Here is a 544,987-nt window from a genome sequence, read left to right as displayed (position 1 = left end):
AGGTGCCCAACACGGATAACAAAATAGTAGATCTCTTCCCAAAGAGCATTGCTCCTAACTTCCTTTTTCAACTTATTCCCTTATTCACAGATGAGTGTATCAGTTCTGATGCTTAAAGTTTTCCGGCCTTCTGACAATTGCACTTGAGTGCATTTTTTAATGCTACAGGGAGAAAGGGGTGCAAGCCCAAGCAAAGAACTGCCCTCATTCCTGGGTACTGAGCCAGCCCTGAACTCATGCTCAGCGTGTCTCAATTAGACCCACTTAATTATACCAGTAAGAAAATTCCGTTACACACAGGCTACAAGCGAGCGGGAACACGCCGTCTTGCATCTCAGCTATTTGTATCTTCCTCCCGTTTGGAAATGCATTGGGCTACCGTGGCTCCTGGCCAGAAGCGTCCCTCAAGCCGCTCTTCTTTTTGGCTGGATGGCAACAATAGGGAGGTGGCCGGAGTCCAGCATTTCCTAAGTAGCCTGCTTATCTCGCAGTAAACGAGGGGCAGGTCGCTGACCAGAATTCTTCAGTAGTTTCTGTCTGCCGCTGAAAATGAGTATCAACGTGGATCGAGATCTCCCAGATGCTTCTGGCTGTATCCTATAGCTAGAGGCTCCGCTTTCAGAATTACTTGGGGAACTGTGTGACAGAAAGTAAAAAAGCAGTGCTACTTTTAATCAATTGCTTATTAATTATTTGTTAGTGTTATTGTGACAAGACTTATACTACGAATCAGATAGACTTTAAAAAAAATAAACATTCTAAAATAACAATCCTGTCTGAATTTCAGCAAAGCATTATATTTTACTTTAAAAAAAGCTATTTCAAGTTTGCACGGAAAACGTCATAGACAACTGACCTGAAATCTAAATGAAGCACTGGAAACAAAAAGAAAAATGATAAAAAGTAAAATAATAAGCTGTGAGGATGCACGGAACTGAGTGGAACAGGATTTTGTATTGAATTTACTTTTCAGTAGCGACCTGAATGATGCAGACAGACAACATGATATATAAACGTATAGATAATTATAAACTGAGAGGAATTCTAAATGCTAACAGACCGAAAGAACACCAAGATACTGGGTTTAGTATAAAATTGCCTGAATACATAAAATGCATTTGAATGTTTGAGAAGCTAATTCAGTGATTCTGGGCGAGAAGATCCATCTAGAGCAGTCAATGTCAAAATAAGACATTAAAGCAGTCAAACGGACTGGCTAGCGCTGACAGCTGCCTATCAAATGATCATCGTAAGAGTTGTAGGCATTGCCTTACCTTCCCTGCCAGAAATTGCCTTTTCATTGAAGTCAACAGAAAATTGACCCATTTTACTGGTCCAGAATCCTATGCTGAATTCCTAAAGTGCTTTACAGAAACCCAAGTTTCAGCTTTCTAAACACCATTCATACAAAAAGAGCAAGTTGATGATGGGCCACCTGTTTGCACTGAAGAAAAAGTGAAGCGAGACTCTGCCAGCCAGCCTCTCGCCTCCTGCTAGCGGGCAGCCATGGCGTTTACAATACGGAAAACATTTAAGGTCAGAAAAAAAGACAGGCAATTGTCATGTACTACTACACATATTTTAACCAAAATATTAAAAAGGCTGGTTTCCTAAGAATCCAAGCAACTTGAAACAGTAAATAAAATCATAACCTTCCTTGTGACTTAGTATGTCCTGTTCAAATTTCTTTGAATTTTTTTGACACCTCTAAGCAATATACCTGTTTGTTATCCCCTTCCCCCAGTTCGTCTCCGTTTCTTATCTTCCATAGGTTGTTCTCAAGTCAGATGATCATTTTTAATGCAAAACCAGATCAGATGACAGAGTGACAGGATAGCAAAAACTCCCCTCTTGACTCAAGACAGACGGAAAGGAGACGCTGACAAAAATAATTTCTGTGGTCCCAGCTGACAAGAAAGTGATATTTTTATGAAAAGTCAAGGCATTCAGGCGCATATAGGTGAGATATGAACGGGAAAAGCTAGAAATTGGCACAAGTGAGCCCTAGAGCAAGGAAAAGCTGGTTTTGTGTTTCCATAGTCTATTTGGGACCCAGAGAATCCAAGAAGATTTTTCCTTCATTGTTGGACGAAGGGATCAATCGCTGAAAGCGTGACATTTGCAGGAAACACTGTGCTGGATGAGGTCTGAATATACGGAAATCCAATAAAAAAACATTCACATTAAAATAAAAAATCTCCACTCTACCTGAAGTTTGGAAAAACTGAAAAGCACCATGCATGAAATATCTACTCAAACAGTGAAAGAATATCTGGAGTAATATTTATAACTCTATTACTAATAGAATATTTATTTCAAAATTAATAGTATTAGGCAATTGAATTTTTCATATCCTAAAGGCAAAATTTACTCTCAGTCTCTAGTCTCATGCTGTGTTAACTTTTATAAGAAATAAGGCAGTCGCATGTAAGCCCTGAGACACTGTTCCAGTTTCCCACTTACAATGTTAAATCTGTATTTACATACTAATCTAAGTCTGGTAAATAAAAGTTTCCTTTTATGCTTACAAGTCAAAAATATTAATGATTTTTAAGAACAAAACATTCAAATTTATTTTCAGAGAGCTCAGGGGGAAAAATATTTCTAAACACTTCATCAGGCAGTGCAGCTTCATCTCCAATGTTTCCCATACTTGTCTCTCCTCAAGAATAAAGAATATAAATATTTCAGAACATTCTGCTACCTACCTTTTTTTTTTTTAACCTTTCGTAAGTGAGTGTACTTGGGGATTGCTTGTCTAACGAGGCTGGGCCAAGGCTAGGCTGTGGCTCAGCAGGGGCTGGGGAGTCAGGTGGCTCTTTATTCATATTTCCATAGTCTGTTGGAACTGAAACACCTGTGTGCCAGACTACAGACCTTCCCTCAGCCCATGTAGAAGATCAGGCTACGAAACAGCCTGAAAATGCAAGTAACCTAGGCACTATTTTAATAGCAATAAATGCTTACACGATATCAAAAGCTTTCATATCCAAATTAGACAAACTGATGCAATGTATTGTTTTTAAAGGAGTGAAAACATGCCAGTAAGTAACATGAAGACACAAGTATGACCAGCACAAATTGGTCCCCAGCAAAGCCAGTCTGTCAGCATGAACTGCAGCAGAACCCGACACTGTAATCTCAAACAAGGTATTTTCCCTCGCTCCAACAGAGAGTTGTTCCTACTAATTCCTTTGTCAAATAGCTGCAGTTACATTGCCTCCTCCGTTGGATTTACAGGCAGGACATACAAATGAACACAGGCTGGATTACAGAGTTTGATTTCTTGGCTTTTAATTCCCTTTTCCCGTGGAGGTACCGAAGGGCAGCCGAAGCGTGGGCAGGGGCCAGGCAAAGGTCGGGCGCAGAGAAGCTGCGCTGGGATGCAGGACCTGGAGCAGGAGCCAAGTCTGAACAGGCAGGAGTACCGAGCACCAGGATGACCACCAAGAACCCCCCCCGGGGCATGCAGCACAGCTCCCGAGGTGATGCAAAGCAAGCCATCAGCCATAAGCAGAAGCCGGTCTTTAGTCTCCTGGGAGACTAATGGTGGCCAGGTGACCCAGCCAGAGCTTAACTGCCCAGGAAGCCCTAACAGCCAGTTATACTAAACCAAACCTTCTCAAGCAGGATTCGTGTGGGCTTGCAGAAGTCCCTGTTGAGAGTCTGAGTGAATACAGATTAGATTATTCTTGTCTGGAGGCTCTTCTTGGAGTGTTTTGGTCCGCATAAGATGTTAGTATACTGTAAGGCGTATACATATATGTAGGGAGACTTCACTGATCTCACACAAAGTTATTAGTTGCATTAATCAAAGTGATTGGCAAGTATTCTACAAATTTTTCTGCCCTCCTACTTTGCCAACATCCTCTTCATATGGAAATAAGGGGGTATGGGGTTTTTCTTCAAATAATTTTTGTGTTATAAATGCAATTATACGAGGCTTTGTACTGATCCAGTACTATTCAGATTGGTGGGTGCTACACTGATAATTGGTGCCTTTAACTTTACCAGCTGTGACATTCCCTGCAGCAGGAGACAAGGAGGGGTATCACTGAGGAGCTGCAGGTGCTGCATATGCAAAGAGTCTGCCATGAATCTGAAAAGACAGAAGCCCATCTCAGCCACCTGGGTGGTGAAATGTGCTGGGTTTTAGCACAGCTGATAAGGTGCCATTCAACTGCTGCTAAGCTGGCTAAACACTGTCTTGGTGACGATTTCTGATTGAGATCTCCTCCCGTAGCTCAGAAACAGAGATGGGTGTGCAAGGGTGAGAGAGAGACCATACAAATTCATTAATCTGAGAGGAAAGGATACAAAATAAATGGACATGTACAATGATATGCTTATAGTGTCATATTCCTCTGCAATTAAAAATTAAATAAATATTTTCGATGGTATGACCAGTCTACCACTCTTTTCTCCAAAATCAGTGTGGAAAACATTGAGCTCTATAGCTCTAAGTGAACAATCTCCCTTTCTGGATAGGAACAGCATTGGAAATGTTTGGCGTGGCCCTTCACCCCTTTAAAACATCTCCTTTGCCACTCCCGGGTGGAAGCTCTGTGGCATGGCCCGCAGCCGCCTGCCCGTAGCCACACAGGGCCATGGCTCCTGGCCGCCCACTCTCTGCCAGCTCCGGGTCCCCAGCCAGCCACCACAAGTCTTTAGGGAGAGAGTTTAGCAGACGTCAGCCTCCAGTTGTGCAGGATTATATGCTGAAGACGGTCTCGTCCTTGTCTTGGCTGCACCCTGCGGGATGGCATTCGGAGGGATGAAGGATTAGCCAACTGCGGAGCCACGCTGACCTTTTGGATGTCACATTTTCAACAGCAAACACTCAAAAAATGCAGGACTGGAGAGGCTGGCAGTCCTCTCCTGCAACAGCGACCACACAAGAGTCCCAAATTTCTGTTTAATTTGCAATTAACTAGACTTTTAAAATATTTCTTGGGTGCCCTGGCTTCAGCTGGGATAGAGTTAATTTTCTCTGTAGTAGCTGTTGCGTTTTGGGTTTGGCACAAGAATGATGCTGATAATGCATTTTGTTGTAGTTGTTGCCAGGTGATGTTTTACATTGGTCAAGGACTTTTTCAGCTTCCCATAGAAGCTGAGAGGGAGCACAGACAGAACAAGCTGGCCAAGAGAATATTCCATACCATAGACATCATGCTCAGTATATAGATGGGGGTTGGCCGGGGGGGCAGGAATCCACAATCACTGCTCAGGACAGGCTGGGCTGATCAGCGGGTGATGAGAGCAACTCATGTTGTATTACTTTATTTTGTATAGTCTTCTTATTACTATTAATTGCTGTTGTTGTTATTGTTATTTTCCTTTTCCGTTATTGTTCTATTAAACTGTCTTTATCTCAGCCCACGAGGGTTGGTTTTTTTCCCTTTCCCTCCTTTTCTCCCTCTTCTCCCTACCCTACTGGGAAAGGGTGTGGTGGTGATGAGCAAGAGGCTGTGTGGTCCTAGTTGACGTCTGGGTTTAAACCACGACATTGACATATAAGAGGTGTCTGTTTAAATTTCTGTTGGAATTTCAGTGCCCATGAAAGCAAGTGTCTGAATTTTCTTCCCATCTTCAGGACAAGCTGCTCATGGAGTCTAGCCTAGATCTCAGTTCCCTCTCAGCAACCTCACCCAGCACATGTGCTTTTTGTAGCGGTTTGGTTGGGGCTTTTTTTTCCTAGGTGGGGGGTGGGAAGCCTTGGGGGGGAACAGTCAGAAAAACTCATTTAAGTGACACCTTCAAAGGCAGGCAGTCAGGTGGCTGGCTGCTCAGCCACGTAATTGCATTATGTTCAGGGCCCACTGCTAACGAGCCCTCTGTGTGCGTTAAGGGCATTTCTAGATACTGAGATAAATTCATCCCTGGTGAAAAGTGCTAATTTCAATAGAGTTATACCAGGCATGAATTTGAGTCACTATGTCCTTTTAAAATGAGCCTATTGGGATTAATAAGAGGAATGCAGTTAAGCTCAGATATAACAGTTAGCGAGATCAAGGCCACTGCTGGATCACAATTACAACTGAGAAAAACCAATGTACTAACCGGCTGCCAATCAAACATATGAAAATGACTAGCAATTATAAGTATTAGCGATTTGTAACAGCATGCTCATACTTTCACCTCAGATACTTTAAACAGTCTGGAAGCTCAGTATAATGATTACTCTGAAAGGGGAAAAAAAACCATGTTGATAATAGCTGTTATGAGACAGTAAGGTTTTAAGCAGATGGTAAAAAGTGTCAGTCTGAGGCAAATTATAGATCTCCCTACTGTTGAATAATTAATGAAAGACTCCTCCCCCATTATAGCCGGTGTAACTCTTTGAATAGTCTCCGTTTAATAAGGCCTCCGTCACCTCTTACAATCAGATTTTTTTTTCCAGGGCTGATTTCTGTTGTGCTCTCTCCCTCTCCTGATCCCTTTCCACAGGACAAATTCTGTTGTGCCTAATCAAGCAGAGCTTCCAGTGAAAGCAATCAAGGCAGTTTGATTTAGCCGCGCAGCCTTTATTAGAGAAATCCTGACCCCACTGAAGTCAGTTGGAGCCTCGACGTTGACTTCAGCCATGCAGACTTGCCACATCCCGAGTTCTCCCTTTTAATTGCATCGTATCCTTCTGTTGGTTTACACCAAGACAAATGGGACTTTTCTCAGAAAGAATTTTATTCTTAGGTATTGGAATACATTAATTGGAAATGTTCAAATACACCTGAACTAAGAAAATAAATCATGTAACCAACTCTAATTTCAGGGATATTATTCTAACATTTAGATTTTCTTATCATACCAACTGCCATGAACTACTGCCATTATGTTCTTGCATACATTTCATAACAGAAGGAGGATCTGGGAGCCTAAAAAGCCAGAAAAAAAGAAGAAAGTGAGATAAAAAGGGCCTTTCCAAAAAATGAGAAGGAAAAGGAGGTGGTCAGAGATAGGCACAAGAGATTACACCCTAATTTACTGCAAGCTGAAAGACATTGATGTGGACAAAGTGATGGGGCAGGTCATGAAAGGACGTTTGAAAGCAGCGGGTCAATGCCTGGCCGCAGGCGGCGAGCAGAGGACCAGAGGGCAATCGGAAAGGATCTCTGCATCTCCTCTGAGGGCATAATCTACTGCTACTTCACACTTTCTCTTAACGAATGCACTTAGCTATGGTATTTGTCACAAAGTATTGAGTTTTGTCCAACCCCAGTGCTAATCAAAACTCAGAGCAGTTGTCAAATTCTCCACTACTCAGACATTTAAGACCAAAAGTCACCTCTGTCTCCACAGGCAGGGAAGGCAGAGCCAGAGCTGCACTCTGCAGGCAGAGCTGGGAGCTGCCAACTCGGCACAGCCTCTCTGGTACCTTAAGCCTGCACCTCTCCATCTCCATTGCTGCCACGCCTACAGCCCTCAGCATCTCCGGGAATCTAGCTGTTATCGGGGAAAAGATAATATTGACGATGGGTGAGGACGGAGTGGTGAGGACTCCTCGCATTTCTTTACCAGAGCGGAGGTCACAACCAAGGAATTTTTAATGCAAAGTTATTGTTTTCTTTAAAACTGGCTACTATTGCTTTTCACTACCAGTGTGGGATGGCTGTGGTAGCCGGAGGGAATGCATCATTTACAGCATCAGATCAGTGCGAAAACAGAAAAGAAGGCAACAGCCATTATCGTTCATTTCTTGTGACTTTGCCGGACTATGAGAATTTAGCAGTGTAGCCCAGGATAATACATTAAGCTCATGCTCTTGCTACGTTAAAGCCTTGTAACCAGAGAAATAGAAGTTAAATTCACTCGTGTTCATGCAGGGCAGCCAAATGGAAACCAGACCTCTCCTCTGCTGCCTCTCAGCTCCGGGGCAAGACCCCAAAGTCCCGGCGCAGCCCAGCCACGGGAGAGCAGGCACCTCGCTGGGGCTCGCCAGCAGAACCGCACGCAGCACCGCTTTACGGCAATGAACGCTGGTGGATGAGAGGAAGCTCCCACATTCCCTCTTACATCCACCTTAGCTTCTGCGACTACTGACAAAAGATGATTTCACATCAGTGGGCATTTTGTCCAGCCCATGCATGCAAATGCCTTTCACCACGCCAGAAATGTAACATGGAAATATAAGCATTAAACACACTAAATTTTCGGTATGGCTGTCAGAGTAGTGTAACAGCTCTTCCTATTAGCAGCTGCGAGCCAGATCCTGCCTGAAATTAAGTCTTAAATCTTCTCTTGGAGATTGCATGCTAGCAGATTTCTTTGCATAATACTCACAGCTTGCCTTCAAACGTGTGCTGCATAAATAGCTCAGGGAAAGGAAACAAACTCAAAGTCACGCTTCTAAATGATATGATATTTCTATTCAGTCTTTGCCAAATTCCATCATCTTTCTACAGCAAAAAAGAGGTTTCCTGATGCCCTACTATCATGGTGAATCTTTTGCAGAGAAATCCTGAAGCTGACAATCTGCATTCCCTTGCAACACACAGCCAGGTGAACAAAGGACATCTGATACAGGTGACTGAACAATGCCGGCACAAAACACGGAGCTGTATCAGTCTCAGGGAAATACCGGGGTATTTCTTATAGGTCGGCTGCTTTCAACTTTCCAAGAAGGAAAAGCATCTGATGTAATGATGCCACAAGTTTACAGAAGTAAGACACGTTATTTAAAGACTGTTTCTAAGTGTAAGGTTTTCCTTGGCAGGATCTGCTGTACCTCACCTGGAGGCTCCTGCACTATCCCAGGGATAACCTGGGCAACGTCCCAGGGATAAACAGACTTGCAGGATACGACATCAAGATGAGTGTTGCTCCAGACCATGCTGCAGAGGCAGAAATTACAGCAGGAACTAACCCAGTCCCTGCGTACAGCACTTCGGGTGTGAGTCTCCAGTAATCCCGGCTTCCATCACGTGAGATCGCAGCAAGGCTTCTTCAGCTTTACAGGATTGTCAGAGGAAAAAGTTTCACTTAGGAAACAAAGTTCATGTTGAAAATAAAGAAAAGGTTATTTGAATCCTTGCAGCGATCACATTTTATGTCTAAGAACATGAAGTGCTACCTCATTCACACTAGGGAAGTGTGTACTGTCTTGAAGTCAATGTTCAATGATCCATGATCTCACTTCGGCAGTATTGACCTTGAGTCCTAAACACAATGGATGACAAACACCAGGTACTTATTTAAAAATGAAAGAGCAAAGACCAACCCAGGACTTCTCAAAAAGCAGAAGACACAGAAACCTCTGGAAATGGCTGTGGAGGAGGGAGACTTTGAAGTGCCACGCAAGTATACTCCATTCATGTAAAATGCCATTTGGATGGTCAAAAACTAAAGTAATTATTCTAATAAAAAGTAAATAAATGAAAATTGAAAATATTTAAATGCAAGGCCAGGCAATGAGCTCAGAGATAAGGGTTTGTCTGTTATCTGTTGGAGCACAGGCAGTTTTTACTGGTGCGTGACAGCATCCTTCCTCAGCTGAATTTGCAGGGGAGCCAGGGATGCTTTTGTCCTTTTGCACTTGAGCTGACTCCATCTTTAACAGATATCTGCCCGAAGCATTAATGACAACCTGTTTCCATCCCTTGCTCGCTGTGTGTATGCGGTACGTTCCTTGCATTGTTCAGGACTGCTAAGAATAACATTGGGTATAAAACAGGGATCACTTTCCCTTTTCTTGGTGCTATCTTCAGCTCTGAAAGTCCATTGATTCAGTAGGAACAACAATAGAAAACTCAGGTAATAACCTGCAACCAAATGTTGCGGACAACAACAACAACAAACCTCTCATGAACTTTTCAGCTGCAGTGCTAGGGATTGCTCAGGGAGACTACAGCTAAAAGCTGCCTTTCTCCATGTTGACCACGCGTAGTTTTAAAGTGCTGTTCAAAAGGCCAATTGGATTTCGGGGGGTTTTTTGTCCACTCTTCTTTGCCAAAGTCAGTTAATGTTTCAAAGGAAAAGCTACAAATTCTCAAGATAATTTAACTCCTGCCCCTCCTGACCCTAAAAGTTCACCCCTCTGGGTACCACTGGACACCTCTCAGGCTGCTGGAGCAGAGCAGGTCTGCGCAGCCTCCGCGCCAGCACGGGCAGATACACGAAACGCACATCAGCAGAGGGTCATCTGTTTTGGGAAAGGAGTCCTCGAAACATCAGGAATAAAAGGTTCTTGTTTTGAATTTAGGGAGAAAATTATTTTTACTGTCATTGAGAGCATTTTTGGGTATTTAAATGAATCTGTTGATGAAGACAAAGGAAGTGCTTCCTGGGGGATACCAGCTCTTACTTTATGTTAGTTATCATCAGAAACTGTAAGAATAAGGGGTGGAAGGTATGACTACAAAGGAAATGAGTGTTACATTTGTATATTTTCCACAGCGAAATAACCTAGGAGCCTGCAGCGAACAGAGGAGAGAGGCATGATGCTCCTGCGTAAGACATTGTGATGATTTTTCTAGTTAAACTCCTCCCAGACCCATTATATTATGGTAGATGAGCATATAAATGTGTCCCTTAGCACTTCATACTGCACTGTTTTCCTTCTACTGCCTCACACCCGAACGCGTTTACAAACATCTCTTGGGATGGATGTAGAGGAAGAAGAAGTGACAACTTGGGAAGGTGTCTATTAAGCAATGTGAAACATCTGCTTCTGTCTTTCAACACACGCTTTACCTACTCAGAGGAGACACAAATTTATATTTACTTCACAGTTATACCCACCAAGCTATTACAACTGTTAATGCAATTATTATATAAACTGTAGTGCAAGGATGAAACGTTCCCTTAACCACCAAGGTATCTGGTGTCTGTGAAACCCCGTATGCCTGTCTCCAGAACATGTTTGCACTCCTCGCTGCCTCAGCCAGCAGATCCTTGGATAGCGATTTTCTTTCTATCTCAAAGAAATTCTACTGTTACCAAAAAATTGTTAGTCTTTCTGTGTCTGGAAATTCTGATTATTCATAGTGTGCTATAAGGGATGTGGTGCTTCTCACAAGTTGGTGCCGTCCCTGTACTAATGTGCTGGCAAACACAAAGAGCGTATGTAGGTGCTTAACTCAAGGGCAGCAGCAACCCTGCTCTGTACAGTGACTTCAGCAAAACTCTCTTAAACATTACTATTAGACTTTGAGCTCTGAAGGCTCCTTTTACTCATCTGCTCAGTCGGCGCACATAGATGTTTACCCTTTTTATGGCTGAACCGGCTTACAGAGACCTGCTTTTATTCACTGACAAGAATGGAAGCTTAATATTATTAGTATCAGTTCAATACAAGACAGTGCATGGAAGGAAGGAGAATTAGTTGCCTGAATTATTTTCATTGATCATCACATTGCTTTCCACAGCAATGACATAATGTCATGACGCTATAACATAGCAACAATTCTGCTTTCAATACCTTCTTTGATCCCCGAGGCTCAGCTCCATGATGGGTGCCAGTACAGAAATTCCTTCACTCCTGGTATGAGATATTATAGAAATGTCCACCGTAGAAATGCTACTCACGCATCTTTCACACGCGGAACAACAGGGTTTGACGTGGCTGTGCCAGTTCTCGTGCCCACAGCACAGGGTTAACAGCAGGCGAGGGCAGCCCTGCACCTCGGCATCAGCTCCTTACCTTGCAGGCCTGGGAATTGCCGTCCTGCTCCCGCTGCGATTCTAACGAGCCGTTAGACAGCGATACCTGCCTGTGGTCTAGCTGTACAAAACCAAACACAAACCCCCCACCTTTCTTCATACATGAACTCTGACAGAGAGCTAGGGTTAAAGGGTGTCTGGAGTTTGACAGTAGGCAAAGAAAAGCAACCAAACAAAAGGTAGCGTGTGTGAAGCTAATAAAAAAGACAAGCTAAAAGCACATACACTAATGATTTCTTACAGTAAAGAAACCTTTTCTTTTCATTCATGAAATAACATGAATTTAAATTATTTGGGGAAGCGACCATCTTCTAATAGACAGATCGCATATTTAGGACTTAAAATAGATTGCAAGTGAAAATTATGCTAAAATCGTTGGGGAATGTAAATCCTTGTTTAATTGACACTGCGTGAGCTGCCAGGAATAATTAATAAGGCTAAATTTAACTGCTCTGGCAGTATTTGCCTTTCAGATGCAGATCGTTTTGGCCAAAGCCCAGGCAATCTAAGGCAGGTCCGTCTTTCCAGCGCTGCCGGTGGGGACCAGAGCCGGGGGAGAGGTGAGCTGGGTTTCTTTCTTCGGAAGAGCTGCAACCATTTTGCGTACAAGGGCACTGAAAAGCAGCTCCTCTGCTGTAAGGTGCTGTTTCAGGCTGAAAACTCTTTTCAGACCGTCTGCAAACCGGTGAAACCAGCTGAAACCAAACAGGCAGGTTTACCAATCTCTGTTGCGCTTTGGCGTGTGAGCCCTCGCTGAACTCACGCGTTCAGGAAGGAAAGCAAACCCAGATGCCGGGGAGGCGAGCGATGGAGGGTATGCGGTGTTACCCTGCTTTGGGTGCGAGGGAACCTGGTTTTGTGAGGTGCAGAGAGGCGAATGACCTTTTTAGCCCAGCCCAGAGGTCTGTCTCGCTCAATTTCCTGTCTCTCACAGCCGCGCAGGAGAAAGGGCAGAAGAAACAAGTATGAACTTGTTATCCCCTAATTTCATTTTAACACCCTCCTCCCAGTGCTTTTCCAGTGAGAAGTTCAGGTATCCAGAAAAATACTGTTGTATTAAGAAATGAGAAACAAATTACTGAAAAGGCAATGGGATCCAGAGAATCTAACCCAATGCCTTCTGCTGTAATAGCTGGTAAAAATAGCTGCCCCCACCAAAATCTGCCCGAGATGCAGCCTTCGGCTCTTGAGGTGTGATTAGTGCATTCCTAAATGTGAAGGCAAATTAGGCTTCCAGCGGGACACGATTGTGGCAATCTACATGTCTCCACAGCAGCGTCAGCGTGGCAGCATCTCAGATGAATCTCAGCTCCAGCAGCAGCTCAGCAGAGAAAACCAAGCTGCCAGTCATGGCAGCAGGACCTAACCTGGCTGTTAGATCATCGACTCGTTTTGTTTTCCACAACAGGAAAGGATGAATCCAAAGCTCATCCCTGTTAGCTGGCAACCGCCAGCCTGTCCTGTACACAACCTCAGCTTCTTCCTTCCCTAGCGTGTAGTTAAAGAGAAATAAAAAGAGCACAAGAATGACCCATAAAAGCCAATGGAGTGGCAGTTGACAAATAATTGCATTCACGTTAATTACCACAGTGTTTGTCTACAGGAGAATGAGCCGGATGGTTTTATTATTGTTGTTTTACCACCAGAAACAGTGCAAAGCTCATATTTGGATGATGCATGCAACTGTTCTTCAAGGTACAATGAAGAAAAGAAGTACTCCTAGCAAAAACTATCTTGCACAAGGCAAGAAAATTTATATTGTGATCCACAGCGGGAGAAGAAAGCAGCCATAAATCTTGTTGTCCAAGCACCTAGGGAGCAACCATAACACAGCAAGAGTTTTAAATTATTTTAGCACTCCATTTAAGAAATCTTTTAAAATCCAGAACAAGCCATCCCTACTCAGAGAGAAAATTTGTTTTTGTGGTTAAGACAAAACTGGAAATTCAAGACACATGTTAATTCCTAGTCTGCATGACATGGGAGTAATTTGATTCTCTGTGTCCCAGTTCCTCACCTATAAAATAAAGCTGAGAATATCACCCTTTTTTTTTAAAGGCACTGTCTTCTAGATTATCAGCTCACAGAGCAGGTATTACATCTTACTTTGTATTAGGTACAGCATTCAGAATAAAGATGCTATGATCTCAGATGGCCAAGCCTATAATGAAAACTTGTACATGGTAAGATTTTAATTTAACCTAATTCCATGTCTTGTCATGTCTTACTTAGAATGTACTGACTTATTATTATTATTAAGGAAAGACAATAATAGCATCACACCTGTGTTTCATGCACTGTAATAACCCTTGAAAGAAAAACTTACCAAAATAGTAGCTGTGAAAGTGAAAGAGAGCAAGAGCTGAAATGCGACTGTAAACCTTGCACTGACAGCAGCAACAGCTTCAGCTCACCCGCACAAGCTGTAATTTGCGGAGCTGAGCCTTTTACTTTAAGCTGCTCCATCAGTGACTGCCACGGCCATGGTATCTCCTTTCTCAGCATCCTGCTGTCGTGTCCTCTCCCGCTTCTCACCCCTCACATCCCCACCAACTTTTGTACCCAATGCCTCTCATGGGAGCTTACTCTGCTCCATTCCACACTGTCCTTCCAGTGTGGACATACCTCCCGAGAGGAGGATGTCTGACCCCTTTGAGCTGCTGTGCTAAACCCTATAGCCTACAAAACCTCAGTCCTCCATGCCTGGGAACTCAGCTGTCAGGCTGAACACGTGTTACTTTGCATGTTTCAAGCCAAGGTCCCTCCAAACCAGCACTCTCTACCTGCAGCAACCACCCTCCACTCCACGGGCAGCTCCATACGCCCTCCCGGGGATGGTTCCCTCCCGGGACACGCTCTGCTGCACCCCAACTCTCTTCAGGAGCACTTCTATTCTACAGGCAGATGTAGGCAAAACCTCTGCCCACCAGAGCCCATCACCTCTCCCCATCACTCCAGGCTGGCTTTTGGTTGCTCTCTCCTCAGAGGGAACGCCTGGCTCCTCTCCAGTGGCTTTTGCTGGCTAACCTGGGCTTTAATGGGGTCACCTGTGGCATCCCACGCCATATAATGGCCAGGGTCTTTGTGTCCCTCCAAGAGAGTCACTCCTTGTGGGCTGAGTCTGAGTCGGCTCCTTGAAGCACAGGTTCTTGTTCCCACACAGATTAATAGAAAGACTGCAAGTGTTTCCACACTGACTGCAATAGCTGACTACCGAACTAGCTGGCATCTCGAGCTGTTAAATTCCCCACCAGCAACTTCTAGGGACAGTCCTGCTTCTGCCTTCAAATTAATCTGTCCGTTCAGAGCCCCAAACTGGATCTCAAACCCAGATTTCATATGTATGCAAAACAGGCTAATCAGTTAATTTATAAGAGGAACCGTAGAAGCCTGGATGGCTGGCAGTCCACGCTAAATAATAATTCAGACAAACACTGCCTGCCTATGATGATAAAGGACAACTGCACGGCACGGGCAAACACATCCCAAATAGACTGCAGTGCAATCTGTCTCCATACAGCCCCATGAGTCACGCTGAGTTGGAAAACACTTTATAAATGCTAGTAATGGCAGGCAATCATTTTAATTAGATATGGCCTAATTAAAAAAGAATAGAGGCTTTTATAATTCATGCCTCCCCAGTGTGCACTAGGGATCCCCACTGTTTGGCAAACAGGAAAAATGTTTGTATTATTTAATAAGCATAATGTTATCAGCAGAGCTTTAATGCAGGATTTAATGCATACGATTTGGCTCACCAAACACTGGTCAGTGTGCAGGCTACATGGAGGAAGGTTGCAGGCACTTTCACATCTCTACATGGGGTCTCAAAATGGCTTGAAACACTAAAGTACGCATGAGGAATTGGCTAAATCTCCTGGGTGTTTATTAAGCTGTATGTGGGTGTTGGCCAGATTCATTCAGATACAGCAAAAATTGGCCTAAATCTGCAAAGCGACTCCTCAGCTCAAGCAGCATCTCTGCCGGCGTCGAGCAACGAGGAGAGAGGGGCAGTGATGCCAGTGCCCTCCTGCCAGCCCCATGCCCGCCTGTGGCCCACCCTCCCCAAGGGGGACCCGGCGTTCCCAGCTGCTGGGAACAGAACCTCTTCTCTGCCGCCATACCGGCCCTCGACCTTCTGCTGCCGAGCCGGGAACGTCCGCAGAAAGCAGAAATCCAGCATTCCCATGACCCGGCCCACCGGCAGTGCGGGTCCCTCTCTCATTTTCACATGCCGTTGTGTAATGCTTCCACTCTGCTGGGGGAGGAAGCAAAAATACCACTAGAAAAAGCACTTCCTGCAGTATTTCTGAGCTAGTCAAACCCAGGAAATAATGGAAATTACAGTGATGCACAGGCTAACAAGTTCCTTGAGCTTATTTTGTATTTCTGTTGTTTCTGTGCTTTTCACATAAGTCATAAAGAAGTTAAGCCTGCACATATGATCACGACAGCATTAAAGTAGTAAAAGCTTCGCTTCTCCCTGCACGTATTTAAAATAACAGAGAGCAATAACCTTTAGTGAGCGATGGCCGTGCATCATGCTCAACGCACCGCCCGAGCCAGCCTGCTCAGCCCACAATCCCCAGATCCTGGCGATGCTACAGACTAATCGAAGACCATTATTCCTGCTCAGGGGGTTCCAGCGAGCCTGTCTCACAAAACAGCCCGGGGAGCTGAAGATCTGCAGCGTCTGCCTGAGAGCCTGCTGCTTTGCTACAACCAAAGGACCTCCATGGGTTGAAATCACCCCCCAGGTCACCCGCTTGCATGGGAGGGTGCCGGTGGCCCCCCCGGGGCCAGGATGAGTGTCCGGGGTTGGGTGCGGGCAGGGCTGTTGCGGGGCTGGAGCTGCCAGACTCCAGCGTCGGTATTTCTGCTGAGAGCGAGTGCTTTCAGCAGTCCTGTATTGATTTGCCTCACCCGAGGTCACCTTAGAAGATGATTTACATTAAGAAAATCAATTTTTTAAAAAGTCATTGCTGGGAGCAATGCTTGATTTCTAAATTCAAAGCACAACCGGGCAAGTGTCTGAGTTCAAAGAGTTGCCCGATTCTCATTAAAGGCAGCAGGAAGCCTGCCTGTTCCATAGCTTTGCATTGGAAACATGAACAATAAAATTTCTATCACTATCTCACTATCATAACTCCAGAAGACTCCAAAAGCAAAAGACTGCTTTCTTATCATTTTGGCTTTTTCCAACCCCATCTGAAGCTGTTAGCAGCAATCCCTTTGCCTTGAAAAGGAAAAAGGAGTTTTGAAATGGAGATCTTTCCAAGTATGTCGCCCCAATTTCATCATTTCCTTCCTTAGTGAAACATGCACATTCACCTACTTTTTATTAACAGAGAATCAGATGATACTTAGTCATCCATTGCTCAAGGCTCTGCGCGGATGTCATGCAATGTGCACGGTAACTCATCACTGTAATGTCGGGAATATTGCCCTGCCACCAAATTTCATTCATGGTTTTTTCCTAATGGATAGCTAGATGCTGTACACACGCAATTGTTCCGCATCACTCCCTAGGGAGGTCCCAAAACCTTTTTACCATGCCCTCTACAGCTCTGAGGGTCACGCTTTGCGATCTCTGTGAGGACCCCCACGAGTGCCAGAGTTCTGGAGGAGAATCCTCGTGCCACCCATGACGGCGACATGGCTGCTGCCCCGGCTCACTCCTACCTGCAGGCAGGGGGAAAACACCGACCAAAACACAAATGTCGCAGGAAGAGGCAAAACTGGAAGAGAGCTCAGTGGGGCAGAGGCCTCGGCTCGCTCCGGCCTGCCTGTGGCTGTGTTAGACAACCAGGGCAAGTCTCCAAGGAGGGTGTAGATGGTGGGATGATGGTTAAGGCATCTTGATGTGTGATTTTCTTCTCCTCGTATTGTGGAGCGACACGGAGAATGGCTGAAGGATCTGGGAAGAAGAGTGAGAGCTGGGCCGTGAGCAGAAGAGCAGAGTCAGGAGCTGATGTCTCTGTAAACCCAATGTTCAGCATTCTCCTAAAGTTTCTGAAGGGCTCAATTTACACACAGAGATTTTTCTCAAACTCTTTCGGAAATCTGCCCTCTCAACCAGAGCCATATTCATACCGGCTTTCTGCTTGCCTGCCTCCCCTCGGAACCAGACCGGGCACTTTGCCACCACCTGGGTCACCAGCTGGCCCAGCTGCTTTGCCTCACGGGTGGCTGCAGGACACGCCGTGCTGGGGACCTACAGCCTCCACCAGCATTTTCAGTACAGGAATATCCGAGCAGCTCGTCATTTGTGCAAACGCAGCCTGGTTCTGACAGCAAAGGGTCTGCACATCCTGTCCATGCATCCACACTTGAGCTGGATAAGGCTAAGCTTGCCATGTTCCGTGACTATTCCTGGTACCTCCGCTGCAAGACTTCATCTGCCATCAGATGGCCTTAGACTCCTTAGACGGTCGTGAATCACCAGCCCCTTCCCTCCTTTACTCTCTCACTTCACCCCACCTCTCCTGGGAGTCACGTAACTCCTGGCCATGTCCAGGCATTTCCCTCTGCTCCAGCTTGCCAAACTGCCCCTCCGTTTGTGGGCAGAGGACACCACGCCAGTCTCCTGTTACAAAGGGAATAGCACTCTCAAGAGCAATAACTTGCCAGTCAGCCTGCACAGCTCCTCTGCCCCACCACAGGTACCTTCAAAGCCTGAACTATCATCCTAAAAGATACTATATTCTTAAAATAGTTTAAAATTTATTTACACCTCAAAAAGTTGCTTAAATAATGCATTAGTCTGTGATAGATGGTAATTTTTTGAAGTCTTCACTAACTTGCGTATTTATGCACATGAAAATGTAATTATGTGCTTTTTATAGTCATTTATCCTCTTTTCAGTCCACTACAACTATCTGTCGGGATGCTGTCAGCACTGCGAAGTGCTGACTGCTGGCGATGCCTGCTCGCTGCAGCCACGCACTTGCAGAACGCACGCATCAAGTGCTGCACATTTCCTGGTGTCGGCACCATTTGCTCAACACATGACAGACAAACGGATGGATTTGGGCTTTCCTGCTGATTGTTTTTTTCCAGAGAATGGAGGCCTCTGCTCCTGAATCTATTAAGTGAAAGACAGATAAAGTGTTAAGATTACAGATAAAAACAAAAGGTGATGTGGCAAACCTACAGCGCATTACCTTTGGAATTACACAAGGATAATAAACAGTTCTCCAAGTCTACAGTAATTGAGAAGCATCACTGAGGTGCTACTACCAACACAGCTGGGCCTGGAGCAAACATTTATTAAAGGTCCTTAATCTGGGCTACTTAGCCATCCTTAACTAGGCTGAGTATTACTGTACTTTGCATTAAAACCAGTGAGATGAGCTATGTACACACCAGCTGAAGGAAAGATGGCAGATTATGAATCCCACCACTTGTGAGAATAATCAGACAAATTTATCCCCACTCATTTGGTGTCACAGTAAGTTTGGCAACCACTTGCCAGGGTTATTCAGTGTATTAGGAGCTTCCACATCACAGAAGTCTCCTTTGGCTCAGAAGGACCTTCAGCTTTGAATTTTGTATTAAACTGTCCTGACTGGCCAAAGATGTGTTATAGGAGTTTTCTGGAGCTATTAGTGTCCAGGTATTTTCATCTTATATTTTCGGGCATCTCTGAGCAGACTAATACAGCAGTACCGTCAGGCTCTCCTGCCTCCATGACTGGATTACATTAATTCAATTACACGCTCCAGACAATTTTTTCTTAAGCGTTTGCTTTACATCCCCATCCTGTGCATTTTCTGTCCTTATCTGTAAGACAATGCTCTGTACTAACTTCATGTTTTGCTTTTTCCTTCACACATGTAATTGCTTCATTTTAAAAATGTATGCAGACATCAGGCCCGATTTGCCTCTAATTGAAAATGGGAATGTTGAAGCTTATGAATTATCCCATTTTAAAATGGGTAAAATGAGAGGAGAATTAGGTAATTACATGGGGGGACAGTGGGAGGAGTGAGATACATCCATGTATTAAAATAGAAATGCAGGATAATGTTTCCTACCCTGGTTTAAGTTTGATGAAGTTAACCTTTCTTTTCTTGTAATTCATTAATATACTACAGAAGTCAGTTGTATTTTGTGTTTGTATGGATGTTTTTGTTCACCCTGGTGCTAAGAGAAGAGAATTGGATCCTGATACCAAATTCAAAACTGAATTTATGAGTGCTGCCATTCAAAAGCAAGGACCAAGCATGGGTGAAAAGATATAATGTTATGGGACCATCACACCAACTTAGATAAAACTGTATGAAACTCTAGGAAAGGAAAACAGCACCTCTTTACAAACACCAAAAGAAGGTCTTCAGCCCCTTCTGCCTCTTGTAATGGTGTTTCAGGCTTTTCTGCCTCCTTTAATGGATTTACAACAGTAAATCCTTTCCATCAAAAGGATTTTTTCCTTCCATGATTTGAAATGCTGGAGATGTCTGAACACAACAGAACAGGAGGAATTTAACTGATGTTTAGCAGAACGACAAAGAATGAGTTTTCCCAGTCCTGTAGGTTTCACAGGGATATTAACGTTGCTAAGACTTTTGCTTTGTAAATCATCCAAAACCAAAATTCTGCCAGAAGTGCCCTGCTATCGCTGGGAAAACAGATCCCTGTAGGGCAGGGTACAGACTGGCCAAATCCTCCTTGGAAGGCCAGCTCCAGCTCCTGGATGCTCAACCACCTGCGCGTTGGGGCTGCCCAACATGGCCCAATAACCCAGCAGGTACAGTTATGTCAAAACTATCACAATTCTCCTAAAAATTAAGGAAAGCAATTGAGTTAATACATGTTTAAGGCCCCCAGAAGGCAGGCTACTGAAAGAGGTCTGTGGCTTTCATAGCGGGGCCTGAGATTACCTCCAGAAAAGAAATCAGCCAGTCCTTCCATGATAAAAATCTGCTTGCCTGAAGTAAACAGACAAGGAATCATACCGATATAAAGGGAAAATAGCATGATAAATAAAGATTTTTGGTGAGGCAATCTCAATTCCTGTATGCTACATTATATATTCCTACTCGTTCATTTACTAAGATGAAAGACCTGAGTGACTACAGTGGATTTGATATAATATTAATTAATGAGTAACACTCCAATGTCAAATTTAGCAATGGTCTAACCACATGATATTCATAAGTACTAAATGATTATGCCTAAGCATGCAAGTAATAACGTTCTTCCTAGGGAAGCCCAAGAAAGCACGGCATCAAAGTTTCAAATGTATGAACCCACAGGACGAATGAAGAGCAAGAGGGAAAAGAATTCAAAATATATACTTCTTTTAAAAAAAACTGAGAAACCTCAAAACTGTGTTGCTGTCTACCGCTTAGTGGGTAAAGGCTGGGAGAGCTGCGGACAGCCAGTGCTTTATCCACAGTGAACAAGGTTTCCCTTCCTTCTTAGCAGCTGGCTGGGAGGAACTAAACTTAGCAGGCCTGAGGTGTAGGAAACCAGATAGCACGGTGTAGGGCTGGATAGGAAATACAGGGCTCAATGTGTTTGAGGTTAAGATTAAGCCCCGACTTCCTTTGGGTCTATTTTAAACGGTGGCAAATGATGGCGTGCTTTCTTACAACAAAATGACAGATGATCAAAGGTCGAATATGATCTGTATGTCAGGCATTTGTACAAGGACCTTTCTTTGAGGGACTGGGCAGGAAGCGTTTTAACATGGTGTCTCATACTTCCCCTCATCTGTGTTTGTCCAAAACATACCAGTAACCGGGGAAAGCTGGATGACTGGCTGCGGATCACCGGCCAAACAGCGCTTGCCTGCGAAAGGAGAGCAGTTGGTTTTGGACAGAGTAGAAGAAAGATTACCACGGCCCCAACCACTGCTCCTGTGAGGAAAACAATAAGGCAGCACTCGCCACGCTCACACTTCCAGGTGCTACAGCTGGGAAACAAAGACAAAACATGCCGAGGGCATCTTGACGCATTCCCCTTTTCCGGAGGTAGTCAAGGATCAAAGCAGAAAAAGTTAAAAACATTTCAGAAACTCTGCACTTTCCAATTGCCATTTTAAATACAGTTTTGCAACACCTGTGGCAAATAGGATGCAAGACTCGCTGTGTCATGCCGTCTACAGATCGCACACTTGCTAAATTTGCTGGTATTACGTATTACTCATGGCTGGTGCTAAGGCAGCCAAAGGAGGACATTACCTTCATTGATTGAAAAACACACTAGAAAACGACCACCACGGCCATGCCATCTATCATAAGGCTCAGTTCTCTCCCACCCTCCTTCTCATACCTAGAAATCTGCAGGACAAAAGCCTCTGTTTGAACATACCTTTTAATCAAATTTTTAGTCTCGCCTCAGGGACTGCTGCAATAGCCCACAGCTCTGACCTGCAGCCGCCCGGCAGCTCCGTGGCTGCCCCTGCCAAATACTCGTCCTACTTCGCCAAGGCAAAGGAAGAGCTTGCTGAGAAAGACAACTGGCATCACTTTGCTCCTCTGAAAATCCACAAAAAAACAATTTATTAGCTATAGCAAGAGTTTTATTAAGCTGAAAATAAAACGATCTGTTCAGCCCACAATTTCTGAGGATCCTGCCGACAGCACCTACTCTCATGAAAAATGATGTCATTTATAAGCGCAGCTGTGCGGCATAAAGCCTGCTTCCGTTGAGATGTGACACAGGCTTAACAGAGCAGGGAGAATTTTTAAGTATAGAATATTAAATATGTATTTGAATCAGAAAAGCATTTTCTGATGTTAGCTGTGTGGGAAATCAGGAGAGCGTTTTGTAAAAAGCGGTTGTGTTTTCTCTATACCCTGTCCTTCTGCCTCTGGCAGCACAGACCATTGCACTTGCTACCAGGATGCCAGCAGGAGCCGAGGGAATGCTGATCTGAAGCCCAATTTTAAAATGCACACTATGATCTAAACAGCGAGAGGTGAATATCCTCTTAAACCCCTCTGGGTTGTACGGAGGAACACAGGTACCACTTCGACGTGACCTTTCTAGGCTTTGTTGTTAGCTTTCCGAGTTTTTCTGTGAGCAATATCGGACTATACCCAGCTCTGTGTGTGTGTGAATCCCCATGGAGAACATGGTGGGTACATCATGCTACAGATATGCTGTATGTCCCAGTCCTCCTGTGGACAGCAGGAGGGAACCTTCTCCTGCTCACCCAGCTCTTGGCAGGTATCTCCAAGCTCCTACAAGAGAAGCAAGGGAAGGAGCCTTGGCACAAGCAATGTGTGGGTATTGTACTGCTCTGAGCAAAAAAGCTCATCAGCAAGGCCACCATGAGGGGAAAAAGATGGGAATAATCCCACCGAGATGCATACGGTAAATGAACTTAGAAGTGGACCAAGAGCCAAGATGTACAAACCATAGTTTTTGGACTAGTGGCTGAACTACCAAAAAGCAAGGATCAATGCAAAGATCCAAAGCATTTTCATTCGGTTCAAAGTATTCTTACTATCAGAAAAAAAACAGAAAAAATACCCAAAATGCCATTTTGAGTTAAAGCGAATATGTTGTTCAACAAGTTTTAAGTTTTAGATTTCATAAAAAACACTTTATATGTTGTTTTTCACAACAAAGTAGTCACTTTCAAAACAAAAACATTACTTGGGGTATTACATTTTTGGTGTTTTTGAAACCCAATGTTCTGTTTAGAATCATAGAATCATTTAAGTCCAAAAAGACCTTTAGGATCATCGAGTCCAACCGCTAACCTAGCACTGCCAAGTCCATCACTAAAACATGTCCCTAAGCACTATGTCTACACGTCTTTTAAACACCTCCTGGGTTGGTGACTCAACCACTTCCCTGGGCAGCCTCTTCCAATGCTTGATGACCCTTTCAGTGAAGAAATTTTTCCTAATATCCAATCTAAACCTCCCCTGGTGCAACTTGAGGCTGTTTCCTCTCATCCTGTCACTTGTTACTTGGGAGAAGAGACCAACCCCACCTGGCTGCACCCTCCTTTCAGGCAGTTGTAGAGCGATAAGGACTCCTTCTCAGCCTCCTTTTCTCCAGACTAAACAACCCCAGCTCCCTCAGCTGCTCCTTGTAAGACTTGTTCTCCAGACCCCTCACCAGCTTCGTTGCCCTTCTCTGAACACACTCCAGCACCTCAATGTCTTTTTTGTACCGAGAGGCCCAAAACTGAACACAGTACTTGAGGTGCAGCCTCACCAAGCCAAGTAGAGGGGGGGAAGTGCTTAGAAAACACTAAAACATTTTCCAAGAGCCCTGACTCTGCCTTGTGTCTCTGGCTGAAAGGTTTTGCTAAATTCAAGATAAAATCATTCATGCTTCCAGTCTCTGTAACCTATTTTCTGGCAGATCACCCAGCTCTAATGGGCGATTAACAAATGCAAAATAGGGATAATATCGCAACAAAATGTTGAGCTCAGTTCTGTCCCATTCCTCTCACAGATGTCAAAACGACAAGCAGGAGCAGTTTGGATAAAGGCAGACTGTGGTGACCAGGACAAGCTGGCACCTGGCACCTCCTCGTCCCACAGCTTGGGGTCTTCCTACATCATGGCAGCTATTAACATTTCAGCACGTACACTACAGACCAGTAAAAACAGCAAGGCCACAGGGAACAAAAGACACAAAAGCTCATTGGAATTAAGATACTAATTCTCTCAGCTGTGAAAGAGCCCCCAAGATGTGTCTCAGAGTGGACAGAAAGAAGAGATCAAATGGCGTCACAGTGAAAGGTGTGAAGGTCTCCAGGGTTACATTTTCTCATTAGCTGTACCCATGTTAGACCCACTGCCAGCAAAGGGAATCACACTCCAGCTTTACCCCTGGCAGGGTGTCCCTGGTGGCAGAGAGCTGCCATCACCAAGCCTTCACCACCTCCACAGTATAGGGAACACAGAGAAGGACGTCTCAGGGTAGGAAGGGCTACGACAGCCATGCGAGCTCTTTGCAGCTGGACCACGTCCTGATCCTCCACCTGACACTGTGTGGCCAAAGCTACTGCCAAGACATTTCATCCTTACTGTGTCCCCCCTTCTGGTAAAAGGATGGAAATGGTTCTTCCAAGCAGATGAGGCTGACAAGGCGGAAGCTGAGCTTTGAACTACATATCCATTAAAAATGGCATTCTTTATGTTCACTAACATAAACATTTTTTAGTATTTAGACCACATTTTTGTTTGTAGGCTTTGTCAGTGTAAAAACTTACCCAGAGCCTTCTGGAGTCATCTCCAGATCGCCTTGCGGAACGCAGAGGCGATCTCCTCGCAGAACACAAAAGCTTCAAGGAAAGTATAGGGCCTTGGTTAAAGGAAAAATAAATTGTGCAGCTTAAAATAATTTACAACATTTTAAAATATTCACTATTTTTAAGCAAATGAGACAGAATTCCCATAGTTTCACAAATGTTCCTTGAAGACTGTGAGTGTGTGTGACAGAATTGCCTCCACAGCACGACTTACCATTATCAGGTGCTCCAGCCTTGAGTGAAACAGCAGTATAAATAATTAATACTGTTCTGTAAAAGCAACGGCCAGGTATTACATATATTTTAATCAGGCCTGGTGAGCAGGCTCAGGATTTTTCTTCCAAACAGTCCCATCCTAAATATAGGCCTGTCATGGATTTATTGGGGGAAGTACAAGGGAGTTGTAGCCTCCCTGCTGGTATTGCCCACGTTTTGTGCGATGGGACACAGGAAGGTGTGCACCACCGGGCAGCAGCCACCCTTCAGTGTGATAGTTACAGCCACAGATGCGACATCAACTTTATACCTGAAAAGGTACTAAAGTGATTGAAAGGGTTACACAGGATAATTGTGAAGGCTTTAATTCACACTGAGCCAGTGTGGCTGGGAGGATAAGCACAAGCACTAAAGCACAGGAGTTCCCTTGCCAGCTCTGCCACTAAGTCCATGCAAATCACTTAATCTTCCTATTTGGTTCCCCCTTTGCTAAAAGGGGAATGTTAATATTTATTTACCTTCCAACTCACAGGCATGTTGTGAGGATTAATTAGTTAATAACTGTTAAGTGCTTTGAAGATACAAGTGACTGTGCAAAAGACTAAGTATTATTAACTCACATTAGGCTAATGATGCAGATAGGAGTGGCAATTTTCATTAGCTGTATCAAAGCAGAGCCCAGGATTCAGCCCTGAAATGCATGCTAGCTAGTGAAAAATTAACAAGGTTATGAGAAAGATTAAAATAATAAAGTAAACTTATTTCCACTGGTCCACTGGAGCGCAAGGAAACGTACACAGCTGTGCCGTTCCTGACCTAGCAAAACCACAGCTCTGTTAGTAACTCAAGACCACATTCTGAAAGCTGCTGCTTTGCACCTTGATTAGTCATTTCCACCAATGTGCAAAGTGTTACAGGTTTGAGTTGGTGGCAATTTCCACTCCTACGTCTTGCTCTGCACCTGTGAGCATGACGGCACGCAGTTTAAGGCAAGCAAGAATCAAGCACAGCATGCTCGTGTTACGTACTACAATTTTGCAAGGCACTTGCTTGGTGTTAATTTCTATGAAACTGTTGTGAGGAATGCGGACAGTTACGGCACATCTTTCTGAGAAGGCTGGTTTTGCATTCAGGTAGCTCTCCTGATACAAAGGCAGGTAGGATACAGGTGGCCGGAGGTTTGTGAGGGCCAGCTGCACGGGAACAGCACGCAGCTCTGCCTTACGCTACTATTATAATTCTAGCAAAGATAGATGGTAAAGACACAGCCTGGAAAGTTGAGACAGCAACTAAAATAACCTCGGAAGATGCTTCCTTGGAGCAGCTGTCCACATAGCTCTGCTGAGGAAGCCAGGTGCAGCCCCTAAGAGCCATCAGCAACTTACACATGTGGACCTAAATCACTTGTTGCTTATGTGAAAAGACCAGGAATTCCCCAATTTCAATTGCAATCAAGTCTTTTGTGGATGCTTGCAAATAATTTGCCATTCCTGTATATAACAATATGTATTTGTATCTTAGTATCTGTACCTCCAGGTGCATAAGGCAACATTTGATCAACTCTCTTTTACCCCTTCTCTGCCTGAGCTGGCAAACTTAGTTTTGGTTCTTTCTTTTTTTAATTACTTTAGTGGTGGCAGAGGTGGGTAAACACACTATGGAGGGAAAGAAGATTACAATCTACAGGCCTCTATTTCAGTAACTCTTCATATAACTGTTCTGGTCCTGGCCAAAAGTTTTAACTTCTATCATCTCACAACATCGTTGGGAAAAATAAAGATTAAAATAAGCCTTACAGGAGAGAAAAACGCAGAGGTGGAAACACACAGCTGAGGAGAGAGAAGGATTCCAGTTACCTCCAAAAATTTGCAAAACTCTTTTCTTTTAGCGATATATAAATACCTTAAGCTCTGACGCTGTGAATGCCTGTTGGCAGACACAGGACTTACTGTGAGGCAAAGATGACCTAAGACACCCCACAGACTCCTTTCGACTGAAGATGCAGGCTCTCGGGCAGATGGATGATTAAGGGAGGGACACAGCCAGCCTCTGCTGCACTCCCCTGACCCAGTTGCGAGGAAGGAGGCAAATCCTCTACTCTCACTTCCAGATTACAAAGCTCAGAGGCACAGCGTGATTCTCAGAGGTATAGGTTTGTCACCAGCACAAGAACTCTCATTTTCCTCTGCGTTACAATGTGCTGAGCACTTTGTGGATCCCTACCCTGTGCTTGGAGTCTCCCAGGTACTCTCCTCCTGCGGAGGGTGGGAGAAGCTCCTTTGTGAAGCCATCTATCTCCTCAAAAACACTTTTGTTAGAAGAGAGCCAGCTGCTGCAATTAAAATAGGTTGAAAGACGAGTTCCTGCTGAGCCCAGTGAAATCTCTTTAAGCCTGACGTTCATTTACAAGGCCTTGTACACTGTTACAGCAGGGTGGCAAAATGTAATGAACAATCAGGTACATGAAGTTAGTGTTGTAAAATTTAAATACGGTAAATAACTTCAACAACTGCATCTCAACAAAGGAAACACAAGAGGTTGAAATTCACACTTCAGCATTAGGCTCAGAGTAGTGGCTACTGCTAAGGATGCTTGATATTTCAACAGTCTTCTGATTTTCAGATACTTAGAAATTCACTAAACAGTAATGATTTGAAGTTAAGTTTTCTGTAAATCAACACTGACTTTATACTGACCTATTTATCTCAAGAACACATGGGGTTTTTTCCTTTTAAAGTACAATGAACAAAATCTATTTTTCATATTAAAAATATATCCATTCTGATACATCTCTTCCTACATCTTATTTAACAAGCTCTAACATTAGCTCAAGATTTCTGCTCAACTGCAAATACCAATGCACATTTTAAATATATCTACAATCCTCTTATAACACTGGAAAGGTTAAAAACGTTTAACCAAGGACAAAGGCCAACTACTTACTCAAAATATCTTGCCCCCTGGACATACTGTTGCTTAATCATTTTTTACATGGGTTTCACTTGTGCTGCTCAAATTACTGGCTATCGTTTGACACATAGTGTTGAACTAGAAATACTATAAATCTGAAATGCTAATGTGCTTTCCACTGCGTGCGATTCCTACCAATTGAATACATCATCCACAGTTACTTTTATCTCAAGCCAAGACTAGCAAGAGCAAAACACAGTCTTTTATTGACTTTAGAGCTTAGTCCATTAAATTTCGTGCTTTTTTCAACCTCCAAAGCCAATCACAAGCTGATGGCACCATCCTGGATTTTATTTTGCGATATTATGAGCCCAGCTGCCATAAACAAGGAGCATCGTGGGGGCTGGGAACCTTCTCCGAGGCAAGGATGCGCATTACTTGCCAGCTGCCTGACAACAGGGGTAATTGCTTTTTATTTTTTAAACATATGGTGAAGGGCAGGCTTAGCCACTGCAGAAGTTTCCGCAGAGCCTCCGGGGAAGAAGAGGAAAAACACTTTGCGCTCTTTGCCAAGGTGTTTTAGATGCAAAGTGGGGCATCAGCAAACCTGAACCAGGCGAGGAAAGCCCTTGTTGAGCCAGCCCTGCAAACAAGGAAAACAACCCTTCCGTAACAGATTTTTTTTAAACAACCCATAGAAAAGCAAGCAAATGCACGTGGTTACAAATAGTATTGCTTCTTATCATACGTGAACCAGAGATGCTGCTGTTTAAAGGATGAAAAAAACCCACAGGCTCTGATGAGCACAATATCCAGTGCTTCAAAACCTGCTAAATTAGCAAGGCGTCTTCCAGATTTTGCGGGAAAAGCACACGCTCAGCTGCATCTGTTGCTCACACACAGCGCAAGTGAGCAAATCCAGCACACTTTAAATTATTTTGAGCAGATCTGGCACAACTTCTTGCAGTTCAAAAAGAAGCTGCCGCAGCACCCATAGAAGGTCTGTAACCATTCACTCCACAGCGTCCTGGGCACAGAGGGGCCGTGGACACAGTACAAAGTCAACGCAAGCATCTCATAACTCTTGCTGACATTATAACAGCTCCCAAGGCCAAGAGACAAACACCACGATTCCTATTCGTGTTGCTCATAGTCTAAAGAAAGATAGTCTCACTCTGAGGACAAAGGCATTTTTCAATTTTCTTGCATAATTGATCTTACATATAAAAGTTAACATTAAACAACTGACTAGGACTGATCAGAAAACACTGTCTTTTCTCAGGAGAAAAACACAGTTATAGCATCCAGCATGGCTACAATCCAAAGTAACGTCAAAGCACTGTTGTATCCAGGGCAGCGGAAAAAGATCCGGCAGGATTTAAGACACCACACAAAGAACCGCAGACTGACGGATCTCCTGCCTACCAAATCCTGCACAGAAAGTTTCTTGTCTGGTGCGTAAGCCCCACGCAAGCCCTCGTCTCCGTCACTCTGAAGAATGGAGAGGGCAGCGAGGAATGAGGGTGCTGATACACCAAATGAATTAATGGCTAAGAACTGTAGTGCCACTGTTGTTGTCCCATAAACAGTGGCCTACCTTGAACAACCTAATTACTGCGCTGCATTACGTATACGTGATATTGTGAAGAATGCAGGATTAAAAACTGCTAGAAAGACAGCACTGAAAGTTTAGTCAGGAAATCCTCACCCAAGTTCATTTTCTCCCAGATTCCTTGAGAAATTGTGCTTAGACTACACACAGCTTTCTTAACATTTGCTGAGTTTTGCTAACTCTCTGCTGGCACAGAATACAGTCTTGGGTTCGTCAGAAATGAGTTTAATCATGTAGCAGCTAAGCACGTGGCAGATGAGAGAGAAGTGGATCTGCAATGCTACAGCGATAGCTGTTTACAGCAGGGTCGCTAGGTAAATACAAACATGGTTATAACAGCTGTATTCAATTTTGCAGGTACAGAGCTCATTAATAAGGAAGATCGAATCATGTTAATAATCCTTGAAAACAAATTAACTGGATTTTTGTTATTACTGAGTCCGCATATTTCTCATTTGTTCTGGCTGGCAGCACTGCAACCTATTAGTTAAGAGCGTCTTCTCTGCTTTGTCAGAGCTATTGTCCAGATGTCCAAATATATACATCACTATATAAATTGTTAGTTTAAAAGCGAAGTGTTTCTTAATGGCATAGCATAAATTCTATAGAATATAATGATTTCTTTTAAGCTAGACTTCAAATAAAACATTATGTAAATGAGAAAGACATTCAAACGTTGAAAATCCACATCACCATGCTGAGTTTATTACAGAACAGCTCACTGGAAATTAACCTGGTACTAATCTTTTAATACTGCAGCTGATCCTTGGTCAACCTGTTACAAGAGTAAATTGCCATTCCCAGCTGTGCCATACTATAAGAGGATAAACATCAGAGTGGCCCTTAGGAACAACCTATTTCAAGAATATCTGCTCAATCTTTTACAGCTAATCAGAGCAACGTTACCAGAAGGAAAGCTGCCAGAAGGGAATGTATGTGAAGATTAATCCAATTTGATGCTGCAGTAAGGCACAGGTTTTTGGGTTTTTTTTAATGTAGTAAGACACTGAAAACTCACTATTAAAAGGCTGAAGAATTCAGAAATTAATTCAGCCCAAGAATTAATTTTGATAAGACTCAGGCATATAACACTGAAAAAAACCTGGGCCTAAGTATGCAGGAGAGTCTCTTTTCTGTCATTGCAATAAAGCCACAGCAGAGCTCCGGGGCAGTGATGTGCAAGTGCTCGCATTGTTTGGGAGAAGACTTCTTGGACTCCCCCACCAGAAGCCACAGTGCCAACCAGAGCATGACGTACATTTGGGAACCCAAATGTCTCTGGATCTCGCCGGCAGCTACATAAGCTAAATTTCCACTGAAACAGGTTGTGCTCAGCACTTTTTCATACTCATCAGCTTTTTATTCCACAAATGCATTTTCTCTTTCAGTTTCTCCAACTCTCATTTTCATTTGCACTTACTGTACCTTTTGCTTCCTTCAGGATTTCAAGATGACTGCTCCCAAGTCCCACCTGAGCAAGAACCCTCTCTGCACTTACGGAAAGTCGTGTCTAGACTGTCAGCACTTGTACGCTTTTTCTGGCAGAAATAGTCATTTACTGTTTGCACAACACCTAAAGCTATGGGACCTCCAACCTAGCTAAGGCCTTTGGTCAATACTGCAATATTAATGTTACACAATTATTTTAATTTTTTTTTTTTTTTACTTCTGTTGCACGTGCAAGAAAAGTGTGTTCATGATAATTGACAGATGACTAAACGGCACTTTTTATCATTTCCGTCTTATTTCAAGATGACAATACACACTGTTTATTTCATACACTATAAAATGGCCAATAACCTCCTTCGCCTCACAAAAGATTTCTGTGGATAAACAATGACTTCTAGAGAAAGGTATTTTATTATTGTCTTTCCATTACTTACAGAAATGTGGACGGGGCAATTTTTAATATTGATAAAACCTAGCATATGGTTGTGACCTGGCTCTGTGGAAGTCACACTGATGCTTCTACAATCTAGCCCCCAGTGCTGGAGAAATTATCAGAGGAAGGAAAAGCTGTTCCTCCACAACCGCCGCCATCCAAGGCAGCACCCATTCCGTGCTGTGGGGCAGGAGGGGCTGCATTCCCGGCCTTTCCCTCCCCATCCCAAATAGTTCAGCTGCATCCACCCAGCATTACTCAGGCTGGTGGCCACAGGACTCTCTAGAAGTGTTAATCGCTCTTTCTCCAGTCTTGCTTACGTGGTGTTTGTACTTACGCTGCCGGTCGCTGTTGGAATTACCATCATTGCAGACTGAGGGGAGAGTGAGGGGAGACAAGACAGCTTGACAGATGACTACCAAGAATTGGGAAGGGGTGTTAACCATGGAAAAAACTAGTGTATTTGAGAATTGCTAATAAAGCAGAAAGCTGAACATAGTGATTCTTTCCATGACTTATGCCAGAGCTGGATTTGAAAGCTGGCACTAAAGAATATTTCTTCTTACCAGTTTTATAAGCTCTTTCTTCGCCCATGTACTCTGCTCAAAAGTATGTGGTACGATGCAGAATTTTTAATTTTTTTTCTTACTAGCCCCTTCAATAATTACTCTCTCTCAAAAAATGGTAGATTCATCTTTGGCCTTATTCCTTCCTACTGCATGGGGCATATTCGGCCAATCCTCAGTCCTTGGAAAATGAGTCCAGTTTGAGAGCAGCTGAAAATACAAAATAATTACAGCAAGAGCCTTGCAGCCAGCTCTCCATGTAAAAGTAGAGTATCTTGTGTCCTTCTGCTGATAATGTCAGAATCACCGGAACAGCCTCTCTAAAACCACAGAAAGTACTTCCCTTTCGTGCCAATGCTTCTCTGTGTGCAGGAGGAAGGATGGTCTTGTGGCTCACGCAGACTTGGCTGTCAGCATGTGTGGCTTCTATTCCTGGTGGTCACCGACTTCTCTTGTGACTTTGGGAGAGTTACCTAACTTCATCCACCAAAATGCCCGTCTCCTCTACAACATAACAACATAATTCAATTTTGCCCTTTAATGTAAATACTGTTGGAAAACTTAATGGCTCAGGATAGATGGGAAGCTGTGTAAGAGTTCAAAACATTATTATTTTTATAGCATTACTATTTAGTGGCATTTTAGTTCTCCTCACCACGCAAAATTTTCATTAGATGTGTAATGCCTTTATTTCTGAATATCACCTACAGTGTCAAGACACAGAGAGATAACTATTTAAATATACCCATTTTACATCACCTGAGGGAGGGATGTGGCAAATACAGCCAAAGGAAACACATCTCGAACTCACTCCTGCTTCACCTTCATAGTTAAGGTAATCTTCAAGAAGAAAGACAGCAACGTAATTCATACGTATTTCTTGTAAATCCCTCTCCAGGCAACTGCTATCAGAGAAACAGTCCACATCTAACAATCACTGAAAGTTTTCAATGTCTAGATCATGTAGTTCTAACTTCTAGCATTCTAATCTCAAGATACCACCAGCACTGTGCAGTGTAATAAGTGTCTGGCTAAGTGACATGAGTTATGTGGCCCAAATGAAGCAGCAAGGATGTTGGTACACATACCTTTACTTCTAATTGCCAATGATAACATCAACTTCAACAGAAAGCCAACCGATGTGCAGGACCTTTGTGATGGTGCTCACCTAGAAAGCTGGCTGGAAAGATGACGCACAAAAAGGTGGCATGCCAGCCATATTTTAAAATATTTTCTGCAGGCTAGAAACCACTCTTTTGAGGAAAGTTTAAATTCCACAGATTGACAGAGGCATCAGGGAGGCTTCCACTGATAGTCTTCAAACCCCATGCATTTCATGGTGTGGTGTCCTTGGCCATGGCAGGGGGGTTGGAACAAGATGATCTTTAAGGTCCCTTCCAACCCAAACCATTCTATGATTCTATGATATAAAGCTAAAGGCAAATGCTATGTGAACCAGGAGTAAATATATTTCTTCAATCTTGACTCTTGGCATTAAAGAAAAAGTTACTACTTTAAGTAAATAACCAGGCAACCTTGAATTGTAACTTGCAATTAAATTAAGAGCTCCTGTTCACATCCTAACTCAGCAGAACAAACTTTGGGTGGCTCACTTGAACCTAGAGAGAGAAACAAACTCAGTCTGAAACACAGAAGTTTAAAAAAAAAAAATGTCAGAGAGATGATTCCTTTTCCTTACATCATGCCTTTTCCTCTTCAACTCCGGTGCTGCCGAGCTTAAGGGCTGCTATAACAGCGCAAGAAGTGATGTCATCTCAGTGAACTGCAGAGATATTTTTTTCCCCATCAAAAGTACTCTATTGATCACCATTATCTATGACTTGCCATCCAGTTTCGAAAATAGTTCATATTAAATTAAGCTATTGAGCACTAGATTACAGGTTTCTTCTCACATTTTAATTTCTCAGACAGAAGCAAGGTGGAATTGCCACCTAAAACATTCTGCTGCCTTGCATTATTCAGAACTTTCTACCAAAATGATTCCAGATCTGCTGCAGAAATACTAATCCTGACTTTGTTCATGGAGCTGCCGTGCAAAGCTTTTGCTCCTGCAAGCCCACTCTGCACGGAATTATCTGGAAGTCCTGTGTGCGCTGCTCGCATGAGCATGCTGCGCGTGCAGAAGGTTAACAGGTTTTGTGATCCGTACCACCGCCACTAAATATTGATGCAATTAGGATAAATCTCCCAATATGAACAAGCTACTCGGGTCTGCTTCTCTGAAATTGTAAGACACTTACAATATTATTTTGTTATTTAGTATTTCCTAAGTAATAGCAGGCGTGCACACAGCTTTGTATTTTCCTTTCATACTAAGATAGGAAAGGCGAGCCGAACTGTCATGTTGTCTGACTGAAAATACGGACTACGTAAAAATTAAGTTCTTTCTCACCCAAACTGGTACTAACAGCATTGTGCTTTCAAGCTAGTCACTCCCTCCAGTGAAAACTCGTTTGTTCAACATCTGACCATGTTCCTGTAGCATCTATGTCAAACGAGTCAGCTCTGTGCAGAAAAATTGTGGGAGTTGTTAATGAGATCAGCCTTTCTACTGTCTGAGCTCCCAGAAGCTCCAAAAGCAAGCATGGAGACTAGAAGAGAAAATTAGCTTTCAGAAATTATTTCAATGCAATAATATGAGCGGCTGTTACTAATGAAGGAGAAGAGTTGTTTTCATGACACGGCTCGAGATGTTAGGGTGTCCTTCCTTTTGTGGAGGTCAACCTGAAAATCAGAACCAGAAGTAATTAATCTATTTTTTCCCCCACATGCATGAAATTCCTATTCATTGATGCTTGTTTTTCTCAGATCCTCCTTCCAGAACATCACATATTTGATGTAGAGCACGAACACACAAAGCTGCTGTGTGTATCTTTATCCCACCCAATCTGTAGGCTCGTTAGTACTGTCCTGAGGGAAACACTTTGTTCTAACTCTTCATTCTCCTTTTTATCATCAGAGAAACTTCCCAGTAAAAGTCATAGACTCCTGCTGTTTACTGATGAAATGAATTATCAAAGAAAGTATTTAAAGTGGGATCGAATGGGGGTTGTTCAAGCTCTTCTTTACCTCACCACTACAGCATGTAAAACCCTACAAATCAGAAATGAGAAACTTAATTATTGTGAACAGAAATTAACAAAAAATTTCCCCTAGTTTACATCCAGCTAAGCAAAACTGAAAGCAAAAAGTTCTTCGTATTACGAAGGCACAGGACAGTCATGGGCATGTAGCAAGGAAGGAGAAGGGGGGTTTGGCCAGACACATATAAGGAGCATGACTGAATAATTAGATGTAAGGAGTACATTTGAATACTGTCTGAGAACCTTCTGATTTTTTGCTTTAAGTTCTCAATAACTAAGAATTGCATTAATTAACACCTGAGGGAATATTCATGCATTTTTCATACACAAAACCAATCTGTAGGCAGAAGCCATCCAGACTCTCCCAAAGCAACTCAATCTGAGTAGCTCTAGTCTGTGAAGAAAGGACTTCTCAACCCATGGACTTGCCCCCAGACAGAGCACGCCGTAGGCACTGGAGAAAAGGAGTTTTAGTTGGCTTGGCTTAAGTTGCTTCATCAGGCCAGTGCCTACTGCAGGACAAATACGGTGCTTAACATGTTCCACTTTAGTGCTTGAAATCTTTTCCAAACGTCCTCAGTAAGTCTTAAAACACAGTAAATGAAAATTGCCTTTTTCACCAGAAAGGGAAAGCACCTAACATGTTCTTAGAAAGTAGGCAATTAGAAATAAACAGGAGATAAGCAGTCCAAAGACACGTATTGAAAAGTTTGTATGTACACAGATAAAAGAGAAAGGCTGCTTCTGTCTCTCAGCTTTGGCATCTGCTGGCAGATGTCCGTTTTATATCTCTTAAAATGAGCACTTTTTAAATGAGATTGCCTATAGAACCATGTAGAAAAGAAGCATAAGATCTAATTCAAAATGCCCCAAATTTTTACATCTTCTCTTTATGTCTCCATTGCAGGATTTAAGTTTTTCCACTAGGAGGTTAACACCTTAAACTTGCTTATTTATATTTAGGTACGGATACATAACTGCACACTGAGGTTCAACAACATGAGCTATGAGTTTGGTCTTGAACACTGTAAATTTCCTCGCTTTGTCGTTTTAAGACAATTTAATGAAATATTTATTACTGATTTAAACTCTTGAAACCTCTCTGAAGCTGAACTAACGGTTATGTCTTAATTCTATAATCAGATGGTGATGCATCAAAAAGTGCAAACCCTAAAAATGGAAAAAAAATACTGTCTGGCAGATCAATAGCTTTAAAAGTATAACTGACAAAAAGCAAAATCCCCTTACAAACTGTTTATCTTATTTTGTACTGTATTGATCACTGTATATGTACAATATGCACCGACCCCTGCTGATAAGTACCAAATACAAGCAGAATATTTCAATCCGGTATAAGAAACTTCACATATGGCTCAAGAAACTGGGAGAGCGGGCAGCTGCCTAACGTAGCAGTCTGCAATGGGGGATAAATTGCTTCATGAATACAGATTAATAACCCTTATTCCCACGCTCCTTATATGCTCCTCGTGCTCTAAGTCTTCCTGGCCCCTCTAAGCAGGTTCTTGAACTTCAGCCCAGAGAAAACAGTAATACCTGTGAAGAAGTGGCTCATGCTCTAGCCCTGGTCCCACCCTTACTTAGGGAAGACAGGAGAGGTAATTTTCTCCCTTCTGGAAAGCAACTTCCAGAGAGAACCACTGGGGTAAAGCCCTCACCTGCGTGAGTCCATGAGCACCACTGAAAAGCTTTTGTTGAGTTTTGGTCATTTTTTTAAGTAAGGGCCATACTCAACGGTCGCATTATAAATCTCTTCAGTGTTTATATTTCAAGTATTAATAAGATATACTTGAAAGTTAAACAAAAAGCCTGTAATTACAAGTCTCAAATAGTTCCACGAAGCAACAGCTTCTGGGACTAGAGATGCCTAGAGCATTGGCTGCTCACCACGCAGCTTTCATGGCAAACGCCAGCCCTTGTATCTTTACACAGAGCAAACCACATGAAAGTCAAGTTCTAGCATCTGGGAAACTTCCAGAACTTTTGGGATCTTAGATGATATTTGACTTATTTCTAATAGCGCAAGTGGGAAATTAAAGGGGATGAATGTACAGAATTACTAAAAAATAATTTACATAGTTTGGGGCTTTTTTAAATATTAACACTTAACTAACAAGAATGAAATATCAAATTGTTCACTGAAACTTTCTCATGAGAAGTTACTGTGGTCGGCCACGAACATCAGATTTCAGCCTGGAATGCTTATGTGAGCTTTACATTTGCCTATATACTTCATTTAGATGGTCTGTAGCCTGCGTAGCTCTGGCAGCCCAGGCTGTCAAACTCCAGCAGAAAATTTAAATAGAATCAAGATTCTGGTGGGGAAATATGCTGTCCTGCCTGACTGCTAAAAGACAAAAATCTTTTCTCTTCGCTTATTTCAGTCCGAGGTGACCTACAACAGTAAAGGACTGTCTGTGATACATGTTGCAATAGATTTGATTTATTCTATTTTTAAATAGTGTCTCAAGCAAGAGGAATCCCTTGGGGAGATTTCTGCACCGTCAGGAAAAAATTTCTGACCTTCAGCCTCAGATTTCATTTGCTCGCTTCGACCCCGTCTTCCCCCCGCTCACCTCCCCACCTCCACCTCTCATCCGCTTCCCATCTTGGCAGGACGACCCTTTGCAGGCGCAGAGTTCAATGACTCCGGACAGCCGCATCGGCTGGTGCAAAGCCACACATTTTGCCACTCAGAGCTTTTCTCCAAATCATTTACAATTAGCATCCTCCTGAAATATTTTTTTTTAATCCTTCCCGTGAGGTCCTTTCGATTTCCTCGATTCCGTCAGTGGGAATCTGGTTCTGACCGCAGGCCCGGGGGCCCAGGCCCCCCAGAGCAGCAGAGCTCGGGCAGCGCATCCCGCATGACGCAGGCGCTGCCTGTATGACGTAGGAGGTCCCTGCGTGACGCAGGAGCCCCTCCACAAGAAGAGCGCCGTCCATTGGCGCCCGCGCGTCCCACGGAGGCAGGGCACGACGGGGGCGCCCTCTGCTGGGGAGAACGAAAAAACAAGTTAAAATCCCCCCAAAACCAAGGAAAAACAAGCCGAGGAGCGGCTGGTGAGGCCTCAGCACCGGGAAGCTCCTGCATGGAAAGCCCTGTGTAACAAACCCCAATATTATTGTTTGTAATTCACAGAGCGCAACCGGGCCTCTCGCTCCACCCGTGTTTTCCGAGGGCGGAGGGCACACGTAGTGAGAGAAGACAGAAGTTCCAGTAACCACAGTGTTTTAAATAATTAGGCACTGTAGCTTTGTGCATCTCTTTTCCTTTAAAAGCAAAATGTAGTGCTGCAGCTCAGGGGGTTCGCAGAGCGCTCGTGCGAGAGAGAGCACGTTCTCCTAACTTGCGCTGTTAGGGGTCGCTAGGGCGGGGGGAGAAACACTACTGACAATTGAAAATAGACTAGGAGAAATGGCTAAAAACAGTAGTCAACCGGGAAGCCAAATTTCTTTTCAGAGGAGATGAAAGACTGTCTTTAAGATTAATATGAATTTATCCCAGCAGGCAACTTTGTCAATCAGCTTTTTTTAGAGTATAATTGCTTTCCTGCTTCCCTCAGGTTTCTTTTCACATTGTTGCATTACCTTAAGCACGGAACTAACAGAAAATCTATGCAGATAAAGTTTGTGTTACTTAAACAAGTGCTGTTGTAGGCTGAGGTCTTAATTTTTATTCAGAATATTATTTGTATCACAGCACAACCCCAGGGTAGACACCAAACGATCACAGCATGGTGCAGTCCCAGAAAGCTTAACACCTACCAGACAAGAAAGTCCAAGGACCAGAGATGCTGAGAAATGACACACGTGAGATCAGTTGCAGAACTGAGAAGAAAATCCCTACCTGCCAGACTCTCCCATCTACAGGATCACACCGACTCCTATTAAAATGTCACACTGTGGACGCGATGAGTGCCATCAGATTACAGCACAGCAAATGCCTCACAGCAAGGTATGGACATTAAGTACGAGCCCGCAGGAACAAGTGAGAATACTGAATACATCTTCTCCTTCATCCCTTTTTTTCCCTAGGACAGAGAATGCACAGAAGACCAGAGAAGCAAACTAAAACCAGATACTCCTTAAGGGACTAGTGAGCAATATTTGATGTCTAAGCCAAAATAACTTGAAGGCGATGGCAGGGTCGTGACTGATTCAGAAGCGCTCCTACTCCAGCTCCAATTCCCTGCAGAGAAATGCAACACCGCACTTGCATCTTTTTCTCTGCTGCACAGAAACCAATACTCTGCCAAACTCTGGCTGACTGGTAAAAGCAAAATTAAACATTTATGCATCAGATGTGTGCACTGCCACTCATTCATTAGCGCAGACACTTTAATGAGGATGGGTTACAATCAGAGGGCCTGTTATCGCTGCTATCCCAGAGGCAGAAGGCTTTGTGTGAGCAAGTCACGAAGTTTCGGGGAGCTCAGGAGTTTTCCACCCACATAGCACAACCTCTTCCTAACCCATAAAGAGTAATTTCATCTTGTTCATAACAGAAGTAGCTAATTGCGGCAATGGATGAGTCAGAATTTTATATCCTTCCTCGTCACCATCAAAATTTGCAATTACATCTCATTCTTTCTTCCCTACTGAAACCTTTGTAAAATCTGTCCCGCTAGGGAGAAATAACAAGCTGCAAACATGGGAAAGCAATTCTAACATGCAGCTCTTCCCTATATACTGCAAGCAACCTTTGAGCTTTACATCTGAGATCCATCCAAAATGCTAATTGCCAGCTTTACTATCTGTGGGACAAAGGTGACACTTTTTATATGCATCTCTTTTCAGAAGGATGGCTTCAGAGGTACTGCCAAGATTGAGACTGTAATATGTACCCCCAAGATTACTAAGAAATCCTGTTTGCACATCAAGTCCTATTAAACCACCCCTGCAGTAACCCAGCCTCTGAACTTATAGAATCATATCATGGAATCACAGAATGGTTCGGGTTGGAAGGGACCTTAAAGATCATCTAGTTCCAACCCCCTGCCCTGGGCAGGGACACCTCCCACTAGACCAGGCTGCTCAAAACCTCATCCAGCCTGGCCTTGAACACTTCCAGGGATGGGGCATCCACAACTTCTCTGGGCAACTTCTCCTTTAGTCAATTATTCCCAGGCCCAAACTATTGGAAAAGCTTGCTTAGCATTTTTACACTGGAAGAAGGGTGACAGAGGCAGACACACACCGCGGTAACCTGATGAAGCTATTTGGCCCGCAATTATCAGAGGAGGTCATAAAAGATGAGCTAAGAATGCTGACTTCAAAATCCATGAAGCTAAATGCTATGTTAACCTAGCAGGCGCCCAGCCAGAGCCGCACAAACGTACGCAAATCTGCAGTAAAAGAAGTATCAATGCAATGAACGGAACAGCTGGAAGAGGCAGAGGCTGTTGTATCTACATGGCAAGCCAGCAAAAGTTAAGGAATTTGTTTAAGTAGGGAACAAAATGGCCCTATTACCAGCCTGCATCACACATGGTATTGAAGCACGGGGAAGGCTGCAGGAGCATGTCACCACAGAGACCCTTTGCTAGTGGTAACAGCAATTCAGTAGTTCCCATAGCAAAGCGTTATTTAAACCCTGCTCGAGCCTATCTCTACTTTCCCCAAATAACTGAAGTAAGATACTGAAAAGAACAAAGAAATAATCCAAAGATTGAACATGGAAGTCAAGGTGCTAAGCACAAACGTGGACAAAATTTGAGGTGTTCGGAGAAAGCTGGGCCTGTGCAAACTGGCCAGCTGCCATCGACGGTGCATGCAAAACACCTCTTCCATGGGGTACTGTGAACATACTTGAACAACCTACTGAGCTTCCACCTCTCCCAAGGGATCTGACAAGGCTCACTCTGATCTGGAATTTGACCTCCAGGACACAGCCTGTTCCAGGGGGAGGTGAAACTCATGACAATCACTAACTTGTCCAGTGTCCTCCAATATATTGATGAAGGTGTATTTCGTTCCACAGCAGGAAAGGCACAAATCTAATTCCTACAACAAAATAGATTTAGAATATTGGATTGGGTCCGGAGTGGAGGGTAAGGAGCCTGGAGGTGTGTCAAACACACAGTTAGGCTGTAGGGCAAACACCAGGGCATTTGTTAAGGAGTCCAAAGGTAGAAAAGCATGGGGCAGTGCTGGAGCTTAGCTGTACTATGTCCAGACTGGCTTAGCTTGGAAGAACTGTGTCCACAAAACAAATCAGAGGCTGCATCATAAAGTAGTGGGAAAAGCTGTGACATTTAGCAAGCAACCATGAGAAACGTTCTACCAGTGCTCAGTTAGATGGTGTTTTAACATTGTGAAAAGCAAACATGGCACTCTCGGTGCAGACTTTGATACCAGCATAATTAGGAAATACTGAAAAACAGAATAGCATTTTTACTCCTCAAAAAGAATCAGGTAAGTTTCATACTAACCATTTTTTAGTAATATGCTGGTAAGAATGGTTAAAGAAGCTTTATCCGCCGTGCTAGCATATCTGACTGAGAAACTAAAGGATGTTGACACTCAAAAATCATTTTATGAAAGCAAAAAGAAAATAAGATTATAGAGACTCTATCTTCTATTTCAAAAGGTTTTCATTGAAAGTAAAAATAGCCATGTCAATTGATATGCGGTGTAGACTCTTTCGATACCTGACCCAAAGCAGAGGTGACGATTCTTGCTGTTTGTAATTCACACCTGAGTGTCTTGCTCCCACACAGTGCGTTAGGTCACACTGCCACAATCACCACTAAAAATGTGGCTCAGATGGGTTTATCCTGCACTCTTATAAACGGTTTTTCCTTCGCTGTAAAGATAACTTCAAGGAACGAACTCCAATGCTCAGTCTAGAAAAGCCGTTCCCCCTCACAAATCAGTATTACGGCATGTCAGCAGGTGGCACTGCTCGAATTCAATCTCAATCTGCACGTCTTCTCCCAACGCAGCCGGGACAGCCGGGCTGTTGAGGCTCCAGGGAGAGACTGGTTCATGCATGGCACAAGCTAATTTAAAAAACATGTGGCATTTGCTTTACAGAGAGAGAGCGAGCGCTTCCACATCGGTGCTTTAGCAAGAGCTGAACTACAGGTCAAATATGTTAGCAAAAGGCTTCTTTTAAGATGGCAGGAGTACCCGTTCAAAAGTTCATCTACCATACTCCCACCTTTCAACTTAATGTTTTTTACCTACATCTACTTCATTGGGATGGATACTAGATATTCTGCTTTACATGGGCCTGGAGGGGACAAAAACATGCTGGATTTTAGTTGGGGTGCTACTGACATGTTATTTAAGAGACCCTCTAGGCTACTTCTCCTCCATCCTTGCAGAGGAAAGGTCTGCAGGGACAGCAGCTCCACTGCTTCAACAGTGTTCAGTTAAAGAGCCGTTCTGGAAGACGCTCCATCCGCTGCACAAAGGAGATGCACAAACTTGGTGCAGAGAATAAAAGGTTTTATACACATATAGCTATATCTATGTGAATATGTATGTATGTGTATACACACTAACTGTTTTTTCATACTCCTATGTGGTACATACCAAACTCCTTTGTTAGCCCTTTAGCAAAACAGACTCAAAGTCTAAGAGGTTAGGTGCACAACACTCACACATTTAGTTAGTTGCCAAAACACAAATGATTTTTGCCCTGAATTACACAAATATTGACAAAAAACATAGTAATTTTTCTACAAATTTTCAGACACCAGGAGGTGGCATAATTCACACAGCAAGACTGCCAATATTCCAAAATCACCCTTTGTGTTGAATATCCAGTTCTCACCAATTACATTCTCCACAATATACAGTTTAGATCGGTATCTTGTTTTAATGTAAGCCTTAAAAGCCATCCCCAAGACCACTCAGACATCAGAAGAGGAAGCATTTAAAACCCACACTTCCTTACATGGCAGACAGCCTGCAGGTTAAGACATCCTTGATGTTTTAGTAGTTAACACGTAGCAACATCACGTACTGCAACACACTTCTTGCCCTGCCTTATCTAACCTCCAAATATTGGAAGGGAATGAAAAGATGCCAATATGTTCTGCCGCACACCAACAAGCTCAGCTAGCTCAGAGGTTTGAAATGAAACAGTAAAGAACAGGAGTCATCTCAACCGGGGCCTCAGAAGGCTAATGTGGGCCTCAGGTAGGTCCACACCCAGCTTCACCTGCAGCAGCACCCGCTGCTCTTTTGCAGAAAGGAAAGGTGCCAAGTGGGTTTCAGGACACGGCATTCTCCATGGCATTTCCAGTAGCAGATGTGCAGGACAACTTGGTGCCATTGTGGGGAACACCACCGCTGCAGCAGGTGTAGCCTTCCAGGAAGCCTACCACAGTCAAGTGGGGAAGACACACATTGGCAGCGCTATTTTAAATTCCAAGCCATTTCTGCAGTGTTTTTCTAGCATTTAATGCTACTGAATAGCAGCCACGCCCCACACATACCTGGAAGGGAAAAGAAATAAAGCTTTTCCTTTCCCTTCTTATGTAGGGTCCTGCGCCAAGGAATAACCCCATGCACCAGTACAGGTTGGGGGCTGACCTGCTGGAAAGCAGCTCTGCATAGAGGGACCTGGCAGTCCCAGTGGACAAGCTGACCATGAGCCAGCAATGTGCCCTTGTGGCCAAGAAGGCCAATGGTCTCCTGGGGTGCATTAAAAAAGGTGTGGCCAGCAGGTCGAGAGAGGTCATCCTCCCCCTCTGCTCTGCCCTGGTGAGACCACATCTGGAGTACTGTGTCCAGTTCTGGGTGCCCCAGTTCAAGAAAGACAAGGAACTACTGGAGAGAGTTCAGCAAAGGGCTACAAAGGTGATCAGGGGACTGGAGCACCTCTCTTAGGAGGAAAGGCTGAGACTTGGGTCTGTTTAGCCTGGAGAAGAGAAGACTGAGGGGGGATCTCATCAATGCTTATATCTAAAGGGTGTGTGTCAGGAGGATGGGACCAGACTCTTTTTGGTGGTGCCCAGTGACAGGACAAGGGCCAACGGGCACAAACTTGAACACAGGAAGTTCCATCTCAACGTGAGGAGGAACTTTTTTACTTTGAGGGTGGCAGAACGCTGGCACAGGCTGCCCAGAGAGGTGGTGGAGTCTCCATCTCTGGAGACATTCAAAACCCGCCTGGACGCATTCCTGTGCAAGCTGCTCTGGGTGACCCTGCTCTGGCAGGGGGGTTGGACTAGATGATCTCCAGAGGTCCCCTCCAACCCAAACCATTCTGTGATTCTGTATGTGTGATCTACAATGACCATCTAGTCCAACTGCCTGACCACTTCAGGGCTGAGCAAAAGTTAAAGCATGGTATTAAGGGCATTGCCCAAATGCCTCTTAAACACTGGGGCACCGACCACCTCTCCAGGAAGCATGTTCTAGGGTTTGACCACCCTCTCACTAAAGAAATATTTCCTCATCCGAACCTCCCCTGACGGATGCAGCTGTGAGCCATTCCCACGCGTCCCAGTACTGGGTACCAGGGAAAAGAGACCAGCAATTAGTACAGCTATAACTAATTATTTCAGGAGGTGCTACTTCAGCATTCATTTGCCTTGCGTGGCCCTTTGTGAAGAGGAAAGCATAGTCTTGAAATGTACTGGCTGCCAGTTCATACTCAAGCATCACTCGAAGCACAGGTTTTAGCTCATAAATCCCTTGTCATTTGACATCCTTGCTACTTCAAGAGTATCTTTTTCCTCAAAGCCCTCTGGGCAGGGGATGCTCCTGGCGAGGGACATGGCAAGCCTCTCTCTGCCTGCTGAGCCATCGGATCCACGTTTGGACACACGCAAGGGCCTGTCTCATCACACTGAGCTTGCTTCCAAATTTTGAGATTCTTTAACTGGGCGGACATAGTCTGGCAGCTTTCTGCATTCCTTCCACCAGTTTTGCAAACTAATTCCCACATGTGTTAGAAGACTGGTTTTCATAATTTCTTTTATTAATTAAAAAACAAAAAGGTCCTTTGTATCTGAATGACATCATCAGCAATTTCAGCACACCAACATTCTCAGATGGTTTCAGGTGGGCATCTAACAAGCAAGATCTTCCGTCCTTTTTTGCAACTATCTTACAGTAGGCACATAAGGCCGCCTACGGAGAGGCACTTGCCTCTCAGTGTTGGGTGGCCACATGGCCAGCCACCTCCTTAGCCATAGCAGCAGTACTAGCCACAACCTTCCTCTTCACTAAATGCCTGCAGAAGTCAGTTAAAAAACCATCAGCAACCTTTAGTCCCACTCCGGGAGAGTAAAGCATATCCCCACTGACTGCAGTGCCACAAACTGCATCGCACTGACCCACCAGTGTTTCCTCTCTTGTAGCTTTTTCAGCGCCTGGGCTCATTTGGCACTTTCTCCAACAAAACTTCCAACATAGAAGTTCAGTTAGTGCCAGGTGTGAATATGTTCTTCCCTAGGAGACAGATATTTCTTTTGAAAGTGGCTGGACTGACGCCACCAGCTTCATGTTCGGAGCCTTCCACCAGCCTGTCCATTGCTCAGCTAGCAGGTGGAGGGCTGGATCTGCTGGCCATGACTGCGTGGAGCTGGACGCCAGCAGGCTGCTGATGGGTGAAAGCCCCCTTAGCACATCTCTCAGGCCCCACCCCTCATGCTTTGCTGCCATCAAATGGATGAAAGAGCAAAGTTCATGGTCGGGTCTTTTGAATTTAGATTGCAGAAAAGCATCCTTCAAGACATCTAGGTTTCCCTGTCCACATCATGTTCTGGCTTTCGTGGCATCCATGAGCCAGAAAAAAAGCTGTATTTCATGGTATAGTTTACGGCCCCCATAATCCCTGCCAGCTGAAGCTCTGACCAAAGAGATGACCCCTCCATCAATAAATAATATATGAAGAATTGCAGGGTAAAACTAGGTAACACAACGCCAGGTGGAGTGTCATGAGTTTCTGCTCCAGTTTGGAAACACTGGGCTAGACAAATGTTCCTGGAGACATGAGGAGATCCCAGGGTGACTATGAGCCACCAATGTAAGGGGCAGAATAACATGAACTCAGTCTCCTCAAAGTCCTGTAAAAGTGCTTTAGAGTCCTCTAGTCTTCCCAACAGGAGACAAATTTTACCATCTCCTCCTTTTTGACAGTCCGTGTTTCCTAAGACGTGCTGGAGCTCAAAGGGAAAGTCGGGATGTGACAGGTTACAATCCTATCCCTCAAGAGCCTCATTTGAACAGATGTAACTACAGTAGTTCATCAAACACCAAAGTCCTTCCTCTGAAGGATGCTTGGCAGAGGGGTGGAGCCCCATGACCCCCACCCCCACATCACAGTGCCACCACCCAGCAACGCAGTTGTCACAATGCCCCCAGCAGCGCAGCAGTCCCAAGGCCCCGGGGCAGGATAAAAGGGAGCATCCTCCGTGTCCTGCTGCCAGCTGCCATAGCTGGCTTCGGGGCAGCCTGAAGACATCCGAGAGGAAGTCCTTGAGAAGCTGGCAGAATTACTTGGAGGGGGCTGAGGGAAGAAGACCAGAGGCTGGGCTGCAAGGCGAGCTCCCGGAAGAGTCACCTTCAAAGCTCATCTGAGGGAGAGAAATCCTTTTCAGCTGGAGAGCAGTGGCAAGTACGAGGGAACGCCTCCTTAAGGAGCACTGCAGAGCTCACTGTCCTCATGCCCCATGGAGCCACGGGCAGTAGTCATAAGAAATGGGATGCAGAGATGTTGCTAGGGGTGCCAGTGCTCTGGAGCACCCATTGGTGTCCTGCCCGGCACAGGAAGCATTCTTGCCCCCAAGGTTAATCAGGCCAGGGGAATATGGCCACTCTTGGAAGCCCCTGAGATGGCTCCAGGTTGGGGAGACTAGGGCTTAGGCATCTCTTGGGAGGCATGACCAGCCTGCAGGACGAGGAGGCAGGTCTTGCTCACGTGCTCAGGGAATAGCCGATTGCCAGCGCTGGGGTCAGGAAGGAATTTTGGCCCGGGGCAGATTGGCACTGCTCCCCGGGGTTTTTTTTGCCTTCCTCTGCAGCACTGAGCATGACCACTTGTCAGACCTCCTCTGCTTCATATTGCCTAGGTTACTGCCTGCTGCTCAGGCACCACGAAGATGGCCTCTCATGCCCTGCAGCTGCGGGGAGGAAGGCTTTTTTTTCCCCCCACACTGAGCTAGCAAATGGCCCTGGGGTTTTTTTTGCCTTCCTCTGCAGCATTGAGCAGCGCCCCTTGCCAGGGCTCCTTTGGGCCCTTTAGGACAGGAGCCTGCTGCTCCTGCTCCACAAAGGTGGCCCTGGTGTCCCGCATCTTGCAAGCTGCTTCTTGTCCTCTGTAGCATTGAGCACAGCCCCTTGTCAGGGCTCCTCGGGGCGCTTTTGGCTCGGTTCTTGCCGCCTGCTCTTGCGCCTCCAAGGCACCACTCGTGCCCTGGCTCTCTCGGGCTCTCTTGCCCACTGCAAGCGTGGAGCGGGAGCCAGCTCTGCTCTTCCTTTGGCTCCGTGGGCTTCTTGCTTGGGCAAAACAGCCTCTGCTTGGAAGGGCCCCAGGCTTGATGCACCAGCCACAGCTGCCACTTCTCAGCTCTCCCCGTGGGCAATACAAGCGCAGGGCAGGCACAGGAGAGCTTTTCAGGCATCGCTGGCCAAGAAGCACAGCGGCGGAGCAAGTTTGGGAAGACAAAATTATTCTTCTAATTGATAGAGTCTTACTTTGGAAAATATTCCACGGTACCACACACCTCCTCTTCTTCTTCTTTTTTTCGTGTGTGGTCCGTACCAATGCTCATTCTTCCAAGTTCTCACTCTTTGGGAAACAGAAAGTGCTTGGCCTGTATTCCTGCTGCTTCTTTCCGTGCCTCTGGCTTCCCTTTGCCAGGCTGCAAGGGATGCTTTTTCCAGCCAAACTCAAGAGTACATCAGCCTGCTCCTGGCTACACGTGTGCAGTGTCTTAATGCTTGAAAGCATGGGCTCTGAAATGGAGTCAGAAAAAAGAAAAACTAAAACAAAACCAAAAAAATACTCACAAAACCCCCCAAAAATGAAACAAAAAACTAAAGAAAGAACTAAACCCAAAGCAAACCAAAAAATGCTAAAATTAAGACAAAAAATAAAACAAAAAACAGAAAACCCCCCAAACCAAAAATACCTCCAGAAATAAAACAAAAAAAAAACCCCAAACCAAACAAATAATGCTCCCCAAAAAACCCAAGAACATAAACAAAAAGTAAAACAGAAAATAAAAGAAAAAGTAAAACGAAGTGAGAGTACAAGAAGTAAAATAAAACAAAGTAAAACAAAACAAAACAAAATCCTTTTTCCACTTGTAACCTTTGTGTTGTGTGTCCTTGAAAGTGGTTTTGGAGCTGAAAATCCCCTGGTGTTTCAGGCAAAGAACAGGCTCATTGTTATTCAACTCCTGGGGAGGGGAAGGGGAAAGGGAAGGGGAAGGGATTGTGCTGTGTTATGCCTAGAGTTCTGCCTGACAAGTCCTGACCTAGGCCTGAGGGCTCCATCCAGGAGAGCAGCTCGCTGCAGTGCAGGTCCCAGGCCCAGCCAGGGGACAGGGGCAGAGCCGGGCACACCTACAGCATCCCCCCGGCAGGGACTGACGGCCCCAGGCTGAGCTGAGACACGGCGCCTGGGCCCTTGGCAGCAGACGCTGGGGGTGGGGGTCCCAGGGGAGGCCAGTCCCAGCCACTGAGGCTGGGCAGAAGGAGGCTTGTGCTGCTCATACGGTCTCCTGGGGACATTGATGGCTGGCCACTTTGGGGACAGGAGTATTGGGCCAGATGGACCTTCGTTCTGAGGGAGTACTGGTGGTCTCAGGCTCTTGTGTTTCAGTATCTTTTTCCAAAGGAAACACCACAGGCATTTCTAAAAATGAGTACAAGGAGAAAAAAAAAAAATAAATCCACGGGGAGATGAACAGGTATTGCTCACCTCAAAAAGATTTGCCAACCATTCAGTTGAGGAACACGTCCTGCTTCAGACTGAGGGCTTGATCTTTGAGCCTCGCTAAGGTCAGAGGTGTGGGGTTTTGCCATCCTGTGGAAACCCAACTAAACTGGAGAAACACAGAAGGCTTGAAAACCACACTTCACACATGCTTTTTTCAAATTTGTTCACGTGATCCGATTATCCCAAGATGAGGCACAGCTCTCACCCGCATCAGAAGGTACGTGCCTCCATCCCACAAGGTGAGAGTGCCAATGCCTAGCATGGGACATGGCTGGCCATTCAATCCCTTCTGCCAGGGCAGGACTGGGAAGAAATGTCACCAGAGATTGTCTCAGCAGGTATTGGTAGGGAAAGGAGGAGGCTGCCCAGAGACGTGGTGGAACACCTGGACGCGTTCCTGTGCAACCTGCTCTGTGTAACCCTGTTCTGGCCAGGAGGGTTGGACTAGATGATCTCCAGAGGTCCCTTCCAACCTCTACCATTCTGTGGTTCTGTAAATACACTAAAAATAAAGAAAGAGGCTTGAAGAAATGGTTGAGATACTCAGTATTCTATTGCCCTTGGCCAACACACAAAAAACTTGAAAATGATAGGAAAAATATTTTTATAAGGGAGTCCTAAACAGGGTGCCTGCCTACGTGTTCTTGCTACCTCAATGTTATTTAAACTTAAGCCACATGCGGTTACAAGCACTCTAGAAACAAAGGTACTACATGCATTGCATATCTAAGCTGTTTTAAAAGCCAAATATCATACATGCTGCCTGTGTAATATCTCCTATACATCAAAAAAACATCTTATCAGAACCAGTCTTTGATAAAAAGACTGCAGAATTCAGTTGCTCAACAGGCTAACTTGAAAGCAATATTTTAAATGCCTGTGCTACATTTTGTAACAGTTTAGTTTTTCTTTTTGGAGGGCATGGGGGGACATTTAACTGTCATCTTCGAGAGCACACCTTACCGCTTGATCACCATGAGAAAGATCATTCACTGCCCAGCCTTTCCAAGTGCAGAGAATTTCCAGTTAAAAGCGTCCTTGCTTCAGCTAGAATTGAATGTCAGATTGTTCATTTAGACAGGAATCACACACTGAGCATCTACCTCATCCGTTATTTAAAAGGAAGCTTCTCAATCTTACATTACAAGAACTGTATTTGCAGGAAATCAGAGACAAGAAAAGCCACTTTAATTTGTTTACAGTTCTGTTCAACATTTGAAGGATTGATGTGGAAAACTCACGAGGAGTTGTCAAAGCTGGCTACCGAGTATGCTTTTAGTGGGATAGCCATGCTACACATGCAGAGTAAATTAAGTCGATTACCTTGAAAAGATTTTATATTGATCCTTTGACTAGCAGTTAAGATTAACATCAAAGCAAGATAAATATTAAGAATACAAGCAAATATGTTTGTCATTATTAAGAGTTGTGTCATGCAGCATACACAGAAGCAAATTATGGTGTAATGCTCCACAATGAACAAGCAAAAATATTAAATATTATGTGATCTTCCATTAAGCGATGAGACAGCTAGAGTTTTAAACAGGATGACAATTGACTGATGTCAAACCAGGTTTTCAAATATTGATGTAACAGCAGATCATAGGATAGTCTCAAGGTTATTTTTAGATAAATTACCTTCATTTTTTACTTTGAGTATTACACATATAGTGCAATGAAGAGCGTCATCTGTCTATCAGGCCACGAAAAAAAAACATCAGCACACTCCAGCCAGATAAGGAAACAAACATTTATTAGAAAACGGTAGTTTTATAGAGTTAAAAAGGTAAACATATGTTTAAGAGACAAAGAATACACAATTGAACACAGTCATCATAAAGGCACATAATGAAAAATTAAATTTGAAAGACCCCATCTTTTCAACATTTGAAAACATCACCGTAATTTTCAGTACTCATAATGGCACTTGCACACTATAAACAAAATGGAGCAAGTCTAGAAGATAGACACTGCTGAACTCATCTCTGCATCACACACACACACAATACGTTTGCTCATTGGTCACAGCCAAACAAAATGATTAGGAACTGATCTCACACATCCCACAAAGGTAAAAGAATGTTGGCAAAACCAGGGAACATTCATATCAGAAAGGCATTATACATAGGGATGATTTGGATAGAATGACTTTTTGTTTTTTAAAAAAAGTGCAAAGTCCAAGGTTTCCCTAAAGGGAATGCCAAAAGACACAGCTAAAGCTGCCGTTTTCTGAAGTCTGATAGAACAACATTTTACAATACAAATTTTACAGAGTTGTTATATATCAGTTTATGGAGAATAAATACCAGCCATGGAAGCACTTAACACAGATTTGCATCTGATTGCTGTTTGAAAAATATAGCCCAAACAGTCTTCTCTATGCAGAACAAGGGAGGTTCATGTCTGCTTGCTTATTTTTTTGTTAAAAAAAATAAAATAAAGAGAATTAAAAGAGAGACCCTTAATGACCTTACAGGAACAAAGTTCTTCCTTCAGTAACGCAATTGCAGGAAGTGGCCTAGAAGCAGTTGCTTTTAGAAGGTCAAGATAAGTACAAAGATCATCCCGAATTTACGAAGATTAAGACACCACACATTGCAGAAAGCAGAGAAAGAGTAACAAATGAGTTCGGCAGGAATTGTTACTCTATTTCAGTGTTCAGGCCTGAAGGTAACTGAAATGCAACACCACCACCCCCACACACACCACACAAAAAAGGAAGTCACTTTGGAAGTACTTGTTCATGGGAATACCTACTTTCTACATTGAGGAAGTGCTGCTTTGGTTTTTTTTTGAGGAGGAGCTGTTTCTCAAGCACTAACAAGTTCTCTGTGTGTGCTTTGCTCACTTCATTAACAGGAATCTGATGGGCACCTGAGATCAGCAGTCCTATTTGGTCACTTGGACAAAATACTTCTGTATGTTACTCTCTGAATTTCACACACACAGCCAGCGTGGACAGAAGACTGTGAGGGAAAGAGGATTTATCTTGCAGGACAAACCCATAAAACCTTTACATAATAATGCAATCCTCTATTAGCTAAAAGCACATAATGGACTGTAGCCCTCTGAGTAAGGGAAAGAACATGGAGTCTAAAATGAGAAGCATTTCTCTCCCCAAGGCAGCTATGATGAGCTCCACTACTGGCTGTATTACAATCACTATCAGCTTAGTATTGGATCCACCACCCCATTTTTAAACAGTAACTTGCACTTGTATGGAACGGATCTAAATAACCAAGCTTTTTCTCTTCCTGTATATTATGATCCTACAAAACATGCAGCTGTAGCCCAAAGCTTGTCCCGGTGATGGTGCTAACAGTTACAAGCGCAATGAAAAGCAGGTCCAGTGAAGCAAGTTATGAAAATCACTGATTGCATTACAAAAATACCGTGTAAATCCTTTTGAGGTATTCTGATACCATGGAACAGCAGTTTCTCAGGCTCCTACTCTTTACAATAAAAAAAAAAAAGTTTAGCCTGAAGATAAAGGTGATGGGCTACATTTTAATGTGTTACTCCATCCTTGTCTGCATCTATGATCCTATTTTTTACAAACTTAACATTAAGTGTTCAAAAATAACAATAGTAAGTGCTTACTTCTAAGCATGCAAAATGTTGCCTGTGAATTGCTTGAGTATAGGCAGCATGACAAAACAAAAAGTCACTTTCATGTATTCAGTATCAAGGCAGTATAAGTTTCTCCTACCTTTGGTTTGATCCAAGCCAAACACACATTTAGAAAAGACAAATACAAAAAAAAAGCCAATGAGTAAAATACACATGATTTCCTGAAAATAGAATTATATCGTTGATTTAAAGATAGTTTCTTGATTTTTTTTTTAACTCAGTGACATTTTAAAGTGCAACATAGGTATCTGTTCAGAAATGGTGAATTAGAATTCAAGAAAGTTTCTTCCCACTTCAGAAGTTGCAGCATCTCTCCACAAAGATCTGTCCCTAATTTTGAGAGCAGATTACTTGAGAAATCATTTTTGTTCTGGTGTTTCCAACATTAGAAGCATCTCACCTTTTTTCCTTCATTTCATGCTATTCCCAAATTCTGCTTCATTTTTTCATATACAACATAGCTGATGCTGACAGCTGGAAGCACTTTCATAAAATTAGGGGCTATGCCCCTATAAAGTCCTCGGATTCCCTCTGTAGCAATAATTCTTTGAAAAAGACCGACCATATTTAGCTGTGGAGCTCCTTCCACTGAGGCTAGAACAAAAAGATAATGTGTTATACAACAGGTCTAACAACATTAAAATGCTTAAGCAAGTATTAAACACCTGGGTGGTGAGCCTACCAGCACCTTTACGGCATTTGATTAAAACTGAGTCCTCAGAGAGGGGAGATCTCTTTAATACCAGACATTTCAGAGAGATCCATGTGTCTAAATCCCACCAAAAAGCATTATCCACCTACATTCCTTTGTAAATCTAGACTCCTATCTTTTGCGTCTGTGCACTAACCTATCAAGCAAAAATCTCAGCTATGAAACCGTCTTTATGAAACATCCTCCAGAGTAAACATTGCTCTCTACTTTTGCAGGATTATGCAAGTCCCTTTCATTTTACCTCTAAAATTTAGGAAACAATCTAACTTTTGCAAAAGTGCTCCCAGACTATGACAGGAGCTCTATGTCTAGTAGTCTTGTATGGAACGTGGCTCTCAGAGCACACAGAGCACTAGTGTCTGAAATGTTACATCTGAATTAGGTATGAAGAACAATGTTGGGCGCAATAAGAAGGGAATAATGTTAAGAAGAATTTTCTGGGTAAGTGCTTAGTTTTCCAAATTGTTTTTTTTTATTCCCATGTCCTTGCTACAGCTATCCCACATGATACAATTTCGATGTGACCACACAGAAACATTCTCAGTACAACAGGACTCACCTTGAGCCTGCATGCGCGTTCTGATAAGAGCAAGAGGGTAACTGGCTAACTGCCCACACGTGCTGGAAACAGTACCGCATCCCAACAATACAAAAACACCTGGGTTAGCGGAGCTTGATGCATAGTGTTCTAGCCATGTACTCTTTAAGAGCTGCCAAGATATAAAAATAAATAATAAGACAAGAGATCTGCATTCAAGAAAGTAAACAAATACATCTTTATTCATAAGAAATCTTATAGGCTCAGTCCTGAAAAGCACCAATCTCACTATGCCAGTCCTATGTGCTTACTTCTCAAGTGCACAGGTCGTCTTAGCACATGGGTAAGGACTTTAACCAGACTATAGTAGTTAGTGCCTAGAAGAGAAATCTTTAAGAGATCCAGCAGCAGGAACAGTGCCCATGCTCTAAACCTGTTAATACTTTGCGGGGGAGGAGGAGGGGAACACAACTCAGCATGCTGGTTCAACAAAAGCTCTCACAGCTGCGCACCTCACCGCATGCAGAAACCCTAGAAAAGAACTTCCATAGTGCTTCAAAAACATTTGCTCAAGGAATTCTGCTGATTACTACTGTGCTGTCACAAAAAGATTTGTCTAGACTAGAAAAAATTTAGTCTCTGCATCTGGGTTACTTAACACACTTTGAAGCAACACCTAGCATTTAAGCTAAATAAAACATTTTAATTGTTGCTGATGGGTGTAAGAGGTACCAGCTCCTCTTGAAAGGAAAGGGAGCAGTGTTTCAAGCTCCTCACAACAACTGTATGTCAGCCACAAAGAATTCTGGTGACATGCTCAGACACACAAGGAATTCAGGTTACTATAATCCAGTTATAAATTGGAGTAAACAGCAAAAAAATGTATTAAGTATCACAAATGCAGGATATGTAACATAATATGAATATCCTATCACGTTTTTTTAGCATATAATATTTGCTATAGAATGGGTATGTTCCAGTCCAACAGAATTATTTAACTATGCAAATATGTTGTACTGCCAAGGTCTATATAACTCTGCCTTATGAACAGATTTCTTGTTTGGTACTGCTGCATGTATGGGCCCGCTGGCACAGGCACTCCTCCAGGAGGGGCAAACAAAGAGAAACACTGAAGTCTAGTAAAATTAGTGGAAATTCTCATTTATCTCTTTTACTGTAATACTACAAGCATATTACAAATCTAACTAATGATACAGATAGTCTAAAAAATATTTATCCTTTTTGTAAATTAACTAATGAAAGCTACATGGGTTCAGTGATCTAAACTCACCTCATAAACAGCAAGGTCAATGCCAGCATAAGGAATTATACCCAGAATATTTGGAACATAGCCTTTGTAGAAGGCCTTTACACCTTCTCTTTTTAAGATCTTCTTAGCACAGTCAAACATCCCAGAATATTGCCCTGTTTTACCCACAGCCAATCTGGTCTTTAAAACCTAAAGGGGAAAAAATAGTAGCCTTAATTACATACCTATATTAACGTATTTTATAAACACAGGAAAACACAGTATCTCTCTGTTTATTCAGTTGTCTGGAACTGCTTTGACTTTTGGTACTTCAAATCTCCTTTGTGATGACTACTATTAAGCCTTTGTTAGCAGTAGGCTTCTTCAGGCTTTATCATTAGTGCAGAGTAGCATACATACTACTTATACACTAGCTTACAAATTATTAGCCTTTTTAAATTGCATTTTACCTTTCTTTTCTTGATTAAAACAGGCAGATTTTTTGATCAACTTGAAAGCAACAGAGCAGGCAATATTTAATTGAAGCATTAGCTAAAGAACAAGTGAAAGTATTAACACACTAGCAGATCACACTTCTGATCTGGGAACAGCAAAGCATATTAAGAAAATAATCTTTCAAAAAGCACAACCCTTTGAGAGGTAGTTAAGGGATACAAAGATTGTGGCTCACTATTGAAACCCAGCATCTGATTACTAATGCAAATAGGTCCATACAGCACCTTAGGACAAAGAAATTAATAACAGTATCCAAATGAAACCACAGAGGGAATTTCCTGAGCAAGAATTCGGCCTAATTTAAAGACTCAGTAGACTGCAGCTTCCTCAGGAGTTTCCTGGCACTTTGCTTTTCTCTTTTATTTAGAAACACCCTAAAAAAACCACTTCTAGGGCAGTATTATATCTTTGTTAGGAAGATCAGAGCATCTTATTGTAGAATAGTTCACCTGTCTCCATTGATCAGTGTAATCCAGACAATCTACATAACATTTCAGTTACTTTATAACTTAACCCATCTCTGTACTCAGGCTAGCTGGGATTCAGGGGCTCTAGCAGCAAGGATGCTATTTAAAGAGAGATCATTATCACTGTCAGCAATGAAACCAGCAAAGTTCTATTCCTACTGACACTCCTCTCTATGGAAAAGGTATTTAGGTTACATTTTCCACTACTTCCAAATCTTGATGTTGTCATTGGTTTAATCCCAGACACAACACATATTCCAGTTATTTGCACAACAAGATAAACTTTCTGGGGAACCAGCAGTAAAGGAAGTACATCCTACTTCTATTTAAAAAAAAGCAGAATGTGCAATAGCTACCCTAGAGCAGTTAATATATTAATGCTAGTTAAATTGCAACATATGTAGAACAACATACAAATACGTCCTACAGAGGAAAGAGCAGCGAACCCACCCAGCCTCAACTGTAGCTGTTTTATTCTCCCTCCACACTGATCTCCTAATCAGACCCAGCTCCCAATCACAGTGCAACAGAACTTCATCGGTTCTGCTAGACAAGAACATTCCTTGCTAACGTACACAGTGGGGGAAAAGACTTATGCCCAGTTTAGGAAGTAGCTTGAATGTGTACTTAATTTTAAATGTGTTCTTGGATTATTTTTCCCTGAACTAGGTTTTATTTAAACTTTGCTTTAGACAATACTATGCAGCCAAATATATAGAAAAATGAAAAGTATCAATTAGAACACAATATATTCTAAAATGACTAGTACTGAAGTTCTGAAAGGCAGTACAAAGTAAAAATAATTTAGGATACAGGAATATAGAGGAATTCCTATAATACTTTCAAGAGTAAAATGGGTTTTACTTTGGAAATGAACCAGACATTTGGCAGAGTCTCCAATGGAAGCAGATTCTCTGTTACTTACCTCCATGGGATAAATGGAAGTTTGTGCTGTTGCTCCAGCCAAAGAACCAGACACAAATCTTTCAATGGTGCCTAACTTTCCATCATCCTTAGTGAGTATCTTCTTATACTGTGTAGTTATAACACATAAAATAAACATAACACGCTTTTTAGGAGAGGCAAGAGTTACTACAAGGCAGGAGCACAGTACAAAATGTCTTTTCAAGCTGTACTTACTTTTTCATGTATTTACACTTACATTTACCAACCTAACAAATTTAGCACTACACTCACTGCAACTCTGTGGACAAAGATTCTCAAGAATACAATAAATACTCCAGCCCGCAAGAATCCTTTACATTAAACACCTCAGCCACCACAACACTGTCAGGTATTCTACAAACAGCCAACACAAGGGTACCCCCACTATGGTCCCCAGATCAGAAAGAAGAACCCGAATCCCTTGCAGATCCAGTTCTCCAATCAAAGAATGAAAGATCAACTAGCACCACCGTTCATAGAGGCACTCAGAGAGCTGTACATACTGTGTCACTCAAGACGGAGACATCATGACGCAAGAATGTGCCATCAGCTCCCAAAAGGCAGAGCAAGAGTAAGGAATAATATGCTCAAAAGTTACTCTATCGCATCAAAATCTGCTGTTCAGTCTTAAAATATACCAAAGTTTACTTGCCTTTTTGTTGCTTTTATTTCACAGTTGTAAAGAGATGTGCAGTATGTTCATTTAGTCTTACCTGAGGCACTAGCAAGCCCCACAGAAGAAAAATAAAGATCATTTAACTACACCAGAACTGGAGTTCATTTTCCAAAGGAGGATTAGGCCTTAACATGGTGCTTAAAGCTGATTCAGAGGTAAATATAACTCTGAAATCCAGGATGAGGGCATCTTATATAGCACCATATTTGACTTTAAAAGAATCCTGTATAAGTTCAGCTAGCATAACGTCCTAAGTTTTTGGTTGTTGTCACTTTGAAGCAACAAACTAGATATTAAGGCAGTCCTCCATATACAGCTATGCAGACTGAAAGACAGTTTAAAATCTATGACAGATTTAGTTTATTTACACTGCTTATAATACAATAGCAAAATCTGCCTAATACCAAGTATTCTATTAACAGAATAAATAGACTATTTTAAATCTGAAAGTCGCTCTAAATTACTGTGACAAAATCTCCAACCGTGATAAGAACTCCTACATAATACAACAGTGCAAATAATGAACAGTGAGAGTGATACAGTATTTTATTCACCATTATTGTCATTCCTGATTTATCATCCTACCTGTTCATAAGCCCAGAACTTAATAGCTGTTTCAGGAGCTATTTTCACAACATTGACACCATTTCCTCTCCAAAGGGATCGGATGCCACCTTCTTTCAACATTTGCTTAAAACCACTGGCTATATTCATTTTGTTTGATTTTGAACCATGAACCTAAAATAAACCAAAGTCACAGTAAAGAACACTGCTCTGATTAGATTGTAAAACTCATCACCCAAGTGTTAAATTGCTTAAATATATCAACTAGCAAAAACACATCCACTATTGAAAAAATCTTATTTTAGTAGCACAAGTACTATAATATCTTGTTTACATTTTTGCCAATGTGACTATGGAAAAGACAACTTTTATGAACACAAAATATGGAAATTGTCAAAACATAACTATACCTCCTGAATTTAGATACGGTATTTGGCCGCAAATACAGCTGTTTTCCGTAACAGCTCTCTAAAAACTGAAGTGATACACCAGAAACCACAAAGTTCTTGAACATTGCACCTACCTGCATCATCACTTTAAGGCGATCTAACGGTGCTGTACCTGTTCGAGAGACAGCACCAGCCACTCCTCCTGCCAACAGCTGTTTCCACCACTGTCCAGTCTTTTTCTCTTCCTCCGTGAACTCATCTGGAACAGTCAAACTATCTCCTATATCCAACACCTATTAGAATCCAAAGCAAAGATGTGCAAATAACTATCTCATTCCATAATCTCAATTTTATCAACTGTTCTAGTTCCAAATTAACCTACCATCAGAATATGTAAATAAAACGCTAGTTAAAAATAAAAAATATCACTAATTTCCATTCTATAATTAATTTGTTATGGATTGCTACTGCTATTCAACAAACAGCAACTTTTAATGACTTCTACATAGAGATTGAGTAATAACACCACAGACCCACCATTTCAAAGACTGCACCATCATCATTAAAAATTATGATAAATTTCTGCCTTGAGTACGGCCCAAACAAAGACATTCTGTCATGATCAGTAGACCTTTACAGTCGGCACTAAAGCTCAAATGCTTATATGTTGCAGCTAACCTTTTACCAGACAGCCTTCTGGGATTAGTTTGGTAATCTCCTAAGGATGCTAACAAGAGATTTCTCTCTCACTCACACATATATGGGATTTCCCATTTCCTCCCACCTGCCCTAACACTTTAAAGTAGCATTTTTATAGCTGATATATTGGAGTAGTCTATTTCCAGTAACTGCTGTGTATTATTTTACAAAATAACAAGTTTGACTAATACTTTACAATTTTTTTTATCATCAGTTACACTGAAAGACACATTAATGACTTTTTTCAGCTATAAAAGTTTGAAATTTCACTAAGAGGTGCATGTTTGTAACACCATTCAATTCAATCAATGAAGAACATTACTATAGGCTGTAGCAATAAAGCTGTCCAAGACATGAGACTGTGGAATCTCGCACATCACTTAAACTAGTCTCTGCTCTACATGTAATTTATAACCATGATATATGAGGAAAAAATACACTGTAGACAATGCAAAGCCAATATTATGCATAAATTACACCTATAAAGAAGCAAGAATGTTTTAATAACTGACAAGTACTGACCAGAAAGTGGGTTAATTGATAAACGTTTTTTTAACTACTGTTGATTTTAATTGTAGACACTACATCCCTAATTTATGCTGTGTTCTCTATCTGCTAAGTAGACTGAATACTCTCTTGGTCATCTGGAACACAAGAATTGCAGGATGCAGATTATAGGTGTTGCCACTGGACAAACAGGATAAGCACCAACTACTCTGGATACTGAACATTGAACAGATTAATTGAAAAATCCTTTCATCTTTCTGACGTTTGTGGTTTCCAAGTCAGGTGTCATCAGTTGCTCAACTACATGGAATCATCAAAAGATCAATCAGAACTCTCAAAATATAAATTCAGTGTTCTTAGAGCTATTATGCGTATCTACCACAGTTTAAACCTTGTGTCTAAAAAAGATAAATTTAAGGGTGTTTATAACAGAAAGGCCACAGCTACCAGCTCATAATAGTTCTATGCTAATGCAGCTATCTGCTTGGAAGAGTCTGACAGCAATTAATATTTTACAATAAAAACAGAAGTGGAAGCACTGTCAACACCAGCCAGGCATGTGAGGTCTCACATCTGCTCTTATCTGAAACACCAGCTGTGTTGCTGTATAGCTGGATTCTGCTTGCTGTGATAACTGGGTCATCAGCTGACTGCTACACTGGAAGATCACAAGAGACTTTTAAAATTGTTTCTTGGTGCTAACTAATGACATTCCATAATAAAAAAAAAATATAGAAGTTATGTTTAATAATAGTAATACAAAGGATTTTATTAAAGCAAAGGGGATTTTTCCACTAAGTAAGCTGGGACCAGTACTATCTGATCTCATAGCAGTGCTTCAAGTGCTTTCTTCAGCAAACAGGGATCTAACTCCCTTTTCGCAAGCATTTATGAATTGAGGTTGTACAGTGTGAAACACTCAAAGCTTTCGGATCTCATAAACTGTTTTTTTATTATGGAAATGGTAACTAGTCCCTGAAGATACGAATGGTCTCACTATATTCAAATAAATCTGTCTTTACCTAACTTTATGGATCACTCCAATAATCTACAGGAAGGATATTTAGCAAACAGGATTACTATTGGTTTACTTACCTTATTATTTGTTCTTAAAAGTTAGTCACTGAGGTGGCAAGAGCTCCATTCCATAGTAACTTAAAAAATTTATCTGCACAGTGGATAGCCTATTGCTGTATATTCTGTCGTTCTCAAATGAAATTCTATAGCCCAAGAGAATGTAAGGACATGCGCACAGAAAATCATCACTAATGACACTGATGATTTTATGATAATGATAATATTACTATATAAATGCAAACACTGAACTAATTTCAACATAAGAAATAGTTAAAACGTTTCTATAATTCGTTTCCACACATCAAAAGCACTGAACATAAGAATGTACTGTAATGTGAAAGGAAGATTTAATATTGTGGTTGTTATCTGTCTGTGGAATATCTCCAAAGGAAGAAAAGGTTTCCTTCCTAAGAATTACTGATAATTATTGGCAAAGTTTAGATGAAGCTCTTTGTTCAGAACAACTATCCTGCTTGTAAATGGGAGAGCACAAAGTGAAAAGGAAAATCAAACAATCATAAATACACGTATGCTTGAAATATAACAACTGTGAAGCTGTTATACTCTATATTGCCAATTAACCCAGCAGAGATGAACTTAAGAGCTGCACTGAGACAAAAGAAAGGTTGAATTTACCGTAGAATGTTTCCAATATCGAATTATTTCCTCAATGTCTGTAGCTGGGTTGAACATAAAATGATCTCTCCATTCATTCCAGTCTACTGTCATTGTCCCATCAGCATCAATACTGAAAAGGAATTGAACTATATAAGGAAATAGTAATTGGGGTGGGGTTTCATTGCATTTTATTATTATTATTATTATTGGCCATCACATCAGCGACAACTGACTGTAAATTCCATACGATGACTTCAAGGATGATTCTGCCATGGCTTTTCAAGTGCATCTGACATATTCCATTTAAAAACATAACATAAAAGTTCATTCTATCAACAACACTTACAGGGAAATAAGATAACATTCTCCTCCCCGAGCCAGATGCTCAAAGACTGACTAGATTTACTATCACCCAGGAACAGATGGAATATGTGAGAATTACTACAAAGGCGCCACTGAAGGTACCAACACCTTTCAAAGTCATAATCCCATTTATCTTGTTCTCTGGATTATAAAAAAATAATAATTAACAATACAAAGAAGCTTAAAATACTTTAAGAAATAGTAATTCCTGACCTTTGCAGGATCTTTTCTGCCTGTTTTTCTGAAATGCTTATACCCAATATCTGGAGGGACTGGACAACTTCTGATGCTTCAATTTTTCCTTCAAACATTAAAAGAAAGATGACACATAGTTAAAACGTGGATCTTAATACACTTAGCACCTTGGAACTCACTACATTCCATTGTAACACCAATTTAAACACAGATGGTGTATTTTGATTGTCTACTACAAGGACTGAGTGAAGATGAGTACATTAAAATCATGCAACCAAATGAGATGCAAATATTCAGTGAGTTAAAAACTATTTTATCTTAAAAGATAACTTTGAAACTTCCTTATAGTTTCTCCATCTGGGGAACAAAGGGCCCCATATCAATGGATCTGGAAGATGGTAAAAAGAAAAAAGACTATAATAATTTATTATTTCAATCTATAGTAAACTATAATTACGATCCTATAAGGAAAAAAGTAGGATTTCCATATTCACAACTTTTTGTCTCCAGTTTCAACAAAGAATATAAAGGAAGATAACTTTTAATGCACAGTTTCTTCAAACAACATTTAAGCAAATAAAATAAATCAAGGCATACCATCATTGTTTTTGTCCAAGCTCTTAAATGCCAGTTTCATCTTTTTCTCATGATCTTTAAGATACTGCATAAATTCTTCAAAATCTAGCTGTCCATCCTGGTTAGTATCTCCAGCTTTAAAAATTTTCTGTTGAGAGAAAATTCAGCATTTGACTTCTCCAATTACAGCAGGTCACAAAGCAACAGCAGCATAGCACAGCCCTGGCTTTAAAAAAAAAAAAAAAAAAAAAAAGAGAGAAAAGAAAGCATCATATCGGTCACTTCGGGAGTCAAATCAGGAAAACACCTAAGCATACGCTTCAGAGCTGTATTTTCTTTTCAGAATTTAACACACTCTCAGTATTTTCATAAAGAGACAAAACATTCAGCAGCAAAGAGAGATATAAGAAAGCATTATTTATTATTTACATAGCTTTCCTTTTCAAAGATTTTAAGGTTTCTTACCAGCACTGGCAATTTACACCTACAGATATCAAATAATTTGTGGAGGAGGAGGTGGGGGGACAGGACAAAATCATGAAAGAGAACAACTTTAAGCCTGTGACTTTCCTGGTTATACATGAAATTTGTCAATATGTCAGTAAAATTAAGCAAAATACAGTCTTAACTATCCTCTTTAATCTAGTGGTCTATTAATTATGAATTATAAAGGTAAAAATACAAACATCAATTAAGTATTTAACTGCTGACCAAAAAAAATACAAAGGCACTTCCATCCCTGAGGGTTTGTGAAGGCAGGGGTTTCTGCTTCAAACTGAAGCCCTGACAAAAATTCAAAACAGACTTGTAACAAACAGAAGCACAGTTGTCTTCCATTTTTGCATGTGTTTCCTAGTAACTGTCCTGCAGATAAGAAGCATCTACATGTAAAATTAACTACAAGTTGAATGCATGGTATACAATTCCAGCACTGGAGGAAACAAGTCTGAAATACAGCCTAGGCATACACTTCTCCATCTACAAAGGGTCAGAACACTTTACCGTCTTTGTGTGTGAAAACATACTTTTTAAAAAAGGGAAATTACAGCAGCCCCTGTCAAGCATCAGCTGAGGCTTGTCTTCAAAGGCAAAGCCCTGAAAAGAGCAAAGCCCAGGTTAACAAGCGCTGCAGGATTTATTATCCTGGGCTTTACACCACAGCAAGGGCTGCTCCACACAGGGACGGCAGCAGAGAGAGAGCAGAGGGGCTGAGGAGAGACAAGGTCCACAGGACACCAGCATCACCTCTTTCCATCCACTCTCGCACTTCCACAGCGCTGCCGTCTCCTCCAGCAGGACATGCAGGGAAGTCCACCCAAAACCCTCCTCTAGAACACAAGATTTAAGGGGAAAGTTTGGGCATCAGTCCCTGTGGTTTCCCTCAATGTGTGAAATCCTGCTGGGGCAGCACTCTACACAAGATGGACAGGAGACCAACCTGACAGCAGTCTCTTCATCGATTTGCAGTAAGTTTCCAAGCACTTGAGGGTACACATAAAGCACATGCCAAAAATTCTTCCAAATATCTTCTGTTTTGCAAACTGCCTTGCACAACCATAGTTTCTGAATAAAGTAACTCTCAACAAGATTTGCATGGCTGTTCTAATCTGCAAAAATCTGTTTTTAATCATTTTATTTACTCCACTATAATTAGCATAAGTCCTCAAAAGACCAAAGTCCAATAAATTCTAGCCTACATAAACTAAACATAAAGGAAGTTGAAAACTCTGGTGTATTTGTTGCAGGTGTCTGAAAAAAAATTTGAAGACCTCTGAATACATTTATGTTGCCTCCTTTATCTTTCCTGTCTCTCTACTAAAAGAAACGTACTTTAATGTTTAATCTCAAAAAAACCCAAATTGGTAAGATTATCATATATTTCTCAATGGAAGGGAGGAAGATGTGGTACTCCACAGTGAAACAAGAAGCAAATTATTTACCTCCCATAGTACAGCAAGTTATGCACAATAAAATCAACTCGATTTACTGCATAGTCAGATAAAGGTCTTTGGTATCAGCTTAGAAAAATAGTGTTCTTAGTACACTTAGTACACTCGTAAATCCAGATTGATTCCAATTTCTATTAATAACCTGTCAACAAAAATATGCTTATCAATTCAGTTTCATGACCTTGCCAACATGGTTAAGGCTGTTCAGAATTTCCCATTACGAAAAAAATAGTTTACATTTACTTAAGTTTATGGATGCAGTCCTGACTATGACCTTCTAACAGGAAATTGAGAAAGGCTAATAGATTAACCATTCAAAAAAAAAAACCTTCAAACAAAGATATTTAAAAAAAAAACAAAAAAAAAAAACACAAAAAACACCCACTATTAAAAATTACTCTAGCCAGAAAAGACACCCCCCCCCAAGACACTTCAATCTCAACTCCACATATGGCACTTCATACCACAGGATCCGAGTGTCCTGCAAGACTCCCACAAGGTACTGAGAAGAGATAATTTATGTGGCAGTCACACACACATTTTGAGTGAATTCTAATCAACGCAAATTGTTACTATTCCCTACTGCTACTCGGAATGACACAAACAAAAATGTAGAACAAGGGAAGTGTTGTTTTGTCTCACAGATATGACAAAACTTTAACTAAATTCCAATTACAAAACCTCCACTGCTGAGGATGACGTGAGCCAAAGAAAACGGAAATTCCTAGGAGGTTTAGAGAGCTGGCAATTAGCAAGTGTGAAGGGGGCACCTTTCATTTCATCTGCCAAATAAGCGGATTTTATATTGCAACAACTAGAAAAGGATAAGCACATACTCTCCATTCCCCACTTTTTTTTACAGTTATTTTCCAGACTTCAAGATGGTCTCAGCCGCTCTCAGCGCAGCAGAACAGAAGCAACAGGGAACAAAAATGTATGCTTTTTGTCAGCACGCACACACATTTTTCTCACATTACAAATCTAAAAGTTCATGCAAACAAACAAAAGCCTCTTGCTGTCTATAAAATGTACTAATTATGTGGCTGTTAAAGTTTCAGATTAAAACCAGTAATTTGCAAGTTTGTGGAACAAACAGGAGCACTGAAAGGAGCTTGCCTTCCACTTGGAGGGCAGAAACTCCCTCGTGGGGGATTATATTCTCCATGGGCACAGCCAGCAGGAAAACACTGGATTCTGCGGCAGACTAACTCTCAGGTACAAACTGCCCATTCACAGCATCAAATAATAGTTCAGGTTGGAAGGAATTTCTGGAGGCCATCCAGCACAACACCAGCTCAAAGCATGTCTAATTAGATCCAATTAGATCAGGTTGCGCAGGACCACATCCTATTGAGTGTTGGACATCTCCGAGGATGGACATTTCACAGCCTCCTCAGGCAACCTGTTCCAACATTTTGTCACCCTTGCTTCAGTTCAACAAGGAGCCCAACTCTACTGTTCTGCATTTAATATACTACCAGATTTTGCCGTTACAACCACCTGTCACTGTGACACTTCCTGGTTCACCAACTTCTCTGATGGAGGAGAACTGGATGCATTTTAAAATAGGCATGCTTACAACAATAGAGCAGGAACCAAACTAGATGCCAGTTCTTGCTTGGAAGTCCTGGGAAACAATGGTCAGTGTGCCTGCCACGTAAAACCTGCCATTCCTTGTTACAGACTGACTGTGGGATCACCTCACCTTTATGTAGGCCCAGCCCCAAGAAGAAAATGTTTATTTTTCAAGGTGTGCCATTTATTTTCTCATTGTCTAAAAACTTTAACCCCAAGCAATGAAGATAATTCACTAGATAAAATGAAATGGTGACCACGTAAAGAATTGTTAATTACAGATAGATATTAGGAAGACTCTTTAGATGATCTTTCCTTTCAATGTTACAGGCCTTCACACATACTGACTACAATGCTCCTGTGCTGACCTTTTTGGTCATAACACTGCTGCCTTTTTCTTTTCTCCTTTTTTATTTTTTAATTCTGCTACTTTTGTTCTTTTTCTGCAGTATATTTTGTTAATACAGCTGCTTTCAGAGTCCTGCACAGCAAGGCAACACCAATGTGAAAGGCCACAAGTAGACTAAAACACTGAAGAATTTTATTTTTAAATTTCTAGATTATATAAAGCACGTTACAGTGTTGAATTCCTACTCCTCCAGGAGTAGGAAGACCTCTGTATTTGGTGTGGAAACATAAGCCACCAGGTCTGTTGAAAAAAAATCAGAAGAATTACAGACAGGCTTTATATACACCTAAAAATCCTGACACTCCATAAGTGGCCTGATGAATTATTAGGTTACTCTGTGCCAAAGCTATGAACTTTAACACATTCATAGCTACAAGGTAAAGATAGAGAAAGCAAGCTGCTAGAAATCTTAATGCTTTTATGTAGATTTTTCTTTTAAATTCACAGTTTATTTTTTATGTTACTCTAGTATCATTATTTGTGTATTGTGCATAAGCCTTCACATTCTGGTTACAAAACTGAATTGTGCATGAAATGTGAGGCTGCTCCGTACAAATGGTTACCAATCATCTATGGTTGTTATTACCAATCATCAGGTTGTTATTCCAGCTAATTAATATAATGTAAAGAATATTTAAAAGGAAGTGATCCATCAAGAAGTTACTGGGTGTTTCTGGCTTCCTATCATGTTATCTACAAGACACAAGTAAAAAACCAACACTTAAAGATACATAATTGGTGCAATTAGCAATTCATTGTTCTGCAATCTATGACTAGAGGTCCAAAGGGCACAATTACAAATACTGCATAGAAAAAGCACGAGCACCACAGTAAGAATAGCATCTTTGGACATTCACAAGTTTCACATTTTCTTTTAAAACCAGAGGTACCATAGACAAAACCAATCACAATATTCCCTTCTCCTCTTCTCCCCTTTTTCTATTCTTTCTCCCTTTGCCTCCAAAATAATTAGCTCCATTCCATAGCTCTGCATTCTACAATTTTAAGTTATTAGACTGTAATCTTATTGGAAGCCAAATTCAGTCACAGGTCAAGCATATGCAACTCTTCCCTCTTTATTGGATACGTACCCTGCAATACTCAAAACTACTGCTGTCCTTTTCCTGTCTATATCTGCCAAGACTACACAACTTTATGACACATGATGATAACCCGAAAATCAGTAGTAAATATTATTAAAGTCAGTCTTGTCAAACTGCATCAGTTGGGAGATAAATCCAGCATAAAGGGAAAGGGCCTGAGGATGTGTCCGCACAGCATTATACCCCAACCACCGAATCCACATAATACAGTAACAAACTGGACTGACACTCAGCCTCCAGAAATCCTACAGAACATTGCAAAACAGTCATTTGCACCGCCTGAGCACCACTCTTCCCTGCAACAGGAAAGCACTAGCAGCGGTCTTCTCACTGCTCCATTTCAGGTAACAGAATCTCTACAAAACGAGCCTAAAAAGGAAGAAATGCAAGTCATGAATACACTCTCCAATATGCCTTGCAAGAGCTGCTCCCTCAGGACCTGGATAAACTCTCTCAACTCATAGCTATGAATTAGATTCCAAGAATCTGAAACAGCATAAATGGGAGATGCAAACTATCCCTTGTACCTTCATTCATCATTCCTTGCAATTTACACTGGTATTTTTTGCTTTGAACATACTTGGTAGACTGACTTTTTCCATTAAATAAGACTCTGCTACAAAGGCATCCCCACCTTACAGTCATCTTAAAAGATTTACCAGTTTACTTTGTTTCTTTACCTGGGATACACTGCTGTCCCAAGACGAGGATTTAGCAAAGCATTTCAACATGTGGTTAAGAGATCTTCCAGGGCTGGGGGTTCCCATATTTGGTGCCTGGCATTCTTGCACTTTACAGCAACAAGAGAAAGAATTAATCACTCACTGTACCCTGTCATTGTTCAGGAAAAAACCTATCAAGTTAGTATTTTAAAAGAATAATCCTTTTATCTCCTTGGATGTTTAAGGTGTTATGGAAAAAAAACAATTTATATTCACCTTGCTCTTTTATATGGAGACTTGGAGACTACAGTGGTTAAAAGCTTCTGAAGTTGTACACTTCAAAATTAAATTATGACTTACATGTTTGCTTACAACTGAAGTCAGATATATTGCTGAAGATGTTTGTGGTATCTCACAATTAAGTCCCCATAATCAGACATAATTGTAACACCTATTATGACCTGAAAAGCAAAGTTTAAAGGAACTAAGCAGCTCCAGTTTTCTACAATCACATGATATAACATCTGTTTTGGTAAAAAGTTGGAGATGCTTTTCTACTCTACATCTATAGTACCTGTTTTTGGCACACTATTAAGGTGAGAGAAAGCTTCATTTCACATAAAGAATGGTACACAGATATGAAAGAGATTAAGCTTATAAAATTGTGAATCTGCATATCACATATGATAATAATTTATAAGAGCAGATATCATTGCAGAGCAGATTGAAAATGCCCATGTTTCTTCTAGGAAGTTGTTTCCAAAGTAACTAGTGCTTTTTGTATGCTTCCAGACAAGCTACAACACAATGAAGAGGCTTCAGTTAACTTGGTCCACTAGCCTTCTAAATTTTGTCATGTAAGAGAAGTTATCAAAACTAAGAAAAGTGCAAAAATCTTAATAAAACAGTGAAGAAATATTCCAGGACGCTTTTAGCTCAGTCACTAAACAAGTATGTGCTTTCTGGGCTAAGAATGGGTACGATAAGTTCAAGCTCTGAAGCACTATCTAGCTGTAGTTTTCAGAGGCCAGCGAAAAGCACAGAAGGAAACAATACACACCTGGCCCCATTCTCACCCATTCTCGCATTGAGAGGCAGCGCTCTAACCCAGCACAGAGGCCTGCCTTGCTTGATGGAATTCTGAATTTTCTTTGGTTTAAATGCAGCAACACACTTCAAGTGTTCTGAGTATTTTTAGACTTTGTTGGACTAAAATTTTCATAAACAGAGTCCATTATTCTAAACAGACCATATTCCAGTTGCTAAGAATTTAGTCTCGTCGGGCCCCATTTCCACCGCACAGGAGTCTCATCTCACTGTTTCTTCATCTAAAGGATCCTTAACATAGCCAAAGACTTACGCCAAAACCTGACAGAGAGTCAGTCCAAATAAGATCATTATACTGTTTCCAGAATGTAATTAATCATTTCAATAACATCTTTCTACTGCTAGCTCCAGGATTCCACGTACAAATAGTACCTGAATTTGAATGCTTGGCTGTTGCTACTCCAAAGTGAAGCTTGAAATATGGTGTTCACCTCCTACAGGTTTACTGTAAGGATTGATTGCAACAGAAGGAAAGGGGGAACAAAAATAGTACTTCATATAACTCACACCATTTATGGTACTCCCGCCTAAGAGACTCAGCATTCTGAAGACACAGGATGAGATCATTGGAGATCTGATCCCAGCATCTATTTTGTGTCTCTACTGGACAACTCCGCTAACCAAAGTGACTGTACAATAGCTGTTAATGTGGCTTGTAGAGCACCATTTGATACTGTCACCACACTGAATTCCTTCTTCATAGGTGTTGACACATTACATCAGGAAACTTTTGTAAAGCTTTGCAAAGTTACCCATTCCTGGCGGATAATATACTACACTATAAATAAGGAGTCGTCCTGGCAGCCTCTAAGCAGCACACATTTCGGATTTTCCAGTGGTTTACTTTCGTCTGTCAGATACTGACAGGAGGCAGGTCAAGTAGAACACAAAGTCAGGAGCTTCTGTCACATTGTGCTATGATGTCCTGCTATGCAGAAAAAATTATTCTTCCTTAGAGGGACATGCAACGTACCTCCAAAGCTTGCCACGTGGTTTCACATCAGCTCTCCTATCTACAATGCTACTTTGCCTACGAGAGTCTTATCGTACATTAAACATTAATAAAACTGCCAAGACAACTGATGAAAGGTGAAATAAAAAGAGCATACCAGTAGTCTGTTACTCAAATGGACAGCAGCTTTCTATCTTTTAAAAACATACGTAGTCCTTCTAGTGAGGAATTACATTTGAAGAGAAAAGAGGAAAGTGCAAACACTTATTTATACCGTGAAAGTGACAACGTACAATGAAACATCTGACTTCACAGTGAAACACAGTAACACTCACATGGTCCCTGACCAGTAGTTAACCAGGAAGCAGCTGTGCCTGCCCCCCTACCCTCCCTGAAGTACAGTGACCAACACTCCCATGTACGTGGATTTCATTCCATGCAATGGAAGCCTGCCTTCCATGAGTATTTTTGGAAACCAAACCCAGACCTGCAGCTAGAATATAACAATAGTGCCAGGCCTGAGACCCCGACCCAGCCATAAGGCACCAAAGCCCACTCTGCTTTCAAATACCCCAAGGTCTGCCCACCCCATAGTGCCATCATGTCGGCAGGGCTGAGCAGTTCAGCGGCTAATACTTTGTGTAATATTTCCACATCTCATTTCCTTACTCATTAGTTATTAGCAATTACAAGACTAACTCTGCCTCTCCAAACATCAATAGATGATTCAATATCTGACTTAATTAATAAAATACCTTTTTGCCAGGTAGTAAAAAGACATCTTACTGAATTCAACATCACTTTAGAGCTTGAAGTGAAGTAAGCGGGAGAAGGCAGCTTTGAGCTGCAAGAAAGTACAGGAAGCAGATTAGCTACGTAAAGACAGGAAAGAAGCCAGAGGCAAGTCTTACTGAGGCACCCTTATTAAAACAAGTCTAGTTATTAACAGTTATGTATAATCAGGCTAGTTTCTAGTTCAAACCATGCCCACCATTAAGTTTAAAATAGTGAGCATATAGAAGTTTCAGTGCACTCCAACAATTCTTCCACCCCTCTCAAACGTGCAACATGACTCATGGCTCATTTTATTTACTCTGTGTTTCTTAAGCAACTGAGGCAGCCAGTTCCTGTTCTCCACTACATCCAGGTAAGTCTAGCTTATCTCTGTTGACTTCATGGGTTTCACTGCTAGTTTACCCTGTTACAACTGAGAATAATTTGACAGATACCCAGATGTGCACTGTTAATGAAAGGCATCACACCGATCATAGAAAGAACTTGGAACTTGAGTTCTAAGTTGCTCAAATCTTAAGAGACACACCACTTGTGTCAGACTTTCCATGAATTATGTGGGAAGACCACCCCTGTTAAATGTCAGAAAATCAACTGGTCACCTGTTCCCCTGTTGTGCACTGTAAGTAAAAACACCAAATTGTTACAGTCAAACTGGTACAACAGGTTTTCAACAATGTGTATATAATGCGTGAGTGAAGTTCACAGCTAGAATGCTCCAATACTGACAACTCTCATGGATAAGCAAATGGGCCAAACTATCCCTCCTTTATATACCAAAAACCGAGATCAGAAAATATTGTAAAGATGATTTTGACCAGAAGTAATATCGAAGTGAAAGCATGCTTTCATTTATGCTCTCATATAAGCATTGTTCAATTCAAGAGGTCTGCTGTATACTTTTCCCTTAAGTATAGGAGATGAGAGTTAAATATACCAAAAAGAGGTAAAATAGAGACAGAATAACGAGACCATGGGAAAAAATTGGCAGTGTCCCACAATTAGTATGAGGTCAGTGAAACTGAATTATTGACCCAACATTATCTCTTAACACTGCAGTCAAAATTTAAGTTCACTTTCCTGAAGCTTTTTCAGAAATTATGCAACAGCTAATACAGGTGTGGCAGTGGAATGCCATCTAACCCTTCTTTATCCTGAAATAAAGAACAGGACTGTTACGGTAATAGCTCCAGCACAGAACTCACCTGTACCTGTTCAGCCTAACTGAACCTATGCGTGTCATTTCAGTGCAGACTTGCCTTACCACAGAAATACTTAAGCCTACAGAATTGTGCATGAATGATTTTGTGCATAGAAACACACAGAAGCCTACAGAAATTGTGCCTAGTCTGATCCCTGGGGATTACTGAAAACAACTAGAAAAGAGAAGTTTCTCGTCCAGGTACGGGTCAGATTTGCTAGTGTAACTCAGCATCACTCTGGAACACTTGATGACTCAAGTTTTACTGACTTGTGAAGTCATAACATTGATAACAGGGCACAAAGGAATGTAATAGTCCAACCAATGAGTCCAAACAGAGTGCTGTCTGTTTCATGGTTTGATGGCTGCTGTTACAAGTGTGGATTTTTAAATAGAAGGGCGCTGGTATCAGGCACAGCCCATGCCAAGGATAATCACTTCCATGTCCGTGTGTTCACGAAGACCTAGATGTAATAACTAGTTCTTATATTGCAACCTACTGTTATACAGATTTACTTATCTACTGCCCAAAGCAAACAATTTATCTGACCAAGATTAGGCATAGGTGGAGTGACAGACAAAAACTGTAAATGACCATCCTTTTTATCATGCTGGAGGAGGAACACGCTATAAAACATCACGCAACAGAGAATTAAAGGAAGTCAAAAGTCGACGCACGATGAATAAGCCCGGCCGTGCCCACCTGGCAACAGAGCCGTACTGCCCATAGCGTTTGCCCTGGGGATCCTTCAGCTACAGTCCCGCGGCCTGTCTGTGCAACAGACAGTTATACAGACGCGGGCACGGCGTACCCGGGAACGAAGAAGGCAAGGCCCGAGGCCGACTTAAATCCAGGAGCGGCCGAAACCCTGGAATGCAGCTCCCGGGTCCGGCGCAGCCCCCGAAGCGCCGCCTGGGCTCCGGGGCCCCAACGGCAAGCCCCCGCCAGGCAGCGCCCCGTCCCTCCCGGGGCTGGGCGGCGGGGATGAGGTGGCCAGGCCGCGCCTCGCCCCCACCACGGCCGCGGGGGGCCGGAGAGAGACCGCTCGGCAGTGGCTGCCCCACCGGGAGGCAGCGCCGGGGCGAAGCGGCTGAAGACAGAGGAAGGGCCGCCGCTTCTCCCGTCCCGCTCTTACCTCCTCCGCCTCTTTTCCCAGGGGGATGCCCATGGCCCGGAGGCCCGTCTGGAGCTCGGCGATATCCACCCTGCCATCTTCGTTGAGGTCCAGCTTCCTGAAGAGATTAGCGTACCGGGAGTCGCCATCCCTGTTGCCGTCGCAGGCGGCCGCCGGCAAGACGAGGCCTCGCAGCAGCTGGAACATGGTGGGGGGTGGAGAGGCCGTGCGGTAGCAGGCAGCGGGACGGTCGCCCCTCAGGCTTCCGCGGGCTTGGGCGCGGACGGGAGGCACCGCCAACGCCCGCAGCTGCCAGAGGAGGAGCCGGCCCAGACCCGCCTCAGCGGCGAAGGGGAGGAGCGCCCTCAGGGCGCTCCCCGCCCTCCCTCCTCCCCCTCGCCGCTGAGGCGGGAAAGGAGGCGCTGAGGGGAAGAGGGCAGGCGGCGGCCGCCGCCCCTTCAAACTTGCCTCAGCTCTCCCTCTCCGCACTTCCACCGCCGTTCCCGGCTAAACGTTTCCAGCACAAGTAGAGAAGCACCAACGATGCTGCTCAATAGCCGGATTTGGACACTTCGGCTCATTCCAGGCGCCAGCCGGCTGAGATCGGGACTGAAGCCGCGTGATGAGCCCCCTTGTGTGGGGAGCAGAAGGGCAGACTTCGAAAGAGCTCGGCTGGTTTGGCCTACCAGAACAAAGACTAGAAGAGGAAACTTCTCAGGGGTTTTGGTTTGTTTGTTTGGGTTTTTTTCCTTTTTTTGCTTCATAAATAAATCAGTGGAGTAAATGCAAAAGGACACAGCTGGTAAGAGGACAAAAGGATAGAAAACACCCGCAAAGTAGGCTCTCTGTGAGAGAGCTGCAGTGGAAATGAGACACTGAATTGAGTCTTGCTCTCCTGGTGCACGTTCAGTCCATACACAACAACAGAAAATGCATTTCAGCCTTATAGCAGAGGCTTAGTAGCTTTGTTCAAGCATAATTAATAAAGCTAATGTGCTACGTCGTCTGACCATAGACTAATTGGTGTTTGAAAAAGGGCTAGATGCTGCTATGGCCTGTGTATGCAAAGACTACCTGATAGCATTATAGGTTCATTGGAACACAGAACAAGCCGTGTGGGAAGGGACCTCAGGGAGTCTGCAGTCCAACCTCCTGCTCAAAGCAAGCTCAGCCATGAACTCAGACCTCCAAGGATGGAGCACCTCCATGAACCCCACAACCTCCCCAGACAGCCTGCTCTGCCGCCTGACTCTCCTCAGGGGGGAAGCTTCTCCCCTGCAGCCCAGTCCAAGCCTTTCTCATTCCATTTTGTGCCTGGCGTCTGTTATCCCTCCCACCATGAAGGCCCCAGCCCCATTTTCTTTATAAAATCTCTGTAGGTACCAGGAAGGTAGAGACCTCCTTTTAGGTCCCCACAAAACCAGTTCTCCCAGTTGAGCATGTCTTTCATATATTGGGGAGGCCAGAACTGGGCTGCAGCATCTCAATACAGCCTAGCTTGTGCAGAGTAGAAGGGGATAATAACTTCTTCTCTCCATCTGCTGGCCATGCTCCTGTTAGTACAGCTCAGGATGTTGCTGGCCCATGCTCAGCTTGATCTCTGCCAAGACCCCCAGGTCCTTCTCAGCAGAGCTACTCCCTGTATTGTTGCAAGGGACTGTTGCTTCCTACATGCAGTACTTCACTTTTGTCCTTGTTGAATTTCATAAGGTCCCCATCACCCCATTCCTCCAGCCTTACTCCAGCACACCAGGTGGTCCCACACAGTTTGGGGTCATCTGGAACCTTGATGAGAGTGTGCTTTGCTGCCTGTCCAAATATAAACATGTTACTTTGTTAGTACTAACACTGTGTATTGGCATAGGCTGAGTCTGAACACACATTACTCCTTTCTGGAATAAGGAAAGTGAATGTTGCTGAGGTCATTGCATCCCAGCAATGTAATACTGCTAAGTACTATGGCCTTTGTTTCTGTTTTTCTACTCATACCATCATCCTTACATCTTTGTCTAACAAAGTACAGTGAGTGCAACATTCTCTCATCACTAATTAGAACATGCAAGTAATAACTATCTGTACTAGTTATTGAATAAAACAGAGAAATACAACATGAGTGGGCATGAAACAGTGCTACCTTAAGCTCCCATTGCATATCACTAGGTTTCAATATCCAGCATTGTCATTGTCCGAGGTCTTGATGAAGTACAGTTATTTTCTTATGTGATGAATATCATACTAAATACTGTACTTATTCTCATTCATACATAGTGTTAATACACAACTCAGAAATTAACACCAAACACTTGAAGCATACACTTAAATTGACCTCAGGCAGTTTTACCCTGTATTATGTGCTAATGTCATTTAGATGTTCAACATCAGCTAATGATTTCCACGTGATCAATAAAGCTATATGTAAGCACTCACAGGAACCTGCAGGCATTGAGTATTAACTTTTTTCCTAGCAGCATAATGACAGACACCGCATTTTGATCACCACTTCAGAGTGAGTATGTACATATTATATACACACACTTTATTTTTTATGAATTAAATATATCTATTGCTTCAGTGGCAATACATACAGGTTTGTGGACTGATTGAGTGTCTGCTATGATTTACCACAGTGTGGGTCAAAAGCAGTGTCTGACGGTGGATGACTGACTACAGTAAGAATTGGCATAAATGAACGATCAAGACAAAAGGAGAACCTGAATGGAATACTGTTATTTTTTCTAAAATCTTTGTAGCTGTCATTAACAACTGTGAAGACTTAGTAGTCCAAAATTCAAGGTAAAAGAGGAAGAGATGCACTCATTCTTCCTGAAGCAAGAAGGAAGAAAAGCTAGTTTTGGCAGGTTTGGCTTTCGTAAGTGCATCCCACATAGTTATCATTTATATAGTGTGTACCATACTAGTAGGAGTTGTGTAGGAAAAGCAGGCCACAGAAAACAGACAGATAATAGAACTTGATAGTTAGACAATTCATATTTGCAAATAGATTCTGCTTTGATTTGTGTGCATGGCAGAAGGTTGGAAGAATGGTTTGTATTTCATTGCTCCAACTTTTTATCTACAATGCAACGGTGAAACTCATTTTTCATTGGGCGGTTCCAGATTTGCAGCGGTCTCCCTGAAAATGGAGTATGGAGCCATACAGAAGGTTTAAATGCTTTGACTTTAGTAAGACTGGCTGATACCAATAAGAAAAGTAGGTAAGAGTCTCATATTTTGCGTACATTGATAGATGAACTATTAGATACACATCTGAGGAAACTATTCCCCTTGAAAGATACAGACACTAGTTAGGCCTAATTAACCTACTGCAGTGAAACTTGAGGCAGTGACCACAAATGCAATTCCAGAACTCTGCCTCATTTACATCTCTAACAAGAAACTCTTTCCTATTATTTGGAAGCTAGCACTACCAAAACTATCATTTATGCTAGAAATGGTCCTATATGACAGGTTTTGGGGCTGTATCATTTATACAGTCCTTTGTTAAAAAGGAGTTTTGAATAGTCCATCATCTTGCACTCCAATTTTTACCTTACTCGAAGGAACTGCATAGCCACAAAGGACATCAAAGTCAAGAAATTACTTTAGATGCATATCTTGGGCAAAGGTATATTTTTTTAATTCTGTAACATATAATTTGTATTGAGTATTATTAAGGCTTTCCGATATCAACACTGATTAGTAGCAGAACATAAAAAACATCAGAAAAATATATGCATTTAACTTACTAAAAGAAGAGCTTTTCATTAGTATATATATCAATACATGTACATTAAATGTTTAAATCACATCAATACTATCCACTTGGAGAAAGTACTATAAATATCACAAAACCTCAGAGGCTAGAAGCAGACTTGATATATTTTATTATTAGACTAAAAGATAACTCAGCTGAATTGCATGATTCAGTGTCTGCTCTAGATACTATAGCTCTTTTTCTGTGAGCAAGGAAACGCTTCATAATAATCTTAAAATTATTAAAATAGTCTACTGCATGAGCCAAAAGTCACTTCTGGCTTAACTCCAGGGACTGCAGTGAAATTGAGTAATTTTTAAATTATGAGATCAAATCCATTTCTGCTACACAGTTAAAAAAATGTCTGCTAAGTACATCCAGAAATTTTATGTCACCTGAAAGAGCAATCTTCACACACAGGAGGATATAATTAAGCAACACAAGCAATAAATACTTAAAAGGCAACAGACAAATTTCAGTGTTTTCTCTTGTTTTAGGGTGAAATGAATGCTTGTGCCATTATAGAGATGTCATTAACTCCATTTTAAACTATCAGTATAAAATAATTATTCAAAACAAACATACTTTGAAATCTCACTATCATATAATAACAAGCTATGGTAAATTCAGATTTTTTTATTATTTTTCACAGATTTCTCTTTACTTGTCTTTTCTAGCACATGGCATTGGACTGGTTTAGCATGAAAAAGGTATTCTGTCTTAATTCAGAAAGACTGATATTGTTTACCAACTAAGAAATGGTGATTTAACGTTGTCAATGGAGGTTAAGCAGGGGTATGCCTCAGCTATGTTCTGACTTTCCCTGTGCCACATCACCATTTCAGAGGGCACAGAACACCTTGGAGGATTGGGGCTGTCACCTGAACTTTATTTGCAGCACAGCTTTAAATAGCCACACCACACAAAGGCAGTGACCATTGAGAGGGTAATCAGAGAGACTGCCCTTGTAGGTTTGTGCTAGACATGTACAAACATATTTGGAGGACTGAGACTTCACCACATATTTCGTAAAGCAGCATAAAAAGTGTCCTGATTATAGCATTTACTTACCCACCCTGCATTTATCTCCCACTGAGCTCACTTTTTAGTTTAGTTTCAGACATCCAAATCAATCTCTTTTGTGACCAAGATAGAGTACTTACTTACAATTGATTGCTGCTAGAAGGACTGATCTGGGTACAGGTTGTAGCCCAGACCTTATGTCAGATCAAGTACGGTGACATCTAAAGCCAAAGCCATGGAATGTTTCAAAGTCTTTCTGATGCCACTACTCCCTGGAAAAACTAGCTACAGGTCAGAAATAGACATGCCCAGGAGGGAAGTGGTGCTGCAGAAAACAAACAGTCTGCATGGATGAACACAGGTCACATCAGTTCCATCTCCAGCAATGATATACACACTGGTGCTCTGGAGAATTTAAAAATACCAGAGACATGGGCTTCACCTGTCCATAAAGGAATTTCCCTTTTAACTCCTGCAACTTTAACTGAAATCTTACCTTCTTCAGGAGACCAAGCAGCTTTTGAATTATTTGATTCATACTGGTGTAACTGTGGTATTTTGAAAAACACTGGCTTTTCTTGAATTTTTGAGGCTTTGTACCTGAGTGACATCCAACTTCTTTAAAGATTTATGAATTGCTCCTAAAATAAAACTCCAGTGCTTTAAACTTGCAGAAGTTTCACATCAATGACAACACAGGATTGTTATATTACCCGCAGTGTTTATCCTTGTTTAAAGGCTCCTCTGCTATTTTGAGTCTTTTGATTAAAGATTCCAAATGTATCTAGAAATCTATACTTCTGACATATTTGACTTTGACTCTTTCTGATCAAGAAGGTTATACTGAATATAGAAGATATTTTCAAGTCACCAGTTTCAGGATGTAAATATAGCCCCTAGATAGCATTAGTTTTTTTTCAGATGAGAATAGCATTTTAATCAAGTCTCCTGAAGCCATGAGCAACCACCCCTTTCTTTGTTTTAGCAGTTTTCAGGACAGAAGGACAGAGGAAGGGCCAGCTCTTTCCCCAAGAGCAGGAAGCTGAGAGCAAGAATACAGGCAGCAGAGCAGAGGACTCACCAGCCAGGGTGTCTCCCATCCTGCAGCACCTAAGCAAGCAGAGCAGGTAACTACAGCAGCCGTACTGAGAACACAACGCAGGGTCCTGTCCAGCAACAGCAGTCAGACACATCTACAACAAAAAGACAGGCCTGAAATCAAGCTGGGAAGTCAACCTGCAGGTTAGTAGCCACAACAAGGTGCAGGCAGGACTACAATACAACAACCACCCCACAAACATGCACAGTTACAGCAGAGCTCTAACAGGGACTGCTAGCTCAGAGCTGAGCTTAAATGGGTGCCCTGGGCAGGGTGTGGGTGAGGACCCAGGTGTAGCTGATCAGGGCTGTAACAGCCTGTTGGTGCACTCAGTATACAAACTCCTACAACTGCCTAAGAAGTTCAGTTATGCAGAGGACCTGCTTATGCTAAAGGCTACACAAGGGGTATATACTAACCTATGGACTTTAATAATTTGTGAAGGTTGCTGACATACTTTTCCAACCAAGAATAAGTTAGCTTAGATTTTCTTTAAGGCATTGTATAATAGTTAGGCTAATTGTATTTATTGCACTTCTAACAGATAATTCACCTGGTATACAGCTCTGGTTCTTCACCCTTACTTTTCTGCCTAGATACGTAGGATCTTCCAGCTAAATACAGTAATCTATTTTATCAATCTGAAATATCTATTTTAAAAAAATCTCTGGAATTTGTTCTTTATCCTTGAAAGAAAGGAGTATGTTCATGTAACTTGATACCAACTAAATACTGACTTGTAGTCTTTAGGTGCTGAAAATCTTTCACTCTCCACTTCTTTTAACAGGGAGATGATGAATATAGTACCCAAGGAGTTGCCTCCTAGGATATGTTATAGGCTGCTGTAGTCTAGTAAAGAGAGGAGAGTTTCAGAATTATTTTAGAGCAGACTGAAGAAGTGTTCTCAATGGGGTAATTTCCAGGTCAAGGCCAGGTGCCTAGACCTCCTCCCAAAGATGTTATCATATTAATTTTACTCTAGTTAAACAGTTTCTTTCAGAGCCAGTCACTACTTGATATTTGGGAATTTTGGAGGGAAGATTTTGTTAGCAATGTGAAACTGATAATGGAGTCAGGACTACCCTTGTAGTTCTTTTTACTGGAAAACTCTGTATATAAATACTTTCTATGACCTGGATGTTGTAGGACAGAAAAAAAACCAAACCAACAACACAAGAGCGTTTCTCTTGCTGACACCCCATTTTTATGCTTTTTACTCTTTACTATTTTTTTTTTCCCCTAGGATCATGATGCAGGATAGTGGGTGACATTTGGGTATACTTAGCCATGCACGTCAGTTGTGATGTCTGTATTCACCAGGTATGTATTCCACGAAAAATATGTTTTTATGTATTTGTCCTGAATGAATGAGGGGCAGCTGTTACTTTCACAAGCTGCAACAGGATTTCAGGGGCTCAGCACCACACTGCATGCATAATCTTACAAATTCTTTTTCTTACCATGTGAATAAATGCTCAGTTGTGGGAAAACATGCTGTGTGTCGGGGCTTTCTTACGCAACATTGTGAAGAGGAAACTGATCTGCTGATGGAGGCTGCTCGGAACTTGTTTTATGTTTTAGTCTCCTGGAATGGGTTTTTGAGAGAAAGCTGTTCCCTGCAGAGCACGTGCTGGTGTTCAACTGTACGTTATACCAAACGGTGTTGGATGTGTGCTGCTGTGATCATCTGTGCCACAGGACTGGGTTTTTTTAATGTAAATACAGATGTGTACATTCCTCCTTCCCTGCACGATTGTGAACATCTGTTGCTCCTATCAGAAGTGGTGCTAGTTGTAAATTACAGGCTGCACTGCTGCAAAAGACCCTGATAAGGGTCGAGTTACAGTAGAAGGAAGCTAAACTCGGTTGAAATTACGACGTCTAAACAATGTTTGGTTTTGTTAATGCTCTTTAAAATAATAACGTTTAGCAGATGTAACGTTAGCCAAACGGTACGTTTCGGCTGGGCGGGCGCCCCGCGCCGCCCCGGCAGGGTCCCTGGGAGGGGGAGAGCTGCCGGGGGTGGATCCACCAGCTCCGCTCTGCCGGGGCGGCGGCCACCTCCATGCTCCGGACCCCCACGGCCGCTCGGGACGACGCTACGTCGAGTCCCGTTATTAGACCACTTTGCAAACTGCACCGGCCGTTTCTTCGCTCCTTCGCGAAACGACGCGCCGCCGTTCGAGCCTTTTGCCACGGCAGCGGCCGGGGCCCGGCGGTGCCGGCGAACGGCCCCCCCCGCGGCCGCGCCCCGCCGCCAGCCGTTGCCGGCAGCGGGCGGAGCGGAGGCGGGCGGGTTTGAAAGGGAGGCGCCGGCTGCCATGTAAGCGCTGCCCGGGCGGCGCCGCGGCCGCCGGCGGCTGAGCTGGGAGCGGCCCCGGCGCTCCGTCCCGTCCTGACCCGGCATGGGAGCGGAGCGGGGCGGTGGGCGCGGAGGGGAGCTGCCGCGCGGCGCTGAGCGGGCGTGGGGGCGGCCCCCGGGGAGCCCCCGGCCCATGGCCTTCATCATGATGAAGAAGAAGAAGTTCAAGTTCCGCGTGGAGCTGGAGCTGGACGAGCTCTCCTCCGTGCCTTTCGTCAACGGCATCCTCTTCTGCAAGGTGCGGCTGCTGGACGGGGGCAGCTTCAGCGGGGAATCCTCCCGGTAGGTGCCTCCGGGGCTCGCCGGCCAAGCGGCTGCCGGGGATCCCTCTCCCCAGCAAGCAGCCCCGGCCGCGCTGTCGCCGCCGCCCCTTTCCCAAGGGCTCCTCCGCAGAGCCGCGTCCCCCCGCCTCTGCAGCCCCCTCCGTCCGCTCCTCAGCTCCCCTCGGCGGCCGGGGCTGGGGGCTGAGGCTCGGCCGGCTCCCGCCATGCGGGGATCGGGGGCCCGGGGGAGGGAGCGGCTGCCCCGGGGCTTCTGGCGGCTCCCGTCGGCAGCCGGGGCCAGGGCCGGCGGCTGCGGGCGCGCTGCTCGTCTTTCCCCTCTGGAAGGGAGGCGGGCAGGGAGGTTCAAAGCTGTTGTGGCACGGCTTGCCGCCGGGCGGGCTGGATGTCTTCTCGTCCCGCCCGCGTTACCAGCATTAGCGGCCACAGGGTAGATGTGCGAGCACTTGTAGACTCCTCGTCTGCGTGGCTGCTCGGAGTCGTAACGCTTTGAAATAAATATTGAGGCTCTTAAACACCGAATAACAGGGTAAATGAATCCCTGAGTGGATGAGGGTTGTCCTAGAGAAACTGGTCACTTGTGCCATAACGCCTGGAGCTGTAAAGCCTGATGACTCTGTGGGTAACGGGAGGGGACGACACGTCTTGCCACCAAGAGTGAAGTCACAGCAGTCCCATGTGAGTGTTGCGACCTTAACGTTTTATTCTGTTGGACACTGGCTCACTGTGTTTCGTTCTGTGGATATTTACATGGAGAGTTAACAAACAGTTTTGTGGAAAAGTGCTCTCTTATTTCCTGAACATATTCAGGTCATACGCGTTACTGACCATTCATGCTTAATTCTGCAGTGCAAGTGCACCAGTAGACAGGTGTCTCTTTTCTTTCTTCTTTTTTCTTTTTTGTTTGTTCTTTTGTGCCTCAGCAATAGAGCTATCATCTGCAGTGACGGTGGCTTCTTGATCCGCTGGTAGCGATGGGCAAACAGAGTGCAAGTGGGTCAATTTCTAGCAGGTGCCAGGCAAAGGCAGAACCTTGTGAATAAGAAGGGTGTGCTGTGGCTTCAGGTCTGGGCAGGAGGACACTACCCTTCCATTACACCGGTTCATGGTGTATGGGTTATTATATTACTTTAATGTTATTATGAAAAGGATTTACTGAAAAATATCTCATAGAATTCTGGGAGCAGACAAATCAGTAACAAATCTATGAATATTCAGTTATTTTCTTATTAAAACACTGCTGTTACAGAGCCTGCTAAATCATGTGCTTTTGATTCTGTAAATAGAATTAATCAATGAGAATAAAAAGTATAAACATGGAACTTTTGGCCTAAAACCTCCTTATTTAACCATTCCGTTATACTAGCTTGTATAATTAAAGATTAATTTTTCTTCTGTATGGTTGGAGGGTCTTCAACTCATCAGTGTTCTGCTCGCATTTCATGTCTCTTTTTCTTCAATGTTTTGCTTGTGAGCGACTTCTTCATAAGTAATAGATGATGACGCTGATCATGATTTTAGGCAGTAATGTGCCATTACTGTCCTAATGTAGCCCTTACTGCCTTGAAGTCATTTTCACAGGCTGACACATATCTTCTGGACAGTATCTCTATTCTAAAGGAGTTCATTTCAGCTGAGCTGATGTTTTTGATACATTATTGTGACCTTAGCCTTTTTTGCCTTGCCTGTTTAAAAGCTTGAAAGCAAACATGCATGTCTTTATGAATGTGAACAGTGTATTAGAGTAAAATATGCGTGATAGGAGGTGTATATAGGAAGTGTCAGTGGAAGTGTGACAATGTAAAAAAAATGCTGTTGAAGTATTGTGTTGGAGTCAAAGAAGCTTTGAAATTTTTCCATTTTCTTTTTCTGGGGGTATGGCTTAAAAATAAGAACAGCAGTGAAATATATGCTGGTCTACCAAAGTCCCTGTGAGCGGAACTGGTCCCTTCCTGCTGGACTGAGAAGTGTTGAGGTACGCTGGTAAGAAGGTAAAGAATTCCTCTGCAGTGATCCTTCAATGCTAATTTAGGGAGTGCCTTTGCTCTTGGCTTAAGAATTAACAGATGGATTTTCACAGTGGTGATTCAGCAAAGGTCTGAATAACTAAGGAAGAAATTAAGTTAACATCAGAGTGGCAGCATTTCAAAACTTGCTGTGAACTTTTTTTTAATGGCTATCATCTTCTAGTTGCACACATTTATGAGTTTCAGTGTGAGGTGGCAGTTGTATCCTTAAAGTAGCGATCTTTATAGTGTTACAAAAGAAGTTTGAAGAACTCCATTGTATTTCAGAAAGTAATATACAAACTCATTTCAAATATTGCATAATACATCGAAAAACTGACCATGTCTTCTTAATAGCTTTTATTTTTGTTACTGACTGAGGTCTAGTAAACTATAATTTTTTGGGGAGAAGTTATTGAGAATTGAGGTCTCAAGTTGGTACTGATACAAACCAACTGCTGCCTCTTGCCTTAAAAAAATAATTAAAAAATAAAATAAAAACCGGCAGTCATATCAACAGGCTATAAACACAGCCTAACATTATTAGCATTTTCTTTCCGAAGTTTACTCATTGAGAAAGAAATGTCATAAAAACACAGCACTGATTAAAGCCCTGTTCGTGCAAGCAATTGATACCTACATCATCCCTCTGAACATTGAAGTGGGACGAAAAGCAGACAGATAAAAGTTCAAGCTACTGAAAAATATTCTTTTCACTTCTCAGATCTTTACTGAGAAAGAGATATGCAAGAAATATGTTATGAAGACATGGTCCATGTTATTGGAGACTTGTCAGAGTCCAACCACTTTTCCAGCTGACACAGATATGTGCCTGAAGTGTATAGAAATTCTGTGACCAGATAAAACCAGCTTGTATAGTGCAGTACACAGTGATCTGGTTTGTGTATAAATGGCAGCTATATTCATTGTTTACACATAACTGTGGTTTTTTGTGTTTTTATGTAGTTGTTTAGAACTCCAATTTGAAAACTTCTATTTGAAACTTTCCTATTTGTGAATTTTCTATTTGCGTATTTATGAATATTTACTGTAGGAAAAGAAAATTCTGTATTATAATGCTAAATGCTTAATTACCTGACAAAATATTAAACTTTTTAATGTAATCTGGTACTGTCAAATAGTATTTTGACCAAAGGACATTGAACAGCCAAGTAGTAGCAGTGTTTAAACCTAGGGAGGAATGTTTGGGTGTGTGTGCAAGAACAGGACCCTGGAATTCTAGGGAGAATTCTAGGGGTAATAAGCTTTGGCTCTGTAACATGGAAAACCTTGAAAGAAGTTGCAGGAGGGGGAGGTTGTGTTTGGTTGTTTCAGCAAACTGCCAATCATCCACAGACTGTAATTCCAGCGCCCCCCCCCCCCCCCCCCCCCCCCCGAAATTGCTTTCTAATATGATTTCTGGATCTTTACAATAGTATTTTTAGATTTTATAACAAAGGGTGGATTTTCAGCAAACAGACTGTGGATGTATGCAAAGTTATGCTAACAAACCTCATTTTCATTTAGAAAACTTTCTAGTTTAAGCCTGGCTTCCTATGTGGAAAGGTGTCTTTCTACATTTCCGTTTTTTCCCTGGGCCAATGATAATAGGTGTCTCCCCGAAATTGGATACGTTAATACAGGATGCTTGTGCAGACTCCAGGATACTATGTACCTGTACACTGCCTGGTCATAACATACTGTGCACATAATGTCTATGGCACCATGAAAGGACAGAAGATTATTACAGGGCAGAAATTACACCTATGAATATTGTGAAGAGAAAAATACTATCTTAAGGTATAGACTTGACTAAATAGTAAGCATATTTATTCAAGGTTAGTGTAATGCAGACATAAATATATTGAAAGTATACGCTGTCTGCAACTGCCCTCATTTTAACAGCCTGAAGAAATAATTGATGGGCCCCTAGAGTAGACAACTGCTTATAGTCTGAGCTGTTTCTCCACCAGCAGCAAAAGAACAGATGGGATAAGAGGAAATCAAAGAAGTGTTGGAAAGTAAAGGTGTGCTTCCAACACTGTACTGTATAGATTTAGGCTACTGTATCTGTAAGCCTGGTAGTTACATTTTTAGCTTGATTTCCACCTGCACCCCACTCAAGCTTCTTGGCTGGGGTTTTCTTATGACTGTAGCCTTCAGTTTGGTCATATTCCCCTGCCTTTGAGATCTGATTTCTGACACTTTAGGTTGCTGATGTTTCTCTTTCCCTTCTTTTACAAACAACATTGAAAACTACAAAGCTGATTATGATCAGTACATGTGTGACAGATAGAGATTAGGGGCTGTTGACAACTATAACTTTTTCATCAAAATATTTTTTTTTCCCCAGTGGATTCCAGGGAAATTTTTTTTCTTTTAATGTACAGCATGCCCTTGAGTCCTGAGTGGCAATCTCAGAGATCTTGCATTACTTGCACAAATACATTCTCATTCCTGATAGGTACGGGCTAGAGTAAGTAATTGTCTTCTGTAGAAATTGATATCTTATCTTCCAGATAATAAGTACTACTTACTTCTAGTGACGCTTGGCTACCTCCTTCTCGACTGCCTAAAACTACATTTGGTTTTTGTGACTCCAGCGAGTACATTTTCTGCCTCACTGGACTCTTCAAATTGCTTTTTACCCATTGTTTTCCCTGTTGCTGCTATTGCATTTGAAAGGCAAAATTTCTCCTGATAGTAACACAGCTTAACCAGCTTCCTGTTTTTAAGCAGAAGTACTTGTTAGAGAAACATACCTGTCAGGCGGAATTACTGTCCCTATCGCTCTCATCTTCCTGCATGACGTATGAATCCTGTTGACAGCCTTCAGAATTGGTAAAGGACAATATGACTTCTAGTAGTTTTTCATCTGTAACTGGATTTGCAGTTGGATAAACTGAAACAAAGTAATCTTCAAGCGCTGTTAGGCAAATTGGTGGTAGGATAAAAAACCTGGTTTGCAATTTTGTAGCTGCTCTTTTCAGATTACCTAAGATCCGCTTAGTGTTTTTTTCAGTTGTGAGACTGTTGGTTGAGCAGCTTCCAGGCCCTGTCCCTCTCTGTAGAGTGGAAGAGGTAAGAAGGGGAAGTTCTGTATGCAAATTATAACTTTTTTTTTTTTAATGTAGTGCCTTTGTACTTCTTCAGCCTTTCATTAATAGTTACAATAAAATCAGTTTAGTCAACAGATTTAGAGAATATGCTTGACGAAGGTAATGTAATGTACAAGGATTGGTGTGGATATTCTGGACAGGGCTGAAGGGTAAGAAAAAGCTTAAAATATTAATGGGAGAGTTAATGTACAAAGGTGGAAGAGCAATGGTGTGGAAATAAGAGGGATGAAGAAATCAAATATCTGAAATAGATTGGAGGAAAATCAAAGAATTAATTAAGGGAGTAAGGAAAATAAAATTATATCTGAAGAGGGTCATCTTTGGGCTACGGTAGGAGATAAAATGTTTGTACAGACTGCATTTTGCATGGGAGGTAACTTGTTATTGCAGATATGAAAAGCGCTTATTCTTTTGAGACATTTGTTACTGTAAGTACCGGTAGGAGATACAGCAGCAGCTAGCTTTTCAGGAAAAAGTTCCTGAAAAAAGATGCATGACAGGCACCTGTTAAAGAGGAAGGGGTGAGGGGGAAAAGCTTTTATGCTTAATGTGTCTGGCTTGTGCAGGAGAACTGGCACTTCCGTTCAAAAGGGCTGTTGATGTTATCAGTTTGGGGTTTTTTCTGCCCTTGACCCCAGCACAGTATTTTACTGTCATAAACTTGCCATTTGCAAGCAGCATAGCACCTGATTGCCTTCATATTTTAAGGGCTATTTCTGTTCAGGGAATAGTTGGTGGAAGGGAGTGCTGCAGATCATATAGTGCAACTTCCTGCTCAAAGCAAGACTAACTTCAGTTAGATCAGGAAGCTCAGAGCTTTTCCTATCAACTTTGAAAATCTGAAAGAATGGTTTCCAGTCTTTGTAGACACCTATGCCTCTGCTTTACCACTTTTATTTTGAACATTTTTTCCCCTTATTTTATCTTGTTATTGCCTCTCTTTCTTTCTCCGCTCCCCACTAAGAAACATCTGGCTCCATCTTCTCTCTAACTCAGTAGAGATGGCTGAAGATAGTAGTTAGATCTTCCTTCACCTCTTCTTCAGATTTTAAAAATCCCATGTTCCCAACTTCTCCTGCATGAGGTGCTTCCTCCCCCTCATCCCTGACTCCGGACCCTCATCTCACACCCCCTAGGCTTGCTTTAGTTTACCAGTGTCTTACCTCTACTGAGAGGGCCACAAAAACAGGCACAGTGCTGCAGATACAGCCTCACAGATGCTCAACAGAGGGGAACAATGTCTTCCTTTGAACTGCTGGCTACAGTCTTGCTAATGCAGCTTGCCCTTCACAGTGCTAATTCTCTTTCAGGTCTCTATTTGCCTGTAACCATCAGTTTTTCATAAGTAGAAGTATTCCAAAGGAGCTCTATTTCCAAGTGATGATCAGTTTACACATATTTATAAGAAATACTTGATGTGAAATGTTGCTAGTTAAATCTTTAACCTGTTTATTATGAGTAAAAACATGTGGAATAGCAAACGATTGCTCTGTTAAAGTTTTGCATGTACTAACAGCAAATTAACTGGGGAGTTGTGCACTGTAAACAAGTGGAGCTCTTCCTGCAGAGCCAGCTGTTTGCTGTTTGCTTAGTGCTGAAATTTGTGAAACATTGAAGCTGTGTTTGTAAATGACTGGTTTTGTTCAGGTTTTTTGCAATGCTTAGGAAAAAATGTTTTTGTTGGAGAGAATGTATCTTCTTCTATGCCTTAGGCATGGACGAAACACAGAATGTTAAAGAAAAAGTAAACTGTGTTTCTTCCTGAATACAAGAAATAAACTGAAGCTTTGCATAAGTTTATTACTACTTTGGAGATCATGCTCTGAACTCTAACTTCAAGAGATGCATCTTTCTATATGAAGACTAAATTTAGCCATTCTGTTTATCAATAACAATTTAAAGTATAGCTTGGTATTTGAAAAGTTATGTTGAATATTTTTTGCTCCTTTGTAGCTCAATGTTCTTCAAAGATGATGAGGTTGGAATTGGTACATGCGTGGGCAGCATGTATGTTACGTGTATTAAGTTATGTGTATTAGATGCACAGAACATATTTGAATAAAATTGGTACTGGTGTTGGTGCTAGACGTCTTTTTATTTCCTTTAAAATACCTGTGTTAATTTCATATTTATGTTTTATCAACTTAGCAGTAAGGATTTTAGTTTAATTTGAAAGTGAAGGATCTCTTTGTTGGGTGATCTTGTTTATATTTTGCTTTGTGTGTACAGTAGAGATATTAAAAGAAGATACATGAGTAAACCATACTGTTTGATGCTTCAGCTGCACGGCTCTAAACCAAACAAGAAGAGTACATTTCTGTGTAGTAAGAGTGATTTTCTTCTGAGGTTCTTAACACTTCACAAATACCAAGCTACTTGGCATATCCTGGGGGACTGAATAGTAGTGCTCAGTGTTTTCCTTGAAACTGGATGGATAAGAGAGCAACTCAATTGCTCTGGGAGCCTGTTGCACAGGTATCTGTATCTTTCCCTCAACTGTGAGACTGCACAAATTTTAAAAGGAAGTAGATTTTGGTTAAGAGGGATGCAAGAGGGTATTCTTCTCTTGCACGCCAAACCATTATGTGTTTCCTAGTATAAATGAGAACTCTACCCAACAATGCCTTCCTAATGCTAAAGATAGCCTAGGAAAGGTCAAATCTTACTGCAAAGTACCTGAACCACTGAGGGCACTGCAAATGTGGCTGATAAACTGTTAGATTGTAGGCTAATGCCTTAATTCCTGTCTCTGTAAGGTGGGATCATGATATTGGCATTCTTTGTTAGGTGCTCTGGAAAAGCTTAGGTTGCTTAGGTTCTCTGCAGAAGAAAGATGTTTGCATTTATATGTGGTTTTTTTATATATATATATATAAAATACATATATGAATGGGATATTGTTCCCATTTAAGAAGATCATTTCCTACACTAAAATAACTTTGTGTTACTCCAATCTACTAAACACTGTATTTGTGTCAGAAGGACAGAGCTAACAGTATGAAGTTTATTCAGCCAAGGGTTGATCAAAGGAAGATGTTACGTTAGGCGGTAAAAGTTCATATGCACACCCACAAATGAGTGCAGGAAACAAAGGCAGGGGATGGCGAAGGAGCTAAAATAACACCCTGCCCCAGCTACTCCCGGGCCTGTCACAGGAGCTATCAGCCCATCAAAGGTCCATCTACGCAAGCCCAGGGACACAGAGGCAGGTGGGGAACTGAAATTATGGACTTGGACAAGGGGACACCCTGTCCGGGCCCCTCCCAGGGCTGTCCCAGGAGAGCCTCAGCCCCATTGTCCAGGCAGGAAACCCATCATGTTGAGCTAACACTCAAACCAAAGCACCTTTTGGACTGAGGGGAGTTGTTGCATAGTGCTATGAGACACATTATGGGATGCAGGGGAAGAGGCTTATGGGATGTTCAGGGGAGGAACTAAAGGTGAAAGAAGGGATGAATTTCGGTGATTTGGGGAGGAACAAGTATGGGGAAAACAGAGAGGTAAAGGGATAAAAGGGCTGGTTATGTATTAATAGTTTGCTGGTTGGTACATTTGTCTGGCCATGCCCTGTTTCTAATCAGTGCAGTCTATTATATCTTCTTATTAAACTGCATGCTAACTCTTTCCTGGGTGAAGGGCCCTCTGTTCAGTGTGTGTGTGGAGGGTGGCGGGGTCTGAGTGCCAGCAACTGCAGTCCAGACTGTGCATCAGACAGCCCAGGTGTTTGTGCTGTCAGCAACAGGAGAAACCTGAGTGACTGGACTTAAGTGCCAGACACAGGAATGGGATGGCAGGTCACAGGGGCTTGTGTGTCCGTTGTGTCAGCAAATGTCTCGGTGCCAGCAACGGGCCTGGGATTGTGGGCCAGAGCACCCGTGTGCCTGGGTGCCAGCAACTGCAGAGACCAGATGAGCGATACCAAGTGCCAGCCACTGGGGTGGAACAGAGTCAGAGACCTGTGTGCCTGTGGTGCCAGCACTTAGTGTGCAGGTGTGTGTAAATGCTATCAGGGATCAAGACTGACTAGGTGTAGAGTAGGTGGTGTAGTCTGGGAGCCATACATATATAAATACATACATATATATATATATATACACACACACAGATAAGTCTTGCTAGCAGACCTCTGTCCTGTTCATCCAGAGGGGAGTGGGATGCGGCTGTTGGTGCTGGCTGTCTCTGCGCGTGCTCTGTGTATTTGTCATTGGTGTGGCTGGCTGTGTATTTGTGGCGCTGGTGGGTGCTTACCAGGAATACATCTTCAGCCTTGCTACTGGTTGGATCTGGGGAGTAGAGCTGCAGCAGCCTCAATTCTCTCGGTCTCTCTGATCAACATGATATATTTTCCCCTAAAAGAAGCAAGCAAAACTTAGGCAATATTGGAGAAGTTGCACTCACTCAGAGAACTTCTCTAAAGACATATTATTCACTGTACTTTGGACTCTAAGAACCCAGCCTCAACAATTCTTAGAAGTCCAAAGCAACCCTCCCAACAAACTACCAGCTTTAAAAAATAACAATAATATTCCTATTAACCTTATGGAGTGAAAAAGCTATTTTTTTCAAGGTATTTATAGTGAGTAGGTAACTCACCTTCTGTCCAAAAGCTGTAAGATGTCTAAGCAAACACTCCTTTCCTTAACATAAAGAAGTGTACTGACCCAATTGATTCCAAAAATATTTCTAGAAGTAGTTTCATATGAAAGTAGTCTAATATAAAGATTGAATGGCATCTTAAAACTGAAAAAAATTGCTTCCATTTTTGTTGTTTCTTTGGTGACCAATGATTCTAAAATCACTAAAAAACCAATTTGTTTAACATAATCATCCACATATGGATAAATGTTATAATTGGCTATCTAGAATTGAGATAAAAACTTGAATAAACAATTTGCTAATTAGTGGAACACAGTATTTTGGTAAATGTCCACAAGGAGTTTTGGCTTCTTTGTTTCTAAGCCTCTCCTCCTAAAGCTTTTCCATTTGGCAAGAAGGGATTTTTCCCATGACACTTAAGGTCCTTAAAAGTGATTTATTTTTGCATTTGTAGCTATTTGTTGAAACAAGCCATTATTCATATCCTTTATCCATGTGGAAATGAACAAACAATCTGCTGGTCAGCCCATCACTTGTTAACAAATTAGGATGAGAGTTGGCTGGAGTAGGATTTGTTGTTTCTTTAGTGTTGATTTTCTTGTTGATTTTTCTCTTTTGTGGATCAGAAGAGAAAAAATAAGTCTTTTATCCATCGTTCTAAACTGCAATTTTGTACAGTACATAAAATGGATACAGAAAAAGACTTGTCTACAACTGAAATCTTGCATTTGAAATTTAGTCAATGTGAAATTGTCCCTGTAAAGAAAACACACTTAATTTGTTAAACTAATGGTAACTTAAACTATACTTTGGAATCAATGTATTTTAAAATATTTGTCTATTCAATTTATTCTCGGCTAGGTCTTACTGACAGCATTTGTTAAGTCACACTGAAGCCGTAGAACCCAGTACAAATTTGAATGCATCTTAGTAACTAAGATATATTTTGATTCATAAAACAACTGGTTTTGCTTTGCATGTGGTAAAGCGACTGTGAGGCTCATAGGAAACTGACTCATAACGGAAAGCTTTCTCCAGCGTGGCCTGTAGCATAGGCACACTTGCCAAGAAGTTATCTGGGTTCGTTTCCATAGTAACCAATCAATATAACTGTTTATTTACTAAAGGCCTTGCACTTGAACTACGAATCTCAGAAACTTAGACATTACTCTTTATAGTTAAATGTTCTGATTATTTGACTTGGTTTTTTTCAGCCTGAGGGGAATAACTTGCTTTTCTTTGCACAAAAATTGCCTTAATTAAAATACGACAATTTTTTCTCTATATAATGTTCATCAGGGGTGGCAGTTGGTTTGGTTTTTTTGTTGGTTTTTTTTGTGGTTTTTTTTGTTTGTTTTTTCAGATTGTGTACTAATGTTTAAATATCTTGGGATTTTTAAAAAACATTGTGCTAGTAAAAGAAACTAATGGTACTTTTTTGATGTCCTTATGAGGAGGAAAGGGGTATTCCTGGTCTTACTTGATTTTATTTTTACAAGAGTAGTGCATTAGTATCTGAGCAATTATATCAGTGGACAAGGAAAGAGCTACAGATGTCATCTATCTGGACTTCTGTAAGGCCTTTGACATGGTCCTCCACAACATCTTTGTCTCTAAACTGGAGAAATAGGGATTTGATGGGTGGACTGTTCAGTGCATGAGGAATTGGTTGGATGGTCACATCCAGAGGGTAGTGGCCAACAGCTCCATGTCCAGATGGAGATCGGTGACAAGTGGTGACCCTCAGGGGTCCGTACTGGGACCAGTACTGCTCAATGTCTTCATCAATGACATAGACAGTTGGATTGAGTGCAACCTCAGCAAGTCTGTGGACAACATCGAGTGGCACAGTGGACACGCCTGAGGGACAGGATGCTGTCCAGAGGGACCTGGACAAGCTCAAGAAGTAGGCTCATGTGAACCTCATGTGGTTCAACAAGGCCAAGTGCAGGGTCCTGCACCTGGGTTGGGTAACCCCCACTATCAATACAGGCTGGGGGATAAAGGGATTGAGAGCAACCCTGCCGAGAAGGACTTGGGAGTTCTGGTAGATGAAAAGCTGGACGTGAGCCAGCAATGTGTGCTCACAACCCAGAAGGCCAACTGTAGAAAGTGGATGTTGGAGAAGAGAAGGTTCCGGGGAGACCTTATTGCAGCTTTTCAGTACTTAAAGGGGGCTTGTAAGAAAGATGGGGACAAACATTTTAGCAGGGCCTGTTACAACAGGACAAGGGGTAATGGTTTTAAACTAAAAGAGGGTAGATTAAGATCAGATATAAGGAAGAAATTTTTTACAATGAGGGTGGTGAAACACGGGCACAGGTTGCTCAGAGAGCTGGTATATGCCCCATCCCTGGAAACATTCAAGGTCAAGTTGGATGGGGCTCTGAGCAACCTGATCTGGTTAAAGATGTCCCCGTTTATTGCAGCGGAGATTGGACTAGATGACCTTTAAAGGTCCCTTCCAACCCAAACTATTCTATGATTCTACAGTGAATTTAATGACTTAAGATAGTGACATAAATATCCCTTCTCTATTTGAAGCAAAAAATTGTAGCTAGACAGCTCACGATAAAGGTAAAACTGATTTTGATGTGGTGGTGTTTTTAAGAGAGAGAGGGTGTTTTATTTTTTAGTTTTTAGGATAATCTCAAAATGTTACTTGGAAAAAAAAGAATTTAAAAAAGAATACGGTGATTTCATTTCTAAGTTACTGGACCACTGTGGTCTGCAGAAAAAGAGCGTTCTCAGAAGTTGTTATTTTTAAGCACAGTATATGAAACCTGCAAATATGCAGACCCCAGTTACCCATGCATCTGGGTAGCTCTGTTCTGCTTGACAGAGGACATCTAATTGACTATTTTCTTTACCTGAGACTTGAGCACCTATCACAGAAGTGTTATAAGTTATTCTTAGGCCTTCTAAGTGTAGCATATGTTAGCAGTTATCAAATAAGGTTGTAGTTTACTTAATGACTTCTTGCTTAAGCCTGTTTGCAGTAGGGGATGAAACTATTAGTATTTGTCTTTTTTGAATTTGGGTTCTATTTTGGATTTAAATAACTCATATACTAGCAGTTTGGGATTTATTTTTTTTCCAAAGCACAGGAAAGTTTACAATATAAAACATAACGGATAAAAGGTAGCTCAGCGTGTACAGAGCCTGTTCCTTTTTGGTCACACGCTTGAATATGACTCAGTGTTGTATCATCAGAATCCGTTAGTCTGTGTGGTGATTAAACTGACTCATTTTAGGCAGGCTAGTTTATTCCTACCTTAGGAAGTCATGGTGCCAGTGAGCACTGTAGCTGGCAATCTCACCAGCACAGCAAATCGGAGCTTTTGTGTGAGCCTTGCAATTCATCATTTCTCCACAGGTGATAAACTCTGACTCCAGCTTACGTGGAATTCTACTTCTGATAAAGATTCAGACTGGTTCTTCAATAATAAGCTGCTGGAAGAAGTTAATATATAAACATAGGAATGTACGTATTAGAAAAATGTAAGAGAAAGAAAAGGACAAATACTGCTTTAATATGCGAAGACTGTACTTGAACGATTAGGACAGTGTTTAGCACAGTTTCTCCACAGTTCCAAGTTCTGAGTTTAGAAACATGGGACTAGAAAAGAGCTTTTGATCATTGAGGCAGGTCCCTCAGAATCACACTCCTTATGTCCCCTGTTACTGACAAACCGGCCAACCTTGTATTTAAATACAGAAAGATTTTTTTTGCTCCTACTTTTCTTATTTGAAGGCCATTCTAGAAACTTCCTCTGTGGTTTGAGACCTTATAATTTTCAGTTTTAAATGGGTGTTTGATTATGCCTTATTTTGGTCCTAACCACTTTTCATTTGACTTAGTTATTTAGTCTCTGGAGTGTTTGAATTACTTAGTGTATTTTTATTATATGTTATTTTTTCTTATAAGATACGGGAGTTTCTAGTACCTGTTCATTTTGGAGTCTGTTCTTGTTCAACCACTTACCCAAACAGAATGATGTGTTCCATTTGAGCCTTATATAATGACATTAATATAGCTGAAAGCATCCCACGTTTTGCCTTTTTTTTGAGCCGCATCATATATGAACAAATCTGTTCAGATATTAGTCACAGAATCACACACAGAATGGTTCATGTTGGAAGGGACCTTAAAGGTCATCTAGTTCCAACCCCCCTGCCCTGGGCAGGGACACTTCATTGCTCTCAAATGGCAAGCTCCCAGTATGTAGCTGAAATTCTTGTTTGCCCCAAGTATATTACTTTGCATCTGGTTATTGTACATCATCTCCTTTGTACTTTTTCAGGACTCAAATTTATCTAGTTCTACTTGTATGATGCTCCCTTTTTCTGTATTGAAAAACTACTTGTCAAAGACAGTATCTTGAGCACATTCCAAAGCTCAGCAGCTTGGAAGACAGTGCCTGGGAGCTGATTTTCAGAAGACTTCACCCTCCTGAGGCAAACTGGAGAAATCAGGGTCTCGTTCATTTGCAAAAATACATGGCTGTTGAATTTTTCTGTAGATCTAATAGTGTGTTCAAGCTTTGAAACAAGTTATTAGTCTTGCTACACAAAGAGAAGAATGAAGGATGATTATTCAGGCCTTGGAAGAGATTTTGCATGAAGTGACCACTCTACAAACAGTGGAACCAGTGTTTGTTCTTGAGCTGTCCTATTGCATTTTATGGTCCTGAACGTATATGCAACTGATACTAAGCTTATGTTCTCTCTTTGCAGGGAGGTAGTACAGGCAAACTGTGTCCGCTGGAAGAAAAAGTTCTTATTTATGTGTAAAATCAGTGCCAGCGCCACAACAGGGATTCTGGACACTTGCACTTGCAGGGTGTCTGTACGGAAGGTAAGTAGTTCTTTTTCCCCTCCTCTCTTTCCCTGCTCTTTCTTCACTTGTTTTGGTTTAATTTTTAAATGTATGATAAGCTTCATAAAGCATATTCTAGCTGAAAGCATGCCAGGTCAAAAATCTGTAGTAATCCTATTAATCACCTTAGTTTGACTAATACATGGGGTTTTTTTTACATTCTTATTGAAAAGAACACTTATTCCAGCAAGACGACAAAGGAATCACTCATCAGTCCTTATAAAGTTAGCCCTTAATAGATACTTCTGGCAAGCAGCAGTAAACTTAGAAGCCTTGACCTGTGCTAAGTACCAGAATTTTGTATGCAGCACTTCCTACTGTTGAAGCTAGACTTTGCAAGAGCCAAATGCTGGTTGGCATCAGGCACTCGCCCTTTCCCCGCCTCTGCAAGATGACAGTCTCCTGCTGGCCTGCACTGAGGACATTATTAATACCAATTTCTAAATGACAACAGTACAGCCCAGCAAATGTGCTTTCTAAAAACACAAAACAAACAAAGCAACCCAGTCAGTATCTTTAACATCGTCTTTTCTTTTTTACTAGGAGTTAAAAGGAGGAAAGGCATATGCAAAGGTAAATTGAGACGTATCTAATTTTGCCTATGAATTAGCTTTTATTTCTTGTCCTTTTATGCCGTTTTAAAGTAATTCCAGAACAGTACTCTAATACCCTTGATTTCATTATGTGCTTTATAGTTGATACAGTGGTGTTGGAACTCTCGATCAGTGTGTTTACTAGGTATATAGTAGTATTATACCACCAGAATGTTTTTTTTCTTTCCATTTAGTATGTTGAAAGTGTTGATAAAGGTAAACCCTTCTGCATGTGTTTACTTTTAAAATAAAAGAAAACTCTCCCTGTTCACTTTCTCTCCTGAGACTTTAATTTTTAACTGAAAATAGAACTATGCAGAATTTGACACTCGACATTTGCTTTCTGCTTTTTGCCTTGGGCTGCTCCCTTTAATGGGCATCCTCTTATTCATATTTGAGAGAAACTGCTGTTGAGTGGCCCTCAATACTGTGCATGTAGCAAGTACTTTCATTTAGTAATATGCTGGCTACTAACTTTGTTATTTTCTCTTAACAGCTGGGATTTGCAGATCTAAATCTAGCAGAATTTGCTGGATCGGGAAATACCACTCGTCGCTGTTTACTGGAAGGTTATGATACCAAAAATACAAGACAGGACAACTCCATTCTCAAAGTAATTTTTTTCCTTTATCGTACTTAAACTAATAAAGCAGAGAACAAGGGGTATTATTAAGCACTTAATGACATTTTAAACATATTTGCTGAACCCTTTCTAGAATGAAAACTATTTGAAGTAAGAGTAAAAACATCAGCATTGTTTAGAGAGAATCATTAAAATCCATGCAGTCAAAAATATTTCTCCTACTCTTTGAAATGCAGCTGGATAGCTGTAAAAGAAAAGCTTGCAAAAGGTATTCATATTCTAATAGGAATTGAAAAATGGAATAGTGAAGCATGATGAAAAAGTTAATACATTCACGTAAATGTAGCGATTATATCTTTAAGAATGGGCAACTCCCTGTGCAGCTTTTCTAAGACTGAATCTCTTAATTGGTTTACATATGTATAAGCCAGCTTCAACACCTTCATGACTCCTGCAACTTTCCCTCTTCTATTTGGTAGCAATGGATGTAACAATTGGTGAGTGCTCTTGCAAGAAACTCACCCTGCCATTCTCTCCAGTCCAGGGAGTTTAAAAAAATGAATAAGCTGCATAAACCTGAAAATAATTACGTACAGAATGTTACAAGTAAATTTTTTTAAGATTTCTTTTCCTACCAAGACACTAAGATTCATTTCTCACGCTATTAAGTATACTGTTTAAGCATGCACTTTCTCATTTCTTTACAATGGTCATAGACTTTGTCCAGAAAACTTTTAATTGATGGCTTTGACCCAGCTAACAACCTTTCTCAATGCATTGTTGTCCTATAGCATTTTTTACATTTTGTGGTTTTACTTTATCTCTGATGTTAGCACAATCAGTTCTTTGCACTTTGCTAAACAGTCTCAGCAAAGAACATATTTCAGCACTCACTGTTTTAAACAATATTGTTTGCTCATTAAGATTTCCTGTCTCTCTATTTTTTCCCTTGAAGCCATCTTAACTATTAACGATTCTAAGATTCTTCTTGATCTATGTATCTTTTGCAAAATCTTGTATGTGCAACTATGTTACTTGAAATGCTATTTTGTTGTTTGCATGTGTACTAAGAAAAAAGATGTAGTTTTTTGCATAAGTGGGTTTATTTGCGTATGTGTTGATGCCATTTTATTTTACTTAAATGTAAGATTTTTAGTAAGTATAACAGTGACATGACCATATATCACAGACCAATTCAATTTTTTTTTCTTACAGTGGGTTTTGTTTTCTTCATGTGTAGGTTTTGATCAACATGCAGCTAATGTCTGGAGACCCATGCTTTAAAACGTAAGTTTATAAAAAAACCTGTGTGGGACAGTTTTGATTCTGCATTCCATGCTCAGAATTACACTTCTAATTTGCATTTCTAAATCTTTCCTATCTGGGAACAATATTAAAAAAAAAAAAAGGGGCACAAACAAATGGGATGGTTGCTGAATAATGGCTCACATGGTAAAAATATCATTAGAAGTATCATAGTTGTCCTTGCTATTAAATACTTAGTATATTTTCAAGCCACTAGCCTGCACGTCTGTAATTAAAAGAAAAAATTAAGTGGGGAAACTGTTCCTGCAGCAAGTTTATATAAATATACTTGGTATGGGGTGATCTGACTAATGCTTGTGTTTGGAATATGTACTGCTACACCTTTTATTCACAAGTCTCAGATGATTTTAAAAATTTATTTTTTTAAAAAACAGAAGTGTGATATGACTTAGTACAAGAGAAAGCACTTACAGATATTTAGTTAGCAAAGACATTATGCAACTTAGTAAAAGATGCAAGAGGTAACATCTGAGAGGGGAAGCAGCTTACGAAAATACACTGCTATATATTCAGGATCCTTTGGCCTCATTGTCCTTAATCTGTAGTTAAGGAAATGTTTTGCTAGAGCACATTAACCTCCATAACTAAGCAGAGAACAGAAAAATGACGCATGCTAGGGAAAAACCTAGTCACGAGTAAGATGAAATTGTTGCCTTCTTTCTAGACTAATAAGCCATTTTGTTATGAGGCACCCAAGCTTAGTGGATAACTAACGTGAAACAGTGCGATTGGCAAGCTTCCTATTTCCAGAGAACACCACTATCTTGCTAACCATAACTTAATTATCCTGATCAGTGGGAAGTGAAGAACTCTCACATGTCATTTATATTATAAGAGAGATTTTACAACAACCTGAAAGCCATTCATTTTAAGGATAGGCTGAGAGACACATATAGAATCTGCTTCCATGAATGCAGTGGGGAAAATTCCTCAATACTTGCCAAGGTTCTTAATGCTGCTGCTTTTCTGTAATTTAGAATGTTGGTAGAGTGGGTTGGTCAAAGTATATATGCTTTTCAGTTTAATGTCAATCTTTTCTAATTCTACCTGACAGCAGATGGCAATTTTGTCTAGATCAGGTTTAAACCAACTTAGTTGTATTTTACTTCTCACAAGATATATGGGGGAGGGAGGGCTTAATGAAATAATTCCTTCAAAATGAATTTCATCCCTTAAATTCTAGTTTAACTCAAATTTTTCTTCAGTTCACTTTATTGACCACGTTGTTATACTGAAACTAGTAGGAGATGGAAACAAAATGAGAGGATGTATTTTCTTCCCACAACATGTGATTAAATTATGGAACTCCTTGTTCCATTCTTGTTCACAGCTACACGTTGCGAATGCTAAAAGCTCAAGAAAGAATTAAGACAAATTCCTGAATAAAAAAATTATTGAGGGCTATTAAGTATAAAATTTCATATAGAAATAACTATATATTAAGTATAAAACCGAACTTACAGATGAGGTGGTACTGGAAGAATATTCAGGAGATACATCAGGAGATGTGTGCCATATTCTCTCAGCATCTGTTGTTTACTGCTGACAGAAACAGGATGCAAGGCTACACAGACCTTTGGTCTGAGACAACATGCTTGTTCTTACGTTAGCCCTTTCAAACACAATCTAAGGCAGAGTTCCAAGTATTACAAATAACTTGAAAACAAAAATTGATCTTAAGGAAAACAATCTGGGAAAAATCGCTAGCTTCACCCTTGTTATGTCAATCTCAACTTTTTGTGTAGGTTCTCGACTTTCTTTTATACTTTCGGACCTTATGTTGGATCAAAGGTATCTTCCATTGTAAAGACATAGTGCTTACTTACTAACTGCTACACTGAAACACTTTGACTTCAAGCATGGAGTAGGTTTTTTATTCAAAATAATTTCACAAACTGAATTTAACCTCATCTTTTATCAGATTAACATAGGCAATCGATGTACCTCTGAATAATCCACTGAAGAAAGATAATAATCTCGTACAGGCTTAATCTGTAGCAGTAAACATATACTGAATCTTCCTTAAGTAAAAAAGATTGTGTTCAAAGTGAAATGAGGCTGCAGCTCCAAGAAAAGCAGCACTGATCTCCTAACTCAGTCTGAGGTACAAGTATGAAGTAACCCATGATTTGGAGGTTTTAGCTGTTTTGAGATAGGTTCTGGTGTAATTAGGATAATTGAGAACTGTTTTCTGTAGCAGCTAGAGACTTTGTGCATTACTGTTGTGGCTGTATCCTTACCGTTGTTTCTGAAGAATGTTGCCTGCACAAGTCTAGCTCAGATGATCCACCACATTCTTCAGTGTCCCCTCAAACCACTAAAGGCCCTTTCTCCTCTCTTCTTCTAACCTTCAATAAGAACAACACAAGATGAGATTTTACAGTGTTCTTACTGAACAAATAGTAAGAGGGTACTGTCTGAATTTGTTTGATTAGGCAAAGCTTTTCTATGTCTCTAGTTATTTAGCACCTCTTGATTTACTTTTGAGTCAGAACTCTTAGCAAATACATCAATGCTATTGATAAACAATTTCTCAAAGGCAATTAACTAATCATTAGTCTTGTATACTAATAAAACAATGTGTTTCTGCTCTTTGCTGGGTGGTAGTTGAAATTAGTACCTAAATTGTTTTCTGGCTCCCTCGGAAAAAATCTGTAACTGAAATTATTCAGACTTGGCATTTTCTTCCAAACTGATGATATAATCATTTCCTGGAACGTAAACTTTCAACACAAACAGAACAAAAAATTTATCTAATCCAGATGTCCTTGGTAGAAGGAAAAATAAACCCTAAAACAATTTCACAATCTGGAATCAGCTACATATTTTATGAAGAAGCTTAGAAGGCTTGATGTTTGATCTGGGGTGACATGCCTGAAAGCATTCAGTTCTTGCTTTCAAAAGTATGTTAGGCAGTTAAGTCCCACAAGTATTGTATTTCTAGAAGTGCTTTTTCTCTTTCTCTTTCCTTCTTTACTTTCAAACGTAAGAGGGGAAATGTTGGTATGCATAAGGACAGTGACTATTGAATATATCAAATCTAAAAATGTCAACAAATATCCATTCATATGCAGACCAACAGTCTGTTCCCAAAGTCAAAAATTAGAAAGCATTAAAAAACCTGTACATAATATCTAGTTGTATTTGCTTGCAAGAGAAGATTACTTTCGTGTTGTCACTTTCTAATTAGTTCCCTTTGCACTAGCGAAACACAAATTTAGAGGTTTATTCATTTTAATAAAATATCCCTTTGGGTCTTGGTATAATCTCAAATAAGCATTTAAACTTTATTAAAAGCTTTTTTAAATTTGAACCAAATTTAAGTTATGTCATACATGATGCTTTTTTTTATCTTACGGAAGGTAGAATTTAGAGGGGAATACATGGAGATGGTAACATAGACCCCTTTGTTAGGAGTGGGAGGGTTATCAGCCCAGAATCTCCTCATGTACTGTAACAGAGATGAAACAAAGCCAGGAACACATCACAGTGCACAAGTTGAGTTGGCCGACTGTCGTTGTATGGGTTGTTTTGTTTTTTTTTTAATTTACCATCTTGTCATGTATTCCATGAAGTACAGAATTATATAGAGTCTTAGCATGTAAATTATCCTGTGATTAATACACTTAAAAAAATAATAATTAAGAACTTCAAAATAAGCACGTATCACTCTATCAGTGATTAAAAAAGGAAAAGCCTTTCCAAGGATCTCCAGAAGCCTGGAGGACTCTAAGGGCTGAGCAGACGGATTCTGTAAAATGTCCTTAAATTCAATAGCAAAAGCTTTTGGGTTTTATTTTGGTTCCCCCCTTTTAACAGGCGGCATGTTTTCAGAAAAAAAGTTAGAAGCTTATTGACTTGAAGCACAGTATGAATTATGCCAATTTACTTAAAAAGAAAAATCTGTGCTGATCAATTTGGAGGGATTACAGCAAAAGTTCAGCAAATCTTAACCACCTTTTTCTTACAGGCCTCCTTCCACAGCGATGTCTATAGCAATTGCTGGAGAATCAGAATCTTTGCATGAAGACAGGAAAGGTGGAGAAAACTTAAAAGTTGTGCATCTGGGCATAGCAGGTATAAAATAATGCTCTTAATTTCTCAATTCTTTTATAACTGGCTTCATAGCTTCAAGGAGATGTATGAAATACTTCAAATCTTAAAGGGATGCTGACAGTTGGCCCACAAAGGGACCTTCTTTGGTTATTAGTTGAGACAAACTCTTCTAGATAGCATCAGTGGGATCTCTCTTTTTTACTTTTGTAACAGTTTATTTAATTGCAAGAAAGAACAGAAATCGGATTGATAGCCTGCTTTAACATTTTAAACCTTTTATTTTCTGTGTGGCACATTTCTTGATTTACTTTGGTTTGTACTTTGACTGAGCATTTAATTTGTCCCTTGATTTTCAATTTAAGAATCACGGGGATATGCATAACTCTAAGTACATTTTGACTGATAAAAGTTCTAAGTATTGTTTAAAATTAAAATACTTACTCTGAAATATAGACTATTAGAAAAAAATACTATTAAAGTACTTTATTACAGGATGAAATTTGGCCGTTTGGGGTTTTTTGTGTGTGTGTGTGGTGTGTTGGTTTTTGGGTTTTTTTAACAAGCTTCAGGTTCTTACACAGTTTATTAGTTTCCACCCTAAACACAGCTTAAGTTGTCTTAACCACAGTTACTTTTTCATCCAGAAAACATCTAGCGCACTATTCCACTATGGTATTCTGGAAAGCATGGCGATGTCTTTGATGTCTACACTGTAGACAAATATAAAACTACATTTCGTACAAATCTTTCTAACCCAGTGGTATTCTCTGATTTTCTGTTTTACTCAGACAGAAACGGATTATGTTTTGGGTTTTTTTTGGGGAGGGGGAGGGTTGGTTTTTTGTGGTGTTTTTTTTTATTGTTTTGGTTTTTTTTGTTTTTTTTGGCTTTTTTTTGTCAGGAATGCATATTTGTTAACATACATGGTATTTTTGCAGCACTTGAATCTTCAAAAGGTTTGTAGAAAGCCAGTGTCAAGCCCCTAATCCCTCTGGGAAATCTGACACTTGAGTCTAATCAAGATTACAGGCAAAGTAATAACAAAGCTGGCTTTAGCAACAGTATCTGACTTGCACATGTTGCAGATGTCTCATCAAAGAGTGCCTCAGTCCCAGATGAACTTGGTGCATGTGGACATTCCAGAACATCAAGCTATGCAAGTCAGCAGTCAAAACTGTCAGGTACCTGTTAACAATTTTGTTATGAATTGTTGGGGTTTATTTACTTTCACAGTTTTAGACTATAGAGAACAAGTGTATTTTATATGTTTAAAAAAACCCCCAAACAACACAATGGTCTGAAGTTGAAAGCTTTTTCCTAGGAGTTTCAGGTGTGGGGAGGGAAACATTTTTTCCATCTTAAAAGCACAATGAATTATCTGTTCCTTAGCTCCCTCCAATTAACATATCTGAATGAGATTTTTACCTCTTCCATGTGTAAAAACAAATAACTTACAGATGGAGTCTTAGTTCTAAAAAGCTTAAAAGTAATGACACCAAGTCATTATATGTGCTAGGAAGCAAGAGTTATTTAGAACAAAAAGATGTGGTACAATACAAAACCCGAAATAAATTGCCTAGTTGGTGTATGGACATATATTCATAAGGCTTTTGAAGTCTCTTTGTAAGAAGACAAAACACAAATTCTGCTTTCAGGATGGTAAAAATACAAGTAACCTTGGCTGTCAACAACATACCTAACCTAGCTCTCCTGCACTTTCCCAATAGGATATAGCACATGTCACTCTAGATCATCCAGTCTGTCTGAACTCTGCCACAGGAGAAACACCTCAGTGGGTAGCACCTCCACAGGAATTGGAAGTATTCTAGAGCCATGTGAAGAGACTGAGCCAAAAGTAACTGAAGCTAATATTGATGCATCTCTTAAAGACGCATCATCAGAAAAACTCTGCAGGTACGCTTAACTTTGAAAGACTTATCTAGCAGAAGTAAAACCTAATTTACTCCATCACTTCTAAGAGCTCTAAATACACTTATTTTTGCAGACATCCTGTAAAGCAAGACTCTGTGGAGTCACAGCTGAAGAGGGTTGATGCTACCAGAGTTGATGCTGATGATATAGTTGAAAAAATACTCCAGAGTCAAGACTTCAGTTTAGACTCAAGTGCAGAAGGTATGGAGATAAATAAGGGAGCTTAGGGAAAATTGATGTACGTGACGGGCCTTAGGAAAATCCACTCTCTTCACAGTCCCCGTTGCTTGTAATTGTAAGGACTGTGCATATGTATCGCTATGTTTTCTGCTTCATCCTGTCTCCCAGAAGTTGAAAAGACCTTTGCAAGACTTGGTAACTTTCCCCGAGAATTACTTTAAGCCTGAAAAGAAAAGAGCAGGGGCAAATCTATGAGGAAGGTAGTTTTTCCAACCTATACCATGTGAAGTTTGGTTCTTCATTACTTAAAACATTTGCATCTGAAAGTATCAGTTACAAAACTGGTAGATTTAAAATGTCTTCATTTTAGATAGGGCAACATTAAAGGAAGCTAACATGTGTTATTTCCCTTGCTTTTTAGAAGAAGGTTTAAGATTATTTGTGGGCCCTGGTGGAAGCACTTCTTTTGGAAGCCATCATTTACCTAACAGGTATGTAGCCTAAACAACTAATCCATAGGCAATACTAAATTGCATCTTATACAGCAGTTATTCTGTATGAACATTCTTGATCTTTGCATCTTTCTATTCTGTATCATTTAAAGGCAACAAAAGAACTCGATTGTCAGGTTTTAAAACAAAGCACACAGGTTAGTTCCAAAATAAAACTGATGTGTCAGCCATAAGAATGATAACTTTCAGAGCTCCTGAAGAGTCTTAGTTACAAAGTTTTCAGATGTGAGCAATGTTTCAGTATGGACACAGGAAACAGGCACCAGTTTGAAATTTTAGCTCTACAGACTTACTATATTATTCCCTGGAGCTGGAAGAAAGTCTTGTTTTACACATCCACCTGATAACACGCCTAATTTTCTCCACATCAGTTTTGCTCACAACTCCTTCTGTTTCCACACGCTACACTATTCACACTATTCCTGTTTCAATGGCTTTTAATCTTTCAACTATTTGTAGCCCTAAACTCTCTACTTTGATAATCTGTTTCAGATTATCTTCTTGTAGTTGTTTTAGAATCAGGAAGATATTTTCTTCTCTAAACCCTCTTCAAATACTCTGATATATGACTTGACCTGAATGTATTACAGTAAATAAAATCAAAACCAAGTAAGAACATGCTCTAATACCATGGTTCTGCAATCCAGGGTAACTCTTAAGATTTTTCTTTATCTCAAAAAATTAGCGTTAGTATTAGTATTTCAGCAAGTACTTCTGGAATTAGGTATAAAGGCAGCTGATAATGTGCTGAAAGTTATAAAACAAATAGATTTTACACAAGCAAGCAATACTGATGGTTAAAAAATAATTAATTGTCTTATTTGCAAATTTGGCACACTAATTTCTATCTAGAATAATGTGTATGGTTACAGAGTACACTACAGTAGTATATAGAGATCTGTCCTAATTCAGTTGCCAGAAGAGTCCAGGCAGAATATTATATTAAGGCAGAGCTTTGCCCTATTAATTTTTGACACAGTACTGCAATTTCACATGTAAAACAACCCACTGTGCTCTGTCATGGGGGGGTGAGACAGTTTTGTAACTGCATTTGCAATTCATCGTGAACAAAAGACTGGAAGACGTTTTTCTTGTATCTTAACATAAGACAACTGTCATTACTGTTTTTTCAGAGACGTTTATCTAGTTATGTACAAATGTACATAAAAACTATTAGCTGCATATGATAAAGCTGGGGTGGGAGGGGTACCCAAAAGATAATGTTTAAGGAACTATAGAGAAGTCCAACAGTAACTTCTTTTTCAGTAACATTATTTATCATTCTTCATTTTGACTGTAGTATAACAGAAAACGCTTCAATGCATTAAACTGTAGGTTACTCGGTGGTATGGTAATTACGCATGTTTTCTACATTTCACATTTAGCTGTTCTGGTGTTAGCTGTTTGGTTGGGGCTTTTTTGTTGGTTTTTTTTGCGGGGGGGGGGGAGGTTGGTTGGTTGGGTTTCTTTAAAACAGTAAACTTGCTGATCTGTGATACTTGCTGTTTAGCTTCCTTTTAAATTGGAATTGAACTGACTTCTTTCAAACATTCTTTCAGAGCGGGATCTGGAGCATATGAGCAGGTGGTGATAAAACGCTAGACTAGAACGACAAACAAGAGGAAAACTTGGAGCTCTGGCATTGATACTTCTGGTTTTGTTTGCTCTGTTGCAAGAGTTGTGAAAGCCAAAATGAACTCAATGTGATCTTTGTTTTGAAAAGTAATGGAATGCCTCTTGCTCATAGAGCTTCATCTTCTGTGGTATGAAGGCAATGTTTAGCTATGTATACCTTTCGTGAGCTCTACCTGATGTTAGTGGAACTACTTGCTATTTAAGTTGTGTGAAACATTTTTGGAAGGGTGATGAAATGAGTCTCATTTCAGTACTGTATATAGGACATTACTTGTGGTGATGTACTTTGTAACTTCTTTTCTAAAGAAGCTTCTGAAAGTCAGCCTTAAATGAACCTGAAGAAATTAATTACTCAGTTTGATCCTGTCTGCCATTTTAGTCTTACAGAAGCTAATTACTTTTATCAAGTCAAAATTATTAGCAACCTAAAATTAAGGCCTCCACAAAACAACCCAACTATGTTTTAACATAACTAAAACCTTTTCTTAAGAGTACTGAGCATAACATCATTGTAAGGGTGAACAGGAGAGGTGAACTTCACATCCATTTGAAAAAAAACCCAACTAAATAGATCTAAACCAGCCACTGATCGGTTGGATTAACTGTAAATGAAATCTAGAGGCTTAAATGCATCAAATGTGACATCTGTTTCCATGCAAGTGACAAAAGAAGTGTGATTCCACATCAAAATACTAAGGCATGGTAGTGTATTATCAAGAAAGCTGGTTCGATTGTTAAATCTGAAGTTCAAAAGCTGTTTCCATAGAAACTCACTTCAGTAATGCATGAACCTTGAGATTCAATGGGATGGTATTGTTTACAAACCTAGTCAGTATTTTACTACCACTTAGAATTTTTTATTGTAGGTTAGTCCTTCACAGTAGTCAGTGCTTTGCTTGTGTTCTGAATGTGCCTTGCGGGATTGGGGAGGTAAAGGGAGATAAAGGGAGATTAAACTATTTACTAAGCAATTTAAGCTTTAAAACTAGGTAAACATCTATACTATTATCAATATAACTTATTAAAAGAAGCACTTTATTGTAGATGTACTCTGCACCCTGAAAACATCTTACTGTGCAACAGATTTGTTGAACACTTCTTCCTTCACTATCTGTCCACTGTTACATTAAGGTCAATGTACTGTATTTAAATTTGCACAAATAGTGCTTTGCCTGACAGGCAAGAAAGATGAAAGGTCTCTTAAAATTTTCATTGAGAATTATGAAAGAATCAATTTTTAAAGGGATCTGTTAGGTGACACAGTTCTAATTCAGGCTTGGCTCTGCTGTATTTAATTGTAAACTGCAAATTACCTTAATTTTGTTATGATTAGTTGTATTGTTTATCAGTAAGGCTTGGACTGAATAAAAATACCAATAGTGTGGCCATTTTTGAAAGCTCCGAATGCTTCAAATTCTACTTTAAGTGATGTTTGACACCCTTTTATTGATGTATAGGTAGGCTATATTTAATAGGTTAAATTAGGAAAAGCAGGCTTTGTTTTCCATAAATCCATAGTAGAATTATTAAACTCATTTTTATGTGTTTAAGCAAGTTTCAGATTTTAAAGCTTAAGTACTGTTATTGAATATGATTAATATGAGCTATTTCTCAGTTATGGTACCTAAATACTTTTATTTTCTACTGTTAATTGTAATCTCTTTAAAGTTTTAATGGATAAAATAATTAATACAAAGATTATATTTTAGCTGCTGTTAATAGAAGTGTGGTATTATCCATTTTAAACAGAAACTACATAACTGCTAGTATAAAACTCACTCTTAGAACATTATAGTTTCCTTTCCTGTTATATAATTAATTTGTACCAAAAAATCCTACCGCAAGCCAAAAGATGCATGAAATTTGTATAATTTAGTTGCTTTCAGTACTCTTTAGCACTGCTACACTTGCTGACAAATCTATTAAAACCAGTAGTAGTTAGATGGTATCTTACTTAAGTTTGCTAGGAAAAACAGGCATAGCTTAAGGAAAACAGACTTCTAAAAAACATTGTACAGCTACTTATGTAATTCTTAAGGGAATTTCCATATCCCAGATTTGTGTTCTACGTTAAAAGGCACAGCTAACTGATGTAGATTAGATATTTTGTTTACTAGATAGAAACCAATTATTTTCTTGCTTGAGCAGATCTTTTAAATAGGAGGGAAGTTTACAGGGAAATCAAGCTTTTAATAAAAGTGTATCCTAGTAATTATTGTTCTGACTTTGAGTTACAACTCTTTATGAGGTGATTCTCCAATTGTGCATATTTTTTAAGTGGAACATAACCTTCATATTTAGAGGTAGTATTTTCTTTTTTGTAAACTGTGTTGTAAGAATACTGGAGACTCCTACAGTAAAAACTATTCAGGATGTGTTAGTGGTTTTTGGTTTTTTTACTATATTTGCAGTAAAGCAAATCTCTCAGCCACTCAAAATAAACTCTTGTCTTCAGCTTGGAATCTGTTTCTAAACAATTGCAACTTTTTTTTTTGCAAAAATGACAAAATTAACTGTAAGTTTGTGTCCATTTCAGTTTCTCTACTGCTTTTCAAACTTCACCTCTACAGCTTATTAAACTTCATCTCCAGTCCACAAAGTTATTAGTACATAGTTATTTATCTGTCTCCTGGAGAGGTAAAATATGTCAGTCTTACACAAATGAAGAATCAATTTTAAAGTGTGAGGCATATTGGTAGGTTAATTATCAGCAGACTCCACAATTTAGCAGTACTTGGGGAAAGTGAGGGTACTGTGTATATTCCCTCCTCACCTTGCAAATGACAATTAATCCTCCTCAGTTGAGTGTAAAGACTTACTACTACTACTAAAACTTTTCATACAATTTATATAACTTTGTGAATTACCTTCTTATTTTTCTAACAAACTACTTGTGGTATGTATTTCTATTCTCATCAATGCACTCAAAATAACCAAGCTTTTTGGTACTGCAGTAAGCGTCTGTACTTACATTATTAAAAAAAAACCACCACAAAAAGATTGGTGAAAATTGCAGCTAATTATAGTACAAGCTATTTGGCACTCAGATCAGTTCAGTAATCAATTAGTTGTATAGTAAGGATTAAGAGAAGTAACTACCGTGTATAACCAATGGCAGTCTCAGCTGTCTTTCCATTCAAAAAGGAAGACATTTTTTCCAAAAATTCAGCAGAATACCCTGGAATTCCTTTTGTGGGTTGTTGTCTCTCTTCCAGTTTTATGAATCAACAGTTTCCTTATAAAATAAGTCAAATCTCATCAGCAAACACATCCTCCAGTTAAGGACCTCACGGAGCTCTCTCAGAAGTATGAAGTATACATGTATATACATAAAAACAGTCATAGATGGTAGTCACCTCACTGAATACCAGCAACTGCAAGTATATATAAATAGGGGATGTTTTTTAAATGCTTTGTTTTTTCTAATTCTGTGTTTTCACACTGTTTTAGTGACATATGTGCTGTAAGCAAAACATACAATTCAGACATAGTTCTTTTTTAATCTGGAAGCAAAACATGTCATGAATGACAATAAGGTATGCACCACTGTTGCACATACATATGTAATACACCAAGGCAAAACCATTATTGTGGTATGGGAAAAGATTTTTCCTTTACTACTACAGAAAAAAAGAAGAAAAAAAAAAAAAGCAGAAATATGAAGTACCAGAACTTTAAGTGCTGTCATTGAACACTTAAGTGGATTTTGTGGACCTTCTGACATGGGAAGACAACACAATAGAGACAAAGATTAGAATGGTAAAAAATGACTTTCTATAATTCTTGAGGCAAAACAAGTAGTTCTGCCTTCTGCCTGTTCTTGCCTGCTCTCCTCTTCCCACCTGTGGCACCACTACAAGTTTCTGTGACAGGTAAGTTGATTGAATTCCCTGTATGGACTCTCAGCAGGATCTACCAATAAGAAGGGGAAAGGCAAAAAAATTTGTTAACATTTCTGTGGGACAGGTTATTTTCATTTTGTTTCTTCCTTGTTAAAAACTAGAAAAACTAAAAACTAGTAACATTTTTTTATTTATGTGAAGGAAAATCTCTAAGCACATGCTAGCAAAGCTTTGCCTAGGTTCAGAGCTGGATGCACTACCTTTCCAATCACAAAACTGATTTTAAGAGTACAAGTACTCTTGTACAGATTGTACAAGTGCCTTGTAAAGAAGGCACTAGCTGTGGGGTATTTTTTTTTTTAATTGTCTTCTATCTACTGATGTTTCCCCAGTATCCTCATTTGAGTATATGCTAGTGTCAGTGCATTTTATTTTGGGGATGGTCCCAGTGAACTGCTTGCATACAAGCCTGCATTAAAACGTGTTTTGTTTTGTGAATGAGGAAGAAAGTGCAAAGAACTTTTGTATAACAATTTTTCTGTCATTTCAGAAGCCCCTTCCTATGTTTCTTCTACTCCATTTAAATAGAAAAACAAAAAAGTCCCACCAACTAACCATTACAAGTTACACATAACCCAGCTGTAACTGAATGGTCTAAATATCATTTATCAATGTAATGATAACAAGTATGGAATAAAGCCTAATACCATGGAAACCCATGTTAAGACAGGACTGAAACACATCAGAAGTTTATTAGCTGAGAGATCTATTTGTTTGAGAAATCTCTGTGGAGACAGACAATTAACTCCTATGGCTCTCACAATTAGGCAATTGTTTTTTATTTATTTTAATAAGTGAGGGGATAGTTTTAGAATTTATTTATACCACTTCCTCACTTTATTATTCATTTAAAACATGGATCAGAAAACATTCTGTTCAGCTATTCTGACCATAATCAATCCCTACTAACTTGCTCAATAGCTATCAAATTATTTCTCTTTTATTCAGGATACTGCACTGTTGGTTTTTTTTTTGTTGTTTTGTGGTGGGGTTTTTTTAATCTACTTTATTTGGATTTTACAGTTTTGAACAACCTAAGGTTGATCTGTTTTGAGATGTGTGCCATCTCCTGGTCAGTGATATTACCACAAGTCTAAAACATTTCATCATCATAAACTTCCTTTCAGCATCCTGATTTGAGACATTGGAATTGACCTTTGCCAAACTGCAAGTTTAAATGGGACACAATAAATACTCTGTTTATTCACTAATACTCATGACAGTTTACTCAAGAGACCAACCTGATAATGAAGAGCTGTGCACGGTGAATCCTGTGAGACGGTTTAACTGCTCCTGAAAAGACAGTTCATTCAGTAATTTAAAGAAAACCTTGATTAAAATTTATTTAAGCCAGTGGAAACCTGGACAGCTGGCACACAAAATAGTGTATCTTGTTCTAGTAAAAGCTAGCAGTCTCAATTAAAATGTATATATTTCAAATAGCACTTCAGTATATGATATATAATAGCATCTTCAGTTTCAGTGCACATATACTAAGGAACACTGTGAACAGACAGGGCCAAACATCTGTAGTTTGACTTCAGATTTTCCCCAAGAAAGGCAAGAGCAAGTACGTAAGAATTAATATTTGCCCTAGCTATCATTAAAAACTAAACCCCATTACGAAGAAGAGGGAGAGGATCCATGAACCCCTTAAAAGCTGGATGACAGTTTAGACCCCTTCACATCAGTCCACCAAGTATTTACGTTAACCATTTTCCAAATATAACTCCAAAGCCTTAAGGGTATAATATTTTGAGGAGTATTCATATACAGTCTTGTCTATTCACAAGACAGTCCCATACATAGGTGTCACCCAATACAAAATTCAAGGCAAATATTCCAGATCTGACAGGTCCTCCTTCTCTTCACTCTTCCTGATTTTAAAGTGATCATGCTATAAAGTACATTAATGATATAATGTTTCAAAAAGAAATGATACAGAAAGAAGTTCTGTGGTCCAAAAATCTTATAACTATAGCAAACAATATAGTGAACTGCAGAGATATTTTCTAATAACAAAACAACGTTATTCTCAAACAGCTATGCTTATTAGTGTCCAAAGAAAATCCACGAATTTTGAATTTTACATTAATTTTTACATACCAACTATGGCAAGTTCATATCACAATGTCAAAAAAAGTAAAAGCATTTAAATATAATATTAAGATGAATTTTAATTCTTAAATTATAAATATTGTGATAAATTATTAATAATCCATGTCTATTTGTTGTAGGAGAAAAAAAATCTCCCACAAAAGACAAAGCTTATCACAGAAGCATTTTTTAATCATTCAGTGTGACAGAGCAATGCAGATCATTCTTTTTTTCCTGAAACTCAACCTGTTATAGATTCTGTACCATTTCTGAATTCAGAGAATTACAGCTGCCTTTTCTCTTTATGTCTGATCTTTTACCTTAGTAATTTCAAGTGAATTACAAAAATTTAGACAGTAAAATGCAGTAATGACAGTAAAACCTTTTTAAGAAAGTCAGCCCTTACACAGAATTTTTGGTTTTCAGAAAGTTGTGAAACTTGCACATTTCACAAACATGAAGTCAGTTCTGATAATACAAGCTCATTTAAAGCTGCCAACAACATTGTGAAATGCACACACAATGACACTTTTTAACCATCTCTTTACTTAGAAGAAATACTCAAAAAAAATTTGTGTACACAAAGAAACTTGAAGAGAACTGCAGTGTTGCTTCAATAATCCTGTAAGAACAAGCCAATACTGTACGTCCTTCAAAATTCCTGTCTTCATAAGTCCATCATCTAATATTTGCTTACTGTGCGTTTATACATACAATTCATCTCTACTTCAGAAAAAGTCATCCTGCCCAAGCCAATAAGCTCTATTGTCTATAACACCTCTGCTTTTCATTTTTGCTGAATGTGTCATGAAGACTTTTTGGACAACAGCTGCATGTGAAAAAAAAACAAAGATTTTTTGCGGATATACGAGACCAGTTTAACATTCACAATGACAAATTTTTTAATTATTTTTTTCAAAAACAGAATAGTCAAAGATACCAGTTTCAAATTAATTAAATTCAGCTTCTGGAAAGTTACAGTATGCAAGTTGTTTCCCAAGTAGCAGTCATCAAGAAACCAGATAAAACAATAGGGCTAGATCTCCCCCACCGCCGCCCCCTGACCTTTACACTCAACATCATAGCATTCTTCCCCAGCGTTGAATTTACTGACCCATAAGTGTCTGTGGCATATTTCAATTTATCTGGAACAGTATTTAGTTTTCACAAAAGCTGAGTTTGTGCTCATCTTGAAAAAGGCATCATAAATTTTATTCCCTTAAGAAAAAACTTGCCCTAAACCTACATCTGCCTCATATTACTCAGCACAACGCCATAGTTCTGTGTTACCGTCTACTATCCTTAGAGCTAACAAAAGATTACCAAAAAGAATCTAGTCATGATAGCTACAATATGGTAATAGAAAACAAACAGAAATACTTAAATTTTTTCTTCACAGGAATTAATTCTTTCCTTTTAGCCCCTGATACTCTACGAGTTACTGCGACCTTTGTCAGAAGCATTCATCTCCACTAAACGAGAGAGGTGCTGATGGACAAATGCTGGAAGGTTTAGAAAAGATTTTGTGGTTCTAGCTAACATACAGAATACTCCATTTGACAGCCTCTAAAAAATACCTCAATTACTTTAACTGAACTTTGTATGAGGAATCTGTGATCTAATTCTCTTCATTTTCATGTTCAGTGTTGAACATCACAGCAGAACCATCACTGCTCAGTGTGACCTTGCCAGCAATAAGCTCGCTTAACTTCTCAAAGGTACCACAAAGTCGATTCACTTTGGGAAAAGAAAAGATTGTTTTAAGAGGTATATAAATCACATTTCCATTGACAAATGGTTCCATGTTTTTTACAACGACCAGTTTTCCAAGATCTTCTGAAAAACAGTTCATCAAAGGTTGGAATTTGGATTTCCTCTCAGTAGGATCATCATTATACTCTTCATGTTCTGACATTAAACGGTCCATCAGACTTTGCTTAATGATTTGTGCTGTGAAAATAACTTCACTGACTACTGCATTCCGCAAGTACTTCTTGTCTTTAAGACTTGGATACACCGCTTTGAAGACCTTTAGAACATACAAGAACACACAAAATGTTTATCATTAACATAGGCTCAGATTTTAACGTTTGCTTGTTAGAAAGAGCTTCTAAAATGTGAACATAATTGATTCAATCCTGTTTTGCTTATTACTTTAACTGTTTTCAAATAACAGAAAAACTAGACAATATGACTTGATTTTATGTACTACAGCCACAATGGCAAACAGATAAGTTAACAGAACTTAAAAAAAAAAAAATAATCAGGCTTTTATCCGCAAGCTATACTTGTAGATCAGGCAAGGAGAAGCCCCGCAATTCTTGAATACTTTTTAATCATTCTCTCACTTTCCACATTACTCATCATGAGGCTCTGGGGACTGTTCCAATGCTGCATAGATTCTAAACTACTTCTGAACTCTCGTCTGTAAACCAGGACTGCAGCTATGTCTTTTATACTGTTTCCAGAGTAAAACATTAACTATACTCTCACAGATGCACAGAACAGTAAAAAATAAATAGTGACATGAAAATCTGTGAACTTGTAGTGTGTTCTACACTGAGCTATATGCCAGGGCAATTAATGCAACTAGGCAGGCAATCTCGTTCCCACTAGTTTACTAGGGAGGGCTTTATACCAACATACTACCAATGAAGTTCCACTGTCTATAACTATTTCTTCTTACTTTCTGGTTACATCTTGAAATGTTGATTTATTCCTGTAAATTAGTTACATAATAAAATAAAAATTAATTTGATAGTCCAGGTTTGATAAGAAACACAAGATATAACACTCTTGTTTAAACTTGAAAGATACTGATGTCAAAACTCCCTCCATAATGACCTTGTAACAGAAGATAACAAAAGCAATATCTAGTACCTGTCAGTCACCGAGACATATTTCTAAGTTTGTTGAACATAAAAGAGAACTTCATGATTCTATTAAGGGCGGTAGACGGCAGGTGAAATTTCAAACGTATAGGATATCCTTATAGCTTGGAAACTACAAAGGACACTGCCATAACATCACTTTACATTTCACTTCAGGTCAAAAGTCAATTGAAGATACATACATATCTTTAAACAAAGTGATATATTAGAATATGTTCACTGAAACAAATAATTTAAGGCCTCATAAGATTGAAAAAACCCAAAAAACAATATATTTCTCTTTTTGCATTATTACTTTATGTTATCTCTGAAAAAAGCATCCTTTGATTTATACCATATGGCATGTTTAGATGCATTTAGGCTTTGTCAGTGTGACACACTGCAACACACAGCAGAGTACTTTCCAAAAATATTTTCTGATGTTATCTAAAGTGAAAGCTATTTAGTGATAAAAACCAAAAATGTTTGATGTGCACCACCGGAGAACAGGGTACTTGGCAAGGTCCCATGTCGCAGCAAAAACCGGAACTGGCTACCTGAAAACACCAAGATTAGGCTGTAACATCAAATGCTACTGAGTAAGGCAAACCACACAGAACAGGTCCTGTCAATCCAGTTTCTGGGAAATGCCTTCCTTCTGATAATATATTTGACAAGACTATGCAGTTCTTCAAAACATACACTGTTATAAATGCTTTTTTATGCATCTGAAGAATCTGTGTCTGTGCCAAAAACCACATGATGAAAAAATGAATGATTAGAAGAACAATTATAAAAATAATGTCACAGTATACCTGGCAGAAAGGAGAATCTTCATTCCGAGGGTAACAATATGTTAAAATAAGAATGACTGCTATTTAGCAAATAACCTGAAAGTTAAAGGCCTTTATACAATTAGAAACGCAAATCACTGACTTAAGACTCTTTTGACCTAATAATGTGTGTTAATTGGAGCTAAGACTGGATAGCAATAGTAGACCCACAGTAAGAACACCTTCATAGGCAGGTCATCAAAAATGTTACTCTTTTTTCATTCTCCTAAAGGAAGAAAATAATACTTACTGTTTTGTAAGCTGCTTTAGTGGGTTTCTCAGACTGAGCAGATTCACTGGCTTGAGGATATTTTCTAACAAACACGCCTATTTGGGTACAAAACCCAACATTCTCCATTCCTGTTGGTGGGTGTCCTACACCAGTAAATTCCACTGAATAATCATAGTGTCTAGCAGCCTCTAGAGCCCTAAGAAAGACAAATTATTCCAAATCATACTAAATAGTCATCTTTTAATGTGATAAAGATACATTCTCTAACAGAAGCAAGACCCTAAGCCTGTGAATGCTTGAGAATAATTTCTCTAATACTCACATGCCTGAAGATAAGCACCGTCAAAACTTGCTGAATCAGAGCTGTAACCATATGCGTACCATAGTCTAAATCATGTAGTATCACTAATTTAGGCAACCAAACATTACTGTTAATTCTAAAATATCTGCATAGAATATGCATGTCCACAGTTGCTTACTCACTGCCTTAAACACATTGAAAGTGAGACAAAAACTACCAATTTTAGAGAACAAAATTATTTGAAAACCCATAAAAAAAACCAAAAACGTACACACCCCAAAAGCAAGAGACCAGTTAAAAGAAAAAAAAAGTGAGATTCGTTGTAAATTTAGGAAGAGTAGAGTCTGCCTAATCAAGGTTACAACAATGTACATGACATCTAAATGAAAACCAGTCTTGTAGTACTGTACATCAGCCATTGTAAAAAAAGTGATGGGGCAGGGAACTAAAATGGTACTACCTACCTGCATCATTCTCCATGAAAAAGTAGTAAATTAATATCTCATGTATTTTAGAGAATATTGCAATACTTACACTTCACAACAGAAACGTAAAGACTTTCTCATGTTTGCAGCTGAAAAAATACCACTCCTTCACCGATATCACTATTTTTAATCCACATATATCCAAAAGTAGAATCCACATTTACTTTAAGGCATATAAATGGTCTCTAAGGTATTCATCCTTTAGCTAATAATGCAGACAGGTTTTAGTATCATTATTTAGGGAAAAATATACGCTTCAAGTTTTGCAAAACTGTATACTGCATACTTTTAAAGTCTATGGCAAAAACAACCTAATTTAAGGCGCAAATTTTCCACAATACAATTTCTGACCAAGAGCTGGCTATTGAGGTATGGCATCCTTTACTGTACCATGTATTTTCTTCCACAACTGACCAACCGTTGAATGTTACCACAGGATATAAACCCCACTCACTCTTTATTTTGTTTTTATTATATCTACTGATATTAGAGTAAGATACATCACATGCAACCCTCTTGTGTACATACGTTTTGCATGAAATCTTTCATTGTGCCACGATTCACTAAACTATCCTTAACTTTATTCAACGTGCTCTGCTGCTGTGATTATTTGATAAGTCTGCTTGCATACTCTTACAGAAAGGTCTGGACTAATTGAGTGCTTTGATTACACACCATATATAGTGAGCACATTTCTTAGGTTCTTATGTAGCATTTCTACAGCAGGATATTATTATGTTAAAAGGTTAATTAATTAATATTACACTTCAAAGGCATTAATTGTAATAAAGATATATAAAAAGGAAAGTAAAAGTTTTAAATATTTTTTGCAGAGCAGTTACAGTAAAACCAAGCCAACTTAACCACCATCATAAAATGCAAAACCCACAGAGCACGCTTAACTATTTATAACAGCAAAGAAATGTTTTAGCAAATCAGTAGGTGCGAAACTCCACTGACACCAAACCACATACACAAACCATTCTGAAAATGTACAGCTATTCCTTTTTCACATTACTGAACACTCAAAGCTGTTTGCATACGATGTTCAATAAACTTACCAGCTTTGAAATTGCGCTCTATTCCATTCAAATTTGTGGTCTGGATGCCTGAATAACATCACTCCTGGAAGCAAAGGGTTAAATTCAGAATTTGGAGTACTGATCACAACTATACTTGGAGACATGAAACCAAACACCACTTCGGGAAACTTCTTTAGTTCTGATTGTTCCAGATGCTCTATTCTGTAAAGGATAAATTTTTGTTATGTCTTTGAAATGTAGTAAGGTGTTTTTAATCTTCTTAACAAGTGAAAAAAAAAACCCCCCAAACTCGTATCTATACCTTGTAATTTTAAGCCTAGCTCTGCAATATTAGCACTGGCACTGTGGCTGAGTGGCAGCTTAGAGGTTTTTGTCTGAGAACATTTCCTCTTGCATTTTGTACTTTTTCATCAATATCCTTTTTCCACCATAAGTTAGCACCACTTGAATTTCTTAGTATGGTTAATTTAAGCACAAGTTAGAAGATGTCACATTCTGCTACTCTTCCACTTGAAAGGTTTGCTTGAGTCTGTTTAGAGTACGGACAAGATTCCAAACTGAACCCTAATGAACTTGTAAAAATGTAGTATGTTGGCCTAATACTCACAGTTCAATACATGTTACCAAGTCAAAACCAAGCATGCAAGGATCTTTATGGGCAACTGAACCATGATGCAAGGTAACAGTTAGGGACCTTTCAGCCGGTTGCAAATAATCACTAGGAAGAGGAGACAACCTATGCCTACAAAAGCATTAAAAACATGATGTCAGAGAAAGGAACTTAGGACGAGACAAATTGTGCATGTAACTAAACTAGCTAACACCCTAAACAGATATCTTGTAAATCTCAAAAAGGTTAACTATTTTACAGGGATTTTAAAAAAATTTAAAGAATTCTAATACAAACACTTTTTATGACTATCAACAATAGGACAGGAAGAGCAGAGGAGCTAATCCAGCAGTTGTTCTTCATGTTTACAAAAATTTCCACTATACTCTCAAGCCACTTGCAAAGCCACTTGTAAATTCTAATAGTAGCTCAACTCTAGAAATGCAGTAAGTCTGGCTTAGGCACGCTTTACAGAGTTTTGGGGGAAGTTATTTGGCAAGCATATTAACCTTTTTTTTCAAATAAAATAGACTGAGAACTAAAATATATGTGCAAATTTCATTCTGAAATACTGCATCAGACAAAACACACAATAAACGTTAAATATAATAACAGGCTACTTCTTGAGAAAGAAGAAGTGATAATGTCAGCATCTAAATCCTACATATTCATTGAAACCATATTAATCAGCTTCTGAGAGAGAAACTTTGGTGTTCCTCAGCAGACTGACCCACGCTTCAAAGATCATATAAACTTCACATTTTAGAGCCTTCTAAGCCAGATACAAAACATTCCCATTTCAAAAAGATTAACAAGAAAAAGTCCCCACCGCGGTGATAAAAAGGGAGTTACATGCACATTTCAAAAAGATCAGATTTGCATACAACAGTAATGTCATGTATGGCATAAACAGATACTACTAATACAATGTGTTAATACCTTTACAAACAGCATATTTCTCAGATGTACACACCTTCAGGGCCATTCCATGACTTGGACCTTTGCTACATTAGCTGATGTTAAGGGCATGTGCAGTGCAGTAATGCCCAGACACAGGTGCAGCGTAACTAAATAACGACAATGGATAGCTCTTCATTTGCCTAGCTGGTATTTCTGCATTTACCTTCATTTTGAAATTCTTGACAAGAAATGACGTAACATGCCATTAGGTCAAGCCAAATACAAACCTTAAATTAACACAACGCAAGAGCTTACATTTTCTCTTTCATTACACTTGCACAGATATCTAGCCCAGCTAACACTTCAACGCAACTGCAGAATTTCAGCATCCAGAGAAGAGTACAGTCAGCACAACCTAAATCTGCCACCTGTAAATTAGATATTAACTATGTGTAAATGTTGCATATTTCCAAGTAATTTCAGAGACTTTCATAAAATAAAAATTCCATGTTTATGTCAAAATAACATTTTAATGATAAAATAAAGCATTTCACAATCATAACTAAAATTTACAGTTGCAAGCAAGGTAGACACGGATTTGAAAATTCTTTTAAAAAATAAATACCAAGACCCTACAAGATGTTTTAAATGGATTAACCTGTAAGGTATGATTTTTAAGTATTAAAGCTGCAGCAATTTTCACATTCACCACTGCTTTTCACTGGCCTACTCTCCATCCAAAACACCGATAATAGGCTCACCAGCAGCGAGGTTGGCAGGAAAGGATCTGCATAAAACAAATTCCAGGCTCAGTCTAACGTTTACATGGGGAAGGCTGGGGATATTCAGACCACAAAGTCAAATGTATAATAGATATTCTTTCCTGTAAGCTTGAAAGGTAGTTGAGTACACAACTGGTGTTCTTTCTCAGGCTAAGCCAAGGCTGAAGCATGCTGCTCAGTACTCAGTGTGAAAATCCTGAATTGCTTCTCTTCAGCTTACCTACACCCTGTGAGTAAACAGAAAGTTTACACCCACCCACTCCCATTTCACATCCTAAATCAGAAAATTCAAACCTTTAAATACAGATGCCAATACTCCCGAATATATTCTATTTAAAAGCAGATTATAGTGCCATAACCTCGTAGATGGATTAGATTTTTATTAGCTACCAGAAGTATGATTATATGAGTGCACTGCAGGTGCATTTCTCATTGATTTCTTGCATGGTCCCTAAAACATTAACATCAGAGTTAAACACTGAAGACAGACGTACTTCTCAACTTTTTACATTGTGGAAGGAGGTGCTGGGAGGGAGGACATATCAGAAGAGAGCAAACACCATAAAACATTACTTAAATTATTTAACTTTTCGAGATGAGTACCAAAACAAGAGCCCTGGTATATTGGGGGAGTCAAGGGGGAGGAGGAAACAGGAGGGGGTGAAGACCTTGGGAAAGAAGAGGGGAGTTAGCTGCGCATACTCCCACACTCTTAATGTCACTTCTCATCTGAGAACATCCATATGAATGATGAGGTAAACCTGATGCCATACACGGAACTAACAGTTCTAGAAAGCAAAACCAAACTATGATGAAAGCAGCTTGAACCAAAATTCCTCAGCATTAAATTAAAACCAGAATGCCACCTACTCTCTAAAACAGGCTAAGGCATTTTTCTCGTTTAGATTTTCCCCTCTTCACATCAATTAATTACATGCACCCCGGAAAAACACAACATGATCATCAACTGTCTGCTAAGGCAATTCAGTTTTAACAATAGCTCGTCCACTACTGGTGTTTGGTAATTAGGTCAGCAGGTTATCTAGGCATTTCCTGTCTTCCTGAGATTCCTAATGTTAATTTTTTTTAAATTTATAATGTAAAAAGACAAAACATACCAACCTTCTTAGGTTTGTATTTCCCCACTAAATCTTTAATGAACTGGTAGCGTTGTTTGTATAAAGGAGGTGTAAATTTAATAATTCCTGTAAACCGTTCTTCTTGAAAGTTCTCATCCATAATATTTTGCTAATGCTAAAGTAAAAAAGTTAACTGTTATTTTCTGAAGTACTTTGTAATACATCCAATTACACAGTTTGCTGTTTTCAGTGGCGTTCAATTCACGATTAAGCAGGGGTAGACTTGATCCCAGTTCTATTCAGAGAATGATAAAAAAACAGGAATTAGGAAAATTAGACACTAGCTGCTCCCTCCACACATACTGATGTAAATAGCCTTTTTATAAACAATTATAAATCATACACAAATATAAAAGAGCAAGTTTCATAATTTGTCACTCTCCATCCAGCATACCTACACAGTGTTCACACAAATACAACATATTTAGTGTTCCTTAGCTTCTCTACAGGTGCGGAAAAATAAATAACTTCTCACTCAGGTGCCTGCTTTCTTGTCTTTCATCTATCATTTGTTTTATCTTACAGTTCTGATTCGTATTTGCATATGCATGGCTCAATACAATGTAACAACTAGCAGGAAATATCTTAATAATTACTCTGTTGTGCAAGAGTGGTTCTGCTAGGCCTTAACTTTAGATTTACTATGAGCTAAACCTTGTTATTAGCGCCTGCATTTTATAAGCAATCCAACATAATTCAACATGGCATAAGAATCATGACCATTACTGCGTTCCCAACTCTCCCACCTTTTATTAAAAGCTACGTTTTAGCACACATACATATTTAACAAGAAATATCCTCAGTAAACCTAAAAATATGCCCCTAATGAATTATGGATGAACTCCATGGGAGCCATGTAAGTGAAGGGAGGTTTTCTGGAGCCATCCTCGCAGGCCGCAGCCACAGCCCAGGGCTCACGAGCAGGTCTAACGGGCACCAGGTGTGGGCTGAGCTGCTGGCAACTTCACCGCCCACATAAAGTCTTTTATACATAAGTATAAACACGTGTTTTTAAACATATATAATGTACAAAACCAGTAAATGGGCTCGGCGTTCAGGCTAGTTATTTGCCTCCTCAGGAGCAAAGGCAACCTGCTAGAATCCCCTCACCAGGAACCGGCAGAGAAGCCAGCCCCCAGGCACCCACCTTCACCTCCCCACACACTCCCGGCCCTCCCCAGGCTCCGCACCAGCCAGCCCGCGGCCGCCTCAGCCCTCGCCTCCCCGGCCGGGGCCGCCTCAGCCCCGCAGCGCCATCCCGGCCCCGGCCCACTCCCAGGGGCTGCTCCTCCCTCTCCGCGGGCCCGCGAGGGGCATGACGGAGCGACGGCATATTTCGACAGCCATCTCGCTGGTCTCCTGCCCCAGCCATCTCCCTGCCCTTTCCCCCGGGCTCCCCTCTCCATCTTCTCTGCCTCACGCCGACCGACCGCCTCCCTTGGCCCCGCAGCGCCGCTGCTGGAGGCTGGAAGGGCGCGCGGCGCCGCCGGAGGCGGGAACTCGAGCGGGCGGCCCCGCCTGGCCCGGAATGCCCCGTCCTCTGCCAGTGGCAGCCTCCCTCTGGGTAATTAAAAGGTGATTGGGGGGTGTCCCTAATTTTTACACTAAACCCGCAAAATGCTGTTACTCCGCGTGCTACTTCTTTTAGGTCCTGCGTGACTCGGTGCAGCTCCTGGTGCTACTGCGTGGTGACGTGCAGTGCAAGAGCTCTGCCAGGGGGAGTGAGGTGGAGACTACAAAAAATAAAATCAATATCTTTTGCAGGATTTCATGAAGTATTTTCCACATTGGGGCAAGGTTTGTCTCTCAAAGAGCAGGCAGCTGTGTGGATGCACTGTGAAAGTAAAAAAGAAAACATGGCTCCAAATTTCTTGTTACTTTTTCGGTTCAGGAGTATGTAAAGCATTTTGCTAATCACAGGGTGGGGCTGTAGGGTGGCTTGTATGTCCGGGACCTAAAAAAAGGAAGGATGATTGCGGTGGCAGTGTGAGTAAAGAAGATTTGTTAACTAAATTAGACTACAGTGCAATGCTTTTTGTTTTCAGAAAATACTAGACATTTATATGCTGATATTTGCCTGTGATGGCTTAAACTTGTGTCTTGGTGTGGTGGGTTGACCCTGGCTGGATGCCAGGTGCCCACTAAAGCCGCTCTATCACTCCTCTCCTCAGCTAGGCAGGGGAGAGAAAATATAACGAAAGGCTCGTGAGTCGAGATAAGGACAGGGAGATGCCTCAGCAGTTACCATCACTGGCAAAACAGACTCAACTTGGGGAAAACTAATTACACATTCAGAGTAGGGTAATGAGAATTAAAACCCAAATCTTAAAACACCTTCCCACACTCCTCCCTTCTTTCTGGGTTTAACTTCACTCCCGGTTTCTCTACCTTCTCCCTCTGAATGGCACACACACACAGGGGAACGGGAACAGGGGTTGTTGTCAGTTCATCACATGTTGTTTCTGCAGCTCCTTCCTCCTCAGGGGGAGGACTCCTCACATGCTCCAGTGTAGGGTCCCTCCCACAGGAGACAGTCGTCCATGAACTTCTCCAACATGAGTCCTTCCCATGGGGTGCAGTCCTTCAGGAACAGACTGCTCCAGCAGGGGTCCCCCACAGGGTTGCAAGTCCTGCCAGCAAACCTGCTCCAGCATGGGCTCCTCTCTCCACAGGTCCTGCCAAAGAACCTGCTCCAGCACAGGCTTCCCACGGGTCACAGCCTCCTTCAGGCATCTGCCTGCTCTAGTGTAGGGTCCTCCGTGGGTTGCAGGTGGATATCTGCTCTTCTGTTAATCTCCATGGGCTGCAGGGGACAGCCTGCCTCGCCATGGTATCTCTGCTCGGGGGCCTGGAACACATCCTCCCCCTCCTTCTTCACTGACCTTGGTGTCTACAGAGTTGTTTCTCTCACATATTCTCACTCCTCTCTTCAGATGCAGTTCTGCAGGGTTTCCCCCCCCCACTATCTTCTTAAATATGTTATCCCAGAGGTGCTACCACTGTTGCTGATGGTCTCGGCCTTGGCCTGCAGTAGGTCCATCTTGGAGCCGGATGGCATTGGCTCTATCAGACATGGGGGAAGCTTCTAGCAGCTTCTCACAGAAGCCATCCCTGTAGTCCCCCCTGCTACCAAAATGTTGCCATACAAACACAATACACTTGGATAACATTTTAAGTTTTGCAGGATGTGGCCTAGACAGAGCATATGTAGTTAGCAGCAGATTAGCTCTGTTGTTTACTCAGTAGCTAGGAAATGTGTGTAAGCTGCTTGCAAACTGGCAATCCAGGCATTTTTTCAGATATTTCAAGTTACTGGAATGGTTCCATTCTGTTCTGTTGGAGCTTCTTTGTTTTTCAGATTTTGCAATACGATAGTAATTAGCTTTTCTTTATATTCAATTTGGTTTATGAGTAGTAGAAATAGGGAGCTGTCTGTACAATTTTACAAATATTTTTCTTCCATTATAACAGCTGAAGTGCTGACAACCGTGTATGCTAGGAAGGCAGCCTGAGAGTTTGGATTGCAAACAGGTTTTAAATAAGTGTTGTATTATTATCAATCTTGATTTATATAGGAAATTTATTTTAAAGTATATATAAAACCTGATCAATTATTTTTGTAGGATATTTTCCCCAATGAGATTTAAAGACCTGTATAATCCAATTTGGCCATGCATAGAAACTATACTTGTATAGGGAATAATTCCCACTAAATCCCTATGACTAGTCTAGTAAATTGATTTTTACTTTTTAATTAGGCTTTTTAGAAAAGAAAATACACTGTAATTGAAATAAGGGTATGAATACCTTGTGCAAGAAAAAAAAGATAGGTTGGAGGCTCTTTGTTTTATGACTCAATTGCAGGTTTTGGCTGTTGAGTCATTATTTAACCTTGAACTATCATTTACTACCTATGTCTCAATTAGACAATCTATAAATTGTGCATAATTTTTTTTTTTTTTACCTCAGAGAGATATTGTAAAGTTTATAAATAGAAGTCTTTCACATCCACATCCTGGCTTAAAATGATATAGATTCTGTTATCCTGTAAAATTCTACTCATAATTCAGTATGACATTCTTAGGAATAAAAAAACATATAGGTAAGAACAGTAATAAAGTTATAGTATACAGTAAAAGTAAATTCACATCACACGTGAAATCACACAATTTCCTTATATTTTGTGAGACTTCACCCCAAAATGTACCACTGCAAGTGAAACTTTCAGAATTATCAGATGTTTACTTCTCCATTATCAAACAATATAACAGAAGTATCTTTTTGGATTGTTCCACGTTAGGTGGTGAAATTGGATTGGAGATCCAATCTTTTGAAGACTGGCAGCATGAAAGAGATGGAGAGCGCAGTTTTAAGATGGATGATCTGCTTTGACTCCAGGGTGTCTGATCTTTTTCTTGCTAGAAAAAAGTTTTGAAAAACTCTTCTGATTATTCCTCATTACATCAAATAATTTTTTTACAGTATTCTCTTACTAACTAACTAAATAAAAAATCCATTTATTTAGTCTGTCTGAAGTGTTGGGTTGTTTTTTTTTTCCTTATGCAGTGGTAGATCTACTTAACATTCTCAAGGACTCATAGAATAATTTATGTTGGAAGGGATGAGAAAAAAAACCGTATGCAGTTCCTGTACTTTCCCTCTAAAGTTGCATATAATTAAACGTGATAGCAAAAGAAATCTAACGCAGCACTGCTGCCATAAGACACTAGTCCACACTGATATTTGACAGGAAAATACGTGCAGCAATACTGCTTGATCTATAATTCAAGAGCTAACAACCATTCCTCTCAAACCAGATTCGGAGGGTGTTTGGTGACTAAGTACCAGTATCTTTCTCCTCAGCTTCAAGTAACAGATTAAGGCCTGTTTGAGGAAAGTAAGAGTTAATCTGTGTGAATGAGAAGTGAGGCTAGGCTCTTACATACAGATCACCATACATTTTTATAATTATATATCGTTCCTTGAAGTTTGCAAGTGAAAATCACCTCCTGGGGTTTTTTTTGGTGGGTTTGCTGGTTTTGGTTTGGGGTTTTTTTTTGCCTTGGCTCTATTCTGTATAAAGACCAGCTGGGATGCCTGAGGGAAGAAAATCTAATTTGGAGCAGAAGGATTTACAGGTTGCAGCTATATCAAAGGTTTCAGCATCACCACCAAAGAGGGACTGCGTAAGTACAAAAATGCTATCTTATACAGAGGAAAAATACTCAGGTTTGGAACATATTGACTAAATAGTTCAAGAGGAAAAGATAAACGCATGAAAATAAAACTTGGTTAACATAAATAGTAACAGAAATATAGGCTATTTTGATTATACAAGAAAAATTAAGGAAGTGCTGAAAGAGTCAAGGGTACCCTAAACAACAACAAAACACCCTATTAAGCTTCAAAATAAGTTACCACTCTAGCTAACTGTCTCCAGAAGAAGTTTACTCCACTGCTGTAAGGACACTTTCTTAGAATTAATTTTGTGGTTAGTTAATTTCGTATGAGATTGTTACATGGATAATTACTGCATCAAGACAGTAGAGTCCCGTGAAAAGTAATGAAGGTTTTGTGAACATCTTTGGAAATTAGCCAAGATGGGAAGAGGAGGCTGAAGTTATTCCTAGAAAAGGGGAGTGAAGAGCCCAGATAGCACAACAGGCAGCTTAGAGAAACTGTTAACTGCCAGGGCCTCGATAAGAACACTTTTCTGCTAGAGTAGGAGCTCTACGGTATGTTAAAGGGCCAGAGTAACAAAGATAAATTACTGTTTCTGAGGTTTTCAATGTGTGATGAAGAGTGAGGATCTTCTAATGTTACTTCCATCACTATTTATCTCCTCATTTTTAAATCAAAATCTGAATTAGTTTTAAATAGCACACATATAGAGATGCTATTTCCATGGATGCTTCCATACCAACTTGGACCTGTTTCCTGACACACTGAGCAACGTGGAGCCCTTCTCTGTGCATACAACTGAATGTGGTTTGTCCCACTGTGCCCAGTCTGCAGTCATTTTGGTTATTCTTTTTGCACAGTCATTTCATGTTCAGAATCTCTTGGAATTCCTTTAAGTTGTGATTCAGTCTACCCTTTTGTACTTCAGGTTAAAGTCTGACACCAAAGTACAGAACTAGGGGTGTTTTTTTTGCTTTTGCAAAAAAGCATGTAACTCAAAACCTGTTGGAAACCTTTGAATAATGAGTTAAACGTAACCGGAAAATTCAAGTTAAATTCATCCAGCAGATATATTTCAGGCAAAACTGTAGGGCTTTATCTTTTCCCCATTTCCTGTTAGCATTTAAATGTAGACAGCTACTTTCTTAAATCCAGCTGTTTGTTTTCAAATGCATTAACCCTGTTCTGATTGTTCCACGTCCATATGTAGCATTACTAGTTTCAGGAGGTGTTTGGCTGGCATTTAGCAGCAGGGAATAGTTATTGTTTTCTCAGTGTGTGACAAGCCTCTGGGACACCGCTCAGCCGCTGCCAGGCCCCGGCCAGAGGAGCGGGCCCCATAACTGGCATTGTTTCCGAGCAGGCAGGCTCCCATGTCCCCTGCCCGAGCAGCCAGCCATCCATCCATCCATCCATCCATCCATCCATCCATCCATCCATCCATCCATCCATCCATCCATCCACACACGCTCCTTCCCTCGAGGCTCCGGAGCACTCAACGACTCTTCCCGTTGTTTCCTGGCTTCCCCTCAGTGCAGAGGCAGAGCAGGCGGCCACTGCTCCCTCCCCTGCTCCTGCTGTGCCCTGGCCCTGTCAACAACGACGAGGGCGACCCATGGGGCCAACTTCCAAGTCCGCCAGCGTCTCCCGTTACGGTGTCAGTCGCTGGCCCCGGCCGAGTTCTCCCTGCCCGCAGGGCCCGCGGCCTGACCGTCGGGGCTGAGGTGAGGTGAGGTGAGGTGAGCCTCGGGCTCAGGGCAGCTGTATGCGGCTCAGGGGCGAGAGGGGCGATCTGGCGGCGGGGCGGCGGCCGCCTGCCTGGCCCTGCGAGGCAGCCGGCTGAGGGGAGGAGGATGGGAGGGAGGAAGGGGGAATCGCGCAGCGGGAAGCGGCCGAGCCCCAGGAGGAGGGGGCGCCCCGGCCTCTTCCCCCCGTCTCGCCCGCCCCCGCCTCGCGCTGCCGCGCTCCCCCGTCGGGATTGGTCGGCGCGGGCCCCGGAAGGCCAAGGCGTCACTTCCGCGGGGTCCGCCATCTTGTCAGCAGTTGGCGGAGGCAGCGCCCGGCCGCGGTAGCCCGCGCTCTGGTGTGGCGCGGCCGCTCCTCCGCCTCGCAGGCCGCGGGCCGCCGCCCCGCTCCGGGCCCTCCGCCGCCATGGCCAACAACAGCCCCGCCGTCGGCGCCGGGAACTGCCAGGGGCAGCAGGCGGCCCAGCACCAGCCTGGCGCCGTCCCGCCGGCCCAACAGCAGCTGCAGAGCGGAGCCCCCAAGCCGGCGGCCTCCGGCAAGCAGGGCAACGTGCTGCCGCTGTGGGGGAACGAGAAGACCATGAACCTGAACCCGATGATCCTCACCAACATCCTCTCGTCGCCCTACTTCAAGGTGCAGCTCTACGAGCTCAAGACTTACCACGAAGTGGTGGACGAGATCTACTTCAAGGTGAGCCGGTGGGCCGCGCCGCGGGGGCTGAGCTGGCGCCGGTCCCGAGCCTGCCTGTGGCGGGAGTATTGGAAGGGGGAAGGCTTTGATTGCGGCCTGCGGGTTCCCTCTCTTGCCTTCCTGCCCCTTATCTTGTGGTAAGAGATGGGAGCACGTATCTTTTTTTTTTTTTTTTTTTAATCGCTTAGTTGGGGGAATCCAAGGTGCTGCCTTCTTTCTTTTGTAAAAGAATTGCGTTTCGCGTCGGATTAGAAATTACGGAGTTGCGAGTTAGTTTCGGAGAGGGCAGCATGAGCCAGGGCAGTGGGGATGAAATGGCCGTCTGAGGACTGCGCTCTCGGTCGGAGAGAGCGGGGAGGGGACCCGAGCTGCATGCCACTTCTAGAGACGAGCACTCCCCGCAGCCTAGGAGCTGCCGACACGCCGTGTAACTGCGCAAAAGGTATGGTGGTGGCTGTAGGTGGTTTCAACAGGAGCTTGCATGTGGCCTTCTTCCTCAGTTAGCGGTTAGGACATCCCCCTCCACACCCAGCCAAAAAACTAGTTCATTTTAGTGCTTCTCTTGGCGTTAGGTTGGATGTGCTGGGGAGATAACCGAATTGTATCAGTGCGCCCATGTCTCGGTTCTTGTTTTGTTAGCAGGATTGAATCAGTTTTGCAGCGAGGCTTCCATCAAGCCAGTCTCCCAGGTAGAGGTATGCATAATTAATGCTCATCAACACAGCCACATTCTTTGTTCTGATGATGAGAGCAAAACTTAGATAACTCAGGCTGCTGTCCTTAGTCAGCTGTACTTTGGTGGTTATTAAGATATTTTTCTCGGGTGAATTGATTCCACTTGATAATGTTACTGTGTCGGTTAGTGGGTTTCAATATACTTTGAAATATTAAAAAAAACAGGTAGCCTTTTTGTCTCATTTAACCAGGGCAAGTCAAGTTACTTAAGGCACTATAATTGTTAAAAATGGCTCCATGGAAGTATTTTGAGATTTTTAACATTGTTTGCAGTTACTTATGAAGACAGTGCTGCTATTTTTCCTCTTAATGACAGCACTTCTCTGCTTGTGCTCTGTCAATTGGAGCAGACTACTTAATTCTCCTAATACTTAGAGTAACATAGATTGTTGATAAAGCTTCTCTTCAGTGAATTTACCACTTGCTGCATATGAGATTGAAATAATTCATTCTGACTATCAGAATGGAAAGCAGCAAAGTTTATTTTTGCAAATGATGGCAAGAGCTGAAAAATTTATAAAAGAAACATATTTTCAGAAAACTTGAGAGCTTTCTGTATTTTACATGGACCCTTTCAGATGTAGTAAAAAATATTTAATGTGATTAATCTTCTTAGTATTCGTAGACCTCAGCTGCAGTGTCTTAGTGTTTCATTCCACAAGTGGCTTAATCTTAAATCAGGGAAGAATTTTGACATACCATTAAATATCTGCATATTAATCCAATGGAAAAAAAGTTTCTTTACTGCACTTGACAGTTATTCTGACTCAAAACTGCATGCCAAATAAAGAGAAAACTCAGACCCTTACTTACTCATGAGTAATAGATGTGAAGAAGAAGATAACCTGATGGTTAAGGTACTTCATTGATATTCAGAAGATTTTAATTCTACTAATGTTTAAGATTACTGAAAAATTACTGGCTTTTTTTTTTTTTTTTAAATTAGTGCAATATCCATCATGGCAGGTATATTTTCAAGTGTATTTGTCTTTGGGAACCAAAATAAGTGGCTCATGTAAAAAATTTAAGAATGCTGGGTGCTGGATTCTCAGGAAAGATGACGCTAAGTTACACAGGCAGCTAGTGATAGGGACCATCTTTGAAGGTATGGATTCTGTCTAGGTATTTGAATTAATTCACTTGTAGTTCTGGTCTCCTGTTTGAGTTCTGTATCTGCGAAGTGGATGACTTCCTCTTTCTTTATCCCTCATCTTGGCACCATGTGAGTGTCCTCAACTTCATTTAATCTGTATACTTCCAACAAGTTAAGCACATGCATCAGTCTTTGTAGGATCAAAACTTTAAATACTCTTTTCTGAAATTATTATTTTCAGGGCTTTGGGGTTTTGTATTGGTATCTGTCAAAGCCAGCATGTTTATATTGATTGTGGCCAGTAAATGTAACAGTGATTAAAAAAAAAAATGGAAGACTACCATTGTGATAGTGTCATACTCGATTCTTTAACTAAAAAATACTTTTCATTTCCTGTGACAGGCAAAACCATAAATAATTAGAAGGGTGTGCAGTATTATTTACGTAGTATTGTGAAGTTTTCCTATGATGCTAATAATACAGGAAGTCATAGTGAATTTTGATGTCTATGGTATTGGCATTTCTCATGTTTCCTATTTGGGTAGGACTGCAACTGTAAAAAAACCAACCAAACAGAAAAAAACAACCCTACAAAACAATCAGACAAAAACCCCAAAAACTTCCAGTTCAGCAGCTTCAGCTGTTAGTGTATCTCTGATTTCATGTGGCTGTGTACATAATTAGTTTTGTTTCACGTATTGTTAAAGAATTCTAATTTGTGAACTACAGTACAACTTGTCCACAAACTCTTATCCCCAATCCAGTGTAACACCATTGTGTCTTTTTTGTCTTGCTTTTACTTATTTTTTTATGTTGATGTGTTTAGGAAATATAGTTGTTTATTGAGCCAGATATTACTTCTCTGAATTTCACAATTTCAAATGTAGCTTAGGCACTTTTATGGTTCTTAACTTGTTTATCGTCAAATTTAAGGAGTGGTGTTGGTTAACTATGTTTGTGCGCCCATCTCAAAAGATTTGAATTAGGCAAGCTTTACTGGTTAGTACTTGAGAACCATTTTATCCAAGAACATCACTGCAGCCTACAGGAAAAAACACTGGCTTTTTAGATTAAGATACTACGCTTCATAGACATTTTCCTTTTGTCCTAATTGTTGTAGGTGATACTCAAATATCTAGCTAAGCTCACTGCATAAATTAAATTTATGAATATGAGACTGTAGGTTTTGACTTCTGTAACTGTCATCAGCAGGTATCACTAAACTTGTTAAGAGACAGTTTAAATAAAGGTAATTGTTTAGTCACCATAGAAAATAGTAATGATAGGTTTAATCATAAAGTATTTGAAAGTACATGGAGTATGGAATGGATGCTTGCTTTGGTGGTGGTTTTTTTGTTTGATTTTTTTAAACCTCATCCACAATTTTGGTTCTAATTTCTTAATGTGGTGATTAAAAAAGCCGAATGCTTTGCTTTAATGACAAAGCAGATTTGATCTTGAATTTGGTAGAAGACAAGCAATGAAAGATTGATTTAGGATATCCATTGTTTAAATTAGGTTTGTATAGGCAGCTAAACATTATGGAGGTTCTAAATGTCATTCTCTTTCTTTCTTTCTTTCTTTCTTCCCCCCAACTCTACCCTTTTAGGTTACACACGTTGAACCATGGGAAAAGGGGAGCAGAAAAACAGCAGGCCAGACAGGGATGTGTGGAGGGGTAAGTAGAAGTACGTGCTGCCTTAAATTTTTCTGCCTGGTAAATAAATTCCCCAAGCATAGCTAAAACTTGCTGGTATGTTGTCTCAGTCCCTAGATGTAAAGGTATTTATTACAAAGGGTTAATATATTCCCCTTGCTTTCAGAGCTGGGGATGCAAGTAGTGTTAACTTTTCCCACATAGCTCTGTTTGTAGATGTAGAGTTTATCCTGTGTTACTTAGTTCTCATATTCTTTTGTAGATTTGGGATAATATCTTTGTAAAGAGTTCCTGCGTTGACACCTAACTTTTTTTCTTTTGAAAGGTGCGTGGTGTTGGAACTGGAGGAATCGTGTCTACTGCCTTTTGTCTGCTCTACAAATTATTTACACTGAAACTCACTCGTAAGCAAGTGATGGGCCTTATAACTCATACAGACTCTCCATATATTAGGGCTCTTGGATTTATGTATATTAGGTAAGTATCAATATAATCAACTAATGACTAATGAATTATGCAGAAAGCTGTATTAAAATTCTATATTCTTTTTGTACTTAAAGGTACACACAACCACCTACAGATCTATGGGACTGGTTTGAATCCTTTCTTGATGATGAAGAGGTATGTCGGCGAGGGTAATAATTTGTTTTCTTTTGTTTCTTTTCATGTTACTACTTTAGGTTTAAACACTGTTTGATAAGGTTTTCTGTAGTTTAGATGTTGCAATGTTATGTTCTTTTAATTTTGTTGATTAGTGCTGGAAATGCATCTGAGCTGGGACCCGGGTAATTTTTCTTAGATTTCAAAGATTTAACAGAATTTTCCATTGGTTAGGATGTTACTGTGTCAAATACTACAAAGCCATGTGAAACAGGTTTATTAAATCAGAATATAGACAGCGGGCTGTGTGAGTGCAGCTTCTGTGTGGTCTTTAGAAAAATAATTATTTTTAAACAAGGTATAGTAAGTCCTGAGAGAGTTAAATTTGTATTTTGCGTTTATTACTGGGACAGGGGGAATTGGTGCTTACATAGAAGAGTGGGGAGTATATAGCAGAAACCAACGTTCACCTTGAAAAATAGAACCAAAAATCTCTATGGTTCTTATTCATGTCCTGGAACAACTAAACCCAGGATTTCTTCAGAGGAGAAACAGCCAGCCTAATTACTGCATAAGGTGGCATTGTTTCTAGTAACCTTAAAGTCTTTGCTAACGGGGCAAAAAAAGAAACACAAGTTGCTAACAGAAGTTGTTCAGTAAAGAGGTTGCCTTATTATGCAGTCAAGACAGAATACCTTTGTTACCATAGTCCTGATTTACTGTCTGGAGAAAGGGAGTAGGAGCTGGAGGGTGAGGTTTCTGGGTCTATGAAGTTGCATACATGGTCTGCTACATGCTGTTGCAATTTGTATTTATTGAGCAGGTCTTAAATTACATCCTAGATTTAAGATTGGAACAGGAAGGATCACTTGCGCTCTTCAGTGTGATAGTAGGCATCTACTTCAAGAAATTTCCAATGTTGTGGTTGCAAATGATGTCCGAATATTTGTATTAAAAATAGTGTTAATTATACCTGTATCTGACTGCAATGCAGTGTATTTATTTTAAACAGCTTCTTTCATGCTAAATATCAAAAACACTGTGCAAAGGAATCAGCTGTTTTTTCAGGTAAACCTGTGTTACTGTACATTTGTAACAAAAATCAAATTTAAATCCTGATTGCATTGCTGTGATATCCTCCTTCTCCCCCAGGTGGTGCTAAGTTAATATGAACGCCTCTCTGCAATGTTGCATTGTAGCTTAAGAGGAGGATTGGGGTGGCTTTGTTTTCAGGGTCCCATAAACAACTTGCTTCCGAGGACAATAAAACGATCACAAATGCGATTCGTTGTGCAGGTCTTAACTGGTTCATTATTCAAAGCACCTTTTTTAGTTAATACACTTCAGTTTCTTGCAGATAGTGGTTATCAGCATCTGTTTGTTTATTGTTGTTTAAAATCTCCCAATGTATTTTTGGAATTAGTGTTTCTTTCTTTCCCAGCTGCTTTCAGTAGCTTTGTGTTCTGTAGGAAAAAGTTCTTGGGGCTTCTTGTCTTAAGTTTCTTGCCAGTCCTGGGCAAGCTTAATAGGGTGAAGCAAATTTATATATATGGAATTATTTAAACCTACAGGATTTTTTTTTTTTTCTCCAGTTCTTAAATATGTGGAAGCAGTTCATCTTTTGTCATGCTGCTGTGAAAATCTTTCCAGGATACAGAGTTACTTTTCAAAATGCTTCTTATGTTTATTTTGTTTAACTGTACGTACTCTCCAGGTGCTACGTTTAACTCCTTTTTTTCTTCTTTAGATCTCTGCAGCGATTATATTTGGAAAAACTGTATATCTGAACACTTAAATGTGTGTGAGTGCAAGCAGTTTTACATTTAGATTTTCTCTTCCTGTTTAGATAACAAATCTCACTTTCCTTGTGTGCTTGCACTATAGGTTTGGGACTGACAATAGCTGACTAACATGTCCTGAGCTGTGAGAGGGCATAGCAAGAAGGCCTTCATGCGGTAATGACCCTTTTCAGAGACAATGGTCATCATGGATTATGCGTTTCCAATTATTTGTTCATTTATTTATTTTTTTACATATTTCTAAATTAGAAACCTCACTGCTTCATGGCAGTTGGTTTGCTATTGCTTCCAATTCTGTTAGGATGCCATTTTGTACTAGAGGTTTTTCTATGATCATTTTTAGATAGGCGATGATGTAGTTCTTAAATGATTCAGGCCACAGGGTTGGGTATGATGGTACACAGTTGTACATCCACAAAACGGACTATTAAATGTAGTTTGAGAGGACTTCTCAACTTAGTGGCATTTAAATAAAGTACAAGATCATACCATATAACCAGACTGTGTAAGGGGATTTCACGTTAATCTCTTCATCGACAGTCCCTTACCATCCAGATGGCTGCAGGATTAGTATGTGCCTGCATGCATATATATTAAGTCCCATTCCCTGTCTGTAACATACTGCCAAATCCAGAGGGTGCAGAGTTTGAATTTTTCTAAGGAAATGTATTAGAATATGAGACAAGTAAACTTTCATAATCATGAGACTTCAAGAGGGCAGTAATGTAGCAGCATTTTTTTTTTTTTTTTTAAATCGGTAAAGAATATTTTTGACCATCAGGATATTTTTTGCTTGTATTTTGTAGGACCTGGATGTGAAGGCAGGCGGGGGTTGTGTTATGACCATCGGGGAGATGCTTCGTTCCTTCCTCACTAAGCTTGAATGGTTTTCCACATTGTTTCCAAGAATTCCTGTGCCAGTCCAGAAAGCCATTGACCAGCAAATTAAAAGCAGACCTAGAAAAATCAAGAAAGATGGCAAGGAGGGAATGGAAGAAATAGACCGTCATGCAGAACGTAGACGTTCAAGGTCATATACACGTTATTTTGAAAATTAATGTTAAAAGTTCAATATTGAGACGCTTATTACCAGAAACATGTTGTCTTTTCACTGGGATAGGTTTTAAGGCAAAAGGCAAAACAGTTTGTGGATGCTAATGGATTAAAATAGTAAGATGATAATTGGTATTTAAGATTAAATATAGACTGTGTACAAAAAGTATAAATTGAAAGTAAAGAGGGTCCCTTAATTTTAAAAGGCTCTGTTTCATATTGAATATCTTTTATTTTAAAAGGTCTCCAAGGCGATCCATCAGTCCCAGGAGGTCTCCCAGAAGATCCAGAAGCAGAAGTCATCATCGGGAAGGCCACGGATCATCTAGTTTTGATAGAGAACTAGAAAGAGAAAGAGAACGGCAGAGATTAGAACGTGAAGCTAAGGAGAGAGAAAAAGAGAGGCGGAGATCTCGAAGTACTGATCGCACAGTAGAACGGAGGCGAAGCAGAAGCAGGGACAGATACAGAAGCCGTAGTCGAAGTCGTGACAGGAAAGCAGATAGAAGAGACAGGGATAGAGAGCGAGAGAAAGAAAATGAACGGAGCCGGAAAAAAGAGAGAGATTATGATAAGGAAAGAGGCAGTGAGAGGGAAAAAGATAGATCTAGAGAAAGATCAAAAGAAAGGAAAAGTAAGGGTGATACAGAAGAGAGAAGACACAAGGACGATAAGGATGACAAGAAACACCGGGATGACAAGAGGGATTCCAAAAAAGAGAGAAAACACAGCAGAAGCCGAAGCCGGGAAAGAAAGCATAGGAGTAGGAGCCGAAGTAAGAACACAGGTAAGCGTAGCAGAAGCAGGAGCAAAGAGAAATCAAGTAAACATAAAAATGAAAGTAAAGAGAAGTCAAATAAACGAAGTAGAAGCAGAAGCAGAGGAAGAACAGATAGTGTTGAGAAGTCCAGAAAACGAGACCAGAGTCCCAGCAAAGAAAAATCTAGAAAGCGTAGCAGAAGCAAAGAACGTTCCCACAAACACGATCACAGTGATAGCAAGGACCATTCGGACAAACACGATCGTCGAAGGAGCCAAAGTACGGAACGAGAGAGCCAAGAAAAGCAACAGAAAAACAAAGACGAGACTGTGTGAACTCTTTCAGAAGTGGATCACATTGAATCCTATAAATGTTTGATTAAATCCTGCTTATTTTTTCTTAAAGTTGAAATTGTGCAGTAGTTGATGAGCACTCTTCTCCAACCTCCCTCTAGGCTGCAGATTGTCATTTCCTCTTTTGGGTAGGGAAGTGCCTTTGTAAACCCATTCAATGCATTGACGGTTTCAAACCATTTGTTTAGTTTAATTCGTAATGCAGAGATGGTTCTTGCATTTTTATTGTTCAGATGTTTCTGAAATGTACAGTCTGTACATATGTCCTGAAAATGTTTTAATTCCTTTGGCATGGTTGCCATGTTGGTTAAATTTGTATGAGGCAATAAACTGCCACTAATTCTACTTTCAGTTTGTAGACGTGGAATTATGGTTTGTATCCTGGAGTTAGCATGGCTGTGCTTTACATAATAGTATGGCTTTTAGGGATGGATCTTGAATGTGTATTATAGCTGAGATATTTATGTGCATACAATGTACATTGAGGGCTGCAGATTTAGAACTAACATTTATGTCCACTGTACCTGCTGGTTTTTTTTCAAAAGCTTAAAATGTATTATGTTGTTGATCACCACTGGTGTTAAATTGAGAGTGGGCTTTCAAGGAGATAGTGGGTTTGATGCAAAGATTTAGATTATGTTGGGGCTTGTTTAGTAATTCTTTAGAAAGGCTACCTCAAGCGGACACTGTAAAGGTTGACGGATGAGTACCGTAGCCATCTATGCATTTTGTTTGTTTGAAAAAAAAATAATCCATGTAAGCTTCCTTTCTTTTTTAAAAAAAAAACACAATTTATTCATTTGTGGTCTTTTAATGTTTTTAATCAGCAGCTGCACTGTCATTTGTGATAATACTGGGCTAATAAAGGCATTTAAGATGGGAAGAGGGAGGTAGGAAGAAGAAAGTTATTACAAAGGATTTCAGTTTCAAGCTTCCAAAGCACTTTTATAAATGTAAACATTTAAAATAAGAATTACCTGATAGTGTCCTTTTTTAAGTCATATTTTCTACAAATAGTAAGGATTGCAGTTTGTGCTGAACATTTCACCTGGCAGATTTTTTTTTTAAACAGGTTGTTAGAAGCAAAAACCAAAATGCATTATAGAAAAAATTCATATCATTAAAGTCCAAATCTATTTGATAGATTATTCTGATGACTTGTATCCGAAGTGAGGAGAACCATCTGGAATAAACTCTCAATTAATTCCTTTGTATTGGGTGTCAGCTTTTCCCTGCATGTTCATTGCCAGTTGAAGAGTGTCTGGGTTCCTCCACGTTCCATTTTCAGGCTAAGTGACGCTTTGTATGAATAAGGGATTTTATGTAGTAAGTACCTTTATAAGGAAGATGTAGCCAACAAGGAAATGCAGCAGCCCAAAAATAGGAAGAACATCAACTGTGACTTATACATGAGCATGAAGTGACCTGAAGGTAGAAATAAATTGGTATCTCTGCCTTTTTTGCTCTTGCGTGATGCAGGTCATCTAGGCATGATATTTAAATATTTAAAATACAATTCTTTTAAAACATCCAGGACAAAACACAGTGCTTGAGTTTCTAACAATACCTTTCATTCCGTGGTATTCAAAGAAGTGAAAGTAAGAAACTCAATTTTTCCTTTTTCCCTGCTCTTATTGATTGTTCTCTGAATTGTTAGTCTTTCCTTTGTCTCTGTGATCCTTAGTATTTCAAAATCTTTTAATACTGAGGTTGTTCGGGTATTATCTGCTTATATTTTTGTTTTCTGATTTAAATCGGAGCTTGAAACAAAGCTTTAAGCTTCAACAAGTTCATTCCATTGCAGCGTAAAACTAAAATACTGAGCTCTCATTTACTGTGTGAGGAGAAAAACTGTATTGGCCATTTAAGAAATACGCTGGCTAGTAGATTATTAGAACTGCCTTTGCAGTCTGCCGGGGGATTGCATGGATTCTGTCAAAACGATGAGGACAACTTTAATTTACGTTATTTACCACTAGAAGGCTTCTTTTGGCCTAGTTAGTTTTTAACCTTCAGCCTGTGAGTTCCTGCAACAAGAACATTCGTGGGCAGACAGGCTGCGAGGCCAGTGGGCTGTCAGGGAAAACGGATTACCGATTCCCAATTGTTCCTTTCGGGCTCCTCCTCCTCTGCCATTGCTGGGAAATAACAGTGAAAGAATGTCTTATTTGCAGGCAAAATCTAGATATTTGAGAAACGATCTTTGACCTGAAAGCGGAGATAGCTGCTTTACTACAGTGAAGATGGTGAACATTTTGATACTTTGTGCAAAGACTGGCTCATGCCAGTGTCTCTTCCACGTGCAGTAATTTGAGGGCTTTGCTTTTACTTTTCAATAAATAGTCCTTTCTGACTTTGGAATTTAATTTGATCCATATTATGTACTTGAACTAGCAGCGTAATGGATAGACAATATTCATGACTGACTAACACATGAAAAGGGATCAGGGCCAGCCAGCATGGGTTTAGGAAGGGGAGGTCCTGCTGAACCAACCTGATCTCTTTCCATGACCATGTGACCCGCCTTCTGGATGCGGGGAAGGCTGTGGACATTGTCTGTCTGGACTTTGGTAAGGCTTTTGACACCGTCCCCCACAGCATTCTCCTGGAGGAGCTAGCGAATCATGGCATAGACAAGTGTACTCTTCGCTGGGTTAAAAACTGGCTGGATGGCCGTGCCCAGAGAGTTGTGATTAATGGGGTGGAATCCTCTTGGTGGCCAGTCACCAGTGGAGTCCCCCAGGGCTCAGTTTTGGGGCCAGTTTTGTTTAATATCTTTATCAATGATCTGGATGAGGGGATTGAGTGCACCCTCAGTAAGTTTGGAGACGACACCAAACTAGGTGGGAGTGTTGATCTGCTTGAGGGTAGGAAGGCTCTACAGAGGGACCTGGACAGGCTGGATCGATGGGCCAAGGCCAACTGTATGAGGTTTAATAAGGCCAAGTGCCAGGTCTTGCATTTCGGTCACAACAACCCCAAGCAACGCTACAGGCTTGGGGAAGAGTGGCTGGAAAGCTGCCCAGCAGAAAAGGACCTGGGGGTGCTGGTGGACGGCCAGCTTAACATGAGCCAGCAATGTGCCCAGGTGGCCAAGAAGGCCAACAGCATTCTGGCTTGTATCAGGAATAGCGTGGCCAGCAGGAGCAGGGAAGTGATTGTGCCTCTGTACTCGGCACTGGTGAGGCCTCACCTCGAGTGCTGTGTTCAGTTCTGGGCCCCTCTGTACAAGAGGGACGTAGAAGTGCTGGAGTATGTCCAGAGGAGAGCTACCAGGCTGGTGAGGGGTCTGGAGACCAGGTCATATGAGGAGAGGCTGAGGGAGCTGGGCATGTTTAGCTTGGAGAAGAGGCGGCTGAGGGGAGACCTCATTGCCCTCTGCAACTACCTGAAAGGAGGTTGGAGAGAGGTGGGTGTTGGCCTCTTCTCCCAGGGGAATAATGACAGGACCAGAGGAAATGGTCTGAAGTTGTGGCAGGGGAGGTTTAGATTAGGTATTAGGAAGAATTATTTTACTGAAAGAGTGGTCAGGCACTGGAACAGCCTGCCCAGGGAGGTGGTTGAGTCACCTTCCCTAGAGGTATTTAAGAAATGTCTAGATGTGGCACTTCAGGGCATGCTCTGAAGGGCAGAGATTGTAGGTTGTTTGGTTGGACTCGATGACCTCAAAGGTCCTTTCCAACCATGAAGATTCTGTGATTCTGTGAAAACGATTTAAGCAAGACACCGAACTTAAAGTTGCCATTGGGGTTTAGTATTTTGCAGCTCTTGAGTTTGGATCCAGAGACTCTTTAATTCTTTTTTGTCTTGCTGATGCCGTTTTATTTCATGTGGCCTTCCTTGAAACCGGGAGGAACAGATCCACAGAACTTGAACAAAGCAGCTCTGATGAGAAATGGTAAGATCAGTGGAGTCTCCAGTGCTGGTGGGTCTGATGCAGTTGCGAGCAGTATGGCTGCAGCGGACATTTGGCTTGGGGTCATTAGAAGAAAATTTCCGACAATTTGGAGGTATTGCGAGAGTCTTCCTCAGAGGTATGGTTGCAGAACTCCTGTCTGACGGAGCCCCTACAGTTATTTTTCAGTTCTCAGGGTAAAAGCGCAACAAACCAAGCACTAAGAACCTGAAGTTCCACAGAATGCCACGTGTCCATAGTTGCCTAGCTGGGATGGTCATTCCTCTTGAAGCCTCATCTATCTTGGAAATTTCCTGTGGCTCCAACAATAAGTACTTATTTGGACTAATAATACTAATTTGAGAAATACACCTCTACTTTGTTTTTACTCTTTTGAAGATGCTACTCGATTAGTCGAACAATATTACAGATCTTAAGAAGCAGCAAACTGGCATTCTTTTATTTTGAGGCAGGGTCAAGACTTTGGCCCCAGAGATTCCCATCTACCTAATGCCACATAACTGCAGGTAATTAGTGCAAAAGGACTTGGATGTATCTGACTTTTAAACATAATAGGAGTGGTACTTTGATTATCTATATTGAAATAGGTGACTTGAATGGCAGGGCAATTTACCAGATCACGTTGTGGGGTACTTGATACACCGTGCTTAGCCATGTTTTTTATACTTTATATGTTAATGAAGAAACATGAATAAGCTCATACTTTTAGTATTTACAGCTGAATATTACTGTACTGACTCAAAGACAGGATCTCTTAAGGGGAACCTGAGAGAAATAGATGACTTCTACTGGCTTTGGTAGATGTTTGAGCCCTTTCTGCACTGCTATGAAGTGCATGTGACTTTACATACAGGAGATGTCCACCAGCAGGGTAAACCAGCATTTAAACGCCACTCTTACGGTTTTGCAATGTGATTGTTGTATCTTTTTTTTTTTTCCCCCCCCTCTCTTCCCCAGCAATAGCTGGATATGGGAGAACGCTTCTTAAATCTCAGCAATTTTGGGTCAAATCTGAAACAAACCAAAGGATAGATTTTTGCCAGTTTCTTTACTGGACTGAAAAGAGCCTATCTAAATTTTTAGCTATTCTGTGTTGAACACAATTACAAATAATTTGTATTTGGAACAATACATACAATTTTTTTTTTGCAAGCGTTCATCTTAGTGTAATTGCAACTAATACATCTTTAAAATTATTCCTTTGTTAACATTTTTATTAAGTAAGCATTAATGAACGCATCTATCATGAAATAACCAAGGTGTTTTTAATCACCTAATTTTTTAGTAGAAGTGATTTCACAGATACGGTTCTGAACGCATTCATTTTACTTAGCATATCAATATGCTGCCTATCTCTGGGTCTTCCAACAGGAATTTTCTCGATTCTCAAATTTTTCTTCTTTTAGTAGGTTTGTAGAGTTGGTTTGGGGTTCCCCCCGTATTTTTTTGTTTTGTTTTGTTATTTTGGAGTTTATTTGGGTTTTCTCGGCTGGTTGCTTTTTTTGCTTCATGAAGACCAGAGCTCTATAAAGGTAAATAGTATAGAAATTATGAAAACACTACATCTAATTGTCCTTTCCTGTGATCTTAAAACAAGCCAGTTTGACCCATAAAAAAGCATTTGCCTCAACCTGGAGAGAACCCGAAACTAATCCTGACTAAAGTTTTTTAATCACCTCAATGAGTGCCAGTGATGTTTCACAGATCAGCAGTGCTAATTATTATTAGACAATGTCTAATGCCTGAGTAACAACGCCTGCAACATGCACACAGCCACAGCAGGAGGTGTGGATCTGGGTCGGTTTGGTTGTGTTGCTTTTCCTCCATGTTTGGTAACTATTGTTACCTACTTGTTTTAAGCTGAATGTATACAGTTTTTCTTGGAATTTTGACCCCTCTTCAGGTTTTTGCCTTTTCTTTTGTTTTCTTTTAACAGACATGCAAATAATACATTCTGTTACAATTACACTTTTCGTTTTCACTCATGAAAATGAGAGGAGCTGATGAAAATAGTACTGCAGCATTGTCAAGGTTGTAGTGTCAATCTTGAGATGTTAATGTCTGTATGCCAGGAAGAATGGAAAAAAAATACAACAGTTTATAATTGCTTGAAATACATTAAGGTTACTGTTAAAGCATGGAAATATCAGAATTGTTTATATGAAACAAGAAAGCTGTGGCTTGAATTTGATTCCAAGAGAAACTGACTGCTTTAGACCTCTGAAAATCCAGTTAATAGCCATCTGGTTAAACACTTAGGCTTTGGTGACAGTGTTGGACAATGATGACTGCAAAGAAAAAATATTTAAATAAAACCCTCAGGAAGAAAGTCGTGAACAATACTTGTATTTACTTTTTTTTTTTTTTCAAATTAAATGAGAAAAGCATCTTTTTATTAAGTAATGCAGGGCAGTAAATAATGTTTCCTAAAGAAAGCCTTATTTGACAGTGAATAAACGCAGATCTCGTTCTAAGAAGCAACATGTAATTCTTGGGCCATCTACAATCAATGTATTGAAGAGTAAGATTCCCATGAGATTATTTTGTGGAAGTGATCAGGAACAGTGAGTGAGATACGCAGTACAACTGTGTCCTGTGAAGGAAGGAAACTTTCAGAATGCATGGTATCTATTTTTGTAAGCTGAAAATAGTGTTAAAAACCCTGTTGCCTTTGGTAACCTTTATACATAAGCTTCTGAAGACTGTTTTTGTAAGATATCTTTGACTAATTGTTTTAATGTGTATGTAGAACCCGTGGAGCTTGAACTTTTGTTTCTGTGTTGGCTGAAAAAGTGACCACTGTGTAGTATGAGAAAAGGTTCTGCCTTTTACGAAAAATGGGAAATAAAAATTTTAGTAATAACTGTCAGCTCTTCATTAGCCACAAAACAAAATAAGTTAATGTGAAGAGGACGCTATGTTTACCCTCATGAGTCACCTCGCAAAACTGTAAGGGAAGCAACTTTTTTTAAAATTTAAATTAAAATGAAATAGCCTTAGAATACTTGATTAAGCCTCAAGTTACTTTTCATTGAGGGCACCTAAACGACTGTTGTTTTGGGTTTTTTTTTAAGGAGTTAAATTTCACTGTTTTAATCTTTATTTCAGCCCTTACTACTTCATTGATACATTAGGTCTAGAACACATCTACTGATTAATGACTCTATGGAAGAGCTTTTAAAACTGATCGCTTTACAGAGAAAATTACAGTTCAAGATTATGGAGGTCTCCATCAGCATTCATCTGCGTTTTAAAAATTATCAATTGGGGCCCAAATTTGATGTCTTGGATTAGATCTCAGATACAGCCAGCTCTTCGGCTTTCCTCCTCCCAGTTCTCAAGCAGCTGTCGCAGTTACGCACAGATGTCATCTTTCCAGCTTCAGGGAAAGAAAGACTGGGAAGAGCATTTAGGGAGAACAGTGCATCAACAACCTTAACATCCAGGATAGCTGTAGAACAGCAGGAAAGAGGAGGTGATCAACTTTGGGGGGAAAAAAAGTCAACAGTGACTCCTTGCCATTCTTTTGAGAAAAGGACAGTAAATAGTCCAGAAGAGAGAAAGTAAATGAGTGCTGAAAAGTATCTTGATCTGTTTGGATTTTGTGGGCTTTTCTGGGTCGCTATAGGGTAGTATTAGAAAAGACTTAATGAAGTGAAAGAGGGTTTTGTTGTAAACAGAGGAGAGGAGAAATCAGTACTGACAGTAGGAATAGACAACATGGGGTTTCTGAGGTAAATATGATGAATTTTAACAAACCAGTTATATTTAGGATATACAGGGCTGATGAAACTTATCCCTCCAATCCCAAAGCAGCAGGAAAAGTTTGGTTAGTACGTCCGAATCTGAATTACGATTCTTATAACTTACCTCCTTATCCAAACCAGAATTTTCATCTAGATATGTTGTTCTGCATTGCTCTTTCCTCTATAAATCACTATTAACAGAATTCAGAAATCGAGACAATTTCAGTTATGGGAAAGCAACTGTCTTGAGAAATGTTCATTTCAGTGGCTGCTTTTGAAGTTATTTCTAGTGGTTTACGCAGGCAAATAAAGCACAAATCTATCCTGTTTAAATCCCAGATGAAATAAGCATAGGTTGAGGTAAGCCACGCTTTTTTTTACTTTTTTTAAAATAAAAATCAGAAGCGTGACCTAGTTTAATTTGTAATGGAATATGGCAAGGCTATAAAAGATAAGCCTGCCTTTTATTACGCGCTATCAGATAAACAGTAAATGTTGTGACAGTGTAGAGAGCATGATGGTATACAGGCCACAATATAGTTAGGATTATTTTTTTTTAATTATACATTATAAGATGGGGGAGTGAGACAAACCTGTATAACATTAACGCAGGCCTTGACTATCAAATATTATTTGCAAATGTTATTTGCATCTTATTTGGAGTCACATGATGCTAACATGTTTTACAAACATGGATTTGGAATGAATGTACTGTGTGCTCTTACCCATTCCAAGAGAGCTTCCAGAACAGGTTACTGAAATGACAAGAAACAGTAGTATAAATGTTAGGTGTCAGGTTGTAAGCTGGAAAACAGTAGTAGTCTGTAGAACGTAGTCCATGCTATACAACCGTGCAATCCCAACAGATAGCAGTAGAGAACTGCTATAATAATGGATTAAATTTATGCCCTAGGAAAGGAATCCCAAGGAAATTACTTCCCCTTAAACAATTTTTACTTAAAAACTGTGCTTAGGAGCGGTTCATAGAAGAACAATAATTCTATAAAACAAATTGGAAAACAGAACTATTAAAAATCCTCATTCATTTGCTTCTGTATTCTAAACACTACTAACTTCCCAACTGAAAATTAACCTCTTTGTATTCACCAGGTCATGGGTGATCCAGTTAAGAGGCACCTGTGTAGATAAGTATGCCCCGTCCCAAAATGCTCCTGTGAAGTTCCCATCTCAGATATTGCAAGATAGCACCCACAACATTTACTCTGGAGTCAACACTAGAATAGAAGAGTTCTATTCCATGCCACTGTTACTCGCATAACTTCAGATTACGTTTAACCATCTAGCGTGCATGGACAAAAAAACATCATTCAAAGAAATTTAAGTTTTACCTGAATATATTTTTTTAGGACAAAATGTAAGCTTCGGCCCCTTATCAGTAACTGGAGATACTACCACTGTGTAGACATCCCCACAAGGTATCTCAGTGATATCGCAGTGACTGAGACCTGAGCTAGGGGTACAGGTGAAATTGCCTTTTGAGCCATGTAAATCGGTATTGTAGTTTATCTTTTCATCAGAAGCTTGCCAATACACCCTGATACCATTATTGCCAAGTCTGTAGAGCTTCACCCCAGAAGGGCAGCAAGCACCTAATAAAAGAAGAAACATTAATAAGCAGATTTTGTGAACCCACAATATTATAAATTCCTAGAGTGCATTTTAAACCAGATGATAGGATTACTATCACACTAGATACCAGCATTTCAATGAGAAATTATTATTTCACAGAAAGCCAAAGTAATTCTTGAACTGAACCAGGGAAGAAAATGTTTTATCAGACTTATATTATGGAGCTGGAATTCCGCTGTTGTTTTACACGTTGGAAGATAGTTGCTCTCTCCTGACTATGGAGGCAACAAGGCTATCCTAGAACGCCCAGAATCCTTTTGTGAACTTCTTTATATGGCTACCTGATGGCCATTATAAGAATGGTGTTTAAATGATACATGAAAATAATCCAAAGTGCATTTATTTAAGAGAGGGAACCACAGTGTATTAACTATGTATTGAATTTCAGCTGCACTACTTGTATGAGAGGAACACTATACAACTTAAGTTGTATATTGAGTCTTTTTCTTCCCAATTGCATTTACAATTTACATACTGGAAGAATATCCTTGATACGTGCAACTGGATGTCAAACCCGTTTCACTGATTGCTTTCAGAGATACTGTGTAGTTGGTGCCACATGTGATGCATCCCAGGAGACAGTAGTTTTGAAGAGTGTGACACTTTGCCTGTCCTTTTGGAGACTCCAGTGCTGTTACATACGTCTGTGCACCCATCCCAACAGACCAGCTGATATTTGTTACAGACTGTGTCACTTGAGTTAGTATCAGCTCATTAGGGCAACAAGGAGCTTAAAAAGAACAAAAAATAGAGAAGTCAATTCTATTTTGTACTTGGAAAATGGAAGGTATTCTGGGGGGTTGCAGCTAGAATAGTACATGATCAACAGTAAAGGAATGAAGACATGTATACTTTTCAGACAAACATTAGCTTGCTGAAAAATACTTCACTATTCTGGCAAGTTTCTAATAAACAAAATGTCAATATAAAATCAATTTTTCTAGAACAGTGAGTTGTAACCCTGGAATTATTATATGATGATTGTTCACCAACATACTAAAAATTACTAAAATTTGTCATCAGAATCAGGATAGATCTGTAGTTCAATTAAGCAGGGTCCACCTCTACCCCTCAAGTCACATAGCTCAGTCCAGCTCTGTCTCTGTTTGAAGTCTCTTCCTGTACAATGTAAACTGACTGCAACCAAACTGCCTGTTAAAAATAGATTCTCATGTATATTAATCTCTGAACTGTGCCTGGGAATTCTCTGGGTCAGTGGCACGGGACAAGACTGATAGCAAATTAACAGCAGGAATGGTGGTTAGGATGTGCTTTCATCTCTTCTTCACACTAGTTGTTGACATGGACATCACCACATTGCCTCTCCTAGTAATATTAAAAGACAAATACATTAGTGGATTATGTTATTATATTTTAGTTAGCTGTGCCAGATGATAACTGGTTGCTTCTTAGCAACGAATTATCTAAGGCTTCTCAGTATGAGGCAAGTGCCAAGTGATCTTTCCTTCTCACACACACAGAGATACATACACGTTTAAGCAGCAATAGATAGTATAATACACACACATTGTAATTAAAAAAAAAAGCCAAAAACGTATAAAGAGACATAGAACTATTTTAATATTAAGCTGCGAAATATTTTCCACTACATATAATTCCCACATACCTGTCTCTAAAGGGACACTGTAGCTTGGTAAACTCTGTCCTGCTGGTGATCTTGCTATAGCACTAACAGAGAAAGCAGATCCACAGGGAAGATTAATTAAGGTACAGGAATTTCCAGAGCTTGTGCAATGCCAAAGTCCAGCCTCTCCTCTAGCAGTGACAATATACGTAGCTTCTTTGTTGTTAGATTGCCAGTGCACACTGATTACAGAAAGAGTCTCCTTTGAGATATTTTTAATTTCAGGACTGCAGGGAGCTGAAATATTGCATATTAACAGTATTTAAACACATTGTTTATGTATAATATTTAAGTTACACATGAAAATTAAATTCCAGTTAGAACTGACAAACTACTTTGGAAAAGTATATGATCCTTAAATGTTTACTCCTGGTGAGAATTTAGAACTTGTGAAAGAACTGACAACATAAGGATTTTGCATGCAAAACCAGAGACAAATTGTAAATCTGATTTTCAAAAACTTGGAGCTACCAGAAGCATTCAATCCAAATCTGTTTTTAGGTTCATGCTTACAGTACATTTTTAAAGGACTTCCATTTTTTTTTAAATTTTTTATCATTTACAGTAACTTAGCACTCCAGTAATGCTTTTCATCCATTAATCACAGCAGTGTCTTACTAATTATTTCATAGAATCATACAATTGCCTAGGTTGGAAGGAACCTTTCAGATCATCTAGTCCAACTATCAACATAACTGACAAAAACCATCACTAAACCATATATCTAAGCACTATCTCTATCTGTCTTTTAAATACCTCCAGGGATGGTGCCTCAAACACTTCCCCAGGCAGCCTGTTCCAATGCCCAATAACCCTTTCAGTGAAGAATTTTTTCCTAATATCCAATGTAGGCCTCCCCTGGTGCAACTTGACGCCATTTCCTCTTGTCCTATCACCTGTTACTTGGGAGAAGAGACCAACCCCCACCTCTCTACAACCTCCTTTCAGGTAGTCGTAGAGAGTGATAAGGTCTCCCCACAGCCTCCTTTTTTTATGCTAAACAACACCAGCGCTTTCTTCTGCTAAAGGAGAGTAAGAATGGTCATCATACCTGTTGCCACGCTCTTAGACGCACAGGACGTGTTGCTGCCCCTGGCCTCGCTGAAAGAATAGACCGTGATGTCGTAGCGGGTGTCGCACCGGAGAGCCGACAAGGTGCAGGCGGCGGCGGTGTGTTTGCAGAGCACCTCGCCGCTGCCGCCCCGCGCCCGGGTCGCGTACATTTCAGCACCGCGGACAGGCGCCCAGGTGACACGCAGGGTGTCGCTCGACACCACCGCCGTCCTGATGTCGCCGGGGCAGCAAGGTGCTGGGAACAGACCAGGCGGGAGGGGAACTTGAACGTGAACGGAAAACTGGCACGAAAGCCAAGAGTCTTGTTTCGTTTATCTACCCCTTCGTTCAGAACCCCTCCTTCCAAATCAGCAGAGGGTATTCTAATGTACAGGTAAAACGTAGGAATTACGTACATCCTTGACTTAAAATGCCAAAGCATCTAGAAGTGAAATAACTCTAACAATGTTCTTCACAATTTCCCATTGAACTAATTTTTTTTCATTTTCCAAATATGAAAACTCTCAATGAGGAAATTTAAGACTTTGGTATACCCTTCCCAAGGCAACAGAAAAAAATACAGGAATAGAATTCAAATGTTATGTCAGGACTGTGTGTTGTAAGACTCATAGAATGGTTTGGGTTGGGAGGGACCTTAGAGATCATCTAGTTCCAACTCCCTGCCACGGGCAGGGACACCTCCCACTAAACCAGGTTTCTCAAAGCCTCATCCAGCCTGGTCTTGAACATCTCCAGGGATGGGGCATCCACAACTCTCGGCAACCTGTTCCAGTGTCTCACCACCCTCACAGGAAAGAATTTCTTCCTAGTACCTAATCTAAATCTCCCCTCTTTCAGTTTAAATCCATTACCCCATAGCGTCCTATCACCACACTCCCTGATAGAGTCCCCCTCTACCTTTTCTGTAGACCCCCTTTAAGTACTGGAAGGCAGCTATAGGGTCTCCCTGGAGCCTTCTCTTCTCCAGACTGAACAACCCCAACTCTCTCAGCCTGTCCTCATAGGAGAGGTGCTCCATACCTCTGATCATCTTTGTGACCCTCCTATGGACTCGCTCCAACAGGTCCATGTCCTTCTTATGTTGGGGGCTCTGGAGCTGAACACAGTACTCCAGGTGGAGTATATTCATATGTCCTTACTTGATGTTTGTGAATCATTAAACTATTTTCAAGTTTGTAAGCATTTTGCTGCACTTGACTATGCAAGTTAAATTCGACTGCAATGTGAAATGGTTCTTTTTCTCTGCCAACATTTGTGTGTTTTGCCCAAAAATTGAATAAAAAATAGAAGTTTAAGCCACTATCTTCCAATAAAAATGTCCAACCACAGTTAGAGGATCCAAAATGAATTTGCAAGAATACATTGCTACTTACCAGTAGTGTAATTGAATACATCACCTAAAGGACTCTGCCCAGCCTTGTTATAAGCAAAGACACTAATGAAATAAGTGAAGCCACAGTCCGACTGGAAATGGCATTGAGTATGTGATGTGTTGCAGTGCACCTCCAGACCATCATCACTCTTCACAAAAACCACATAATAATGACCAAAATTGACGCTAGACCATGATACCAACAAGTGGCCAGGTTCATCCTCTTCAATTGATACATTTTCTGGTGCACAAGGAACTGAAAAAAAAATTTAAAAAAAAAGAAATAAGAAAATAATTGTAATCAGAATATTTTCATTGAAGTTATACTTTCGGAGACTAAAGGAAAATCAGGAATATATAAAATTATTCTACTCAGCTTGAACAGTTGTTCTGTCTTGCTCAAGAAAACAGCAACTTAACTGTCTTTACAGAGGATGCTACTTACATTTAGATGAAAAGTGAGTATGATTTTTACAGAACAAGATAGATGCTACCTTCATGTTTTACAGAAAAGAGACTTGCTTAAGGAGCCCCTGTGAACAAAACCAGTGGTACCAGGCAGTATTTCAAAAGGAACTGGCACAGTCTGTGCTCACAAATAGTAGTTTTGGATGACAATCGGAATACTAGCTTGAATAGCAGTTGTCATTCAAAAGCCTTTATGTGAAAATGCTTTATATATTGGTATGAAACTCACTGGCTGTGTCTGAATAGAGCTGTCCTTTGCTCAGGTTTCCTTTTTGGTGGCATCCCAAAATGTCACATTAAACTGTGAACTCCATGGCTTTTACTTAAATAACATTTACTTTTTTTCTAGTTCAAAAAGTTTAGCTTGCTGCTTTTAGAATGAGTATACATGATCTATCTGAAGCAATGTTGGCTGAGAAGATTACAGCCCACAGATTAAAAGTTGCCTCTTGCTTAAGGCTCTCTCACCCCATTAGATCCACCTCTGAGTTGCCCACATGGATGATCTCCAACTCGTATCAATGAGAAGTCAAAATAAGGCATGTTATATCAAATAATTAAGTCAATAATGTTGTGTCTTTAAGGTAGCACATAATAACAAAAATGGTTTAGGTTTTGCTTACATGGACAGTTAATCTCACAGGTCAGGAAGCAATAACCTCTGACATGGCAGTGGTGCTAAGTAGCTGAAACGAGCAGCCTGTTGTCCTGACAAGGCATGGTCTGTGACGATATCTTAAGTTAGTCCAGTGGTGCTACTTTAGCTGAATGTGGTTTTATTGATCTCCTTTCAACTAACTACTAGATTTAGCCTCAAACAGTTCTCAGCCTAGGGCCAGTACTTAATGCTACTTCCTCACTGATTTCTCCTAATCTATTTGTGAGAGACCTGCCACAGTAGGACAGATCTGTTATTCCTTACATTAGTTTTACACTCAAAAAAATGACTTTAGAACAGGTACTTCTGGTAAGAGGAAAATGCAGGCTTACTTGTTCAGCCAACAATATATATACATCATTGCAAGTTTTTCTGACAGAAATACGAAGAAAGTTCAGGCTATTATCCCTGAAACAGGAAGGTATATAGCACAGTTCATGCATGAATTTTAGAAGCAGAAAGAACTATTTGAGAACCACTCAAACTGTAACTAATTTACATTTGAAATTGAAGAAATGTGTGTTAAAATGCCATAAGCTATATAAGGATCAATGACACATACTAGTTTTTAAGCTTACTGCATCAGTAGGTTTACTGGATCCAGCATCATTGTATGCTGTGACAGAAACATAATATTCAGAGCTGCACTGGAGCGATGGCACCATGCAGGAGGCAGAAGATGTGTTACACTTCAGTTTCAAGAGTCCACTGGAGGCTGTCATGCTGTAAGTTAGAGCTCCTTCTGTTGGCATCCAAGAAACAATAGCTCTTAAAGCACCACTATTAAAAGCTACTTGAACATCCGCTGGTGTCTTAGGACCTATGGTATATCAGTTTGGAACACATAAATACAACTTAGCATATGGCCTACAGACATGATATTTTTCATAACTTGCAAACTAAATACAATTTTTGTGGTGCAGAGCTTACCCTCATTCATATTAAAGTGATGATTTTTTAAAGAAATAGTTCTGGTTGTACACCATCGCAAAGCTTTCTGTTGAAACTCCTTGCCTTATTTGAATATTTGAGTCTCACAGTTAGAAAAATCCTCAAATCAGTCTAAGCTTGTGTAATCCTTACCGAGGCTTCTCCTAGGTACAACTTTAGTGGTAGTTAATAGTATCTTTGCCTCAGTAACAGTCATTAAACATAGCCATGTCACCTGAGCTTTCATGAACTTTGAGATAGGGTAAATATTATAGGATCTGAAAATCTACCCAATATATCTTTAAAAAACATAATACAATCACATATACACAGAAATACTTCCCCGTATATCTTTTTTTCTCTTTTTTTTTAATGCTTACTTGGTTACAAAAAAGAAAATTCCTTACTTGTTCTTTGGTTATATGTGAAATCATCTCCAGGGATCCCATTGACATTCCAGGCATATGCCTTGATAGTATAGAGAGTTCCTGGATCTAGATTTGTAAATATCAAGGAGGTATTGGTGGTGTTCTCCTTCAGCATTCTGCCCAAACCATCTGATCTCATGAGGGACACAGAGAATCCAGCTGCCATATACACAGCCTTCCAGCTCACAGCAATGGAGTCACAACTCGGAGAACTAACAGACAGAATCGGAGCAGCCAGGACTGTTGAAAAAGAACACCAAGTGACCTCTTGGTTTTTCAGTAATACTGTTTGAAAAGGCCAAATTTGAAATGAATACACACAATCACCAAACTCTGAGAGACAAATTAAGCAACAACAAAAACAAAAATAAATTAATGCAAGACTGACAGCATAAATACAGAAACTGATTGCAGCATCCATTATGATATTACAGGTTTCGTAAAATGAATGTAATTCATACACAAAATATGAAATATTGAGTGTGTACATGACTGAAAATCACTAAGAAGATACTGCATTTCCCATCCTCTAAGTTTTACCTTGTCTTATTTTATAGTTTTAGTTGCTGCTTCATTTCTTCCACTCCCTCAAGTTATGTCTTTTGTTAAAATAAAATTTGATTCTGTTAAAATAGAATACATATATTCATATAAATGCTAGTAAAACTTCCTATTAAACATTTAACTTACAGTACTGTTATAAAGTAAACCATTAATTCAGACTCTTGTCCTGGTCATTAAGTCAGATGGCTGAATTCTAGTCCTCAAAAACTGAAAGGAGAATGTGATCAATACAATTTAAAATACGAGAATATAATAATTCAGTACTGGTGCGTGCATGCCTGGGCTATACTGTTTGTTTTCTGTTCAAATAAATAAACAAATAAAAAGGATGCTGCGTGAATGCTTTATACTATAACAACATTACAGAATTTGAAATAAGAATAAGACTTTAAAAGTCCACCTGTTTTTGCTTTTCTGAAAGGTGAAGGCCGGCTTTTTCCTCCCGAATTTATAGATCTGATAGTGATTCTGTACAAGGTGGCAGGTTTCAGTCCCGTCACTGTGCCTGGAGAATTTGTAACTACAGTTTCAGTGAAGGAATCTCCATCTTGTGCAGTCAGCAGATAACTAGTAGCCCCAGGTACTGCTCTCCATTCCACTGTGATACTGCTGCTAAGTTTTGAATAAGCTTGCTCAATAACAGGTATGTCTGGAGCTAAAGTGGAAACAACGATAAACATATTGAAGTTTGGGAACTCAGCCCTGTGAAACACTAAGTGCTCTGAACATTTCACGAAGACAAAGCGTAGGACAAATGGCCCACGCTTTCTATGAATGTTTAAGTTAAATGAAGTTTAAATGAACACCAACAACATAGAATCTTCAGATATTGCAGACCAACTTTCATCTTTCAATAAAAATATTCTAGTACCCTTGAAATCACTACTGAAAATGACCATTCTTTAACATAGGTTGCGCTGAGAGGTCTCTTTTTTGTCTTGCTCTAGAGCCAATGAACTACACTGGATGTTTATAGAAAGCAATGTGCAAAGCAAAATATAGAAAGAAGAAGAGGGTGTTTATACAAAGCAGCCTGACATAGGATGCTGAATCTTAGGCTTTTCTATATCAGAGCAACGTACAATAATTTAGTTTGGAAGGGACGATGGGAAGTCATCTTATCCGATGCCCTGCTCAGAGCAGACAGGTGTACAATAACATGACACATCAAATACTGCAATTAAATGCTTTTCTATTATGCTATGCTGCAGGCCATTCAGAAAGAGCTCTTGTGTACTGCTCTTGTGTACTACACTCACAAAAGTAACTACAGAGGGTGTATTTCTTAACCACAATAAATTTATGTTCAGTGATCAAGATTTTCAGACTAGGATCAGCATATGTAAAGCAAGTCCATATATTGCAAGGCTGCAAAAGACTCAGTAGAAGAGAAAAAAAGACAAAATGAAGGTGTATCGCACTTAAAATTTAGAAAAGGAATGAAAAAGTATTTGGGACGAAACTATGAGCCTTGAGGCAAACTTATTTATAGCAAGGTAGCTAATTTGGGATTTCAGAGATCCTAGCAAGTATTATACAGAGTTATACAACTCCTGAGCATTATGTTTGCTCCCTTAGTCCCAAGCATTTTCTCATTCAGCTGTAGTGAGACATCATCTTTTGCCCCATTTGTAAAAATGGCAACATATATTCTATATGACCATGCCTACGGAACATTTGCAGGTGTGGTTTTTGCCATCTTTGGGCAAGCTATTGCACTATGATTTTTTTTTCTTTTAAAATATTGTCTTTAGTAACAATTCATAAAAGTTTCTGTGCAGGAAATCCTTATGCAAGTCTAACAGAATTGCTTGACTAACAGTCAAGCAGAGAATATACAGCACATGATTTATATCAGAAATAAATTACTGAGCATTAATCATTAATATCTGTCCTCCTGCAACTAAGATAGGAATAGAAGTTTTTTCATACTTATCAAGATAAACACTACTGCATTTATATTTTCAATTTTTATTGTAATAATTATTTTTGCAAGAAACAAATTATACTGGAAAAACAATGAGCATTTCTAAAAATTATCAGTCAAATTATCTTTAAGCAGAATTTGAACAGAATATTTTTTCAATTACATTTCAGTGATGAAATAAAAAAGCACTTCTGTTTATGTAGATTCTTCTTCAATGACCCTCAATGACTTATATGCTGCAAGTCCTTTTGTGAATGAAACAAAAATACCGTTTAGCAGTATCAGTACTGAAAAATGTGAATAGCTTCACATCTGCATTTGTCATGAAAGGGGAGGTGACTTGAAAAGCTGCAGTCTGAGCAAGCTGTTCATGGCAGGTCAGGGAAACATATATATTAAAAGAAAGCAGAGAGGAAAAGGAGCTAATCATTCTTAATATTGAACTCGGTAGGAGAACCAGCAAAAGGCTCCAACAGGAATGGCAGCTATTCCCTACCAGTACAATAAAACAACAAGGATAAAATCCCAGTCCTACTATAATCCCAATCCCCTATAATTTTCCAGTCAATGGAAATTATACTTCACAAAGTTTCTCTTACTAACCTGTTGACTGCATAATCTGTGTTTCTGCAAGAATAAGTCCATTCTTGTCAATAGCTTCTGCTTGTATAGCATAAATAGTATTGGGAATTAATGAAGTTAGAGTTCCTTTCAGTGTAACATCACTAAAATGAGACAGTAATGAATGGCCTACAGTATTCACAGCGGTAGCTGTGACTCTGTAAGAAGAGGCTCCTGAAATCTTGGGCCATCTGAGATAAATGCTCCATGATGTCACATCGTATACAGACACAGAGAAACCTAAAAAAAAAAATCATTATCAAAAAACCACATTTCAGTCGTTCCTGAATTTAGTCAAGTCTTGACAAGAAGATTGTTCAGTGCCTTACAAGAATCTACATGACCTAATTTTCAGATGACAGGCATTCCACTGAATTTGGAGTGCTATTTCCCTTGTTTGCTTTTGTAATCCATTAATTACTGTAATAACTGCTGCTTGCTCTTATAATATAATGTTGTGATGATGGCTATTTTTCTTAAAACCCCCATATGCTGTAGTCTAATTATTTTAAAAAATAAGGGTATTATCCGTATGTGAACACAAACCCAGCATCAACAGTATTCCACACAGGAATAGGATCAAATGCTTGTTTTGCAAATCATGAAAAGAATATGCTACAGTAAGTGTTCAGATACTGCAACAACATGTCTGCAACAATTAAGCATTTAAGACCGTTGACAGTGCAGTATATGCAGGAACATGTACTATCACCAGAGAATGAATGAATTCTGAGGGCATTTCTTGTAATCTTGCATTCCTCAATATTTTAAACTAGTCAGTATTACAGTTAAAGGCAATAGGAGCTGTAAGGAGAAAATATGAGATTGAAGAAAGTATGAAATGTTGTAAAACATTGGAAATATTTGTGCTTAGGACATCATTCTTCTTCTGGTGTGTTTTTTGGGGGGGGTTTGGGGTGTGTGTGTGGTTTTTGTTTGTTTTTTTTTATTTTATTAAAAGATACAGCAATTAATTGTGTGCAAATATGGGACAGTTTGGATCCTATTTGTAGCACAGTTATGTAGGTAACAAACAGCACAATTTGTCCAGCTGAGTGTTCTCCCTGGTTCACGCTGGTGTCAAGGCATAAGTGGTCTGTCAGAATCTTTTGAGAGTGTCCGACAGAATTAGGACTCCTAAAAATGAGGTTTAAAATTGATAAAGATATCAGCATAGATTTTTTTAAAGCTCAATCAAGATTGAAAACCATTTTTGTTTATAAAGGTGCTAGAACTTACAGAATGTTTATTAAAAATCACATGTGTGTGTTCTCTTCAGACCCATTCAAAAATAAGCAGGCAAAACCAAAATATCATTTTGAAGATTTACCTGTGTTAGATGAAAAGATCTGAAAAGGAAGATGCAAAAAAATTAGAAATACAAAATTAAATATTTTATTTTGAAAACTACAAAAAAATAACGATAGTAACAACAACAACTTAAAATACTACATTTTTTAAATACACTTTACTGATAGGATATATTTGCATAACACTTAAAGTTATGCAACCAATGAGCTTTGGTACATGTATGCAGATTGTACTACTACATCTTCCTCTCCGAATGTGCCTATTGATCCAGTTTTCAGCTGTTGACAGACTTCAAAAGTCCTAATATACTATTTTATTTTTCAGTCACTTGTAAGCACTGTAAAAGTGTAATAGTAACAAAACACGAATGTAGAAGTGGGTGTCAGGTAGTCTCTACCCTAGCTTTTAGTCTACTTTTTTTACTACAAAGAGTACAATATCATTCATGAAAATAGTTTTAAAGCAAATGAGTTAGGTGCACTCACCATTTCTAGGCAGCTGAAAAGCAGTCCGATAAATATTAATGATTTACTTTTTGCACCGCACATCTTGTCAGAGCTTTGTTCCAGCCTTTGCGGGGGGATGAGCTCCGGCCGATGCCTGCTGTCACTAGTAATATTTTGCAGCGGCGCCGTCCCCGCAGGTTTACTCCCTGGGACGAGAGGAGGTGGAGGCTGCCGTAGGGAGGCCCTCCTCCCTGCTGGACCACAGCCTGCCAGCCATCACCAAAGCCATGGTGGGATGAATCCCACAGCATCGAAACTTTAAGCAGGCAGGTGGTGGGTTTTTTCCCTTCTGTTGCAGGATGCAGTTTCTGTATTGCTTATATGAGATTCATAAAGTAACTAAGCCCAATGTAAATTCGAAATCTGCTGTTCAGCTTCTTGCCTATTGCCATTTTTGTCCACTTACAAGGATCTTTTCTTTCTGCCAGGAATGCTGCCCTCGTCGTACTGCCCGTTGAATGGAATGTCGCCATACCGACTGGGAAACCGTAGACCGAGAAATTTTCCTCTCATTTCTTTGCAATTCGTACCAGCTGCTGGTTCCTCTTTGACAACACGCCTTTGTGCCTTCGAACTGTAACTTCTGACAGGTGATTTTAGCTGTCAAGCAACAGTATCTTCCTATGAACCGATAGTGCTTTCTTCGGTGGCTTACGTGAACCAAACAGGGAACCTGGGGGCCATTTTTATGAGGGGCCCATGGCGGCGAGGGCAGTTTGACACCCCGAGGGGTCCCGGGGCCACGGCAGGTGTCGCGGAGGTCCCCCCGGCTGCTCCCCACACAGCACAAGGGGCCCGCCTCGGGGCTGGGGAGCCGGCTCCCGCCGTGCCGGGCTCACCTTCCGACCAGCAACAGGTCGCTCCCACCTCAGGGGACGAGCCCTGGTCAGCGGGCGCTTCACCAGCGGGAATTTCGCACCCCATCACGGCAGAGAAAGGGGGCCCTGCGGCTGCCATGGATCCTGAGGGGCTGGCGCGGCTCCTGAAGGGCTGGCGCGGCTCCTGAAGGGCTGGCGCGGCTGGCGGGAGCCCGCCCCACAGGCAGGCAGCGCCCTCCGCCACCGCCCCGCTCGGCTCCGCCCGCCGCCTCTGAAGAGGGCGCGGCGGGGCCAGGCAGGGGAGCGGAAGGGAGCGGCGTGGCGGCGGTGCGGGCGAGCAAGATGGCGCCGGCGGCGCGGGGGCTGAAGAGCTTGGTGTGGCAGAGTGAGTGCGGGGTCTCGCTCCGCGCCCCCTTCCCACCGCCCCCGGGGCTGGGAAGCGGCCCGGGGCCGCTCGGCGGGCGGCGGTGCGGGCCGGTCGGCCGGGAGCGTTCGCCGCTGCCTCCCCGTAGCCTGGCGTATTGGGGTCGGTGGTCGCTGTTGGGGCTGGGGCCCCTTCTGGCGGGGCTGGGGCCCCTTCTGGCGCGGCTGGGGGCTCCTTAGGAGCCGCCCTGCGTGTCGGGGCTGAGGTGGGCGGGCGGGCGGGCGGCGGGAGAGCCGGGCCGTGCCCGGGCGGCTCTGTGGGGAGCCCGGTGCGCGGCAGAGGCTGGAGGTGGCGGCTCTTCCTCGGCTCGTCGGGGTGGCGGGAGGCGGCCGCCCTGGCTTGCCGGCAGTAATAGCACCTGGATGGAAACGTTTTTGCCTTTTTCCGAGATGAGGTTGAACTTTAGAGGATATAGCCAGCCGTGCCAGCTCCTGAAGAGGGTAAGCTGAAGTCAGCTCTTCAAGGACTTCCCTGTTGCTTCCGAAATGGCAGTTCTGGAGAGCACTCCCGGCCTCGGAACGGGCTCTCCGGTTGTCTGTCACGAAGTGTCACTGCCGGCTTTGCGCTGAGCTTGGCGCTTTTCAGAAGGAAAAAGCTGAAGGTGTCCCCAGGTACTTTAATAAATGAACTGCAGGTTTTTATGGCCGTGTTCAGGAACAGGTTCTGCCAGTGTTTGGTACAGAAAATGAAGTTGTAACTACGCCATGTCTTAGTGGAGTGGAAGGGCGGATAGTACTTCAGGTACTGTGAGGCATTTGGGGAAAGGCACTAATGGCCACCTCATACCAGATTTAATTGTAGTGAGGTGGTGACTCCATGAGCAGCTCAGCCAGCCCAGTGACTGCCTGTCACTGAAATGGGAAGGTCCTGCTGCCTTCTTGTCTGTGGTTTCATCCTCTGCTCCTGCCTGCAAGCTCCAGTCTGCTTGCTTGTGTTGCTGGAAACGAAAACAGAAAAAAGGGGAGAAAGAGGAAAGCAGACTGTTTTGTGGTGTTCCGTCCTCGACTGCTGACATCTGTACCCTGCTTACATGAGTTAGGTACCTTTGTTTATAACTTGACCTTTAGAAATCCCTAGTTTTGCTTCTTTGTCCCATCTTGCTCTGTGAAGTCTTTTGTGCCTTTGGTAATAAAGTGATTGTTTTGTCCTGAGGTGTTTTGTAGAAGACTTGGACCTTACAGGGTCACAGAATTGTAGGGGTTGGAAGGGACCTCTGGAGATCATCGAGTCCAACCCTCCTGCCAGAGCAGGTTCACCTAGAGCAAGTTGCACAGGATCATGTCCAGGTGGGGTTTGAGTATCTTTAGAGATGGAGACTCCACCATGTCTCTGGGCAGCCTGTGCCAGTGCTCTGCCACCCTCAAAGTAAAGAAGTTTTTCCTTGTGTTCACATGGAACTTATGAACATGTGTTCTGGTTTGTGCTTGTTGCCCCTTGTCCTGTCACTGGACATCACTGAAAAGAGTCTGGCCCCATCCTCTTGACACCCGCCCTTTAGATATTTATAAGCATCGATGAGGTCCCCTCTCAGTCTTCTCTTCTCCAGGCTAAACAGGCCCAGATCTCTCAGTCTTTCCTCCTAAGAGAGATGCTCCAGTCCCCTGATCATCTTCGTAGCCCTCTGCTGGACTCTCTCCAGTAGTTCCTTTTCTTTCTTGAACTGGGGAGCCTAGAACTGGACACAGTACTCCAGGTGTGACCTCACCAGGGCAGAGCAGAGGGGGAGGATGACCTCCCTCGACCTACTGGCCATGTTCTTTTTAATGCACCCCAGGAGACCATTGGCCTTCTTGGCCACAAGGGCACATTGCTGGCTCATGGTCAACTTGTCCACTGGGACTGCTAGGTCCCTCTATGCAGAGCTGCTTTCCAGCAGGTCAGCCCCCAACCTGTACTGGTGCATGGGGTTATTCCTCCGTAGGTACAAGACCCTACGCTTGCCCTTGTTCAACTTCATTATGTTCCTCTCTGCCCAACTCTCCAGCCTGTCCAGGTCTCGCTGTATGGCAGCACAGCCTTCTGGTGTGTCAGCCACTCTTCCCAGTTTTGTATCATCAGAAAACTCGCTTGAGGGTATGCTCTGTCCCCTCATCCAGGTCATTGATGAATACATTGAACAAGACTGGACACAGTACTGGCCCCTGGGGAACACTGCTAGCTACAGGCCTCCAACTGGACTCTGGCTGCTGATCACAACCCTCTGAGGTCTTCCGTTCAGCCAGTTCTCAGTCCACCTCACCGTCCACTCATCTAACCCGTGCTTCCTAAACTTACCTGTGAGGATGCTGTGGGAGACAGTGTCAGAAGCCTTGCTGAAGTCAAGGTAGACAGTGTCCACTGCTCTCCCCTCATCTACCCAGCCAGTCATGCCATTGTAGAAGGCTATCAGATTGGTCAAGCACGATAGCCTTAGAAGGAGGCAACCTGATCAAAGCACTAGTGTGTCATCAGGGTATATAAGGACTTTAGAAAATGGCATTACCAGTGTGGACAAGACCATGAGGAAAAATACTAGAGTGATGGTGAAGCAGCATGAATAATAAAATATTTATATTGAAAACTTTGTGAAAAAAGAAGCTTCTTATGAAAAGAATGTTTTGTTAGGTAACTAGTGGCTCTTATCTTTCCAAGACTACAACAACAATGAAAATTCACGAAGTAAGCTTTAGACATTGTCTTTGTTTATGGATAATTCAAGGCCATGGACTGCTGCTTTCTAATGTTTCAGCAAATGTGGCTTTTTTTAAGGCTGTTTTGTCTGAAAATAATGTGTCAATGATGCTGATGCTTCATGTAGGAGCTTGTTGTCAGTGTGTATTTTATTCCTGTTCTGCTAACAGGCAAAGAAGTTGTACCTGTGTTTTGTGTACAAAGAGTGTTGTACCTGTGCTCTGGTATGGTGCTGTTAAAACCCCTTCTTTCCATTGTGATAGCCCTTTCAGTAAGGTGCAATTTTAGGCAGAATCTATGCAGAAGTGTGTGAAAATGTTACTTCACCAAGGTTTGTGGTCAGTTAAGTTTACAGTTATGGGGATGGAGGAAGCTACCTGTATTTAGGAGGCAGTGGTTTCTGTGGATAAAATTATAAAATTAACTATACTGCATCTCTGTGTCTATCTGTAAATAAGGTTATTTCCCCAAGGAATTCTGTCTTTAATTTTTATTTTTTTTTTTTGCAACTTCAGAATGTGTTCTGGACTTGTATAATAAGATTCTAGCCTAGCCATAGATATCTATATTAATTTAAAAAATGATTCAGCAATCCTGTAACTTTATTTTCCAGAGCACTTCCTTACAGTGAAAGCTGTTTTAGTTCTTTCTTCAGGAAGTGTGTTACAAATCGGTCATAAACTTTGCCAAGGTGTGGTTTGCTTTTTTTGTTTGTTTGTTTTTTCACAGAGGGATTTAGCAGTCTGCTGTTCCATCAGGGTTGTGTCTAGTTCTTACCTGGATCAGGAAGTAAAAGTAGAAGAAAAATGCCTTCAACTAATTGAATGTATTCAGAGAAGACAAAATTAGATAAGGTAGTTAGGATGCATGGTTGGTATGAAATTTGTGAGAAGGAAATGCAAGCTGAGACAAAAATGGAGCACTATTCATACCTGGGTTTATGATTGGTTTTGATGCATTAAGAATGCTTACTGGAGACAAATTAGATGATTTGGAGAGCCTATAAATCAGTGTAGGTCAGTTATTTGAGTAAAGCAGCTGCAGGTTGAGGACAAAACAAATAGCAGTTGGAGTGTTGCAGGGGCAAGTACACTGATAGCTTGGAATACAATTTCTTCTCATGATGGGAGAAAGCTGATTTCTGTTTTTAATTACAGAAATTAAGTTCAAGACACAACTGGATTATGCATTTGTATGTTCTGTTTTATTTTGTAGGCAAGTAAGTTAAGGTATTGTAGAAAAAATATACTTGAGATTTTGGACAGGCTCTCAGGTGCTCAATTTATTAAAAAGCACTCTGTAATGCTAAGGACTAATTTCTTGGTAAAAGTGTTCTCAGAAAATATGAAGGGTAATTAAATTTTCACGAGACTAAAGATTTGATCCTACACCTTGTGTGCAGAACTAGAAAAATGTATGTAATAAATGCACAGTATAAAAGTGACAGGAAAAAATGTGCCTGTATTACATCCTGGATTCAGGTATTACCAACAAATACATCTTGGTAGCAGCTATGGAGTGATGAGCATTCTGCAATTTTATATAGAGTATATCGAAAGAAGTCACAGGAGTCTTTACACCAGGCTAAGCAGACCTAGAACTTGTTGCAAACTGTGGATTGTGTATAACAGGAAGGATGTTGAATTGGAAGCAACCCAGAGTTTGACCAATGATAATGGATTTCGGGAGCTGTATAAGCAGAAAAGGATTCAGGAGAACTGAGCTTGAGTTCTGTTGTTTAGCAGCCTAAACAAAATGCACCTATTGTATCCCTCTTGAAACATGTGCTTTTTACTTAAATAGCTTTTAGATTGGTATTTTTGTCGGTTTATTAGATAAAGCGGAATGTAAGGGTTTTAGGTTGCTATGAAGAATGCCAATGCTGCAAAAAGTAACTTGAGCATATTGGAAAGCTAAAGCATAAAGTACTCGTCTTTCAAAAGAAACTTCTTATGTTAGTGTGAAAGAGTCTGCGTAGGACATATTTGTAAAATATAACTATAAGAAGCGTGACAGCTTGGGAGCGTTGTGTGCTATGCAGTGTTAAGAGTTGTGAAACTGAAATGAAATGAAGGCTGGATGAGCAGGTTGGCTGCTTCGCTGAAGTAACTGCTGAATTCTGAGGCCCTGGAATTTGGGGGTACAGATGGAGTATCTTGCGACAGGGCCATAGCAAAGGGACTTGGACATAACTGAATATATTAATATCTATAAATGGTGAAGGAAATAGGCGTACTTCTTGTTGTATGTGCACCTACTATTCTGAAACTTCTTTCAGTTCTTTCACTTGTCAGTCATCACAAAATGTGTGCTGAATTTGATCGTTTGTATTGAAGGCTTCTGTTACTCTCATTTTTTCATGTGGAGAAAAAGGTCCAGCAGTTTTAATAGAAGTAGTCATCAGCTTAATGTGAAATTCTGTTCTCTGGGAAAAGAGAACAGAATAATCGGACCTCATTATTCCTATGTTTATAAACACTAGGTTTTAAACAGTTCCCAAAGTCTTCTGACTTCTAATTAACGCATACCACTGCTGTGAGATCGATCTGCCTTAGCCAGATGAAACCACTCCTGAAAGCTACAACTCATAGTTCTGGTGATCTTTAAAACCTGTGGGTTGTAACTGCATGTTGACTCCTTTTGCTGAATCCTGTACGAGCTTTTTAATTGAAACTTTCTCTACAGTTGTCATAGCAGGAAAAGATAATGGATACCTTATTTAAGATAACTTTCAATTCCTGGAAAAAGTGGTCTTTTCTTAGGCTTATTCTGGAATTCTAGAGAAAGAACAAGGACATCTGAAGTTAGCATATATTTTAAAATAGGCCTGTTTCTGAATGTGTTGGTCCAGCTGTCTTATCTTAAAGAGTAGCTTAATTTTTTTGCATGTGCACAATCCTTTTAGTGGAAGAGTTCACTGAAAAATAGAAACAAAGTGAAATATTTACAGGCCTGTGATCATTCAGGCTGATTTTTATGGAGCTATTTAATATTGGCAAAAATGAAAAAGTTAGCTACATCTTTATGAAACAGGCAGGAACAGTTGGTAGCCAAGAATTCTGTAGAGGTATTTATCAGTGGGTTGGGGTTTTTTTGTTCCTCCTTTTTAGGTCTCTTAACATATGAGTCTAAATGGGTGAATTATTTTTTCAGTAACAATTGGATTCCTCTGACTGGTAAACTGTCTATCTCTGTTTCTTCTTACAGAGCTAAAATCATCAATATTTGATGACTGCAGGAAAGAGGAAGAATGGAAGGTATAGTTTTGTTATAACTTTTGTAAGAATGTTACACATTACTTGTTTAGGTGATTCTATCACTGAGTACACAAAAAACAGTTATCATTTAATGGCTGTCACTTTCACTTAAACTTGTTTTCTAGCCAAATAATGGATTTTAGTTCTGTTAACTCAGATCTCTGTATAATAGACAAGGAAAAATACTAAGAACAAATGGTTAGTTGTCTCAATTATTGTTCGAGTTTTGAAAAAAACAAATGAGAAACTGTTTCTGTTTATCTTCACTTTTCTCTTGAAAGACTTGTACTTCATTAATTTCAAAAATTATACTGCTGTGCGATGTATGTGGAGCAGGATTCAGCAGTGCAATACCTGTTAGAGCTCCTTAAGCCATAAAAAAAGTTTTAGAACAACTACAGATATATTTAAGCAGGCCATGGGGTAAATTAGTTAGGGATTCAAAAGATTTGTGTCAAAGTGAAAGTTTTTATAATACTTTCTAGTAGGAGTAGTGGGGACAAGCTACTTATTTAAGATGGAGCTCATCTTTTGAAATCCTCTATGTAGGGAGCTGCCTTCTGATGCTATTTGAGATTAATTTCCCTCGGCAAAGTTGCTATATGCAGGTGATGAAAAGATACAGAGTTATAAAACAGATTTCAGCTTCAAGTTTCCATGGCAAGTTGTTAAGGAAATAACGTGGGTTTACTATAGCTGATCAGTTATCTAAATACCTGTGTGTCTTTTTTAATATATTTAGATAATTCTTTTAGATGATTACACTACTAAATTACTGTCAATGTGCTGCAAAATGACTGATCTACTGGCAGAGGGTATCACAGGTAAGCATAATTCTTTTTAATATACAGATGGCAATATCCTGATAAGAAAAAGGGAAAGAATAAAATTGATGGTACCCTTGCAAGAAATCGTCTGAATTTGGTTTATGAAGACAAGTAGCTATGGGATATTAGACTAGCAGGCTTTCTAACTTGTACAGTAATTATCCAATTGTGGGGTTTTTAAACTTTTTTTTTAAATGAAAAATGAAATGTTTCTCTGCCTAGAAGCTAAAACCCTTTTTATTTTAATTTTTTTTTTTTTGCTAAATATTGCTGTAAGGTCTTTTTGGTGCTTGTTGTTGGTCTTCTGCCTTTTTTTGTTTATTTTTGTTTGTTTGTTTTGTGGTGCATTTTTTGGTGGTGGTGTTTGTTTGCTAGTGTCCATGATGGGGTAGATGAGACAGTTAGCTGTCACAGAGTGATTTTTAAGGATATTATCTGTCAGTTGAAGTTAAGGGAAGATGAGCTCAGTAAAGAATTAAGCGAATGTTAGTAAAACATGCTCTATGCATTTTTTCCTAATGTGTTCTCTAAATCGGTAATATTTGCTGTTTTGTATTAATTTCTGCTCTTGAACAGTAGAAATAGGATACAAGGGCAGAGAAACTTAAGTACTGAGGACAAAATGGGAACAGGAGACAGTAATAAAACTGTTGAGAGGTGTTTGCAAGCAAGGGGATGTGATAGAGGGAATAATTTAAATTTCAGTTCTATGTTGTGCAGATATATTTGAGCTTCTTCTCAAAACAAGAGAGCTTTCCATAACTTAAAAAAACCCCCCAAACCCACAACACACAATAAAAACTTGAAACTAAATTATATCAATTATTACTTTAACTAGAATAAACCCATAAGCAACATTAACTGTAATTAGATTGTCACTTTTCCAAAGAATTTGAGAGTAGTTTCTAGAGGAGTGGAGTTTCTCATCTGCTGGAATATCTCCCCTGTTCCTTGATGTTGGCCACTGTCAAAAATGAATAATAGGTGCATTGTGACAGATCTCAGTTATGCCGTATGCCTGTTTAGATAAGACTTTGGTTTTTTAGGTGTATTTTAAAGGAAGTATTTTCTATCTAGTAAATCTTATGGGCTTTTTTTTCCCTACAACTTAAAAAAAGGACATTTTTCCTTTCATAAAACTTTTCAAAGTTGCTTTTTATGATTGACCTTTTCTGTAATGTTTATTAGTGTATCATTCTGCCTGTTTTGGAAAATGAAATGAATACACAAAATGTAAATGATCTAATCCTTAATTAGCTTTAGGTTTAGATTTTCAGAAGCACTTTTGTAAGAGAGCAGTATTTAGACTTAGTTATTTTTCCACAAGTAGCAAGACTTTTCTTATTCCAACTATTCAGTATAACATGATTCTTCTAGAAGTATAATAGCAAAGCTGTATACATTTCACTTTTGGAGTGTATTTTTAATCATAATAAGTACTACTTATCCTTTGTGAGCAACTTTTCCGTGAGCATGTATCCTGTTCATCAATAAGAAACCTTTTATTTTTAGTGAGTACATGACTGAAAAGAACCTGTCTTTCCACATCCAAATGTCTGTCATTACTTATCTTCTTTGTTCCTCCCCCTCAAAATTACTGAGCAACATGAACCTTCCTGCATTCTCAAGGTAGTGTATTGCAACACTATATAGTAATGACTTTATTTAAACAGAGAAAACCAAGAGTTGAGTGAAGCTGATCTGCTGAAAATGTCTAATTTGTGCCTGCAATTATATTGAAACAGAGTCAGTGCACAGGAAATGGGCAAACAAAGGACAGAAGAGGCTATAGTCCAAAATAATGCCCTGCATAGTTTTATTCTCCCTCTCCTTCAACGTGCTGGAAAAAGAACAATCATGCTGTGGCAGTTATCTGGCAAGATATTTCATACTGGCCTTCGTAGTTTGAGCATGTTTGTATTGCCATACCTTTCTGTGTGAGGACAAAACTCTGCTTGTGTAAAACAGCCAGGAAAAATTTAGTCCTACAAACTTCATTGACACTAGGCTGAGGGCTGAATAAGTCATGTAACTTGCTGTATTTAAAATCATAAATAAATAAAAAATCAAGGCTTTCTTGGCAGAAGATAGGTTCTTGCCACTAATTTTGTGGACAACTTGATTAGTGTTATTTTATTTCTATCATCTCTATACTAAAATATGTACGGTACTTTCCTTAAGGATACATAAAGCTCTTAATTATAAAAATGTAATATTTATTGCTTTATAGTGGTGGAGAATGTATATAAAAACCGTGAGCCTGTCCCACACATGAAGGCAATATATTTCATAACACCCACCAAAAAGGTTAGTATTTTAAAGAAAGCGTAGCAAGGTCTTTCAGACTGAAAAAGCAATCTTATTGTAAAATATTGATTTACTGTGTACAACTATGCAGTACTTAGCTTCTGCGTTTTGTGGTGCTTCATTTCCTATAATGAAAAGGCAATGCAGTGTCACCATAGAGCGTGTTGCAAATGTGTACCTTTTGATCAATGGAGGCACTGTTTCATTGCTTAGCTATTAGTAACCTCACTGAAAGAGATGTTTTATCAAATAATGATGCAATACATTGCACAATAGAATTCAAAGTAATGGCTCTAATAAGAGATTACTGTTACTGCCTAAAAATTCTTGAGAGAATAAATCTCATCACTGTTATAGGTGGAAAATGATGCAAATATCTTGCTTTGCTTCTGAAAGTGATCTTGGTGCATGACTGACCTTCTGTAATTGTTTATATTATTTTTGGTCTGGAATTAAAAATCTACTTAAGTGTTTTTTTGTGTGTTGATTTGCAGTATTAAGTGGGACTAGGTAATTAACAGGGCAAGAGGAGAGGAGGGAGAAGCTTTGTCTGGTATGTGAGGAAAGGCGAAAAACACTGTAATGACTTTTTTCATTATTTTTTCTACCCCCATAAGTCTGTAGATGGACTTATTGATGACTTCATCACTAAATCATCCAGCAGATACAAAGCAGCATATGTGTATTTCACCGACTGTAAGTAAGCTTTTGTAGTTTGATAACTTTATATATGTAAATAAGTAAGCTTCTCAACTTTCTTTCCTATTGTGTAGTACGTGTAAATTTTGAGTCCTGTTTCTTGGGAGAAGATTTGAGACTCAAGTAATTACATGTATTTGGGTTGCCAGAATGTGGTCACTGTGCTGTATGGCAATAGTAAATTCTTTCACAATTGCCAAACAGTGTTGATCATTCCCCACCTCAGCTTTTTATTTAGGTAATCTAGTTTTATTTTTGAAGTATCCTAGTCTTCTCCTATGTTGGAGAGTGTGGAGGAAGACAATTCAAGTAAAACTATGTGTCTTGTGTAAACAAAATAGCACTCAAAAACACAAATGCATGAGAATTTGCTGCAAGAACAGTGTTTTGTAACTGCTCATTTTGTGTAGTTCTCTCTGACTTGAGTCAGCCTTTTTTCCCATCACCTGAAAGTAGATGCCTCCTTCACCCTTGCATGCACAATATAAATTGCAGAGCAGAGATAATTAGTGCAAATGGGGTTAATGTGACTGCATGTTGCTCTGCAGTCAGTTAGCGTGACTAAAATGGCACATAAATAAGGGAAAACAAAAAACCCAAATGTGCTGCTGAAGGCAGAGCCTGAGTTGTGGCCGTCTCTGTGGATGGTGCATATCTGCTACCGTAGGTTCTCAAAGCAGTTCTTAAATTACTATTGAAAACTTTTGGTTTCTTGTTTCATTTTATGCTGATGCAGCAATTCTCGTTCAGGAAAAATACTGCTACCTTGCTGTATATTCCTTTGTTGCAAGTGTGCGAGCTTTCAGTTTGAATGCTTGCCAAAACTTTTCATGTTGGGAGAAGTTAGAGAAATAACTCTGTCGCTTCCAAGTCTGTGTAGTATTTGTGTAATGAAAATGTTCCTTAAATTCAGTTTCTAGACTGGTGTCCAGTGTAGCCTTTTAAGTGTAGTAGAATGCATTTGAAATCTGTAATTAAGTTCCATATTTCTCTGTATTTTGCTGTTTGATATGTACAAATTTGTTTCTCCCTTTAAGCATTTTTGTAGCTTGGCAAATGTTTTCTCTCTCCTACATGAGCAGAAATAGCAGAAACTTCTGCTCTGATAAAATCCATATCCTTCACTGCTGCAGACTGCTAATGAGTGTTCTACAACTTCGCTTGCCAAAAGCTAGGAAAAAATCACCAGTGATGCTTCTTAAAAAAGATTTCAAACAAAAAATATTGATCTTACATTCTCTTCCACTTCAGGATTTGGCAACTTTTTTGTATGTTACTGTTAACTGGTTCTTAAATTAGAATTGTCTGTCCTGAATACTGTAAGTTTATAAGTGAGTTAATAACTGGAATAGACACAAATGATTTATACTTAGAATCTTTTTTTTTTTTCCTAGTTTGTCCTGACAACCTATTCAATAAAATTAAGTCTTCCTGTGCAAAATCAATAAGGAGATGCAAGGAGATCAACATTTCCTTTTTCCCATATGAGTCTCAGGTAAGTTTCGTTCTTTATCTCAACAGCAGAAAATAGTTTGGAGGACTATTTTCAAGTGGTGTTGATTTGCTAAAAAATAACTAAATAGAATGTAGCTTTTTTTAACTGATAAACTGTTTGTGAGACCTCTGGCTATTTTGGCATATTTTTAGTGCTTGCCTATATTTTTCAGATGAAAACAAATGATCTTGTACTCAAAGCTTTACTGTTTGCACTTGATCTTTTTGCAAGACTTGGAATAAGAGAGCTTAGAGAAGGAATCTATTCCTTAAGAGAAGGAAAGTATTCTGGTTTGTCTTTAGTAAGTAGTAAAGTTTGTTGTTGCTTATACTGTTATTTTGGTGTTATTTTGATGGACTAGATAGGTTGATGCATAGGAATAGGAGTAAGTAGAACAAGCTACTTGGTGAATGTCATAAAAGGAGAGCAAATGGGTGAAGAGAATTGAAGGAGAACAAAACAAAAGCCTCACAAAAAAGAGAAACAAACCCCATAATAACTTGGCAAACCTCTTAGTGGGAGGAAAACGTGGAAATTATGTTTTCTCAATTAAAATTTTGAGACCACCAGTGGAAACCAATGAGTGGTTTCCATGTGAAACCACACAGTGGGTGTTGTGTTGAGAAATAATTTGTTGCTCACACACTGTATCAGATACAGAAGGCGGAAATGCACTCTGATACTCACTAATACAGTGAAGTCCCCAAACCCCGTCCGCTTCTGGGAGTTGTAGAACTAAGCATGAATGTTTCCTACAAGTCTTTCCTGTATTCTTCAAACCTTATGAACATATCAAGGGTTAGAACTCTTAGGTGTACCAAGTGGCAGGTAAATATAGGAGAGGTTGCTGCTATCCATGTCTTACTGTGATGCAGTTTCCTTGTTTGAAGACACACTCTTTTTTTTTTTTTAATTATTTAGATTGAGAAGCCATCAGAATAATTAGTGTGGTTGGTTGGTTGGTTATTTTCTAGTGGTGTTGATGTTGCCAAGCTTTCTTTCAAATTGATTTTGTGAGTTCTGCTAAAGCTGCTCTTAAGAACATTTTTTTTAGCTTCTTCTACCAAATAAGGCATATGAAAATTTAGTTGTCTTGGTTCTGTGAAGGGTTTACCACGAAAGCAGAAATTGGGACTACTTTTCTGAAGTTGAAAATAAACAGCACTTAGTCTCTTCTGGTTTTTAGTTTAGTTTTGTGTTCTCAATATTTTGGGTTGTGAGAACATTTTGAGTCCTTAGCAAAGGAACAGACAATGTTAACTGATTTTCCTAACTTCAGGGCCTGCTTTCTGTGGTGATAAGAGTAAATAATCAAGCTGAGCTCTGGGCAAAGTCCAAGTGATATCTACTCGAATGAAACAAATATCTTTATCTGGATGGACGTTCTTCTTTGGCTCTGTAGTTACAGAGTCCATCTGAAGCTGCAGAAAATCCACTTACTGACAATGTGATTGTTTCCATGTTGCATTCCATTTACTAAACTGTTGAAAAAGTTTTTCTTCTGTGTAGTACTAAACATATTTTATCAAGGTTTAATGCATTTAAAGAACTTCAGTTCTTGGAGGTGAAGTCTTCATATAATAAACAGATACAATATGTAAAATTCTGTTTTAAACAAGTTTAACTTGATACCTTCTATGATAGTTCTGGTATTGCATTGTATGGCTCTGTATGAGACACTGGATGGTATTTAGTTCTGCCTGTCTCGGGTCCCTCCATCTATATAGACAGTAAGCAATTTGAAAAATATAGTAATTTACACAGCAGAGAAGACTAATAGACGAAAAGACTGTGAGAACAAAAAGCTGATGACCTCAACAGACAGAGAAAGAGGACTGAAGTGTGGGTTTGTTGTGTGGTGGGTTTTTTTTGAAGTATATTGTGTATGACTCTTTATTACAGCATGTAGTTTTAAAGTATCATCGGTTATTTTACCAGATATTTTAGAAATATACAATTTAAGCTGTTTTTTTGCTTGGTTGTGCTTTACATAGGTATTTACTCTCAATGTCCCAGATGCATTCTACCGCTGCTATAGTCCAACTCTGGAAAAGACAAAAGATAAAGATGCTGTAATGCAAGTAATGGCTGAACAAATTGTTACCTTATGTGCCACGCTAGATGAGAATCCAGGAGTACGATATAAAAGGTGGGGCAAAAATAGTGTTGTATAGTAAAGTTGCTTTCGCTTCTAGGACTTCACACATTGTTTGGTAATAGCTTGAGGCTGCAGCATAGTTTCTTTTATTGTGGATTAATTGTTTTTAATCCACAAATCTGAAATGTGGAATGATAGGAATTTGTGAAGTGTAGGCAGTGCAGGGAATTATATCTCTGTGTGTATTCATATAACAGTAGTTAGTGTATCCTGTTTTGTTATGAACTGCTTGTTTCATGTTTGGTCAGTAGGGTGATGCTCTAATATGCTGCGTTCTAATGAACTGCATGTGTACTCCTGTAACTTCTGCTGTTGGTAGTTTTGCAGCTCTGCTTGGCATCAAGGAATTCGTAAATTGCCGAGGCTGATAAGATCAAGATTTCTTTGTAGTAGAGCTATTGAGGAGAAAACCTCTTAAGCTTTGATAGAGAGTACAGAGTAGTATCTGAAGTCAAAGTAGGCATCTGAAATTGTGCTCAAGAATTGCATTCTGTGGTGTAACGTGAAGCAGTGCCTTGTTCTTTGCAAAGGTAACAAAGAAAGAATTGCTTGACTGTTTTTTCTTTTCTCTTTCTCTTTTTCTTTTTTTCTTTCCTGTTCCCCACCTCTAAGTGAGAATTTTAGGTGCTGGGCCATATGCCAGCTAATGTCAGTCTTTTGGCTGAAGCTGTTTCTACTGTGTGAAATACCTGAAGCATTCAAAGAGTGGAATCGTAATGTAAGAGTGAAAATATATTGGAACTACTTAGAATGGAGTTCAGAAACTGCTTGTGAAACCAGAGGATCGATCTAGGGAGTGCTTTCTGTTTTAAAGGTAGCATTTTAGTGTTTTGATGAAGAAATTTAAGTTATTTTTGCATGTTTCCTTTTTTTCCCAGCGGACCATCTGATAAAGCCAGCAAACTTGCACAGCTTGTTGAAAAAAATCTTGAAAACTACTACAGAACTGATGAGAAAAGCCAAATAAAGGTAGAAAGTGAACTAAAGTGTTTGCTTCTTTTTTTTTTAAGTCTGGGGGGAAAAAAAATAATCTTTGGAATATGTTTGGACAATAGGTTCTACAAAACCAGTTTTTATTTATTAATAAAGGCAACTAGTTGCCATTTAGTTGGTTTTGTGTATGACAGCAACTTAAAGGTAGTAACTGATACAGTAAAACTGTATGTAAGCAAATATAATTTGTGTGATCAAACTGACTGTACTTGGAAAAATTGTCTCTATGATAAAGGGATGATACAAACCTGAAGAAAAGTGGATAACGCTTGTTTTAACATCACATTCCATAGGGTTGTGTGTAGAAGGGACTTCACTGCAGAACTGAAATGTCTCCCATTAAGGAATTTATTGTCCATAAAGATACAGCTTTTCACATAAATAATGTTTTTGATCTGTCGCTGCAGATTAAGGCAGCTGGCTAAATGCAGCAGTATGGGGTAAACTGTTCTGATTTGGTGACATTCCATTCTTCTACAGAAATAAATGTACCCAATGCTCCTGCCACACTGCTAAACTCCAAAGTGAAACTTTCAGTTGAATGTTTGGAGATGATTTTTTTTTGTATTACACCACAGCGTAGATAACCTACTCTGAAATACAAACAACACACTTATTTGTGAAAAGTCAGTGGGAGGCCTTTTTTTGTGTGGTGTTATTTTGTTTTTCCTTGTAGTTTTTGTTAAGTGAGGTTACTGAATGCATTGCAGTGGGCTAAGAGCATTACCTTAAAATTAGTGTTTAAAACCACTGTGTTCTGGTTGTCATTTAAACATTTGTTTCTATTTATGCTGATAAGCACTTGGACCATACCTTTTAGGTTTTTTCAGTTGTTGTTCCAATATTGCTGTGCTGTAACTTACTGTATATAGATTTAACATGCATTAACTTTGTACTGTATGTCTTAACTTTATGTGTATTTGATGGCTTTCTAGGGTAAAACACACTCCCAACTACTAATAATTGATCGTGGCTTTGACCCAGTATCAACTGTACTTCATGAGCTCACCTTCCAGGCGATGGCATATGATCTGCTGCCAATTGAAAATGATACTTACAAGCAAGTACTTTTTAAAAAAAATCTAAACACTTCTTATTCTTGATTGTAAAATCAATGGAATTGTTTAGCTGAATTGCACCATAGCAATAGCTAATATTGCTTATATTACATAAGGGATGTTTCACTTATTATTAATCTTTCCTCTTGGATTTGTAACTTCCTCTTTTTGTGAACTTCCTCATTTAGTTGAGATTAGGTAGGATCTAATTAGCATTTTTGCCAAGTTTTGAGTCTAACAAATTGCATTTTTTTTAAAAACAAAGAACTTTGTACTAGACTTGAAGTAAAAACTTGGTAGTGCGCATTCAGATTCTCTGCCTTTTGTTTCATATTCTCAGCCTTCTTGGCCTAACAAGGCAGACAAGGCCAGTAATCAAATGCCAAGAAAAAGCTTAGTTGTTTTTCAGGAACACTGACTTATATAGCTCCAATCATGTAATTTGTGTAGCTGTTAAAATTTACGTGTTTCCAGCCTAAATGCACACTTAGGTAAGCCATGTTCAGTTTATAAGCACTATTTTATCACTATTTGGAATACTGTGACGCTGTTTTGCATAAGGTACATACTTCACTGTCAAATTGTTCTGACACCAAAGGCTTTGGTAAGACTTTGCTTTCTCATGACCCACTACAGCAAATTAAACCGAATTGCCTCATTGTTCAGTTAAGCAAACAGGAATATGTATCTTCTCTGTCAGGAACACTGAGTGAATATTTTCATAAAAAATGTAGAATGTTATGAATCTGAAACTTACCGTGTATGAAATTGCAGCAGAGTGTGTTTTCTGGGTAGTCATGATCTGACTTTTACAATTAATCTTGTAATTTTTTTTTTTTTCCTGCTTTCTGGCCGTATACATTGTGTGAGTTTCTGTAAATGTAAAAATGTTATGTACTATGATTGTTATCTTGCTTTATAGGTTTCTTTCTGTCATTGCAGAAAAGTAATAGCTGGTCTGTAATGCTGTGAAGCATGTTTCTTGTATAAGTGAAGTAATCGGTCCTACTTTATTTAGTGGGTGAATGGGACTTAACTTTCCTTCAGTTACAAAATGTCTTGTAGTGGCTATAGAAAGCTGCATTTTGCAGTCTCAATGTGTATTACTCTGTGCACAATTTGCATTTGAAGACAAAGGGAAGTTGACATTTGGAAGCTGAAGAGAAATTGAGGTGCATGTAAATGTATGATTGAAATGCTGTTTACTGTTGGTTTAAAAGAACATCCAGAAGCTATTGCCCCAAAGAATCATTCTAAAATTCATCTGCTTCTTCTAGTTATATTTTACCAGGCAGTAGCTCGGCTTATAAGTGAAAACCTGTGTATGTTACTGCAGTTACCGTGTATGTTGATTAAACCAGAACAATTAATATTTTAACATGCTATGAGAATGATCGGGGGGAAAAAACAAACCACAAACCAAAGAACTGCCTGAATTTTCTCTTGGAAGATACAAAACAGAAGGACCTGCTGGGAAGGAACGGGAGGCAATTCTGGAGGAAGATGATGAGCTCTGGGTGAAGATTCGTCACAAGCATATTGCAGATGTGATAGAGTATGTGAATAAATAACAAAAACTAGTTAAAAAGGGCAGTTTTATAAAAGTTTCTTTGAGAGGGAATGTATTTGAGCTGTTAAGAAAGTAGTGAGTAGTAGAAAGTACAGGCAGTAGTGAAGGTGGTTTGCAATATAGACTGTATCCTGGTAAATAATCGATGCCAGGAAGAAAACATACTTTCAAAAATACAGTGTGTATAGAGGTATGCAATTTAACTAATATTAATTTAAATTCTTGAGGAAAGTGGAAATTAAATTATTTTCTGGGAAGTATCTTCAGATCTTTTAAATCTGAAGGGATTACTTTGCATAAAATACTAGCATATTACTGCATCAAATGACATTATGCAAGTATCATAAACAGAATGTTTAACTTCAGTTTCCTGTGTCAAAAAACACTCTCTCCTCTGAAGGAGACCTCTATTTGAAGTTTTTACTTTCATTCAGAAGTTCTTGTTGCACAGTTCTTTTAAGATTTTAAGCAAAGATCTTAAAAGATTTAGGAACTGTGATGCTGTTGCATTTGATTACTTTCCTTTGGGTTTTTTTTCAGGGAAATACCAAAACTTTTGAAAGAAGTTTCATCAAAAAGAAAAGCAACAGAAGGAAAAGTAAGTTGTTTAATATAATGTTGTTTTTCCTGGTAATTTATTTATTTTTGGCTGATCAGATCTATGTAATTCATGGGCCTATTATAGAAACTGAGGCTTATCTCGATGGCAAGTGTTTTTTTGAGGGGAAGCAAGGCTACAAGAGGAAGGGAAATAAGGATGTTGAATATTGGGGAGAAAATCTTTCAACTTGTATCATTTCTTCACAGTTATCAATATCTGCTTTGTCCCAATTAATGAAGAAGATGCCACACTATCGTAAAGAGATTAGTAGGGTAAGGGGTCTTTTATAACTACAACTTCACGATAAATCATTTTGTATGCTATAACTTTCTGTGCTATTGAAGTCTAGTTTTATTCTGTCATTTTCCTGTTGTGTGCTATATAACTTTTCTCCAAATCAATATGTTCACCTACTGTAAAATTTTAAGAAGAAAACTTGTTTCCAGGTGTTCCATTTTAGTATAAAAAACAAAATAAAACAACCCAAACCACTTAAATGATTTGTGTGCTTTGAGGATTGAAGATAACATAGCAGTTTAATGTTTTAAAAGGTATTGCGGGGCTCAATCTTTAAGTGAAGGCTTAAACGCAGAAAATGCATGATGGTACTGAAGGACAGTAGAAGGATTGATTCTTGTAACCAGTAAAAATGATTGCTTGATGTGTTTAAAAAAAAAAAAAAACCAAACAACAAAAAAACCAAAACACAACCAAGTTATGGCAGCTTGTGATTTTTATTTTTTTTTGTCTTCTAGCAAGTTGTCCATCTTAACATAGCAGAAGATTGCATGAGCAAGTTCAAATCTAACATAGAAAGGCTCTGTAAAGCTGAACAGGTATGTTTGAAAAAAAAAAACAAAAACCACAAACCCAACAACAACATACTGCAAATGTGGCTTTTTTGTTTGCAGGAATAGATGCCTGTTTTTAACTGACTAAAGTAGTGTGTCTCTTGATTTATTTTTGTGATCACTTTTTTGAGGTAGTAGTATTAAAATTAAGTGAGAGATACAGGGCTCTTACTCTGTCAATAAAAGAGATACTTTTAGAGTTTTGGTTTCTTTGTCTTTGAATCTGGCTGATTTATATAAGTATCATCTTTGTGTTTTCTTTGTGCAAAACTGTGAAGTTGTACTATGTTCTGGAAAAGGAAGCCCTTTTAAAATGTCTGGGAAAAGCACGTGTTAGGGTGAGGCGTTACATTGTACTACCAATCTCAAGTGAAAAACTGTAACTTATATTTATATGAATTCTAGGTAATAGTTTTAAATGTTTTGAGTGTCATGTAGTGTTGTTTAATGCTGGTAACTGTTGAAATAATTGTGTCAAAAACTTTTCATACTGAGTTTAAATTGATGCAGCTTGATGGTTTCCTGACACCAATGGTTTCATAAAAACGCATTTCAGACCACACAAAACAATGCTTTTTTTTAATGACTACTCGCTAAAATAACTTCTTTTTTTTTCTTTTTTTTAAAAAATTCAGGACTTGGCTCTTGGAACTGATGCAGAAGGTCAAAAAGTGAAAGACTCGATGAGGGTTCTCCTTCCAGTTCTGCTCAACAAAAGTCATGAGAGCTATGACAAAATTAGAGCTATTCTCCTGTATATCTTTAGCACAAATGGTATGATAAGCTACCCTGTTGTTTTTTTTCCTCAGTACTACAAAATTCAGCTCAAGTTTTGGGATAGTCCAGTATTTTTAATTAACTTACACATCTGTATTGGAGTTGATGGCTGAGTGTGAAAGAAATACCGTCCATCCTCTGTGGCTTGTCTTCTCTCAAATTAGTAGCAAAGATACTATTGATAAGGAGTTAAGAGATGCAATACAAGTGCAGATCCATACAGTGTTTTAGCATCACTCCTGTGCTTGGATGTGTGCAACAGTTAAAATTTTATTTTTCACATAGTATTGAAGCTGTTAAAGGGGAGTTCCATGTCTGTTGCATCCTGAAAATGAAGTCAATGAGGAAGAATTTGTAGTAGAGGAGGAGGAAATTGATAGAATGTGGGTCTGAGGAATCCATAACAATATTGAGTTTTGGTCTCAAAAATGGACCATTAAACAAAATTTTGTCTGAAATGTGTTATTATATTAAACTTAGACTGGCCAAACAAACAAAAAAATAATCCTGGATTAAGTAACAGCCCAGAATGTGTGAGACAAAATTGGTCTTACTCACAATCACATGGTAATTAAGTTGTGTGTTTTCCTTATATCAAAGGAACTACCGAGGAGAACTTGGACAAGCTGATCCAGAATGTACAAATAGAAAGTGATAGTGATATGATAAGAAATTGGAAATACCTTGATGTTCCTGTTATCTCTTCAGTAAGAATGTATTTATTTTGTAATTTCCTACCACCCAAGCACTCGTCTACAGCTCTTTCAGCAACTCTTAGGAGTATTATTCAGATCTCTCTTTTTGGGAAGTGGGCAATTACTAGGAATTCTTGTTTTTATGATGTGTCTAAGTGGTAAATCCTTTAAATAATTAACACGAATGATTTTCAAAGTAAGATGCCTGTAATCATCAGATGGTGACTTAAGCTGTTTGGTTTTGGAAAGTGCCAACTTTCTCAGTTTCTTGTCTCTGAAGATAGTATTTCTAGTGTATGCTGAATTCTACAGGTATTAATTGTTGTTCTTTGTTGTTGTTGTTTTTTCTTTAAAATTTCCTACTGATTTCCCCCTCTTCCCCCACTTGCTGCTAACTAGGAATAAGTTTCAAAAATCCAAATACCCTATATAATACAACCATGTTTTGAAAATCTTTCCAGTCTGCTGCACCGCAGCATAAACACCCCAGAAGGGACCGTTCTTCTGAAGAAACTTTTCAGCTTTCTAGGTGGACGCCTGTTATCAAAGATGTTATGGAGGTAAATTTGACCAACCAGTTAATCATGGGTGCAGTGCAGAAATTTACTCAAGCGAGCAGTTATAGCCAATCTCTTGAAATTCCATAGTATCTTGAGTTACTTTAGTTAAATAGATCACTTCTAGTCTATTTGTAGTATAGAATATTAGACTGCTGTGTGTTAGCAATGCTTTTTATTGGAGGTCATTTTAAAGGTGAAGCAAATGAAAGTGAAAACAAAAAGTCTTTTTGAACAGCTTGTCCTGTGATTGGCAGTGTTTTGTGTAATTTAAAGATCTTGAATTTTTTTTTTTTTCTCCAGTGGGTCTTTAAACTACAATTCAAATCTAAACTGTAGATTGGCAGAGGCTGGAAAATGTTCCTTGTCAGAAGTGTTGTTGCTGTGTTCTTAAATCTCTTCCTAAGCATCAGTTAGTGACTGATGTCAGACAGAACAGCAAGTTCACCAGACCTTTAGTGTGACCCAGCGCTGTCATTCATCGATCTTGGTGACTTTCACACGTTCGTTTGTGCCTTCAGGGGACCCTAACTTCTCTCGTATACTACTATAGAGAAATTAAATGTTGGGGTAGTTACCAATGAATAGCTACTAGTGAAGTCTGAACAGTTAAATCAATACTCTGTTTATAAAGGAAAGCATATGTAATCCCTATTCCTTGTGATATACAAAAGCCTTATCATAACTCTTAGTGTTATGTGGTCTAGCATTTTGTTACACATGCGTGTTGTTCATGAGATGCTGCTTACGATTGGTTGTTCTGAGAAATTGCATGTGCTGGCATTAAATTCCAGTTAGACATCCCTACTGGAAGTTAAAACTTGATGGGTTTTAGGTCTACGTGGCTGTTAAAAGTGTGTTTTTTGTCTTTCCCTTTAGGATGCTATAGAAAACAAACTAGATTCAAAAGACTGGCCTTATTGTTCCCAGTGTCCTCCTACCTGGAATGGTTCAGGAGCAGTAAGGTAAATTGTTTAATTTCCCGAAACATAGTTTACCCATTTCACAGTGCGTTTGTCATGTACATTCTAAAGCATTACAAAAGTGTGCTTCCTAAGCAGTGACATAACGTATATAAGGTAACGTTAATGTGTAAAACCTATATTTTTATTTAATCTAAAACATGGTGAAATTGGTTGTTAGCTTAACTTTTCGATAGCTTTTTATTTGGAGTATCTCCCTTTTGCTTCAAAATTAGAAATAACTTTTCCATATTCCCAGAATGAGAAATTTAAACCATTGATCTTGTTAGTGTGAAATAGTTTCAGGGACAGATTAGCAGTATACTGTGACTGGGGCAGAAGGAATGTTTTCATTTCTTCTGAAAGTTGTTTCTGCTGTGATAGTGGTGGTGTCATTCTTGAAGTTAATGACTTCAGTAAGTTAAATTTAACTTCTGTAGGCTCTCTCTTTAGGGAATATGGGCCTGCTGGATATTTGACACCTGTTGTCAGTGGATGGTTTAGAGAAGTCCAGAAAAGTTGGAGGTTACAGAATGAGTTCTCTACTAACGAATGTGAAATGGTGTGTTCCCTGTATTTGCATATTTACTAAGTAGCACTAAGAGGGGGTTTTTGGAAATGTTTTTTTAGATTACTGATTCATACCATCCCTTCTTTCCCCCTTTTTAATCCCAATAGCTCTTGAACCTCATGACCAATACCTGTCAATTTGACAGCTTTCTGGTAGTGTTATTTAAATGATGAGGCAGCTGAATAGAGATGAGAGTGTTTCTATCAGAGGAATGCTCATTGCGCTAATCAGATGTTGGAATTCTTAGGGAGGGAAACGTTATACGTAGCCTACATGTGGCAGACACACTTGAATTGGAATTTGTACCTTACTAAATAAAAGACAGACAGTACAGATACATAGCCTTAGGAAAATAGTTGTGTTACTTCCACTGCTAACCAAACTGTTGGTGTGTCGTTACATTCCTGGATGCGCACTGTGATGATCAGTGCAAGGAAACACTGGGGCAAGTCCCTGTAACTGGATCTCTGTCTCACAGGCTGGTGAAATTTGTGAATCTTTTGGGGACCCTAGCAAAGAGAGATCAGGACTGCAGATGATTTAATGTGAATCTGCAATTCCTATATGTGTGTAGACAGTATATTTTATGAGCTTTATTTTTTTTGTTCTGAGCTGCCTGAATCTTCTCTGATAACAGTCAAATATTTTTTTATTTTTTTTTTTTTTAGAGAGTCTTTTGACATTTGGAGGCTGAAAAAAAAAAAAATAAAACTAGCTTTTTCAAAGGAAAAATGCCACAGGAATTGCTAGCATGCAGAATTAAGCTGCTCAGTAGAAGTCCTTTGTGTGTGAGCTGTGTGTGCAACAAGGTTTTTCGCTTTGCATTTATTTTCCCTCTAGTGACAACTGAATAATTTCTGAGTAATGTGCTAACTTGGTTTTGTTTGAAGTTCTTTTAATTATCAATTTGTGTAAATTCTTTTGCTGAAATTATAATCAAACCGTGAACTGCATGACAGCAATTGTTACTGCTTGTTAAGTGTATAATTTTTACCCAAATTAATCAGTAAAGCTATATGTCATCTTTTGAAATTTCTTACAGTGCGCGCCAGAAACCTAGAGCTAGTTATAAAGATGAGCGAAAGAGTAGTGCGAGACTGATTATCTTTGTGATTGGAGGAATGACATATTCTGAGATGCGCAGTGCTTATGAAGTTTCTCAAGCCTACAAGTCCTGTGAAGTTGTTATTGGTAAGCTGCTCCTGGGAAAAGGGTGGTTTGTAGGGCTTTACTACATGTGTTTCTGGAAAAACGTAAGGATATTTTTTTCTTACATTCCCTAAATTGGTTCAGTAAACTAATACTATAGCCAATGTATTTTTTAAAACTATACATTTAGAAGTATCTTTTCAGTTTATCTAAATTGCAGTTTATCTAGATTAACAAAATATTAAGGACAATAAATACAGAAAGATCACCACAAGTTACGTTGGAGAAACATGTTATTAAAGTAGCCTGACATATAGCAAAAAGGATTTAAGCGGATGCATATTTGCATTACAGTCTCCTCACAAACTTTTGCATCTGCCTGTGCTTTGCCTGCAGCTACACTTAATACTCTCATTGCTTTTGGAAGTAGTAGGGGAGCTGGCAGAATAGTGTGAGATTAATCACTTCAGGAGGAAGGGAAGAAAGTATTTTTTTTTCTTAAAAACAAACAAGTAGAAAACATTAAAAAACCCCAACAAAACCTAAACAAAACAAACCCAAAAAAACTTTTCCAGTGTAGCTCAGTTGACTTTGCAACAACTTCTAGTTCTTGTCATAGTTTCTTCAGAGACTTTACAGAAACCACACCATAATTTATAGCTTTTGTCCTGAAAACTGGAGTAATCTCCCTAATCTTAAAATTCAGCAGTAAATGCATGAATTACCAGCTGGGGTAGCAATCTCTCAGTTAATACTTCAGAGGCAGCAAATGCTTTTCCCATAAACTGCTGTGCATCAAATAATCATTTCCTGTAATACTGTTTAAATTTAGATGCTAAAACATTTGCATATATGATATATCAAAACAGAGTTCCTAGATACAGACCTTACCAGAGACCCATATCCATCTGCAGTGGCGGCTGGTGTCCGGGTGCAGGGACATCTAAAGCATTCTAAATTGCTTGAGATGCTTATGTCTGGCAATTAAATTTAGTCTTGAGTTTCAAAAAGGATTAAATCTATCTACCATAATTTGAAATAAATAAATACTCTTCCCTAAAGCAATTACAACCTTGATTCTAAGATCTAGAGTCTGTTAACTTAAAATAGTGGGGCATGTTGTAGGTGTGTTTGTGTGTGGTGTTGTTATTTTTTGTTTGTTTATTTTTCGTTTGCTGGTTTAGTTGGTGGTGGTTGAGGTAGGTTTACCGCTGGTCCTAGTTTTGAGTTGCAATGGAAAAACCAGGATAACAGGAATGTAGTTTAACAAGACCTGTTTCTTCATCTGAGACTTGTTTACAAAGACATGTTTAGTGTAGGTCACTCTTTCACTGTAATATCTGGCACTAATGACAGTCCCATTTCCCCTTTTGTTTAGAGGTGATTTTGGTAGTTTTGTTTGTAATCCTGATTTCTGAGGGGAAGGTGATAACTTCCAAATTTCCATGCTGCTTACTGCAAGATGAAAACCTTTCTGTATTCCTGATTCATAACTTCAGGAATGTTAGCCCATCCAGATTGACACTGCTAAAACTCGAGGTTCAAGACAGCCCTAACAGTTATGAGTTCCCTTTATAACTGTGGGGTGACCCTTCATGGCAAAAGTTATGATCGCTCCCTATGAGAACAAGAGAGGTAGTTGTGCACTCCTGAAGAATAATAAGGATTCTCTTTGCTCCAGGCTTGGAATTTGTTGAAAATTTTTCAAGGAAATATCAGTCAGTAAAAGCCAGTTTTCTGTAACTGATATTTCTGTGGAAAATTACTGTTATATGACAATTGTTAATCCAGATGGTTTCTTGATTCTAGGCTAAAGCCTGTCACTAACTCACCCTTTCACAGAGTGGGCAGATTTCTTGCAGGCTGGGACAGTTGCGTTGAGTGAAGGTGGCCCAGGTTCAAGCCTGTGTTTCAAACCGGGCAGAGCAGGGACTTGAAACTCGTATCCAAAGTACGAGTCCTAATCTGGATGTCTTAGTGCGTGGAAGAGGGACACTGCCTACCTAATGGTGACACTTGTATTTATATGGTAACACATGAAAACACTTGAACTGTTGTAATTTTCAGTTTTCCAGGTACAGTAAAAGACACTGGCATGTAACCAATTTTTTTTTTTTAAGAGGGAATGTTTGAAAGTCAGAATTTCAGACTGATATAGTTAATATTTATGTTTTTTTGTCAGGTTCTACTCATATTTTGACACCTAAAAGACTACTGGATGAAGTAAAGAGCCTTAGTAAACCGAAGGATATGGTCTGCACTAAGGATGAATAGAAATGGTGATGTTTATGATGCATTAGGAAAAGACAAATAGTGTGTACATTCTTAGGGAATTTACTTTTCTAAATACTGTACCAGGACGCTACATGGTTCTGACTACCAGAATGTCATTTTATAATTTAAATTTGCTGCTTTTTTGGGGAGTATAAGGCAGAGAGAGGGAAAACTCAACACATGTGTTTCCTAGGTTGTATTTAGTATACACAGTGTTACACTGTAAGCGCTTTTTCAAAAGGGCATGTTCATTCCTAACAAATTATGCTAAAAGTTACCATGATTATATATAAACTGGAATTGTTTTTGAGAACTGTGAAACCTTTCTATAATAGAGTTTATTTCTAAAAATGACTGAATTCAAAAGGGCATAGGCTCTTAGATAGAGGCTTCAGAAGAAAATTTGTAAATATGGGCTTATGTTAAAAATATTTCACACAAGTGCAATGTCTCAAGCTGTAATATTTTCTGTAAAATAATTCACTGAAAATTCTTTAAATATATGTAATTGTGAAAAATCAAAAGTTTTTTGATGGTGGTGGGTAAAGGAGAAAGTTAATCACGGAAGTACTAAATTCTAATTTCAATAAATAACTTTGGAGAAATACTGTCAACTGTGCACTGAAGTACGCTTTATATTTAAGTATATACAGGGATTATTACTAAAGCTTTTCAAAAAAGCCTTAATTTCTTACGAACTTCCTTATGATTGTGTCTACATAGTCTGTCTGTTTTATAAGGTGAATTGCCTGTGATATAGAAGTTACAAAATTTTAAGCATCAATTGCCTTTTCAGGGGAGTGGGGGCAAGGGAAAGGGAGAGGAAAAGAAGGGAAGCAGTTGAATCTTTCAAATGGCTTGGTAACTTAAAAGAAGAGCAAACCAAATACCAAAACCTGATGCGTTCTAGAGAATTTACTGTTTTCTTCTACTTTATTACATACTAAGAAATACATAAATTTGTGTTGAAGGGGATCAAATAAATTCAAAATAGTATTAATTCTGTAATACTGGTAATGTTTAGATTTGTCTTAGAAAATTAAAGTATTAACTTACTAACCTCTTACAGGGATGTTGTATTGATGTGCCTTGAAATGTTAGTTTGTTGTATACAGAATCTGAGAGAAATGTCATAATGAAAAAAGAATAGATTACTCATGTCTTTTTATTTACGTATTTCCCGGCTGTAAGGATATTCATCTTTTGCTCTGCAGAAAGGTGGTTTTGTTTCTTTTCCCTTAATTTTGCCCTGAGGTTAACTAGTAGGTTGAGAGAACATCTTTGCTAGGTAAGTTCACTCAAAGTTAATTAGAAGGTGGGAAAAGGTCAAATTCCAGTACTGCATCAGAGAGGAATGAAATAGGAGATGGTTATGTAACAACTCTAAAATGTTGCAGGACATGGGGCAGGGGGAGGGTAAGTGGCTGTAGCTTTCAAATGCACCTGTGCGAGTTAGGCATCTATCGTATCTATAATGTTTTTGTGAATTCTAGTTTCTAACTGTAAAAATCCAGAATAGAAGTACTTATTTAAGAAATGCAGTGTTCAACATTTTCTTACTGAAGATGCACACTTTGAAATCAGTATTAAACACTTAACACTTAAATTACATATACTCCTTACACTTTGGCAAGAAGAACCCAAGGTCGGTGTAAAAGCTGTATGTAGTTGCAGACTTTTTTTTTTTCTATTCCCAAAGCTTAAAAGCAATAAATACAGAACAAAATAACTGATATCAAAGTATCCTACTTCAGGACTGAAATAATGGATTTCAGCAGTATATAAAATCCACTATACTGATGTTTATTTGTTGCATAGATAGGAAGAAATACCAGCTTGAAATGTTGGATTACTTTTGCATGTTCAGCAATTAGACTTTCTCCAAGTGTCTGCTTTAGGCTTAAGTGCTATCACCAGCTCAAAATTTGATAGCTGATAAATATAAGACTGAGACTTTTGAGTTTTGGAATCCATCACCCACTTTTTCCAGCAGGCAAAGACAAACCTTATTGTAAAGGCGGGTTAATAGAGGTGCTTTAAAGTAAGAAATGGGACAGCAACATGTACAAAGCAGCTCCTGGTTTCTTACAGGAGCTTGTGAAGGAAGGGGATGCTGCGGGTGGGGGATTCTTCTAAAGGTGTTTTTTCCCCAAGGATCTTCTCGGCTACTTTTTTATTCTCGATCAAGAATTGTTTTATCAAGAATGGCAAAGAGTTGTATCATGATAAACGTCTGCCCCCAAAACCTAATATTTTAGAGTACATGTAACAAGGTATATTATAATTTTGAAGGTTCCTGTTTTCATATTATACATCTTAAAATAGATACCCATTGTGTACATGTGGGCCCAGATTCATGTAAGCACAGATGTTGTTCTGATTACCCTAGATAATAAAGATATATATTTCCAAGTGCACTTTATTTCTTAAGTTGAACTTGGACAAGATTCAGGGATGACTAAGAGGAAAATCAAAGGTATGGAACAATTGCCATGTCAATAATGGCTAGAATAGGATCCTTGATCAAGGAGGGGGAAAAGTTGATGGAGGAGTATGTGCTGGAAGCCTCAAAAAAAAAAATGTTAGTGTGCAGACTGAAGAGACAGACACGTCACCTCCTGTTCAGTGTGTGAAGTTACCACGTGAAACTTGCAGTTGTCAAATTCAAAACAAAAGGACCTTTAGCATCTGAGATCTGATAAGGTAAGAACACCACGTGGAAGAAACAGACAATTTAATTGTAAGGAATACATAGTCAACAAATGGTATTACTCAGTTAGTGAGACATGCAAGGAAGTGTCTCAAAAACAAACAACTCTCAATGTAGGGCACTCTAGAAACAAAACGTTTACATATGTTAACTATGACGTGGTATGTTACCATGATGCTTATAGATGTCTCGGGTGCAGAGGCTGCTTCCTTTTGTTGGTGTGCTTAAGCAGCTGCTGTTAAGGTGTGGGAAGAAAGCATATGTAGTAATAACTGAGATTTATTCTCCTATTTGGGGGTGGGGAGAAATAAAAAGTCAAAAAGCTATCCTTGCTTGTTTAAGCAGATTTTTTTTTTTTATTAAGCTGTCCTAAGTGAATACTTAGAGAAGGTAAGTGTATACAGTAACAGGGGTTAGCCAACATTCTAAAGACTTTCAGGAGAATTAGTAATTTGTTTTCCAGTTCTGAGACTGAGTGTAAATATGTGGAATACCAATATGCTCTGTTTTCGTTTAGTACTGATAGTCACAGAACAGCTGGCAAAGTCAGCTAGCTGGCTTTCTTATCTCTGTATTTATCATTTTATACTTGCAGAAATAGTGACGCTTCAGAATCAACTAGCAAAACAATACAGCCTTTGAAACTGGGTAATTAAAGCTGTTTTCTTTTAACTTTAGCCAGATCTTCTGAAACTGCTCGTACCATTCGTTCTGTGGCTTTCTTCAGACTGTTCGCTGTCTGTATGGCATGATCCAGAGTGGAACTTAAAATCTGATGGGAAAAATAAAATACAGCCTTGTTAATACTGAAGGCAAATGTTTGCTTTCAAATGACGTTCTTTGTTTCAGTATATGAAACATAATTCCAGAAGTAAGATCCAGGGCTACTTTTCTGTCCTTTTCACCATTTATACAAGGTAAAGTTGCATGCATGCTCGTATGAAGTCACATACTAATATATAAGCTAAAACTTCCTCCTGTCTTATCCTCAAATGGACTAGACATGCTTAGATTGTAAAAATCAACTTGCTAAGAATGGGGATGTTCAACAGTGCCATGATGTGAGGATGTACTCTTCCTGAGATAGCTGTGTGGCTTTTAATTTTTCACTTACACTTGCACTGGAATCACTGGCATTTCTGTTTCTGATGTTGATTGCAGATTTGCTTTGGGCAGACTTCTTGCTGGGTAAGTATTGATGTGAAAGGATAATTTTATCATAGGTGCTTGAATAGCAGGTTTTGGCAGCCTCAAAGTTTTGCCTAAAGATAATATATATATAGAATAGAATAAAAACAATTTTAGTAAGCAAGAGAGTTTCCAAACGATGTATTAAATGTATACAGCTTGATAGCATACACAGTTACAAGTTAATTTTAGAGTGAATAAAACTTTTCATTTAGTTGTAAAACACAATCCATCATAACTTGTGTTACATCTGTACTGCAGTAAGACACAAAATATTCCAGGGTAGAGATTCAGGAAATCTCTCAAAATAGCATTATGTTCTTGGTGCTGTAACCTTCTCTTACAGAGTGGTTGGTACCATTGATTCTCAAGTGCAGCTGCTGTACTTCCAGGCCATTACTGCTCTCAAAAACTATGATAACAAAACTTGTCTGAGCTTGTCCAGTCTGTGCTATAGTTAAGAATCCATTTTACTCTCAGACTCACAGTGTAATTAAATGTTAGCAATAGTTAAAAGTAGGGCTGTTAATTATAAAGAAATAGTTGGTAGCAAACAGAATTGTTTCTTAAATACTACAGACCTGCTTTTGAATCCGTGAGCAGGAACATCCTCTTAATGAAGTGAGATATTTTAAAATTTTATTTCTTTTACTAAATGTGTCAGCTAAAGAAATCAGATGTTGACTCTTCATTGAATTAGAAAGATTGAAGAACTACTATAAGAATCATTTATGCTTGCTTTTAGGGTAAATACTTTAATTATTCAGTAAATTTCTAATATACAGCATGCTCCACTAAAGAGAAAACATTCCTCCTGCTTATGATACTGGTGACTTTTTTGCATGCTGAATCTTCAACAACAGCATTTTCTGTTGTACTACATACAGTTATTGCTACAGCTTACCTTTCAGAAAGTCTGTTTACAAATTCAAGTGGCTGCTTATTTTTTTGAGCCTTTTGAGTGGAGATTCTCTTCTGTAAATAAGCTGGAGTTGTTGAGGCCATGTTTAAAACAGAAGCAAAAAAAAAATTCTATATTTAACACTTTATTTAGCATAAGTAAAAAAAATCAAGTAACTGTTGCTGCTGAATAAAACTTGAATGTGTTTAAGATTTTTTGCAAATGAGGACAGATTAACCTTTGAGTTTGCTGTTGGATTTAGTTCTATGACAAATGATATGCAGATTTATATTCATTTTCATACAGTGAAAGACTGCAGGGGGAAGTGTAGAATAATTAGATTCTCATAATCCTAATAATTACATGAATACTACTTTGATTTACAGCTTTACAGTATGTATATAGAGAAGTAGCTAATTTCTACTTTCTTCCCACTGTTGAAAATTCCTATTTTCTGAGTGTAATTTCTTCCTACAGCATAGAGAGGAGTCTGAGATAAGTGAATTTAAAAGCTTTTTATTTTCAGCTTTTTATTTTTTTTTTTAAATTAGACTTTCCTTGGCTTTGTATGTCACACAATTTGCATGTAGAGCTGGAATTTTTTTTAGTACTTGTTTACACTGCGTTAGGTAACAGCTAGGACTGAAACAGTTGGCACAGTAATGCCCAATATTCTTCCGTGTGGCCCTGCAGAATGAGATATTCCTGTCATAAATGAAATACAGAAGGGACTCCTCTCATAAAGAACCAGAGAAGGTTAAAGCTCTCATGCACAGGGATTAAACTTGGCGAGGTGTGTTAAAGGTGCATTTGCTGATCTTGCTCTGCAAGATCCGTACGCATGTGTTTAGCTGTGCTACTGATTGCTTATACTAAACTAAATTTGGCCTGATATGTGTGCAGTGTGGCCTTCTGCCCCTTAAAACCTAGCCTGTGATTGGTAATTATTTCAATAACACATCATACTTACACGTTGAACCAGAACTTTTATTTCTACGTAGGGCACAAGACTGAACAGACTCTCTGTAATTCCTGAGTTTAAATTTATCTCTGCTTCCTCTAGGACATCTGCACCTAAGTCCTGAAAACAAAGACATGTTGTTTAGAAAAACAAACGCTATAAACAAAAATATTTTTGTGTAATATCTTTGCAATCAGTATACCTTTTCTCTCTCCACATAATCTTGCATTGAATGTTTTGTAAGTGTCAGTCTCACAGTTCTCAAGTTCCTCGCTTTGTGAATCATAAGAATCATAGGCTGAGATGTCTTCTGAATGGCTGCCTAAAATCCCAAAAACACATTAAAAATGTCTGAAATGGTAAAAATTTTGGCCTGTGTACCTAGGTAATTATTTAGCTTTCAGCACCATAATTTCTGAGCCCTTAGCTGTCATTAATGCTACTGCAATTTAAAGAAGTACTTCTTCCTCCATTTTACAGGTGGAGATTGATCTTTAAAGATTGACTTTCAGCCCTGACTATAAGCCTTAAATGTAAATTTTTCTTTTTGTGGGGGTGGTGGTGTTTGTTTTCAGTCCCAGAACTGTTGGGTTTTTTTTTTGTTTGTTTGTTTTTTTTAAAAAAGCTCTCCATCTTCCTGTCTTTAGATTCTTGTTTTGAAGGTTAAAATTCCAACAAGTTGAAGTGTTACGAAAAAAATGCAGCCTGAGAGGAACGTGACAAGAGAATTTGGGAGGATCTGATACCGCACTGCTTTAGTTATTGCACAAACCAGTACTAACAATAATGTCCCCAGTGTATTATTTTACAGTGAAAGGATATCACAGAGAAGCCAAGGACAAAAGGTAGATCAAAGGTAAGAATAACCTACGTATTCAGACTTAAAACTGAATCTAGGACAGCTCATGCTATACTTTTATTTATTGGGTAGTAACAGCTTCAGTGTTCTGCAGTGGAAAGATAAAATTGGGATGCCCAAAGAGAAACAAATGCTGACAGATACTTAGTGAAACTCCAAGAGCTGGAGTCTTGGGTGACTTGACAGCTGACTTAACTAGTTCACAGTAGCCTGTGTGGGCTCTAGTTTGGATGCAGTGAGATTGTATTATTAGGAGCTGGACTAAAGAAGAAGAGTATTTCTGGTCTGTGTCAACCCTGAACGGATCAAAGATTTAGGTAGAACTACTTTTCCTTTGTTTTCATGCAGAATAAGAAAGTTGAATCCAAAAATGAAAAGTGGAAGTACTGATATGAGATGTTTCAGTCATCGAGTTTGGAATCTCCTAGGGCATGGAATAAATGCACATAAGGAAAAAAAGCAAAATCAAAACATTGTGTGCATGCCACTGTTATGCTTTTGAAAATGTTAGTAGTAGTAATATTTGGAAACTTATCTAAAAAGGTGAATTAGAATTATAGAGTAATTCAGGTTGGACAGGGCTTCTGTAGATCATTTGGCCCAATCCCCTCTCAAAGCAAGATGAACTTAGGCGAAGTTGCCTAGGTCCCTGTCCAGTTGAGTTTTGAATATCTCGATATTTTTGAGGGTTTTGAGTATCTCAATGTGGAGATGCCACAGCCTCTCTAGGGAAAACTGTTTCAATGTTTGACTAGACCCAGAGTTAAAACTCTTTTGCTCATATCTAACTGGAAATTCTGTTGCAGCTTGTCTGTTGCCTCTTGGTCTGTCACTGAGACTTCCAAAGTGAATTTGACTTGGTGTCTTCTTTAGTCTCCTTTTTATTCTTAGTGTCTTGTGCTAAGCAGTAACATTTGTTAAAACTACAAAACAATTTTCATGCTGCTGAGATATGACAGAATTGTATTTCTTAACAGGATTCAATGGGAAGCATAAGCATAGTTTTGACCTTTGTATGCCACCACTACTTACTCAAGTTGGTATCTGACAAATCAGTTGGTTTTCTCTGAATGAAGAGTGAACATGTTCCAGTTTTCGTTTCCTGGATATTGGTATTTCTTTGAGCATGAAAACAGAATGATATCTTAATTGTATCTTAATACCTTCATGATGAGCCTTATGAGCATATTATGTTAATGTCAGCAGTTCTTATTCGAGGAGAAAGCAGATCTACTCATAGAAAGAACTCTACCTATATCAATTATCTGAAAAGGGGGTAAGTAGAAGCTTAAATTAAAAATTAACCAAATGCGAAATAATGACCTCTGTAGTTAAAGGACACATTCTGACAAAAGGACCCTGACTTACCAGAGCTGTTAAACATGCTTAAAAGTAGAGGTCTTGATAATCACATCTTTAAATAGCAAAGTATGAAATCCTATGTATTTATATACGTGTTCACATATGTTCCATCAAAATATTATCAATAATAAGGATGATATGGTTTCTTAGTAACTTTGAGCTATTAAGGTTTTAATTTTACTGCCTTTAGATAATTAGAGGAATATTTGAGATGTACCTTCTGACAGAACAAGAACAAAGTTCCTTGTTTGCCTTATTTGACATGTATTTTCAGTTTAAGGCATACAGTATTGTCAGATTTATTTGGAAAATTTTCCACCCCCTCATGAAAAAAATGATCAAAAGATTGAGCTAACTTTCCTTAAATGACAGAGGGGAAAAAATGGAAGCTAGGTGTTTTACTAGGTAAATATTAACATCTACTCTGTAAAATAATCTGAGAGCCTATTTAGATGGATATTACTGTGTTCTACACTGCATGTATTATATGATCTAGCTTTGGACAGAGATTTAATCTGCCAAAATTTCGAATTCCAAAATAACCCATGTGGAATTATTTTATCACAGTGACATCTCTGTAAATTAAACTTAGAGTTTGACCCCTACGCTTGAAATACATGCAGATGTATCAATATGCTCTCCTTGCAGGCCTACCAGATTAGTTTCTGACAATGATAATTTCAAATATTTTTCATTGCTGAACACTTTGCATCCCAATTTGGGATGCTGACGTGTATTGCTGAGTAGTGAACACAGACAAAGCCTCTTCTCTTAACACAATATTAAAATAACTCTGTCATTTAAGCACCATAAACCTTATACTGGTCCCCTGAGATAGGCTACTTTGTAATATGAATATAATCCTCTCTCTAATAAAATTGATGGGAGTTTTGCCATTTCTCTGGTGGTCTGGTATATCACATACCTTATGTGATTCAACTAGAAACTGGTGATAAACTTGAAAACAGATCATCCTCTCATTTTATATGTATTAAAGACATTATTCAGTGTTTCATGCAGAGGCCAGTATAGAGACGTATCAGTGTACATGCATGTATCTCTTTACTTAGCTGTAGAAAACCACGTCTATGACTAACCAAAATACGTAATACAATTACCCTTTCATACTTTCTTCATCAGGATTAAATTTTTGACTTAATGTACCCTGACGATGGGATCCAAGACCTTCAGCAGCATATTTTTCCTCAGGTGAAAGGAATCTCTGTTGAACCCAGAAGGCAAAATGAATTTATGTATGATTGCTTATATTACTGTGTACATATCAAACAGGATACAGTGGCATCACTTGTACATCACTTCTGTACTGTTTTTATTTGCCATCAACTCTACAATTTGATTGATCTATTTACAATTCTAACTGTAGAGCAGACTGGACAAAATATGAGCACATTTTGTCTGTGAAGCTGGAATTCAAGACAGGTTTTCATGTTGCTTTGAGAAGGATTAGCATATACTAGTTTCTCTCAGTGCCTTAAAATTGAATATTTTTGTAGGCAAGCAATTGCTTGTAGGTTTTTGCTTTCTGAACAAATAATAAAGGCAGGCTAGTAAACACAGTTAAGTCTTTCCTGAGAGAAGCAAACTTTTATCACTAATTTCAAAAATGTTTGAGAGTCTTTCCTTAAATTTCTCTTTTGGAAACCAATTCAGCAATGCTATGGTATGCCGTAGTATCTCAAAAGCTGAGCCATCATACTGTGCAAAGACTGAAGAGAAAAATGTGTGATCTCAAAGATGAGTAAGATAATCTAAGTTTAAAAAAGTGAGTATGGAAACAGATGTCATACCATTAGGTTAGAAGAATGCTTGTGTGCTAGCAGACCACCTCTTCCCAGAGGCTCTGTTCCTCTTCTGGAAGTTGATTCAGCTCTCTTTTGTAACCTTAATTGGTTAAGAGGAAACCATTTATTTTATTTTGCTAATCTCATTAAGATGATTAACACCAATTAAATACTCCCCAGGAGGGCAAGGATGGTATCTAGAATTGTTTTACGAAGTTTTGATGGCTTATTATGTAAATGTCTGCATCTCTCCTTTTTCTTGTTTAATTAAAAATACCACATAAATATTGGCAAATAGTTTTTTATTGGCCCTGTGCTTTGACATTCACATCCTGAATTTGTGTGGCTGCCATGAATTTTGTACAGAGGTATGACTTAACTCCTAGTGAAACTGATGGTAGTGTTTTGGCTTCAGGAAGTACTTTGGGGTCCATAAGACCCAGGAAGGTGAGAATTACCAGGCTGGAAGGAATTTTTGGATATGTAGTTATGGAATTCTGTAAAAGTTTTATTCTGGAAATATTCCCGTTGCTTTCAGAGATTCCAGACATCCCAATTTTCTATATTCAGCAAATACTTTTATAAGTTTTTATAACAATTTCAACAGTTGTTTCAAAGTTTTCACTTACATGTGAAGGCAAAGATTGCACTTGTCACCTTCTAAACAAACTTGATTTGTCTGTGGGATTCCATCAGTTGTCTGACACTTTTCTTTCTCATCGTTCTTGTGAAGAAATGCGGTTTCAGTACCTCTTTGTGGAGGATCAGCAATGCTTGAAACTACTGGGCTCTGTAGAAAGTCACCATAGCATAGATACTTGTAGTATGTGGTCATTGCATTGCAAGTACATGACTTCTACCAGCCAGCATTTTCTGATTGTCTCTAACTTGGGATTCAGAGAAAAATGTTTTCTAAAACATGGACCATAAAAGTGTTTGGTGATACTTATCTGTAGATTTGTAGAAGGCCATAAGATTATTTTTTTGTGCATTTATGATCCAGGACAAAATATTACCATATTTAGCAGTAAACTCAATTTTCTATAGCACAATAATGTTTGGCTTTCTACGAATTCTGCATTTTTAAGAACCTTAGACAAACCAAGTAATATCTCTTCCAATTAAATGATAGTGATGAATTCCCAAAAACAAAGACAGATTTGTAAAAGTTAAAGTAGCTGCTCATATTTTCTTATTCTGAAATAAATGCTTTTGAAGCTGGGACTAAAAATATTCAGTTTAGCTGTGCTTTTATACTTAGATTTCTGTTATAACTAATGAAATATTATGAAATTAATATTTCATAGGAAAAAAACCCAAAACATTTTCTTTGAAGTAACATGCTATCTAAAAGTGTCATGCTCTTATTAGAGAACATGCAATAGTACAACCACACTGAGGTTCTTGAGACTTGCATCAATAAAAAAGAATAATGTAGTCTTTAAATAATAAAACTCACTGAGTTACCTCACAAAGAGAATATGATGAATGGGCAGATTCATAGGAAGTGGGCAAAGATGACAAGTTGCATTTGCTGTCATCACTTTGTTCTTGGATGTCTTCAAGCAGCATGCCAAGTCTAAATATTTCCCCTTCCACCTTTCTAAACCCAATTGCAATACACAGTTAGTAAAACCTGTATAAACTGGTATTTATTTCTTATTATGATAACCATATTGGGCACTGAAGTACACTTCCTATAGGAAAAAATAAATTAATGGAGTTCACCGAGTCACTTTTAAGAACTTGAATTAATCAATTATATATCCTAATTACAATTATGTTTTATAAAGCCCAAGATGAATTTTGGCCAAATCACTTCCAGCTTACCACATGTAATATTAAGATAATGTTTTAACTTCAGAAAAATTCTAATAGGTAAATGAAGTAATTGCTGTAAGACACTCAAAATAAAATATACTTAGCACTTATCTTCTAACCTTTCAGGATCAAATTCTCCAACGTTGATAGACTTGTCCTTGTAGTTCTGCAGCTGTAAATTATGGTGCTTTTCTCTAGCTGTTAAGTAATTCCTTTCCAAAGCATCAAGGTATCTTTTCAATTGATTTAATGCCTTTATCAATAAGAAATAATTGAATAGCAAATGTCATTATAAATTAGACAGCCACAGTGATAACTGCTTATGCTGTGTAAGCCAGATGCTATTTGCAGTGATGTTGGTAAGAATTTTGCTACTGCTATGAACTGGAACAGGACTGTGTCTTGTAGGTCCACCTAGTACTCTGTGCTGCTCTACTATATACAAGTGAAATATTAAACCATGACTTCTGAACTGATACCCTACACGTTAAAATTCCTAACTTATACGATGGCTTAAGGCCTTTCACTAATAGTTTTGAGTAGTAATTCTTAAAACAGATTTAAGAATTCAGCCACTTACTGAACACCTTCATTTTTGCCTCTTAAACTCATAATTTCAGTCTGAGGTTAAGAAAAAGAGTATTTTGATTGAGAAGGATGTCTGTCTGAGGAAAACAGGGAGTATGTTGCCAGAAAATTGTGCGTCTACAGCCATTTAAAGTGCATTTTGGATAACATAAAATACATAAATTAATTTACCAGATAGTTGTCTTGTAAAAGGAATGTCTCTTGGGTCATATGCTTAGAGAAGTCTTCCACCTTCAAGACAAAATATTAGACTTTTATTTGGTATTTTAAAAATTAATATGCCAAATTAAATAGAACTTGAGCATCAGTGCAAAGTATATATTGAAACAGAGCTCTTTACTTTCTTTATCAGTTGATCTGTCTGATCCTTTAGTACTTGAGACATCTTTTCTCCTAGTGTTAGTTCTGGCAGTGAATTAGAAGGATTTAGACAATGTGCTTTTACTGTAGCAGCTGCTGATGCTGTTGTTCCACACTGTAATCCTACACAATACAAAATAATATCAATCAATTGGAATTTCTGCCCAAAAGTGCTATGAAATTACATAAGTAACTTACATAGTTACTGTAATGTTATTTACTTGCTTTAGACAAATCACGTGTAGGTTGTATAGGGATAAGAGTCTGGGATGTAAAGACTTCAGAGGATGTTCCAGTGTCTCCTGAGTAAATGGCAATGCTGGCATTTGGAAAATCTGACTGAGGAAGTATCTGTTAAAATGAGATAGAAACATAGAAACAATGTATAGAACACTTGTGGAAATAAATACAAAATTCAGAAATAACTCAAAATACAAGTTACTAATATTAATGAAATGTTTATTATAACAAGACCATATAATTTTCTGTGTTTATAGTTTGATAATGCAAAGTGTCTCATTGTATAAAAACTTAAATATGCAATTCTACGTTGTGAAAATCTAAAGAGGATTTGCATAAATAGGAAATACAATGTGAATGTGACAAAACAGTTTTGAGGAATATTCATTGTCTCAGAGAAAAAGATGAATTAATTTAAAAACAAATAAAAAATTCTGAGGTATTTACCTTAGGATTCAATCTCAGAGGATCAATATGATTCTGGTTGTCAGCATACTGTGTCTGCATCTCATTTGCAGCCAGGAAATAATAGGGAAAACTATTAAAACGTGTTACATCTTGAACAATTTGCTAAGATATAAATCTAGGAATGGACTTAAGCATCTGAATAGCTCTCGGAGTGAACTCCATGGTAAGGCATAAAATTGAAAAGTAACTATCTAATTGCTAACAAACTTTAGGATAAATTTACCACAATAAGAGGAAACATTGTTGTCAAACCAATCCTTTAAAAAGAATTAACTTGCCAATAAATACCAGTATAAATAGTCAGAGTGTTAAGCTGTGAAAAAAGGCAAAGATGTCTTTAACATAAACACAGGCACAGTATGAAAATGTATTTGTAAGAAAAACTTGCGATTTAGTACTTTTGGTGAATTGGAACATTTACGTGTAATATGTGAAATGACAATTTATAGTGAATTTCCTAATGATTTGAAAGGATGCTTTATAATCACAACTTATACTCCAGAGCATCACTAAATATTTGGTAATGAAAGTTCTATATAAATTCAGTCCCCCAAAATGTTATTTGTGAAAGCAGTTATTGATTAAAGTGATATACTCGCTGATACCTATAGACTGCCTGCATGAACTAGTCATGTTAGATTTTACTGGAGACGGAGTATCTTCTTATGGTAAAGATCACTCTACCAAGTATTAAGAATTTCTTAAAGCATCTTAATTACCTCTAGCTGTTGCAACAGTTCTGGAATGCTCATTTCTTCTTGATTCTCTACTTCAGCAGAATTGAAATAGTTCTTATTTTCTAGAACACTGTTCACAATGACTGATTTACTTAACAAAAAGGGGAAGGATCTTGTTCTTTCAGTTGTAGGAACTGAGTTAATATTGTCACTTCTTTCTGGTACTTGAACTTCTGAAGCAACTTTGGAGAAGTCGGGAAGGCAATAATGAGCTTGACCTTGGCCATATTTGAGCTCCTGAAGTGAAACTGTTTTCTTCAACAGGTCTCTCTCTTCTTTCATGTTTTGAAAGAGGTGTGTATCTTCATTCTCATTAATCACTTGTGAATTTTCTTGTCTGCACCCACACTTACCAGTAGAAGAAATAGGTTTCTTTGAAACGCATCTATTTTCATTTAGTGAATTTTGATTTTTATCACCAGCGTTTACTTCCTCGTGCTTTTCTAAGTGATATTCTTCAAAGTTAGTTGCCCGTTGTTTGTGTGCTAAAGGGCCTTTGACATGTTTTGAAGGCTCAGGTTTGTTCACAGCGTCATTGATACTTTCAGTAAAGGATGTCTCTGGTATTGTCTCGCATTCAATTAATTGGCATGTGCTTATTAACTCTCCCTTAGAAAAATGACGCAAAAGGACATCGGACATTTTTGAGTGAGTTAGATGTTCTTTGCTATCTGGTTTACTAAAACTACCAATAGGTAATTGCGTCTTAAAGGAAGTTTCACTTCCAGGCATTTCAACTGCAATTCCTGTTGTTCCTGTTGTTCCTATGGCACCTCTATGATGACTGGAGAATTCTTCAAGCTGTGGGTGAGTTTCATTATTTGCTGTTGCTTTTACGTTTTTGTTATCTTCAGAACAGGCTAAGTTTAAAATACTAGAAATATCTTTTGTACAAGTACAGTCATTCAAATGATCTGAATTACTGTCTGTACAGGTTATTCCTACATCTCCATCATAAGGTAAGTCATCCTGTTCCTCATCAGTTGCATTTGTGATACAGTCTAATTCATCTGAAAATGAACTATTCATTTGGGTTTTCATCCAGTCTGACAGGTTATACTCTTTTGTACTCTCCATGTCCAGTTTATGTAGAATATGAGTGCCATTGCTTCCCCAGTTTTGGATAGAGCTTTTAGTATTGCATGGATCAAAATCTGTAACGTATGAGTAATAATTATTTTATACTTAAATACATTTGAGAATAAGATCTACATCTGTCTTCTACCTATTGTAGGGTTTTTTTTTTTATAACCACCCCCCTGACATGGATGTTTTCTTTTCATATTTACACTAGTTTAAGTCTGGATTAACTACTAGAGGAAACAGAAAGACACAACTGCCAGAAGCATTGGGAAAAAGATAATTGAGCTTAGCGCCAGGTAACAGTCTTTGCTTGCTAAATCTCTCTATAGCATTATAGACAAAAAACTTAGTACCAGAGCCAACAATGGTATCAGAATTCAACCTCGGTTAAAAAAAAAAAAAAAAAAAAGTAATAAAGTACAATTCCCCACACTTTACCTCCTCACCATTGTTTCTTCAGCCTCTGCACCAGAGAAAAATCAACAAACTTTTTTCAATTGATTTCTCACCCCATTTCATCAGATAAAATGCAATGAATGAATGTGATACTGAAGTAACGTCCGCCCTTGCCAGCTTCACAAACTCCGTTGTTTCAGCGGTATGAGCCGAAAGAAGCGCACTTACAGCCCGTTTCCTACAGCGACTCTACCGCGGCGCGGCTCTGCTTTCTCCTTCTTTGTGGGGAAGGGAGCGGCGCTGCTGTTGTGAAAACTCCCCCTGCGGCGGCACTGCGTTCCGCCGGGGCGGCTCAGGGATCACCTGCACTTGCGCTGCTCTTGTTACCCGACCCGCCGCCGCCCCAGCCGGCTGTAGGGGTGGCGCAGCGGGGCCCGCCAGGTGCGCGGCGGCGCCGCCGCCATCTCCGCTTACAGGCCGGTAACCCGATCGCGGTGCCCGTGTGGGCGGTGCCGTTCCCCGGCGGGGCGGCAGGGCTGGCCCGCAGGTGCTGCGGCGGCCGGGCACCTCCCTCCTCCCCCGCCCCGCGCCTCACGGGGTGCCCCGCCCACTGCCCTGGCCCCGCCCTCCCTCCCCATTGGTCCGTATGAACGATGCGGCCTTCCGGCGGCGGGGCGGAGCGTGCGCAGAGCCGTTGGCCGCTCCCCCCACCTCCCCCTCACCGCGGGGCGGGCAGCGATTGGTGGGTTCGAAGAGCGGCTGCGCGTGGGAGGGGCGGGCGGGGCGCGCGCCGCCCCCGCCGTGGCCGAGCGCTCTGGGAAACCGGCTCCTTCTCGGGGGGCGCGCGCCGGCCCCCTCAGCCCGCGGCCGCGCCGGCAGCCCAGGTAAGGCGCCGCCCCGGGGCGGGATGGGGCGGTGGGGGGCCCGGGCGGCCGGTGGGGAACCGGGGCGGGGGTCGCGTCGGTGAGCGCTGGGTGTCGGGAAGGGGGTGTGTGGGGGGCTTTGCGGCGGTCCGCCGCCGTGCCGCAGGGGGACGCCTGGCCCAGGTGGGACCGCCGGGTCCCGCCGCCGTCTGTCAGCACCTGCTCCCGTGGCGGGGCGGCTCCGAGCGCAGCTCCGCCGGCAGCGCCTGCTCCTCCGGTCCCGGCTTCGCAAGGCTGCAGCGAGCGGCCTTTATTGCAGGGCTGCTTCCGAGCGGCCTGATGTGGTGGCGAATAAACCTGCCGTACAGCCAGCTCTCGAAGGCTGCTGTTTGTGTCTTGAGTCCGGAGTTTGGAGTTTTACGTGGTACTTCTGGCAGTCGTTGAGCTCACTTCTTTGGAAGCAAAAACAAGACATGCCTATCCAACCTTTATTGGTTGTATGTCGTTGAGGGGTCACCCTCCTTTCTCTAAAGTGAATTAGTGACAAGGCATTACCTCAGCTACCTTTAATCGGTTGCGTTGTGCTTAACAGGATAGGTAAAGGATGATAAGTAGTAAATAAAATTTTAAGGGGGTGACTGAAATGGGCTATTGATATAACAGGAACTAGTAGACTGCAAACGTATGGCGAAGAGTGTACAGGGAACAAGCTCTAAACTCTTTATGAGTTTGAGATAGGTATTGCGTTGTGGCATATCTAAACTCAAATTGTACCATACCTAGTCTTATTTATCTACTAGACCATAGCTTTTACAACTGTAGTTCCTCCCCTTCTTTTGCTTATTCAGTTTTTGAATGGAGGAGCATATTTAATCAGGAATTATTTAATCAGGAATTCTTTATCCCTTTGTTGACCTGGTTGCAAATACAAATTGTACCCCACCTTGAAGTTGTGGCCTTTCTTTTGTGTTACATGCTTTTTCAGCCCAGTGTGCCGTCCCTGTTAGATTCTTGACAGCGGGCTGCAGGGTGCGTGCATCCTGGGTTGCCATGGAGAGCTGCGCAACCATCTCAGAATTTAGAAGAACATGCTGAGTCTTGCATCTCAAAAAGAGCAGTTGAGAGATTCCAGTCCCTTCTTAAATTTTGTCTGAAAGCTTTATACCTTTTGTTTAAGTCATAATTTTATTAGAGCTGAAAATACCAGCAAAAAGGTCATCCTCACAGTGCAGTCCTTTTAAATTCTTTGCTTATATATTTTTATTGTGTGTTTAAACTGATTTGTAGGCCTGTACCAGTGTTCCTTCTTACTAGTTCCATTAACGGTTACCTAGACCTCTGAACTGTGGTTTTGCATCCCTCTTTGGCGGGAAGGACTTTATACTTTCAGTAACTTCCCTGTAAAGCTGAGACAAAATGTACCTGAGACTTAAGACAGCTTTATTGGACTAGAAGAAACCTATGTGTGTCTTCTCTGTTACTTTATTTAAAATGCTGTTATTAAATGCTCTTGTAACTCTTTCAGGCAGCTTAAAACTACTTTGGATTGTACATTCCTGCTTCTCTTGCTGGAGAATTGCTTCAGGACTTGATGATTAGGTTAAAGTAACTTTTGAAAAGGCATTGATAGGCATTTTATTGTTTTGTTCTTGTGTTCTCATTGTCACTTGGCTTAAATTGTTTTTTCTTTTCTGTTTTTTTTTTTTTTTTATGAGGCATTTAGAGATAACATCTTTCTTCTCTTTGACTTTCTTTTGGTAGTCAGCAAGCCAGTCTCTTCTAGTATTAATGTTGAGTAAAAACATTGCAAAAAATATAGAACACCTGTTCATTTTGACATTTTGCAGAGGAGAACAACACAATTTTGGAAATGAGTCTTACCTCTTACATCTTGTCAGGGTGGGAATTTATTTTTGTTTTGCTAGAACTGTTTCTAATGTCAATTCTCAGCCTTTTTTTGTCAATGAATGACAGCAGACCAATTTTCTAAACCAGTGTTCTTCACATCCCCATGTGCAATATGATTTGGAGAGCAGATTGGCTCCCTATTAGTTAGGAAGGAAAAGTTTTAGTAAGAAATGGTTGGGTTTTTTCCCCAAAATAGATTCTATCTGTCCGTAGTTTTAACTATTGAACGTGTGAGGAGTCTTCCTTGTTTTACACAGTTTTTCTGGATTCTTCTATTTTGCTTAAAACAGGGTCATTTTTATTTTCTTATAGTTTCGTGGTTTTTAAAATTTAATAGCAAAGATATTTGTACTTTCCTCTTTTTGTCATTCAGTTTTTTTGTAGCAGTTGTGCAGTCAGTTTCACTTTCCACAACTTAGTTGTTCCTCTCCAGATCTGGTAACTGTGGTCTTGGTTTTAGTAGTCTTTAAGGTTAACGTCGTAAATTGTTTATATTTAAGAAGTAAGTACTGATCTTATGACTTGGTGAAAGATTAACCTTTCACAAGGTTATAGCAAAACCTGTAACAAAAATAGAAATATTGCTATTACTTTTCCTGTGAATGAAAGAATAGAAGGATACCAGGTGAAGTAAAAAAACCCTTAACTTTTATTTAGGCATTTAATCTTAAGTCAGCTTAATGATCATATCAGAAAAATAAAGTACTATTTTTGTGGAAGACCATAACATTAGGAATATAAAATACAGGAAAAACAGAAGTGGAAAAACTGGCAAGAGATGGTCTGAAACTTAGGTAGTATTGAACAGGTGCTTAATGTTAAGCTGCCTCTTGGGACTCAAATTTGGCAACGTTTGAAGAACATGGTTCTTTTTTGTATGATAAAACTTTTGTGTTTTATAAACCTTTTACTAATATGAAGGAAAAACTTCCATGTAGCTGAGCTACAGGGAAAACAAACTACACATAATCTACCAAGAAGCTTTTCTAAATCTTTTTTATTTCTTCAGCATTTCTATTTACTACCTTTTTTTCTGCCATCATTATGCTGTCATACAGTTATGAATTTTGTTCCTTGCATGCAACACTTTGGAGTCTGTACCTTACCTAGCGACCATTGGTTTGTTAGAGGAGAGGATGCGCTATTGTGACCAATAGTATTTGTGTGATAATGTGTATATGTAGTGGATAAATCTGTGGGCAGTAGGGGCAAAATGGAGCCCAGTTCAGTATTTATCACACGGACTAAAAGAAATGCATTGACTGGCTTCTGAATAGATTTGCATCTGCATCTCAAATTTACAACTTGGCACCTCAACAAATACTACTTTTTTCCTCGAATCTATGTAAGTGATGTGCCATAAATAAACCGTACCTGTGTCTGTAGGAAGCAAACAATAAGAAGAAACAACACGTGTTCTTGTCACTATAGTATGTGTTCATTGTGCGCTTTTACAGTTTTTACAGGTTGTGGCTGCATGTTATTCATCTGCAGACTCATAATTGAGAAGGCAGTTAACACTTGCTGTTAATACTTGAGAATTGAGGGGCACAGGTGATGCACCAAGCAATGCTGCTGACAGTAAAACTATCATGGATCATTTCAGTTGTGTACTACACGTTCTAGAAGAGCTACATCTGCTCTTTGCAGGATGAAAACTTGCTGGAGTGGTAATGAGTTCTTTATGCTGAATGCCCACTTAATCTCTGAATGAGCATCACAGTGTGAAATAGGAAATTTGATACAGCAGTTGTATTGCCTCACTTAAATTGCTGTAGTGTTTTACTGCCTGTGATTCTACGGATTTTTTTTTTTTTAATTTATGAAATCTTAAGATTTATTTTCCCCCTTTCTCTGCAAGGTGTTCGTGCAATCTGTCTTCTTTCTTTTACTTACCAGGATCTCTTTTTAAGAGGTGTTATAGGCCAAGAAGTAGCTGAGCTAAGTGGAACATTCTATTGGAAAGATTTGCGATCAACTTGCTCTATCAGCTTAAGTACAAATAGTCAAAATTTTGTGCTAAACTTTTCCAACCTGTTGTTCTTTCACATCGTATAACATGCTCCATTTCCCAAATTGAAGGTACTTGAGTAAATGTCTTGTTGGCTGGGAGAGGCCTGAGATCTAGTATATGTTAATTTGCATGATGAAATTGTCCCTATTTAGCAGAAGGAGCAATGTTCAAATTTGTGTTCAGAACTTGGTAACAAAACTCTTACTGATTTTGCAGTAATATGATTTAAACTTATGCTAAGAATAAAAGGATCACAAGTTATTACTTTGTTGTGAACTGTCACTGAAGTCTGTTGTGGCATTTAAGCAGTTTAAAATTGCAAATCTCATCTCCAATTGTGGTATGGTTGGAAAGAAGGCAGTGCAGTATTTGTTTTCAGTCTACAAATAACAGTATGTAAAATCTTAGAACTCATTCTGATAAAAAAATAAATATGAAGGAATCCTAATACCTTAATGTATCAAATATGTGAAAAATTATCAGCTATTCTGACTTTGCTTTTTTTTTTTTAAGGCAAAGAGAGAATGTTATTCTGTCTTCTCATATCTGAAATCTTAATCTTGTTGCATTTAATTCTCAGTTGCCTGATTAGTTTTATTATGGGGATATTAGTTACATTCTGCTGGCACTTTGTGTTCTCTTCCTTTCTTATTTTGTCATAGTGTGGGATTGCCTTACTTCAGGATTTAAATAGATGGCTTACATAAACTATCTGCAGGAATATCCTTATAATAAAAATACTTGTGGTTACTTGTGTTGGCTACACCCAGTTCTTTAACTTGTAGACTAGACAGTAATTACGTACATTAAGTAGCAACCTGATTTCCAGCTAAATACTGATTCTCCTAGAAAAAGGACGTTCTGTTCTGGAAAGGTACTCTGTGATAGAGGCACTGAGAGGTCCACATTTGCATCATTGAACACTGATTGATACTTAATACACTCACATATCAGTTTAATATCTGCATTTCTTGCTTCGTTGTGTTACTCAGTGGAAGTATGCGTGCTAGCTGTTTTTTTGGTTTTGTCTACAATCATTCTAAAACTGTAAGTCACTATGTGGCCTGCATCATTGCCAGATGCCTTAAATATTTCTATTTACAAACCTATGCTGTACCTTAACTATGTCTAATAGGGTACCTTTGCATTTACTGAGTTGGCCTGGAACTATGGCGGTACTCTGAATATACCAGCAATGAGGATTAAGTTTCTGGCCTCTATTTCTGCCCATAATTATTCCATTTTAAGGAATGTATTTACATTTCAATCTGATTGCTGGGTGAAAATAGGGTGTTCAGTGTGAGTAGAGGTAGCAGATTCTGTCCAGAAATTTGAATGTTCCTTAACTGAAAGTGTTAAATTTTTCTTTAGTTTTTGGTATGATATATGTTTCTCTTGTTGCATAGCGTGTATGCAGTTTTTATCTGCTGCTTGGGTATTTTGTATGAAAGGAAAAGAAAATAACCCTTAAGAACGCAGGCGAGCTGCTTTCTGACTCAGAGAAGGAAGATGCTTCTGGATTCAGTTACCATGATTGTTTGGAATATTTTTTTTATGATCTGGCATAAATAACTTGTGTCATTAAGACTGCTTGTGTTTTAAGGTTGATAATTGTGAGTAATGTGGAAAATAATGCTAGGTAATGGTTACTTGTTAAAGGAGGTGTTTGCACAACCCTTTAACAACAGAGGGGAAAAATGGACAAAAAGGGTACAGAGTTTAAAAGGCTTGTCATGTTGCAGACCTTTAGCATTACTTAAAGCCCCAAATGCTCTATTAAGCTACATAATCCACAAACAGAAAGGAAAAAACCTCCTCTTAATATACAGAATAAGTGGAAAGTATATACAGGGCATGTAAAAATGCTCCTAGGCTTTTGTTTGCCCTTGACAGAATGTTGTATAAGCCAGGGCATCTAGTCTGCTGTGCCAAAAAGAGATGCAAGTGGAGGCAGAATCAAGAGGAATTAGCCTACGTGAAAGGGCACTGAGGAAACGAACCTTCTCTTACCTGTATTTAGAACTCACTGTGCAGCAAGGTCAATTGGGTTTAGGTAACCAAAGGAATAAAGGAAACCACAAACAAACAATGTTTTTAGAAATAGAGTAATAAATTAAATATCTCCACTGTTACCATGTCTGTCATAGTCCAGGACCATATTAGCAATTAAATAATAAATGTTGTACTCTGGTCTGGAGCTGTGTTCTTCTAGAGTCAACTGTGGATGCGGTGAGATCCTCACTTCGTTGTAAGCAAAATTTGTCTCAGAAATGCTCGTCACCTATTAGGTTGTGGGGGGTTTTGTGTTTGGTTTTTTTTTTTTTTTTTTAAAGATCATGTCAAGATTTAGAAGGATCTCATTGCTAGGATCTTTTTAAAGCTAATTTAAAAATATAAATAGAATTTAATATACTAGTATGATTTATAATGATGTATTTAATCTTGTAAAGTAGTTGTGGGGTTTTATGCAATATTTTCATTGTGTTGTTTCACATAGTTATTAATATTTTCAATAAAATTCTTTTACAGTCCTACTTTGTACTCCTTTGGACTGTTCTGGGCATACTTGTGCTCCTTTGCCATTAGGGGGTTTCTCCTCCTGCAATCATATGATGAGTAAATTAAAATAAATTGAAGAGTAAATTAAAATACTTGGATAAAAACCCTTTTATTCTATTCGGGTAAATGCAGTAGTAGAAACAAATTGGGGAGAGAAATGAAGAACAGCATCAGTTGGATCACTCAGGAGCGTGTGACAGATAATGATAGTATTTGTGTGATTTTGCATTTAGCAATTTTAATTTTTTGAGGGGACGTGTCACGAGTGTCATAGCTCCTATTATTAGTATTTTTCTACTCTTTTATAACCTCTGTGCTTCTGTTGACTGTCTGAAAAGAGTGTTTGTTATACTGAAGTAATTAAGTCTTGGGCATTAACTGGCTAAGAAGGGGGGTGAAATAATTTCATACATAATGGGGTCTGTCATTCTTGTCTGCCAGTCTGGCCCAAATCACAACAATACTTCACTATAGTAATTCTGTTCTTTTGATTCATAAAAGGTAGTTAGCGATGCATTGACCAGTTCTGGTGATAAATGCCTGTATAGCCTTATGCTGTCAGTTACAATTTTTTGAGTCTCTTTCCAGCAAGGAGCTGATGGTTTCATATATAAGAGATAGCTCTGTCTATGTGGTTTGAGGAAAGGAGAGGAAACTTCATATTCCTTCTTCTATGAGTCTGCTATAAGTGAAATTCCAGGTTTGCGGAGCAGGGGGTTGGTAGGTGTTCTATTTTGTTGAAAGAACATCACATGTGGCACAAACCTGATACAATACCCACCCCTTCCACCCATGTTAGGATTGTCTGCAATATTCAGTAATGTGTCTTAGTTTAACATGGGCCCATATTATAAGTCAGCATAGTAAATATAATTGGGGTGCAGGAGGGAGCACCTGAATCAAGAACATTAGACAGTGGTATTAATTTATTTGCAGCTTGTCTGATGAGTCTGACAGCATAGGATGTGTTAGGCTTGGTCTTTCCTGTGCTCCATAGTCATTACAAGCTCTGCAGAATCTGCTTTATCGGACTCACACCTAGGAGGAGTGTCTGAGGTAATTGTTTATGAACCTCAGCTTTCCTGTTCTGTCCTTTAGATGCAACCTGTTAATGTCTGATGTGCACTGACTGCACTTGGATTGTATGCTGGAAAGTACGCTTGCATGCTGCTAAGACAGTCCTTTAAAAGAAGCCCTGTGGTTCATTCTGGGGGTATTTCAGTATTTATTGGTATTTATATTCTGGCAGTATTTCAGAGCAGGTATTGCTCCATGTCATCATTGACCCTGAATAAAACCTCAAATTTTTGTCAGTGAAGGTGGTTTCTATGTGCTGTCAGCTAATCAGCTGTTGAACTTCTGTCAAAAGTGGTGCAGAGAGGAGTTTAAAAATAAGCTTCCAAGGGTAACCACACTGGTCATAGTACAGCGTTTCTTATACTTGTATTGTACTGTGCTCAAGGTTTGGAAAAAATGGCTTTTTCCCAACCTGGCACACAGTTATTTTAAGGTTCCTTAGCAGTGAAATATTTATTACTACAGAAATGCTGATGATGATGCTGTTTACTATGTAAATACAATATTAAACTTGATATAGAATTTTAAGGGGCTTTTTTGCTTATTTTAGGCTTAGTTGCTGATTCAGGTGAATTTTAAAAATGTCCTTGGACAGCATTGAAGACTAAAATTATGGTTTGTCTAGCTCTGAGTGTTCCTTGTTGTACTAGTTGTGTTTATATGCTGTTTTGTATTTTGAAGGTCTGGAGCCAAGCTAATCTCTATTTTTCGGTAATAGAATTGTCAGTATATTTTTGTTGTTGTTTAGTCTGTTTCCTTTCTCCATAGGATATGCAAAGCTCTGTTTTGTTTTTAGATAATCCAGTTCAAGCTTCTTTTCCTTTTTTTTCCCCCATGCTGTAACCTCTTCCCAAAAGGAAATCCAAACTTATTTCACTGTTGGGGAAATTTGCCTTAATGTTGAAACAACAAATCTCTGTAGCTGTTTTTTTCTAAGGAAATATGATTTGTGCAATTAGTCTACTGCTATCTGTACTTTCCTCTAGGAGCTTTTGAATCTCCGTCAGTGACGACTTCATTTGGCAGATGCTCTGTTCCTATAGCTTTGTGAAAAATAGCAGATGGGTACAGAAGGCATTACTTGATTGTCTCCTTTAGGGAAAAGCAGAAAGAATTGAACTGAACAGAATAGCATTCTGTTTGTCAGCCCCCAAGCGACCAGTCAGCCTACGTCAGCCAGTCAGCCATGTAACTGTAGATAAACAATGCAATACTTCTGATCATCTGACAAACTCCAAAAAGTATGGTATGGGTTGAGGGAAGAAGACAATGAAGCTGCAGAAATCTACAGTTTTAAGGAGATACAGGGGAAAAAAACATTTCCCTCTCCACCATATTGTGATTATTGGCTCTATATACTGCTAATAAATAGCAGTATCAGCTTTCTGTTGCTTGCTGATTCACGGAAATGTGGTACTCTATCAAAAGTTAAAATGAAGGGATCTATCATAGACATTCAGTGTAATGAAGAACTGGAAACTGGTTAAAGTGCTTGTCTACCATTGTGGTAAAATTCATAGTATGTAATCAAATCTTTTCTGAAATGGAAATTGCCTTAAAACATGAAACACTTGTCTTGAAGTTGTAATACCTAGGACAATTAGCTTGCATAACAGGCTTTTGAGAAGGAAATTATAGCTATTTTTTTATTGCTGTCAGTGACTTGAAATGTACTGATCAGAATTGAAGATGGGAGCGTCTTGGTTTCTTCCATAATTTTTCTTGAGAGAGAGTGAGCCTCATTCAAGTCTTAGCCCACACATATATATATATATATGTATATATATATCAGTGATTCAGTTCAGTGATGTTAATGGAAGGTTGAGGTGTACTTTCTTTGAATATCAGCCATTAGGCCTTCATTCCCTTTCTGAGAACACTGATAATAATTTTATGACAAATACTGAAGCAAACATGATGGAGTTTCATGTTTTAAAGCACTGTTGTGTGGAATTACTTTCAGTTTGTAACATTAGTATTTTATGTTTTGTTTTTTTTTATTTCATTGTAAAATATGTAGAAATTAACCTAATAGATTTTGTGCAATTTCAGAGAATGAAGTTAAAAGTAGTTTCATAGAATTTAGTAAGGAATTCAGTCTTAAAACCTCGCGCAAACCCCAAGCTTCTGTATCGCTTCTATGTAAATCTGTGGTATAATAGAAAATAATAAAAAGAGACTTTTTGACAGTGATAAGTACATTTTCTTGATAAAGGACTGAATTGAGGCAAAGTTACCTTTTTACTGATGGTTTAATTGAAGATCCTTTAGCTGTCTATAGACGAGGTGAATGAGCCCTAACTATGGCTCACCATTTTCTCCAAATAAGGGTTGATAAAGTTCATATTTTGTCTAATATGGGATATAAACTTGGTGCTACATTTGATTGCTTAACCTCTGCCTTGCTTTATTTGATTTTTTGGAGGTGGTGTTGGTTTTGGTATCGTACCATTGTGTAATTAGTAACACCAGTTTAATTTTCCGCTTCTGAAGAAGGCCCAGTCTTTTTTCTGTGTACTTTTTTCTGTGACTTTGAAATTGCAAAAAAGCTGGGATTTCCTGCATTTGGGAGCTGGCATAGTAAAATTGTGCATATTAAAGTTGTGTATACAACTTCCGTTTTCTATTTATGCTTTCCTGAAGGGCAGTTCTGTAGTGTGGATATGGATTTTGCATTGTTTAAAGGTGTGGAGGGAATAAACTTAAAGCAGCAGCTTTGCATTAATACAGATTTTTTTCCTAGTAAGCACCAAGTGCTTTTTTCATGCTACATGAAGTTTTAATTAAAAATGCAAGTTTAGGAGAAAGCCCGTTTCACTGTTAGATATGCCAATAGAGTAGACCTTTTCCCGATCTCTGTAAATTCACTAGGCTTTTCTGCTGAAGTACTGTGTCCTCTGAGTCAATCTCAAGTTGATCACCAGCTGGAGAAAGGCTTGGTTACACAGAGAGTTTCTGAAGAGTTGAGATGCATCAGTTGAAAGAGCAAGGCTTAGTTTGCTATAGTGTAATCCTCCCAAGGCCGGTTTACACCTGAGAGATACTGTCTGTGGAAATGTTCATTGATTTCCACCTCCTCAATTTTGAATCCACTACTCTAATTAATATGCTTTAAGTTTGCTTACTGATTACATGTTGGCATGGCTGAAGGTATAACTTGACGTCCTAATGAGTTACAGGTGAAGGACGTGAGCTATGAAGACCAGGCCCAGTAATTTTTGTTGGATCTGTGACCATGATGTGTTGGCCAACTTGGGCGTGTCTGTATCACCCTCCCAAGACCAGGAATGTGCTGCATGGCCAGTAAGGAGGGAAGAAAGCAGGAGTAGTTCTAGCTGGTGGGAGATGGTGGCATCGGTCAGCAGATGAGGTTAAGTAGGAGGACAGAAGTGTAGCTCAGATAAAACAAAGTTATAAACAGCTGATGTGAAATGTACTTCTAAATATAACTGATATTTAAATAAATGCCGTCATTTTGATGTACTTTTAAATATAACTGGTGTTTTATTAAGTTTGGCTTTTTATTTTTAAAATAAAGCTTCTTAAACCAAATTATTCAGTTAATTACAATTACAGCATAAATATACAAACACATTACCAGTCATTATTTCATGATCCATGCCAGTTGCCAAAGTGCACACTTTTTATTTTGTGGCATGTAGTAATTTGCATGAGTGTATCCATCTGTGGAAGAGAACTTGCAGTGACCTTGCATTTGCCGAGCACCGGGAATGCTCATGGATGATTGCTGTAGAGTGGGCGGCTTAGAGCTATCTGCTTGTATGAGTTATCTGATTTGAGGTTCGGACAAACTTCCGGAGAGTAAATACCTGTAACACAGTCTTCCCAATATGTGGGTTGCAATGGTATTGTAAACTGTATGTGTCACACTTTGTAATTGCAAAAATATACCCACACCCACTTGTTGATGCCAAATAATTCTAATGGTGAGCATGGAAGGGCAAAGTAGTTGTTTGGCTGGAAGAATGTGGATGGTCTGTTTGAGGGATGCTGTCAAGGTAGAGTATGATGGGAAACATGAATCTTCACAGCTGGTACTTGATAAAGCTAATGAGAGGAAAAGGCATGGCCTACATAGACAATTAAAAATAGAGGGTCGCATTTTCTTCTGGTGACAGCTTTAAATCTGAGCTCTGCTCTTGTCTTTTGACATCTCTGCAGTCTCTTGATGAAATATGCATTTGTGAATTACACAACTATATGTTTACTTACAAAGGAAGGTAATATTAGTACTGAGCAATAAATACATCAACTTCTCTACTAAAAATAAGCTTAAAAGTGGGTAAAGTTTTGAATACAGTGTTTCTTTTCTGTTAATCTTTTCTCTGCCAGCCCAAACATGTCTAACTTCTCAGTGCTGGCTGCTGCAATCCCTTTGAAGTAGAATTTGGAGCTCATATGACAATGTTGCAGCATTTTGGAATGTGAAGCCAGCGTAAAAAAAACCCCAAACCAAAACCTCAATCCCCCATCACTCCTCACTTTTCTTTTGGGAGCCGGGAGGGGAAGGGGGAATAGAGTGTAAACCTCTGCTGCCTTCTGTGCTCATAATGTTCTGGGTGGGATGGTCTCCAGAATGGATGATCTCCAGATGGGATTGTGTCAGCCGGCTCTGCCTACTGCGGGAATTCAGCAAACTGTCAGGGTTTCAGCAGTACTGTTTATGTGTAAAGCAGTTTGTGATCTGTTTTATATTATGCCTTTCAGTCTGTAGCTTTCATCCTTTAAGCTTTTGCTTGGAATTTCATGAGGCCAAATAATACTAACAAGGGTAAACTACTTGAAGTTTCCGACAGAAAAAAAGAGAGCATTGGTTTTTATTAAACCTTCTTTGCTTTCTCACTTGCCTACAGGGATTGCCATATGTATGTAGAAGGCTTTGGCTCTGGCTTTAAGTTCTTGATTGATGCTTCCTGCTTAGTAGGAGTAGTGTTATGCTTTTAGATCAGCTGCAAATGGTTATGAGTTATTAACTGACTATGAGACTTCAAGCCAAGCATCTTGTGTTCCCTTTGCAGAAACGCAGCTGAATGGAGCTTAAAGGGCCACACATGAAAGAACTTGAACACGTTTCTGAAGGTTTAAGATGTGTCTGACAGTGACCTCCTTACCTTACTAATAAAGAAGAGGTTTTCAACAGGAGCTTAGGATATCTTTACTCCAACTTATTAATATACTAACTGGAATGGTGGTGTGACAACAATTCTCCGTAGTACTTACCCTACTACAGAACAGTATTATTTTCTCTACTGATAATGCAACTCAATGGAGGAAAGTAATGTTTTGATAAGCATGCGTGAAGATCGTTCCTTTCATGTGCGATACAGGTAAGATTGTATTAATTTTAGTATGGATGAATAAGTGCTGTTAACAATAGGAAATTAAACAAGTTACAATGAATAGTTTGGTATCTCTGTTACTAGCATTACTGAAACAGAAAGCTAAAATAACTTTTTTTCTTTGCTTTTCTCAATTTTTGAACTATGAAAATTCACTTTTGTTATATAGTAGGTTATATTAGTATAATTGCATGATTGTACAGTATTGGAACTGTGTTGGTTGCAGAATAGTACACGACTGTCTGTATTTCTTTTTATTTCCGATAGAATGATATGAAGTATGATCCCTGCATGGTAATCCCTGCTCTCTCATCTTTTAGCGTTTGCGCTGCATGTGCAAATTGTTCTGTCTGCTAAAGTTCTCTGTACTTGCCTCGTTCTTGCTTCTATGAGTGATGAATTTTTAGGTGCGCTGTCACCCAGAGTAGTGTTTTCCTTGCTTAAAATAAAGAGATTTGATTGATAGATAGAAACTGCTTTAATACTTTGGGCTAAAAAAGTACTGTTATTGCAAGTTAAGAGGATATGTGATTTCCCTGTATCATTTTTCTTCTGAAAATCCCCTTTACAGACCTGGGACATCACATTAGCATTGCAGATTCCCTCTAATGAACCTGAACAACGGAAGCATTGTGTAGTGCATGGTATTTGGACGGCTGGTGTTTGGAAGGGTAAATCTTCCAGCTCATTCAATAGGAAGGGACACAGAAACACTGGAATGATTGCATTCCAGTGCAGAAATAAAAAGCGTGGTTCTTCTTGTGTGCTCCCCCCACCCTCTACTCTGGTCATTCTTGCTTTGGAGGCCTTTTCCTTGCTAGCTAACAGGAACAAAGCACTACGCTTACTTGTAAGACAGCACATGCCACGGCTTAAAACTAATCCTGAAAACATTCTGATAGTGTTAAGTTGCTGTTAGATTGGTCTTCTCTTCTGTTTCATAGAAGTACAGTCTTAGTTCTGGTTAGCAGTGCAGTCAGCAGGAGGAGCTTTTTCATGGTTAGTAAGGACAAAATTAGCAAATAAACTGTAATTTGCTCTCTGCTCTCTTTATTTTGCTAAAATCTTTACATCGTGACTTTGACAGCAGGCATCCGTAAGTGTGTGAGCATGATGTTTCTTCCGTGCTAAGTGTTTCTGGAATCTGTCTAACTCCCAGAATTCCTGTAACATGTTTACCCACACTGTTGCTGATGCTCTTGGTCCTCCCCAGAAAACTATAGAAGGTCTTTGCTCGCTCTTTAAAAAAAGCAGGAGCTGTTCAGGGTACTATTATAGAAGTAAATGGATGAAGAAAGTGGCACGGCCAATTGTCTGGTTTAAATTGACAAGCCAACAAAAAAATTGGCAAGCACAGTCAGGGCAAAAAGTCTTCCTACCTTATGCTGTATTTCAGTACAGGCTTGAATGATACTGATTAACAATAAAAATATTAATGGCTTTATTAAACTTTTCTGTGAGAACTGTAATCTGATGAACATTTAAAAAACATAAAGGCATAATGCTTTTTACTTTTTTTTTAAATATTAAACTTTTCTAAAACTTAGAGAAACTGCAGATTAATTCAGTGTATTGAACTGGAATTTTATGATGATTTAACTTAACATCTATAATTTGGAAAGATTTTATTTCGTTGTAGTTTAAAATTTAATGCAGGAAAGAATATGTCATAAATTACTGGGGGTGGTAGTTTTATTTATCGGTTGTTTAGTGACTGAAAAAAAATGCTGAAGTTAATAGGTGGGGCTAATAAGTGATCTATAGAGTAAATATTTGTAGAACTCACTTGTCTTGGCCTGCTAAATTCATACACCAAAAACTTGTAACTGCTTTGATCTTGACTGGAGCAAAAGAACCCAAAATTCAGGTGTGTGGTTTCCTTGTGTGTGTGTGTGTGCTGTTTCTAAATTTGCCATCAAACTTAGTTTGACTAAACAAAGGGTTGCTCTGGAGTGGTCCAAGTGGTATGCTTCTGCATGATCTATAGAAACTAAGAATAAGGGCAGGGGTCAGGAACGTTCTGTGATCTTTATTTTAGGATGGTGTGGTTTAGTGATTTTATGCATCTGAATTACAGAGATGTAATAGGGATTTTTTTTGTTTGCTTCTAGGTATGTTATGTGTATCAACATGTTTCATGGCAAACTGTATGGCAGCCCCGCTCCCCCTCAATGGCAAAAAAATCCTTTTAGTGGGAATTGAACAGAATAAAACTAAATTAATTGTGTTTAAAGATTGTAGTAATTGATGAGTCTTCTTGCTGCCTTCTAGTGCCTTATTTCATACCAGTTTTCTGTTCTTTATTTCAAGATGAGAACAGCTGCAGGAATGGAGACTCCAAAATAGGAGAAAAAAAACAGGAAGGCTAGGGTGGAGGCATACACATAGCGTTTATATTCTTACAAATATAAAGGTTCAAAAGAGAATACAAAGAAGGTCAGAGAAGAACAAGGGAAAAAAGAAAAAGAAAGGGGAGTTGGGGGGAGAGGAAGGGGAGAAAAGAGAAGGGAGCCAGACAAGATGAGACGCTTAGAGGGACAGATAAGGATGAGGTAGTTTTACAAATGAGAAATTATTCAGGAGATGCCAACCTTTCAGAGAACAGGTCCAGGCAACTATAAACAGAATAACAAAATGAAGCCCTGTATGAGTATTTCCACAGTGATATCTGGAAGAACATTATCCTGTTTAGCAGGAACAGAATTTCATTAGGAGTACACGGATGAATGGGCCTTGTTCTCTTCCCGTCTCTGGGGACTCAATGTATCTTTTGTTTAGCCATTGCGTGTTGAATAAATAAGTAATTCAATTCAGCCCTGGGAACAGAGAAAGTAATTTCATATTCTCCTTGTAACTATTTAATGACTTCCTAAAACATTTATAACCTACCTAGCCCTGGCTAGTCTGTCAATGTGCTATTTAACCATTAGTAGTGACAGTTAAAACTCCTAAGAGGTGATGGCTTTTTAACCGGAGAACACGTATGTAAATCTTAAACAAACAAAAAAAACCCACCAAAACCCAACCCAGTTGTGTTAATTTTCATAACAGTTCTTTAAGTAATGGAGAAAAAAAAAACCAAAAAAACCCAAATCTCTTCTGAGTCCAGTTTTGGTACTTTATGGATAAGCCTAGCAAACTTTTAAAATAACTGAATGATTTCATAGCTCTTATATAACGTGAATAAAATATTAATGTTGGGTACAGGCAACTGGGGAAATAAATATTTCATTTTCTCTGTTATTTTCTTTTTTTTTTATAGCTTGTTTAGACTTTGAAGTTCTAGAAGGTCAGTAAGAACGGATACAAATGGAATTATGGCTTTAATTTGCTGTACAGAGTCTAGCGACTTGTTAACCCAACCTTTCTAGAGTTGCACTCAAGACTAGGCTTAAATTTTGGATTCTTTTTTACTCAAACAATTACTAATTCTCATTCTCATTTACTTCCTGTCATTCTGGTTGAATTAAAACACTGTAATAATAGCTGATTTTCACCAGCCTGGGTGTAAGCCTTGGCTTCATAGTTATTTATGTTATGTATGAAAAACCCCAAATCTTTCATTTTTCTAAGTCTGGGGTTTTTTGAGTCTGGCTTGCAAAGTCAAAAGTTCCTTGATGAAATGGTAATGCTGCCTTGGCATTTGGCAGTCTTTGGCACTCTCTGAAATTAACTGCAGTATGTCAGGAAAATTACTGGTCCATAGCATTGTCTGTTATTGTGTCTTTGTGTCTTTTTAAACTATGCCTTTTCTTCATTGATTGGGTGGCTGATGCATCACAGTTGCAAATCAAAACATGATGGGCTTTTTTAATGGGATAAATTCACTTATAGAACTGAGTCCAATATAACATTTTGACTATTATGTCACATACACATTTTGCTGAAAGCTCTTTTTAACCATTCAAGCTAAAAATCTAAAGAAATGAATGTGATTGTGTAATGGTCTAAATCTTTGCAGTAAGGAGCACCATATTTTCTCGCCGTCACTTTAATTGGACATGTCAGTTAACATGAGGTGCCCGGAGAGAACCTCTTTGGATAGGATTAAGATTACCCAATGAAGTGTTTTAGGTCTTAAACCTTCAGTTGCTGATGGTGTAATCATTTCTGCGTTGTACTTAACGGTACTTAATCATTTCTGCCTTTTTCTGTCTTACATTCAACACATGCACAATGTAATAAACACCAGGTTGTGTGTTCTAGCAAATAGGAATGCTTTAACTTCTCTGAGAAGAGTTTCCAAACCTAAAAATACTGCATGTGTTATGGATATCCAACCTGAGAAGTTGGGCCTGGGAAGAACTTCGTGCCTGAGTTGTTATTTGCTGTCTGCATCTTTACCAACTACCAAGCATACAGTATTTTTAATTGCAAAAGTTAAATATGTCTGTCATCTCGTTGTGCTTAAATTGTGGAATGTCGAAGACCAGCAGGTATGGTACTATTTTGTATTGGTGGCTTATTTTACTTATGATCCAAATTCTTCTAGTTCTGTGGAAAGTAATTGGATTTTTCAAATACGTTTTCTTCTTGCTCAGAATTTAGTAGAATGCGTAACCTATTTTTTTCTGATTTAGAAAATAAACAAACGTAAGTACTGCAGGTATGTTAAATACTTCATCACTGTCTTGCAAAACAGCTGTCTTCTGGTGTTGCCATTAAAATAACTTTTGGAAAAGTCGACATTTGATTGTTGCTATTACTGATCCATGCATATGAAGGGAAACAGTTTTAGGAATAGAATTCTAAACGGTTTATTCTTACAACCAGGTGAAAATCAAATAATGACGTAACGAGGATATCTTTAACTACACCAATGTTCTGTTTTAGAGTGCAAGCCCTTATACTTACTGTGTAATTCTTGAAGAAAAAATCAAAACAATATACGAATTTACAAAATTGATGCCCACTTTTTGGCCATATTAGCACACGCTTTTTAAACGCTTACAGAATGTCTTTTACTGAGTTTTCTTGAAAAAAATCTTCTAAAAATAGAATGATGACATTTTTGTTAGCTTTTTAAAATGCATATGTCTTGAAAAAGCTACAGAACTGCATTGCTTCAAGATCAAGAACCTGGTCTTCTTCCTTCTCCTCCTCCTCTGCTGTACCTTCTTTGTATCTCAGAACTGGAAAGTAGGAAATGTTTGTATATAGTCATTAACGCTTATTGAAATGTTACCTTTTGTACACCTGAATTCAGAGTAGCAAAAATACATATGAATGTTTTTTGGCAGCTGCAGTTCTCTGACAACTTCTTTCTTCATTTTTCAAAATCTAATCTTCTACAAATTCTGCTATAAATTAATTCATGAGTATCTTCTTTACTGCTTGCAGTATTTTGTACTGTATAATTACACAATTATTTGCTCATAATAATAAAAAATATTCCAGTGGGTTCTGGAATGATGGCATCTCAGTTAAGTAACTTGAATTGACGTACGTTTTGTCATTAATTCAATCTAGATCTTTTTTCTTTACACTCTGAGCATTTTCATAGCAGTGCCACTATGGAAAATGATGAAATGCCAAGGAGTATTGAATTACACAGAAAACAATTTTGGGAAAAATCGTCATGGTCTTCAATACACAGGAATATTTGAATTTGTTTTTTTTTTTTTCCCATAAGACATTTTGCAGGTAACTATGGTATCAACCTAAAAATAAAAGTGCTTACACTTGTCAAAATCAGTATTTGCCGATAATAGCTTCATTTCTAGGTCACCATTCCAGAATTTTCTACATGATGAAAACTCTGCATTTTTGAATCCTACAGGTGCTATATATGGGAAGAGCAGTGTTTGCATTTTCTCCCTGAGACTTAAAAAGAAAGAAAGAAAAAACAAGTTGAAGCTATTTGTTCTAATGTTATGTTTGCTTATCACTGTTGAAGTTGCAATTTCCATTTCAGCGTTAGTTTCTGTAATGTTACAGTACCAAGCTCATTGCTTGTACTGTGGTGCTGACAAATAGAGACACTTGGAGTAAAATAACCTCTTCAGAACTCAGGTTATTGGACAAAGTAGTACATTTAGAGTGACCTTTTTTTTTCTTTTTACTTAAATTGTGCAGGATGGAGGCTTCCTGCCTAGAGCTGGCTTTGGAAGGTGAGCGCCTGTGTAAAGCAGGAGATTGCCGAGCTGGTGTATCTTTCTTTGAAGCAGCTGTTCAGGTTGGAACTGAAGATTTAAAAACACTCAGTGCTATTTACAGCCAGTTAGGCAATGCCTATTTCTACTTGCATGAATATGCGAAGGCCTTGGAATACCATCACCATGATTTAACTCTTGCAAGGTAATCTTGTGTCTTTCTTTAACTATGTTCTCCATTTCATCCCATTTGTGTAGAAATGAGCAGTTGACTGTCATTTTTCTACCAAACCCTGCTATTAATACTGGATAATGAGCGAATGTGGTGATGGCAGAAGGCTGGGGGGTCTGGCAGGTAACTTGATTGTCCTTTAACCTGCGAGCTAATACTTGGTCTAGCACCATAATCTGACTGAGGCCATACCAGGTTTGTGGATAATTAAGTGGCTTCTTTAAATCCCTTTCTTTACCCTTTCCTGTTTCTAAAACTCAGTCTTTCTGGTTCTCCAGAACGTTAAGCTGGCTCTCTTGTTTACTCATTCATGTGTGTCTGTGTAAAATTCATAATATTGTGAAGTCTGAAAACCCTGTGCATTTCATGCGCTATTTATGCATCTGACTTTTAATGATTTGGTATAGATCCAATAAAAGACACGGGCACCTAACGTACTTCACCTCAATTTAGGCACAAACTTATTCTTCCCCCTGCCTTAACCTGCCCAAGCGCTGTCACCTTGTGGGAGCTTGTTTTGTTGTGTTATTCCCCGGGTATCACAGGCTGAGTGGTTCAGTGCCAGTCTTTTATCTTAGTCTCACTTAGAATCTAGAAATGTAGTATTACCTCTGAGCTTTCTGGGAGACAGTATGTCTCGTAAATAATACAAGACTATGATAGTCAGGTAAAATGCAAAAACAGTTAAACCTCTCTAACGCTGGGGCTGTCTTTCTATATAATCATTAAGAATTTTCTCTTTATTCTCTTCCTAAAAGAAGTGATTTTTTTTTTTTTCACTGTTAAGTAGATGATCAATGCCATGAATATTAGCACCTGGACAAACAGCACCAACAAAATTAAACATCGGTAACCACAGATTGAACAATGTTTATGAGTGCATTATAGATATAAAATAAACTGAATATATACGCATTTACATGGTTGTAATCTCTTTTCATAAATTCTTCTAATTCTTTACCATACGTGGATCATGTGTGTGGCTTCAAATAATACACTATTTACTGGGTGCTTTATTTCTGCAATTTTAGGACAATTGGAGATCTACTGGGAGAAGCTAAAGCTAGTGGGAATCTGGGCAACACCTTAAAGGTACTTGGGAATTTTGAAGAAGCTATTGTTTGTTGTCAAAGACATCTGGATATTTCCAGAGAACTTAATGATAAGGTAAGGATTGCTTAGGAATCTGGAAGTAAACTGCTAATGCGTATTTCTGAACCCTGTTGTATTGGTAATGAGTGTGCCACCATTCAGAGGGAAGCAAATACTGAATATTCAATTATTTCTTTTAGACAGTAAGAATCTGTTAGTTGTAAGATAATTGCTTGCACCTGGAAGACTGTAGATCCAGATTAATAAATATTATCCGGTTTGAGGGTTTTTCAAAAATTTATTTAATTTTAACGATAATTGGCCTCAAAAATTATGATGTATCTTGCACCTCAAAAGGAAGTGGTATGCAAAACAATTTGATTGAGGGATGTGACTGGGTGGGTGATAAAAACATGTTCAGAATGGGCAGAGCATGTGTTGACAAGTAGTTAACAAATTTTTTTCCCATCTGTGTGTTGTACTGATAGTTGTTGTGACATGACTTTGAAGTATGAAATTTTAATGCCTTATTTTATTTTTGGTTTAGGTTGGAGAAGCAAGAGCACTGTATAATCTGGGAAATGTATATCACTCTAAAGGGAAAAATGTAGCTAGTGCTGGGACTCACGATCCAGGGGAACTTCCAGATGATGTGAAAAATGCTTTACAAAAAGCTGCAAATTATTATGAGTAAGTAGTAGCTTTAAATGTCGGGGATCGAGAGGATATCATCATCTAGTTCATTAGAATATTGGGAGATTTGTGGTGTCATGAACAACCTGTGGCACACTTCTATTCAGAACAGTGGTACCTATGAGTTTTTTTCCCCTTTTAAACAGGAGAGTGCACTATTTTTTTGTTATGCCCTCATTTTTAGTGTACCTCTTATTACCTGATAAGTCCTTCCCTTATGGTAGAATCCAGTTAGTACTCTTCAAACCAGACTGAGACAACACCAGACCTCGGTATACCTATATATAACGTAGCTCTCTAACTAGAAGTGCGCACACAAGCTTGAGTAAGAATGCAGTTAAGTTCGGTATCTCACAAAAAATGTTTCCTACTCAGTGGAAGATTCATGGTTGCATAAAGGCCATTAAAATAGGCCAAAGTAGAATCCCACTACCTTTTCCTTTATATAAAGATTTTTTTAAATCATAATTTAAATGACTGTGAGGAAAAAACCTCTTAAAAGTCACTATTCTTCCTCTTTTCATTTCCGCCAAACCAGGGAAAACCTGACAATAGTAACAGAGCTGGGTGATAGAGCAGCACAAGGACGTGCCTTTGGAAACCTGGGAAACACACACTATCTTCTGGGCAACTTCAGGAGTGCAGTTTTAGCCCATGAACAGGTACAAGAATGTGCTAGTAAGGAATTCTGTTCTAGCAAGATATCACCAGTTGCTCCTCATCTTAAGTATGTGTATTGTATTGGATCCTGTTGCAAGGTTTTTAATGCAAGTTTTAAACCTTAATGTGCGAGCTTCAAGTCTAGCTGTTCAAGCATTGTTAGCCTAAAGAACAGATATAGATGCACAGTCCAAAAACTATGAGCATGCATTTCTGTGTGCAAATGTATGTTACAAAGTACAAAATCAAGTAAATAACACTATTATTTCACATTTTTAAGCGTCTCCTAATTGCAAAAGAATTTGGTGATAGATCAGCGGAAAGAAGAGCATACAGCAATCTTGGAAATGCCTACATATTCCTGGGTGAATTTGAAACTGCTTCTGAATACTACAAGTTAGTTGAATGCTTATATATTTATACCTCTTATATCGTTTACTTCTGTTGTGCCTGGTACTTCGGCTCACTGTAGAATAGCCATCTCCTCAACATACACTTAGAAGCATATACTTAGCTGCATTTGTTTAGGAAAAATAACATTTTTTTCCCTAGTTGCTTAACTGTTCTGTTTTTTTTTAAGGGAGTGGCAGCATTAATATTTTTTAAACTTGTTATTTTAAATAGATTCTTGTTTGCACGGTAGACATCTTTCTGCTGATAGGCATTTATTCCCCTTTATTCTAGAACCAAGCATTGCTGGCTTAGCTCTTAGCAAGTTCTGGCATGATCTGAGTACAGATCACCAGAGATACACCTGAGATGGGTATCTGTCTCAGGTATACTCACTAGCTGAGATGGGTGGTGCACGTCAACATGAATTTACATATTTAGTCTGTATTTTCAATCGACATTTTTCTTGTCTCTGCACCACTAAGCAGCTGCTGCTATAGCTTGGCCAGCAAGTTATAAGTGTGGCCAGCAGGTCAAGGGAGGTAATTCTGCCCCTCTGCTCTGCTCTTGTGAGACCCCACCTAAGTACTGGCTCCAGCTCTGGGGTCCCCAGCTTAAGAAGGACGTGGACCTGTTGGAGCATGTCCAGGGGAGGGCCACAAAGATGATCAGACGGCTGGAGCAGCTCTCCTGTGAAGACACGGTGAGAGAGTTGGGGTTGTTCAGCCTGGAGAAGGCTCTGGGGAGACTTTATAGCAGCTTTCCAGTACCTAAACGGGGCCTACAGGAAGGATGGGGAGGGACTCTTTATGAGGGCAGGACAAAGGGTAATGGTTTTAAACTAAAAGAGGGAAGATTTAGATTAGATACAAGAAAGAAATTTTTTACAATGAGGATGGTGAGACACGAGCACATGTTGCCCAGAGAGGCGGTGGGAGCCCCATCCCTGGAGACATTCAAGGTCAGGCTGGACGGGGCTCTGAGCAACCTGATCTGGTTGAAGATGTCCCTGCTCATTGTATGGGGGTTGGACTAGGTGAGCTTTAAAGGTCCCTTCCAACACAAACCATTCTGTAATTCTATGAAAAGATAAGCTCGGCAAAGACACAGTATAGGCGTTAGCATCTTAGTGTGGATTTCAGGGCTTACCTGTTCTTTTTGAAAAAAGAAAAAAAACCCTGAATACTGCTCAGATTCTTCTCAGCACTCAAATTCATCTTACCCAGCAGGGCTGGGCTCACTTGGTGGTTATAGGTCTGTCTTGCTCTTGTTGATGGAGAATATACAGTATTTACTGTACTGCTGGTACTAAACTGTTTCAGGTGCATACTGTCGGGAAAACCACTGTAAATTATTGATGAAGCAATAAATTAAAAACAGCTGTTTGATGGATCAGTCTGCTTTCTAAGAAAGTAAATGGAAATAGATTGCAGTGGAAGGAAAAGACCTTAAAATCTTCTGAAAGCTTGCAAAATAGTAATTTACTAGTAGCTAATTTGCCAGCCTGGTGTCCTAATTTGTTTAATTTGTATAATTGATTTTTAGTTGTGCAAATATACTTTTAAAAACTTTTCCTTGCCATGATTTTTGAGGCGACTAACCCTTTCTTCCAGGAGGACGTTACAGCTGGCTCGACAGCTTAAAGACAGAGCTGTGGAAGCACAGGCCTGCTACAGCCTCGGGAACACATACACTTTGCTTCAAGACTATGAAAAAGCAATTGATTATCACTTGAAACACCTTGTGATTGCTCAGGAATTAAATGATAAGTAAGCCCTAAGACATTGTTTACTCTATGAATGACACTTAAACGAAATCCTGTTACCTCTAACCCTGCTGCCGTTGTACGTGACAGCTGAATTAATGTAAATCCCCTACAATGCTGGGCTCATGAAGGTACTCATAATTACACATGAAGGTACTACAGCTAATGAGTCTGAGATGAAAGATGAATGACTGTCTCTACATCCTCTTCTGTCAGCATCTTCTTTGTAAATTAAGGAAAAGAAAAGCAAATCTCTCTCTCATGACTTCATTGTAATAATTTTGCATACCTTCACAAGAATACGTCTCCTAATTTCCACAAATTAAGACTATTGGAAGGGGTTGGAAATGGAGAATAATACAGTAAAAAGTAATGCTTATTTTATAATCATGATTTCTAAGGCCCTTTTTATAATGTTGGGTACAACTAATGTTTTTTACAACTTTTAAATGCACTTCTAACTGAATAAGCAGAATATATGAAGAATAGAAAGGCATGCAATCTGAGGAAAAGCAAAGTAGGTTATAAAATGTTCTGTGCTTGCAAAACTGAGTGCCTTGTGTTTGCTCTGAGCTTAAAAAGTAAAAACTTGGTTAGATTTGCTCATATTTATGGTTATACCCAGATCACATTCCTTTAAATACAATACTTAAGGTGTTGGCGTTGGAATGGTTTCTGATGATAGCCTTCGTTTTTCTTGGCACAGCAATCTCATTGTAGCAATATTATGAAAACCTGATCCCTAGTGTTCAGCAAGAAAAGGTATAATTGAAAACGTGTTTATTTTTTGCAGAATTGGTGAAGGAAGAGCATGCTGGAGTTTAGGGAACGCATACACTGCACTGGGAAATCATGACCAAGCTATGCATTTTGCAGAAAGACACTTGGAGATTTCAAGAGAGGTATGATTTTCACACTCTGCTGTTGGTTTTTGCTCTCACGGGGATTTTCTGGAGGTGTCCATCTGTGTGCTTTTGAATAATGGAATGGATTTTGAATGATTTCTGAGATCGTTGATTCCAAATCATTTCAGTCATGTCTCACTGCAGCTCCTTAGTTCTCATGCCACCTCCGATAATGTCATTGTGGAATTCAAGGTAATAGCCTAGCAGAGGTTATTTTAGGTTTTGTTATGTATATTTTAGTTTTTACATATTTCACTAAAAAGATGATTCTCTGAGTTTTCAACCAGGAAAACTTTTTCAGCCTTTTTCCCTCAGATCTATGGGAGAAGGTTTGCTTTATGTTTACATATGTGTGTACTTTGTTACAGTAATAGAACTGCTTATTTTATTTGCTTGCAGGTAGGGGACAGAAGTGGGGAACTCACTGCTAGACTTAATCTCTCAGATCTTCAAATGGTTCTTGGATTAAGCTACAGCACAAACAACTCCATGATGTCAGAAAGCCATGTGGCAGATAACAGTCTGAATGGTATGTGCCTATTTCTGCAATACTTTCTATCTGTGAACTTCAAAAAGAATCTGTTGTTTGCATTGTTTTCTGCCTGCTGATGGTTGAGTACGCAGGTTTGCCTTTTTTCCCCCCACCAGCAGAAAAGGGTGGTTTTTGCAGTATTGGACCCCTTCAGCTCCTTCTTTTCTGGAGGATTTACAATGTGAATCACAGATTACTGCTTAGTTTCTTTGTGTGATGTTTCTGATGGTGTCTGTCCTCCTCCATTTTTTTTTTTCTTTTTAATGTGGGAGATGTATCTACTTGCGGCCAAATTACGTCTTTCCTTTTTTTCTTCCTACCATCTTAGTCACACTGGGGGTTACAGTAGAAGCCAGTTCATTCCATGTTCCTGTGTTCAAAGATGCATGGTCCTTCTCTCGTGTCCCATGAAAGCAACTTACATAGCTTAGATCAGCGTGGTTTTGAAGGCCTCTTTTACTAGCAATTATTTATTCTCTGCTGATATATTTAACTAACTAACTGCACTATTTTGGAACTCAGAATTGCTGCATCTTTGACCTTAGATACAGCTTTGAAGGTGAAACCATAATCTTAATGATAAAAAGGTGAACTTGATTCTTTTGAAGGTACCAGACCGAGAGCAGGACGCCGTCACAGTATGGAGAACATGGAACTTATGAAATTAACACCAGAAAAGGTTGGTGCTTTCCTTCTTTCTGTTCTGCCCGTGAGATTGCAATGAAATGTTTCTAAGGATTTAACTTCAACAGTTATGAATAGTCAGAAGTTTTATAAAACTTGGAAAGAACTCAGCAGAATGTTGATGCGTCATTTGTGTTCCCTTTTTAATTTAGTTGATCTTAGAGTTAGGTAAAAGCAGGTCTGACAGTTCTAACAACTAATGCTTTTGTTGTCTAGGTAGCAGCATCTTACATACGTCATGGTTGCAATGGCTTGTGGAAAGCTTGCTTCATTCCCCTCACAAACACAAAAGAATGGGGTCCTGTACTGTGCATCAAACGAATTCCTTTCATTTCCTCTTTAAAAGTGACTTGAGGATGCAGCATCAAAGTGATATAGAGCAATATTTCTAAGCTTTAGCTTAGCTGCTCTGAATATTTTGTCTTTGGTTAGTCATTTTATAGGCACTTAAAATTCACATTGTGCTTTTCACTTCGTGATTTCAACCAACTTGCAAGCCATTAGGAGTTTCAACATCCATTTTGAGTAAGGATGCTATTTCAGAAAGGCTGTGAGTCACAGATAGGTAACGTAACTTCCCCCAAAGCTCAGAGAAATCTCTTGGAGCTGGGAGTTTCTGACTAAAATCCTTGTGTCGATCTTCAGATTTCCTTCAAATTCAACCTGCCTTTAAACTCTGGGCTGGCAGTTCTACGTAAATGAGTCCAGGAGCAGACTGAAATTGCCGTTTTTCCCTCCGTACTGGGATATTTAATTCCCATCTTTTCAAGTGATGCAAAGCCTGCCATCATGTTTATCAAATAGGAAATTAAATCTCAAAGCTTACATCTCGACATCTGTGCCGACAGCTGAAGTCAGCACTGATGCTCAAGAGCCTCTTTGTGTACTGATTTAAAAAGATCGTGCGTTTAGTCCAGGGTGGTTTCTCTGCAGGGAATCTTTAAGCTTTTGGCCAGTATCAACTGTATTTTCTTACTCTCTGAATCTATTTATCTGTGGTACCTATTAGAAACATAGCCCGTGATAGTCTGTGCCCTAAATATACAAAAAGAGTTCATGTGGATTTTTGTAATAAAGTATTAACCTAGTATTGCAGCTTAGCTCTTATAAAGGGCTTTTTTCAAAATACTCATTTAGTAGATTCTGAAAATTAATTCCACAAATGTCTTTGATATATAGAACAACGTATGATACCAGCATTATGGTCTGATTGTACAGGATGCCACCATCTTGGACCTGGAATCTGTGCGCTCATCTTAAATAAGCCTTCAAAAGGCAATCCGCTTTGGTAGGCAGCACTGCTGGAAAATTTGTGATTTGTATTCACAATTTCTGATGTTGAATTATGAAAAAAATGTGGGTTTACTCAGTTATTGTCAGAGTTTGTCAGTTGTAGATAAAGCTGCCAATTTTGTGGATAATTCTGTTTATTTTAGAAGAGTATTTCGCTTTATCAACCTGACAGATTTTCCCTATCTATTCTGTTCTTCAGTGACAGGAGACGGTTGTTCCTGTTTGCTCTTGTGCTGGCATTCTTCTCCCTCTTTCCTTTTCAGTCTTTACTGGGAATTTCGTGTCTATAAAGGATTTCATAGAAGGCTGGTTGAGTATTTGGGTTTGTGTAAGGGTTTGTTTTGCTCTAACACTTTGTAAAAATAGGGATTTTTTTTTTTTTCTTTCCAATTTTAAGGATGTCAGGTGGGAAATGCCAGCTATGTCTACGTTTTAGTGTTCACATTAACTACATTTCCTGCACTGCGGTCAGCAAGGAAAACTTCCACGTGTTTGATTAAATATACTGTTTGACCACATTTTAATCAATCCTGTGTCGCACTACACTTCAGTTATCACACTACAGCCTGATCAGTAACAGTACGAACCTGCTGCAGGTAACAACAGCTCCATAATCACAGGTCAAATGATAGAACCAAACCTAAGTTTTCACATCCTTGTGGCTGGATAAACTAAATAATGCAAAGCTGCTTCATTTTGGGGAGAAAAAGCAGCAGCAAATAAGAGGTAACAGTATAGGTAATTAAAATCAGAAGGCTTAATTTCATGACTCTTGTTTTCTTAGGTTCAGAACTGGAACAGTGAGATTCTTGCTAAACAGAAACCACTGGTTGCCAAACCTTCAGCAAAACTGCATTTTGTAAATCGACTAAAAGGCAAAAAGTACAAAAACGGCACCACTTCCAAAGTTTTGCAGGATGCCAGTAATTCTATTGATCATCGACTTCCAAACTCTCAGAGGGTAGGTTTGGCGAGCTGTGGATATCATGGCCTTTACTAATCTTTGTCCAATCAGAATTACGGAAAACACATTCCTGCAGCTGTCCACTTCAGTTTTACTCCATTTAAACATTGTGTCTCTGTGAAACGATGCAGACTCTGCCATTCTACAGCTGTCTCATGGGTGGTGCCGGCTTTAAGCTTTTCCTACTATTGGAACATTTTTTTCCTGGTGGATTTTCTAAAGTTCCAGCTCAGCTTGCAGGTCTATTCTATTTCTAGTCTCTTCTAGACGCTGCTTTTCCAAACTTAACAAAATCTAGCTTTTCTGATTCAGACAGTGGGAAATATTTTTGATGTATTTTTGTAGGTTATTGCACTCTTGACAAAAGTTGAGTAAAAATAAAAGAACTGAGTCATTTGCTGTAGATAAGAGATGACTGCTTTTGACCACAGACCTGAGGAGACAATGGAAACTGTTCGTTGCTGTTCTTTTTTTTTTTTCATGGGCATTTGGGTTTTTGGTGGATTCATGGCTGAGGCGGAATAACTCCAGTTGTACTGATTGGAGTACTGTTTCTTTCTGTTGCAGAGAATGAAAGGTTTCTAATATATTTAACCTTCCAAAAATGCTTGCCCTGTTATTCGCATTTCCTCTTACAATAGAACTCTGTCTGTAGAAGGGATGACTAACAAAAATTAATTTAATGGATTTCAGATATGCGAATATCAAACATATCACTGGATTGAAACCATGATGCAGCTGTCCTAATTTTAGGTACTCTTGAGTTGAAAATACCCCTAACTCTTCTCTCCTCTTCAGAAGAACAGTCGAGAGACAATGGCAGATGAAGGGTTCTTTGATCTGCTGAGTCGCTTCCAGAGTAACAGGATGGATGATCAGAGATGCTACTTCCAGGAGAAGAACAGATTCTCAGCTGCTTCCGTGGCAACATCCTCTACTCCACCTAAAACAATGAGAAAATGTAATTTTTTAAAAGTAAAATCTGTATCTGACTTCAGTTCCTGTCAAATACTACTTAAAAATATATATTTGCATGCCAGACTTGACTTAGTATGGAGAGGAACTTATTTCTAGGCTAACGTGTTTTCTTTTTCCTCCCCAGCCTTTTCTACTTCTGTAGTCTCGCCCCACACAGATGAATTTCTAGACCTCCTCGCCAGCTCCCAGAGCCGCCGGCTCGATGACCAACGCGCAAGCTTCAGTAATCTACCTGGGCTTCGTCTCAATCAACACAGCGGTCCGTCAGTCCTGGGTCACCTCATGGCGAGTAACAACAGAGAACTAGACGACGACTTCTTTGATATATTGATAAAATGCCAGGTACGTTTTTTTACAAAAATTCTTCAGATTCTGAGTCTTTGGGGATTTGATTTGTGCATCCTGCTATTTAGTTTCTTCAAGTAAACCACCTTGTTTTTCATGTGTTTTAAGATACAAATTGATTTGGCAGATAAGGAGAACGAAAAAATTAGGATTTTTTTTTTTTCAATATTGTCTTGGGTTTTTTACCATTTTTTTTTTAAATTTTTTTTCTCAAATTATCCAGTGTCTAGTAAATGTAATTTTGGTATTTATACCATTTTAACCATTTAAAGTAACAAATGCTAAAAAGCTGAAGGAAAACAAGTGAGGCTATTAAAACGCGTATGTATAATGATTTTACAAAAACGTGTTTAGATCTGGCTTGTTGGGAGGGCACGTGATATATCGGGAATCCTAACTTATCAAATGAAAGACTTCCGTATCAAAGTTTTAGGGGTGATAGTGATCATCATACCCGTCATGTTAAGTGTAAATAATAGTTCATGGCAATACACGAGTGAGGTGTCTGACTGTCAATCAGAGCATGGTATACATACCAATTAGACAAAAGAGAATTTAATTTAATTAATTCTTAAAAAGGAGCTACTGTAGATGGCCACAGCGCACAGCCAGACCAAGGGCGATACGCTGATGCTTGTAAAATCTGGCCAGGAGGTGGTGGCTGTGTGAAATGAGCCCAGAAAACTATTGCAAAGCTGTCTGCGAACTACTCTGTAACACTGCCGTTAAAACGTACAAGTCTTCTGAGTTTGGAAGAAAACTTTCTCTCAATGTTGCCTTTCCAAATCCGACAGCAGTGTGGCTTTTTTTTACTCCCTGTATAAGGAAAGACAGACAAGTGTATTTTCTGTTGTAAGAGACTAGAAATACCATGTACTAATGCTAAAATTCTTCTTCTGGACAAAGGACACTTGAATTTCATTTGCAATATAAACAAGAATAAACTGTGGGGTTATTTTCAGATACATGTGGGCAGGTGGTTTGGAGGAACCAATTTAGCTACACTTGCACTTTTAACTTATTATTTCATTTGAGGAGTTTCACTTGAAACAAAACTTACAAATTAAATCCTTACAATAGGTTTAAATCTGTAAACAAAAGCTTTTAGTAATTTTTCACTTTTATTGTTCGCCTATTTTATTACATATACTCCTGTAAATACGCAGCATTATGGCTTGCTCTCTCTGTAGGGTTCCAGACTGGATGATCAAAGATGTGCTCCTCCATCATCTGCAAAAGGACCCACTGTACCAGATGAGGATTTTTTCAGCCTGATTTTACGATCACAAGCTAAGAGAATGGATGAACAAAGAGTCCATCTGCCCTCATCTATAAAGGGACCAAATTCTAGCTGAAGAAAGAAACAGGAGTGTACTGTGCAGTAGCATCTGAGGTACCACTTTTGTTTGCTGCAAAAACATACATGCCTTTCTACAGAAGACTGCAATTAGTAGTTTTGTCCACTTTCTAATAATTCTTTATATAAATAGCAGCAACATCACACTCGTGACCAGTAGTTAGAGTTGCCGCTGCTCTCTGCGGCTGGCAGCTGCTTTTAGCAGCGTCTGAGATACTGATTACTGTATCTCCCTCTTAACTGCCTCTAGGCTATCAACGTTAGTAGGAAGTTTTTTCCCTGTCAAGGTACTCTCATTGCTGACGTGTGGATTCTACCACTGTCTCCATCTAGTGTAAGACTTAAATTTGTATGTTCTTTTCAAAGAAAACTTGATTATTTTTTTTCCCGATTTGTACCTCCCTGGAAAAAGGTCCTGTTTTCTTTTGTACTTTTTTTTTTTTTAAATAAAAAAAAAACTTGAGAAATAGCTTCGGTACTTACTTTGTCTTTGTTTCTTCCAAAATCCATTTCTGCATGCATTGTTATTAAAAAAAATAAAATCAAACCCTAGTTTTAATTCTGTTTAATACAAAAATAGTCTTTTCAAAACATGCGTTTTGGTACCACGTTTTTTGGTAGTATTTAGTGAAGTAGTTCCTGTATGACTCTGCACAGTTTTACAATCAGAAGAATGTTTAAGAAGATACACTTGTTTTTAAGTAAGAGGGGCCAGTGCTGTTCTATAGACTGTGTGGTACATGTCTACCACCAGCACCAGGGAAACACAGGGGTGGGAGGTACCTGGCACGGACTACCACTGGCATCAGGTAATTCCTGCAGTAACTGAATTTAAAACGTTATCGACAGTAAATGTTCGTTTGCTACTTATTACTTGACCTCAACTACTTTTCCTCCTCTTGATAAGGACGTGCTCTGCTGGGGCAGTTCTAGGGAACAACAGCTGTAACTTAGCTTTCCCCTGGGTAGACACCTGTAGTTCTTGGGAACCCCAAGGGCTCTATGTTGTTTTAAGTGTAGGTATCTTGAGTTAGAGGCCACTGATTTTAACACCAAAGGTGGCAAACTGTTCATTTTCAGGTATTTATAAATTAAGTGATGTCATTTTTTTACTGAAGTATTCTAGCTCTAGAGAAGAATCTACAGTTAATTTTAGCTTCAGAGTAAAACAGCACTGTAAGAACAGTTAACAGACACGGGCTCCACATAATTCAAACTATTTTACAGTTACTGAAAATTTTGCAAACGTTGCCTTTCAGCTTTTTTAGCTGATTCCTACTGAAACTAAAACTCTCCTCCTTCTGCTTTTAAGCAGAAATGCCACAATATTCTTCCAAAACCAATGTGTTACCATCAGTTTATTGTGCTGATCTTTGGTACTTTTACTTAATGCTGCCTATTCCCTGTTCAGCTTTGAATTGCCCTAAAAAAGCATCTGATCAACATCAGCTTCTCACTCCTCTGCAAATTATTAAGCTAGAAGAAAGTCATCAAGCTGTCCTACAAGTGAGCTGACAAGCAGCAAACTGATTTTAAAGAATATAAAACCAAAATATAGTCCCAAGACATCTATCTATCTGACCTGTGATTAGTCTTACATGGATTACATGAATATCAGCAACTCTCTTCAGGCTGTGTGACACCTACCCAATTAGGCTAATATTTGCTAGATCAGCAGCAATACTTGCTAGAGTATCAGTGCTTTCCCACCACCGCGTATCTAGTTTTACTCAAAACTTATTACACAAAGCCGATTTCCAACAAGAATCCACACCCCACAAGCCAGTTTTCCTGGCCACTTAAAATTGGATTATCATCTCTCTCACTTAACAACATATTTACTTCAAATTCCAGAAGTAGCACATATGCTCAGTCTCTCGGTTTTTAAAACTCTACCTAGCTTACAGCTGTGCATGCCAAAGCTCTCACCGAAGAGGAGTTCCCATCAGCTTACTGACGCTCGCTTTTCTACATTTGAGAACTAGAGACCAGAACTAGCAAGTATGTGACAGCTAAAGAGTAGCCAAAACTTACAGCGGAGCTTGGGGCTTCCTTAGTCTCCTTCCTGGGAGTCACGGGAACTGCTCTTTTTCTTCTCTTCACACGGGTCCGTTACAGAACTTTTCCCTTCTAGGTTTTTATTGGGGTCACAGTTTTCTCCAGTCTCTCGCTCTGCTTTGCCTGTCTCCTGTTTCTGCTGCTCAAGTGCGTGTTCTTCAGTAAGGTTTTCAGCTGTGATAGTTTCTAGTCTACAAACTTCAGACTCAGTGTGCAATCTATTCTGTAAAAATTAATAATAAGCTATTAATCAAGCAATCCAAAGTGCAAGGCATCTACTGCTTCAGGTGCATCTCAGCTCAAGGGGCAGAACTCCCCCAAAGCATGACTGGTATCTTTTTTTCCTAAGGAAACACGTAAATAAGCACAATCTAGAGCATAAGTCTGGTTTTAATTTTCCATAGTTTACAGAAAAGTCAGCACCGTTTCTTTTCTGTGCCTTTCCTCTGTGTGTAATGGTTATTGCCCAGGCTGACATAAGTACTGATCTCTCAAAAGAGAAGTTATTTAAGTCTTTAGAGTTTTAATTCAGTAGTTTCCTGCCATAGTTAGCCATTGCACAGTATTCTTCCAGGACAAAATATGTGCAAGATAGATACCTTTACCGAGCTGTTCTACTGAGGAACAGGTACTTCCTTAACTCCTCTGTCCCTAAGATTTGGCTTAAGCTTCTTGCTTAAACGTTTTCTAGCAGGTGACACTGAAATCTATTAGATTTAATCGCAGCTCAAAGAGCAGCAGGACTAACATACACTGGGTTCTGGTTTGCGAGACTCTTCTACTTGCTTGTCTGGCTCATTGCTTGTGTGCACGATGTCAGGACTTCTGCTGCCATTTCCTGGTCTCACAGGAGCGTCTCCTCTGTCGTAACATCCTCTAGAAACGTAAGGAGGTTTCTGCAAGTAATAGCTATCGGATTTACCGCCCTCGTATTGCCCAAAGCCTATTGGCTCCTGTTGACTGTCGGGCGGAGGAAGACTTCTCTTCTGAGAAGATGTTAAGTATCTTAACATAGACACTGATGATCCTGCGCCATAGAAGAAAGCCTGGGGGAGGGGAAAAAAACAAAACCGACAGAACACTAAATATATGCAGCCTATGGTTTTCACAGAGAATGCAAAGTCAGATTATCTGAAGAACACTGAAAGAAAAGCTCAGGTGTTCAGAATGGCTACAATGGAATTCAGGCTTTCTGCAGTCTGACTGCGCTGCCAGACCGGCCGTCCTGCATCTTTGGTGCCACAGGAAAGATGCTGAAGGCTCAAACTCAATGCTTTCATGTACACAATGACAATTATACTACATTTATGCAATAAACTATCATAGAGTCTAAGATTTTAAGCAGTTTAATACTATTTTACCCCTCTTGGGGAGTGGGGAAGAGATATGGTTTAAATAATACAAACTTACTATTTTAAGTGCTAAACCAACTGTACTATAAAGATTTTCTCAAGAAAAATTTCCCTTGTAGAAATAATTTAATCTGTGCTAAGAAATCTGTTCAGTAGTACAAATATGAAATAAACAGTAGATAATAATTCTTAAATATAAATATGTTTAATAAATAAAAAAATAAAGCTGAGCTTTTACATACAAGATAAGATATACAAACCAGGACAGCCAGAGCCATCATAATTAGCACTGGAATCTGCAGAATAAACGGTATCTCCTTCATTAGTGCTTTGATGAATTCACCAATCCCCTGTCCTACGTGCTTCAAAGGCTCAGTTACGAAGTTGGTGAAAGTAATTGCCAATGCCTAGAAAAACACAGAGAAATAGTGTTGTCACTGACTGCAAACATAAACAGGAACAGTCTCTTTAGGCATGGCGTGTACCTTTGTGGGTGGGACCAGCAGGACAGGATTTACCAGCAGAGTTTCATAGTACTTCTGACAGGGGTCATCCTGAAACGTCCATTTACTTCTGAACCATTCTGTAGTCAAAGCAGAGACACGCTTTCACTACTCTTTAAAAATATATTTTATGACACAATAGTAATAAAGTAGCATTTCAATTACAGATGGAAGAGAACTTTTCTAGCTATGGTTCAAAGCTCAGATTTATTTTTAAAAATCTGAGCTTAGCTTGGCAGTGTAGCCATGGGGGTGCAGGAAGGAGAGGGAAGGCTGGAAAGAAAGAGAAGAAACTGAGGTTTTCCCATGTTTCGTCAATAAAGTCCTCTTTATTAGATGAACTTAGTCCCTAGAAGTCTCAGAAGAGAAGTAAGTCTTGTCTGTGGGAACTACTATCTAGCACATTTTGTCCGCAGCTACTGAAACAAGTAATTCTGAGTGTTATTACTCACCTGCCAGGCTGCGAGCAGATTAAAATTCGTATCTTGCTTGCTAGATTTCAAGAGACTATTTTAATTATAAGCAGAAAGTCTTATTCCTTAAGGGAACTTTAAGTTATAAACAAGTTGTTTATGACGTCGTTCCTGTAGTTTGATTTTAGTGCAGTCAGAACGTAAACCATCGGAATTTGAAATAAACAGAGCAATCACAGCCAATAAATTCTAAAGGGAAGACCATAACAAGCACTTATTAAGAGTTGCCATCATTAATCTACCTGCTATAGCATTGGATAATAAATAATGGCTAATAAAAAAATTCAGCTTTTTCTGTAAAATAACAAAACTAGAGTAAGTAGTTACAGATCTAATTTCTGAAGTCCATTGTACTCGCAGACCTGGGATGAAAAAAACCAAAACTTTTTCTTGAATTCTGCCCTCCTGTCTTCAATAAACAACCCTGACTGGTACTGGGCGGGGGCAGCAGGGGAAACACTCGCGGGGTAAGTTATAAGGGAAAGCAGTAACACCACGCCACGCTCAAGCACAGTTTTGGGATCAGCTCTGCTTCAAAGGCCTAGTAAGGAAAGTCTTGCGGAATGGAAAAACGGTAAAACCACATAATCACGTATTGCTGAAGAAGAGTCAATGTACTACTCATGAAGAAATTAAAAAGTATTCTTGGATACCATTACTGAATATTTTGTGATCTTAAATACTATTACAAAACAATGAAACAAGTATTTACCAATAAGACTTCCCCCCCAGTCCAGCTTCTCAGCACAGATGTTATCAAACTGCCCCATTTTCGCAATTTCTGCTTGATGCTGCGCAAAGGCCAGCTGCAGGAGAAGAAGAATTACTTGTAAAACATCAACCAAGGGGGTGGTGGGCGCAGAACACCTGCACCCACGCCGCACTGCACCTGAGCCAACCATGTCTGCTCTTAGTAGGTTTGGGGTAATTACCTGGATAAATCTGTAGTAAGAAAAGTTTGCCAACTAAACAATTTAACAGATGCAATTCTAAGTACTTCCTGGGAAGGCATAAACACCACCAAGATTAATATCTCCAGGTTATTCTCTAAATGGAGTCTAAATTACCAAAAGAACAAACTTCAATATTCAAAGATACAAGTTCAGGGCAAAAGTAATCTGACAACATCTTAAATGTTTCCTAAAAATCTGATGACATCCTTAAATGTCTCCGGATTAAAACCTGAGACAGCTGCCATGCAATTACTAATTAAAACATCAGGGCATTCTCTTTTATTTTTTAAATAATTCCCATTAACAAAAACCTGTATTCATTCTAATTTTGCCTTAATGGTTTGCAACTGATAATCAAATAGAAAAAATTAAGTCAAATCATCTGTTGAAGAACTCTAATGTTCTTCACCGACAATCCGAGTCCTCTGCCTGAGGTTAATTCTGATGACAACATGAGGACCGAGATTTTGTGGTTGGGCTACGGCACAGCAGCATTAATTCCTCCTCATTAAAACCAATACCATTCTACAGGCAGCTACTTTTATCAGCATTAATGAAGCATTCATCTCTGGTCTATCACACCTTAGGTACAGTTTTAGCCAGGGAATCTTTAGAAAGAAAAAAAAAACCCAAAATATATTTTTATAAGACTTTTCTATGAAGATGCTTTAGACAGAGTTCACGTCTCCCTTGCCCACACGGTGAAATCACAGTTCTACTGCTTTATGAATTTTATGCACCTCTGGCAGGATAAAAGCTGGCAGGGTTTCTTTTGTTCTTTTTTAAGCCTAATACACCTGCCAATACGCAAAATAAAGTGTTCATCCCTTCATTTATTTCGCGGTCAATTGTTGCTTTATATAAACTAACTAAAAGAACTAAATGACCGTAACTCCCTCATAACTGTAAGCCTATTTTAAGCCTAAAAGCCATTAAGATTTCAGAACAACTTACCTTATACAAGTAAAGCCAATTCCATGCAAAACTGATGAGAAAGCTTATTAATAAAACACGTTTTAGCTGAACAAACCAATGAATACGTGTCCAGAGCTCCGTAGCTATTAAAATTACAACGCACACCAAGCACAGGAGTATCTGAAAAAGAAAGCGGGAAAAAATTGTGATCCAGATTTGGAATTTTCCAAGCTTACTGCCAGTACACGAGGGAATTTACAACTTTTGTTTTTGTTAGGGTCATTTACACAGACCAGTCGAGAGAATTTGTCCTTGCTTTCCCAGCGTATCTGCAGCAGTACCCGGCAGAAAGGTTTCACGGTATTACCAGCCGTCACTCCTAGCACAGCCTTACATTGCTGTTGCTCATTTCTTTCTTGTGATACTTAGTTATTTCTTCCTCACAATATTTATCACGTTACCCACCATGCTTTTAAAATTAAAAAACTGATGCGATTCGGTGCTTGAGTAGCACATGCCTGGTACGAACCACCGCTGCCAGCTCCTGCAGTCTGTTTACAGCTGTCACAGTTTGGGTACCAGCAGCCAGACTTCAGAGAAGCACTTTATGGTCTCTTTCCATGCAAGGACCCCCAACAGCGAGGTTACGCTACTGACGGCTTGCTTTTTTCATCTGGCTTCTATCTACCCCCCTCAAAACTAGACGGGCTTCTCTCCACATCGTGTCAGCATATTCTGAACGGTAAGAGAGCTTCAGCTTACTATAGATCCTCAGCTTAGTTAGCACTTTGTGACGTCCTGTTCTCCAAAAGGGAATTTTCGCCCAGTCATGCTCTCCATCTCTCCAACACTATACAAAATTTTTTTCACCACAAAATTCACAAAAACCTCTAACATATAAAATCTAAGACCTCAAATATATACCTCTCTCAATATAAATATATTCCAACTGTTGGCTTCTGCAGGAGTTGAACAAGAGACAGGTCTGGAAAGTTTTTAATGCACAAGTTGTCAGTTTAAGTGATAAGAAAGTACTAGAGTCTAATGAGTCACGCAACATGTAAGAGGCAAGAAGACAAAAAAAGCATACCAGAAAAAAATGTCAAGCTACAGTAAGAAAAGATGACCAGAGGAATAAAAACCCTTCAATTGTTACTTCAAGTGAATACATCATCTCTACCTTCAGCAACCATGAAACAAATAGTGACTCACTGGAAGTACGATGGAAAGAACTGCTTTACGTGTGGAGTTCAGATGGTAATATTCACCGGCTAGACTTGCAGAAAGAAACTGGAGAAAACAGCAATTAAAAAACAACAACAAAACCCCTTTCTTCTTCTCTTACCAGAAACACATTATATAGATCAATTCCAAACGTGTCTTCGAATCTCCAGTGCCAAGCTTTATAATCGTGGTGCTTAAAATTGATCAAAATATCACTAAGTGCATCATCCACAGCACCCGACTGCCAAGTTTCCTCATTGAGAAACCTGAGGATCTCTGAATACGTCTGTTTCGTAAGGATGATCTCAGCATCGTAATGGACGTGGCCCACGTTTCCCTCAGGCTGAATTAAAAGCAAAGCAAAACAATGGTTAAAAGCTGCTTATTTGGAAACAGAAGTACATATGAAAACCTGTGTCCCTGTGCAAACACCTGTTACGTGCCCTTGTTATGTACCAGCCGCTTTGTGAAGTGGACTGCAGGATGAAGACGTGGCACAGGGAGCACACGATGATTCTATAACCTTTTTGTTCACTCTTCTAAATGATACAAAACACAAATTCAACTGGTTTGTACTCTTTCAATTCTACAGCAAAAATCTAAAAAATGAAGTGGGTTATTGTCACGGATGGAAATAGTTGATGCAGTTATGATTTAGCAATGACTTGAAATTTATTAATGATCTGAGGCAGATCAAGAGATTGAGTTTTAGCAGCACTTAATCATTAACTGATTTAAAGGTTTACAAAGTGATTTAACGAAATAACTGGACAGCAACTTAGTTATAGATTCGAAGATGGCAAGATTTACGCTAACCTACTATAAAATATCCCAAATCAATACATATAAATATAAGCAAAATCACAAATCTCAGACTAATATATGTATACATAAGCAAATGTATGCAAATGCACATGAGCACATGCACACACACAGGTCTCTGATTGCTAGAATTGGTAATTTCTTAGTAGTGGGCGACTCTAATGAGCCAAAAGATGCTGCTTTTAGGTCCTACACATGCACAGACAGACAGAACACCCACATGCATAAAGCTAATGTGTATCTCACAACATATAGCGGAGGGGTGGATGGAAGAGAGGCTAGCCTATCGTCAAAATTTCCCTTTCTCGGCTTTGGGTAAACACTCGCGATGCGCGGGCGTTCCTCAACGGGCGGTAGCTGAGGCTCGACAGGGTTTTCTTACCCTGGCCTCAAGGTGTCAGCTGAGAGGTGTCTCAGCTCAGGGGAGATGCTGCCCACAGCCTACTGCCATCCAGAAAAGCTCAAAGGGTCTTTACCAGAATCGCTCCTTATAGGATCTGAGATAATAGTCTTTCATCAGGTACTTTTCCACTCCGGCCCAGCTCGGACAACGGAATATTCTGGTACTTTCCATATTCTGGTACAAACCCAGGACCTGTTAGGACTTGGGGTCCTGATATCCCCCCCTCTGTGGCCATAATCCATATGTTGTCAGGAGGGATCCATTACAGTTATTGTTTTCAAACGGTAGGAGCCATGGGAACTGGGTACACCAGGGGGCTGCCGTAGTGTCCTAGTCTGTTGCTCTCCACCCTTTCATTCATGTTAGACCATTATGCATCGTTCTGATCCATTGTATTATCATCAGGTGGGGAGAAAATCGTGCCAAGTACCTAAGGGGGGTGTATGCGTGTGCGCACCACCACAGTTATCTCACCTGTTAATAAAATTTTAGAGCCGCTTCTCATTAGCAAGTATTAATTACTAAAGCGCTATGTGTGCTCCGATCATGGCTAGGTAGTACAGACAGAAGCTATTAAATAATGAAGTAAGAAATTTTACATTGCTAAGTATAACGTTGTTTGGTTTTATTCATCTACCTCTGAATATTTAAAAAAATAATATCCAAAGACAATATAATAAAGTAATAAGGTGATTCTTACATGCAAACTCTAATAAACTACTATTCCTAGATGGTTAATGTGGTAGAGTCTAAAACAAAGGCCTAAAAGGTCTACAGCAAACGAGCAGACAAAATTTGTCTCTTTCAAGTTTAACAACCACTAACACAACCTGAACAGGGTATTATTATAGCCGCATCCCAGCAACAGACATTTAGATCCATACTCTGAATTCACGCAGTCTTCCTTTGGATGCTTTACAGATCAAACAGCAACCATCTCTCCTGAGCAAAGACTGCTAACTAGCAGCAATACGGATGCGCATACTTCTATCTATACATTTTTCCCTTTGCAATTCAATCCCCCTCATTTTAATTTAAAGTAAGACAGAATAATTAATCAATACTTGATAGCTGAGAAAAACACATATAAGTTTCAATTAATTTTTAACGTGTGTTCAAATACTTACAAGGCCAAGTTTTCCAGCTTCATTTAAAATCTTCTTCAAGTATCGCTTGAAAATATAAAAGCTACGGCTTTCATGTGATTTGACATTCCTCTTCTCACACTCTGCAATCTGCAACGTAAAGACATTTTATTCACTTTTTGCTCAAACCACCTTGTTCACAGGAAAAAAAACAACCAACCCATCAACACATTACCTCAGGATTAAGAGAGGCTTATTTCTTTAGTTTAGCAATAATCCCGTGATTAGTACAACAGATAAAAAGCATATGCAGTTGCTGAATACTCTGCATGGGACTGGTCAGTACTGGAGATTTCAGATCTGCTAATAATAGGGTTTGAATACTAACATCGGTAAACCTAAAAGAAACTAAAGATCTGGATCTCCTTGAATTTTAAGTTTATATCAAAAAAAAAAAAAGAAAGAGAACTGTAAAAATTACCAAGTAACTACAACAACATTAAAATTACATATCCCACTGGGTCTCCAAATGGCTGAGGGAAGTGAAAGCATTGCTGCATCCTCCTGATCTTGGAGGAAGAAGCGGTGGCGGGGGCTTACAGGGGCTTCTGAGAGCAGCTGCACTGCACGCTGCGGTCAGCCACAGGCACGTTCTCTATGCCCACAGCCCACCCCTAAAATCCAGCAGAATTCAACAACTTGGAAAGGAAAAGTCTCAGCTTTTGGCAGCTTGGTGTTAACATCAACACCACACGCTTAAACTGTTGACACTGGACAGAAGCACGCAGCTCCTACCAACTTCTGTTACGCTATGAAACATTTGAGGAAACGGACCTTGGTAGGCAGAGCAGCAATTCGGAATTAAATTCAAACCACTTCCAGCCTCTCCTCTCAATAAAGGAGTTCCCCCTACATAACCCATGGTCTCTCATTATCCCAGCAATTCACCTGCGTATACTATCCAGAAAAGCATCATTAGGAAGCACAAAATATGAAAGGCAGGAAAATATTCTGAAGTTCCACAACAAACCTTCTGTTGCAAGGAATCTACTTCCCTTGAAGACCTCGATAAGATTTCAGTACTGACTGCATCCACTGCCTTATCCTCAGAGTCATGGTAGTTTGCCTAAAAATACATAAGAAAACCACGTATTTTTAGAACCTGAGAATTTGATCAATACACTATGTTACAATTCTGTAGTTAGATCACTTTAAAAAGAACTAAAGACTGAGTGTTGGTCTTTGCTGCTAATACTCTCCCAACGATACTCCAGTTGCCTCTCTGCTGTTATTTCAGGCTCCAAACAGACAATTGCTTTAAGTTTATCTAAATGCAGGTTGCCTTCAAAAGGTGAGGTCTTGCCCTTTCCATCCCCCACCTGCCCTCTCCCCTGCCCTGAGCGCGGGTGACCCAAGCAGTGCATCAGATTAGATAATCGGGCTGGCTAAAAACCCACTCAGCAAGCAAAGGGGCAGTTTTCAGCCAGCCAGATTCCCAGTCCAGCTGGCCACGCAGCCAGCCAGACTGGAAGTAAACACAAACCTACATTCTGGATTGCATGCCTTTCCTTTCATGTTCCCTCTAAAACAACATCCCATTTTTTTCTGTTACTTACTCCGACTTAGTTTTAGCAGTGCTGCTTCTACACAACCAGGTATGCGCATTGAGGGAAGTCTCCCAAAGAAGCGCAACATCACACAAATCGGTGAACTCGTGCTGATACAAAGTTTGGAGCTGCCTGCCTACCTAAAACCTCTCCCTGCAGAGCAGAAAAGGAATCCTGAAAACATTGATTAACCCAAAGCAGCCGTTCTTCTCCTTCAAGATGCAGTTCTGCTTTCGTGGGAAACAACAGTAAAACTCCAAATATTTTTTTATAAAAGCTGAAGCAGTCGGGCACCAAGTTTAAAGACTCCTAAGTTTGCTGCTGAATTTTAGGGATGCTAATGACTACCAGGTGTACTTGGGGCAGGTGGAGATTGAGAAGGAACTCTGTGGAGAGAAATAATGCAGTCTGCATTTTCTAAGCTTCAGAAAATAGCGTTCTGAAGCATTAAAATGGTATTATTCAAGACTGCGAAACCAAACTGGAAAGCTGAATTATGACAAAAATCAAGGGTGCCAACCGTAGTTTACAGTGCCCTGTGTGCACTGGATAAACAACATGCATCTCATAATATATGTAGAGTCCAACCCTCCCACAAGACAAGAGAGTACAATTCACCTTATTAAAACTAGCTTTTTGTATTTCATCTTCTCCTCAACGTTCATGAATTATTAATGGTACAGCACTCGCCCCCTATTCTGATCTTCCTTCTGAAAACTCTGATACCAGCATTACAAAACACTGTTAACATTCATAATATTCTCACACAATAAATCATGTTTATTCCCATATTACTGGGCAACTGGATAATTCAAGTGAAATACAAACCTTAAGCTTAACTCCCCCATCTTTTATCAGCAAGGAACGTAATTTTCAAGATGTTTAACACTACACTTCAGAAACTAGCAAGAGCTGCTTAACTCAGTATTTCTCAGAGAAATCAGCCACAACCTGCATAAATCAGTCAACCACCACCTGCGAGAAGACAAAAAGCTCAGCTCCTGTGACTTGATCAGTGTGCAACAGAAACTTGTTAGTAAAAGGCCCTGAGCTAACCATCTACAATCATGTAGATCGCTGGGGTTTTTTTCTTGTAATTTTAACAATGGGGACACAACACTTTTCTGTGTACAGATTCAGATACAACCTTATAAAACCTTAAAAAGACCGCAATTTCACAACTTAAGCAGAATCTTTCAACAGCTTGTGGCTGAAGGTCTGTTTGGGAGAGACACGTGTTCTTGCGCCCTTTTTCTTTCCCTACCTTGTAAGGTCTCCTCATTGTTCCCGACGCTGCGTCGTAATTGAGCATATCCGTGGGGTCAATCCATTCATCATCTTGAACCTTACCACTGCCTACTAGCGCAACTGCACACAACACCAAAGGGAACAGCATCCTGTATTGCTAAATACAGCAGGAAATTCAGATATTTAGTTCAGGATGTAGCCTTCTCTACAAAAACCCCTGAAACAACCTTACAACATGAAGAAAGTATTCTGAGGAGGTGTCTGAAAACTCACTCTCCATTAAGTGGGTTAAACTTCACTTATATCTTTTTTTCCACAAAGAAAACACTAGCAAGAATACGCAACAATTGAACCGTACAATGTGACTGGTCAATGGAACGAGCTGTCGTTATCAGCAGATGCAGAGCAGAGTTCAGCATTGCTAAATGCGGTATCCCAGCACAGACCTCCGCCGGGCTCCCAGGCAGGGGTCTAACCACCGTTGCCGCCACAGAAATTCCCCCGGCAAAGCCTTGCCAAGGCGGGGAGGATGTTCCTGCCCTGCCCGGGAGGCAGCCACGGTGGTGCCGCCTCGGTGCTGCCTGGCCCGGCCCGCTTCCCTCCGCCCGGCCCCAGCCCCGCTCAGGCCCCCCCAGGGCAGGGCCGCGCCTCCCCAGCCGGCGCCGCCCGAGGCCGTACGTTACGACCGCTGGAACGGCAACACAACGGAGTACCGTCACGCTTCGCCGCCGCCTTGTTTACCTAAGACACCGACACCGCGGCCTGAGGAAACCCGCGGCCTCCCACCCCCGCTAGCGCACCGCCAGCAGCGCGCCAGGGTCGGGGCAAGGCGCAGGCCCGGCCCGGACACGGGGCCTCCAGCCAGCAGCCCCGCCGCCCCCCCCCGCCTCCGCCGCCCAGCCCGCCGCCTCCCCGGTACCTGAGGGGCCGCGGGCGGCCTCAGGGTGTTTACCCGTCCCGCATCGCCAGGCCCCTGGCAGGCGGGGAGGGGTCCCGCGCTGCTCCCTCCCCTCAGGCCGCCGCCCCCGCACGCTCCACAGGCCCGGCACCGCCCCGAGGCCCGGGCGGAGCCGCTCTCGCCGGACACGGCCGGCACCGAAGCGGCGGGAAGCCCCGGTCCGGCCCCCCGGCGGCGGGAGACGCTGGCGGCCTGTGCTGGGCACCGCCCCGCGCTCCCGGCCTCCTGCGGGCGGGGCGGGGGGAGCCGGCGCACAGCGCGAGCGGCAGCGGAGGGAGTAATTAACGTCCTAACGAGCAGCGGGCTGAAGAGCGATACGGCCACGCCTCCCACGCCCTGGGGGAGCAAGCAGCACCAATTCCCACCAATTTACCCCCCTCCCCTTTCTCACAGGGATGGATTTTTTTATTTTTAATTGTCTACAGTTGCAGGCAGACACACGGGAAAAAGATTTCCTGCAGTAAATACAAGGAAGGGCTGGGAGCACCCACATAAGAACAGCAGTTAAAAGTAGATCCTCTCTGCAGAGGCCCAAGGTGTAGTAAAGTTCATTTAAGGAAACTAGTATTTAAATATTTGCAGTGCTAATGAAAAGGAGTTTGCCAGCTTTGACCACCGAGAGACAACTGGAGAAAAAGAATAGTTACAAGTTGTCTTTTCCTCCAGAGCAGCATTAGGACCTTAACCTACATGTCCAACACAGAAAAATAAACAGAGTTTCAGCCCTGTGCTACCCTATGATTACTCACCTCACTGCAAAGTCAGACACTTGGAAATGATATCAAAGATCTAAAGTCTTTTACAGTTCAGGCATCCAACAGATTCTGATGTACGGTTTAACTATCAGAGCTGCACTGGGGAATCACAAACCGAGAATCCAAAATAACGGATGAGATGGCTGCAGGTGTTGGAGGTCTTTATTGAGATTATAGCACAGATACACTTCTATAGTTACCTTTCCACTTTTATACGATAGTTAAAAATGCTTGCTACAGTGCACATATAATTTAGTAACCAAGAGAAATCCAAAACTTAACTGCAGTTCAAATAAATAAATAACCTAGTGTTTAAGGTTTATATTTTAAAAAGTAAAAGGAACTGTACAATATGAAAATATAACAATACATAAACATTAGAATCTAAAGTTTCATAGAAATAAAACTGCAGTTTCCCCATACATAAACAGTGCAAGAAATAAAATTCAGATAAGCTTCTGAACTGGGAATTCAAACAATTTAATTCTTAAATTATCATGCAGACATAGCATTTTAAGCCATGCTGGTTTCTATTATAGCATTAATGGTACCCCTTTTACTTGGAAAACTGATAGCCATTAAGCTCACTGTGACAACTGCTGCCAATCCACTCTCTTCTACAGTACGTTATACACAGAGGTATTCTGTTGCATTCAAAAAGTAAAATATTACATGTTTCTACAGCAAAAAAAGTTTTCAATATTTTACTTTTTCCCCCCTCCAACATGTTAGCTTGTTCAAAACAATGTCACATAGTAAAAACAGCAACATTTCCCCCAGTTTAGATGAAAAGAAAGAAAAGAACCCACACTAAATAATGGACCATAATCAAGATGTGGTTACTGCCTAGTCACCTTTAAGGTTCAAAATTTATTACTAAAAAAGTTGAAGCTGTGGAGATGTTATAAAACTTCTCCTCTTGTTGAGAAGTGATGAATATAATAAATCTGAAAAAACAGTGGAAGTAATTTATCTTTTATGTGTGTGTGTGGAACTAGTCACATACAACTTGATTAAAGTGGTGCTCAACTTAAGTCTCTGTATAAAATTCTCATTGAGGCAAAGACCAAGGAATGCAATTAATACCAAACTGTAAACACGTCATTCATGTTACTTTGAGTGCACATCGACAACATAAGAGTTCTCCTCATAGACTTTGGCAACAAGACTACAATAGGTCACAGCAGCATGAGTTCACATGGAAGACTGAAAGCACTGCAAAAGAATATACTAAAAAACACCAAGACCTCCTAAAAACCAGAAAAATCTGTGACAAGTGCCCCTCCTCTTGATACGACACTCTCACACTCAACTGCTGCTCTCTCAATGCCTAATTATTATTACTTTGTTTTTACAGTTCTGTAGTCTCAGGTCTCTGTGCTTTAGCTGCATAGGTTGCCTTTGTTTGCACTCTAGCCGTTGTAGGTCCAAAGGGTTACAGTTCTGTCTGCAGAAGACGACAAGAAGGAAAGATCCTGCGTATGCCACCTGCACTGAATAACTTTGTCCTTGTGCTCTCCTACCACCATCAGAGGAAGCTGCTTTGTGAGGTCCCCTATGGCAAAGGAATGGAAATCATTAGTCATTTCATGAATTTGTATCCCAGCTCTTTGGTTTTTTGGTGGTTTTGTTTTTTCCTGTTTGTTTAGTAAAGCTTACATATGTATTTCACCTTTTGAAGCATACTTGACCCCTTCTTCTCTCTCTCTCTCACACAGAGTGAGAGCGCCCCAGTGTTCTGGGTTTTAGGCATTACTAGACACAGTACAACTTAAAAACTCTGAATACCTGATTTTTGAAATAATGTGATTAAAGTTTAATGGTCCAAGAAAATCAAGTCTATTAGATATACCCAATATCTTTTATCTTCTTAACTCTTCCCAATAAAATAATAATTATTATTATACTTTTTTTAAACGTGAATTTTATGAATGCTACCTGAAAGCAACTGCCATCTCATCAGCCAGTGTTAATTAGTTCTTCTGTCATAATCAGACCTCTCTCCTCAAACAAGATTTAGTTCATAGCCTACACTCTCAGCAACACAACCAACCAAACGTGAACAGAAAAAAAAAATAAAAATCACATTTATATACATTTCAAACCCTTCAAAGCTCTACTGTTTTTTCCCCCTTTTAAACTAAAAACCTGATCTTCAAACTAAGTTCTCTTACCACTTCAATACTAAAAGCATCAAATTGAAAATGAACCTAGCATCCTTTTTGGTATATTACCTTGCAAGTCTGTCACTTTTATTTTCATATCATATGATCCTGTGAGCAAGTAGTGTGCCCCTGGCGAGAAGCGAACAGAACGAATGTCGCTGGAATGAGGATGATAGCTCTGCACCATTCGTCCTCCTCGAATATCGTACAACATGCAGCTGGAGTCCTCTTGTCCCGTAGCCAGGAGACGACCACTAGGATCAACAGCTACTGAGGCGACAGCACTTCCTATGAGAGAAAACACACCTCAAACAACACATATTATATACTTATGTACATTTGTACAAATAGCCAACTTTTTTTTTAAACCAAGAACATACGTTGTATAAGAATACCAAATGCTGGTCTTAAATTTAAGGTGAACATACCTAGCTACTATTATCTTAAAATAAGAACACTTTTATGTTCTAGCACTTGAAAATCTGAAGCCATAGGTCACACTGGAATGTGACCTATAGTAGCAAAGCCACTATTAAAGCTGCATGAGCAAAAGTATCTTTCATCACAGGAAAGAAAGAAAGTAACTCTTTATGAAATAATGTAGAGCAATGCAAGGAATTCTGCTCCTCCCCTTCCCCTGTTCTAATCTATTGCCCCCCCAAAGGTTTTAAGAAACAAGTCTGAACGCAAGTGCTTCTTAAGAATCCTTTTGCAGATTTCTATAGAGTATGTTGACGACTTGCAAAAATGGCTGCTCCTTCCCACCCCTGCTTTTGATTCTGAAACAGTTATCTTGTGTCCTGTTTTATTTTAATGTACTTGGAAGTGTCTTTGAAAAAATTGCAAGGCCAAAAACTAGCCAACTTTTGAAAGGAAATGTTACTTTAAAAAAAAAAAAACAACAACAAGACACAAAACCAGAACAACACACGGGTAAAGATATCCTCACAATTTATTTCTTTTAAGCCAAGCCTCTATTCCGTGATTCAAAAAAAATCCCTTGCATTCATTCTATACTACTTAGACATTTTTTTAAAAAATATTTTTATGCAAGGATGATCAGAAGCACAGTAGTAATTCTTACCTGTTCCATGAAACGTTGTTCCCACAACACGAACACAGCTTGGCACTCTCAGATCCCAGAATCTTACAGTCTTGTCTTGGGATCCAGATGCAATCATCCAGCCGCTCCATGTGTAAAGTGCTAAAATATGACCTGTGAAGATGATGATTAAACATCATTAATCAAAAAATGAAATATTACAGTTCTGATTATATTTTTGCATTCAAGGATTTAACAGTCCTGTGGAAAACCTGCACGTGGTATGATCTAAAATGCCAACAGTGTAAGGCAGTACCCAGCTTTGCATCTTCTCTGGAACGAAACAAGCGCTCTCTCCATTAAATTAACAGCCAATGTATTTAAAAACAAACACCCCCTGCCAAATACCTCAAGAGCAATTTGAAGACATAAAAAAAGGCCTTGCTAGAAATAAAAACCCCAGGACATTAAAAAACCCCAAACCAACAACTTTATTAGAACGTAATACAGACTTAAAAAATGCGAGAGAGAAACAACAACATACATACCAGTGTGACCGCTGAGAGCATGCAGGCCTTGCCCTCGCTGACAGTCTGTTGTGTAAATATTACAGTCCCCTGCTCCAGCACTTATTAAAATAGCACCACCACTTTCTGGGCCTTCCATAAAAGCAAGGTCTCTGATTGTCCCATCGTGCATGCTGAATTCCAAATCTGGTCCTAAAATAATTTAAAAATCAAGGAAGAAAATGAGGCATACTTTATCACTGTTACTCCTGTAATCTTTAAAGCAGCTACAGTGATAACACAGAATATTTTAGGCAAGGGTGGGTATTCTACCAAATATAAACATAGTTGTGCACTTTCCATAGAAGGCACTATTTCGGATACTACAGTTCAAATAAAATCTCTAAGAATCTTATTTTTATTGAGTGTTGCTTGAGCTTCCTACAGTTCCGAAAGCTTTGCAAAAGTACACAGACCATCTCCATGGCCAAATCCAGCCAAGGTTAATAGAGTACACTTATTTCTTTTTGTAAACTATGGTAAACTAAAAAGGCTTTCTCTGCCAGGAGGGAAGTATCATTGAGAACACGGAACCACGTAAGACAAGGTATCCTAAGTTCAAAACAGAAAAGATAAGAGCCATATTCAGTGTAATGATTAGGAGGGTTGGGCATGGAAAACAGTATTTGCTGGGAGAGAAGCCACAGAATTCTAAGATGGGGGAGAAGATGACAGAACTAGGCAAGGAGAAGGGGAACTGGAAATAAATTCCTATTGACAGTCAAGAACTAGAGCTAGGTAGGAACATCTGGTTGTTTTAACATATCTGAAAAAAAAAAAATAATAAAAATCTACCAGAAGACAGCACAATACCAGAGTCTTGCAACAAAACTAAAATGCAAACAAACAAAAAACCAAACAAACCCCAAAAGATAATCCCCAACCTCTCAATTGCTCTTTGCTAGACAGAGACTACAGTGACAGCAAAAAGGAAGAAAGACCACGTTCACCAAAGTATTAGAATAAAAACAACAAAACCTATTAACTACATAATCAAGGTAATTTGAATGGTTTTGCCAAATATCGGACAAATAATTGAAAATAAGTTCTTTAAATTAAATACACACACTACCTGTTGCATTACAAGTTTCTGCATTAAAAGGCAGTACTTTCACATATTTATCATTAGAACCAGTAGCTAACAGCTGTCCACAGGGACTCCAGGCTACACAGTAGATTGATCCTTTATGATGCTTGTTCCTTTTGAAGCGAACTACAGGTTGTTTAGGAGTATTATAAGCACTGAAAAAAAAAGAAAAAAGAAAAAGATCCAATTTCCTTTTATTTGTTAAGGAAAATAATGTATTCTAAAATGAAAATACTATTTTTCTATTACCTTAGGTAACATGAAATACGTATGACTGTTTGCACTGAAACATATACATGTGATCTAAGAAAAAACAGAAGGATCTCCTCCATTCCATTTTCTCTGTTTTTGCTCATCTTCCCATTGTATTTGTGACTGGACATGCAAAAAGAACTTACACGGTCCCTTCATCTATAAAGGGTTGATACAGATAAAATAGTGATTACTAGCTACATACAATGAGACCTTGTCTCTAGAGTTCTAAAGTGGTGGGATTTTTCTCTTGAAAACATCTTGATCCTATGTCTGCGTTTGACTGTGCTTGAGTTCAATCGAGCAACATTAGGGCAAGAAAGCTCTTACGGCACACACTGTCTATGGTAGTACCCAGTGCAGCTGGCATGGCTGAAGGCTAGGTCTGGGACTAAACGATCATGCTGCAGATTAGAAAATCCAGATTCCCAAAAGAAGAAAGCAGAAGCCTGTGTAACCTCTGCGTATGCGTGCAGGAAGGTGTTTCACTTCCAGTTTCCCACCCACTAGACATAATCCCTAACTGGGGATTGCGTTTGGTATGACAACATAATTATATGACTGCACTATATATTCTTGCGTTTGGGGCTGTTGTTGTGCCTCATAGTATTGTAGCAATAAAAACTGAGACCCGCTGTTTTATCCAAAACTCTGCTGTCTATGCCATCCTTGCTGTCAGAATGACCGGGACTCATCAAGCACTTAAAGTGGTTAAAGGATCAAGAAAAATGCTTCGGTGTTAACCCTAGCTGGGAAGACAGAGAGAAATGCTGCCTTAAGTCAAGTACTATCTCCTTGTTGGCCATTAAATAACAAAAAAGTACAACAAAAGAAAAAACTCATACTTATTCACCAATATGAGCCTGGCATTGGATATTTTTTTATTGATTAAAGTCACTCTCAAAGCTTCACTCATCTACTAGAAAATCTAATACAGCACTCTGTACAAGAAAGATGCAGTCACAATTATACGTTAATGCAGGAATCTTCACAGCCATCTAAACATACCATACATTCTTATTTCTGAAACCAGATCAGCTTCACACACGGCTGAAATAAAAGGAACAGTCCCATTGATGTAAATTTACTGTATTTCAATTGATTAATTCCCTACAATGTTATTTCTGTTCCCATAGAGGGAAGTAGTCAAGTACTTAAGTGCTGCTGTATCCAACTCATCATCATTCACTCCAGTAACATCAACAACAGAAATCAAATTAAACTACTGAAAAATTCAGAAACCATACTATAAATACTTGAACAGAAGAGGCAGAGAGAAAAAACAGTAGACAAATATCTACATCTGTTTAAAGCCTTTTGAGATAAACATGGCTTTAAGTAAAGAATACTAAAATAAATCTATGTGGAAGCTAATTATATTTTGTTGACAGAGAGGAAATCCATGCCAGATTAGCCTAAATCAGGATCACCATTCAACACACACTACGGAGCTTCCTAAATGGCATTAGCCTTATATCACACTCAGAGTTTGGATTCACAGCATTTGTTACAAGGTGGAGGCAGCAGCTGAGAATCCCTGACTTTGTCAGGACGTGGCAGCACCTGCGCAGCACAGAGACCATGTGCTGCTAATCAACTGCATGGAACCACTGAGATTACCTGAGCAAAATCTGCAGAATTGTAGTGTGTATCTACCAGTGTTTAATCTCAAACACGTGAAAAAAGCACACTACTACTATACCTTTAGAAAAAGGGAAAAAACCTGAAAACCTTTTGTGAATCATATACCAGTTTGAAGGACAATTTAAAAAACTTTAAAAAATCCCAAAACTTTGACGTACAGTTAAACAGTTGCTGTTTATCAGCTACTCTAACACAAATACAGCTTTTTGAAAAACACGAACAATTTTGAATGTGTGTCTAGACTCAGGCTGTTACAAGGATTAGAATATCTTTAAGATAACATAATCTCTCTGCTGACTTGTAAATCGCATGATGAAAGGTTTTTGGCAGACTGTAAGCATAGTGAAACAAAACAGGAAGAGGAAGAAGTATTCCTTTCATATCCAGATGCACTATGTCACTTGCCATATCAGGTCGTGCAGTGTAACTAGAGATTAAGGCTGCAGAGTCAATCTAACTTTTCCCAATGGCTGGAGCATGTTGTGCAAGAGCAGAGCTAGTCAATAAGGAGGGGTCCAGTCCACTGAAAATGTTTTGCACCGTTTACCAATCAAGAGGAGGTTGTCTGGGCTTCAAGCCCAGCCAGCCAGCCTGCATTGGCTATCGGAGAAATCAGCTATTTCTTTTTTTTGTTTCGTATGTTGACAATAAATATTTTGGAATTAAACTTCAAAGGCTACCTTACTGATGATATTTAAGGAGGAAAAGAAAAAAAAAAAAGTCAGATTGTTTTTTGAGCACTTTGGAAGCCTGAACATGAGTCCTAAACTGGGAAGTTGTCCCAGATAAAGTCATTCTGCATACTTGTAGATCCTTCTGAAATCATTAAGTTTTAGATGCTTACACTTCTCCCCTACTCCAAGAAAAATAATGTAACTGGAGCAGAGACAGGGAGATGATTATTGATACGGCACTATTTATCTCCAGGTGAAAAAATACTCTTCCCCCCTCCTATTAAAAAAAATCATAGAATGGTTAGAGTTGGAAGGAGGCCTTAAAGATCATCTAGTTCCAACCTTCCTGCTTACAGGCAGGGACACCTCCCACTAAGACTAGGTTTCTCAAAGCCTCATCTGACAGGTGAAAAGAAAACAGAAAAGACTGGGTGCACAGTAAGCCACAAATAGTGCTTTTCCTTGGTCAAGGAACCAAAGTATCAGGAAAACAACGTTTATAGTAAAACTAGGCCAATAGGCATGCTCTGGCAAATTTTGCTGTAAAAGTTGAAGATGATATTGCTTTCTCTACTGTCTGTCTGTCCTCCGGCCAGAAACTGCATTTCATGAAGCCCAATTTGTGCTGGCTGGAGAACTGACACATGCTTTCTCCCACTTTTACAGCTGGAACGTAAAAACAAGAAACTATCGTAATAAACACAGAAAAGCTCATCTGCTGAGACAAAAAAAACCCCAAACACTTTTGCAAGGACAGGTGTGGTATTGTGGCAATGCACCTTGCCAGTAAAGGAAGAGAGCAAAAAAGTAGCCCACAAATATACAAATTCTTCAAGTAGATCATCTTATTTTTGTTTGGTAGTTCAGGTTTCTAAGGAAAGCACTGCACTATTTACGACAACAAAAGAAAGGTATGAAATGTACGGGTATCAGTAGCTACAGGAGAAAGTAGTGCTATGACACAGAGAAATAAATGATTATACAAGCTTTCTTACCTTGGGTCAATTACTTCTGGATAGGCACACACTCTCAAAGTTTTGGAGTTGGAGCCAACAGCATATAAACTCCCACTGGGATGAAAGGCTACAGCTCTGACAGCTTGTGTGTCTTCTAGAGTGTTAATACAAATGAACTGCTTTTTTGATTTGTCATCCTGTGTAGAAGGGTAGCAGTCAAATTAGGTTCTTCAGCATAAAACTGCACAGTTTAAAGTGGACATGACGGTTTTGTAGAATAATGTAAAACCGTTGTACTAAAGTATTAATAAGTAGCAGCACCAGGCTAAACTATTCCAATTACAGGTTTGTAAAACAATGTCTACTCCAGGGTCAAGGAATAGCATACTTCAAAAGTTCTTTTCTTCAGCTCAGTCATATGGCTAACATTAGATTAACATTTCTCATTCTTCCTGCAGGCTTCCAACAGCTTTTCTTAAAAGCATGATATTACAGTTTATTTCTGTGTAAACACATTTGATCTGTGTGAAACTTACGAGGGGAGCAAAGTTGCATTTTTACTGTGGACAGCCCAAATCATAAACACAGTTTATATAAACATAAGAATCAGCTTTTCACCCTGTAGATAACACAAAGTTCTCATTAAATTATGCTAAACTTTATTACATCATACTCCAGACAATTTCATCACCACATTTCTAAAATTCTGATTTTTATTTTTATTTATCTGATGCAGAAGCTTTGGAATGTACTTATTGCAAAGTTATTTCCCTAAAGTCAGACCATTCTGACTGGAGTCCAACAATCAAAATTCCAACCTAGAAAACACAAAACAATGTCTGTAAAAGACACCCCATTGGAGCCTCTGTTGTACAAGGAAAAGCTGAGAGAGCTGGGACTATTGGGCCTTGAGATCTTTTTGGGTGTGTGTGGTGAGGGAGAGAGGGGGGGAGAGGGGGGAGGGAGATTTGTATGCAAGTGTCATCAGTGCATATAAATACCTGAAAGGAGGAGTAAAGACGACTGAGCAAAACTCTAATCAGTGGTATCCAGTGAAAGGACAAGGGGCAATGGACACAAGTTGAAATACAGGAAATTCTATTTAAGCTTTTTTGTTGTTTTAAAAACACCATGAGGGTGGTCAGACATGGGAACAGGGTGTCCACAGAAGTTGTGGAGTTTCCATTCTCGGAGATACTCAAAACCCAACTGGACCCAGCCCCAAACAACCTGCTCTCATTGACCTTTCTCCGAGCAGTGGGTTTGGACTTGGTCTCCAGACATCCCTGCCAATCTTAGTGGCTCTGTGATTCTGTAGGTACTGCATCAACCAAAATTCATTCTAAATATCTATTTACAATGCAAGGATGTCATGTACACAGGATTAAATATTGAATCTTGTGAAAATACAAGTTGTAAAGGACAATAAGAGAACTCACCTCATCAGCTCTTGTCCTAGTTAAATTCCCTGAAGAGTCTTCCAACTGCGGCTGAGAGACAGCATGTTCTGATGCACTGTTTTGATTTGGTGAAGAGTTTAAATTCACAACAAGAAAGAAAAAACAAGTGCAGGGACAGATGTGTTTACAGGTATTTTCTGGACTAAAGTTACAGTTTCAGTCATACTCAGAACTGACTGATTTATGTGGACAAGTGTTACACATCTCTGATTCTTTATCATTAAGCTGTAATTTTTACATGAGGTTGCTGATTTTGCAGCAACTGCAGGCATTAAATAAGTGAATGCAAGTTAAATATATTTGTTTTCATTCCATAACATACATATACATGTATACATACACAGACACGTGGAAAAATGGTTGTTGCTTTCAGGTCAGCACTACCTTTAGTTAACGTAAGAAATTCAATTCCCACTCTGCCCTGCCTCTCTCTCCATCTAGCTGGGATTTTGTAAAAAAGCTTTCAGAAACTTAGTAGAACACAAAATAAACAAGAACTATACATATAAAATGGATTTAAAAGTCTGAAATTAAAAATAAGCTTAAAATGTAAACCATAACAGATAACCACTATTTCTCATATGTGCAGTCAAAAAAAATTTATAATCCCCACGAAAATACATAGAAAGCACTGATTGTGAGCTAAAATACCCCATTCAATGAAAAATGAATTTGATAACTAAAAATAAATACAAACAGCTACTCCCACAATGCTAAGAGAAGGACATTTCTAGTGCTGAACAGTGTCATACAACTTACGTTTGATTCCCGAGTACAGGTGACTCTTCAGGAAAGGGTATCTGATTAGCTAATCCACGCTTCCGAGGAGTGCTTGTATTAACATTTTGGCTATCAGTTGTTATCCTCTGACTAGCATCTGAAGGTGTTGATGACAAGTTACTTGCTGGATTGGTAGATGCATTCCCTTTGCTCCCATTACATTGCTGGCTAAGTGTTTGTACATCATTTCCAAGACTGTCCATACCCATATTTAATTCTCCTAGCTTCTGGATAGATCTAATAACAAGTGACCAGAGGAAAGGGAAAAAAAAAAAAAAAAGACCAAAACAGGTTATTATGAGAACTTGAGGAGGGACAGGAGTGAGTGGAGGGAGAAGCAAAACAACCCCCTAACCTGTTAAGAAACTGTTCAGTAAGATTCTGTTGCTGGTCAGCTCCGTCTTCTTGATTTACACCTCCTTCCAACAACATTTGCTGGTACAACTGTCGTTGTTGCTCCTTCTGTTCTAAGTGCTGCTGGTAACGTAGTCTTTGTCTGTAATATTCCTGAAACTGCTCAGTTGAATCACGAAGCTAAAAGGAAATGAGAATTACTGATGAAAATTAAGTAGTTAATTGTGGTGTTTAACCTAAATATTCACTTTCTGGTTTGTTATTTCAATACAGGCATCAAAAGGCCAGCAGATTCTCCTCTCAGGAGCAGTGCTTTTGTTCTTGCCAAAAACCAGATACAATTTACATATTAAAAAAGCAAATCACTGCCAGCCTGTGCTATTCACTGTTGAAGCAGTTCTGCCATAATTCAGGAGGAGACTTCTCTTTCCTACAAAGCTTCCAAAGTATTACTTAAGAGCAAAACAAATAGGTGACTGTAAACTGAAAATAAAAATTAGGAAACAATCTAAGCTACATTCCAAATTCCAAGTCATATTTTCACTACAATTTTAGTATTGTGTACCACGTTGACACCTCCCTGCCATCAGTCTGCAAAGCCAATTTACTTCTCCCAGTAGCCAACCTTGAAGAAGTCTATCCAAGTGTTAGACCTCACTTCTGAGATTGGTGCCTCGTCCTAACTTTAAAATTCCTTACACAAATACTCGAGTTCGTTTCTCATAACCTCTTCCCTTTTACATACTATTCTTTAGCTTCCCACACTGCCAGCTCCCCAGGACTCGCTGCCTTCTGCTTTCCTCCGATCCTCACTTTCTCTCTGGACCACTAGTTCCAAATGCTACCACCATAAAACAGTTGATAACAAGTTAAAAATGAACAAACAAAAATACCCTACAGAAAACCAAATGCACTTTAGTCCAAGGCCAAAGTATCAACACTGAAGGGCCATGCATTTTCAAAAAAAAAAAAAAAAAAGCCTTAACTGCATATTTACCAACTAGTAGGAAAAAAATATAGTAAAAGGAAAAAAAACAAACTTGGTGTGGTTTTTTGTTTGTTTTCAAAAGTAACATCTTTGTCACCTAGTGATTCTAAGTTGTATATGGACATCCTGATAACTTTGCATTAGTTCAGACAACTCATGCAGAGGATCCTTCTTCATAACTATGAGCCTTTGCATCTCTCCTAAATAAAAATACTTCCATTATGATTTTATGTTCTCTGACACAATAGTATCTTGGTTTATAATGGATTTCCTAGTGCTGTTGCATTTATAAAAAGTCTACCACCGTAGGTTTCCCGAGATGAAACCCTGTAGTTTAGAAGCTCTGAAGTTATCTTCAGAAGTATAGAAAGCATTCATTCTCTGTATTTAAAATACATGAATACATTCCCCCATCATTACATTATAATTCTTCTAAGCAATGGATATGTTCTTGTCTATACTTCTTTCCATGACTGATACTTGTTTGTTGCAGTTGGATTCCATCCTTTGACCCTTTGGATTCTGTGTCATTATTACCCAAACTAAAACCTAAATCTAAAATGTGTTTCCCAGATGCTCTATTCTATAAACTCTGGCTTCTAATTCAGTCTCTTCAGAAACAATGCAAAAATAAAGCTATGAAAAGAAACTTTAATGAATTTCTTACTTGCACAGATATACACATACCACTACAACGTGGAAAACAAAACAAGGTGAAATTGGACTGAGTACTATATTCTTTTCTACTTGTGTATAATAGTCTGGCCAACACCTTCACCCACAGCACGGTATCTACTTTCTTCATTCTCTCCTATAAATTCTGCATTCAGTTTTCTTGCCTTTTGAAGCCTGCTGTGTTAGACATCTAGCTAAGCTCTTTCCTCTCTCCCCTTACTGCCCATGTGCATATACAACACTGTTGCAGCAGAGAAGTTACTCAGCAAAGTCCTGCAGGGGAGTGAAGTCCTCAAATTTGGAGGACTTTGTTAATCCTCCAATAGGCCCCATTGCCTCACTCAAGTATCCAGAGTCTACAAGAATATAGCCCTGTCAAGACTAGACTAGTTTTCAGTACCATATAGGTGTCATAAGCCCAGACAAAGTTTACTTAAGAAAAATCAAACTGGCATCTGCAAACAAAACAGGCTGCATGCTCAATGTTATTCATCATTACCGATTTAAGAGACAGATATTTAAAACTGTGGAAAAAGGACAGAATGGATAACTGTTTTCGTTTTTCCCTACTGAACTATTATTTCACTTTTCCCACTCTGCTGTTAATGAGAAAAAAGGGGAAAAAAAAAAAAAGGCAGTCAAGGCACAGGCCTTCAAAGAATCCAAAAAGAGGTTATGCTATTGGATTCTGAACAGCAAAGATACATTTACTAGGGAATTATCTAATTTTAATTTCTCTGTGTTCTAGACAGATACTGATGTAAGATGACCTATGAAACCCAGTGTTAACACCAAAAACTGCGGGCAACATGACAAATTCCTTGCTAAAACACTAAGAACACTTAAGCATTCTTTAATTTAACATTACTGGCACTGAGTACTGCAAAGCATTGCCTTTTTTTTTTTTTAAAGATATACACAACAGTTTAGCAATACCGTTGATGTGAGAAGGCACACTAAACAGCTGCATTACAGACACAGATGACAGCAAAACTGTATACAACAGAAAAAAAGAGTAACTTATACAAGACACAATATGGTATTTTCACTATAGTAAAAACAAGATTCAAAGCCACCCATTGTCATGCATGAAGTTCTCAACACAAAGGCAAATCATTATGAAGTGATCAGAACACAGCTGAAAGGGCCTCATTATTTTTAAACAAAAACCCACTACCTCATTTTTTTCTTGTTTGGCTGATCCCTGACTCTGTGCTCCATTAACTGGTTCATTTTCTGGAGCTGAACTCTGGCACGAAGTCTCACTGCTGATGGGATGCTGTGGCTCCACGGGAGTATCACTTCTTGCAGCAACATGGAAGAGAAGAGAAGCTTAATTGAGAAAAATTAAGGGTAGAAAATCCCCTGGTAATTAGAGAAAGAAAACATTCTAGAGTAAAATCTGATAACAGAAGTACGCAAACTTCTTAAGTCACATAAAACTGAAGATATTGCTTAGGAAAAAATGCCACTTGCAATGGGTTACGCTAAACCAACCCCCTGACAAACAAATAGCACAGTCAGTGCTAGACAGACAGTCCTTTATCCCCACATTTTCCAAAGAGCCTTACCACCATGGGATATCCAAATTCCATGGTTTCTATCCTTATGCTTGAATTATACACCCTTTAACTAGCAAGTTATTCAAGATGTCCCATTTTCAAAGCAAGTATGTGCATGGAACATATCAGATATACTATGCAACTAATGTCTTCTATAAGATATTAGTATCATTACCACTATAAATCTGAATTTAAAATATACTTAACATCCATCAGCTTGGACATTCCTGGAAACGTTACATAGGAAAATGTTTATATCAGTTTTGCTGTTCTTGTATCATGTAAGTATTTCTGCATGAAACTCTTACTGAGCTTTAGCGATCAGTAAGTGTGCAGAACACATCACAAGCCTTGGATTCCCATCTTCAGTTTTGTCAACTTACAAAGTCCTCTTTACTCAGTGACTTGGAGCAAAGATCTTTAAGAAGTTGTTTTGAACTTTTTGGGTATAATAACAAAAGTAACTTAGCTAACTGAAAGACGAGTAATGCCTGCGGAATACAACTTATAAAAGAAATACCATATTTCTGTCATGTGCAAGAAAAAGCAAGGGCCAGATTTACATAAAGTTCAGCTTCCCAGCTTCCGCCCTTGCAAATACTGCCATTTAAATTGGACACTTAATCTGAAGCCAGATTTTTTCTGAAAAATGTAATGCCTTCTTGGAAACTATGGGTCTGGCACCTTTGCCTAATTCTAACCCTCAAGAGGTGTATTTTTTAATGAAAAGGCATGTTAAGGTCTATCACCTTCACTTAACATTACATATAAATGCTGACACAAAAAAAAAAACTGCAGCAATTTCCCGCTTTATTTAGCCTACAAGATAACTATTTATTTGTGTAGAATTATTCTAGTACACTAAAATTGAAAAAGAAAACAAAAAAAACTTTCCAGAATCAGTTTTAACACTGGTCGCTGGACTACAGGCACAAATGTTAAGGTTTGTGCATACAGCTGAGTAAAATTAGAGGATTCACAATTTATTAGTATCTTCAGGAAGTACACTTTTTAAAAAAGTAACTCAAGAGGTACTTCCATAAGACTTAAACTCCAGTTGTGAAGAGGCTGGTAAAACCAAAAGATTTAAAGTGGGTTTTAGAATCAAATGAAATAGCTCCTTTCAAGATAAGGATTAAGAGAATGTATTAAGACATACATCAGTGCAAAAGTTTCCACTGTTATTGGTGAACTAACATCAGTATGATGGTGTTTGTTTCCCTTTTATTGAGTTTAGTTACAGCTGCTCTTTATCTTAACACAAGATACAAAATATTGCTGTAAGGCAAAACTAATAGACAATTGTCACCAACTGCAGACAGGATTGAACACCACAGCTCTAGCAGTGTCCTCTGCTGGCCAGTGCACCTAAGCGCAGTGCTAGTTACCCACCTGGTTCTCTAACAGCCAAAACAGCTGGCACCTGCTTTCTAGAGAGGCATGGATATAACATTTAGAAAGGGGCAGAACTGCTGATCAAAATTAAGGCCAAGCAAAAACACAATGACAAGCTCTTAACTGACAAGTACCATTTCCCCTAGTTACCAGCACTTTTCTCTCAGAAGGTAAAAGGCACAAAGTTTTGATACAGGCTTTAGTTCTTAAGGAAGGAGAGAAGTCAAGTTTTGCAGCCTACATTGCATTAAAAGAAGTTATTAATGGCATTCAGCACTATCATAACCCAACTGTGTCCCAGTCCAATATAAAAAACATAACACATTCATCAGCCTTACTCAGATTTGTTTTGGAAAACAGTAAATGAATATTTAAGCTGAACTACTATTGTTAAGCGATAGAGCAGTGCTACAATGATGGCATATGGTCATTTCCACTGACTTCATTTGGACTATTTCTGTATGTAAATTTCTGAAGTATACTTAATCATTTATGGTGTCGGGACCAACATTTACAGACATGTGAGGACAGAATGGGATGGGAAAAGAAGATGAACCTATAGCTATTCCACAGTCTCCATTTATTTATCTGGAATGAAAGAATTCAGTAATACTGAACATAAATCTTAGCTGACTGTTACATAATTGGAGCATATCTGTGCTCTGCGCTGGGATTTCAGCTTTAAGAAAGTCCAGATTGAATCCATAAGGCTCAAGACCAAATATGAAAATTTACTTTGATCATAATAATGTAAGGAAGAAACCCCCTTGTATATAGAGTTTTAATTACAACAGATTTTCAACAATTGAATCACGTTTGAACGTTACAATTATGTTCAAAGTTACATTGTAGGTAACAACCCAGTAGGATAAAGCGCAACACAAGCCAAGGTAAAAATAAAGCTACAGTTGCACTTACCGCTCAGGTGACTCTTCAAAAATGCTGTGACACTCAGTATTCTCAAGCATGAGACTTCGGCTGAGATTCTGTACTCCCGGGTAATGGAAATTAGCAAAGGAGTGCGACATTGGAGAAGTTTTGGTCCCAAGGTCTGTGACTCGCTTATCGTGATTTGTTAATCCACACGACAGCCCATCTAAGGCAGGGTTTAAGGAGCGGGTCATGTAAGCATCTGCTGACTGAGGCCGTCTCATTGGGGATGATGGATAAGGAGAAAGTTTGCTGATAAGAGGCGTCAAAAGATCAGCATATGCAGCTTTTGTAGGCTTGAGGAGTTTATCAACATGAATATTAAGCATCTTTTGTTCAAAAGCACAAGAAAAAACAGTAGCTGGCAGATTCTGCAGCCACGATAATAAGCTAAGGTCCAAGTCATCACACCCATTACCACACAAGAGATCAATGCCCAGCAAGACTTCACTTTCTGTGATTTCTTCTCCTGTTGCTTTACTCTGACAGAATTCCACACAACATTCATAAAGCAATCCCTTCATTACAAGCTGAAATAAGCGATTGTTACTTGCTTTGAAGCCAGCCTCACTCAGTTTCCTATCGGCAGGAATAAACTCTGCCACCATGACGCAGGCTTCTTCAAAGCAGTGAACCCGTGCAGTGCTGGGATTCCAGTCCTTGAATTCTGCATGGTTGGTCAAGCGAGGCAGTGTCAGCAGCAAGCAGAGTTTGCTGTAGTCTTCCTTAGAGGGACAATATTCTTCCAGCGCATGTAGGCACTGTACAGCCTCCCGCATTGTAAATTCCAGCTACAGAAATATTAACAGAGTAGTTTGTAGTACATAAGTTTCTACAATAAAAGTTAGTTGAAAAAGAACAGGCAGTAGCAGAATTTCTCCACTATCATTCCTTTATTACTACTACTGTTTATGTTTTAATACAATATAGAGACCAAATTTGCTGATGCAAATGTAGTTAACAGAGCCAAATTTCTGGATGCTCTTACTTCCTGAAATCGCCCCCAGTCCCACTTTCTACAGATCTATGGAACTTCTTCATGTCACTTCAGGTTTGATAGGCCTCAAATTTTGAATCTGTAGCTAAACAGCTACAATCCTATTGTAGCACAGAAGGTTACTTCCATTCTCAAAGCCAACTAAAGGTTTTTTCCCTTTTTTATGACTATGAAAAGCTATTAGCATAAGTTATAAAAGGCTTGTAGATTTCTCTAGTTTCCAGTGATTAGCAACTTTGAGTTGTCTTTTATATTGAGATTTTCTGTTCTTCAATCAAAAATATTAAAAAAAGTTCAAAAAGTTCTCAGAAGATAAGACCTCCAAATGAATAGAGGGCTTTGTACTAAAGTTTGTTGATAGCTAAAAGCCAACAACCACATTAAATACACACAGCTTGGTATTTTTAGTTACAAAGATTTAAAAAAAAAAAAAAAAAAATAAAACCCCCCACTTACCCATGTTACCTAGCTTCTGCTCAATACAGCAGCCTTTCATCCACAACACAGCAACACATTTGGTTACATTCAAAGCAACAAATCAAAAACAAAAAGACAGAAACCTGATTTTTTTTTCTCTACTGCCATCTAGTAAAGAATTCCTTTTAGCTTTCTTTGCACTGTCAAGAGAAGACCCTGCAGTACAATGTATGTGTAATGGGACAGAGAATTAATTCAGTTTTGAAAACAAAATCAATTGTCTTAAAAATTAAGAATGTTAAGTTCATAACATTTGTTAGAAATATGGTATTCATGTATTATCAAGATAAATGAAAAAGTATAATTAATTTCCACAATCTGCACACCTTCTTTGTCAGTTTGAGTTAATGCCTCTTTCTATATTGAAAGCCTAATGCGCTGTTTGTACATTTAACTGAATTGGTCCATTGTGAACACATCTGTTCCCTCTGAAGAAACAACTGTGTCCTTTTTCTCTAAAAGCAACAGAAATTAAGTTTAATTCAAATTGGAATCTTTCACCTGGTCCTGATTATGACAATAAATTTCTGTAATTCTGAGGCTTGCTTCAGAACTCTTTTGAAAAAAGAGAGCCCTGTACTTTAGCATAATGGCATAAAGTAAATCTCTGGGTCAGGACCACAAACACGGCATATGGTTACTGATCTACGCTGCCGAGTTTCAAGCAACCTTTGTATACGCAATCCTCCTTGCGACCTGGGAGCCACATTCATTTCCAAAGGATACCAATTATTTTTTCCATTGTTTATGAAACCATTTGGTAATAGCTCAAATTTGTGTATTCAGTGCTGGAAGCTTCCGCTTTGCCTTTAATCAGAATACCTCAATAGGCTTCTTGACAACAAAAAAAATTTTCACAAAACAGAGAATTCTTACATGCTGAGGCTCATCTTCTGCTGACATCGCGTTGTTTACACATAAGGCTTCCAAGAACTTCTGCTTCATTATAATATAACGAAATCTGCAGGTGAGAAGTGAAATACTATAAATCTTGATCAAGTAGCTAAACATTCTTTTAGAAATAAACAGAGTATTTTACAACTAATTTTTGAGTTAGGCATAGAAATTGGTCATTAGAACATGGAACTCTGATCTCAAATTTTAACAAATTGGTAACCACAAAATGTCTTTTTCAATTACTGCTTTCAGAAATATTACATTTAAAATATCAGACGGCTACTAAGAAATAAATATAGCAATCACACTAATTTTTTAAATAGAAATACGACAGAGCAGCCAAATACAAAAACAGGCACCATATTCCTACAGTGTATGGAAAATGAAAACTCATTACAGATTATATGCACATATTTTTCATAGTTTAAGTTAAAAAAACACATGCACACACTTTAGGAATGGTATATAGGTTAGAAAAAACCCAGGAAAAAAAAACTCAGAACTAGTGCTTTCATACACAATACTTAGAAATTCATGTTTTCCACAACTCAAAAAAATTGAACTCTGACATACATTCTATTTTACCTTTTCTTGTCGAATTTTTCCATACATTCAAGAGGCTGAATAAATTGAAGAACCTCATCCCACTGTCCATCAAGAATCAACTGCCTAGTGAAAGAAAGAGTCACTCCTTTAATTTCACCGGACAAGAACATCCTCCTTCTTTTTAAGCAGCTCATTCAAAAACACAACAGTCATTTAAATCTACAACAGGTGATCAGCCTGCTTTGAAAAATTAATGCTTTGCACAGATGCTAAGATGACTGTCTGATCTGAGTAGTAATAAGAGCAAAATCCAAGCCCTTTCTCAATATTTTGTAAAAATAACTGCATACAAGAAGGGCAAATATTAATTACTTTTAAAGACACATCAAAAAGGACAAAATGGTCCTGTGTTTCCTGCTTTATCCGTAATTCTTATTTAAAAAAAAATAATCTTACTTCAAGAATACAAATAAATATATTGAGTCAATGAATATGTCCTGAAGAATGAAAGCAAACTTAAAAATGAGTTAATATTAATTGTATAAATACCGCTGGGCCTATTTTACAAGGGGAGGAGGAGAAAAATCCGCAACTCCCATATTAAGAACATAAGAGGAATAGTTTGGCAGGAACTATGCCAACTCTAAAACCAGTGCGCTAGACTGCACAGGTGGATTAGTTCAATTTCTTCATATCCTCCTATGACACACAGAGTTCTCTATAAAAGGCCCAGATCTACAAGGAGTGAGTTTCTCATTAGAGGTATACTCCAACTAAGCTAGGAATAAAACTAACAAACAGGATTAATAACTTCAATCTTTCTCTAATTATTCTTTCATTTCATTCCAATTATCCACAATTTTGAACTATTTCAAAACGTAATTTTAAATTCCTTTTAAAATAAAAGGGAAGCCGGGGAGAAATCTTGTTCAGTGATAAAATACATTTTTTAATGTGTTAAGAACAGCTGGGTAAGTTATTTTCTCATGCTTCTACCAAGTTATTAAATACCTTTGGCATGAAATAGAAAACAGCAATGCTAAAAAACTAGTGTGCATCTAATGTGACTCCTTTTAATAATTTTGAGGGCAATATGATGAATGGTAAATCACACCAACTCTCACGCCTTTATGACAGCAGAGACTCCTTTCACATTGTTAACTTTAAGAGAGATCTAGGTATTATTTTGAAATGCAGATAATATTTTTTGGAAAAGCTTTAGAAACCACTCCACTCATCCTAGATCTTAGCACTAGGATATTGTCAAAATATTTTATTTATTTTAGAAGTCAATGATCTACATATTCAGTTACATGTGACTTGGTAAACAGATAATAACAGATCACCGCTGCCAACTGAGGATCTTGCTCTCTCATCCTGTTCGCGCTCACGTGCTTTCTCCAACTTAGCCTGCGCTGACACTGGCACTTGTTGAGACTCCTTCTCACTTCAATTCATTAGCATGCCAGAAAAATAACTAAGTTAAAATGAATGAACAAGCAAACAAAAAAAAGAAATCTAACTCTAAACCTGTGTTGATGATGCCTAGTCAGTTACTTCAAGCAGCTCACAGAAGGAGGTCATTAACTACACAGCTGGACCAGAACTGGGATCAGGAAGAAGCAGAATACAATGAGGGCATAACGCTTCCTCTTTAGTGGCACGGGGCTGCACACAGAAACACAGTCCAATTGTATGTTTTCAGGTATGTGGTATTTAAGCACCAGAGAAAGAAATCCTACCTTAGAAAAAGCATGTCATCTGAAAACAGGCCATTAATGACCCCACTTTCCTTCTCAAGGGCCAGCATGCTGATATGAAGTTTCCTTGAGTTCAGAAAATCTAGTATTAGCTTAATTATTTCAGCTTCTTTAACATTCACTGTTTCTTCAGCCGTCATGATGGCAGCCTAAAAGGGAAAAGAAGAGAGAATTTTAGCTATGATCAATATCTTATTTTATGCTCGGTTAACAAACGTTGGCTACTAAAAAACATAAAAGCACACTTTTACAAAATAGATTATAGCATTACAAAAATTAAATAGACAGGATTAGGAAACTGATTTCAAGAGGCTGATTATGAAGTCACAATTAAGACCTAACAATGCATCTGCATCATCTTTATTTCTGTCTCACGCAATGCATAGATAGGGGCCCAAATAAACAGATCTACCAAGAAATAAATCCTCCTGCAGTGTGAAAATATTGTGTTGCAGACTTACCAAGTCTGCAACATGTACAATTTTTCCTTTTTGAAATGCAAACACTGACATTGAAAGAGCATAAAAATGAACCAGTTACTACATCATTATCTAGGGATCTTACATATAAACTTAAATGTTTCTAACACATACAAAAAGCACACCACACCAAAAATACAGTTTCCTCCTACTCCATTTTTGAAGTAACGTATAGCAATTAAGCCAAGGCTTTTCCTTCTTCCTTCACAAGGACACCTGTATCTGTCTATATGCTTTATGAAGAATCTAAAGCTGCAAACCCAAGGTGGCCTAGGCCAGTCTGACTGCCAGAGTCCCATTTGCTCACCTGCCTCCAGCTGCATGTTGCTGGCCCTTCCTTAGCTCTCCTCAGTTGTGTCACTGGGTTAGCTTTTCCAACTCATGTGTTGAAGTGGCTCTAATGAGTTCTCCAGCCAGCAGAAAGAAGATGCAGATGGGGCAGTGACAGGCCGTGGCCCTAGCTGCCAGCAATCAGCTTGTTTAAAGCTCCCATGGATACAATGCCCAGGATCCTTTGCAACACAATTCCTTCAAGGACATGAAAGTTGTAGCATGTACTTCTCTTAGGAAACCTAAAATAAATTCTGCTTCTGACTAAGTCTTCTATGGTTCCTGAAGCCTGACTTAAAAGTAGAAGCTGTTCTACTTTTTTTTTTTTTTAACCTTAAAAAGACTTTACAGCTGTAGCTCAGAAGTTGATCTGCTGAAAACTATCTGGGGATATGGGGAGAAACCCTATAACACAGCCAAGCTGTGTTAGCACTGCCTCATCAGGATCTCTTAAAAAAAAAAAAAAACACACACAAAATCTAGTGGCTACAAGACTGCAATTTCACATCAGGAAAAATTCAATTTAAGCCCACGTTTCTGTAGAAAGGAGTAGTCCCTCTTCTGTCCCAAAGGACAGATATAATGAGTTTGAATAATCCAAATAAGATACTCAAAAAGTATTAAGAAGAAATTAATTATTTATCGGAGAAGAGGGGAAGAGAAAAATAGTGAAACTTCTTACTGTTCATCATAAACCACTGCTAATGAACTTGAGAGGATACAAAAATTCAGGCATTAGTAAGACGGGGGTTTGTACTACATCGTCTAAATCCACAAGTTTTCCATCTTCCTCATGGTTTTATGCCAGCTCTTTTCCAAGTAAGTTTTTTCCAGAATGTTTGACTAGGAAAGCATTTGATTATACCAGCATAGTTTATTTTGGAACAACAGAGACCTAACTGTGCCAGATGAAATGGCCTAACTTCTTTTTAAAAATGGCCAGGTTTAATTCTCATTTTAGTCACAGAAGACTCCAATCACCAAGTATTTGGGTGGGTCTCATGAAAGACACACCCAGAGACCACACTCCCCCTCTCAGCTAGTAAAGTCAAAGGAAAAAAAAAATACAGCTTACAGAAAGCTTTGCTGCAGGAAAAAAAGCAGATACGACACACAAATCCAAACCCAGAACTTGTAGAAAGATGCTTTTTCCTTTCCGTATTAGCACTGCTTCAACTTCCCTTTTTGGCAACTGGATATGGATTTTTGCTCTCAGAGAAAAATTCAACCCTACCCTTATACACTAAAGGAAAAAAAAAAAAGTCAACACAAATTTAACCAGCAGTTTAATATCAACATCTTCATTCCCAACCTCACCTAATGCATTTGCATTTCTCTTCTATTACACTTTATGGCACTGGTGGTTTTTATACAAATTAAATTAACTTCCTTGCCAAAAGACAAAGTAGAACTTAGGCAAAGCTATACTGAGACTCCCCATCAGAGAACTACTAGAAAAATTCACACTAAGACTCCCTTTGAAGAAAGGAACAGCAAGTCCATCTTTCTTTTCAACTGGATCTACCAGACTCAAGACTAAACATGAAGCCACCCTATATATCTTCAAGACTGTCTTAAAATTAATTATTTGTATATTCTATTGATGGAAAAATCAGCATAATACTCAGTACTTTGCTTAGAAGTATAACTACATTAAGTAAAATCCAGCATCTGCAAGAAGTTGTCTTCATTTTCCAGTGTAGTTTTAAAAGAACAGGTTTCCTGAACATAAAAGCCTTTGCCAATTCTAACACTTAACTTCACATACTTTATTTATACTGCCCATATAAATTAGGATAAAAGATGATTGGCACCCTCCATATTTGATATGGGACCACCAACAGCATTTTTGGGGTCCCACTAAGAAATATAATATAATATCAAAACACAGTTTGGATACTGAACTTCTGAAGAAGATTTGAAGCACACCAATAAGCTCATACATTAACAATATTATGAAAATTTTTAGTGCGCATTTGCGCTCAGAGCAACACTCCCATTGCACAAATAGCTAGAAAAGAACAGTAAACCTACTAGAGAAGATTTTCACCTAATTGATGGTTTTGTAGGCTGATGAGCTCAGACTTCTCTTACAAGCATTATGCTGTCAAAATAATAAGCAGCACTGTAACACTATCTGAAATTATAAATATACATAGGTTTACACACTGTCCCCTATAAAATATATCAGTTTTTCTGACATTCAGTGGTGTGTGTGTGTACATGTATAAATAAAAATAATAATAATTAAAAATCAAAGAACAGCAGGGAAACTCAAGATTAGAGCTCAAGCTGCATCTTTGGTCCATCCCACTACATTGCTTCCTGCCAGCACATATGGCATGTAACGTCACAATCTGATCAGCTCAAGCACTAATGCTTAAGAATGACTGAAGCACAGCACTAGCTTGAGGTATAAATGAAAGTAAACGAGTATCAGAGCCTAACATTTCAGGTGCCTTCTACCAACCAGGTTTTTGCTAGAACCTTTTTATCTTACCCAATCTTTTCAGAACAGCACTGTTCCACACCTGTCCTCCATCCTTCTTTCTCCTGTTCACTCGCCATTATCATCTTCACCTAGTTCTGAATTTAAATTTCTTTTCCTCCCAATAAATCTACATCAAGAAAAAAAGAAACTTCTTGCCACAAACCTGACACATCATTTCTCTGTAGCTTCAATGGACAAGATGTCCTTTAAATAAGCTATTTGGAACGTAGACTAGCGACTCCTAAATTTTCCAGAGAGAGGCTTCACTCTTGTTCCGTTCTTACTCATTTTCTAAGAACACGTCAACAGCAAGAATCCTCTCATGATGTTACAAGCATAGAAAATGATTCTTAAAAAAATAAAATACGCTCTTATGCATATAAATATACTATTTTAGTATTTTAGAAAAATATTTATCAGCTAGAAGTAAACTTCACATAGTCTTTCTCTTTAAGTTACCTCCCTTAGAAAAAATTTAAAATGCATATGCATTCACCTGACAAAGTAAGGTTTAATATTCTGGAAGACAAGTAAACAGCAATAATGCTTATTTTAGAATTTCACTGTTATTGATCATCTGAAATAGATCACTTGCCAATAGTATACAATATGCATTCACAAAACTGGACAAGGAATATAAAATCTCTAACAACTCAGAAATACAACAAAGAAATAACATAGTTCAAATCTTAAGTGTCATACTGAGAGCGCGGTGATATGTTTAAAGGGAGAAGCGATGCCTATTTAGAAGTCTTGGTTCACTGACTTCAATGACAGCTGCAATGCATACCCATAACCTCAGCATCTTGCTGAACTACGTCATAGAAAAACTGAATGTGAAGAAGTAATACATATTTAAGCAGCTGGCTGTTTTACATCAAGTTATTTCACCTTCTAATCCATCCCACAGTCACTTACATATGACTCTTGGGCCTGCCCAGAGGCCACTCCAGAGTGGCGGTGCAGACCCCATGGGGGACTCGGGGCCCGGTCAGTACCTAGTGGCTCCATTTCTGATGTGCCCTCAATCATCTTCCAGTTATTCTATATCAAAAGAATTTACAAAATTACAAAAATTACAAAAAAAACCTCTATAGGCCAAATTTTTTATTACAGTGGTTTCCCACAACAGCTAGTGCAACTCACCGACACCCATTTTACCCTGAGATCGTACGATTTGTTATTTCAAATGAACTGTATTGAATATACTAAGGCCTTAATAGAAAGCCTTCACCAAACTTTGTACAGTTGAACGCTGTGATTGAAACCTTTTTCTACTCCAACACACAGCAAATAAGCATCCTCTTACGTACTAGCCTATTCTGCCTCACACAGATATTTTCACTGGCTTACCCTCTAGTAATCCATTTTTTTCACCCTGCTTAGATCAGCTGTTGCTTTAGAGCCAGCACAGTAATCCTCATCTCACCATGCTCGAGAGGTGACCGGCAGAGCTCTTTGCAACAATCACACTCTTCGCTCACAGCATTCTGCACCGCAAATGCCAAAAAGGTGACACTAAATTATGCAATACTTTCATACTAGAGCGAAAACAGAATGCAGAAAAAAAAAATAATAATAAAAAACAAGTTAGAGAGACTACAAGTGAATGCATTTTGACTGAAAAAACCCCATCAATTGCTCCAAATTGTTCTCTTTTTTCTCTTCACTTGCGGCTCCACACGAAACCCCCCTCCGCCGGTGGCAGGGTTCAAAACAGCCGCACCGCTTAATTACACGGCGCCCAGCCCGTACATCGAATTAGCATTTCGGGAATGTCAGCTCCGCACCAGCGGCACGACAGGGCCGCGGAGGAGGCGACGCTCCTCTGAAGCGTCCCCGCAGACGGGGCACACCCCGGGGACGGGCCGCGGCCAGTCACGGCACCGCGCCACGCCGCCCGGCCGCCGGTGCCCGGCCCGCCCGCAGCCCCGGCCGCCGCAACAAAGGGACAGCGGCGGTGCGGGCGTCGCCGCCCCGACGATGTTGCCCTCGGCGGGGGGGACAGGCGCAGCCGTGCCCACACGGCAGGAACGGGGCGCGGAGACGGGCGACCCCTCACCAGGGCGGGCTCGGCGAGGCCACCAGGCAGCGCTCTCCTGACGGCGCGGCGGCCGCAGCCCCTGCCCCACCCGCCCCAGCCCCTCGCCCGCCGGCACTCACCTGAGGCGCCCGGCGGCCCGGTGGCGCCGTCACCAGCGGGGCGTGAGGGGAAGATGGCGGCAGGCCTCGGTGGCGGGGCGGGCCCGGTGTCGGTGCTGGGGCGGGGGGGGGGGTGTCTCGCTCCCGCTCCGCTCAGCACTGCGGCTGCCACCCGCCCTCAGCGCTGAGTGCCCGGCAGCCCAGGGCCCTCCCCGCGCCGCGCCGGGGCGGGGTGCCCGCGCCGCTGCCTGAGTGGAAAGCGAAAGGAGGCGGGTCAGGGCCGGCCCGGCTGGGCGTCGCCCGCGCCGCGGGGGCGGGAGGGACAGATGGTGGCGGCCGCCGCCGCGCTGGGGCGGGGCCCGCTTTGTTAGCGGCGGGGCCGGCAGTGCCGGCGAGGACGGGTAGCGTCCCGGCGCTGAGGTAACCGCGGGGGGTCTCCGCCTCGGTGGGATCCCGGGCGGCGGGCAGGGAGCGGCTCGGTGTGCCCGCAGAATGGGGTGTCCCCGCGGGGCAGCCGGGCCCCGTGCCCCGCAGAGGCCTGTGGGGGCGGCCCGTCCCGCCGCTCGGCCCCCGATCTCTCCTCGCTGTCTGCCTTCCAGGTGCTGGCGTGAAAACTACCACCGGGCCCTGAGCGGCACACGCCCTGTCACCCTGCCCTCAAACCTGCCGCTCCACCCCCAAAATTCACACAGTAAACACAGAGCAGAGGCAGTTTCTTCCCCTTCTGCTGAGGGTTGCCGGCCTGCCGTCGCGCTGGGCCACAGCCCTGTTCCCTTCCCTCATGCGGTGGGGGCTTACGGGTTGTTGGCAACACCTGTAGTTGCTGCGTGAGGTGCTGCCGCGTTCCAGGCCGGCCTTGGGTCTCTTAGTGTGTTCTTGCTGTCGTCTGCTTCTTGAGACTGTTGGAAAAAGAACGCGTTCTTCACAGAAATCATATGTAGGCATATGTCATGCATATCTTTTATGAAGATGGATTTACGTGCAATTTGACATAGGGTTACGCTCAATGCATTTTTGTAATTGTCGGAAGATTATGGCATCTAAGAATTATCATGGTGAACAGTTAATATGCTTCCTCTGCGTTTAAATATAGCTGCGAGATGAGATACAGAAAATCGTGTTAAAATGCTGGTATAGCACTTGGACAAAACCCCAGTGTGTATGCAGCAGCGCTTTGGCAGGCCTTCTCAAAATGGAGACGGTGGCAATTTTATGACAAAGGATGTAGCAGAGACACGATTTTTTTAATGTATTTTTTTTTTAATTATGCATGTGTGACATGTGTCAGAGGTCCAGGGAAGGCTGTCAGGGATTTAGCTGATGCTGAACTGGATTCTCTGTCACGCTGATGGTTAAAAATGTTAAGAACCACAGCGAGTTCAAGTCTGCTTGCAAACTGTTTTGCTGAGCATCAGCTGAAGGGCAGAGGGGAATCATAATGTTATTCTCTGTCTCTCTTTTCTTTATGAAAAGGAATGCAGAGAAATGTCCCGAAGGCCGTCCAGCGAGGAGTGCCGCCTGGCTGCACAGCGGTGACCCTGCCAGGGACAAGCAAGGAATGTGGAACTTGATGGTTCCTACCGTGGCACTCTGGTCCCAGCATTGCATCCCAGGAAGCTCGATTCACTAGTAAGACACTGAATCCTTCCATTTACTTACAAAGCTATCACTTGTTGCTTAGTTGCCTTTGGAGGCACTGATTAATAGAATGTAATTATAGAAATGAAACTGTTTCCCAATACATATGATATAATAGAGACAATAAATCGGAGGGAGTGTGGAAAAACAAGATGCCTTTAATTTGTCTAAACAAAGCTGTATGCATAACTTTGCTGAACATACCCTTGCATAAGAAAAAGTCCATTTTAAACTTTGTTTGATCTACAACACTAGGTAAACACACATATGCTTTCAAATTTAATCTTGGTTTCACAATGGTGTTACTGTGTTTTAGCTCTCTCTTGTGCAATAGCTTTGTTTTCAGTGGAGGTCCTGAGATCTGTGAGACTGTATCTCTGGAGGGCAAGAGTTTTGGGATGAAAGAAAGGTAAAGCTTCTTCACAGTTATAGACCCAAAAAGGAAGAGTAAATTCTGAATTTAAAATTATTCTGTTTCCTACTCAGAATGCCAGGCTGTTCACAAGGAAGTAGTGAATTCCTATAGTCTGGAAAGAGATTTCAAGAACCAAGTATCCAACCGTAGGAAGAGGTATGGAAGAACAGGTAGCATTACTCGAAGCACCTGCTTTGGAGGGCAATCATACTACTCTTAAATATTTGGAGAGGAGACATAGTAGCATCCCATTGGAAAAGGGCAGATGGAGGACCCCCTGCTCTGGTTGTTTGTAACTTTTTACTCAGGCATAGAAACATGTCTTTGGGATGGTCTCAGCTTGCTTTGAACTCCCTAGTCATTATTGCAAAGAAGGTAACTCCCATGAACAGCAAAGCTGTTGGGCGTGGGTTTTGGAGAGCCTGAAAATCAGGATTAGTAGAGGAGGAGTCCTGCATTGCCTAGTGACAAGACAGGGCCCTGCAGTCTGTTCTTGGAACGCTGTCGAAAAGAAAATAGTAATTGTGTTACTATTTTGCAGATGTTGCAGGTGGCCACAGACAATGCCAGCAGGGCTGGATACATTCTTGGAATTATTCCCTGGTGCTAACCTTGCACAAGATCTGCCAGTGGAGTCCAGCACTCCGTGCAAATCACCTTTGTGTGGTCATCATAAAAATGGGTCAATCCCCTGACTTTTAGTCATTATAACAGAGCCCTTCAACTCTTTACATCTTATGTTATATTTACATGATCTTGTAAAAAGTTGCCAAAAACATCTGTTTAGAACTTTACTTCTGGAAACAGTGTTCACTCCTTTCAGGAAAGGATTTCCAGAAAAAATTAATCTAATTTCAAGAAAGGATTTCCAGAACTTTGGGTGACAATTCAGCAAAATTCTTGCATAATCTATAGGAGAATTGTTTACGTCAGCATCATAGCTTCAGTTTCAGGTAGCTTAAACAAGAAAAATACTGAGCCAAAGTATAATCTGGTTTCAGGTAATTTAAATAATTGTAGGCTTGTGGGGCCTTGCCAGGTCTCGTAATGCAGACATTCACATCAGTGATGATGTGGAAAGGATAAGACAGAGCTGCCTTGATGTAAAGCTTCATATTAGCTTTTAGTCTTTCTGCAAAGCTCCATTAGCAGATTAACAGTGACATAAAATGCCTATAGGTATTACTTCGTACGTCTCTATAAAGTTCACATACCATTAACTGAGAACTTAAAACACATCTCGTGTGAAAAAAAAATCTGTCAGTATCTTGCTTAACAAATTTGTCAATGGATAATGAATTATTTACTCCTAGGTATTTTATACATCCAGTTGTTCGTAATGTTGAATAAGAGTCTGAAGAAAGTTTTAAATAACATTTTCCAGTGGAACGCTTAACTCTTTTCTACTGTTTTCCGTCCTTTCCCAAAACCCTAGTTGTTATCTTTTCTGACTGGAGGCAGTTCTGTTTAGTGTCCATCAGTGTTACCTTGAATTCAGAAATTTGATAAAAAGCCTGGTGTTAAGAACTCCATCTTCCAAAGAGTTTGCACTGAGCTCTTCAATGTAGATGTTGTATATTGCTTCCCCACCCCTTACGAAGACCAGTAGTTCTGACTGTAAAACAGACAAGGTAGCTGATTTCCTTTCTTGATAGAAGTAAGCTAGAATAACTTTGCTACCATATTTAACTCTTCCCTGTGGTTGTCTAAATAAAGTGTATTTCTTTTTACATCTGTGTGTAGGCAAGTCCAAAAGTATATGTGCATTTATTTGTGCATTTAAATGTATGCATACACAAACAAACATACTCCACATCTTATTTCCTAAATGGAATAGTTTGCTTTTAAAAACAAATTGCTTATAAATGAACAAAGATGCTATGCATGTTAAAAATACTGACTTTTTTTCTGCCATCTAGACCTGGAATAAGATAATTTGTGTGGGTTTTTTTTTCGTTGTTGTTGTTGTTTTTAAATTTTAATTAATTAGAAAATGTAAAGGCAAATGTAAAGGGCTGTGGCTGTCAAGATAGATCTTTATAGCCACAATTCTTCAAGTTGCTCATTAAATTAGTTACAAGGCAGCAAAGAAATGCTAATTTGCTATTTGAAAAAGATAAAAGTAGTTAAAGGTTTACCCTTACAAAGCTGTGCCTTTAAGTTGTTGGAAAAAAACCGTATCTGACATTTACACCTGATCAGTACAGCTGGATTTGAGAAACAAAGCTATTTTTTACATCACTTTGGTGTGGCTGTTGATGCAAAAGCTTAGGTTCCAAGTGTAACCGAGATGACTGTTCTGCAGTTGGTGATACCAGATCTCTGCACTGGGTCCCACAGCAGTACAAACTTTGATTCACAAATGCTGTAGATTCAGACACACAGTACAGTCACACTGTGTCAAATTAACCCGGGTGTGATCTGAAGTTTCTCAAGTATGGTGTTACTTGCCGAAGGACAGAAAATGAAGCCTGGTCTAAAGCCTGTCTGTACAAAGGCTGTTTTTAGATGAAAGTTTTGAGCTGGGCTTGCCACTGAGAAAACAGCTTTACTGGGTGCAACTGGGTGTTTGTGTTCCAACATAATTCCTTGCTTGTGTCAGCCTGTTTGTGATGCCGTACAGGGACCCGATTGAGCTGCCTGAAAAATAACCAGTTTTGGAGGGAGAAGGGAAGGCTATTCATCATTTTCATCCACGTTAGTTTTCAATTCAGTACTAAAAGCCCTACTATCAGATTTCCTGTATTCTTGAAGCTGCCCTCTGAATAGGTCTGAAATTTAGAGATTATTTATCTGCATAAGTTAGCCCAGCAATTCAGTTTGCCTGTTGACACTGCAGTGATGTCACGTCCCCTTTCACCAAGTCCTTACTCTCGCTCTGCAACCCAGCAGGACAACACAAAACCCCCCAAAAGGCATAATTTGGACTGGAAAAAAATTGCTGATTTACAAATCTTATTTTTTTGGATGCTATTTCTATTCAAGATTACACCACTGACAAGTACAAGTTATTTCACTAAGTCATATTCTTTATTAGCTGTCTTGATGAAGGTAAGGCTTCATCTTGAAAACCTCCCCTTCTGAAGCAATCCTATTACACTGGCTAGTTAGTTTCTGTGGTTTTGGAACAGTGGAAGCTCACCAGAGTACAGGAGTTTATCAGTTGACCTGCAAATGTGAAACTCACTTCTGAAGGGAACAGGGCAATGCCACGTTGTCCTCAAGACTGAAATGAGAAGCTGCTCAAGAATGAAATGAGAAGCCTAATTCTTCAATAGCCTCCCTCTGATAACATCAGAAAGCTAAATTATATGTGAAAGACAGACAAACAACGGGGAACAAAAGGAGAAATAAAAATGGTGTGTATTTCCTGCAATTTCTATGTTACTGAAATACGAGAAGAGCCAGGATTTAAACACTAATGACAACTTCTTATCCTTTCAGTTTATATTTAGATGTAAGCAAGAAAACAAAAAATGTACTTTTGGTGCCATGCTTTTATTTAAATGAAAGGAAAAAACTACACTGTACCACATAAGTAGCAATGACAATATTTTACAGCACAGCATTTGAAAAAATATGGAAGCTATGCTCCATAGAAGTGGACAAGTAAGCACACAATACACTGTACATTTTTCAACAGTGCCCATTAAATCATAATTAAATAGCTGAATTTGGCTTTAAACAGCCAAATAATAAAAACTAACAGTCATACTAACATAAAAAAAAAAAAAAAAGATTTCAGTAGCTATTATGACTGTTAGAATATGAAATTTTGCTCCAAAAACTAAGACGAGAGTTTGGCAATTCAGTCGTAGCAACAATAATAATACCCCTGATGAAAGCACCAGTGTGTTCTGAAAAGGCCAGTGAGAAATACTGGCCCTTATGGAAAGCTTCCTTTTTTTTTTTTTTTCTTCTTTTTTTAAACATGATCCCAACCAAAGATCCACTGTAAATAGAAAATTTGCAGGCTTAAAAAGGAAAAGCATATCTAGCTTTACTTTTCCTGTATTAAGTAAAACTTTATACTGCGAGCAATTAAATTTTCAACTGCATTATTCACATTCTACTTTTAGACATTGCACAAATCTTTAACCTGTTGACAAAGGTAAATTTCATAATACATTCAGATATATTTAAAATGACTCAAAGAATTCCTTGTCATGTATTTAAGCTCACTTTGATTAGATTGATGCGTGTGTCTTTATGGTGTTGCAAATCTTCAGTTAAATCATAGTACAGATTTTAGAAATAAAAAGCCTCCCATGATAAAACTTCTTTTGAAGTTATTCACCATATGCGTATCTGTTAATTCCAACCTCCTGGTTTCTCGAATCACTGTATATTATACACAGCTTCATATTGTTATTCAAGATGTTCCTACAATGGTATTTGTAGGAACTGTCTAACAGGCAGAATGTGCAAACCCTCTTTCCTCTTTTTTAATATTATTTATATCCTATATACACAATATGTATACACTTGAAATATAGGAGTTACGTATCCTGGTGATATACATGCAAACAGTAGGAATCAGCTAACCACAAATAGTTTTGAGCCACATACATATTAAACATGTATTTTAAAGTGTTTTTTCTTTTTTTACAGTTTTAACAAATATACATAAATATAAGAACATAAATTACAGTAAAACCGACAGCATTTTTGAGAAAATGTTTTATAACCCAGATGCATTGATGCCTAAGGCCTTATAATAATTTAAAAAAAAGTACTGTTCTAAACCACTTAATGACATCTCATTCCTGTGCATCTTTTATAGAAGTAAATGAGTACATCGTAGTAGTGAGGCATAGTTTCTCTCAAAGCACTTCGATGAGAGAAATATGAACATAGCTTTAGTCTCCCCATGAAACAGAATGGACTACATACTTAGAGCACAATACTGTCTTACGTTAATGCAGTTGTCACAACACCCAAACAGAATAGAATCACAAATCATTCAAGTCTTTTCCTGAGAATGAGATTTTTTTTCCCCCAACAAATCCTCTGGTGTACATTATCAAAACAGCCACAGATTCAGGGGAGGCTTCAAGTTTGTAGTATCTTTTTTTTTTTTTTTTCAGAACAGTGCTATGTAAAAAGCAAATTATAAGAGAAACAAACACTGAAACGGAATAGTGATCTATAAAATAACCAAACACTGTTTTGAAATAAAATGCAGCCCTTTAATACTGAAATACGCCTAGAGTTTGTTTTTGTAAATGGTCATATTATAAATTTATTGAAACATCACTTAGGCTTTTTTTGCCATATGTATTTAAAATTGCTAAGTGTCACAAGACATCATCTGGTAGATCGTGTCAAGAAAACAATTTACTAAGACACACTGGAAATTCGTATCAGATGTCTATTCCCTAGGATTTAAGTCTGAGCTGGCAGATCTGAAGGCAGAAAGAACAGACAGTGGCCTGGATCTTAAAATCAATGGGAATTAGATACACGACTTCCGAAAGATCTGTGACTAATGAATTCTGTGATTCTTCTGAATATTTTTAGTGTTCTGTCAGGCAAACATCAGGGATCTAGTTCTGAATGTTTCACAAGTTCCTATTCCTTCCTTGGAGAAGCAGTACCTGACCGTGTGCTCGCTCTTCATCTGGAACATTACAAAATAATGCACGTTTGCTTAAACTGTTTCAGAGGTCTACCGAATTTTTTTACTTTGCATTTTAATGGTATTATGAACACGCACATGGTCAGTCATTACATCTCAGATGGCAACTTACTGAGACAGGAATAATTGTATCACCTAACTATACCCTGAGTTGTTCAAATAATTCAGTTGAAGGAAACTTCAAGCAGTTCAAAGGTTTTTCCTTTGCTGTTTAGTCTGTAAGCAAATCGGTATTATTTAATTGAAAAATAATTATAAATAATCAGGGGAATGAATCTTGGTTTTGTTACAGCACACAATAAGGATCTCGCAGAACAGAGCCGTTCAGCTGTTCTTCAGTGACATACAACTTACCATTTGGTCTTTACTGGAAGTCAGTATGCAGAGTTCAATGGTATTGAGAATATTAAGAAGTACTTCTTTAGTGAAAGAAAAAAATATTTCAAGACAAGCACAAATACAAACATGTAAGGCAACAGATGTAAAAAAAATGTAGTTTGAGTCACTAAAGAGGAACATTCAGTGCTTCAATGTATTAATCAAAATACAGAGCAAATATACTCTATATATTGTATTAGCACATACAAATCTCCACACAAGTCAAACATTTCCGTAATCACTCGTAATTGTTCACTTAAGCGATAATCTTCTGCACTCCTAAACACCGTGTTTACATTCCAGTTGGACATGATAATAGAACTTGGTGTCCAGTTTTAAGTTCTAAGAGTCTTGTTGGCAACTAGAAATCTATTTCCTATAGGCAGTAAAGATGAAGTGCAAGTTTATCATAATTGTCTGAAGAAAATTTTCTCCCATCTACTATGCCTTGGTCGGTAAAAGTTTCTTAGGAGTTACTGGTCTCTTGGTTTGCCACAAATGGCTGTGAATGGTAATTGCATCAACGCTGGCAGACAAAGTTTTAGCAGGTATGTGGCTAAATTGCTTCCTGTCAGAGTTGTATTTATACAGTCCCTCTATCATTTTCTTTGTGATAGATTTGGGACCTATTCCCGTTAATTTATTGATTTCTTCAGTGTCAGGGCAGTATGTATACAGAGATCTGAACTGGCAGCCTGAATCCCGGAATAAGATTAAGAAATTATTGGCATCAGATTTTTCCATTTCCTGTAAAAGAAAGAAAGAAAAAAAAAAAAAAAAGATAATCACAATATGAATTTTGCATTGTAGTTAGAAAACATTCAAAATCACTGGACTGTCATTTTAAATTTGTTTTCTGACAGACCTGAAACTTATGTCTAACTCTGTCCGCTAAAACACCTTGCTTCAATCATTAGAATTTGCTTCACTTATCTGAATTTTGATAAAGTAGCTATTTTTCTCAAGGAAAACCTTATTTATTAGACAATTTCAGCTACGCTTGTTTAGTTGTACCTCGAGAACCAGACATCCTAACAATTTCTTTGTAGACCAAATAAAAATTCTGTGATCCATTTCATCAGGCAGGTCTAACAGTTGCAAGTTTGGGAACAGGAAATATAGATATGTCTACACGTGCCTAAAAGATCCTCCAGTGCTAAAATAGGGTTTCAGTCATCCCTAAATCCATTCGAGTTTGGTCAAACCATAGAAGTCTCTTGAAGTGTACGAAGCAAAGGTTGTTTAGTAGCTGAAATCTCCACATTCCTATTCCACCCAACACAACTTCTATGGGAGACGTGCCCTGAACATGTACAGCTTCTACCAAGTAATGTATGCTGCCTCCAAGAGTTAAGCATGACCTTTTTACAGCTGTTCTTTCCTGGGGTTTCTGGGAGTTATTACGCTCCCAGTTACTTGAACTGAAAGAGGCTGTCTTGATTTCTCACTTGTTATTCCCAAAAAGTAGCTGGAAAGACAGAGAAGGCAGCACCTAAACATGAATTCAGAATTATGAAGAGAAGAAAGGTCTAGAAAACCTGTTGTGAAATTGATTCTGGAAAAGGAATTAAATCCAGATTCCAAGTACCTGTGTTCTTTGATCTATTTAATCTGTCCAATTTGTCACAGTTGGTAAAAGTCCCCTTATTCTCAACCCTCCCACTCTCCGCGATTCCTTTTGCATGGAAACACACCGGTCCCTGAGTTCTCACCCTGGCAATATTTGTGCACCTTTGGAAAGGTTTATACTAGCCTGAGAGAAAAGGCTGGAAGGCACCTTTCTGTAGCAGAAAGTCCTGAGTTTGCCCTACTGCTTGGAGGCTGGAGAAAAGCCTAGGAGGGATGGATTTCAGTTCTATCTGTTCATGAGCGAGCTGTGCTTTAGCTCAAAAGGTCCCAGGCTGAGGATCTGTATGTGTAAGATGGGTATTTTCCACGTTAGGGAAAACAAGTTTGTGAGCAAATCATAAAAATCTATGTATTGAAGTTCCTACATTAAACAAATTGTAACTATTAATTAACAGGTCAATTAATTCAGCTTCCTGTGCTGAATGCAACAGCCATTTTTTCTGCAGTACTAGAGAACCTTTCTGTCTACATAAGAAGCAAGTCACAGAAGTTACTCAAGCCTTTCACTAAGCACCAGCATAACCTCAGAAATTCCTTTCAATATTTGCATTTATACTTGAGTGTCCTCCTAACGCCCGACTGTGGTTTGACATAGGTGTTTATATGCTGTAAGGGAAAAATACTCTTACCTCCAGTATCTTTTTCTTTTGACCTTCATTTACTTTTCCAGCCAAGCAGCAATGTGCCAGTGCATTCTGAATTATGTACTTATTGGATTTAGCACTGGGTTCTTTGAAGAGCTTTGGTCCTATGGAGGAAGAATGACAAAGCAGCAAAGTTAATCAATAAGCCAACAAAGAGTTACTTTAAATGCAGTGAAGCACTTCTAATACAGATCTTTTGCATGCATGAAAATACAAATCCAGGAATAAAACAGAATTAGGCTAGAGATCATAAATTTCACAAACAAATAAAATGTCATTCTTTCAGCTGTTACTGAATTTGCTTACAAATGTCTTTCATTATTAAGTCATTATTATTGGCAGTCTTGGTAAATATATTTTCTCTCAGAGGACCTTTTCTATGAACAACAAAATGTTTTGTGCTTTCTAACTAAAATTTCAGTTATCCAGGAGGGAGCAAATTCTTTTTTTCTTTTTTTTTTTTTTTTTTTTTTTAAATCTACAACTGTGATTTGAAGGGTGAGAGGTAAAACAATGAAGCTGATGCAGTGCCTAAAGTAACCATAGCCTGTCTACCTTGGAATTCCAGAAATGTTTTACCCAAATCCAGGGATAAAAGATCTGGCCTGACACTTGTCAGGTTGTTCTGTTTGTAAAAAGACTTTATTCATCTGGTTGAAGGAGAAATCTCCTCTGTTTTAACTTCTGAAATATAGGCATACTTGTATCAAGATCATTTGGAAAAAAGCAACAAGTAAGTACCAATTCCGAGTCTTAGAAAGGAACATAATATACAAGCAATCACCAATTAAATTTAAGATTAAATCTCAGTTTGTCTATGCTTTGGGAAAAAAAGCCTAGAATCAACACAAAAAAACTGTATGAAATCTGTCTGACAGAGTGAAGATATTAAAAATGTGAAAAAAGCCTTCTGTTCAATTCTTAGGAACTGTATATTGCTTCATTTAAAAATAAGTTTTAAGTAATAATCATTAAAAGATGACCTTCAGCACTATGGATCTTCACGAGAAAACTCAGCAGGACCATGCAGGCAAAGTCTCGCTGTCCCTCCTGTTATTTAATTTGACGTGTGTGTGGCACAAACCAACTGAAGTTTCGTGGTTTAAAACCAGGTGAGTACTTTCTGATTCTCAGAATGAACACTTTGCTTTTCCAGACTGTAGTCATTTCAGTGGAAAGGAGCTGAGATTATTTTCAAGTCAAACACTTGCCAGCACAGGCAGAGCTACGCAGGCCCATCAATCAAACCCCATCTCCCTAAAAGTTTTTTGAAAATACCTAACATTTTATTCTTTACCAAACAAAGCGATATTAGGTGGCCAAAATTGGAGCTTTTATAATCCTGATGATGCAAGGTGTTTGCAGTATCACATGCTGTATATTTGGAGAAAAGGGATGAAGATACCATTATTGTTTGATTCATAATATAAAAAAGAATTAGAAGTCAGATTGTAAAGTTTTTAATAAACAACAAAGGATCTGTTTCGAAACAAAGGATGCAGAATATTGAGATTCACTTTACGAAGCAGGTTTTTTTCCTGTTGCAATTTGGTTTTTGTTACTCTATTCTAAATTGAGCTTAAATTTGAACTCTTCTTGCCTTGCTGGAGAGACCACTGAAGTGCAGAGTGATCTGTGAGCCCATTTGCTGTTCTGAGCCCAACCCTAACTGCAGTCTATTATGGTTATCACAAATGCTACTGAGTCAGTACTTTTATTTTAGACTTAAAATTTAACCTTCTATTATTACCGTGCATTTCAAAGGAGGTGAAAGTAACATTCCTATGAAAGCATCTTCAATGAAGTTTTAGGAAACCAAATAAAGATAACTGAAAACCTTTAATGCGTAGAGCCGCTAATTGCCAGGTACTTTTTTGAATGTTGTTGTCACTGACCTGTGTATTCTGTAGCAGAGGCGACTGATGAAGTTGTAGATGCGTTTTCCCAATCTTTTTCTCCATTACGACTACCACAGCGACTTGGAGATAAGAATCCTTCCACAGACTCAGACCTAAACATTAATTTTGAAATCTATTAAAAAAATGACAACATTCAGCAGAGAAGCATTCTAATATGAAAGGAAGGCAAACTGTCTTAAAGTTTTGTATGTAAAAACCAGGAAGTTGGTTCTCAAGACATCTAGGAAATTGAAAAGTCAACTGAAACCAGCTGCAGGCATGTCAGAGTGGCCATGATAACATGACGTGACATAACATGTAGTACTCCTTGCCAAACCCCTCTTCCTAGTTTGCCTTTCTTCCTTGTTTCTTTTCTATAGAAAAAAATAGTATTTCTCTGAATATAATTAAATAGTTACACCAAAATAATAATTTTCCTCTGAATTATATTATAGATTTTGTATATAAAATTAAGAATTTTCTTTTTATCTCTTTTTATTTCATTTTTGGGTGATTTTTAATGCAAAATAAATTCTGGTGTTTGGAAAAGGCTGAAGTCCTAGTGAACATTGAATATTTCCCTTTACAACTACTAAGGGGAAAAAAAAAAAACCAGAAAAGAAGCTTCTGTGTTAAAAAAGACAAGAAGCCACATAGCTGCACGTAGCATACAGGTTTAATAAAACATCCACAAGTTGAGACTTAAATACAAGCAGGTGAATTAAAGAGGCTGTGTGAACAGCATTGTGTTTTGACCTCATTTATAGCTGCCCAACTGGTTTACTTAGTAACATTTGTGAAACAAATGATCATGGCTTAGTTCCCTAATGCCTGACAGTGGAAACTATCAGTGTCTCAAATCAGGAAAACATACCTGCTCTTGGAGTACACAATATATACGTAACCTCTTTAAAATTCATGCTAGTTTTACATAGATGATTATTAAATTTTATTAAATGAAATGGTTATTTTAGCTTTACCTTGGTGTTCTCTTGCCTGACTGCACACTCTCATTGTCCCCTGTATTCAGCGATGCCAATGAAAGACTAGATACTGAAAAAACACGATAAAGCTGTGAACCTGGATAAAAACAAAGTTAAGGCTTATAAATCTATGCAAGTAGTAGAGTCTGTTCATTAGACCCAACACCAGCATCAGAAAGTCGGTAAGAGCTTCTATACACGAGACTCTTACACCCATACATGATATACCTGCATGCATATGTGGCCACTTCATCTCAACCCCTTGCTGACACCCAGCCATCTGCAGCCACCTGGGAGGGTCTCAGACTAAGCATTAATGTGAAGCACGCACACGGGCATATTGGCACCATGCAAATCAAAGAACGCAATCAAAGTTAATAAGCCCTTATGAAAGAGAGCTTAAGAGACTTAATTTAAAGCTTGGGATGGATTCTTGGAAGGTGTTAAGGGAACACTTTAAATTACATGGGAAGATCATAGAATCATAGAATCAAGATGGAAGGAAGCAGCTAGAGAAAATGCAGCAGAATAACAAGGCTATACGATGCCGTAACAAATAGGATCACTGAGCACTCTGGTTACTTTTTCTAATTGCAAATTGGCAATACTTCTTCCAATCATTGCTACAGTTACGTGATATCTAAAAGAATGCTAAGTCGTTCCACATGATTAGTGTTGCTATGTTCATAACTATACATGCAGTAGCAGTAGGTAAGTGAGCAAAATAGAAAAACCTATGAAATAGAAAAGTAACTTTTTATTTTAATTTTGTCTGTATTAAGGAGGAGTTTAAGTACTTTCACATTATAATCACCATTTTATTTATCGATCTCTTACCTCCTAACTTTTATTCATTCTTAGCTCTACAGGTGCAAGAAGACATTAGTGAAGAATACATGGGTGTACATGAAACTTGTAACACACGTTGGTGCTTCCATTGGGTTTTCATACAGTTAACCTTTTTATTTGTTGATATATGCATGCATGCATAGCAGGTAAGCGACACTCATCTTTTCATTTCTATTGGCAAATTTTACTTTCCAGTTTGGTCACGTGCAGCTTCAATTTAGCACAAGACACTGATAAACGCATGTGCTTGTTAGTACCAAAAACCAAGCTGGTGTTTTAGCATGAACAGACTCTTTTTCCACATGAACATTTGTTACCTGGTGGACCTTTGATTGGCGTCTTAGGTGATTCAATATGATCTCTATGAATAGATTTTGGACGTGGCTTTTTTTGTTTGATTGAGAGGGAACGTGGCTTTATAACAGTATCCATGTCTTCCATAAGCTTTAGTTGTTTCCTTCTCATATATTCCTGCTTAATAAATTCTCGCCGTGCTCGTTCATCCTCCTTCTTCTGACGTTCTTCTTCCGTTTTGCGTCTAAAAAAAATTATCAAATAAATTCAGGAGTAGAAACTTTCCAAATTACCAGTTTTAGCTAGCACAGTGCAGACAACACAGGGATCAGATTTTTCGAACTTGCCTTTTTTTTTTTTTTTTTTTTTTTTTTTTTTACAATTTTCACATAGTTTATACTTTTTGGGATACTGTTACTAGTAAAAATCAAAACCATGTTTATTAGCTTGACTGCTGTAACTGAGTGAACATTGTGCATTTGTGCAAAAAGAAGCCCAAAGTGACAGGCTCTGCCTCAGAATATAAAGTGCAGGGCAGGGTAGTGCTCTGAGGAGCTTCGCTCAGGCCAGCAGGGCTCATATGTTGAGTCTGAGCTGGAGACTGATGCCACCTGCTGATTCTGCAGGACCCGCTGGCATATGTCTTCAGCTGGGCTCCTCAGCACATCCGGCTCTAGGATTAAATATCTTGGATATTAAGATGCAATTGACACAGAAGTTACACTTTTAACTAAACCAGACATTTTTACATTCACTGTTACTGATCATTTGGATCAGGCCACGTAGTTTTACCTTGTCTCTTCCTTCTTATGTTCTAGTTCTGCTTCCAGCTGCTGCTTTCGAAGCAGAGTCTCTCTTTCCCTTCTCAAACGCTTCTCCAACAACGCTGCTCGTTTCATCGCCATATCATTTTCTGCCTTTTGATCATCCTAGCAGCAACAGAGTTTGAAGGAAAAGGACCCAAAAATATTAAGATCTCTGAATTCAGCAACTGATTTTGCCAAGTCATTAGACGCTTAATTCTGTACACTGGGGCGATATCCTAACATACTTTTGCAGTATTTTAAATAAGTTTATTTAAAAAGATTTTTCTTAAGACTACTAAAAACTTTTCATAAGGAATTTTTTCTTCCTAAGTCAAACATAAAATTCAACACTGATATGAGAAAACTTGCTAAGTGAAATATTTTAGAGTCAGATCCCACGCTGCACAAGCTTCAGAAGATTCTACATGTATGGAGATGAAAGTAATTTATCACAAAAAGCAGTAACTGTGCAGCATATAGAAGTAACTTCTGCTGATAGAGCCAGGTTTCTTTTTTAGAACTGAGGAACGCTTCCAGACAAGCAAGGCACATCTCAGATACGCCATACAAGATTCTGGGGTATTCAAAGATGGAAATTCAAAATCTTGATGGCTTTCAGTGTCTAGACAACAGGGAGCACTCCCAAACACCAACTTCAAATGGGAGTCTTGGAAGACTATAACTCCTTAGCCAGCCAAGAGAGGGAAAAAGGCTCTCCAAAGTGCAATTCAGAGACATACAACATTTTTAAAAAACACAGGCTATTATGTACTTCAAAAAATTTTAGTTACATTTGGGAGTGGTTGGAAAAGTAAGGGTGAGATGTGAGCATGTTTAATTAAGGTCACAAAAGCTTAAGTTAAAAATAAATCTACATTCAGCATTCATCATTCTCATCAAAAACTCCAAGCACTCTTCTACAACTATGAATGGAAAAGTATATTCTGTCATTGCAGTACGGTAGAATCTCATGATGCCAAATTAATCACCAAGAGCAAAAGATATGCTTGTATGTTTAGAGTTGCAGAACTATCTGCTTTCACTTCAATAGAAAGTTATCACTGAAATCCATATCTGAATTAAGAAGTTCCCTTACAAAGGAAGCTTAATAGCAGGCATACACATACAATAGTTCTCTTACCTTGAAAAAGAATCCACAACACACTTTCTGGTCATCCTCAAATTGTTCTCTGTCACTCTCACCTTCATATTTCTCAACAGACACTTCATTTTTTTCTGGTGGCTTCAAATCTGATAGGGAAACTTCAATTAAGTTAGCTGTTTTAGGAGCTGGTGCTGGTAAAATCGGTTGGCTTAGTTGATCTTCATTTGGCGTGAGGCAGACAGTTTCTGTGATAGGCTGAGATAATACTTCAGAAACATTAGATTCAATAGGCTTAATCTCCTTTTCCTCCAACTTCTGTTCACACTGTTTCAGCAATTTTGGTCCTTCTTCTTTTGCTACCTCTTCTGTAGGCTTGGCTTCCTTCAAAAGATTTCCCCTTAACTGAGGTTCACCTATATGTTCACTATCATCTCCAAAGCAAACAAATGATCTAGTCTGAATGGGAACCTGGCTTGGAGAAAATCTCCTCAAACGAGGAAGACTATCCACAGACCGCGGGGCAGTCAAGGTACGATTTAGAGGTGTTATTTTCAGTTCATTTGGCCTAGGAGTCCTTTGCATTTTAATGTGAAAAGAGGCATTCTTCCTGTTGGAAGACTGTGGAGACTGATGCGTAGAGCGAGAAGATTCTTGTGAGAAAGGTGCAACAGGAGATGGAGCTCCCATTTGCCTTGATGAAGATTTGAAGTCCCGAAGCTGCTTCTGAGGAGATGGCTGAGGAGGAGAAATAACCCAAGACTGTTGCTCTCTCATCTGCATCAACATCTCCTGTTGAAGGGATAGACGTTGCATTTCTTGTTGTAGAAAGTGTAGGGAAGAGTTTAGCTTTTCAATAGATTTTGTATATTCTAAGATATCTCCTTCATTAAAATTTTCTTCTGAGGGGCTTGCTAAATTCCATTGCTTTTCAGCATCCATAGAAGTAGCAGGAGATTTTAACCATTTGCTGTGAGAATTTTCAGGAGTTTCTTTTATTAATTCCGAAGTCTTACTAGTTTGTTCATCTGATTTTTCAGTTTCTTTTTCTTTCAACCGATTACTGTCAGTGAATACCTTCTCATCCTCAGCTCCTGCTGCCTCTTCTCGAAGAGGTGATACTCCATCACCTTTCTTTTTCACAACATTAAGAAATGCTGTTCTTCCCATTTTCTGCCGCTGCTTTGTGAATGCAGCTTCAACTTTCTTCTTCTGTGCTTCAATGGCTCGCCTCTTTTCCTCCAGCTTCATCCTAAGATGTACCATTTCCGAAGCCAGTAACTGTGTAGTGTCTCTTCCTTGAGGAACAGATGCCTCCTCAGGAATATGAGTCCAAGCGACTACATGAGGGATGTTCAGCTCAGAACCTTCTGGTGTGGTTTTCTGAGAACTGCTTCCACTGCTTCTACTATCTGTATGATTCAGCTTCCTGAATTTCTGCTCTGCAAAGCTTGTCATTTTAACCCCCGAACTTGAAGAAGCACTGCTGCCTGCCTGTGACTTAGTACTTACTGAGCTGGGACAGGGACTTAATTGATCTCTGTGATTGCCAGCTCGCATGTCATAATCCTGGAGAAATTTAGATGGTTCTTCCATGTCAGAGTCCATGCTTACAGTATAATCTCTCAAAGAAGAATCCTCATCCATTGTCTCTGGAATATCTTCTGAAGGGACATGTATTCCAGTATCTACTTCTGTATTGTCAGTCACAGGACTTAGAGGACCTTTTGTGTCTGTAATTATATCAGGGGTAGACTGGTTTGGTTTAATGTTTGAATTCAAGATGCTCATTTCCTGATTGTGAAGAAAGAACCCATTTGTAATTTGGTCCGACTGGACAACTCTGGGAGATTTTTCAGTGTCATGAATTATCTGCAAAGCCTCTTCAATGCTTGGTGTCTCAATCTGATTGCCAAAATCATCCAGAACTGCCCTGTTTTGCAGAGCTCCATTTGGAAACCTGTAGCGGCCGCTCTCATTGGCATTTTTTTGATTTGTGTTAAGGGACTGATGGGCCTTTGTGCCTTTATGAGCTATCATGTCCTTTTCCTCTTCAATATCTTGATTTTCCTCTTCTCCATTTACTGGTTTGAATGACAGATTTTTTCTAATATGTTTCGGCATGCGGTTGATGTTTACTGTAAGGCCTTCATTGCTCACAGATCTAGTAATTCCTCTGTTTGGAGTAGATACTGGAATGCTTTTTTCTTTGTCAAAAGAAATGTCGAATGAAACTCCGTGTAACGATGACCTAAGAGAGATCAGAATAAAGGAAGTAACTGAGCAACTCATGGTTAATAATAATAGAACTGAATGACTGAATGTGAATATTTAAAAATTATTTTAAGATTGCAGTATTAAAGGCACTGTTAAGTGCTCTGTATTTTGCCTAGCTTCAAACATACTGTAATAATATAATATATAGATATACACATATAAATATAGCTATTTAATAAAGAGATATAATAAATGAAAAATGCACAATAAAATAGAATATAAAACCGTTTTCTTCAGAGATAGCCAATGCTTTTTATTACTTGGGAATAAATTCTGGGCATTTTAGGAATATAGGAATTGCCATAGTAGATCAGAAGGAAAGTGTGAAGAGAGACACAATTTATACTTACTGAATAACCCACCACTATGACTCTTACCATTTTAAATTTAGCTTACACCCTACAGATTAAGAGTTTATGACCGGTCACACGGAAAACCAAAACATTCAGCCTGACTCTTCTTACTTCCCACAAATAATACAAGTTTAAATACTACTGAGCTCATTAGCCATTTTACCTCTTCTAGTTGATTGTGATGAATAAATGTGAACATATTTAGTGCCAACAATTCAAATACCTAAAATATACCTCATTTCAACATAAAGAATAGATGATTTATTTCTGAATTTGTTTTCCTATTTCAGAGTTCTTAAGCCATGATATGGTTTTTTTTCCTTTCTTTTTCTACTTTTGCGTGTCGCTTACAAGAACTCTTATTACAGGATTCTGAAAATCCAAACTACGATGGAGCATTTATTACTATTTATGACCAATAAACAATAATTTCTTTAAACGAACTCATACAGTAAAACTACCTACCTCTTTTCTTTGGGCCACGTCCCTACATGCCCATCTACATAAGACATTGATGTGGACCTCCTGATGACTCCTAAGTGAAATTAAAATAGAACCCAAGGTAACTGCTATGAAAAATTATTTTAACATCACCTTCTGTTGCTTTAACAAATTAGTTTGCTTCACTACTTAGAACACTGTAATGGCAAAAACAAGAAGTGGTTTTATATTGAGAATACAAGTAGACCAACTGAGACAATTTCATGCTGAATGTATATTATACCCCTCATCCCTCAAAGAATTTACTATTGAGTAAAACATACTACAAATACTACTAAAATATACCACAAACACTTGTTTTAAGTCTATTCCACATAATCAAAACAGAAGTAAAATTTAAAAATATACACAATAAGAGGTACAAAACCAAACTTCCCATTTGTACATTTAATAAATTACAAAACCTATTCATTAGCCTTTCTTGTAAAGCTCCCCCAGTAATTTCTGCATAAATAATGTTTGAATAAATACAAGCAAGATAGCAATTTACTCAGAAGACACCACCTTGTCTCATTGCCTCTTCCACCCATTTGTAAATTGTTACCTGGAACAGATGAATAAGGCTGCTGGGGTGTATGCAGTTGGTGAGATGGCTTATAAATTGGACTTTCCAATCTACAAAGCAAGAGACATCAATTTAGAAGTAACACATCAAAAAGCCATACTACAAAAGGGCAACCAGCCCTCATGTCCTGGGCCAACACAAAAACAGATTTGGTTTTTTGTGACAGGGAAGAAAGTCAGGTGTAATTCTCTTCTTGAAATATTAATTTATTAACTACAAAGAGAACACTGTTATTACCTTTAACTGGACCTAGCGCAGATAAGTCAGTAAGTCAAAAATTTGAAAAGGTATTTCTCCTACACCAATGGCCACAGGGCGGTGTTAGTTTTGTTAACATACTTGTCTCCTGATTTATTTCACGTAAACGTCATTACTAGAAGATTCTCATTTTTAGGTTTGATTTTATGAAAAGAACCAAACATAAGGATGAACACAAAGGCAGTTCCTACTGCCTTAAAACTCTGTGGCTGCAGCTAATAACCACATACTTTTCAGGCATATCTTCAGTTGCTTAGTCTGAAATTTCTACTTTGTGTCTGGATTGCAATATGCACTAGACATGGATAAAGGAGATTTTGTGATAAACATGATTTCATAAACACAAAAAATATATTCACTGCTAAAAGAGTCATTACAAAGATTTCCTCCATTTCTGCTTAGAACAGATACTTTTTTTTGGTTCATAGAGAAGGTCTGTACTAGAATAGCTTGTTAATTCAGAACAGTATTAACATAATTCAGTGTTTTGGTCAAGGTGCTTCTTCAGGATCAGAACAAAGACACATGCATAAAGACGCATGCATTTGTATGTAAAACACTTCTGAAGAAGCCAGACTTCAAAAACACGCTGGATTAAATCCTTTCATGTTTTGAATTTTGTTCACTGAGCTGAAGAGCACGCTTCCAAACTCCCTTTTTTCAATCACTAATTTTCAAAATATTTGTTTAGTGCTTTTATAGTTTATGAACAGTATGCTGTAGAAAAGTTTCTAAATAATATTTCTGGGAAGGATACGCACCTCGATACATGAAAAATATTGTTGTTTTACAATCTACCATAAGTATATATTAATTATTCAAAATAGGTTCTGAAATTCCTGATTTTTTGTATTAACAACACTACATGCTGGCTACATATGTTTTAAATGGCATTTGAGATTTCTGTGAATATTTAAAAATCAGAGATATAATTTCAATAAGTTATTTTAAAAGAAAAGCATGCTTTCAGAATTTCACCCAGCAGCCTGTGAGAATCTGCTACCACAAAGAAAATCTACACACTTCATTTTCCCTCAAGAAAAGACTGATGTTGGCACCATGACTGTGATTCCATGGCAACCTCAGACATCGTAACTGCTTGCCACCACAGTCGCATGCCCTCCTCTGCGCTGGATCTGACTCTCCATCCGATCCTCTGAGTCATTTCAACAAGCTAAGCCAACAGAAAAACATTCACTTTTTCTGACTGGTTTAGTGTTTTCTGTCTTTGTGCACTGAAATGACAATGTCAAACACTCAAGAACGTGCAGTCGGGACAAGGAGGAAGGCCCGGACAATGACATCCCGCAGTCAGGTATGCTCCGCCAGGGAACCTTGAGCCCATGTGTTAGATTCCTACCAGCTCAGATAACGTCTTAGCCCCCTCCTTTGTCCTACAATGCAGTGAAGTATCATCAAACTGGATGAAATACACTGGTTTATGAGGAAAGATATAGCTCTGTTACTCATGGGTTGCTCTCATAATACTCCCAACACAAAGCCATATCCACGGCTTGTAGAGACATTAAAACAGTGTTGTGATGAGCTAATACAATATGCAACCCACCACCCATAAGGGGTTTACAATGATTTTCACTATAACTCTGAACATATCTCAGGAAACATAAGCAATATTACAAAACATGTTGGTGGCAACTTACAGACTTGATAGTTAAATTTGGAATGGTAATGGCACTAAGAAACATAAAAGCTTTTGTAAGAGTTTATGAATTGAATTCAGATGCCTATCATAAAACTTCCAATCAGTCTTCTTCAGTTTAGCAGCCAAAACCAACTGCACAGACAAAATGTACACATTTACAGTAAAAGTAGATTTATTTGGATTAAAAAGATACTATGTTACTGACAGAATTTGTCAGAGCAGGGATAAATGCATGCTTAATGGCTTCAGCTGCGGAGATTTTTTTTTTTTTCTTCACACAGTCAAGACTACAGATAGACTTCTCTTGTGTTGTCCACTATTCATCTACTAACTACACATAAAGAAAATCTTCTCCACAGCAATCCCTACAGCACAAGAGTAATTACGGCACAGAACTCTTTCTTTAGTTTACTTTAAGTGTAACTGACATATGATTTATTATCTTCACAGAACTTCTGGAGATAAATCACTGAAGTTTTGTTCAGGAAGGGCTCTAGAAGGGCGCCATCACGTTGGAAGCCACATACAAATAGTGATTTTTACTGGAAACCTTTCTTTGTTCTGTAGGACAGTTGCAGTTACAAGCCCTTTGTTGGGCTGCTCACAGGGGCTTTGCAAGCTGCAAATGGCCTTGGGAACCCCTGTTCCAAATGATACATTCAAAACTACTGTTTCTTGTTCTCCTGGCTTATATGCTCAGTTTACACTAAAATAACTTCATTGTCTACAAAGGAAACACTTCAGATATACACAGGAAAAAGAGATTTGGAATCACAGTATTTAATGATAGTAAGAAATGCTACTCCCTGATTAAAGTCAGCATAGATTCCTAAATATTCAAAAAGAAAACCAAACCCCCAAACCAACCAAACACTTCCCACCCCTGAAAGCCCCATCCAAAACCAATAGAAAAGGCTGAACAGGATTAGCTGGGCTGGCAACTAACAAGTTGCTGAATACCCACTTAAAATGCTAATTTTATCCTTCTCTGTTAGTTCAGACACAATCAATAAACCTTGGTCCCTATATTACAAATATAATGCTATGCTACCCTCATCCACCACGTTCAGATCAGATCACTGGAAGGCTTTCTTTACCCTGCCAAAAGAAAGATTAAAAAGAAGGCCTAATGCACAATTTCTGCCTCTTATCAATTGTCCGATCAGCTAGAGAACACAAGGGAAACAGGATGTTTTTATACTGCTTCCAAAGCTGTAACAGTAATACTAAAAATAATGTTACACATATATTTACAAAAAAATACAAATAACGTAAAACATATTTAATAAAGCAGTTAACTTTCTATTCTTGATGCTCACAAGACTTGAGAAGTTCATCATAGTCTAAGTATTTATTTTTACCTATTTGACCTTCATGGTACTTAAGTCATCATCAGACCAAACTAAAACCATCACTCCGTGGTTTTCTTGCTGTTACCTTAGATTAGTTTACCATTTTTAGAAAATTTGCTGTGAATTCTGGAAAAATAGCTCTTTCCAAGCAGACTTGGTCAGCAGCCCCACACGAAACTGAAAAGGACAAGGAGGCCATATGACACTTCTCTGTGGAATGGTAAGGGTTGTTCTGGAAACTGGTAAGACCACAGCATGCCGTCCAAGTAGCAAACATGAACTGTACAAACACGAACATGTTGCCTGCCATGCAACCAGGCAGCAGGGGAAATAGATGGAACTATAGGATCTTCCACAAAATTCTACAGATTATGTTTGGTAACTCAATCCTTGAGCATTGCAAAAAGGCAGCAATACTAAATAAAAACAACTCCTGTGTTTGATTTTGAGTAGAAAGGAGAAGATTGTGGAACAGTATTGGTGATTCTCTGACATTACCTGGCTGCGAAGTCAGAACCAGATGGGCCATCGACATAATTTCTTCTGTTAGCATTCAAGCCGTGAGCAGAAGCTGCATCTTTTGCAGGTTCAGCTGCCAGGAATAACAAAACTCAAGTTATTACAGTTTAGTATTTAGTTAGAATCCATAGTAGAAAAGCTGCTTGAAATAACTGGAAGTAATGATTTCCAAAGATTCAAAGAATTTTCATTAGTTCCATTATTTAGATTAAACCCTAGTCACTTCCTTTCAGCTTTACATCATCCAAAGTTCCCATATCGGCACTAATTAAGGGAATGGAGAATGACAAAATGACTAGAAAAGTGAAGAAAAAAAAATAGCCACAAAATTAAAAGCAAGCCATCTTTTTAGCAAAAATGAATATTCTTCTTCTGGAAGAAATTTTTCTGATAAATTTTTTCCCCCAAAACACTTAGACTGACTTTTCAGCTAGGAAATAGTTTTTTGGTCATATTCTAAATTAATTAGCAATATCTAAAAGATTTAGATTGGATTTGTACGTGCTATAAAGCATACAAAAAAAGGTATAAAAGCCACACAATGAAAGTCTCTTCCTAGCTCTTGGCCAGCACCACTGTATGAATGTTGAAGTTACCATGACTCTGTACTCATTCACTGATCTTTAGGTCTACCCGAGAGGTGGGTTTTTAAATTTGAGAATTTACTGATGGAAAACTGTGTGTTTGCACTCAGCTACAAAATGCAATTTTACAATTAACTATCTGTCCACTTTCCCCAGATTCATGTTCCTTTCTCTTGGTATCTTCTCAGCAAAAGAAGTTCTTCAGGCTAAATTCTGTTCTCGGCTCCTTATTACATCTGTAATCCCTGCATGGGCATAAATGGATTCTAGGCTTGTTTAGGTCAGGAAAATTTGCAAGCGATTATACCACAACAATTTAAATGAGTTTTTGGTAATAGACAACAAAATCTAATTATGATTTATGAGATGAAATGAAGACTAATGCAAGGAAAGAGTACTTTGCTCCTTCTTTAAGGGGGCTGTACACCATCAAATCCTGTTAACTAAAATATTCACTGCATTTGTGAACACAATGGCAATCTGTACACACACATACTAAAAACATGCATATTAAACCCGATCCTTAATGTAATTACCTTGGGGATGCACAACAACACGAGGTTGTACAAATGATGGCTTCACCACTTCAAACCACCAGAACAATTCTGCCATGAACACCATGTAGTTGCTCTACAAAAAAAAACAAACCCAAACAAACAAACAAAAAAATTAATTTCTGTTAAAACACAAGCCTGCAAATAAATAGATTAAACAGCATTCAGAATATGCCTCTGCATTTCATCCAACTTACAATCTCTTCTCTACTGATTTCTTAGAAAATGAGATCAGTAAGATGGATCTGTAGCACCAACTATCTAATAGACATAATGTGACCAGATTGTAACCGTTTGGGTTGATATGTTTCATAATAAGCATATGCTCAGGCCCAATGTCTTGCAGGCAGGGCAGAGAGGTACAGGATGGGTGGAAAAAGATGCCTGTCAAACAGATTAGCCATTTCCATAAAAAAGAGTAGTGAAAAAGCCCATTGTTCTGCAAGGCTAGGCAATACAATTTTCAGAGCTTTTTAACATGAAAAACTCTGGTAGCCCTTGGTTTTAGTGTAGGAACTTTGATTCTGATTTAGGCTTTTACGTCAAGTATGTGCTTTTTGCCACATTTGTGAAGACCTATCCAAATTTACAAGTCTTTAATGCAAAACAAAAACCAGAACTGGCGTTTGTTCAACACAGGTTAGAACAACAAGGTTTTACCTCCAAAGACTTATGCACACGTAATAGGTTGTTCATGTATCTCCCTACTGTATTTCCCATTATACAGCTATGAAACACAGAAGCGTGGTAGCCACCAAGTTTAACACAAGGGGAAAAACAGGTGAAAAGGAAGAAACAACTGGTGACATGAACTGCAACAACAACAAAAAAAGTCAATAGAAAAAACGGGAAGAAGCGGTGGTAGCAGTTTCTGCTGCGAAAGTATATAACGAGTGCCAAAAGACCAGAAGTTTGTTGACTGTGGAGGCTGAGGAGTTCAGAGGCCAAATGCCCACGGCCCAAAGCCGCTACATCCACATGGTTCTGTGCTACTCCCTATCTAGAAGTATCAACTGAGTGAGATCAGCGAGCATCCAGGCCTGAGCTGGCTCAAGCGGGTGCACAGACCCGTGTCACCAGTCCTATGAAGCCCGAAAAGGTAAACAATACAAACCTCTACTTACGCACTACATTGAGAAACCATAATTAAACAACTTTTTAGAACAGTTTGTTTAAAAAAAAGTCTTTCTGCAATAAAACCCAATAACGTCTAGCTAACAATACTTACAAAAGCAAGTGTCCTTAGCCACCTTTTTCATGTCATTAACACTGATCAATTTCAAATATCCACTTTATTTTCTCCAATTTATGCAATTTTCATTTAACATTTCACGCAGCTTAAATGTGAAAATATAAATTAACAAACTTATTGGTTTAATTTCTACAATTTAACATCATCATCACCAAGAGTGTTTGCAACTTATAAATGTTGAAACCAAGAAATCTATTTCAATGTGACTTTTTAAAAAAAAAAATAAAGCTTTCTTAATATTTGGTCCGATAAAACTTTCTGTACTCAAGAAAATTAGCATTTTTACACCAAAATATCAGATGCTATCTCTTTTTTAATTTTTCTTTGAGAATGAAATTAAGTGAAAATAGTCTCTCGGGGAATGTGCAAATTTATTAAATTATTTGCTTCAGAGAAGAGTTTCAGAAGGAAAGCAATGTGTCTGCTGATTTTTGCCGTAACACAAGGAAATCAGAGCTGATTTAGAAAAAAAGCAAACAATTACCTAGTTTTGTCCCTTCCCCCCCACCCTTTTCTTCCTTTCAAACAAAGATAGGGCTAAATAAAGGATGTTAGTTGAGTAGATAACGTTACCTGGTATGGGACAGAATTCTTAAACCTATTCAGAAGAAAACCCTTAGCTTGCCCTGGTTTTCTCTAACTGCTTTGGCTTCTGCCATTGCCGAACTGTTGGGGGAAAGAGGATACGGTGCCAGGTGGCCCTTTGATTTGATCAAGGATCACTGTTATTTTGGATTTTAGGATGGAGTCGGCTTCTACATTATCTATGTGACGGAAGACAATCTTCAGTATAGACTTTGCCATTACGGATATTAATAGAGCAATCTTTATGCACATGAAACATTCTCATTAGCAGAGCATGGGACATTTTTAAAATTTCCAGCCCTTTGTTAGCCCATAAGGCCTTCCTCTGTCTGCAAGAAAACCTTGCTGCAGATTAAGAATTGTATTTGGGCTCCTTAAGTAAACACACATAGTCTTTAAAAATTAGTTTAAACTTACAAATAGTTTACTCATTCAACCTCAGAAAACTCTGTAGGAAAGAGACCTACATATCAACATATATGTTATTTCTTTTCTGAAGGATTTGAGAAGGAAAGAGGGATATTAAATATCAGCTAACAAATTGCAGGGTTTTAACAGTATAGCAAATGACTTAGCTGTCAGTTCTTTAACAAAAACCAGACAAATTCTAAGAAAAGTAAAACCAGTGGTACACAGTTTCTATTTTAACTTTTTCTTTGTTCAATGAAAAAAATTTCTGGTTGATTCAGGCATATATGGCTGCAAAGTCTGCAAGTCTTCTGTTCCCACTTCACCAGTTAGAGCAGGAAAATCTAAGTAGAAAGATGAAGCTTTTCGTGGTTCAGCGGCAAAGAGAAAACTGCTTTGTATTCTGTGATGGACCCATTAACTTGCCACTGCATAGCAACACAAATAGGCAAGATTACTCCCATTCAGATTGCTCCCATTCCATGTTTAACTGTGTATTTGAGCACAGCTGGGGTATGCCCACAGAGGATGTATCCAGACTATGTAAGACTCCCATTTAAGACTTCTTTTGACAGCTTCACTATGTTTTCCATTCCTCAAATGTGAAATTCCACCACTGCATTAATTCTGTTGCCTTAAAAAGGTGTACCTCAAATCTTGGACTACAAGCAAATGTTTGACAAAAATTCTAAACAAAACGTCGTTCTATTTCAGAAACAAACCACAGGTATTAGGGGTAAAAACATCTTTTTAAAATAAACAAAAATTTACAACAAAAATGTTTAATAATAAATAGGATAACCTCAATTCTGTATCAGTAAATTTGAAAATATAATTTTAAATATCTATTTGCCACTTTTGATTCAGATTTATTTTTCCTGAATATTTCTAATGCAGATAAGCCTTTACTCCAGCAAAGGGATACTCTTATACTGAAAGCCGCTCATACACTTTAGGATATGGTAAAGGGATCAGCCAGATGTTGCCATAGTTATTACATACAAGCCATAAACAGACTAGGAGAAACCCCATCTCTGCTTATTCAGCACAACAGAACTGAATGAGGAAAAGTTCACAGCAAAATCTTTTCCATTCAAAGAAAATGCTAAGCGTAGCCTTTTGGTATCACACACTGATTTCATTAGAGAGAAATATACATAAGGAAAAAAAATATCAGATGTACTTCTCAGATAAAACATGATTTTTAATACTACAATTTCTAAATATTACCATTTCTACAGTTTTTCCTCTTAATATTTCCCCTCTCCCCCTTACTTTCCTTCAAACTTTTACATTTTTAACTTGATTTTTTTACTACAAATTGTGAAGTGTTCTAGTCATAGCTTTGTCCCCATCTGAAACACTGTATTTAAGTACTCCAATTTCTCATGTTTATGTTGAAATGCTGCATTTAATAGTCTGATTATTTTATGAAGGACTCAGATATTGCTCTTGCGAATATCTTCTTTGCAGTCCTGAGCTACTACAAGACAGCTTCTTTTCCCAAAATCACCAAAGTGGTATTTACTGAAGTCAAAATGAAACTGTTGGCTGCACGGCCTGCTTCAAACTGAGGCTACTTTAGATGTTTGATGGTGAAACATCATGATGGAAACTGCATTTTCTCACAAGTTACTTTTAGTCATAAAGGGATGTTAATAACAATGATCATAAGGGGAAGACTGATGATACATAACTTAATTTTTTGGAAAAAAATAACTGTGGGTCAGTAGTAATCCTGCTACCCAGGGCTAGAAAGAACGTAGATATTATTTCCACAGATTTTGCCTTGATTATGCTGACAAAAGTTCTAGTAGCTCACCACATGCACTTATACACAAAAATATTCAGAAGCATTTTAAAATTTTCAGAAGTATTTTAATAGTACTAAAAAATAACTAAGCTCCGAGCAGTTCAGACTGGCTCAAAACCAGTGAACAGCAGATGGCAGACTTGCAGCTTCATAGATGCTTCTATTTGCTGAACATCCTGATTTCATTTTTTCAATTTGATATTTCCAGGTTGTTCATTAGTTGTACGTAGCCAGCTGTACTACTGGTTACATTTTATCTACTGTATCTTCTGGCACTGTACAATAAAAATCCTTCTGTTTTAACAGATTTTGGAAGATTATCTTTTGGAGGGAAAAAAAAAATTCCCATATTATGAGTATAAAATCTAAAGTCATTACTTTCTTTTGGAACTAAGGGAGATAATGAAATAGCTTGTTTTATAAATTTTTGTACCAAAAAAAAGTTAAATTAGTTTCTTTAATATCTCTATTCCCCCTTCACAATTTTAAAATCACAAGTAATTTTTAAATCAAATTAGCTAACAGAAATAGCATGTCCAATCTTGGCACTTAAAATAAATTATATCCTTCTAATATTGATAAGGTTTAGATCTGCATCTTTATAGAATAATAACTACAAGGTTATATACGCAAATAATTTGTAATTAGGCTTGAATCCACTAAAATTGAATGCAAGAGCTGCCATAAATGCTTTTAGCAATTTTCTCATAATGAGCGTGAAAATACACTGTAAAGTTTATATCGCAATGCACATTAAAATCTCTGTTCACTAGGCCAGGAAAGTAAGTTACCTCAAATACAAAACCACAGTTTATATGTTCTAAAAGTGCCAACATAAATACGTAAAGAAAATTGGAGTGTTTAAAACTCTCTGGAGAAGGCCAAATTAGTTTTGTGTATGATGCATGCACTACCAGTTTGCCATATCTTCTGCCACAGGTTGATAAATGCCATAACAACTCAAGTTGAAAACTCCAGTATGCCTTGTTCCAGACCAGAACAAAGAAGTGGGAAAACTGGCTGATTAATCTCAGTGAAAGCAAACCATGCTGCTTCCCTTTAAATAACATCAGGAATATTTGGTCCCTCTCCAGAGAGAAATCTTCTGTTAAAGAATTGTTCCCTGGTTGAATCTTCCTTTTCACTCCTGATCCTGAACCCTTTTCAACGAGCCAGATGGGAATCAAGTCTGTGGACCGACTCCCACCATACGTACCCACCATCGGTACCCAAGTGCCTCACCGAACAGAGCCAGCTGCTCCCCCAGGTCCCTCAGGAGCCCATATGCACGCTTACACTGACTGCAACTGCAAATTCAGGCTGGGTTAGAGCTTAACTGGCGGTGGCTTTTTTCCACTGAGATTGGAGGGAAAGCTGTACAACTTTTGTGGACATCCTGCAGCCCTTAATTTCTAGGATTTCTCTACGTGATGTATCTGAACCCTATTTTCCACACCTCAGAGGACACGGTGCTGATTATAGCTTCCGCTTACGTTGTCTGCAAAGTCACCATCAACATTACATCAGAAAGCGCAAGCATTCAAAACTGCTCAAGTGCAATAAATATTTCTAGTGTAAAACAATCCTTTCAATATTATATTCTCCTGTTCAATTTAGCAGTGGAACAAAAAAAAAAAAAAGGCAGTTCTGGAACCAGCCTCTCCATCTGGCTGACTGGGCCTTTCACTGCGCAAATGCTCATTCTGTCTGCTCTGGTTATTAACTAAGTGCAAAAATAAGGTACCTATTCCATGTGCTTAGCTGTCATTCTGCACAGCTTAGAGTCTGGCCCACATCTAGGTCAGAGAACACCCTTCACAGACAAGAGACAGCAATCATCTCTCAGATTTGCTTCATTTCACATTCAGAAAGCTATCATTCTGAATAAATGTGCCTTCTGCATGAGTTTGGGTGAGCAGACTCCAGAGTTATCAGAAAACATCAGCCAGAGAGAGGAAGCATCCATGCTGAGGGGCAGCATGTGAAAGTCTCCAAAGAACGAAGAGGCTGCAGAGATTCGTGGCCCTGTTGAATCCCCAAGAACCCACACGCTCAGAACAGCGGGACTGGGCCAGATCTGTGCAAGGCCATCAGCACGTGCTGGTGTCAACAACAGGTTGTATAACCCTAACCACACCCACCGGGGCAGGAACAGAAAAGAAGTACACAATTCTATGTATATACACACATAATGAGACAAGTGACCCCTTGAGAGACTTTCTGGACACCTTCCCAAAAGCCAGTGGTGAGCCAGTATGACCCCCGACTTCTGGGAGGCCACTGGGTTGGCCTCCAACCCAGTAAAAATAGCTGAGTGAGCGTGCATGTGAACTGTCTGCGCAAATGAATTTATTGTGTGAACAGTTATCTTATTAATAATCCATTCATTCTACTAATAACAGCAGTTGAATCAATAAAAGGTGTTCTAACATTGGTTGGGATCTGTGTCTCACCCTGACTCATTCCTCTGTCAATGAAAAGGGAACATACAGTAATACATGTAGATTAAAAGAGTAGCATGTGTTTAGGATTACTATTTTTTTAAGAAAATCCCACACATTTTTGAAGGCTCAGATAAAGGAACACTTACAAAACCCAATAATTAACTGTGTTTCAAGTGATTCAATGCCAAGTTCCTATGTGAGCTCACAAATCATGGTAAACATCAAATGATTCAAGCTGTCTGTCAGTACCCTCTTTGACAGTTAACCTCATAAATGACTTGTGCTTAGGTCTGAGCCCTATGGTGCTACTAGAATGAACTGGCAGCAATGATCTAAAAATATCAAGAATATAACCAAATATGACCAAAGATCTCTTTTAGAAATACTTTCAACATATATCTCACGTGACAAATGGAACATGTACTACCCTTTTTTTTTTCCTTCTATTCAGGGACCATATATGTCCCTTACAACATCCTTTCAGGAATTATGCATTCCATAAGACCTTTATTCAAGACACAAATGCTACATACTGACTATTACCCTGCAGTGCTAACCAACTGTTGGGTCAAAGCAATAAAGAAGTCTTTACTGTTCCACAGGGTGGTTTATGCTTCTTGTGACGGCGCTGCACGCGAGGAGTTCTGTTTCTACAGACTTGTTCTTTGGATAGGCAGAACATGCGTGTGTCAAGGCACAATAAAACCAGATCTTTCAGTTCTACGTCGTTTCCCAAATACAGGTGAAGAACAAGATATTTAAAAAAAAAACCAAACCTGTCTCAGGATAAAACTACTTACAGGAGAGGGGAAGTGGGAGGATCAGAGCAAAAAAGCAATCTGTGCAACCGAAGAGAGATCCAAGGTTTTCTATTTTTCCTCTTGTTAAATATGTAGGGAGGATTCAGAAAATATTGTGATTATTTTTATGTAATCTCTCTCTACTTGTGTTTGCCTGTCTCAAAGGAAAACAACCAGGAACCAGTATGGTCCCTCGGTGGCGCCTCAAGCATCCATGGAATGTATTCAAATACTTTTTTCTTTACTATCAATAGCCCTGCCTTAGTAAACATCTCATGAAGAACTTCACAAACGTATTTTTCTTAGAGAAGGAGAAACGGCCAAGTAAGGAGCAATGAAACTTACTTTCTTCTTCATTTGATTATGCCACATTAAAGCTGTCTAGAAAGCCAGACAAAGCCTATTTCTCCTGTGTGCTAAAACAGAACTAAGCCAACGGTTTCATTTGCTGCAAAATCCAAGAGCCTATATCAAATATTGTGGATGCTTAAGTGAAGTTTTAAATTACTCTTGGTTTCTGTGCATTTTGATGGGAAAGCCAAAAGTGGGACAATTACCTTGGTCAAGTCCTGCACTAAATTTCTGTATCATGTACTATCTACAACCTACCTTGATTTAACATAAGAGGACAGTGCAGTGTGCCTACTAAAGAATGTAAGGTATGCACTTCGTGCTTGATCACTTTAAAAGAAAGAGGCTCTGCTTCCTTCCTTCTTAAGGACTAGCATGAAGCCAGGATACCTAGCGTAATTTCTAGGACCACACAAGGCACAGCATTGTCATTCCAAAAACTCAGCTGTAATTTTTTTCTTGAGGCTTTTTCCAGTAATGTATCAGCAGTTTGGCTCTTCTCATTTCTTCTGTCACCATTATGAATGTAACTGTCTTGTAACCAAAAGCACAGTGCCACCTACTGTGCAGTATGAGTCACCCTGAGAACAAGTAGGAATTTTTGCTGATTGTTAACAAAGACACCTGAAACAAAGACACACGCTTCTACAAATCCTAAAACTTGGTACTATATAAATTTTGTAGACTGAGATAAAGTTGACTTCTACTAACCAGTTTAATTCAATGTGTAATATTTAAAATAACCATTTATAATACAAGCTTTTTCAAAGTGACAATATAATTCTTTGGAGAATATGTACATTTATTAAAACTTACTTTAATCAGATGCACTGGAAAACTAAGAAAGAGCTCCTTTAACTGTGAATTTATTTTGAAAGCAAATTAATTCTTAACACTGGAAAAACAGAGTTTATAGCACTAGCCAGAGTTTCCGTGCCAAGTTTTAGAAGAAAAACTTGGCAGCCTTTCTTTGTAGCATTTACATCTAAATAAGTATCCACACCACAGCAACTTGTAAAAACATGATCACAAAAGGGCCTTCTCAGTTCTAGAAATACTCTGAATCTTTGAAAGAAATCTAAATCCCCTCTAAAAACAGCGTTCAGAAACAGCAAAATTACTGAGTCTAGCATTTTAGAAGTGTAAAGTCTGATGTATTGGGATATTGACCAAATGTTTAATATAGCTACTTTTTTAAAATTGAAGCTTCATAGCACATACTGCCTTGAGAAATAATTCAAACCAGTACTATAAAAAATGGTATTATTGTCACAAATTAAACTGAAGAATAATGAATTCCATTTATTCCATGGATCTGTAAGCAGAGAGAAGCAATCAAAATGCACTGAAGGAGTCCTACTCAAGATCACCGAACATGGTTGTTGGACCGTATGTTGGGAAACTACAGGCAAGAGACTGCAATGCAGCAGTGTTTTTACAAGTAGGTAGGTAGATCACTGCATTTGAAATATAAAAACACCAAAAGCTGATTGAAAGCAGTCACTACGCAACTTTGCATACACAAAATAAAAAAGCAACAGCTAAGTAGTCTAGACTTATGGGGCTTGGTCCTACTGCCCTTACTCACCCTGGCAGCTCGTTATTTATTTGAAAAGGATCAGGTTCAACCCTACAGGAGACAACAAAGCTGTATTCAAGGCTCTGGCCTCTGTGACTCAGCTTGTGAGACTGCTGTAAAGATCATAAAAGCAGTGAAATGACCCAGATATTTAGAAACCAATTACATCCCCATCTGCAATGGATATGCTGACTCCATAAAAATAATATTTCATTCCCTAAAGGCAGGCCAACAAGAATCTTGAGCAAATGAAGTTTTATGTAGAAGAAAGTCTAAGAGAAACACAAGAATGAAAAATTAAAGCTACAATTAGGCAAGAAATAATTTGATTACTCCTATTCTTTCCACACAGGCTTAAAAAATGATAGAATAAGCAAAATTTTTTTTTTCTGCCTTTCTTCTAAAAGAGCAGAATCTTAGAATGACTGAAAACACTTAATTGCTTATTTAAACAACCGTATTTGTTGGGATTGTGTTCCTGCTTGTGTTCCAGGAATAAAACCATGAGATTTTTCAATGAAATTAACTCAGAACTTCACACTTTTACAGAAGTGAAAAAGTTTTAAGTTTAAAAATGATAAAAATATTGTGTACACAGAAGGGTAAGTCGTAATTCCATAAACAGCTCTTCAATATTTTGTCCTTTCGTGAAAGTCGTAATAAAAACTAATGCATTATTACATTTTAACAGAAATAGCACAGATTACATGCTTTAACTAACAATAAGAAAGAAGATAAAGTGTGAAATAGTTTTGCACAAAAATCGAAGTTTTTATAGATACTTTCACAAGTGCTTTTTTTAAAATACTTTGAAATTACCAGAACAACTTAGCTGCCAGAAGAAGGTGGTTTTACATGCTGCTGAAATTTGTGTGTTGCATGCCATACCACAAGAGATGCAACATACTTGTTCATACAGCCATATAAGAGCAGACCAAAAAATACTAAATATATCATTAGCAAAACAGTCCTGTGGACGCTACTTGCCTTCTTATGGTTTTGTTTGTTTGTTTTTTACCTTTATTGAAGAAGCTGCATAGAGCATATCCTCAAGACTGAAATGGCAACACTGGTTAAGGTATTCCTGACAAAATTCTTGAATCAATTGTAGATTATACAGACTGTCAGCCAAAGACATTGTCTCTTTCAAACAAATATCTAAAAAGGAAGAACAAAAGCAAAGATTAGATATAGTTACAGATTTGCAAAAAAGTGCTTTTTGCTTTGCTGCATTCTGGAGCATTTTCTAGATAAATTCAAACTTGATCTTTCAGTGGTTTGTTTTTTGGGTTTTTTTCCCCCCCAGGAGGCTTTTTTCTATTTCAGAAAATTAAGAAATGACAACCCTACATTTAATCTCTGCAGTTTTATATCTTTAGACATTTTTCTAAACCAGAGTTGTGTTTTTTCACTATTGAGAAGTTAATTTTTTTTCTGCTTTGTCCTTTGTGAAAATGGAAGTTACGCTCTAACTCCTGCTATTTCCATATAGTGAAAAACCATATTTAATTGCTAATACATATTTTTTCAATTAGATTTTCTATACAGCAATGGCAGTAGGAAATGTATGCTTTTTCATAAAGTTCTCCATACATACTAGTTCCTTGCCTTTGCAGAGGGACCTACAAGTACATTTTAATGCTATTAACTCTGAATCTTCCCCCAAAACCAGCACCAGTTTAGTCTTATGTATTTGGTTTTGTGGATTTAGATGTTTGATATGAGACTTTACAAAGATCTGAAGCCTCTGATATAAGAATTATCACTCTCTGTTTGAAATTGCTATTTAAAGACAAAGAAGTGGTAGCAGTGAACAGATTAGTGTAGTTATAGAGTGTTCTCTGAATACTATTCATCCTCTGCTAACCTCCTGTTCTCTTCTTATGTCTGCTTCTTGGAAAATTAAGTAGCAATAACTTCCTAGAAAAAACAAACAGTCCTTGTAAAAAGGAGGACCGAATAAAAGAAAATTAAATTTACTTCCAGAGCATACATCAGATTTTCTTCCTAAAGCAACAATGTATGACAGACCTCCGCATAACAGTTTTAAATTGGTTAGGATAAAAGGTTTCTTCAGATAAAGAATCTACTTTGATGCTAGCAGGACAAGGATTCCCATCCTGAGGGAATCAGACACATTCCGTGATCCCAACCCCATAGATGATGATCAATGGAAAAAAAATGTTTGACTAAACTGCACAAAACGGGATTAAATTTAGTAGTGCAAAATGCGAAGTCATGCATTTGGATCTAATAAAATTCTAATGTGATTCACTGATTGAAAGTGATATAGAGTAGGAAGGTATCATGTATTAGCCAATGTGAAGATGTTTATGACCTTTCGGCATCACGCAGCTATGAAAAAAAGCTAACATAATGCTAAAATGTATCAGAAAATTTAGTTCCAGTAGTGACATGGAAGCACCGTACAAAGCGGTAATGAGATGCCTGTCTGGATTTCTGTGTACAATTACAACAATCCATATGCAAGAAAGATGAACCAAAACTAGACTAGCTGCAGAGGAAGACTACTGAGGATAAGAATGAGGATGGAAATCTACTTCAGGCAGGGAGACTGAAAAGGCTTAGTTCAGTAGCTGGGCAAAACAAGAAAAAGAAAAAATATCAAAAAGGTAGACCTGAGATTAGGAGAAGCTATTCAAGCCAAAGGGCACTGCTGGAAAAACAACAAAGGCATGCAAGACAAGCTACAAGCACATTTAGGTAGAAAACAAGAACAAGATTTAAAACCATGTGAAAAATGGCGCACTGCAACAATGCGTAAGAAGAGTACAGATTTTAAAGAGCTAGTTTTAAAATAGAACATGGTAAATTCATGAAAGGGATTGTGTAATTTCATACAATAGCCAATTTCTTGACTCACTGACATAGGAAGCACTTTCTAGTCCTGTATTCCTTGAAGAAAACCTAGATTTGAAAGTTAAATGAAGTCTTAATGAGAAGAAACAATCTATTTCAGACTACAGAGAACTCTAGATTAATTTTTTTCTTTTTTTGTTAATGCATTTTGAAGCATTTTTGCATACGCTTTTTTGTTACCTGCCTTCCTCAGTTCCAATATGGAACTAAATCTCAGTGAAATTTAACACGCATCAAAAATTATATTTAAATACAGGGAAGATCGGCAAAGTCAGTCAAAGTGCTTCTAGTCGCTTCAGAGTACCTTTGAATTTACATCTGAGACAATGACACACAAATTTATTTATCTTTAGGGAAGATGATGTCAGGACACCTAACAAGACCATTAAAGCTAAAGTTCCAAAGATGACATATGCCTTGTCTCGTTCAAAGTCAGGTGCTGGAGGATTCTGCTGGTAAATACGTATGTGGTCACACAACGTATACAAGATCTTTTGGACTGTCCATATTTTCAGCCATGCTAAAACAGTAAGAAGGAACCCCCATTCAACTCTACCCAAGTTTTAACTCTTCCCTAATTGCATAAAATAGTATATATTTGGCTGCAACATTTATGTAAATTGAAAGTTGTGTTTTTCAAAATTCACAAGCCGAAGAGGAATGGTGAATGCATGCATTTTAGTGTCTTTCATCTCCAACGCCTACTGTGCTGGAAGCTTCCTGTAAAGTGGTTGTGCAAATGAATTCCAGATTTCAGTCCTTAGCAAGTTTTATACCCTTGCTCGTTTTCCTAGATTTCTCAGGATGCTTCTGTGTAAGTGTTCCCACGACATCAAAGGTATCATGGCCAGAACACAGGCAGAAAATGATGGGTGTTAGCTGCCAAGACATTTTACAACTACATGAGCCTCTTCGTTGCCAAGAGGAAGACATGACTTTAAACCGTCCACTAAGCAAAAGAACAAGTGAAGTTGCTCACCATCACAGACAACTGCTATTATAGAACAGCACGACACTAATGCACTCTACACTATGTATTTTTGTTTACTTTATAAATTATATAGGTAACTATCAGGTGAACTAAAAGCCCAGAATGCAGAGCACCTATTTGCCATGCAGTGCAGGTATGCAGAGCTTGACTAACTAACTTCTTCCATGTTTTGTATCTATAACCGCTCAGATCCACAAGCAAGCACTTCTGCAGCTTCAAGAATTAGACTTTTCCAGGTGGTTTCAAGTTTCATAGCACAAAGGCAAATGTATTGCCACAGTCAGATCTGTAATAATGTATCTTAGTATGTTTATATTTTTATTTAAATGTTAGTATTAAACAAAGTTAGTATTAAACCCACCACACTCGAATTATGCCTGGTTTATATAATATTTAAGCACTTTCCTTCAGGTAGTTATCCAACACAGACATTTCAACTTTTACGGACATAAGTTTACAAGCCAAGAGACACGTTAGACATACCCTCCAGTTTAACGATATCTGGACAGTAGAAGTGGATCAGGGCTGCTAGAGCACAACCATCTGTACCATCTTTCAGCAGATTCTCCACCAATGGAATGCAGGGCAGCTGCTTAAGCAATGTTTGCTCCTTCCTGTAACGAGCCTACAATATAGAATGAAGAAATTTAGAGAGACGAAGGCTCTGAAACATATGAAGAAACAGATTCATACTGCAGCTTTTACACTCCGTTAGTGAAAAAGCAGCGTTCAACAAATAGCTGAATGTTCTCAGTGTTAAATGTCTTAAAGCTATTCATGTCATGCCCCATTTTGAATGGCATAAATAATATCTAAGAGCTACAATGGCAATACTGAGCCTTTCTTTCAAAACTACCAAGTTTTAATGATCTCTGTATAACACGCCGAATTAAATAACATCATACACCTTAATTAACATTCAACACTCATTGTTATACAATCAGAATGTAAACACAATGAGACAAATCCTCAGCTGGTATAACTTCAGTTTACTGGCATGTCAAATGACTCTGTGAAGTTAGTGCACCTAAGAATCTTGCCCAAAATCTCATTTGTATAAACTGCCTTAATGACAAATTCAGAAGCAAGGAAATCTGCATTTGATCAGCTCCCTTTTTATTACTAGCACGTATCATTATAAGCCGTTGTAAACATAGAGAAACATTAACGGTCAAGTGTTATGACTATGTAGTGGCCCAGTTATAAAAGGAAACAGTTTGAAAAACAACTCAAAGTATAAAGAGTTCATTAGTTCAGAATACCAAGATGGCCTCTATCTGCAGGGAATATATTTTTTATTATATTCATCGTTCTTAGTTTCTTTTCACTTCTTCCTGGGAAAACAAATGGAGGTGGAAGAAAGTGATAAAGATTTTAATTTGTTAATATTATTTACTAAGACTTATTTCTAAAACAGTATTGCAGGGTTACTTTTCTATTCATGCTATAGAACTACTTGCAATGCCAAGAGTGTTTCTGAGCTAATTTTAAATTTTATGCTATTTTTATTCATCTATACACACTAAACTGGAAGTCTCCCTGGCGGGACTCAGAAGTCCTTGTGGCTGTTGCTCTTCCCAGCAAAGCTGAAGCTGAGTGTTCCTGTTTCCTACTCTCCACCTTCTGGCTGTGCTGGAACAATTGCTGATGGGGCTGGGTGGCAAGACCATTGATCCTGCTACATCTCTCTCCTCCTTTGTTTCTGCAGTGAATGAGTGGGCAGGGCTGGAGCTTTTCTGGGTGGGGTGGGAACTGTTTAAGCTAGCTTTGCTGGCAAAAAAGTTTGTGGAAGCACAGCTTAACCCTGATGGCTATACTTACTGTCACTGGATTTCTGTCAAGGATCAGATGGGATTATCTTTAGTGAATGTCAGTGTCCTCTAACTGGCCCAAGAAGTACAAGTCTAACCAGGCAACAGCAGTCACATCAGTTCTAGAAAAATAAAGGGCTTGTATTTGGCCCAGAGAACTTATACTTCAACCAATTAATATTTAAAAAAAAAATCCCTACGAGTTAGTCTTTATTTCATACTTTGTATGTCAAGTATGCTGTATAAAAATGAAAATGCCATTTTTGCATGCTATGGGAAATATTCACTAACACCAAACAAAATCGTGTTAGAGCTTCATGCATTATTAATGCTCTTTCCCCACGTTAGTAATGCTTCCTACTATTTTTAATGAAATAGGCCAATTATGCTTGCAGTGAAAGTTTGTTCTTTTTCACTCTGTGGCAATCCAACAACACATTCTGATGAAAATCTGTAAATTTCAAATACCACGTTAATATGTCCATGTAATTTCAGCCATTTTGAGGAGGAAGTCTACAAAATATTGCAATTTAATTATGAAATAACGATAAAAGATACGGGTTACATATGGCCTCTAACATCACGGTCCAACAAGCCCTGTGTAACATATATTCTTTTAAATACCATCTTTTTAATTAAGTCATCAAAAATATTTGAAATTGATAATAGATTGGTCTTGTACAGTAAATCCTGTGAAAAAGTGTACTGTCACTTTAACGATGCCTTCACTGGCTTTATGAACAGTGCCCACAGATGCTGGAAACTGTGTCATACCATTAAAATGGACCTAGAAAGATGACTTAATTCATTGTAGAGAGCATGCCAGGCACATTACTTCAGGAAAAATAAACTTAGATAACCTGGTATGGTAGGTTCATTAGGGTATAAAAGGCATCATGTTTCAATTTGGTTGAAAAGATAAAAGAAATGATACTGAAAAATAAGAAGACACTGGTAATTGCACTGCATTTTTAATAAACTTCCATTTGAAGAAACTTTTCTCATCAGTTGCAATGTCTGCTAATAAATATGGATGCAATAATGCAAAAGATGACCCCCTACATTTATTATAAAGCTCTAGTGCTAATTTAAACATAAATGCTAATACAGGCATCTTGTTTCTGAGATCGTAAACCAGCCTGATTTAGCATCTTTGCGCTTATTCCACTTAAACAAGTCTAGGTATAGTCAAGGCACTCTCATATAAACACGGTCAGCTAAAGACGAACCAAGAGCACACTAGCTACTCTGTCGTAAGTGCTCATCTGTATTCTGAGTTAATCACTAATAATGAGTGCTCTTACGCATTTACCATATAGCAGATAACATGTTACGAACTGACTTCTCCGAGTAAGTTTTCAGCTGCCTGTATGCTCAGGAATATCTATCTCACTGTGAAACACTTGCTCTATGTAAGGAAGGAGATGCAAAAACTGGTTTGAACTGTCAGAGCAGGCTGAGCCACTGCCTTCCTTCTGTATTATCAGTAGCACTTGGGTTTCAACTGTATCTCTACTAAACTAATAAGCTCAAAGTAACATAAATACCACTAGGTCAAGTTGTTTATGGACAACTGTCAGACAAATTGGAGTTAGGCTTACAACAGATTGAATATTTTAGATTTGAATATAATTTCTATGCAATGGAAGAGAATCTTTAGTAAACTAACACCTTAGGCAAAAATAGAACAAAATCATCTTCTGAATCTGGTTTGAAGTAGCCATCTTATTTTGTAGAAATGAGACAAAAAAAATTAAAGTGCGATTAAATTTCTGATCACAGACAGTCCTTTTTTTTTTTCCATTATTTCCTCCTTTGAATTATGCTATCTTAATTTCAAAACAAAATTAAAGGACTATACTGTGAAGAGCAGTGTATTTGTGTGTGTCACAACTGTAATAAAGAGCATTATAGAAAAATTGCCCATCTAGCATAAACTGTTATGAATTTAAATACTGATTAGTCTGCTGAAGACAGTACTTTTAAACTGTCTTTCCAGATACCAAATAATTTCTGTTGTTACTTACATGCAACTGCCTTGTTATTTTTAATTCTGTTTGCAACGTATGAACAATCTTTTACTAGTTATGACAACAAATACCCGAGGGACTGCTAGATCAGTTATTTGGTAATCCTTAAATCAAAGACAGACCACAATTAGTTCCTTGGAATTCAGACCAGAAGTATGCAGTTCTGCATATACCTAACCAGATGACTATTTTGCTCCCAGACAAACCTGTTGTAGAATAAACAATCTGAATGCATTTCAGGAGTGAATTACTAGAGGAAAGTTAATGAAAATCCCAAGGTGACACAGCACAGACAAAACAAACTTTATTGCAGACCCAAACAGTTACTTTTTATTGTTTTTAGTGACGTTATAGTCTCACTAAAGGTAGACTGCTTTGGGTTACTTTGTGTGGGGAGGGATTAACAGCAGTCTTAAATCAGCTGAAAAATTAGGGAATTCTCGGCAAATGATTGCATATTGTTAAATCAGAGAATTTCAGATTCCATGTAGCATCAACAATCAAAAGCTATTTCTGCAAGTCTCTCTTAAAAAGAGAGTCAACATCAAATAACATATGTTTACTGTAAGCCTACGAAAAAATAGTTTGCAAAAAACCTGATCATTTGACATTAGTTAATAACAGGTAGCACTGCCTTATTCAAACCCATAGAGAACTTGACTTCTTGAAAAGTAATTCCTTATCCAGCATCATATCTTACATTTATTTTGCACAGATTACCTTGCAAAACAAGGTTCTGTATTGTGCACACCTTTGCAGAGCAATCTCTTATACAATTATCTTGTAGAGATAAATGAAATGAATGATTAGACCAGCATGACATGGACAAAGCCATTCCCAAAATAAGCTAGTTGATCAAAGTGAAGCAGTTGCGCAAACTTACAGGAACCAGTTTCCAAAACCATTTGGTAGGAGACTTCAGAGGAAGCAGTAGGAAAAAAGAGTAAAAGCAAAAAGCAAAGAAAAAAAAGGAACAATTTATCAGATGTCATCAATTACATTAACATTCTCAGTTTTGTATAACAGTGAATTATAATTTAATGGTAAGCATTAGTGCACTGTAACCTCTGCGTATTGAGCTAATTAGCAGAAATAACACTGGAGAAATATGTCTGCAGTCTTTGTAGATCAACATTATAATTTTCCCATGTGAACAGGTAAGATTGTCAGATCAATGCAGTTTTATTTAATGCTTTCACACATCTAATTGTACCCTACATCTGCAATCTGACTGAAGAATTCATTTGAGACTTGAAGTCATGGTATCACAAGTATCAAATGAACTCCAGCAGCACACATGGGTAAGCAGGGAAGCTAAAGCAATGAAAAAAGGTATAAACACACTGTAGTACAGTATAACCAATTGCAGTGAAGTTTGCATTAGTTACTTCAAGCCAAACAGTTATGTTTATAACATTTAACAATATTTTTAAACTATCCTATGACAAGTTTTCAGAACAACAAGAGGTGCAGGCAGTTATATCTTTGCAATGACAAATCACATTAGCATCAGCTGCATGATGTGCAATGACCTGAAATGTAGATGCAGTTTTGGCTACTGGCAGAGAAATGATCAGAGTTGATACAATTCTAAACTCATATGTGATAAAAAAATACGACACCAAATTATAAAGAAAACGTTTTACAAATATAAAATTTGACGTACAAGCTTAATCCTAAACACACTGAAGTCAATGAATTTTTCTGTAACTCTGTACATTAGTCTGGCATAATACTCATACTATTAAGGAAAGAAAATAATCACATAGCAGTATTATAAATACACACAGAAAACTTCACCACTATTGATTTCATTGTAGAAATTTGAAAAAAAAATTCAAACCAGTTACCAAAGTGCAGGAAAGCGTTATTATTAAAATACTGCACTGCTATAAAACCCTTAAAATAACTGTAGTAATGAAACAAAGCTTTTACGTAAAAAAGCTATTGTACACAAAAGGGTGTGCATTAGTTACATGACTATTCTCAACATTCTTCTCCATTTAACTGAACTGTTACAGTGGAGAATCACAAAGCCACTTATAAGACGTGAACTACAAGATGTATGTTCGTGTGTGGCTCTAGATGTTTCAGTCACACCCACCTAAAGCACTGTCCAAAGGGTTCAGTTTCTCTTCACCACACTGAAATACAGTCAACGTATGGAAAAGCGCATGAATTCAAAACCAAATTATCTTAATTTTCAACTGCAATCGGAAATTCTAAACCATATTACAGACCAAGTTTTTAGGTAAATGGACTGAGATCAGACCTAGGCTGACTACTGTTCTACTTAACACTAATAGGAACATATTTGATTTATCAAGGTGAAGTGTATTTCAGACTTGGACTCAAAAGGTCCATCAATAAGTATTTAATGATAGGTTAAAGAATTACTCTTTGGAAAAAAGCACACATTTGTTTGATTTCCAAAGGCTAGCTCTCTGTTACAGCACAAACTGAACTCAAAACTAGCAATCCAATATATATTTTTATTTGTCCACTTGGCTGAAACTGTGGTTGAGATTACTCTGAATATGCTTTAAGAGACTGAAAATAATCAAGTTTGAATTCAAACAGACTATAAGATTTATAAATATACACTTTGTAAAGGCACTTAAAAGAGACAAAGTAAAGCTGAAATCTCTTGGACAACATAATGGGAATTCAAATGTCTGTTGAATTGGTGCTTTATATCAACAGAAATAAACTTTTTTCCCCTGTAACTTATTAAAAAAAAAATTGGTCACTAAAAAACAAACTGAGTAGAGAATCCTAACTGACTTCTCCCAATATTTAAAAAACATAAAACCAAATAATAACAGAACAAAACAAAACAAAAAACCCACCAAAGAACAAAACAGTCCCTCAGGCTGAAGCCTTACAGTTTTACAAGAAGATTGTAAAGACTTAATCCCCCCTAACAAAAAGTTTTAAACATGACTGTGATAAATTTAACTCAATATAAAATCACCCTATGATGCCAAAAAATGACAGTCATGCCCTTCATTAAATACTTGTTTCTGCTGTTTTCCTTGCACCATCATTTGTGTTCATGCAGCTGTGCATTAATTGCATTAATTGGATCAAGAAGCTGATCCTGCTGCAAATTTTTCTTCTTGACAGGTTAGCTTTTGCTAGCAGTGGGGATCTATGACACATTGAATTGAAAGTGGAACTATGGTGTTAGTGTTTTACCTCCACACAAAAAGTTGCACTGTTTAAACTAATTTAAAAAAAAAACAAAAACAATTTAAAGAAGTCAGGTCTTTGGATGAGTACTCTTACATTTATTTCTCTCATAGGATTTGCATTGATTCAGCATAAATCTGTTATGACTGATTCAGTCTAAATCACAAAAGCAGATGGAAAAATAACAGGTTTTTGAGAAAGCTTCGACTAAACTGAAAATCAGTAGTTTAATCAGTGCAACCATACATTCACTACGTATTATTCAACGGAAGCCTGAAAACCAATGCTATTCACTACAAAACTTGAAATCCTAATTCTGAAAGAAGATGCAGAGACTCTACCAGAACAAGACGAGGTTACCACAAATCACTGGCTGATCAAGATCCACAGAGGACTACCTGGAACTAAAAATCATACAAACTCCTTCCCCTCTCATCTTCTACAGGAAGCTAGCAGCAGAAGAAAGTGAAGGAAAACAAAAGCAATCTCATAATCTGCTTTTATCCAGAAACAGAAAACAGGTATATCTTATCAGTTATATTATTTATTAATCTGTGTATATGATGCTTACAATTTTTAGAAATGTAGAGCTTTACTATTTATTGCAAAAAGGTTCACTGCAGATTAGTAATAAAATAGTAAGGCACTGATTTGGCAGGCTTGAGGATTATGTTGAAATTATTTTTCACAACCAATAAATTTATGAACTTATCACGATAGGAAATTATAAAATAATTAAAAAGTCTGCTCATTAACTTTGTTTCACCTTTTAGGTAAATAACTTTGCTGCTTCTTGGCCAAAAGAATCTATTCTTCCCATGTTTGTTTGGCCAACTCTCTACATCAGCAAAAGAGGCATTCTTAATTTAAATTTAGTTCAGGTTGAAAACCTGACCACACCTTAGAATCTTTGAAACTTAAATATCCAAAGGTATATGGCTAAAGCAGGAGGGAGACTGAAAAGTTTCTTAAGTTTTAGAATGGAATCATCACCTTTTGAACTGGTAACTGTGCTGGTAACGTAGAGAACCTAAATTACAAAACAGAGCCCCAGTCTGAAAAGGATGGTGGAAGACAGAAAAGAGAGACAATGATATGTTCCAGTTCCCCTACATGCCAAGTTTTAAAATACAAACAAAAGCAGCAGTTTGGAGTTTAAAAGTATCACAGAAAATAAAACAACTGAATTTAGATACTGAGAATTAAGCTACAACTGTAATATGAGCACAGAAAATGCTACACTTAATAAATATATAGAAGTGTAACTTAATTTTTCCATAAAAGTGGAAAACCATGTAATAATATTGCTTTAGTTAAGACAAAGGCAGAATTCAATCCCCCCACCTTTTTTAAGAAAATCTACTGATACTAATAACTAAACCCAGACATAGTACGAAATGACACACACAAAAAAAAAGAGAAAAATCACTCTAATTAGTATTCAGATAAAAAATTATATTCATGTTTCAGCAACATGCAAACCTGGTACAGGAGTTTAGCTACAGTTATTTCACAGCTGAGATACACAAAGTCGAGTCAGTGCCATAAAGTAACAGGACATGTCACTGATTCTGTGCTATAAAAAGAGAAATACACGGACTGATATAATATGGAGACAGATAATCAGGTAAGACACCTGGATATCTGGGAATAAATACTAGGAGATGCCTGACAGGAGCTACATCATAATTTAACAGAAACTCTTGTTCAGAAACTTTGAGCAACTTGATTTGATGCAACTGATCTATCCAATGGATCTGCATTATAGTTTTCTTTGGAAAGATAGCTTTCAGTATGATCCACGGTTAAGAAATACAGGTTTTAGTTACGGCATTTAATGTGTTACTAAATCTCAGATGCTTGCACGTGTGCAGTCACCATTAGCGTTAGCAAAAGTAAGTGGAAATTTGGGAAATACTGCTAGGCATGTGACAAAAAGAATGGCTGAGATTTCAGAATAGTAAATTAGCCATCAGTTGAATTAGACTTTTTTTCCTCAAAGAAAACCTGGAGTTAAATAATCTCAATGAGTTGAAAATTTGTTGCTGTCCTCCTGCATGCAAAATAAAAAATTCAGTAATTCAACTGCCTTAAATACTTCAAAATAGATTTGACTGAATATTTCATATGCTAGACATTTTCCAGAAGCAATTTCATCCATTTTATCATTGTATTCACTGAAACCTTAATATACAAATGGTATTTTGCCTCATTAGGCAAGTAATTTTATCCTAATTTTTCTCATGTACATTTCTCATGTCCTTCTCATGTGAAGGACAGCTAACTTCTAACAGCCCTTTTAAAAACAAAACAAGAAAACCCAAACACCATAATCCACAATAAATTTACTGTCGGAAGAGACATTTAGGGGTCAGCAAGAGACTGAGGTTTTGCCCATGCTGAGATTTTAGCTAATAGCACTATGCTAATACAACTCCCCAGCATGGAATACCTTACTTGACAATGTAATTTATGTAGCTGAATCCCACACTGAAGCAAATAACAAAACGAGTACCTGGGACAATCGTATGTAAAATTCAGTGGATAGGAAAGAAGGCCTTAATTACAATTTTTTTCATGGTATGGCAACTGTAGCATGATTTTGCTATTTTGCAAATGCATTTGTACATTGGCAAACAGAAGAGGGCTCTGATTGTGTTACTGATTCACAATTCATATGAGAAACACCACAAACGCATACACCATTTTTATGTAACTGTTTTATTCCACTGGGTCCGTTTATGGGATCAGAGTTACAGACTGTACGAGTCTTTCAGTGGTTGATTCAAAATGCTGACGTTAAAGGTAAATTACAAACTAAAAATTTTATCTTGCTATTCCTAACATAAAATGCAAACTATAAGTGAAAATAAACATTACTGAATTTTTACAAACACAGATAATGTGTTTGTAATTTATGGCATTGCTCTGATAATAATATTCTCTTTGATATATCTCTGTTTACCATATATTAAGGCTCTCATACACTTCGGATTTTAAAAATTATTCTCATCTTTCAACATGACCTAACACACACACAAAACTTCCTACTATTATTTTCAGGAAAAAGAAAAAACACTAGAGGACAGAGGACCATAGGTTATCTCCTCGTCCCCCATTTATTTTATCTAAATTTGAAAAATGAACTTGTCAGGGACATCTTATTCTCTAGATTTCTATGCCATTATCGCTACTGAACACAGATTATTTTCCATACCAGGATATATGCATCAGGGTCACACTACTATTGTAAATAATACCGTTTTCTTTTGTTGAGTCACATGCTAATTAGCCTTTATCATTCCTTATATTTAATAAGAAAACCCCACAAGTGCGAGGACATTCATTGCGTTCATGCTTTTTGAAGCTGAACTTTTAATCTAGCCAGGTAAGCCACAACTCCTTCAGAGTAGCACTGTAAAGGACATAGCTGCTTATGTGAAAACAGACCGGGACAGGAACTAGGATTACAGCCCTGCAGTAGCTAGGAAATCTGTTCTGCATTCAAGTGAAGGATTATACCAAAGGATGTTCAAACTGATTACCAACTCTCCAACAATAACTATATCACAATAGGATAAATGATCTCATTCTGAAGCAAGCAATTTTACATACTGTGGAACTGTATGCTATCCTTGCGTATTTTGATGGGTATAATGCTATTTAATTAACTGTGCTCCGCAGATGAAAGAAAAAAAAATCCTGTTAGGAAAGGGAACAAGCATAATCTGTTTTTATTGTATACATAATAAAACCTGCCATCAACCAGTATTACAGATTATAGCCAGACCAATGCTTCCCATGATGCCACATACAGATTTCTGTTTTGAAATACATGCAGTTCACAAGGAAAAAATATTAAAAATCATGAATAAAAATGTGGTGGTCTTTTTCATATCAGATCTGACTACAGTTTTAATTAATTCGAAAGTATTCATTAGTCTTAATAAGTTTCTCAGGATTAACATAACATATGTTTCCCTGCTATCAAAGATTTATTTGTCAAAAGGACAAGGGGGAATACAAAGTGCAACTTTATTAGTGTTAAATTTAAATGGGTATTTTCAAGGAAATGATAACACTAATAACAAAATGACTGAATACTAAACATTTGCTTTCTTTAACAAGCAGTTCAAAGTTCAATGTCTGCAAATGAATCTTCACGTATACATACTGCGTGCAAGTATTTTTTGTTTACAGATAAATGCTTATTCTTGTTTAAAAATATTTTAACTCCTACACCTACCTTTTGACCTCCTGCAGATTCTCCACTGTGATGGTCTTTTAGTTTTTGTTCCTGTTCCATTATGTCTTTCAAATGTTCATTTACCTAGAGACGAAATAGTTTATTCAATGGTCTGTTCCAAGAAACAAGTAATGGAAATTAGAAGTTTTCAAAAGGTCTATAAATCCCTACCACCTAGCTAACTGAAAAGACTAAACAAATATTTCAGACTATAGCCCTGAAGCATAATCAGCAAATGTCAGCTTCAGATGCAGCCTGGGGTCACTAGTTGTTAGTTTTACGTTGTACAAACTAACTTGCTCCTTACTATGCTCTACCACATTTGATTACTAGTGTATCCTTGTTACTTGATTTGATTACGCAGTGAAGGCAGATCACTTCAAGCAAAATGTGTTCAAATACAAACAGAATACCTTGTTTTTAAATCATGATAAATCCCACAATAAGACGACAACTCTTAAAAAGCCGAAAAGAGATCCTCAAACATCCATCATGGGATCTCAATATGATAGTCACTGCTAAGATGTCACATGTAATGTATATTATAGTATTTTATTTAGACTTCCCATTTATTTGGTTCGTATGACATGTTTAATTTTTTTCCCCGCAAACTTTGCTTTTTATTATCCAAACACAGCAGATTAAGGAATAGCCTGTATCAGACCCAGTCTTGATATACCTACATACATATATATCTTACCCACTCATCTCTAATCGAATCACATGGAGTACAAAGACAACCCCAGCTTGCTTTTCCAGTACTCATACCTTGTTTATCCAGTACATAACAGCATCCTCAATGTCATAAGGTAGATCTGTAGCTTGGAAGAAGGACGAATACTGCTGAGTGCACGCAATCACTTTCTCAACGCTGACCATCTCTACAGTATATGCCATCATAAGAGTATCGATCATGGCCAAGTGAGCACTCTACAAAGAAAAGCAGCAATACCGAATCAGATTGCAAATAAATAAATACATTAAAAAAAAAAAATCACATTCTTACGTATCATTTCTGAACATAGCCACATACATGCTAAGACCAAAATTGTAAATGCCACAAGTTTTCTGTCTGGTTGTCAGTTTTTGAATGAAAGACAAATGAAGACAAACACACACAACAGATTTGAGAACACAATACAAAGCACAGGGATACTACTTAAAAAAAATCCTTATTTCAAATTAAAATAACTTGTGTAACAAAATTAACACCAAAAATCAAGAACTGGAAATGGAAAGGAAAAGCAGTTTCAATGATTCAAACATTACATCACTTTTAAACAGAGCTACAGAGATCTTTTAAATTTGTCGCTCTGGCGAAAATAAAACCCCCTGCCTGATCAATGTTATTTGTACTGGAAATAAAAGCTGAGCCTGCCTGGTAAACAACCTTCATCACCATGAAAATGCTGCAATAGTAAGTGGAAGTTTATCTATTTTTAAAGTCATATACCAGGAAGAAGACACAACTATACTAGCCTTAAATTAAAACCCAATAGATATATAAGCACAACTAGGTTTAAAATAAGCTTACTGATAAATGAAGTATAGCTTCTGTTAAAAGAGGAAGTATGTTTCTCCTGGTGTTGTTATGTATTGAAAAATGGCTATTTCACAGTTTGTAATAATTAACAACAAACAAACCAGCCCCCTCCCCCCACCAACCACAACAAGAGGATGACAACCAGGATTTACATTAGATTCTTGCAACTGAATAAGAAAATGATGGCAGTTTGTAGAGGCAGTGCCTACAGCTAAACAGATTAGTTTCTGCTTCATGATAAGAACAGCAGCAACAGCTTTCTAAGCATTAAGCAACATTTCCCATGAACCAGAGCAATTTCCAAACACTGTATTTTTAAAAACATTGCCTTTAAACACAGCTCACGATGCAGCCAAAGATCCCAAACACTTGTTAACACCATCACTTCAATTCTATAAAAAAAAAAATTCATATGAACATCTCCAAGGTAGCTATAACAGCCATGGCAACAGCAATGAGCAACATGACTCACACAGCAATATGCTTTCTAATCATTATCGGTAAGGTAGTATGTGCACATCATTTATCCCAGAACTCCCAGCAGGAAAAAGATGAACAGATGCAGACTTTGTGCTGCCCTTAGTGTTTGTGTCGCTGACAAAAGTGATGATGCTGATCTCAGAAGCACGCAGCAGCGCATACCTTTTTTAAAAAATGCAGTTAAGTTGATTGCTTTGACAAAAAAAGGCAAACTGTATTAACTTTATCTACTAAAGACAGTCACAAAACTGTTCCTGACAGCCATCCTTCCTGGGACAAGCTCATTCTCTCAGACCCTGGATGTGAACAGAGGGCCTCCTGTCTGCCCGACGCTCCATCCATGCTCCTAGCACAAGTAGTGCCACTAGGCTGGGAACCTGCTCCTCTTCATCCCTGCCAACATTGACCGACTCACTCAGAATAAACTCTTTTCACCATATTCATCTGCCTTAGCAATTTATTTACAGACCTTTAGTGGACAACTACTGATACAAACTCTTAGGTGCAAATGGAGGAAAGAGCTGTGGAATTCTTACCATGCGGTAATTAAGAAGGAAAAGACAGAGGGTATTGCCCATGACCAGTCTCCTGAGGAACCTGCACTCCAGTGTGAAATATGGCAATTCTATGCATAGATACGCAAGAGTCACTCCTCTGTTGGGCCAGCAATGCAGTGCAGAGGAGGAGCTGACATAGAGTATCACGTTAACTACTAGTAAACTCCCAAAACCTTGTGACGGATTGCAAAGCCCTGGTCAGGCATATGAACCCATGCAGCTCTGCAGGAGTTTCCAGCTCAGATCGCAGAAGGGTAGTTTAGCAAGTGTAAAACAGAAGAAAGAAGGGAAGATTTGGATCTTCTCTGACATCCAGGTGTCACGGCTCTAACAGTCTTTCCTTGCTGTATCTTTGCTGCCTAGTCTGAATAGCACCTGGGTTAAAACACGCCATTTCCAGAACCCCTCCAGGGAGAGAGAAAAAAAAAAAAAAAAAAAAAAAAAAAAAAAAAGAAAAAACCCAGATGGTAAAATAGCAAGAAAATGATGCTGGATTTGCTTTTCAAGAGGAGGTAGTGCACAAAATGCGTTTCCCAGCCAGACATAAGAGTGGCCTCGTATGGAGTGCCACCACTAGAGATGTGCTAAGAGTCCTCTGCGGTGACCCAGAACCGCTGGGACTGCCTGCTGCACAAGAGGATTTTTTTCACCCCCTGCCTGCAGGGTGGACACAGCCTTCCAGTTGAGGTCTGAAAACCAAGGAAGCTCCAAGCAGGTTCAGAAGCAGAATCTTCCTCCCCAGCCCTTGATCCACGACTAGTTCACTGGCTACTGTGCCTGTGCTCTGAGACCGGCCTGCAAGAAAAGCAATCACTTCCAGAGTAATTCCCTCCCAGAGGGCATTTACTCGCCTTCACCTCCCATGCTGGATCACCCTTTTGTCTCTAAAACTTGATCGTGCCTATAAAGTGGATTGCCAATGGAGAGAGAAAGCCTCTGAAACTGCTAATACATTATAAATACATTAAGAAAATTAAATTATTTACAACTATCTCCCTGAGTCACATTTTCAATGTTTCTAGCAAATTATTAATGAACTGCAAACTACTTAAGCAAACAGAGGGAACAATGAAAGGGATGACTTTAGATAATACTCTGTACTATCAAAACTAGGGGTAGTAAACTTTTACTCACATTGACTGGATCCATGTCACAACCCTTTATTTTATGTAAGCTATCAAACACAAGCGTCTTTGGAGCGTCAAAAGTGACTCCAAATTATTTTCTTCATAATCCAGGCAGGATGCTCAAAAGGAGATTTTTTTTTTTTAAATGGTAAATAATAAAAAGAAGAATTTGAGTCAGCTTGCATCTATTATCCTAAGAAACAAAGTACAAAATTGCTATTTTCCCAGTTACCAAAACAGAACTTTATTTTACAAATAATTTATTTACTAATAAAAATATTTAAGAAAACGAACATCTATGGATAAGCACGTAAGATAACTTATACCTAAAATAGTTGTTTGTTTGTTTTTAAAAAAGGAGGTACAGAAAGAGAAGACTCTAATTCCAGATACAGCTCTACTGGTTTTCTTCCACTTACTCTGCAAAGACTCAGATAATCTGCATTCTTTTACATCTTTTAATTCACTATGCTCAACAAGAAAGACTAAATTAAAAACTGCACTACAAAAATAGTATCCTACTGTTCCAAATACAGGGTTTATCAGCATAGCTGCTGAAGTTCTCCAAAAGAACAGTTTTTAAAGAGTTATACTGATAGTAAATAAAGTTCTATTTTTTGTACATCTCTCACTGAACAGCACATGTTACGTACAGCTAAAAATGCAAGTAGGAAAGGTCATTTTTACTCGTCAGATCTGCAGTTATGACACAAGGAAGCAACCTGTCGTATTGGGGGTGGTGGAGTAATACAGATACCACTCTGAGCTGGGCAGAAACTAGGATCAGCTGCTCTGCAATGTCTTCTTCCTCTGGACAAGCCTCTAATACAATGCTCAAAGGAACTCCCCAGCAGCTGCTGATGACTGCTACCAAGATGGTATTCTAAATGCTGCTATTTCCTCCAAGATGTCAGCATTCTGACATGTAGCATTAAAAAAAAAAAAAAAAAAAAAAAAAAAAAAAAAAAAAAAGGAGAGACAGGCAGGATTTCACGCTGTCACATACCTCCCACATCCAGAACTGCAGCAAGGCATATTTGGGTAAGGACACATGATTTTGAAAAAAAATTAATTTTTTAGAGAAATAAAAAAAAAAAAATCAGTAAGATTTTAAGTTATGGAGTAGAATACAAAACCACTGGAGAAATATCTTTAAAAAAAAATAAATCAAGATCAACACCGCAGCAGTGAATAACACAGAAAGTAATACACTTTTATCACAAAACTTTTTTAAGCAGAAATTTGGTTTAAGCCAATTCAAAAAAATCTTTTCATTCTTTGATCATTTCACTACATCGACGCAGAGTACTAAAGTCTCACATGGCACATTACAAAATATTAAAAAAAAAAATCATACAAAATGCTGGATTGTCAGAGGTATTTTATTTTCTAAGACACAAACATGGTTTTGTCTTTCCCAGCTATACCCTGCACTGAACACAAGAGTTTTAACTCAGTAATCTTTACAATCTCATGTAATTACTAGTTAGTTTCTGACCTGTAATGTAGGTTCCGCAGCTTTCTTTTCTACTGCTGAATAGTTCAGTAAGCAGCTTACTGAACTGTAGAAGAAAAATTATTCTGAGCAAGACTGCTAATGCCTTCTCTGTCTGCCTGATCTTTGATTACAGAGCTCGCTCCACCTCCAAGCGACAAACAACTTTATTAAAAAGTATAGTAAGCAAAAGGTGCATATGATACTGTACACACAGATAGTTGTGGATAAATACCACATATTATCAAGAGCTCTTATATTATTACCTAACTATTAAGGATTTTTCTCATATTCCATTAAAAGATATTCAAGTCAGGAGTTCTCTTTTGGCCTGCCCCTTTAGGAAAAACATTGACAAAGCCATTTCCCACTATGGTGCTTGAAGAGAGAGACAGACAGAAAGAAAGAAAACTGAGGATGTAATTGTTATCCTCATGTTAAAATAAATAAGTTACTCTTTCCTTGAGTCTTTCATTGAAAGAGAGAGTCCCCTAGTCTCATTCTGCTTCAGAGAAGCTAGTTGATCTTTGACAGGATATGGCTTTTGTAAACAGGAATATGTGTTTTTGTTCTTATGGAAGCTGGTTGTGCTTCAAGAATTTTTTGGCAAGAATTTTGTGAAGGAATTTGGTCGTATTTAACAAAAAAAAAAAAAAAAAAAAGGCTTCACACCTGTAGCTCTCACTTGCACAACACACATATATTTCCAGCTAAATTCCCCAAAGATTTTGCCTACGCCGGGTCAGGCACTTGAGCAAGGAATAGACGAGATCAGCTCTCTACAATTAGCCAGGAGAATATTTATATCACCTTTGGATGAATAGCTATCCATGTAACCACTCTCTCTACCTGCTGAAAACAGAGGTTTTGGATCCAGGTATTTCTCACAATACAGGAAAAACCAGTAAGTTGACCCAGTTACTTCAGTTAACGGTAAGGTAAAGAGTAAATTCCATAGGCTTGATGAAACTTACTCTGAAGATATTACATACAAGTAAACACTAAGATTACAAATATGCGGAATGTTTGGTGTATTCCTAAAAATAATTGATCTAGTAATGCTACCTGTAAGTAACGTTTCTTCAAATAAAACTGAAATTCCTATTAATGTTCTGCCAGTATACACCAGTTCTTAAATTAACGTTACATTTCCTTTTATGATTATTACCACAGAATACTGCAGGAGGTGAGGAAGGAATTAATAAGTAGAGCCAATACGTGATAACTCTACTACAAACTTCAAAGCTATTGCTTCATTTCAACAACATTCATAAAGTAAAATGAAGACAACTCTAATGCTACAAGGGAAACGGTAGTTTTAGAAGATTTCAATCAACAAAACAGAGCAGTCTGAAGTAGTCAGTTCTGCCCCGTTTAATGATTTTTGGACCTAATTATTTTCTAGCCTCACAAAGTACTTATGCCTAGCACAATTCTAAAATAACCCTAGTTGTCCAGTTATTCTTGTCCTGCAATGGAACAATCATGTCAAATTACCCCCTCACAGCATTTTCATCAAGAACAAGCGCTTAACTCTGATAAGATGCTTGTTCAGCAAGAACGGGCATTACTGAGTCACGCTAAACACATCATAGCAGGTTCTGCAAGGTAGAGGGAATGGTTTTACCTTTCAATATTTATGATAACCTTCCGTATTTGCTTAACTTTAAAAATTCAGTAATCAATTATATGAATATATATAAAACATCATTATTTGACTGACCATACACATCTGACATGGGAAATGCAATTCACTGATAAAAAAAAACAGTATTTGTTAAGTACAGACACTTGCTGAGTTACGCGTTTTTATAGCCCTTCTAAGTTCTTCTACCTAAGGTTTCCTCTTTATGCTTGTTAGGGAATTTAATCATTTGATCTATTAACTCAATCCTAATTAAATACTTAACAGAGATTCCCAAATTCTTTCTGAATCACATAACCAAGTGAGACCTTGCTCCACTCCAGGTCATAGTGAAACAAAATACCTGCACAACATACACTGGAATCAAGAACCAGTAAATGGTGCTCATCACATTATATTTATTTTGTATTTTATTTGTATTTTGTATTTTATAGTTTCGCACTACCTACTTTGATTGGTTTTTTTTTTTATTATACTTAAGAATTACTCCAGAAGTTGCCTGTATCTTATTTACCAGAAGAATCGAGTGCCTAATGGTAGAATGGTAGAAAACACAAAGGCAATTCAGTGCCTTTATGCCAAGTACTCCGTGTTTCAAAAACAAAGTGTTTGTAGTTGGATAGGTTAGACTAAAATGAGGAATTAATGTAGGAACTGATAACAAGATAGTTATACACATTTAGACAAATAAATAACACCATCCTCAAATTTCCCAGAGTATTTTGGTTTTGTAGATAATTAAGGATTTTCCTAGATCACACTATCAAATCTTGTCCAGATAAACCAGAAACAAAAATCCCTCACAAGAATTTATATTTTGTTACATACGTGCCCTGCCTCCTTGCTCCTATGCTCTGGGCATTTAAACCAAGAAGAAGCAGTAATTATATAAAATACCATCTGAATTCCTTCTGTAACAACAATCTCCACCAATCCTTGAAGAATACAGGAGTGGGAAAAAGAGAAACAGGGCTTTGTTACAAACTGATTATATCCATATATAAATAAGAAGTAGTTCCTTCTTCCTGACTCACTCATACCTGCATAGTAATGACATTAAAAGCAGTGGTTTAACAACTTTGGCAACTCAGCTAAAACACCTCCAGAGGCAGTTATCACCAGGAAGTATCCAAGCCTGTTCATCTCAGAACATCGGCTGAAGGAACACAGCCTGAGGAGTGCTGGAGAACTACCACTTCCACATGGAGATGCAGCAGCAGTGACAAGACAAGTTGGGTTGCTACAGAATTTGGGGTGAAGAGTTCAGGTTTGGGTGGTATGCTATAAGTATATAAGATAGGAAGTTAGAAAGGGAAAGAGAGAAAAGAGGCTGAGGTCCCAAAATAAAAATAAATGTAGGGCTGGGGTACTTATTCATGGAGATGAGAGTGGAAGGGGACACAGAGGCACATCTCCTCCAGTGCATGAGTTCGCCTGGCACTGTGCCACAGCACACAACAAGTCCCACTGACAAAGCCGCTCAGAGCCACTGCTCAGTATGTTCTCAGAGGAGACTAGTTTTCAAAAACTTTGCAACATTGACTTCTAGTTAACCCATTCCAGCGTTAAATGCTGATAGCCTTTTTTGAATGGCAGCTTTTGCTGCTCACGTAACCGATATAACATGATTTCTGACTAATCTTTACTTCTGTTTTGCCTTTTTCTTAATCTGAAACTACTCTCACACTTTATCTCAAAACCTTGCTTAAACAAGGTTTAAAGCATTAAATGAATGTAAAAGACCCATCTGGTAGAAGTCACGCCATCAATTTGATAGTACAAAAATAATTTATTAAGATTTTGCCTAAAGTCATATGGAGGATGAAATTTTACATAATTCTCAACATTTCACACGTCTTTCTCTTGCCCATTGGCCTCTGAGTTCTTATGAACTAAGTTCTAATAATGAGCTGTTCTGCACATAGTACTAATGAGAGTGAGAGAAAAATGATGCTTTAATTACAGTGATGAATAGTACAATATACTGGTTTGTTCAATTGCTGTGTTTGACACAACAGATTGGAAGGTTGACTACTCATTGCAATTTAGGATGAGTCTCAGTTTGAGATCAAATGTAAGAAGCTTCTCATTTTCTACAATTTACTGGAGAGGAACTCAAATAATATTTGAAAGAACTTAGAAACCTAGAAAAACTTAGACAAACCTCCTTCTCAAAGCAAGTCCAACCAGCTCACGTTTCTCAAGGACTTCTCCAGGCAAATTTTTAGAATCAACAAGGATGGAGAATCTACAGCCTCTATGGACAACCACCTAATGTCTTCTATCATGTTAAGAGATAGGTGGTATCCTTCTCAGTACAAAATCAGAGCCTCCTGGAAAATATATGGCTAAACTAAAATGCTGAGAAAGACTACGTAGCTCTCATTTGCTTCAAGTACTAAGCTCTCAAGATCACTATTTGTGTCAATGTTTTTGTTTTGTTTTGTTTTGTTTGTTTGTGGTTTTTTTTTTTTTTTAAAATAATCACAGAACACTGCTTTCCTACAAGAGGAGAGACGAAATTAGCTATGGTTCCCTCATTTCTCAAACCAAAAAAGACTCAAAGTACGGACACATCATCAATGAAAATCTCCAACTAAATTCCAGGATTGTTGCTAAAGAACCTGCTACTCACCTAAAGCCCAGCTGAACACTGGAAGTTGTCATGCTGCTCTGTTACAATATAAATCCAGAACACCTTCAATAAAAGTGTAAAAAGATGCAGACTTAATCCAGTGTAATTCACCCTACCACATAAAGCCTAAATTGTTACAAGATGGTATTAGAAGTTGAAAACAAACAGGATGTTATCTTTCAAAAGGGGGAAACAAGCATTAATTTTTGCATGAAGAGTCCGTATAAAGTGTTCCTATATTTTCATCTGAACAGGCTTCTTATAGTTTTCCTTCTGTTTTTCTGTGTCATGTCATTTTTTAATGTTTCATTTACTAGCATTATGGTGAGGTGGCTGCATCTGCACAGTTCTGGGACGGGCCTTTCAGGGTGAGATCTTAACTCCTACATTCTACTCAATTTCCTCAGGAAATTCCGTCCCCCCCCCGAACTCATGTGAGACCTTTGCCAAAATACAATACTGGAAATAGAGACTTAAATTACTCAGGGAAGGCATTTTAAGAACAACTTTTAATTATAAACAAGAGATTTGGGTTTTTGTTGCAAATCTCGTATTTGTTTTTGAGAGGTGACCATCCTTCTTCATCCAAATTTTTATTTTTCTTGTATGTTGGGGAAATGTGTATCTTTTAGCATCTTAAATAAAACAAAAAATTTAGTGTTGAAACTAATGCTTCTGACATGCAAGCATCCAAGACCTAGGGACAACTTCATTCCGTCAAACATCACCATATTTTTATAAAACTACTGCCCAAGAGCCTATGAAATGTTTCTATGACTATTTTTTAAACTGCTCATACACAAAACAATCTAGTTTTAGGACAGAAGTGTTAGAATCTTTCTTAGGCTTAGCCTTCTTTGTTGATTTAGAAAAATACTGGCTAAAGAAGCCAAAACATTATTTCTGGTCATTTCAACACACTATCTTCAAAAAAGGAAAACCAGCTTCAATTTTTACATGAAAACATAATATGAAATCTTGTGCATTTGCATATGAACAGGCTCCTAATAATTTCCTTGCTTTTTCTGTATTAACCATAAAAAGGGCAGAGAAATAACATCATCACACTGATTATTGTAATGGCAATTACATTAAGAATAGGAGGTTTTTGTCCTTTTTCTCAAAGGTTTACAGGAATATCACATTTATAGACCATAACACAGCACAGTAAGACATGAGAGGGAAATTGACCTCATCAGATATTTACTTCCAAAATAACAGCCAAGGTCAAAAGAAATGTCCCAGCCTCCTGCTTAAATCAACTCTATCAGCAGCACTGAAGAAATCAAAACAGACACAGAAAATTATACTGATCACAAGAAACCTGTTTCTCTACGGCTGTTAATGTAGTAAAACCTTGTAAGCGACAAGCCGCTGACTAATAGCATTACTAAATCAGACAGCTGACCAACATTTTTTCATCTACTTATTAAAGGACTGTGACAGGCCAGCCACAACAGTAGCTGCTAAACAAGGACATGGTCCACAGCAATGTTACGGCAGAAGGGGGAAAGGTGCATTAGAGTTGTTTTAATATATATATTCAAAAGCCTTTCCACTTGTTTAGTTAATCTAGACTAAACACCAAGTGTTAAAGAGAGATCTTGAACCTCTAAAGTTAAGTAGGGTTTTTTCAGATAAAGACTCTTACATATGCACACATGGGCATAGAACAGTTATTTTACTGTAAACTTTATGATCTGTTTTTTCATCTTCCCAATTAACTCTGTACTCAGGTATATAATTTAAAGAGCAATCCGTGTGCCTTCACAGAGATCCCACTGTGCTAATAATCCTTTTTAACAGATTACTTGCACCCAGTGGTGTCCACTTCATCCACTGCTACAGATTTTCTCAGGACATCTGGCTATAGTCCCCACCCCCATAAGCTTCTGCTCAGCTTATATATATATATATATATATGTAGGCTATTCATGTGTACATATATATATAGGCTATGTTTGCATAAGGAACTGCTGCAGATGAACAGGAGCAGACTGGGAGACAGAAAAGGGCTGAGGACAAAATACCTACAATACAGACTTCTGTTGTCAACCATTTCTCCACTTTGAAAATAATCTGGAATTTAAGCAGTGTATTAGTAAAGGCACTAGTTGTCCTTCTATCAGCTTTTCTCAAAGATGGGAAGGTCAATGGAATACTAACTAAAGCTTTTCTTAAAAGTTACTTTGGTAAAGGAATGAAAAATAGTTATAGATATGATACTGTCTTCAGTAAGTACGTTTTCTTTCCAAGAAAACTGTATTTTTAAAAATGAAAAGGGTAATTAGCTTGTGGCCTACCCATAAAAAAAAAACACTAGAATGTTCTTTTCCAAAGAATTAAGGTAGAATAGGAGACCACCGTGGACTAGAGACAACTTCTCAGTTAAATGGTAACCAAAGTAAAACGATGCATGTTCTCATGCTTCGCAAGTATCTGTTTGTAAACTGATACTTTTTATGACACGAAAATAAACTGGATAAGTCTCTCTCCTCCATCTCCCTTTGGTAATGACATAACTGCCAGTTCATATTTAAAGATTAAAACAATAAACCACACTATCATGTTCTCATTCCTCATGCCTTTTTGGTTCATAGTGTTATTCCAGGAGGTGTTGCATAATCAGTAGCTTTCAAAACAGTAGTCAGTTGCAGCAATAACCTGTTCATATTGTACTAAACAACTGGGTTTTTTGGCAAAATATCACTCCTCCTTTTCTCCCAACTAAGGCAAGCTGAGTAAGAGGCCATGGTGATAAATGAAACAAGACAGAGCAAACAGCTGAACAGAAGAACACAATACAGAAACATGAAAAATGGTAACCCCTATCCTTTCATTTTCAAAATAACACATTTCAATGACTTAAGATGGCCATTACTAGAATGTAAGTATTTGCTGTGCTTCCAAGAATAGCAGTAAATACCAATACTATTATATGAAGCCTCTGCTACAAGCACAAGATACCTCAGTGCATGCTGTCCAGAAACCACACAATAATGATGAAACATTTGCTTCAGCAAAATGTGTGATTCCCATAACCAAACCTCAACTATTAAATCATCTCGTTAACTAGGAAGAAGAGGGGACACGAACGGAGAGAAAGAACAGGAAAGCAAGTTATTTTATGGCTATCCTTAAATGATGAATTCGGAGAACAACAGCTTGTTAAACATTAGGTCCCATCAGCAGTGTCGCATACTGCCACAGAGGGATGAGCACAAGGCCCCACACAAACAATACGTAGTGTGCTTAAAGCATGCAACTCATGGCAAGAATCAGGCAGTTTGATTGATTAACTACACTGTTTTGTCAGTCAAAAGGCTATCCTACAACCACAGGACAAAAGTCTTTGGTGGGCATTTTGGGTGTTGAACATGGAGGAACTTAAAATGGTTTTGTCTGGAAGAGTTGGAGAATAAGGTAGTGTGAATAGTAAGGACTGCAGAGGAATGACAGCAAGCCAGGCCAAAATCTCTGGAGAGATGCTGCTGTAAGAATTGTTTGTTTTTTGGGTTTGTTTTTTTTTAATTGAATTAAATTAATCCAAGAAAAGTAGAAATTGTTGTTTCCTGATTTTTTTCTTAATTTCCGACTGCCTTATTTTGCTTGTGGTTTAAGTCTGTTTCTGGTTTGTTTGGGATTTTTCCCACACCTCCTCATTAAAATTACAAATTGACTGACATCTGTTGTTTCAAGCATCCAGACTCTCTAATCCCATAATCCTTAAATGGGAAAGGACGATTATTGAGAAACTTGTCTGAACTACATGTGAGATACTTTACTGGACATTTTAGCAAGCCTTTTAAAATCATTGGTTTCAAGTATGTTATATCAGAATTGAAGGCAGTATCTGTAACTTATTTTACCTAAATCCCTAAAGTCAAATTTTATCAAATCTAAAAGCTGTCTGTCTGCATAGCCAGGTCAATCTGTAGTATTTCAAAAAGTAAAAATCAGTATTGTGATAGTATAAGATGGAACGGACACTATAAGAAAAGCTGGTATATAATTCTCACTAAAGAAGAAATATCACAGCACATTTATTGTTCACATGGAACAGGCAATATACATTACAGTACCTACATGATCATCCAAAACATATGATAAATCCAAATCAATAAGCAATTTTGCCAAAGGAAATTCTTACAGTACATGTTATAGATATGAAAGACTGAGCAGAAGAACTTAATCTGTATTAAAAACTGCCAATATTTTAAAATTTACTTTAAAACATTATTTAGATAAATTTGGGGTTTGCTCAATAGTGTTAATTACTCTGCCTTATAGAAGATATAACAGTAAGATGAACTGTTGTTACTCAGTTGGTTTCTCATTTCTTAATATTTTACTCTATTATGAACAACAATAAGGATTTTTATTTGCTTATTTACTATACTTTTCCATAGCTGGCAAAACTGATTAGTAATATAAACCCACTCCCCAAATATCATACACTTGCACACCAAGTGATCCAGATTTTGATGTTAATTAGTCATTTGGTGCATTTGTCATTTGTAGGATTTCCATGGTAATCAAGATTACAAGAAACATCATAAGAAAGTGTTAAAATTACCTAGATTTTTTTTCAAGTTGCTATTAAATATTAATTCCAAGCAGAACAAGACGACAGATGATGTTACACTCCAGAATACTTTTCAATTTATTTTTTCGCCTCAGCTCTTCACTGCTCCAGATTATAAAGGTTACTCATTGTAACTGCTTCTTTAACTTTATTCTCTCAGGTAATTTCCACTTGAATTATAACATCTTGCATCATTATCAGTTGTGTTCTATGTTATGGGAAAGGTGACTCCATGTGAACAATCATGTAGAGCCACCTCTTTGGCACAGGATTTCTCCCTCCCATTCTTAACAGTATATAATGAATAAACTTTGCATTTCCAAAAGAACTTCTGTTACCATCTTTCCACTCAGGCATAATCAAAACCTGCCAAAACATTCAAACAGTGGCATTTAATAAATTTAACCTGCATTAAGACTAAACACACTATTTGTGACTGTTTTTCAAATCATTACTAACATGGACATAAAGCTCATTGTATTCATCCTCAAACACAGACTAGTCACTATTCTGAGACATATTACTTAAGAGCAACGATGGAAAGTCTTTTCATAGAATCATAGGGTTGGAAGGGACCTCTGGAGATCATCTAGTCCAACCGCCTGCCAGAGCAGGGTCACCCAGAGCAGGTTGCACAAGAACGCGTCCAGGCGGGTTGTGAATGTCTCCAGACATAGAGACTCCACCACCTCTCTGGGCAGCCTGTGCCAGTGCTCTGCCACCCTCAACTTTTCCAAGTTCTATGTTGGATACCTATGCACACATACCAAGCAAGGCAAGGAGGCCCTATAGAGTCCCATGAAATAACACAAGGCCAGATGAATGCCAACCCTACAAGAGAACGTACACATGGTTTCTCCTTGAACAGATGGGCCTGTGATATTTTAGCTTCCAGTAACATGTACTTAGTGTCTAAAATGCAGCTACAGTGGATATATTAATTTAAAGCATTATTTCATTATCCCACAACAGATGAAAGGTATAGGTACAGAAGCGAGGGATCTCAGATGACTAAAGAACTATTTCACAGGCTTATAATCACTGATGGACATGAATCACACATGCACATGCAATCACTTTAAACAAATTAAGTTTCATTTCATAAAGACAATCTCAAATTTTCGGTGCAAAGAAAAAAAGACAAAAAGATAATAAAATAAGATCAAGTGATAGGAACATTCATATTAGTATACAAACTTTCTACTGTGTCTGGCACTCTTCCCATTCATTATCTTTGCACTTGGGTTCAAAATAAATACTGACCATAAAAAAGTATATGGTGTAACAGCTGCTATACAGATCAGATACATAATTGTCACTATCAAATCCAAATCACCTTATTTTGGATGTGCCTTTGGCAGATGAGAAAGTAGCTGTTTAATGCAAGTTACTCATACTGAAAAAACAGACAAAACAAAGTCAGTTTTGCACTTCCAAAGAACAAGCACAGAGAGGTTCAACCACAGCAGCTACTACAGACAAGAGGAACATTAACATCCCTAATTCCTTTCTTCTCTGTCCACTATAGCCTGCAACTTCCCTGTACCATCCCAGGATGTGTGGTCACGCAATAGGAAATGTGCTTCCAGCTCCATCCTTCACCCAGGCTCCATAGCAGCAAATCGGGCTGTTTGCCAGGACGTTACAGCCGTAGCAGGAAGCACTCTGAGCAGAGTTTGCTGTTCAGATACCCATTTCCCAGATCCACTGCAGAAAAGGCTGCAGGCTGGCTGGCAGCCAGACGGACAATACTGATTTACCAGACAGTTTTGACTATAACTATGAAACGGTTCAAAATAAAGAAGAGGCATGATAATAGTGATTCTCCAAACTTTTTACTTGGATACTATTTAAAATACTTCCATTGTTCATTAACTTGACCTTTACAATGGCTTTTGAATTAATCACTAAGTGACTATACTGGGATTCTCTTTACATAAACTATACGTTATTTTGGCAATTCTAGGTATATCAGTGACAGACTATAAATATAGACAGACAAAATAACTATAAAAGTTATTTTGAATGCTATCTTTACCTTAACTCTTTGGGCTTTGAAAAAAAGCGAAGAGAATGTCATAGTGTAGGATGAGGACATGAATTGGAAAAATTAGGTTTTATCCCTAGCAAGCAGGCGTGTAGTCACTAAAATATACTAATCTGAACAAACAGATGTAAAATCCAAGATTATTTAAGTCTCACCACTAAGGTTATGCAAAACATCAACTGGCAAATGCGTCTCGTCTATTAAATTATGTGCACTGCATATGACAGCCTACTACTCCATCAGTTACTCCATTAAATCAAATAGTACAGATCCACATTGCATACCTACACAAGTTCTGATGATGACTGAAGTGCATGCTCTTCAAATTCCATGCAACAGGATTTCGGACCTTGTTTTTATTGCTGTTTTAAGACTCAGATGGAAGGGCAACGACAGAAAGAAAAAAAAAAAAAAAAATATTTCATGACACTGTCATAAGTCCCCTGGTAGCCAGCTGAATGCTCAGAGCTTCCAGCTTCACTCCTATGTTCAGTAATTTTGTGATTTTTAACTTCTGGATGTTTGTCTTCAGATGGTCACGTCTGTCACAGAAGTAGTGACACTTGATTTTGTGGCCACAGTAAGAAGTCAATAGAAGCCAGTTTTAATGTATTAGAAGTGCTACCTGTCATGGTTTAATCCCAGGAAGCAACTAGGACCACGCAGCTGCTCACTTATGCCTCTTCTCCCCTCTAAGAAGGGTACGAAAAAGAGGGAGAAAAGGAGAGGAAAGGGAAAAAGCCTCGTGGGCTGAGATAAAGACAGTTTAATAGAATAATATCAGAAAAGGGAAATAACAAAATAACAATGACAACACAAGTCACTCTCACCTCCTCCCAGTGAACTGGCACCATCCCAAGCAGTGGTCGTGAGAGCCCACCCCCAGCTAACCTCATTTATATACTGTGCATGTCGTCTATGGTACAGAATATTCCACTGGTCATTCCACTGTTCCGTCTAGGCTTCTTCTCAGCTTCTATGGGAAGCTGAAAAAAGTCCTTGAAAGCTATAAACATTGCCTGGCATCAACTAAAACAGTCGTATTGACATTCCTTTCATACCAAATCTGAAACACAATAACCACTAGAAAGAAAATTAATTCTGTCCTAGATGAAACCAGGACATATCTAATACTAAATGAACTAAAACTTAAAGCTCTTTATATTATCAATGTCTTATTTCCCTACTTGTAGATTTGGCCCAGTAACACTCTCTTGTTTATGTATACACATTTACACGCACACACAAATACATCTATAGGAATAAGATGTAGCTTTGAATGTATGTAGCAAATAATGTTACAGCAGGCCTTAAACAATGAGAATGAATCAGTCATTCAAACAGCATCATCCCTTTGGGATGTGAATGAAACAGGCTGTCATATTTAGACAGGAACATCATGCTTTTGCCAGAGTCCCAAGACAACATATGAAAACATCACTGTGCCTTTTTCTAGATTTCCAATATTTGGCATTGCCACTAATTTTTTTACTTTTTTGTGCACAGTAAGATATAGAAATAATATTCCCAATTTATTTTACAGGTACTAGTGTTTATATTGAGAAATTGTTTGTTTTTAAACAGATTGTTTTTACAGAGCAATCAGCTATTACAAACACCAGTTGTGTATTGTTCCAGACATTTGCCTAACAAGTCTTGCTCAGCTGTTTACGAACTTGGGACCTTTTCATTCCACTGTTATCCTGATCCAACACGAAAACCTGCTGTTACACCCTGGTATTTCAACAAGACATTGGATGAAACAATTTAAAACTCTCCACTAATTACTGATAATGAATGTACTGCCAAGATATAGTAGTGAATATATTCATATTTGTAAACATACTGCTATACAGTTATGTTAAAACACGCTGCTTGACGAGATAGAGACAAACAATTCTTTCACGAACCCAAATAAATAATATAGATAAATATATATATAGGCCCAAATTTGTAGTCTTCTCACTCAAGTCTCCAGACTTTATTCTGTATTTGATTTATTTAATAAACATTTCACCGAAATAGTACGCAGCCCTACCTTAAGCACCACCTACTGCAGCTTGAAATTTACAACAATCTAATGCAGGGAAAAACAAGCGACCTACCAAGCTTTCAAATTTCACCTCAGAATATCATTTAGCTTTCAATATATAATCACATTTAAACTCCTTATGCAAATGCAGCTAACTGCATCCTCTAAAAAGGTATGTGAAATACATAAAAGACTGGAACAGTTTCTGTAATTAGCAGTCTATTGTGACATGCTTTTTCACAGCAGCAAGTACAAAAGTTAACTTCTGAGACTGAATACTGGACTTCTCAAGAAGTTAAACAATTCATAACAAAAACTACGTTTAAAGTAACAGGAATAAAATAAACTTCCACTCAAAGTAACATGTATCTTGATGACTCCAATAAGTTAGATTACCTTCAATGTACAGGGAAAAGGTGAGATTTTTAGATGGAAGAATGAAAGATATGGAGCAGAGAACTTGTCTGTATAATTAGTTTGCGACATCAATTCCAGACAAAAAAGTCTAAGTCACTTTTTCCCCTTTACCCCTCGTTACATTAGGGAAGTCATTCCAATGCTGTTAAAGAACTAACCTGAAAAATCCTAAAACTAAGAGATACCTACTTAAAATATTTGGCAAATCACTAATTAATATCTAATAGCATCTATCACATGCTCAGCATTATCATGACTTTGCAAAGACATCCATCCTGACTCACACAGCTCACACCCTGAGACTGAGACAAAAGCAGCAGAGTAAGGCTGACTGGACGGTATGTTTTGTATTAACTATATATTGTATTAAATTTAAATGGATTTTAGATGAAGAAATAACCTAAATTCACCTAAGGGTGAAATAGTTCTTTCAAAGAAAAATATCACAGTTTGGGATGAAAAGAAGAGAAAACAAGTGAAATTGTGGGATAGATGTTATAAAGGAAGAACAGCCTCAACATCTAAGAATTGTAGATGAAGCTCTCTGAAATTTCTTTCGCTAAAAATACGGTAGAAAACAGTGATCAGCATGTAGTCACAGTATTTGTAAACACATTTTAAACAAGAACTAAATTTGTCAGTTTCAGTTGGAATAAAACTGGACAAGTTCATGAAATGAAATAAATTGATGTGTTGTTTTAGTAAATACTATCTACATACAAGCATTCAGCCTTTTCAACTGAAAACTGAGTGGCAGTTTTAAAGTCTAGGTGCATTGTACAACTTTGTACAATTGTTGAAACATTTGTCACACTAAAATGCCAAAGTAAATTCTGTTATTATTTTTAGATTAGTTCTTCTGATAGCAGAACTTATTTGAGAAGGCTGGTAATATCTATTTCAGGTCAACTATAGCTAAAATCTGGGATACACAATCATTTATATTTTCTAGTAATTTAAATATCTTAATATAGATTTACATAACATTATTTCTTCTCAGGGAAAATGCACGCTCTGAGACAACATTTGCAGGCTTCATACAATGTTTAGTAAAAGAAGCAGCTCACTCCCCACTTGAAGATTTTTCTTCCTCATACTCAAGCAATACTTGAAATTCTCTGAAAGCCTCTGATACTCTAAAATATTCCCATTTGCAAGTGTCAGTTATTCTGTAAATAGAAGACTTCCAATCAATTTTTCCTGCATATGGACCTGCTATTCTAACAACGAGGGCTTGGAGAAGAGCAAATTGTGACCCCCATCTGTTACTGTTTCAGTTACAACACTGCCAGCAGTGCAATCAAAGCAAGTCATGAAGATACTTTACTGCCAAGCTTGTAAAGAAATGCAATTTCTTTGTTCTGTAGGTCCTGTACTTTGCCAATTAAAAAATAAGAATGAAAAAAAGGTTTTCTCCCCTCATATAGTGCACAGCAACCCAACACTTCTCAAAGAAAGGCATTTCCCTGAGCTGTGCTTCATTTTCACCTTGTTACTTCTCAAAGCTAACCATTACTTAAATATTTTATCACTGAATTCCATTTGAATTTAGTGTAATACTAGTAACTGATATCAGTTATCAGTTTCACGTATAACTAGACTAACATTAAGCAATAAAATTTTAAAGGTTCAATTATTACAATCCATAATTTTCTTTAGTATAGTATTTTCCTGTTTTAATCGCAATCCATTATTTTGCCCCCAGAAATTATGACAGTGAGGTAAGAGATAATGGCATGTCTAGTTGCCAACAGATTAGCAATGTATTATTTTAATCTGTAAAGTACCATATACACTGATGCCATTGCAAGAAGCAGAGGCGGAGAGGTGGGAGTTATGCTGTGGGAGAAAAAAAAATTATCACCCTTCTGGAAAAAGATATTCCTGGCAATAGGCTTTATCACACGTGCCTACACACAGATCTGGAGGTCTCTGCTTTAATGGGGTTGTCACAGATTGATGATGCCCTTTGGATAATATAACTGAAGCACTTTCAGGAAGCATCTCCAAGCACTTGGCTCCGGTTATCTTTTGGTTATGAAAAGGAGGAAAGTGGGAAGAAGTGAAGTTGCTCTATGACAATGAAGATTTGTGGATTGATAGACTGTGTGCTCAGGAATAACTTCACTTCTCCTCTCACCCAGCCATCACTCTCAGTCTGCGAAAAGATCCAGTTCCCATCCTAAACCCTCTAATCTCTCCCATTTTTCCTCAGACCTAAATCCTGAGGGCCTTCTTGAACTATTCGCAATATGTGCTGGCTCAGGAAGGAAGCTCATCAGAGTCCATAGCTATTTGTTCTGCACTTCAGCCTTTCCTTTGGCAAAGGAGTGAATTTGGCTCGCTCTCCTCTAGTCCAGCAGCTATCTCCAATATGCTTGTAAGAAATCGTATAAGAAAGAATTTGTAAATTAAATAACCAGCAGAAGACAGATATAGGCCATCCATAAGTGGAACAAAAGACATAAACAAACTACCATTTGACGAGGATTAAACTTTCAAATTCAGATCATATTTTAAATTCTTTTCAAACAAAGGTTGGGAAAGGTACAGAAGTGATGCGGAGAAAAAGAAATCAGCAGTGTATGCCTTCAGGAAAACTTAAAGGCAAATTTAGTCAGTGACTATACTGGAAGAATGGTATTTTTCTAGAAAAAATAACTAGCATGAAAAAAAGTATCTAGAAGACTACAGTTTGGGTAAGACAACGAAAGAAATAATATGGATAAAGAAAAATAATATATTATTTTAAAATAAAGTGAAAGCAGTCTTGCATGATTTTAACTTTAATTTATTCATCAAGATGGTAGCCAAGATGAATATTGTCTAAAAATAACTATGAACCAAGAGCTTCATACAGAAAAAAAATGATGTAACTGGCAGGAGAGACATGCAGTTATCACCCCAGTGAATGTAGTACCTTTTTAACTGACAGCAAGTGCTGGCAGTCTGCTGGGCAGCTCTCCAAGGGGTCAGCCTTAAAAAGATGGGGAGTAGCTCATTACTTTGATGACTGAGGACACTCCTTGTGTTTAAGGATAAGAAATAACGGCCTACATTGAAACACCTCAATTCCATTATGAGTATACATAGTGACCTGCAAGCTGATACTAATACCTTTCACTTTTTTCAAGAGAATTCTAATTCTGTCTTCTAAGAAGTATATTAATTATTGATAGCCTTTGGATTTTCTGCAAGTCTGCCAATTTCATGCATAACCTACATCTTCATCTTGGAGTCTAGAGCAAATAAGGAAAGAAAAAACATTGTATTTTAAAAATCATATAAAGGATTTAAAGACTATTCTTTCCGTAAAGTTAAGAACACTGGGGACATTCCAAAAGACTAGAAGAAATTAAAAAACAGATTTTTTTTTTTTTTTTGAGAGTCAACAAACAACATAAATAATTTTAAGGCCCCACATCCTTCTTCTGATCTCATGCAAAATAATTTCAGACTCAAGAAGCAGCTTGATTTATAAAAGAAAAAAGATAATAGAAAGATAATGCTAATTAAACCATGAACCTATAGAACATAAGCCACTTCTTAAATTCACTTACAAATGTAGCTGAAAAGTGTAGGACTGTCATTATGAGTGCAAAGCATCTAACTTGATACATTCTGATTAAACAGAATTTTTAACACTGGATACATTAAACTGATTTATAATCTGGTCAACTAAGCTAAAAATGCAACTCTAAGCACAGAATCAGCAATGAATAGGTGCATTTTCCAAGAAACACCACAGGGATGAGTTAGCAGCTCACCATTTTTACCAATGGCCTGCAAGAAAAACCTCAGCACGGATCAGGTTTGAAGACAACGCAAAATTTGTGGGAAACGTAGCTAAGGAAGATGATGAATCAGAGGAGTAGAGCGATCAGTTTTCCTTCTAAATTTGGGAGAGTAAGAAAAGAATCAAATAATCCACACTGAAACGGAAGGTCCCATTCTCAGTTGAAAAAAAATGCAAGCTATAGCAATCAGGAAGGTACTATCTTCTTCAGTAAGGGAAAGGTTTGAAGTTGTTTGAGAAAAGTAACCTAGAATAATTGACACTACAGCCATATGTCTGATAAGAGCATAATTGTGCTTAAGTCATTAAGACATCAGATCTTGTTAGAACAAGCAAGGCTGTATTATTCTTTCCCTTCCCCATAACCAGTAGGAGCAACACCAAGCCACATGTAGCCTGTTACATAAGTTCTCAGTTTCCCCGTGTTCTGGGAAAACCAGACAAATTATCCCTCAATGCCTAGAGGCATATGGGTATTCTTATTTTTATTTTTTTTTTTCCTGTTTAAAGTACATAGTACTTCAGCAGGATTGTTTTTTCCCCCCAGAGCTTTGACCTGGAAAAGTAAGAATTATTAGGCATATGCATGTGCTGACTTAGATAAAATACAATTCATTATGCTAACTAACAATAAAGAAAAAAAAAGTACTCGAAAATATCTGGGAACACTATAACACCTTAGAAGACACTGGAGTAATTTGACTGATGCCATTATTGTCTAATTACTATACAAGCTCAGTAAGTAAACTGAGTAGGACTTTCAGCATCAGGATTTTCTTCTCTCTAGGAGTACTTTGCTAGTCTCTATACATACTTCTTCATCAGCTCCATCATTGCCATATTATTTTACTTCCCAACCACGTAAGTTAAGTTTTCTCTGTATTTCTTCCTGTTGCTGATGAAAAACTAAACCCAAGAGTTTGAATAATCTCATTCTTTGCAGGTACCCACCTATTAGATACATTTTACCATAAAGAAATCAGCAACACAGAAGTTTCCTGACAAAATGATATACTGAATTACATTAATTTACAGTCTTTCTATGGGTAGTCACATCGTTTGTTGTGGTTTGTTTGTTTGGTTTTTGTTTTTTTTTTAAACCTCACACACACAAACGTGTCTTTACAGGGAACTCCTAAATATCATTAGACAGGTTTGGTTTTGCTTTGGGAGTGGGGGAGTTAAGAAGAGGGGTAAGGGAACAAAAGAAGAGAGTAAAACCTGTTAAAAATTGTGAACTGAATTTTCTTTCCTCAACATGCCCATTTTGTTGTTGCCCTTTTATGTATTAGGATGTAACCCACATAGTCCTGTATTTCACTAACTTTTTTTTTTTTTTGCACATAGCAAAGGTGTTGATGTAAAATAATGCTTAAAAGTTAATTGAGCTCCTTACAAAAGCTGTCTGCCTTCACAAAACAATACCACAGAAATATACCACCCAGATTTACAGAATTCTTTCTGTGTAATAGACCAGGAAGCTTTTATAAATGTTTACTCCTTCACAGCACACCCTTAAGAAGGGAAATCAAGCACAGGGTGTTTTCCACCAAAGCATATGTCACTAATACACAGTATATTCAGTTTCAAAATAATATGATGGAGAAAAGTGTCAGAAAAATGCCTTTATTAACCTTTTGCATCAGGATGGAGAACACCTAAGTAAATCTCTGACTAGTGGACGTGATCTGAGGTTAGAGCATAAAACCACCTGAATGTGAGCATACAAGGACTCTCTGCTGCCACAAAAGAGGCAGCTGCCACACAGGGGGGATGTCAACTGCAGGCTCCAGTTTACAAAAAATGCACCAGAACCCATTGTGCCCTACAAGACTACAGACCAGATTATGCTGAATCCTGGGTCCAGTTTTCAGTATAACCTGTCAAGAGAGATTGGCACCAAATGGAGGACATTTGGAATAAAGATAAGGTTTGGGAGGCAAGAAAACCCACACAGGCACAAGAGATACATTACCTGCCCACACATAAAAGGCTGCTACAAAAAGGAAGGGAATAAACCGTTCTTCATGTAGACACAGCACAAAATAAGGGGGTGATACAGCAGAAAATATTTAAGAAAGAAATTTAAGAAAAAGACTTTCTGATGGTAAGGTTCTTCTGACTGCTGATATGGCAAAATAAAGCCCCCAAACCCCAGAGATTAATTTATGAATTGTAGGTCAGCAGGACAATGTCAGTAAAAAGGGGGTAAGGTGGTACAACTTCTGTAACTAAACCTCTGAACAAACACTGTTGATAATGCAGATTGTCTTTTCTAGCTGTTTTCAACAGCAGTTAATTAGTACCTACTGCGATAGGATTGTTGCCTAAATTCCACTGTGCAATTTACTTCAAAATATATTAGTATCCTTTAACAATATAACAGATACCTCAATTTCATATTTAAGAAACATGTGTCCCTATATATTTCATATTACATTCTATATGCATTTAACAATTATGTCATGTAAAATTAATCTGAACCACCATTACATGCTTACCCATTATCTGTATATTCACTCTGCTTTTCTTGTAATTTTTCTTCTTTTAAAGCTTATAATAATTTTTAACCTGCCATTTCTTTATCAAACGAGTTAAAAAAAAAATTTCAACACACACTTCACATTGGACATACTTATTCCACGTTTATTGACTGCTAGGTGTTCTAAATTGTGTTCCAAACATCCAACTTAGAGCTTATAAAGAGCTCTTGCCATTTCAACTCTTGAGAGATGTCATCGGTCTTGACAACTGACTGATTTGGATCTCTAGCTACCGCTGGATGATTATATAAATCATGACAAAGATAGCTTTTTCTAATCTTCTGAAAATTATTAAGTTGTACAAACTCTTTCTGACACAGACTTTGCTATTTATCCACTGGTCTTAGATTCATGGTTTGGGAAGGCAAAGAAATACATTATATTGGAAGATACCCTTCCTAATGACCTTCTGACAGATGGGGGAAAGCTGAAAATCTTCCACACTTACAGTAGAGAGTCACTTTGTTAAAAAGCACTATTACAGTCAATTTATAACTTAAAAAGTTTATCAAGTTACCAGATAATGTTTTAATACAAGTCCTTAATACAAGTCCTTGTTTACATAGGACCAATTCTATTGTTTTTACTTCGGGTAATTTGGAGATGTATTTCTCCAAGGTAACAAAATTTTTCTACTAGTTCATACAAACCTAGTAGTTCATAGAAAACCTACCAGTTGATATAGATGACGGGCATGCACTGCTATTTACTACATTTCCCTAAGTGTCATAAAGACTAGACATACTATGGAGACCTTACAACATTTTGCTCATTCAACTTCAGTAAAAAAATAATCCCATAATGTTAGTAATTCCACAGAGTTTGTAAGAACAAAGATTTCAATGTTACAATACATCTACTGTGATGACAGTGTGTGCTCTTTGCTGATAAGCATGGGCAGATCACCAGGTTCACGTGTGCAGATTAACAAATGCAGATTAGCAGTGTTCTTTTGTACCGTACTGGAGCAGCTGCTGCATGATGGGGAGTACAAACTGTATTCCTCATCAGTCAGGGCGGTTTTGTCCCCTTGTTGCTGTGTGCATGTACTACACAGAGCTGGTAGAGAAGCTCTCCTTATGTTTACATGACAGACCCACACCTCCTGCTAAAAGTGACTCACTATTTTCCATAATAGGAAGAAAGCAGTGCTCTTAACCAACTAACGGCCTGCTACAACCATGAAAGATTTTTAGCTTTCCCCTATCCAGCCAGAAGGGTATTAAGATAGATTTCTCTTCACATAATTTAAATAAACTAACTGATGAAGAAATACCTTCTAGGTAGTCTATAAAATAATTCACAGATTCTTTTTTTTTTTTCTAAACAGCTTAGTTACTATACTCCAAAACATTCTTAACCTAGCAGTTCCTAAACACTTACTTAAACAACCTTTTCATATATTTAAAGAGATACAAAGAAAGTTTACGGCAGCAAACCAACAGCTGAACCACACTACTTAACAGTGCTGCTGAAACAGGAGGAAAGTGTTCTTAAACGGTGTCTAAGAAAATAGTATTTCTTTTAAGGTCAATGAAAATACTTCCTGACCTGTTTAAAAAGCATTTTCTACATGGTACCTGGCATTCTTCGCAGACTTGAATTCATACCACCTTTCTTTCATAATTTATACCTCCTTTTAACTGTTTTTCCTTGTTGGGCTTCAGGAGTGGGTTTTCTTTGGTCTGTTTTTCAGTTGTTCTTATTTTTTTATTTTAATTTTTTTATTAAACCACCACTCCCCTTTTTCTCCTCCCCCCCAAGGTTAACAGCAGCATAAGAAGGAACACTAACTGAGAATACAATCAGAAGCTCTTTGGTTCAAACTTCAGTTTGCTCAAGGCAGAAGAATACCAACTATTTTTTTCAGCCCTCACAGCACTTAGTGTTCCCTAATTAGCAAGGAAGTGAACAGGACAGACAGCCCTCAATAAAGATGCACTGCTTTATTTTCCCATGAAAGGCATGAGACTTGACTTTGGGAGGTACTACCTTCTCTTGAGATACGCGTTCACTGTATTTCCCGCCATCATTCCAACAGCAGCTGTTTGGTTTATTTAGTATATTATGTATCTCGACTGGAAGATGTGCTGCAATATTCTCTCCTCATTTTAATAAAAGACTAAATGCGATTGCCACAATTTTACATTAAAATAAACCTGGGAATGCGCCGCTATTTCTAAACATTGCCTACTACATTCACCTGGCAAAAGCAAACGTAAGGCCAGTTCTGTATAGAGCAGGGATTTCACTGCAGTTCTGAGAACAAGCTTTCAACGCAATACAAGCAGCACAGTCTTTTCAATAGCTCTGCAGAACTGAAATGAACCCTACAAGAGCTGTTAAAAGGAACAATCCAATTTTGTTATTTTCCATGCAAGGATTCTTAGCGACACAAATTTGAAATGCCAGCTACATTGCTAGAACCCTGAATAAGACCAAAATCCTACACAGATTTTTGTAGGGAAAGTTAAGGATGCAGGAAGAAAAAAAAATTCACAAAAATTAAAAGTAAAGCTAGAGAAATATAGAAGGCTTTCAGTTCTCTCTTTTGGGGAGAGTTGCAAACATGAAAGCAAGTGGACAGGATTAGTTTTTTTAGCGCTAGAGTTGCTGGAAAGGACCGGCAAAGAATTCCTACTTTGTATCCTTACAGACTTAACTTTGGTAGCTCTGCTATCTTTTGCATTAGTTGCTGCACTTAGTGCCCAAGTTGAGCAGACATTCTATGAAAACCTGAAGGATGTTGTAGAGGACTCTGTAGTTACCAAGTCTGCCAGAAATTTCTGATACAGATATCTACATTATCTTTTGGAGTTAATTCCTACCTCTATTTGTAGACAGTCCTTGTTAAACAGATTTCAAAACGGATGCTCTAAAAATAAATGTCTATTTTCTCCCACAAGAGATCTTTCTAATAAATAGTGGTCCTTTACTGCAATTTTTCTTTTCAGCTATTTGTAGGCTAAAATACATATGAATAAAAGTAAGCATAGAATAATCTAATTACATGATTTTATTTCATCTGCAGTTTCTTTTGATTAGCTCAGAGAAACACAGAAGTCACTCAATTTGACTGCAGCCAAGCTAATAATTTACAGTGCAAAAGAATGGCGTTAGTAGCAAGTAACCAGTTGTAGAGCTCAGTTTCAGAAAAGGGGCAGGCTTAGATTAAATACAATCTTCAGGCCCAGAAAATTACAGAAATAAAACCTTAGTATGACTCACACCAATAACCTGTATTTGTTTTGCACACGCTGAATTCTAGACAAACATACCGTAGAATGGATCCCAAGTCACCACTGCTATTTACATGAGACAGAAAAAAGGATTTTCTACATACAAGACAAACATAATTAACAACAAGCAGCAGGCAACACAAAATCCCCAGGCTATGAGTCAACATTAGCTGCATAAAATAGCTAACAGAACACCAAGTCAGAAGTTAAAATGGTAAGAACAGAATAAACGTCATGAAGAGTTATAGCAGTTACCACTACCAAGCACAAATTGGCACTCTGTGCTTGAGGAGCTTGGTAGCCACATTGTTTTACTATGTCAGATGCTTGTGCAATGCTGACTAAAGTGAGATGGTGTACCCAACACAAGAAAACCAGCAAAAACACTGGATCACTGTTTTCAAGCGATGAGAACCTTACAAGGAACGTGTGTGAAGAGATTAGTAAAACCAAGTGTCTACAGCAGAAATCACGTGCAAAAAAATATGGAACACCTAAAGATTACATTATCCCAGCTGAAAACCACAACTGACTGACTGGTTCTATGCGGCACATGAGACTCATTAGACTAAACTCTGGTTCTGTTTCACCACTATATTTGCTTATTATTTTAATGTTCTGTGAAACATAATACTATGCAAGATTCTTAAATATCACAAGTCAGTGAATATTAGCATCTGGTGTTTTAACTAACAAATTATGGTATCTATGGGCCAAAGTCAAGTAACTGCAAATTCTTCTTACATGTCCTCATCTAACAAGCAATTCACAATAGCACAGGAATGGAAACTTGTTACATCATGCCTAAAACCAGAAAAAAATTCTTCAGGGCAGAAGCCACATGTTATTTCTTTGTTCTATGAAGTGTTTAGTACACTTTTTGTTGCCTTGCAGAGTTAAAGGAATTCTACAGCATGAAAGTGCAGAGTTTGCAGCATGTAGCTGCAAGCTAACTGGGTGAGCTGCTGGAGTCCTTCATCAAGGATAAATACTCCACTGACGAGAGGGACTGTCATTTCAAATGAATGCAGTCTGTCAGAGACCAAAAATCTGGATTGCAGGATGAGTTAACCACTTACTGCCCACTGTCTTATCCAGAAAGAGCCGGATTCTGGCTATGAGTACAAAACTAGCACTATCAATCCCCCATTCTTTCACTTAAGTTTTGCTGGCTATGATTAACTTAGTACAGCACAAAAGAAAAACAAAACTGGTGCAAAAGTCCCAGGAATCACCTCTACTCCCTTCCCAGGGGATTCACTTCCATCAGCTCGGCTCTAGTCCTGTGAAGTGAGTAGCCCTTGGCAGGTGGGCTGCCGTAGTGCGAGCCTAGAGCCCATCTTCCAGTTAAGAAATTGAGTTCCCTGAGATGACTCCATAACACAAACCAGAAGTCCAGTAACTGGGAGAAATATGTCGGTTTGCCTCAAAAGTGGGCTCCTGATCAGTACTAAAAAGCTAATACAGGCATACCTAATTATACTTCAGTTATAGTCCAGATTCACAAACTGCTACAGAGAGAATTATGGCCAGACTTCCCCATAGAAGTCCTCTTCAAGGAAGAAAGTAATTTGCAGCTAACTGGATAAACAACTTGGATGATAGCACACTACTTTTTATATTAAAAACCCATACACATGAATTAAGTCTTGGAATTAGAGAGGTAACAATTTTTAATCCTGCCAGTTATTATGGACTTATTGCTGGGGTTTTGCGGCAGCCTCTGATTCAGTTCTCATCTTGGCTGACAATCATGGAAGCATATGGAGGATTTAAGTGTTTCTTGATTAATGACAGTACTTTTCAAAAATAATTATACATGGGTGTAAGTTTAAGGTAGCTGCTCAGCTGGTTGACATTTTTCTGCAACAGCATTTTTCCAAATTAGAGTTCAAATTTACACAAAATATACATTTTTTGATTGTATTATGCTTAGTATGCTTTTTATATTTTTTCCCGTATTGACAAGACGATACAAAGAAATATCTGAAATTATTGCACATTTTCCCGGAGGTAGTATTTATATAAAGGGTATTCACTAATCTTTTTCTAGTCACTAAATTTTACTTAAGAACTAAATATCTAAGACCACCTTTTCCCCGTCCCCCCCAGAAACCTTGCAAGATAGTTAACATTTTTGTTAAAGTGCTCTATCAATATACGACAATAAGGGTAGAAAAATAGATAAGTGATATTCTATAACATTACTGTGTGTGTACGCACAGCACACCTCCCAACACACAGTAGTTCCAAACAGGTATTTAAGATTTGACATTATTACCCCTCAAGCTTGACCCTGCCACGTTAGGGACAGAAACTGGGCAGTACAGAAGTCCGCACCTTGGGCAATGATGCAACTTCAGATTCCCTGCAGAGTATCAGACAGCAGAGAACTAAGATGCTGATTTTTTTATTCTTTTCCCCCAACAGCAGAAGTGCATTGCAGGGACTGTAGGGAGGGAAAGCACTTCTTAATTCCTCACTGAATCTGTTTATTCTTCCCGCCACTTGAGCCAAACTGAAAGAGATCACCAGCATATGAACACACAATGACCAGGCTGATTAAATATCAGTACTCTCATAAAAGGCTTGGACTTGTCACATTATTCAGTTGATATAAAATTATTGGCATAATGCAGAAACTTGTCTAGAAGTCTCTTCTGGTTTGTCCTGTAAGAACAGATATGTATGTTTTTTAAATGTAAAGACATCAAATATGTATACGAGAAAAAATATGAAAAAATCCAAATTGCCTTCTTCTTGTGTACCAGACATTTGAAGGTTTAAGTCATTTTGGTTTGTGAAATACATGTGAAATTTAAAAGATATAATTCAAAATTGAAATATAAAAATTAATCTTGACTTGAACAGATATGATACGCGTATCATATCTGGAAGCATTAAAATGAAATTATTGCATAATTATCAGAACCATGCTGTATTCTTAAGCTATTTCTGATTTCTATAGCCTGTCAAAATCTCACATGTGATTTCCATATAGAAGTGCATGCTTAAAACAGATTTATTTTTTTAAATGCAATTAGAACTTGCCAACTGAAATAAGTAGCTTTGCTCATACTGTTGCAACTTAGCTTTCATAAACCTTTTAAGCATCAGGTTAACTCCTTTTGTACTCCTAACCTGAAGCATAATTCTCAGGAGAAAAATACTCTGGTTCTTGCTTCAACACTGTTTCAATTACAAGCTCTAGACTGTTTCTGCGCTGTTTAAAGTCCAATGTATCAGAGCCAAGACCATACGAACTTCAACCTGGAGAGCAGTAATGGGGTATTTGGTTCTTCTGTGCCCTTACCGAAAATAAAGGCAACAGAATGATCCTATCAAATAGGAAAATTTAATGAAAATAAACATAGAATTACACTTTAATAGCTTGCAATACATAGAGAACAGAAATAGAGTATCACTGAATAGTTCTACAGTGTTATCACAAGATGCAATCTCTCATGAACGGACAGTTTAAGTTACAAGTTTTTAAATCAGAACAACACTAAAGAATAACCTAGCTTTCAATTTTACCAGTAAACCAAATACAAGACTTGTGAACAAACCAAACATAAGAAAGACTAAAACAAACCAGACCTCCACATAGACTTGCCCACACTACACAGGGGAGGCTTTAACAGAAGCCATTGTGCTTGTTACTGCGTGTTAAAGTCTGAAGTGCTTCTTTCTTAATCCCATTCCGCTGGAGGAAACTTATGTTTTATATATACATACACATATGTATGTATATACAGATATTGACACACAAACAAAAAACGTGCAGCTTCTCAAATTAGATACTAATGCAACTAAGTCAGTCATGACTCAAGGAAACTACCATCTATCCTGACCCCAGTGCATAAAGAAACACATCTATTTCCTAGACTTTAATAAGGTGCTTCCTAGAAAAAGGTTCAGTTCTCTCTATCTAAGAAACAGAGAAGGCCAAAATTTGACATGCCTGCTTTAGTAAGTAGTCACACATGAAGTAAATCAACAATTAATCACTACAGCCATCACTGCTACAAACATATAGTAAAAGGAGTTCCAAGTCTGTTGACCAGAGCCACATGCATTATAAAGTGCAAATAAAATTAAAACACTCTATACTCAAATCTCTTTCCATAGTTTCATTTTATAATATAACTCATCCTTTTTCAGCTATGGAAATGCAGTGCATCTGAGCAGATAACAATAGATGTCCTCTAACAAACACCAACATCTTTCCCCTATTTATGGGGAAGGCAGGCTAGCAAAGAGAAAGACTACCATACTATTTTTTTATTAAATTGCTCAGAATTAGATTTAACACAGGTTTAACACAATCTGGTCTACCAGAGGAATGTATGAGTTTATTACACATGCAAACCTTCTGTTCTACGTAATTGAAAAAGAAAAATCATTCCATGCTCTAAACCAGGATATACATCTTGCTTTGAATGACTTGTAGAAACTGTGACATATGGAATACTGGGAAGAGATACTGGGAGACATCATAGGGATAATTTTAAGACTAGGTCAATACTGCAACAGACAGATATGAAATTCTCTGCCAACTTTGCTAATTGCATAATAAGGAAAAAGGTTGAGACTTCCCAATTAAAATGTAGCTTTGCTGCTAGAAACTTGCATAGGGATATAAGCATGGCATGACAAATTAAAACTCTTGGGCTCAGAATATTAGTATTGAGATTACAGTTTCACAGACATTTTTTTGGTACCAACTGTTTTAGACATGGATGCCTTTCTGCCGAAGCCAGCTGTGTTTCCACTCTGGTGTTCCCTCTCATTGTCACAGCCCAGCTGTTTTTGAACTAACAAACATCAGCATCAGTGCACTCATCTGTTGCTGGTATTGGAGTGGGGACAAGTGACCTGGGCAGAGTAGGAGTCTGGGGATGTCAATTGTTATGACACTGATGCTTGAATAAATACTTACTGGACTATACCTAAACAATGCAGGCAAGAAAGGCACAAACACCCACTCAAGCACAGGGGAAATACAAAACTGCTACTGAAATGCATTTTAAGCAACATTAATTACTGAATTAAGGATCAGCAAACCAAACTAGAGAATACTAACACATTTTCTCAACTGACAACTCTGAAAAGAGATGCCCCTTAGTCTAGAAAGGGATCAAATGAAAAAATCAAATGGGAAACCTGTAGGCTCATAAATGCAAGTCAGTAACTTAATCTTCCTTCAGAGACAAGAACATAATTAAGTTTTGTAAAAACATGAACAGTCAGGAAGTTTGTTTCTTAACCTCTTAAATGCTGTGACTTCTGTGAACATGATAAACGCTTACTCCAAAACAACCTGTGATCGCTACAAGCGTCCTGCAGATTTTGTATCACTTCAGTATGTCTTTTATTTGCTATTCACAGCTGCTTTTACTAAAATGCCACTTCTTTGCTGAGCTCTCCTTTTTAAAAAGGATATCAAGATCAAAAAAGAGAGACTGGGAAAATGTCAAGTTATCTGCATTCACTGATCACAGCTCAACCATATGGAAAAAGTGTCTTGACTAGTTTTATTACTATTGTTGAAATATTTGTACCTTCAGATCGTAAGCATTCTATGAGCAGGAAAGAATTTTCAAATAAAAAAAAAAGAAAGTGGGTGTAAAGAAATTTGTCTTTATATCACAGTTACTGACTACTGCCACTTCTAAAAAACATTTGTGCAAACTAAGAGGCCTAATACTTCTTGGCAATATTGGATGGAATAAATAATGAATTACTATTTAGTAGCTTTGATATTGCACCTGTAAAGCCTCTGTAAATTGTCACTTGATACCAACCAATAAAATGAGAGACTCTCTAGTCATATTCTGCCTAATATTTGTTAGTCTTCTTGCATGTTAGTAAATACAAGCTGATGAAAAAACATAGCTGTATTAATTTTCACACACCCTCATTCTAGCAGCAGCTACAAGTCACTGACCATAAAAGTATTAAAGGACTTAAAATAGAGCAGTCAGACAACTCTACAGAGTAGATTCAAATAAAAAGACCCCAGGAAAACTAGACTGCAAAGTCCAGATTCAGCTAATGGATGACAGAAAACTTATAGATGTCCTTTCTCTATTAGACATTTTATTTCCTGTGTCCAATGTATTGTAATCTGAAAAGACCAGATTGTGCCATAAATATTGCCAAGTGTAGTAGGAACAGTAGTTAAATTAATCTCACAATAAAATTTGCTCATGATTTCAAATGAGCAAGCTTAAGTTCTGTATTAGAACAGATGTCAACTCAAACCTTTGCAGTCTCATACCATATGTTTACTTATTTTCTGTATCAAATATTAAACAATAAAAAGGTGAAAATAATTTTAAATACTTCAGTTTAAATATAGTTAAATCTTATTCTATCATACTGTCATTTTATAAACAGCCTAGAAGAAAGAATTGGCCACGTGTAGCCAGACAATTATGTTTTTTTTAAACTCAGCTCCAATGAAGGAAGAAAATCCAGGACTTAGGAGCTTAGTAATAGAATCATTCATCTGATGAACTTAAGTTTTAATTAGCAGTTGTATAAAGCAAAGACATATTATTAAGAGTTTCCATAGGAGAATATACCATTGTTGTGGTTTACATTGACTTAATATGTAACTGGCGACTATTGAATGAATTGCCTATGTCATCCAAACCTTTTTTTTTTTTTAAAGCTTTTAACCAAGAAATTTTATAAAGAAGAAAAAACCCCCAAACTTATTTTCAAACCACTTTTCCAACACAGAAATATTCACTGACAGTCAGTGTCATAAAACTGAAATCAAAGTGATCATATTGCCACTGTTCTATTTAAAAACGTAACACTTGGACTAAGTGGAATGGCAGGTGTTTTCAAGCATTAGTACAGAGTAAATACACCTGCACTGACATCTATGATGAGAATGAAAAGAAAAAAATCCAAAACAAAACAATCGTAAGCCTCCCAGTAATGAAGCACATTTAACTCTTGAGAAAACTATGCATATAATGATGCATGTTAAAAGACAGATAGGTGGTTATTTGGAGTACACAGAAGAACAGAAAAAGCGTAACATACAGGCTTTAAACACTCACCATCTGAATTGGCTTTTTGTGAAGATCTCGTTCAGTCACCAACTTTTCTTGGTCAGTGACATAAAGGCCTTTTTGTGCCAAGGCTTGTATAACAGCATCATGACCTAGAAGTGGTTTTGCAGCATCACTCTTGAGAATAAGGCTCCCAGCACGACAGTAGAGTTCTGCAGACAGCAGCAAGTTAACAACAGGTGGTTTAATGTGCTCCTGGTCATATTGGTCTGTGTAAAATGGTTCTCGTAGTTCTTCTGGAACATTTTCTTCAAAGACAACAAAAAAAAGTATTAGTATCAGAAAGGATATATACAGCATTAGGTTTTGGGTTTTTTTTTTTTTTTAACATGTATGAACTCAAAATTATGCTAAAGAAAGCATATTCAAGGGAAGGCCAGAGTCTTTACCAGTCATCATGATACAAAACACTTGGGAATATTGCATACAAATGTAACATTTGAACTATAAATAGAAACTTAAGAAAAATTCAAGAAGAGCTCCACACTGCAAAGGCCACACCAGAAGGCCAACCTGTGGTTTACAGCATCATTACTTTAAAATTTCTTGGCTTCTTCAAATACATGCCCAAACATTCTCATTTTCTTTGGCATAACATTATATAGGTCAGACATATAAAGGCAGAACACCACCCATTAAGACACAAAACTCTTTCTCTGTTACAGTAATAAAACGGAAATGGAATATTATATTTTAGCACAGAATAATTCAAGAAGAAGAGGGAAGCTTCCACTCAACAGCCTTCTAGGTTTCATATATGCAAGAGAAATTTGATTACTATACTACTTATTTAAAAGGTCATGCACGGAATGATGACAATCCAGCAGTTAAGCATAAATACATGGATGTTTTACTGGAATTAAAAAGAATGGAAAAAAAGGAAAAAAATTTATCAGTTTCCTCCTGACAAAATGGTGAATTCTTATTTGCCTATCTGTGTTACCGACTTCTCTTAAAATCATGGCTTTTCTCCTTTTTTCAATGAACTGGCTTAGCACCCACAGAAAGCTATGCAAGATTGTGTCAAATTTATGCTGAGTTCTTAACCCCAAAATTAGCATTCCAAGACAGTCTAACAGTTTTTACATATACATTACACAACGCAACACAGGCAGATTATAACTGTCTGCCACAAGAGTAATAGTTATAAATTAATTAAATATGGTACTAGATCAAATGAAATTAAATCACCAGTGAAGTGGAAAATAACTCAGATATGAGTTTCAGACTTCACATTTCTAGACATATGCACTGCAAAATGCTCCATTTTCTCCATGTAAGAATTTCGCTCTCCATTAGTGTAAAATTAGTTAAGCCAATAGAATTTATGGGATAAAGAGCATGTGATTCCTTTTCCTGAGCCCAAATGAAAAAGCCTATTTAATTGCTACAAGGAAAAAAGTGCGTAGGAAAACAGTGATGCAACTCTGGGTTCCTATCCCCTTTGCCTTCAGCTGGATAAATGGCTAAGCAGACAAGGTTTGAAGCAGAGGGTGGAGTAAACAGCCCAATACGGGTGGAGTAGGAGAGAGAGAGAAAAAACAGAACATGCCATCACAAGATAATGACAGATTATCTTCTTCCTCATACATATTCTATTGCAGCTCATGTGCTTCCATTATGGGCTTTGGAAGAAGAGCTTGCTGCCTCTAGCTGTGAAAGGAGAAGATATGCATTACAGGGTGCTAAAAGAGAAAGAAATACTAACACATACTTTCTTAAATGTCATAAGGACGGTAAAAAAGGATAAGATACCACTTCTTATTTGCCAATTCAGAACAGCAAGGGGAAGAGAGGTATGGTTTATCATTTGCTTAAACCAGAAGCCTAAATTTGGCTAGAAATGCTGACAGCTCTGCTTTAGAATACAGATCAAAATATAGTCAGTAAAACTAACTTGCCCTTTAAAATGCAAGCCTAATGCCTAACAACATTACTTTTTTTAGAAGAGAATAATAAAACTACTGACAAAAAAAAAATCTACCAATGTCAGGCAATGATATTGCAATCTTCTCTTGCTACTTCTCTGCCTCACTTGCTGACTCCATAGGACCTACAGTCATCTGCTACTATAAAAAGCACCGATAATTAAGGAACACTATAAACTGCTAGGTACCTGCCTCCCTAGGTATTATTTCCATCTATCTCAATTCTACCTGTCCTTCTTTCTTCTCCCTGTTTGTACATACGTTGACTATTTAAATATTAAGCTCATTATTTCTGAAGTCCCCCAAGATCCATCTCCACCTCGGTATCAGGAGCTCAATCCTCCTCATGACTTTATCCTATATAATTCCAAAAGCCAACTTTGAAAGCATCTTCACACTATTTCCTCAAACTAGAGAGGATTAGAAGACATTTTTTGTCAATATCTCACAATGCATTGGCAGCAAATTCTGCCTTTTTTTTTTTTTGGGGGGGGGGGGGGGGGGGGGGGAAGACCCCACCAAAAAAAAAACCCAAAACACACACACACATTTTTGAATCACATGGGAAGTTAGATGGGGCAGGGGGGCATAGGGAGGAAGAGAGAAAGCCATTTGTAATTTCTTAGAAGACCTAAAAAAAGCCTCATTCCCATATGAGAAAATACCTCTTGAGGCAAGCGCAGTAAGCTACGCACAAACAGAAGTCACATACTCTGTTTTAGACTCACTAAAGACAAAGACAGGTTTCAAGTCTGAAAATCTGTGCCAGAAGAGAAATACAAAGACAGGAAACAACAAACCCATTGCCTGTCAATGAGTAATTTCTCATCTTCTGTACCACTGAAAGAGACCCTAAAGTAACAAGATAAGATGCAATAAATGCATTTATCATGAAAGAACGATACCCACTACTGGGGTTAATAATAAAAAAAACCCCACAATACACTAAAAAAAAAAAAAGATAAAGATTATAACTATCAAAGGCAAATAGAATTATTTATAAAGGATATTTCTGCTTCTGAAAAATACAGCAAAAGACAAAATGAGATGTATGCCATTTCTTTTACTTCACTGGTGTTCACAAAAATAAATCTGGAATAGAAACTTATTGTATTCATAAAAATAAAATACGAAAATAAATTTGTTGGAGAAATAGAATACAGAAACAACATGCTAGGAAGAGAAACTGTGACTACAGACATAATCTGAATTTATAAAAACAAAACCAACAAAACATGTGAAGGCATAGAAATAAGGAATCCCTTCTGTAACAAGATCAGAAGTCTTCACAAAAATTCCTGTCAAGAGTTCCCTTTGCACAGACAGAAACACATGCACTTTTCCCCATTTATAACGTGTATCAAATTGTTTGATATCAGAGTGGATCTCAATAGAAGATTAAAACTGTGTTCTCATTTTTGTTATAGTTTAAAAAAAAAAAAAAAGGCACAGCAGCTAGACATAGAGGAAACTCCTCCTGTTACTGATCTCAACAGCCCTTCCAGAATCGGCATGCCTCTGTTGCCTCTGCAGTCCTGCGGAGGGGAATTTCAAGGCTACATCCAGTTCTCAGCAGATTACCAGAACAACCAACAGGGACAAAGCCTTTATTAACAATTCTGTCAGGATTGGAGATTGTTAAACAGCTCTGTTAGAGGAAAATCTTAAAACTAATCCCCAGTATGTGCATTTTACCAGTCCATTTCCTTTGCCCAGCTGACAAGAGTCTTTCAAGATTAAACGAACAGTTTTAAAATAAATACGTTGCTGCAAATACTGCCATAAAGCACGATTTCACCTTGAAATTCGTGGCAAAGTACATCAATTATTTGAGAGATATATATCAGGGACACCGAGTTCAGGGAGTTGAGCACATGAAATATGGATGAGACCAAGGGGAGTGGGTGTATTTCTGCTGGAGAGGCAATGGGAAGATCAACCACGCTCTTCCAACACCCAACAGGCAGGTTTCAGAAACATGGACTTGGACTAGGCACTGAGATGACACACGGCAGCTGTCACAAGGGAAATTTCAACTGGATAGGAGTAAAAAAATTCTTCACAACGAGAGCAGCAGAGCACAGCCACAGGTTGCCTGGGGACCCAAGTGCGAAACCACCATCCACAAGCACTTTCAAAACTCATGTGGACAAGGCCCTGAGAAACCCCTCCTAACTTTGAAGCTGGCTCTTCTTGGAGCAGGAGGTTAAACTAGATGATCTCCAGAGATGGCTGACACCCTATTTTTTTCCTAAAATCGTCAACAGGACCACAGGTTTCAATTCTGGAAATCTCTCCTTGATATGGATTTTAAAAAAAAAAAATAAATTGACATTTTGAATTTTGTAAACATTTAACTGTGAAAAGAATAAATGAAGCTAATGTACAAGTTCAACACACAGGGAAAAGAACAAAAAGCAAGTACCACATTAGCCCAAAACAATAACATAAATTTAAGAATCAGGCTAACTTTAAAACAGTATTCATTATACCTTCAGGTAATTTTTCCATAAATTATAATGAACTCAAAAGTCCTGCAGACGCTCTCTTTAGAGAAAAAAAAATAAAATAATGAAAGGACTTATTCCAAACTTTTAAGCAAACAAGGGATTATTATTTCTCCCAGCCCTGAGATAGAATTGCAACTTAACTTTCCATTTAAACAGACCATTTTAAAGGGAAGGAATCATCTAAAAATAATTCATGACTCCCGCCCCTGAATTTACCTTTAAAAGCTATTTTATAAACGAAACTCTCTGCTCAGGTAAGCATAGTTACTCCCTGGAGGATAGTATGAATTCCTCCTTCGGAAAAACTTACTTGTATTAATGTGAAAAGTCTACACTTTCTTTAAAACCCAAAATGTTTTTTTCTAAAGTTTCCAGACTTCCACACAGATGAATACAATCCTTTGAGTGACATGACTATTGAGTTTTTCACGTTTATAAGAGTGAAGAATTCCAGCTTTATGAATGTTTGTATTACAGAAGTCCAAAACCTTAGAAGTCTTTGTCAACAATGTCTTTTTTTTTTTTTATTCCTAAGGATAACATAAATAATTTAAAATACTTCACCATGGGCTTTCTCGTTAAAATAGACACCATTTTTGGGAGCCACAAGGCCACATTAAGCCTCAGCCTAGAAAACTTACATCTCTACAGGTTACTGACGTCAATCAATAAAGATGTCAAGAAAAAAAACCCAATATTTGTAGAAGACTAAGATTTAATATAGAGTTATCTCATGAAAATTCTGACTAATACCTTTAATCACTTCCTAGTGCAAATCAGTAGATGAATTTATGCCAAATCTTAATGGACTCAATTACTTGACATTCTTCTGCAGAACAGCAAAGGTATGCTTTTGCCATAAGGTAAAGTGTTAAGTTACTTCCTCCAGACTCCCACATGCCAACATGGGTTCTGGTGCCACATTTGCCATTTGGGCACAAGAGAGCAGAGCTTGCATGGAAGTCGAGAGTCTGAGGACTGAGAACCGGTCAGAGAAGCATGTTTTATATTATTATTTGCTTTTGATAAATTTTTGTAGCTGCCTCAGTAGAAGGGGGAGACATTTCAATTTGCTATTTTATATTGGAGAAACCTTCAAGGACTCTGATGAATATTCCAGGTTTAAGATTTACAGCAGATTAGTAATCCATGGATCAAACTGATGCTACTGAAAAAAGAAAAATGATGAAACAAGACTTTTAATCAGGAAGCGGAAAATGAAATAAGACAGTTGATATAAAAAAAGAACTTTTACTTTTTGGTTTGTTGAATCAGTCTGCCACTTACATCGTCCTTGGCTAGCAGGCATAAACCATGCTCCTGCCTAGGGGCAAGTATCTAAAAGGTCAACCTCTATAAGTTTATGCCAGACTGAATTTCAGTATCACAATTCTTAATTTTGTCCACCTAACTAAACTGAACTTGAGAGATTCTTGCATTTACCATCACAGAAGTACCACGAATGAACAGACCCGACCCTCCCATCTCTAGATGCCACAAAAATTGACCATTATCCACTGCTTTGACAGCAGTTCTGTACTTATAAGGGATTTCTTATTAAAAAAAACAAACAACCAAAACCAATAAAAAACCCAACCAAAAGCCAAAACACAAAAACATCCAAGGAAAAAAACATGCACAAGATCTACCTTCATAGCCCACCCAGATTTCAGTTTCTTTTTGAGCACTGAGAATCACATAAGAAATGCTCTACTGGCTCACACTAATTATCTATCCCGTCCAATATTCTGCTTTCAGTAGCATGACAGGAAGCGCTACTCACAAAGCATACAGCATTTGTCTGGTAGGGGCATTTCCTATCAAAATGGGAAAGTTCAGCATCTATTTTACTAATACCTGCATATTAATTCAGGTTTTGATAAACAAGAGAGTGACTTAGAATTAACCCTGGCAATAAAGGTGTCAATTCTATTAGCATAAATGCCTTCAGAACTTATTTTTAGGAAAGGTAAGGAATAAGAAATATAAAGATAATAGTGTAGTTATAATCCCACCTCACTCAGTGAGCACCCTGATGACTGTAATCAAGTCAAGATATGATTTAAATAGTTGATGGAATAGGGCGAAAAATTGTTCCAGAAATGTAGAGATAAACATTTATCTCTTGAATTATTATAAGACTTCATAAACCAAAGAAAATTTTTTGCCAGACATAACTAGATAGACATGAGCTGATACATCTGCTTCGGTGTCTGGCTTACAGGTTCTCTTAGTTTAAGACTGCTTCTAATTGGAAAAAAAACAACAACACACACACAAACCACCACAAAGGAAACAGCTAGAGCTATCCAACTCTTACATTAGGCAAATAGATTTCAAACACTACATTTCAACTCTGTAGCAAAAAGGTTTATTACTACCACGCGATCCAGTAATAATGTATTGTCCAAGGGGCAAAAAAAGAAAAGCGGGGGGGAGTGGGAGAAGGGAAGAACTTAATCTATTTTTCTTGCAAAATCTTGAAGGTTTTTAATTCCCAGTCCTGTTTTCCAGAATGATCAGCAAAAGCCTTCATTCAGAGCCCTGGGTTTACCAAAGCAAGTAGTTAAAAATTATTAGTTTCAGGAGTGAAAATGTATCCAGATTTGCTCATTAAAATCTACCAGCAAGCTATAGAAATGAAATTACATAACATCTCATACCAAGAAGTGAGAAGTTCCTGATTAACATCATATAAATACTCTTTCAAGTTTGGATGAGAGCCACCTTTAAACATGGAGTCACTAAAGTACCCCAACAGATTACCCTAAATAACAAAGGGGGGAGCAGGGGGGGAAGTTAAAATATATCTGCAGCAGTAACTGCAATGATGGTCAAAAATACAGAAGAGAAACCAAGCACAGGTAGAAGAAGAAATATATTTCATCTCATCGCCTGCCATAGGTGAGCATTTGGCTATAGTCTCTTCATCAGATCTGTTACATTCTGCAGACAGGCACTTCAGCTGCAAAGACAAATAGGCTCAGAATAGGTTCAATGACATGAAGTCACTGAAAGAACAGATTATAAACTACCCAACCTGAAGTCTACCACGTACTAAGAATCCTGACAACTGTTAACTAATTAATTCACCTTCCTGTACTTTTGTACATGTGACCTACAACCTCAGATGACTTTGCCAAACCTAATAGATCCAGAACCTCACAGAGTTTTATTTATTTATTTTAAGAAGTGATCTACGGTCAAACCATGTCTTAAATGCGTTATACAGAAAGGAGTGATAGGATCAACTTCTAAGTAGACCATCTCTGTAGATGATCAACTGATTTTAGTAGCACTGATCAAAGTATCAATTTGTCAGCAACTATTTTAGAGAGGTAATGGAAAGGAATCTATTAAAAAAAATTCCTTGCAAGAATCTCAAACATTTGCTTTTATACTCCAAACTCTCGTGCAACTTCTGCTAGCTGCCATACTAGGTAAAGTAAAGAAATTAGGTCTGCTAGGAAAACATTAAAACATGTTCTGGCCTGCAACACTCAACATAACAGATGAGAGTATTTAGTTAAAACTTGTTTCTGTCAGATACACAATGTTCATTTCCTCCCTTCATGGTTCTACTGGCAACATCTGCAAACAGCAGTAAGTAGCGGCATATGAATTCTGAAAATATTAATCATCAGGAGAAAGCTATTTTTAAGTTTCTTGGGTAATGTTTAGCTGCAGATGATGCAATTTGTAATCTATTGCTTCAGACACCTATAAAGGATAAATGTAATGTCAAAAGATTGATGGACTATTTTATTTTGACTGCAAAAACTCAACAATGTTTAGGACAACCACTCAGACTTGTGCAGCTTTTATTAGGTTTTTTGTTTATTCCTGTCAAAAAACCCTCATGTTAAACCAGTGAAATTTATTACTGTAGCAGGATAATATGTCGTATGGATAGTAGAACTGCAACAGATTTAATTTGACTTTAAAATCATTCCCATAACTTTCCAGAAATTATACATGTCAGAGATAGTCTTAACTTAGGAACTAAAAATTGGATGCAAAGCTGTCTGAAAGACAATTTTCCAAGAGTACTCAGAGGTCCCCTATGAAATGGGAAGAACATGTACTTCAAGGTCCAAGAATTAGTATTTTCATTCATACTGGCTAAGGTTCTAGAGAAGCCATTCCAAAATACAGAGGGATTGAAAGCATTTTGGAGGACTACAATATAATTCAAGATGATTGTGATAAGTGGAAAAGTGGTTTGAAAATGGGCTGCAGTTATATAAGTATAGCTGCAAAGCAGGAACCTACAACTGTACAATTACAAGATGGGAACAACTGAGTAGGCAGCAGTTCTGCAGGGATGCAGATATGGAGCTATAGTGAATCACAGACTGAATGAGTCAACAATTCTAGGCTGATGTAAAAATGACAAACATCATATTCTAGTGAATAAATGAGAGTATTATTGGTTGGAAAGATGAAGTAATTTTTCAAGTCTACCCTGTACTGGTAAGGGTTTAGCTGGACCATTAGATCTAGATTTAAGTACAGAATTCATGCAAAACCAACCACAGAAAAAATACAGGGGAAAATACAACAACAAAAAGCAAACAAACAAAAAAAACCCCCAAACAAACCACAACAAAAATATAGAGTCCAAAAAAACTTGACTTACAAAAGTAAAGTTGGAAAAAGTCTGTTTTGTCCACACAGCAGAACAGAAAGGAGACACTCTTTATTATGTGGAAGGTGTGATAAAGAGATAAGGCGCCCACCATTCTCAGATCCACCGGGAAAAGACGTAATGGGTTTACAGTGTAGCAAAAGACATCAAGATTATTACGCTGTTCTAACATCTAGAGATAAATAAGGATTCAAACTGACTAGCAGACATACCATGGAATCTCTGTAATTACAGATTTTCAAAAAACAGGCTAAACAAACATCTGTCAGGAACGATGTATATTTAGCTCAGCCTGTCCTTAGGACTGTGGATGGATAACAAATTTTCCATCCACATTTTCTATGACTACAGTAGGGTGAGAAGACGAAAATTCGACACTCCAAAATAATGAAATCTACTTCTGTTGTTTTAGAAATAGAAAGGATACAGAGCAACACAACATCAAGACCTTTTTAAAATTATTCCTATGAAGTTTTACTTTTGTACATTTACTTTGTATACTTTTAAGTTGAAGCATATAACACTAATACAGTTCAAACACTCCTCTGGAAAGCATTTTTTCTATACAGAAATGGTTAAATCGCAGGATTGAGTGTTAAAGCTGAAATTGAACATTTGCAGATTTAATTTCTAAGGTCAAACAATTCCACTTTCATACTTCACACTTTTTGTTCATTTTTCACCCCTTTCAGTTACTCTAAGTTGTGTCACTGAAATCATTTGCTTATCACAGAACATTTAACCTGACCCCTCCTAACACTGACATTTTCTTGCAGCAAAACATCAAGGCACAAAATCCTACACTCCCTCAACACTTAAACATGAATGCTGTCTCCAATTAGTATGTCTTAAAAAATTCTTCATACAAGATGTCTTCAACATGTTAGTACACTCTTACTCTCGTAAGACACCTTATTAATAAGCCAACTTACTTTGATTTCCCCGTGTTGTGGGCCAGACTCCATTCTTGCAGCCTCACTGAGAACAACAGCAATACACAATTGGTGTCTCAGTTTTTGGATGCAGGTATCAATCAGAAGTCACTACTAAATGTTAATGAACAGTACCTATTTCAAACTCTTTTTTCAAGAGAGAATTCCCTTCACAACACCAAGCCAAGCTGCATCCACAATTTTGATTGTATTAAAATATGCTTTTAAGAATGTGAAATATGTCTACTGAAAGATGTGCCCATTTGATATATAAAGATTTAGATTTCTTCAATGGATACGTGACTGCAACAACTTATGCTTTTCACTAATTAAAATTAATGGCATTAATTTATTTTGGGGGGGGGGGTGGAATCCTTGCTCAGCCCACTTAAGGAATTCCAACATTTCACGGATTAAAAAAAGAAATTAAATGTGGCATCCATAAACACACTAATCATCCTTTGTACAAATGTATATAGCAATAGTTAGAAGACACAACTGAGGTTGTGATCTACTCCAAAGAACTGAAATAATTTAATAAACCCAAATTTCCTTCCTTCTTGGAAAAGGTGAAGGTCAGTTCTTCTGTTTCACTTCAAGTATAAAGGAAGTGTTTGTATTGCAGATATGCAAGGCCTGTATACTGTTTTTCCCTACTTCAGCCACACACTCTTCTTTGAGGCTATTAGTGATACTAACCTAGTGGAAGAACTGTGAGATCAGAAATACTACAACTGTGTACGTTTACCTCTCTTCCTACTGGTACATTATGAGTATTTAGAGGGCAGATGGAGCAATTATCTCCTCTAATCATCTTTCATTTGTGCATCTCAGAACAACCACAGTAATGAGGAAAAACATAAAGGAATTTGTTTTGGATCACACTTTCTATGGGAAGTTGCAAAAAAGTACCCTGCAAGTTGCTTTATACATCCAGTAGAAACCCAACTAATATAAACCAAGACACTTCAACCACAGGCTGCAAATTTGTCAAACTCCAATAGAAAAAGGTTTTCAGGTTAGAATGCTGGGTTATATAATTGCACAAGCCCTGTACACTCAGAGTCTCATGAGTAAAGCCTATAGAACCAAGCTACCTAAAAAGATAACGATCTCTGAAGATGTTGAATCAAGTACTTCTGAGAATTTTCACTACTGTTTTACCTCTCATGTCTGCAGAGCTAATGAAGCCATATATAAAAATATTACATACTTTCCCATATTTCACAAAGGAAAATAAACATATTTATATGGAAACAATATTTTGATCTTTTTCTTTCTAAAGTGACGAACACACACTTTATTGCAGCAGCTGCTGACCTTACTGAAATTTCACTAGGTTCAACCTCTTTGAACATAGATTTTTGGAAGCATCACATCAAATATCGTCAGTTCCCAGAGTCATAGTAAAAGTACACCTTTAACCCTGTTCAAATACATAACAATGCTCTGGCCCTAAATGCAAAAGGTGCAAAATTCCAGAAGAAGGGACCTTTTCCTGTTATTCCACAAAGAAGAGGGGTAAAAAATATTGACTGTTAATATCCAACTCACCTTTCAAAGAAAACCCCTATTTTCAATCCAGAGAAAATTAAGTGATTAATATACTACACCTATATTTAAAAAAAAAAAAACCCAGCTTGGTAAATTTTCAGAATGCTTCCCTCAGAAGACCTCTGTAAGTCTGGTATTCCTCAAGGCCCAACAATATCCCTGTCACAGAATAATAGGTCTGGTATTCCTCAAGGCCCAGGTTTTCAAAGACAGAGCAGTAATGCCTTTCGGAGGCATTACAATCAATTCCACTTACGCTTACAGGCAAAGAGAGCCTTCCGTATTGTGCAGGCCAGAGCCTGGCATTAAACGCTCTTTTTCCTGAAACCCTTCTTACTGCTTAACCACTCAAATGGCTACAGGCTACTGTCACACATGTCAAAACTAACAGCACACATCCTTTTCCATTACCAGCCCCCAATTCAGCTCTCAAACAACGTTAGGAAAATTTTCAGGACAACAGACAAAAACATGGATTGCTGGTGGTTTTTTTGCATGCTAAAAGTGCGAGCCAGGGAATAAATAAAACACGACATGCAGAGATCAATTCCTCAAATTAGACTGTATTAGCTCCAACGCACAAAAATTACTCGCTAATGGCAAGGGTGGTACTACTCCTGAAAGATTACAGGTAATAAAGAAAAACAAAATAAAAAACCAACACCAAACCCACAAGCTCCATGGGGCCCTAAAGACGAGGGAACAGACCAAAACCATTTCCTACGCACCTCCTACCCCCCCACACCTTCCCAGCTCCTCAGGGAAGGGCTCGCACGTCCTCAGGAGCGAAGCAACCAAGCAGGAACCAAGCATCAAAGAAAGGGAAGAAGAAGACGCCACCTACCTGTCCCAAAGGCTTTGGCCACCAGCCAGGCGAGATTACAGGCGATTTTCGCTCGGGAGAAGTCATAATGGTCAAAGGGTTTGATGGCAGGGACAATGAAAGTCTTCCTCATCTCCTTGGCGTCTGCGACATCCCCCATCTTCGCACAGGACCCCTGGCAATTCAGAACTTACATGGTTGTTCTCCCTCCTCCTCCCGCGGCCGGGAGAGACGGCTGTAAATACGCCGACAGCAGCTGAGGGCAGCGCTGAACCCAGCTGTCCGTAAAGGGCTAACGCCGCCTCCCGCCTTCCTCTACACAGGAATGTGGCAGAGCCCGAGTGTCCTCTTCTTCCTCCTCCTCCTCCTCCTCGTTCTTTGTCTCAATTCACCCACGACGCCGCCCCCCACACCCCGAAAAACGGCCCCCGCCGGCCCCAGCCCCCCCTTCCCCTGGGAGACCCTCCGGCCAGGGCTGGGCGCCCCAGGCCGCCACGGCCGCCAGCCCTCCGGCCTAGGGCGGGAGTCGTCGTCGTCGCCGCTGCCAAAGCCCCCGCAACCGCAGCGGGCCGGGACGCGGCCCTTCCCGGCCCCGGCGGAGGCGCCGAGATATCACAAACGCCGGGAACCGGCCCCAAAACGCTGCGCAGACCCGCAGCGCCTCAGACGCCCCGCCCCACCTCAGCGGCAGCCTAACAGCCGGCCGGGAACGATGCCAGCTACCCCGCCGCCGCCCCAGCCACCCCCTCAGCACGGCGACGGACCCCCAGCTCCCCTCAGCAGCCGCCGCTGCGGTTTTTCCACCCGCGGCTGCCGCACTGGATGGGGGAAAGGCGGCTGCGCATGCGCCAAGGCAGCCACCGCCTCCCCGCTCGGGCGGGGCGGGGCGGGGCGGGGCGGGGCGGGGCCGCCCTCCGCCGCCGGGCGGTCACGTGGCTGCCCCCCTCCCCACAAGGGGGGCTGTTGGCAGCGGCTGGGCCCTCGCCTCAGGCGGGGTCGGTCGGGGCAGACTGAGGGAGCGCGGGCGGGCCCGGCCTCAACCCAGTGGGAGAGAGGGGCGGAGCATTCCCCGCCGGTAAGGGGTCGCCTGGCGGTGTCTGGCTGTGCTTGGCTCTGGGGGAAAAGGGCGGTGTCCTTGGGCCATGGGGCCCGCCCGCCGCTTTCTACAGCGAGGCCGGGCGGGCCTCGCCGTCCGCAGCCCTCGGCCGTCTGCGGCGCCTCCTGGGAAGGTCGGGATCAGCACCAGGCGGAGGTGGTGGCGGCCGCCTCGGTGCAGGGGAGCCCGGTGGGCCGGGGCCGCGCTGACGGGAGGCGGGAGCGCCGCCGGAGAGGCGGTCTCCTCATCCCTCTCGTGTGTATTTGTCTCTCCTGTTTTAAATTGCTTCTATATATAACTTCTCAAAGGGTCGGGTACAAAAAAAAGACAGAGCCTGAAAGTGGTTCATGGCCTGTTCACATAATAACTGTAATAACAGGTAGTAGTAACGATTTGCCCTAGACACCATCTGCTATCTCACTCACAGGTACCTGGGCTGGTTTTGGAAACGTATAAAACCACTTCAACTTTCCTGGGTGGAAAGCAGTATTAGTCACAGTAGGAACTAGTAACCGGGTGATTAATGGCCTGCATTCAAAGAGAATGGGATGAGTTATCCTTGAGGTGCGGGTCTGAGGGTGCGGCTGTGATGGTGTCCGGCTGCTGCCCATGGGAAGGCCTGGCCTCTCCTTTGCGTGGGCACTGTGTAATTGCATGACCAGCAGCGCCAGGGGGTACTAAATTTGTGCTTTTTGGCAACAAATGGTTACTAGGTTGGTGTAATGTAGAAGTGCACCCTTCCCTGCCAGCCTGGGTGCTCTAGCAGTTCTGTGCTGAGCCAGTTCAAGAAGCTGACCTGGCTAAAAATTAATGGTTTTGTTTTGTAGTTAGTTTTTTATTTGGCTGAGCTTTCTTTGGTCACTGAAGGACCACCCCTGACTTGGAGTAATTATTAGCTAACCTGCCTTTTTTTTTCTCTCCCCTTCCTTTGTGGTAATTTAGTGTCTTCCCAAACTGCTGCAGTGGAGGATGGCAGTCTGAGGTGTGGCTTGGGGATTTTTTTTTTTTGGCCCCACTGAATTTGGAAAAGAATATTTAGACGCAGTCTTAGCATGACACTGTTAGGTTTCAAATATTATTTTATCCAAACTGTTTTTTCTTTGTGTTTAAAGTGGACTGTGAATTGAGCTGTAGTGAGATTTTACCATTGTTACATGGCTATGTGTGTGCTTCTAGCACTTCATGTACACAATGATACAAATATTAGGAGGCTATAGTATACTTTACAGTTTTACAATCCTGAATCTCTATTTACTGGTAATGAGGAAATGAAAGGGTTGTGGAGGTCAGAATCTGAAGAGATTATTACTGGCTGTCTCCCTATACGCTCTCTGGGATGGGATTCCCAAACTGTCATGCATACCACTCATAAGTGGTACGTAGCTAGCTACAAAACTAGGACCTGCTGCTGGCAGTATTCAGCAGAAGGGAGAGGAGGAGGAAAGTGAAGAAATCCGTGCTTTAGCACACTTATGCCTGAAATTCGCAGATCCTCTACAGCAGAAATATGAACAATAACACCAAATTAACATACAGGTGTGAATTGTGAAAATGTTCTCTGTTCAGGAAAAGTATATGCTTAGTTTTCAACAACTAAGGTAAAACTTGTATTCACACATTTACCTGAATTATTTTTTTATATATAATTTGGAAATAAGTTATATTAGACACTTTAACTAATACTTTTTTATATTGCTACTAGAAAAATCATTTAATTTTTCCTGTATATTTAAGAACAAACACCTCAAATTCGTAAGCTTTAAAACCTCAGATGATTAGAGCCAGAAAAAAATATACATGAACCAGATCGGAACTAATTTGTTTCTTGTATGAATAAGAAAATACCTAAAAATTGGATAAAACTACAGGAGAACATATTTAGGAAAACTAAGGCCGTTTTTTAGGTGTGATGGGTATAGGAGCCACTTTGAGAGATCAAAAAATTACAAACTAGTCCCTATAAAATAATATGAAACTTTCAGAAACTGCTTTCTTACAGAAACATGGCATAATCCAGATAAGGACTCATCAGTTATATTTAATGTACTCCTGTATTCATCATCTGCTGCTATGCACTTGTAAAACATCACATATACCTATGTACTGTACTATACGCTGAGACTAGTGACACTTACTGGAGCAAATAAAAATGTGGTCTGATCTTCCAAAATTCCTGCAATTGTGAGTCCCTTACCAAAAAAAAAAAAGTGAATATTGGTTTAGAGAATGTGTCTCAAAAATGGCAATAGGTACAATTATGGATAGGTACATATAGGAGCATTGCTACCAGTCTAATTTAAAATGCAGAAGTGTTTGTGGGTGCAGCCTTTGTGCTGATGAAACTTGTTCAGAGTTACAGAACAAAATCTAAAAGAGCTGTGTTGTGGTAACTGCAATCAAAGTATTTTTTAATTTGGTCAGTGCTCTTAGAAGTGAATGCATGAATATGAAATCTAATATCTGTAAGTGAAAAAGAAGACATCACCACCAGTTGTTGTTCTTGTGCCAGTTCTTCTACTTTTGCAGACATGTAAAAATGTGATCTTGCATATTGCATTGTCAAAGACACCAATAGTCATCATGGAAAAGAATTAAAATTTGCTTTAATTGTTCAGAGTAGATAAACAGAAGAACTGAGTGAGGAGTCATCCCTTTCTGCTCTTGTTTATCTGTCTTAAAATATTTTAAATAGTGATAATCTCTTCTGTACACAATCGTTCTGCTGCAAAGTATTTTTTACTTCAAAGTTCATTCCAAGCGGAAAGATAAAGTATTAAGGATTCAAACAAGCAGCTCCAAATTTTTTTTTATTTTTTTTTCCACCTTCTTTTTCCCTTCCTTTCCCCTCCTTCCTTCTACCCCAAATTAGAAACCCATTTGACTAGTTTTATCCTGTAATTACACCATAGGCCTGATTCTTCACTCTCATGTGTCTAGCCATTTATACAGTGGGTGTACCTAGCCTGTAGTCAGTGTCAGGCCACAGGAACAAATATGACCATGAAACTATGAATAATGATGTGGATGACAGTTGTTGCTAATAGTCTTAACCTTAGTAGATAGTGGAATGAGCCTTGACTAATGATTTTATATCTCTGGTTTTTCACTTGTTTTGAGATTCACTTGGCGTATGAAGAGGCCATGTATGGAGTAGATGCCCTTAGACTAAATTCAGGCTAGTGCTAGAATTATAGAGAGTGTTCAGGCTGGAATAAGATTTCATGCATAACTTCTTCCTTCATAATACTTGATGATAAAGGTAAAGTAAAATGTTTTAAATTAGCAATACCATTACAGTTTTTGCTGTGGCACTGTCTATAGCCAGGCTCAGTGCTAGTGAACAGGCAGCTTATCAGGCTACATACAAAGGGTAGTAAAACCATTCCCATTTCAGATTAGCTGGTTGTATTAGGGCAAATCCACACACACGCAGCAGTTCACAGCAGTTCTTCTGCCATGTAATGCTTCAGTCTTGATATTGGAAAAAGGCTAGGAATAACACCGTGGAGATATTATCTTTAATTAATGCTATCAAATTTGCCTATTTAAGATGATCCCATCTGTTTGCCTTGGCTTAGAGGTATCAGTCATGATAGAATTGGTAGTAGCTGAGGGGAGGGGTGTGCCTTGTGGCCTGTAACCTCTGGCAAAGAGGCAGCATGCACAACTTGATGTGGTGCTGTCAGCATACAGACCAAGAACCAGTCATGTCCCACCGTGATTCTTGAGAAACGTGCTTGTTGACTTCAGCAGGTTTTGTGTTGGGTGTGTGAGGTTGAACAAGTAATCTATAAATGATTCTGTAAGGTTATTACAACTTAAGGATGACTTGTGAAATGGAATTACTGATATTCTAGCCTCCTAAACCCTATGATATTTTATTAAATATACTTCTTTATAAGTAATGGTAAACCCAGTAAAACTGTAAGATTTAAGAAATTATATTTTAAAATAGGTATTATCAAGTGAGTGATTGTCTGAATTATTAAACCTCTTTGGCATTATTACTGAAATGTATGTATGTGGTTTCTGCAAGCTAGGAGTTTTCTCAGAGCATAATCTTGGAGGGGAGTATGTTCTTCCTGTTTCAGGATGATACAAAAGTACAAGAACAGTTACATAATTATTGTCTTTCAAATTCTTTATTAATTTGTAATCAGAAAGTGCTGAGGCATTTAAAAGGGACAAAAACAGTTTACCAACTTTACAGATTCTAATGGAGTAATAAGTCAAAAGGAAAATAAAACATTTTATGACATTTTAACTTGGATTGTCTGTGATTTTTGATATGGTTAAAAATTAAAACAGGTAAAAGGTAGAGTAATAGCTATTTTAGTATATTTACTACTAAATCTGCACAACCAAAAAGCTGCCCAAGGAGAATCAAATGTGGTACCTAACCGTAGCTTCTCTTAATACTTGGATGTTACTGGTTTTATTTCCTGAACTTGGCTTTGACCTATTGGAGCTCCATGAAAGGGGGGGGAAAAGTCTTCGTCTTTCCCTACCCAATTCCACTGAGACACCAACCATGCAACAGATCTGTCTCTTTCCTGTGGTCTGTGAGAGGCAAAACCTCTCATCTCCCTTGACAGTGATGGCTAGTTGGTTTGTTTGTCTTTTTCACTGGTTACTTTGGTGTCTTCTGAGATTTTTTTTAAATTAATTTTTTCAATTTTTTAATCTAGTTTTCACACTGGCTGCTTTTGCGTTCTGTCCATCTGCTGGAATTGTGCTCGTGCTAGGGGGTTTAGGTGACTTTTCTTCACAGGTGTGCTGTGCAGTACTCCTTAATTCCAGTGCTTTCTCTTTCTTGACATTACACTGTTGTCAGGTTGTCTGTGAAGAGAGCAAATACCCTGCTATAACTGATATTTTTTTATTATAAACTTTAAAAAATATGAAATAGATTCTGCCCTCTTTCAGTAAGTGAAATCTGTGTACTGTTTCTTTTAAGGCCACCTAGTGCCTGATGTGTTTTCTAAGGAAAATCCTAAGCATGATTTTATGGATGTAACCTTTAAATTAGTAAATAAATAAGTGTCTGGTGGGAAATTTACATTAAAAAAACCCAAAACAAACCACCTTTGTACAAAAATAAAATGCAATGTTATTACCATTATGGTACCTGTTAGGTAATGCTTTATTTATGCTCCAGTTCAGAGGAAAATGGGCATGACTAGTTTTCAAATTGTACATGCAGGTATAAGAAGTTTAAATGAGTTAACAGACTTTTTCACGAAGTCTGAACAAGTGCGAATACTAAATTGTGCGCTTTTTTGCTGTTGAACTATACTCCATTGAAGTGACTGGCTGATTTTTTTTTCCTTCTGCTTCTACATGTGAAGAAAGATCTGAACGTTCATAAAAGCTCATTTGTTTTGAGCATACACATGATTTATTAGCGGAGCATGAATAGACTTCAGTTCCCCATCTTTTGGCCCTGCTTTCAGTTTCCACTGAAGCCTATGTCTGTCTGAATGAGACCAGCAGTAAATAGGAGAGAATGCTCTGTTAGAACAGTAAAACTCTGGTGTCATTTAATCACAGCAGAAATATTTTTTGGAAGGGGTGGTAGTGAAAATGGATGAAGAGAGAAAAGCAAGGGAATAGCATAGGACACTACCCAATGAAGGATTTTTTTTCTATGTATCTTCTTTGAAACATCATAATCCATTTTTTCACTGACTTCTTTAGGCAGTTTCTCTGTTTCCCTTAACTTCCTGAGAAATTGCGTATTTTTGAGGAAATTTTGATGATTACTTTAGGGAGCAGGTGTAAATAGCTGGTACACTGCTTAAAAAGGGGCTGTGGAAAGTGTTATCAAAGCTTTTTATTGTAACCCTTCATTTACACATAGTGACCCTTGATGGTGTTGGAGATTTTGATTATGCATGCATGGTAAGGTCATCACAGCCTGAGTGCATAGAACTCGTTCAATTCTGTGTTGGTATAACTTAATTTATTTATAATATTTTCTGAGTAGCTTTACAAGATGTATGCCTTACAGTTCGTTTGAAAACATTTTCAATATACAAAAATGTATAGGATGTCTAAGCCTCATATAGAACAATTTGATTTAAATACTTGCATATTTCAATATATATTAGAAACATGGAAAGAGCAACAATTATTTTAATAGTTGCCTTAAACTAAATGTGTGTGTGTATATATATATATATCTTAATAGAAACTTGTCTCCAACATTTTAAGCTTTACGTTAATCATGTGTGTAGTTTCCATTTAAAAATCAGTGGTGCTACTGACATGATTAAATTTGTGTATACAATTGTGTTTATGGATTAAGGGTGTCATGAAGAATATTAATTTTTTAAGAAATAACCTGGATGATTTCTTTCTTCTAGAAAGTCTCAAAAGATTGTTACCTACAAAAGGTTTATACATATCTGGTTATTCTGTCCTCATATGGTATTCTTGCTATATAGTAGACATGGCTGTGTTAAAGCATAGGGTGTTATCTCAGCTTTCTCACCTGGGCAGGGAGCAGTCATGGGTCCACTTGTTGGCACAAGGAATAGGAATGTCCATCATCATCACAGATGTCAGAAACAGCCCTCTCTTTGTATTAGCCAGCGTAGTTAAATACAAATGAAAGAAGGGGGCAAGCAGGCTGAAACTTGTTGTTCAGGGAATGTTTGAGCCCTCTTTGTGATGGCTACTGCCCTGGAAGCAGTCTGAGACAGGCAAAGTACACCTGGGACTCCCACTTCTGCACAGTACTTCATAATGCCCTCATGATCCAGGGTTTGTCTAACAGCCACAGCACAGACCTTATGGGTGATAATTTACTAAATGAGGGAAGAATCAGCTTGGGGAAGAGTATGCTAGTAGGCACCGTGTTGAATCAAGGGAATCATTATATGAAACAAAAAAAGCAACCCCTGGATATTTTATACAAGAACAGGGACTTGCTGGGATATATACCGATCAGTTTGGAGAACGTAGGGTAACAGAACGGATTTCATTGCAATGAACCCTGTGTTGATATAGGTCCAGCTTGTTCATCTGAGTATTTTGCTATGCATAGGGCAACTGTTGAAACTGGGTACTTGGGAGTCTCTGTCCCAGCTGGTAGTATGCTCTTTCAGAAGTGGCAAAAGCAGTAAGTTGTGGGCAACAGAAAAGATGGGGAAGCAAAAACTGGCTCAGTAAGAAAGTGTATCCAAGGTGCAGGGCACACTGCCGTGTGTTATTCTTTTATCGCCGAAGTCTTAAGTGATATTGTGCTGGTATAATTAGGAGTACTATTTGACTACTTTGAGTGAAGAGATGAACTGAAGGTGGGATACTTACAAACAAACTGATGAAAAATAAGAATTATAAATGCTATTTATGTTGTAGTAGGTCGTAGAAGTTCTAGGCAGAGGTCAGGATGTCACAGTGGAAACGCAGAACAAACCAAACTGTTTTAGTTCAGAGTCAGAATGATAAAGTTTTAGTTTTTGTAAAACTAGGCAAGCAGTTACAAATAAAGCTTTGATATTATTGCATTGCTCTGATTTCACTACTTAAGAGAGCCCAGTCCCACAGAAATATCCTCGCTACTGCTAGAGAGCAGGTTTCCTGCGTATCAACAGAAGATTAAGAGCCATCTGCATGGAGATGCTCTGTGTCTGTGCTTCTGCTGGCTCTTTAATCATTAAAGGAAGACTTGTGATGCTTCCCAGGGCCAACACCCTCTTGTAAACACTGACTACCTTTGTGGTTTCTTGCAGAGCAGACGGTGTCAGTAGTACAGAAGCCTTTTTCACTACCTTGCCTTTTTGCTCCAAGTTCCACTGATCTGGTAGGAGCTGTTTGTTCTTACTTGTATCTTCTCTGGCTAGCCATGTTTTTCCCTTGTTCAGGTTGTATAGTGCAGAAGTGCTCTATTTTCAAGTATTTACATCAGTAATGTCAAGGGGATCTGAGCACCGTGACTTATTCCAGTTCATACAAACTCCTCAAGAATGGTAAAGTCCTCATATACCCAGCATATTTGGCTGAATTACAAGTAATGTCAGAGGAACTGTTGTTTCATAGGATTACTTAGTTTTAATTTGCATTGAACTGTAAGGTAGGTAGAGATATTCTGGGGGATACTGTGCTCTAGGCACATTCTCCTGAGGGAAAACCCAAGTTAGTCAAGAAAATGAGCAGAAACATTTCTAGGCTGCTCTGTCTCATGGTATTTTCTGGTCCTGTTCCTTCCAGTGTTTCCTTTGAAATTACCTCACCAGATCTATTCAGAACAGTTTTATAATTTATTGGTATGTTTTCACTGTCTCTTTTAGTTTGGATTGCTAGAATTCTTCCTCTTGGGCATAAGCCTAAGCCACCACTTTTTCACATCTTAGGCAACCATCATAGCCTTCTTGCTTCTTGACATCTCTCTGTTGCCTGAAAGAGTGCTTCCTTAGCTTCAGCTCCAATCTGTGGTGTGCCTGAAATCTAATTTCTATGTATCTTGCTAGTTGCCACAGGAAACAATATTGCTTTGGCAAGGAACTGTGCAAAATGACCTTGTCCTAATGGGTCATGTGCCAAAAAAGAAAACCGGAACACTGAAATTGGACTTTTGCACAGCTTTAAGCTTTGAATCATTTGGTTAAAAACAAAACAAAAACAACTCTGCATAATTTAACATGGAAATTCTAGGCTTATGTTTTGTAAGAATAGTGTGTTAAACTTAGCCAATTTTTTCACAAGCTGGCCTTATACCCAAGTCAGCTGAGTTGTATTAAGAATTAGCACAGATTTAATCCACCAAATTGTTTAGCAGACAGAATCCCATGAGTGCTTCATATGCATTTCATGCAGTCTGTCTTAAAACAAAAATACACATCTGTGGAGTCTTTACCATACAGCACAAAAGTCTCCTTCCACACTGCAATACTTCAGACTTAATACCAAAGGGTTAGAAAACATATAATGATCTGGGCTGTCAACTTGCTAACCAGAGACTTTTTTCAATAAAGCAACTAGAAAATATATGAAGTGCTAAATTGTTTACCATATTTAGTGTAAATTGAAGTTATTCCAAAACTTGGAAATATGTTTTAAAACTTGTAATCTGCATTCTTTTGAACTGGGCATTATCATGCTGGATTTTTTTTTTTGCAGCCAAGTTACAAATCCCAGAAAAATAAGGTTTGCATGGAAAGTTCTTGGCAGATCTCTCTTGGAACGGCACAAACAAAACTGCTTAACAAGGAGGCATTCATTATTTCTGTCTTGTTACCCTCTGTTATTACAGAGTCAACGGCTGTAAGGTTACTGGCATCTTTGAATCTTTCTAACAAAAAGCATAGGGAGCACTCATTCACGGCTGGTAGTGAGCGATATGTTGCATTTTTGAGGCTTACTTTCTTTTTAATATCTATTATGCTTCATCAAGCTGAGCTAATGCATTGTCGGCATGTTCTCACAGTAAACAAAGTTTAGGAAAACAACTGAATTTCAGAAGGACAAATCTGTTGGTTTACCTTTAGCAGCCTGTGGTCCTGAAGTGTGCAATTAAATCACAGATGGACAGCTTAGTGTCACTATGTCATGAGAAGTGGTGGTTTGTCTGTTTAGTACTTATAACAAGTAATTGATAAATACTGCGAGTGATTCACAGAAGCAAAAGCTCAAGAGAGAATTAAAGGCTTTATATTTTTTTGAACTTTGGTGTTTCTCATCTCTTTTGGTTATCTTGAATACCATAGTCTCATATAATTAGTGTTTATTAGTATTTTTACTTATTCAATGCTTTCAAGTTCTCAGTTTTATCACACCTTGTCTGTATTTGTTTATGTCTAGCTTAAAAGAGAAAACAAACCATTCTCTCTTTCATGCAATAAAACTTAATTACACAGAGTTTTAGATGTATCCCTTAAGACAAAAGTACTTCAGTTTTCTGTTTTCATATTTAATAGTATACTTCCTTACAGAGCTTTGTAAGAGCAACATCCATGAGAAAAATCCATACACTATCATGTGTTTGGTGCAGTGCCATTCTCTGACTGATCAGAGGAGCCAAGCCATGTTCTGAGAACGTTTTCATCTCATTTTGGGTAGATGGGATTTTGGCTGGATTTGTGTGAAGGGATGGAGTGGAAGCTGTTTTCAGACGAGTCATTTCTACTTCATCGGTTTGGATTTGGGGGGGATAGTTTTAATTGTTGTGCTGGTACCAGCAAGGGCTGATTTAGCTGGAAGTGAACTAGGAGGTCAATCATTTTGTCTGAACTGGGTTTCTCAGAAGAACATAAATGAGAGCTCCCCGAGAAACCTGTAAGTAGAGCCAAGTTTTGACATGGTAAGTATTCAGAGGTGGACTGTTAAGGCTTAGGGTAAGGTTAGTTTGGCATTTGCGTAGACTTGGTCCCCTCTTCATTTACCTCATCTGTCTTTGGACTGATCCATGGGACTTTGGTATTCCCAGATTGGGATATAGCCTAAAGCCTTTTACTCCCTCACTGACAAGGGACTTTATGCCAGAAGATAGGTATAAATGATGCCGAGACCTGCTCTTCGGTCCTGTTACTTTGTCATTCTTCAATCTGTGCTTTTTGGTCTCAGTAGGATGACTGTTACACATTTATTTACACAGTAGTATTTGCCTGGGAGGGCAGTTCATCTTTGCTGTGAGTGAATATCAAAGTGCAAGGATGAATTCAGTTTAAATATATGATCAGATTAATGATAATTCTTTTCATTGATGAAGCAAGAAAAATGAATAAGCAAATTAAATTACTGGAATTTAAAAAAATGTTTTCACTTACAGATTACATAGGTGTTTTAACTCCTTAAAATTTGAGTAGTGTGTTGGTTCGGTAGTGACTTGATCATGGCATGTTTAGCTATATTGAAATACATTTTTAGAATTTTTAGAATGTTGCAAATGGCTATGCGTTATTTAGTAAGGAGGAACTGGCGGAAGACTTGAGCCCTGCTTTTCCAGCTTCCCAGGGTTATGGGTATTTGAGCTTATGAAAAGGAAATTGTGTGTGTGTGGGAGGAGCATTAACCATAGCAAATTTTAACAAACTTTTCTACTCATTATTTTCTTTGCATAAGAATTAAATAGGAAAAACATATCTAGGGAAGGAACAGTGAAATTGACGCACATGTTTTGGAGATAAGAGAAAGTAAAAAATGGTTTGCCTTTTGAAATTGAAGCCATCTGTTATACTTTTATCTTTAAAAATCGTGGACAAATGGCCTACTTGATGACCAAGTATTTATATTCATTACAATTCTTTTGGAACAGATTTTAGCTGAAGTTGTAATTTTTTTGGTAAACTAAGTCACAATTCTTTTATCTTCTGTTTTGCTTAGCAGAATGTACAATGTCTTTTTTTAGCACGTGACAAAGATCTGTGCTAGTGAAATTAATGGCAAGTACTCTGCAGGTCTGCAAAATTAGTATCGGAGACCTGCAGTATGAGTCAGAGGAAAAAAAAAAAAAAATATCCATGAGGTGAGTTTTTTTTAATTAAACTATTAAGACTGCATTGAATGCTCTGTACACGAAGAGTGACATTTGAGAAATTTAGCAATCCGCAGGCTGGAGCCCAACAGTAACAGTCACTTAGAACAGTGGTGAAGGCTGACACAAAGGAAGCTTTTTGAGACCTGAATCCTGGAGCTGTGTTGCCACCAAGCCTTATGCTGGCAGAAAGTACAGCAGCTGGAAGGATCCTCTGTTTTCTAACAGCTGCCGGTGGCTTCCAAAGGCAATAGTCACAGCTGGCAGTCACTCAGTAAGTGGGGACATCCTGAATTTGGCTTCTACTCTGGCAACAGTGAGTTGGCTTTTTGTAGACGCAGTTATAGCCTTTCCATGGCCTTTAATAATTTTTGTGTGAGGGATTCAACTAGGCAAATTTTAGACTTCATGCAGAGAAAGAATAGGGGCCAAATATAACATAGGGAAGTATGAAGGTTAAAACCAGATTAGTATTGGTGTAGATTTTAACAGGATGACTGGTAAGAAGTCTAGTTTCTAGCCAGCTCTCTTGTGTGTTTTCCAGACCATTCTTTGTACAGTGGTTTCTGCTCTCAAAACTAGCAATGCTGGTAGGAGCTTTAGAGGTGGAAAGGGAAACTTATTATCCATTTACTCAAAAGGCTGATGATGTAAATTTTCCCTTCAGTCTGTCACACTAATGGATTATAACTGTGCTGCTTCCACCTGCCTCCCTGTAGTACAAATGCAATGTACCAGAGCATAAACTGTTACATTTATCATACTTTCTGATTAATTGAGAAAGGTCTTAATCTCTTAAGAAGTGATATGGTAGGAAAGAGAGTTTACTCGGGGGCAGGTGGTCATATTCATCGAACACAGGTCATCTGGCAAACTGGAACTTAATGATTCCTGTTGTCTCTTGTGGATTTTCTTTTCTTCCTCTTCCATCGTTTTGTCTCAGACCCCAGAGCCTTGAGGGGGGAGCAGGGGCGGGGGGAAGGGTTTAATTTCAGTAAGTGCGTGTTGTGGGAGTGTTGTCTTGTTTTTAGAATAGATGCCAATTTCATATGCCTCCAAACAGCCTTATTAATTGGAACACAAATCTAAATGGCAAACTGGTAAGCAGCTTTCAAATATAATGTTTTATATCTTCTCAGAAAGAAAAATGGATTAATGTGAAAGGAGAGAACTTTTCATTCTGAATTCTACATCTCTAATTAAGTTATATTTCAAGATTTATTTAATCTTGTTAATTTCCACCTGAATTCTCTAAGAATCTGGGTTCTGGTTTATTGCTTACTGAAGTCGCTGGAATTTTAAAATTGTCTTTGCAATCTCTTGATCAAATCCTTATTCTTGGAGACGTCTTGGAGATGTCCAAGACGTCTTACGTCTTGGAGACCCAACACAGATTTGCATGTTGGTTTAAAGATTCTTATATCCTAAAAATGTTCCTTTGAATTGTAAAAAGTTACTCTGTATCTTGTACAAAGAAGCTTGTACAAAGAAGCTGGTAATTGCATTCAGTGTAGTTTTTACAGTTGTGCTAAGGCTATGGTGATATTAAATTGGAGAGTCCATCAATTTTTGAAGTAAATATTATATGCAGTATTTGAGCATATAATCACATACATTAATTATGTTCATAATTTTTGCATGATTTGCCCTGTACAGTTATTTCCCTATGGACTAGTGGCATTTAATGATGGGCCTTCAGGGCAAGACTGCTGTTTTGGTTTGTGTTTGTTTTTTTTTTTTTTTAAAAGAAAACCCACTGCAGTAATATGCTTCAAGAATTCACATTTAATTAGTTTATTTTTTAATTCCAATTTTACCACAGATTTCTGCAAAGACTAATATCAACCAATATTTGCTTACAATGTGGCTCTTCAAACAAAGAGAGTGCTCAGGAAGCCTGAAAATCTTAGTCCAAGACTTCTTTTACCAATTATTTGCTTTCAAAAAGCTTAGGAGTTGCCTGTATGGATTAAGCAAAATTAGAAAAGCTAGGCCTCAGAATAAGTATACTGTACTAGCAAAATCTGTACTAAATCAGGACATCTTGTATGAATATTATCAGAATTAACTAGTTAATGGTTAGCCACCATTATTTATTTTTAGATTATCTTGATATTTCCTGTGTGGTTCCTTTAAAGCTGTAATTTGGAAGCCAGTGGAGTCACTGACTCACTGATTCCTTCAGTCAAAGAACTATTCCTTAAGTATGGTTTGGGATGCTGTTGACTACCTACCTACAAATATGCTGAGTGGCTTCAAAATCACAAAATGTTAAAGAAGCAGGAAAATATTTAGTTTCATTGCATCAGGTGGAGCAGATATAGGCGCCAATCCCCGAGTAAACATTCTTTGACCTCTGTGCCGTCTGAATGTAAAGAGATTCCTCCTCCCTTCTACCCAAGCAGTGGATGTTTTCTTAACTGCAATTATATGTACTGGGGCACGCTTCAAAAAAAAATAGTTCAGGGAATAAATTTTATTCTTTAAGTGACATCTTCATAAACTTCATGCTCTTCAGCCATTATAACATTAAAAACAACATTAAGGCACTGGGATTCCTTAGTTTAGAATAATGATACATAGGATACATGTTGAGATATTTAAAATAATTAATAGCATAAAGGAAAAAATCAAAACTATTCCTCTTGATGAGACACGTTCTTTTGAGGCACATTTCAGTTTTCAGATCTGTCAGTACTGACACTTGCCACTTGAGGGAGTGATGCATTAGGTGTTATTTGGGCACTAATGTGAGTCTATTCTCAGCAGTTTTGCATACACTGGGAGCTCACTAAGTGGAATATTCAGACATCACATGAGGATATTTTGCCTACAAAGGAAACTTAAAATGCACTGTATTAAAATGTTTTGGACACTAACCCTTTGGGATGTATTTACCAGTTAATCAAATCACTGCGTGGAACTTGAGAACACCCTGCTTGCCAGATTCATGGAGAGGTGCCTACAGGTTGTGTTCTGGTACAGGTTTTAATTAACAGGGTCGCTCTGGGAGGTATCGCTGTGGAGAGCTGAGGCATATGCTACAGTCAAGCAGCTCTTTGAAATGCTTGTGACACCGTCTCTGAATTAGTATGCAGAATGCCTGTTTCTTATGGATTTAGTGTGCCTGGGAGAAGAGGGATTTCAGACTCCTGCTTTAATCCAATCTTGTTTTCCTGAATTATTTATTATTTGCAAGTGATGGGAAGGGTTGGCTCATGCTTCTAGAGAATGGCTGTGAGCTGTTTTAGGGCAAAGTGCCTGTTTTTAAATTGAGGGCAGGAATTCAAGATGCCACACTTGCTTTCTGTATATTTAGTACAGAAACACCGAGTGAATATAGATAAATCTTCTTGATATAATTTAAAATAGACCAAAAAGTGTCATACCTTAGTACTAATAATTTGTGCTTGAATTATTGTTTTCATTATTTATTTTGACATTTAATCAATAGTTGCTATCTTTGTTATTCTAACAGAAATTTGCATAAAATTGAAATAATCTGTTGCTGTAATCTACTAATCTACTATTAATCTATGTAGTAAATCTATGTTGGTATGTATTAGTCCTTTTGGATATGTGGGTTTGTGTGTGCATTCTTACTTTTCTGTAGCTCCTAATATTTTAGAAGTCATGCTGAAGAGGCGTATTAATTAAAGCATTTGAACAGGGGGTTCTACATAATACTTTCCTAGGCTGCTATTGTACTGGAACATAATCAGCATAGACAAGATGAAAAAGTTATAAATTCTTGGTGTTTTACTAAGTAAATGAAATAACAATGTGACTATACAAAATACAGATGCTACTTTTTTTTTTTTTACATGACCTGGAAACCTTAAGATTTTTCCATTATGACATCCCCAGATAAATTATCCAGCATGTGCAAAAATGACCACACTAATTGTTAATGGTTTTCTAACAGGACTTAAACACAACTTTATTGAGCTGCTGCTTGAATTAACTAGTTTTATAAGGAAGAATACCAAGACAAAACCCTTGTAGGATATCTGAGAGCATCTTGTCTGGGCACATTTTATACAATCTGGTGAACTCTAAAGGTACAAAACTTGAAGTTCAGAAATCTTATTAAAATGTCATTCACCTCAGATCTGATTAGTAGCATCAAGAGCTGAGAGGATAGGAATTAAATTGACCAGGGCTATCTATTACTCTGACATCTTTCAGCATTCAAAAAAAGCTTAGGAAGATGACTGGTCTAGAATATTTATGCTTTATTCCAGGAAAAAAGGCATTTATTTAGTGAGCTCACAAAGCACAGTATCTGTTCCAAAAGAGTTTTTGGTACATCTATCCTGATTGACTTATCCATGTAAATAAAGAATAACATACTGCATTCTGTGGAAGCTTGCACTCCTTTTCAGTTGGGAGTGCTTACTATAAAGCATATGACAATTTCAAAGCAGAGCATGTACTTTAATAATTTTGAGAAAGTAATGCATTTATGAGTACAGAGAGGGTCAAAGCAATAGCTGAAAAAAAAAAATCCATTTTGCTAGTACTTTTGCTAATACCTGACTCATCATCATTTTGTTGGAAGAAAGACTGAACTATCAATAGCTGTCTAGTCCCTATGAGTTTATGTAGTTGTGTCTTGCAAGAATTCACGCCTCTGAATATCCATAGAGTCCTTTTCTAAAACTTAATTTCAAGATCTACTGTAGTCTTTTTCAGAGAAGGGGAGTGAGTGATGGGGAAACCCCAATTACAAGTCTGTGCAAGACCTTTTCCTCTTACCCTGCATTTTTTTAGTGTCCTTAAGACTTTTGTCAAGGAACCTCTTAACAGCTTTTGGAAAGTCAAGTATTCTGTATCAGTGACATTTCTCATAATCACAGAGGTGTCAGCCTTTTCTGGTAATACAGAACTTTTTTATTAGGTATTAACAGTTGTCCTTATTCAACAACTCTTTAAGGAATCCTAGATAATTGATGTTGTAATGAAAGAGAGGGAGACTGCTGTTTTTTATGAATAACATAATCCTGCAGACTGCTCAATACTTAGCTTCTTTTAGTCTTTAACCAGCTTGAATAATCTCTGTGACCTCCCTTTATCTTTACTGCTGTGATGAAGTCTCTGTTCATCTGACACTATTTTATCTACAGAAAATAAAGCTATTAGCGTGTATTATAAACAACAGTAGAGGCAGGTTTTCTGTTTGGAGAATGTCAATTTGTGTTGCAGTTATAATAATTTGTTATATAATAATGATCTTATAAAATGCAACATAGTGTGTGTATCTTCAAAGTGATTGTAAAAAAAAAATAAATCAGTACGTAATTAGAAAGTGTTCATAACTAACAAAATAGTGTTCTCATGAAACAAATGCAGGGTACAGCAAAAATTGAAAGTCATGCATCTGTAAGTGAATCACGGAATACACCCACTGACTACATTATTCCTTCCACAGAAATGCATATGCTAGACTTCTGCATTTTGCAGCTTATAACAGCAGGAATATGTACTATGAACAAAAAAGCTAAGTAGCTGTATTACAGTATGGACAGTATTATTTAATCTCAAGAACTTGAATGTGTCTGTGTAATCAAAGTGTGCAAACTCTTCTCTCACAGCAGGTGAGGGCAGAATGGTAGCTTTCACAATACAACAGTGTTCTTACCATAATAAAAAGGTACTTTAATTTTCTTTAATTAATATTTCTGTCACAGAAATCTACTGTTAGCAAAAAATAGAAATAGCTGATACATATAGGATGTTTGCATTTTGGTATGTGGACTTTATAGAGTATGAAGCATCTTGTATCATATTGAATACTGTGGAAATACTGGTCTTTATTGAGAAAATCATCTTTTGAATTCCAGGAAATGACCTTGTAAAAATGGAAGTAAGAAAAGGAAATTAGCTTATGTTAGAAACTCTCCAGGAGGGGAAAATGAAGAAAAGAAAGTCAGTGCAAACAAAGTGGACTGGCAGAGGCTGAATCAGAGAAAGGTGGGAATTTTCACAGAGAATGAGGAATGTATGGAGTTTGGGTGAAAGGTGCCTGACAGTTTTTTCAGGTCTAGAAATGCCCACTTAATCTTTCTAGGAGTTTAATAGTCTCTTCCAATTGTACCAGTTCAGTAAAAATCTCATGCAGACCCAAACCCCTTATTTGCACTAACTTTGTCTTGCTACTGTGGTAACCTACTGTGGAGAAATCCAGCGTACTCTAAGACAGACCATGTTTCAAGTGTGACTAGACATGAATGTTACAGAATTCTGCAGCCAGCTGCTCAAAAGCCCCCAGCTTTGTGTCTGTCTCTCTTTTAACCCCATTCCCATGGGTTCCTCTGACTCGTCCTCTGAAACGACATTAAACTGTATTTCCAAAGGGGCTGCTAGCATTTATGGATTCTCTGTTTTAGCAGGAAATGGTGGTGCTCACCAACAAAAGCAATGATCCAGAAAGAAAATGGAACTCCCCATGAGTATGGATGCTTTCAGGCTAATGGGATCAGTGTTGGAGAAGGATCTGTTTTGGAGTATCTGGAGTGCCCCGTAGTACATCAATCCAGATGGCTCCCAGCAAGATTATCCTTCCCATGCACCAAATAATTCCTGGCCACCGGGTATACTTTTACTTTGGGAACTCTCTGATCTTCCTCCTTGTGCTCAAACCCAGCACCTCCTGCAAACAGTGCTGACACGGTGACACCACCTCAGGGTCCTGAGTACCTGGGGCAGGCTGACTGACCTCCTGTTGGTGAGCAAATACTTGTGTGCGTGTGCACCATCTGGCGACTCGGGCTGGAAACACGGGAGGGGACCCCGCAGACCTGAAGCGCGCAGCAGCCGCGCCTTCAGCTCCCCTAGGCCGAAACCGAACGCAGCGCTGACATCACCCGGCCCTGCGCCTGTCCCCTCCCCGCCCGAGTGCGCGGGCCCGGACACCCGCCGGCAGCGGGGAGCCCGCCCCGCGTAAGGCCGCGGGGCTTTCCTCTCTCTCCCTCGGTGAGATCTCCGCGGCAGCGGGTAGGGCCCGACTGCGCCGCGCCGCTCCGTTCCGTTCCCGTGCGGCCGTGAGCCCCCGCCCCGTCGCCGCCGCGCCCTCCCAGCTGCTCTGCCAGCGCGCCTGCGTGAGGCCGCCGCCATTTTGTGAGGAGAAGCGGCGGGGCCTGCGGCCGGTGGGTAGCCGTACGTGAGGCGACGTCCCTCCGTCGGCAGCGAGGAGGAGGTGGGGACCGGGCTCCGCCTCGCAGCAGCGGGGCTGGGGTGCGGGCGGGTAGAAAGGGCTCCGCGCCGTCTTGGCCTCCCGCGGGCGGGGTCGCTTCCCAGCGGGGCGTCCGCTGGCAGCGGGACGGGACCGCCCCGAGGAGCCCGTTGGGGAGGGATCGTCTTTTTAGCCAGCCTGGCACGCTTCGTGAGCGCAGTTTGCCCCCCTCACCTGAAAGGCGACCGAGTTTGTGAAGAGGTTTGTTGTGGGAAGGCCTCATTAGGTGCGAAAAATGAAGTGTTGGGATCTGGCGCCTCATCCAAGAGCGAGGGGAGCAGCCGCCACCCAGGCACGGCGGGTCTCCGCAGCAGAGCTCTCCTCACCTCACCTCACCTCACCTCACCTCGCCGGGGACACTCCTGCCGGTGCTGCAGAACCGCTCCGAATTGCTTTGAGTTACGCAGAAAAATAATCAATCAAACAAAAGTTGTCTGTGAAAGCAGAGGTAGCGTGGTGTATTTTTAGAAAGCTGATGCAAAAAGAAGTTGACAGAGACTGGTATGCGCAGTCCGACTAATTCGGAATAAAATTACGGTATTCTGTGCGCTTTGTTTACCGATTGTACCATAGCAAACGATTGGTGAGAACATCTGATGCTTTCAGAGTCAACTGAAAATTTCAGATTATAGAAGTTACAGTTACTTATGGACACTTAATTCGGCGTCCTTGTATTACAGCAGAGACTTGGAAAATTGATCGCGTAAGTCTTTGCTCTTCCTCTGACACCCTGAACAAACAGAGATGGACTCTTAAACAGATCTACAAAGCTTACAGCCTTCTTATATTTGAGTGGACTTAGAAAAGGACAGCAAAAGTAACGGTCTTGGGTGGGTCCTGTACGAAATTTCACATCCTTTACAAAATTGATGATTTTGTTTGGTTGGGGTTTTTTTTTAGTTCAGAAGAATGCATATTTTGTTTCTATATCACCGACTCTCAAAATGGATAGATTTCCCAACAGATAGTGAAAATCAAAGTTTTTGTGCAACTGCAAATGTCTAATATTGAAAACTAACTGTAGGTGATTCTCTCTATTGTTCAAGTATTGCTTTACATTGCATCAACATGAAGACCAAGATCACTTTTAAACAAGGCAGTTTCTAGATCTTTTCAGGGATTGAAAGTTGGTTTCTAGGTTCGCAAATATATTTCCTAGATTTTTTGGGTTTTTGTGGCAAATAGTAAAGTGTACTTTTCTCAACAGTAGTAGTTTCTAACAACTGTAATAATTTTTTTTCTAGTGTACTGAAGCATGTTTTTACCAAGATCTGTTAAAGTCAAGAGGACTGCTGATGACGACAAAAGTTGTACAGCTAAGAAAAATAAATTATCTTCTGGAGGATCTTTGCTAGAGGAGACCACCAAGTTCCAAGACTGTAAGTCGGTTAGAACAGAAACCTCTGCTTCAGGATGCAATTTGAATGAAGTTCAACAAGAACACACAGAACCTGTAGCTGGAGAGCTTGGTGTTGCTAATACAACTTTGGGAAAGGACAACAAAAATACTGATGAGGATAGCTCTTCGGAAGAACCCATAAAATCCTTCAGCAAATTGCAGCGTTGGCCAGAACCTGGAGAACCTGTATGTGTTGTGTGTGGTCGCTACGGAGAGTATATCTGCGATAAAACAGATGAAGATGTTTGTAGCTTGGAATGTAAAGCCAAACACCTTCTACAATCTCAAGAAAAGGAAATAAAGCTAAAATCTGATCAACTTACAAAAGCAGAATCTCAAGCAGAAACTCACCTGCTTAATACACCTTATTTCTACCAAGATCATTCCTTTATTTTAGGTTTGCAAGATGAGCAGGTTGAGAACCTTAAACTGCAGCTAGGTATTGCTGTCCAGGGCCAGCAAGTTCCAAGACCTATTGTAGAGTTTGAACACTGTGGTTTTCCTGAAACTTTAAACCATAATTTAAAGAATTCTGGCTATGAAGTCCCAACTCCCATCCAAATGCAAATGATCCCTGTTGGACTATTAGGGAGGGATATTTTGGCTAGCGCAGACACAGGCTCTGGAAAAACAGCAGCCTTCCTACTGCCTGTTATTATGAAGGTTTTGAAAGAGGTAATGAAACTTTGTGTGTTTTGAGAAATGTGGTTTGCAACTTTGTCTCTTGGATTTTCAATGTAACTGAGAATGTAATTGCAGTGTTTTTTTTACTGACATTCAGTGATTTATTTTACTTTTGATTGATGGAGCGTTGGTTCTTGGAGGAGGGAGGGTGTTGATTGTTTTTGATGACTGAATGTTTTTTCACTTTTGGTCAGGTGATAAAGCAACTCTGTAAATATTACCTAGTATACAGTTTCTCCTTGTTAAGAAAGGTAGCTAAATTCTGTGGTAAACTTTCTAAACGACTTAAAATAGAAAGTGAAAATAATTCCAGGCACTTTGCAAGTAGTTGTTCCTATATCTTGATATATGAGATGGCTGAAAGAGATTTTTTGTCATTTACACAATTTCACAGCATAATTTCTGTTGGAATATGTTCAGCTGACCATCAAGTAACTACAGGAATTTGGGGTTATATAATTTCTGAAATCCTGTAGTTGTACTGTCTCCCCTTTGATACTTTGGGAAAAAGCAATTAATAAAACTTTTGTTTTGTGAAGGACATGAATGTATGATGAGAAGTACATGAGAACCTTGTGTGTGGTTCAGTATTGCTTTTTTGCTTTAGTGGCTTTATTCAAACAGAGATGTATAAGAATATATGTCAAAATTCTGGACCTGACTCTAGTTGACATTTTGGACTGTTTAGATGCCTTTATATGTATATCCACACACGTATAAAATTTTTTAAAAATTAATAATTTAAAGATTATTTAAGTAACTCTTTTAATCTCTGAAGTACTGTAGCATTAGTTTTAAGAATGGAAGCATTATATTGGAGCATTTAAGAACAGGAGTGTTACACTCCAGTATCTTCTCTCTCTGATTATCGTTAAAGTCTGCAAGACAATTATATGCTTATAATAACATGCACATAATTGGAACCTCAATGAATAATACATAATTTCGCTACATGATCTTTCTAATTCTTCATCTTCAGGGTACTTTACAAGTTAATGTATTATGTCAAGAAAGAATTTTATTTTGTTATTTAAAATAACTTTAATTTTTAATGTAAAAGAGAGATGAGGTGTTAAGAGCATAAGGGTAATCTGTGTGTGAGATATTTGACAGTTCCTGGCTTCTCCACATCTACATAGATAACTTTTTTTGTGGTGATTAAGTTGTTCGGTTAAACACTCTTGCCCAGTTGAAAACAACTCAAAAAGCTCTTCTTGGCACAAGTATTTAATGATGTAGTTCCTTTGATGATGTAGTGGGAAAGGAACAACCTTCTGCTGTTGGTCACTTGTAAATATTCCAGTGAAGACCAGAAATAAACAAATACCATCCAGAAAACTGTTAAGTGAATTCATGATTGTAGTATCAGCATATGAGAAGGCTTTGTTTATTTGCTGAAGAGGTGATCAGTATTAATAATTAATAATGCATCTTGGAGCTAGACCATTATTCTGCCTTCCCCGCCCCCCCTTCTCCCTGTTTTACTTTATGTTCTTTTTACTTTGTTAGTAAGTGTTAACTGGAATTAGGAATCTATGTTAATCTGAGAGGAATTACTACTTGTAATTTTATGTTTTCTGGGTTTCAGAAGTATCAGTGGGGTGACTTGGTTGAAGATCCTTACATAAAAGGAACAGGAAAAAAAATTTAAGACTGTACCACTTTAATGATTCGTCTCTACCTGGCTGACTAATAGTGGGTCAGAGGGGTTATTGATTTTGTTTTTAAATTTCAGAGACATATGTTTTTGCTGTGTAAAATTCCTATCACTGCTTATCTTCTTTGGCTAATACTTAATGTTTTTACTTAGTGGTGTGCCAAGACTTTATTTGAAAATACTCTGTTCCTGTAATATCAAGACTTCAAAAAAATTTTTGTATGATCTCTAGATTCAACTAGCATCCTGTGTTTTGAGTTGATGTGGAATTTATTCTGAATTTATGTTACCGATGCAGTGCAATAACTAAAATAGAAAAAAACCCAATCTTTACAAATGACTACTAGCTTTCTGGGCCTTTTTTTGTAGTCACGAGGCTATTCTAACTTTGCACTTACACATGCATTAATTTTTTTGTTTTCAAAAGTTGAGTAATTGAGGCATAGACTTCTTTGGCTTGCATTGTTAAAGGTATAATCCCTTTCTGTCTTCAGATAGAAAGGATATTAGCAGTCTAATTGTATCCACAGTAGCTGCACTATGTACTTTATAGTTTAGTATTGGGAGATTGAGTCTCCCAAAAAGCTTTCTCTCTTAGATAGAAAGCTTTTAATCTAAATATTAAAGCAATTCCATGTTCAACAGATTTCTTCCCCTCTTTCTAGACAGAAACTCCATCTGCCCTTATTTTGGCACCAACAAGGGAGTTGGCAATTCAGATAGAGAGACAAGCTAAGGAACTGATGGCTGGTTTACCAAACATGAGAACAGTTCTCCTGGTAGGAGGTTTACCACTGCCACCACAGCTTCACCGTCTCAAGCAAAGTGTTAAGGTAAGGACTATACCGTGGAAAGATCCTGTGGAGAGCTATGTTCTCATGACATTCACAGAAAAGAAAAATGCAACTGTCGACATGCATAGACACACAAAGATTTGTTTTTCCTAAGTCTGAACTAGTAAAATGTTAGCTCTTGAAAATGTTACAGTAGTACTTTTTTTTTTTTTACATTTTGATGTCTGATTAAGCATATAATAGCTTGTTTTGGTTTATAAAAAGTTTCGTGCATGATATTGCTGGTTTCAAAGACTGAAATATGCCATGTTATTAGACAAGGAGTTGTAATTTACATCAAAATTTGTTTTTAATGCAGATTACATTGCTTGTATTTAGACACTTCCATTAGAGTTCTAAAAGGTACATTTCCTTTTGAAGCTTCATAATTTATTAAGTTACCTGTTCAAGTTTTAAGCCTTATTTGAACGTAAGTAATTTCACTAATTAGTGCCTTTCTCACCCATGTGCTGTAACTTTACGGTTTTTCTAGGACAGTCATCTGTCCTTTCATGGAATTTCTAACTCCTGGGGTTTTTTTATTTATTTGTTTGTTTGTTTGTTTGTTTTTCTTTTGTTAGGTTATAATAGCAACACCTGGAAGACTACTTGAGATTTTAAAGCAAAGTTCTGTTCAACTGTGTGGCATAAAAATTGTAGTGGTGGATGAAGTAAGTTTTTAGTTATTAGGGCTGTATTGTGGGTGCCTAGTCAAACTGATTAAACATACAGAGTGTTCATTATAAAGATGAAATGTATTTCTTAAGAGAAAAATTCAGTTTTTAACACAATCTGAAATGTGTTTGAACAATGCATGTTCCATTGGCTATGAAAGACTTAGATACCTGACAGGGTAATACTTATAGACCAGTGTGAACCATTTGTTTTTAATTTTCTGACTTAGCTTTTACTGTGACTGAAAATACTCCTGCATTTGGATTACTTGCCAATCATACACATTATGGTGGTTCTGTCAATTCAAATTCAGGAGTCTGCTGTTTATGGAAAAATCTGGTACAAATCCAATATTTTTCACTTAGGTGGATACCATGTTAAAAATGGGTTTCCAGCAGCAAGTATTGGATATTTTGGAAGACATCTCTCACGATCATCAAACCATACTGGTGTCAGCCACGATTCCAGTGGGCATTGAACACTTAGCAAATCAGCTTCTGCACAATTTTGTAAGAATAACAATTGGAGAAAAGAACCTGCCATGTTCCAATGTTCGCCAAATTATCTTGTGGGTAGAAGAGCCATCTAAAAAGAAAAAGCTCTTTGAAATACTAAATGTAAGTGTACTATTTTTCTCATAAGAACAATTTATAAAATTATTCATGTCTCACATCTCTGTCAGGTTGTCATCTTTAATTCTAATCTGCATGTAGTGAAGAGGTGGAGTGAGGTTAAGCATATAACTGCACTAACTCGTTCAGTAGTTCGGCCATGTAGGAGCTTTAATGGCAATTTCTGGGATTACTCCATCCCCATCGCTCACACCTCCTTCTGTGCAGCAGCAAACTATATTCCTGTGCTGGGATCCAAGTTAAAAATAACAGTTTTGATATTTTTTTTGTGATTCGCAATATGGCATGCCAAAGATTTGTACTGGTTATCTATGAGTGGTAAAGGAGCAGGTCTGTGATCTTAAACTTTCTTTGCTGCTTTATGGCCTGGGAGTGGTTTGTCATTTTAAACGTCATTAAAGCAACCAGTGAGAAAGCTAATTTAATTCTTCAATTTTTTTTAATACGAATAATAACATATATCTTTATGAGTATTTTGCAGGGGAATTTTGGAGTGTTGGCTGAGGTTATCCAAGAAGTAAATAAGAATCTTTAACTGAACCTCAGAACCTAAAGAAATGCAGAATTATTATGTAATATTTAAAGAAACATAAAAGAAAGCTTCTGACTTCTAAAAAATGCATGTATTGATATAAACTTGGGTTCTGAGTCTACAAATCGTTACATGTTTATGATGTACAGATTCGTATAGTTTCATGGCTGGTATCTTGTTCATTCTTATCTCGAGCCTAAGAACATTTATACATCTAAAAGCGGTTAATTTTAAGAGATAATAAGCAGAATAAATTGAATCAGAGTTGGTGATTATGAGCAGCAAACTGTTGTAATACCTTCTCACATAAACTCTTTAATTTTACAGGATAAGAAACTCTTCAAGCCTCCAGTGTTGGTATTTGTGGACTGTAAGCTGGGAGCAGATCTGTTGAGTGATGCTGTTCATAAAATTACAGGATTGCAATGTACAGCTATGCATTCTGAAAAGTCTCAGGTGGAAAGAACAGACATATTACAGGTTTGTGCCACCTAAAGTTATGGGGGTTTTGATAGATTTAAAATGGCCAGGTTTTTTAAAGGTGACTTAATTTGAGTGAGTTAAGTCATAATTTACTGCTTCTCTGCAGTAAAACCTGAAGTATTGCTGGGGAAGAGGAGAGACAGGTGGGACCAAGGAAAACTGTAGATAATAATGCCATTTTAAATGCAGATAAATACTGGTGACTATTTCCTAGATTATTTGCTTTGAAATGGGAATTTAAATATGTGTTTAACTTTAATTGATGATTTTTTTTTAATTAAAGTTGTGGTTTTCAGCTCTCTCTAATTACCTCTGTGAATTGTATTCCTATTTAAATCAAGAATACAAGGGGACCATTCTTTCTTCTGCAATCCCACTGGGTGTGTTCTTATACTGCATAACTAACCCTAGCCTATGTTTGGAGAGGTTCAAAATATAAATAAGGAAAAAAGAATTAATTTTTGTTTATTCCTCCCTTGCCAGGGATTACTTAAAGAGAAGTATGAAGTTATAGTAAGTACTGGAGTCCTTGGACGAGGGCTTGACCTTGTCAATGTCAAACTGGTAGTAAATTTTGATATGCCTTCAAGTATGGATGAATATGTACATCAGGTAAAGAAATAAATTGCTAAAGCATTATTTGAAAAGTATACTGAAATGTAACATCCACCTATGGAAATTTAAATTTAGATGTAAATAGAAAGATTATTTTCCTTTTCAGAATATTGTTTTCATAGGAAAGAAAGGTGCTGAATTTCTCTTCCATAAGCCTCTTACGTGAATTACTAAAAATCTAGAACACTGTTCTTGTATCATTGTAGAACAGCGTTCTTATATCAATTATGTTTGCAGTATTATTCTTCCTGTTTTGTACTGTCTTGTGTCATATTGTATCTATAGAAAGCAGTTTACCATGTTTTTACTACCTGTGTGAAGAAGGGCCAAATACCCCTCTTTCAGCTGCAGCTCATCTGCAGTGTGGGATACGCGTGTCATACAATCGGGAAACCAATCATGAACTTTCTTTTCATTCCTCTTCCTACTCCAGTATCCTCTCTGATTATTTTTTTTTTTCCTGAGGATTTCTTGCTTTAAAAAAAGATGGGGTGTAGGTTGCACATATGTGTGTATTTATGTATATGTACACATCCTCCAACCCTAGTTTGCCTAGCAGATCAAGAGAACTCTACTGCTGCGTCCAGTTTTGAGATCATCATTGCAAGAAAAGCCAACAAACTGGAGAGAATCCAGCCAAAGTCAGGGGGCTGGTGCACGTGACAAGTGAAGAGAGGCAGAGGGAACTGGGCTTGTTTGGTCCGGAGTAGAGATTTAATTGCTGTTTTCTATTTGGTAATGGGAGGTTACAGAGGAGGTAGAGCCAGACTCTTCTGGGAGATGCACAACGAAAGGACGAGAGCCAATGGTCACAACTTGCTGCAGCGTGAATTCTGGCCTGATAACAGGCCCAAATTTTAAAAGTGAGAGTAGCCAGGCAGTGGAACAGGCTGCCCAGAGAAGTGGTGAGGCCTTTGCACTTGGAGGCACTCAAAACTCCATAGGACAAGGCCCTGAGTGAAGTGATATAACTTTGAAGTTAGCCCTGCTCTGAATCAATGGGAAGGACCTCTGGAAGCCGTCCATTCTCATGAACTCCTGAAGCGTTCTGTGTTACTAACTGCAGTACACCTCTGTAGTTTTAGTTATCTTTCTGCTAAAGTTTCAGGCAAGTAGTAAATAAATAAAAATGGTCTTTCCTCGCATCAAAACTATATCACTATTAACATACTATCTCTTCCTAAATAGAGGGTCTTTGTAGATTCTTTTCTGATTTGTTCAAGCACTTTGGATAATACTGAGAAATAATTTGTTACTTGCAAGTAAAAGGCTTTTTTTATAGTCATGCTTGTACATGTTGTGCTTGATACAAGATACATGTATGTGGCATTGCTATAGCAAACATTTTTTGAAACATTTTGTTTGGACCAGATTTACTATAAGCCTTTCCCCACAGATTGTATCCTGTATCTGCGTATCAATACCGGACTTCTGGTATGTCCCATAAGCCAGTTGTAATTTTAGATGCATTTAAACTAAAGCTGCATATCTGCATATCCTGAATTCAGGAAGTTATTAGAACTTTGTGCTTAGAGGATGAAATAAAGAGGTTTGCTCTTGTTACTTAGATTAGTTGCTGTTTTATAACAGAAAATAAACTTCAAGGATATTTGAAGGATTTCCATTTCATATTAATAACTTAAAATGAGTTTTTGCTTTTTCAGGTTGGAAGAGCGGGGAGGTTGGGTCACAGTGGAACTGCAATTACTTTTATCAATAACAACAGCAAGAAGCTCTTCTGGGATGTTGTGAAGAGAGTAAAACCAACGGGCACCATTCTTCCCCCACAGCTGCTTAACTCCCCATATCTTCATGACCAAAAGAGAAGGGAACAACAGAGACTTAAACAATTACAGAATAGCCTTGTAACAGGAGATAATATTATGGACATTATTAGAAAACATGACAAAAATAATTCTCAGAGGTAATAAAGATATATTTATAGTTATCTTATGTAATTACAATGAAAGTGTGATTAAAAGTAAACAGAATTATGATGCCTTGTATATTGCCTTTTTAAAAGAAGTTTATTTATATACTCAGTTTTTTAAGGAGTCTCATTTTTGTCTCCTCTTTATTTTGAAACAGCCTGTTTTGTGTTTGAATTACAGTAGTCCCTAGTAAAAATACTCTATGTAACCCTTTTTCAAAACCAGTAGTCTTTGGCCTTGCTTGCAACATAAACGGAGAAGATACTTTTTATTTTGTTGTAATATTTCTGAATAATCATTTCAGACTTCTTGTGAAACACACTCTTCCAGTAATTTTTATGTCACTATATTAAGGCAAAGGACACCCCCCTACTGCCCCCCCCCCCCCCCCCAAATAAAAATTAGTGACAGATTAGTCTCTGAAAACAAGCCTCAAGCTCTTCCTGTTAGTTTATGTAAATGTTTCCAGGAATCCTCATTATGTTCTCTGGGGGTTTCTTGTGAACACGTACCAAGTTTTGTTTGTAAACAGTACTGAAAGTTTAGTTTCTCCTTTATTGCCGGTGAACCAGTTAAAAATCCTGCTCAAGCATTTTGCAGTAGCGGAAATACTAGTATTAGTATAACTTCATTATGGATAAACAGAATAAACCACATAAATAAGAAATTTGTGTTCTTATTTAATGAAACATTATAGTTAATGTATAACTGATCATATGTACTTACTTACTACTGATTTAAGCATAATTTGCCACGCTCTGACACCAGATGCTCTTTCATTTTTTTCCAGAAATGAGACCAAAACCATATTAGGGTAGCGTTGTACAATTTACCATCCAAAGTCTGAGACAGGTCATAATCAAAACTTCACCCCTTTTTTTTTTCCCTAGTCTGAGGCTTGAGAAATCAGTTTCATCAGACCTTTCACGCTGCTGCGATGCGTGATCCCTTTTTGGCAGATGGAGATGTCCCAGGTCATGTCACATGTCCCCTGTGCACCCTATGTTTACTCTTTGGCCAAAGGATAGCAATATGATAGACGTTGTTTGGTAGCAAACTAATTTTTAAAAGCTTTCCCCAACTAGAACCAAGAAGAGTAGGTCTTACCTGCTGCAAGACGGATGACATAAGTGTGGCACTGGTGCCAGGTGTTCTTTAACAGATTTATATAGTTATTGATGACAAACTCCTGCTATGAATTCTGATAACCCGAAATACGATATTTATTATGATTTCTACTATTTTACATGCACTGTTGCTACTGCTTTAACATAATCTCACATGGGGAAAACCTCAAGTTTTTAACTCCCCTTCCCCCGTGCTTTGTCTTTTGTCTCCCTCTGCTGGATTTTCTTTTTAAGCTTTTTCCCATTAACTCAGTTGTACAGTATTTATAAATGCCAGATCTTTTATAAGACGCCTATATCCTATATCCTGCCACCTGTCATTTCTAGCGGAGGTGTCACAAAGCGGTCGTCGTTCGTCTCCCTCATCCCGTAATCCCCACGCTTCCCGACGATCTCGCTGTTTCTGACGGGCGAGCCGGCGAGCCCCGCGTTCTCCGTTAACGGCTCCCCGGCGGCTCCGTTAACGGACCGGCGGCCGAGCGGGGCTGTGGCGGACATTTGAGGTGTCCCCGGCGGCCACGGGCTCCCCGCCCTGCCTTGCCCAGCCCGGGCGGCGGCGGCGGCGGCGCTGGGGCCCGCCCCCCTCTGACGCAGTGCTGGCGGGAGCCAATCCCCGCGGGCCCGGCGCATTCAAACAGGGCAGGGAGAGGGCGCGAGCCGTGTCCTGAGCGGCGTGTGAGGAGGGGCTGCCCTGAGGTGAGGTGAGGGACGGGGCTCCCTCCCCGGCCCGCGGTGGGTGTCTCTGGAGCACCCCGCGCGATGGCGGGCCGTTGTTTCGGGAGCCGCGGAGCTGGGTGGGCCAGCGCTGGGTGGCGGGACGACGAGGCGCTGCTCCGCGGAGTCCTCTTAGGCCTGCTCAGCCGCCACTGCCGCCTCGCCGCCTCAGCGGGGCTGAGGGGCGCCTTCGCGGGGCGGTGGTACGACAGGTCCGTGGCTGTGGCGAGGGTCTTATGAGGGCTTGCCTGAAGAGGGTGGGTTTGCTGAAGCATACTAAAGATACCCATTTCTCTTATGCTTTCACCTGGCTTTGAACACTTGCGTTTTGTCTCTCATTAGTACTTGTAGTCAATTAATAATTATGAACAAGTGTACTTTTAACAAATCTTGAACCCTATTTTGGAATGAAGGGGCTTTCAGCGGGGAGATTAATTTTTTTCTACAGAAAAGCTTTATGAATATTTGCAAGGCACAGCTATAGCACCAGGAGGGGAGAATTTCCCTTTTTGTGCTAGTTATTTTAAAGCTGAACAGAAAAGATGGAGTTTTCTGAAAATGCTGAAGCATTTCACAGCTTACAACCATGTTTATTTACTGACTGTTAGATGGAATCACAAAATGTGTATTTTACAACTCATGTAACATAAGTAGCTTCCTGTGTCAAACTGGATTGAGTAATGAATATACTGTGGTTTGAAATTCTTGAAACTTGCCTTGCAGCTCTTGAGAGATGAAAACTTTGTGTAGTCACGACATGTGTAGAAGTGGATGACATAAATTCTGAGAGTATTTCAAGAGCTATAACTTAAAAGTGTAGCATTAAAAGAAACTTCTATTGGAGCAATGGTTGAATGGTTGTTTCTATTGTTTCTACATCACTTGCTCTCGTCTTGGTTTCCTTTTTTTCCCCTGACCATCTGCTTCTTTTGTTAATGATATATGCAATTTTTGAAGGATCTAAGCCAGGTGGTTTCCTGTTGACTTATAATAACAAATAAATTGCAGCTGTTGTATAGTGGATAGTGATGTTGAACCTGTAACAACAACAATGTACAACAACCTGTACAACTATGATGCATATACAACAGTGAAAGCATTCTTTTCTATACAGATTGGATTTATATAGCTTTCTAAATATTTACATGTAAAAAGGATGTGGAATGCATTTTTACAGATCTTCTTCTGCCCCCTACGCTAGGTATCTTTTTGTTTTGCTATGCATGTAGGCACTATAGTGAAATAAAATAATGTCCAAATGTATTGTACTAGTCATCTCTATTAACTATCCTATTCTGATACTGGGGTTTATATATCAAAATCCTGAAAAAAACCCCATCTGCTTTCTGTGTTCACAGATTTCCTATTCAGCGTTAATAATTTTGTTGTTCTATTGGAATCTGTTAGTCGTGAAACACTACGAGCATAAATAGTTGTCAGTGAATGGAGGCACAATCTTGGATTTCCTTTCCTTTGGGATCATGGTAGATCATTTGGAAGAAATGTCCATGGTGAACTTTGTTGCTAAATAGTTAGATCATTCTTTCTGCCAACTGGTGTTTCTTTGTGACGTTTGATTTACTTTCTGAAAAAAAATAGAACTCAATAAATGGAATCAAATAGGCTACTATTGTCAGAAGCAGTTGTTCACATACAGAAGAATGACTTTTTTTTTTTTTTTTAAGTGCTGGAGATGAAGGGGATACTAATTGTTACTAATATTTTGGGAAGTATATGCAAAGAGCTCCCCATGCACCAAAACATAACTCCCACTGGACACAAGCATCATAAAAAATTTTTGCTTTTTCTCCCCAGATTCCATAAGAAGAAGCAACTGGAAATAATCTTTTAGTAAAGGTGTTGTACTTATTAAAACCCTAATGTTAGCTTACTGGAAGACAAAATGCCTATTTACGCACTTCCTGCAAGAAGTCCCTCTGAGGCACAATGTACTACCACTTTGCAGAAGACTTCTTCACAGAATACCTTTACCAGGAGCAAAGCATCTGGGCAGCAACTGAAATCACAGATGTCAGGAGAAAAAAAGGATAGTCTACTTTCGTGTTCTCAAAATAAGACCGAGGAACTAAATAGGACCTACGTGATTTCAGCCTGTAAAAAATTGACTGACACATCAACTGTATTTAAACCTGAAGGCAGATTAACACTCCAGAGGAGAACTGGAGCAAGCAAAAAATCAGTGTCTACTAGCGAACAATTGCATACAGACAAAACACAGGGCATCGAAAATACACAATCAGAGAAAAAACTTACTCTGCAGAGGTGTGTGAGGACTGGCTCTGGAGAGAAGAGTAAAATTAATGAGAATACTATGCCTGGAATAAATAATGACATTGCTGCACAAAGAAATTACAAGATTGCACTTCCACCAAATATTAATAATAGTGATACTCATGATGTTAAACAAAACTTAAAGTTAGCTGAGGGTCAGTCAAGTACGAAGTTGCAGCATAACCTGAACAGCAAGGATTCCTTTGGGTTTGTTGATGGTCTGTCTGAAAGTGATACCTGCACGCATTTAAAATACAGGACAAGCACTGCTGACACAAAGTTTCAAAATGAGGTTCCTAAATCAGAACAATTAGTTACCTCAAAATATATTAATAGGATATCAGGAAAACAATTGAATGAGAAAGGTGATATAAATAAACAAGCTGGAAAGCAAAGGTTGCAACGCTTGATTATAAACCATAATAGTTTGGAAAGACCAAGGACACCAATGAGAAGTTCAACAGAAGGGTTTAAGCTTACACCAAAGAACCGCACTTCTCAGGATCAACTGTCCCTGTTTGCTTCAAATAAACAAACACCTCGTCTTCAAATTCTAGCCCAAAAGAAAACTAGCGTCTCCAGCTCTCCTTCTGTAAGTAGAAGTTCAAAACCAAAAGAGACCACAGAAACTCTAGCTGAGAGCAATAGCACTGACAAAGATGTTTTCAAAGTGGAAAACAGCAAAGTGATTGTAGCTGTGCGTGTACGGCCTTTCAGTAACAGGTTTGTATCCTGGACTTATTTCTGATGTTAATAGTAGCTTTTATAGTGTATGTTGATTCCTGCTTTGTAATTTTCAAATTGCTTAATCGTTGACCCAATAGGGATATAATACCTACTTTGAAATTAGCCAATATTTCATGCAACATCAAGATAAAGATTTTATTAAGAGATTGAATTCACTTTATAGGCATTTGGGGCTATTGCTTTACATATTCAGTAGCTGAAGTATTTTGAGCTTGACTACTTTGTATGTTCATTGGACTTTTTTTTTTTTTTAAGAATGATTGATGAACTTTTTATTTTTCCTAAGGCTGTTGATTGAAATGACTAACTTAAAGCATGTAGCTTATGTTTTTTAAATTTTTTTATTTTCCCCCCCCTTCCATTCAGAGAGAAAAATGAAAACTCACTCCCTGTAATCTCCATGAGTGGTTCAGAGGCAGCTGTACGAAAACCAGCCACAAACCAAGTTTACAGTTTCAGTTATGACTTCGCTTTTTGGTCTTTTGACAAGTGTCATCCTAATTTTGCAAGCCAAGCAATGATTTATAAGACTTTGGCAGTGCCGCTCCTAGAAAGAGCTTTTGAGGGATATAACACTTGTCTTTTTGCTTATGGACAGACTGGTTCTGGAAAATCATACACGTAAGTTCCTAATAATTGTTAAAATTCTGTAGGAGCTGATTTTTATGCAATGTAGTGTTGAAAAATAGATTATATGGAAAAGATTTTGTAGCTATTGAATTGCGTTAAAAGGTTTTTGTGTATTTAAAAACAAATTAAACATATAACTAAAGCAATATTTGTAATAATTGAGACACAGTTAGCTGTAGAATATTTTTATGTACTTGACACTGACCTCTTTCTACATCTAGTGAAGAAAATAAAAGCCTTTTCGACAGATTTTAGTGAAGAAAAACATTTATTAATGCGGAGAGCTTCTCAGACTCTTCCAGTGCTGTTGTTCACCGCTGTCTGCTATTTTGTGAGTGAAGTGACACGTTCTAAAGTATATTACGCTTTTTTGGATGAGATCTTTAAGAGACCTTCCTAATTATTGTCCTGACTGTTTCAGAACTTAATAAATAAAAAAAAATCCAGATGTTTGGGCACTGCATATTGGAAATCTAATCTTTACCCAAAATAATCCCAGACGAATAATGTTTTGAGGGTTTATAGCCAATTTTATGTACCTTGTGTATATTTTTCAATAGAATGCCTAGTGAACTGTTTTGTTTCTAACCATGCATCTATTAAAATCAGTTCTATAAGCTTTATAATTCTCACGAAGTACTACAGACTTTTAAGTAAGTAGCTGAGAATCAGAAATGTTTCTATTCACTTTATTGTAGATATAGAACTTATACAGAGGTAGGATTTTCTTTTTAAGTGGGAACTCTATTTTTACTTGTAACATGTATTTACCTTGGCCTAAAAGAAAGGTATGCTCAATATTGCAATTGTTATCCTATTTGTAGTATTTTTTTCTTTTCCTCCACCTTCAGGTAAATAATTACTTGCCTTCACCCCTTTGTATTTTCAGCAAGGCTGAAATTCGTATCAGCGATAACTGTCTTGTCAGGTCTACAAAACAAACTTCTGCTGACAACTATGTTGTGCAGCTGTGTGTGTCTCTAGACTGTAGCTGAATTAGTCCAGTACGCTGGTGTTCTGCAGTGGCAGAACTAGACAGGAAAAAAACATGCCAAAGTTGGAGAAGGGCTTAGGTTACTGCGCTGGCAGGGTGCAGAGAATATAAAATGCATGCAGGTTAGGGTATCAAATGTCTATATATTTGCTGCTTATAGTACAAGTTACTCTTCAGTTGCTGTAGGGTTTTGACTTAGGTTTTCAACCCACTTCTCAATGGATGAATTAAACATCTGGACATCACCTTGTCCAACTCCCTGCTCAAACAAGAAACAGCTTGGATCAGGTTTATTTCTGCTGCTTATTACATCTGTAATTTGGAAACAAATGGCATTTCAACTTTAGAGATATACAATTAATATTAAAACTAGCCATAGAGGGTTACAAAACTGAACTAGCAGGTTTTTGTAACTACAGGATGATGGGATTTGATGAAGACCGAGGAATAATTCCAAGACTTTGTGAAGATCTTTTCACTCGAATAGCACAAATGGACAAGCACCAGGTAGTATGCTTATGCTGTTGACCTTACGTTGAATTATGAGGAATCTGATGCGTTCCATTATTTTGATACCTGTTTCATTCTTTCATTTCATACCTTAGTGCTGATCCATTTATCAATGTCTGTATTCTTTTGCTAATTCAAATCTTATTTTTCATAGTAGCTCTGATTAACAGGGTTCCCTAAATAGTCAAAAATCAATGTTGTTTGGCTTCTGTAATGATGATAATGTAAAAAAGAAATATGAGCATGATATTCTTGATGTGTCACTAGACTAGGATTCTTTCCTCAATACAGCATGTCTTACAAAGATAAGATTTATGTAAGGAAAGCTAAAAAGAATTCCTAGTGGGTTCCATGCTTTCAGTGGAGACATAAAATAGAATAAAAAAATATGAATTTATCTTTAAACACTTTCACATACCAAAGTGAAATATTTTAATAGTATTCTAGCTCAGAATTCTTGCTGAAATAAAAAACAAATCAACTACCCCCACCTGGATTTTTTTTAAAGTTTTCTTTGTAAATAATGTTTTGTTTTCTTCTATTTTTTAAGACTAGATTTTTTTTGTACTATATGAAAGAGTGGTCTTCTTAGAGGGGTTGGGAATGCTTCATCTGATCACAATGTTAATTTGATTTTATTTCCTGTCCTACACCTATGGTATATGGGATTTAAAAACAACAAGGTAGTTAATCCTTTCCAGAGTGTTTTAATCATAGAATACCAGGTTGGAAGGGACCTCAAGGATCATCTGGTCCAATCTTTCGCAGCAAAAGCACAGTCTAGACAAGATGGCTCAGCACCTGTCCAGCTGAATCTTAAAAGTGCCCAATACTGGGGAATTCACCACTTCTGTGGGGAGATTATTCCAATGGTTGATTGTTCTCACTGTGAAAAACTTTCCTCTTGTGTCCAATCAGAATCTCCCCCGGATTAACTTGTGCACATTACCCCTTGCCTTTTCCATGTGTGACTACTTGTGAAAAGGGAGTCTCTATCTTCTTTGTAGCCACCCTTTAAATACTGGAACATGGTGATAAGGTCTCCCCTAAGCCTTCTTTTCTCAAGGCTGAACAAACCCAGCCTTTCCTCAAATGGTAGGCTTCCCAGGCCTCTGATCATCTCTGTGACCCTTCTTTGCACCCTCTCCAGCCTGTCCACATCTTTTTTGTATAGCAGGGAGCAAAACTGAACACAGTATTCCAGGTGTGGCCTGACAAGTACTGAGTAGACTGGGATAATGACTGTCTCTGCTGGTGGTGCCCCACTTGTGACAGGTTGCCAGTTTGAAAAGGAGCTATTTACCACCACCCTAATGAAGGGTTACATTCTGTTTCTGCCCCAACTAATTGGTGTAGTAATGGTAAATTTAGAGAATTGTAACTTGAGACACAATTAACTTAAACTCTTAAATTTTTTTTTTTAAACTACTAATTTCATGTCTTAAGAAGAAAAGACCTGAACTGAGAATGCAGGTATGCGGGAGGTGGGTTTGTGGGAATTCTTCATGTATATTTATTTTCCTGTCTGACAGTTGTTAAGGCTTGTCTAAGACTGAATTTCTGGCACAGAATCACTTTTGAGGAACCAGCTTGACTACAGTACAGTGCCTGAGATTTGACTTGTGTACCTAAAGCTTTCTGTAGTACTAACACAAATCATAACTTGTGGTTAGAAACTCTGAATGTCTTTTAAAATTGTGAAAAGGATTAGAAACATATATTTACAGTTTTTCTTGGGTAGGGAGTATCTGATGCAAAATATGCTGGTGACAAAGACTGCTTTTTATATTCTTTTTCTCTGTATGTTTGTCCTCCATGTCTGTAAGGACTGATTTGCAGGTCAGTACACCTTGACTTTCAGTTAAGCTTATGCAGGCGAACTTTTCTAGTTTTAACTGCTCCAAATTTCTTTACTGCTTTATGCTTAGATTCTTGGCTTTGAATCCTAATACCAGTGATCATGTAATATTCTGATCCTGCAGTAGATTTGATAGACACTGAGAGATCTTAGAAGGTGATTTATTACTGAGTTTGGCTAGAGATTATAACTTCTAAAAAATGCAGAGATGATAGATATGTTTGTTATTCCTTTGCTTATTCATTGTGAACAATGATTCTACTGCTGCAAATTGTCTTGAACCTTGTATTTCTTAAATGTTTTAGGGTTTTTGCTGTAATTTTCCTTGTCTTTTAAAGGAAATTCCATTTTATTTAAAAAAAAGGAAAAAAGACCTGGATGCCTTCAGAGGAAGGAGATGTGTTTTCATGAAGGTTGTTGTTCAGTACTTCTTAAAATTGCTGTAGGTAGAATCAAGGTTTACCTTTCTGTTAGGTCATTCCGTTCCATGTCAAGTTGTTGACAACATCAATCCATGCGTTCTCTGTTACGTGTATCATGCTGTAGAAGCTCAGTCCATAAGGGAACGAGACTATTGCAGATGCAAACAAAACTATATTTTCATGTACTAAAAACCCAACACTGAAACTTCTGAGGTGGATGTATATACATTTTTTTTCTTAAGCTTGATAGCTATCATCTGGGAATGGCTGTGGATAGAATTCCAATAAATTGTGTTCTTGGCAATAGCAGATCCCTAGTTTAGAAAATAATTTCTCTTGGAAAGTCCCTTCAGTACAAATGCTTGTAACATTGAATAGCAGGATCTGGTAATCTAGGTTAATTTTTGAAACAAAGAATGATGAAAATGTTTTGTGGACTCTATTAATAACTTTTTCATTGTTAATTTTATCAGATTTTGTATCATCTTGAAATGAGCTTTTTTGAAGTATACAATGAGAAAATTCATGATTTGCTTGTCTTTAAAGCTGAAAGTGGACAGAAGAAACAACCAGTAAGTTGCTCACAGAAACAAGTCTATGCATCATCTCAAAGTAATGGCATTTATTCTGTAAACAAAAATGCAGAAATGACAAGTGATCATTGTTTTGTTACCTAAGTACCTTAGATTGTTGTGAATAATGGGATTCCAGTAAAAAAAGAAATCTCACTGTGTGACTTCAAGCAAATTGGTTAGCACCTCAGAAATGCTAAGCAAAAAAAGAAAAAAATCTTGCTGAAATTGAAACAAAACGATTCAGTAGAATCTCTCAAAATTGTTGTTAACATCTCTCCTTATCTGCAAAATGAAGGTGATCTTATCAGCCTTTATAAAAAGTCTCTTAAAATATTATTTATCTAAATCTCCAGATTATATTAAGACTCTTCTGTGCAATGTAATTTCAGTTATAATCTTGTAATTTAAATGGAATTCTAAAATGGAAGCATGACAAAGTCAGGAGGCTTCCAATCGTGTTTGGTGGGGGTGGGGAGAAGGGGGGGCGGAAAAAAAAGTATTTGCCTAATGGTATTTGATCAATCAGTCTCCTGAATTCTCAGCACTACTGAACCGCCCATTCACTTTCTGAAAATACCTGTGTATTGTTTATCTACTGGCATGCCTGTTTGCCACTGATTCTACGCGTCTAACTGCAGTCCGTAGTCTACTATAGTACATGCTTGTTAATATTTGCAAAGGGAAATTTTTTCCCCACTTTGTTTCCTGTGTGTATTTACATTGCCCAGATACAGAGAACTACTATCATATAAGAGCTTAGCACCAAGATGGAGAGTATCTTTCAGACTGTTTGCCCTGGATAATTTACTGCTTAGAGCCATGGGGCTGTCAGGAAGTTCCTTTTTTTTTTTCCTGTTGGTTGGTTGTTTCCCAAGAAGCTGGAGGAGGGAAAAGAAAAAAAAAATTAATTGGTGACCTGATTAACTAGTTAAGGATCACTAGTTAAACTAGTTTAGCTAGTTTTTAATGCTTGTGTGTTAGAATTTGTAGAACCATAAATTAAAGACATTTGTGTTAAGTAGGAGACATAGGGAGGAATTTATCATGTTTGATTTATTAAAAGAAGAAAAATACTTTCTGTACTTTGACATATGAACGCTATACTGGCCACTTGTGTGGAAACTATGGGTATTAGTTTATGATAAAGAAGATATACTACATTGAACTGGCTGTTGAATTATGTAGACTAGTTATACGGAAGTAAAGACTATACTGTCTTGTTTGTAGTAGGAGTGCTTTCATCTGAGTTTTGTCAGTGATTTTGAGCTAAGCTATTTAACTTGAAAACCTAGTAGATTTATATAGCAGAAAAGATTATTTTTTTTCTTATGTAAATATCTTGTATAAGATACGTGTTCTTGCAGCTAGCTCTGTGACCAATAGCCTGGTGCAGTCTGCTGTGATTTCTCAGGTGGCTGGAAAAATTTAGTTGTTGGTATTTTCCTGAAAATATTGTTCTAGATGATTCATGCTGAGTTTCATTGATGATAAACGTCATACTAGCGATGCAGGTAGACTTTCTCGTAATTTTAAGATATTCCTGAATGGTAGGTCTAAAAAATGCACTCCTAATAATTTTTCTTTTAAAATTATTCTTACCAGCTTCGTGTAAGAGAACATCCAGTGTTAGGACCATATGTGGAAGGCCTGACAGTGTAAGTCTTAATTGATCTCACTTTAATAGATGTATGGTGTAATTCTGAAAGAGGGTGCTCATTATTATGTTGAGGCTCTGGGAAAGCTTGTGTACTCACCAGTAAATTAGGCAAGATCTTAGTATCATGTAGCTTTACAAAAATGAGTACCCGTGTCTAGCTTGACTTGACGTATTTCCTTTAGTGTATTGCTTTAGTGAAATAAGTGTGTGTCAGTCTCAAGACGACTGGAGCTGTCATGGTATATTTGTATTGTGTCTGTATCTGGGGAAATGTGTCAGAACTCAGGTAGCAGGGAAAACTGTAGAAAGAAAACAGTCTAAACCCAAACTTTTCTTTTTCCTCCACCTTAGGAATGTTGTCAGTTCTTACTCTGATATCCAGGTAAGAGTTACTTAGTTACCAAAAGGGAATACAAATATTTCTACTTGCTCCTTCCTTCACTGCTGAAAGCTAAATTCCATGAATGGGAAGAAAATGCTTTACAAACTGCCCAGTAGCCTATGATATTTCATCTGATTAAAAGGATAATGAAGCCTAGTCCTATATAATGGAGCTAAGTAGATGCATAAAGGCAAGTGTCACTCTCTTCACATGGTTATCTCTTAAACTTAAGTTTTAATTACTCCCTTATAGAGTCATCATTTGTGTTAAGAACTTTATTTGCAAACATTTCAATCCTCAGTTTTTGGTTTAATCCTGACTTTAATTTCTTACAGAGTTGGCTTGAACTAGGAAATAAGCAGAGAGCAACAGCTGCTACAGTAATGAATGACAAGAGCTCTAGATCCCATTCTGTCTTCACCCTTGTCATGACGCAAACCAAGGTATTGCTAGGTATTTTTTATCTGTTCAAATCAGGTAGTAAAAAGTTGTTTTGTGTGCTGCCTAGAAAACTGTTGTAAGAATATACTTGAAGATTAATAAAGCACAGGTCATTTTAACTTGGCACATCGAAACTTGTTTTATTTTACACGCTTTGAGTAGATTCTGATGTGTCTGTGCTACATATATTCATAGCAGCAATATAAATATATCTAGACTGGCAGATCTAGGAGTAGTTCTAAGCTTCTGAGTGTGAGTTTTGTAACTGGAATCCAAATTAAGGACAGACCTAATTTCACATTGTTTCCAATACATCTTAGCTTCTAAGAAGGCTAGGCTATGCAAGGTGGATAGCTGTGCTGAGTTCTGCAGGTGATGAGCTGGGACAATGGTAGGAGATGGAGTTTCTGCTCAGTTTCAATACAGTTCACTGAGTAAATGTTTTGTTGCTTTAGGATACCTTTCACCCAGGTGTCTCCAGGATATAGGTACTACAACTCCTCATCTGATTTACAGATGTGTAAGAGACAAAACCTGACTTAGTGAGATGGGCCTGAAAACAAGTGAAATAAGTAGAGCTCCTCAGAAGTCTACAGACTGTCAATTTTCTCCATTCACAAATAACTTGTTTGTTTGGGGTTTTTTTGGTTGGTTTAATTTTTTTGTCCCAATTTCCTAATCTCCTTCCTTCTTCCCCTCGCTATTCTCACCACTAGATTATTTCATTTCTCTATCAGAACTAGTCCTGAGGCTTTTCCACTGACTACTTAGCTGATCTTCATTGGTCAGTCAGTAACAGCTTACTGGTTTCTGTGGGTATTGGATAGCTGCAATAGTCAAACTTCAGACCCAAACCCATAGTTTGCCAATCTGTTGTTTGTGCAGTTTATGCTTATAGAGTTATTCAACTGCAATCAATTGATACTATGGTTAAAAGTCTGAACTTAGTCCTCTCCAAGGGATGTATGTGAAGGTATCCTGTCAAAAAGTAAATGGAAGTGTCAATTTTTTTATGTATTTAAAGTGTGCAGCTTGTTAGACTTCTTGTCCTCGGGCTTTTTATTTTTGTTTGAATGCAAACATCTCCTTCTTTTCTAGGTAGAACTTGCAGATGAAGAAAAATGTGACCATAGGCTTACCAGTCACATAAATCTAATTGATCTAGCTGGCAGTGAATGCTGCTCAACAGCTCAGACCACTGGAGAAAGGCTGAAGGTAAACCAAAACTGGAAATCTGTGGAAAAGGGCTGACTCCAAAGAATACCTCTAAACTCCAAAGCATCCTCACCTACAAGGACTCTTGGGCAGGAGCTATAATTATAAAAGGATACGTAGCCTTTATGCTTATAAGTATTGCACAGCATTTTGCTAGTGAGGGTGGATGGCCCTAAGAAGCTCTTTTGACTGTGCAATATGCAGGTCAGGTCTTGCTTAGGACAGCACTGCCCATGCTATGCATGCCCCATAATCCTTTAGAAGGAATGAGAAAAACTGTCTGTATGACTTTCCATATCATGAATTGCATGGAGTTGGGGCTTGCCCTTTTTTTGGGGGATTTCAGTAAACAGAATTTCTAATAAGAGACTTCCTTTCAAGCTGCCTTCAGAAGTTTGGTTCTTAAAACTGCTTATTTTCAAAGCCAGGGTTTCTCTTCTTTCCAAATTAAGATCTTCTAAGATACTCTTGCATCTGTTTTTTTAATCAGTGGTGACATTTAATATGGTAAAGCTGTACCATACATTGAAATAAGCACAATTAAATCAACAGTACAGTCAAAAATGTTGTATAAGAAAATACAACTGTATTATAATTATTTTTATTTTCGCTTTGTGTAGGAGGGTGTGAGTATCAATAAATCACTGCTAACCCTTGGAAAGGTTATTTCTGCACTCTCTAAACAATCTCAAAATGGAAATAAAGCTTTCATTCCTTACCGGGAATCTGTCCTTACTTGGTATGTACACTTCAGAATTTTTTATATAGAAATAAAGGCTTTCTCAGATTGTGGATTCCTCTTCTATTCATGAGACATTGCTTCCCCTCCCTCCCTCTCTCTCAAATGATCTATGGAGGGAAGAAATTAGCCTGTTGCATCAGGCTAAGGTAAAGAATAAAACAGGACCTTGGTTTGTATTTTAAGTAGCTAACAATCGCTCCCAAAAAGTAGCAAGACCCTAGGTACTTTGTATTTAATCTATTCAGATTGAGAAGTTTAATTTTTATGTCAGTGGAAATTGACTTCTACTCTCCTGTCAAATTAAGGTTGTTAAAGGAAAGTCTTGGTGGAAATTCACAAACTGCTATGATTGCCACAGTAAGTCCAGCTGCCAGCAGTACAGAAGAAACGCTCAGCACTCTTCGCTATGCAAAACAAGCTTGTTCAATTTTCAACATTGCTAAAGTAAACGAAGATGTGAATGCTAAGCTAATCAGAGGTGAGGTTGATATCTGCCGTCTTTGAGGATATTTCATTTGCGTGTGTGTTTAACTTATTGCTCCATAAGAGTTGTTACTACTAATAATGTATTGTGTTGACTGACCACTTGTCAAATAGGCTAATACAACCTAGGGTATCTTCCTTTTAATGTTATTCTTCTTTGTGAGTTGTTTTTGGCTTTTTTTTTTTCCAAAGCGCAGATGATATCTTAGACTATACTTGAGAACCGGGAATGGGGAAAGGTGTTTAATTTTTAATTTAATAACAGGATAAATTTTCTAATTTTGTACTGAAATGTCTAAACCCTATTTTGTCTTAATTTTTTGTGTACTGTGTGTCTGGTTTGTCTAATGTAGAATTGAAAGCTGAAATTGAAAAACTGAAGGCAGCTCAGAAAAGCGCTCTGAACACTGATCCTGAGAAATATAGACGTTATTTGCAGGAAATAACATCTCTGAGGGTAAAATTGTATCAGCAAGAGAGGGACATGACAGAAATGCAAAGGTTGGGCAGTTGTTAATGTCTTCCTTTAAAATAGAAATGGTAAAATTCATATGCTGTAATTTTTCTCCTAATGTGTATTATTTTCCCCTTGATATATTTAGGGCCTGGAAAGAAAAATTTGCACAAGCAGAAAAAAGGAAATTAGAAGATATAAAAGAATTGCAGGTACATTTTCTTTCTTCGCTTCACTTTCTATAGGAGGTCGTACAAAAAACACAACATCAACAAGCCTTGCATGAGAATTAGAATAGTTGTAATATTTGGTTTCCTTAATACTATTCTTTTAACAGACTACTGTGACTTCTTAGAAATAAATAATACAGACATTTGAATGCACTAAGTAAATTGTTGTTTTATGCAGAAATCTCTTTTTATCTAGAAAGCAGGAATTGCATTCAAAATGGACAATCGTTTACCAAACCTTGTCAATCTCAATGAAGATCCTCAGCTTTCTGAGGTGCTATTGTATATGATCAAAGAAGGAGAAACTACAGTTGGAAGGTGTACACCAAATTCAAAACATGATATCCAGCTTTCTGGAGTGCTAATTGCTGATGATCATTGGTATGTAGTGTTTTTTTTTATACTTGAACTGAATGAAGAAAATATGTCTTCTCACCCTTCCCTTTCTTCTGGAGTCACTCTTCCTTCTGGCAGTAACAAAATATGTTTTCTAATGAGGGAAATACTATTTAGGGATAACTTTTGTATTGTTCAAGGTTTAAGGTAACTTCCTTCTGTTCCCTCTAGAAATCTGTTAACCAAGGTAGTTAAGTTTCGTTGTTCATTTCATTCATGTAGCGAACTCTTCTATTCATGTAGAAATGCTGGAGAAAGACCTGATCAAATGATGTTGTGTGATAACTCTCTTACATTAAGTTCAGTGGAAAAGGGAAATGCCATGACAGTTCTTGCTTAAAACTAACTTGGTCATATTGAAGAAATACGGTTTAAAGTACATTCCATGCTATTGATCCTAGATAAAATCCTGGAAGAAACTTAACTAATCAATTACTAAAAACATGAAAGATGTAGGTATGCTGGGAAATTAAGCATTATCAAAGAAATGCTCAGATGTCAGGGTATTTTAGTAACTTTTTATCAGTGGATTCTTCTTGGATTTAGATACCTATTCTCTTCCAAAATATAAGTTGTCACTCTTTCATTATGTATGTTTTAACTAAATAGTATGAAGACAATCCATATCTGGAAAAACAATAACAGGACACTATCTAAAGCATGAATTTTAGTCTATTAAGAATCATTATTTGCAATTAACATGAGCTGCTGATATCACAAATATTTCTTGTTTTCAGTGTTATAAAAAATACTGTTGGCAAAGTGAGTATTATTCCACTGAGAGATGCAAAGACATATGTAAATGGGAAATGCATTTTAGAGCCAACAGTTCTGCATCATGTAAGTAATTGATTTGGTAAGAGTAGTATGTGCACGTGTGGATTTCTTAACTTTGTTAATATTACAACTTCAAACTGCAGGTTTTCTTAGAAGGCTCTGAAACTGTAAATATTTGCTCTTCCTCTTTGATTTCTAGCCCTACCTGTTATGTAAATTTGCTTATAAACTAAAAGTTATAGAAAAAACTTTTTTTTTCCACCCCATTTCCCAATAGGGTGATCGAGTGATCCTTGGGGGAGACCATTATTTCAGGCTTAATCATCCAGTAGAAGTTCAGAAAGTTAAAAGACCATGTTGTGGGACTATGGTTTTGCATGATGGTCCAAAAGATTTTGAATTTGCAAAGAATGAGCTGCTTATTGCACAGAGAACACAGTAAGTATTGTGTCTTCTTGTTCTAATAGTAAACTCAGTTGTTAATGCAACCGTGCAGTAAGTTTAAGAAATAAGAAACTTAAGATTATTAATTATTTCACAATAAGGGAAAGTTGGAAAATAGCAAAGGTATTGTTAACTCCATTTATAATGTAAATGTAAGTCCCAGACTTAGCTGAAATGAATGTATAACCATAAGAGGTGATCACCACAATCTAGTCCAGCTCTCAAGAGTGTAGACCACTATTGAAGAAACTGGGCTCCAGGTATCCTCAAATTAGTGATCTCTTCTGTTACACTTCTGTCCAAGAACATAGTGAGTCTGAAATTGACTTTTGATGTTTTAGAGAGATTTAATGCCTAAAAAACAAATGCCTTGGGAAAATGAGAAGAACCCAAAGTTACAACCTTGGACAGTAAAGTGTTACTTGTACTTAATTCCTGGCACTTATTAAACTGCAAGCCTCATCGACTTAAAATTTACTTTTCTGCATCTTAATGTGCTTTAGTGAGTTTCTGTTACAGTTCTTAATTTTGTGAAAGCTGCGTAATAAAATAAATATGGAAATCAAGTAGATGTCTTCCATCTTTATCAGTGTCTAGGTAAAGTATAAAAGTTGTTTGTAAAATAACAAAATAAACCCTTATATTTTTACTGTTATAATTGGAGGGTCCTGTCAAGATAGAAGAAAAGGTTTATAATCTCTATGCAGCCTGTAAGAGATTAAAGCCAGCACTCCAAATATATGATACTTCCACTTGTAGGCTTGAATCAGAAATTGAAGATGCACGACTCAAAGCCAAGGAAGAAATGATGCAAAGTGTCCAAATTGCAAAAGAGATGGTTCAGCAAGAACTGACCTCACAAAAAGAAGCTTATGAAAGCAAAATAAAATCACTGGAAGCAGAAGTGGTAAGTTGCCGTTGCATCATTACATCAAACATACCGATAAAATAAGACAGAAGCTGTAGTATGGGGTTTCTCTTTGTTGTTTTTTTCTTTTTGTTTGAGGTGGGTTTTTTTGGTCTTGTATATTGTAACAGTGTCTTAGGGAACGCTAATCCTCATTCTTTTTCTTTAAAAAAACTAATTAGCCTTACTAACACAAGAAATTATAAAGTAGGTATCCCCTTCAGAATTATTCTAGGGATTTTCGTTTATAGAATTAGCCAACAACTAAAATGTTAATCCAGTGTGAATTTGATGAGGGCATACCTTGTACGTGAAGAAAAATCCCTACAAAAATCTACCTTATTCTATGAGGTGTTTTAGTTAATATGACTCTTATTTTCTTCCAAGCTTGCATGCTGCTTTGTTAGTCTTTTAAGTATTTTTACAATATTTATGTCTGCATAGAATAGTACATAACAGTAAAACAATAATAATGATGGAGTATCTTATTTCTTAAATGGGCTATAGAAGACATAATGTGAGGTTTGTGAACTGGGACATGACCTTTCATTGCTGACACTGGGCTGAGTAGTCCAAAGGCGCTGCATGTTTTAAATATATTAAAGTGAAAATAAAATCCTAATGTCTGCCTAAGCGGTGGATCAGAAATGCTGTAAAAGCTGTATACTGCCTCTCATCTGTCCTTTTTAATATTAGAGAGAAGAATCCCGTAAGAAGCAAATCCAAGAACTGAACAACCAAAAAGCTGCAACTAAAATACAGGAGCTAGAGAAGGCAAAGCAAAATCTTGAGCTAGAACTACGCTTTAATAAGAAGCGTTTAGAAATGGAGGCCTTTGCTACCAAGCAGGTAACTTAAAAAAAAAAAAAAAAAAAAAAAAAAAAAAAGAGCTTTTTAGGCGATAAACTGTGGCTTGTTTTGTGGGTATTTGTGTTTGGTTTTGTTTTTTTTTTTTTTAAATCTTTGTAAGTGATTTCTGAAGTTTTTTCTTCTATTTGATCTTATGAAAAAGATTAAAAAAAAAAAGTGTTTTGTTTACACTCTGAATATAAATTTGGGAATAAAATAATGCTGACCTTATTTCTTATGTGTAATCTGGACTGTTTTGTTTATGTACTAAACTTTAGCGATCATTGCCTGTGACAAAAGTTATGACTCTAAGCATTAATGTAAGTAATGACTGGTTTTTCACTGGTGTTCATATATATCTGACTGCTGCAACAAATACGACATAATTTTCTTTGAAGTTATTTCTTTTTAATTCAAGGATTTTAAGCATGTCAATATCTAAGCAAAACCAGCAAACTGTCAAGAGTTTGAGGGGTTTCATATTGCTATGGCAGATGTCCAATATAAATTTCATTCTGTTCTGAGAGTCCATAATGACAGCAACTAAAAATTTACTTAAATAAACAGCATTAAGAGTTTTGAATTTATTTTTTTTTCCTTCTTCTAGGCTCTAGAAGATCATACTATTCGTCATGCAAAGATACTTGAAGCTCTGGAAGCTGAGAAACAGAAGATTGCTGAAGAAATACATAATCTTCAGAAGAATCGTGGAAGTGTGAATAAAACTATGAGTAGTATGTATATACATAATGTTGGAAGGGCAATGCTGACTTCTTTTTTGTTCGGTGGGCTTGTATTTCTTCCTCTAACACTTCTCTAATGATCCTGAACTACAAGAGCCTTTTGGCTGCTATGATCCTTTCCATTCATAAGCCTTATGTATCAGAGATAAAAGCTCTGTTTTAATCATGCTCAGGATAGCTAGCTGGATATACGCGTAATCTGTATTTACCCCGATTTCTGAGAAGTTCTTCCCCCATCCAGTTGAACTGGTGGAAATTGGAATAACAGAATTGATTCTGTTTAGTTTCCTATCTCATAGTAGTCTAATATATGGTGTGTGGTGTTATGCATTTATTTCTGAAATACCCTTTACCTGACCTTTTATAAAGGGCTATCTTGGCTGCGAGGGTAACTTTTTCCCGATGTAATGGGAATTCACAGAACTATTGTTGGCTAAATTCCATTCTTTTTTTTTTTTTTTTTTTTTTTTTACCCTGAAGTTGTTGCATCACACTGTTTGATCCACTTAATCATTATGTGCTATATTCTTAGTTCCACTTAACTGGAATTCTCTGAAGCTATCTGTGATGATCAAAGAGGCCAACACCATTAGTCATGAATTAGGGAAAAACACTGTTTTCTACAGGTGAGTATCTAAGTTAGTTAATTATAAGGTGGTATATGTATAATGTGTGATGTGTGTGTCTGTGTGTGTATATATGTGTGTATATATATATAAAAAAAGAAATTGGGGGGTGGATTCTTGATGTGCAGTGAGCTTTCTGTTTTTCTTTTCACAGTTTTATTAAATTGAACATGACATCACTCTTCCAAACTAGCTTTAGTTAAGTGTGTAGTTTATTCTTGTTAGTTTGAAATGTGATTTTCAAACTTGAATTTTAGATCAAGTCTTTGAAGGTATGTCTACAGACAATTAATTTTGGAATGAGCGTGCTTTGGAGGTAAATATTCTGATGTCCCTCTTGCGTTGGTTCACATATTAAAGTGGTCCTAAAACACACTAACTGCATTCGTTTTGGACAAAACCAAACCAAGGAATATGTGCCAGCCACTAGGAGGTGCTCAATTCACAGGACCACACAGTAGTTCAAAGTAAAAACCTCAGAACATGCAAATAGTGGATATTGAGTGCTTGGGACCAGTTGTTTCACTCCACAGATCCCTTGCTATGCCAGTCTCTTGCTAGTCATAGCTTAAGAGTATTCTAGAAGCTGACCCTGTATATTGGTCAGGTGTTGTTAGTGTGAACAGAGATGTATTAGCGCAGAGGAAACTGTATTGTTTCAAAAAAAGGCTACAGTAAACGCAATAAGCTAGGACTTTCTAATAGGTGTATGTATCGCTATGTTTTTCAGGCGTTGTCTTTTCACATCCTTCAACAAGAACCCTGCCAGTAGAATTCTGTAGCATATATTTGGGCCTGAGTATCTTAAGAGCCAGGAATTTGTATGCTAGTATCTACTTCTCTCTCTGAATGCAGGGATTCCTTTCTTCCTTTACAAAAAAATAATTTCGGTGGCTACACTAATATATGTTTTGAGATACATAATGTCCTAAGCAATTTCTGTGTTTGTAATCAAATTTTTGTGCTCTGTGTAATCCTATCTACAAGCACCTTGTTTATTTTTGCAATATGAATAATGTGTTTTGTCTTTTTTCAAACTGTCTCAAATTCTTAGGCACGACAAAAATGATGATAAAACAGGAACAGCGTCTTCTGTCCAGGTGCAGGTTCGTAACATCAAACTGGGAATAGCAACTTACTGGAGCCTGGGGAAATTTGAATGCAAACTAGCAGCAATGAAAGAACTCTATGAGGTCAGTAACAACTGAATTAAAACCACTAATAATCAGTAATATTTAGTCTAAGATAATATTTTGATAATCATACAGGAAGAAAATATTTGGATTTCTTTTGTTCATGTCATTTTAAACACCAAGACACACAATTATTTTTTATTAAACACATGTATGCACGCTTGTCCGTCACACAGAAAGAGGACACTAGAAATCAATGACTTTATTCAGGTCATTTTGTGTACAGAGTGTGAAGTAGTAAAACAAGGACTGCTTTGTAGTTCTTCTGGCTGTTTAATTGTTTATCTGTTCTAGAGGAAAACTCGACCTTTTAACACTATCACTTGAATTTTCATTACTATGTTCTATCTATTTTACTTTGATTTCCCTTCTGGTAAGTTAATTTGCTACTGGTTGCGTTTATCTGTATGCTTTAGGGTCTTCAATGGGAACTTTTTTTTAAAGGCATTTTTCATTACTTTTTTTTTTTAAATAAACTGACAATTAAGGTGCATATTAATTCCTTTTTCTAATTCCACTGCTTTTAATTAGAAAAACTGGGTATTTTTGTACTGCGCCTCTCTAAATGTGCAGTACTTTTATTTCGGAGCATTATCACAGTATCTTTTGTATTGAAGAGGAGGATGTAAAACAGAAGAAAGGGAGAAGTGGGAACGGCACCTAAATTTGATTCTGTATCCACAAAAAGCCCTATAATCATCAGCTAAAATCTTTGTAATTACATAAAGGTAGACAATGGTTCCAGTGGTTCTCACTGTATTTCTGTTTAACCCTCCTCCTCCCATGTGTTTTCTTTAATTTTTCAGAGTCATGACAGCAATAAAGCTGATGATGTATTTTATGACCCTGCTGATGAGTGGGAACCTGACCTTTCAGATGCCTCAGTTTCTTCTCTTTCCAGAAGAAGGTGATTACTCATTTGTAGCTCCTTATCTTGCTTAAAGCATAGGTCTGGGACCTTGTGTTTGAAATTCTAGCCTTGTAGCAATATTTATAAGTGAATTGCAAACTTCTGCAAGTTGTAGCTTGTAAAGGAAATGGTAACAGATCCTTAATTATAGTTTTGCTAGTGAGTAGCCACCCGTATGACTATTGTTAAACTGACCTCATTTACATCAGAATATCTGACTAAGTTTTGGAAAGCACTCCTGACTATTCCAAGTAAACAAAAGTTATCTGAAAAGAATGCAATGGATAAGCAGTTGCTTTATTTTTAGTCTAAATACTGTTTTTATGATAGAATAATGTTGGAATAATTGTCTGATGTGCCTTCTGGACAGTGTCTTCTTGAATCTCAGAAGTGTATTTGGTTTTGTTCTGCCTATTTAAAAATGCAACAATAAAAGCTGAACCAAACAAGAAAAGGTACGAAAAAGGGAAATCAGCATTGCATGCTGCATTGACAGCAGTTAACTGATGTCAATTGATCATACTGGTGAAATAAATTGAATTCCATGTGCTACTTTAAGATTTGGTCCTCCTGATGCGTAGTGTCATGGAGCATGGGCTGTTCCAAAAGGGAAGGGCAGTTTGGGGCTGAATGTGACAACAGGGTAGACAGGGCAGTGCCCTTGCGAAAAAGTGTTTAGCCCTACAGTGCCTGAGTGAGGTGAGCAGAGTAAGTCTGGCGATGATGACAAGGGTCAGCCAACAGTCCAGATCCACAGGCAAGTAGGTAATGATGAGGCAGGGCTGAGGTTACACTGAGAAATCGAGTCAGTATTAGGTCCAGGGACAGTTGGGAGGGTCAGCCTGCAGTCCAGTGATTGCCTGGCATGACCATCATGACAAGGTCCCAGGTCAAACTGGGAAGTCAAGTCTGCAGGTCCAGATTGATGGCGTACATGGCCAGGCACAGGTATGGTTACAACATAACTGCGGCCTAAGTCAGGCAGGACCAATGGCAGGAAACTCATCCTAAATGCATCCCTTAGAAAAGTTGTGGAGCCCCTGTTGAGTGTCCTTCCAGCTGTTTCTTCAACAGTTTCAAGGCTGGTGGAGGCTTCTCAAACGACCCTCTTACCAAGAGCCGGCCTTGGGCACTGACAGCTAAGCACCTGGAGCCAGGGCAGAGAAGCTAAGATAGCTTGTCTGACTGACAATGGAGAACTTCACAGAACATCTGCCTTCTACCAAGAAGAAAACCCTTCCTGTCTGGCTTTTCAAAAGCAATTCATTCTGTCCAGCAAACAAGATCAAAAAAAGCTAATGTGTCTGCTTTCTATGGTCCCAGTAGCTAGGAAAGAAATGTATTTTGTCTCAAGTTCTAGATAAAACAGTAGCTTAAAAATGGGAATGTAGAATGAAGATCCTCCTATAGCCTGAAGAAAGTAAGTAGGATCCATTCTATGTGTTGTATTGTCTTGCTTTCACTCTGGTTTAGGTTTTGTGTTCCATTAATTAAAAATAGATGTTTGTTTTGTTTGCCTGATGTCTGTTAATATTTGTTGAACTTTCAGTGTGTGTGGGGAGAGAGATTCTTTTTAAAAGTTTTTTTCATGTTTTCACTCTATCATCCTTTCCTAGAAGTAGAAGCTTCATGAAGAACAAAAGAATTTCTGGATGTTTGTCTGAGATAAAATTGCAACCAATTCAGAATATACAGACTACCTATATATCAGGTACTTACTATATAACAACATGTTTCATTTCATACCGAGAACTTTAAACTACTACATGTATAAAACACATATACACTTCAAATAGTTGTTAAAAAACGTGTGGGTTGGAAAACAAAATTAAAAATATTCTGTTTATAATATCTTCAAGCATATGATGTCAAGCTGTTAACAGTAGGGGTTTTTGTATTTTTGATTATGCTTTCTTAGAGCAAAAACTTCCTGACCAGCAATTATGACCCTTATCTAAGAAAATTACCTAAAACACTATTCCGCTTAACTATGCGGGTTAACTGGAGAAAGATGCTAGTTCATGTAACAAATTGGCAGAAACTGAATGCTGATATAATAATTTGGAGACTTTGTTTGAGTTGTTGCTATTCATTCAACTACTGAGGTTCCCCCAAGATTTTTGTCAGGTTTTATAATTATTTTTTCTGAAATATTTTTCTGAAATATTCATATGAAATATGAAATATTTTTTCTGAAATGCTTCAGTCTTCCTAATATTTTTATGCATTCGCCTGTTTTAGATTGGCTGGATTTTGTTATTTTCTGTCTCTCTGTAGGTTCGATTATTGAAAAAGATGGATTACGTTAAAGAAATTCACTAGGGATTTTTGTCTTTGTACAAACTGAATGTAGAAGCTATGTAGAATGTTCTATACACACTTTTTCTGACTTGCTGTCTTGAGTAGTTGAAGATTGCTGAAGAAGAAATATAAAATAGCCATTACAAAGACACGCTGACTGCTCGCTCCTATGAAAAGTTTCTTGCATATATGTTTTGCTTTTACATTATACAGGTTCCCAGAATAAGTCCAGCATATGCCCAAACTTTTCTGAATCGTTTCTTCCTGGAATTTGCAAAGAATCTATAAGTTCAGCTTTAGATTTACTGGAACAGAATCAGGAAGGAGGAAAGAGCATACTGGATAGTCTCCTAACTAATTTGTTTATCATATCCTCTGGAGTTTCTGCCATTTCAAAAGCCTATGAACAGCAAGATGAAGAATGTAAAGAAAACCGTAAGTCTCACTTTCATAACAGTTTAAAGTAAACATTACTAATGAATGCACAAATATTCATATATTTCCCTGTCAGAAGAATTAACATTCCTACTTTCATATGCAAAGGAGACCTTCTAACAGATCTCTTTCTCTTGTAGTTTTCTCTCTTGATCATGCTGCTCAGTCGACCAGCATCAAAATTATCTCTGCTTTTGACCAGCTTGTGGTTCTAACCAAGCTCTGGCTTAACAATGTCCAAAATTGCCCTGGATCTATGAAAGTTGATGAAGAAATAAAACAGGAAGTAAAAAACTTGGGAGGTTATTTACAGTTACTATTGCAGGTAAAGCATACTAAAGAATTAATTTGTGTGTAGAGGAGTTCTGTGCGTTAATGCAATATTTACTACAGACTTGTTAAAAACTCTTAATTGCCCAATGTATGCAATGACAAATGGGTGCGTTTTTGCTGGCTAAACTGGTGCTTCCATATGCTAGTTCAGAGTAACACAGACCATTCTGTGCCGAGGCCCTGACAATAGCATAGGTCCTTAAACATAAAAGGGGAAACTAAAACATGCAGTGACAAGACCAAATGCTAGTTTAGATTGTGAAGTGCTACTGTTTATATAAAACAGCGACCAGTAAATATTACTCTTGTTCGTGCCTACAGTCTTGTGAAGAATAGTTGTTTTTTTTTTAACTGTGTAAGTATAATGATACCATTCTTCTCTGTGGTGCAAGGTATGATCTTTTAGCTGTGGTAGATAAGCTATTGGAAGTAGAAAGATGTAAAGCTGAAAATGCCTGAAGCTATAGTGTACTGCAAACTCTTGTGTTCTAGGAAGCGTGTGCTCTTTGACCTGAGATGCTTTCTAGCTTCAGTGAATAGTATGCCTTTATTTTTTAGGGATGTTCTTCAGATATATCCTCAATGGTAACAGAAGCATGGAGCAAAGTAAACCAAACAGCAAAACAAACAATGAAACATATAGGACACTTGGCAGTAGTCACAAGAGCTGATATTTCCTTTTCTGAAGAGAACAACATTCCTGCAACTGATCTACAGGTGAGAAAATGTTTATTAGAAATAGTAATTTTAATGTTGACATCACATTTATTTTCAGTAACTGTGCTCAGAAGCAAAGTGTTACATACAACAGTCTGATCAATTGAATTAAAAAATTTTCAGAGTTTATCTAATACTTCATTTTTATGGTGAAAATGGATATGTGTTAATACCCTTAAATTTTTTTTTCCTTAAAAAACTGCGTGCTTTAAATTTGTATAACTTCCATCTATAAAGAGAAAGAAATACTGTGCTCTTAGGATTCTGTCTGTGCTGAGATTGTGCAAGTCTACCTATTTCACTGAAAATCAATACTTATTTCACTAATCTGTGATTAAGTACCCCATAGAATTTTCAGAAATTGGAAGGAAGTTAAGAAAAGGAGGTTAAAGTGATGAGCCCCTGTGGTCCAAGAGTGACATATTGCTGAATAGGTCAGCACTGAACAACTTGCTCAAAACAAAATTACATTCCAAGCCCACCACTGAAAATCTTTTTTAATTCAAGGCCATATCAATTCCTTTAATCATTGTGTTTTAAACCTTTATTTTAAAAGGACTTTGTACTCGCCATTTATGATGGAGTAGGCTCAGGGCTGGAGTTTCTCATTGATACTGTACAGGAAAAAGCAAGAATAGTGCAGAAAGAACTTCTGAAACAATATCCACAAAATGAGGTGAGATGAAAGTAAGACTACAAACTACTACTGTATCTTAGAGGCACTTGATCGTATCCTTTTGTTTTTCAGCAATTCTGTCTAGAAATTTTATAGTAGGAATACAGTTACGAATAGTAACAGAGGTTTGAGATGGGTGGTAAGTGGGAATATTGACAAGTCTTGCAGAATTTTTTAGTGTTTAGCCTTTCACCCATATGTAGACTGAATATTTAAGTGTATTTTATTTAGAATGGTTTCTCTGTGCATTGGAGGGTATTTTGTGTAAAATTTCGCAGTATAAACATGAAACAGTGGGAGAGTATCAAAACTGGCACAAAGAAGGAAGTGGACCTTTTATTCTGTATACTAATGTGAAGTTTGTTTTGTAAAAAGATGGCATATTTAATGTGTAACACTTTATGATCCTGAAAGTTAATTGTTATTTTACATTGATAATAGTAATCACCTCTTCTGTTACTACACTCACTGTAATTGTCACAAAGATTATTAGAAAGTTTGATGGCTTCATTTTGTCATACATTGCTCTTACAGTCCTAGTCCCAAATAGCATGTTATCTAAATATTAAAATAGTTCAGTGTTGTCTTTTTAAGAGCTAGTCTTCTCATGTGCTTAATGCTTGGGGTATGCTGAAGCACTTCTGTGAATTGGGTGCTTTAGAGGGAAATTGGTTGACTGAAGTAGCTACTGAATAGCACAGAAGTCATAAATGTTCTGCTTGAGTTCGTGTCATCCACAGAAATCACAGCTGACCTTCAAATACTGTACAGGTTGATAAGCAGCAAAGGTATTATAATTTCAGCAATTTATCACACTTCATAGGAAAGTTACAGCAAATTATTATATTGTATTAATCAGTTGTTCCTGTCACTTTCCAAACTTATTGTAATATGAAAAGGAATTACATCAATGGGAAGCTTTTCTCTCTCATAAGACCACCTCAATTTAATTATTCTTGTAATTTTAAGAAGAGAGATTCCTACTACCTCATAACAAACAGATATTTCCCTCTCCCCCCAGTTTAGCAGTTATATTTTATCAAATTGAATAGGTTTGGGGTTGATTTTTTTTCAGTATGCTGAAGCCAGAGTTATTCTGGGGAGGAACTGCTCTTCCATGAAACAAACATACTATTATTGGTGTATATAGTGTATTTTAACACTTAAAGCAGACCTCATTACATGCTGAATTCAATGGTGAGTTACTTGGGATTTTTTTACCTGGAGGGACTTTTTTTAAGGTACAGTCTGTTATTTTGTGCTCTTATTTTGCTTAGGTGACAAATTGTGAGGGAGATAATATTGTAGGGAGTTACGCAAAGTAGAGAATAAAGTACAAGGAATAAACACCATAATTAAAAATATCTCTGACTATGAAAGTTCCAGTAGGCAAGCTAGAAGTACCCCTTAGAAATATGTCACTTTCTTAGTGGGTGAGCCATTTTGACAGAAAGCCTGGCTGAATTTGAAGGAAATTCTTTGGAAAGATTGAAATGTTCTTCAGCAAGATACTAGGTGTATGTTGTGTACATGCTTCCTTTTAGTGTTGGGATATATAGGCTTGTTCTGCCACTTTTCTTCTGAATAAATATGTTTTGTACAGATAGCATGCAAGGCCAAAGGTAACGGTTTACGTGTGTCTGAGAAATCCTGTCTTCTGCCTCATATGTCTTTATTTTTGTTCTTTTTCTTCAAAGTTGAGAAACTTGCCGAACCGTGGCCAATAAGAAAATCTCCTTACTGAGTTGGGATATATAAAACATGTATTTCTGAATAATTTGTTACTGCTCAAAAATCTGTAATACATGACCTGGGATAAAAGGTTCTAATCAGTTGGAGAGGAGTGACAAATTGCTTATCTCAAGGAAAGCAAAAAGTTCTTCCTATTCTGTTTTTCACTGTCCATCATTCTTAATCCTACAGATAACAATGAAACTGTCCAAAATCTTCTGTGTTCCTATCTGCTTGCTTAACTCCCAAATGCTTCATGTTTCCAGTAAAAGGAAATGAGCAGTGTGCTTTCCAGATAATGCTCCTCACTTGCAGCAGATTCCTATGCATCTGCAGGATCCCTGTATGTGCTTGTCGCTGGTGGAACAGATGTGAAGTCAGGGAGAGAACACCAGAGTATTAACTAAAAGATTACCCCTACCACTTAGAATGACAGCGATACAAAAATTACAGGACAACCTTTCTTTAGCAAATATTTACATTTGCTCATTCAATCCTCCTGTATTAAGGGGTTATTTAAAACCTTGCAGACATAGTTAACAATGTTTTCTACCAGTAAACATTTTATCTTAAAAATTGCATGTTATGTTGCAAGAAAACGTTACTTCTGCTTTTGAGGTGTGGTTTTTTTTTTTGCATTAGTATGCCAGACTTCATTGCTATCCTTCTAAAATATTAATGTACTTTTTACTTTGTCTTGAATCAAGTGTACTATATAATTAAAAGTTTCTTTGTAGATTCAAAATCGATTAAAGGATAATGTTGTGGCATTAGCCAGATTCCTTGAAAATAACATCTCTTATTGCAGAAAGGTAAGAGAAATTTTCAGAAAACGTGTGCTTTGAGGCTGGGGTTTAAATTTAAAGGATGCATTTAACAAAGGAAGAATTGAAACTAACTTCTATATATTTACTATTGCATGACAACACTTCCTCTCTCAGTGGTATTCGTGTGATTGGAACGCTAACTTTTCTGGCTATTGCATTTCCACTCAAAAATATTAGATTTTAATTTTACTTAAAGTATTTCTGGAGATATTGTATCTTGCCTTCCTTCTTTTTGTGCTCATCATGAACAGCCTAACCACCTGTTTTATTTTCTTTTAAGTTAGAAGCCTCAAGTTCGGTAATGCTAGTGTAATTGTGTTATAACTACTGCAATAGTTCATGGCCATAGTTATTGATATTTTGAATTAAAAGCCAAGATAGATGATCTAATCTATCCTCTAAGAGCCAAACCTTTTCTGGATTTTACAGTTCCATTTGCCTTTTTTCTTTTTCCTGTCAACAATCTGCACTTCTCTTTGCAGCCATCTTACATTTTGTGACTTGGCATTGCTTTCACTTTGTGTTTCAGCATTAGCCTGTTTTATGTGACTGAATCCATAATAGGTATGTTTAATAGTTAATATACTGTTATGTATTTTGTTCTTTATAAATTGTTCTTTATTAATACAGAAAGAAATGAAATCTCAATTACCAGAAGAAGAATCTTTATATAAAGAAATAAAGAAAGGCACTAACATTGCTGTGAAATATTTGGAATTGGAGCAGTGCCTAGCTGAAGTCTGTCAAATTGTTTCTTCTACATTACAAGGTATTTAATTGGGTTATTAACTGTCTTGATAGTACCCTGTGGACTACAAGAGACCTGTAAAGCAAGAGGGAGGGAGAGAGGGAAGGCTACTTGATTGCTCTTTGCAAAATGCTGCATTTGATTCTTCTTTTGTTTTTCATAGGGTCATATAGAAACACAAGCCCTCTCAGGAGCTTTGCAGAAAAGATTTGTGTCATAGCTGGATATTTTTACAACTATTTCAGTTTGTTTGCCTTGTCTTCTACTTCTGCAAACAACACTACCCAGAAAACACCCATGCCTTTTATGAACTTGGATGAACTGGACTCTCTGGTTGATTCCCTTATTATGAATTTTGAACTTGAACAAGGACAGCCGTCATTGAAATCTCCAACTCTTTGTAATGAAACTACTGAGACTGGAGGAGGACAGGTTGAAACAGGTGAAGCTGAATTTGTTTGGAAACAGAAGCAGATTCTAACACACACACACAAATTCCAGTCTTCACCTCCGCTTCCTGCTGAGCTTTCACCTGGTAGGATACAGTGGGTATAAAATGCTATTATCAAGAAATTCAGGGAAACACTTTCCCTTTACATGAAGGGAAAGCAACATAGCACAAAAAGCTAAAATTTATTGCAAATATTATTAGTAAGTGGTATGAAAGTAAATTACATGATTGTATGAGGATAAGTACCCTAAATTTCACAAAAAAAAATTGAATTCCTTAAGGGGCATAGACTTTAAAGTATAATGCCTTTTGTTTTAATAAAAGTCTATTATTACTTAAGCCTGTAAGGAATAATTTAATGCAGTAAGTAAAGAAATCTATTGGAGATAATATGAATGGAGAAACTAAAAACGGTTGGGGAATAAACAGGAAACGTAGTAAACGCTTAGTAGGACATTCACATCTCTTCGTCTTAAACCTTTGACAGGACTTTCCTGTAACAGTGGAGGGAGATCCCTTTGAAGGGCGTTTGTAACGTACACTTATGCTGCATACTGTTAGATAAGAAGATTGACTTCCTATTTTAGACACTTGAAAGGTAGATTATGTAGGTACCAATTTTCTTGTCAATATTGTTGCTTCATGATCTAGTAGTGATATTACAAATTTAAAGTGGTTTTTATGGCTTTCATTTATTTTAAACGTCAACTTTTTTTTGTAAAACCAAAGCAAAACCTTTTATTTATTTCTGTAGAGGAAAACTATGAGAAATGGTAAAAGTACTTTACAATCTTATTTGATGAATATTTTTTTTTTAGGAGGCCTGGACCTAGCACACTTTACTCACAACAGTGCTGAGAAATTAGTAAGCTAAAACCTTTTTTCCTATATATCAAAGCTTCCAAGCCAGATATTCATAGCTATCATCTTTCCTTCTTAAGGAAGATGCTCAACATCTTGAGAATTTCAGTCTTCGAGAACATGTCAGGCTCTTAGAACTATTTTCTGTGCAAAGACTACAGTAAAGAGAGTCAATCAGCCTTTTCCTTTGAATGCTTTCATGTTATAGTTGTAATTGATGCTGTTAGTAATTTTGTGCTTTTCTTATTTGTAGGAAATGGGGAAAGATAATTATGCTGAAACAGTAACCCACATGCTTGGTTGGTTTTTTTTTTTAAGACTAGTATACCTTAATACTTTGTCAAAAAATGTCTTGCAGTGCAGACCTCCCATCAAAAATATTAAAAAAAATTTTTATCGCAGCTAATAATCTCCTCACATGAGGTGTGATATTGCTTAATTACTTTCCTACTGTAAAGGCCTTTACCAAGTCTGCTCAAGGGTTAACGAAGTATATTCAGTTGTTCAGATTTTTATGCTTTAAAAGTGAAGAGAAACCTCGTATATTTCTACTTCTGTAAATGTATTATATTGTATTTGGCTGGAAGTTTTAAATGTAACTGGTTCTTCTGAATCATGTATCTAAGCGTGAGCATTGTAAAGAGTAAAACTAGATCATGTAACCGATCACCAATTTTTATAACTTTAAGTGTAAATTCCTTGGCAGTTTTCTTCTGTATATAGTTGTTTTGAGACCTTCCTTTGTCACTGAGGGTACTGCTTCCTTGCTGGAAGTATTGTAGTGTAAAAATCTGAAATATTAGTAAGAAGTGTTTTCTGCAACTCACAAGTGAAACAAAACAAGAAAAAAAGACTTCTTTACCTAAGTTTTTCCTCTATTAAGACACTTAACAGTGCACACTTAGAGGCTGAATACTTATGAACTAATCTACACCTATTAATGTCATAATACTCAATCCCTTCCAATTTATGCTAATAAATATAGTGGTGGTGTGTCAAGTCCCCATTACAAAATTATTCAAGTGTGTTACCAATGTTTCACCTGCCCAGGTGATTAATCATGTTTGCTTTTGTTCTTGTATTTAATTAGAAGCATTGCTCAGAAAACATCTTGATTTTTGTAGTTCTGCTCATTGTTATGAGAATTTTTTCTCTGCCTTGTTTTCTTTCTAAAACTGAAAGGAAAGTTCTTCACAAATTTGGAGCTCAAACTGACTTTCAGTTTTTAGCCTTTCTTGAAACTCAGGAGAAAGAAACCATGTATCAAATGGGCTTCTGATAGAGTTTTAACTGAGGTATCAGATGGGCACCCTTAACCATATCAAATTTAGCTTTTGCAGGATGTGTGAAAACGTTGCCAATAGCTTCCTGCTCTGTGGTGGTGGTGTTGTGCAGGGTCATTTTCCCTCCACGCTAACTAACCACATCTAATCAGTCTCTCTTATTCACATTGTTAATACTATATTCACATGTTAAGGTAATATGTTAACAAAACCTACTTCTGCTAGTGTTTTCTTCAGCTTGGTGCCCTTGTTACAGTTATACATCATTGAAGTACTTCATTCTTACAATATATACGATGACTGTACATCATCAGAGTGAGCTAGTGCTCTCATAACATATTGCATTAATACATCAACAAGCCTAGCTGAGGCTCCAGTAATCTATTGGTGTAATATACCATAAGGTAAGGTATATTTATAACTATAGGCTAGTCTGTCTATAAATTATGAATGTCAAGGAATTGGGATCATAGAAGGCAGATTTTGGGATGGATTGATTTGAATGGTACATTATTTTACTACTCTTTCCAAGGAGTTGGAGGTAGGTGTGTGGGTTAAGCTCAGGTCAGCAGAGGAATTGCCATGGCTGAACGCAGTGTCTGCATCACCTGCCAGGTGTAGAGGTGAAATGAAGTAGACCCTAGTATTACTGAGATAAAGGGCTGTGCAGTACGGTCCAGATACGTTCACCATCTTGCATTTTTGCAGATCTGTAAAGTCAGGGTCTAAATAGCTTCTGGCAGATAGTGGTAATACACAGAAGAATAGCACCTATAAAGTTTCTTCTAAGCTATAAAAGAACACAGACACCAAAACAGTGTAATTTAAGTAGAATTTTTCCTTTAGCATGTCACAAAGTTAATTAATTTTGCAGGAATATACATTGGTATTGTAAACTTCTCTGATGGGGGAATTGTGATCGGAGTGGGATCGCAACTGGTAACACCTTGTATTAATTAAGTGCTATTAATAGAATTAAGATGTTTACTTTCAGCAGATAGCTGTTCACACAGTACATTCAGTTATTTCTTCACACTTTACTTGCACCCACACATAAAAATCAGTCATAGCTACAAGGTTGGAACAACAACTGTGAGCTTCTGACCCTGAAGAGGAGGCTCATGTTGGCTTATCCCTGAGACTTCGATGTGCTATACCCCTCAGCACAGACGCTTCCTCTCCTTGACTGATGTTTTCTGGTAACTATTTCTCCATCCACAGCCAGAGGTACCAACAGAGCCTGTTCACACACACTTGCATAGACAGGGCTTTTATGGCTTTGGTCACTACAGTAGCTGATGTTGTGCTTCTGCTAAGAGCACTAAATTTGATCTTGAAAGATCTTTCTCTGGGGTTCTCAAACCTACAGTCTTCAGCTCTGTGTCTCTGAAGGAAATGTTGAGTGAAGAGTCAGGAACATGCACACGGCAGGGAGGAGTGGGAAGTGTTATGAAGAAATATTTAGAAACCTGAATAGGATGTATTGTTTACTGAAGTTTTGACGGCTTTACTTTGTTATATGTATTCATGTAATCTGTATTTTGTGGGTGGTTTGTTGTTGTGTTGGTTTTGTGTTTTGGGTTTGGATTTTTTTTTTTGTTTGTTTCCTTTAATGTCCTCTCTTACTCCCTGAGGGAAATATTCTTCGGTCAGAATTCAGGTAAAAATGATTAGAACTTCGTGTATTTGACCCATAGCTTTTGTTGACTAACATAAAAGAAGAGGGAGGATATGTTTTAATTTTAAATATATAGTGGGGAGATGGGGTGTTCAGACTTCTGCACCCTAGTTTTATTTGAAAATACAAAACTATGAAAAACTTAACTAATGAAATAAATTCTCTTTACAATAGAAGTTACTTAAATAAGTTAATAAGAAATAGGTATTTCTTTGGTTCAATGCTTTATTTGAAAAATAGTACTATGTTAATAAAAATACATAATGATTCCGAGAGTACTGATCTGCTACTTTACTGCTTTTTACAGCTCAACTTCTAGTTTTATTTGTTTACTAGTAGGAAAATAACATTACACATTTTAACACCATCCAACATTAACACATGAGGTAAACTACTGCAAAAAATATCATGCAAATTGATTTTTATTGTGGAAATTGGTAGAGCCATGGGAGTCAAACTAACTGTGATCAGGCACTAAACTGTTCATCTTTATCTCTTATCAGGCATAAGAAACACCTTTATTTCAGGTAAAGACAAAAGTCCTGGGAGGAACTATATTTTCAGAATACGAACACTGGGTTGCTTGAAGCGTTTAAATGTTAGCCCATCTGTATTGAGGCATTTCTGTAAATGCTTTTTAGAAAAAAGCACATTCTAGCTATGCTTTTTAAAGAACATGTACCAGTGTTAAAAAATGAGGATAAGTAAACTCTTCTAGCACTCACTGACTCATGAGAATACTCTAGATGATGAAAAACAAGCTGCAGTTTAGACTTAATTTGATCCAGTAATGGCATCTGCAGGCAGAGGAGGAGACTGCATCTGATTCACCTCTGCAAATACAAGCTATTATTTTTGGACAGGAAACAATTTCTCATTCTTTACATAGTGTAGCATACTGTGATAAGTCCTGTTGCTTTTGTATGTTTTGCAACTTTTCTGATTTCATAGTGACATGAGTTTTGGTTTTTCTTTTTTAATATTATTTTAGGATTTTAATTTAGCATTTTAATTCCCTTCCTAGCTTTCAGTAGGATCTGAGATTGTTTATGCATTTTCCCAAGGAAGGGCTGTTTGCTTTCTTTTGAAGTCCTAATAATATTTTATTTTTATATATTAAAAAAAATATTTGCCATCTTTTCTTTGTTTTCTGCTCTTTTTAGGAGTTGAAATCAGCATATGTAACAAGATCTGATTACTCTTGAATTTTTTTCCTGACATCTTTTTTGTTTGTTTGTGTTTTCTTAGTATATGTTCATGATAGTATTGGTTTCTAGAATAGGTGAAGATGTATATTATCTAATCAACATTTATATAATTTGATTGTTGCAGTGAAAACAGGAGAAAACTGAAAAAGAGGTCTCCTGCACTAACATTTTGCCAACAGCGAGTTCCAAAGACAACATAAAATATTATTTCAGGTATCTTTCAATCTGAGTTAATTTTGAATACCTCTATTAATTGAAGTAAGTCTAAGTAAATTCATAATCAGAAAGATGTATGGGTAGTTGAGGGAAAGGAAGGAAAGTATCAGAAAAAACTCACGGTGGTCATCTGTGAGTGAACAAATAAAACTTGATGTCTTTCATGCAGATTCCTTAAGCCTATTGCAAGCACTACTTAATCTTTACGCAAGTCTAGTAGCTTAATAAGAAATACTTCACTTACATTGGTATATGCTATTGTCTGAATATTTCATTTTTTCTCTTATAGGTTTGTATAACATAGACACAAACTTCAAAGGTTAAAAAACCACAAACAAACAAATTAACCATGACTGCTTTGCTTTATGTTATTTAAAATATTTAAAAGTCTATGGATTTGTTCAAATATTATTCATAGTGATTTAAATAAATGTCAAACTACAATCTTAAGTGCATTTTAACTGGTACAATGCTGGTTTTGGTCTAGTAGCCTACCTAGCTATTTGTATTACATGTTGGCGTAAAACCCTCTCTTACTGAATTATGTTGAGATGATAAGTGTGTTAATTACCTGTGGTAGAAAACGACATCGTACTAATGCATTTTTACCTCTCCCCCTAGCGTGCGAATGATGGTATTGATGAAGAGATTGTTTATCTTGGGGGGGAAAAAAAGAGAAGCTTTGTTACATACTGACACTTGTACAAAACCTTGCACTCAAACACAAAGGTATATATGTAGCTAGCTAGATGTGCATATACTTATATAAGCATAGAAGGCACATTTGCAAAATAGCAATGGTGCAAGAACCTGTCATAGATACAAAGCAAAACTTATTTCCCAAAAGCTGAAGAATAATTTTTACTACTTTGAGTTCCTGAAAAGGAAACAGGATGGCTAATGTTCTGTGTCTTCGCTATGGTGATACTTCTGTTATACCTTTGCATCAGGTAGTTGTGTCAATGAGCTCGGCTGCCTTCTGAGGCCAAGGTTCAGGCCTTGGTATTGAGTTTTTAGAGAATCTTTTTAACTTTTCCTTTGAACATGTGTATTCGTTCATGTGAAAATTTTTCCAATTTTCTATTGAAGTCTACTGCTTTTCTTTAACTGTACGTTTCCTCCTCATGCCTAGTTCTGGGAACCTGTTGTGCCCTATTTAGACTGTAAAGTACCTGTGCTAGAACACCCTGGTTTAGTCAGTCAGGTCTGCAATGGGAGTCAGTCCTCTGCTAAGACTATGTGCCACTGCAATAGCTCTTAACATAGCACATTCTATCAAGTTTATTTGAGTGTGTTCTCAAAATACTCACGCTGGCATTCTTCAGGCATTTAACATCACAAAATGCAGTTCTGGGATGGAATTCAGAACTGTATTAATGAAATGTAAAACTAACGATACAACACTCTAAAGAATTATGCTTTTCAGTATTTTTATTTGCTTTAATCACAGAACTTTTAAATGCACTATTGAATTTTCTATAAATGTAAAATGAAAATCCTATTGTATAAAAAATGAATGCATAATGACAACTAAGTATGGTTTTTAGGAAGCATCATCTATTGCAGATGACAATTGACATACACGGGAGAGGGAAAGAAAATGTAAATCAACTTTCTAAGCACCAAATTGAATCTGAAATTCTCTATTGGTAGTTTGTATCATAAATTTACTACCTGTATATGGTCATGTATACAAGGATACAAAAAAAGAAGGTGAACTGATAAAAGGTGAAGTTGAAATGTGTAAATTAAATGATACTTAACATCAGATACTTTACTTCAAAAGTAAATTGTTCTGTATTTTAATTTTGGAGTGTGCTGAAAGTAGGTATCCTAAATGCTTTTTAAAAGAATGCTGTGTCACAAGGGATTTGACAAAGTCAGAAGGGTAAGTGTGGAATAAAACAAATGTTGGTTTTTGAACTCTTGTGCCTTCTTCAACAGTAGATAGTTAACAGTTGATAAAAAGGACTCAGTTTGTTGGTCTTCTGTTTTGCCTCTCCCCTTGCAGAACCAAATGAACTTTCTTGTTTCTTACCCCTAAAATAGCAAACTATATTTTTAATAGCATTTGTTTAAATATTTGATTAATTAAGTTAATACTGACATAATCTTTTTTCATTTTAACTTAGCTGGCCTTCAGTTCTTGTTTGATTATGATCAGTAATACACAAGTTTCATCTCATAAACTTGGATCTTTCTACAAGATGATTAATCAAATTGTGAAGTGTGTGTGTGTAGTATGTACAAGCTTTTTATACAATGCTTACCCCACCCTGAGCATATAACACAGTCCAAAAAGGAGTATGCAAAGGCGTTCCTTTGTGTTCCTCATCTTGCTGTGCAACAGTGTATTAGTTGTTCTAAGTTTGCTGTTTATCAGGAGAGAGAATCCAGACTATTACGTAAAAATGCTCACAGAGTGCTCTTAGGTAGCACTGTGAGGTTTGCTGTATGTAGCAAAGGAGTGATAAGCCATGGACTAATGCAATGAGGGTATCAGATAACTCCTTTCCTGTTTGAATAAAACTTTTATAAGTGTGTTTCTAAGACACATTACATTACCTTAGACAGCTGCAGCTAACGCTACCAGATTGAACCCATGCTGTTCCCTCAACTGCTGTTATCACTAGAGGGTTGCTGACTCCTGGGACTACCCCAGAGAGACTGCAGGTGGCTGGCTCTAGCTTCACGTGGTCTGGGGGCTCCATATAGAGAGCTTTAGACATAGCTTTTGTTAGATTGTGGACCCCTAAAATATTCCAGCAGCAAAAGCCCTTGCTGGTGGTCTCTTGTGTTGGCATGCTGCCATGTCCCACGACATTTCAGGAGATAGCTGGGATACTTCCCTAATTAGTTCTACTGTAAAATTAAATAAAACCTCCCACTGCCAGGGCTGATTCTGTAATTCTCTATCCAAACTCGTGTGCCACTTGCTAACACTTCTTTCATGATTCTATTGGCTGTTTTAATTCTGCCCCTTGCTAGCACAGTCTCTGAACACCATTCTCAGAAAAAGATGGATGGTAACAAAAATTTCTAGGCATCTATAGTTTTGGGATTTTTTTCTTTTTGTTTTAGAAAAGTTCGGCTGGCTATACCATGTCTTTCTTGAAAAGAGTAGTTTCAAGATGAATATTTGATATGGTGATTTTTATTTTTTTTCCTTTACCCCTCTGTTAATGTGGTGGAAAAGCTTGATCAAATATTAAGCCACTTAGAGGATTGTTTACTAGAAGATTGTTCTCAGCTGTTTGTATTCCACGTCGCAATTTACTTCAGTAGTTCGTAGTTATTCCTATTGCAGCCACTAGATGGAAGTGTTTCACAAGGGTGTACCCGCCAGGAGCCCTTAAGGCAGCATCTCCTAACCAGGCATGGAAGGAATCTCCTTGCCACCTGAAAGTTAACACTTGAACCATATTGGTAAAAAAATTAGTTCCTATAGAAAAATCTGTTTGTTTGGGGGTTTCTATAGCTTATAGGATAAGATTTCTGTTATGTATTCCCTTAAGTAATTATATGGTAGCTATAAATGATGAAGATAGCTGTTACTATATGCAAAAATACTACCACTAGCCTAGACTTATTTTTTTCACATTGTTAGTTTAGCATTTTTGGTGTATTACAGTTGCTATTAAAAAAGCATGTAAATTGTTTATGCAAAATATAGTTCAATAACCATTTGTTATCAATATCACAGATATATTTCTAAAATAGTGGGCGTAAGTATATAAACAATCTCAAGGAATAACTGTTGCTCTGATATTGACGTGAATAGCACGGAAAAAATAATTTTATTGCCTCAGAGTTAATATTGGAAAATGTAAAGCTAAGAGAGATGACGGTCCAGTGAAGTAAATCTTATGCCTATTTGAATTCAAGTTCATTCTTCATCTACTTCTAATCACCAAAGTGCTTACAAATAAACTAATATTTTGCTGCACAGGGGCTTGGATGGCTCCTTGTTCCTCCTTGTCTCTCCTACAAGTCGCATAGTGGGTTGAGGATGAAATTCAGAATGGAACTTGGAAATTCTGGTGTTTCCTGTTGTAACTGGTAGGTAAAAAATAGTTTACAATCTTCTTTTGTTTTTTAACTAAGGTTAACTTTGCAAATAGAAGTTGTTGTAAATTGTTCTAATGGTGAAACTGAGGTTTATTAAGGTTTAAATTTGCACTGAATAAGAGAGAAGTATTACTAGGAAAATCTGTCAATGTCTTCAGAGAAGCTCAATACTAAAGAATTATTTATATAGTAATTTCTCTTTTCCCTGTTTAAAATAAATCCTGGTATTTGTTAACATGCCTTGCATCATAATGTCAAGCTGTATCCAAATGTCTAAGAAGATCTGAGATAAACTGCACTTGTCTTTCTCCAGCCTTGGCTATGCTTCTTGTGAAAGTGAGGTTGTAAATCAGATAATGAACGGGGGAGGGGGTAGAATATTTTTTTTTTTGATAGAGAGATTCCATGTTTAATGAAGAATCTCCATTTAATCACAATCCCACCTCTCCAATAAAAGCATAAAAATGAGCATGAAGCAATCCAACTTGTCAATTATTGTGCTTGCAAAAACTCAGACCACAGGTTTAGAAACTACTTTATTAACTGTATCTTGGTAGCATTGGATTCTTCCAGAATTGTTTTATCTCTGTTTTAGTGGCTTTTAATGGAATAAAGGGGTAAACGAAACCTGTGAAACAAAAGCAACAAAAGTAAAACAGTCTTGTCTCTTAAAAAAAAAAAAAACCCAAAAAACAAACAAACCTTGTTTCAAAAAAAAAAAAAAATCCCTTTTTTCAACTACTGAGCAATATTAAATAGTATGCATTTTGCAGACAGATGCATAAGATCAGTATTGAATATATCTGCTGATGTATATATCAAGTCTTGCACTTAAAGGTGAGGGTTGCTTTTTTTGTTGTTGTTTTTAGAAAGCCAGAAGTAGGTACATTTCTTGATAGATATAATTTAAAGAGAGGATTTCTCTTTGCAGAGTACTAATGTACTTAGATCATAATAGCTTTGGCTTGACCTCTCCAACTTGTGATGCTATGGAGTCATCATAAAACTCCCTCCTGGGAGTTCCTGTGTCTGGAACTGCGTGAAAATCTACAGTGTTACTCATCCAGTAGATTTCAAAGTGCTTTGCAAAGGTGAGAAACTATTTCTCATTCAACAGGTGGGGGAAGAATAAAGTATTCAAACAGATTAGGGGGTTCCTATGTCTCAGTTGCAAAGCAAATCAGTGGTCTAATTAGGTCTTTATGAGCAGCTCTTATTGAAGAATTAAATTCTTAGCTTCAGGAGGATCTGCTTAGCTGTGGTGGTATTTTTTTAACTGTTAGGGAATAGCCTACGTATAAGTTGTTTTAAGAATTTAACTATTAACTTAATGTACACTTTGCACAGATGCAGTTGTAACAGTGTAAAGGAACTTACAGTTAACTACAAACCAGCTGTAGACAACATCCTTGTATATAGTAATAGGTGAAGTAGGTTTTATTAGTTGAACTTAGGAATACTGCACGTAGGTGAGCCCTGCAGTTTTGCTTGCCTGTGCTTTTTAATAGTGATGTTAGGTGAACATGTGTGGCCATTCCTACAGTACCTAGAACCCCAGCAGAACCTGCTTTTTAATCTGTCAGTTTAATGGCCCCTTTTCACTGTGCTTGAGACTAGACTTCCATGCTATTAGTTTACAGCAGTGGTCTAGGAAAGATGAGACTTCAGTAAGATATACAATACATAAAACACATTCATGACATATTGCACTGGCAACACTGTATTGGTAGGCTATGATGTCCAGAGAATAAAGATCGTTCCGTGCTATGTGCTTTAACCAAGTGATGCTGTGTCCTGAGAGGGCATTTACTGCCATTCTCTGCACGGAGAAGTGAAGACATCAGTGACCAATTCTTCACAAACGCACAGGGGTGCAAAGCAGAATAGTTAGCTTTTCTCCCAATTTCTCAGATGATTGAAGCTTTCAGAGGAAAAAAACCCTCACATTCTAAACATGGAAGAAATCCTTGAAAGAATTTGCTGTTCATAGTAGTAAAAAAACCTGTTTTGTAAACAGTATTAAAAATCATCACAGTATTTTGGAAACGTTGAACATTGAATAGAAGCAATTAACACTAAAATATATATTCTTGTGGCTGGTACATTTAAGTTAACTTAAATTGGGAAGTTTCTTTGAAGCTAAAGGCATAATGTGACTCCCAAATATTCCTCTGCCTTGTCTAGGTGTTAGAATGTGGAAGCCATGTATTTAGCAGAATGCTGGTACTTTTTACAGCTACACAGTGTTAGGGTGATTACTGTTTAAGAGAAATTCCACTGCCTTTAAATGTCTTCATTTCCAATGTCTTTTGTGAGAAAGGAGTCATCTGCCAGGCATTTTCAATAGCAACTTAATAATTCAGTACACAGAGCAGTGCACCAGCTCCTTTTCCCACTTCTGTTTGAGCTGTATAGTCACAATAAGATGTACCAGTAAAACTTTTGTTACTATTGAATTTAAAATATAAATGAATGCACAAAGATGGCTTTTGTGTTGAATAAGATTATTTTTGCAATCTCTTTTTCTGATTGTAACATTTGAGTATTAATTTGCATAAATTGGGAGCCATGTACATGTCTTTTGACAGCTTATCAATGCTCTTTTTACGATCAAAAGAAGTCAGTAAAAGCAATATTTATGCAGAATAGTGGCTTATGACTGAGTTATTAGATTCCTGTTAGATTCTTCTCAACCTGGTATGTAATGGATTTCCGTTCTACTATGTTTTCTTTATAAATTAAGAGTAAGCACATTCTTATGTGTGCGCACATCTGATCCATTTTCTACTATTTCTGTACTTTTAAATGTCACAATTTTCAGAGCACACTGGTTTATTCTATCTTCATGAAATGCAAACCTCTAAGTTGATGCTGTCTGTTTCTTAGCCTGTGCTTTGTCTGCTGGAAGCAATTTTTCCTTCAGTTTTTCTGGTTTATTTTTACATGAGAAATATATGGACATTTCTATTTTAGTGTAAATGCAAAATTAGATTGTAAAAGTAGTTTGAAGAAGGTGAAGCTTTTTTAATTTGCCACTGCAGAGGCTGCATCAGGAATTTGCTTAGGTGAAGATATATGTTGTTATTTAGATTGTGTTCACGCTTACTATTTGGTAGGCATTTTTCAAATGTAGAGTAAAACTCTATGCCAAAGAGCTTAGAGCTGAAAACAAGAGGGGAAGAAAAATAATTTGGAAATTATAGGAGGGCCTGAGAATCAAAATTCCTTTGTTATAGAGGTAGTATTTTTACATTATGCTATTGCTCCTAGGAATGCCATCTAGAAAAGCGAGTTGTACCTGTTTTGAAGGGAGGTCAAGGAAGGGAAAAAAATAATAAATCCTTACATCTCCAATATGATGAAGGTGACAAAAGGTAGGAAGGTACTGCATGTTAAAATGAATAGCAGTTTTGTTGTACTTACCAAGTTTTTCCTAGGGTTAGAAAGGTAGTTACAAATACTATATCCCTTACACAATTTGATTCTAAATTCAGATTTTCCCCAGCGTGTTTACTGTGTCCATTCTGCACTGCCAATGCACACAGTCATCTATTTGTCAAAATAATATGCATAAAAGTAGGTCATGTGATATTACATGATAATATGTATTGCATGGACAGCATATATCATGGTAATAGAAGATATTTAAGATTAGCATGAAAGACCTCTCTTGACACTTTGATAATTGACACCATCCTATTAAATAAAGGAAGAATTCAAAAGTTAAGCAAATTACTTGCCAGTGGTAATTGTGGGCTACTGCTCCCTTGAATGAGTAGTGTAAATTTTGCTGTTTGATGTTCTGTGCTGTTGTATGGTAATTATGCCTGGCTCTTTCTTTTTCTTGTGTATCAACCAGAAAACTGTTGATGCTGTGTAAATAATCGCAACTCTCAGCAAATAAGCATGTTTTGAAGCCCTGTAAATTGCATGCATTTGTAATGTGGTCTTTGGAAAATACCTTTGGTAATTAGTAAAATTTCACAAATGTCACAACAGGCATCTAGCTCTTGTAAACCCATACCTCTATTAAAATACACAGCTTTCTATGAAAAGGTTGAATACAGTTCTTCAATGACATGACAGCTGCAGAAATAAGGAAGCTGTTAAAGTGGTGTATTACACTGGGAGATTTTCTAAAACATGCCATGTTCCTTGGGTGCACAGATACCCAAGGAATAGTAGATTTAGATAGTAGATCTAAATAGTAATAGTAAAGGGATGCTGCCTTCTAAATCTATTTGGTTATTCCATACACCCCCTTCCAAGCTTTAAACTGACATTGCAAAGAGACAGACAAAGTGCACTTAATCCTTCCAAGTGGTAACTTTAAGTAGCCAGGCTTCTGATTAAGTGCTTTCTTTGATGCCTAGTCAAGCTTAAAGCTTCTTGGCCTGTCAACACCAGACTGAATTCTATGTAACAGAGAGCACTGGGGGCCAGAAATTCAGATATCTCCACCCCTTGTTCCAAGAGATCTCACTCAGTATGTTCACCTTCTAAAATCTATGGAAAGGTGTTCCTATATTATCTTTTAACATCTTGTGGAACTTGCAATGGGTAGAAATATTTTTCTTCATTATGCTTTTAATTCATTGATGTTATATTCTCTGAAACTGCAACTTCATTTTTATCTGGACAGACATGGGTTCAACAAAAGCATTAATTGTAAAATGCATTAATGACTAGAAAAATCATGAACAAGCAAACAAATTATAGAACTGCCTACTCAGTTGTTCTAGGGAATAAATATTACTGCAACTTATGTACTGGACAAATTACACCTTCAAAACCTGCAGAATTTGCACATCCAGATGAGCTGGTGATGTACCAAAATAGTGATCAGTGGTGTTCCTTCAGCATTTTGCTCAGAATAAATGATATGAATGTTCAGAATAATGTCAATGGGAAGTACGCTTATTAAAGAGAACCTTAAAAATAATCTGGTATCAACCAGAAAATATCTAATTATGGTTCTGTTAGTGCAACTTGGTGCATTCCGTGTTATTTGTGTATTCTGTCATTTTTAATGTAACTCTAGTTTTAATCATTTCACATTATGAGAACTATACTTAAAGAGACTCTTAAATGATAGGGTAAAAACTAATTATATTCTGGGTTGTTTTGAAGGTACAGACCTATTGGTCTGCTGTTGACCTTAAGTTCACTAAAATTAGCATCTATGGCACAACTTTGAGAAAGAAGGGAAATGTTTTCTTTTCATTTTAAATTACACACAAAAAGATCAAGTAAGTGAACACTTCTGGGAAGAAAGACCTGTGGGTATTTTAACTGTTGCTTGATTATTTTTTTAAATGCAAATATAATAGATTTTTTTAATAAAATAAATAACACACTGTCCCTCTGACATTTTTTCAGATGAACAATTTTTCAGGACGATTACAAGGCTGAGTAGTCAGTTTTTGAGAGGTGGAGTATAGTTTAGTTGGTGGGCCTGCTGTGATTGGAATTGATTAATGGATGTTGTGATAAGCATAGAAACAGATCAGTGGCAGCTTATCCTGCTTTCAGCTGTCACAGCTGTGCCTCTTCACTCTTCTTCTAGCCCTATCACACTCACTGGCAGCCCTTAAAGTACCTCCTTCCCTATGGAATTTCTGCAAATCATTTACTCAAATGCCAAGATACCACAGAAGCAGCTGTTTCTGAGAAAATTTGTTCAGGCTTACATATTTGTTGTGATGAAGAATATTAGCTTAGAGAATCCTTTCCCACTGCACTAGGAAGCATGCTGCGCTATGCCCTGAAGAGAGGGTTAAACAATGGTTCTGCTGGGCAGGTGCACTCCTTAGTCAAGAACTTTCAGCCCTGGCTCGCACAGTGATATGGTTTGCAAACCTGCTGGCTAAGTGATATCACTGTTTCTGCTTGACAGTTGCAGTAAATAATCTCTGACTTGTTAATTTTATTGCTAATGGCTTGATAGAAGCAATGCTACTATGTGTCTAAAATCCTGGTAGCTGCTGGTTTTGTTGCAATGTTCAGTAGATTTTATTGACATTTACAAATGCAAGTTTTAGAAGTTCTGAATATGTTCTGAAAATATTTCACTGGTTTCCTTATTGGGAATTGTGATCTCCAGTGTGATCACATAGCAAGCTACCTAGCTGCATAGGAATCACGCAGTTTTAACAGAAAACTAGAGGTACGTGAATTTTATACAAAACAAGGTCTGGGTCCAAACTCTGTATGTAACTTCATAGATTTGAGGAGGATTGCCTAGTACTGAAATGGTTTGCAGGATATGAGACTTAATGTTCTGAAAGATCTCTCCAACTAGTTACAAAAATATTTTGTTCATTTTATTGGAAACTCAATAAGCCTAGAGCATGAAAAGTATTCTACTATTTCTGGATATTTTGTAGATTATAATACCTAGATGGTAAATAGTCTTTTTTATGAAATCTTTGGGTGTGATGTAAATCACTGTTAGCTTACCTGTATGCTTTAAATGCCTGAGGCAGCTGTATCAGCATTATCCATAAATTAAAAAAAAAATAAAATAAATATTTTTTGAGCAAACTCAGGCAAATTAAAGCTCAACTTCAAAGCAAATGGTGCACACAGAAGGTCTCATCTCTGGCTAAATCTGCAGGATGTCTAACCGATCCACTAAGAGTATACAGTTTATCTGCTGTGGCAGTTTGTGAACAAGTTTAAACAATTTGGGAAAATAAATGCTTACAACCAAAAAGATTTGTCAAGTTTCTAATATATGTGCATGTACAGTTCCTGTCTTGATTATTTAGAGTTAAGTAAGTCAGATTAGTGGAAAACTACTTCTCAAAGATTTAAAAAAAAAAAAAATAATTTTTTTCTGTCCATTTAAAAATATATATTACTGTGAGGAACATATCTAAGAACCTTTTTTGTTTTAAAATCATGCTATTTATTTACTCTACAATTATATTGCATGTCAGCTATAACCTGTAATGTCTTCTGTCATACAAAAGCAAACAAAGTCATGTTACATTAATGACTTGTCTGAGATCATATGACTGCCTGCCTATAATTCCATGCTCCTTTGCTATAGTAAAAACATGACCCTGAATCTTAAACAGCTTTTGAATAAAGGCACCTATAATTGTGATATGGTAAAAAGTTCATAGCATTTATGACTTAGTTATTTCAGTTTTCTTCATTTAGTGGTTTTAAGTTCAATTTACATTTGAATGTTATGCAATTAAAAAAAAAGCCATCCTGGAAGCACTTTTCTTTAGAATGTTAAAATAATATTAAAATAGTTGACAAATAAGACCTCTAGACTTGTTAGCTGTGCTTATTCAACTTAGAATTGAGCTTTTGTTTTTTGTACAGTATTTTAGATACTTGAATTCAATACAATTTAAAAATGGACTGTTTGTATATTATCTAGTGCTGTGTAAAATGAAGATTAAGTGAGAACTGATCAAACGGAAAGAGTAAATGTGATTAAATATTTTTCAAATGAAGTGTGGTCGTTGAGTTTTCCACACTTTCATCTGCTACAGGGGAACTTGTTCTTTGGGGATGCAGCCTGCACTTTTGTCCTTCCTGTGATTTCTTATTTCAAGCTTGATAGAGAAAGCATCCACTGTTGTCTCATTTCCTTCAGTGTTAACAGCTTTTATTCTCTTCAACAAGTGTTTACAGAAAAGTGTTGATGCTTATTAATCTGTTTCTTGTCTTACAAATGTGCTTATGCGTGATTTGTGGTAAAATTGGCATTTCTGACAGCTCTCAATGTAATCTGCATAGCACAACAAGATTGTTACATTGAACAGATGTGGTTTGGAGTTGTTATTCTTTGTAATTACCATCATTAAGTGAAAGCATGTGTCAATCAACTTTGTACTTTAAACACACCAATCATTTGCAAGAGACATGCATCTGCATTTCAAATATAGATATAAAATATTTTGTTTTAAAATTTATTTCTGTTGTTTCTATTTAATACAATACTCCATGAAACACATGATGACCAAAGATGTCACAGGAATAGATCATCAAGTTAAGAAAGGCTTTTACTGGAGGATCATCTAGATACCTTTGGTTGGTTGGTTAAATAGACTCATCCTCCTTTTCTGATGTAAAAGGAAGGCATTAAGGTTTAATTTTATAAATTTCCAAAGTTATTATGCTGCCTTGATCTTGGACTACGACTTTCTTATTTGAGGGAAGGAGGTTCTGTGGGTGAGGCCCTCACTTATCTTTTGGGAGGATTTTTAGTGTGATTACTTGGTGGCAAAAAGGAATCTGTATCAGTAAACTGACATACTGCCTTTTTAAGGATTAATGTTTGGATCATTAATGTTGCTAGGATACCTTTTAGGGTCAAAAATGTTCACACAGTTTAATAAACAGGATTAGATCAGGAAATTATATTTTAAGTGGAGTTGAAAACAAAGGCATCTTAGTCTGATTGCACAACAACTTGCAGTAGAAGTCTGACCAAAGCACACAAAAGCAAGCAAGGATGTTTGGAGCTGATATTTGTTTTCTCCTTGTTTCCTTGTAAATTGACCTCCGTTATTTGAGTTAGAGGCAGTAGAGATGACGGCACCTATGTTTTGGGGGTTTTGTGGATTGTTTTCACCCTGTGCTGCAACATTTCTTCTCAGTGCCAAATAAGATTAACTTATATATAAGCTACTAAGTGTGATCAGGGTGAGATGAAATGGTCCTCAATCTTTAAAGGTATTTTAGCCTATATCTTTACAATGGAAGCTGTTGTTTTGTGATTATTTTTTTATTATTTTCTTTTTAATATTCCCCTCCTCCCCCCAGTTAAGTAAAAAAAAAAAAAAGTTTTTACCCTTCACTTTCCCCAAAATGGATATTTTTTTTTTTTTTTTAAGACCTTTGCCTGCTGCATTAAAGATGATTCTGGTATCCTCTATGTGCTGTGTGACTTGTATTTGCCTTACTAACAAATAAAGCATTGCATAACTCTCCTTTGCTGTCTTTAATGAAAGTATATTGTTTAGGTCCTGCCAGAGGTACTTAAGATTTCATATGGATGTTTCATATGGATATTTGTTACATCCTAATCATCTGATTCTTAATGAGCCTTCTGCTAGAACTACTGAAATAGAAATAGAGAAAGTCTATCTGAAATTTAGAAGCCAGATAAGCTACATCCAAAGAATAAATGATACAGAAGTAGGAAATAACTTTTCAAGGAATTGCAAAGTAAAAATTATACTTGCAGTCCATGTCTAGTGCCATATATAGAATGAGAAAGAACATGGACATGACAGGGGGAGCACAGCCCTACAGTCTGGCAGACACTGAAATTACTAATAGCTGTGGAAAACCAGTCACTAGCACACATGAAAACCAGGTGTACTTGCTGATTAGTACTTAAGTGGCCACCATTTTGAGATCCTTTTGTGGAGGAATGGTGTTTGCCTTTATTTTCTCCACCTGTTAATGGGGATAATACTTGTCCATGTGGAGTTTATAAGCATGCTTGCAAAGCAGTTTAGAAGTGTCAAAATTCACACAAATGCATATTGCAATCTTGGGGCAGACGAAACCTGCACAGCTTTAGGGACTTCTTTGGATAATTGTCCGTTATGCTTGCAGACTTCAGCTGCACTATGGAAGTAGCTAGGCTTCCACTGGAGCAAAGTGCTGTGAAGAAGATTCCCTTATATATTTTTAATTTAATATAACCACTTATTTTAAACTTGGCTGCACAAAGTACTGTTCATGACACCTTCTTCATCATCCTCAAACTTGCCTATTGTTTGGTGGAGTAAACCTAGAAAAGTGTTGTCCATATTTATAGCAATTTCCAATGTATTCAGCTTTGACTGAGCCAATTTGAGGTTGAAGAATTTCACAATCATGATGTTATATACTACTACTTGTGACTAGCAAATTCAAAGGGAGTGATGCATAGTCACACTTTAAATAGAACCCACTTTTGCTGAAAGGAATGCTTTGGGGATTCTTCAAACTGTTGATACGTGTACTTGCATTCAGCCAGAGGACAGGCCCAAAATTATTTAACTGATTTCCTTAACTGTATTAAGTTGATTGTCTTGTCATATGCACATACACAAATGCACACTTAAATATGAAAAGATTCAACATGTGTAATTAGTGAACTTATTGCTTTATATGTTTTGAAACAGTAGAATCTAACTTGGATGTATTATGGAGAGGGGAACTAATTCATAGGATCTTTATATGTTGTTTTACATGAAAATTTGAGTTACATGTTGAACTTTTATGTCCCTTCTCTCTAGCATGCTAGCCTGCAAAAAAACAAACCCTGAAATAAAAGTACTTTCATAGGCAAACGGGCCCTTAGAGGTATGGCGTGATAAGATAATGGACTCACTGGTTTTGATTGCTATTGAAGTGGTAATTAAGATGTCCAGTCATGACTCAACATCCACAAAACCAGAAATTCGATCCCTGCTCCAAAGCGTCCTTTGATATTCAGACCATGTCATGTTTTGTATATTACATGCCATTAACCTTCCTCCTTATCTCATCTATAGAGGGATCTATGGAGGCAGGCATCAGAATTTTACTTTTTTTTTTTAAATCCAGTTTTGAAATAATGTACTGCTATGGTTTCTAGGCTGATGGGAAGGGTTTGCATTATGATGTAAAACATATCACTGCAGTTCATGGAAAGGAGTCTGCAGAACAATTAAGCATCCTGGTGTGATCCAGACATATGAATTTTAAGACTTGCCTGTGGGGTTCCAAAAAGCGCCTCTAGTAGACCTAACAATAAACAGACATTTGAGGTGAGAAAGCAGCCTAAAATGATGGTGTGTTAACCATATCATTCCCTTGCATGATTATGGTTGTAGAAGCTAGTATGTCTGGATTTTATTTATCCGTGCCCCTGAACCTCCGGGCTAGCAAAAATCAGGGTAGACATTTTGACATTTCTTGCCTGAATGCATTCTCCTTCAGCTTCTTCAGGTATAAGATATGAATAATGACAGCTTCCCATTTTTATCAGTGTAAAGAATTTTACGTGAAGTACCATATGAATGGCAATTATCTATTATTACATTTTTGCATACTATCCTGCTAGAAGAAAACTTGATTTCAATTGGAAAAATGTTAATTTCTGGTGCTTTTTCCTAATCAGTAGTTTTCTTGCTCTTAGAGGTCCTCATAGCACATCTTTGTTGAAGATTGTGATAGATGTGCTTTTATTTTTCTTGAATGTTTTATTTTAAATATTTTAGGACATCTGCTTAGCATTCAGTAAAGAGATGTAGGACTGAACCCTGCAATTCATAGTATAAAACAGACACAGTCTGCTTCTGTGGTGAAACCCCAACATTTATCTAGATTTCCTACAGGCACACCTATTCTTTAGCATGTTGTTATTTTAATGGTTGGACTTTCCAAAAAACTCAGTATTTGGCATCTTTGCTGTCAGCGATCAGCTTTTAATCATTCTAGCATGCAATACTTTCCAATACTTGAAATGTAAGGAAATATTACACAGAGGTAATGAAAATAATACTTAAACAGTGGCACATATATTTTTACAGATTTGATTTTGTTTTGGTAGTTTGCTTAGATTTCAGTACAGGCTTTAACATGCACTTTTTAAAAAATCTTTTTTATTTTAGGGAATTTGTACTATTGTTCAGCTGGGAGAAGCCTGTATCTTCTTCAAGTGGCTGAAATGAAATATTTCAGTATATATTAAGAGAGGGGTAAATTCCTGGCCTTTTGGCCACTGAGTTCCTCTGAAGTAGAAGCTGCATTATGAAGAAACTTTTCCTCCATATGTTCCCCAAATTATTGTTATCTAAACCAAGTTGAAGGCATATTTAGAAAAAAATTTGCTTTGAGTTCATAAGAAACAATGTACTACAAACCTATATTTAATAAAAATTTCTATACCCTTATGTCAACTCTAAGTGCTTACAATTTGGAAAAATACCTATCATTATAATCCGATTTTTGAGAATTTAGAACTCAGAAGAATTAAGAATGAAGAAAGTTTCATACCTCCCCATGGAATTTATATATATGATTCTAAATTACCTTTTTGGTAAATTTTATTTACTAATCCCCTTTCTTCCCCTGCTATGATATTACTTAAATGCAGAAAGACAACTGAAAATCATATAATCATAGAATGTGTTGGGTTGGAAGGGACATTTAAAGGCCATCTAGTCCAACCCCCCTGCAGTAGGCAGGGACATCTTCAACGAGATCAGGTTGCTCAGAGCCTCATCCAGCCTGGCCTTGAATGTCTCCAGGGATGGGGCCTCCATCACCTCTCTGGGCAACCTGTTCCAGTGTCTCACCACCCTCATTGTAAAGAACTTCTTCCTAATGTCTAATCTAAACTTACCCTGCTCTAGTTTAAAACCATTGCCCCTCATCCTGTCGCTACATGCCCTTGCAAGCAGCCCCTCCCCAGCTTTCTTATAGGCCCCCTTCAGGTACCGGAAGACCGCTATAAGGTCTCCCCAGAGCCTTCTCTTCTCAAAATATCCTTGGTTTTAAGTTAAATATCAGATCAATTTATCATACTCTACCATAATTAGAAGTGATGAAAAAAAATTCTTTAGCCAGAGACCTGTTATTTTATTATTATCTTGGAAATTACTGAGATTATTTGCTTTGTAAATGGCAGCAAAAGAGAACATAGAGTCATATAACTTTAACTTCTTTTCAATACGTAAAATGAAGAGGTTGAAAGTGTAGTTTAATTTACTCCTATCTCCTGAAGCCACACGGGCTTAGAAGTTAAGAAAGACATAGAAGAAGATGTTGGTTGTCAAGATATTTCACTGTTGGTTGTAAAGACATATCCTCATGTGCTCAGAGATAGGCTTTGGCAATCAGAGTCAATGGTCTTATACATATTTTATTTATTTTACTTTTTAATGTAGAACCATAAACAGATTTAGCAGTAACTATTTAGGGATGTTGTATGTCCCTAAAATGGGATGTGTTTGAAATCTGGAACAGGCATATGTTGTGTTGAGAATAGTACATTTCTTGTAAAAATCAACATAGCAGGGCATTTTCTTCTCTTGAGGTGCATATGTAGTTTTCATGAATGTTAATGAGATTTATAGAACTGCGAAGGAAAATATACACCAGAGTATATATTGTATACATGATATTAACATCCCATAGGACTTTTGTACTCTCCTTTATATGCTATGGAGCCCAGAGATGCATAAAAGACTAGTTTAAGCCTTTGACATTTTGTTTGTTGTATTTGGCATAACTGCCTTTGAGTGTAATTAGCTCCTTTTGACAAACCTGTTCCCGTCCCATTTTGGCAGTGGTCTAGATATTTATTGATAGAAGTACATCTAATCAACATTAGTTGCTAAATATGAATTGACAGCTGAAAGAAAGATAGCTTTCCTGATGGTTTATGCTGGGTTAAATGGGTATTAGTAATTACTTTAACTCTGTGTTGTAATTTAACTTTTTGTATTCCCAAGAGTTTAGCCTTGTTTTGCTTGAATACTAAAATTATCTTCAGGATATTAATCTAGTGCCTTGAATTCTTCATTCAGTAGCTATCACTCAAACAGTTCTGCTTGGATTTAAGATCTGTTCCAAAACACGAAGGATGCACTTCAGCTGTGGATAATGAGATCTGACAGTACCTGAGCTGCAGAAGGAGATGAAATCACTATCTATAGAAAATAATATTTTTTCTACATATTCAGGTTAAATGTGTGCGCATCTTTGTAGCTGGAACATCTGTTTCTAGCTTGTTGTTCCTCATGGCTGCTTCTCAATTGGATTTCCTCAAGCAGGTCCAAAGCTTGTCACCTTAGCCAGGGTCTGTTAACTATCACCACTGGCCCCACATTAAGTAGGAGGTTCAGGGCTAAGCTAATAACTCTCCTGCCTTTCTGACTGATCACAGTGATTCTCCCTGTGGCTACTTATCATGCTGAGCTCCTATGGGAGGGTTATCTTCTTTGTCTATACTTCAGCTGGGAATTGGTTTTGTTTTCTTCATTCCTAAGTTTTCAGGTGGCGATGCTGAAAGCATTGTTGCTTTCTGAAGTAGCTGTTTGATTACTGTCCATTATTTCTCCTTTACCAGTTTAAGTAATGCTTTCTCACATATCTAAATTCTGCTTCTTTCCTTTTCTTTGGACATAAATGTAACTGCTGGTTTTGAAAGCAGAGATTGTAACTAGATGCATGTGGCAGAATGGATTTAATATGAACATAAACATAACATTGTAATGCTAGTTTGTGTGAACCTTGACTCAAATTTTATGTTGTCACAGGTGAAGTGATTTACATGATCTTGGCTTTAGTGTACAGTGATGCATAATATTTTAACACTTCTTATCTAGCACATTAGGCTGTACCTGCCATGCACTTTTTAAGCAAGCTCAAGAGAGTTAAGTGAGAGAGAAGGATCTACAAAACTGCTTATCTGATTTATGGTCATTGGCTACCCCTCAGTCTCACAGAAAATATTACCAAAGTCTATGAAATTGTTTTACTTGGCTTTAGTGGGCATTGAATAAGGCCCAGAATGAATACTAGGGTATTTGGGAGGGGTTTGCTGCTTGTTGAGAATTTTGAGAAAAGATGGTGGCAAGGTGGCTGTGCAGGCAAATCCACGCGTCTCCCCTGGATATCCTTCTGTGGAATTAAGAAGATTGTTGTCCTTAGAGTAAAGTTAAGAAATAAGAAAAAAGTAAAGCTAAGAAGCTAGAAAAAAAATAATAATAATTTTAATCAGATTTGAAAAGTGCATCAGGCTTGATATAACATGCTAACACTTGGAGAACATGGACAGTTAAACCTAAGTTCTATTAGTTCTCACGTTGGAGGCTGATGTGCTGCTTGGCTTTTTAAATTCTTCTGAAGTATGATGTTTTACCTCACCTGTGGTAACCGAACAGTCAATAAATGGAAAAGGCACTAGTGTAAATTGTTTGAGGAGAGTTTGATTTTCAGTATGGGAGGGAAAAAATGTGTGAAAGAGAAACAAGATTATTATCTTCTGGGTTTAGGTCTGGAACAAAAGCATCCTGGGCCATGAATAATACTGTGGAGAACTGAAATGTTTTATTGAGTGAAACTAGTCTGTCATCCAGTGTTCAGCTTTGGCTTTTGTCTGCATGTGGAGAGATCAGCACAGAACTACAGTGTGTCATGAGAATGGTAGCTTTTCAAATTGAAAACAAGGGTAAACATGGAATAACCTTCACACGGTTTTCTTTCTCACCTTTTCTTTTATCTTTACTGTACTATGCCTAGCTTGGGATCAGTCAGTGTATAATCACAAAACTTGGTGTAAGCAATGATGTGGAACTATGGCAGCTCAGTGGAGAGCTAGTACTTGATCCTACTGGGATCTGCTTGCTTTTGCTTTCTCATGCCAATAACCGTGAAGTCTGAACAGAGTTATTATCAATCTTGAAAGACTGTAATGATTTAAAAGAAAATCTCTCCAAATCTATTAAGGAGCAATTGTATTTTCAGTCCATGGTGAAGCGTGGATACTCTTAGATCTCCTTCAAGAGATGTGAAGAGAAGGAGAATTGGTGATGGCCACGGCTTTCCTCAACATATAGGAAGCAGCAGATGAAAAAAATTTCTGGACTGAGATGGAGCATAAACAGGAGTGATCCCCAGACTGATCATGAGATAAGCCTTGCAAGGTGGCATAGCTTATGTCAGAAATAGTTTGAACACAAGAGAATAGCAACTAGAAAGATGGCACTGGAGGCTGAGATGTGAAGAAAATAACGGCAAAAATGAATGGGGAGAGATAACTACAAACAGATGACGGGAAAGGGTAGGGATGCCTGGGAAATGGGAAAAAATTAATATAAACAATCCAAAATCAAATGAACACCCAAACCTCTGTGTGATAGTGCACTCCAGACAGACAAGGCAGACACTGGGAGAAGAGAGTAAGGATTGCTATTATAAGAATTCTCTTGCCAGTTAACAAATTCATTCTTATTGTTAATTTCTTCCTCACCAAAGGGTAATAATTTCATCATTTCTTACTGTCCTTTAGTCACAGTGTCCTTCTGAATCTCATCCTTCCTGGCCCATCCTCCTCTTTCTATTCTTATTTTTTTTGTTCTATTTTTCTTCAGATATCTGATGCTTTCTTCTTTGGGTCATAAATGGTGTGGAAACAGTGAGTTAAAAGGGCTGGTAAAGGAAAATTCTTATCAGAATTTTATTCTCCTTTTTTATTAATCTTTAAATATTTAGAATCTTATGTAAATACAAAATATTAATAGCCAAGTTCTTGTTATAATTTACTGCAAGTAAGTCCAATTTGTAGCCAATTAAATTAGGACAGTGATCTACGTGGTCAGCTCAGCTGAGCACTGTCAGACATGAGATTTATTACTGCAGTCACTAATATTTGCTGGAGAACTTAGTGAAACTCCCACCCAATGTAATGGCCATACTTCGGTTTAAGTTGCATGTAGTGCCTTCTCTTGACAGAAAGTCTGAATTAGGCCACTTAAAATGAAAAAAATTATGAAGCCGAGAAGCCTGTATTTTTTTGCATTTTTTATTTGCAACAACAAAATAAATTTAATGGGATAGATATAGCATTAAAAAGTAATAATGAAAAGTAAACAAAAATATTCTTTGTCTTTCTGTGGTAGTAGTCTGTATTGTCACTTAAGCACTAAAAAACATTGTTCAGAATAAAATAAAATGTTGCTTTTATAAACATATTTTAATTCATCCTACAACTATAAAAAATATGACTCTGTGACCATGTAGAGGAAAGCAAAGAAGGGATTAAGGATGAAGAGAAGAAAAAAGAGAAAAGTTATTAATAGGTCTGTAATGATAGGAAGTTTATTCTAGGGTTGAGGTAAAACTTAATGGTTCATAAATAGCAAATTCATTATGTTTTTAATACTCAGGTTATATTAACACTATATAACATCTTTATGGTATCATTAGTACCACTTAATCCTAAACTCAATTTGGAAATAAACATTTCCAAATCTTTTTTTCATGGAACAATTGGCTAAATAAATTATTTTTTTAAAATAAATATTATCTGATTAGTGCATGCCTCGTTCAATCATAAACAGACTTATAAATGTTTTATGTTAACTCTTACACAGAGTTCTTAAATGTTAACAAATTAATTTATTTTAAAGGCCATATCAAGGTGAAAACACCAGGGCCCTAGGCAGCAGGACAATACATCACAGAGCCATTTCTCATTCAGTCACAGTAATGGCAAAGGATATGTTAAGACATAAAACGTGATATGGTTTGTTAAATATTCATTTACAATTTGCATTCATTATTAAATCATGTGTTAGAACTAATCTTTAATCTCAAAAATACATAATGTGTCGTAAAGTCTGTTTGAAAACACAACAATAAATATTTTATGCTTTTCATGTTGCTTTTTAAAGGTTGACTAGAATACACCAAAACACTTGTCATTAATGTCATTTAATTATTCCAGAGAGATTTGGTCTACAGTGATGTTGATTTCAATAATTTACTTCAACCTTTAGGTCAATATAAAATAAATACCTGTTTGTGAGATGGTCTGTTCTATGATTAATGACAATTTAGCTCCCCCAGTACTCCATGGCAACACTGTAGTTCATTGTCTGAAACGTTTGCGGTGCAATGCAGTAGCTCCGAGAGGCTTATTTTATAGTGGTCCCTCACAGTTTGCGTGGTGATAAGTGATGCTTGCTTTTCTACATGTTCTATTTCATTGCTTGTGATCGCTGGAGATTTTCTTTATATGACACAATAGCTTAAACATTTTTACTATTGGGAGGTACACTGACTAGAATGTTAATATTTGCTGAATTTCCATAGAACTGCTATTCAATTTGCATTTTGTACACAGAGAAGAAAGGCCTGTATGAGAGGGCTGAGTGTGACGGAGAAGTGATTTGTATTATAGGAGACTAGGAGCTACTCAACGAACCATGTAAAAACAGTTCATTAAAATGTTTATGTGCTTGGCTGGTTAATGCAAAGAAAGCTTTATTGCAGTCTTATAAAACCTCAGTAACTTCAGGTTGAAGTCAGATCAATGCATCTGTAATAATTCAGAAAATTGCTCAATTCAGGTTAAGAACGACCAAAAAACATTGCAAGAAACAATATTCTTGAGGTCTTTATTCCAAACTAAAAAATATTTTAGTATTCAACTAGTACAACTACAGAACTTCCTTACGTAATGAAAGATTTTTGGACAGAGCTGTCTAGATTTCCCTGGATCTTTTCAACCCCAGCATGTCCGTTGGGCGGAATCTGAGGTATTTGGACATTTGCTAACACTTGTGCTGAGGCACTGTGAATATGAGGGATGCACTTAAAGTACGTATCATGTCCTGTACATGCACTGCACACCTCACTTCATCTACAGTTCTGGAAGAATTCTGGTTATCCTATTTCTGAAGACTACGGTAAAGAAGTTAAGCCTCTAAATTATATTTCCCATTTAACTCTTGACTTGTCGTATGAGTAAGCACTTACCTGAAAATAAGGATGTCAGTGAAATGGCCTTGTTTGTTTTGTTCTGTTTTTAAATCTATGCACAATGAGTTACCTAGAAGATCCTGAACGTAGAGTGTGATTGGCCTAGTTAGATGCTATGGGATTAATATTAGCAAAAGTAAAATGAGGCTTCCTGCTCCCTGTCAGAAACAGTGACAGAGAAAGCTACAAAGCTACATTTTTTCTCGCTAGCATAGCAGGCGACTAGCAAAGAGCCTCTGCAAGGAACGTGACGTCCTGGAGATTCTCCAAAAGCTAAAAAGTTGGCCTGTGTATGAACCCTAAGAAGAGTAGGTGGAGCTGTCTTAGAAACCATGCTGGGGTGCATAAGAACTCAGAATGAATTGGGTGGTGGTTTTGATTAATAAAATAATGAAGCAGACCTCCATCCCCTAAAAGCAGTGAACAGTGGGGAATCTACCCTTATTACTTCCATTCTCCTGAAAATAGCAGTAAGAGAGGAAAGAAATATCTTTAAAAGATGCATAGTCAGAGCAAACCCCTGATTGCTAATCAGCCACATCCTCTCCCTTTCCTTCTGGAGAATATGGACCATCAATTTCCCCATAAGATGAAGGGGAGGCAAAGCAATAGTTTAGCATCCTATGCATTATCTCTCTTTTTATGATTACAAATAGAGCACTTATGTTCACTGACCCATATCTCATACCAGACATCAGTAGCCAGGTCCAGATTTAGGTTATTGTTCCAGCACTGGATTAGGCCATGCGATCAGAATCGAATTTATCTAATATGATCACTTGATTGTGACATTTCTTATTGGCACTGTATGTATGCACAGACGAAGCTTGAAGACATAAAACAAACACTCTTGAGCCCCAAAAGAACAGTTGGTGCTTTTACAATGAGCTTCAGAAAGGTTGAGGAGACGCTCTCTATTGGGTTTAATTAAGCTGTCCTTTTGCTTGCAAGTTTTAAAGGGAAAAGCTAGTTTGCTCCCCATGTGGCTTTCCCAAACTCTTTCAGATGTAGCTGTAAGCTTAAATGACCCTCAGTCCTGCAGCATATCAACTTGATGTGTATAATTGATTGCTAAACATTTTTTACAGCCTGTTAAATGGTAAGCCTAAAAAAAAAGTAATATATAAATGTTGATTAAAGTGCTTTTGTACAGAGGGGTCAGAGACATTAGCAAGTTAAAAAGAAAGTGTGAGCTCTGCTGTGGTACTTCTAACCTGTACGCTTTATTTCGCATAATTGATCCCACATGTCTACTCTAAGGTTTTTTTGTCAGGTTTCAAACTGCAAATATTAAAATGTGTTTAGAATAGTAAAGGACACTATGCAGAATGCTCAGCTATGTAGATTGCTGGTATTATAATGGCAATGATTATAAAAGGAATAATTTAAATAACCACAGTAGCTTGTAATTGTTTGGTAAGGTAGGAGAAAAAAAATCAAGGTGTAAAATCCCAGAGTAACAGTAAATCTGAAATGGATTAAGATAGACATTCAAATGATAATTGCCGGTAATTTTGTTTTCATTGTAATTTGTGGTGGTTTTTTTTAATAACTGACATAAGGCATAATGTATTTTTCAGGGTTCTGTGATAACGAGTCAACAAATGGAATCTGTCACAAAATATTTGCAGCTTCTGTTAGTGAGAAAGGTATGATGCCGTTAAAGTACAGACTGAAAAAGGTTCTGAGTGTACATCCATGAGGTTGTTGGCTTAATAACATAATGACTGGGTATCTGCAAAAGAAAAATTTTTTTATCCATTTGTAAAAAAGCAAATAATAAATCCTCAATGCTTGTTTGGGAAACAAAGCCTCAGGAGATTAATAAGTATAACTTTTTAATATCAATATGATATTCTAGCTTTTTTTCTTTACATCATTAGTGGTGCTAAAGAAAAGATGTAACTTGCTAGAGTTGCCCTGCCAAGGTAGTTATCTATGAAATTCCCAGGGTTAGAAGAATAGTTTGGTCATTACTATTTCTCTGCCAAATGTGCCAGTTAATGCTAGTTGTAGAAAACGTTCACTATGAATTGTACACAGACGCACCTCAGAGTGAATATAAACTAAGAGCTTTGTATATATCGTTGACCATCTAATGCACAAAAGCAAGTTTTACTCTGTACCAATTCAAGCAGGATCTTAAACAGTCATTTAGGGGTGAAAAATTCAATGTTTCGTGTACAGAGGTCCTGAACTACCCCCTTCCTCTACATAGGTTGGTTTGCTTTTCCTAAAAAAGGATAAATGGAGAAGCTTTATTTTCTTGAATTCTTTTTAATAGATTTAAACATAATTTAATTTAATTCTCTGTAATGTGGTAGTTCAATTCTTATTTTCATAAATACGAAATTTCAAAGGGATATTTTATATTTGCATCTATTCTATTGGAAACAGAATATTTGTCTGGATGGTAAACTCTAGCAGGTGTTTGGTGATTTTTTTTTTATTAAAGTAACAAAATTATTTTAATTCTAAATATCACCTGCTAAAGAAATGTGTCACTTCTAAGAGTGAGATACTAAAGTGAAGTGATTTATTTAAAAAGTTGCTGAAGAAGATGGAATTCACTTTTGAGATTTTAGATTAATTTATTTTTCATGTAATCTGAAACTATAAATTTTACTAACATAACCTTAATGTTACCTTGGTTCTCCCGTTTACTTGTAAATAGGATCAGTACTCTTAATGCTGTATGGAATTTTTAAACTTTTATTTTTATTTTTTTTAAAGAGAATACAAAATGGATTTAATTAAAAATAAATCAGTCATTATTAGGGTCCTACTTCTAAAATGTTTCAAGCATGTCACAACTTTTCAGCTGCACAGGACAATATGAGTTAGCTAAAATGGATTTAGAATCAAAACTGGACAAAAGCTCCAAGCAATAAATCCTCTTGTAGTGGTAAAATGATAAAGAAAGTGACAAGAGGAAATGAGTAAAGAATATCTCTCTTAATAGGAAGAGAGGTATGTTTTATGTTTGAAATTTTGCAGAAAATTATCAGTAAGACCTTTTTTATTTTTTTTTTTTTTACTGCACAGTATCTTGTTTACACAAAATTAGCTGTGTGCCTGACTTTAACTTGAAAGCTATGTAACTTGGACAAAATATTTTTGGAATAAGTTTTATTTAAGACAACAGAACAACACTGAAGTTAGAAACATGTTTGTGTCTTTTTTTCATGACTAGCCCATGTCTATTCTCTATGAAATTGATGTCAAAAAAGTATTATATATTTTCAGTGGGAAATAGAAGGCTGCCCTCTACTATCCTTGTCAGGACGTCGTATCCCTTTAATCATACTTTTCATTTCAGTACATTGAAATTTCCGTTACCAAGGACAACATCATAAATAAAAGTGTTTGTGAAATTTTTACCTGCAGCTTCCTAACTTTGTGCATTAAGCATGAGACTAGCAGAGAGGTGGTCAAATGTGAAAATTTATAATCATTTATTACGTACGGCTGAAGCGAGAAGGGAATAAAAGCGTGAAGGCATACATCTATAAACTGGAGCAGAAAAGCTTAAATGAAAAGTAAAGTGAATTTCTGTGTCTTGTCATAAAGTAATGAGAAGCTAGAGCTTTATTCATAGCAACCCAAGATGCATTTACTCTCAATCTAGCTTTAGCAGTAAATGCTTCCCTGATGTATTGCTTCGGACTTACAAAGAAATATTTGTGCTCTACATAATAGTATAGTTAGGAGAATTACTGCATGGCTGAAGAGATTCTATAAAGGTTTATAGCTGGTGGTGTTACTGTAATTTAATCACAATGTAGCTAATGTAGTACTTTAATATCACAGGTTACTTTTTTATTTACCATTTATTAGTAACTGACAGTCAATCATCACCACATCATAAACAAATCACGCAGGATTCTATAGGAACCCTGAAATACCACAGCGGATGCACTGTAGCTCTTACATGTGCTCCATAATGAGCTAAACATCAAATTATTTTTTAACGGAGTAATCATGTAAGTCGGGCTTCTTGTTTTCAGTCCATCAGCCAAAGAAAATGTTTCCTGTCATGAATACAATTAGTGTTGCATATTGTGCATACATGTGTGAGGTAAAGCGCCGATCCATTACAGCAAGGCTATAGAATGTTGTCAAAAATATGAAGAAGACTCAGGCAAAACACACTGTGCACAGGAATTTGCACAAATTGATGAATGACTTTATACAAACCAAGAATTATGCCCTCTTAATTTCAGCCACCTTCTTGTTAGGATCACTCTGCTTTGTAAATTGAGAAAGTGAATGTAGCTAGTAAACATAGTAGAGTCCATCCAGTGCTCGAGGCACTGAAATCTCAACATATTTTTTGTGATAAGATCGATTTATATAATTCTTTCGTTATTGTCCTTTTTTAGATGCGCTGTAGGATTGACTTCCCCCAGTTTTGTGTTTATGATTGGCTTTTAGTACAGAATCACAGCATTGCATCTGAAGTTGCTCGTGTTAGCAAAATTAAATGCTGGTTGGAACTTCAAAAGTATTCCCTATTCAGACTGAAAACTGTGGTTCTCCCAAGACCCTAAAGACACTGTGGTCTTTTAATTGCAAACAAAATCTTTGTTAGTTTTTCAGTACTCTCTACCCATAGGAGAGTGACTAGTAACCAACATCAGACTGCTATGTTGATTAATATGTAGTAGTAATAAGCACACAAAGATGTATGTTCGTAGGCTATTAGTGAATGTCTGGGGTACACTGTAAGGAAACAGCCTGAAGACCAAGGGCCTCCAATCACTTGAAAGGTTTGCCAGTAAGTCTAGTAACGCACACCCTGGCATGGCTTATTGCTATTAGAATATCTGTTTTTAAATTAAGATATCACGCAATCTACCCTTTCATGGTGAAAAATACTTCCAAGAAGAAAAATGTAAAATATTTGGAGGAGTTAGGTGAAAAAAAGCCTGCTTTGCTATCAGATAGATTAGAATGTGAAATTTCCTCTTCCATTCAGCATTGCATTGTTTGTGTCTGCAGGTTCTCCAGACTAACTGGACATTTCCAAGTATTAAATCTGATGTAAAAGGAATGCTGTCGATTTTACTTTTCTTAACTGACTAACTTAAAAAACAAAACCAAACCCCTCACGTTGCTGTTAGAAGACCCTGCAAGTATGGTTTTCCCTAAAATTACTGTACAAATCTTTCAGGTCATAGTAAACTCTAGAGTCTATTTACATATTTATTGACCCTTTGAGTTTTTCAAAGGGAACCCGAATCACTATGGTCTGCCCTTGTAGTTAGCTCAAATAAATTGAAAGTTGTGCCGTGCACAGGGTACTGAATCTTTAAACATAGAATTACTAGTAATACATTAAAAAAATACCATGAAGAAACACACTAGTAGAAAATGGTAATCCTTTCTGTCTCAATCTTCCTTTTTGCTTTTCAGTGGTTGTGTGTCTACAGCCACTTTCAGTCCTTCCTCCAGTGGTCAGCAACAATCTGATTTAAATCACACCGCACAGAGATCAATTAGTTTTTAGACATTTGGTGGTATTCTAGCTGTGGTTGAACATTTTAAGGGCATTTTCTGGTTAGATTAACAATGGATTGAATTGCAGACACTAACCTCTATTTTGGAAGGAGGATTTAATACCACACGTATTCTATTAATACCTTCCTTGTGCAGACATGTTATTCATAGCCTATAACGAATCTCAAAAGCGGTAGAACCATTGTTTCTTTTCACAGTTATCTTTTAAGAATTATTCTACTGGCTAGGTTTGGGACTGATTTTCTGGCATTTAGCCCATCTGTTCTAATCTATTTATCGCACCTGTCTGAGCAGCCTGATACAGTCTCCTACTTCACACTTCTCTGCTCCTCTTCTTGTTTGACTCTTTCGTTTCCTCTTGTTCTCCTTACCTTTCCTCACAGACCTTCTGATAATGTTGCCCCCATGTTGCTTTGCATCTCATCTGGAGTGGCTGCTTTCCCTTTCTTGCTAACGTGTGTAATGTTAAGAAGGTTGAAACGATGAGGTGAGTGGGAAGGCTGGCATGAAAATGTTCCATGATAGTTACAGATAGTCAATAAGAACTGAAAGAGGTGGTGCAAAGGAAAGTGAGATGATTCTTTGGAATATAAAACTTAAATGACTGCTATTCATAAAGTATGTTGTTAGACCACTTTGTCTCATCTGCGAACTAATGTGGAAATGGACATTACTTTTTTTTTTCCTTACCATCTTAAATTTGCTTAACTGAATTATGAATTATTTAGTGCCGGGCAGAAATGAAAACTCAGTTCAACAGAAATGATGCATGAATTTACATCCATTTTTCAGACTGGTTTTATCAGAAAGAACCTTGAAAATATGGGGGCTTTTTAGATGTAAATAATTTGCTTTAATATGCTCATCATTTTAAAATCCACCATTTAAAAATATACTTTTGTGAAGTCTTTACAAACTCCAAAAAGAAGACAAATGAAATTTAAATGTTTCTTTCTTTTTTTTTCCTTACACTCACGCACACCACCACGCCCAATTCCGTGTTTTTGTTTATCTTTCCATGAAAACTGAGAACACATGCATTTTGTGTCAGCCCTGAAGTAGCAATTAATTTCAGTGCCTATTTTCAGACTGTGATTGAAAAATCAATTAATTATACACTCCCACAGTTAAATGGGCTTTTCTGTAAGGTAAAGTGTTGCAAGTTCTTTTTATTAATTATACCTGAGATACTGGTTTATGTTTAGTGTTTCTCAAATTTTTTCTAAAGGTCAACTACCATCATCAGCCGAGCAGTTTAAGACTTCATTGTGTAGTATGCAGGAAAATTGTGAAGATTCCTTCAAAGCGTGTAAGCACAGTGGTTTTTACTCTAACTACAACAATGACTGAAAGCAAAATTTCAAAGGCATATTTGGTACCCAACATACAGTATAAATACAAATAGTCAAAATAGCTTGATTATGCATAAGCAATCAGAACCCATCGTGGCTTTCACAATCATGTGGCAGTGCTGGCTCATAAAACAACTCAAATTGTAAACTGAACATATTTGCTACGGAACAATCACGAGAACGTAAACATGACCTTTGGAAACTATTTTCACATTAACATCTTTAGACTTAGAATAAATTTCTAAGTTTCTCTCTCAAAACAATGTAGTGTACATTTGACACCTGGATGTTGGTTCGGAAACATCTGGCTTTTTCCCTTTTTATCTGGATTATTATCCTTTGGAAAATATAAATTGGAAGTTACAAAACTAATATTTGTAACTTTTTTCATTTTATTATGAAAACCAGACCCTGTATTGCAAGCAAGGATTAAAATATGGAAAAACAGGCGGGGAAAAAAACCCCACAACCTGTTTCTGGGTAGTTGCTCATTCTGCTAACAGTTTTGGATCCACAAACATAATATAAGTAAGTTAATATATGGTTTTGAATCTAATAGCGTATTATCATGGGCCCATCGAAGATTTCCCAAATCTGCAACAGTAGTTATTGTCTAACTCATTTTGAAATCAGTACAACTGAGATGTCTGAAGACCTCTGCAAATCTGGACCTAAGTGATTATTATCTCTCACAGAAACTCAGAACCAATAGAAATGTGTGATAACTGGTAAGAGGTAGCATTCACATAGTTTCTGATAACAGGAGTTTTTATGAACATGTTTTACATTTGTTTTTAAGGCAGTTATTCTTGCATCAACAACAGGGCAACAGTCATATCTGAAAGGCTACAGATAGAGTGATCTCCCTCTGATATTAAAAGGTGAGTATTATTCAAGAGAAGGATTTCACTGACCTAGCACTGGAGGACCTACAGACAGCACTGAGGGCTGTCTTGTCTTTATGTCTTTTTCTAATCATTCAAGAAGGAGTTTGTACCAATAACTGTACTGTTGTGTGCTAAGACCCTTCTCTGTACTTAGGCAAAACTCCCATTTGAAAGCCCAAAAGGGCTTCTGCTAAAAGAGGAGGGCAGCATCAGGAACGTGAAGTAAGAGGAAAAGATGTATTTGGAACAAGGCCTCAAATACTGTGTTTCTTTTATAGTGTATCTCCACATCTAATCCAAACAGAACTGAGCTGATGTGAAAAATTGGGAGGAGAGGATGTGGCAAAACTGTACAGTCACATAATAAGGAGATTAGCTCTGTGGGAAATAGTGTCTATCATTAATTCATCTGACTGGAGAGAATTCAGATAGAAAGCTTTTATGAGGTGTTTTTTTTTTTTTTAGGCTAGTAATGAAATCTAGGATGAACAGCACTCCATCTAGAATGCGTGAAGTATGTGTGTATCTTGACATGTTAAAGGAGTATTTTAAGCTATATAGATTCTGTCTAGAGTTATAGCTTAAAAAAACCCAAACACATTCAATGATTAATCATGAGTCGTTATCGTACAGTTTTTGTTATGGTAAAATAAGAATGCTTAGGACAGAGTCTGAGCAGCTGTCCTAAATCCCTTCAAATCTGTGGAAAAGATCCTGTTGGTTTGAATAAGCAACACTCAGGTATTTTTTAGCCATTGCCTGAAGGTTTATAGGGCTCTGCCTATTACTTTTAAGAAGCCCAAGAAAAGAAATTTAGAAAAGCGGATACTGCATTCAGTATAGTGAACCGAATTTCTTCTGGGGTCTACAGATTCAGGGAAGCTGTAACGTTAGGCTCTGAATTACTATACAGCAAAAAGGAGGGCAATACGCAGTAGCTTCCAGCATGTGTTTCAGCCTTGGGATCTTTTGCAATACCTGTACCTGTTTGTGTATATAAGGTGGAGAAATACCTGCAAACATAAACTTGTAAATGACAGTAATACCAGGAGTACACTCTGACTGTATTCTAGCTTTCTCATAGAGATCTTACAGTGATTCTTACAGAATAATCTGCACTATTGTAATTCTAAAGGTCTAATTTCTTAAGAGACAGATTTTTCTCCCCTCTACTCACATTTAACAATATTGTAGTGCCTGTCAATGACTAAATTGGCTAACCGTGTTGTGAGATGCTAGTAAATGTAAGGAATATAGAATTGAGCTTAATGTGGTCTGAATAAACATTTTTTGTACCACACAACATGTTACAAACGGGTTTTGTGCTTATTTGTGCTAACCTTTTTTGAGTGGAGCAAACCAATGTTTAGAATGAGAATATAGCACAAATTTTTTTTCAATAGGAAAGGTTTTAAAGAGATGTTATTGTTTTAAAGAGCGTGGACTAATTTTTTGAGTGAAATATAATCCATTTCCCTGTATGTTCCATAGCGCAGGAAAAGTACTTGGAGAAATTTTTATAAACTGTGAAAGCACGGTTTAACAACAGAGAAAGTCATCTCTGAGCTGATGGCAAGCACGAAGAATAAATGGCAGCTGGAAGAAGTTACAGGCTGGTAAAAGTAAGCAGGTAGAATGAAATTTGCAGTTCTTTCCTAACAGGCAGTATTCTAAGTACAATGTTGTATAGAAAGACACTTTTTGTACAGTGGTTGAATCATGCAATAGCATAGCAAGACCAAGCTCTGAGTACATGCTAGGTTTTTTTCAAACTACTTTGTGTGTATGTGTGTGAGCAACAGACTACCGAAAAAAAAAACCAGACAGAAGCATGACAGTCTCCCCTCTCTCTGTGCCTGGAGCTGTATCTATCTTCAGACTTTTGACGTAAATCATGATGGTGTGATTATAGTAACTAATTTGATCAGAAAAAAAGATCCTCTTTAAAGACAGGTGGAAAAAAGGACCTGATCACCTCAAAAAGTAGATCAACACAGGCTTATCTAGGTGCTCCAATAGGATCTTGGTAAGGTGGTTAAAAAAACCTGTCAGATGATGTACTTAAGTCACGCCAGAAATTTGCTATATCTGCCATATGATAGCTTATTCTGACACCTAAACAGCCTATCCTTGCTTAAGTAGAGAGGCGGACAGATGCCTTCTGTAAGTCCCTCCCTACGTTGTTTTTTTTTTAAAAACATTAAAATTTCCTATCATTCTAAACGTACCTTTGTGCGGAGAGGTTATTGCTGACTTTACCTAAACCAAACTTTGGGGTAGGCTTACATTTGGCAACACGGAATGCTAATTTGCTAAGGCTGTGGAGAATCTGAGCTGCTCTTTTGATATATTAGTGTGGTGGGTTGGCCCTGGCTGGACACCAGGTGCCCACCAAAGTTGCTCTATCACTCCCCTCCTTAGCTGGACAGGGGGAGAGAAAATATAACGAAAGTCTCGTGGGTTGAGATAAGGACGGAGATCCCTCAGCAATTACAGTCATGGGCAAAACAGACTCAACTTGGGGAAATTAATTTAATTTATTACCAATCCAATCAGAGTAGGGTAATGAGAATTAAAAAAAAAATCTTAAAAACACCTTCCTCCCACCCCTCCCTTCTTTCTAGGTTAAACTTTACTCCCAATTTCTCTACCTCCTCCCTGCAAGCAGCACAGGGGGATGGGAATGGGGGTTGTTGTCAGTTCATCACATGTTGTTTCTGCCACTCCTTCCTCCTCAGGGGGAGGAGGACTCACTCTTCCCCTTCTCCAGTGTGGGGTCCCTCTCACGGGAGACAATCCTTCATGAACTTCTCCAACGTGAGTCCTTCCCACGGGCTGCAGTTCTTCATGGACTGCTCCAGTGTGGGTCCCTTCCATGGGGTGCAGTCCTTCAGGAACAGACTGCTCCAGCAGGGGTCCCCCACAGGGTCACAAGTCCTGCCAGCAAACCTGCTCCAGCATGGGCTCCTCTCTCCACAGGTCCTGTCAGGAGCCCACTCTAGCACAGGATTCCCATGGGATCACAGTCTCCTTCAGGCATCCACCTGCTCTGGCACAGGGTCCTCCACAGGCTGCAGGTGGATATCTGCCCCTCTGTTAACTTCCATGGGCTGCAGGGGGACAGCCTACCTCACCGTGGTCTTCACCACTGGCTGCAGGGGAATCTCTGCTCCAGGGCCTCCTTCTTCACTGACCTCGGTGTCTGCAGAGTTGTTTCTCTCACATATTCTCACTCCTCTCTTCAGCTGCAGTTCTGCGGGGTTTTTTTCCCCCTTCTTAAATATGTTATCCCAGAGGTGCTACCACTGTCGCTGATGGGCTTGGCCATGGCCTGCAGCAGGTCCGTCTTGGAGCTAGCTGGCACTGGTTCTATTGGACATGGGGGAAGTTTCTAGCAGGTTCTCACAGAAGCCACCCCTTTATCCACCCTGCTACTAAACCCTTGTCATACAAACACAATACAACTAGATCCCCGTTATTCTACTGCACATATTAAATATAATTTCACCTAAAATTTCCTATGTGGCTCTTTAGCAGCATGTGTTCGAGAAGGAAAGGTGCTATGGCACCCCTGGTAACCAAGGTGGGGTTTTTTTGTCATTAAGCACTAAAAATTATTACAGTATGCCACTCATCTGGCTAGAATCAGATTTTTTTCAACTGTTGCTGCTACTTTCCTTAAAAGCGGTTGATCCAGTCATTGTCACTTTTTGAATCATCAACATTTCTATGGATAAATGACAGACTTTCTGTTGCAGGCTATTTGTTGATATCATTTTCATTATGGGATAGATATGTCTTTGTGGCAATGTGTACAGAGCAAAGCCTGAAAAACTGTTTGTGTACTTCATTTCTTGCAGAGGTTCTTGGTGTGCAATCCAGAGTCCCCATCTCCACTTCACCTCCCATTAATGGGAGTATCTTTCTAACATGGCTCTGAACTAAGGAAGTATCATCTGCTCTATATGCAACTGAAGCAAAGAGGAATTAATCTCCAAGGCCGTACCAAAGAAGGTTTTACAGGGTGGGTTGCTGATTTGCTCCAGGGCCTTTGCTATGACGGTTTATTACTACCAAATTTCTGAGGATCTGTTAATTTGGTAGCATTACAAAATTTCTGCTTGTTCTTTTTTTTTTTTTTTTTTTATCTTCTAGTTTTTATAGGCAGAAGTTTGAATCAAAGTCATGTCGTCTTCTCCTGTTTGCTAAGTCTGCAAGTACTAATTTAAGTGATAACTACAAGAGCTGAAGTAGTTGCTTGTGGGACAGTGACTGAAATTTCAGAACAGTACTCTTTCAAATGTCAAACTTATTAACTGTTGAAGTAAAGATTTCTAACTTCATCTATGGTAGAAAAATACTGTAATTTTGGAATTTGCTATCCTTTGCATTAACCCTGATGTTGTATGACAAAAGTTTTCTGAGGCTTATAGATTCTAGTACTGGACTGGATTTAAAACTAACAGTAAATCCCTAATCTATTCTTGCCAAGACAATTTTTAATTCTTTTAGCATTACAGGAAGTCTGCTTCTGTGAGTAAAATGAGTTCTACTTGCAATCTACAGTTTGTATTGCCGCAATACAGTTACCATTCAACTTATGAAAAAAATAATCAGAATTAATTCAGTATAGCTGCACATGATCATCTATCTTTCTCTCAACCATATAGCAGAAAATTTCTTGCAACACAAACTTTTTCAGTGATGGAAATTAAGTTCGTCCTAGAAGCATTCTTTAAAATACTGAATTGTTTTTATTAGGTATTAATTTACTTATTTATGAATATTTATATATTTAGAATGTATTTAATATAATGTATTTAATTGATTTTTAATTCTTCTACCGTTCTTCTAGATAGTGTTTACATGCATATTTTGCTAATATGGTTTTATTTAATTGACCTTTTGAGGTACTCCAGTATGGATTTTAGTAGTTGAGAATTCTTAAAAATACTTTTCAGTTATATCAAACAAACGAAAGGATCAAAGGCTTAAAAATTAACAGGAGAAGGACGAAGTAATTCCATGTACTTGAAAATGGGTATGTTGAAAAAGTGCTGATATTCGAAATATTAAAACTATCAGTGTAATATTCTCCACCGCACCAAAAGAAATTCGTAATTTATTGTTTAATGAATGAAATATGCTGTCTACAAATAGAAGCTTTTAGGAAATGTCAAATAGTAACAGATTGAGACACAAATGTTAAAGTCAGGGAAAGACACTTCTGGTGAAAGAATTGCCATGCAGGTTTTTGTTGCCCTAAAGCAGAATGAACTTCTGATAAGAGCGTCAACTTTCAGTGGTACCACCCAAACTGGAACAGATCCTGACAAACTTGCTAAAGATTAGAACTGTCCATAGACTGATTTATTCAAGATAGCAAGGACAATTCTGTTAAGGCCCACCATATTTAAAAGCTGAGCAATCCATTTACGCCCTGCACGGAGTGACAAATAGAACTGTAATTAAGCACGCGGCAGTTCTGCTCTTCAGTCTCCAAAAGACAGGATTCTGACTCAGCTGAAGGCTTTTAACTTGTAGTTGATGTCTACCAAGAATATGCCCTACTTCTTGATGAGACTTGAAAAATGACAAGTGTGCTTGTAAATTCTGTTTTCGCTACACTTGGCCAATTTTTCTGTCTAGAAACCTTTAACCTTTTCAAGGCGTAGATGGCTTTATTCTCTCTTTGTATGCTACTGTGGTTACAGTTCCTCTGGCTGTTCACATGCGCTATTGGAACATAAAGAAAAAATACAAATGTGCCTTTTATGCTTCTTAATGAAGGATATATATTTATGGTTTTTTTTTTAATCCCAACAGATTAAAACATAACAGATAAAAAGTCCTGGATAAAATTACTAGCTTGGTCACAACACTGCTTAATTCCCAGAAGCCAAAGAACATCTGACTAGCCTGAGCAACTGAAGGGTCGAGGCAGCCACTCACGGAACCACACTGTGGGTAACACCACGGCCCACTGAGAAACAGAGAAGCTCTTATTTTTTGCAATTAATGAGCTAAAGAAACTGAACTATCAATTATGTAAGACCATATTACTTTTAAAATTCCAAACCACCTGAGGATCTTTACCTCATTATTTTGATCTCAGACGGACCACAAACCATCCTGTACACATAATTGTTGATGACAGTGTTGTGGGGAAAATTACCCCTCATTGTCAGTTGTGGGTGCCAAGACCTTGTAATTCATTGCAAGCAATAAGTAAAATCCTTGTTGGGCTGATTCTATTAGCATAATTTATTGATGTTAAAAGAAAAAACTCCCCCCCACCACAATGATAAAACAAAACAAACCAAAAAACTCCCAGAGGTCTACAAGAAGAATTAAGATAAGAATGCCCGCAGCACTTCATATCTCTAATAGTTAAACATTTAAACGAGCTGATATCAAGCTCAAGAAAAGCAAAAATTTGGCATGCCAATTTAAGATCTGGAATCTTTAATAATTTGTTCTGAATTTTCTGTAGGATTACTGTATATCCAAACCTAAGTAACTAACTAGTTTGTCTACCTGTGTGATTATAGGAGATTCGTAGAGTTCAGAAAAGACTGAGAAGCAATTAAAAACATTATTTGTGCATTTCTCAGTTAAAAAGAAAGCATTTGGAAGTCTTGAATGTATATATTACTTTTTTTAGGCTTAATACCGTAGAAAACAATATTGTTTGGACTGACAGTTTTGGCAAGACTTTTCACTCATGAAAATACCTGAATAACAAGCAGTGTGTGATTTTAGTCGCTATTCTGGAAGCAGCCTGAGAAAGGAATTTTATCCTTGATCTTAATATCAGCTGATTATTCTCTGCTTCTTACTATGGCACCTACCCATTCCACCCTCTTGCCCAGGAGGGAAATCCCTGAAAACCTGAGAACTTGAAATGGAGATAGGAGGAAATAAAAGTGTACACTTTACACCTCCTCTGTTTTTTCCTGTATGTATAAAGCAGGCCCTGATCGGATTCATAAATAAAAATCCTTACATTATTTACGTATTTTTACACTATTTATATTTGTATGGTTAACATTAACATTAAAGGCTGTCACTGACAGCTTTCAGTATTATCAAAACCTTCATGATTCTTTGAAAGCTTTGTACTAAGGGACTTTGTTTACAATGATTTTCGCAGAACATTCAATTACCAAATACCTGTGATGCTGCTTATATTGCTGTATGTTAGTAATTCGATTAATCAGCTGCCAGCTGCCTGTGTTCAATGCAATCATGATGTGCTCATCTTATTTCCTATAACTTCAATATTTAGTTTTATATCGCAGATAAAAATAATTCTATTTCTGGTCTTCTATTTTTCACAGGCAAAATGCAGATTGCAGATGACGCTGTGAAAGGACTCAGAATGGCCCACTAACACTATCTTTAGAGAGGTAACTGGGAATTTATTCTACAAATAAATTTGCATGTGAGTAATTCACTTATCTGAGTTGTCAAGCTGCTGGATTCTGATTATTCACAAGGAGCATGATGTAATTGTGGTATATTTCACATGAAGGCACATTCAAAAATTTAGATGTCTATTTTTAGAATCTTTTAAACATTGAGGTCATTAATATAATCTGTAAAATAACTGAAAGCAAGTATTGGATTTGGGCTTTTTTTGAAAAACTAAACAAAAGAAATGATGCAAAAACACTGTCTCTCCCAAGGATTTTATGCTGGCATGGGGTAATCCATGGAAATATTACATATGAATGATATCTTCTATTACTGCCTGCCTAATAACACAGTGATTTTGCTGATGAGCAAATCCAGAATTAATCCAGCTGTCTTTAAGTAATTTGATTGGATTAAAAAGATGTAATTTCTTTGTTACTCAAATGTTTATTTTCAGAAAATATTTTCTGTCTCAAAGTGAAGGTTTTTTTCTTGATATATGCAAGGGACCAGCTTAAATATTAATACTACAATATAACGTTGTTTTACAAATAAAATGTAAAAATAGGTTATAAGCACATGGTGAATCTGAGTTACAGCAGCATTTTCTTAGGAAACTTTTGCGTTTTATTTCCATTTGCTATCCTGTTCTTCCTAGTAATTTGCCTGTAGTTTTCAGGATCCTGCCTGCAGATTGCAAGAATCAGTAACGTCTTGCACCGTTAATTTAGACTCTGGAAACACATCCTTCAATAAGGTGAAAATGCTCGGAGAAACTCACTGAAGTGAGTGTTTTGTTTGTTTTTAGCTTGTTTTGTCTAATAGACCAATTTGAAGCAAGCTGTTAAAAGAACTTTGATAAATCATGTATACTATTTGCTTACTTGCATTACTTCTTTTTTCTGCCCTCGTACATCTCTTACTTTCTTCCAGTTTAAAATTCTGAAATAATTAAGTGGGGTGTATACATTTGTCAATATATATGCAAGAATATATTTTTAGTGTAGAATTCAGTAATATGTGTTTTCCCAATTTCAGTTTAAAAAACCAACAACAGAAGTAGAGATGTTTGCTCTTTCTCAGTTTGCTTTAGCAGCTTCATGTTTTCACTTCATTGTTTTTTTTTAATTTATTCTGAGGTTTTGTTCAGAGGACCATTCAAATATAAAATTAATTTTTCTAATTAATGTTTTAGATCCTTTGATGCTAAGTGTTTAGTTGCCAAACAGTGGAATACCACAAACACTGTGGGGATGCACTCCCACGTTATCAAATAAATGCTCAAGGTACAGCTTATAATGCTGAAAAATAGAAAAATAAATTGACCTTGATGAAGTGTGTCTTCTTTTGTCTGTTCCCAGGAAAGTTTATTTCAGGTATTTCTACTGCTGAAATGATTAGAGTTAACAGCTTTTTCCCTCCATTTTATTTTACAGGGTCTCTTCATCTTCCTGATATATGGGGTGTACAACACAGAGGTAAGTCTGCTTGGAGTATCTCAAGGCTGACAGAGTGAATGAGAGAAATGACAGGTTTCTTATCTTGATAACTGAGGGACAAAGTTGGCTTTCCATATGAGTGTCCTACTGCCCTTCATGCTTGGACTAGCTTATATGCATCCCAGCTTACCATTAAACACAGACACCCTGAATAAAGGGACAGACTCATTTCTCATAGGCATTGACTAATATTTTACCGCTGCTTTAAGTTTTTTGAATTCCTGGTCTTTCTTTTAACACTTAGCTAAACCTGACAGTCCTAAACTTTCATAATTCAATTTACATTTTAAAAATTAACTGTTAGTTTACACGCTATTTAAAGGAAACTATTTGAATTATAAAAGGAACAAGTTTTACTTACTTGACTTCAGAATTTTCTTGGCTATCAAAATTGCATCAAATTAAATTTTGTACATCAATTAGGTATTTTGAAGATTTTAAAATCTGAGCCAAGGCTTCGTACCAGTTAGGCCTATGGAAAGTACTTGATCTTTAAATTCTGAACTGTCGTAAGGGGATATATTTTTGATACATAAAGCATAAAAATCATAAGGAATTATCCACCTTATTACTGCCATTATGTTAATGATAAAAATTGGTGTTAATATGTTCAATTCCAAGTTTTTAAGATAAGGTTTAAATTTTAATAGAATTTTGAATTCAGTAGTAAAACCCTATAGAAATAGAAAAAGCTTTCAAAGTCAATAGTTAGAAATGAAGCAGAATTCTATTCAGATTTTATTAGCATCCAAGGGGCTGTACTCTGTTAGAAAAATAGTGAAAAAGGTCTCCTGATTGCTTTCGCAAAAAAAAAAGCTATTTCAAAATAATGAAACTTTTGTTTCGTTTCTGTTATAAGGATAAATTATTTCAGTACATGCAACTTAACAATGAGCTTTTTTATTAGCGTGGACTTTGTTGTAACAGTGGGCCAAAGCATCCTGTACTCGGGGTCCGCTGCTCGCAGGGGAGGTGGCAAGCTGGTGGCTTGGTGTCCTGGCAGCTGGTGGCCAGTGGCACAGCTGATGGGCCAGTGCTGTGCTCTCAGCTGGCCAGAGGCCGAATGGTGGGGACCTGCTCCCAGCATGCAGGCGGCGAGGATTTCCAACGGAGTGCGGAAACCGTGTGTGTAAAATACACCCGATAGGTAGGTCAGATTAAAATATTCTTTCTTCTTGGTAGTATCTCACTTCTGGGAGTAGCTTCATTAACTCTGTGGCGTTAGGTGCAACTGATGTCATTGTTTTGAGATAGAGTGGCATATTTTGAGATAAAGCACAGTATTTTTGAAAGCTGGAGGGGGAATTTTTAGTAGGGCATGTGGTAACAGATGAGGGGTAATGGTTTTAAACTGAAAGAGCATAGATTTAGAATAGATATTAGGAAGAAATTCTTTCCTGTGCGGGTGGTGAGACACTGGAACAGGTTGCCCAGGGAAGCTGTGGATGCCCCATCCCTGGAAGTGTTCAAGGCCAGGCTGGATGGGGCTTTGAGCAGCCTGGTCTAGTGGGAGGTGTCCCTGCCCATGGCAGGGGGGTTGGAACTAGATGATCTTTAAGGTCCCTTCCAACCCGAACCATTCTTTGATTCTACGTCTGTTGCTACTTTTGACTTTGTTAAAAATGTTGATTTCAGCATCTCTGTAACTGCACCTTTTAATAACAGCAAATACTTTTGCTAAGCCTATGGCCGCTGCGTACTTTACGCGCTTCGTACAGACTGCGGTGTGGCAGTCACGTTAGCGCAGTTGAAGCTGCACCTGCGAATTTACCGTACGTGGGTCCCCCTGCAGCGGGAGGGGGCGGCGTCCGCCCGGTCCCGTTAGCCGGGCGGCGGCGGGGCCGGTACCGCCCGTTGCCCGTGGGCGCCGCAGGAAGGTGTCGCTCGCTCTCATTCTCGGTACCGCGGCGGCGAGTCTAACGCGCCCGTTCGGCTCCGTCTCCTCTTCCCGGGCGGCCGCGGGGCCCGGCCCCTCCGCGGCGGCGCCCACCAACATGGCCCCTCCGCCCCCCTGCTCCCCACCGCCCCACGCGAGCGCGGCCCGTCGCGCCTGCGCGCTGCCCGCCCGCTGTCGGCCCGGCCGGCCGGGCCCGTACCCAGCCTGCCCCGCGCCGCGCATGTGCAGTGCGGGGCGCAGGGGCTGCTAATTCCATTGTGGAGCGGACGCGGCGTTATTTTTAACTGGAGGCGGCGGCGGCGGCGGGAGCCGTAAGTGCAGCCCGGGCCGGGGGCCGCCCGTCGGCGCGGTGTGGGGGTGGCGGCGATGCGCCCGGGCGGCGGCTGCTGGGCCGCCGCGGGAGCCAGGCGCTGAGCGGGCGCCCGCCCAGCGAGGCAGCGAGCGGTGTCCGGCGGGCGGGCGGGCGGCGGGTCCCGCAGCCCCCTCTGGGCCGCGCCTCCTCTCCGGCCCGCCTTCCCGGGGGATGAAACTCGGCAGCGGCTTCCTCGGCGGCGGCGGCAGCAAGAGGGCGGCGGCCATGGAGCCCACCTTTCCCCCCGGCATGGTTATGTTCAACCACCGCCTGCCCCCGGTCACCAGCTTCACCCGGGCGGCCGCGCCCCCCCCGGCGGCCCAGCACCCCCCGCAGTGCGTGTTACCTCCGGCCTCCGCCGCCGCTTCCTCCACGGCGGCGGCCGAGCCCCCGGCGCCTCCTCCTCCCCCTCAGGACATGACTTTCAAGAAGGAGCCGGCGGGGGCTTTCCCCTCCGCTCCCTCCTCCTCGCAGAGGAGCCCCTGGGGCTTTTTGCAGTCCCTGGTGAGCATCAAGCAAGAGAAGCCCAGCGAGCAGGAGGAGGAGGAGCAGCAGCAGCCGCAGCACCATCACCACTACGGGGGACTCTTCGGGGGCGCCGGGGAGGAGAGGCCCCCTGGCCTGGGGAGCAGCAGCGGGGAAGGAGCCGGCCAGAGCGTGATTCAGGACCTCAGCCTTCTTCACCACCTGCACCAGCATCCCCACCGAGACCTGTTACTGAGTGGCAGAGGCGAGGGCGCCCCTGGGAGCTCGGGTGAGCCAAAGCACGATGCCCAGGTCAAGAAGGCAAAGAGGCCAAAGCCAGAAACTCAGGGAATCAAAGCCAAGCGGAAGCCAAGTGCTTCATCCAAACCCCCCCTGGTGGGAGATGGGGAAGGTGCCATTGCGTCCCCCAGCCAGAAACCTCATGTCTGCGAACACTGCAGCGCTGCCTTCAGGAGTTCCTATCACTTGCGCAGACATGTGCTCATTCACACTGGGGAGAGGCCTTTCCAGTGCAGCCAGTGCAGCATGGGTTTCATCCAGAAGTACTTGCTGCAGAGACACGAGAAGATCCACAGTAGGGAGAAGCCTTTTGGGTGCGACCAGTGTAGTATGAAGTTCATCCAGAAGTACCACATGGAAAGACACAAGAGGACGCATAGCGGAGAAAAGCCATACAAATGTGATACTTGTCAGCAGTATTTTTCAAGGACTGATAGACTGTTGAAGCACAGGAGAACATGTGGTGAAGCCATAGGTAAAGCAGGTGCTGGAATGGAGCCTGGATCGTCAAATAACATGGGTAGCTTGGCTGCGTTGTCTCAGGGAAACACAAGTTCCTCAAGGAGAAAAAGTAAAACAAAAAGTATATCCACTGAAAACAAAGGAAACAAGTGTAGCAGCAAAGTAACCGAATCTCAAGTTACAAGTAATGTGGCCATGCCAAATTATGCAGTTGATATTCCTATTGTGTCTTCCAGTGGTGGTCTAGTTGGCACAGGCATAGAAGAACTTCAGAAAAAGGTGCCAAAATTGGTCTTGAAAAAAGGAAGCAGAAAACAGGCAGACAAAAATTACCTTAATTTTGTATCACCACTGCCAGACATTTTGGGGCAAAAACCACTCTCTGGGAAACAGAGTGGCTCTCTAGGCCTAGTAGCCAATACCGGTGTAGAAACTATTGGCCTTCTCCAAAGTACAGGTGGTAAACCAGGTCAAATAAGTAGCAATTATGATGATGCCATGCAGTTTTCAAAGAAAAGAAGATATCTACAAACTGCAAGCAGTAACAGTGCCTTTTCAATTAATGTCGGACACATGACTTCCCAGCAGTCCGTCATCCAGTCTGCAGGTGTTAGTGTTATGGATAACGAAGCTCCATTATCTCTTATTGATTCAGCCTCTTTGAACAGTGAAATAAAGTCTTGCCACGACAAGTCTGGTATTCCCGATGAAGTCTTACAGAGCCTTTTGGACCAGTACTCTCACAAATCAGAAGGCCAGAAAGAAGATCCTTTCAGTATAACTGAACAGCGTGTGGACTTGCACACCTCAGGAGAACATTCAGAGATGGTTCAAGAAGAAAATTTGAGCCCTAACTCTCAAACAGTTTCAAATGATAAGGCAAGCATGTTGCAAGAATACTCCAAATACCTCCAACAAGCCTTTGAAAGAACAACCAATAGCACTGGTTTTGCTTTTGGACCCAGCTTCCAATTTGTTAGCTTGTCTTCTACTCTCCATAACCACACTCTGTTTCAAGACAAACAGATATACACTACATCTCCACTTGAGTGTGGCTTCAGCCAATCTGTTACCTCAGTATTGCCAACTGCGTTGCCAAAACCTCCGTTTGGGATGTTGCTTGGATCTCAGCCAGGCTTTTATTTGTCTGCTTTGGAGGCTACGCATCAACAGTTGACTCCTTCTCAAGAGCTGGATGATCTCATTGATCCGCAGAAAAACTTAGAGACTTCATCTAACTACCAGTCGACGTCTCAGAAACTGACTGGCCAGAAGGAACAGAAAAACTTAGAATCCTCAACGAGCTTTCAGATCCCATCTCAGGAGTTAACTAGCCAGATAGACCCTCAGAAGGACATAGAGCCTAGAGCAACCTACCAGATCGAGAACTTTGCACAAGCGTTTGGTTCTCAGTTTAAGTCGGGCAGCAGGGTGCCAATGACTTTTATCACTAACTCTAATGGAGAAGTGGACCATAGGGTAAGGACTTCAGTGTCAGATTTCTCAGGGTATACAAATATGATGTCTGATGTAAGTGAGCCATGTAGTACACGAGTAAAAACCCCAACCAGCCAGAGTTACAGGTAAGGTCCTGACTGTCACCAGGCTGTGGGGTCTTCTTAATGTAATTTTGTTTTACTTTGACAACACTGCCATTGGAATGTTTCTACACGGTCCTATTCAGAATAATGTAACATGCCCTTTCAATGCAAGTTTTCATATTTAGTTTATTTTGTTAGTGTGATTTTTTTTTTAGATCTGTTTATTATGGTTTTTAATCAAAAATCAATAGATTAAAATAGTGTTTTTGTTCAAGTGACAATTTTTAGCAATCAAATTTACATTATATAGAACGTCAGGGAATAGCCCAAAAGTTTAAAATGCAAAAAATTAACTTTGTTCCTAGGACTAAGGTTTATTCTAATTGCTTTACTCTCAGGAAAGTGTAATGAAGCGTGGGAATTCTATGCACCACTAGTGTATTGGAACTTCCAATTTACAGATAGTGACAAATATATCTCAGCTTTTTGAGGAAGGGATCTATGACATTTCAAATTGCTGTTTCTTATGTCTGGGCTGATCTGAAAGAATTTTGCTACCTAAATCTCATTGCTGTTAAAGTACTCTTGTTCTTCCAGGTGATGCTCGTTCCAGGCAGGTGGAGCAAATATTCTTGGGTCTGTACCAAGAGCCCAGAGTGGTAGCTTTAATATAAACAATAATGTCCCCAGAACTCCTCTGTAAGACTGTAATTCCGTAAAGAGATTCTGTTGACACAAACCATGAGAACAAAACGTGTGCATCTGGTTCATGTCACGAGAACCCCAACTTGAAACTACAGTCGTAATCCAGATATGCTTTTGGGATACATTTTTTATTATACGTGGTTCAAAAAAAGTCAGTCTCTTGCTCTTCCCCTTTTCCACATTCTCTTAAGTGTAGAAGGTTCCTTCTCTTTTGTTGTGCTCCCAATTCCTCTGGACTTGATCTTGTTTCTCCCCCCCCTTAATTTACACCTTTTTATTCCCCCCTGCTTTCCTACTCACTCTCTCACCCCAATTTAATAGCTAGTATTTAAAAAGATTTACATTCCAGAAAGCGCATATCTTCTTGTGTACTTTCTGATGTCTTATGACATCAGATTAAGAACAACGAACACCCACATGTTTTAGAATTATGTCAAGGTTTCCATGTACGGTAAGAAATAATATACTCCCAATTGTACATACGAAGGCCCCTGTCCTGCATCAGGATCAGCTAACGTGAACCCCTGTCCCAGCAGCGTACCAGTGGTGTCACTGGAGCTCTGTCTGGATGCAGAGGTTTGCCGCAGTTGAGCATTGCAGGATTGTAGGGCCTAAGGCTGCAATTCCATCAAAGGTTTCTGGTGATGGCATCAACTGCAAAAGTAGAACTTGAGTGGCTTGTTAATATCAACAGAACTTTTCTTTGGAATTATTGCCTTACTTTATGTATATTTTGTGGTACATTATTTATTATATGTGAATCCTGATTAATGCCTGTGGAGCCACGGAAACCTGCTAGAAATACTGGTGGCCATTCAAAGCTGCTGAAAGGCAGTGGCACTGCTCTAAACCACTTTTTGCAAATGTATTTTTTGATTAGTTTTTTAATGTAATTTTGGTGATGTTTATGCTGATGGTTTTTTATGTACTCTTGGTGATGTTTCAGTCTTACGTACTTTTCTGGTGTCAGGAAAGTACCAGTGGTTGTTTGCAGTCTTATTGTGTAATCAGCCTATTACAGGCTTCCATGTATAATAAAGTTATTAACATTGTGCAAGTGTAAAACACTTCTGTTATGAAAGTGGTGTATTATTAAATGAATTGTTACAAAAATCCTGGGTAATTTCTCCCCTTGTCCCTCACCACTAAAAACTGAAACCTGAGCCCATTTGTTAATCTCTTTTACTAGGTGAACTGCCTTTTTTTTTTTTTCTTACTAATCTAGAATTTGTTCTCATAGAATCCATGTAACTCCATTAACTTTTTCTTTATACTCGATTATGTATTTCACCCTATTTCAGTTTAAATAAGCAAAAAACAAATGTTCTCTGAACACAGAACCCGGCCTGTTATCAGGGATGGAATAGTCCATAACCACTGTGTTGGCTTTTTCAGTACCTTTTCTTTTGTTTTACAGAGGTTATAATTTACATTCTTTATATTGTGTGTAGTAGAAGTTTCATATGTATTGTTCTGGCTGTTTGCTTTAACTTAATACTAATAAAACCCATTATTCACAAAATCATAAAGATACCACTTCTATTATCCAGCCACACTTTTGAGAACCTATTAGGGAAATGTTATGAGATTAAATTTTGAGAAGGAATAACATAATTTACTGGCATGTTTTCATCTTAATTTCTTCCTTCAGTTTCTTTGAGTCAGATAATCTGAATGCACTATTTTAGAAATCAGGGCTCTATCTCATACCTTTAGTTTCCAAGGCAAAAAAACTAACACATTTCCTTAAGTTAAACCATTTGTACAACCTCATCTTTTTAAATCCGTGGGGTTTTATATATGATTTTGGTTAAAAATATATAAATTGCATATTGTTAACTTCAAAGACATTTTGTAATTGCTGGAAATCCAGAATGACACATATATAATACAATTTTGTTCTAAGTAAAGATTTTAGAAAGTCCTCTATCTGTTCTTTTTGTTGTTGGTTGGTTGTTTTTTTTTTCCCTGCTCTAACTTATGCATTATGAGGAAAGCCTACTAGAAATAGTATTATAGCAAAGCACTTAAAAGCATTTTAGGTAATCTGAAGATAATTTGTGGACTTCCTTCATCTGTGTTTTTTCTTCAGCTTTGTATATGAACATAAGAGTAGCAGTGCTGAAGGTCTCAGAATGGTTGAAAAGTAGCCTATTGAACAGAAGACAGCAGTTTGAATCAAGGCAAGGACACGGACAAGGGAAAAATCGTTGTCATGCTGAAAAGCAAATAAGGATGGAAACTTTTCCAAGTAAATATGAAATATGCAAAATGCTTAATATTCAGAACATTGCTAGGAATCATTTCTGGAAATGTGAGGGGAAAATTATTGGAATTATGTATGTTCTTTCTACAGTTTAGCAGTCATTCAAAACTGTTTCTAGATAGAACAGAATGAGACCTTTTCACAATTTAATGGAGTTCAAATTTATTTTTATTTAAATAGTGAAGGTTAAGGATATAGTAAAGTGTATAGAAATCAGACTATGGCTTTGCCCACTAGATATTAGGAAGAACTATATGTAGTAACACACATGGACTAAAGCTTTATTTAGGGATGTGGTGGTGAGAGAAGGAAAAAGGAAAGCAAAATTCCCCTTGAATTTTTTTTCCCTGCTTTAATTCCTGGTTTAGTTGTTTGTTTTGAAGGAATTACGGGAGGGAAATGATAACCTGTTTCCTACCACTAGCAGGAGTGTAAAGAATTGATGCATGTGGTGATAGAAAATTGTACATAAACTGTTATGCTTCATATTATAGTATAACATGTTTTTGCTTTGGAACAAGTGCGTTGTGGTACCCTGAATTGTGAATACACCTGTATGCTCCAAGCCACTAAAAATGCACGTCTCACCTGCTTGCAGATGATCTAGAAGAGTGAGATAAAATTTGTAGTAGTTTCTGAATTATTTAAATTGAAAGAGACTTGGGGGTAGTGGGTGAAATTTTAGAGTAAGACGTTAGTGAAATAAAAGGGGAATGAAAAAAAGTGAAAATATGGTGGTGCAAAGGGAGACCGTAATTTCAGGTTTATGGACTACTGATGAAGAAAAACTGCCTGATGCCTCATGGAGACCTTGAGAAAATACTGGAATAATTCAGTGTATTCCATTAGTGGTTTTTTGTTGTTTCAGTTGTTTGGTCTCCCCCGCCCCAAATATTGTACGCATGAAAACAGTATATTTGTCTGAATGATGCTTCTGATTTTTTCCCACCAAGTAGAAATCAGAATTGTTCATGTGAAGTTGCAGTTGTAACTGTGGAAATGTTTGTTATATCTGGGAAGATATGTGGGAGAATGTGTAAGTTACTGCCTCGCTGCTTTTTATTGTATGTGTTGAAGGGAGCCAGGTCACTTTAAAATGGAAGATTCTGTTTTCAGCCCCTGCTGACTACTAGCTTTAACCATTTGGGCTGGAATTTTCCAGGCTTTGCCTGTCTCACTCTATCTTTCTCTGGGAAACTTCTGCAAAAATTACTCATGTGTTTCCTAAAATAAGATTAAGGAAGAAAACTTTCTTGTTCCACTGGGCTTTTCTTCGTTAAAAACTATCTTCTTTCAAAACAAATCAGAATCATCCCCCTCCAAAGCTAGGACTCCAGGTTGATGGGTGTCCCCCGTTGAATCAGTCTTCTTCAAAACCTGATAATAATCAACTTAAGAGTTTTTGAAAATGCTTTTACGTTCAGAGATTTGAAAGTTTGGTGACTATATCTCCAAAGGTGACCCCTCCCAGTTACCAGATGGAGCTATTACAATTGTTTGGTATGTTAGTCCAAGTGGCGATTTCTTCTGATGTGTCCTGTATGGGGGTGGATGTTGCGTATTTTCTGACTGGGATTTTTTTTCTGGCTTCTTACATGAACTGTAGAGTCTTCATTTTTAATATTATACTAAGGTGATTGTTGTGCAATTTTTTTTTGTACAAATACTTAAGAAAATAAGGTATAGTATTGTGCGCAGCATTTGGAACACAGGATATATATACCCTGTTTACCACGTGAACAGCTATGGTCCACTTTGTTATTCATGGTGTTCAAGACATATTTCTTGTGTCCTCTTTTTCACTTGCAGTTAAAACGCAGATTTATTTCAGAATTGTTTGTTTTATCACAGACAGTAATGTCTGTCTACGTTACAAAAGAAAAACTTATTTTTTCATATCTTTATAGTGATATTCTGATCTTAGGGGTTTTATAGATACTGATGCTAAAAATGTACTTTTGAATGCCCAGCTTCATTGTGATACCTGTGACCTGGAGGGGTAGGTACTGGAATTTCATTTCTTTGACACTGATTGAAGTTGAGTTCCTTGGTATAGGACCCCTGCTGTTTCAGACTGTGTCTGCATGGAGAGAAATTGAGGAATAGTTACCAGCTTAGGAAATGTGGAATAGTTGATTGTCTAGAATCAGGTAGAAACTGTGGTGCAGAGTCAAGGGGTAATTTAATCCTCTAAGGTGACGTTCAGGAGTCTCAATCACCAGGTTGTCTTTTCCCTTTTCTTGAGCTCACTGTAAATTTGGCATCTGCAACAAGTGAAACCGGGTTCTGCAGACGGCAGCCTCATTAAGCACAGTCCTGCTTCATTCCCTGAGTGTTCTCATCCTAGTCGTTGTGGATACGAACAGCAAGGCAGTGTTGCTTGGAAAAAATACCGTGTCATCACGTAATCAGTGTGTCATAACGCACATACAAGATGGGGTGAATTAAGGATTAAAACGAAGGTTTAGTTCTGGTATTTTTTTTAACTTATAATGCTTGATCCATAATCTTTATGGTAATGTAAATTTTTGTATCTAGCATACTAGTATATTTTCATATACTTACTTTTCAGTGTTTTGGTTTTATTAGATTTCCAGTGGATTTGGTAATTTTAAACCCAAGGTGTCTGAAGTAATGGTATGACGCTACACTAGAAAGCTGCCTGTGTGCTTGGAGACTTGGTCTGAAATTTGATAAAATATCTAGCCACTCCAAATGAAGAAAGAATTAAGAACTAATTTAAGAATATATTTCTTTGATTATTTTAATATACTCTAGCTTACCTTAAAATGTATTTTAAATAGTGTCTTATTTACTGCTACAAATATCAAAACATTCTGTGAACTAATGAGGCATATAATAGATAATATGCAGGATCTGCAGTAAGAGTCGGATATTCTGTGGTAGCACATGTGCCACCTTCTATGCTAAAATCTGCTTTATCTAAAGCTAGGTTATTACCATTCAGACTATTCCTGTGTTCTTGTTCAGAAGGAACCTTTACTTTGTGCTGTTGGCAAAAAGAAATTTCATTTTCATTTTCCTCAAAGGTCAGAAGCCTGGTTGGTTTTAATCCCACTATTTCTCCTTGCAGTGTGTACTTCTCTCTCTGCTTGTATTCTCTTCCCAGTGGATAGGAGGTTAGAGTCTTCACTGGGACATTATGTGTGCGGCTGCTGGCGTATGGCCAGAAATTATATTGATGGTGAGGATGGCTCAGTCTGCTCAAAGATTCTGAATATCTTTTTCTGGAGGGGAAAAAGCTCACAGGTGGGAGTTTTTTTGGATGTTCTTACGTTCTGAGTGGGAATTAAACCAGGAGACCTATTTTGAAGAGTAGAATTTGCAAAGAAATCCATATGCAACTTCATGAGTGACAAGGTTTGAATCACTTTAATTTGCTTTCGTGTAATGGGGAAATATATAGATGTGTAATAAAACATCTTGCATGTTTTGCTGAGGTGCTTTAAATTATGGTGGGTAAAATATGCCTATGGATCTTCTTATCTATTAAACAAAATGGATCTCTAGAATATATTATACAATCTTATTAATATATTATGTTAGGAAGTGCTTGGTAATACTGGAAAACGAGACTAATAAGGATTAGTTTATGTAGTTGAAGGGGGCTTTTATATTGCGTTAGCTGTCTGCTTGGAATTTGGTGAGGTTGGTGATAACACCTTTACTCATAGAAGCTCATGGCCCCGTCGTGTCTTAAGACTCTCTCTTGGTAGGGAGAACGGGGCCTTCCTCTTGCAGCTGGGCTGTGGTCAGTGATTTGGAAGTGTGAGACACAGCACAGCAAGCTCTGTTTCTTAGAACACCTTGGGTTTTTTTTGAGGACCTGCCATTTGCAAGTATCGATTCACTTTGTGAAAATGATATGCAGGTATCTGTGCCAAAATTCTGCTAGCTCAGGTCCGGCCAGCTTTAGTCCAGGGGGTTATTCAACAGTAATAAATGGAGATGTGTCACTAAAAATATTCACCCTAATTAGCTTAAGAAATTTGTCAGCCTTAGAAAGCTAGGTCAAATTATATCATGAAGCAGTTCATGTACTTGGTCCATCAAACCCTATAACTAAACAGGTACACTTAGTGATCTCGAGAGTTAAGTGTGTATGAAATGTGTAGGTGATTTAAAAGTTTTTCCTGAGCATTCTTAATTAAAAATTCTTTCCAGGTTTACGTCTATAATATTAGTGTGGGGAGAGGGGGGTTAAACAAATTACTCGTCTCATTTTTTGCGAGATTGCAGTCATTTTTGTGTAGGTACACTGAATTTGATTATTTATTTGTTTTCGAGTTTAGAGAGGCACTTTAGAGTAAAAGTAGTTTCATATTTTGTTTTGCATGGTTCTGGAAATCATATTTCACACGTCATCTTAAGAGTGGATGGCAAGTGGAGTGAGACTGGTGGTAGCTAAAATCATTGGTCTTTACTGTTTTTAACACTGTATTCTGATGCTTGCATGTTTTGTTGTTCTCACAATGAAGCTAAATTAAAACCTCTGAGAAAGAGGTCCCTCTAATATAGCATAATGAAGTCTTTAAATGGGTACAGTTGTAGGTCATCATGAATAGGAATGCAGTGACCTTTGTCTTGACAATGAAGCTGACACAAGCTTCTCAAAGAGCTGTTCTTTTTTTTTATTATTTCTCCGCCAGAAAGGACACAAATAAAACAGAGGATCCCCCTTCTCCCATCAGTGAACAAAATCAAAAGATTAGAAAATGTATTGTAAATTGTCAGTTTGCAAAATCTAGAAATAACATAGAGTTCTTTCTCAATATAGATATTGTTACAGGAATGATGTGTGGCAAGGAGTTGGGAAAAGATGGAAAGTAGGGGGGCCATATGACTGGTAAAGGGCCTTCTGGTTTCTTAAGATACTCTGTAATGGTCTGGTTTGATTTTTGGGTACACAGCCGTGAGGCATTCAAAATTACCAGTAGCTGCTTATAATCTTGAATCTAGAAAAATCGCAAATCTTTACGTCATTCATTTTCCACTTACTTTTATGGTACCTGCAGGCTTGTAAAGCACTGTGGTGAGATATAGGAAGGCTCAAATTTCTTGGTGGCCTGTATAAAAAAGCAAAGCGTTTTGCACAAAGCACATAACGTGTTGTGGCTGTTTCGTAATGGGGAGACCCTGTTGCTCCATCCAACTTAAGCAGAGGTGTTTGAATTGCAGCGCTCAGCAATTTTTTTTCACCACGGAGAATCATCTGTCATTCTTAAATAATGGCAGTACCTGCTAGTTTAGGGCTTTCTCAAGGTTTCGGCAATGTTGATCTGAATTGTGCTGTATCTTGTAGAGGAGAGGCCTGTGTAGCAGAGCAAACTCTAAAGTGTGCAGTGAAGGTAAGGCATGGAGATTTGTTCTTTTTTGTAAGCACTTATATCTATAGAAGTGGTTGTCTGTTATCACGTAATGATTTTATTATTTATTTTTTTTATCCTATAAAGGAGTAAAAATAGGAAATAGTTGTTGGACTTAATTAATTAGCTCAGGACCTGACTACATGTTCTTTTGAAGAGCAGGTTGTTTCTTTGATGATGGATGCTGTTCTCATAAAGCCACAGCCTGGGTGAGCACCTGAGTAAGGGAGTGTGGGGAGTGTGCCTCTTTAAGAATATGCTTCATCAAAAGGATGGCTGTTTGGAAAAAAAAAAGGTAAGTTTAGAGTACGCACATGTTATTTCAGAGCTATGTAAACTCAGAGTGAAACAGCAGTTGCCAGGTAATATCATAAGTCCTTAAAACATATTCCTGGAAAACAATATGCTAATACCATATAAACAGATCCTGTGTATAGTGAGAAGTGACTTTAATATGCAAAGATCAAAAGATATGTGGAACAGTACGTTAATACTTTGTTGGAAAGATTTAATTAACTTGTTCTCTTTTACAAAGGAGAAAACTTACTTTATAAAGCTTACTAATTTGATAGGACCTGACTAATTTGATACCAGAGCTTTTTATTTTTGTAACTTCATGTCAAATTCTCTGGGGGATGGAACGTAGAAATGATGATTTTATTTTTTCCAGTGGAAAAAGTGTGCCAAGGATTCGTAGTGAGGATCAAATGCTATGCAGTTTCTGCACATGCCAGCAAAGTTATGGTAAACGAATGATTTCTACTTTTTTACCTTAATGTGCTAATATGAAACAAAACCTGCAAGCTGCCATGCCTAGCGGTTAGCAGACTGAAGAAGTGGGGTGAGGGGAATCTCACGAAGTTCAGCAAAGTGAAATCTCAAGTCCTGCATCTGGGGAGGAATAACCCTACGCATCACTTCATGCTGGGGGCCAACTGGCTGGAAAGCAGCTTTGCTGAGAAGGACTTTGGAGTCCTGGTGGACAACAAGCTGACCAAGAGCCAGCAGTGTGCCCTCGTGGCAAAAAAAACCTAGCAGTATCTTGGGATGCATCAGAGAGAGCATTGCCAGCAGTCAAGGAAGGTGTCCTTCTAATCTGCTCGACACTGGTGAGGCCACCTCCTGGGCCCCACGGTGCAAGAGACAGGCAGACTTACTGGAATGAGTCTAGCGCAGTGGCACAAAGATTTGATTAAGGACCTGGAGGCTCTTTCATATTAGGAGAGGCTGAGAGTGCTGGGAGTGTTCAACCTGGAGAAGACAAGGCTCAGGGTGATCTTATCAGGGTGATCACATACAAATGTGTACAAATGCCTAACGGGAAAGAATGAAGATGAAGGAGCCAGACTCTTTGCAGTAGTGCTCACTGACAGGACAAGAGGCAATGGGCACAAATTAAAGCAGATGAAATTCCATCTGAGCATGAGAAAACACTTTTTTGCTGAGAGAGTTGTCAAACACAGGAATAAGTTGCCAGAGAAGTTGTGGAGCCTCCATCTGTGAAGGTACTTAAAGCCTGACTGGACATGGTCCTGGGCAGCCTGCTGTGGCTGACCCGTCTTGAGCAGGGAATTTGGACGAGATGACCTCAAGAGGTTCTTTCCATCAACAATTCTGTGATTCTCTATAGGTTTGTTTGATCACTGGTCTGTGCCAAACAGCAATGACAGATTTTATGCTGAGGAGACGGTATCTGTCTCTAAGAAGTCGTACAATGGGGTGTCTGAAAGTGCATTGTTTAATGGAACAAATGGGCGAGAGAATTCAAGACGTTGTTGGGAATCCTATCACTATGGAGTGTTAAGCAGTTAAAGGTTGTTTCAGATGTCTAGCTTGGATACTCAAGTCTGCTTTAAATTGCAGGCATTTTCCATGACGAGTCTTCCTTAGTCTTTTAGTAAAGACTAAAAAGAAAAGACAGTGAAAGCATTTTGAAATAAAATCCTGCTTGCTTCTTTATATCTTACTAACTTTGCTTCTTTCCTCTCTTGTTAACTGTAGAAGGTTACCATAAGGAAACATCTAGCTGACGCTCATTTATACTATTTGGGAGATGGTAATTGCTTTTTTCCTCTGCTTCCCCGAAAGTGAGCTTAAGTGGCCTGCCTTGAAGCTGCTCTTGTTCGAAGCTCATGCAGGAGAAAAGAAAAAAGCAACGCAGGGAGAACGCAGCTTCTGGTTTTGGCTCAGACTTTAACTTGAAATCTTTCTGCTGGAGAAAGGCAGGCGCAGAGCATTATCTTATCAGTCTGTTGATAAGTTGTAACAGCATTAGGCTGTTTCAGGCATTGCTGTTAGCTGTTCTTCTGGTCACGGGCTCTGTTGTTGCAAAAGATTGTCTTGACTGGTTGAGCCAGATTTTTTTTTTTTTTTAACAGAAAGCAAAAAATGATTAAAAAGGATGGGGATTAAAATGTATATAGTGAATGGATGACAGCAGGAACGTAAGTTTTGTATTCCAGATGTTTTTCAAGGCTTAATCAAAGCTGGATATTACAGCAATGTAATTTGGTTCTTCGGTGGGTCTGGTCTGGCTGTTTCTTAGGATCAGGCAGTAATGCTAAGTGACGTTGCAGTGAATCCTAGGTTTCCATGTGGTTATAGAGATATCAATGATAATGGGAAGTTTCATACTTTTTGTTCACCTATTGTAGGACTCTAATTAATGACTTTTAACTGAGGTCAGCATTTTTCTGGCATACCAGCTATAGGCCTTTCATTTCTGTGCCCTACACTTCTTTTGTTTGTTAGACTTGATTTCATCACAGTCCTTGGGTTTTATCAGTGGTTGTTGTTTGGACTAACTCAATATTTCCATCTTCAACTTTTCTGGCTTCTATAAACAGTAAGTCTTTGTTGCTTTATGCTTACAGATATATTTTTTCATGCTTTTAAATGCTCTTCAGTACATACTCTGTGTGTACTTAGTTTGTCAAGTGTACATAATGTAAATGCCCTAAAAAATTATGTAAAAATCCCTGGTTCTCTGAGATGTTGCAATAGAAAGATGTTACATTTTTTAAAGGGTGTAGGTACTGGACTAATGTTCCATTAAAATGTTAGAGGGTACTATCCTCTGAGATGCAAACCCATAGTATTGGTGAACACTGTGATTATTGATTTTTATAACACTTTTTGCTCTAATAACATGGAAAGCCAGCCCTTTATTCATGTGCGTCAGTTCATAGTTACTGAATTCAGGGAATTTGTCAGAAAATATTTAACAACTAGCTTCGGAACAAATTTATGGCTTCAAATTGTAATCTTGATATTCTTGTACAGTTTTTCTGTATGTTTTTCCTGTTCCTTTTTTTTTTTTTTTTTAAGATAGCAAACTGAGAAAGCAGGCAAAAAAGAATATGTATTGATGTTGTTCTAGTTCAGCAGCAGGTCTTGAAGCCCTTGGATGGCAAGGACCATTGTCATTTGAGCTAGCAGAGTAACTGATGTTAGTAGCTGGTTGTCATCCTCCGTGGAACAGGACCAGTGGAAAAAACATCTTTGCTAGTTGTTTTCACAGGTAGATGCTGATATCTTAATAATGGTGTACTTTGTTATTTTGGTCTTTATTGTGGACCAGGAAGGAGTAACCGTAGCAGACAGACTCTTACTTGTTATTTTGGACTTGACCCTTGTTCCTTCTACTTTGCTCCAGTCCTGCTTCTCTTAACTCGGTAAGCAAATACCACAGTTGTCTCATTCAGATCTCCCTGCTCTACTGGTCTTTGCTTCTCTTCCCTCTTGGCTCCCGCTCTGCTAATTCCATCATCTTTTATGTGTACCCTTCTTCCTCTTCTGTCCTAATCTCGTTATTTCTGTTCCTGCATTCCTTGCCTGACCAGTTTCTGCACTCAGCTACACGTTCTGTTCTTCTCTCCTGTTCCAGTTTCACCAGACTCCCTGTCCCGCTGTGCTATTTCCTTTTGTCTGTGTATAGATTTTATTTCTTCTGCATCAGATGCAGAGGATTGGTATTTGCTTGCAGCCTGGATGTCTTACCGATGTCATGATACAGAGCTGTTGTAACTGGCCTTTACATGGATAGTTTGGTTTTATCCCTCTTGGCAGGGCAGGAGGCACATATTCTAGCATACTGGAGGAATAGGGCTGACTACTATTTTATATTACATGGATGAATTTAGGTAGATTTTCTTGAAAATAAGCAGCAGTGTTCCCCTGACACAGAGGATACATTCCTATTGAGACTCAGTCGTCTTTGGGAGTACCAGAGATTTCCAAAGAAAAAGCCCCCCCCCCCCTTTTTTTTTTGCTTAGTTAAGACAATGTATTTTTCATTATTTTTCATTAGCATTATTCTTAGAAGTGAGCAGGGCTTTCTGAATAAACACTGTATATATTTATTTTCACGTACACGTGTGCGCAGAAAGAATCTGACAGTGTTGTATGTGGCTGATGAAAATGTCAGCCTGAGTGATCAGCTTTGCAACCACAAGCTCCTGACAAGATCTTGAAAGGTTTTGGGGTAACATTTTAGAAGGCAAACTATACGCTATTAATTATAGGATAGTGTATCAGTTGAAATAATATTAAAGGCAATGAAGATGGACTGGACTTTTTACAACTCCCATTGAAGCATCAGGAATTGCATTGCCTCGGGCAAGTTATGTGACCAGATACAATAGCTACTTTATCTGATGTTGCAAGTTCCATATTCGTGTAGATGAGCTAGTGCTGCAAATTATCCAGTTATAATACAATAATCCATCAGACAACTACTCCTTTGAAGGCTATTTAATCGAATGAGCTGCAGTATAAGCAAGTTGCGTGATTACATATATGGAAGTCCCAGAAGGATGGAACTTGCTGGTTCTGTTGCCCCTCCAAAACTATTTCTTTTTTTCATTTGCAATGGAGAATTCTAGCAGGATATTTCATTCTAGTAAACACTTGACTTTTCTAAACAGCTGTATATAAAGCAAATACCAAATTAATTCCCCCCAGCCTTTTTAAAATAATTGGAGTTTTATGGAGGATATATAGGAAAGGCACCTTCCCCTTCTAGTAGTACCTGCAGCCAGAAATGAGTTTAGGTTGGCATGTTAAATTGGTGGTATTGCATTGATGAACCACTGTTAAACTTCAGGCAATACTGAACAATAGTTTTGAGAAGTGTAACTGTAACTGCCCAGATAATGAATTAAATGCTTGCACAGTCTTTTCTCACTGAATAAAGATGACGATATGTCAATTGTATAAACAATTGTATTTTTCTCAACCATTTTAATAAAACTTCCTCAAACTGTAATTTTGAGTTAAACCAAATGAATTTAGCTTAAATTGAGGTGTTATCTTTTTTAAGGTAAATGGGAATAACCTTCTCATATTGCAGATTGAGCACAGGAAAGGTGTTATAGTTTAGTTTGATTTAAAAATTTGTCGTAAGCTAAAGTAGTGCATCACATACAATCACGTATACGCTTTTCAGTCTGTCATAAGCACTGTCTTATTGACTGCTGCAGAGTGTTAGAGTGCTGTAGATAACTCCCAGGTAGGAGTTATGGTAGGAAACGGTATTTTTTTATTCCATCTTTTTGTGATGAAAGAAGTAACAGTGTGAGGGATTTTATTTAGTCTTGTGCACGCTCAGTGGTCTTATGTTCTGAGGCTGCATTTTGGATGCTCTAAGGTGGCAGTATTAGGGAAGGAAGCCAGCCTACCTTCTGCAGTCCTTGGTTGCTTGTTCTCTCCAGCAAAAAAAAAAAAGGTGACTCATTTTTCACATAAATCATACTCTTCGTGCTGTTCTTTGTGGCCTACCAAAACACTTATCCTGGCCCAGGTGTGTGTGTGGGGGCACTGACAGGACAGGACTAGCGTCTTTCCATGACAAACTCTATTTAAATTGATCGCCAACTTGTTTTTCCATTAGTTTAATTGCTGATTGTTCCTTTTCTTTTGTTATACTCTGTCTAGAACTTCAGGTCAGGAGGTCAAGTCTGCTGGCATATTTTCTATGCCTTCAGAATGGAGTTGCCTCTGGCCCATGCATTCATCTCCCTCCATGTCATGCCGTTAGTACTTTCGCTGATGTACTCACCTTAAAAGCAGTATTTATGGTTTTAGACACTCTCTTCAAAACATAAACATGAATAATTTAATTTATGTGACATCACTGTAAGTGATATAAACATATGTAATTATGTATAGTATGCTAGGTAAGGATTATTTCCATTATAATGCCTTTTCTTTCTAACGAATTACACTGTCTTTTTGCTGAATTCATATCAAAGTGAAGAAATGGCAGAGAGCTTCATTTGCAGTTGACCTTTTGAAAGTTGAGTATTGTTGCTTGATGTATGCATAGATTTTTCACTTCTGACAAGAAGAAATCCTGTGCCATCCTCATTTATAATGTCTAGACCTCTCTTTTCATATTTATATTATTAAAATAAAGAATATTCTGAGTTCTCAAAAATACTGCAATTCAAGTGCAGAATGTATAGTACCCAGCCTTTTGTATGTACAGGTCTGGAAAATGGCTGTAATCATGCTGTCTTAATTACTGTGTTGCTACCTTTCTGAATAATGAATGGAACCTTGAAATATTGGACAACTAAAGACCATCTGAATTTCACTGTTTTTGAGGACAAACACAGTTTTGACAGGTCAAGAGAAGGAAAATTAACAGACTAAATATTGGCTAAAATTCCCAAATTTCTCAATTATTCAAATTATGACATTCTTGCTGAGAGAATGTCTGTAAATGTGAGAAACATGCACTTTCTAATTCTTTAAGACTTCAATGGTTGAGTTTTATTTAGACCCTACATTGGTAAAAGTTATAGAGGCAAAATAGATAGTGGAGCCAGATTCTCTGCAAGTTGGCAGCTTTCTCAGTTCCAGTAGATAGAAGCACTTGTGCTCATAGTTATGTCAACTACTTATTTTTTACATTAGTGGCTAAATTGATTTCTTAAGGAAGGGGATTTCTAAAGGTAATTAGGTGTCTGGAAAATAAATACATTGGTTAAAAAAATTATATATAAATCTAACAGGTGCATCATTTTGTGATCTTACTGGACTTGTTATATCTCTAGAACACCATCTGGTTGTTCTGTGGGGTCTGATCCTGCAAATTGTTAGGTGAATGTATATGTATGAGTATTGAGTGTGCTAATTGGAGAGCCTTTTATAGTCTTTTACTTTTAAAATTGCCTTTCAGTTGTACATTAAAGGATAGTGAATGCATAAACAGCATCACTGAATCCCAAGTCAAACTTATGTGGCTGTTTTCTTGCCTCAAAATCTGATTTCTTTTACAAGACTTTATTAATAAGCTTCAATTTAACTTTTCAGTTTGATATTTTTCTGATTATCTTACACTAATATAGCACTGCAATATTTAGGATTACATATACAGCTTTATTGAGTGAAATTGCATTACCTTTGTATTATTAAACACAGATTTATATTTGGGGACTGGAACACTGAAGGTCTTTAAGTCCGACGTTATAAATGTGAATGTTTCCACTAGCTAATATTTATGCTTTTTCTTATTTTCTGAAAGGTAATATTACTTGTTAGATACTCGTAGTGAAGAGTTGAATATCCTTTTCTTTGTATGAAAGTGTAACAGTCTTCCTCTGACTGATTGTGCAGTCATGACATAGCTGAGGTGAAGATCCAACTTCAAACATTGCAAGATAAATCATTTCCACATTCTTGCTTAAGTGGCTATTTTAGTGTAGAGAAGCACATTTTCTGTTGAGTGCTAATGCCACTGTCTCCTTGACCCAAGGTCTTAACTGTTTTGAGCAAAGTAGATTTGGTAGTTAGTGTAAGAGTTTGTAAGTAAAACAGTTGTGCCAGGTAGAAATTTTGAAATTTCTGTACCTCCTGGCATTGTCCATTGATAAAAGCATTGATTGAATGAAAGAAATGTGCTTTATACAAGGTATTAACAGACATATATTCATCTTATTTATAGAAACTGGGGTGGGGGTGGGGGCTGGGATCACAGCCGTGTATAGGCTTGCATAAGGGACCTGGGAGAAGGGAATATGTTTCTCAACTCGTGATTTTGCCCAGCTGCTTTGCTCTTAATTTCAGCAATGATATCTATTAGCATGAGGCATTCTATTTTTGCTAAAAGGGGAGGAACTAAGAGTGTTTAATGTTGCTTAATGGAAACAAGACTCTAATTTTATCTTAATTTTGCTGTTTGAGGGCAGCCTAGCAGTTTACTTATAAGAAACAAATTCATGGAATTATTTCTGTGGTCTTAACAGATAAATCTCTAGAATTTCATCAACGAGCAATGCTGGTTAAACTTGAGTAGCTTTATTGCCACTAGGAATATAATGGAATTAGCTACAGTCAGGTACACTTAACATGAGCTAAAGCTACGGCCGTTTCTTCTTTTGATGTGCCACGTCTGAGGTGTGTTACTGCTTTCAATTTGTGTAGCAAGTCCTGTGTCCTGATGATGTTCCTAAGCTCCCCCAGGCAGTGGGGAAGCCTCTTTTGCCCCTGGATTGTGCCAGTTCATGGCATAGAATTTTTCCCCAAATGTACAGAGGTTTTGAACATCTGAAAGGCTGCCTTGGTTTCAAAGAGGAAGAACATTTGCAGAAACAGGGAGAAAATATATGCAATTATTCTGCTATTCTTTTGGCTGCTCATTTTTAGTGGCTGCAAAAGATAATTCTAAAATTGAGCATTTACAGGGGAATAAAAGTAAGGGAGCTCTTCCCTGATGCTACCTGGTGATTCTCCAACTGTTTTTCTAACATAGAGCTGCCCAGCTTTATTTGCCAGAGTAGAAGGCGCGTGGGACATGGTCTCTGTCTGCTTCATGCTGTTCTTCCCTTTTGCAAGAGTACTCCTGCATCTCTAGAAGAGAAAGGCTGTGTTTGGAAAAGCCTCTTCCTATTTCTATTGTTTCCTCGTCCCAAAGAATAGCCTTGTGAAGGATAGATGGCATTTAGCTTTAAAAGAATTTTGTTGTTTTTAATTCAAGCAGCAGCTTCAGTGAATGGTTATCAAATACCATCACGCTGCTTACTTTTTGAAGGAAATGGAAAAATTGTCTGACACAAAGGCATCTGAAATGAAGCACTCGATTACCATAGCACACCAAGAATGCACCTACTGGAAATATTGTGTCAGAGTGTTAAAAATAAAACATAGAGTCATTTAGTCCTGAGCATTTAAAAGTAAATGGCTTAAAACTGAAGAGAATGGATGGAAAATGGGGTTTCCTGGGAAATAAACTTACGTGCTTCCGATTGTGCTTCTTGAACTGTCTTGCAATGGGTATTTTAGTAGTGCGCATAATAAACGTGAAGTTAATGTTTAGTAATGTGAACAGTAATGTCAGCAGGAATACAGATGGGTAATGACAGTCCAGCAGCATTTTCTGGCTGAGGGTACCAAGGCAAAAACTGTTATTACTCCACAATTGGCAAAGTATTGTTTATGTATTTTCTCTTTCTTTCTTTCTCACTTCGTTCAAGCTGCCTGTCAATCAACTACTATTATGCTCTTTTATGTCTGTACATTATAAGACAGACTTTCAAAGCTACTCATGGAAGATTTGGCTATATTAAAAGGATTTGCTTAAATAAGAAATTCCCTGCTGGCTTCACAGGAATGCCCAAAGGAGTCAAACATATGTGAATGTGGCAAATAGCTATGTTGTGGAGCATTGGGAACCATGAGGATGTAAGTATAGTATAATGAACCATAAACAGAAGCTGAAAAGTAAAAGCAAGTATGGGGAACGTTTTGTGTAATTAACTTCTCTAAGGATGCAAAGTAACTGCAGAAAAGTCACTCAAGACATTGCCTCCCTTCTCATTCCTCTTAGGGTGACACGTACACACAAAATTAGATTTCACTGAGTGAGAAAACACAATGATTTTTTTTTTCCTTTGGAAAGATATGCAATGACACTTGCTGAGCTGCTTCATATTTCTAGTCTTTCTTTTCCTTCCTTGAAATGAAAAGATTTACAAAGCATCCACAGTTGTATGAAACACGATGAAATTACAGGTAATTGTTTGGCACAGAATGCTAGATGCAGTGAATATATACTGAACATATAAAGCTTCATGTGACAGCATAAGGTAGTAGCTGCGATTGAAGATAAATGTATATTCATATACTCCTGCATACTAATTGGTGAAGTTCTGGTGGTGCTGTTGTCTCCCATTTCCTTCCAACCTTAAAAAAGGTCTATTTATAGTGGAGGTGCAATGCTGGTTTGCACTTAATTTAAGATTTTTATATTTCATCAATTCTAATAAAAATAGATGTAATTAAAACAGGACTGGTTTCCATGTTTTTAGGTTGGAAGCTCTTTCAGAAGCATCTGATCTTTTTATGGCTGTTTCAATTAAACAGTGAAATAAGAGTTAAAAACAGGTTGCATTGCAGGATGAGTTTACAGTTCTCAGGGTTGCTAACAGCAGGTCATTTCACCAAAACTATTTTTGAGCATTTCTTCAGCGCGGGGGAAATGTCATAAAGGAATAACTAATATTTCACAAAGTGTTTCTGAATATACGAAGTATATTTAGTTTTAATTTGCATATCCAATGTTATAGACCTTTCAATCATCACACAGATTTTTCTTTTTGATAGTTGCTTTCAGAACTGTTCTGAAAAGGAGGAGAAAAAAAAAAAAGGTCTTTGAAACAAGTCCAAATTAGCATGGACTAAGTTCAGTATAACATAGAAGAAACATGGTCTCAAATTGGAACAGAGAGGAAGAGACTTAGCTCTAAAAGTACTTAGTTCAATCAAAATATTTGCTTTGGAAGTTTTCTCACTATGACTCTCAAGGTTTTGATCTCTTTGCAGAGAAGATTGAGATTTGCAAGGGGCAAATTAGAGCCTAAATATTTAGTAAACTTTATGGTACTTAAAAGAACAAAAATTGGAACATTTATTAAGTGGACATAAGCATTAATTATTAATAGAAGCATGATTAGTTAGGTTGTTATTTGATACCTTTAACATCTAGCAGAATCCCTAAAAACTTGTTTTTATATTTGCCTTAACTCTACTTTTTTTTCCTTCAGATTTAATACATCTGTAGTAAATTTGTAGGTTTTCAAATGTAGAATTTGAGAGTTTCTTCAGTCTTTCTCTCCAAAGCTTCTTGCTTTCTCCTTCCCTCCACTTACCTTTTGCTTACCTTGAATCATCGTCTGCTAATAGTTCTCGTCTTTGCTTTCCCTACTGGTCCAACTATTATTATGACCTTTAACACACAGAGAAGGACGATTTCTTCTTTTCCTCTGTCATGGGCTTATGTACAAATTTGTGATTGTCTTTGAAGAGAAACTTTTCTTTTGTTACCTTCAGTCGATTAGTGCTCCGTATTTAAATTCTTTATTAAATTAAGACTTCTGTGCATGTAACTGCTTATTCTCAAAATAATATACATTCCATGTGAAGAAAATTCTTGCTTGCAGGGTGCTGGCACTGGTATTTCCCTTTGACTGCATCGTAGGGATTTTATATCATTTAACTTTTTCACTGCGGGGGATGGCCCTGCAGCGCATGGCAGAAGGAAGCACTGGGGAGCAGAGGGGCTCTGGGTTTAAGCAAAGTCAGCTGTGTGCTTCTATGAGCTAAAAGCAAAAATCGGCAAAGTGCGGGGAAGATAAATTGTGGGCTGGGAGGAATATCTTATCTGGGGCAATTCTGAGACATCATCGACTGAAGTAAATATTTGTTTGATGTGTCATAAAGGAACACGACATCCCTATTAGTGGAAATTCAAATTTTTTTATAGACAACAACATAAATTAGATGACTTCTGCATGGCACTAAACACACAAAGGCCAAGAGTTCAGCATCTCTTGTGCTAAACTGATTAAAGGAATGTATTCTGGTTAACTTCTTGTCCCTAATTGCATCAGTGTGTGAAATTTTCTTTTTCATTGCAGCATGTACCTTTGAAGCATTAATTTACATAACCTTATATTATATTTTTAGGATGCATCTCCTTGGAATGGCCAGTCTCTGCTATGTCCTCAAGGAGCCTACTCCATGCAGACGCTGAATGAAAGGTATTTTTTTATTATTATTATTATTTTTTTTAGTTACCACAAAATTAATCTTTGGGTGTGTTGTCCTCCTTTTGGAAAGTTCAAGGTCTGTTTGAATAAAAACAAGTGCGTGATTCATACCTATAATTCGCAGTTTTACCCAGCCCATCAAAACAAAAATAATAAGGCCTACACATGGGTCTGCATTGGTTTAACATAATCAGTTTATTAAATAGGGAAAGCTTTAGTATGAGGATATAAACAATGGTCTTGGAAAATCCCAAGCAGAGGAAAATTGGCTGTTTTTCAGTTTTGCAGTGTTTACTTGCTTTTCCTATTGTGACAATGGGTTTTATTTTCTCAAGCTTGTTTAAGCATCGGTGTCACTTTGTTTAACCCGAACAGCTAAACAAAAAACATCTCAGCTGTGTACTTACCTTTCTCTCCCCTGTAAAGCGGGAGCCCCTGTGCTAGGTTTGGGGCAATTAATCCTCATTTGCATGCTGGTGTTTGAGATGGAGATCTGGAGGGTGGCCGGGACCCGTACGAGGCGCTAAGTACCGCAGCCGGGGAGCGGGCGGAGGAGGGGGGGCAGCCCGGCCCTTCTGCCCTCCCCGGGGGAGGAAGAGGGTTTTTCCCTGGTTTTTCAAGTCATTCTGTCCCTCCTTTCCTCTGCCAGGGAGGGAAGGTTTCTGCCTGTGTCGCGCTTCGGTTGGCAACAGATGATGATGCAGCGGCCGCCACGGGGCTTTGGAGATGGGGCTGGCGCTGGGACCCAAGGGGTGGTTTGTCAACAGCTGACCTCGTGGAGATCAGCTAAGGAAATAATTTAAATTGCTGCGGGAATTATGCTTTCTTTGCCGAACAGCAGCATTTGTTGCAGGGCCCTTATACTAGGGGGCGAAGGTGCGGAGGGCTGAAGAGCAGCTGAAGGGCTGTGTGCGCCTGTTCCTCTTTCTCTTGGCTGGCTTCGGAGGCTCTGAATACCATATTTCCATTGCATCTCCTTTCCAAGGATTTTTTGAGGGAGCGTAAAGCCTGGCTCATTCCTTGAAAGTAATCAACTTCAGCCTTCTGCAGTTTGAATGAAAATCTTAAGGCAGATTTACAAAATAGCCAACAGCTGTGTTTTCCCTGCTGTCAAATGGGAAAACAGTCGTGGTTAAGACCCTTTTTAGGATTTATTTATTTATTTATTTTATTCAGTCTGTAAGAAGTGCTGTCCAAGAAATACCGGGGTGAATTGGGAGTTTCCATGAAGTTGCCTTTCAGTATTCTTTTAAGGGAATAACTTTTATTACTAAAATTAATGTCAGGCATTTCCTCGTATTGCACTCTGCTGCCAAGCAACTTGATTTTTCAATCAAGCTTGTGCCATCTGTTTTTAATTCAAATATTCATTGTAATGTAATACTGTGTTATCGAAGCGACTGTACTTGTTCCCATTTACTAACAAGGTGCATAGCTTGCTGACATCTGCATATGGATAGGTTGGAAACTTGTTGTGTCCTGCAGTCGTTCCTCCTTAAAGAAAAGACGTGGCAAGGAATGAGCCCTCAGGAGCTACCGACTTGATGGCATTCATGGAGGGGTCGTGAAAATTCCTGTGATAGTTTATTATTCAGTGGAGTCATAGCCCATTGTTTCAGGGTAAGCTCGGGTTGCATCTGCACAAGTTTTACTCTAATTTAGAGCACACTGTTATCAATTCAAGGATTCTTCGAGGTTTGGTTTTGGTGATTTTTTTTGTTCTTTTTTTTTTCTTTTTTCTTTTTTTCCTTTTTTCTTTTTTTCCCGGTTGTTCTGTTTTGATCTGATTGCTTCAATCATTTCCACCAACTAGGCGATGCTGTCAGGTATCTGTAGGTTAAGCTAATCATTGTATCCCAACGATAACAGGGTTGTTTCTTTTCCATATCATGATGATACTGGATGTTATTCTTTCACTCCATGGCTTACAGTTCAAGGGGAGAATTTTATTGCAGAAATGATAACTTTCAGCTAATGCTTCTGAATTGAATTTGTGGTGACTCAGATATTTTAGTATTTAAATAGTTCAATTACATATTTTGTATAAATGGTTACCTAGTTATCACATCAATTCAATTTTTTTTCTTTTTTTTACTTTTTAACTGAAAAGAATTTTGCAGGTAATGTTTAAGATTTTTTTTTTATCAGTAATTACTTGTCAAGAACATGCTAAATTTCTGTTCAGGTGACTGGGGAGAAGCTGAACAGCTCTAGATGTTACATTTTCCTGCCCTAGGTAAGGGGGAAGGAAATGTGTTGCAGTATCATGGAGAAGTTGCAAAACGAACCACAGCAGTTGAAGGAACGTGATGAACCTGGTAAATTATTTTTGTGATACCACTATGTGTAAAGGTATAAAAAATATTAACAAAAAGGGGAAGCTCATTTAGCAGAGTGTTTTTAAGTGTGATTTTCCATCCTGCTTAGTGAAGAATCCTGGTAAGTCTGAATTGTCCTTAGCCTCCCTCTGCCACCGAGGTTAGGAAACTGTAGCAGGGGAGATGCGAAGAAGCTGCTCACTACTTTTCCAACAAATCAGCTGTTGCGGTTAGGTAGGAGGTAACCCAGGATTTGGCTTTCTGTTAATTTTCTGTGTCTTTCATGATGGCATTTGAGCTTGTTTCAAGTAGTTACAGGTGTAATTATGTATGGCTCAAAGATTATTTTTCTTTTCTTTCTCTGAGAAACATGATCTTTAAACAAGCAAACTTTCTCTACTTTGTCTTTCATGTTTGGTTTTTATTACTCTGCCCTTTTTGACCTGAAGGTTTGTACCAGCTATCTACTCTTTTGGCCTTCTAAGTGTTTTACAGGGATGGTGTAGTGTGTAATATACGTAAGCTGTGTGACACAGGTTGAAAATGATTTTGTTACTGTATACATTGATTTGTAATTTCTGCTAATTTTTGTAGTGTTAGCATGGAAGTAGTAAAACAAATGTGTTATCACTTACAAAACAATGCATCCTGAAAAGGTGTTTAATATTTAATATGTATTTAATATGTATTTCCATGCATCAAAACTCCTGAAATCCCTGGGTTACAATGTAGGTTTGTTTTTTTTTGTTTTTTTTTTTATTGGGTGGAATTTACAAGTTTCACTGAGCCCTACAGACTATTATACTGTTAATTTGAACTATGTAAATAATAGCACTGAATGGATACATTTAGGAGATGGTAAGTCAAAGCGTATATTTACTATGAAGTTTTGTTACTAACTGTTTAATCCTGGACAGATGGGAAAAGCGGTGACTGAGTGACCTGTTTGTCAAGCTTGTCTTGTTTGTTTGTCTGACTACTGATTTGGTTTGAATTCCTTTGTTCAACAATGTGTATAGAAAATTCCTAGGAAACATTTTGAGGATCCTGCATACTTATTATAGTGATATCAATAAGCTTATACTGCGGAATTAAATACAGCAGCCAACCACCATGGAACTGGAAGGTAAATGAATTTTCTTATGTGATGCTATCTAAAGGACAAAAAGTGGAAAAAATCAAGATGATTTGTTTTTATTTGGTTGTTTATGGGATATAGGCTTTTTAAATAGTAAATATGTGTTATTTATGAACTCAGAAGTGATGGACCTATCTTCCTTTTTCTAACTGTAGTACTTGACACTCTTACATTGGGCATTTTACTTCTATTACTGTTTTAGAAAGCAAGACTAGAAATGGAGGGTAGCAGATCCTTTGCAGCTTCTGAGCAGCCGATGCCCTTAAACTATTGGCTAAAATAATTTGAAGCGAGCACTATTCCACTTTTACAGCCAAAAGAATGGTGGCTGTTGTCATGAGGATCACTCTAGAAGTCGCATAATATATGCATGTTTGGGAGATTGTCCAAAGATTCCAGCGCAGAAAATAGAAGTGACCTGACACACTTTGCGTGAACCCAAGCTGTAGTCCTAAACCACATTCTTTACAAGTGTTAACATCGTTTTCTTTTTTAACATTAAACAATTGTTCAGAGCAGTATTCAAGACTCATCCTTAACAGTGTGTTTTCTTCTTGGGTTATCAGATATGAAGTAGACAAAATAGCTGGAAACACGTTATCTGTGCTGCTTATGCAGTGAATGTCTGTGATTCACACACAGAGAGATCAGTGTCTTGGTTTTTTTCCTTATGTCCTTTCCTTTTTCTGTAATAGATTTATAATTTAACAATGTGTAATTTTTCCACCCAATGTAAAGTTAGATTTATTTCCAGAATTATGCAAATTACCCTCATCAGAGGAGTAAGTTTGGATTATTACTTCACTTCACGCCAGTATTTATTATGTGCCAGTGGATTTACACACACAAAAAAGATGTTATCTTCTCCAAAAAAGGCTAAAATATGGTGCCACAGCCAGAACTCCACTGTTTTGATTGACATCGTTAACATACATTGTCATACACTTATTTTCAGTGGTGAATAACTGTTAAATTAAAGCCACTGATCTGAAATTTTATTTGACTGCTTGAAAAATTTCAGCAGGAAGCATTTGTTTTCAGGTGTGAAATTAGTGGAAAATAGGTAGTTTTGCCCATTTTGACATTCTTATGTTTATTTTCTTTGAACTAACATGCTCTCACAGATGTATTTTTGAAATCAGTGATTGGTCGTTTCATCATTGTTACGAAATTTTGGCTGAATTTAGAAAGTTATAAACTTGTGGCTTTGACCAGCTGCGGGTTAGGCTGCTGGCTCTTGTCGGGGTAGCTGAGCTGGAAACGGGGATTCCCTGTGGGCAAAGGGATGAGAAGGAAATAAAGACGGCAAAAGTGAGCTTTCCGGGAGTCTATGCTAAAAATGAGAGTGGTGGTTGACAGCGAGGTGGGGAGCCTGGGAGAGCAGGAACAAGTGCAGAGAGTGCAAAGTGATATAATTAGAAGCTGGCATGTAAGGGGCAAACTGGGTTTGATCTGGGAGAGGTGACAGAGTAGAGGTACCATTTGGTGAGGGGGTTTTGGATTTGTATTTGCTGAAATGAGAATTGTATGTGATTCCCTGTAGGAGGGAAGGAAAGCAGTGAGATTGGGTAGTTGTGTTTGTCACAAGCCAGGTACCTGATGGTTGGTCCAGAGCAGTAGGTTGCCTAGGTAGGGCCAGTCCTCAGGCGTGGGGCAGGTCTTGAGTTCTGGATTGGAGCCTACTTGCAGTGAATGGGTGCACAGGCCTGGAGTGCGAGGGATGGGGATGGAAATTCTCTATCCTTATGGATGAGGTCTCCTCCCCATTTGATTAATTGTGGATTTAAACCTGATGCAGGAGGTCTAGGCCTTCCACACCTTCAGAATGTGCGCTGTGCACGTGTAGAGCAATGTATGCAGAGGAATAAAGAAAGTTTGATCGGCTGTTTAATCCCATCTTCCTGTGTTGATGACATCCTTTTGGCTGTTTTCAGAGTCAGGAAGTGTCAGTGAGGAGCTGGAGGCAAGGAGCTGGGGCCTGAGAGCCAGTGATGCCCAGGAAAGGGGGTGGTGGATGTGGGTATATGTCGATGTCCTTTTAAAAATGCTGGTGAGAAGTCTGGTGCTATGTAAGAGCACTAAGTGATCAGCGGGCAAAGTTAAATATAAAGGAAGAGATGATCTGTAATGTCAATAGGCTGGCAATCTGTAGGAGAACTGTTGCACCTCACCTTTCCTACTGGAAAGCTGACCTCCAAAACCTAGTGCCATTGTGTGTGCCTCAGAAAGAGACGTTGAAGCTGTGTTGATATCTTCTTTTTCAAAAGCATATGTGTTCTTGATCTCTATTTCCTCCTGCATTTTATGGTGGCTCTGAAGTTTCAGATTTTGTTACATTAAGGTTTGCTTCTTTCTTTCCTAGTTCCACTGACAGTTGTGCTTTATGAGACACTGATAAATCAGCTCCCTTGTGTTAGTGCGCTGTTTCAGGTATGGTTTTGCATATATATCATACTAGTGAGTGGTGCATCTCGCAATGAGCAAGAGTTTGTTGTCTTCAGCAAATTGAAGTACTGGTCTGTTCCTGCATGGTCTTGTAAAAATATCCATCTGCTTCATGACTGAAGACAAAATGCATTAAGGATACCATGACCTATGTCTGCAATCATTCAATAAGAATACGATGGTGAAGAAAGAATCAGGAAAAATCACATACTCTTTTAAAACTTTTATTTTTTGATACTGAGATCAGTTTGATTCACCAGCATAACTGATCTCCGGCTCTTGCTGTCCACAGATGCTGAAAAAGATGATGTCTGTTTTTCATTATTAAAAAGTACCTTTCTTGTTCATATGAGGGTATCAGTATAATGGTGACCAGAGGAGAAATGACCGAAGCACAATGTAAGTTGTTGCAGTAATTACTTGTATATTTTGTTAAGCCACACAGTGATCTTTTTGCATCCCTGTCCGCTAGCTATGTAGCAGATTCAATTAACAGATCCACTCCCGTGTTTGAGAGTGGGCATCTGCTGGAGTACCTTGCTTAATATGGACTCTTGTGGTACTTGCCCAGATTGACTTTGAGGAGAGTCAGTTATGCATTGTTTTGCTTGCCCATGAATCACACAGCCCAACATATTTTTTAGTTGCTGCAATATATTTATGTTCTTAGCTTAGCAGTATCCTCTCCTGGATTGGGCAGTTACACAAGGACAAAACTAAGCCAACTTGGGAATGCCTACCCAGAAGAAGGTGAGCATTGCTGTTAATATTTCAGGGGGCCTCTTAAGGGATGTTATGTTGTGCATCTGGTATCTTAATAATATGCAAAACACATGAAAGGTTGTGACTGCAAGAAACAGTCCCAAAGTACCTTAATCCTTATATTGATAACACTACTATTGGGTTACACGGTTTTAATCCCAGAGGAGTTGTCGCCTGACATTAAACTGTCCAAATAGTATTTATATCTGCTGCTGCCCTGCAAGATCACTTAACCCTGCACAGCAGTTTAAAAGTAGTTAATGACAGACCCGGCATGACTTGCCCCTTATGAATGATCACATAAGTTCGACCTGTGCTGTCATGGTTTATGGAGGAAGGCAGTTTGTCCATAGCCTGCTTCAGCCACAGCAGGTAATTTGAAATGAAATGAGACAGTTTCTACAAGCAGATTGATTTGGGAATCTTGCCTGTTCTTCCCTTTGACCCTTGACAAGTTGACACTACAAAGATTGTGACTTTAAAAAATGATTGGGTGCAAATACATTTAGGTAGATGATTTACTATGTGTTAAAGCAAGGACAGTGCATTTAGAATGGAGCTGTGAGGGAAGGTAATTGTAAACTTTAACAACTCATGTTTTATGTTTCTGTATCTTATTAATTATCTGACTAGGTGAATCTTCTGATAACAGTAGATGAAGTACTGTATCTAATAAACTGTATATGAGAGTCCACGGACTCTGCATACCAGTATTCAGAATTTTAGCTATGCAGAAATAAGTACATACAATTCAGAAATGCAACTCGAATGCTTTCTTTGATTGAGCTGCAAGGGTTAAGTCTGAAGATGAACGTCTGAATGTATAGGTTCCCAATCCAAAGATGTCTTTATTTTGTTATTCTTTTGTAAATGCAGTCATGCAAACACAAATATTGAAATAGCAAGATTCAACATATGATAGGTAACTGGCAAATAGTGAAATAATTAAATGATGCCAAAAAGAGAGATAAAATCACAATTATGTGTCTATAAATATTCTGCATGCACCGTCTTAGTTAAAAAGAATTATGTGGACTTTATAAGATACTATATGAAGATTTTATTTGAGTGCCTTTTTCTGATTTATGTAATTGGATTTTTCCCCAAACCATTATGCGATTAATTATGTCATTTGAAAATAAATAGCTAAAATTATTTTATTGCTTCTGAATATATCGCTTCTGAAGAATTATCCTACGATGATCCAGGTTAGTATGTAAAGCATACGTACAAATACTGCTGAAGAAGGTATCCTATAAATATAATGGCGATTTTAAATCGAACGTTTAATTAAATAACAGTCCTAGAAAGCAGAAACTTCTCTTCGGTAAGCCACCTAGCACAAAATCTGCTATGAGTGTGCAGCTGTAAATACATAATACAAAGTAAATGTTTGCACAGACAAAGTTCACCTTTCTGTAGGTCTTTCTCCTACTGTCTGTTCAAAATGCTTTGTATGAAGCATAATTTTGAAGATGCTTATAAAAAATTCTTATTGGTTTCGGTTCAAATTATTTAATACCCTTTTGACTGTGTCTTTACTGAACTATGTTAAAAGTATTTTGCTGAAATGTTTCTTTATGTTGTCCATTGGGTTTAATAGACGTGCCATTTAATAAGCTCTCTACCTGTAAGGATAGACTATTTGACCTTTGTGACCTGCCAGTGGTAGACATAGTATAAGATTGCTTTGTGAAATAAAGCTGTCGGTAACATCAACAAAATAAAAAATGATCGTATTCCAATACTCTCTGCTGAGTACTATGACAGCACTGAAATATGGAATAAAATTGAAAGTAGATTAGTTTTGGGTCCTAAGTCATGTTTTGACAAGATATAAGAGAGGAGAACATATCTTTGAACTTTTAGTTTTAAAGTTTTTTAATGAAAATATTTATCATTTTGTAAGGTTCCTTCTTTCTTTATCACAACTGGGCTGTATAACCTTAAAACAATCCATTCTCTTATTGTGAGGGATATAAATACTGTACTATCTTTTATATTAAACATCATAAAGGATACATGCACAGTATGAAATTGCCTGACACTTGCAAGCAAAGGACTGTCATGTTAATAAAAAGCTTATTGGAGAGGTTGAAAAATCAGTCATTAATAAGCCACATATTTTTAAACTATGTAAAGCATGTAAATACTGCAGACAAGAAGGCAGTTTTTGCCATATTTTCTCCCCTCTATTTGAAATGCTTAAGGTCTAAAGCAATAGTGTAAATAAGAATCATCAGATTGTCTCTTCTGTGCTTAGAAAAGGAATTCATTAATATTTTCAGTTACAATGATTAAATCAAATGAAGAGTTTTGGGGGAGCAATGCTGATGTGACTGTGAATGCTAGAATTTATGCAACTTGCTTTCAATCTTTTCTGTGGGGAAAAAAAAAAGCAGCCCCCTAAGGAGGGTGGAGCGGGGGGAAATAATCCCAAATCATCAAAATCCACTTTGTATAATAGCTATATAGTGCGGGAGATGAAGGAGAAGGTGTATTAAAATGGTGAAGATAGTCTTTCTGTCTTCATCTATGTGCATAATAAATACAAAGCCAATTAACTTAAACTTCTCAATCTAAGATTAACATTGTTGACTGTTTCTCCTTGTTCAATTTTTTCAAATTACTTTTTTAAAAAAATGTGGCAAGCTATTGCTTTTGTTTTTAAACAAATATTGGGGATAAAAAAGATGACAAATCCAAAAAGTTAAAAAAAAAAAAAAAGAAAAAAAGCCGATGTATTATGATTGCAGCAGAGAGCTAATTATTTGACATAACTCTTGTAAAATGCCTTTTAGTTTGGTTATTCTCATTTGGCTTTTCTGTTCTTCTAAGTGCTCAATTGTTTGTCCAATACAAATGCAGGTTTCATCATTTTTACTTTTTTAATACTTTCAAGTTGGCAAAGTGGGTTTTTTTTTGATGGCAGAGGTTTGTTTTTGAAGCCATAGAAATGAAATATCTTTCCTGGATGAAGTCACAATATTTCTACAAAGGTATTGGTTTTAGTTTAATTTCAGCAAATCAGGATAGTCTCTAAACACTGTAGGAAATACAATAATTTTTTAATGCTGCCTCATAAACAAAAATATTTGTATAAAATCAGGGACCAGCGTATAGAAATTCTGTCTTGTACAGTGTCTGTAAGAGGACTGTTATGATGGGCTTTTATCAGAGTTTTTTCTTCCTTGGACGATGATATAACTCAAAGGTTTACTGAAGTAATTTTAACTGATAACAAAGAATGTTGTTAGGACCATCCTCAAATTGTACCTCCAGTAGCTTGAAATAAAGAGAAGTAGAAAAGCTTTCAGGAAAATCTAGTTGGTCTATATTGGACTGTACTAAATGTCAAATGCATTTGACTATATTATGACTTTGTTCCACACCTTTAGTTTTACGCTTTCAGATGGTGTGAGATCAAGGTAAATCGTTTATCCTTTGTCCCTGCGTATTGTTTGAGATGCTCTGTTGCTGAGATCATTGGTGGAAATAGTGTTATCTTACTCTTTGAATGAGGTTAATCCTCATTACTATTAATTTCTGTGATTGTAAGCCAGGGGCTGTCTCCCTAGTAGCAGCATCTTTGCCTTGGGAATGATTTGAGGTCTCAGCGCTTCAGAATCATTTTAATGCCGATGGCCAGCGTAGCCCTTGGAAGCCAACCTGGCAACTCATTATTCCACTAACACTGAGGGGAAGTCACCTGCTGGAAATACCACGCGCCCCTTTTTCAGTTGCAAATATCTCAGCAGGAGACTGAACTCTTCCTGGCTCGGTGAGATACCGTTTCCGTGTGCTGTGTGGCTTGGGTTGTCAGCAGCAGCACATGTTGTGAATTCAGCTAAGCCAAAGGAAAAGGTCCCTCCTCCATCCCCCAAATTATGAATTAATACAGCAGTATTTCTTGTGGCAGGAATATTAAATTTTTTTTTACCTGCATATTTTTAAGTATAGTCCTATAATGCTGGTTTTTTCTGCTTTCTCATGATTGCAGAAGCCTGTCCTGTTGGAGGTGAGCAATGAGCAGCGCGGTGGTGAGGTACTCAGCTTCTTGTCCTGGTTGTTCTCTATAGCTATTAATTTGCTGTTTCACTTCACCATTTATCTTTATCCTACCCAAACCATTCCTTGCCCAAATTACAGTGATTGATAGAGTTGCAGAGAAAATGGGCAAGAGAAAGTGGTGTCTAGCTGCCCACGATTTGCCAGCATTTCTTTGGGATTTGCACTTGTTGTCTGGCTATGACAGTTTTTTTTCAGTCATTACATTGCTAACCATGTGAGATAGAGGCAGGCTTAGCAATACCTACAAGCTTCGTACAGTGGGGTTCTAGTTACTCATCTGAACCACTTGGAATTACTGCTTTAGGACAAATGGACTAATCCTAAATGTTTCTCATGAATTGATGTTTGTCAGTGCCGAGAACTATTGTTACAAAGATGATGATTGGAAATTTGTGAAGTTAAACTCAGATTTTTGGAAGCCTGTAACTCAATGCTCAATGGGCTATTTAGAGCCTGAGAACATTTAAACATGACAGAGGAGGGTTTCTTACCTTTCAACATGGACAGGAAATTTAGGATCCTATGCGTCCTTGACGTGGTATGCATTTCTTAAAACCTGACTTGTTTGAAAAGCTGTTTGACCATTATGTCTCTTAATTTATTCACTCTGCATTGAAATTCATAAAGATTTGAGCAGAGGCTCCGGATTCTCCAGTATTGACCAGAATAATTGACTTAAAAATGGAGGTGGAAAAAATAACATGTAAAACTTGGTATTAAGCAAAATTATCAAATTAGAAAAGGTAGAGGGGAGGACTAGGAAGGAGCCAGAAATAAGGATTGGGGTAGCTCAAGAGGTGATGGCATAAGATGCATTGTCTCACAGATCTTGGTCACTTGTGGAGCTGAATATTACTTGCATGGACAATTCTGGGTGATTTTGAAATAAGTGTCAGTGCAGTCCAAAAAGACTTGTAGAAGGTAGCTACAGTTTCACTTGACCTCGGAATGAAGCCTGAAGCTGAATGAAGTATGGGTAGATGTAAACTTTTGAGTATGGATACATTGACAGGATGTTACAGGGAAGCTGCCATTTAATCCATCATACTCTTTCTGAAAAGAAACCAAATTCTTGCCTTTTCAGAATACTAAGTTACCTGCAAATCAACACTTGAAAAAGAAGTTATTCCATGAATCATGGGGTGGGCTCTGGTTTGGATTACTTGGCTGAAGAGGATTTTGACTAGCAATGTGCAGAAGCCTTCCTTGTAAATTCACTGCACGCTACAATAGAAACTTTAGCTTAGATTTGAGTGTCACCTGGTTGGCCTTTTGAATATACTTACAGAATAGCACAGATTAGAAATGGTGCACACAGTATAAAATATATATAAAAATAGTGTAAAAATATTGAAATTACTAGTACTTATATTCCTTTGGAAGCTCGTATAATTTTACTATGCAGTATGGACTTTCTTTTAGGAATTGATTAGCCTTCCTTTTCTTTCCCTTCCTACACCATCCGTGATCGTCTCCATTCTTCTTGCTTTTACAAAAAGATAATAGTTGAATTTTGCATATTCAAAGGTTTATTATATTTACTACTAATAGCTTGTCCTTGGATTTAAAGCTCAAGTCTTCATAATCTTGGTTCAAAATTCCTCAAAATCTTTAAGTTGAGTAAATAGAACTAATTTGAGAAAAGCTTTTTTTCATGTGTTTATTATATAATATACGTAGTCATTGGGGTCCAAAAACATCATGTCAGAAGCGGTCCCTCTTGAGCTTCAATTTAGGATCAGGTTTTCAGTACTCCTACTAGTTTTACCGTGAGAAGGGATGTTTTTTCTCCGGCGCTGTTATGTGTGACCAAAAGGTGGCAGCACTATCTCCACTGTCCTTGCGCTGGCTCTTTGTACCTTGTCTCTTGTGCGTAGCGGAAAAAAAAGGTGGGGGGGGGGAGGCTGCATTATCGATTACAATAGAAGTAGTTTGTTAACGTAAGTAATGGTACTATTAAAGAGCTGTGCTCTGCTGCATGCTCTGTGCAAACAGAGACACAGAAGTCATGCTAATGATTTTGAGTGTCACATGCAGGCTCTATACACAAAACTTGAGTGATTGAGCAAATGTCTGATTGTGTAAAACCAAATATCCTCTCACCTGGATCAGGGAGCGGCTGTTGATAACACAAGTCTAAATCAGCTGCATCAGCCCTCGCCGCACTCTGGCTGTGCGCTGTGGCTCCTCTTCACCAGGGGCAGAGCAGACTCGGCAGAATCCTTTGCTGGCTGGCTGCCACTCGCTGGAGGTTTTGATTAATAACTTCCAAGGAAGAAAAGAAAAGACTTTACAATGATGGTTTGTCTTCAGTTATTCTGGTAATTATTTTTGTGAGTAGGACGTGCTAGAGAAATATTCTGCATTTTGACCAAGCCAGATTGCTTTGGAGAACAACCTTTTTAGCAGCTATTACTGCTACATATCACTTTTATGATCACAGTGAAATCATCTGAAATACAACTTATTTGTGTTGAACTGAGGTTTTCTTCTTTTTTTGAGGATATATGTTTATTTTTGCTTTTTTTGCCATATTGAATAAAGTCAATGCTACTGCTTGAAGGCTGCACGCTTTTTCCTTTCTTCTGCTCCTGGCAAGTGCTTTCTCATCCGCTGTTTCTTGACCTTGCCTGATGGTGTTTTTGGAGCAAGTGGCCTTGACGTTATTCCCTTCAAAGGCCTCACCAACTACTTTTCACCTTTCCATTGGTAATCTGTGATAGATTAAATGCGCCTCATAGTGTATGTAGTTCCATTCTAGCAGGCTCCAGAGTTTGTTGTGGAGTTAAGCTTGCAAATAGAATGCACATGCTAGTGCCGGGAGAGGTCTGTTAGCAGCCTGGATCACTCTTTCACTGTGTTTCTAATACAAACAAATGTTAAAGGGGCTTGAAAAATGCCCTCTTATTTTCTGAGAGTCACAAGAAAGCGATAGTATACTTTGGCATTGAGAATCACAGGAAACTCCTTAGCAATGTGAAGCATGCTGCTTTCCCCCATGGATGAATGAGCTGTTCTCCACTGCAGTTCGAGTCCCAATTGACTTGGGGAGAGAGACGGGAGACCATAATGATGAATGAAGCAGAGTATCCCAGCTGACAGTGCAGAGCAGTGCTGTTGTGTTGCTCACTTATGAAGTACTCTAGGTTATTTACTGATTTTTTTTTTTTATTATTTTTTTTTCCCAAGGTTACATTGCTGTACGTAAAGCAGGTCAGATCTGTACAAGAAATACTACAGTCTGAGGTGTTTCTAGTAGTTCTTTTTTTGCCCTTTCATCTCCTCCTACTTCTCCCCACCCCCTTCCTCTTAGAGGTAGGGTTTAGATGATGACAAACCCCATCTATCTGAGCAGTGCTGGATCTGCTCATACAGCTCTGTGTTTCTGCAATGCACTATGGAGCAATTGCGTGTCAGCTCGAAAACAAAGTTTATGATGTTTTTGAAGACTCTGTTAGTTCCTGTCAATGTTAACCTAGAAACAGGAACAGCAATTTGCTACTCTGTGAAGTTAGTTTATGGATCTGGTGGGGCTTGCCAAGAGGACTGTAACCCAGAAATGGTGGCATCGTGCGGAGGAGAAATCAAAAAGGAGTGGGGTGGATTTTTCAGTGATTGAAGAGCTGTGGTACTGCGTGGCTTCACCACTGCCACCACTGTCATCCTGGTGCGGAGCTGCTCTCTCCTGTCACCAGTTAGCATTCAGGGGAGCTGATTAACATACAAATGCAGCAGGAATCGTGGTTTCAGTGGTGGCACATCTATTTACCTGGTACCTGTATTGCCTTAATTCTGAAAGGGACTTTTGTTGGAGGAATTAAAAAAAAAACAAACCAGAACATTAATTTTATGAAGGCTTATGATGTATGCCAGCAAGATTATTTTTTTTTCTTGTTAGTATTTTGAATGTCACTTTTTTTTTTTGTCCAATCATGATGCTGTCTGTTACTTACGCATTATCCCAGCTGCTGAAAAGACTGAGAAACATGTTGTAATCCTCTTTGAATACGTTAATTTTCTCTCTGCCTCATGTGGCCTTCAACGCCATAATACGTGGGCATCCATCAGTCATTCAGGTGTTTATTTTCACCATGCTTTGCGGAGGTAGGGAATACTGTAGAAGGGCAGATGAAGTACAGGGTCTTTGGGGACTTCTGCAGCATTGTGTACGATACTTGTGGCTGGTCCTGGAGTTTCTGACTACAAGACCTGTGTTCAAGAAACCATCTTCTTCAATACAGAACAGAGGTAGAGCACTAAATTTGAAAAAAAATACCCAAACCCCAACTAAATGTGCATATTGAGTGTTGCACGGAAACATTGGACGTTTGCAATTTGAATAAATAATGTGCAAACAAGATCATGCAGTTTGTGCATGTAACAGAGAGCTGTTCTTCATACAAACAGGTATTTTTAACAAAACTGTAGTGCTCTTCAAAAACTGCACTGCGATGTTTTAGTATAGTGCTTTCATAAGAACTTGAGGCTTGACCTGTGTGATACTCATCCTCTGCATTGAGAAGAAATGCAGCTAAGTGTTGCTAGACTTATTCCAGTAATTTTTCTGCAGGGCAGCTTGATGCAGCACTCTCCCTTTTTCTATCTGTGAAAGTTGTAAATGCCTTTTTTTTTTTTTTTTTTGCAGTTTCTGGCACAAAATTCTGTATTATAACAGCTACTGGTTTTTTTGGTGTGTTTTTTTTTTTTTTCCCTGAAAATCGTCACTGTTTCATGGTACCATTAGGCTGACTTCAAATGTTCTGTTGCTCAGGTTTTCTTTGGACTCTCAGACAAGCGATCTGCCATGGGCATAGTGCTGCTGCAAGTGGCGTATCCTTGGCTTGTTTTGGGGTGTATTGTAAAAAACATTTCAGGCGTTCATTTGTTCTTGTTTGTAGTTAACAGGTTTTAGAGACAAGGTGGGATGAGTGGGAACTGTTCTGCTGCCGCCAGCTTTGTCTTGCTGCCGTAGGATATTGACTGACCTGCTTTGGGAGCTGGCCTTGGAGATGGTGGTTTGTTGGATGGTTGTTGCTGGTAACAGGTCGCAGTAAGCTATGAATGACCTCCTTCCACCATGAGGCATTGAACCACTGCCACCTGCTGTGCCAAGAGAAAGCCAATGTCCAGTCAGTATGGCCGAAGTGGGATGTGTCTAAATTTTGGGGTTTTAATGATTACTGTGGATCAAATTCTGTAGTCCTTAATTAAATAAAACTCCCCTGCAGCCTTTAGTGGGTAATTTGCTTTCCTTGATTTAGGATGCTAAGAGTCTGCTCCAAAACCCTTCCTTGTGCATTTCCTTTATTGAACTTGTAATTCATATTACTCAAGTTTCTTGATTCTTCTAGGCTTAATTTGAGGTAAATGAAATGATGATAATGTAGCATGAAATATTTTAGGGGGCTTGTAGAATCCAATTTTGCTCCTTATTTCATAGGTGGAGGTGGAATGAAAGCTTCGTCTGCAGGAAGGAATAAGAGCCCTTGTGATGAAAGCAATGCTCTAAGATTTTTGGACATCTGTTTGATACTTTTTTGCCACAGACTTCTTCAATAAGCCAGAATTCCTTCTGTGCCTCAGCGTGTCACCTGCAGAACGGGATGGCAAGGACAATGTTTTCCTGTCTTCAAATAGCTATTGTACAGACTCTTCCAAAATGTAGCTGAGGGCAGAAGTAGAAAGAGGATGGTGGTATTTATATAGCATGGTAACAGGGATCTTTTAAATACCTAGTGTCATTATTGAAATGTGTTTACATTGCTATGTAAATTTTTCTTCACATTATTGCTGAAGAACAGCTTCTTTACAGTACAGCTGAAGTAAAGGACTGCTGAGTGTCTTGGTTCACTTTGTACCTGTGACCTGCTAGAACCTGCATCAGGGAGAGGGGAAAAAAGTGTTGTGGGTTTAGAAGGACCAGCTATGACAGTGTAACTGCAATTCCTGCTTTTCTTGCCTGTTGCAGGATAGCCCCATTGTGGGGTTAGTTTGTGTGGTTGCAGATGTGGTAGCGCTTTATGCCAAGATTCAGTATGGTGCTGATAATGCTTTATTGTGGTAATCCTTGTGTTGCAAGTTTGAAGGAGATTAGCAAAGTCTTGTATCTCTGGTGAAGAGGAGTCTCTGGAGAAACTATTCTTTCATGTGTGGTAATGAAACACTTCTTTCCCACAGGACCATACCATTTCTCTTCTGAAATCCATAATTACGTGATACTTTGATAGTGAAGTGATGATTTGGTTAAATTGCAGACTGCCTTGCCCTTGCCAAGGGGCATCATGTCCTGTTTTTCCTGGAAACCAGCTCTTAGCTTTGTCATCTGGTCTATCATGCAGACTTCAGTCATACAAACTCCTCCTGCCCTAGTGTTCCCCAAACAAGGGCAAGCTCTTGTCTGCAGAGATACTTTACCTATCTTTGCCAATACTCTGGAAACACTGACAGTCAGGCTCCTTTGGAGTAGGGCAGAGCCACAAGCATTTCCTTCTGAACCTCTGTTTCTCTGCTGAGCAAGTATTTATTTTATATGTTTATAATAAAATGGAAAATTTTATCAGTATGTATGTAATACCACTAAAATTTATGCATATACATGGCTGGTGACATTTCTTGCTCTCTTTTTGGGTCTTTTCCTCGTCCTGTACTAAATGGGAAATGGAATGTTATACCGAGATGGCCCTTTGTTTCTTCCAAAAATACAACAAAAATAATCACAATATTGGCTCAAAAAGAATAAAGTTATATTTTTAAGCTCTAAAAGTGCATTCGGATTCTTTGGAATTGTTGTCAGGGGTGCGGAACCTGCGTGATACGCTTAGATTGTTTCCAATCTTTTTTCTCTTATCATGAACTTTATTTTTTATTTTATTTTTTAAATCGGTGTCCTTCTGTAATTGCGTGTTTCCATGACCCTGATGTTAAAGTGAAACATGAAATGTCTTGCAACTTGCAGTAATATACTTAGAACTGGCAGTAGTTAGAGGTGGAACTGGGTTTGTAATCTGCTTTACAGGCTCACTGTAGTGGTATCCCAGCCCCTACAGAAAAAAAACCCCACGACCCTAGCGATCAGATTCTCAGTGTGGGAACGTCCTTCTGCCGTTGTTGAGTGTACTTGAGTGCTGGCTGGCTGGCTGACAAGTAGGAGAAGAGCCATGAGGGCCACGCATCTTCCTCTGAATCAAGTGTCAGAGGTGGTTAAGAGATAGTGACTTGCCAGCACTAAAAATCCCTTGTGTGTTTTGAGGAAAAGCAGGGGACAGGTTACCAGCATGAATTCTTTTTTTTTTTTTCCCTTCCTTTTTTTCTAACGAATCTGTCCTTTTCTCAGTGCTACCAGGAGGGTTTGCGTCGACCTCTGCCCATGGTCCCCTGCCCAGCCAAGTACTGTGTGCCCTGGCTGCAGAGGATAGGACTGCCTGTTTGCCCTGCCTTCGTCTGCTTGTGGAGGTGCTGATCCTCCCCTGTGCTCTCGCCCACCTTTAAGCCCCATTGAGGCAGCACAGACTTCTCCTCTGGTCCGTAGCCCCTGTAATGTTGTCCGTGAATTCCAAGTGCAAAGGCTTTAATAGCTTTGCAGTAACATGAGGTACAAATGCAGTGTCTGTTGCATTGCAGAATCCCTGACAGCAATACCCGGGCTGGGAATTGTAATTGAGGTCCTGTAGCGGTAGCAAGTTTCTGGATCATGTCATGCTGGGGTAATAGACTGTTTCTGCAGCCCAAAGGGAGCAAGCTCTGGAGGAAGGGGTTCCAGATGGCTGAACATGGTTCATTTGGCTCAGTTTGTTGGAATTGCAGTGAGCAAATGACTGAACTCTACTTTAATAAAGCTTTGTGGATACCAGAACAAAGGAGTTGAGGAGAGCGTAAGGTATGACAAGACAGTTGAGCCAGGCTACTTAGCTGCTTATAGCCCCCAGGAGTAATTACTTATTTTGTAGTGTCTGAAGGTATATCACTTATGCATTTATCAGATGCTTATGCTTCAAATAAGGCAATCTGATAGAAGGTTCAAATATATTCTTTTGCTGGTGGGAAGTTATTTTAAAATATGCAGTTGCAATAATCTCTCTATATGTATTCAGATTTCAAATAATGACTCTATCCCTCAGGTTGAGTGACTGATCTTCATTTTCTCTTTGAAAATGGAGATCAATCAGGCAATTTGAAATGTGTCGCTTTCTTACAGGTCCTGATTCTGCAATCCTTACACGGAACAGTATTTACCTGAATGAATAGTACCATTGTACTTATTTGCAGGAATAATTGCTCTTTGGTTTAGTAAGGGTGACAAAGTTGAGCTTTAATTTGCAACAGCTAGGGCATATGCTAGTGATTTTCTCTTTGCTGCATATAAACAAAGAGTTAGCACAGAAGTATATGGATAGTTAAGGTTTTTCTACGTTGATATCTTCTGTTTGGTTCTGTGGTATTAAAGGAAAAATGTACTTAGGACAGCATTTCCATGGTATGAGAATGTTTGTCTGGACTTGTTAAAATAGGGATATATTTCTCTCTCTCTCCTCCTTTAAAGAAGTAACCAGCAGTGGCTGAGAAGTTTCTGACACTTGCAACTGCTTCTCATCTTGGGGAAAAAGAGAAATGGGAAGAAGCAAGTACAGATTTAAAAGGAAAAAAATGTTGATAAGAGGTTAGAATGAACTACTTGCTTTTGAAGAAATAGTGAAGTTAAGGTTTTTCATGAGGATTTTGCAGTGACCGTACTTGAGCATACATGTTGTGGCTTAGTCCTACTCCTTTATCGCACCTCTCAGCTATATCTGTTCAATTTATTCAGATCATTGGACAGGCTCTTTACAGTCACTCATTCCTCTCCATCTTTCTTGAAAATATCGGGTAATAGTGTTTAAAAAAAAAAAAAGAAAAAAAAAAAGTGCTACACTTTTCAATGTCATATACTGTGATTGCTTGCTTAAAGCAAATAAAAAATGATCATATGTATAACTTTTTTAGAGAAGGCAAATCACTAACTATGCAGCCCTGTTTGTGATGGAGAATGGTAGGCAGTTAGTCATCTGCCAGGGCTTTAATAAGGTGTTTTAGTTCTACATGTAATTACTGCAGCCAGTAATATGCTATTTGTTAATTGTTGTAAAAAATGGTATTCAAATTAATATTAAAATATTCAAATTGTTATATTAAAAAAAGAGCTGAATGATGAACATCAAAAAGCATTTATTCTTTCACAACACAGTTTCAATTTTCTCAGCCAGTTTACACAATTTCTTCCATTGCATCTAAGAAGAAACTTCTGCCTCTGAAGAAGTCATGAGATAGAAAAATGCAGAAAATACTCACCTTGGGTAAAACCAGAGTAAATTTAAGAAACAGGATCACTCAGGCTGCAAGAATTCCTATTGACATTTGTATAAACAACAAATAAAACTAAGTGTCAAGCCTTTTGCCCTTATGATGAGCAATGTGGCCTTTTCTTTTTAATAGATCAGAAACACTTGTTCTCGACTTCTGGTTTTGTATTCTTGCTTATGGAAGAATAGGGGTTAGTGGGAGAATGACATCATGTGGAACTTTGGAGTTCTTGCTGTTGGGTGCTCAGGACAGAGGCAGCTAACTAAAAATGTTGAGCTCTGTTAAAAAACCCACACTTTTTTGGGGTGGTGGGGAATTTATGTTATTTTTCTTTAAGTGAAATGCAGTTCTGAGCAGCAGTGCTCTTTGTGTTGATGGCATGGTCACATTCTAGTCTGGTTCACCAAAAGCCATCTGTGAAAAAAAGAACCTGACATTTGGAAATCCTGTGCTGTCACCATAAGAAGGACCTTCTTTGCCACTCAAACTCTGCATACTTACTTCGTAGAATAAATTAACTTCAAACAGTTTTTACATTGTGAAGGAAAAATACAAAATACCAACAAAAATAACAATTAGTGTTGCTTTTTCTGTTGTAACATCTATTAAATATCACCTTCATTTTTTTTTCTTATAGAGACATGTAAAGTAGTGCTACAGCAAGATGAACGTAGGTCTGTCTGAAAAAATGCTTTGACATTCTGCTTGCCATATCAGCTGTCCTTTATCGTTGAGTTTGCTCTAGTTTCTTCCTGTAGCTTTAGCAAGCTGGGCAGCAACCTCTAGTATTTGCTTAATTTGATATACTGTTTAATTTTTTAAATTGACATAATTTCCTTGTAGGTATTAGAGCATTTGGAGAGACAGTAATACAATCTCATATTCATGACATAGTAACCTGTAATCTGTTCACATATTTAAAAATGCTGTGCTGTTGAGAGCTGGTAGACCCCCAGCAGCTTGGTTGCTGGAGTATGTCATGTAGAGATGACATCTGTCATTCCACTGTGTGTCTTGCTCTTCAAATATGGACAAATGTGATGTTCATGTTGAACCCGCATCCCCACCTTTACCAAGCTTCAGATCACCTGTTACGTTTGGGGGAAAAGGTGCCATTTAGCTCCAGGAGTTGAGCCGTGCTTGTGCTTTGTGTTCCTCAAGAGCTGCTCCTTCTCCCTGGACCCTCTTGGGAACTCCCCTGAAGGACTCAGTATGAAGCAGCTACAGCATCCCAAATATCATGCTGGAAACCGTTTGGGCTGCTGCTTGCCTGGGAGGAGGAACCTGCTAAACCCCTGCCTGAAGGGACCAGGGAGTTTCAGCTGTTTTCCAGTCATCCCAACCACATCCCCTGAAAAATCTGTTAATTAATTATGCATGCACATGCAATGCCTTGGGACAATGAAGGCGTCTTGAAACTTAGACTGGAGAGAGCGTTCACTTGAGTTGTCTTTTGCAATTACAGGGAAAACGTGTTTTTAATTCTTAGTTCAGTCAAGTTACTATTACACAACTTTTAAACAGCACTCTTTCAGAGGCACATTTAAAGCTGTATTATCTTACTGTGCCTTTGTATGGGATGTAATATAGTTTCAAATTCCTTAAGAGTCCTTTAAGAGACTTTCAGTTCTCCTGCACTGACTTGATTGGGGGCAGCCTTTTTCCTGTGAGAATCCAGGACAAATGCATGGGGAACACGGAGGGATGTGGAACACTAAAGCTTCAAAAAAGAAGCACAATCCTCTAGCTACGGAAGTATTAAATAAATCTCTGTGGTGTTTCTAGTAAGTGGTCTTCCTTGTGCATTAAACTGCTTTGTAGGAAACAGAGGTACATTTTCTTGTCCATGTCTGCTCCCTTCCTTCTGCCGAGACAGTGGTGTACCTGTTATGATGGGAACATTTATTCAGATGGACTGAAACCATCAATTCATTTTTGCAGAGGTCACCCAAAATCCATCAGGTGGTAATGACACTCAGTCACTACTGATGTGGGCTGGATGTGAGCCAGTGATCTAGAGGAGAAAGGCAGTCTAACCCATTACCAATCCCCTGGAGCCATTGCATCCCCCACTTTTTTGCTCATCTTTCTGCTTCTACGGCTCTTGTAGGTTAATCTTTCTTCTTCTATGTCTAATGTGATAATCTTTCTTCTCTTACATATCTGCTTTTGACTTTCATGACAATATGGCTGACAAACATCCTCAGCACTTTTCCTTCTGATGCAGAAGATATTAGTCAGTAGTGCAATGGTCAATAAGGGTTATTAAAAAAAGAAGGGAAAAAAAAAAGAGGGGAGGAAAAAGCAGCCCACTAGACAAAGGGAACTCTTTATTTTAGACTTTCACACTCGGGAATAACTCAATTTTTTTGAATTTTCTAATAAGAATATGGACGTGAAGGCCTGTGGTCTATATACTGTGCCGGTGGTACATTGTCCAGAGCTGTATTCCTGTAATTTGAGGTATCCCATAGGAGGGAAGCAAAAATACCCACCTCAGCTACTAGAGATGAGTACCTTGGCAGTTTGTGCTTTTCAGGCTCTAGTGTTCCTGGCAGTGATGTGGGAATGACCTGAGTCGTCTGAGTGCTGAGAATTGTCCCACTGTACTAAATAGCAGCACGCTTCCAGCATCTCAGCCTGCTGGGAACCAGGTGATGTTAACTCGGGTGCAGCGCTGTGCTCAGGCGGCTACACCACTTCGCTGTTTGTGTTGGGTTGTGTTTAATATGTGGCTGAAAATCTTTGTGTCTATGGGCCAGGTGATAATTCAGACTTGGATTCAAAACTGGATACTGGTGAAGATTTGTCTGGATCATGTTAATTTTTAGTGATTAAAACCCAAGAATTCCTCCTGATTTTTTTTTTCAATTGTTCCTCCTTATAAATGCATCCAAAAGAGTATTTCTCAGAAAAATTGCAAAAGAGACTATTAAGTCACATAAGTACGCATTCATTCTGGAAAAGGGTTTGCAGTCATCCTGAGAATACTTTTTTGCTGCTGGAGTGTACCTAGTCAGAGGGAGAAAATATCCTGTGACAAATTAATAACTTGCAGGAGCTGCTGTGAATACGTTGGGAGGAGTATGTGTGCTGAGACGCTTTTCCCTAACAAATCAAAGTCTATTTTTATATACTTTGTCAACATAAAAAAAAGAAAAGCTTTGTTACATGAATTAATTCTTGCTGCATCACCTAGGATTAAAATGGGTCCTTTGTCCTTTATTGTGTAGTATTCCGATGAAGTGAGAGTTATAATAGGAACATCTCCTCTTGTATCCTGTGCCGCTTTCCTCCCCTCCTCCCCTTTCAAGTTTAAGAAACCAGGGCCTACTGTTTCTATTTAACAGAAATTGTTTTAAATTAGCCTGGAGGTGTGGTTACTCCTGTAATCCAGGGCCTGTAAACATATGATCCTGCCAATAGAACAGCGTAGGGTATTTTAAGCTGATATGAAGTGGACCTACGCCAAGAATCTTTTTGTAGGAATAATTAAGTCTATTTTTCAATGTCATGCTTTGCTCTGTGCAGCCTCAGTTATAAAATAATCCTGAAAATAATCTTGAACCTTCTGTGAGGAAGTTGGAAGTGTTAAAAATTATACTACAGCAAACACAGCAAGCCTTCTTTCACTGTTATTGGAAATTTCCTTTAATTTACGAATATGAAACCTGAAATTACTGTAAATGAATTGGTGCAAAGCTAATATTGTCACCACTTCCCTTTTGCACTTTACTACATCATGTATCTTTTCAGGAACAGTTTGCACTTATCTGTGGAGCTTTAAATACTGCCTTAGCGAATAAACATTTCATTTCAGTAAACAATCCCCAGAAATAGATTTTTACCGCAAGTAGTTTGTTTTTAATAACACATGCTGGCTCTTGGAGTTAGATTCCTCAAGGAACCGTAAAATGCATTTCTGTCACAGCATCTGACTTCCCTTCTTTGTCAACCTTTTAACAGATGTGTTGGGTTCTCTGTAGTTACAGGTCAGCTCTGTTTATTAAAAACAAAATAAAAACAAACCAAAAAGAAAAAAAAAAAGGGGGGGGTGAGGGAGAAGAGGAGTGCACATGTACTGCGACAGGCATTCAAATTCTAAATTGAAAATTTTGGGTCCAAAGCAATTTTTTTCAAGTAAAAAATGCCAACTTCTAAGACACTAATTTCAAACTCTGAGTGTGGTGCGAAGGTTGCTGTTAGGAAGTCAGCATTATGATTCTTTATGGCTTCTATTTTAGTCAAAGGGCAGTTTTCATTGCCATTTTGAGGTTGCCAGTATTTTTCAAGAGAGAACCTAATTGCTGAAAGAGAAACTGTTTTTTAAAGTATTTGCTTTTTGCGCATTTGGTGCATCGTGCTTCTTTTAGTGGTTGGCTGTGGACGCGTATTTTATGAGCTAATTGTTGTGCTGATTTGTATAGGACTGGAGGTGCTGCCACAGGAGTTACCTGGGGTGGAGGGGCAGGAGCCTGCTGAGTTTGAGCAGGGCAAGGTGCTACCCACCGGCTGTGTCCTCCACACACTGGAGAAGTGCGGGGGCCCAGAACCAAATTCCATTCAAGGTAGTGGAAAAATATCTAAATATCTCCCCTTAGTTCAATGGGCTTTGCGTCACGCTGTGGGTTTTGAGCCACAGGAAGGCTGTGCGGAAGCAAAGGTCTTCTGGAAAATTTGGAATTCGGTGAAGTTATCTGAGACTTGAGCCCAGAGCTTTGAACAGTGGCCTTTCTTACCAAAACTGCGTTCTAGGGACTCAGGTAATTTTGCTCTCAAATACAGTGATGTGTTTAATCTGTGTAATTTAGATTTTATGTTTTCTGAGAGCTGGACAAGGTAGACTAATGATCATAATTTTATTTGAAAGAAAGTCCCATTTTTTCCAGCTGTATGTTTTGTCAGAATTACATTTGATTCAATGATACATTGCACTCAGCACTGATATGTGACAAACAACTGTGAGCACTCTTGCTTGTACCTAAACAATCTAAAGATATAAAAAGAGTTTCTGTATTGGGCTAACCTAGTTGTAAGGTATTTATATCAGTATAGTTAAAAGCAGAACTTGATCCATTAATATTTTATGTTTCTCCCCTCCCTTCTTTTTTTTTATATCTTTAGTAGCATGCCATATGTAATGTTTGCTACACATTTATACTGGATAATATTCATATCTCCTTTAAAGTAGTGTAAAATAAAACACGATTTGCCCTGAAGAGGTGTGAATATATTCAAATCGGGTTCTGCAGCAGAAAGCTCTCCTACAGCTTGTACTTTTTTACATACATATTGTTGGAAAACACCTGGGCCTGTCATTAGTTTTCTCGCAAAAATTTCAGCTGTGAGATTTTTGTGAACGAAAGGGAAAAAATCAATTCTCCGTGGATTCTTAGTGCCGGTATATGAGGATTAGACTAATGCAGATTCGCAGTCAAAAATCAATATAGATTTCAGAAATCCCTTCTGCTAACGATGGAACTGATCATGCAGTTCACAGCCTTAATTATGTATCTTCTTTATAAGACAATAGTAATATCTCTTCACATGGGCATACAAGTTGAATTTAACCTTCACCCTATACTAATTTTTTTCTTGCTGGGAAAATATAAGTAAAGTACTAAACATTATTTGCCTGGCCAAGAAGTAATAAAAATGATAGGCCATTTTATAATTTGTTCAAAATAATCATACTGTAAGGAATAATTTAACTTCTCCCATCTCCTGTGTTCCAAAATAACAAATATAAAAAGTATTTCTAAAGTAGCACTGTCTGCAGAAGTTGCAGCATTAGAAGAGGTTTACATTGATTAGAATAGTTACCACTCAGGTTTTATGCTTCTATGTAGTAATATTGCAGAGACCTTGTAATGTGAGAGTAATAAACATTTCTCAAGAGGAACGAAGGCCCCATTTCTTTTAAAGGGCCATATGTTTCATGTGAGATTACCCACCTTGTTCTGATAGTTACTGAGGAGCTGAAATGCAGTGAAACCGCTAGTGGGGTTTTGTGCCTCCAGATTGCAGAACAGGATGGAGTTGTCTGAAGGCACATAGGATCCAGGAGTGATGCACACCCCCAGTAAAATTTATGTTCACCATAGGCACATTGGTGGTTGTGACAGACGGGGCAGTCCTTGTGAGCTCTTGCCTGCCACTGTCTGACATGCTTCATTTTGAGACCCCCCAGCCCTGTTGGTATTTGGCAGATTTCTTTCCCCAGAAATGGTTTTCCTTCCTTCTTCCAGTTTCTGAGTGAGTAATCTGTCCTGAGTTCCACTGCATATTCTCTTGAATATCAAATATAATAGGTTAAGTCCAATTTCCACCTTCCCACCCCTTCCATCTCTCTCTCTTCCATCTCACATCCACCCACCATGGTAACAATTCCTTCAGCTGTTTCTGCAATGGTATGTGCTTCTGCACTCAGGAGAAACTCTTCCCATGGTCTCGAACAAGGAGGATATATTTGAAACCAGTGTCTTTTGTGATGCTCACAGAACAAGCTGAGAGTTTTTGTTACCAGCTTCTCTGCTTTGATGCACCTGGAAAAGATAGAAATAATTTTATTTGGTACTCTCCGAGGACAAGTAAGGTTCCCAGCAAGTGTACATCAAAGAAACAAAATTTGCCACCTATTAATGACATTTTTGTGTATTTTTTTTCTTTAAATGAAAAAATTATGTGAAAAGAAACACTTGGGTTAGTTTGACGTGTTGCTGAGATGGAGATGCATCCATTCTTTGTTGCTTCTAGGATAATGCAGCATATGGTGGTTATTGCTGGATTAAAGGAAAAGGACTAATTTTAATTCCAGCCATGATCATGTGATTTTTTTTTTTTTTTTTTTTGGTGACTTGCAAAGGCTGATGAGGAATGGATTTAGAATATGAGATTTGAATTTTATGACCTTGATATTCTCATAAAAGGGATTTAAATTGTCAGTTCTTTAAAGATTGTGTGAATGGCTGGAGCTGTAATGTTAATGGCACAGCTGGTGTTGGTTAGGATCATCTTCTCGAGTACACTCCACCATGTGACTGCAGAGCAGAGAGAAATATAATTTGTTAGGTGTTTAGAGTAGTTGAATTTAACCAATTAGGCCTGAAATTGTCATTTTGAGATGTAATGTGTTTATAACATGGAATGTGCAAAAGATGTTATAGCTATGATGAAGAACTAAAATGAGGAGGGAAACCCTAGAAATAATGATAATTAAGCTCAGATGGAAGAAAACTGTCTAGATGGAAGAAATTTAGAGCTCTACAGCCGTTTCAATATTATAGTTTGAGTTTGCCTTGTATCCTGCCATGGAGTGGCTGAAGTTTTAGTGTTCAGAGGGAGAGAGATTTTGTGTTTTGGAGAATTTTGTTCTTTCCAGTGTTATGCTGAATTGATATAGGAGGGGATTTACAGGGACAATAAAATTCATGGATGGGAACTTCCATGCACTTTCAAGTACACTTGGCATTGTCCAAAAGAATAAATAAAATCTCTTGACCTCATGAATGTTTCCAGATAATTTTCCCATTTCCTTCCTACACCTTTCAAACATAAACATGCCACTTCTGTAGTTGGTTTTGATTCTTTTCTTGCTAATTTTTGCATGGTGAATAGTCAGAGTCTTTCTCTCTTCACCACAATCAGATTTTCCCTGAATAAGGTCACTGATTCTTCAAGACAAAATTTGCCTGGTCTGTTGCTTCTTTTTGTACAAGGAGTATTCTCCCTCCTTTTAAACTTTCATTCTTGGGCTTCAGAGTTCAGTCAATGCTTTTCCATTGTTCTTCACACATTTTCCTTCATTTTCACTGTTACTAGATTCCTGTTCACTCTTTTCTGCAGTAATTCTTCCAAATTCTCATACCTTCTTTCTGTATTTTCTTTGTGACTGGCTTCTGCATTTAAATCATCGAACAGTATTTTCATGTTGGTGACATCGAAATTCCCACTGAAATCTTTTCACATCTCTCTGGCTTTTTCCTTTCTTCTTCTGAATATCTGGTTACCTTCAGCTCAGCCCCAATCACTGGCTGTTAACATCACCATTCTCAATCCTGATTGCTAAAGTATTGAGCTTTACTCTTGAGCCTTTCCTCGTTCATCTTGGTAGACAAATGATGTTGGTTCTTCCTGTGTATACTGTTTGTTTAAATTCCTGCAATAAAATGCCTGTCTTGTAACTAGTTTTCTTAACTGGTATAATTTCTTCCAATTTTGACTCCTTTCTTTTCTCTGCAGTCCTACCCAAGCCTACACAAAATCTTGCTTTCTTATCTGCACCTCAAGATACACCAAAACCTGTCTGATTCTTTCCAACTTCCTTATCTATTGTCCTGGACATGTCTATTGGACGTGACTGTTGTCCTTTGCCTTGTCTGCTGTTGTCCAAAAGTTTTTTCTTCATTTTCCGGCTATGTTTATTTCCTGTTGTTTTATTTCCTCTGTCCCCTCAGGGGCATCTTCTTTTCTGCTGTTGCACGCCCCATGGCAGTTAGACCAAAAGGACTATATGGCATTTAAATAAAAAAGAAAAAGGAAAAAAAGGTTTTATTAGTTCAACAGAGGAGAATCTGGTTTATTGTTCTAAGTAGTGGCTTATCAGTGCAATTCAAGAACTTGAACATAAAATTTTACCCCTTTGTAACTTGTTATTGGAAAGTGAAGGTGACACTCAAGGGTTCTTATGAATAATAATTCACACTTAGGAATAATTTAAACTCCAACTTTTTTTTTTTTTAAAGATTATTGTGAATTGATACTAAGGAATCAATTAATAGAACAGAGAATGTTTAATAAGCTTACTGGAGGTCTGCAGTGCTGGGACACCTTCCCAATGATTTAAAATGCATTTCATGTTGTTTTTCCAAGGTTTGGGGGGATTTATACATGAAACTAAGAGCCTTTTCAATGTTTATTCCTCATGCTTGGCATCTCCTTACTGCTGTTATAATGCCATCTATTTAGACTGAATACAAATTAAAAAATACAAACAAAACCAAAGCAAAAGTCGTGTTTTGGTTCTAAATGCCTCAGTGGTATACTAGCAGTATCTGCTTGCTTGTTTAGAATTCAAAGTAGGATGAGCTTTGTTGTTGTTATTTATGGTAGAACATTTTCCTCTCCAGTAGTTGTTAGTATTATCCTGTAGTAAGTGGAGTCCCCGCTAGTTTACGTGGACTGCTAAAGGGTGTGAAAAATATGTTGACTCTTGTTCACAGGAGAGTTTCACCACGTGTTAATTATTTTTGAATCATGATTAGGCTAGATGCCCTCCAGCCCCCCTTTTTGCAATGTGGGCACACTCCTATGAAGGGTAGAAATGTCGTGTATCAGCTTTCACTCAAGAAATGCCAAAGCACTTCTTCGAATTGCTTCATTTGAAGAGTTGGGGCTTTAAGAAGAAATACAAAGTTATTATGAGTTGAAATTGAAATTCTCAAATTGGACAACACGTGATAGCTTCCTTCTTAGACCATATATGTTTTTATACATTCAGGAAGTAACAAATATAGCAAATCCTAGTGCAATTTTTGAAAAGCTGTGTTACCTTCTAGCATTTGTATTGCCTGCCTACCTGGTGCTTCATTTACTTTTTAAATCTGCCTATTCGTTTTGCATTTGTCTTAAATTTTATGGGCTAGTGAAGGTGCGAATACTAGAATATTGTGTATTAAAAGTAACTCCGACCAAAAATGGTTTCATAGGATGTTTGTGGAAAATTAAGCTGGTTATTTTCACTTTTGTATATTATAATTTTCATGTATTCATATAACACAGTTTTCTATACAGAATGTTTTCTCGATAAGGAGTGTAAAAATCTGCTAAAAATACATTTGCATGTGCAAAAATACACACGTATAGTCATAACTGCCCAGATAGTCCCTGTGCTAAATGTCTTCTCATCATGCCATTTGAGGCAGGCATTTAGTGATAATATCTTACAGTTATAATCTCTTACAATGAGAAAAAAGTTACTCAGTTTTAGGAGGATAAAATACATGAATTTGAGTGAAATTCCCGTGAGAAAGCAGTCTGTATCCTTTCTGACAGGCTTCAGTGCCCCTAAGGAAAAAGAGCAGCATTTCTCCTCCATAATTTCTAATTTCTTTATTTTTCTTGGTTAAATGCACTAAATAATTTCTCATTTCTCCTCACGCTATAAAGGATATAAAGGATAACCTAATATATGCTCACATAGAATATCTTAAGTAATACTGTTTTTGCCCCTGTCTCCCCCCCCTTTCCTTCTTAGTAAGATCCCATTTGCTTGGGCTTTAAAACTCCTGTTCTGCCTATTTAAATCATTTTAAGATGTTGTTTGCTGGCTTTGGCAGATAAACCAATTAAGGTTATCGCTTTTATGCCTCAGAAAAGTGAAAAAGGTGCTTACGGTTGTATAAAAACGCCCCAAACATTTGTTATCTGGAAAACTTTACTGGTCTGTCTTGTGAGATTTCAGGCTGTTCTTGTTTCTCAGTGGGGCAAAGCATCCTGTGTAGTTGTAGGCACTGCTGTTTCTGCTGGAGAATTGGGATCAGAACGGGTGTGGAAACTTTTAAAAAAAACAGGCAAGAGCTGATCTGTCAGGATTAAGAGCTGATTTCTTAACATTGAATGAGCACTTGTAGGCAGCACGTGTTTGAGTTTTGAGGGACACCAAAAGTGAAGACTTTTTATTATTTATATTCCATTAGAAGCTCATTCAAGATCAAAATCTGATTCTGCTATCTGCTGTTCCCCTTTGCAGGGACACTCCTTTGCCTACCATGAGTCTTGAAGTCTGTCTATGTTCTAGCTGTTATCTGTAACTTTATAGAATATTTGCTAAAGTTCCTGATTTCCTAAGGATAATGTGGTGATTTCTCTGGTTAAAACCAATTCTGACCTGGAAAAGTAAATCATAGAATCATTTAGGTTGGAAAAGACCTTTAAGATCATTGAGTCCAACCATAAACCTAACACCGCCAAGTCCAACACTTAAACCATGTCACAGAATCATAGAATGGTAGGGTTGGAAGGGACCTCTGGAGATCATCTAGTCCAACCCCCCTGCCAGAGCAGGGCCACCTAGAGCAGGTTGCACAGGAACGCATCCAGGCGGGTTTGGAATGTCTCCAGAGGCATTGTGGTCCCTGAGCACCACATCTACACATCCTTGAAACACCTCCTGGGTTGGTGACTCAACCACTTCCCTGGGCAGCCTATTCGAATTCTTGACAACGCTTTTGATGAAGAAATTTTCCTAATATCCGATTGAAACCTCCCCTGGCACAACTTAAGGCCATTTCCTCTTGTCCTATCGCCTGTTACTTGGGAGAAGAGACTGACCCCCACCTCTCTACAACCTCCTTTCAGGTAGTTGTAGAGAGTGATAAGGTCTCGCCTCAGCCTCCTTTTCTCCAGGCTAAACAGTCCCAGTTCCTTCGGCTGCTTCTCATAAGACTTGTTCTCTAGACCCTTCACCTGCTTCATTGCCCTTCTCTGGACACGCTCCAGCACCTCAATGCCTTTCTTGTAGTGAGGGCCTCAAAACTGAACACAGTATTCGAGGTGGGGCATCACCAGTGCTTAGTACAGGGGGACAATGGCTTCCATAGTCCTGCTGGCCACACTATTTCTAGTACAAGCCAGGATGCTACTGGCCTTCTTGGCCACCTGGGCAATGTCCAGTAGCTCTCATCCTACACCATCTGCAGTCACTGCTTTGACTTCGGTCCCTTATGTCCTTTAGTAATAGCTCACTTGCTCCTACTTCTTGTTGAGTACAGGGAGAGAAAGGAAGTGGAAATGTCAGCACCTTCCCCGTTCAAGCGCCTTGCTTATGATGAAGTTTGGAAAGGGGGAGTTTGCTCTGTAAAAATTGTAAAGGGGAAACATCTGTTCTTCCCATGGCCTTCTTGACAGAAAGAAAGTATGGAGGTGGGGTGGGGAAGGCAAGGATACAGCAAATGGGTACATGAGAAGCTCTGCTCACAAGAGCTTGGTGAAGAGAGGGGTATGATGGCACCCATCTGCCTGAAGAGGGGTCAAGTGCTACTATAGCAGGACTTCCACTTCTTCCCAGTTTTGCCTGTATTGCTAATGCTGATGGTGTTGAGGAAAAGCTGAGTGTATTGGGATGAAGCATCACCCCTTGCTTTTGACAGTGACACCAAGCACGATGGTTTTGGCTCTAGCTTGATGCAAGGAGTATCTGGCCAGAGGAGCTGGTGGAGATCAGAGCCAAGCCCTACGCTATTTGGTCAGTGTGTGTGTGTGTGGGGAGATCAGTTCATTTTGCTGAGTGTGGAGTATAAGATGAACTAATCCGGCCATCTTCACAGTCCCCTTATGGATCCTTTATAATTAAATTAATTTACTGATGAAGTCCTGTAAAATAATGCATGCAAAATTTGGATGTATAGATTTGTATTGTGGGACGACAGGCAACATACAGGTAAAGCGAGTCATAACTGTCTCAGGCTGCCTCTCGCTTGCCATCGAAGGTGCCCATTTTATGTAGCAGCCACGTGCGTGTCAATTAAAAGGAAGCACTAAAACATTAAGTGATAGTTTGTTAAAACAGTATTGAAGGAGTTATTAAATTTGCTTAAAGTCCATTTTGTTAACTGTTCTGTATCCTTTGGGCTTACCTGATGCCACCTAGATTATGCAGTATTTCTATTGTACACGTGAATAATTTCAGATACTACTTTGTCTGTTTCTAAGCCCAGATTCAAAGCGTACATGGCACATAGTGCCTTCTGAAAACCTGCGCTCTTTGCAGTAGATGCTTCTCTCTTATATTTACTCAAATAGAAGCGGATATAGTGTTTGCTTCTCAAATTTTTGGTCTGACTCCTGTGACTCTGACTTCAGTAAGTAATGCCAGTAGCATGGGTAGATGGATCTGACAGGGTTGAGAACTAACAGCATGTCAGACGCTTTTCTCCAATGAAGGCTATAGATCAGAGCTAGGAATCTGCTGGAGCCGGAGTGGGTGACAGGGGAATAACATCCCTTTCTCTTCCATCGACAGGGGTAATAACTCCTGGCTCTCTAGGGACAGATTGTAAAAGCCAATAGCCAGAAGCTGTGAAGCAGGGAGGGCAGAAGAATTGAAAATTAAAGAGGGAGTGAAAATTTTGTGTAAGGCTTTAGTGAGATGTTGGAATAAACCATCAAGTGTCATTCTTTTAATTGCCTTATTGTTGATGGAAAAGGTTCTTGCAGTATTAGTTTTTATTACTTTATAAAGTTAAAATATTAGTGAAATATTGGTTAAAATCATTAAGATATACCATGCATGCTTTTATGTGTAGCTAGGTATCATATATTCTGTGCTAACTGCTATTATTGAAAGAGTGTAGAAAACGGTTTTACAAGCATTGCTTTAAAATTAAAAATCATTGCATGGCAAAAAAAAATTGTTAGTATCATTACTGTATATAGACGTATTTTGAGCGTGGTGATGCTGTACACTGTATACAAATCAGATAATGAATTCAAGTGGCTGTGTGATTTATAGTTACGTCTCTTTATATGTAAAATTTCGCATTGTTGAATCTTTCATGGTTCACCAGCAACTTTGGCTGCATTTGTGTCCAGGAGGAGGGTTCCAGTACCACTAGGTTTTACTAATGTTGTGGTACCTGCATTATACTGCAAGTGTCTCCTTCATTTCATTGTGGAACAGTAGCTTTTAACAGTTTAATGATGAACACTTAAAGAAGCAAAACCATAATAAAAAGGCATAGCTCCTGGACTTTTAAGAAACAGAAGTGCTTAAAAGTAGTATTTTTTATATGAGTTGTTCTTGCTTAGTTTTTAAACTGTGGCTGGTGTTTAGTTAAATCTTTTACAGACTCAGTTCACTGAAGGTGACAGAAGTACTCACTTGAGCTCAATGAAAAGTAGACATGACAGTAAATTTTTCAGTCAGAGACAGGAGATCTTGTTATAGGAGTCAGTATGGGGGTCAGGGCAGAGCCTGTTGATGATTGAGGAAAAGAGAAGTAAATTCATTCTGCTTCAGGCACTTTGTCAAGTGCCAGTAGCTTACCATTGAGAACTAGTCACCCGTTCTAGTCTTACGGCCCTAGAGGTCACTCATTTGATATAAATCATAGCACTGCATAGGCTCAGCAACCTATTGCCATTTGAGATGAAATAAAAAAAGAGGAATGCTTCATTCTGAATTGAAATGACTGTGAATATCCCACCACATGTTGCTGTTTAATGCAATATGTGGTTAGATATTGATCTCCAAAATCAAGTCATTAAAACGTGCAGTTTTTGTTTATTGGAATGAAGCAATTAAATGGTTCAGTTATGCCAGACCTTACCTTTTCTGATGAAAACTATTGATTTCTTGCCACAGCTTTATAAGCGACAATGTTTTTGATTACTCTTGACAAACCTCCTTGGAGTGTTAATTAAAATTGTACCAGATGAGCAGGTGTGGGAGATCATTAGATCGCCCGGATCACACAGTACACTTCATATTCTGCAGCCTTGCATAATGAATAGGGCACAAGAGGGGAAAAACAATATCTTCATCAGCAGAATTAGCATCTTCTCTCTCTTTTCTGTTTTAACTAGGTGACATTACATTTTACAGTACATCCATTTATCAGCTATTGAGTAACTTCTACTGCATCCGATTAAATTCAATTTCTTTTGAAATATTACATTGCTACACGAACACAAAAAATTAAGTATTCGGCTGGTTTGCGCGTGAATGCTCATAAACTCGTGATACCCACTGCATTCTTTCAAAAACAAAGAAGAAACTTTCCGCATTTTCATAGATAAGACATTTTAATAACGTCTGCATTTTTCTTTTGCTTAACTACATGATGGTATAAAATAGCATGAGAACTATTGATTTTATTGGTTTTGAAAGAGCAAATTATTTCATGATTTATTAATTCACAATAGATTTTTTTGTCTGATGCAATATTAATCAGTTGATAATTTTTTCACACCTTAATATTATGCTAAGACAGTGACTTTGTTATGCTTTTACAGAACAAGGATGGAGTATGCAACTGATTATGAAGCCTGCTGTGATAGACATCTCTGTTGACTAGACAGGGTAAGGAAAAAAAAAAGGGAGTTACAACAACTAAGAAAATTAAGTATGTAACGTGATAAGCGTGGGACATATGTTTGGAACAGCAGAGAGAAATGTGCAAACCATTTGATCACCAACTGCTCGGCCCGTAAATAAATAGCTTCAATTTCTGTTAACATCACAGGGGAGTCCTAGTCAACAGTTAACTGAAAGTTTGTGTGGTACGTTTGTAGCTCACCCCAAGTCTTACTGAACTGGCAGTTTGGGACTTAATGGTTTTAAATTAAAAAAAGGGGGGGGTGTATTTAAAAAAAAACAACAACAAAACAACAACAAACTTCAAGTAATAATTGGGAAAAGGTGGTGCCCGAGCATCAGCAGCACTTGGGAGATGTGTTCTCTTGAATGAAGCCACAGCTAAATGTCATGTGCCCTTTGACTAAGTGTCCTTTTCTGTATCTGTTTATCTTTCTGGAAATTAGATAAAACATACTGTGTAGTACTTGGAGTTCAGCAGTATTGCAGCATTTATTTAATGTTTGCAAAACTTATTTGAAATCCTGGCATAAACGAAAGTTCAAATGGCAAATCTAATATACGCTTCTTAATGCTTAGTTGACTGTGCGTCATGCTTTCCAAAATAGACATAATGTTGAACAGAGGCAATCCTGTGTTAACTGTTACGACTGCAGAATTATAAAAGCTAACACATTACAAAGATGGAAGAGAAGATCTAGAAGTTGCCTATACGTTGGAAATGTAGATATATTGTAGTCTTCCAGCAGAAATCTAGTTAAATAACTTGAGTTGTCCCATTGATTTAGACAAGCAATATAAATGAGCTGGATATTAACTCCAGCTGGAGCAGTGACTCCTTTACAGTAATAGTGGTCTATGTTTGAATGTTGCAATTTAATTGTGTTTTTTGAGCTTGAATGTAGAATGTGTTGATCACCTTTACTATTGACTTGGTTCTGTAAGAGGTGGAATTTTTGAATCTATGTAAAGCATTCTTTAAATTAATGAATTTACTACTGCTGCCTTCGCCAGGAGACATTCCTTCTTTTCATTATGCTTTAAAAGGATGACAGTCATTCAAATGCATATAATTTGCAGGACAATTTTCCATAGACTTAAAAAGTAGTTCGGAGGCTCTCTCTGTAATCTTTTTAGAAGAAGGTATTTCTGTTCCTTGACTATAATTTCTTTTGGGTTAGATGGAAAAAAAGGAAAGAGGAGGTTATTTCCAAACAGTGACTGAAATTGCCACGTACGTAATGTTTGCTTGGTAGCTTCAACGTGGATAAAGCAAGATTGATTCTTGCAGGATGGTTTAACGTGGATACCCCTGTAACAGCCAGTGTCACCTGGTACCCTTTGGAATAGCATTCGTGAGAGGCCGTTAAAGTGGAATGGAAACCAATACGTGCTCTCAGCCCCTGTCAGAGCTGAGGTATAATGTGAGAAACCTTGGAGCGTTGCTGCTTATGTGCTACCTTTTTGGTGGATAAATAGGTTACTGCAACAGCTTGTAAGAATCAAGCTTGTAAGAATCAAACTTGTAAGAGCTAAACTTTGCAGAAAAAAGCGAGTAACAAAAAAGATTAAATAATATAACGGGTATAACTGAAAGAGAAAGAAGATCATATGCTCTAAGCATCTAGGGTGTATTTTTCCAAGTTATTCAGTACTCTTGTTCCTGTTAATTTTTAGATTTTAAAAAAAGATGAATGATTGATATTAAGATTTTCACTGGCATTCCAGATGTATCAAATATTTCTGGAGGTAGAAAAAATGTTTTCTACTACATGATCAACATCCTAAGGCAAGGCTGAGCTAAATTATTTCAGTTCTGTACCCTAAAATTGACAATGATCTTTTTGTACGTGAATGCATCCAAATAAGCTTTCAGACTTCCGCCTTTTCTGCTTTCCAAAAGCATTAATTGTATAAAGCTGAACTGAAATGGTGGTTATGAGAAGATGCAGAATAGTAGCAGCAATAATAATAATTCTCCTTTGCATAGTCCCTTTAATTTCAGGAGTCAAAGCATTTCACAATCGGTGATTAAACATGAAATGGCCAACATGCTTGAAAGATAGCTTTGATCACCTGCAGAGGATGCATCACCAACTATCCAAAATGTAGGTGCAGGATGTAATGTAGTATATTATTGGATAGGCGTGGAAAAAATTTCTGTGCTTCTAACTGTTGGTTTCCTATTTTTTCTTTTTTATTTTTTTCCCCCCAGAACAATTACATCACTGTGTTTATTAGTAACTTTTTTCTTTTGTTGCATTCAAGAGGCTGTTAGCCACGTTGCATGTAAAATGAGTGAAACCTGGAATCTCTCAGGATTAGTGGTTCTCTTTATTCTTTGCTCCGTATTGAAAATCATTCCTGTCAGCTGATGCTCTCCAAGCTGCCTGGAAGAACTTTGGCACAGTTTTCCTAACCTTTCAAACAGTAAAAGCAAAACTCTGCTTTGATTTAAAAAAGAAAAGCTGGATGACTTTGGCCAAGAGCCATTAAGGATGCAGGCGACCGCGCTGCGGTCTGACAGCGTATTCCACAAAACACTGAAAAGTTCTCCTCGGGGTCCCTGGAGTGGGCTGAGGCACTTTGCTTGTACTTAACATATATCAACTGTCACCCGACGGCGGTCGGTGTTGAACTGAACACAATGGAACATCCAGATGGTCTAAACAAAGCGAACAAATGTTCGCTGCTATTAAAAGCTGTTTACATCAACTTCCAGTATTTCATGTGCTGAAGTTTATATTGTGTCACTACTGGGGTGCTTAGCTCCATCCTCAGTTCATATCAGGGATTTCTAAACTATTGTTGCTTATGTGTTAAAATAACATTCTGAATATGCCTTAAATACATGCCACTGAACGTGGTTGGTTTTTTTTAATAGGAAATTGGTCATTGTATGCTAATCACATGCTTTCAAATATTGTAATTGATTGTCCCATCTAATTTCCCCTTGCTTTTCCCCCACTGTAGCCTCCTTACAGCACCTCCCCCCGCAACATGTGTTGATCATGTACCGTGCCGCGCCATGCCGGCTCCTCTCAGGCACATCACCCATCGCTGCCGGAGTGCACCGCCCCGCTGCCCCAGCACAGCGTGCCACCGGCTCGCTGGTCCTCTTATAGGCATGTTTGTGCGTGGCGTAGTTTGCTTTCTTCCCTGGAAGACTCTGAGATACCTACTGCTGTCTTATTAGCGATGAAGATGTGTAAGTGACAAATGGACGTTTTACACCTCCTTCTTCTGACCCTTGTTCCTGGTATCCACTTTGCTGAAAGTCCAAATCCCTGCCTTCTACTCACTAAAATAAATTAATTGGTGGGACATGAGCTTAGCTCAGTCTATTGTTTTTCATGAAGCTGCAATGAAATTCTTAGGAAGACTGTGAATGAGGAAATCTTTCCAAAACAGTGCTGTATTTTGCAAGCATGGTTTCTGATTAATTGTATGCTATTCTTGAAAGAATGACCAAAAGTGCATGAAGCACTAAATAAATTCTTAATTGCACTGATTTAAAGAATTGAGAGGTATAATACTCTTGCAAATATATGAGTGAGAGATCACCTGCAAGCTGTTATCCATCTGCGGAGTATTTGTTTACAAAATAAAAATCAACTTTTTTTCAATTTGTTTTAAAATGAAACCTAACCAGGCCTCCCTCCTCCCCACGAACATCAGACTGTTAAGGTCTTAGAGATCAAATTGGACTGTTAGCCTTTTCAAGGAAGGACTTTTTTCTTCGGTTTGTGCCCTGTAGACCTAGCTGTTACTGGTCACCATGGTATGAATAATAAAATGAAAAAAAAAAAAAAAGGCATTTGAAAAACATTTTTAAACCGCGAGAATCTAATATTGGTGTTCCCTATTTCTTTATAATACCGGTTGTGTTTATTCCAGCATATGTCGTTCAGCTGCTTGTCAGTGATAGCACTAACTTCCACAAAATGGACAAAAATGTGCATATTTCTTCTAAGAGAGAAATCCTGTCACACTTTAAAGGTTTTGAATAAATAGAACTCTGCTGCATCGAACCAGGGCTACTGTGAACGTGTTCTGAAGGTCCGTACAGAGTAGGCTAGTGATACTCTTTCGAAGATATTTATACCATACAGAAGATTTTTGAACTATTATAGTTCTCAAAATTAGTGCATTTACAAAGCGGTTAGGGAAATTATCATTCTGAATTCAGGAGGTTTCTTTAATAAGCTATTAATATTAAAAAAGGATGGTAATTTTATAATACATGTGTAGAGCAGTTTATACCCTCACTTTTTTTTTTCTTATTTATAAATAGTAGTTGTTACTCTCTAAGCCTGTTAATTACAATGTTGAATGCAAGAGTTTGCATACTACTTGGCTTTTATTTCAGTATTGAGAAACATGAGGTGATTTGTTGCTTTGTAAGTGTGATTTTAACTGCCAATTTGTAAATGTATGAATGACCAATTGAAGCAGTCTCAATATTGTTGGTGTTTTTAAAAACTTACAAAACAGAGGTACCTGTAATGAAATGTAGTGTTTTACAGAACCATTTTCCTTTCTGACAACAATATATGACCATAATGTAAGACAAAAATATTGAATTTTAATATCTGGTTTCACTATTAGTTGTGTAGGTGATATGGCAAATAGCACATTTTTCCTGGTGTGTTCCATAATTGTTACGTTGAATACAAGACCAATTCCTGTTTTCAGAAGTTTTGAACATGAGGTACCCAGATCCAAATTTGATATGCATAACTTTTTCAAGTCAGTTCCACTTCATTCTGAGCTTTAATAAAATACTTAACTTTAGGCTATTGATTTGAAAATCTTGTTTGTGGGCTTTTTTTTTTTTTTTTTTTTCCGAAAATGTTGCAGAGAACCAGAACAAACTCCCAGGTCTTTCATGCTCTTCTCGCTATTATTCTTTTGTTGCATGGCTAAATCTCCTTTCCTTAGTGCTGTGAGTCTGTCGTACAAAGACCAAATCCTCGGCTTGGCAAATATCCTTAGGAATGAAGTTGCTGCTGGTAATTTCCTTTGAGTGCTGCAACGCCCACATCGTTTTCAGAGGTGAAATGGCTCCTTACAGGCATCTTTTTCTGTGGAATGTAATGGAAGGGGTCTGGTCTATCTCTGTCATTAAAGGCCCATGATTCACCTTATTGTCCTGAGTTTTTCTGTCGTTTTCCTGTCCCTGTAATGCTTGAACCCAGCAGGTATACAGCGCTGCTTTGCACAGAGATTGTCTCCTGGCATTATGGTGAACTTCGCTTACAGAACACAGGCTCTAGAAACACCAGGGTAAGGTTTTGCACAATAAACTTGTACCATGTGTAATTCTTACGAGGTCAGTGCATCAGAGATGTGTGAAATATACAGAAGTAGGGTTAAATCCTGGTGACGCCGGTGGGCAGAGCATTTGAGGCTTCTTTTTCTAGAAGGTCAAGCTAGTTCCTATGTTATGCTGGAACATGACAATAAAAGAGATTAATATTATTCTACGTTACAATATGATTAATCTCTGATGTTTCCATTCCAGGGGGTTTATTGCCAAAACTATAGGAAGTAGCTGCATGAGGAAATGTCTTACAATAAAAGTGACATCATTATTTTTAAGTATTTCACTAAGCGAGACCTTTCTTGACCACGCAGAATGATAGGGAAGAAAAGATTTTACTTTACTTCAGGGACTTCTGAGAGGTATCAGGACAGCAAACTCTTACAAAACGACGGTTCTCATGTTTGACAGGGGTCAAGCATTGTGCCCGCTGTAGATGAGCCATTTGGAGCCAGATTGTCAATCCAAATGCAAGCTGCTCCGTTTCCTGTTTATGCCTGTGCAGAGTTACACATCCTGACTCGCTCGCCTTCAGCTGCAGGTTTTTCCGCACTCCCTAGGAGATTTCTTCCTTAAAATGGCTTGTTATTTATCATTTAAGCAAGCCATGGGAATTTTGTTAATTCCTGTTTTACTTAGCGCATGCAAAACGGTATCATTATCTAAAGGAAGATAATGTTAAGGTAGTAAGAGTTAGTGATACTACTAATTAAATGACCTTTGCAAAACAAAATCTGATCAGACTATGCCTGAATGTAGAGAACTGATGCCAAGTTTACTGCTTCACAGAGGCCTGGCCTATTGTATACCTGACCTGAGGTTATCAGCAATTAAAACCTGGTCCAGTAATTTTAAAAAAAGCTTTTTGTATATTACACATTTACATTTTTCCATCTGTCATAAGATTAAGTATGTTTGTACCATAAAGGCACATTCTTAGTAGAGCAGTTTGCTTGCTATATTTATGAAGTTCCTCTATGGACAGAAATTGTTAGGATTTTTTTTTTTATTATTTGGCAGTATAGCTCCTAAGTGGTCTTTTTTATTTTTTTCATCCCCCCATCTAATAAAGTGAACTAAAAAACAAATTTACCTGACAGAGTTCACTGTGTTTTGTCCTTTCCTCTTAAATTGGAGCACAATGAGAAGGAATTCTGATTATAGCCACATTAGCCCTGTCAGAGTTTTTCTGCATTAGCTAACTTATGCCTTACTTTAAAAGCTAAAGTTTTACTAAATTTAATGGGCTTTCTTGTAGGTAGCAAAGACCTTCTGTTAATTACCTACATGCCTGGCTTAAAAGCTAAAGGAGGCTAGTTACTGAGGAAGGAGGTTGCTAATTAAACCTTACTTCCAAGCAAATGTGGATGCTATTTGATAAAATGACTGACAGTGAACTACATATCCCTCCTTCCACCTTTTTTGTTGCTTTACTGTAATTAGAAATTAGATCTTGAACACAGGCTACACTGATTTGTATAAAAGCACCAGATTGAAGTTGGAAGGGATTTTATTAATCTATCAGTAGATTTTCCCATAAAATAACTGATATATGGCATGAGCAGAGTAAGTGTATAATAAAATATCAGAGGCTGTTGAACCAGCATAATTGGAAGGAAAAAAAAGAGAGCATTTTGTAGCTTTTCTGCAAATTTGTCAGAAGTCTTATTTTCACTGTACTCAATAGGAAGAAGATTGGGCATGGTCTTCAGCTGGGGTCAGGTGGCCTAGCTTTAAAGTTAATGGTCCTTTTGCACTTTACATTATCAAAGAATATAACTGTGAGATACTGAGAACGGCTTTGACAAAAATATCTAAGCACCCTTAATGAAAATTAAGAAGTTCTTCCTTTGATCACTTATTTCTAGTTTGTGAATAACTTCATTAAACTTGGTAGCACTATCTTTGCTTATTAATATGTTTTATATTGCTATGGTGTCTAAATACTTGCCAAGGATTAATGAGTTTTAATTTAATAATACCACTATGAGGTAGAAAAATCTCATTTTTCCATTTTACAAACTGAAACCGAGCCACTTTAGGTAGTGATTTGTGTCACTTAGTGTAAGACTGTTTGAGACTTAAGCCCTTGTTTTTTCCAGTCCCAAATCTGAGGTGGGCTCAGCCATTCATCCTTCAAACTTAAGTGCCAAAGATTCACACCTGACACCTGTGTTCTGAACTTTGTCCCCATTCAAAACTCACTCCCTCTCCAATAAAAAACCCCACCCCAAAGCAAACAAAAAAACCCAAATAAACCACCCCAAGCTACAAGTCAGCTTTGGAAAAGTCATTACAGAAAATATCATTCATATACACAACTGAATGAATTCCTTTCCTCCCAAGGGATGATTATATTTAATGACAGAGTAGAGCTGAGGTTTGGAAATTTGTTTTTAATAGATGTTAAACTAATCATTAAATGCAATCAGGTTTATTTCCTATGTTATTTGAAGTCAATAGGGTGGTCAGAGTCTCTTTCCAGACATTCCCTGTTGTCTTGATAAATTTTGTTAAATAACAGCTGATGAGAGTATTTATATCTTGAGTAAAGTGAGTATTGTTTGACTATAATTTTCTATTTTTATAATCATTTATTGTTTGCTTCTTACATTATAGATGTACTTGATGTAAATTGCAGAAAATAACATTTTTAACATTTTTTCCCTCATTGTCTTTTCAGTACATGTAAGATCATGAAAACACTCTGCAGTACCCAAGTTAACTTTGGAATGGTTAAGCAGCAATTCCCTTGGTGACCGCGTTCACATTGTGAGATGCATCAACACACCTGTTTTGTCTATCAGGCCAAAAGAATACCCCATTTAGGGCTTTTCCCCACAGTAATCAAGGCTGAAGACAGCAAAACAGCATTCCCTTCAGAGGATGCAGCAACAAAATGAACTCAACATTTGCTAAAGACTAAGCGCCTTCTTGCAATATATTGTTGTGTCACTCCAGCTTCCTATAGCAAAGGCAGCCAAGGCAAAAAGCACAAGACTGCAGATTAATTTAGCAAGAATGTGTTGCTATGCACAAAGCTTCTTAGGTTCAGACGTGTTGCTGGTCAAAGCTGGCCTATTGACCCTCGTCCACTCTAGCTGGGGAAACCTGCGCGTCTTTGCTAAGGTATGCTTGCAGCATGAAATGTCTCAGGCTCTAATTAAATGCAGAATGCAAGTAAACAGCCCTTCCAGATGTTTTAGTTAATTTAACTAATATCAATCTGAGCCTAATGCCTTCCTTTATTTAGGAGGTGAAAGAGTTGGTGTGAAATATTTGTGGCTTTTTAATTTTAAAATTTTAAAACGTGGTATTTGTTTTCCTCTTATGATTTTCACTATTTTTTTTTCTTTTATTTATAGCAAAACCCATTTTGCCTACAAGCAGTGTATCGGCTGCCTTTTCCTGGGAAAAACCTGACTGGCATAAAAGCAAATAGCCTGTGGATTTGGCAAGATGATAAACAGAAAAATTGTCATTAGTTTCAAAAGATTTCTCCTCCATTTGCAGCAGAATATTGCATTATGCCTCTAGTTGAGAAATGTGAATAGTAATCTCATTTTTATGCACCTTGGGATGGCTTGCTGGGGACCACTCAAAATTTTACTTTATAAACCAAACAAACAAAACCAAGGCAAACAAA

General features: G+C 38.4%; 14 protein-coding genes and 2 long non-coding RNA genes across 51 annotated transcripts; 9 read left to right on the top strand and 7 right to left on the bottom strand.

Annotated features, from left to right (window-relative positions):
- Positions 1-28,684: 28,684 nt before the first annotated feature.
- SLC25A24 (solute carrier family 25 member 24) lies at positions 28,685-74,025 on the bottom strand. Of its 3 annotated transcripts, XR_008467955.1 has the most exons (13): positions 73,705-74,025; positions 62,840-62,966; positions 62,261-62,348; positions 61,703-61,814; positions 58,918-59,076; positions 58,416-58,568; positions 57,135-57,242; positions 55,269-55,436; positions 53,999-54,149; positions 53,128-53,321; positions 50,061-50,144; positions 49,080-49,599; positions 28,685-48,109 (listed from the first exon to the last, which is right to left on the bottom strand). XR_008467955.1 is itself a non-coding variant. In XM_054211015.1 (10 exons), the coding sequence occupies exons 1-10, from the start codon at positions 73,888-73,890 to the stop codon at positions 53,143-53,145; spliced, it is 1,431 nt and encodes a 476-aa protein (XP_054066990.1). In that variant the 5' UTR covers positions 73,891-74,025; the 3' UTR covers positions 50,834-53,142. The 3 variants fall into 3 exon arrangements, 2 of the variants coding, with proteins under 2 accessions (XP_054066990.1, XP_054066991.1); XM_054211015.1 differs by lacking the exons at positions 28,685-48,109; positions 49,080-49,599; positions 50,061-50,144 and having other exon boundaries at positions 50,834-53,321; XM_054211016.1 differs by lacking the exons at positions 28,685-48,109; positions 49,080-49,599; positions 50,061-50,144 and having other exon boundaries at positions 50,834-53,321; positions 62,840-63,044; positions 73,705-73,822.
- Positions 74,026-81,888: 7,863 nt separating this feature from the next.
- On the top strand, positions 81,889-110,081 carry EEIG2 (EEIG family member 2). The gene is made up of 11 exons (XM_054212511.1): positions 81,889-82,203; positions 96,661-96,781; positions 97,346-97,375; positions 97,892-98,008; positions 99,219-99,265; positions 103,275-103,381; positions 104,446-104,541; positions 105,088-105,274; positions 105,366-105,493; positions 105,894-105,963; positions 107,544-110,081. The coding sequence occupies exons 1-11, from the start codon at positions 81,965-81,967 to the stop codon at positions 107,584-107,586; spliced, it is 1,185 nt and encodes a 394-aa protein (XP_054068486.1). The 5' UTR covers positions 81,889-81,964; the 3' UTR covers positions 107,587-110,081.
- Positions 110,082-113,875: 3,794 nt separating this feature from the next.
- HENMT1 (HEN methyltransferase 1) lies at positions 113,876-123,395 on the bottom strand. Its single transcript, XM_054212216.1, has 6 exons — positions 122,797-123,395; positions 121,208-121,320; positions 119,990-120,124; positions 119,401-119,583; positions 117,572-117,749; positions 113,876-115,647 (listed from the first exon to the last, which is right to left on the bottom strand). Exons 1-6 carry the CDS (start codon positions 122,911-122,913, stop codon positions 115,237-115,239), a joined length of 1,137 nt encoding a protein of 378 aa, XP_054068191.1. The 5' UTR covers positions 122,914-123,395; the 3' UTR covers positions 113,876-115,236.
- Positions 123,396-130,027: 6,632 nt separating this feature from the next.
- PRPF38B (pre-mRNA processing factor 38B) lies at positions 130,028-139,692 on the top strand. Of its 3 annotated transcripts, none has more exons than XM_054212243.1 (8): positions 130,302-130,430; positions 130,619-130,872; positions 131,073-131,125; positions 133,868-133,936; positions 134,241-134,392; positions 134,476-134,536; positions 137,121-137,344; positions 137,610-139,692. In XM_054212243.1, exons 2-8 carry the CDS (start codon positions 130,740-130,742, stop codon positions 138,460-138,462), a joined length of 1,545 nt encoding a protein of 514 aa, XP_054068218.1. In that variant the 5' UTR covers positions 130,302-130,430; positions 130,619-130,739; the 3' UTR covers positions 138,463-139,692. The 3 variants fall into 3 exon arrangements, with proteins under 3 accessions (XP_054068216.1, XP_054068218.1, XP_054068217.1); XM_054212242.1 differs by having other exon boundaries at positions 131,070-131,125; XM_054212241.1 differs by lacking the exons at positions 130,619-130,872; positions 131,073-131,125 and having other exon boundaries at positions 130,028-130,430.
- Positions 139,693-146,292: 6,600 nt separating this feature from the next.
- On the bottom strand, positions 146,293-159,382 carry FNDC7 (fibronectin type III domain containing 7). Its single transcript, XM_054212571.1, has 13 exons — positions 159,276-159,382; positions 158,810-158,828; positions 157,462-157,719; positions 155,332-155,586; positions 154,347-154,607; positions 153,572-153,829; positions 151,885-152,139; positions 150,489-150,746; positions 149,420-149,674; positions 148,268-148,522; positions 147,492-147,752; positions 146,868-146,897; positions 146,293-146,333 (listed from the first exon to the last, which is right to left on the bottom strand). Exons 1-13 carry the CDS (start codon positions 159,336-159,338, stop codon positions 146,293-146,295), a joined length of 2,469 nt encoding a protein of 822 aa, XP_054068546.1. The 5' UTR covers positions 159,339-159,382.
- A 1,014-nt stretch (positions 159,383-160,396) lies between these two features.
- Positions 160,397-189,107, top strand: STXBP3 (syntaxin binding protein 3). Of its 4 annotated transcripts, XM_054212239.1 has the most exons (20): positions 160,414-160,499; positions 160,928-161,149; positions 166,416-166,465; positions 167,208-167,289; positions 169,523-169,599; positions 170,217-170,295; positions 171,693-171,793; positions 173,788-173,942; positions 174,830-174,920; positions 175,880-176,004; positions 177,453-177,557; positions 178,113-178,170; positions 178,380-178,445; positions 178,929-179,009; positions 179,660-179,798; positions 180,402-180,508; positions 180,958-181,056; positions 181,933-182,018; positions 183,629-183,777; positions 185,918-189,107. In XM_054212239.1, the coding sequence occupies exons 4-20, from the start codon at positions 167,247-167,249 to the stop codon at positions 186,007-186,009; spliced, it is 1,653 nt and encodes a 550-aa protein (XP_054068214.1). In that variant the 5' UTR covers positions 160,414-160,499; positions 160,928-161,149; positions 166,416-166,465; positions 167,208-167,246; the 3' UTR covers positions 186,010-189,107. The 4 variants fall into 4 exon arrangements, with proteins under 4 accessions (XP_054068212.1, XP_054068213.1, XP_054068214.1 ...); XM_054212237.1 differs by lacking the exon at positions 160,928-161,149 and having other exon boundaries at positions 160,397-160,499; XM_054212238.1 differs by lacking the exons at positions 160,928-161,149; positions 177,453-177,557 and having other exon boundaries at positions 160,397-160,499.
- Positions 189,088-202,051, bottom strand: AKNAD1 (AKNA domain containing 1). 4 transcript variants are annotated; one of them, XM_054212233.1, is made up of 17 exons: positions 201,599-202,051; positions 199,989-201,160; positions 199,249-199,308; positions 198,783-198,912; positions 198,542-198,684; positions 198,373-198,432; positions 197,733-197,866; positions 197,260-197,395; positions 196,422-196,582; positions 195,799-195,892; positions 195,109-195,212; positions 193,661-193,746; positions 191,972-192,091; positions 191,779-191,889; positions 190,812-190,893; positions 189,834-189,981; positions 189,088-189,491 (listed from the first exon to the last, which is right to left on the bottom strand). In XM_054212233.1, exons 1-17 carry the CDS (start codon positions 201,606-201,608, stop codon positions 189,372-189,374), a joined length of 2,871 nt encoding a protein of 956 aa, XP_054068208.1. In that variant the 5' UTR covers positions 201,609-202,051; the 3' UTR covers positions 189,088-189,371. The 4 variants fall into 4 exon arrangements, with proteins under 4 accessions (XP_054068208.1, XP_054068209.1, XP_054068210.1 ...); XM_054212234.1 differs by having other exon boundaries at positions 199,249-199,302; XM_054212235.1 differs by having other exon boundaries at positions 201,714-202,051.
- Positions 202,052-202,266: 215 nt separating this feature from the next.
- GPSM2 (G protein signaling modulator 2) lies at positions 202,267-233,715 on the top strand. 3 transcript variants are annotated; one of them, XM_054211361.1, is made up of 15 exons: positions 202,267-202,369; positions 214,946-215,254; positions 221,342-221,563; positions 222,622-222,757; positions 223,230-223,372; positions 223,914-224,037; positions 224,316-224,431; positions 226,039-226,194; positions 226,984-227,092; positions 227,495-227,624; positions 228,236-228,306; positions 230,389-230,565; positions 231,367-231,529; positions 231,671-231,888; positions 233,082-233,715. In XM_054211361.1, the coding sequence occupies exons 2-15, from the start codon at positions 215,193-215,195 to the stop codon at positions 233,244-233,246; spliced, it is 1,992 nt and encodes a 663-aa protein (XP_054067336.1). In that variant the 5' UTR covers positions 202,267-202,369; positions 214,946-215,192; the 3' UTR covers positions 233,247-233,715. The 3 variants fall into 3 exon arrangements, with proteins under 3 accessions (XP_054067336.1, XP_054067337.1, XP_054067338.1); XM_054211362.1 differs by lacking the exon at positions 214,946-215,254; XM_054211363.1 differs by lacking the exon at positions 230,389-230,565.
- CLCC1 (chloride channel CLIC like 1) lies at positions 231,230-247,058 on the bottom strand. Of its 3 annotated transcripts, none has more exons than XM_054211366.1 (12): positions 246,811-247,058; positions 245,908-246,048; positions 244,067-244,162; positions 243,079-243,186; positions 240,848-241,069; positions 239,542-239,682; positions 238,347-238,440; positions 237,144-237,241; positions 236,919-237,065; positions 236,059-236,352; positions 235,283-235,529; positions 231,230-231,511 (listed from the first exon to the last, which is right to left on the bottom strand). In XM_054211366.1, exons 2-11 carry the CDS (start codon positions 246,037-246,039, stop codon positions 235,302-235,304), a joined length of 1,560 nt encoding a protein of 519 aa, XP_054067341.1. In that variant the 5' UTR covers positions 246,040-246,048; positions 246,811-247,058; the 3' UTR covers positions 231,230-231,511; positions 235,283-235,301. The 3 variants fall into 3 exon arrangements, with proteins under 3 accessions (XP_054067341.1, XP_054067340.1, XP_054067339.1); XM_054211365.1 differs by having other exon boundaries at positions 246,844-246,967; XM_054211364.1 differs by lacking the exon at positions 246,811-247,058 and adding an exon at positions 246,633-246,720.
- Positions 247,059-247,748: 690 nt separating this feature from the next.
- On the bottom strand, positions 247,749-274,425 carry WDR47 (WD repeat domain 47). Of its 9 annotated transcripts, none has more exons than XM_054212437.1 (16): positions 274,275-274,421; positions 273,030-273,155; positions 268,794-268,960; positions 267,091-267,174; positions 266,485-266,569; positions 264,123-264,925; positions 261,422-261,551; positions 258,586-258,764; positions 258,210-258,467; positions 257,430-257,505; positions 256,030-256,187; positions 252,450-252,619; positions 251,360-251,530; positions 250,854-250,985; positions 249,839-250,075; positions 247,749-249,159 (listed from the first exon to the last, which is right to left on the bottom strand). In XM_054212437.1, exons 2-16 carry the CDS (start codon positions 273,141-273,143, stop codon positions 249,017-249,019), a joined length of 2,907 nt encoding a protein of 968 aa, XP_054068412.1. In that variant the 5' UTR covers positions 273,144-273,155; positions 274,275-274,421; the 3' UTR covers positions 247,749-249,016. The 9 variants fall into 9 exon arrangements, with proteins under 9 accessions (XP_054068412.1, XP_054068414.1, XP_054068415.1 ...); XM_054212439.1 differs by having other exon boundaries at positions 261,422-261,548; XM_054212440.1 differs by having other exon boundaries at positions 249,839-250,057; positions 274,275-274,420.
- A 129-nt stretch (positions 274,426-274,554) lies between these two features.
- On the top strand, positions 274,555-277,396 carry LOC128914005 (uncharacterized). The gene is made up of 3 exons (XR_008468146.1): positions 274,555-274,673; positions 275,727-276,462; positions 276,848-277,396. It is a non-coding gene; the product is annotated as an uncharacterized LOC128914005 (long non-coding RNA).
- A 2,392-nt stretch (positions 277,397-279,788) lies between these two features.
- On the bottom strand, positions 279,789-371,965 carry CAMSAP2 (calmodulin regulated spectrin associated protein family member 2). 4 transcript variants are annotated; one of them, XM_054213311.1, is made up of 18 exons: positions 371,184-371,965; positions 358,756-359,015; positions 324,304-324,465; positions 323,536-323,619; positions 316,981-317,013; positions 312,740-312,881; positions 309,404-309,543; positions 299,136-299,229; positions 297,995-298,088; positions 294,203-294,273; positions 293,623-293,692; positions 290,567-292,778; positions 289,412-289,548; positions 288,643-288,863; positions 287,474-287,573; positions 286,491-286,606; positions 284,581-284,699; positions 279,789-283,069 (listed from the first exon to the last, which is right to left on the bottom strand). In XM_054213311.1, the coding sequence occupies exons 1-18, from the start codon at positions 371,320-371,322 to the stop codon at positions 282,764-282,766; spliced, it is 4,500 nt and encodes a 1,499-aa protein (XP_054069286.1). In that variant the 5' UTR covers positions 371,323-371,965; the 3' UTR covers positions 279,789-282,763. The 4 variants fall into 4 exon arrangements, with proteins under 4 accessions (XP_054069286.1, XP_054069287.1, XP_054069288.1 ...); XM_054213312.1 differs by having other exon boundaries at positions 287,474-287,546; positions 371,184-371,587; XM_054213313.1 differs by lacking the exon at positions 316,981-317,013 and having other exon boundaries at positions 371,184-371,587.
- Positions 371,966-372,093: 128 nt separating this feature from the next.
- DDX59 (DEAD-box helicase 59) lies at positions 372,094-401,076 on the top strand. 10 transcript variants are annotated; one of them, XM_054211758.1, is made up of 9 exons: positions 372,113-372,237; positions 379,995-380,065; positions 392,213-393,042; positions 395,374-395,541; positions 396,123-396,212; positions 396,582-396,833; positions 397,708-397,860; positions 398,347-398,475; positions 400,143-401,076. In XM_054211758.1, the coding sequence occupies exons 3-9, from the start codon at positions 392,224-392,226 to the stop codon at positions 400,404-400,406; spliced, it is 1,875 nt and encodes a 624-aa protein (XP_054067733.1). In that variant the 5' UTR covers positions 372,113-372,237; positions 379,995-380,065; positions 392,213-392,223; the 3' UTR covers positions 400,407-401,076. The 10 variants fall into 10 exon arrangements, with proteins under 10 accessions (XP_054067730.1, XP_054067733.1, XP_054067732.1 ...); XM_054211755.1 differs by lacking the exon at positions 379,995-380,065 and having other exon boundaries at positions 372,094-372,237; XM_054211757.1 differs by lacking the exons at positions 372,113-372,237; positions 379,995-380,065 and adding an exon at positions 390,198-390,461.
- A 117-nt stretch (positions 401,077-401,193) lies between these two features.
- KIF14 (kinesin family member 14) lies at positions 401,194-435,066 on the top strand. Of its 2 annotated transcripts, none has more exons than XM_054211751.1 (31): positions 401,194-402,232; positions 404,066-405,265; positions 405,656-405,910; positions 407,333-407,420; positions 410,177-410,275; positions 411,881-411,933; positions 412,287-412,317; positions 412,653-412,760; positions 413,857-413,973; positions 414,594-414,712; positions 415,021-415,193; positions 415,552-415,699; positions 415,801-415,864; positions 416,079-416,263; positions 417,016-417,118; positions 417,333-417,493; positions 418,259-418,406; positions 419,103-419,255; positions 419,863-419,989; positions 420,531-420,624; positions 421,679-421,817; positions 422,624-422,724; positions 424,344-424,438; positions 425,242-425,463; positions 425,604-425,788; positions 426,355-426,513; positions 427,070-427,189; positions 429,658-429,732; positions 430,378-430,516; positions 430,659-431,030; positions 431,765-435,066. In XM_054211751.1, exons 2-31 carry the CDS (start codon positions 404,154-404,156, stop codon positions 431,818-431,820), a joined length of 5,001 nt encoding a protein of 1,666 aa, XP_054067726.1. In that variant the 5' UTR covers positions 401,194-402,232; positions 404,066-404,153; the 3' UTR covers positions 431,821-435,066. The 2 variants fall into 2 exon arrangements, with proteins under 2 accessions (XP_054067726.1, XP_054067727.1); XM_054211752.1 differs by having other exon boundaries at positions 430,659-431,040; positions 431,434-435,066.
- Positions 435,067-477,595: 42,529 nt separating this feature from the next.
- Positions 477,596-535,961, top strand: LOC128914227 (uncharacterized). Its single transcript, XR_008468220.1, has 3 exons — positions 477,596-477,637; positions 500,772-500,845; positions 535,937-535,961. It is a non-coding gene; the product is annotated as an uncharacterized LOC128914227 (long non-coding RNA).
- ZNF281 (zinc finger protein 281) lies at positions 477,607-483,383 on the top strand. Its single transcript, XM_054212971.1, has one exon. It carries the CDS (start codon positions 477,850-477,852, stop codon positions 480,490-480,492), a length of 2,643 nt encoding a protein of 880 aa, XP_054068946.1. The 5' UTR covers positions 477,607-477,849; the 3' UTR covers positions 480,493-483,383.
- Positions 535,962-544,987: the final 9,026 nt, after the last annotated feature.

Source organism: Rissa tridactyla, chromosome 8, assembly GCF_028500815.1.
Source record: "Rissa tridactyla isolate bRisTri1 chromosome 8, bRisTri1.patW.cur.20221130, whole genome shotgun sequence".
Classification (NCBI taxonomy): domain Eukaryota; kingdom Metazoa; phylum Chordata; class Aves; order Charadriiformes; family Laridae; genus Rissa; species Rissa tridactyla.
This window is presented reverse-complemented; position numbering and strand designations above follow the sequence as displayed.

What these genes read in the sequence shown, in the direction of transcription:
- SLC25A24 (XM_054211015.1), bottom strand. Translation starts at nt 73,890, where the DNA reads ATGTTCCAGCTGCTGCGAGGCCTCGTCTTGCCGGCGGCCGCCTGCGAC. An exon ending in TGGGAAAAGAGGCGGAGGAG is followed by an intron (nt 62,967 to 73,704) that starts GTAAGAGCGGGA and finishes TTCTCTCAACAG; the next exon opens with AAAATTTTTAAAGCTGGAGA. An exon ending in CTTGGACAAAAACAATGATG is followed by an intron (nt 62,349 to 62,839) that starts GTATGCCTTGAT and finishes TAATGTTTGAAG; the next exon opens with GAAAAATTGAAGCATCAGAA.
- EEIG2 (XM_054212511.1), top strand. Translation starts at nt 81,965, where the DNA reads ATGGGAGCGGAGCGGGGCGGTGGGCGCGGAGGGGAGCTGCCGCGCGGC. An exon ending in AGGACAACTCCATTCTCAAA is followed by an intron (nt 98,009 to 99,218) that starts GTAATTTTTTTC and finishes CTTCATGTGTAG; the next exon opens with GTTTTGATCAACATGCAGCT. An exon ending in TCAGCAGTCAAAACTGTCAG is followed by an intron (nt 104,542 to 105,087) that starts GTACCTGTTAAC and finishes CTTTCCCAATAG; the next exon opens with GATATAGCACATGTCACTCT.
- HENMT1 (XM_054212216.1), bottom strand. Translation starts at nt 122,913, where the DNA reads ATGGATGAGAACTTTCAAGAAGAACGGTTTACAGGAATTATTAAATTT. An exon ending in AGTGTAATGAAAGAGAAAAT is followed by an intron (nt 120,125 to 121,207) that starts GTAAGCTCTTGC and finishes ATGCTTTTGTAG; the next exon opens with GCATAGGTTGTCTCCTCTTC. An exon ending in AGAGCGCAATTTCAAAGCTG is followed by an intron (nt 117,750 to 119,400) that starts GTAAGTTTATTG and finishes TGTCTTTCTTAG; the next exon opens with GGCTCTAGAGGCTGCTAGAC.
- PRPF38B (XM_054212241.1), top strand. Translation starts at nt 130,146, where the DNA reads ATGGCCAACAACAGCCCCGCCGTCGGCGCCGGGAACTGCCAGGGGCAG. An exon ending in TGGACGAGATCTACTTCAAG is followed by an intron (nt 130,431 to 133,867) that starts GTGAGCCGGTGG and finishes CTACCCTTTTAG; the next exon opens with GTTACACACGTTGAACCATG. An exon ending in CCTTTCTTGATGATGAAGAG is followed by an intron (nt 134,537 to 137,120) that starts GTATGTCGGCGA and finishes TGTATTTTGTAG; the next exon opens with GACCTGGATGTGAAGGCAGG.
- FNDC7 (XM_054212571.1), bottom strand. Translation starts at nt 159,338, where the DNA reads ATGTGCGGTGCAAAAAGTAAATCATTAATATTTATCGGACTGCTTTTC. An exon ending in TGTATTCAATTACACTACTG is followed by an intron (nt 150,747 to 151,884) that starts GTAAGTAGCAAT and finishes GTCTGTTCCCAG; the next exon opens with CACCTTGCTGCCCCGGCGAC. An exon ending in GTATCAAGGATATTCTTCCA is followed by an intron (nt 147,753 to 148,267) that starts GTATGTAAATTG and finishes TTCTTTTATTAG; the next exon opens with GTGCTTGCTGCCCTTCTGGG.
- STXBP3 (XM_054212237.1), top strand. Translation starts at nt 160,457, where the DNA reads ATGGCGCCGGCGGCGCGGGGGCTGAAGAGCTTGGTGTGGCAGA. An exon ending in GGCTCTGTAAAGCTGAACAG is followed by an intron (nt 179,010 to 179,659) that starts GTATGTTTGAAA and finishes TAAAAAATTCAG; the next exon opens with GACTTGGCTCTTGGAACTGA. An exon ending in GTCCTGTGAAGTTGTTATTG is followed by an intron (nt 183,778 to 185,917) that starts GTAAGCTGCTCC and finishes TTTTTTTGTCAG; the next exon opens with GTTCTACTCATATTTTGACA.
- AKNAD1 (XM_054212233.1), bottom strand. An exon ending in ACGTGATTTGTCTAAAGCAA is followed by an intron (nt 198,685 to 198,782) that starts GTAAATAACATT and finishes TGTATTGTGTAG; the next exon opens with GATTACAGTGTGGAACAACA. An exon ending in TTTTACAAGACAACTATCTG is followed by an intron (nt 197,867 to 198,372) that starts GTAAATTAATTT and finishes TTATTGATAAAG; the next exon opens with GCATTAAATCAATTGAAAAG.
- GPSM2 (XM_054211361.1), top strand. Translation starts at nt 215,193, where the DNA reads ATGGAGGAAAGTAATGTTTTGATAAGCATGCGTGAAGATCGTTCCTTT. An exon ending in GCTCAGGAATTAAATGATAA is followed by an intron (nt 226,195 to 226,983) that starts GTAAGCCCTAAG and finishes TATTTTTTGCAG; the next exon opens with AATTGGTGAAGGAAGAGCAT. An exon ending in ATATATTGATAAAATGCCAG is followed by an intron (nt 231,889 to 233,081) that starts GTACGTTTTTTT and finishes CTCTCTCTGTAG; the next exon opens with GGTTCCAGACTGGATGATCA.
- CLCC1 (XM_054211366.1), bottom strand. Translation starts at nt 246,039, where the DNA reads ATGCTGTTCCCTTTGGTGTTGTGTGCAGTTGCGCTAGTAGGCAGTGGT. An exon ending in CAATGAGGAGACCTTACAAG is followed by an intron (nt 244,163 to 245,907) that starts GTAGGGAAAGAA and finishes ATGTATTTTTAG; the next exon opens with GCAAACTACCATGACTCTGA. An exon ending in TGATGGCTCTGGCTGTCCTG is followed by an intron (nt 236,353 to 236,918) that starts GTTTGTATATCT and finishes CCCCTCCCCCAG; the next exon opens with GCTTTCTTCTATGGCGCAGG.
- WDR47 (XM_054212437.1), bottom strand. Translation starts at nt 273,143, where the DNA reads ATGATTGAGGGCACATCAGAAATGGAGCCACTAGGTACTGACCGGGCC. An exon ending in ACTGAACAGTTTCTTAACAG is followed by an intron (nt 258,468 to 258,585) that starts GTTAGGGGGTTG and finishes ACTTGTTATTAG; the next exon opens with ATCTATCCAGAAGCTAGGAG. An exon ending in CCAGAAGTAATTGACCCAAG is followed by an intron (nt 252,620 to 256,029) that starts GTAAGAAAGCTT and finishes TTTTTTTTTCAG; the next exon opens with TGCTTATAATACTCCTAAAC.
- CAMSAP2 (XM_054213311.1), bottom strand. Translation starts at nt 371,322, where the DNA reads ATGGGGGATGTCGCAGACGCCAAGGAGATGAGGAAGACTTTCATTGTC. An exon ending in TTATGTACTGGATAAACAAG is followed by an intron (nt 323,620 to 324,303) that starts GTATGAGTACTG and finishes TTTCGTCTCTAG; the next exon opens with GTAAATGAACATTTGAAAGA. An exon ending in CATAAGAAGGAAGAGACAAG is followed by an intron (nt 288,864 to 289,411) that starts GTAAAACTACGT and finishes AATTTTTTTTAG; the next exon opens with ACGCAAAACGGAAGAAGAAC.
- DDX59 (XM_054211755.1), top strand. Translation starts at nt 392,224, where the DNA reads ATGTTTTTACCAAGATCTGTTAAAGTCAAGAGGACTGCTGATGACGAC. An exon ending in AGCTCTTTGAAATACTAAAT is followed by an intron (nt 396,834 to 397,707) that starts GTAAGTGTACTA and finishes TTAATTTTACAG; the next exon opens with GATAAGAAACTCTTCAAGCC. An exon ending in AAAGAACAGACATATTACAG is followed by an intron (nt 397,861 to 398,346) that starts GTTTGTGCCACC and finishes CTCCCTTGCCAG; the next exon opens with GGATTACTTAAAGAGAAGTA.
- KIF14 (XM_054211751.1), top strand. Translation starts at nt 404,154, where the DNA reads ATGCCTATTTACGCACTTCCTGCAAGAAGTCCCTCTGAGGCACAATGT. An exon ending in GTTCTTACTCTGATATCCAG is followed by an intron (nt 412,318 to 412,652) that starts GTAAGAGTTACT and finishes AATTTCTTACAG; the next exon opens with AGTTGGCTTGAACTAGGAAA. An exon ending in CTTATTGCACAGAGAACACA is followed by an intron (nt 417,494 to 418,258) that starts GTAAGTATTGTG and finishes TTCCACTTGTAG; the next exon opens with GCTTGAATCAGAAATTGAAG.
- ZNF281 (XM_054212971.1), top strand. Translation starts at nt 477,850, where the DNA reads ATGAAACTCGGCAGCGGCTTCCTCGGCGGCGGCGGCAGCAAGAGGGCG.